Raw genomic sequence first — 499,097 nt, 5'->3', positions numbered from 1 at the left:
ACGTCGCGAGGCTGTGGCCTGAAATTTCGGTCAGGGTTGGGTCACATGTGCAGATTCTGTCGTTTAGCCCCGGGACCTGGATGGAACTCGGCCAACTCTGGTTCCTGCCGGTGGGCCTCCCAGAATGTGGGGCGCCTGGTCCCTCTTACCGCCCTTCTCCTCTGAGACCAAGGGCCAAGGCTTCTAGGCAACCTGAGAGGCCTCCGTGGGGAGCAGGGATGCCAGACCCACCCAGAGAAACAGGGGGTTCCCTGGAGCCCCTCCCCCGTGTAACTCATCAGGCCAGAGTGTTTGGGCTGCCTGTCTGTTGAAATAGGGGATCACAAGATCTGCCCTCACTGCTGGAGAGAGGGAGGAGGGGGGAGCTGGGATTTCCCAACCACACACCTGCCCTGCACAGTGAAAGGTTAGGTGCCCCGACGCACTGGCTACCTACCAGTGGCCCAGCCAGTTCTGGCCACTTTACATTGCTTGTCATTCTTCCCCCACATGCCCTCACTTCAAGATGGGAAAATGGAGACAGTACAGCCCAGGAGTGGCCCCCAATCCCCTTACAGCTGTGCCCTGCGTCTTCAGGAGCCTGCCGGAGTCTCACGCTTATTCCCAGGTCTGAGGATATGCAGGCAGGAAGAAATACCTCAAGTTGGTCCCCTGGAAGCATGTGTAAGGCTTCTTTCAGGCCACAGCCCACTTTCACTGGCGCCTGCTCTGCCCCAGGCCTGGGCTGGGCCCTGGAGACAGTGATGAGTCAGGCCTGCCCCCAGCGCCCCCTGCCCAGGGGCCACCCCACTGCCTGTGCCCTCAGCCTGGTCCAGGGCTGTGGGCTGGTCCGGAGGACCTCCGGCAGGGCAGGCTGGCTGCGGTTGCTGCTAAATGAGGCTGTGGCCTGGACACACCCCCAGGACCTCACCTCCTCTGCCCAGGCCTTCCATGCCCCCAGAAAGGCCTTCTTCATGGACAGCCACTGACTGTGCAGGGGCTCTCCATGGCCTTGGAAATGATGGCAGTGCTCTTTGACTGCCAGTCTTGCCCCTCTGAGGCCCGACTTGCCCCCACTCACCTCTCCACAGGCCCTACTCCCTTCGCTTTGAGGGCCCAGGCCATGGCTGCATGTAAAGCGGCCCCGTGCGATCAAGGATGCCCCCAGCTTCTTGTAAATTCCAAGCCTTTTGCCCTTTCTGTTCCAGCACCACCCACTCCAGGCAGGCCTGAGCTGGGTCAGGGCCTCCTTCAGTGCCACCAGCTTCTGCGCTCCCTGGCATCCTGGTTGCCTGCCCCTTGCATGCATGTGTGTCTCCAGCAGTGGGGTTGGAGAAGGTCTCCCAGGGAAGGGCAGTGGCAGTGTCACCACCCGGCCGGGCACACATGACCTGCAGAGAAGTGCTTTTTGATAGAACGTTATTTTGTCTCTTCCTCTAAAAGCTGAAGCCAAAGAAGAATGTTACAACCGCTAAAAGCCTTCTGTGAGTCAGAGGGTCGAGGCTTGTTTGCCTTCTCGATTGGTACAGAATGCCTATCGACCACACCACTTCTGAGGGGATACTCTGGTCCCTCTGCTAAAGCGGGAGGGGCCCCTGGAGATGACTGCACTGGACAGCGGGGTGCCAGGGCAGGAGGGGCCCAGTAGGTGAGAAGGTGACTTTCTAGTCACAAGGGCTTCTGGCTCAGAGGCCTCAGTGTGGAGTGAGGCCCAAGAATGACTCGGAAAGGCCAGAGTGGAGGCCAGAGCCTGGGGGATGGCCATGGGTGGGTGACTTGTGGGTGCAAATCCCTGAGTTAGTAGCGAGGAAAGGGGCATGTGCACGGGGTGGGGGGGAGGGAGGAGGGGACATCATTGTGCCTGGTGAGCCTGAAGGTGGGAGATTAGACCCAGTTCGGCCTGCAGGCGACTCCTCCAGGCCCATCTGGGCTGCTGTCTGGGCTGATCTAAATATTTAGGCCCCACGAGCTATTCGCACTCTGGGGAAAACCCAAGACTTCACAGATGCAGGGTTCTGACTGATACTATGTGCTTGACCGCGTGGCCGTGGCCGTGGCAGCCTGGCCCTGGCCCAACATGGGGTCTTGGAGATGTTTGACAGTAAAGGCAGAGGGGGAGGGGCAGCCTCCTTCACACACACCCTCATTTATCCCGACCCTCCTGGCGGGGACCTGGGGGAGGCGCTCAGAGCCATAGGCTGATGGCTGAGGTGCTCTGTCCAGCTAGGGTGCTGGTGCTCCAGAGTGGGGAGCAGAAGAGAAGAGGGGAGGTGAGCAGGGAGTGGAGGTGAGAGGGCCAGGGAGGATGAAAACCCAGCCTGTTGGTGGTTTCTTCTTTTTTTAAGAGCCACAAGCTGAGATCAAAGGTGATATTTTTACAGCAACTGAAATAGAAAACCACTGGGTGCACAGTGGGAGGTGAGCGGCCGGAACACAGGCCCCTTTATGCAGCCTGCGGCCACAGCCTAGGGCCGTGGGGCGTGGGGGACAGTGTGGCCTCCATCTTCCTAACTCAGCTCCGAGAAAGAAGGAGACAGGATGAGAGCTACGGCCCTCCCCTCAGTGTCGGGAGAGGAAAGGGCGGGCAGTGAAGGATGGTAGTGAGCACTCAGGCCCTGACCCTCATCGTTCTTGCTGGGGGGTTGGAGCTGCCGCAGGTCCCGTTTCATCCTGACGGAGGGCTGTGAGCGAGGCTTACCGTTCCCCCTGTGCTCCGGAGGAGAAAACCAAGCCTGCGGGAGGAAAAGCTCCCGAGGGAGTTGGGAGAAAATTCGGGACTCAAACCCCAGAGCTCCTGGTCCAACACCCTTCCTGCTCTCTGAAATCACTCACACACCGACACGCCCGATCATTTATGGAGCTGCTGCTATTACCGGCCACTGCTGGCCCTGGCAGAGCTAGAGCCGTGCTCAGGTCACTGGACCGGCAGCATCAGCCCCATCTGGGAACGTGCGAGAAATGCACATTCTCAGGCCCCAACCCAGACTTACCGAAGCAGAAACTCTGGCAGTGTTTCCCAGTGGTTAGTATTTTTTGGTGATGTTTATTTATTTTTGAGAAAGAGACAGAGCAAGCGGGGGACAGGCAGAGAGAGAGGGAGACACACAGAGAGAGGGAGACACAGAATCCAAAGCAGGCTCCAGGCTTTGACCTATTCAGCACAAAACCCCATGCAGGGCTTGAACTCATAACTATGAGATTATGAGCCGAGAAGAAGGCTGATGCTTAAATGACTGAACCACCCAGGCGCCCCCCAGAGTTTAGTATTTTAATGAGTTCTCTGGGTGATTCTGATGCAGGCTAAGTTTGAGAATCACTCTACTGCATTACCTCAGTTTCCACACTTGTAGTTCAGGGAAACATAACGCCCATCTCATAAGACTGAGCCCATTACCCGCTAACATGCATGCTTGGGATGCCAGCCATCCTTCTAAGCCCTTTAAAAATATTAACTAATTTAATTGCAGGACTCTCTGAGATAAGAACTAATAGTATCCTCATCTCACCGATGAGGAAATGGAGGCACAGAGAGGTAAAGCTACTTAGCCAGGGTCCCACAGCTGGTAAGTGGCAGAGCTCTTGGATCTAAGCTAACGGGTAACCAACAGGAAGTCTCCAGCAGAGGGTCTGGCTTCCAGAATGTGTTCCCAGCATGGCTGGGGCTGTTAAGCTGGCGATTGCTATTACCTCACCTGAAGCTGAGATGATGATCCGCATTATTTTATGTTTGGAAACGTAAAATCTGGGGTCTTGTCAAGATGGGAGAGAGAGTTGGCCGCAAAGGCAGCCTCAGTCTCTAAAACCCGAGGGCAGCCCACGGGCCCTCACCATTCAAGCAGTTTTAAGACCGCAATATACCATCTTGGTCTTCTGGAAACATCCCGGTTTGCTGTAGGGAGGAGCGTGGGCTAGAATCCTAGGTTGACCATTCAGGGCCTGTGTGACCTTGTACAAGTCACCTGACCCATCTGCACCTCCTTTTCTTTATCCGTAAAGTGGATGGTGACAGTCCTAGGCTTGCAGGTTTCCTGTGAGGGTGGGAGAAGGTGATGTGCGTGCCCCACCCAGAGCATGTGCGGAGCTGGCCATCAACATGCAGTTTGCCGCTCTCATTCCCCCTCCTGGGGGCTACCTCCGTGGGAAGACCAGCTGGGGACCCAGAAAAAGGTTGAAAGAAGCAGAAATAAGTCCCCAAGTGCTCAAAATGCACTTGTTCCCCAGCCTCCCTGCCCCTTTCCAGATCTTGAAATAGCCCCGCCAGCCAGGGGTTCGGGGAGAGACACTGGAACCTGCCGCATCCAGGGAGGGAGTTAAGTAACCTGTAAAGCGAAGAGTGTCCCCTGCGTGCCACCACCGCTGGCCAGGCCTCCACAGTCAGCATGAGCACCTGAGCTTCCGACTGCAGGGAGGTATTTGGGCCCAGACATCTGAAACTCCTTAGCAGCTTGCCCCCCGGGAAGCTGACCCTGCTTGGTGAGAATTCTCCCAGAGCCACAGAGAATGGAGCAAACGAAGACCAGGTGAGGTGTGGCTACAAAAGTGGGGAGCATAGTCTCCTAAGCAGCCTCTGGGAACCCCTGAAGAGCAGAGGAGGCTGAGGGAAAGCCCCAGGCCTGGGCCCCGCTCCCGCCCAGCCACCAGCTCCCTGGCTCTGTGAACTGGAGACATGGGGTGGCAGGGGGGCCCACTCCCTCTTTGAGCCTCAATTTCTCTTTTAGAGGAGGGGTAAGCAAGGCACACACCAAGGGCCTTCCCGGCTGACACTGTGGGGTCCCAGTCTGACCTAGAATTCCCGGCCTCTGAGGTTTAGGCCAGTGTGGACAGGAGGTGAGTGATGGGTGGTGGGTGGGGAGGTAACTCAGCGATGGAGAACCAGTGATCCCTCCCCTGGGCCCAGACATCAGAGGGGTGTTGGCAAGGAAAGACCCGGAAGTGATGCTGCATTTTAGAACAGTCAGCTGGGTGCCCTCTCAGTGCCCATGGGTGACAGAGATGGTGTGAGTCTCCTGGAGATGGACTCCAACTGGGCAGATGGCGGGGGTCAAGGCAGGGGTCAAGGCCATCCAGTTAGGCCACAGTTAGCTTTCACCTAGCAGTTTTGACTGGCTCCTTATTTTAGGCCAGGTACTCTTCTGTACTGTACGCATATTAAAATCTCTTAAAACCCTTTCACTGGTGGCTGGTCCTGGGTGATTGACCAGCCTGGAGCCTGGCCCTCACCTGGTCAGTCCTGACCTTGACCTTTTTCAAGGCACGCAGAGGTCAAACAGACTGGCCCTCACCATGTCACTCAAGATCAATGCCTCCTCCTCTCACTGTTATTATAACTGACAGGGAGAGTCTCCCTTTCCTTACAGGAGTGCTCTTGCCCCTGGGCCCTGTCGCCTGCTGGGCCTGGAATATGCCCAAAAGGGTGAGGAGGACTCGTACAGAGGGTGGTTCACACGGGCCTTGGTGAATCCTGATGAACCGTTTCCGCTCTGGCCAGAGAGGCAGGCCCTCAGTGGAGACCCGGATGGGCATGTCGCTCAGACGGTGACCCTGACTTTCTGGACAGCATGGCCAAAGTGGACTTCTCTGAACTTTGACTTTTCTCTAGACACCTCATTCCTGGGTGGCTGCGTCCTTTCTTTGGGTGGGTCAGTATCTCTGATGAGCAAGCAAGAGAGCTGTATCCTGGGTCAGAGGGCCTTTTTGATTCATTGACCTCTCATGGTCATGAATACAAGAAACCTTATTACTGGCGTTTCTAAGGCCCAGAGAGAGGCAGGGACCCACCCAAGTTCACACAACCCAGGGGCAACCCTGGATTCCCAGACTCTCTTCAATTAAATAGTTTATCACTTTCAAATATGAAAAATGAATTCTCTAAGTGCAGAAAAATTAGGAAATGCAGATAAGCAAAAGCAGAATAAGTATACCTTTAGTTTGTTTCTACGAGAAACTTCCATTGCCCGTTCCCATCCCTTCTCTCTCCCTGGGGCCTCAGCCACACTCCCCCAGCCCCAGCCATAATCAATACCTCACCTCCTTTTGCCAACAGCTGTTCCCTGAGGAATAAGCCTTGACAGCAGATCCTGGAAGACAGCCTCTGACTGGAGGTTGGGAAGGCCTGGCGTCTCTTCCGGAACAGCACAGCTTCCGCCCAAATGGAACTGTTTAAGCGCAGGATACGGTAGGGAACACTCCCGGCCAGAAGCCCAGAGCCTGCAGCCCGCCCTGCCTGGTCTGTGCAACAACTGTGTGACCTTGGGCCAGTCCATGCCCTCTTAGTTTCTCCCACTGTAAAATGAAGACTTGAACTTGACCGAGTGTCTCCCCCATGGCCTTTATCAGTAGGTCAGCTTGTTGTAGGCAAAGACTGTGCCCTCTCCTTATAAGTGGACCATAAGATTTAGAGTCAGAAGACAAGGGTCCAGCTCCCTGTCACTCCCTAGCTGTGTGACCGTGCCCAGGGCACCACACTGTGCTTGTCCAGAGTGCTTGTCGTTTTGTGTGTCCCACGGAGGCCGTAAATCCTGTGAGAGGTGGACCTGGGAGACCTGTGGGGAGCATGGGGCGAGGTGCTCTGCTGGGATGCTGCTCCAGGGTACCCCCTGCTTGCCCAGTGCCTGGCTCCACCCCGGCTCAGTGGGGACTGGCCCAGGCTTGCAGATGGAGCCTGCCCACGGGCACACGGAGCTCTGGCAAGAGGAGTGTGTGGACCCTGGGCCCGGCCCACCGTATGAAGTGTCAGTAACGTTGCCCAGAGGGCCTCGGGGCCCATGACATCATGGACAACAGTTTCCATGTTGGAGCTCCTGGAGCTAAGGCCATTTTAAAAAATAGCACTGCCTTTTTTCCTTTCTTTCTTTTTCCATTTTGGCTAAGACATGGAATGTGAAAGCAGCTAAATTACTGCAGAAAGGAGTAGAGGCTGCGTTCATAGACTGACTGTGCTCTGGGGTCCTAAAAACAATGCCAGACCTGGGAGGTCTGGCCCCTGCTTCCTCATGCCCACCTTGACCCCACTCCAGGATGCTCTGACAAGACTGGGGGTAGGGGGGTGGCCAGTAATGGTCTGCCTCTGGTTCCCAGATAACCTTTCTGGATATCAGCTTGTCATTTATTATGGGCCAGATGTTCATGCTCTCCCCGCTCCCCCCAAATTCATATGTTGGGTCCCTATTCCCCAGCGCCACCCCCTACAGTTTGATGGTATTTGAGGTAGGGCCTTTGACAGATAATTAGATGAAGTCATAAAGTTGGGGCCCCCACAGTGAGATTAGTGTCTTTTTATAAGAAGCAGAGAGATCAGAGCTCACCTGCTCGGTCTCTCTCTCCCTGCATGCACACAAATAGGTTGTGTGAGTACCCAGTGAGATGGTGGCCATATGCATGCTGGGAGGTGAGCCCTCGGCAAGAACCAACCAATCTGTCAGCACCCTGATCTTGGACTTGCCAGCATCCAGAACTGCGAGGCATAAATGTCCGCTGTTTAGGCCATCCAGTCTGTGGTATTTTGTTAGAGCAGCCTGAGCAGACGAAGGCACATCTATGAAACTATCGCTGACGAGACTACAATGCAATGATAGCTAACCATTTCTTTTGTCATGTGTTCATTCAGTCAATATTTATGAAACACCTACGTAACGGGCACTGTTTAGGAGCTGGGGTGCAGCAGTGAGCAAAGCAGACAGAAACTCCTTCCCTGCTCTCACGAAGCTGAATTCCAGTCCGCAGAGACAGACAGTAACCAGAGAAAGAAGTGAAGGATACAGTATGTCCGATGGATGGTGGCGAGCGCTGAGGAGAAAAAGCTCTCCCGGAGTGGGGATCAGACTGTCAGGAGGGAGGGGCAGGGTGCACTTTGTAATAGGGTGGTCTGGACAGGTGGCCCTGAGGAGGCAGCGAGAGGAGGCCGTGTGGTCACTTCCCCAGCTATGAAAAGACACTGACCCTTGTAGGAAGCAGCGTACAAGTTTGAAACGATCTCTAGGTGTGGTCACTCAAAGCCTGTGCCCCCAAAGCCCTCAGCTCCATCTGGGCCCAAGTAGGCTCTGAACCATTAAGGGCATAGCTTTAGGGGGTGTGGCCTCATTTTACCTGTTAGACTCCATGTAACAGGCCTTTGCTAAACAGCTTTTTCATGTCAGGCACCAGAGGACGCCTGGGGGTGCCGGAGAGAACCCAGACACGCTGCCGAACCAAGCAGACTGGGGGGCAGGCGGCGGGGGGGGGGGCCTCCAGTCCTGGCTCTGCTGCTTGCTGACCATGGGACCTTGGATAGGGCACCACCCTCTCTGGGCCTCGGTTGGGCATGGGGTTTTCTTTTTGGGGTGATGAAAATGTCCTTGAATTAGATAGGGGTCATGGTTGCACAACTTTGTGAGTATACCATAATCCACTGAATTGCACATTTAAATTTAAAAAAAAAATTTTTTTTTTGAGCATGTGCAGGGGGAGGGGCAGAGAGCAAGGCAGACAGGAATATCTGGAGCAGATTCTGTGCTGACAGCAGAGCACCCAAAGTGGGGCTCGAACCCACGAACCATGAGATCATGACCTGAGCTTAAGTCGGACATTTAGATGACTGAGCCACCCAGGTGCCCCTAATCCACTGAACTGCGCATTTAAAACACAGCAGCAACAATGGGGCACCTGGGTGGCTTAGTCAGTTGAGCATCCAACTCTTGGTTTTGGCTCAGGGTGAGATCCCAGGGTCGTGGGATTGAGCCCCTCATCGAGCCCTGTGTCGGGCTCCATGCTGAGCACAGAGGCTGCTTAAGCTTCTCTCCCTCCCTCTGCCACCCCCCCAACTCTCTAAATAAATAATTAAACACTTAGGAATAAATTAAAAAGAAAACAAAAAACAAAAGAAAGATGGTTAGACAAGACACTCTCTAAAAGAAGGAACAGCAATTTGGGGGGGTCGGTGGTTACGAATACCCCAGGGCCTGGACTCAGCACGTTATCTCACAGTATCTAGGGTTCCCCCTGGCTCGGACTTCTTGTGACCCACCACGATGGTATTCACGTTGTGATCGCTCATCAGTAAGTCCAACTTGAGCCCCTCCTTCGGGCCTAAAGCTAGTCTAGGGACTGGGGAAGAGGAGGGCCCGGGGCACCGTCTCTTCCCTGGATTAGCTCCTTCCTTCCCTTTCCTTGTATAGGGAAAAACCCCACATTACAGGATAGGACACAGCTAGGTGGCCGTGGGGGGGACCCTGGGAGCAGATTCGTCCTCTGATGCACCGGGGCCCTTGGCTGAGTGTCCAGGATGCAACAGTGGGCAAGTCGGACCCAGCCCTGTCCTTAGGAAGGGAGACAGACTTTTAAACCACCAAATACACGATGAAGAATTTCTTTCATGCCTTTGATTGTCATCGATGCTGTGGAGGAAAATACACGATGTATTGAAGGCACCGGTGTGGCTCGAGTTGAGCTCTGAGGGCGAGTAGAAACAATGAAGGGGTGTGGAGAGGTGCTGATGGCATAGGGAGGGCTGTTCTAGGCAACGCCAAGGCCCTACGTGTCTGCGGGGGAAGGCCAGTGTGCATGAAGGGGAGCGGGGGGTGGGGGTGGGGGGGCGGCCACAGGCACAGGCCAGGCCCAGCCATGTAGGACCCTCGAGGCTGGACCCCCTACATACCTGTGTGTATACGCTTGATGTCCCCACTCACTCCCCAGTGACCCGGTTCAGAGAATGAACTACGGGCCCCGTTCAGGGGTTTGTGTTCCAGTAAGGCCTGGTCACTGGTCCCTCCCTCGCGGCCTCCAGGCCTGCTGCTCTGCACGTCTGGGATCAAGGGCCTGCCAGCTTGAGCAGCGCGGCGGTTATTTGAGCTGGATGATGGGCGAAGGACCCTGCCTGACAGCCCCCTGGCCATCCGGCCACACTGCCCTCCTCCAGGGCAGACCCTGCACCCCCCCCCCGTCCCCTTGATGCCAGCCCGCCAGTTTCCCCCACTTCAACATCTTGAGGTGAGAGCTTTTCCACCAGGTCTCAGGCCAAGCATGGTTCTTGGCTGCAGGTTCGGCGCGCTGGTTTCCGGCCATCCCCGCCTTCCACTGCTCCCCCAGGACCCGCCTGCTCTTTCCAGTCTTGTTTTTCAGTTTTCTCTCTGTGTGACTCTCCCCGAGCCGGCCTCTTTGTCTCTTGCCTTCCTTCTTTTCTTCTCTCTTTTCTCTAGGGTAGCTAGGGCCTTAAGGGAAAAGCGTGCGCTTTGGGGTAGCCGGAGCGGGGTTCAAATCCTAGCTCTGTCACCTGCTGGCTGTGTGATCCTGGGCGAACGTATCCCTCCCTCCAAGGCAGTTTCGGCTTCTTTGGAATGGGGGTGATCCTCCTGTTTCTCTGGGTGGTTGAGAGCGGAGCCGAAGTTCACAAAGTGCCTCCCGGGGAATAGTAGGCACCTCACGCACGGTAGTTTCCTCTTCCCTTCCTCGTGCACCTTCTCCTCCCTGAGCTTCTGCATGTTGCGCTCACTTAAGCACAATGTGAGAAACAAAAGCCTCCCACCCACCGCTAGACCCCAACCACCTTGCTCTCTCACACGCAACCGCACCACACCCAGAATGAGTGGAGCCAGCAGCAGCAGGACACGTGTGGCCTGCTCACTGCTAGCCCCGTGGCTGAGAGGCTGGGCCTCTCTGCCATGGGGCTCCCGAGGGGGACATGGGAGGTGTCTTCTGAGCTGTGCTATGACGCAGGCACCAGAGTCTTTCGGTTTTTCACCAACCTAAGGACATGAGAGACAGACTTTCAACATCCCCCCACCCCCTACAGACTTCTCACTGACCCCCTCGCCATCACACCCACACTTCCTAGCTTCCAAACCATTGCTTGTGTCCCTAACCCTGCCTGGACCCCTCTTCTGCTTCCTCCCTCTCATTTTGAGCCTTACACCAACTCTGGGGCTTAGACATGATGGAAGAGGAAACTGAGGCTCAGGGGGATCTAGATTTTGGTATTTTTTTTAACAATGAGAATGTGTTCAGGGCACCTGGCTGGATCAGAGTTCAGGCCCCATGTTGGGCATGGAGCCAACTCAAAAAAATAAAAATAAAAAATGAATTAAAAGAGACAGTGTGTTCAGTACAACATATGGTCCTGTATCTTAAAAGACAGAGTACGGTAGTTTGCCTGGGGTTATACTGGATCTTGGCCATGGGAATCCACAGTTCTCATTTGTTCCCCTCCCTCTGCCACACTCTCTGTCACACAGTTGTGACATCACTGTACGAGGACCTTACTGTAACTTACTTCTTGGATGTCATTTAAAAAAAGGCAACTATGTAAATAAACCCATACATTTATGGTCAGTTAATTTATTTTTTTTTTTTTAATTTGAGAGAGAGAGCATGAGTTGGGGAGAGGGACAGAGAGAAAGAGAGAGACAATCGCAAGAAGGCTCCACCCTCAGCATGGAGCCTGATGTGGGGCTCGATCCCATGATCCTGGGATTATGACCCGAGCTGAAATCAAGAGTTGGATGCTCAACCAACTGAGCCACTCAGGCACCCCCATGGTTATCTAATTTTTGACAAGAGAGCCAAGACAATTCAATGGCAAAAGAATAATCTGTTTAATAAATGGTGGTGGGACAACTCGATCTCCATGAGCAAAACATGAGGTTGGACCCCTACCTCACACCATATACAAAGACTAACTCAAATTGGATCACAGACCTACGTAAGAACTAAAGCTAGAAAACTCTTAGAAAAATCACACTGGTGTGCATCTTTGTGGCCTTGGATAAGACAATGATTTCTTAGTTATGACACAAAAAACACAAGCAACCAAAGAGAAAAATAGAAACTGGGCTTCATAATACTTAAAAAAAAATTGTGCTTCAAAGGACCCTATCAAGAAAGTGAAAAGACAACCTATATAATGAGAGAAAATATTCACCAAAAAGTATCTGGTAAAGATGTAGCATCCCAGTATCCTGTGTATATTAAAGAACACCTATGACTCAACAATAATTTTTTAAAAAGATAATCCAAGTTGTTAGGTGAGCAAAAGATTGGAATCAACATTTCTCCAACAGAGATATACAAATAGTCAGCAAGTACAGGAAAAGGTGCTCAACATCATTAGTCACTGAAGAAATGCAAATCGCAGCCATGATGAGATACCACTTCATATCCACTAGGAAGTCCAAAATAAAAAAGACAGAAAATAAGAAGTGCTGGGGAGGATGTAAAGAAATTAGAACCTTCCTACACTGCTGGAAGAAATGCAAAATGGTGCAGCCACTGTGGGAAACAATTTGGCAGCGCACCAAAAGTCATATAGAGTTACCATATAATCCAGCAATTCTACTCCTAGGTATATATGCAGGAGACTTGAAAGCATATATTTCATACAAAGCTTGTACATGACCATTCATAGCAGCATTATTTATAATGGCCAAAAAAGTGGAACCAGCCCAAATGTCCATCAACTGATGAATGGATAAACAAAATAGGGTATTCCATGCAGTGAAATATTATCCAGTTATAAGAAGAAATGAAGAAGTACTGATATATGCTAAAACATGTATGAACTTGAAAATGAACTTGAAATGTCTAGAACAGGAAAATCTATAGCAACAAAAAGGAAATCAGCAGTTGCTAGGGTCTGGGGCGGTGAGTGGAATGGGGAGTGATAGGTCTGGGGTTTCTTTGTGGGCTGATGGAAATGTCCAGAAATCAGGAAGTGGTGATGGTTACACAAATTCGTGAATGTACTAAAAACCATTGAACTGTACGCTTTAGAAGGGTGAATGTAGATCTTAATTATGTCTTTTTTTTTTTTTTTTAAGTGGAGGGGATCTTGCAGAACATTGAACCCAATGTCCACCTCCCACCCCCACCCCTGGGAGAAAGGTAGGGAAGTGATAGCCCAGAGAAGGGGAGACTCACACAGTGAGTCTGAGATACAGTAGGGATAGAACCCAGAACCATACTGACCCCCGTCTCTCCTGCCCAGATAGTTCCTGGAGGACAAGAGCTTTTATGAATCTTTTACTACACTTTTAGTAAAGTGTGCATAGCACATCGCAGAAGTAATAGTCAGGACGGTTCCTTTTGCAAGAGTCTAGAGAAATATCCAATTCCGATGAACCTTTGAAACAGGGATCCACTGACCCACACACCCGGGAGGGACAAGGTTGTGCCTGTGGACTCAAATGACCTCCCTATCCCCCTGCCTGTTTCTTCTCTTCCTTCCTCACTCACCTTGTCTTCTTTGTAAGGCTGAAGCTCTGAGGAATCACACCTTTAGAGCTTGCATTCCAGAGGGGAGCTAACTGCTTTCTCCCAGGACCCATTTATGCAAGCCGAGGATGACAGCTCTGTTTGGTCCAACTGGGTCATATAATATGGCCAGGAAGATGGAATTCTCCAGAAGGCCAGTCCTTCTAGCAGGTTACTGGTCTCTGTGATTGCTCACTAGAAACTCAGAAAATGGGGGAATGGCAGGGGAGAGGTGCCTTTACCACCAGAAATCGGAGGGGGGCTGGTCACGCAAACCCCAGCCATCCTTCCCTTAGGGTCCAACGTGGGAGGACCTCAGAGCCAAGGAAGAAGGCAGGTTTTAGATGCAGAATGACCTGGGGTGGAGTCCCAGCTTTTCACTTTCCAGCTACGTGCAGGAGGGCAGGAGACACCCCCTGATCCCGGCCTCTGTTTTCTAGATGGCAGATGAGCACAGTGGCTCCCAGCCCTTAGAGGAGTAAAGGTGTGAGATGGAACGCAGAGTGATAGCCCAGAGCAGGCACACAGTAGGGGCAATGCTAAGGGGAGTTCTCATTGTTATTGATGCTTTGATTGATGTGTAGTCTTGGATCAGGGGCTGAGGATTCTGAGAAAAAAACCTTCAGACAATGGAGACTTCCCAAGGCCCAGATCTCTGACCCAGGGCTCAGAGAGTAGCAATGAAAGGGACCACTCCTCCCTGAGTAAGGATCTTGTAAGGTGTCCTACTCTGGGGCATGACTCAGAATCAGCCCAGTGCCACCCCAACCTGCCTGTGACCTTGGCTTAGTGACATGTTCTTTCTGAGCTCAGTGTCCCCTGAACCAGAGAGCACTGCTCTGGATGACCGCTAGGCTTCCTCCTCATCTAAGGCTACTGTGACTTAACAGGTGTCACCTCCTAAAGTGGCCCACACCCCTCATTCTATAAAGGGATCAAATAGCCCTCATTGCTGAGTTGAGCTCTGCTCTTTGCAAGGCCCTGTGCTGGGCGTGGGGACTCAGAGACTCTGACTGGGCCCTGCAGTTTGCTAGGTGAATACACATGGTCACCTAATGAGGGGAGCTCAGTCACTGATTCCCTGTGTGATCTTGGGTAAGTCACCACCCTGCTCTGGAGCTCCCTTTGGCCCCATTTGTAAGGGAAAGAGTTAACCATGGGGATGACAGCCCATGGCCAGGCCCCCAGCTCCATCTGGTCCCAAAGAGATGGTTGGGCAGCCCATCCCCCATACCTCAGCCTCCGGGACTAGTGACATCATCTCAAATACTGTTTCCCCGGCAACTGGGGTGCTGGCTGAGGCTCCCCAGAGGCCCAGGCCGTCTGGATTTCCTTACATATAACTGTACCTTGTCCACATTTTCACAATTAAATTGTCAGTTTGGGTTAAGTGTTGTCTGCTGACAGCTGTCGACCTCTCTCTGGCTCCCCTCACTCTTTACCCAGAGCAGGTAAGTAAGAACATCTTCCCCCAGTCCTCAGTGCTGTGGAAGGAGGCTGGGATGGGAGTGGGAGGCCGGAGGCCCAGGTTCTGGCCCAGCTCTGCCACACATTTGCTGTGTGGTCTTGGGCAAGTCACTTGTCCTCTCTGGGCCTAGGTTTCCCCATCTTAAAAATAGGGCTAATCATCTCTGCCCAGCCTCCCTCATTCCCAAGGCAGCTGCAAGTCTCAAAGGAGCCCATAATGGTGGCAGGGCTTAAAAACTGTAAAGCTCAGCTTGGATGCCAAGATGGTTCATAGAACGAGCCAGCAGACCTGAAAAGGGATTCCTCTGGGTCCCCACCACATAAATGGGTAAGGTTAGTTCCCCCTCTGGTCTACTCTGCATCCCTCTGGCTGCAGACCTAGCTCAGGTCTTCTCCTCCGGCCTCCCTCACAACCTGTTCCTAGGCTGAAAAGGCAGAAAACAATGCTCTTCCCAACAGGTCCTGGCCCTGCAGACACAGAGTACAGGTATCGGGCCAGAGGGTCAAGGGCCCTGCTTCCCATGACAGGTGTGCCCGCGCTGAGGGGCCAGGCTCCCCCTCCCCGTGATGGGCCTGGGCATCCCTGCTCCCACCCCAACTCTCCCCTCTCAGGCTCCCAGGAACTCTCTCTCACTTCCCCTCCTGATTCCACCCCCGCCCCTCCCCTCCCCCCCCCCACCCCCGCAAGATCTGCCCAGACTCGAATCCCACACCTGATCTCACCCCTCCTGCTTCGGACCTCCTCCGGGCCGCCCTTGGCAAAGCCACGCTGCTTAGCCCAGCGCTCAGGGCATGGGCCTGTCTTCCCCGGTCACTTTCCTTCCTGCTGCCCTAGACGCCAGCAGCACCGAGCCCCGACTCACCCTTCCCCGGAACCACACTTCTCCCTCTCGTCTTTGCTTCAGCTGCTCCCACTGCCGGGAATGCCCTCCCCCAGCGCGGCCACCTGACAATTCCTCCCCCACCTGCACATTATTTATATAGACATGAATGCTAAGTACAAATGAGCTCTCCATCTGGAACTGTTTATGTACCTGGCAGAAAAGGAACTAACCTTTATCAAGGACTGATTACATGCAGAGCATTTTACATATATCATCTCTTTAAGCCCCACTGTAACCCTAGGTGGTAAATTTCACCACTCCTATTTTCCAGATGAGATAACTGAGGCTTAGAGACAGGAAGTGTCTTAACCAAGGCCATACAGAGGTGGGATTGGGGTTACACCCCAAACTGTGCGATCCCAGAATGCACGCTCATTTCGGGCCCTGGTGGAAACACTTCCTTATGGTTACGGGGTGGCCAGCAGGCATTCTGTGTACATGGAAATCCTGTGAAGGGAGGTTGGGCTGCTTTGTAAATGCCAGGAGCCACTGTGGCATACCTAAGGATGTCACATAGAAAGGGGGGTGCAGGGAGAAGCAGGGCCACCAGAGGGGTCATCGGTCTGTGCTCTATGGAGGAGAACCTTCTCCCAGGAAGAGGTTGTCCTGGAGGGAGAGAGCTCCCTTCCCGGGGGGTCTGTAAGCAGAGGCTGGGTGAGGACATTCACTCACTCATCTGGCGACTTTGGAGCAATCACTGCTCGCTGACCTTGAGGGAGCACCAGGGATGCAGCGTGGGTGAGATGAGCCAATCGCTGATCACGTGATGCTCCCAAGGCAATGGAGACGTGTCTGCTCCAGCAGCCAGAACTTCAGAGATATGACAGGGTGGATGGCCCAAGTCTGCGGTTCTGAAACGACCTTGGACAAATGCATTAGGTTCAGCTTTTTCACTGGTGAAGCCTCGTTGCTTCAGGCGTCTCTTGCCAGGTAACCAACCACATCAAATTGTGGCGGCTGAAAGGAACAACTGACGGATTCCCCTGATTCTGTGGGCTGACTGGGCAGTTCGGCCGTTCTCAGTGGACCCAGTCCCACGGCCGCACTTGACCGGTGGGTCAGCCAGGCCTGGGTTCTGCTGGGATGGCCGGGCCAGCCGGGCCTCTCTCCGTTTGGCTTCAGGGCCGCCCTCCGCAGGGGCCCATATCATTTAGTAGTGCAGCCTGGGCTGGGCTGGGCCCCTGGGGTGGGTGCAGAGGCTGCAAAGGCCACCGGTGTCTGGGCTCCAGAGCACGCACAGCCTCACTTCTGTCACACGCCTCGGGCCAAGGGAACCATGAGGCCGGCGCAGACCAAGGGGTGGGGGGATAAACTTCACCTCTGGATGGAGTCACATTTCAAAGGGGTGTGTGTATCCTGGTGATGAGAGGGATTGGTGCCATTAAAAAGCTACCTCACTGCCCTTCCCAGAAAGACTTCAGGCCAGTGACAAATGACTACATGGCTTACAGGCTGGATGTCAGGAGCCCTGATTTCCCTGGGCTCCTGCACCACATACTGAATGATGTGAAACCTATTGCCTCCTCTCCCAGCCTCAGTTTCTCTCTGTGCAATGGGGGCATTGGCTGCGGTGGTCTCTGGCCTGGTGTGAGTGCAGGGTGAGACCCAGGTGCAGAAACACTGAACTGTACCGTATCAGAGAAGTGGAAGCTTAACCACAGAAGAAACTGCCCCAGCAGCTCCCTGCTTCCCATTGACCCCATTCTGGTGGCAGTCACTGCCCCCAGCCCCCAGCTCCCAGGGCAGCCTCCCCATGGCAGTAACAACCGTCAGTCAAAGGGAGGATGTGGGACTCAAGCAGGCCAATCCGCCAGCTTCCCTGAGATCAATACAGCAGCCCAGAGGGATGGAAGTTCTCATTTGCCCGGAATTCCAAACTTTGGCTATTGGCTGCTACAGACCAAGGGGAAGGAACTAGGCCCCCGCTTGGGCTCAAAGAGAGCCGCAGGAAGCACAGATGAATTTCAGACAGCACTCCCCAGGCTGCCGACACCCCAACACCCACCCCAAACCCTGGGGAACACAGCTCTCCCTTCAGGTCCCTGGCGACCCCAGTGTCTCCTCCAGCCACATGAGCCCCTCAGTTTTTCTTCTGTTTAAGCTAGTTGGGGTTGGGTTTCTCTCCTGGAGTTTAAAGAGGCCTGAGAAACACTAACATTGTCTCCTAAGCAGTCACCGCTACAACTAGTCAGTCGAGGGTTGAAAGCGGCTTTACACAAGTGACACCCTCAGTAGACATGACTGGTGGCATTTTGTTATGGGCACCCAGGAGAGAGACTTCTCGGCTGTCCCTGGCCTCTCTCCCCACAAGCCTGCTCCCTGAGGCTTGTAAAATAGCATCGCGTCCCCGGAGGTAACTGAGGAAGAGGAGAACAGTACTCCCCTCCCCGCCCCCCCCCCCCCCCCCCCCCGTCCCCTGCAATGGGCAGAGAGGCTCAGGCAGCAGGCAGCCATTGCCTTGGGTTCACAGCCAGGCTCTACCACTCACGGACTGCAAGATCTTGCAAACCTTACCAGATAGGCCTGGGGTCAGTGTCAGAGCAATGCTGGGCTAGCCCACAGGCACAGAAACTGCTTAACACATGGCGGGTGCTGGGTCAACCAATGTACTTCTTTCCTGCAATGTTATCTGCCAGTAAATTTGAAGAGAGTGGTTTGAAGGTGTTCCCGTTTTGCAGATGATGAAACCAAGGATCGCAGAGGCTGAGAGACTTGACCAGGGTCACACGGTTGGTAAGCAAAGGGAGGGAAAGCTGAGAGCCAGGCCCAGGTATTCTGATAGCATACCTGGTGCTATTTGATCACCCTCCCCCTTTGGAAGATGTGGCCTCAGGGGACATGCCAGCCCCCTGGGTCAGAGGACAGCTGGGCTAGTTTACTCTGCCCAGACCCCTGTTCACCTACCTTGCCAGGAAGACCTTTCTAAAATGCACCCCAGTGTTGGGGCACCTGGGTGGCTCAGTTGGCTAAGTGTCAGACTTCGCTTGGGTCACGATCTCGTGGTTCATGGCTTCTGTCCGTGTGGAGCCTGCTTGGGATCCTCTGCCTCCGTCTCTCTCTCCTCCTTCCTTGCTCTCAGGCACTCTCTCTCTTTCTCTCTCTCAAAAAAAAAATTAAAAAATAAGAATGAAATAAAATAAAATAATAAAATAAAATGCACCTTAGTGCTGGAAACAGGGCGCTTTGGTCTCACAACATCCACTGGCTCACGGTTCATCCTATGCCATTGGTAGGAGTCAAGGAGACCCTAGACCTGGGTTCTGGAGTTGAAAATGCACTTGAGGCGTTACCTAGTTCAACTCCCCTCACAGATGGGGTGACTGGGGCTCACAGAAAGGGCAAAACACTTATCTACCATCACACAGCAAACTACTGACAGGGCTAAGGCCTACACCCAGGTCACCTGTCCCCCCACCCCCATCCAGGCCTCCTGGAAATAGCTGATTCACCCTGAGGCCCTGGCCCCACCGGAGGGAAGCTGAGATGGATGGAGGGATCCATAGAGGCCAGCACGATGAACGGAACTGGAACTCCCCAGTCCTTTCAGCCTGGGTGACCCCCTCAGCAGGCTGTGTGCAGGGGTGGGGGGTGGAAAGGTGTGTGCCCCTGACCAATGGCAGTCAGGCACAGGCTGAGAAGCCTGTGGACAGGAAGCCCCCAGCACGTCTGGCTGATCAGATAACCAGAATCACCGGGGGTAATTGAGGAGAAGGAAAATATATTAACATCTACAGCAGCAGCAGCCGAAGGCATGCTCGCCCAGCCTAGATTTTTAGACCCTTCCCCCTCTCCCCCTGAAGGGGAGTTTGCAACCCAGCCTGCACAGCCCTGACACACGCAGCCCTTGAGAAGCCCCTGGACAGGAGGAAGAAGGAGAAAAAGGGAATGGGGGAGGTCGTTTTGCCCTAAAGATGAAAAATGTTTTTACTCACAAGTGTCTCTGAGAATCCCAGAATGTCTGAGGTGGTCAACTACTCAGCTGATACAAACGGGGAGCTTGGCGTCTGGGGAGGGGCAGTCCAGGCCCCCTTGACTCTGAATCCAGGATTCTGCCACCTCTTCATGCTCTCCCTCACCTCCCAGGGCAGGCTTCTCAGCCCTTAGCTAATGCCCGGGTTGTAATTCACAAGACAGAGCTGAGTATCAGGAAGGAGATGGGAGGGCTCAGGGCTGGGCTTCAGGAATTCTGGGATCTTCTTCTGGCTTCCCTCAACTCCTGTCAGAATGGAAAGTCACTATCCTCTCATCTGACATAATCAGCTATAGTGCACATGGGGCCAGAAAGATCTGGGTTCAGATAACAGCTCCAACATTTGCCAGCCCCACTCTTTTGAACCTCAGCCTCCATATCTATGAAATGGGCATCCTAATCCCATCTTGGAGAATATAGAAGATTTGATGGGGTTGCGTTACTCTTGTTTATGGATGAGGAAACTAACACTCGGGGAGTTTAAGCAATTTGCTCACACAGTGGGATACTGCTAAAAACAAAATTGGGCAAGATCGATATTGGAGCCCAAGTCTGTGCGACTCCAAAGAGCTTTCTGTTTCTACTCTAGCTGGGAGCCAGAAGGAGATTTCTGGCCGAAGTGCTGCTTATGCAAACGTTTCCAGGCAATTCATTCAGCCTCTCGCTAAGCCGAAAGTTAGACCCAGAGGTGGGTGAATCCCAACTGGACCAAGGCCACCTGGAATGGCTCCCACTGAGGTGGCCAGAGTGCCTTGCAGTGGAAGAGCTAAGGACACTCTTGACCCCAGCCCCTTAGATGGAGCAGCCTTGATCCTCCCCCCCACCCCCTTTCTAGACACCCCACCCAAAGCCCCACCCCTTTTTGCAGCTTTTATAACCCCTTGGCCTTCCCCCAGCTTTTACTGACCCTAATGCTCTAGGAGAGGAGGCTGGGTGTCCCAGCATGTGTATATGTGCACTTGGTGCTGAATGCGTGGAAGCTGTCTGTGCATTCTCCCTGAGTGCACGGAAGGGCATCTCTCTGCATGAACTAGACAGGGGCACCGGGTTTGGCCTCATCTTCAAGATGTATATGGCCATTTCACCTGTGTGTGCTACTGAATGTGTGTAGGCATATGGTGGGGGTGCAAGTATCTCCTGAGCGTGTTGTGACCATTTGTGGGGTGATAGGTCGTAGCCCTGGGTGCAAGGGGGACCGGCTGTTCATGTGCGGAGGGTATTTTGTATGGCCGAGAACCTGCAGTGGGCTCTGTGGGCCCGTGTGTGTGTGTGTGTGTGTGTGTGTGTGTGTGTGCGCACGTGCGTGCGGAGGGATGAGCAGACAGGCTGGGGCAACTGCGAAAAACGGGGAAAATGGTGTTTTAGGGACTCGAGACAAACGCCTCTTCACCAAGTCTATGTTTCCCTTCTACTAATGAACTGGATTATCTTTGAGATTATGTTTGGGAATGAGGCCCGTGGCGTGCAGGCAGACAGAAGCCATGGCAACCTCAGAACCTGACCCAGCAAGTTAGAAATGGTGGGGGGGCGGGGGAGGGCCGTGTACCATCAACTGGAAACACCAAGGTGTGCGAGCGAGAGGGATGGGCACTCACCTAACCAGCCTCAGGGGAGTTGCCTCAGAAGCACAACTCTAGCGGCAGCCCAGGTCTATGCTGGGCAGGAAGCACCTCTGTAATCCCTTTTAGTTTCTAAAACCCGGTTCTCGTCCGGTAGCCCCCTGGGGACAGGAGGCAAGGAGTCCAGAAAACTCCCCAACAGTCACCCCAGAGGCTGGAACGCCTGCCTTGTTTCTCGTCGTGCCTAACTTTCCCAGCGCGCTGCGCGCCGCAGAGCGCTCTCGCTTCCTTTCTCCGCAGAGAGCTCAGAATGGCTGATCCCTTTTCCAGAAGTGCAATCAGAGGACTCGAGAAATGACCCCTTCAAAGGACTTACTGAGTTGGGACGTACTGGGATGCCTAGAGTAATCGAGCTGCAAAAACCCCTAGTGATGTCCGCCAGGCTCCCGGCTGAGACCTCAGCGGGACATCCCCTTGAGCCCTGGGGTCCTCCTCGGTCAAATCAGAGTGGTTGAGGGTCGCTGCCGCGCTTGCTGCGAGGGTTAGAAACCTGCCCTACCTGGGCCCCACGCGCCGCAGGTCCTCCGTAGGCTCGCAGTAGGCACGCTTATTAAAACACCGGCTACAGTTAATAAGTCCCCCCTTTGTAACTCGACGGGGTGCGAAGTCCTCCGTGCCGCCGGCGCCGCGGGTCCGTGGCGTCCGCGGGGACCCCGCCCCCGCCCCCCGCGCGCGGCCGGAGCCACCCGGTGGGGTTTCGGCGCGCTGACGTGGGCGGATCAAAGCTACTGCCCGCGCCTTATAAAGCAGTTTGGGCGGACCGCGCCGGAGACCGTGCGGCTGGAGAAGCAGAGCTCCGGCGAGCGGGCGGGCGCGGGCCCCGAGATCCCAGCGCAAGCCCCCAGCAGCCCGAGTCCGCTCTACAGTCCTCGCGGGACCCGAGCCGGCCGCCGTTCGCGGGGATCCCGGGCGTCCTGCGGCGGCCGCTTCGGGAAGAGGGCGCCCTCGCCGCCTGCCCGGCCCGGGGAGCGCTGGGGGCCGCTGGGGGCCGCGCTCGCCGCACCCCGGCCGGCGCGGACAGCAGGGTACTCAGTGCGTGCCCGGCGACCGCCCCAGGAGGTGAGCAGTGGCCGCGGGCAGCGCGCGGGGGCTCAGCGGGGACCTGCTAGGGCCGGGGCGTTCGAGTCCGAGGGGGACGGCGCGACCCCGTAGGGCACCGACTCCCGGGTAAGCACATCAAGCCCTCCTCCACACCTCCCCTCGGCGGGTCTCCGAGGAATCCCCTCGAGGAGCGCAGGGGCCTGCGGGCGCTGGCTCTCCCGGCGCGCATGCCGGAGGTGGGTTGTGCCGATTGTGCGGGCCGCTGCCAGCCTCTCCGGCCCCGTTCCCCGGGTTAGACCCTCTCTCTCCCAGTCGGAGCGCGAATGAGGTCATGCCCGAGCCATCCCGGGGGGGGGGGGGGGGGGAGACTTGGACAGCGAGGCAGGGCACAGGGTGTGTGTGGCAGGGCGCGAGAGGGTGGCCAAAGGCAGGGAACTACGGCAGCTCGGACCAAACTGGGGAGTAGGGGCGGACGCCTAGCTTGGAGACCGACTCCCAGAAGCGGCACGGGAGAGGGGAGAACCCGGATTTGTTTACAGACCTGAGCTCCAGGCTGGGGGGTGGGGAGGAGGAGAGTCCTGTCCCGGGACCGGAGGCACATCTGGAGCCGCCTCGAACATCTGGCTGAGCTCACGCACGAGCCCCACAACTCTCGCCTCCTGGTGCTGAGGTGCCTACACGGCCTCAGGATCCTTAGACTCTCGGGGTCTGGCTCCGGAGGGGTGCCGGGAGGTGCCCGGCGTACTCCCACCCCACCCTTCCCACTTCCAAAATAACCCGTCTCGCGGGTAACCCGGCGCATCTTCCGCAGCCGAGCAGACAGATTTTGCAAGACTCGCGGCTGGGGTCAAACCTGGGTTGCGGGCCCGGCCTAGCTCCGCGTCGCAGGTAATCTTGAGGCGGTCGCTCGGCGCCACCGCCTCGCAAGGTCGGCTCTGCCGGCTGCGCAGCCCGAGGCTTCAGGCCCGGCCCGCGCGGACCCGACGCCCGGCTTGGACCCTCGACCCCGAGCGCCGAGCCCGCTCCGGCCCAGTGCGGGCTCATCGCGGTGAGGGAGGCCCGGCGTGGCCCGGCCGGCTTGGCTCAGAGCGGCGGCCGCCCTGGCAGCGGCGCTTGCAAGGACTTCCAGAGCTCAAGCCCTATAACCACCTGTTGGAGGCCGATTGCGGCTACGGAGCTCACGGTGTGGGAGACCACCTCTCTCGTGCTCTGCTAGCGGGGTAGCTTGGCCCTTAACGCCAGCGCGGGGGCCAAGGGACAGCCTGTCTCTCCCGAAGACACTGCGCTTTGACGCGGGCCCACTACGCTCCAGGCCCCAGGGGAGGCTCCGCTCTGGGCCTGGAACGAGGAGTCGAGCAGTTCCGGGCTGACCGCGACAAGTGGATGTCTTATAGAACAGCCAGCACCGAGAGGGCACTTACTCTACGCCTCATCCCATCTCCAGACGAGGACACCGGGGCCCAGGAAGAGGAGGGGACCTGCCCAAAGTCCCCCCGCGCGGGAGGCGGCAGCGGATCCCACCTCGAACCCCGGCGTAGCGCCCCCTGGCGGGCCGGGGGCTCCGCGAGGCGAGTGTGCCCTGACCCACGGGGTGCAGGCTGAGGGTGACCCAGTAGCCGGAGCCTCTGTCCCGGACGTTCTTACGCGGGACAGGAATAATCCGTCAGGACTCAGAGACCAGACCAGGCGCTGCCTCTCCCACCAAACGTACTGGGGCAATGGAGCGAGAAGGCCGGAACCACCCGGGCCTCTCAGAAAGGGTCTGGAGTAGCTGTAAGCCTGGGTCCCCGTTTGAGCTGCGACCTGGGCAGCCCCTCCTCTCTCTGGGCAAGTTGAGCTGGACATGCATCTCCCGCTGTGAGTCTGCACTCTCCTCCGTCCGCGTGCAGCCCCTTCCTCCTCCCCACTCTGGAATGCTGGGCGCCTGGTGGTGTGTGTGTGTGAGTGTGTGTGTGAGTGTGTGTGTGTGGAGAGTGCACACTTCGGGACGAAGTGGGGGAAAAAAGAGACAGTGACTGAAGTTTTCATCGTCTCCTCTCCCCCCATGTCCAGCCTGTATACTTCTCATTCTCAAGAGTGTGGTAAACTTTCACGGTCAGTAAGACAAAGGGCTTGGATGCAGGCTGGGTGGGAGGAGGGGGCTCAGTTACACTGAGAACCCCGCTGAGACCGCTAGCCTCGGACTCGGCACGTTTGTAGTGAGCGCCTCCGACTTAGGCGCCTAGCGGGAGACTGCGAAGGAGGAAAAAGACACGTAGTTCAGGGCTTTCTTCCTGCTTTCTTCTGGGTTCCGCCGCGAGGCTCCAGGGAACAGTGCGGTTTCAAATCTATTTCGTGTGCCTAAGGCACACACGTAGACGCACACACTCTACAGGTATTCGTCACAGTGTAAACTCAGGCAGAGGGGAGCTCAGAGGACCGCAGGCTCCTGGGAGGCTTGAAAGACTTCAGGAGATGCGCGGTCAAGTCCAGTCCCTTGTTTTCTGAAGGGGAACTGAGCCTGGGGATGGTGGAGGGCTCTCCCAAGCTCACACAGCCAGAGGAGAACGCCCCCTTCCTTCTCAAGCGCCCCTTGTAAGGCGGGTGCCTCTTTTTTCCAATTCCCCAAGCCCTTTAGAAAGGAATCTCTTTGTCTTTCCTCCTCCCCAGGGGAGAGGGGCTGGGGCTGCTTTTGTCTCCGAGAGAATGCCAGGTGTTGGTAAATTTGGAGAAGTTGGGAAGGGAGTTAATGAGGTGAGGATGAAGAGAAGGAAGACCGAGAGAGAGAGAGAGAGAGAGAGAGAGAGAGAGAGAGAGAGAGAGAGATGGAGATGGAGAAGAAAAGAAAAAAAAGCCCCGAGGAGCGGCCCTGATACCTGCGGGCGGGGTAGCGGTTGCTCCGCGGCGCCAGGACGCCTCCTCGTGGCCAGAGGCGGCATCACGCCGGCCCGGTGAGCTCCACTGCTTAGCGTCCGAGGTTTGTTCCAAGGTCTGTGTTGTTACTGGAAAACCTTTCCTAGAGCCTGATCTGAACACTGTCATCTGCTGTGTTGTCAAGCCTTAGGGATGCTTGGGTGAGTGCACTTGGCCTGGAGCCTTGAAAGTTGAGAGTGAGACCCCCTCCCCTCCCCCCCCCCCCCAAGGCCAGGTGATGGTATCAAGAATCACCACCTTGCCTTGGGCCTGGGCACCGCCCGACACTCCAAAGGGGCCGCTAGACGCTGACTTGGAGACTTGGGAACCACTGTACAAAGACCTTTGCCATTTCATTTCTCATCCTCCCCTTCACCGATACCCATGGTAAGCCCGCGTTTCCTGGTCTTCTGACCATTCGCCAACTCACGGGCCATCTGGCCAGACGTGGGAATAGCACGCGGGGCACGGACCTGCCGCTGACTCGGGGTGAACAACGCCGTCTCCACCTCCCCCGGGCCGCAGATTCCTCATCTGTGAGATGGGGGCAGTGGTGGTACCTGTCTTGCAGGGTTGCTGGGAGGCCCAAATGCAATCGTGTTAGGTGAACTTTCTTTATCAAGGCGAATTGTGTCTGAATCCCAGTTGTGTCCCTAGTTTACGGGGGAGGTAAACTGAGACCCAGCGGGAAAGGAGAATTGCCAAGCCCCTACGAACTAGTAATTAATATTTTGGAGATAACGCAGATTCTGGGCCTGGCGCCTCGGCCTCCGCGGTGACCCTTTTCCTCTTTTCCTTTCCGTCCCTCCCGGTCCGTGTGCCTCGGGGCTCCCTCTGCCTCGGTGTCTTTTCGCCTCGGTCTCTGACCACTTTCTCCCTCTCGCTGCCTCCGGTCCTGTCGCCCGCTTCCCTGCTGGTCTGCAGCCCGGGTCCCAGCGCTGGATGGACACGCCCTGGGCCGCGCTCGGGCGACACCTAATTTGAGCCAGACGCCGGCCGCGTCCCGGGCTGCGCAGGGCGGGAGGCGACGCCCGCAGCGCGCTCGGCCTCCCGGGGTCCGACCCCTCCTTTGTAATTTGAATAAAACCCCCCCCCCCCCCCCGCAGCCCCCGCCCTGCGCTCCGCCTTAACCCGCCGCCTTCGCTCTACCCGACTGCAGGCGGCGTGCTTGCAGGGCGATCGGCGGTGGCCGTACCCACGGCGGGACTTCGTGCGGCTCATCGAGGGTGCGACCCCCGAGCGCGCGTGCGGCGCGACCATGAGGGCGCGGCCGCGAGTCTGCGAGGCGCTGCTCTTCGCCCTGGCGCTCCAGACCGGCGTGTGCTACGGCATCAAATGGCTGTAAGTAGGGACACGGTGTCTATGCAATCGGGCTCTGGGACAGGCGGCTGGAGGTGGCGGCTAACGTTAAGGGGGACCCTGGGGATCCGGTGGGCGTGCCCAAGATCCAGGAGCTGAAGTTGGCTTGGCGGTCGTGGGCAAGTCACTCTTCTTAAGCCTCCCTTTCCTACTCTGTAAAATATCATTTTTGCCTTCCGGTGGGTTGTGAGGCAGGAGCGAGGCCGGGCGTGGAGAACGACAGAATTGCCTTGTCCTGTACAGCTGAGGGTTGTGTGAGCCTCCACGCGCAGATGGAAAAAGGCAGCATGGTCAAGGGCCCCAGTCAAGAGGGTCTGTGGCCTGCACGGGCGCCTGCTCCATATCATGTTTCCTCATCAGTCTCAGACCCTAGCTTAAGATTCTCAAACAGTACTAACCCCTCCACCTGGGTGACCTTGGGGTAAGTGTCACTCAACCTCTGGGAGCCTCAGTGCCCTCTGTCAAAGGAGGGTGAGAGTCCTCTACCTCACTCAGATCAGATGAGCAGCGGCTCACAAAAGAACTTCGTAAACTGTCAGAGGCTCTGCACATGTGAAGGGTATTCCTTTAGATAGAAATTATTAATGGCCGGTAGGTGGGAGAGGGAGGCTCTTTTGCATCCAGTAGAAGGGAGTGCCTGCTCTGTACAGGGCTGTGGGCGGTGCAGGGGTGGGAAGAGAGGAGTAAAACCCAGCCCCTTCCCGGAGGAGCTGCCCTCTGGGCTGGAAGAGATAAGCCCAGGCCGTAAATAACTCCAAGTGCCCTAGGAGTGACCAAGGTGGTGTTGTGGGGGCCCAGAGGAGGGGGGACCACTTGGGAGGTGGGCACATATTTGGGACCCCGGGGTGATTTTTCAGCAGTGGTGAGCCACGGTCGGGCTTGAGGAGTCTCTGGGAGTTTGGTGGGTGAGGGCAGGGGGGAGGAGGGCGCTTTGGGTGGAGGGACACCCTGAGTGGTGAGGACATCCAGGGCAGGACAGGTCTGGAGTTGGGGGGTGGGGAGGGAGCCATGCAGATAAGAGAGGCAGGGACAGATTATGGGGGCTGGGGAGGGGCTATGAGGAAGTTTCGTGGATTAGCTGCAAGACAGGGTGATAGTGGCTGGGCCGCCAGCAAACAGTCCTGAGGTCACTGGAGCTGCCCTTCCTGGGGCTGAGTTATCGATTAATTGGTGATTCAGGAGGGTAACCCCATCTTCTGGCATGTCTTGTTTGCAAGGAGAAGCATGGGCTTAGCAGCTCTTCCCTGCTGCTTCTGATTAGTTTTGTGAGACGTCAGCCACCTTCTACTGCCAGTACCTGGCACTGCGCCAGGTGGGAACCTCTGATCGGAGAGTCCAAGCCCTCCTCGCCTACCACACCATTTTACAGATAGGGCACCTGAGGTCCAGGGCATGGAAGGATTTGCCAGAGAGCACTAGAAGCAGAGGCAGAGAACTAGGCTTGCCCCGCGAGCGAGCATTTTGGGGACAGTGCTATCATTCCCGCGCCACAGTGAGAATGCTGAGGCCCCGACAAGTGTGTGACTTGCACAAGCCCCCAGGCTGGCAGGTGGCCGCGTGGGGCCTGGAATAGATGGCTGGCTAAGCCCAACATCCATGCTGTTCCCACTGCGTAGCCCAGGCTGCCACAAAAATGGATACAACTCGCTGTCTGCCTTCCAGAGACTCCTAGCCTCTTGGGGGAGAGGTACATGTACACATACAAAGTGGACTTTGGGCTGTGTCCTGGGAGAGGGCGTGTGGGAGCCCAGGGAAGGGGCCCTTAGTCCCATCTAAGGAAGGTGACTTTGGGCTGGTCTTCAAAGGACAGGTAGGATTTTGATGCCCAAGGACGGAGTGCAAAGCAGGCATCTAGGCAGGAGGAAGTAGCAGGGGCAGAAGCAGACAGGCAGGACGGTGCATGTGGGGAAACAGAGAAACCAAGAATCCTAGGAGCCTGTTCGTAAACCCCGGCCTCTGTTCTGAGAGCTTTAGCCACTTAATTTTGATAGTACTCCTGCGATACTCTTTTCACTAGCATTTTTTACAAATGGGGAATCTAAGGCACAGAGAGGTTCAGTAACCTAAGATCACACAGCTAGTTAACAGTGGCTGTGGGATCAGAATCCTGGGCAGATGGGCTCCATTCAGCCAACCCCCTTGATAGTGGTTAAACTTGCTGGAGCTAAAGATATAGGGAAGGCAAGAGTGGAGTTTAAGCAGTGTGTGTGTGTGTGTGTGTGTGTGTGTGTGTGGTCAAGCACTGTTCTAAGTGCTTTGTGTATATTGTTCACCCCCATTAAACAGAAAAAGAAAGGGAAGCACAAGGGTCTCTCACTCACAGGGTGTCACAGCAGCAGAGGCAGGATGTAGAGTTAGGCTGTCCGGTTCTGTGGCTTCTTGGTCTCAGGGAAGCCACAGAACGTCTGGGAATAGGGAAGTGTACAGTGGGGCGGGGAGGCTGCGGACTCAGCCAGGAGACTCAGCTGTCCTGGGGTTTGTCCCTGGGGGCCATGCTGCCCTGGGCTTTGGAAAGGGGGCTGAAGAGGAAAGGGGTATCTGACATAAGAACTGAAACCAGATGTGGCTTGGTGGCCCAGAATGTCTACCTGTCGGGGACCTGGGACTCAGCCTGAGCTTTGCAGGTTCACTAGCCTGGAGCCATGCCTCAGGCATATCAACTGCTTCAGCCTCTCTGAGTTTCAGTTTCCTCATCTCAAAAATGGGAGTGAAAGAGCCCAAGCCTGGGATCTGGGAGGCCTGGGTCCTAGCTTGGCTCTGCCTGATTGGCTGTGGACATGTCTGGGCAAGCCTTGCCCTTCTCCCCCTTAGTGACCCCACCTGCCCGACGAGATGGGGACACTGAGGCCCGGCAAGGCCCAGTGGTTCTGCTGAGTGGGGAGTGTCCCCAAGGTTGGGTGTAGCAACTGAGCTGGAGCTGAAACCCAGGTCTCTGCCTCCCCCCACCCCCCCAGCCACTCCCAGGAGGATCCTCGACTCCCAGATGACAGAGACCTCAGCCACCGCAGGGGGCACCCTCGGCACAGGCCTTGCTTCTGAACTCTGTTCCCTCCCGCCCTCTCTTCCACCCTCTCCCCCCATGGCCCCATCCCCAGATAAACCAAAATGTTTTCAATTAGGGGTCTGCTGCAGCGAGGCCAGACGGAGGAGAGGTCCAGCCGGGTGACTCCCCCACCTCCCACCATAATCCTTGATTACCTCCCCAAAGGGGACTTCGTTAGAAACGGTCATTACCACTAATTACCAGATGACCACATTGCCCTCCTCAGGAGTGGAATCCGCTGCCTCCTGCCTCCTGATCTCCCAGCCCGCAGGCCGCCGCTGGCCGCTCTGTGTGCAGCGCTCTCTCCAGCTGCTCCTGGCCCACCAAGATCTCCACACCGCTTCCTATCTGTCCTCCGCCCTCCGTGGCAGTCCGGGCCTCATCTGGGAGTGTCCTCACTGGGCTGTCCCTCATAGCACCTCCTCTCACCACCGGCTGGGGAGGCGGAGGCTTGGTGACTTCAGAACTGGACAGACTGATGCCCAGAGCGGCCCAGGTCCTCAGGCACCAGGAGCACAGAGCCCCCCTCCCTGGGAGCCGCGGCATCCGGCCTCAGGGGCTGCCAGTGCTGAGCTTCCCCAGGAAAGGCTGCGCCTACCTTCTCGGCTTCTCGGCTGGAGCAGGAGCCCAAGACTCAGAAGGCAGCCACACTGCTTGAGTCTCCACTGCATAACTCGTACTGTGCGGAGTATTTTCTTGCATGTAACAAATACAATCCTTCCCGTCGTGAAACCGCAGCCTGGCTCAGAGGGGAAGGAAGACAGTTGGGCAAGGTTGAAGGGCCGAGTGGGCTCAGGACAGGCTGAGGGTTGACAGCCCCCAGCCCGGTAGGGAGGGGAGCCGGGAAGGAGAGGCCTGTGGGAAGATGGCGTGGGGAGGAGACTGAGCGTCTGGGTGCCAGAGCACTTGTGTCCTCCTCTGCACAAGTGGGGAGGGGGGTGTATAATCTCCCAGGCTGCCCCCTTGGGGTGCTGGAAGGATGGTGAGGGGCAGGAAGCGAGAGGTTCTGCTGAGTGGGGAGTGTCGTGCCCACATGGGGTACTGTGTGCACAGTGTTTGCTGGGCACAGGCGGAGGGGCTGTACCAACCAAGATACCGGCTGCAGGGATGACATCTGCCTCTGTGTGGTCACACCTCACCCAGTGTGGGCTATAGGGATTCGGACCAGAGGTTCCCTGAGGTGTCCTGGCATAGACAGGCCTCAGTGGCTCAGAGGACCAGGGAGGGCCTGACGGCCCACTGTAGGTCAAGCAACCAGGCCTAAGGTCTGCATCCAGACACACCAGACATTTCTCTGCTCACAGTTTGGAGGACAGTGATGGACCAGGGGTAACAGTAAGGACAGACTGCCCAAGACACCCACAGTCGATCTCAGTCTGGCTTGTGCCACCCGGACCACAGACATCATCACGTCAGGCCATGCCCACTTGTCCTGGGTCGGCTTCCCAGGCCTCTGCTCCAGGAAGACTTCTGTCCTTTGGAGTTGTAGGATGGGCGGGGCATGGTGCAGTGAGAGGCAGGGGGAAACAGACTAACTTGTTGGGACTTAACGTAGCACCTGTAATCTGTCTCAGCCCCTCCAAGACCTCGAAGAGTTACCTTGCCCAAGGTTATATAGCGGGTAGAGGGCACTCTGGTCCAAGTTCACTGGGCAACAAGCAGAGGCCATCCCACTATGTATGGTCCAGATGCTTCACATGCATTATTGTACAGAAGTCTTGCCATCACCTCTTAACGTAGAAATTATCATTGTGGGGGCTCAGTCGGTCAGGCGACCAACTCCTGATTTTGGCTCAGATCATGATCTCACAGTTCGTGGGATCGAGTCTGCCTCAAGCTCTGCACTGACAATGCGGAGCCTGCTTGGGATTCTCTCTCCCCTTTTTCTGCCCCTCCCCGGCTTGCTCACTTTCTCTCTCTCAAAATAAATATATTTTTTTTTTAAAAAGAAATTATCATCTTGTCATAACGGATGAGGCCCACGAGGCCCAGAGAGGTTGGGTACCTTACCCATGTCACACAGCTGTGCTCTAAGCCTGGGCTCTTCCCTAGGCCAGCCCATGAGCTGGAACATTTGGGTCATTGCCTTGTAACTATTGAAAGGTCTGTGTGGGGGCGCCTGGGTGGCTTAGTCGGTTAAGCGTCCGACTTTCACTTAGGTCATGATCTCGCGGTTCGTGGGTTCAAGCCCTGCGTCGGGCTCTGTGCTGACTGCCAGCTCAGAGCCTGGAGCCTGTTTCAGAGTCTGCGTCTCCCTCTCTCTCTGACCCTCCCCTGCGCACACTGTCTCTCTCTCTCTCTCTCTCCTAGAAATAAATAAAAATATTAAAAAAAAAAAAAAAGAAAGGTCTGTGGGGCCATTACACTAGGGGCTCCTTGAGCAAAGGATCTGTGTCATGCTCATTATTAAATGAGTCCAGGAAGAGCTGGTGCTTAGTAAATTTTTCTTACACAAGTAGATCAAGTTCATTTATTCATTTAGGTACAAGAGTGAGGGGGAAGGCGTTTCTGGCATCAGGAAAAGCCTGGGCAAAGCATGGCTGCAGGGCAGTCCCTGTTAGAGAAGCCAGGAGTCTGGTATGGCCATATATCAAGGCACACCAGGGACAAAGAGAAGAGGCTGGAGGGCTGTGGGACCCGGTATAAGGCAGCCCTTGGCCTTGACTAAGTGGGTGCAGGTAGGAAGAGACTGGCAAGGCATTGATTGTAGGAACTTTCCCTACTAGGCACTGATGGGCTGTGTCGGCCCTGGGCAGAACACGAGAGGCTCACTGAGCTACTCGCCCAGGTAATGCCGAGAAGTTGCTGGGCTAGGAGAGGCCAAGTGACTTGCTCAAGGTCCCAAGGGGAAGGACACAGCCAGGAGTCTGCTGTGGCCTGTGCTGCTTTAGCAAGATACTACCTCCCTTAGGATTTCAGGCCAGGGGTTCCGGATCTTGGCCTCAACCAGGTCTCAGCCCTGACCCTGGGTCAAGACCGTGGGGCTTGCAGCAAGCAGGGGCCATGACACTGTGGCTGCAGATTGGCCCGTCCTTGTGCCCGGCTCCTCCCAAGCCTCCGCTGGGCTGCTGATGGCCAGCTGGCCCTGGGATAGGGGATAAGTCTATGCAGAACCCTTTGAGGCTCTTGGGGTCCCTCTACCCTGCGCTTCAATGAGGTGCTGCCTGATGCAGCCTGGGACAGATGTGGGTCCAGCATCTTGGTCCTAGAGCCTTGCAATCCCAGTGCCTAGAGCCAGGATCTGGGAGGCTCTTCAGTCCTATACCATCACCAGGTTCAGAGGCAGCCCCAGGCCAGCATTTCCCAAAGCATGGATGAGGTCAGTGCCTCTCAGACAAAGGGCTTTGTGCTTAGCAAGACTCCAGAGTTAAACAAAACCAAGCCTATTGTTTTGCTGTGGGACTTCTCAGGGCCTTTAAAATACAAACGTGCATTAATTACTCTCCAAAGGGGGACACAGCAGATCATGTTCCTCAAACGTGCTTAATTATGGATCCCTTTATTCAGTGTCTCACTGGAATACATTCTGGGAAATATAGTTTACAGGTACAGACACTGCAGCCCAGAAAGGGACAGTGATTATTCGAAGGGCACACAGCAAGTTAATGGCTACGTCCAATTTATGGCAACGTTGAGTGGCTCTTTTATCCTTTAATAAATCCCAAGCATGTGTGTGGGATTTTACAGCCTAATAAATAGCTTCATAATTCAATGAAGCAATGTCTGGTAAGCTCCTAACTCACACTGTGCTTCTAGTAAGCGCTCAATTAATAGTATGTATTATAATGATGGTGATCGTAATCATCTAGCACTGAGCGCCGTGTCTGGCCCATATAGGTGCTCGGGGTTGAATGAATGTTCCATAAAGAGTGATAATTCACAGCCATGTGAGAGCTAACAGTGGGGGTGCATGCTCTGTGGGCTATAAAACTGTTTATTGTTAGAATAATTGTAGTAAAGTGTAGGTAGAATGGAGGTTACAATCCCACATTATGAATGAGGGCCTGGCCCCGAGAGGGACAGCGACGTGCCCAAGGTCACAGGGAGCGGAAGGGGGAGCCATTGCTCTGCTGGGGCTGGGTTTTCCAAACTCCTTCCAGCAAAGGCCCCCCGAACCCATTGGGCAATGGCTGGGACCAGTAGGGCAGGCGTAGGCAACGGGGCCCCTCACGCTCTGTCTTTCCTTCCTTCCCTCGGTCGTGGCCCTTCGGCGGTGTGCAGGGCGCTGTCCAAGACCCCGGTGGCCCTGGCGCTGAACCAGACGCAGCACTGCAAGCAGCTGGAGGGGCTGGTGTCTGCGCAGGTGCAGCTGTGCCGCAGCAACCTGGAGCTCATGCACACCGTCGTGTACGCCGCCCGTGAGGTCATGAAGGCCTGCCGCCGGGCCTTCGCGGACATGCGCTGGAACTGCTCCTCCATCGAGCTTGCCCCCAACTACCTGCTTGACCTGGAGAGAGGTAGGGGGCCGGCGGGGGCTGCTGGGGCCCACGGAATGCGTGCAGGTGGGAACGGACGAATTCAGGCATAAATATATGTGTGTTTACATAGCTGGGTGAATTCACGGATGGATGGATGGATGTTGATGGCTGGGTGATGGGTGGGTGAGTGAATAGGTGGGTGATGGATGGATACACAGAAGAATACAGACATGGATGGGCAGGGGGATGAATTAATCACAGATACGGGTATACGGGCGTGAACTGATGAATGAATAAACCTATAGCGAGTGAATATACGAGTTGCAGGGGAGCCTGAAACGGTAGTGCAAATGCCTGTGTGCCGAATGCATAAAGGGAAGGATGAACGAGGCCAAGGAGGCTCTTGGGAGGGGAGTACGTGACAAGAAGACAGGAAAGCCACCACCGGGCAGACAGGTTTGCCACAAGGGGCTTCCAGACCGAGGTGACTGAAGATGCAGTGAGGTGCACACAGTGATACAGGAGCTCCACTTTCCCAAGCAGGCAGCTTGCAGGGCGGACTTGGAGGTCCTGCGTATAGTAAAGATCCTCTTGAAGGCCAAAGGTGCCCCCAGGCATCTAATCCCCATTCACCCCCCCCCCCCCCCCCCCCCCCCCCCCCCCCCCCCCGCCCCCNCCCCCCCCCCCCCCCCCCCCCCCCCCCCCGCCCTCGCACGTGACAAAGCTTCCTTCCTTCCCGAATGATGGGAACCCCAGAGCGAGCCTGTGAGGTAGGTATTATCATTCCCATTCTACAGTTAAGGAAACCGAGAGAAGGAGGGGTGACTTGCGTGCCCCTGAAGCTAGGACCCACCCCAGCAGAGGCACACTGGGCTCCGTGTTAGCTTTCCCAGGCTGCTGTGACAAGGTCCCCCAGATGGGACTTCAGACAATGACACTGTATCGTCCCAGAGTTCTGGAGGCTGGAGGCCTGAGACGAAGGTACCTGCAGGGCTGTGCTCCCAGCGACGGCCCCGGGGAGGATTCTTCCTTGCCCCTTCCTTGCTTTCGGTGACTGTCCCCAGCCTCGGTGTTCCTTGGCTTGTAGATACTTCCCTCCTCACCTCTGTGACTCTGTGTCCAGAACTCCCACCATCCTGTAAGGATACCAGTCACTGGGTTAGGGCCCGCCCTGACCCCGTGTGACCTCATCTGAGTTCCATCACACCTGCAAAGCCCATGTTTCTAAATCAGGTCATGTTCACAGGTACGAGGGGCCAGGACTTGACTATAACTTTTTTTTGGGGGGGGGGGGCACGTTTCAACCTGCAGCAGGCTCTTGGCACACTCATCTGTTCCTCAGGTTGTGAGTCCTTTGAGGAGTAGCCCCTAACCCTGAGGGTAGGGATGAAGGGGGAGGTCCGGAACGGTGAGTGTGTGGGGGCAAGGGTGGCTGTGTGTGGGTGTGTGGGCTTTGTCGGCCTCTGGGAATGGTGGTGAGTTTGTGATGAGTGCACAAGTCAGCTGGTGTGTGCGTGGGAGAACGGACCGGTGACAGATTAAAGTCCCTGGTGCTGTCCTCTACCTGGTTGCAGCCCCTGTCCCCGGCTGGCCCCACAGAGGCAGGCATGGGCCCAGGAGGAGGCCCTCGGGCCCGAGTGGGGTCCTGTCCCCCGTCCCCCACCCCCCTGACCAAGCACCTCCCCACAGGGACCCGGGAGTCAGCCTTCGTGTATGCGCTGTCGGCGGCCGCCATCAGCCATGCCATCGCCCGGGCCTGCACCTCCGGCGACCTGCCCGGCTGCTCCTGCGGCCCTGTCCCAGGTGAGCCACCCGGGCCCGGGAACCGCTGGGGAGGATGTGCGGACAACCTCAGCTACGGGCTCCTCATGGGGGCCAAGTTTTCCGATGCTCCTATGAAGGTGAAAAAAACAGGATCCCAAGCCAATAAACTGATGCGTCTACACAACAGTGAAGTGGGGAGACAGGTAACCACCCACCCCACCCACCCCAGATGGTTGTGCTTATGCCAGTTGGCCAGGAAAGGGCCACCCAGTGTGCCCTGATGGGGGAGGGGGGACGGGCCCTGATCCACCCGCATTGAGTGCTCCCAGCTCCCCCCCGCCCAGCTCTCTCTCCCCTCTCCAGCCACTGGGGCTTGCCTGGCTCCTCCTCTTCTAGGGGGTCCACCTGGGTTTGAGTTGAGAACATTGGCGGAGCAGAAGGGACACTGAGCTAGGAGTCAGGAGCTCTGCGTTCTCACCGTGGCTCTGGCGCAAGACTAGCTGTGTGACATTGGGCAAGTCACTTCCTGTCTGGGCTCAGTTGTTTCTATCTATAAAATGGGCTGGGTCGGTGCTCTTTAGTCCCCATCGGCTGTTTGCCTCAGGCTCCTCCTGTGGGCTGGGGATGGGAGGAGACGTGGGGAGGGCCATGGGGCCAGAAACTTATCCTAACGGGTAGTCTCCTTGGATCTAACAGGGACTTGTGCCCAGGTCCAAAACTCAGTTTCCCCTCACCATCTGTTACTGTCGGTGTTTCATTAATGCCTCACCTCATTCCACAGAAGGTTGAGGTAAATGCATGAGTGAATGAAGGGACCTTTTTATTTTTTGAAAATTAAAAAAAAGAAAACTTTATACCAACCCAAGTGCCAGGCATTGTGGTGGTGCTTGGTGCACTTTCTCTCCCGGAGTCCACACCACACCCCTCGGGAGGTGCACCTACCCCCTTGCACACAGGGAGCCTGAAGGGTGGAGAGTCGGGTGCCGATGGCATCTCATGGCCTTCTCCCTGCAGTCCCATCACGCCCATTACACAAAGGCAGCAAGTGAGGCAGAAAGAGCTTAGGTGGCTTGGCTAAGGACACAGGGTCGACGGAGCCCAGGTCTATGGGACTCCAAGTCCAGAGGTCTCTACATCCTCACCTTCCTCTCTCATTGGTCTCCCTTATATAAAGATTCTAGGGTGTCCAGGCCATGTTTGGACAGTTGAGGAAACTGAGACCAAGAGACATGACAGACTCGTAGCAGAGCCTGGCCAGGGACCCAGGGCTCCTGTCTCCCACCCCTGTGGGCCTGCCTCCATCCTCGGGAACCCAGCTTCACTCCTGCTCCCTGCCTGGCCAGAGCCTTGTGCACCCAGGAGACAACCATCTGCTCCCTCAGGGCAGTGGGGACGGGTTACTCAGCCTCACTGGGCCCATCCATGGCGCCCTGATGCAAAGGAGCTGGGCTCCCTGGGACCATGTGCAAAAGGATGCCATCCCCTCTCCCGGTCACAGGGCTCGTGTGTTTAGCATATTTACCACCGGCACACAGTGGGCACCAGGAGGCTCTGGGCCCCTTCCCGCCCATCTGAGCCGAGGCACTAAACATACTTGGCTTTTCCTTATGACTCAAAAGTGCCTCGATGCCCTTGGGAGGTTGAACGTGCCCTACAGTTTTCAACTCATCCTTGTGCTCTTCACAGGCTTTGCTGAGCCAAGTCCAGATTTTAGACCCAGTGGCACTGGACTAGCTGTGTGACCTTGGGCAAGTCACTTCCTGTTGCTCATTGCCCACCTCCTGGCACTGATGAAGGAGAAGGAGCCCTGGGACCTTGGCCAGCTCCCGCACTAACTCACTGAATGGTCTGGGACAAGTCTCTGCCTTCTCCGTGCCTCAGTTTCCCCATATGTTGAGTGCTGGGGTTGGCCCAGGGGACCCATAAGTCTTGCAGCTCTGCATAGGGCAGGCAGGAGGGCTGGCCTGGGCAGAGGGACCCGCTAGTTCCCCAAACCCTTTCACAGGCCTCCTCTCTTTGCATCCTTGCACCCACTCTGCAAGGCAGGGATGACGTGGGTGCTCTGCGTGTGTAAGATAGAGGTGCTAAACCGCATGCTTGCTGAACGTCACCAGGCAGTGGAGGGGAAAGGCCAGCCAGGCCAGGCAGGGTGCCCCTGTGCACTTACCTCCTGCCTCTTCTTACCGTCCCCTTCCCTCCCTGTCCCTCCCCCCGCCTTCCTTCCTCCTCTTTTCTCCCCCTTTTTTTCCAGCAAGCATTTAGGGAGCCCCAGTTTTGTACAAGAGAAAAGCATGGAGCAATGAAAAGGCATGGCTTTTGCAACGGCCCTCAGACCCGAGTTCACATCCCAGCTCCAGGATTTTCTAGCTGTGCAACCTTGAGCTTGGAACTTGGCCTCTCCGAGCCTTTCTTTGTTTCCTCTTTTTAAAGTGAGGAAACTAATAATACCTCCCATGAGGACCTGCTGTGGTGATGAAGCCATGTTATGTGTTAGAGCACTTGGCATCTGCCGCCCCTCAAATGCCACTCCCTTCCTGTCCCTCTCGGCTGCCCCCACGCTGGAGGGGGAGCTGAGAATCTAGGATGTTCCCCAGCTTTAGAGCCAAAAGCTCCCTCACTTGAGGGCCTAGAGCAGGCAATGACTCCCTGAGAGCACCCAGCATGTGGAGGGGTGGGGGCAGGGTCCCCGGACAGGCCAGGGAGGAGGCTCTGGCCGCCCAGCCCGACGCCCGCCCCTGCCCGCAGGCTCTGCGCGCCTCTCTGGAAATGAAGTGTAAGTGCCATGGGGTATCTGGCTCCTGCTCCATCCGCACCTGCTGGAAGGGGCTGCAGGAGCTGCGGGACGTGGCTGCCGACCTCAAGACCCGCTACCTGTCGGCCACCAAGGTGGTGCACCGGCCCATGGGCACCCGCAAGCACCTGGTGCCCAAGGACCTGGATATCAGGCCTGTGAAGGACTCGGAGCTCGTCTATCTGCAGAGCTCGCCCGACTTCTGCATGAAGAACGAGAAGGTGGGCTCCCACGGGACGCAAGACAGGTAAGGGCCCCCTGTCACCCTGGCTGGAAAGGGGCAGCTAGGCCGCACGTGCCCCACCCCAGAGCACGCGGCCTGGGCTCGGCCGGCATTTGGGGGAGTGTAGTCCCTGCCCGGCTGAGGGAGGTGGTCCCGGGAATGCCGAGCAGAGGTGCCAGGGTCCAGGGGGCCCCCAGCAGAGCTCCTGGGAGTGGCTGTTGTGTACCTTGGCCGGGCAGGGGCCCCTGGGGAGCGGAGGCTGGTGGGAGCCTGCTCCTTCTGCCTGGTGGGGGTGGGGGGATGGGGAGAGACCATGACCACACTGGGAGGCTGGCTGGGAAAGGAGCTGCCCCACCTAAGACGGGCCCTCGGTGTTTGTCAACTGAATACATGAAGGGTAAATAACACATAACCTGTTCACTGGAGGCACAAGGGGGCAGCAGCCAGCCCATGGCCACACAGCAAGTGTGCACGGAGCGGGGGCAGAACCGGGGCAACCGCTTTTCAGAAGGGCAGCAGGAGCGCGAGGTTGGCCTGCGTTGGGCGGACACAGTGCTCCCGTGTCCCCTGCTACGCACACACCCGCCTCCCAGGCCCCAGCTCTAGCCCCTGCCCCCATCCCCCAGTTTAGGAGCTGAGGCTGGGGTCCCTACAGCCGGTCCCATTGCTACTGCTGAAGCCGGCTTAGGACAGGAGAAAGAAAGGGGGCCGGGGCGAGGGCAGACCTAGTGTGTGCCAGGCGGGGCTGGTGAGGACTCAGGGCGGCAGCATTTCCCAGAGCCGTTCTGGCGGCAGTGGGTCCTGACACACTTTGAAAGGAGCAGTTCTGCAACCAAAGACGATGGGGAAATTCTCGCTGGTGGTTTGCAAGGCACGAGAACATTTTAAAGGCTCGGAGGAATCCCCCAGTAAAGAATCTGCCTAAGCCAACGTTTCCCAGAGGTGCTCAGCTGTGGAACTTTCTTATTAAGGAGCCCCTAATAGCATTCCACAAAATTGGTGTTCTGCGGGGTTAAAAGAATATTGAACCCGAGCGAGGGTGTCTGAGAACGTGTCTGGCACATAGTTGGTGCCCGGCCAGCATCTGCTTCCTCCGCAGCCCACGTTCCTGTCTCCAGGAGAAGGGGGGCTGGTTTGGGGGGCTCCGTCCTCACAGGCCAGGGCAGCAGGCTCCGTGGCGGGGCCTCAGCTCCCATCTGGAGGCCAGATTGAGGGGGTCGCGTGGAGTGAAGTTGGAGCCAGGTCAGGCCAGGGAGGCAGGAAGGAGCGAGAGTCTGGTCTGAGGCAGCCAGGGTGGGTGTGGTGAGGATGGGGTGGGGGTGGGGTGGGGGCAGAGGATTCTAGAGCCCAGAGAGGCTGGGGAAAGGCCAGAGCAAATAGAGGGTCTCCCTGGATCTGTGTGTGTGTGTGTGTGTGTGTCTGGGGGGGGACGGTCCCCACCCAGCCACCATGGCTTCTTAGCTGCGGGACCTTGAGAAGATCTCTCCACTCATCTGAGGCTCAGTCTCCTCCTCTGTACAGTGCACAGGGTTCCACACCCCTCAGAGGGCGGCCGGCAAGCTCCAGTCACGCTTACTGAGCGGGTCCCCTGTGCTAGGCGAGGTCAGTCCCATGGGAAGGGCTCATTAATGGCAGTCTCCCCTCCCCATCCCCCAGGCTGCCAGGTCTCTGCTTTCCCAGGGTCCCCACTCTGCCCCTCGGGCTTGCCCTGGAGCGACTGAGGAGGAGGCCCCATCCTGTAGCACCAGCTGCCTCCCCCCACGGGCCACCGGGTTTCCTGCCACTCTCAGCTTCCCGCCATTCCTCTGAGGATGGGCCTTTGCAGACAACCGTATGGGTCAGCGTTTTCTGCAGTAACAAAGAGCTCCGATATCTCTGTAGCTTACAACCACAGACGCCTTTCCCATCTATTTATTACATGAGGCTCTGGCAGGCACAGGGAGGGGCGAGGGACAAGTGGATGGACTGTGACAGAGAAAAGGCCAAGGGTGAGGGAAGCCCAGAGATGCCCTGACCCAGCCTGGACATCAAGGAAGGCTTCCTGGAGGAGGGGGAATGTGAGCTTTGCTAGGTTAGGGGATTCAGGAGTGCAAGGGGTTGGAGGAAATAAGCTTTGTTAACTGTAAGAAGCACGTGCATGGGTGGCACCTCTCTAGAGGCTGGCCCCCTAGCTAGGGGCAGTGCTCGGCGCTCCTCCTCAAGGCCAGTGTGGTGAACTGAGGCCTCATGGGCAGTGAGTATTCCAAACACTGGCCCTCTTGCCACATATTTCCCAGCAGCCCCTGCACTGATGAAGCCTGCTCTGGGCCCCTGGATCTTTCTCCAAGCCCCCCTCTCCCCAACTCCCTCTCTCAGGCACCGCTACGTACCTCAGCTGAATCTGGGGTTAGAGGCCAGGTTTCAAACATTGCATGTCGGGATCTAGAAATAAAAATGAAACCCTTCCTTCTTCCTACTACCCTTTGTCCAGAGGTGTTGTCCAGATGCCTCCAGGATAAGGCGGGGGGGGGGGGGATGGGGGGGCGGGGCGCTAATGGTGTTGAGTAACTAAACAAAGTCACCTTTGTTAAGTGGCTTGCCCTAAATCACACAGCCAGTAAGCAGCAGAGATGGGGTTTGAACCCTGGTCTGTCTGGCTCTGGGGCGTGTGTTCCTCCTGCTGTTCCTTTCTTCCTAGAGCCACTTGCAGCCCCCGTTTGCGGGTCACCGTCACCTCCTGACTCTCCCTTCAGGCGCTGCCTCCTTTCCACCTCATGGCCCCTTCCCAGCACAGGTCTCGGCCTCTCTTTCCAGCTGCTGCCCAGCCTCCTCCCTGGCCTCCCTACCTCCAGCCCCACCCCTTCCATCTGTTCTCACCTCTTTGGTGGGTTCAGGTCCTTTGCCTTTGCCCAGGCTGTTTGTTTTCTTTGCCCCCAACACCCTTTCCCTCCACCCCATCTTAGATTTCTGCTCGTCTTCTGTGATATGGCCTAGACCATCCCCTCCTCCTCCAGGAAGCCTTCCCAAACCACATGCTCACACCGTTTGATGCAGGACATGCTCGCTCCTCGTTCTGTGGCTTAGTTTCCCCATTGGGGAATATGAAGGTTGAATTTGGTCAGTTCTAGAACTCGCCCGTGTTGGACATCCTGGGATTCCTGGGTCCACATGGCTGTGGGGGCCCAGTTGGATATTGGGTTTTCCTAGGGGCCTTCACTGTCTTCTCCCACAGGAATGGGATTCAGAAAGAAACGCAGCCCCTGGAATCTGTGGGCTCTCTTGCCCTACGGGTGGGCGGAGCGAGTGAGAGATTTGGTTTCAGGACCCTACAGATGCCTGCGAGAACTCGAACGGGCTCGCTGAGCCTATCACCATCTGTAAAATGGGCACAATAATTCCACTGACCAAGGACCCCTGCATGCCTCCTAGAAGATAAAATCAGGGCGGAAGTGACTGGCACGCAGGGGCCAATGGTCGATAGGCCCTGCCTCTCTGTGAACAACGTGCCACATACTCACTTCGCCTGGCATCCGGTGCCGTTTTGTCTTTTCCAGAATTTATTAGGGGATTTTAAATGTAGAAATGACCTTGACATTTGTGGCAATATAATTAAAGATCAAATGTGAAGACAGGATTATTCGAGTGGTTGGAGGCTCCTTAAGTATTTAGAAGAAATAGAAAAAAGACACCCCCAAGAAAACGAACATGCCCATCATTTCTTGTTTTGATAAATGCCTATTAGAAATATAAGGAGAAGTGAGAAGTACCCTGAGGGAAGGGGATTACTTAAAATTCCCCAGAGGTCAAGCCACCTTCCAAGAGGGGCTGAGGGTGCAGCTGCGGGGTGGGGGGAGGCTGGGGGCCCCTGACTGGGAGCATATGCTCACCCACTGTCCCCTTCCCTCTCCCCCCCCCCCCCCCGCCCCCATGGCAGGCAGTGCAACAAGACATCCCACGGCAGTGACAGCTGCGACCTCATGTGCTGCGGACGCGGTTACAACCCCTACACAGACCGCGTGGTCGAGCGGTGCCACTGCAAATACCACTGGTGCTGCTACGTCACCTGCCGCAGGTGCGAGCGCACCGTGGAGCGCTACGTCTGCAAGTGAGCCCCGCCCACCCCGTGGGGACCCACGGAGGCCCAGCGAGGGGCCCGGAGACGCCCCGTGGAGTTTTGCTGGGGGATTCCAGATTCCAGGCGTGGGAGGTGGCTTGTGCTTTGCCTCCACTTGGAAACCGCCAGGAACAGAAGACCCGGCCACTCTGGAAGGAGGGCCAGGACATCAAAGGAAACCGACAAGATTAAAAATAACCTGGCAGCCAGAGCCTGGGAGTGCCCACTTGCTGCCTTCCAGGCTCGTGGAAGGAGCCAGGGGCATGGGTTTGGCAGGACTGGTGTGGACTTGACCTTTCTCAGCCAGAGACACCAGCCGCCTGGGAAGGGAGATCTGCCTGCTCTCCTCAGAATGTTCTGTAGGCCTAGTCCGTGCGGACCGCCCCCCCCCCCCCCCCCCCCCCCCCCCCCCCCCCCCGCAAGCCCACCCCGGGGTCTGAGCCTGCTAGGCGCACCACATGGAACCACTAGCTTGGGTTGTAAATGTTTTTTGTTTTGTTTTGTTTTGTTTTCTTCCTCTGGGATGTGGGAGCTACAGAAATATTTATAAAACATAGCTTTTTGTTTGGGGTGGCTCGCCTCAATTCCTCTTTATATATTTTATATATATATAAATAAATATATATAATGATCTCTATTTTAAATAAGCGTTTTGAACCATATGGCCCGGCCCTGGTTTGTAGCCTGCAGTTTGTAGCCTCCTCAAGTGAATTCAGAAGGTCCTGGGGCTGGCAGGGTGAACTCTCGGGTTTCCAGGCAAGGCGGCTTCCGATTGATGTCCCTAGCCCCCGGCTCTGGCCCTGATCTCCCCGAAAGATCTCTTGGTCAAGGGCGAGGACAGACGTCTTGAAACATAAACCCGGCTGGCAGAGTCTTTGTTCCTCTGGGACACATACGCAGGCGCGCGTGCATAGCCTGGCCGTGTCGTCAGACCTGCTAAGCTGGCTTCCAGAGAAAACCTACCCCGGGGAGCTGGGGACGCAGACCTCAGGGAGGTGGTGGCAGACCCAGGCTCCGGCCAGCCCTGGTGGGTGTGCTGTGTGACTGCAGGAGAGGCTTTCCCCCTCCCTGGGACTCAGTTTCCCCATTTGCAAACCGGGAGTGGTGGACCTCAAGACTGGTGGTTGGGAATCCCCCACCCCCACCTCTAGGCTCTGCCTGGGCCAGGCTGGCTGCAATGGACGTGGTGAGAAGCAGCCGGATTCCTGTTTTGTGGCAAAGACGGAGCTGTTGGGATTTATTCTCTCTATGGCTGTGGGATGTGGGGCAAGGAGGATCCGGAAGGATTCAAGCATTTGGCTGGGGGACCTGGAAGCCCTGAGGTGGGATGAAGAGAGAGGGCTCGGGCTCAGACTTGACCACGGGGAGACTGGGAGGTCCATTCAGTCCCAGCTGGAACTGGCAGGGAGAGGCATCATCACCAAGCGGCACGGTAGAAATGCAAAACGGATCAAGACCTGGGCCTGTGGCACCTCTGCTTTGGAGGTGAGGGAGAGGAAGGGGGAAGAGGCGGAGGGTCTGGGGAGTAGCGGCTGGGGAGATGGGGGTGGGGGGGTCTCGGTGTGGCCAGCTCTGCCTCCTCTGAGCTTTGGCTTCCTTTCCTGGCACAAGGGCAGTGCTGGTGAGCAAGTGGAAGCTGTCCTTGGTGCCGAGCCCCCAGAAGGCCCCCCACACAGAAGCCGTGAGCTATCACATGTGCTCTGGCCCCGGGGTGACCACGCAAGTCCAAAGATGGAAAAGAACATTACAACTTGAACTTCTGTGTGTGAGACAGGAGGCCTGAATGCCGGAGGGTGTGGGAGGAGGCTCAGAAGGCTCTCCCCTACCCCCAGCTGGAGGGGCCGGGGCATAGCAGGTCCCTGAGCCCAGGCAGGATTTGGTGAAGCAAAGCAGGCATGTGGGGTTGGGATGCCATGCCAGAGGCTGGACTGATCACAGGGGGGTGGAAAAGAGATGGCTGTGTGGCCACCCTCTGAGTCCCTGCCTGCGAGCTTGCAGCAGGGTGGCCAGAGTCACAGAATCACAGTCTGGAAAGGACCTCAAGAGGAGTCTACTGGTCTCTCAATATGTTTTACAGATGAGGAAGTTCTGAGATGGGCAGGGCCTTTCCCGTAGTCACAGGGCTGATAAGGCTGGCAGTAGAGTTGCAGGCCGTCCCGGGGCGAGGCTTTCGCTAGCATCTCTGCAGAAAACTCAGCCTCCGACAAACACGCCCTGGAGTGTGCCCTCTTCCAGGCCCAGGGCTGGCCCTGCTCCACTGCCTTCATTGGCTCCTCTCCACGGCCCACAAAACCCATCTCCAGGTCCCGGGCCTGGCATACAAAGGCCCACCCCCGGATCCCCCAGGTCCCAGCTCAGGCTCCCAGCCACATTTCCTGCAACTGCACAGGCATCCCCTCTGCTCCAGCCACAAGCGGACCACTCATCCCTGCACAGATGCAGAAGCCTGACTGCGGGGCTTGCTTCCGGGGGTCTGCTGCTCTTCACAGGCCTGGAAAGTTGGAATCCTGCTCGCTGTCATGGCCATCTCCACCAAGGCTTCCCTAGTGCCCTGGGTGGAAGGGATCTCTCCTCCCTCAGGTCCCCTGCAGCCCTCTGGACCTTTAGAGCAGCCATCATACTCATGCTCCCTGTGACCAGCCCCTGGCCAATCTTCCTCCAAGGCCCAGCTGGCTGGCCCTCTTCTCTGGGAAGCCTTCCCTGACCACCCTCAGCCTGGGGCTCCCCCGGGTTCCCACGGCCATTGGGATCCTCTGCAACATTGCATCAAGCCGAGTTGTTGTACAGGTCAGTGTTGTGTCTGTGTCTGCCTCCCCCACCCATCTGGGGCCTCCTCATGACCCGGGACCTGCTCAATGCACCTGTGAGGCCCTGGAATCTGGGGGTGGCACACCTGGGGCTGAGTTCATGCCTCAGAAATGTTGGATTTGGGGGTGTTCTTTGGACCATAACCAGGACAAGCAAATGAATAAACCAGATCAAGGACCCAGAGTGATTCTCTTTACTGTGCTTTTATTGGATGCTATTCCAAGCACACCGTCCCAAGTCAAGTTCACGGCAAGCCCCAGATGGGCACGGTTGTCTCCATCTGGCGGGCGAGGAGGCTGAGGCTCTGAAAGGGAGGCAGCTTGCTGCAGATCCCCTCGGAAGTCCTTGGCTGTGCAGGGCTGAGGGCTCAGGTGTGTCTGACACCAGGCCCTGCCCCTTCTCATGAGTCCTCACTCTAGCCAGTTCACTGCATGGAAGGCAGAAACCATTCCCGGCTCAGGACAGGAGACCCAGCTGGGCCCCTGACTCAGTGGGCTTTCTGCACCTGCCACTGGACCGCGCCCAGCCCTGCTGTGAAGCCCTGTACCTCTCTGGCTGGTCAGGGGCTGGGCAACCAGGAGTGAGTGCAGAGCTGGTCTCCGGGCTGCTCTCCTCCCACCCCAGCCAGGTCAGGGCTCTAAGCATGCCGCGAGGCTGAGCCTCAACTCCGGTGAGATGGGAGTGGGGAGTGGGGGAGGCTCTAATGTGAATCCCAGAACCTCAGAGCTCCAGTGCCTCAGGATCTCTTTGTGTTCAGAGATTTAGAACCATAAAATCTTGGTACCTTGGACCAAGATTGCAAACAATTGCATCGAAAGCACTGTAGAGGCCCCTGGACCCGTAGCCAACCCTGAACACTGGAAAGACCCGTGTGCTGACCCGTGGGTCCCAGAGGGCTGGTCACCAGCAGGATTGCTGTTGTTCCACCTCTCTCCTTCCTAAGAGGAGGGCAGTCCCAGACTAGGCTCCGTGAGGCCCAGAAAGCCCCGGGGAGATGGCAGCTCCACAGGGATGACGGGACCAGCTGCTCTGAGGAGGCTCTGCACCGAGTGTGGGAGGCTGGCTGGACACATGGGAGAGACAGGGCCTGCGGAGGGAGACAAGAAGGCGGCAGGGAGGAAACAGGAACTCCTGAAAAGAGGGAGAGATTAGGTTGGTGGGAAAGGAGAGAACGGACAGATAAGGGCCCCTGGGGAGGCCAGGTCAGGCCAGAGAAACAACCACGGGGGGCCTGGGCCCAGCCCTGAGCAGGCTGATGGTCTGTGGTTCCTCAGGCCATGGAGACCAGCTGCCAGGTTATAGAGACCAGGCCTCCAGCAGGATGCAGGCCCCAGCCTGGGACCCCAGACCAAGGGAGGCTGGGGGGTGGGGAGGGTAGGGGCAGTTTGGGGCTGGGGGGCCAGAACCCTTGCGTGTTTTCCACTCGCTTGCGGCGTGACTCCAGGTAGCCACTGACCCTCTCTGGTCTCTGCGATAGCTGTCACTATTCTGTTCTCATGATTCTGAGGGGTAGAGCCCAGTGACTCTGATGAGGAAACTGTGGCAGCTGGCCCAAGGGTATAGAGCATTAAGGGGCAGAGCGGGCATTCAGGCCCCAGCTTTCCCGGCTCCAAGTCTGTGACAGGCATCTGAGGACTGGAGGCAGCCTCCGGCTGAATGGGTAGTTGACCGTGAACCAGAGTGGCTGGAGAGGACGTCACACAGGAGGGAGAGGGAACAATTTAAGACTGAGCAGCCCTTGACATCTGTCACAGGAACTGGGAACTGCAGTCCAAGTGCAGGTGCCCAGGTGCCCCCATCCCTGGCCATCAGGCTGGAGCTCAGCCAACACTTTCCTGCACGGTCCTCCCCAGCCGAGGAGCTCACCATCGCCACCTGGGTGCCTGGACTCCCAAGCTTCACCTGTGGGGAGCGGGGTGAGGGGCTAAAGCACACATGTCTCCTTTCAGTGGGCTGGCTCCTAGTTAGGGTAGCCAAGGTGACCATAGTCAGAAGACAGGCAGAGCCCGTCTGGGGGCTTTGGCGACCTGGGGAGGGAAAACCCACTTCTCTTGAAGCGTCAGGGATAAGGAGGAGAAAATCGAAGAGGCGCCTGGGTGGCTCAGTCTGTTGAGCATCCAACTTCAGCTTGGGTCCTGATCTCTTAGTTCTTGAGTTCAAGTTCCTCATCGGGCTCACTGCTGTCAGCCTGTCAGCGCAGAGCCGGCTTTGGATCCTCTGACCTGTCTCTCTCCCCTGCTGTGCTCTTCCAAAAATAAATTCATATCTTCAAAAAGGAAAAGAAAAGAAAATCTGGAAGACTTCTTGGAGGAAGTGCCATTTGCACTTCTGGAAAGTGCCCTGGGGCTGGAAAGCAGAGTAGGATTTCAATAGATGGAGAAAGAGGCAAAGGGGCGCAGTCTGCACAAGCTAAGGCCTGGCAGCAGGGTCTGCGGGGAGGACGCCAGGAAAAGGGGTGTGGCAGGAGCTCAGGGACCTGTGGGCACCAGGCCGCCTTGGGCCCTGGGCTGGTACTTTAGAACCAGGGTGTCTAAGACCACCCTCACCAGGGTGCTAGCCACAGGCTGGTCCGGCCGTCGCCTGCCCGCCAGGCTCCCCGCCCACCCGCAGAGATGGCTGGCTTCAGGCAGAGCTATTTAACAGCCGCACATTTAACGGGTCCCTTTGCTCCCATAGACCAAATCAATATCCGCTCGGCTCCCCAGGCCTATGGCTGCTGAAGACATTCTCCTTATCGGCCCCTCGGTCCCCATCGCCTCACCTGCTGGGCTCCAACGGGGGGTGGGGGTGGGGTGCTGCAGGGCCGGAGGAGGTGCGGGGGGGCGGGGAGGTGCCAGATCACACAACCATCCCGGATGCCCCATCCCAGCTGGCAGAAGGGTGAGCCCTGGCCTCGGGGCTGGCAGGTGAAGACTGAGTTTCGAGAGCCTCAGGCCCCAGTGCTCCTGGACAGGGGCACAGCTGGAGTTAAAACCTCAGTGTTTATGTCTCCACCATCGTTGCATCCAGAAAAGTGTGGCGTTCTTGCGGGCTGTGCGGCAGGAGGCTGCCTGGGGGGTGCCAGGATGGCAGCTCGAGAAGTGCCATGCCCTCGAAGACCCCTTCTGACTCAAGATTCTGATTCAGCTTTTCTCAGATTCTGGACAGGCCCCGAAATGTTCCTTGGTCCTGGGGGCCCAGGTCTCCAGGATGCTATGAGCCTAGCATGTCTAGAATCTAAAGAATCCAAAACTATGCCTTCGGTTTCCTCCACCTGGCACGGGAGTGTCATGGTGGTTTTTCCAGGGTTTACATCGTCCTCCTCCTCCCCCAAGAGCTGGCCTCACTTCCAGTCACGTCGGACCCAAGGGAGCGCAGAGCTAGCAGGCAGGAAGCCTGCTTGCGGCAGACCCTGCTTCGATCGAACATTTCTCTGGACATTGCCTGATAAAAGGATAGGCAACCCCCATCAGATGGTGACCAAGGCCAGTTTCTGGGGACCAGCCGCTTGGTTGATGGCTTCCCCGCAGGTCTGTGACGAGGCTTATTGGCTATCCCCCAGCAGCTCTCCTGTCCCCCAGGGGTCAGGTTGGGGGCCATTCTCCTCCTGACAGTTGTCGCCCTTCCCATCTGCTGTCCCTGAGGGCTCCTCTCCCCACAGAGACCCCACTGTCACCAGTGATAGTTTCTAGATCCTCAGGAATGGGGCAAGGACGGCTGCGGTCGACACTCCCCGTCTGTGCCAAGACCCAGGCTGGGCCTCAAATCCATTTCTGAAGCAGAGGAAAACAGACACGCACCACGTCCAGCCCCCACACAGCCTACCTCCCACCCCGACGCACGTCCACACCCACACACCGGAGATGCCCCACACCCTCTCTGTGTGTGTCTGTCTCCAGCACACGTTTGAAACGCACAAGCTCTGCTTTTCAGGTAGGGGCACGGCCTGCTAGAGTCACACAGCCAGGGTTTTACCCCAGCCTCTGCTCCTACAAACTGAGTGACGCTGGGCAATCTCAGCTCCCGAGATGCCACTGCCTCGGCTGTGAAACGGTGTGAACGCAGGCTCGTCCTGACCTGAGGATAGAGCCTCGAGCACCTCACCGGGCTGGATCCTGCAGCCAGACCTTGGCCACTGGACCCTGTTATGCACGCCGCCTTCCCTTCCCCAAAGCCTCCCTGAGCTTAGGCTCAGTGCCTCTCTCTGTGCTGCACGCTGAGGGCACAGGAAAGCCAGCCCTGGGGCCTGGGGACACACGTGCTGGGGGCAGAGGGAGGACTCAGCCACAGGAGGGCTGGGAGCACTGCTGGGGTTAGGAGCACTCCTTCACGCTCTGCCAGGCCTGACTGGCTCCTGGCCCTGCCCCCACTGGCTGTGCGACCTGGGATACGCTGCTTAACCTTTCTGAGCCTCAGTTTGTTTGTCTGTAAAGTATCGTGAATAATAACATTCACCTCTGGATTATTGCGAGGTCCAAACTAGATCAAGCACGGGGCACCTCAGATGACAAGGGCTGTTGATTGGTAGCCACTGTTATCAACTCAGAATTCAGTCACTCGGTCAGTCAACAAACCTCCACAGAGCACTGTCCTGAGCCACGCTCTGTCAGGCACTGTGCAACCAGAGCTGAGAGCAGCATGGCTCCAGCCCTCCGCGTCTCCAGCATGGGGGAAGCAAAGTGAGCGGGGAGCCTGGGGCCAGGGGGGAGGGACGGAGCCAAGGCAGACCCGCAGCTGGACCTAGAAGGGCTAGGAGCAGTGCCCAGGTGGACTGGAGGGACAGTGTGGCTCAGGCCCAGAGACGGGGAGAGCAGGGTTTCTTCCTTCAGGAGACGGGCTTGCAGGCCCATGGGCGTCATGGGAAAAGCCGAGCTCTGGGGGGTCCCACAGGAGGCTGTGGGGAGGACCATGCAGGGGTGAAGCCAGCTCTGCCCTCACACACCGCCCCTTTGACAGCCGGGATGGTTTTGCCCCGCTCCTCGATGGGGCCCAGAAACCCCAGTCTCTGGAGCCCAAGGGCACCCCACACTCCCCTTCCAGGAATCCGAGGGCCTCTGGGGCGGCCTTTCCCCGCCAAATCCCTGGCCCCAGGCCCACACAGTGCCCCCAAGGGCACCTCAGGCTGTCCTGGGCTTCCGGGGGACGCCGTCTTGTTCCCGCTGTCTACTCAGAACCCACACAGGTCTGGCCCAAAGACGGAGCAGAAGGGCAAGGCCTGATGGGGTGACGGACCCCACCGGAGGAGCAGGCACCCTCCCCCACAAGGCCCAAGGCTGGGGTTCAGGTCCGGGCTCTTGGGGTATCACCTACCTGGCACAGAGAAATTTGTGCCTTTAGGAGGATGTGGCTCACCTGGTGACTGGTAGGCACCCACCCACCTCCAGGTTAGTGCCCTTTCACAGAGGAGGGACCTGAGAGACTGTTCCTTACACTCGGACCCCGGGGACTCTGACATTGGCAGGCCCCATGGTGACCCCCCAGCCTGCGCTAAGGACTTCCTGGCCCTTCCTCATGCTTCCTGAACACCTACAGTGAGCTGGGGCCGCTCAGAGCCGGTATCAGAGCTTGGCCCCAGGCCCTGGCCTCTGGGAGGTGCCTGGCTGCTTGAGGCCAGAAAGCTCTCCCCTAGAGAAAGGTCCCAAAGGGGGTGCCGTGGGAAGGCAGAGCATCTTAGAATCAGACTCTCCCCTGCTTTGGAATAAGGAAGCATGAGCCAGAAATGAGCCAGAACGAGCCACGGAATGAGCCACGGCCAGCACTTAGCACTCCCTGCACACCCGGCACTGCGGCGCTCACGTGTCCGGACAACTTAACCTTCCCCACGGCCCTGGGAGTCGTCACACTGTTATTTCCAGGCCAACAGCATACTGGAGGCGACTCTGGAGCCAGGCCGAGGCTCAGTCCCACATTTCATTCCTGGCTGGCTTGTCATTTTATGTGCCTCAGTTTCTTCATCTGTAAAATGGGGACGATCAGTCCCCACTTCAGGATGTTAAAGAGATGGAGGTGAGGTCAAGGGCTTAGTGGCAGCGTTGAGGCCTTGTGTATACTTGCCGCGAAGATCGTGTTGCTGGAACTTCACACCTCAGCTCTCTGACTCGATTCCACCCTCAAAGCTGGAGTCAAAAGGCTGCACCAACAGGCTCCCCACTCCTGGCCTCTCGCTCAGTCCCTGCCACCATGCTGGGCAGGTGCTTTTCCTTATTTCGGGGAGGGGGAGAATATGAGTGGCATTCGGAGGGGCTTTCACATAAACCTGACCTTCCCCTGCAAAATGCCAAGCTGATAAACAGAGTTCTTCCAAGGCCTTCCATTGCAGGTAAAGGACCTCCATCTGTGTGGTCACTGGGTCCATCCACCTCCCTGCTCAGAAGGGACTGTCCTGTTTTTCAAGTGCCCTGTTTTGCGGCCGACTCTGTGGCAGGCGCTGTGGGGGAGGGGCAGAGAGGTCAGTAAGAAGCCAGAAGGGGCTTTGGAAGTCAGCCTGCTCAGCACTCCAGCCCCAGGCCCACTGCACAGATGGGGAAACTGTGCCCCATGGTGTCAGAGGCAGATTCTCCGGTGATGCTCTGTCCTTTGAGGGGCTGGTCCACCCTGGGCCTTCTGTGATCAGCCTCCACCATCTGCCTGCCTTGTCCCCACCCCCCTGCTCCCGCCCCCCAGCATGGGCAGGGCCCTCCCCCCCTTCTCAGCCCCAGAAGCCAGATCGGCCACACCACAGGGGGCCCCGGGTCCCGCCAGGCCAGGGAAGGGGAAACCCAAATATTTAGTCTGTGTGGATGGGAGCAGGGCTCAGATCCCAGCTCGGCTTGGTGGCCCTTCCCCAGGCCCCACGCCAGGAGCCACATCACAGAGGGGCGAGAGCTCCTATCCATCCCCCACCTTGCATGCCCTCGGGCTCCCATTGCAAATATTTTTTTACACAAATTTATTACGGTGCCTGAAACGCCATTCACTAGTGCTCTGGGTTAAGACATCACATCTTCTTGCTAAGTTCCCCTTCCCTGAAATAGTAGTAGTAGTAGTAGTAGTAGTAGTAGTAGTAGTAGTAGTAATAGCAACTCACACACACACAGGGGTGTGCAGGTTACACAGAGCTCTCACATCTGTCAGCACCCCTGACAGCTCTGGAAGGCAGGTACTATTATCACCATTTTAGACAGGGAGGCCTGGGCTTCCAGGGGTGTGTGTGAGTTGACCAGGGTGACAGAGAGCTTTAGGGGGCTAGACTCAGGGCCCCCTCTGACTGCAGTCCTGATCCTGTCCCTGGGGCTTCCTGGAGGAGGGGGGCCCACTGCTGCAGAGCTAGGTCTCACATCAGCCCTGCCTACAAAGGAGGCCTACCCCCAGGTGGTGTGACCCAGGGTTTCCCCCTTTTTCTGCACAGCCAGTCACCCGCCCCTGGCCTCAAGCCTGGCTAGGTCTTGGGATCCTGTGGGTCCTCTGAGGCTTCAGACTTCCCTTTCCTGATCGCCCTCAGTCCCGAGCCCCTCTGGGTTCCTGTCTCTCCCTACTCCAAGTGTTGGAAATGCACATTTGCAGGCCTCTCCTCAGCTCTACAGAATCAGACACTCGGGGTGAGGCTGGGGGGGCTCTGATGCTAGAGATCAGGGAACCAGTGCTCTGGGCACCCCCTCTCTCAGCATTCTCCCACTTAACACGCCTGTGCCTCCCCAAGGCCTTCGGGATAAATCCCAGGGCTCAGCCTGGCATACAGGGCCCTCTGACATCACCTCTGACCGCACGGAGCCACTCTCCAGCCCTTCCTCTCCACACTCCCCTCCCCTCAACATGCCTCCTCTGGTCCCCACCACCTCCCGGAGCCTCACAGCATCATCGCACAGGCCATCTCCTGCCTCACCTCTTTCCACATCTCCCGGCTAATCCAGGCCATCTCTCCTGCCTGGCCCCAGGCAGCCTGTAAACTTCTTTGATCCCGCTGTACCCTCTGTCTCCAGGAAGTCCTGCCTGACTCCTCCAGGCAAGAGAGGGCCCCAAATGGTACCCAGAGGCCCTGAGCTCTGAGACAGACCTTGTCACCCTGTGTGGTCCAGCTCCTTTTGCTATCCACCTCCCGCAACTGGTCTGTTTCAGTATTCAGGCCCTGGGGGTGGGGGGTGGGGGGTGGGAGGAGTGGCTCGGTGAGCACTGAGATGAAAAGAGCCACAGGAGGATTGGCTGGAGCAGGGATCAGCAGCTGCATCTTCTAAACTGAGTCTGGCTGCCTAGGTCATCTCCGGGCACCAGGCCCTGGGCTGCCCCCACCACCCCTGGCCCACGGTGGGCCCTGAATAGGTCCCTGCATTGTGGTCTCTGCTTCCCCATGTCGGGGCGGTGGGTGGCGGAGTGGAGCAGAGGCAGCCCCTTGAATTCAGTGGCCCTTGGGTCAAAGGTGCAGTGCCCCTCATTCCAGGGCTCCAGTTCTACTCACTTGCTGCCCCTGAAGCCCCAGTAATGGTGACCCCAGCACCTGCCTGGGATCCTAAGTTGAGCCAAAATCAAGACCCAGATGCTTAACTGACTGAGCCACCCAGGTGCCCAAAAATTATCATTATTTTTCAATCCTGTCTGCCCTATCCCTCCTCCCCACCTGCCCTTACCTCTTCTCCAGCATCTGGCTCCCTTGCTTTCCCATGTTCATGTTCACGTTCATGTTCATGTTCATGTTCACGTTCACGTTCACGTTCATGTTCATGTTCATGTTCATGTTCATGTTCATGTTCACGTCCAGGTCTATCCTCAGGCATTTAGCTGTACCCCAGACTCCAGTGCCTTCCTCTACCACCTGGCAAATGCCAAGCTCTCACTCCAGGTCCAACTCGGTGCTCCTTCCCCAAGGATGGGAACCCACCTTCCCAACCCTTCCCCAGCCCACATCTTCCCTTGTCCAGAGTCCCCTTGCCCTCCCTCCCTCCCTCCCACCCACACACATCTGCTTTGTTTCAGGCGCTGTCCTAGGGATTCCACAGTAAACAAGAGACAAAAATCTCTGCCTGCCCTCTTGGAACTGACACTCTAGTTGGAGAGAATGACAATAAACAAAACTTGGATTTTTTTTTTTTTTTTTTTTTTTTTTNTCCTAGGGATTCCACAGTAAACAAGAGACAAAAATCTCTGCCTGCCCTCTTGGAACTGACACTCTAGTTGGAGAGAATGACAATAAACAAATTTTTTTTTTTTTTTTTTTTTTTTTTGGTCAGGTGGTGGCAAATATTAAGGAAAAAGTTAATAAAACAACAGCCTGAAGAGGACAGAGACGATGGGCCAGGAGGGGTAGTTGGGGGAGAGGAAGGACTGTTTTATATAGGTTGTCTAGAAGGCCTGACAACATAAGTCGGGGGGAGGGGTGGTGTTGCAGGCAGGGGTCTCCTGGGGGAGGGGCTGGAGGGCTGGAGGGACAGAAGGGGACATAAGTGTCCACAGACCAGGAGCAGACAGGGAACCAGGGCGACACCACAGGCTTAGCAGAGAAGGCGCAAGGTGACCCGCCCTGTGCCCATGCCAGCTCTGAGCTGGGTGCTTGATGTCCAACTTCTCCCTTGATCCTTCTGGCGATTCCGCCATTTGGGGTTGGTTTTCAGACCCATCGGAAAGGCCGAAAGGCCGTAGAGGCCTGGAGAGAGAAGGGACCTGCCAGAGGTCACATAGCCCTGAGGCCCTGTCCCCCCTCCCGAATCTGGGGACGAGTGGCAGCTAGTGAGGACTGGGGAGGAGCGTGCCCTGAGACTGCTTGTTTTTCCCAGTCTCTCCTCTCAGCATCTGCCCATTAATCACTCTGACACCCGCCGAGGTGGGCAGGACGGATCCCACATCACCTCCGTGGGTGAGCGCTTCCCAGGCCGCCGCGCTCCAGCTGAGCCTGTGGTTCTTGGCTCCAGATGCTGGCTGCCCAGCCCAGGGCTCCGAATGCCGAGCCCACTGCACCGGGGGAGCTGTATGTGCCCTGGGCCGGGAGTGGGGTTCAGGAGAAAGGGCGGACCCCACGCGGCTAGAGGATATGACTTCCAGATGAAGGGAAACACTGGAGTCCTGCTGCCCAAAGACCCAGTGAGACCCTGGCCCATCCACTGGAGAGTGTGGCCCGCCCTCACAGCGGGGGGCCTCGCCTCCCAAGGTCACTCCGCCTTGCCCAGTGGTGCTGAAAGCTCCCGGCTGTGCCAGAGGCGTCTGGGATTGCTTTGGAGCTGGCACAGGGGCAGAGGCGGGCAGAGAGAGAAAAGACCCTCTCAACCCCACCGCCCTCCCCCACACTCCCCACACTGGTGAGTCACCAGCATGGGAAATGTCAACTGCTTTTTATATGGAAGCGGGCTGGGGACTCTCCGGAGAAGACCCCATGGCTTCCCAGGGCCCGCCAGAGGAGAGATGGCCCTTGTCTGGACAAAGCTTGGGGGTTGGAAAGCACCTGTGCTGTGTGTGGTTCTGAGCTGTGTGAGGTCGTGCCGGGAACCAGGCACCCTCCCCAAAGGGTGGCTGGTCTCCAAGCAAGACTCACCTCAGCCTGGATTCAGGGCTGCGGCAGCGGGCCCGGCTGACCTTGCCCACCATCCCTGCCCTGCGCCACCCCCTTGTTTCCTGCACTTGCCTTGGACCCAGAAGCCATCACGCCTCTGTTCTGACCCACCCCTCTGCCAGGCAGGCAATTCCTTCCACTACTGACTGTCAGAGTCCACTCATCCTTCAGAGTCTACAACAATTTCTCTGCTCCCGTCGCTTGTCCTTAAGTACCCATCCGCAGCACCCTCATTTCCGGGTTGGCATCACTAAGCACGGGTCACCCCAGATGATGAGAAGCCATGTGGCGCTGCGGGGAGGCTGGGAAATCATGGGTTCTGGGGGCAGAGGGGCTTGCTGACATCTGGCTCTGCACCCGCTACACCACACGAGACTCAGCTTACAGAGGGACACTCGATGGCGTGTCTTTTTAACTTATTTTTAATGTTTATTTTTGAAAGAGAGATAGACAGAACACGAGGGGAGTAGGGGCAGAGAGAGAGGGAGACACAGCATCCGAAGCAGGCTCCAGGCTCTGAGCTGTCAGCACAGAGCCTGACGCGGGGCTCAAACCCACAGTCCATAGAATCATGCATGACCTGAGCCAAAGTCAGATGCTTAACCCAGCCACCCAGGCGCCCCTGGATGCTAGTCTTGTTTGGACACACAGGGCATTCTGTGAGCGGGAGCTCTCGGAGGGCACGACACTCGTGGGCACTAGCGGCTCCACGGCTGTATCTCCAGCGGCAGTCCCTGCTGAAGCTCCTGACGGCCACCAGCCACCGCCAGCCACAGGGCACAGATCCTACCCCCCACGCCCCAGAAGGGGCCCTCCTTGGATGCTGGGAGGGGAGAAACGCAGTAGCCCATGCGCCTCTTATCCTTTGCGATAGGGACAAATGGCAGCGGCAGCGAGGGATGGGACTGCTCGAGGGAACGGGAGGTGGGGACGCTGGAGGCCAGGGATGGGTGATAGGTTGCCCGTCAGGACTCAGGAAGATGAGGCCAAGGTGGGTCCCTAGGCCCGAGCTGGGCCCTCCCAGGCAGTGAGAGGCTGACCCTCAACATTTGTCTGCTCCTCGTGGCCTCTCCTGTCCCAACGGTGGGCCCCCAGCTCTTCTCTACAGCTTGAGTTCTTCCGGCCCCACCTCACGTAGCAAGGGGCAGAGCAGGGCACTGCTGGGTGACAGCAGGTCGGGCGAGAGGGCGGTGGGGGACCCGTGAGCGTGGGGGGTGGCGGGTGGCCAGCCTCACTGCAGGCCTCCCTGGGGTGCCCTAATAGACCCCCCAGAGGCGGCCTGTCAAGGCCTCTTGCCTAATTATCAAATCGTTCCCAGATCCCCTCCCGCAGCCTACCTCCTCCCCTCTGGAGTCTGCTAGGAGACGTCAGGCCCGGCCCAGAGATGGGGACACCGCTGTGCAGGGCGGCAGGGCTCCCGCCTGTGCCCTTCCCTCACCCCCCGCCACCCCACCAGCCAGCCACCCAGGCCCCGGTGGACTCCCGCCCCCAGGTCCCATGCGGGACAAGTGCTGGCTTAGGAGCCGGCCCCACTTAGGGGACCTCGGTGGGGGTCTCGGATTCCTGTGTTCGTCTGTGGAACGGGGGTTTTGACCTCGACCTCCCAGGGCCATAGAGAGCATGTTGGCTAACTCCTGGGGGAGCCGGCGCCCCCCTCTCTGAACCTCGAACCAGACCCTGGGAGGTGGCGTGTGGGCTGGGGGCCGGTACCGGCCACACCTCTGCCCCATGCCGACGGCAGCCTCGCTTCGCTATAAGCACATAGCCCTTGCTCCTGCGTCTCCGGAGAGGGACTCAGCGTCCTCACGAGTCAGCCCCTCTGAGGAGGAGAGCTGGCCAAGCCCTCTGCCGGGAGAGAAGGTGCCCTGGGCTCACCCACAACCCCGGAGCCCTGCCAAGGTCCTGCTCTGAAGTGCGCTGCCCAGGGCTCCGGGGGCCTGGTGCAGGTGGCGTGGGGACTCCCCAGGGTCCCACTGTGAAGCCCCAGCAGAGCCATTCCCATCCCTAGACCTGCCCCCACTCTTCAGTGCAACCTCACACACACCCACGTGCATATGCACACGCAGCTGTACGTGCGCGCAGATGCAAACTCGTACGCACGCGTACACAGGATGGGGGGGTGACGAGGAGCTGACATCTGCCCACCAGGTGCGCCCCAGCTGTTAATCAGTGCTTGGAAGGAGCCGCTGGTGCGGGGACCCCCGGGGAGACGAGGGCAGCCAAAGGTCACCTGGGGCTCCCACAGCTCCTCACGGTGGCCACGTGGCCTGTGGCAGGAGCCTGTCAGTCCCCCCCCCCCCCACCTGCCTCCTCCCATTTCCGGATGGAGGAACAGGGCTCAGAGAGGGGTGGGGACTTAGTGGGGGCCACACATCCACAGCAGGTGGGGCTGGACTTCTTGCTCAGCCTTTGTGGCCTGAGCTGGGCCTCTCCCCTCCCCATTCAGTACCAGATGTTTGCCCCATGCCTTCCTGGGGCTCCCTGCCCAGAGGAAGAGGACCCAGGGGGCTTTGGCCACTGTCTGGTCTCCAGACTCTTAAGAGGCTGCAGGAAGGCACAGGGCACCGAGCTTCATGGGAGGAAAGACATTCGTCCAATCAGAGCTGTCCCACACAGGCAAAGGCTGCGACAGATCGAAGGGAGAGAGCTCGCTTCCCCCGGGGGATGTTCCTTCAGGGGCTGCAGGCTCTGGGAGTCTGATGGGTAGACTCATCTACCCCCAGGAGTCCTTCCAGGCCAGGCATTTCTCTCTTCTAAGATTCTGAGTGTTAGTGATGATCTGAGTTGACAATTCCTTTGAAGTTTGGATTAAATACAATCCCCACCCCAGGCTCCTTCCAGCCCCCTGTCTCCAGGACTTGCTGAGCCTCTAGCATCCTCTTGGCCAAGCCCCCCAGTGTGTGAGCAGACAGTTCCGGACCACAATCCCTGCTCATCAATGACAGCTATTGGCTGCCTGGCCAGCCTTAGTGGCTCCATCTGCGAGACCGGGGCCATCCCAATTGCACCGGCTTCACACACTGTGGTTATGGTGGGGATGAAAGCCACTGTGAACTGGAGCAGGAGCCGTGAACCTGACTCTGGCTTGGAGGGCTCTGCAGGAGGAGACAGGAGGAGCGAAGACTGGAGGTGGTTGGGAAAGAGAAGGTGACAGAAGGGCTGGGTGTGAGCGAGGGAGCCATGGGGGCCAAGGCTGGGGAGCTCCGGTGCCAGGTAGACCCGGGGACCCGCATGAGTGGACACGTGTTTCCCAGTGGGACGCCAGGCGGGGGCATCTATCACCGTCCGAGGCCCGCTGGCCCCAGCTCCGGCCACTGGAGCTGGTGGTGGATCAAAGGGCCGTGAAGATGAGGCTGACAGCTGGGCCAGGCTCACGTCACCCTCACGTCACCTCATTCGCCCAAGCTGGTGGCCCGGCTTCAGGAAAGCGGGGCTGGGAAGCACTCGAGGATGAGCCCGCTGGAGGCAGATTCTAGTTCTGCCAAGAGTGTCTACTGGGCACCAGACTGGGCGGGGCTTTGCCCTCATCATTGAATTGGGTGCCCACATCATGATAACCTATTTCACAGATGAGGACACCTAGCCCTCAGGTCTCTTCTGTCTGAGTCTCCTCCTGCCCCCCCATCATCACCCACAAAGGAGAAGATGTATCTAGGGAAACATGGTGGAAGCATCCAGATTGAATGGGGAAAAAACTAGAGCCTGAAATGGAGGACCAGGCCCTGGAACATCCGGACCTGCTCCGTTCAGCTTGCAGAGCTTCAGAAGCACATTCCCACGTGGCCTGGCTTGGCCCTCTCACACCCACGGCAACCACCGTGGCCTTGGAGGGGCTTCTCCAGGCCTCTGTCTCCCCATCTGTAAAACGGGTGGCTTGGATTCACTGCTCTCCAAGAGGCCTTCCAGCCCTGAGGTGGAAGGGGGAGGGCTCCAGAAAGGAGGCCTCCTCAGCTCAGATTTAACGAGCCGTCTGTTCAGTTGGAACTGATCAAAACCAGACTTTAGCTCAGTCGTGTCTCTGATTTGCACGGACTGAAGCCGCCAAGAATTCATCCCTCACTGTTTCCAGTAAATAATTGGGCTCCCGTGGGGTTCCTGGGGCGGGCCGGACGTCTCACCTCCTCTCTTCACTGTGAACTCGAGCAGGGGAGGCCTGGTGGGAAGGGAGGCCACAGGCAGGCTTCCTCTTATGCTCCTACCCCACCAACCCGCGGTGGGTGGGAGTTGGTGTGGGTGCCCCCACCCCTCACAGGGTCAGGGTGGTCAGGGCTGCCAGCTGGAGCCCACAGGGCCCACTCGCCAGGGAGTCTGGCTTCCTTATTTCCTTCATTCACACGGTCAACAAACCTTCACAGAGCTGCCGAGAACTGTGAGAACTGTGAGAACTGTCTTGGAAGGCAGTGGCCCAGCCCCTCCTCAGAATGTCCCCACGGCCTCCAGGGGGCCCTGAGGGGTCACCATCTCTTCCTTTGTTGCTCCTCTGATTGACAAAAGAGATGAAGAAATGCCAAAACCAGGCCTCAAATCGTGACAACGTGTGGGTTGTGCAGTGAGCGGTCTTTCAGTTCTGCCGGTGCCTGCCGTGGCTGGGGGCGCGCCGTCTCTGGGTGGGGGCCCTCAAAAGCCCAGGGGGCCGTGTTCAGCGGAGGTGATGCCTGGACTGCACATGCATGCACACCTCAGTGTTAGGATGCAGTTAAAACACAGAGATGCTGATTGAGTGGGGTAGGGTGAGGTGGGGTGGGAAGGGGCGTGGTGGGGTGCAGTGGGGTAGGGTGGGGTGGGATATGGGCGGGGTGGGGTAGGGTGGGGTGCGTTGGGGTTCAGGAGTGTGCCCTAATTTAACAAGGGTTGAGGGAGATTCTCCCTTGCTGCTGCATTTGGGAACTCAGACCACAGACCTGACCTTGACAGAATATCCACTCTCTCTCTAGGATTGTAACCTTGGGGTTCGCTGGACCCCCAAGTCACTCTTCTTGCTCCAAAAAAGAAAAAAAGAAAAACCTACAAAAAATATAAAGATGTGGGTGATAACGGGCATCCATTTGCTGCCATTTCACAGTAAAGCGTGAGTGGCCATTGGGTTTTACTGCATAGGAGGGTTTGCACTGAAGCAGCCTTGACTGGTTCAAGGAGTCAGTGGGCCAACCTGTCCAAGGACAGGGTGGCCTGGAGGGCTGGCGCCCCATGGGCCCCCTCCTCCAGGAGGAGAAGGGACACTGGAAGTCTGAGGTCCCCACCTCATTGCGGGTCTCTCTGTAGTCACTTGCATTTGCTGAAGGTGAGGAGGGCAGGGAGGCCCTATCAGATGGGGCCACAGCTAAATCTCATTGTTCTCACTTACATTTAGTGACAGGTTTGAATTCACTAGAATTCAATGATTTGAATTTAAAATAATTTTAAAAGATGGCATGAGATTGTATGTTTACCAAAAGGGAAACATAAAGTTTTACATAAAGTTTTGGAAACAGTGTAAGAGTTGGTGGCTGCCGGCCTAACCCACCTTCCGAATCCCCGAATGGGCTCTGAGTCTGAGTTTGGGGTCCAGGTTCTGAGTTATCAGTTTCGATTCTAAGCTCCAGTCGGTTCAAGGTCTAACAGATCCTCGATGGCCCTCTGGGCCCCTACCAACATTCTGTGAAGCAATCTACCAACCAACTAAGCAGAAGAATGAGAGAGGGAGGGAAAGGTGTGGAGGGGAGAGCTGTCTCCATCCTCAGGACCTTGGCTCTGCCTCGTGGCTCCATTTCCCTAGGATCCCAGTTACCTCTTTTGCCTTTGGGTCTAAGAACCAGGTTGGGGGCGGGTGTTCCTGAGACTGGGCTATTCCTTCTCTTGATACCCTGAGAAAAGGTTTGGGAAAATCTGTGTTTCAAGCCCCCTCTTACTGCCTGGACCACTTTGGACTTCCCCTCCATCTGCCTCTGCCTCCCCCCATTAGGTGGATAAAGCTCTCAGGAGCTCAGTTTGCAACTGAAGAGGCCATAAAAGCATGGGGTGGGGGATCAGCAAACGTTGCCTCAGTTGGCCACGTGTTCCCTCAACAAGCCCTTTGTTGGGCTCTGGGGACAGAAGAGAAGTCCCACCAGGTACCGGCCCACATGGGATCATCCTCGGCTCTCTCTGACCCCAGACTGGGAGCACTTTCTAGGCGAGGGCTAGGTCAGACCCTCCGCCTAATCCCGGCATCCAGCCCAGGCAGGGAGGATTTAAAAAGGTTTTGGAAAATATGAGCAAGGCCCCCAGCCTTCCCCAAACCTACTACATCCAGCACAAGACGGACCCAGGGAGCGTGTGAGGCGTGAGAAGCAGGGAGTGTTCCCATGGGGGAGCCCAGCTGATGGTCATGGTGACACCCGGGCCAAGCCTGGTGTCACCCTGGTGACAGAGGCTGGTGACAGCTGTCCTGCTAGACCCCGGCACCCTTTTCCCAAGTGCCTTTTCTGGGGGAGCCCTTTATGCCTCGGGAAGCTACCCAGGCTGCTGGTACCTCTCGCTGCCCCCAAGGCCTCCGCCTGGCTCCCTGAGCCTCCTGGAGAAGAGAGGGGCCACCGGCCGGACAGTGGCCGACATTGCCAAGGACAGCTTACTTCCCAGGGGCCTGCCCACCCCACCCCCACCGCTCCCCTCCCACACCTGAAATAATGGGCGCGTGCTGGCATTTCCAGTCTATGACTTTTACTCCCTTGTTATCCCGCTGGCTTGACAGATTGATATTCCGGAAAGCCCCAGGGATGGGTGGAGAGACTGGCACTGCCCGGGCTCCCTCCGCCTCCCTGGCCAGGGGTCTCTGCTGCCGGGGAGGTGGCCCTGGTTCCGTCTCATCTACGTCCCAGACCTGGACGGATGGCAGACAGGTGCCTGGTGTCCCAGTCACCTCCCTGCCCTTCCCAAGCCTGGCCGGAGAAAGTCACCATCTTGTAAGTGACCAGCCTCTGAATATCTGTTGTAGATAGTCGTGGGCCACCCAGGGGAGGGAGGCTGGCCGCCAGCCTGGGTACAGCTGGCCTACGAATCTCCAGTGAGGGGCCCTGCTTGACTGCATCCGCAGGCCCTGCTGCCATGAGACCTGCCCTTTGTGATGCCCGATCATGGGGGTCCCTGACCCTAATGTGCCCAGACAGTGGCCACTGCAGCCATTCACTCCCTGGGGAGAGTCAGGAAGAAGGCATTGATGGGCACAGCAGGAAGGACCATGCCAACCAGGATGTGCCTTGACACTATGCTTCCAAAGCTGCCCCACAGACTCCAACCAGCATGGCCACTCCCTTGACAGGACAGGTCCTTGGGCCTCTCTCACCATCCCCCTCTGCAGGGGTGGGGCTCCTGTGGTTGACAGTGGGTTTCCCCAAATGCTCAAATCCCCTGCAGCCTCCTGGGTCACATCCACTTTTAAAGGCCATGATCCCATGCTGTGGCTATTAGATCGTCATCCAAGAAACATTTCCAGACACTTTGCTCAGCCCTTAGTGACCAAAGAGGAAGAGCTGGAGTCACAAGAACGGACTTTGCAGCCCTGGACCAGCCCTACCTCCTGTGGGACCTTGGGCAAGTCACTGTCCCTCTCTAGGCCTGAAAGAAAAAGTGATTCTTTTTAGGACGGTAGGCCTATTTGTGATCTCACTTTTCATTCCTATCATTTTCACATCCCATCCTGTGACCTTTTATTTTTCTTTAATGTTTATTTATTTATTCTTGAGAGAGAGAAAAAGGGAGTGAGCTGGAGAGGGGCAGAGAGAGAGGGAGACAGAATCCCAAGCAGGTTACGCGCTGTCAGCACAGAGCCTGACATGGGGCTCGAACTCACAAACTGTGAGATCATGACCTGAGCCAAAAGCAAAAGTCAGACTCTTAACCAACTGAGCCACCCAGGGGCCCCTCACCCTGTGGCCTTTTAGAGGCCACCTGTGGCGGGGTTCTTACTCTCTCCATTTCACAGACACAGGAAATGGAGGGGAAGGGAAGCTGACATGTCCCCGGCAGGGACCTTGCTACAGAGGCTCGTCACAGCCACCACACGAGGCCTATATCAGGAATGCTGTCCTGTGGAAGAGAACCACCGCCCCGAGGGCTCAGTGACCAGTCGTTGCAACAGTAATAGCCAATACTGGTTGCCCGCTTTCTCTGTGCCATTAGCCAGGCTACGTGCTTTGCATTATTAACTCATTTAATCCTCAGAAAACTCCAGTGAGTTTGGCGCGGCTGTTCCCCCTGTTCCACAGACAAGGAAACTAAGGCTCAGAGAGGGGAAGTGATCTGCCCATAGACCCACAGCTCATGAGCTGCTGTGCTAGGATGAGACTCAGGTCACGTGATACCCAGAGCCTAATCTGTTATAACCTGTCCCTGGCAGGACTCAAACCGAGAGACGCTCCCCCGCAGCTCCCCAGTCGTGTCTGTTCCTGCCGCCTCTCCAGGTCCGTGCGTGGGAGACTCCCAGGCTGCAGGGAGGGACAGGGACCAGCGGAGGAGGGGCCACTTCTCTCCCAGCTGAGCCCTTCCCAGTGGGAGGGTGCTGCCCGCCTGGGACCCGGGCTGAGCCCAGAGTGGTCAGTGGCCAAGCACTTGCCCTCCCGTTGTGCCCAGGGAGGGAGAGCCGGGGGCCCTTGCTATGTCAGGGCAAATGGAGGCAGCCATCCTGGGAGGGGGCTCTGTCAGCTCAGAAACAGGAAGGGTTTTCTGTGGGAGGAAGGAGAAGCTCACAGAGACCGAGAAATCCCCAAACCAGCCAGCATAGGGTAGCCACACCCAGACCCTAATCCCCCAATTAAGGGCTGCCACTTGGTCCTCGTATAGCCCCATTTCTACACTCGAAGGACAGAGGCAGCCCACCTGCTGCTCTGGTCCAGACCCTCCTTCCACCCTGGCTGGAGGTGACTCTGGTGTCTCCATAAAGCTGGGTGGCCTTAGATGAGTCACGTAACCTCTCTGGACCTCATTCTATCATACGGGGACACTCGCACAGACCTCACAAGGGGCTCTGAGGCTTGAGCGAGAGAAGGTATGCAAGGGGCTGGCTTCAGCATCTGGCACACAGCAGGGGCTCAGAGGTGCGGTCCGGTCACGTGCACCCACCCACACTCTGATGCCGACTGGGGTTTGGTCACCGGGCACTTGGCCTCAAGATGAGCAACTGGAGAAGGAAGTCAGGCGGAGTGGGGCTGCCCTGGAAGGTTTCATATCTGGCCGCTCCCCTTCCCTCAGGGGGAGAGGGAGAAATTGGCCCACAGAAGGTAAGTGACTGGCCCAGGGTCATGTAGGCGGCCAGTGCCAGTCTCTGCAACTTCCTGGGCCTCAGAATGATGGCCCTTCTCCTCGAGCTGCCTCGAGGAAGTCAGCTGGGAGGGACACCAGGGCGGGGACTTGCTGAGAAGAGCCAGAAGCACAGAGGCCTCTTCCTGTTTCTCCTCTGGGACCGTGGGTCGGAGGGGCCAGAGCCGGTGGTGAGCAACCAGCTCAGGCCACCGCGCCAAGTGCCCACCCGGCCACGGCGCTCCCTTGCCGCAGGCTGTGTGAGAGGGTGGGCCAGCTCCCCCCTCCCAGGCGCCACGGACGGTGGAGCCACGGAGTGGGCATCACCCCAGGCCTTCGTGAGCACGCTGCTTTCGTGGTCCCTGGAAGCTCGGGAACCCCAAAGTGCAGCACGGGTGCTCGTGACACACAGACTTGTGCACACCCACAGCTTCCACTGGGTAGGAAAGCCCGTAGGGCAGTGACCCACCTGAATGAGACAGAGAGAGATGGAGGGAGACAGACTCAAACTTGCGCTCTGGGCCAGCCACACTCCGCTCTTGGCCCTCCTTCCTAGTGTGTAAAGTGTGGAGATGTCAGCACAGAACCCGATGCAGGTCTCGACCTCAAGGAGTGTGAGATCTGACCCAGGCTAAAGTCAGATGCTCAACTGACTGAGCCACTCAGGCGCCTCGCTCCTACCTTGATGAGAGTTTAGGTGTGGGCAGATGAGGTCCTGTTGGCAGGGGGCACGGCCTCAATAATCTTAAAGGCCTTTTCATCAGATACAGGCTGGGGCCTTCCTACTGCCTCCCAGCTTCCCCCTCTTGGTCTCTGGCTGTCCATCTGTTCAGCGGGGAGATTGTGCTGATGGATCCAGAAGGCTGCTTCTTGCTCCTAAAAGTCACCTGTCTAAAATTAACAATGCAGGAAACAACAGACATTGGCGAGGATGTGGAGAAAGGAGAAGGACCCCTTTTGCACTGCTGGTGGGAATGCAAACTGGTGCAGCCACTCTGGAAAACAGCGTGGAGGTTCCTCAAAAAATTAAAAATAGAACTCCCCTATGACCCAGGCATTGCACTACTAGGTATTTATCCAGGGGATACAGGAGTGCTGTTTCAAAGGGGCACATGCACCCCAGTGTTTCTAGCAGCACTGTCGACAATAGCCAAAGTATGGAAAGAGCCCAAATCCGTCGACGGATGAATGGATAAAGAAGATGTGGTGTATATATACAATGGAGTACTACTCAGCCATCAAAAAGAGTGAAATCTTGCCATTTGCAACTGAGTGGATGGAACTAGAGTGTATTATGCTAGTATTATGCTAAGTGAAATTCATCAGTCAGAGCAAGACAAATATCACATGATTTAACTCAGATGTGGAATTTAAGAAACACAGCAGATAAACATCAGGGAAGAGAAGGAAAAATAAGATAAAAACAGAGAGGGAGGCAAACCATAAGAGACTCTTAAATATGGAGAACAAACTGAGGGTTGCCATAGGGAAGGTGGGTAGGAAGAGGGGAAAACGGGTGATGGACATCGAGGAGGGCACTTGTTGGGATGAGCAGTGGCTGTTGTATGTAAGGGATGAATCACTGGGTTCCACTCCTGAAACCAGTACTACTTGGTATGTTAACTGACTAGAATTTAAATAAGTGATTTTTCAAAAAGTCACCTGTTACCTCCTGAGCTGGGAAGGAGGGGTCCAGCAGGGTCCACAGAATATTAGGGTGTTGGCTGGGCCTCCAGAAGCGAGATTCCGGGGTCCCCTGAAAGCCTGCAATGTCCGGCAGAGCCATCTGGAGCAGTCTGGAGCAGGGCCAGGCCTGCCGTGCTGGAGATGAAGACCGGCTCCAGGGATGTGGCTGAGGGGGCAGGGGGTGGGGAGGGGGTCTGTCACCCTCCGGGCCGGCGGGATGATCCGAGTCTAAATAAATCACTAACACACGGGTAGAGAATTCCTTGAACAGGCGCCCTGGATTATGGACAACAGAAGGGGAGGGGATGGGGGAGACCTCAGGGGAACCATTCCTGTGATCCACCCCCCCCCCCCCACCTCATGTACCAGGGCCCTTCCCCCTCCTACATGGGGGATTGTGACTGTCTGAGGATTGGCTGCCTCTGGGGTGGGGTTGGCCTTGGTCAGGGGGCTCTCGATCCATGTCGTGAGAAACTCCAAAAGCCCCGAGCCCCTCCAAGGGGAGAGAGGTGTTGAAAGCCGCATCCTGCTCTGACGGCTGCGCCAAGGCCAGAGATAATATCATGTGCCGGAGAGCAGCAGGGCTGGGCCTCACCAGCCCCCGTCTCCCCCCACCCCCTGTGCTCTGCACCCCTGCCTGGGCCCTAGCTTGCGTTGTTGGGCAGGGGCGTGTTGCTTTCTGCCTGGGAGGTGGCCTGGCCCCTGGCCCCCTGGCCCCACTCCAAGCTTGAGAAATCCGAACTGGCGCAGGGCAGGGTCAGAGGTCAGCCGCGGGGCGGGAGGGATAGTCTGACGCAGAGGTTTGGGACTGGACTGATCATCCTAAGGTTTCCTCCAACCTCTGGACCTTGGTTTCCACATTGGGAAATGGGTGTGGGGGAATCCCAGGTCATCTCTAAGGGCATCTAAGTGTTTACAGGGCCTGTCCTGCAGGGGCACGGGGCTGGCTCTGGGCCGTGCTGTCCAGGCGTCAACTGCAGCTCCTGGGGCCCTGTTGGTGGCTGCCGAATGGATGAGGGACTGAGTGAGAAACAGCCAGGATCCAGAAATGCTACAACCCAAGCGCCATGGGAGAGCAGGCCCAGAGAAGAGTGTTTCTATTTCCCAGCTCAGTAACGACACTTCGACACTTCGTGAGTCTCACCTTTGTGGTTTATAAAGGGCCTTTGCATTCGGTCCCTTGGCCCTGGGGGGATGGGGGGGAAGGACAGGAGGGCCGCCTGCGGCAGGCGAGGAATCCAGGAAAGGCCCGGCTTGGCACCAGGCGGTCTTCCCCACGACTTCCATGTCCTCTGCCTCTGAGCTCCAGGGAGCCCAGAACCGCCACCAGGGCCGGAAATGTCACCCTACTCAGTAGATGAGACAGCCAGGTCCAGGGAGCGCCAACACAGAGGACTAAAGGCCCAGTCACAATTGGAATTCTGATGATCAGCTCCAGGCCTGGCCCGTCCAGGCCTGGCTTGAGCCTGCTGTATGCCTCTGCGGGTGACACAGACACAAGCATTGCCCTGAGCACGGGGCCTCTGCCCAGTCAGTGCCCTCGGGAACATGTGCCATGTGCCCGGCCCCAGGTCCCTCTCCGGCTTAACTCCCTTCCCTGCTCAGGCTCCATGCCCAGCTGCTGTCCCCAAGCCCTGGCCCCTGCCTGTCCCTGTGGCGTGCCCTGTGGTGCTGGAGCCCCGACCGCAGGCCAGGCAGCGGAGGGAGGCCCTTTCCACAAATCCGGAGCGATCTGCAACCCCAGGAGCCGGAGCTGCTCCAGACTGTGGCCCCCACTTCCCGGCAACACACATCTGCTCCGGAGCCTGAAAACGTCTCACTGAAGAATAGCTCTGCTAGTTCATTTCCTCTCATCAGCAGCCCAGATTACACCCTCAGATGTTCCCTGCCCGGGTCTGGGAGGGGCGGGGAGAGGCTGGGCTTTGACTTTGGGGTGGGTGGACTGTGGCCATTCTTCGGATAGCCCTTGCCCACCCACCACCCTTCTCTGAGCCTTGGTCTCTTCATCCGTAAAATGGGACGACGACCCAGGTCAGAGGATGCACAGTAGTGCAAGACTTGAAGGACAGACGTGAATGTGCTTTGCAAATTACAAGATGCGGTTCACAATACAAATGAAATATGAAGGAGGAATTTAGGTGATTGCCCAGGGTCACGTGGGGGTGGTCCCAGAAACCGACCACTTCAGTGGGGCAGGGCCTGACCCTGGGGGCCCCTGATTCTGGGGGACCGTGCAGGTCCACGGACAAGCACCTTCTCAGGGAGGGCTGCTGGCCGCCGGGCAGATGGCTCCTTCTCTGAGAGCAGCCCTAGGCCCTCTCCTGTGAGCTGCGTGGCGGCCCCACTCAACCTCTTAGAAAACAGGCCCGGGAGGGGAGAGACCTACCCAGAGTCATGTGGCCACTAGGAGGGGGCCAGGGGCAGACCAGGTCAGGCACCGGCTGTCACCAGCTGGGGCAGCTTCCTGGCTCACTGGGGACCCTGTGAGCACTCACCCCTATCCCCCCACCCCCTGGGGCCCAGGAGCCCAAGCCTGTCACCCTCAGGCCACAGCTCGGGCTAGATCCCATCCCATTGAGGCCCAGCAGGAGCCCAGTTAGGAGGAGCTGAGAGACTTCAGAGTGGTGCTGAACAGGGTTCAGAGGAGGTTGGTCATTGGAACCAGAGGCCCCGGCGAGGGGCTGCTCTGCGCCCATCGGGGAGGCTCAGTCAGGGGGACAGGTCTGGCCCACACAGAGCTCATCGTGGTTCCCCAGCCACCGCTGAGCGCTGTCCCCACACAAGATGGCCCCAAGCAGACGGATCAGGGGGACGCCAGGGCTGGAAATCGGGGATTTTACCAGGCTTTGGGATGGGGTCGGGTGACATTCACTCCTCAGAAGGGTTTGTGAAGCTAATGAATAAAGTCAACATGATGGCTTAACCCACGGAGGAGGTTCAGGGCTCCTTGGGATCAAGGGCAAATCAGTTCAGTGCCCTCTGCCAGGCGGGGAGGGCGGGATACTTGTTTCTCTGGCTCCTCACAGGAGCCCTGAGATGAAACCAGTATTTCCTGATTTGTAGATGAGGACGCTGACATCTGACATTCAGAGGGATGAAGTCACTTGCCAACAAAGGGCAGAGCAGGCGTCAGGACTCAGGCCTATCCATGCATTTCAGGTTGAGGGGCCTTTCCTCTCCCTCCCCCACCGCCCCCACCGTGGGCCAGAAAGGAATTTCACAGGAGAACGGGTTCTGCCCCAGCAGGGCCAAGCGGGTTACTTCCCCCTAAGCCTGTCATCCCTACTGTCCTCAGAGTTCACCTATTGGCTCCCTCTCTTCACGGTCCCCCCAAAGCCCACTTCCCACAGCTCCTCAGGGAAGAAGGGGAGCTGATAAAGCCCCCAGTGACCACTGAGGACTCGAATGTCCGAATGTCCAGGTTTTCCCCAAGGGCAATGGGGAGCCACAGAAGGGTGTTGAGCAAGGAGAGACAGGGCAGGATTAAGCTGAAGTGGGTTTCCTGAGATGCTGACGCCCAAGCCTCAGGTCCCTCACTCATCTGAGTTTCTTTTAAGTAAAAGGGTGGAGGCTAGCAATGTGTCCACATGACTGGCAGAAATATAGTGTTTTAACTCTAGTCAGTTAAGACCTCCGTCTCCCCTTTGACTTTCGCTACACTTCTGCGTGGTTTTCTGTGGAGCAGCTAGATGTTTTAGAGTTTGAGTTTCATTTGGGTTTGGGGGGCACATGTACATATGTGTGGCCACAGTCCCTCAGTCCCTTGCGTGTGTAGTTCCATTAGTCGTGGCCAGCCCCATGTGGGATGGCTGCTAGGCACACTCCCCCTGTGCCCCGCACAGGCCCACCCCGCATGTGACCTCTGGTGCAGGACCTCGCGTTGTACTGTGACATCAGGACATCAGCCCTCCCCCCACCCCCCCAACAGCCCCTGGTGCTGGCGGCGTGTGGACAGTGGTAGAGAAGCAATATTTGAAGTGGACAGAGCCAGGTGATAGTCCCTGGAAAATTCTTCTGCTCACCAGGTTGTGTAAGCTTGTAAGTGGAAGGGACACCTGGATGGCTCAGTCGGTTAAGCGTCCAACTCCTGATCTCGGCTTGGGTCCTGATCTCATGCTGACAGCCCGGAGCCTGCTTGGGATTCTCTTTCCCTCTCTCTCTGCTCCTCCCTCCCTGTGCTCTCTCTCTCTCTCAAAATAAATAAATAAACTTAAAAAAAAAAAGGAAAGATTGCAGGTGGAAGATCTCCTTTATGCAGACCCAAAATGAAAGTTTCCTGCTGTCCAGGCTATACGCAACAGAACAGCATTAACTATAAAAGCATCATTCGTGTTTTCTTTTTTCTGATGACAGTCATACAAAAAAATGTATTAGAACAAACCTGTGGCACTATTCCCAGCAGCGGCTATATCTGTGCAGAAGTGGCGGGTCCTGTGTATCCGGGCTGGTGGGGCCCCGGGGTTAGTCTGCTGCCTCCTCCCGTCCCGGCGGAGTGTGGCTGTCCCAGCCCGGCTGGCAGGCCAGCTTGTCTCTCAGCAGGGGCTCTCACATCGTACAAGCTCCAGGCTGTCCCGCTCCATCTGCCCCTGGTCTACCTGAAAGGCCTCGCTCGCAACCTGCATGGTGCGCTGTCTCTGGCTGTAAGCTGTGTGACCTGGATCAGGGCCTCCCCGGGTCTAGGTGGCCCCCCAGCCTTGCCTGTCCCCTTAGGACCTCTGTCTGTGCCATACACTTCCCCGTCGGAGACTCTCCCCTCCCTGGGCCTCCCGGGCCTGGGGTGCTCTGGGGTGCGTGGCAGCCGGGTGGCTGGGCCGGGCCGGGAGAACAGCGATTCCGAGAGGGCCGCTGGGTGGCCGGGCTGCGTGTGCCTGATAAAGCCCCGGGAGAGCAGCCTGCTTGGGAAATGAATCCAGCAAGCCCGCCTTTCCAGCGACCCGGGTCTCGGCGCCCTGGTACCTGTGTGGGTCAGGCCCTCTGCAGTCTTCTTCCTTAAGGGGGAGGGGGGCAGCCTCTGCTGGCTGCTCGGCCCCTCTCCCGGAAGCTCCTCGCACCCTGGCCAGTCACATCTGTGAGAATCTGCCTCCGCACAACCTGCCCCTCTCCCTCCCAGGTCTTGGACCACCCCTTGGATCAACCTCCCTTCCCCATCTGGAAAGCTCTTACTCCTCCTTCCCAGCCCCGTCAAACACTCCTTTCTCTCACTCCCTACTCCTGATCTCACCCAAAGTCCAGGACCTCCCACACTGGAGCTCTTGCGGAGGGCAGGGGCTTGGCGAGGGGGGTGGGTTACGGGGTGGGTGGGAGAGTGGGACCGGGTCACAGCCTTGCTGTGCCCCAAGGACCAAGCACTCCTGGCCAAGGGCAGAGTGTGAGGCCACAACCCCAGCCTTCACTACCCCCCACCCCGACTACCCCCATCAGCCCCCTGATGGGGCTGCAGCCCTTCCCCTCCCCCAGCCCAGCCTCAGACCTGCCCTCTTGGCAACATTTTCTGCTGCTGGCCACACCCCTTTTCAAAGAGCATCCTTTCCTCTGGTCTCCCGGCTTCCCTCTCTCCTTTCTGGCCATTTCTTCTTAGTCTCTCCTGAGGGTCCCTCTCCTCCTCTTTCTCCCACTTCTAAATGAGCTCCAGAGTTCAGTTCTGAGCCCGTGACTCCGGCTTGCGGTGTCTCTCTGACTGGCCAGTGACCTCTTTGCACCTGCCAGCGTCTACCCTAGTGAATCAGGACAGGCCTCTCAGGCAGATCACGTCTAGGTCTGAATCCACGTTTCTCCCGATAAAGCTGCTTTTCTCCCTGTCACGTTCCCCATCTTGCTTCCGTTCCAGCCAAAGCTACGTTTCTGCCCTGCCACCCTAAGCATCCACTGTGCTTTTTAAAAAATCTGCCTGAATGAGGAATAATCGCATGTAATAACCCGCACCCATGTCAAATGATTCTGCCTTTTCTCAATGTATTGAGCTTTTCATTGTCATTATGGAACGTACTACTTTATGCCTGGTGAGATCTTTTTCTAGTCTACTTTACCTGATGTTAATATAGCCATTCCAGCTGTCTCATGCTTGCCATTTATTTCATTCCATCCTTTCCCCCGCCCCCTGTCTGTTTGTGTCTTTATATTTAAAGTATGTCTTTTTTAGGAGGCAGAGAATTTGTTCTTGCTTTTTTGAAAAGTTTTTTTAAAATTTTATTTATTTTGAGAGAGGGAGAGGGAGGGAGGGGCAGAGAAAGAGAATCCCAAGCAGGCCCTACGCTGTCAGCATGGAGCCCAACATGGAGCTCGAGTCCATGAACCGTGAGATCATGACCTGAGCCAAAACCAAGGGTTGGACATTTAATTGACTGAACCACCCAGGTGCCCCTGTTCTTGTTTTTCTTTTTAAAAAAATTCAGTCTGACAGTCTCTGCCTTTTGATTGGAATATCTGTTCCGTTTGTATTTTCTGTAATGATTGAAACGGTTTTCTTTTAGTCTGCCACTTTGCTATTTGTCTTTTGTGGGTTTTGTTCCTTAGTTCCTTCTTTCTGGCTTTCTGTTGTGTTAAACAATTTTTTTAAATGTTTATTTATTTTTGAGAGAGCGAGAGAGAGAAAGAGAGCAGGGGTGGTGTAGCGGGGTGGGGGAGGGGGCAGAGGATCTGAAGCCAGCTGACAGCAGAGAGCTCAATGCAAAGCTTGAACTCTTGAATCATGAGATCGTGACCTGAGACGAAGTCAAGATGCTTAAATGACTGAGCCACCCAGGCACCTTACCAAATATTTTTTAGTATTCCATTCTGTGACCTTTTTAGTGGCTTTCTAGCTATATCTCTTTGCATAACTTTTAGTGATTGAGCTACAGATTGTAGTCTGTATCTTTATTACATTCATATGAATATATGTATACATATGCATATCTTTATCAGAGTCTACTTAGAGTTGATGAATGAATGAGTGAATTTAGGAATGTTGCAATAATATATTTCTATTTATTTTCCACTCTCCTTGATGCTATTGTTGTCAATTACATATCCATATTTTATAACCCCCCAGTTATATATGTAGTCTTTTCATTGACCCACATATTTATCAATTCCAGTTCTCTTCATTGCTTACTGTAGATTTGAGTTCCTTTTAGCCTGAAGAATTTCCTTTAGCATTTCTTGCCATGAAGAACTTCCTGGTCATAAATTATCTCCTTATTTATTTATCTTAAAATATCTTATTTTACTTTCAATTTTGGAGCATAGTTTGCCAAACATAGAATTATCTGTGACAATTTTTTCTTTCAGCATTTTAAATGTGTTGTTTCTGATGGGAAATTGACCATTAATTGTATCACTGTTCTTCTGTACAGAGTTCTGGCTGCTTTCAGAATTTTCTCCTTAACTTTGGCTTTCATCGGTTTGAATGTGCCTAACAGTGATTTTCTTTGTGTTTCCCTCCTTGGGATTTGTTGAGATTCTTAGCTTTTAAAGCTAGTTTTCTACCACATTTGGGGCCAGTATGTATTCAAATACATTTGCCTGCTATTTTTCTCTCTCATTTCTTTCTGGCATTCCAACTACACAGATTTTTAGACCTCATGATATCTCTCATGCCTCCAAAGCTCTATTCATTTTTCTTTCATCTTTTTTCTCTCTTCAGACTAAGTGACTTCTGTTAATCTATCTGCAGGGTCAGCGATTCTTTTTTACTGACATCTCCAATCTATTGTTGAGCTCAGCCAGTGAATTCTTCATTTCAGTGATTGTACTTTCCACCTTTGGAATTTCCATTTAGTTAAAAAATATATATATATGTATAATTTCCATTTCTCTGTTGAGATTCCCTGTCTCTTCACTTATTAAGACCACTTTTTCCTTTAAATCTTTGAACAGATTTTCTTTTTACCACATGTATAAAAGCTGCTTTGAAATCTTTGCTAAGTTCAACATCTGTGGCCTACTTAGAATCAGCTGCTGAGTTTTGTTGTTGTTGTGGTTGGTTTGTTTGTTTTTGCCTGAGTATGGGTTACATTTTTCCCGTTTCTCTCCAGTCTGAAAACTAAACACTGTAGCAATTCTGGGTTCTGTGGTGCTCTCCTGATAACTGTTGATTATTCTGGTGAGCAGTTAATTCCCCCAGACTCAAACTGCAAACTCTGCCTCCTCCACAGCTCACAGTAACAGACGCTGCCTCTCAGTTCTTACAACTTCCAGGTGCTGCCTTTTGTTTTGGTTTGTTTTCTTAAATCCTGACTCCTAGGGGTCTTCTCCCTGCCCCTCTGGACGCTGACCATCATCCAAGGATTTGGGCAATTTATATCCAGATTTGGGTGCTCACTTTTTTGTGGTTCCCTCATTTCTGTGGATTATCCCCTACATTTCCAGGACAGTCTTGGATTCTGTGCTCTGACACCTCAAGCCAGCAAGACTTCTGCCTTCTGCTACATGCATTGCACACAGGCCAGGGAATTTGTTGTTGTTGTTTGTTTGTTTGTTTGTTTTTTAAAGCGGCACACTCACATACTTTCCCAGTCTAGGGCAGCTCTGCCTTTCAAGGGCGGTTTCCTTTCTGGCCCCCGCATATTTTTTTCATAAGGCCCTCTAGCATTTGGCTAAAGATGTGGACAGAGTTCATGCTCAACTTTTGGGCCTTACGCCTTCTGCAATTCTCTCGCTTCCACAATTTCCCCCTTAAATTTCCAGCTGCCCCTAGGGCTCGGAAGTCTACTCTCTGCCAAGGAAGGAGGTGAGGCTGTGTTCTTCTGCCCTCTGTGGTCTTGGGGCTCGGCGAGCACCGTCATGATTCTTACACCTTCCAGTTGCAGTCTTTCAGGACGAAATGGTCCTCTGGCTTCTGTCTGTTTTGAGACACTTCCCAGGGCCCTTAAATAACTGTTTTGTTTTGTTTCTATATTTTGTCCAGGGGCGCCTGGGTGGCTCAGTCGGTTAAGCGTCCCATTTTGGCTCAGGTCATGATCTCACAGTTCGTGGGTTCGAGCCCTGCGTTGGGCTCTGTGCTGACAGCCAGCTCAGAGCCTGGAGCCTGTTTCAGATTCTGTATCTCCCTGTCTCTCTGACCCTCCCCTGCTCTCTCTCTCTCTCAGAAGTAAATAAAACACTAAAAAAATAAAAAAAAAATTTTGTCCAGATTTCATAATTGTTATCTTCAGGAAGGCTCGTGCGATTACTTCATATTGCCACCATTACGAGAAGTTTCTCCCACTGCATTCTTTTTAATCATATACTGGAGGCTGTCACTCCCCATCCTTAACACCCTTTGAAGGTCTCCCACTGCAGTAAGGTGAAGTACAAATCCCTAGGAAGACCCGCAACGTCATACAGAGAGGAATGAGTAGACCCATTTAAGGTTGGGACTTCCTGTATATTCCCCAAGGTGGAAAACTTATTTTTGTTTATAATATTGCCTAAACCAGTCTGTGCCAGCATGGGATCTTTTCCTTCCCTTTCCGTCTCCTTCCTGGGGCCTGGCATACACTGCAGCCAGAAATCAAAAGGAGCGTTTGGGAACATGGCCAAGGTGAAGCGGGAGACAGAAAGCCTTCTGGCACAGAAGGGGCTCCCTGCAGGCACTGCAAATGGTCAGGCCGTCTGCCGGACCCGCGGCCAGCGGAACCCCAAGTTCCTTTCCTTCTGCCCAGGTCCTTTGGGGGCTGAGGGGAAGAGAAAGTGGAAACCCAAAGGGGAGGGGAACCCAGGAATTAAAGGCACCCAGGACACAGTAGGGAGGGGAGAGGGCTTGGAAGAGAGGGCACTCAGGATCTAGAACAAAGGCCACAGCTAGGGGCGGGTGAAGGAAGCCTTTCCAATAGCTGACCCCCTCGGATTTCAGGGATGGGCAGGGGTGGCCCAACCCCAAAGTAAAGCCTGTTGTCATTTTCTCCTGGATCCTGTTTAGTTGTGTTTGGTTGGAGCCGGGGGTGGGGTGGGGGGTGGGAGGCAAACAACTGCAAGGAAAGATTATTCAGTATTATTCCAGTATTCCGTTTGTCCTCTCAGGAACGTCTGACGAACAAAACACTAAATACAAACTAATGTTTATAGCCCTCTGACAACCAACAACCAAAACAAGTTCACAAATTAAGACCACACAGAACTACGAAGCCAATTAAATTCACATTAGCAATATTAATCTAATGTGACGGACGACGTTTTGCCAAAACTGGGTCACCTCCGTCCTGGGACTCTGGCACGGCCTGACACACGTAGCAAGCTCTTGGGCCTCTAGTACCTCTCCACACCAATGACGCCTCACTTTTCCCACTATTCTCTGCCTCCGAACTTCTGGGATTCCTCTGGGCCACAGGCCCTGACGTCATTTGGACTTCACTCAGCAGGAATGCTTTGTCCCTGCTCAATGGCCGCGAGAGCAGTGTAGCATTAAGCTAGGTGTTTTTCATTCCTTTGACCCCTTCGCTTGCCCCACCATCTGTGGCCTCCAGGGCAGAGCGTGGGTACAGTCCAACACAATAAAGGGAACTGAAGTGCTGAATGGCTCAAAAGCCAGGCTTTCATTGCAGGGCCAGGCTTTGTTGAGCAAGAAAAGGATTAGTGAATTCTGACCAGACGAGTCTGCAGCTCAGAGCACTTGGAGTGTACAGTCATAAAAATAGAGTAAAAAATGAAAAGAAAGAAAGAAAAGGCACGGAGGAGAGAAGAACGTGGGCTGGTGATGTAGAAATGTTTTCCCACCGCTAAAAAGAGAGAGAGTTGAAGGGCTGCAGGGCGCACCGTTTGGAAGGGGCAAAGCCAGACCCCCAAATCAATGGCTCGTAGAGCCTGAGAGGAGGCTTTCCCCCTCCCGGCCCTGCCCCCGCCTGGGATAGGTTTGGGGCAGTCACAGATGAGGGACCCAACTGTCCGGGTCTGCCAGGAAGACCTAGGTGAGCCTTCACAGAAGCTCATGATAAGGGTCCCTGGCAGGCAACTAGCAGAGGGGAGGGGTCCAGGCAGGTGGGCTGAGGGTGGCCTCCCAGAGCAGGGAGGGAAAGTGGGCCAGGCGGCCTGAGTCCCCAGGGGAGGCGAGCGGGGCTGAGAGGGGCAGAATGACGCAGGGTATGAGGACCTAGGGACCAGATCCGTGGGGAGGACCCTCGTGGGGCAGGCCAGCAGCAAACACCCAACTGAGCCACACCACGGGCAGGTCAGAGAGACGCTGGCCAGGAGTCCCGTACCGGGGGCCAGAGTGGCCGAAGGGTGGAGCCAGGGAGGATGTGGGAATTTGAACACTTACCCCAAAGAGGTTAAGCTTTAACCACAAATGACTGAGTTGCCTTGGAGAGGCAAGATCAAGAGTTTTCGGCCACCAGGACATACTGAGCTTGGGAGAAGACATTTATGGGGTAAAGCCATGTATGTACATTTCTGCACGGGTGGGCTGTGGCAGTGCATTGGGACCTGCCATCTACAGTGGATTTCCTTGTGCCATTGGGATAGTCTACACAAAGGTCGGGCCAGCACTGAAGCTGAGTCCCAAGGGGGCTGGCCAGAGGGTCAGGAAGCACTTCTGTTTTTAAAAACTGATCGATGCTACAACACATAACTGGCCATCCTGATAGAGGAGAGGTTTTGTCTGTGGCCCACGGTTTGAGAGAGCCTGGCCCCTGGCCACCTCTCCAACACCCTGGCTCCTCACGCTAGCCCCACTCACCTTTGAGTCCGTCACATGTGCTCTGCTCCTTTCTGGTCCAAAGCATCGCATATGCTGTTCCCTGGTCCTGGGATGGACTCTCTCTACGACTTCGAATCTGCTTAAATTCCACTTCCCCAGTGAGGATTGCTGAGGTCCCAGGTTGAAGTGGCTCCTTTGTGTTATATTCCTCAACAGTTACCTGTGGGCTTTCTTTATAGTTGCGGCCCCACGATTTGTTCTGTTTGGTGCCCAGTCAATGCGGAAGGAGGAAATAAGGAAGGAAGGAAGGAAGGAAGGAAGGAAGGAAGGAAGGAAGGAAGGAAGGAAGGGAACTATGGCTTGGGGCTCTGATGTAATGCAGAGAAATGACTCAAAGATTCTGGTTTCATGTTCTAGCACTCTCACGTTTTAGCTCTGGGAATTTGGCTATGACCCTGACTTCTCTGGGCCTCAACTGCTTCATCTGTAAAATGGGCACTCAGCACACGGACACTGAGCAAATCTTCCTGGGCACTAGTTGTTACTTAAACAGAGTGCCTGTCCTCTGGGAGCTCACAGCCTCCTGGAGGTGACAGACAGGGGGACACACACTTAGAAAAAATGTCAGAAGGGCTGTGGCTAGAGGAGCAGAAAGGGGGGTGGTCTCCTGTGTGGGATGGAGCTGGGGCTGGAAACTGGGGCAGAGGGCAGGCAGGACTTGAATGAGGAAACGGGAATGGCTCAACCCTGGCTTATAGGTTGAATAGAAGTTTGCTGTGGGTTATGGGGAAAGAAATGTTAGGCTCTGGGGGATGTAGGAGCAGGGCATTCTGGGAATGGCAAGCATTCAACTGGATGGAGGGTAGGGTGCTGCCAGGAGGCACTGGGGTGAGTAATGGACCCCTAGTTACCTTTACCCATCGCCCATGGCCAATCCTGTATCATCTACACCCCGTTACATAGCCTACTGCAATCCCAGACATACCCATTTCTCTGTAAAATATTTCAATATGTATTGCTAAGACATAATGTACTTTAAACAAACAAACAAACAAACAAAAAAAACAATTACTGAGGCACCTGGGTGGCTCAGTTGGTTAGGTGTTCCACTCTTGGTTTTGGCTCAGGTCATGATCTCATAGTTTCGTGGGTTCAAGCCCCATGTTGGGCTCTGCACTGACAGTGTGGAGCCTGCTTGAGATTCTCTCTCTCTCCCTCTCTCTCTGCACCCCCCCACTCACACTGTCTCTGTCTCTCTGAAAATAAACTTAAAAAAACGATTATACTGTCTTTTCTATTACTAGTATCATACCCCCCAAAATAGCAAGTCCTTAATACAATCAAATGTTTAGTCAGTGTTTTTGATTGTCCCTTAATTGTTTTTTTCAGTCTCACATCAGGGGCTAGATGGGAAGACCAGAGCTCCCACCCGTGGCAGAAGGACACTCTGGTCCAGTCCTGCTCTCCCGGCCTTCCTCCTGGCCTGCTCTGACCCAGATAATGTCTGCACACTCAGGGCAGCCCCTCCCCCCATCCCCTTCCATCTGCTCTGAGACCTTGCTCTTTTCATTGCTCTGTCTTCTTCCTGAACTCATCTGCTGCCCGCTACTGCCTACTGGCTTCTTCCATCAGCACTTACATGAAATCTGCCCTTGACCTCACATTCCTCTCCAGCTCCCACCCTAATTTTCACCACTTCTTTACCAGTAAACTTGTGTCATCTACACTGTCCCCACGCTCACTGCACCCCTCCCTCACTGCTACTCCACACATGCAGGACGTGGACAGTAACGACTTGCAGAACGACTTGCGGAACAGATAAATGCAGGTCCCTGGCAGTTCCTTCTCTCTAGCTTCTTGCCCTGGCTGGTAGCCCTGCCCCCATTTTATCCTCTTGACGTATCTGTTGGACGCATCTCAGGTGAGCTCTTAAAGAAGCCTCCCCAATGCTCTAGCTTCCTCTATCTTGTATGTCTGTGTGTCACAATTTACATGGCTGACCTCATGGACTCGGGCAGTTACATCCTATTCCTGACAGCTGCACATATACATTTCTACTCTCTGGGATAATACATTGCAATACGATGCTCATGAGGTGCTGACTTTTCCCACTCCCTGGGCGGAAACGTCCTCCCGATTTGCTCCTCCTTCTTAGCAAGGGGTACTGACTGGGGAAGAGCTACCTGTGGCTGGCAGGATGTTCAGATGGGTGGACCGGGGAAGCAGGCTACATACGGGGCCTTGATAAGGCTTAGGTCACAGAAGAGGCCCTGGGGAGAGGCCATGGCCTGGTGTGGCCCCAGTGTGGAGGGCAGGTCACCCTCTCAGAGGCCTTCCGTGGGCTTCCTGCTCGGTGGTGATGTTGCATAACGCGTTGTCCACGTCTCCCCATGGCTGTCCTCGGCATCGAAGGCTATCGTGTAAGAGACTGGGTTGGGACAGGAAAACACCACCCGTTTGAGAGTCCCTGCATCACTGGGGAGAGGAAGCAGGTTCCCCAGTGCAGCTGCTCTGTAGGGCAGGGCAGCAGGGGCTCGGCCCCTGCCCTGTTTTCCCAGCTAGCGGGGGCTCATTACCACTCAGGATGTTTACTGAAAATCTGTGATAATCCCTCAAACGTGCGCCTTTTTTTTTACCGTTTGCAAAAACTCAGGTCCGCAGGCCCTGCCAGGCCCTGGTCGGTTCTGCCTCTAAAGGTCGTCAGTGACTTTTGACGCCGACTTTGGGCACGCTGGGCCCTCACAGAGCTCCCAAGGGGCTGCGAGACGGACGCAGGTGTGAGTTACAACATCCTTGGATTGATGCTCTGTTTCATTCTCCCACTCCCCCCAAGTTCATGAGCGCCCCCCGTGTGCCAGCAAAGGGCTTAGAAGGGGCTGGGGGCAGAGCAGTCAAGGTAACTGGCAGGTTTCGGGAAGGACAGGGTCTGGTCTCAAGGTCAGTAGGTTCTGGAGACCTCTGCTCACATGCACAAGAGTTCACATACCATCCGCCTGAAAGGTAGCCTGGGTGGCGTCACAGGAACAGGGTGGCCGAGTCCCTCACCCAAAGGGCGAGACATCTGTGGAAAACGTAGTGATGCTGGTTCCTTGAGGAGTACGTTGTTCCCTATAAGTGAATTAACACATTTTTTTGCAAGTAAATTTTTGAGAGGGCAAGTTGATCCCTTAAAATATCAAAACTTATTTCAACCATTTAGAAGAATACATTCCCTTAACACATTTCATGCATTTTCCATACAACTAAAATGAATCTATCCTTATCCCGATGACAGAGGGCTGTCTTTAGGAACAGTAAAAGTCATTCTAGCTGAGTTTTTTAAGCTGCCTGTTTATTAATTTTTGTTCTATATTTCACAAGCCCTTGCATCAAGGATTTTGAATAGATGGCCAGGTAGTGGCTGGTCTGCTACGTACAAGACCCGGACCGGAAGCAGGCTGTGTTAAATGGCTTAGCCCCAAGGTCTTCACAGCAGGCAGAGGGACAGGAAAGGGTCCATTCTCTGGACCGTGATATGAGGCAAGTTTTGAAGAATGAATACTAATTTGCTCTTAAGGTAAGAGGAATGAATCTCTGTCTGGACACAAGGGAAAACCCAAGCCAGGGGTCGGCTTCTCTTTTCAGAGGAGCACATGGGCTCAGAGAAGTCAAGTGCCTTGTTGGGGGTCACACAGCCAGTGAGCAGCAGGTTGGGTGGGATCAGGCTGAGGACTCCTCACTCATATCCCCAGACTGCTTCCTTCCTGCTCGTATCGGCTTCTTAAGAGTCAGGTTGTCCAAAATTCCTGTCCACTCCCACCTTCCATTCCTTCTAATTTGCCGCTCATAATGAGTGGGGACTGAGGGGAGCTCATTCAAATTGTGTTTTGTGCAAGCCCGAAGTGATCCAAGCCTGCCACTCCCCTGCTTGTAATTCGGGGCCCGGGCTTGGCTGGCGGCGGCTACGTCACCCACTGGCACTTTCTCATTTTTATCTAGATTCAAGACCGTTCTTTTTCTGGATTTGCGGACATTGCCAGCCTCTAAAATGTGTGGAATTATTTTATAGACATGTGTTTTTCATTCATTTAAAATCCACAAGGCTGAGCTGTCTACCTACAAAACTGTAATTAGATGCGCAAGGAGGAAAAAAAAAAAAAGGAAGAAAAGAAGCAGCTTGTATCTACTTCAAGCAAAACGAAGAGCTCTGGGCACTGGTTCAGCCTGCGGCGAGGCAGCCAGAAGCTTCGTAAGAGAATATTTATGGATGAGGTGGGCCTGGGTAAGCTCGTCTGCCAGGTGTTAAAAAACATGCAAATGAAGCTAATTAGGCTTACAGACCCTGCCTCAACACTGTGTCCCTGCCACCCACTAAAACACCTCCGAACACTTGACATCTGTTTAGAGCTCAGTTTTCCGAAAGGCCCGTTTCAGCCCTGACGCACCGTCGGGGTGTTCGGAGTAAACCTCGCCCTTCAGCTGTCCCACCGAGGCCCGATGTACGTGATGCCAGGAGTCCGTGACGAATGACCAACTGCTCCCAAGGAGCACAGTGCTTTGCAAAAATCTCTAAGTGCTTTATAAGCACGTGTGTCTTTTCTAACACTGCAGTCAAGCCGGTGTGGGGCGGGGGTGGGAGAAGGCGGATCATCCCCACTTGACAGGAGGGGCCGGATTCACAGAGATGAAGTAAGTGACTGTGCCCAAGTGCTAGAACAGGAAACGGTGATAGCGAGTCCTGGGCATCCTCTCTGTCACTATGCGGTGGCCTCCTGCAGGATGAGAAGGACCGCCCCTGATGGCACAGGCCCCACATGAATGCAATGGCAAGGCTAGAGTTCAGTCCAATTTCTTACAGATTCAGAAATGGGCGTCCTTAAAAGGTCAATGGCTTGCCCAGAACCCCAGGTTGCAAGTGGCCCGGCTGGGGCATTCAGAACAGACGCTGGCTGCACCTCATCCCACCCAGGACACGCGCAGTTCGTTATGTGATACTTACCTGGAAAACAGCTGGGGCCCAAGCATGCACCTCGTTTTCAGACGCAAACTTTTTTTTGGTTGCACAACAAAATAGGGAAGAAGATTCAACAGACTCAGGCGACTACCACTAGAGCCCAGCGCCGAATTGGCTGCCTAGCAGCTGCCCACCGCAAGTATCGAAATCTTGGTACCTGGAGGCCCTCCCCACCGGCCTGCAATTCACCCTCTCCTCTCACCTTTCTTCACATCCATTCAGGCCCCTCGCTGTTGCCTCTACCTGTAATGGCTCCTGTATCTTTCATCGGCATTACCTCCATGAACTGCTGCTGATCCCTGAGGCAGAATAGCTTTCTCTGCATTCTATAGCATGGCTCTACGGCTCTCCATCACAGGATCTGTCACACTGAATTATATTGTTTAGCCCAGTCCCTTGTGGACAGAGAGAGACCTAGCTCAATACATGTGAAAGGGCTGGCTGACGGTTTATGAACAAGGTTTTCATAGTTAACTCGGCTTCAATATGAAATTCAAAACAATGAAGAAGACAGGACTCAAACATAGCTGGGAAATAACATACACTTTTACTCTCAAAATAAATACTAATCAATTTTATTTTATAAATACAGATGCTGAGTTTTCTTCCAATTACCAACAGATCGGTTTCACATGCCATTTATTATTGGTGGTGGTTTAAAAAATTATTTAAATAACCGGTTAGGTCAGGATAAATGGGCACCATTAGAACTGCTAAAAAAATAGCGCTGGATACAATCTTCCAAAACTAATATTCTGCGGGGGGAACAAAAAATCTCTGGAATTTCCAGTGGGTAAGAGGAAGTGGAGAGAGAGAACACAATCAAATATTCGTTTGATTAACACTTGCTGGCCGTTCAAAGTGTCTCCACCACATGAAAACGAAAAGGGCTCTTAGCAGTTCAGACATGGATCGTAGTGGATTTTCACTGCACCTTACATCCTCAAGGCAAGTTTTATTTCCTTTAGTGATTTACAAGACTAATTAAAAAGATTAGTAGGAGAAAAGCAACTCATCCTGTATTTTGGCCTTGGCCACTCTAAGCAGAGGCAAAACTAATTCTGCAGCTTTGGAAAATGTCAAACAGAGTTCCTTCCGGAGACACGCGATACTGTTGGCTCTACCCAAGTCAAGGAAGAAACCATAGGCACGGAACAGACTCAATGGAAAGCTGAAACCCAAGCCGAGTGAACCCAACCCTAGGTGGCGTTTTGAGGCAAAAGATCGTTGAACACAGTGTGGACCAAGCCAGTGTATAGGTAACCAGTTCTGAGCTACCTAATGCCACATTCAGTAGCAGGGCCCTGTGCTAGGGAACCTGAGGTACACATTGTCCCTGCGGGTGCTCTGCGTGTGGTTCCTCTGCTTGGGGACGCCAGGGCCTAGGCCGGAGGGCCTGCAACTCAAGGCACCATCTTTAAGTTTGGCATGGAGTTTAAAGTCCACCCCCATATGTGAACTTTGAGCCACATGTGATGTACCTTCCACTGTTCAACGCTAGCATAATCCTTCCAAAACCTTTTCCTTTTGGGTGGGTAAGTGCTATTTCATTGGAGGACCCCACGCAGCCCAGTGAGATGTATAGCCAAGACCACAGACATTTCCCCCCTCATTGACTCTACCGTGAATGACAGGACACTGCAAAGATGCCATGACTCTAGCTTGCTTCTGCTTTAGGTTTTTGGAGTAGTTCCACCTCTTTATGTGAAACACGATGGATTTCTTCAGATCACGTTAAAGCTCTTAATTGCTTGCAGGTTGGGTCCATGCGTCAAGCATGGATTCTGTGAGTTCTCTTTACATACGGAAAACAACAACATGAACTATTCTGCTTGACAACATTGCTGTAAATGAGAGTTTGAGCCCAGGAGTGCTTGGACAATATATGAAAATGCTCAGTTATGTAGGACAATGCGGCTCCTGGAGAGAACCCTTGTGAAGGGGTCTGCCCTGCTGTGTAGGACGCATGCGCTCGCGTCGGCGACATTGGCTTAGATACAGCCACGGTTTCTGTTCAGGCTTGTCCTGTCATGATGGAAGGTGGAGACGTAGGTTCAAGACGGATTTCAGAACTGGAAAGAACAAATCAGGTCAAGTGAAGTAAACTCAGTTTTTATTCTTCTATACAATACATGGATATATGCATAAATTTTCCTTAAAGAGCTTGCAACCCTGAGGCAATGTCCTTGGGTATATAAAGTATATAGCAAAAGCAAATGAAATCTGAGCTCCAGGGATGAAACTGGACTTGAAGAACATAATTTAATATGAATGCAACTGCACATACACCGACAGTATTCTATGTCTCATCTAAGCCGCTTCATTCAACTATCTCAACAGCCTCGCAGTCCGCACCTTGGACGGCCTGACTTTCTACAGATATTTCATCATACACAGTGCCTTCCTTTCCAACGGAAATTTAATAAATTAACGTGGGATTTACATACAGGGATTCGTGTCTGGTGAGTGCACTGCCAGAAAGCATGCCTGGTTTTGCAGCATCTGCCCACATAAAAACTCTGGTCCCCAAAGGACGCCGAATGGCATCTGACTATTGCGACCTTGGGAGCCCTTGAGAGTCTCCTGGGGTCTGCCAGAGGTGAAGTTTTTCCTTTCGTTGGAGGGTTACGTCAAGGGCGTGCCTGATCTGAGGAGGTGGAAGGTCTCTGCAATCAAGAACCAGAGACTCTGCTGTTCTCGGTTTTCGGGGTGCACAACCCACCTGCTGTGAAGATGGGGCAGCAGAGAGGTCAATGGGGGTGCGGGGGCAGGGGCAGCCAGGGCCAGGGTATAAGGAGACCATTGTGCTTCTTAGTCATCAAACTAACGGATGGCCAAAGGTCTTTCAGTTAAACGGTGAAAACCTTTGTTTTGCATATTCGGTTTTCCAGAGTTTTATAAACTGGGCTGAGGGCAAATGCTTATGAGAAACTAAAGGTGAGTTTATTATATTATTTATATATTATCATCTTCCCTCTGAGGATAACACAGAAGTGTAAATTAAAAAGCAGACAGATATCCATAAGGTGACTTGAGCTGGAGAGTGAATTTTGCCTTAAAACAACTGTCGGGCCTGAAAAGTGAGCCTTGCAAGCAAAGCCGAACTCCGCCTGGCCCACCGACACACAACAATCCTGAGTCCCTCCACGATTTACAAAGTCGGTTTTTCCAAGGAGCGTCCTCCATTAATATTCATTTCGTGCCATAATTATTACAAGGGGGTGGCCAGTGCAGCCTTATCCTCATTTCAGGCAGCGACTGCGTCCCGGCGCTACAGGCTGCCTGCTCGCCTCACTTATCAGAACTCCTGCGTGGCCGGCGGAAGCTGGACACGTTTTCGCTCAGCGCACAGATCCTGCGGGAGAACTCTTCAAACTCCCCCAGAACTTGTTCGTCGCACTCCACGGCCACGGCGCTGTCCACCGGGACGCAGTGAAAGGCTTCCAGCTGACCGCCCGGGGTGAAACCCGTGGCCTCCGTCCCGATGATCTCTTCCGCCTGCTCCACAGCACAGCACAGCTCGGCCCCCGGGCCCGGGAGGAAGGGCCCCGGAAGCCGGACACCGGAGGGGCCGGCCTGCTCGCCAGGCAGGAGAGTGCCGTTGACAGTGGCGGGGAGCCCAGAGCGGGCTTCTTCCTGTTCTTGGCTAGTGTTCACGCTCACATGACCTCCGTTTAATCTGTCACCCACATCGGCTCCTTTTTTCTTGTTTCCTTTGGAGAAGTCCAAGGAGGTGTCCAGGGAGGAGGACAGAGACGTCACCTTCCTCTCGGATTCCCCTACGGAAGGGATGGTGGTAACGGGCTGGGCTAGCGCGGAGTTGTAACTGGGAGGAGGGGTTTTGTACTGGAGTCTCTCGTTCTCTGAGCTGGCCCGTTTCCGGTGTCCTTTGTCTGGGGAAGGGATCCCCCCTGAGAAGCCTACTTCTGCGCCTCCAAACATGGAGCTTTGTCTCTTTGGAACAGGGATTGCGCTGGAGGTGTGATGTCTGTCGCTAGAAGACAAACAAAAACGAGAAGTTATTTTCAGCTTTCGAACTCGGCCTAAGTCTTCTGGATCCGGAGACAGGAAACAACCTATTTAGGTTTGAGATGATTAAAATGGATAATAATCCAGTTTCGTATTAATTGTAGGGTCCAAGTGCAAGAAAAAGTATGAAGCATCCTGAATTCAAGTTTGGAAGCTTCCTTCAAAGACACCCTAAAATATATCCGGAGGACAGTGCTCAGGGTGCAAGAGGGGAGAGAAATCCCCTCTTTGGGGAAGAGGTGAAGTAACTGGAGAGGTGGGATCGAAAAGAAAGTATCTGAGGGATGTAATCAACCTTACGGGTCCAAAGGGCTATCAATATTCATATTCTTGTTTTAAATATTCAATGCTTAATTTACTTTCATGAAGCAGGAATCCTTATTTGGTGGAGAAGTTAAACGACTTGTCCCTGATCATCTCAGTGAGGGAGTGGCAGGCTAGACTACAACCCATGCCTCACGCCTTGATGATGACCAGCTTTTCTGATGCCCAAATACTAATCACCCTGCATTAGAGAACTGGCAGAGAGGGGACCAATGAGATATCTGTCTGTATCTATATCTTACATGGATTATTATCTATCTAATATGTGTATCTACCTACATTTTTTGCAATGAAAAATTAACTTGGGAAATGGCTTCTCCTTTATAAGGCCAGTCACACACACGGTTTACAATACTTGGTCTTCAGTGCCTTCTTTTGAACTTGAGTTTCTTCTCAGGAAGATACTTTTGGACCAGCAATAACAATCGCTGTTTAGCTCTACAAAGCATTTTAGTTCCTGAGGAAATTTCATATACACCATTTCACTTGGTTCTCACAAAAACCCTGTCAAGAAAGCAGGGTATACACTATTACTCTTAAGTCTGAAACAATAAATAACGAGTTCATGGAAATCGAGTATCCAGACCCTGGAAATGATGGTCGTGTTCAATGCTGGGCTAGTTAAGCCCACCCCCGCGGTACTGATCACAGTTCTAGGTACTATGCTTGGATGAAGTAGCTCAATTCACCGATAGGAAAAGACTGATCCAGAGGCAGAGAGAGGTACAAACATAAGACCCTTTTGACTTGTATTCTTCTGATGAGGACACACGCACAGAAGTGGCTTACAAAACATCAGCTATGAGGCTGGAAAAGAGGTGAGACCTGAAACTATACTCTCCCAACAGGCAGCTATTACATGTGCCAGGCCTTAGGGAGGGGACACAGATACAAGACAGAGCAGGCCCTGCCTCTGAGGAGCTTCCAATCTCGCAGGAGAAAGGCCCCCCTAATTATTGAATATATTTTCAAATTACAGTTGTGATAAGTGCCCCGAAGAAGAAGGAAGGGTTCCCCCTACCCGTGTCCGCAGCCACAAGCCCTTATGCCGGTTCCCTGCTCCCTTTTCTCTTAGAGGTTTTTCTGATGCTAGATTATGCCTGCGGTCTCTGACACCTAAGCAAGGGTTATTCTTTTTGCAAAAAGGCAACCACAAGGCTTCTAATCCATGGGCCTACCAGACTCCGTTGCTTGGCTCTAAGTGTTGGTGCCTGGAGGGATTTCATAATTAGGGGTGGTCCCTGGGGAGCATAGAAAACAGCACAAGCAAACCAGTAAATTACTGTTTTTGGTTCTCAAGAAAAACAAAACAGAGCAAACTCTACTGGCCTTAATCTAGGTTTTCAGTTAATATGTTGTCAAAACTTACAGTGATTGGGTAAGCCACACATTTTTGCCCATCTTGCCAGTTTTCCTCTACCACTTGCTGACAGTATCCCTCTCTAAGTGATTTTGCAGGGGGCCCAGGTAATCAAACCAAAACAAAGCATCAGCACCACCCACAGACCCATCTATTCTGAACAGATGGGCCAAGCTCTCAGCTGCCATCCCAGCCCAGGAGGGTGAGAAGCCCCAAGTGAACCAGCCTGGAATGCTGAAGGTGACGTCGCTGGCATACAGTCAGAGGCCAGGTGCCTAAGCACTTGCTGCTACAAAGGGTGAACGACACGATGCCCTCAGTGCCACTGCCACCCAGCCCCACCCTGCAGACTCTCTGCTCTGCTTCTCTGCTGGGTTGCAGGTGGGCTGATGAAAGCCAGGGCATGAGAGCAGACCTGGGAGCAAGCTGTGCTTATGACACAAGAGAATGGAATTTTGTAGCCCTCTTTGATTCTGAGACTCCTTGAAAGCTCTCCTCAACTTTGTACAAGAGAAAAGTAATAAAGTGTCACATCCCTCCCCTCAACTATTACGGGAAGGCAGCTACCATTTTCTTGTACATCAACAAAGTTGAACCCTCACATCTACCTTGTAGAAAAGGTAGGCAGGTGGGTGGGTGGGTTATGTGGCTTTGTTTAGGGCTGCAGAATGCGCATCTGAACCAAATTTGGTCTGACTCCAGCGCCCACACTGTCTGTTGCGTCACAGGTGGGAAACTCATATTCAAATTCAACTAACACTTGCTAAGTGCCAATGGAATGCCACATCTCAAACTAAATGTCATTACACAGGCCTTCTCATCTAACCGGCTCAGCTTGTATCTGAGCTCTGGGGTGCTACTCCTATTTTAATGGATGGATTCTTAAGGCTGTGTGAGGTAGAGACTTTGGCATTTTCTGACATCCTGATTTTTTAAAAAAATGTTTATTTATTTTGAAGGGGAGAGAGAGAGAGAGAGAGAGAGAGCGCAAGAGCAGTTGGGGAGGGGTGGAAAGAGAGAGAGAACCCAACCAGGCTCCACACTGTCAGTGCAGAGCCTGACTCAGGGCCTGATCTCATGAATCATGAGCCAAAATCAAGAAGATGATCAACTAATGGAGCCACCCAGGTGCCCCCTGGCATCCTGGTTTTGTAGTATTCTCCAGTTCCTTTACATTTTTATGAGAACGATACTATCAGGGAATGATAATATCAGATACAATTTGGAAAGTGCAAGTAATGGTAAAATGTTCCCCCTGAAGAATGGAAAAAAGGAGTTATTACAGATAGACAAGGAAGTCTACAGATCTAAAATTTACCCTTTAATCACCATATGTTGTCTTTTCCCTCATTTTTAGTCATGTGCAGTAAGACTTTCCAAGCATTTTTTAAGTCTTCCTTAATAATAATAATAATAACAATAATTATATATATTATATATATATTTCAAATTCGTGAGAGAGAGAGAGAGAGAGAGAGAGAGAGAGAGAGAATCCCAAGCAGGCTCCACGCTCAGCACAGAGCCTGACACCCTGTGGGGTCCATCCCACAACCCTGGGATCATGACCTGAGCTGAAATCAAGAGTCGGATGCTCAACCAACTGAGTCATCCAGGCGCCCCAAAGGCCTTCCTATAATCTTAGAGTAAGTTGAAGAAAAGGGGATTTTCTTAATAACACTAGGCCATCAATATAAACATGTGTTACTGAACTGTGACATGGGGAAGAGATGACAGGACCCTCAGGGACGTAAGTCTGGGGCTCAGGGCCCTCCCGTCTGCACCCATGCTTCCCTGGGTCCTCTCTCACTGCCAGGCTGGTGGCACATGTGCGCCGATGCCCTTGTCTTTTGTTAATGTCTGCCAGCTCACCGTGCCCTCGTACAGTGGATGGTCTGAGAATTGTGTGCAAAGTAAGAGTATGTCAGCTTGAGTGAGGGGTCAGCACATGTCCGAGGAATAACACGCTTGGCTTTATGAGTTTTGTAACATTAGTTCTGGCTGCTTAGAGTTAAGTTTTTTATTACTTCCAGGATCTTAGCAGTGCTCCAGATTTTTTAGATACCTGAGTTCTAAACAGCTGAAGTACTGAATGATGACATTAAAATATACACAAACACACATGCATTTTTAATTATTATAATAATTTATACTCCCTGGAAGATGCAAAAACTATAAACTATATAAAAAAATAAAAATCACTCACAAGCCTATTACCTAGCAAATAAGTTTGAGTATTTTGTTTTTAGGCTTTGATTTTACATATGTGTGTTTAATTAAAAAAGAGAAAAAGACCTAAAGTTATATTTGTGGTATATGTATACAATTTTGTATCCCACCATTGGAATGTATTAAAATCTTTGGTAAACAATTCTAAATGGCTCCTCCACTGAATGGGATATTATTCCCTTATTTTTGTAGAGTTAGGATATTTCTAAAATTTTTCTATTAAAAGACACACTGCTGTGAGCATCTCTGTATAAAAACACAATGCATAGATTTTTAATAAAATAATTTGGATTTTCGCATTTAATATAAGTTTCCACAAGGAACCATCATTGCATATTTTAGTACAAGCTAAATTCTTATGATTAAAAAAAAGGCATTTTACTTCTATTATCCCCTAAAAAATAGAAAGGTAGCAATTAAAGAGGCAAATGACAGATGAAAAAAGAATGCCTCGGAGGTTTCAAGATTCTTTTGGTCTGATTACAGTTTGGCTTCATGACGACTTCATCGAGACGGAAGAAGAGGTCAGAACGCATAGACTTACTAATTACATGACCGATTTTTAAAAGCTGTTGACAATTTACTTATCAAATGAAATTAGTACATTCTTTATACTGTGATGAATAACTTACTGGGAGTTTTTACTCTTAGAAACAACCAGAGTAACCCTGGATATTTTGGGGAAGGGTGGACACAGCAGGAAACGTGGTAGCTTTGCTCCATCCTCCACCCCAGCCAAGGCTCCCTATGTGTTCTATGGCGTTCGATCTGGAGGTCCAGAGCCCGAGGTTTGGTAGCTGGACCAAGTCCCCTACTTCACCGCACACATTCTCCCTGGCCGTTTGCCTTGAGTGGATGTCTTTTCCAGCTTGGCTTAGGTCCAAACTGGAAACCTGGAAACATGACATCTGGGGTTTAATGCTGCAATTAAAAGGAATTTATTAAAAAACAACAACCCACAGATATTGTAATGGCCAATTTACCAGGGAAACATGGGATAGGTTGTTGAATAACTGAACCACATCGGGACTGTTAGATTACTTCATAATCAACCTTTTGCTACGAGTACAAAAGGGTACCGTAGAGTCACAAACAACAGCCTGATGAGGGAGAAGTCAAGTGGTTTGGAGTTTAGAGGTCAAGGAATACAGTCTGGTTTAAATTTGGCTTCTCTGATCTCTCTAAATTAAGGTGATTAATTTCTTTCTCATTCCGTGAGTCCTTATTTATTGCAGTCGGTTATTTTTTATCTCTTCAGCTATATCTGGAGATGGTGGTAGTGATGAGGCAGGGCACTCAAAACCTAGATCCTCCTCCAAGCCCTACAGTCATGACTGTCTCTCTGGAGTTAGAACTTGAGTTTGAACTTACCACTTGCTTGTTATATGACTGTAAGCGGTCCCTTATCTTCTCTGTGCTTTAGTTTTCTCCTTCATAAAATAGATCACTAGGGGCGCCTGGGTGGCTTAGTCGGTTAAGCGTCCGACTTTCGCTTAGGTCATGATCTCGCGATTCGTGGGTTTGAGCCCCGTGTCAGGCTCTGTGCTGACTGCCAGCTCAGAGCCTGGAGCCTGTTTCAGTCTGTGACTCCCTCTCTCTCTGGCCCTCCCTCGCTCACGCTGTCTCTCTCTCTCTCTCCTAGAAATAAATAAAAAACACTTAAAAAAATAAATAAAATAGATCACTAGACTATGGTAAGGATTAAATAAAATAATGCACCTGAAACAGAAGAATACCTGAGTATATAATAATGTCAGTAGTGGCTGTCATTGTGGTCACTGTCATGGTTACCAGCTTCCATGGGCTTCGGATTCCAAAAGAACTGCCCTCATTTTACAGAAGGGGTCACTGAGGCTCAAAGGCATTAATGTCTCAGACCATTGGAACACAGGTAATTGGGAGTAGAGGCAAGACCAGAATCTAGGTCTCCTTCCTCCTACTGTTTCTTCCTACATAGAATTCTGTTTAGAACAGGGACAGATGGGACTCTTCCCATCTGCCCTGTCTCCTCCTCTGCACATCAGGGAGAAAAAGAACTAAGGCAAGTCTAAAAGAGTTTTGAAAGAAAAACACTAAATCAATCAAAAGTGAAACATCACTGCAGTTCTTTTTTTCTTTTTTCTTGAAGACAGAGGGTGGGAGAGGCTTTGAATAAAGTAGAAATGCTCCACTGCCTCTATTTACATGATCTGCCAAATGCTTAGGGACTAAAAGAACTTCCCAGAATCCTTTAAGGTGCATTCCAGTTGTCCCCAGACCTCTGATGTATCATTTTTCTGTATGAATTTCACTTCAGGGAGAAAGCATTTTTGTAAGAGGGAGAATTTCTGTGGTCCCAACCTAAATGAGGAGGACCTCGTTCAGCCTCTTAGAACCATTATACAAAGACTTTGTCATGAAGCCAACCCGGGAGACAGTAGAACCCAGTTCATTCCACTCCACTATTCTTGCCTCCACAATGTCCCCCTCCTCCTCCTCTTTCTGCTGGTTGTACTGCCTAAAGCAACAGCCTCCTTTAAACAGAAAAAGGAGTGGGAGGAAGAAAAAAAGGCAATTTGGACACTGGTCCAAAATGTGTTTCTACTTCCACATCTCCCATATATAATACTCTAGACCTCTACACAGAGCTCCGCCATTATGAAGTATGGCAGACTGGTGAAGCACTTTACTGCTCTGAACCAGTGTCTCCTCTTCTGTAAAATGGGAATATCCATCTAACCGTTTGTATAGTAAGGGTTAACATTCTTAGTACAATGAGTAGGTACTCCACAGACCATTAGTAATCATCCAACAACAGCAGGTAACATTTATGAAGTGTGATGAAGTAAATACTATGTTAATAGCTTTATACATGGTCTCATTTAGTCCTCATCTCTGTGAAGTATTACAAACATAATCCACCTTTTACAGATGAAGAAACTCAGGCATAGAGGTTAGGTACCTTGCCCAAGGTCAAAAAGCAACTAACTGTGATTTCACAAACACAATCTGACTAAATAATTAGTTTCCTTCTCTGTCCCAGTCCCTGGGACTTGCCACCAAAACACCTACATGTGATCGTACTTCTGTTTGAGGGAGGAGTGAGAGTCAGAAGATTAACTTTTAGGCCAAATGGCTTGGTATCTTTTCTTTCTCTTCTTTTCTTGCCTATGTTAAGTTTGTACAGCTTTTCTGACTTCCCTGGAATTGTTATTTTGTTATAAGAATGCTAATGGATTCTAAGCATCAATTATGAAAACACAAGTACATCCTGCCATGAAATGATATAAATATGGAGACTTAGGGGAAAATGAAATAGACGAAAAATGTAAAGATTTACCACATCGAGAGAGTTCTCGAAGGTGGGGTGGATTTTTAGCGATTTGAAATTACTTTTCCCCCTATGCTCTTTCAGATTCACTTGTTTTATCTGTCTACAAGCAGGTCTCACCCCGTAAGGTACTGGGAAAGCACACAAGTCACAGTCTCAAATATGTGTCTCTCCCTCCTACAAAATGTTTCCTCTGAGGAACATTACGAGATCACAGCTGGTCAAAATGCTAAATCTTGATTGTCTGGATCCTGGCCAAAGGCTACAGCTACAACTCGGTGGAATAAGAATACTTAAAAAGAAAAAAAAAAAAAAGACCCACTTTTAAACAACATTCGATCTTCTTTCTCTCCCTGCAGCAAGCTATGACCTCACGGCAGTGAGGCCTCTACATGGAGGTGTTTAAGTTGGTTTACAGCCATTAGAAATGTTTGAAGCTCTAGGTACTAGTCTGCGCCAATAGCATGTCAACTGTGCTAAAAAGCAATAATAGTTTCTCACCTTCTTAAAGATTACTGCTTAAATAATGCAGAGCAACGACAGGGCTGCACAGAGTGCCAAAAGCAGGTTGCCAAGGCGAAGCTGAGGTAGAATTACGTCTTTTGGCAGCTACAGAATTATGACATAAAGTTAGTTTTTTTTAAAAAACAACCTCCATAAATTAGACTACTATCCTTTTTCAAAATCCAGCAGAAGCTGGGATCCATCCTTCTCCTTGCTCTCTCTCAGATCAAGTAGAAGCAAAGAGCCTCGTTTTGGGAAAGCCAAATGTAACGGTTAGCTCTTACCCGCCAGGGGGTGGGGGGTGGCTGGGGGTTAACAGTTTTGAGCACTGAGTCCCCTGACCACAGGCAAGTAGTCTAAAGGCCTCTCACCATTACCAGATGAGTAAAAGTGGTTAATCTCTGCCCTGGATGTTAACAAAACAAGAAACAAAATAAAAACAGAAGCAATCTTGGGCCAAAAGCATAGGCTGAAACCCATGCCAATGGTCACCTTTCCTCTGGGCTCAGCTTGGAATGTTTCCTTCCAAAATCTGACTAAATAAAAACACAAAGTTTAAAAAGGTATAACTGAACAAGGAAGCCTTTAGATTTCATTTAAACTAAGGACTGATGGAAAGATGAATTATTTGCAAAAGAGAAAGTTCCACAGGCAAAGGGCAAAACCAGCGAGCTGAAGAAATCCACTTCCCCAGGCTATGCGATCCGACCAAGGGTCTGGCCATCAGGCCTCCGGGGGCCTGGACAACGGGGTCTAGTTCGGGAAAGGGAGGCCTCAGCACAGGCCAGCGGACAGAGGCTAAGAGGCAGGAAGCCATGTGGAGACCAGCTCAGTCCCAAGCCTGAGCTCCCTGGGATCAGGGAATAGAGGGCGATCCTTTAGGGAGACAAAGAAGGGTCCCAGGAGGAGTGAAGTCAACCACTTCACCCATCAGCTTTCACTTTAGAAATCATCACACAAATTAACGTATTAAAATTATAGTCAGACAACAAACATTATAAGGACCGTAGATATAGAGATGTCAGGGATGACACCAGGGCACCGGAGCGTCTGGGTAACACTTGAGACATGGGGGTTCATCAAGCATTTATGCTGAAAATTAGACCAAAAAAAGTAGGTGTACCTTTGCCAGGGACACCAGAGGAACAGCAGTGCCACAGAGCCCAGCCTCAGAGAGTACTCGACATGGAAACGAAAACTTTGGTCCGAGAATGCTTTCCAAATTTCAAAAGTAGATTTGCAAAGAGAGCCAAAGGCAGTTTTAGGCCTCCAGAAGCCAGTGACAGAATCTGTGAAATTAAAGTCTTTGAAGGATACGGCTAAAGCTGACCCACCACATTCTAATAAGCTCTGACATGAGCTGAACCATGGGGATTTAATTGTTTGTTGTTTTAAAAGAAGAATGAGCAGCTCTGCCACCATTTCCCGAGATGCTGGAAGCCTTCATCAGAAGTGCTTGAATTACACTTTGCTGTCATAGAATCATCACACAGTGAGAGACTGTGGGGCTCCAGGGACAGTATCTTGGAAGCCTTATCTTTCGTAGTCCTCTGTGCTACTAAAAGAGGTGCAGTATAAAAACTGTACGCATATTAGCAAAGTAAGTGATTTGCTCCCTAATGCAAATATATATTGAGTGTCTATTATGCACTAAACACTGGGGACACAATAAAGATGGAAAATAAGGCCACAGCTCCTGCTTTTGTGGAGGTCACACCATGATGGGAGACAGATACTGCCACCAAATGATGACAAAAACATAAAATGATAACTTCTGACACATGCTGTGCAGGAGAGGACACGGGCTAAGAGAGCTTGTAACAGAACCGACCCAGAAAAGGCCAAGAACTGAAGGGTTAGTAGAATTTTTCACCAGTGAAGAATGGGTCAGAGGCAAGAGCATCTTCCAGGCAAAAGGAAGAGCAGAGGCCAAGTCCCTACGTCGAGAGGGAGAATAATGAGGACACGAAAGGTCATCAAGTGAAGAACAGCATGGTAGAATATAAAGCTGGAGAGGAAAACCAAGTGTAGACCATGCAGAAACCCAAAGGCTGAGTCTAGAATTTTTCTCTTTAAGTCATGAACGTGTTTTAGGCTAGGTGGATGTGGGGGGTGGGGGGTGGTGGGGAAGGTGGAGAAGAGAAAGAGAGATCTATTAACTGATTGACTGATTTGTATTTTGGAGAGTGCACTCTGGCTGAAGTTCAAGAATAGATTGGAGGGGGCCCAGAGTCGATGCCGGGGGATCCCAGCCTGTGCAGCAGTACAGGTGAGAGATGATGAGAGCTTGGACCAGAATGGAAATACACCGACAGAGACAAGTATACACATCAGGGGAGATCAGCAGGGGCTGCTAGGATGAGATATGGGGATGGGAGGAAAAGGCAGGAACCAAGGATTATGCATGGTTTTCTGGAGATTCCATTTGCTGAAAACAGAGCACTGGAAGACCGTGAGGCTTATGGTGGTCAGGGTGGAAGGCAGGAAGGAAAAGCACAGGGACACCAAATGTGCTGTGAAAACATCCAGGAGGCAATATGAATAGAGGTCTCATATCCAAAAAGATCTGGGCTGAAGATTTATGCTTGTGCTTCATTTCAGAGTGGGTGATAATTAAAATGATGGCTGTGGACAAGATTGCCTTGGACTGGAGAATAAAATGAGAGAAAAGAGGGCTTAGGGCTGAACCTTGAGGAGCTCCAGTTTTTTAGACGAGGTAGAGGAAGAGGCGCCTTCAAATGAGAGAAGGAGCAGTCAGAAAGGAAAAAAAAGACCACTAGGAGAGAATTATAATGACAGCATTCTTTTTCTGGAATCACAAGATGCTGAATAATCCCTCATATAAAAGATTTTATTCTTAACATAGTTATAAGAGAGGCTATACTGAGCAATAACGTAAAGTTATTCTGCTTGGGGCCAAGTCTTAGCTCCTCCACTTGATGGCTGTGTCATTGTTAAGCTATTTTAACTTCTCTGTGTCTCAGTTTCCTCATCTGTAAGATGAGGGAGGACAGTGGGTCCTAATTCATGGGGCCATTGTGAGGGTTAAATGAGTTAACTAAGTCATATATTCAAAATGCTTTGGAAGAGTGCCTGATTTGCAGTATCAGTCATTTGACATTAGCTATAATGACATTACTTATATATCGCTATCCACTAACAGAAGAATTGTTGAAAAAGCATTGAAAGACCATATAAAATGGTCTTTAATAAACTCCAAACTTAAAACACAGGGGATTGCATCTAAATTGAGTTTAAATTCAAAGGTCATAATAAAGTAGTCAGTGGTCATTTTTAATGCTGCAAACCCTTGCCAACTTTTGATGGGCAAAGACCATAGCTCTACAGTCTTCTTGAAACTTAATACAGTGCGTTAGATCTAGAAGGATGTTTATCTTGCTGATACTTAGCACATGCTAATGAGTCCCTCCTAAAAAACACTGATTTCTTAGTACAGGATATACAGGTGGCTTTTCTGCTCAACCTTTCCTTCCATCCATTTAAATATACTCCTATTCCAAAACCCAATTTAACTCCTACCTCCTTCATTAAGCCATCTTTAACCATGTCAATTTAATTTTTTTAATGTTTATTTTTCAGAGAGAGAGAGAGAGAGCATGTGAGCAGGAGAGGGACAGAAAGAGAGGGAGTCACAGAATCTGAAGCAGGCTCCAGGCTCCGAGCTGTCAGCACAGAGCCCGATGTGGGGCTTGAACTCATGAACCGTGAGATCATGACCTGAGCTGAAGTCAGACGCTTAACCGACTGAGCCACCCAGGCGCCCCTAACCATGTCAGTTTAAAGCGAACTCTTTGAACAGCCTCAGTACTTGTAATTTTACCATCCAACTGATGTTTAATATGGTCACTTGTACTTCTAGACATATTTTAGTAGACATTATTGACATCCATATTCATAGCCTGGCAGTCTGCTAGGCTCTGGAAATAAAGAAGCGTATAAAATAAGGTTTCTATTGATAAGGAGTTCTCACTGTAATAGAGAAGACGGAGAGTTAACCAATTAACAGAAACCATGGTGCTTCGCGTACAATATACACTTCATACATTGTAATGGAGGAGGGAGCAAGTTATCATCTGGAAGGCTTATCACAGGAGGCCATATGTGACTGGTGCCTTGAAGGATAAGGGGGAGTTAGCCAGGCGTGTGTGTACAGAGGGGGGAAGAGTAAGAAATGAAGGGAAGGAGAGTTAAGGCAGAAGAAGATATATGTGTGCAGTGCAAATATGGAGCCGAGTCTTAAAAACACTGCAAGGGAGGGACCTAGTCTTCTATTTCTTGAAATCTACTCCTTCACTTTCCAGTCTAATGTAGTAAAGAATGGGTATTAAGTGAATGAATATATTTGTTTTATGAATAAATGGATTTAATTAGTTGTACTCAAAAGGAATACTTACGGTTTTTCTTTTGGCAAAGGGTTGAGAAACATTCCGTTAATGTTAAAAAAAAAGGTGTAAAAAGAACGCTATGGGATTACTTATAACATGAAAAACAAAACTATCTAAAGATACATTTATAGTAAATCTAAATGAGTAAAAATTATGCAGTCATTAAAGTGATCCTATAACGTTTTAAATGGCACTGACTTAAGGTGTGATATACAAAGAAGCAGTATAGACAGCTGTGCAGACTGTGCTGTCCACCACTGTGGCCACTAGCTAATGGTTACTGGGTACCTGCCATGTGGCTGGCTGGACTTGAGATGTGCTCTAAGTATAAAATATGCGCTGGATTCAGAAGGCTTACTATGAAGAAAGGAATGTAAAATATTTTATTAATAATTTAAAAATACGGGTTACATGTTGACGAATTATAATTGGTTTTTATTGGGATTAAATAAACCAAATTATTGGGTGGCTCAGTCAGTTAAGTGTCCGACTTCAGCTCAGCTCATGATCTCATGGTTCATGAGCCCCGCATCGGGCTCTGTGCTGACAACTCAGAGCCTGAAGCCTGCTTCGAATTCTCTGTCTCCCTCTCTCTCTGCCCCTCTCCTGCTCGTGTTCTTTCTCTCTCTCTCAAAAAAAATAAATAAACATTAAAAAATTTTAAATATATTATTAAACTTAATTTTCCTGTTTCTTTTTACCTTTTTAGAATATGGCTGCCAGAAAATTTAAATTTACATATGTAGCTCAGACTGTATTTATTTTTGAGAGAGAGAGAGAGAGAGAGAGAGAGCGAGAGAGCGCGCAGGAGGGGCAGAGAGAGAGAGGGAGACAGAGAATCCAAAGCAGGCTCCATGCTGTCAGAAGAAAGCCCAATGTGGAGCTCAAACACATAAACCATGAATCAGGACCTGAAATTAGATGCTCAACTGACTGAGCCACTCAGGCGCCCTTCTCAAACTGTATTTCTGAGACGGTGCTGGTACAGACGATAGGATCTCAAATGTATAAGAAACACACAGAGAACTGACAAACTTAACAATGGTTTTTGTCCCTAGATTGTTAAGCTATTGTTTCCCCCTTCTGTGTATTTTTATATCTTCCAAATTTGATTCATTGAGCATGTATTATTTTATATTCAGGAGGCATTAATAGAAATAAACAAGACACAAATGAAACACAAGATTCCAATGTGGTTCAAAGCCTTGTTTGCTGGAGGGTAAGAAAGGAAGCCCAGGGATGCCCAAATGACTCTGTCACTGCTGGTGGGTTAGCACACAAAGGATGTTGGCCAGCTGTTCTCCATCCTGACTGGAGACAGAAAAAAGCGGAAATGGGTGTTAACCGCAGGAGGGGGCCTGTAAGTTAAATATAGGGAAGAATTTCCTGAAGCGAGGGTGTTTAAACTCTGGAATGAGTTATGGAAGAAGCCTGGTCCCCCAAGGTCTTTTAAAATACTACAGATACCCATATGCCTTGTGTGCTCCCGTCTAGAGGCAGTGAGATGACTTGTCAAAGTTCCTTCTAAAATAGCTATCTTAGAGTAAATAACTCCTATAAAGCTTTCCTTTTCATTTATTTTTGACCAGGCTTCGCTTTTCACATTAAGGCCGCACTCTGAAAGGCAGGCCCGTCTGACGCAGCCGCCCTAAGTGGCACTCCTGAGACTTGGAAGACAATGTCATTTGATCTAAATCTAAAAACTAACATCACCAAACAACATGCTTTTGACGTCCTTGGGGGTCACCTGCCAGAAACTAGTTCTGAATTTAGCACAAGCATGATGGAAGGGAGGAAAGAGGACACATTTATTTTTAAAGAGTGTGGCTTTTAAAAAAATGTTAATGCTGGATACCGCCCCATTTTCAAAGGTGGACAGTTTGGCTTAACAGCAAAACTATTATGTTGTTACCCTTGGATTTTAAAGAAAGTTGACTGCTCTCTCTTTCTCAAAAAAATAAACATTAAGAAACAAAAATTTTAAAAAAGCCGGGGGGCGCCTGGTGGCTCAGTCAGTTAGGCAGCCAACTTTGGCTCAGGTCATGATCTCATGGTTTGTGGGTTTGAGCCCCGCATCGGGCTCTGTGCTGATGGCTCAGAGCCTGGAGCCTGCTCTGGATTCCGTGTCTCCCTCTCTCTGCCCCTCCCCTGCTCATACTCACTCGTTCTCCTTCTTTCTCTCTCTCAAAAAAATAAACATTAAAAAAATTTTTTTTAAAGAAAGCAGACTGGCTCATTTGCTCTTGATTTTCATTATCCTGAGTTTACTTTAAAAAGCACGTCCTTAAAACGCGCCAAAATTCGTTCATTCATTCGTTCATTATTTGTTTATTTAAAAAGCTGCTCAGCTAGATTCTTTCTATGTATGAAAACAAATGGAAGACTAGGTAAGAAATAAGTCAGCAGAAACACCATCTAGAGATTTATACCACTTAAGCGAGATGACCATGCATAAAGCCACTAATTTGTTCCCTCCTAAGTCACATCATTAGGTGCTAGAAGGAATCTGCAAACGTATTCCAGCAAGCTGCGGAAGGGCGAGGATACTGCTCTTCAGTGTTGTCTCTTCAATATGTCACTGAAATTTGACATGGTCTCTAGAAAAAAGGTACACTTGCGTCCTAAAACATCAACTAACTCAGTCCAAGATTGACCTCCATCGGTCAACAGACTGTCCACGGAAGCTGGGCGCCAGGCTCCTGGTGCCACATGCCCCCAAGAGTGCACAATGCATAGTATACTTTTGTGAGTCATATCCTTCAAAATGTTAATTTGTCTCACCTACTCTTTTAGATGATAAACTACACAACTGTCGTCTAAGCAAGGCAGGAACTATCTTGCACTTTGGAATCTTTTTGGTCTCTTGAATAGTGCTATATGCAGAGGAGACAGTTCATGAATTGTTAAAGGCATAAATCCTACTTAATAATACTTTGCATAGTTCTTTTTAGTTTATAAATCACTTAGACATGATCTCATTTGCTCCACACAATGACGTTTGGGAAATAAGGCTGGTGCTATTAACTCCTTTTAAAAAAGGAGTGCCTCGGGGCACCTGGGTGGCTCAGTCGGTTAAGCATCTGACTTTGGCTCAGGTCATGATCTCACAGTTTATGGGTTCGAGCCCCACGTCAGGCTCTGTGCTGACAGCTGGCCTGGAGCCTGCTTCAGATTCTATGTCTCCCTCTCTCTCTGACCCTCCCCTGTTCAAGCTGTCTCTCTCTCTCAGAAATAAATAAAAAACATTAAAAAAAAAAAGTGATACTCAAAAACAATGTATGGAAATTGAGTGACAGAGCTGAAGATGGAGACCACATTTTGATTTCCAACTCCAGTGCTCCTTCTGCTGTATCACACTGCCCACCATGGAGCTGCTAGTTGAAGCTTTATAGCTGAGAAAAATTAGACTTAGAATAAAAAATTCCACATATGAAGCAGGACAGATGGTTGTGAAATCCCGCTTTTATCATGTCTTATTCCAAAAAAAAGAACATGAAATTGGAGGAAGGCAAACATTGGGGACAAAGGTTATGTTTTAGGCCAACCTGCAGGCTTCCCTCAGTTTTCTTGTTTTTTCAGTAGTAGAACTGAAACATATAATCATGTTGTTTCTTTTGGTCTTAAAGTTCTCAAATTCTTCCCAAAGTTTTACGACTGTTAGTTTCCTACCTCTCTGAGTAAATGGGGTAGGATAAGCTACAAAGAACGTTTTCACCAGAACCCACTGCCTTGATATTGTGGCGTTTGCATGTGCGTGTCTGGACTTGACTTTGGTGGATCTCCCTGTGGAAGGTAACAGGATGTTAGAAATTAAACAATGCAGTGACAGGAGAGCTGGGAAAGGGCGGAGAAGGAGAATGGCCACTGACTTAAGAAGGGGCAGCGTGGTGTGGTGAAAAGAACAAGGGACTGGGAGTCAGATACCTGGGTTTCTGGCCCTACCTCCATCACGTAGGAGCATGTGACCTTGGCTGACCACTCCACATTTCTAAGGCCTGGTTTTCTCATCTGTGAAATAGTACTTACCAGCCTTGCCCTGCCTCCTCCCCAGGGTTGTTGCAAACTTAAATAAAAACATGGAACATTTTGCAAACAAGAGACTTATTATTCATAATTCTAACTCCACGTGAGAGGTACCTAAGAAGGCAGGTACCAGAAAAAGTAGATAGGCAAACAGATTTGTAGAGTATTTATCTCTAAGGCTTCAGAAGGATTTTACAAAGGACTTGGGGAAAGCAGATGATTATTCTGTAGCATTAACATACAAGATGGCATGAGCCACTATTAAAAAATGTGACCGGGAACCATTTTCTATACCTATTCATAGATTTTAAAGGAAACACGAAATACCTCTAACAAAGGATGGATTAACATTTTAAAACGTAGATAATAACCGTGACTCAATTATCCCCTACTTATTCATAATGACTGCTACCACTTAGTGACTACTGCTATGTGCCAGGCAGTGTGCTAGACATTTACATATTTAATCCTCACAGCAACTCTTATAGTTGCTGACTCCATCTTATAGATAAATATAAGCTGACAGCTTAAACTTGTTTGAAATTGCAAAGACAGTAAGTGGTGGAGTTGGTATTCAAACCCATAGTCTTTCCAGGCTCAGTACAACTGGGCAACTACCTCCTTAACCTACCCAGTCCTATTCCCCAATCTTCACATGCCCAAATCCTTATGCTCCAGGTCCACTCCAATGCTGTCTCATTAATGAAGGCTTGTTCCAGTGACTTCCCCGGAATGTTCCAAATAACTCGTATCTACCTTTCTTAGAATATATCATACTCTCTGTTTTCTATTATATATTGTCTGTTCCTATTTCACTGCCTCAGTTAGACTACGCCCCACCCCCACCCCCCCTGCATGTAAGTTCAAGGAGTATATTCCATGAACAGAATGAGATGATGGCTAGTTTGTTTACTTGCATAATCTTAGGCTTCCCTGATACCAGGCTGGGTCCTCAGGATGAGGAAGACACAGTCCCCAGCCTCCAGCTGCTCAGGAGTCTAACGGCTAAGACTTGGTGGGAGAAGTGATGTATGCTATGGAGGGGATACATATTTATCTCGGTATCTGCCACTATGCCTGTAGAGTGAGTGGATGAATGAGGTAGGATGTGAGCTGGATCTTAAAGTGAGAGGACGACATTTGGGTGGAGCGGAGGCAAGGGCAGTGGGAACTTGTTTGAGTAACGAACTGGGGTCGGAAATGAGCGTGGTCTATCTGGAGGTCAGGGGAGAAGGGGTTAGAGAACAGGGGAGAGACACAGTCTGTCCCAGGGCCTGAATGCCGGGGCCCCATCACACAGCCCGTTTGCAGCAACCACAGCCCATAATCTCCCCAACTCGGCTTGCAACTTATCGTCTTACTGGCAGGCGTCAAGCAGCAGCTTGCATCTACATTCTTCCCTGACCGTAATTCAGCACTAGCATCAGCTGTGTGTGTGCGCTTCAATTTGAACCTTGGACTTGGCAGTTAGGTAGCAAAAGTAAAACGGGATGTTTAAATGGCATGCTGGTGGCTTTTAGTCAGAATACTCAAGAGCACAACCTGTGACTTAAAATTGTACTTTTCAAAGTCGTGTTGCTTGGCAGTTACAATGGGGTTAGTGATTGGAGGATGAGAAAACAGGGACTTCTTTTGGGAAGTGCTAGCATAAAGCCCTCAGACTGCGCTCCATGTAACCTGCTCATGAGGAAAAGGGCTTAGTTTTAGGATGCATCAGGGAGCTGCTTTGGATATCAAATCAGAATCCTGTAACGTGAAAGTGAAAAATCACGTCATCCAAGAAATTTTAATCATACTGTCTTTTCTTTAAAAAACCAAACCAAACCAAACAAGCTATCCCAGAGCTTTGAAGCCTACCATGAGGAGGGAGTCCATGGCCACACTGACACTATGCCAGTCTGCAATCCTGGACACCAGAAGCACATAACAGCAAACCTGCTTCCGTAGGGACCGGTCTGTGAATGGTAATGACCGCACAGAGAACGGAAGTGTTTTCTTTTACAAAAGATGTAAGAGGCTCCCTTAGGAGCGTGAGTTTTTTTACCCTCTGCCCTAAGGAGCAAGGGTTTGGGAGGGAACTCCTCAGTCCACGGTCGCTCTCGGAAATTCTCAGATTTCCTCAGAGGCTAAAAGTGCTGGCTCCAGCTTTGTTTGCATTTGTAACTTCCAGCCTGGCTTCCTGTGGTGGTTCTTACTTGGAGCCATTCTGCAGCGCTCATTCGGTGGTACTTCGTGCCCACCTTGTAGCCCATTTTTCACGAAAGCACCATCAAGTGGTACCTGCTACTCATCCAGTGTTAATGCACTTGGCACAGTTGGCACAGAGGGGCACTGCACAAATGTGTGAGTTTAGGGCTTAATGGGTTTACTATATCACTGCCAGGAGACCTAGATTCTAGTTTTATTGCTCTAGATTCATGGGTCAACCATGCTTAGAAAGTCGTTTATTTTCCCTGTACCTTAGAAGTGAGAGTTGCTGGAAACGTCGGTGTTTTAGGAGGGGAAGGGCAGGCGGGTTGCAACGCGGAAGCATTTCTATGTAAGCATCTTGGGTAAACTGTCTAAAGAGATCTCAGAAGAAAGGAATCCAGTCTCTCCAGTTCCAGTAATTTGTTGCCATTTTGTTTTCCGTTTTAAGTATTTACATTTTTTCTAATTTTGTATTTACAGTTTTGTATTCTTTTTCTTGAAAAGGGTTCCCAAATCATACAGGCTCTCTGTTCCTAATGTGGACACATATGCTAGCCAAGGTGGTCTGTCCTTTGCCAATAAAGCTACTGTGTCTCTTCTAAGACCACTCCCTATGAGGGGGAGGTGAGAACGGTGGTGGGAGAGAAGGAAGAGGATCATCGGGTCAAGAAAGACCTTGTTTACGTAACAAGAGGAGGCCCAGACAGCAACCCTCCCTGAGAGGAGGGTGGAGCCAGAGGAGGCAGTGGGGAGGCAGGGCAGGGGGACTGTGGGAAAGAGCCTCCACTTTGTTCTAGCCACTGAGACCGGGAGTGATGAAGATGCAGCTGAAATGTAAAAAGACCACTCTGGCTACTGTGGGGAATGAAGAGAGACAGGACAAGAGTGAAATGAGGGGGAAAAACTGGACTAGTGCAGTGTCAGGCAGGAGAAGGTGGTGCCCTGGACTGGGGTGGTTGTCACAGACACGGGGGGATGGAGGGCAGAGGTAGGGTTCCACATATTCTTTGTAGGGAGAGACAACGGGGTCTGCTGCTGAATCAGACTGTATCTGGCGGGAGGGAGATCAAGCATCATGCGCCGGTGTGAGCGTCTGCGGACAGGAAGGGGGAGGTAGGCCGCTCGCAGGTATGTCCAGGCTGAGGCACCTGTGATACTCCACGGTGGGGGGGGAGGGGGTGTCAAGTTGATCTCTGGCGACCCACAGTTGTCAGGAGACAGTCACGATGAAAGTGTAACTCTGAGGGTCATAGGCATACAGATGATTCCCAAAGAGGGAATGGATGAGATCACATGAGACAACAGTAGAGAGAAAAAAAGAGAGGAAGACCTAAGATGGGGCCACGGATAATTTCTACCTTACATAAACTGTTCCAGAGAATACAAAAGAAGGGAAAGATCCTCAATTTATTTTATAAGGCTATTAAAACTGTGTCACTCACATCAGACAGGATTATTATGTGAGAAAGAAAAATTCTAGGCTAGCCTAATATCAGTTCACAGAGGTAGATATTCTAAAAATGAACAAAATGGGGTGCCTGGGTGGCTCAGTCGGTTAAGGGCTCAACTTCGGCTCAGGTCATGATCTCATGGTTTGTGGGTTTGAGCCCCGTGTCAGGCTCTGTGCTGACAGCCAGCTCAGAGCCTGGAGCTTGTTTTGGATTCTGCGTCTCCCTCTCTCTCTGACCCTGTCCTGCTCACACTGTCTCTCTCTCTCAAAAATAAATAAAAAACATTAAAAAAATAAAAAAAATTAAAAGTAAAATATAAAAATGAGCAAAATGGATGTAATAATATAGGAAAAAATAATATACCATGACCAGGTAGAGTGCATCTCAGCAGGCAAAGATGGCTTAACATTAGAAAATGTATTAACACTAACACATTAGTATAGTAAAGGAGAACAAATATAGTGTTATCTCAATAGATTCAGAATAAGCATTTTATAAAATTAAAAATACACACACTCAGTATACACACACAAACACAAAATACTATTTGGCCATAAAAAAGAATGAAATCTTGCCATTTGTGATGATGTAGGTGCAGCTAGAATAAGTGGAATATTAAGTGAATAAGTCAGGGAAAGATAAATACCATATGATTTCACTCATATGTGGAATTTATGAAACAAAACAAATGAACAAAGGAAAAACAAGAGAGACAAACCAAGAAACACTCTTTTTTTTTTCTAAGTTTATTTATTTTGAGAGAATGAGTATGTGAGCAAGGGAGGGCCAGAGAGAGAGGGAGAGACAGAATCCCAAGCAGCCTCTGATCTGTCAGCACAGAGCCCGATGTGGAGTTCAATCGAGCTCAGTCTCGTGAACCACAAGATCTGACCTGAGCTGAAATCAAGAGCGGGCACTTAACTGACTAAGCCCCCCAGGCACCCTTGAAACGCTCTCAACCATAAAAGAACAAACTGATGGTTGCCAGAGGGGAGGTGGGAGGAGGATGGGTGAAATGGGTGATGGGGTTAAGGAGGGCACTTGTTATGATGAGCACGGGGTGATGTATGGAATTGTTGAATCACTATGTTGTACACCTGAAACTAATACAACACTGTATTTTAACTACATTAGAATTAAAACAATAAAAAAATGAAAAAAAAAACCCAAACACATACATTCATGATTAAAAAAATAACTCTTAGTTGAGCTGGGAAAAGAGAACTTTCCTTTTGCTAATAAAGGCTATCTATCTAAAACTGTAATAAATATAATATGTAATAGTGAAAAGTTAGAAGCATTCTCTGTAAAGTTAGGAATAAGACAAGGCTATTCATTATCAGTGTTCCTCTTCCATAATAAAATGGAAGACAAGAAAAAGCAACATAAGTAAAAACTGAAAGGCAGAAACAATGTCGTCATTCACTAAAATGATGATTGTATACATAGAAAATCTAAGATAATCTAAGACAAACGACTGTAATTAATGTTAGCAAGGTTGCTATATACACTCGCAAAATATAAAAGTCAGTGGTATTCCTGATTATTAGCCATAAAAAAGTTAGATGCTATAATAAAAAATTTATAATAGCAAATAGAATGGTAAGCTACCTGAAACTAATAAAAGATATATAAGAACTTTATGAAGAAAATTTTAAACCTTCACTGAGGTACTTTTAAAAAACAGAAAAGGGGGAGCGGCTGGGTGGCTCAGTTAAGTGTCTGTCTTCGGCTCAGGCCATGATCTCACTGTTTGTGAGTTTGAGCCCTGCACTGGGCTCTGTGCCAACAGCTCAGAGCCTGGAGCCTGCTTCGGAGTTTGTGTCTCCTTCTCTCTCTGTTCTTCCCCTGCTCATACCCTGTCTCTGTCTCTCTCTCAAAAATAAAGATTAAAAAAAAAAAAACAGCAAGAGGGGCACCTGGATGGCTTAGCCAACTTTGGCTTGGGTCACGGTCTCGAGGTTTGTGGGTCTGAGCCCTGTGCTGTTAGCGTGGAGCTCACTTCAGATCCTCTGCCCCTCCCCTGCTCATGCTCTCTCTCTCAAAAATAATAAACATTTTTAAAAAAAGGAAAGAAAACATATAAAGAGATACCAAGTTCACAGTAAGGAAGACTTGGTACCATAGTATCAAATCATGCAAATACAGTCCTTAAGAAAAGGAAAAAGTTCTGAAGAACTGTAAGTAGAAGCCTCACCCTATCAGATATCAGGACAGTTGGGGGTATCTTCCTTTTCTCTTGCTATGAAGGAACATGATTTAGGTGTAGCACTCCTGGCCCCTCTCCATTCTCTCACTCTCTCTTTGAGGAGAAGGGCCTTTTCTGATGGGTGAATTTAGAGGGAAAAGTAAAACTTGGGCTCTCTTGGCTCAGCCCCACCTGGTTTCCTACAGGAGTCTCTGACTGCTCCCTGCAGAGTGGTCAAGGGCCTGACTCTGTGAGGAATGCCTGGGTTTTCCAGTTCACGATGCAACCGAGAGTGGAAGGTTTATTTTGAGTGATGTCTTTGCAAACCCTTTTTATTTTAGATCTGAATCCACATTTTCCAAAAGGCTTTATCAATAATGAAACTGACATTTGGACTTCTATTACTCTGTCTTTTGTATGTCACTCCTCACATGGCTCCACAATTCAGGGGAAGAAAGGATGCTTTTTACCGGGTATCCTCAAACCTCAATGTGACAACACTGAGTTAATGTCTGCTGGCTCATCATTATTTACATTAAGACTCAATTCCTATCCCTTATGTCTCAGGGCACACAGGTCCATATCAGTACCAAGCTTTTATAAAATATTTTGATATTCTAAGTAGAATTCTTTCAACAATTGTGCATTTGCTTAATAGGAGTCCTATCTAAGATCAGACATCCAGAACTTGCAAGCTGAGGATCACAGAGGACAAAAATAAAAAATGTCGGCGTAAAGGTCAAAGATGTCCTTTCTCATTACTCTGAGGGCCTATCCTTCTGGCACAGAAGAAAACGAAACCAATCTTGTACCTTTCTTCCTACAGATAGTTTTTCCGTCTAACCACAAATTTGTGAGAGGAGCAGGGCAGGGATTACAGATGAGGAAATTAAGTTGCAGAGAGGTTAAACTTCAAGTTCACCCAGCAGGCTGGAGAAAGAAGTGGGAAGAGAAGCCAGTGCTCTTTAGAAGAAACTATTCTGCGCCCAGCTCTGCAGCTCTTAAGGCTTGAGTTCCATTTACATGACTTTGTAAATTATTGCCCGTCATCCAAGAATTCAAACTTCAAGAATGACTAAATGACTGGAGCCAACCAGGTGTATCAACCTAATGTCTTCTTTGCAACAGAATTTCCCTGTCCCCCTTCTCTTTGTAAAGGACTTGTCTGTCCCCACAATACATTTCTACACAGCAACTTGCCGCCAGGGTACCAACAGGCACTGACATCAAATATAAGAAACGATTTAGCGTGGGCCTCCTGGTCCCAGACTGGGTCCTGCTAAGCTGACCTAGTTGTTGTCCGCTTTCTTCCCTTAACTCTCAGAGCCACTGATCCTGATGCTCATTCTGTAGTTATGTCTTTCGTGTGCTCTTCAAAGAAGTCCCAGGGTCTCCTGGTCTCCCTTCTGTGAATCACACTGGCTGTCCCCCATCTCTGCCTCAGCAGTGCACTCAAGAATTCCTCACCCAGGAATCACCCAGTGCACACAGCCAACCTCCTGGTGTTCAAACAATACGCCCTTCCAGAGGGTGCTTCACTCCACTTAGCCAGGCTGGGGTGTAGACCCACACACGCACAATGGCTGCCTTTCCTTTCCTTCAGGTATCTTAGTAAAGAAAGCAGGTGTGGAGGGATGAGGAAGCCAGGAAAGTTTCTCCCGATTATTACCCACGTTCCAATTTCTGAGTGTCAGAGATAAAGGTACTCACCACCTGACCATTAGTCCGTGCTCCATGAAGTTTTTCAGGTTAGGGAGGGTTTGCCTCAAGTCTGGGGTCCCTAGTCCATGTTGGTATCTTAGCTGCAAAGGTGGAAAAACAGAATTAAAAGAAATTCTGGCAGATACCAGGCAACGCTTCCTAAACATGATCCATTCTCTAAGTTTTTTTCTTCTCCTTTTGAACTCTAAAAGAGGAAATGTAATTGTATGATCCCAATATCGTTGACCATACTTTCTGGATGGTATTTAAAAGGTAGCCTCTTCAGTTCCTGCTCCCTTGCCTCCTAAAGTTGGAGAAGTCAAAGAATGGCCAACTGTGGAATCTGCACATTTCAAACAGCTCTGCAGGGTTTGCTAACATCAACTCCAGGGACATATATTATAAAACCAGTGTTTCGTTTCAATGCTGAAGTCTGGCAGTAGATACTATGGGCACATTCAGCCCTTCTTTCACTGACCCTTTCCCTTTGTATAACCAAGGGCAATGTTGTGTTCACCTCTAATTCCCAACAGTGTCTGACGGTGCTAGTGCTTGGCTAATGCTTATTAAACAAATAAATATCAAGCCATTTTTTTTTTAAAGATTTTTATTTATTTCTAGGAGAGAGAGAGAAAGACAGTGTGAGCAGGCGAGGGTCAGAGAGAGAGGGAGTCACAGACTGAAACAGGCTCCAGGCTCTGAGCTGGCAGTCAGCACAGAGCCCGACGCGGGGCTCGAACCCACGAACCGCGAGATCATGACCTAAGCGAAAGTCGGACGCTTAACTGACTAAGCCTCCCAGGCGCCCCAATAGCAAGCCATTTTTGATAGAAGCTGTGCTCTGGTTTTCTCTCATATTCTTAACTTTCCTTTTGTCCAGAACCAGGCCACAGAGCTGTAGAGCTGGTATGAGGAAAGTATGGCCTATGGATGGATCTGGACTTAGTTTTACTTATTTCTGCTGGAGTTGATTTTCTAAAATTAGGTCCTTCTATGTACCTTGGGAAACTTGCTAGATGGTTTTCATCTGTCTGTTCCTTGCGTTCTCTGACTCTGTCTCTGACTACCTCTTGCTTCCTTAACTGGTCATAACAGAGATCTGAGGTAAGTATATGCACATATTCATATGCATGCTCTCTCGCTCTCTGTCTCTCTGTCTCTCTCTCTCTCTCTCACACACACACACACACACACAACATTAAATACATAGTTAATGTACAACAGTAGAAATGTATTTTTCAAATGATAAGAAGAAAGTACTTTGTAAGCTGTATACTGGTATACTAACATGAAGAATTATCAGTCTTGAAGTTTTATTTTTTCAGCACCTAAATTTAAAGTGGCTAAGCCAAACTTCTAAATATTTTCCTCTCTTAAAAAATAAAACCACTAGTAGGGATCCTGGCTAGCTCAGTCGGTAGAGCATACAACTCTTGATCTTGGGGTTGTGAGTTCGAGCCCCACATTGGATGAGAGATTATTAAAGATAAAAAATGTCTTAAAAACAACAACAACAACAACAAAAATAAAACTGCTACCAACAACAACAAAATCAAAGTTTCCTTTTGTTTGGATCTACTACTTAACTGATTTTTTTTACTTAAGAGTGACACTTACCAGAGAATTTACTCTCATTCCCCTTAACTCCTTAAGGAAAACCCCAAGCCTAACCAGATCTCTCGAATGGTATGAATATACACATGAAGTAAGGAAGGAGAAACACAGAATATTAAAATGAAAGGTACTCTGAATATTACTTAAGCCACTGCTTTCTTTCTGCAGATGGGGAAACTGAAGCCCAGAAAGGGGAAATAAATTCTCTAGGACCATGTGTTTTAATAGCAGAGATATTATTAGCTTGAGCCTCATTCTGACAACCATGCTATTCCACCATCTACCCCAAAGTCTGAGAACAAAATTGGTTGAAATACTTGAGAAGACAAAGGGAAAATATTCTTTTTCTTTTCCAAAGCTAGCTTGGTGACCTAAATCACCTCCTGAGATTTGTTGACCTTGAATTATAAGATCTACTCCATATTAAATGACATCATTTCTTATATTAGTATAAAAGCATTTTTTTTGCCATACATTGATAAAAGTAAAATGGCTGATATCCCAATGTGACATTCCTGAATTCATTGTTTCAATAAAAAAGTGAAATTGTTTACACATGGCATGGAAATTTCACCTGTGATTCATACTGAAAAATATTAAATATAAAAAAAAAAAACCACCCGTAGAAATAACACTAAGCTATGTGTCCCTGAGCTAGTACATAGTCAATTGCCTGCCTCAGGCTTCACAATGGAAGGTGGGTGTTGAATTCTTTTCAGAGACCACAATGAACATTTTTCTTCAAGTCTGATTTCAACCAAAAAAGGAAAATGTGGCAATTCCAAGCCTCTACCCAGGTCTTAACTCTTCATTTGCTGTATAGCATTATCATTTTTTTTATCATAGAATCCTAGGATATTATAGCTTAAAGAGATCCTGGAGACCATTTTTCCAACTTCCTTCCTTTCATAAATGAAGAAACTAAGGCTCAGTAATCGCAGCTGATCAGGGACAAAGTCAAGGCTGGGTTACAATTTTTTTTTAATTTATTTTTTATATCCAAGTATAAGTAACATAACTGTTATGTTAATAACATCACACATTCACCCTGTATAATGATTCAACAATTCTATACATTACTCGGTGCTCATCACAAGAAGTGTACTTTTAATCCCCATCACCTATTCACCCATTCCTCCTCCCCCACCCACCCCCGCCCCCACCTCCCCTCTGGCAACCACCAGTTAATGTTCTCTGTATTTCAGTCTGCTTTGTTTATCTCTTTTGTCTTTTTCTGACTATTTCATTTAGGTCCATCCATGTTGTTGCACATGGCAAGATCTCATTCCTTTTTATGGCTGAGTAATATTCGTGTGTGTGTGTGTGTGTGTGTGTGTGAGAGAGAGAGAGAGAGAGAGACATCTTACATTCCATTGTGTGCACACACACACACATCACATCTTCTTTATCCATTCATCTAAGGATAGATGCTTGAGTTGCTTTCGTATCATGGTTATTATAAATAATGCTATAATAAACATAGGGGTGCATATATCTTTTTGAATTAGTATTTTTGTTTTCTTTGGGTAAACATCCAGTAGTGGAATTACTGGATAATATGGTATTTCTATTTTTAATTTTTTGAGGAATCTCCATACTGTTTTCCACAGTGGCTGCACCAGTTTGCATTCCCTCCAACAGTGCATGAGGGTTCCTTTTTCTCCACATCCTTGTCAACAGTTGTTGTTTTCTTGTATTTTTGATTTTACAAGACGAGAGTTTCTTTTCTTTTTTGGCTAGAATTTCCTTAAAAATTTTTTTTAAGGGTTTATTTATTTTTGAGAGAGAGAGAGCACATGAGCAGGGGAGGAGCAGAAAGAAGGAGACACAGAATCTGAAGCAGACTCCAGGCTCTGAGCTGTCAGAAGAGAGCTTAACACGGTGCTCAATCCCACGAACTGCGAGATCATGACCTCAGCCGAAATCAAATGCTTAACTGACTGAGCCACCCAGGAGACCCTTGGGTATGATTTCTTCATAACAGCTCCAAATTCTTTCTGCCATGCCACCCTTTAAATTTTCAACATATAAACCAAAAAAATTCACACATAATACATATATGTTAAATTTTAGAAATAAAGTACATGTCCTGTTTAATAAGTCTAAATTGCTATAAGGCTTATAATGAAAAAGCAAATTTGCTCTTCAGTAGCAACTTCTTCTTTACCTTCATATTTCTAAATAGTATGATTATATTAACTTTCCTATTCTTCCCAGTTTTAAATATCGTCTACTGCATTCCACTATGAAAAATGAAAATTTCACTTTTATATTACACTTCTCTTACACAAACATTTTATCCCCTCACCCATACATCACCTACTGACTTTCTGTTAAAGAATAGGAGGATTTAACTCTCTGCCCTCCCAAATATATTTCTCTTCATCCTCAAGATATTAAATACCACAGTTTTTTATTAGATCAATATTTAGTGCTTACTTTATTATATACTGCTAAGCTATGTAACAATATACTATTCCTTTTTTGAACTTTTTTGGTTTGCTTTTCCTGAAGTGATAATTGTCATTTTTCCTACTTGTTGAGTACCTATCTTAAAGACAGTGTTAATTGTTGAGTACTTATGTACTTATCACTAGATCCCCCCTAAACTAGGACAAAACCCTAAAATCCTTCTCACTCTGATTAAATACATCACATAATCCACCAGGGCCATTTCCCCCTTAGAAGCACCCCTTTCTCTCTTCCATTCTGAACTTGCTGCTCTTAGGGCCTTCTCCACTGCTCCCTTCGCAGAACCTTCCTTCCCCATCATCTCTTCCGTGTCAAAGCTGTTGTTTCTTAGATCTCATGACTTCCTTCTTGATTTACCGCCTCATCATGGCAGTGCATATCTTGTAACAGCTCTCTGGGAAAGTGAGCATAAGGAGGCATCTTTTTTGACACCTTTATTCTATTCTCACGCTTGAATAATAGTTTGCCTAGGTATAGAATTTAAGGCTGAAATAATTTCCCTTTGAAATTTCTAAAATATTGTTTCACTGCCACTTAACTTTGCATGTAGCAACTGAGAAACCTGATAACATTCTGATTCCTGATCCTTTTTATGTGAGCTGATTCTTCTTTCTGGAAGTTTTTGGAATTTTACTCTTTAACTCCAGTATTCTAAAAGTTCACGGTGCTAAGTCTCTGTTTTGGTGTTTTTTAATTCATTGTGCTGGGCATTTCATGAGGCCTTTCAATATGAAAACATTTACCCCCTAATTCTTCTTATTTATTATTATTATTATTATTTATTAACAGCAACAGTAGAATTTTGTCATCTCCTCTTTCTCTACTTTCTGTTACTTCTGGGTTTCTTCTTCTTCCTCCTTTCTTTTAGATTCAAAAAAACATTCAAGGCGTTATGAATGAGACTTTCATCAGATAGTCTATGCAGAGTTTGCTGACTGGGGAGCGGGGGAGGCAGGATTGGTTTCACTATAGAGTGAGGATTGAAACCTAGCCCTTTTTGTGGGGCACGTGTCAATCCCAGTAGCTCTCACTGTTGGGAACTATATTTCTCTAGAGGGAATCATCCAATCTTCTGCCTAGGAATATAATCTGGATCCCATTCTGAGAGGTAAAGTAGGAAAAAGTGGTTGGGGGAATTCAGTGTTGGTATGTTGGACTCCAGCGGGATCCCCTTGTTTTCGGTAAGGCATCTTATTTCTTGCCCCAGTATACTATGCAGTTCAGAGTTCAGAGCTTCTCTGGTTCAGTTTTTTTTCAGAAAGTAAATCTCTAATCTCCCACTAGGGTGTGCGCAGGGATAACTGCTTGGCTGTGCAGGGAGGTGAAGTGAACTGGCAATCCTATTTCTCTTTCTATAGACTTTCAAGCAGCCTCCTGTGTTTAGACCCATTCCTTACCCTACACTCTGTGAAGTACGTGATATCTCCAAATCCCAAGTCCTTCTGTGAGGGCTATGGCTTGAATTACATGGTTACTTGAAGGCTCTAGGTTTCCATTTTCTCCATTCTGCCAACTCAGTTTATCACTCATTTATTTGTTTGGATTTCTCTAAAATTTTGTTGACTATCACTCACTCTTGTCTCTTCTGTTCTTTTCATCCCCATGAGTTTGCAAGTTTAAACTATTTTATCTAATACTACTAATAAGTAGCATTTCATTAGGGAGCTACCATGAATGAGTATATTCAATTTGTTTATCATGCAGTCCCCTACATACATAACAGCTTTTCAATATGGCTAACAATCTTCCTTTTAGACAGTGCTCAATAGAACTCTACTTCCTGTCTATGCCTTTGTCTAGGCATCCTCCATCTGGCTATATTCTTTTTTTTTTTTTAAGTCTTTATTTATTTTGAGAGACAGAGAGAAACAGAGCACACATGTGCGAGAGAGAGAGAGAGAGAGAAAGAGAGAGTAGGGAAGGGGCAGAGAGAGGGAGAGGGAGAATCCCAAGCAGGCTCTGCACTGTCAGCACAGAGCCAACATGGGGCTCCATTTCAGGAACCCTGAGATCAAGATCTGAGCTGAATGCTTAACTGACTGAGCCATCCACGTGCCCCCATCTGGCCATATTCCATCTGTTCTCAAAGTGTGGACACAAGTTCCACTTCCTGTAGGTAGCTTTCTCTGACTACTCCAGGATAAGGGAGCATTTTACACCACTCCCCAAATGCCTTCCTACACCAAGTCTGCATGTGCTATCTTTGGAAAGCCTTAACTAACTGAGTAGGCACTTGATAAATATTTATTAATTAATAAGTTAAATCAATGCTGTGGGGAGAGAATGAGAAGCATCATGGTACATTGCAATGAGTTTCGATGCAAAAGATCTGGATGTGAATAACAGTGCCGTCAGTTACTAGTTGTTTGACTTGGGGTAAGTCATTCCCTTCTTTGAGGAGTTTCAGTTTTCTTGTAAAATGGGGAATGTTACTTGTCTTACAGAACTGTTGTGAAGATTTTTAAATAAGATAAAGTGTATACAGTATACCAAACAATATCTGGTACATAATAAGTACTCAATAAACTATACTTATTACCATTATAATACATATATACTCCATATATTATCATTATCAGAGCATCTACCACTAGGCTGGGCATTAAACTGGTGTCCAAAGATGGCTTATCACTTAACTAATTAGAATGAGTATCAGAAAAGGTGGGGTGGGGGGGTTCAACTCAAAGGGAAAAAAATCTTAAGTTCATTGTTCACTTTTTTAAATGCTAATTTTTACTAATTCACTAAGTTTCCAACTGCAAGCACTCCAAAGAGGCAGTAATGAACATAACACATGTCAATATCTTTAAAATAACTGCACAGTGAAATGGAAAGACTGATACATGATGTAGGTGGTCAAGAGATCTGGGTGACTGAGCCCTACTGTATGATCATGAGCAAGTTCCTCCCTGCTCTGGCTAGCCAAATAATTTTCAAACTTTTTTTCATGGTTCTGGGATCCTTTGTTCAAATGAAATATTATGTAGAAGCCCACAGTGTAAAGCAAATAAGGAACTTCTCTAACCAAGGAAAGTGGTGGAGTAGAATTAGAGCTCAGACAGGCATTCTCGGCTTGCAGATCAAACGCTCCTGAAATGTTCATCTCGATGAGCCTTTCAAAGTTCTGTGAGTCCACTTTAAATGCTCTAAAGTTACAGGTTTGCACCACGGTATAGAAGGATTTTGATATAAAAATACGGTTTGCGCAGCACACATTCACAGTGTGAGAGAGGAAAGAATATCAGCCCAGTAGGCCCCACTTCTGGTTTTGCTCACTTCTGATGGTGTCAGAAGTCAAACTTGGCTAAGAGGGTGTCAAACCTTTATGTGTCCACCGACGGGGTAGGGTTGATGGAAGAGCCTATGGAAGGTACCTTTCTGGACATCTCTGGGGAAGTGTATGAAAATGGAAGGGATAGGATGGGATTCAGTCTGGGGCGCCTGGGTGGCTTAGTCGGTTGAGCGTCCGACTTTCGTTTAGGTCATGATCTCGCGGTTCGTGGGTTCGAGCCCCGCGTCAGGCTCTGTGCTGACTGCCAGCTCAGAGCCTGGAGACTGCTTCAGCCTGTGACTCCTTCTCTCTCTGATCCTCCCCTGCTCACGCTCTCTCTCTCTCTCTCTCTCCTAGGAATAAATAAAAAACATTAAAAAAAAAAAAAAAAAAGGATGGGATTCAGTCTTCTATGCTAAACTATGTCAGGTAGAGCTGACCCACTATTAAAATGTACATACTTTAGGAAAGAAAGAAATCTAAATTTTTAAATAATTCTTTAACAAGTTAACTCTGGTGACGTATTAGCAGAAACAGGGAAAAAAGGAGTGAGGCCGAGGAGGAAAAGACAGAGGACAGGGAAAGGGGAGAAGGAACTATATTTACTAAGTTCCTACATATTCTACTCTTTCATTCATCAAGTATTTATTTAGTGTCCACCAGGGCAGGGCCTGTAAATCAGCTCCGTCTCTGGAATGACAGGCCTGGACTCATAGTCTGTTCTCACCACATAATGTATGAACTCTTGAACAAGTCACATGACCAATCTGCTCGTATAGAACACGAGCAACACTGTTTGCCTCATAGGATTGTTGTAAGAGTTCCGTTAAGATGGTTTTAGAGAATGGAAACTCCTGAGGCCTGAGTTTTAGAGGGTAGTCATTAAAACTGCTGAAGGCCCAGAGCGCTAAGCTCAAGAGTTTGGCCTTCATCTTCCCTGTCAGCAGTAAGAATCTACTGCAGGGTTTTAAGCAGGGGACTGAATGAGGAAAACAACTCCAGAGGCAGCTCTTAAGTATAGGTTCAAAGACTGAAGTATTCTTTTCTCTGAAAAAAAATCTTATTTCACAGTCCTCAAAACCTGCCCTCACCAAGTACTATCAATCCCACACTTCCCTAAAGAGCTTGTTCTGCTCTCACTTCTGATTGGCGAAGGGGGATGCCAAGAAACCCAGGCAAATAAAATATTGCTTTGGGTCTGTCTAACTGCTTCAAATTAGTCTCTGAAATAAACACCTTTTGTAACAACTTCCTACTTAACCACCACCCAAACGGTCTAAGCAGTTTGTAAGTGGAATTTTGGTTTCAATTAGCTTGAATTTCAGCTTTACTTAGATTGGTTTAGGACTCCATGGGAGCAATTAAGTTTTTGTGTAACTCTGTCGCAGGCTAGTAGGTGAAAACTACACATAAATGATAAATGGGAAGAAGGAAGAAGAATGTTCAGTGGTTTCCCTGAAAGAATGAACAAATGCTATTGTCTATTAGCAAAAGAAACTGCCTATACTAAAATAACCAGGAAGATCTGGCTTTACAGTTACTGGAACACATAAAGGAAAGAAAACTAGAGCACAAAATACATTTAGACCTCAGCAGACAATTATAACCATGTCAATTCCATTAAAGGACCTTTTCTTTATTTTCCTCTCCCACACCATCTTTCTGTATAAAAATACAGTATTTTTCCAAAGCCACATGCTGGTTTCATCCAAATCAGTTTCACCAAATTAGATCAACTATGATATTAGAGCCTTTGTAGCTGAAATTAACTAGTTCCTACAGCTTCATAAATGGTACTCCACTGACTAGGTAAGATCACTTGCAGCTCTGTAGATTGTATTTTAAAATAAAGTGTGATTGTACTTCTAAGAAATAAATGCTGAGCTCTTATACTCAGTGAGCATCTGCTTATTGAGCTAAGAGAGCTAATTTAATATCAAAGTGCTCAATTTTATTTTTATTTTTTAAACACACAATTTTTCCAGGCCACGAAAGACTCAAGGGGTTCAGGAATCATTTTGTCATTTAGGTTTTGGCAGGAGAAATTCAGTTTAGACAACAGACACATGCACATGCATGTGCGCGCATGCACACACACACACAGACACAGACACACATAGACACACACACCCTTCCAAACCATATTCATCCACACAAGGCCACTTACTGCGTGGCTTATTAGTTCCATATGGGACTTGAGCTAAGCTGCATGATATGTTTGATACAAACCGTCTGTTACCGTGAGGGAATGTGGATTAATACAATGCTTCAATAAAGGTTACTAAAAGATCAACACTTTCGTGATGGGATTACAATGAATTCGACTACAAAGAGAACTGGTCTACAGGAACTGAAAAAATAAGAAATTAAAAACGTACATACGCATCAAAGACTTAACTTTGGAGTTTTGGCTTATGTAGTCCAAAATCTCTATTGGACTAGTGACCAATATTTCAATTCATTTTGAAATGCTAAGGTTTCACTGACATGAAAAGAACTAGATTAAGAGCTTTAAAAAAAGGGCACCACCATGTCAAAAATAAAAATCTGCTTTCTTAGAAGAAACAACTCTTTCAAAGATATGGAAAAGCTACTTAAGGAATATTTAATATGAGCAATAATATTGTTTCTTACAGTGAGTCATTGCAATATATACCTCTAAGGAAAAGTATAAAAACCTGATTACGGGCCTCTGGTTGCAAGAACAGCCTAAGTACTTTTCCATCCCCATCTACAAACCATGCCAGTTCTTTTCCAAAATAGATATGTTATAATGTAAACACCGGACACAGCTGACCTCAGACTTCAGAAAAGCCTGAAAGTCAGGTCTAAAAGATTTTAAGTCTAAGAAATGGCAATGTTTCTTCTACTCCTCCTTCCAATTATACTACCAACTACTCTTAGAGTCATGGGATTCATAGGAGAGCTGAATGGCACCTTTGAGAGCATCAGCCCACCTGCCTCATTGACCCTGTATGGTTAAGTGCAAGGTTACCTGGCCTACGGTTGAACAGATGGAGTCCAGGGAGCAGAATCTGTTTGCTGAGTTCTAACAGGCTTTTTTCTTTATATCACATGTTGTATTTATGAAGCACAGGTTCTATTTGAGCCAAACTTATCAGTGTAAAATCTGTCATATCAAAACCACTTCAATTAAGACGGCCCTTTGCTTCAGAATCTTATGTTTGCCAGAAACTAACTAGAAGCCCTATTAAACTGATGCAACTGTGGGGTCAGCCTGATCGGTAAGTGTGGTCTTTGTCACTGCCAATTCTTATGGGTTGCTAAAGAGGGTTAATAAAGCACACTGTAAATGGACAAGCAAGGCAGAGCTGGAGATCTGTCAAAGGAAGGTAAATCATACCCTTGATAGCAACTGCAACCAGCTTTAATTAATGATCATCAAAGAAAGGTTATGTTCTCAGGAGGCTAAAGGCTATGTGAGTGGACACACTTGCACATGACCCACTGAAGCAGATATGCTGTTGGGTCCAGCTCCCTGCCCTCGTGTTTAATAGTCCTGTGCATCCTGATTTACTCCAAACTACCTTGTAGTTTGTACCTTTGACCCAGTCTGGATTCCTGATTCCCTTAGGAGATATACCTTGTACCTAAACAGTTCAAACTCAGGATTTCTGCTGCTAGTTCACTGACTTTGATGCTATCTTGGTGCAAAGAACTATATTAGGCCAAGAAGGTCACAGTGTAATAAGGCAGAGACTGTTTTCTAGAATGACTTATAAAAGAAATCACAGAGTGTTTGGCCTCTTGCTCGTTTGTCTTCCTTCATATGTGTTTTTGAGATTCAATCATGTTGTTACATGTAAGAGCAGCTCACTCCCTTTCATTGCTGAGTGGTATTCTGTTGTATGGATATTACCATAAATTGTTTATCTGTATGTCAGTTGATGAACATTTGGGTTGTTTCATGTCTGGGCTATTATTGGTCCTGTAAACATTTGGGCATAGGTTTTTGTTTGAACTTTGTATTTTTATTCCTCTTGGACCAACAGTTACTAGTAGAAAACCATAGATAAATGTCTAACTGTATTTTTAAGATGCCAAACTGTTATCCTAATTTCGCATTCCCATTGGCCATATATGAGTGTTTCAGTTGCTCTACATCATCATCATCAGGACTTGATACTGTCAGTTTTTAAAAAATTTTAGCCATTCTACTAAGTATGCTGTAGTACCTTATTATGCTTTTAATCTGCATTTCCCAAACCACTAATAACATGGGGCATCTTCTCATATGCTTTTCTTGCCATCTGTGTCTCTTCCTCTGGCCCTCTTGCACTTTCTGTAAGTACTTCTGATGAATACCTGATACATCTGACCATACCCTCTGATTAATCTTAATACCTTCTAATCGATAATCTGCTCATTAATACCATTTCTACTTGATCTAGAATAGATTCTGTGTACAACACCACCACAGTCCTATTTGTACTAAGGAGCCACAGGACGTTCTTATGTATGCAGAAGTAAAAACAATGAAAATGCTATTTATGAATGTGGGATTCCCTCACAGACATTTAGGTAAATCTAATTATCAGTTTCATTGGACTAAAAAATGCCCTTCAATCAGCTGTTAGAACTTTGATTACATAAGGAATACAGAAGCCCATTCTGGCATCTCCCCAGCCATGTACACTGAGCACAGTACCTGATATAATCACTGGTAGAAATTACTTAATTCAGTCCAACAAATAATTACTGAACAGTGTGTGTGTGTATGGGGAGGGGGGATAATGATAGAAATAGAGATATGTATATGCCATTGTTTGTAAACAGGGAAAGTTTGGAAACTGAATATATGCTGAGCCTTTAGCCAGGTTCCAGAGTGGGATAATGACTGTGTTACTATAATGAAAATAATGCTATATATTTACAGAGCAATTAACTATGTGCTAAGTATCTCACATTGCATTATTTCATACAGCCCTCACTACTACCCTCTTACAACCGAGGATACTAAGCGTTAATAAGTGGTAGCACTTGAACTGGTACCTCAGGTTTGTCTGACCCTAGCCCTCTGAATTCTTAACCACTTCAGCATGATGATGATAATGGTAATACCAACAGCATCTACAGTTCTTCTCAACCTGCAATCTGTGCCAGGCATGGGACTTGACTGTTAACTTATGGCCTTTCATTTAACCTTCATAATAACCCCATGTGCTAAGTAGGTAGTATAATTTCTACTGAACACATGACAAAGTTTAAAAGGTTAAAGGAGCTGCCCAATATGTCACAGGTAAGCAAGCAGAAAAGCCAGGATTTGAATTCAACTGATACTTTACATCCCAGCATACAGTCTAAATACTGCTTCCACATTACTTAGAAAAGATTTTCTCATTCCTGGTTTAATTCCAATACTTCGGAAGAGACTCTCAGAGAAAGTCTTCTCTTCAGAGAAACACATTCCTTCTTTTAATATCAGACATTTGACAATAGCTACATCTCTACTCAGCTGTTGTTCGCTATGCTATACATATATAGTCTTTGAAAATCTTTGCTTGTAAGTTAATCCCTACAGCTTCTTCATCATTCTTTATGTCTCTGAACTCCCTCCAGTTTCCCTTAAAGAATCTCATAACGAGGTGCCCTAAAAGGAACACAGCTTTCCAGAACGCTCCTTTCTCTCAATAATGATTTTTTGCCCTCAAAATATTAATTTTACTATAATATCTACTTCATGCCCATCATATTTTTTTCATGCAATTCTTCTGACCTCACTTGAATAGCGTTGGAGTCTAAAGCCCATGTGTCCACTGTTTAGTCTCTGGTTGATAATAAATAAATGTAGTTTCAAAAAAAGAAAAAGAAAAAGAAAAACAAAACAAAAACGGCAATGAACTGTCAAGTGCATGCTGCTCCTTCAACTGGGCAGATATTCTTAGTTTGGTCTGGAATACATTCATTCACCTTTGATCTCACAAGTCATTTACTGAAAAACAAGTCATTCATCATATAGGTACTGAATGTCTACTGCAGGCAAGGTGTGCAAAATATCACAAAATGCCTCAGCCATGGATGCTCCCTTTAAGGAGATTACCTTTTTACATGAACACAGAAGGAAAGATCAACCTTCGGTGAGAGTTTAAAGGGTTGGGTACTAGTCAGAATTTCAAGATGGCCCCCAAGACCTTCATTCCCTGGTGTTACTTCCCTGATTATTTTATGTCTATGGCAAAGGGAGATTATCTGGATAGGCCTCATCTAATCACATGAGGCCTTTAAAAGGGGAGAGTTTTCTCTGGCTGGCAATGGAAGAGCAAGTTCTGAAAGATCTCAACTGTGAGAAGGGCTTGATGGGCCATTATTGGTCTGAAGACGGAGGGGTCATGTGAAGGAATGTAGGAGGCCTCTAGGAGCAAAGACTGGCCCCTGGCTCAAAGCCAGCAAGTAAATGTAAACTTGAGACCTACAGCTGCAAGCAACTGGATTCTGCCAACAATTCAAATGAGTTTGGAAGTAGATTATTCCCAAGAGCCTCCAGATAAGAGCCTGGCCTGACCAACACCTTGATTTTGGCTTTCTGAGACCCCAAGCAGAGAAACCAGATGAGCCCACCCAGACTTCTGACCTACAGAACTGTGAGATAAAAATGCATGTGGTTTAAGCTGCTAAATTTGTGGTGATTTGTTATGAAGCCATAGGAAACTAAAAAAGGTGAAAAAGATTACTTCTACCTTTTACCTGAAGATAACTGAAATGAGTTCATGGGGATAATGCAGCCTGAGCAGTTAGTTCCTTGATGGACAGGCAACGTTTCTGTGTCTACTATGTGCTGGCACAATGGGGATAGCTCTATACAAGGGTACAGAGGTTTCTAGTTAGCAAATAATATTAATCATTAAACACATGCTGGGACATACTTCTCCAAGGGCTAATTTAAGTGCTCAGGGGAAGGAGTTAGAGACACTGAAGTATCATCTCCAACTTTATCTATTTTGGGGAGTCTGAGTTTTTCTTCTTCAGAGATACCAATTCTCTAAAGTATTCTGCAAGATTCTGTCAGTCTAAGAGCCAAATTTGGATGTTCAGATTTATAGAAGACAGACTGAATAACTAAAAACACACGAATGACTAGTTCAGAACAGGACAAAATCTTGGGATGTGAAAGCAAAGCACAGCAGTAAGTGACCTTGTTTATCAAGCTGAGAAAACACAACACTTTGTATATAATAATCTTTTTTTAAGTATAATATAAACTAATCTTTTTCAAGTATCCTAGTCACAAGTTAGCACAAATTAAGTAGAGAAAGAGTTACGAGTTATAAAAATGGTGGACAACACATGGCCAGATTTCATTGTTTCTCATTGCCATGGAGTATTCCATGGTATAGATAAACCACATCTTCTTGATCCATTCATCTGTTGATGGACACTTAGGCTCTTTCCATGTTTTAGCTATTGTGGAGAGTGCTGCTATGAACATTGGGGTACATGTGCTCCTATGCCTCAGCATTTCTGTATCCCTTGGGTAAATTCCTAGCAGTGCTATTGCTGGGTCATAGGGGAGTTCTATTGTTAGTTTCCTGAGGAACCTCCACACTGTTTTCCAGAGGGGCTGTACCAGTTTACATTCCCACCAACAGTGTAGGAGGGTGCCCGTGTCTTGAGGGTGTTATGCTGAGCGAAATAAGTCAGGCAGAGAAGGACAAATATCATATGTTTGCACGTATAGGAGGATTAGGAGGAACTTGACGGAGGAACAAGGGGGAGAAGAAGGGCGGAAATGGTGGGGGAAAGGGAGAGAGGCAAACCATGAGAGACTCTTGAATGCTGACAAAAACTGAGGACTGATGGATGTGGGGGGGTGGGGGGGATGGGCATGGAGGAGGGCACTTTGGGGATGAGCACTGAGTGTTATGTAGAAACTAATTTGACAATAAACTATTTGTAAAAAAAAAAAAAAAAATGGTGGACAAAAGGAAAAATGATTATCTTTTAGAGATGATACATGATTATACATCAAGAAAACCCAAGCAAGCCAACTGAAAACTCATCACAAACTATAAGATAATTCAGTAGAAAATTTAAAAACAAAAATCAGAAGTCTTCTTTTATAGAAATAACAATCATTTAAAATATTACATGGGGCCACTTTATTTATTTTTTTAATATTTTTATTTATTTCTAGGAGAGAGAGAGAGAGACAGCGTGAGCAGGGGAGGGTCAGAGAGAGAGAGGGAGACATAGACTCTGAAACAGGCTCCAGGCTCTGAGCTGGCAGTCAGCACAGAGCCCAACGCGGGGCTCGAACCCATGAACTGCGAGATCATGACCTAAGCGAAAGTCAGATGCTCAACCGACTAAGCCACCCAGGCGCCCTGTACATGGTGCCACTTTAAATGGCAACAAAGAAAAAATATCTAGAAATAAACATGACCAGAAAGGCAAGATCTATATGAAGAAAACTATTATGTTCTATTAAGAGGTGCAAAAGAAGATCCCAATAAATGTAAACTCACCCTGTTCTCCAACAGGAAAATTTTATTATAAAGATGACATTTCACTCTAATCTGTAAATTTATTATGATACAAGTAAAAAGACCAGTAGGATATTTTAGAACTAAAGTGACTGAAATGTTCAGTTTTGTTTTCGTAAATAAAAAAGCACTTCTATAGCATTTTCTCTTCGCTAGCCCCTACCTTAAGTACTTTATAAATACTAGCTCATTCAATCATTGTAAGCACCCTACCAAAGCAGCTACTGTTATAATCTTTATATTATAGATGAAGAAACTGAGGTACACAGAGATTAAAAATCACTTACTCCCAGATCCAACACAATATTTACAAGACTACTAAAGATAATGGTGGAGACCTATTCCATTTATTTATTTATTTATTTAAATGCCCAGCCTCTAACATTATGTCAGATGCCTGGTAATTAATAAAATGTTGTGTGTGTGGGGGGGATTAAGCAGCAAATTGCAGAGGGGAAATCCATATTTGCCTACTTGATTTATAAAGAAATCTCTGTGGGAAAAGCTTTCTTGAAGTGTTGGGATCTAAGCCATAATCTGACAGAGAGTGGGCTGAGCCCAGCTGGGCAGTAAATAGTAGGAAAGGAGGCAAGCCAGTGGAAACAGAAGAAAGGACCTAAGGAAACCTCAGGGGCAGGGAAGTGCATTAGATGAATGTACGTGGTTGCACGGTTGGGGGTGGTGGCCGAGGAAAAGACTTGCCAAGAAACTGCTTTACTTAATTTCTCATAATACAACAGGAATGCAAATTTCTTCCTTGACAAAGCACACCGGAAGTAGTTTATATAATGTGTTAATCATCTAAACAGGCATCAACAAATGAACAATTTTGGACAGTTTTCTTGGGGGTCCAAAAAAATCGGCATGGATTTTAGACTGTTAAAATTTCCATCAAGAGTTTTGCTAAATGAGAGCTCCATCTGCTATTTAAATATTAGTCTCTGGCACTATTAATCTTTGAATAGGTTATGACACAAAACCACCCCATCAAATCAATGAGCTGTTACAAGGACTATGCCAAGGCTATGAAACAAAATGATCTTCTATCTTCAAACTGCCACTTTTGTGTTAACTTTTTGGTGAACTTCCAAAATTTTACAATCAAAAATAATCTTAATAAAAAGCCAATTTAGAATATATGGACTGGCATAGGAGGTAGTTCAAAAGTGAGAGTCCTATGTTGGAATACCTGTGTGAACTCACTTATCTCCTCTGAACCTCAGGTTCCTCATCTACATAATGCCCATCACAACATCTGCTTCATAGGGTTACTGTATGGATGAAATAAAATAATGTATATAAAACTCCCAGCATAGTCTATGAGCGATAAGCATCTTATAATTAGTAGTTCTTGTCCTTTATCCTTAATAGTTATTCCTACCAACATTACTGGTTTTTTTTTACACTAAACCATTAATGCCATACATCATTTTTCAACTTCATTCATTACTAATTTTTCTAGCTTCCCTTAATGAAGGCTATATGCTATTTTTGGTCTCAGCTGAATCCGACACATTTTAACGTGACACGCTACAGTCTCAAAAGACAAGCCTCACCAGAAAGAACACATCTAAGGTAAAAAATATATCTATGGCATTTTGAAGATAAGAAATGCTAAAATCCTGTGGATGAGAGTAGATCAAAGTAAGGGGATTGGAAAATTGACAGTAAAACAAAAATGGGATGATAGTGGTAGGGTTATGAAGTAGAAGGCATAAAACCATAAGAGGTAAAAGGCAGGCTTACATTCTGAACCCAAGTTCATCAGTGTGTGTATATATATGTAGTTAGGTGTCTGTGTGTGTGTGTGTGTGTGTGTGTGTGTGTATGTGTGTGTGTTTTCCAAATTTTTTTTGAAATTTCAAATTTCAAACAGAATTTGAGCTAGAAATAAACTAGCTTTAGTAACAGCACCAAGTTTATTCCCTTTTGTTCCACCTTCAGTCTTATACAGGTAGAAAGAAGACAAGCAGCTGAAATCATATATTCATTCAGTCAGTAGATATTGAAAACCTATGTGCTAGGCCATGGGCTAAAGTCACAAACTAAAGAGGAAGCAGTTCCTCCTTTTAAAGTAATCATAATATAATGGAAAAGACATTTAGAAAATCAGAAATATAATTATATTAAAGAACAATCACATCAGAGAAAATGATAGGAACACGGCGGAGGGACAGATGTCTAATGGAGTCCAGGGGAGACAGGGATGTGTGGAGAGAAAGTGGTAACCTATCTGGCTACACAGTGCAAGTTGGGTTTTATTAGGCAAAAGGATGGGGAAACAGTATTCTAAACAGAGGGAATTGCATGTGGAAAAGTCCAGGAGCAAAAGCGAACATGGGGAACAGCAAGCAGCTTGGCACGGGGAAGACAAGGATGAGACTAGAGTAATGCACGTTACTGCAGGAGTAGCAGCCTAGAAAGGAAGACTGTTGGCAAGGTTGCGATTTGTGAATGCTCCAAAGAAGTAACCAGTGTGTCAGATGGCAATGACTTGCCATGACAGAATTGAATGTTTAAAAGGCTTCAAAGGATGATGGTTTCACATAACGAGGGGAAAGTCATGGTCTGGAGAAATTTTCCCATCCCTCCCCCCACTTCATCACCTGTGGAGTGTTAGAAAACAGGGATCCAATGGAAGGGACTGTACGCTTCAGGTAAGATAAAGAGAAGGAAAGAGAGCTTGTAAGGGGCTGGCAAGCCCTGTCTTGAGGTGCCTGGAGGCTCCTGTTTTGGGGAGGTCCGTGGAGCAGCATCATTTGAAGACTGTCTCACTATGTTCAACAGAACTGTGGAGAAGTCGCAGGTAAAGGCACCAGGAAGAGCCTGTCCTAGTGAAAGCTGCTGGAGGTCTATGAAGCAGCTGAAACTTGACTTCAGGAAGGGACCGCCTTAGGGTTTTTATAACAATTCTCAAGGCCCTCTTTTGTGGAAGAGGGTAGGGTGTTCCGGGCAGAGCCTGAAGGTGTGTCATCCAGATGATGACAGCAAGAGCCCTGGTTAATATGGAGTAGAGCGTAACCTCGGAAGGCACTTGCTTTTACTTTTTCACAAAACAGATCTGTTTCTTATAGCATCATTGACAATCATCTAGCCTCTCATGAATAGATACTTAATTCCTCCCCAAGCTTTTCATTCCAACATCAGACAGTTCTATCTGTTAAAAATCATGATTTTTCACATGAACTAAAATGACCCCTTTCTGATTGCTATCTATTTGTATTAGCCTCATCCATCAGCAAGGTCTAATTTTATCCTTATTCCATAGCCTTTCAAGTAAAAAGATAGATATTTTTTTTCCCTTGGACATATTCTTTACTTGTATTTTTGACTTGTCTAGAATAACTATGTATATAACAAATATGTTTCAGGTTTACCGATAACTCTCATTACAATTTTGGTCTCTATCTGATCAAGTTGTTAAAAAGCCACATTGAGGAAGCTTTCACAGAGAAGGCATCCTGGACACCCCCGTGGTTCTTAGGTTTGTCTGTCTCACTGAATGATGCAGTATGTGAGAACACCAACTTTTTTTCTCTTTGGGCTAAGGTGGCCTCTGTCAAAGCCTTTTGGCCGCAGCCACATTATGCTGTATCATTTCATATGCCTGGTAATTCAAACACCTAGAAATACTCGCCTCAGACTTTGATTCTTTGATATAGTTATGCCTTTGTTGTGCTTACTCCGCCAGCTCTGGCTTTTCTGTTAAAGTCTTACCCCCTCTTCAGGTTTAGTCCAAATGCTGCCCACTGAAAAACGTTCCCTGGTTTATCGGTGAGGAGGATAATGGGTACCATGCACTGATCAGCCTCCCTGTGCTAAGCTTTTTGCCAGGCTCTTCAATACCGTATCGTGTTTAAAGTTTACTAACCTTCAAAGTATTATCTTTGCTTCCCAGATGAAAATACAGGTTTGGAGGGTAAGTGACTCCTAAAGGTTATACAATGATGACAACAAATAAAGCTCTGGTCTCCCTAATTTAAAGCCCATGAATATGGAATAATGCTCCTCCCAAGACAGTTTATCTTCTTTCTAACACGGCTATTATAGATAAACATTACAAGAGAGTCTGAGCTTACTGTCTCCTCCTCTCCCTTCACAGTCTAAATGTATGAACTGTCTCAGAAGCTACTCCATTTCCTGTCAGTTAGTTTTCAGAAGGACGGTGAGTGTCTCTAAGGAAACCTATAGAAAGGCTGGAAATTAGAGGTGTCTCTGATCCCTAAATTCAGTGACTCTGTGGACTTTAATTCTCGACCAGGAAAAGACAAACAGGAAAGTCTGGTTGTGGCTTTGGGACATTTGCTAATTGTACTCTGATCTCACCCTTTCTACTGTCGGAAATGCAGTACAATTAAATTGGATTTGGTTAAAATGAAGAGAATGTCTTAAAAGTCACTGTTTTCTTACTGGTTTCTGTCTTAAAAAAGAAATAACCCTCTTTCTCCACTTAAAAACTTTGTTTGGGGACTTTTGGGTTAAAATGGCATAATGAACAGGTACATTTACTTCTGCAACCTCCTGAAACTCCAAAAACATGTCAGTAATAAGATTTTCTATCTTTATGCTTCCATTGTTTCTAATGAGAAGACAGTAATGTTTTAAATTGATGTTCCCTGTATGCACTTATATATAAATAAAAGAAAGGCAAACAATAAGGGAGGATATAATAACAAGAGAGTTTTGGAAACTGAAAAGAGGATAAACAAGCAGTAAATAACTTGGCAGACTTAAACAAGTTGAGTTGTAAGACAGCAGAGGGAAAATGAGAAGCAATCTCAACTAACTTCCATAACCGCCATAAGGCTCCAGGAACTGGTGACCCCATGTATTCTTGAAAAGGCAGCAAAACTGGGGTTAAAACAAAAACACTAGGGGACAATTTTGCAATGTATACAAATACTGGATCATTACATTGTGCATCTAAAAGCAATCTATTGTTGTATGACAATTATACCTCATTTTAAAAAAACAAACAAACAGGAAGACTGGCTGAAAATCTATAGACAACTATATTTCCAGATCCTCTTCCAACTCCACAGAGCCAGGCAATAACCACTCTTACACACAAGCAAATCAACCAGAATTTTACTCTTTGGAAAGGGAAACATTAGCACAATCGAGGATCAAGGCACGGCATTGAAAACAAGGTGATTATGTGAACATATACAGATTAAATGCTGAGATCTCCAGCTGTCTTCCCCACACTCTGTCTCCAGAATACAGGTAAAGAAATACTTTACAGGCTTGTGCTTTACAGCTGGAAAACTGCAAGATTATCACAAGCCCAAGAGGAAAGCCTTATGTAAAATGACGTTAGGTATTCCCCAATGAAAAAAGCCGAACCAAATTACCCTACAGTGAACCCTAGTAGAGTTAACAACCTCTATCCACACACTGAAAGCTTCCAATGTTTTCTAGTCCTCTGCTCTTAAAATTAAATATGCAATGGAGTATTGCCAAAGTCCCAAGAAAAGCCTCTAACACAAATGATGTATCAATAGCAAACCAAAACAAATATAAACAATTTTTAAACATTAATACGCTCAGGTAAGAGAAGATACTACACACATAAAAACAACAGGATGCTACTTGGAGGAAAGCAGTTGCTAGAAATTTAAAATATGAAAGCAGAAAATGAAAGATGAAAAACAGAAGGGGAAGATGCAGAGTTAAGGGAATCTCTCTGGGTAGAACAAAAAGAGAGAAAACTCAAGAGAAGAGATAAGAACACGAGAAGATAAGTGCAGGAAATTTAATCCTCAATAATAGGAGTCCCAAAAGAGGGACAAGAGAAAATAAAGATAAAATCATCAGTGAAATATTCAAGGAAAGTTTGCAGAATTTAATGACTTGAATTTTGAGACTGAAAGGATACACTGAAGATCTAGCCCAGTGATTAAAAATAAACCCCTGTATGGTTTGGACTAGAAGTAGAGAAAATGGCATTCAATAACTTATTAACTACCTATAACCACAGGCTTATGTTTTAGGAAAAATGGTCACTTACTGGCATAATTTTTTCTTAACCTCCTTCCACTTTTCAAAGCCCCGTATTATCTTCCTGGACACATACAAAGCCAAGCATGTATCAATGAAGACAGTAATTTCATCTGATACAACTGTGCATTGCCCCTTCTCTTTTCAAATGGCACGCTATTCCATTCAGTGTTGAATTCTCAGCCCTTAGTCCAAGTAGCAAGGTCACTGATTTATTCTATCTTCCATGCACAAACCCTTCCTGAGTCCATGTGATGTGCTAGACACTGTGTTAGGATAAAAGGATGAGAAAGCTTCAGCCTCCAGCCTTTAAAGAGTTTATTCATCTTAGTAACGGAGAGACACACACAATAAATAATAATAGAAATACAAGAATATTGACATCGGTGTTTTTAAAGAGAAATCCAGCAGGGAGATCCGAAGATGGAGGATAACTTTGTTCAGGAGGGTGAAGAAAGGCTTCATGGAAGAGAAGATAATGAGGAGGAGTTTAGCACATGGATGACGGTGGGAGCGGGAGGTGGGAGGGCACGGGAAGAGACATCACGCAAAAGGAGTATCTGTAAAAGCAAAAGCCCAAGGTGGGTCTCAACTCTGTAGTGGCTCAGCTTCCCTGACATAAAGGGTCAGTGGCAGGGGTGTGGGGACAGCAGAAGGTGAGGCTAAATATGGAGGGAGGAGGGTTGCGGGAAGCCCTCTAAAAGGTTTTAAGCAGGGGGCTGATACGAACAGATCTGCAAGGTTTTCCGCACACTCCCCATTATTTTTTCATGAATGCCAAGTATTTGAGCAGGGACTCCACCTTGGAGGCAATGAAGAATCTCTTAACAAATATCAGGCAATGGGAAGCCACAGGGGCATTACAATGCCCTGACCCATGGTATTACTAGCTGATGAACGTCTACAAATGCCAAGTAATATCAGGCTTCACAGGGTAGGACTGGACTGAACCAGGCCCCTGTAGAGACCATGATTAAGTTACCAAATCTCCTAAGTACTAAAAGGAGAACGGAAAAGAATTTATATCCTGTCCACTTCAGGGACCATTATAAGGATCAAATAAAATAATGCACATAAAAATCTTTTGATAAAGTATCTTGATCCTTCATTTGTAAACTGTATGATTTTAGGCAAGCTGTTTAATTTTTCTGAGCTGCAAAGTCCTCATTTGTAAAGTAGGGATGATTCCATCTATCTTATAGGGTACACGGGCCTTGCCTGACACACACTGTTTGTAATAGTATCTTAACCATTTATACTGGCTCAATGAATATCAATTGGTAAGTTATGTAGTTAATAATAATTCACTGAGGACAGGAAGTGTATAGGACGTTAGTCAGAATTCCTAAGAAAAATAAGCAAAACTGGAACAAAATTTTCAAATACTACCATCATGTTCATGATCAGGTCAATTCAAGAACACAGCAACAAGTACCTAAAAGCTTAAAGACTTCTTTCGAATCTCATACAGGAATTATCCAAGAATATGACTTTCTCATTGGCATTTCTGCGTACCCACACACATTCACAACCATGTGTGTATGTGCACGCGTGCAGAAACATTAAGACTCACTAAGGAAAAATAAATCTCTCACACTTGAAAATTAAGGAACTGCACAGGCAGCAAATCTTCTGGGTGAAGGTGATGCAGTGGGTTATATAAGCCAATAATTTATGTTAGGGCTTCACAAAATGCTAGACACTAGAAAAGGAACCAAAATAAGTCCAGTTACATCCATAAAAAGGTATGACTAGCTGTACTGCCCAGGCTGGGATGCTATTTCTTGCTATAAACAGAAATGGCTAGAACTTGGATGACTAACTAAACAGTGCAATAATAAAAACAAAGCATGTTATAATAGCTGCTGCTAGATCCACAACCTTGGGGATCAGTCAAATAATGCCTGTTGCCATAGACACACAATCTCGTGGGGTTTTGTTTTTTGGGGAAAAATAAGTTCAGATCATTTCTAAACTAGCAATTTGTCTGCCTAGGTTTTGTTAAGTCTGTTACATAGTTATGATAAAATATGATCTTTCATATTAAATCACTTATGACCTTGGTAACATATTTCTTTATACTAACTGACTCTTGGGACACTTTAATTTTATGAAACATGCACTTTAGTTTTTAAAAGTATGAAAGCAAACTATATATTCCTCATTTACTACATCATGTTAACAAGACATCAAACATCAGGGAATATAAAGGAGAAAAATACACCAAATCCCCATCTCGATAGTTTCAGCTTTGAAAGGATACCTGCAATTAAAAACAATATACAGGCAATACTTTAAATACTTCAACAGACAAGGAACAGGTCTGATTGGCTTCCTGGATTCACATCTCCCTAACCAATATTTCATGGAAGAAGGTTACCAGACAAAGTGAAAGGTGGTGGGAAAATCCACCACCCACTTCAGGGCAGAGGTCAGCAGTTTTACAGATGTGTGATGACAAGTATTTCTGGAATACAGGGTGAAAAGAACTAAAGATTATAGCTCATGGATTAAGCTAGGGCATCCACAGCTCAAAAATATGTCTTATGCAGCTCTTTAATAGGCTCAAATTTTAAATCACAAATATGCAACTAGGAAGAAAGTCACCTTTGTATTTAAATCAGATTACTTTCCTCTTAATTAGTTGCCTGTCTGCTTCCTGAAGCAATGGGCCTCTGAGTACTCTGGAGCGGGGAGGGGCAGTGGATTTTGGTGGGGCATCACAATCTGGGGGCTCAGCAAGGTTGCAACACAGCAGAGTGAGAACGCTGGGCATCAGCAGGCACATGGCATCTGGCCGGTAGCAGGAGTTCAGGGAAAAGGAATAACTTGAGTTGGGAAAAGGAAAAGGACTTGGAAATATGACAATGAGAAAGCTGTCTACTTTTTAAAAAAGTTTATTTATTTATTTTGAGAAAGAGTGAGGGACTGTGTGCATGCATGCAAGCAGGGCAGGGGCAGGGAGAGGGGGTGAGAGAGAATTCCAAGCAGGTTCTGCACTGATAGCGCTGCCATAGGGCTTGATGCCTAGCTTAAACTGGGTTTCTCTGTGAAAGAGAGGCAGAAATACACGAGAAAGCCCCATATATTTTGCATTTATATTTTACTAAACCCCAATGCTACTCAAAGTGCCAGTATGGAATAAATAAGGAGTTTGTGCTAGAATATGAATACATGCACTACCTCCTTCACTGGGAATGTCTTCAGATAAAAAATAACTGCATCTGAACTAAGCACTGTGTTCACTGACAGAGCTCACTTACATTTGGTACAAGTTCCATATCTGGCTGCACACTGGTGACATGCAGCTCTGTGGACTACAGACTGCCTGCTGGGCCATGGACCACACTTTGAGTAGCCCCAGTACAAACCACCTCAGTGCAATTTATACCCAAATGACATTTTTCTAAGAAAAATAAGTTAGAGAATAATCAACCCGCTAAGGGGGGGGGGGCATAAAAGGAACTAATACTTATTACTATGTTCCAAGGCCTTCACATATATTATTTTTATTTAACCTTTATGATTACTCTGTATTGGCATTATTGCCATTCATGACTGAGGTTCAGAGATGTGCTCAACTTACCTAAAGTCATGCAACCAGGATAGAGGCCATGGTATGTGCTTCTTAGATCTCCTGCGGTGAGCATAATTGGCTAATGGCTCCAACTACTGTACATCTGGCTCTTTACTGTATTCATGCCGCTCATTCCTGCAGGCTGTTCCAGACTATCATATTTGGGTGGGACATGGGACTCCTCCAGTGGTCACCTCTGGCTTCAGGACTTCCCATCAACCTGGATGAATCTTCCTTAGAACCGAATTGTGGTCTAAAGACTCCTCCTACCCAGTTCTTATTCCTTCCCTGTCTCCTCCTCCAAGTGCATCTACATTGAGTCTAAACCCTCTTCCCCCTTCTTCTGCTCCCTCTTCCAATAAATCTAATCCCCTCTGCTTCTTGTTGAATACAAACTAATGCAGTCATGTTAGTAAATGTGGATGCTGGTACTGAACCATGTGGTTATTTTGTAGGGAGAGAATGGTGGTATGGGATTAGCTATAGTGACAGTGAGTCAAACACACTGTTTTACTCAAAGGGAAGGAATTTCAATATAAGAAGCAAATTTAAAAGGCAACCACTGGAATACACTAAGAGGGAAGACTGAAGGTGGAGGTAATGATGCAGGTAGTGAGATTAATAGAAGTCTGTGGGCTAGGAGATTTGCAAAACTGACATTTATTGGGTATTATTTACTTCATGCTGCCGGTTTTGAAAAAGCAGTAACAGCAAAAACCCTGAGTATTACAAAAGGGTACCGTGTTGCCATGGTGCTGCCATATCCCCTGAGGCAATAATTTATGGATTCCTCAAATGGAAAATCACATTAGCAACTCTGCCAAATGTCTCAAATGGATAAGATAATGAATGAAATTGAAGAGATATTTATTTACAAAGATCTATTTCTGTCAGGCGGTGTGTGGAGAATTCATCAGAATAACTAAATTTTAAACACGTGGACTATTTTTTATATGGGCCAACTTCTTTTATACCCCCTCACCCACCAGCGCCTCATATAGTACATTTAATTAACAGTTTTGGGCTGGCATATCCAAAAGGTACACAAACTATACATATATTCTGAGTTTTAGACTAAAAGTAGAAAAGCAAGATAACTTATAAAGTACAGGGAAACCAGAATAATGTATTTTGTTTAGAAAAGGAGATTATATGGAAGTGAGGTATTAACTTTTAAAATAAATGATATTATGTATCTATTTTTACTGACTATGTTTCAGGGAGCCAAAGAGAATAAAAATGACAACATAATAATGAATGCCTTTGTTTCTCATATCTTCTGTATCTTACCAGAATAAAGATCTTATACCATCACTAAAAGCTCTGTATTCTCTTGAACTCTTAAATTCAGATATTAATAACTCCGGTATAGAAATAAATAAAAAAGCACTGATGGAAGATGGAAAGTGCATTAGTGTTCATGTTATCTCTCCCAGTATGAATTTAATGGGTATCTTAATAAGGAGATATAAACTAATGTCACTGATTAGGACATATATCCACTCACATCCTTTAGTAACCTCCAGTGGGGCTTGGTAGTGATGTCTGAGTGGAATTACTATAAAGCAAATGATGAATTAGTGTCGGGGCAAAGGCGCACATAAATGTGTCTCAGAGATGAAACAATTATATTCTATATCACAAGTTAAAGGTCAACTCAAAAGACAGTGCAGTCAGTCCTAAAGCAGGGCTAACCAATTTGGCTAAGCCCATTGCTTGGAACTTGCTTAAGCTTAAAGCTGTTTTGATAGCTGGGCCACAGGCTTCCTTGGCTATAATAACCTGAAAGTAACATTTACATGTTTTAAGTCTCTTTTAATCTCCTAAATACCATGAAGTGATGTTTATCAGATTTTAAGACGTAGACACATTCCACTCAGATGATTTCATTCTCAGGGGACCTCGTCATTATGAAGGCTTATTAAAAGAAGGTGAAGGTTCACAAGCTTTTAAGAAGAACCCTAAATGACACTGCAAACTAAATCTAAAAAACTTGCTTTTGGCTTGGCTATACAAAATAATTTCCTTTTTGTGGTTAGTTTAGTGGTCACAGTTCAGCAAACTTTAGATAAAGTGACCACCGCAATTAGTCTATCAAAAGCGTAGACATTGTTTTTCTCACCTTCTCTTCTAATTACATTCAATTTTAACACTCAGCCTGGGGGCTTGACTTGTAAGTGGTAAATGCCCATATACCCACAAACGCATTTACTAGTCGGTATCTCAAACACCTTCTACGCCTTTAGGCACATTTTAACGAAAAGAGATCTATCCTAAATTCAGTCTATTCATTTAGAGGGGTTTATTTTTACATTATGCCGCCTTAAAATGGTCACAAATACTGTTTCCAATTTATGTTTCCATAAGGTGAAGGAGAAATAAAAATATCAAAAATACCTCATAATACCTCATGCTTGTTTCAGTGATTTATTTAGAATTCCTCCTCAACCAAGAAGTGATTTAATTACCCTAAGTGCCAGTTTCCTCATTTGTAAATGAGGATAATAAAAACATGAAAGGGTTATTGTAAAGACTCGGATAAAGAATGAAGAGTGCTAAAAAAAAAAGAATGAAGAGTGCTTTGCATAGAGATAATCAATAAAAACAGACATTCTTAACTGAAGCTGAGACAAATGTACTTCCAAGTGGTCTAGTCCAAAATCTTTTCCCTGCTGGTATATGACCCTGAGATACCCAGTTCTTAGTAGTAGCAAGTATTTTTCAGAGACTACAAGAATTCACTGAAATTGTACTCCACAATACCTTTTTATCCTTGTTTATGCTATAATGTTTTAATGTGAAGATATAACACACATATAAGCAAAATGCTCGAAAAACGTATGTGCACTGGTTAAAGGAGCAAACCCCTGTGCAGCTAGCTTTCAAGTCAAGAAAAGAAAGCTGCTGGTGTCCCAGAAGCTCCCCATAAACCCCTCTCTCTCCCAGAGGGAGTCACTGTGCTTGCATTTTGTATAGTTTCCATCCACAGCAATACAGTTTAATCTTGCCGATTTTTGAACCATACGTACGTAGAATAAACATTATGGAGCTTCTCTTATTTTGCTTCTTTTACTCAACATTATGTTTGTGACATTCATCCTTATCACTGCATACAGCTAGGGCTCCATGGCTGTACAGTGTTCCATTACATAAATAGATCATGATTAATGATAAACATATTGCTGACAGATTTTAAACTGTTTCCAGTTTCTGGCTATTACGATTAGCGCTGCCATAAACATTCTCATATGCGTATGTATCTTCAACTTCACCAGATAATGCCAAATTGCTTTCTAAAATGATTTTTATCAGTTTATGCTCCCATCACCTCTACTTTGTGTGTGTGTTGTTTTTGTTTTTATCATGGATGTGCTCAAAACAAGATTGGGAAGAATCACAGAACATTACTGCTAGAAGGAAATGGAGAGATTATTTATTTCAACACCCTTATGTTAGAAGGATCTAGGGCTTAGAAAGATGAAGAGACTTCCTAATGTCAGAGTGGGTCAAAGCGGCACATTGAGTTAGAGAACCAAATAATTAGAGGCAACACTGAAGCTAAAATGAATATAGGGCTTTTTCTAAAGACATTAAGCTGGCTTGCAAGGCAGTCTGAAAACAATGAGATAAAACTATTATCTGTAAAGGTGAAGATGATGGGTACAGAAATGTTTTAGAGCAGCTTTAAAAAGGTGGCAACAATATTATACTGCACAATAGACCTCTCTGAGCCCCATCATATACATCATGGGACACTGAGGCCCAGAGAGAAATTTCTTATACAATAGCACAATCATCATGACAATACTGAACCAAGAATTTAACCCGTGTTCATTTGTGCTTATGTTCCTAACCATACTACATTGCCCTAAAACCTACTCAGCCAATGGTACACTGCTGTATTTTAAAAAGTATGAGAGGAGTGCCTGGGTGGCTCAGTCAATTAAGCATCAGACTCTTGGTTTCGGCTCAGGTTAGGATCTCACGGTTCGCGAAATCACGCCCCATGTTGGACTCTGTGCTGACAGCCTGCTTGGAATTCTCCCTCTCTCTGACCCTCCCCTACTCGTCGCACACTTTCTGTCTCTCTAAAAATAAATATATAAGCATTAAAAAATAAAGAGAAAATTTAAAAGTATGAAAAAAATAACATTGATTGTGTTAATTTTACAAAGAACTAATTAATGAATACCAAATGGAAAATGCATACTATTAAGAAAAAAAATGTACCTAGGTAACCTCTTTAAAGCTGGTCTCTTTATACCCATTGGTATATCATACAATTGATGGCAGAAGCCCAGGACTAATGGATGGATTAAGAAAGCTAGTTTCTAGTCCCAGGTTCACCATGAAGCATTTGTGCCATTTTGAGAATGTCAAGAAACCTTACTAGGCCTCGGTTTTCATCTGAATATATATATATAAATATATATGTATAAAATTATATATTTTATTGTATATATTTAGTATCATGTGTTTAAATATGTATATACATATCTTATTATAAAAGCAGTAATGTACTCAATAAAAAGAATCAGAAACAGATAAGTAGAAAAATTACCCCAAATCCCACAAAACAAACATACAACACAATTTTGACATACATCTGTGTGGTATTTTCCCCCCTACATAAAGGGTGAATGTTTATTTGGTGCCTTTGAAATTTTTATTTTCATAGCTGTAATCGTAGTATATACATTCAACTCCACATCCTCCTTTCATTACTAATAACAAATGTATGTCTATACTATTACCTAAGCTTCATAAAAATTTTAAAGACTGTGGATGCTCTTCAGTTTACTTAACCTACTCACTGGAGAGCTATTTTTAGTTATGATAAACATCTTTTAACTGTTTTCAGGAAGTTAGAATTATTTCCTTATGACAGAGTTCCCAAGAAGAATGACTAAATCAAAGGTGAAAATTCTTTTTAACAAATGTTTGTTTATTTTAAGAGAGAGAGAGTGTTGGGGGAGGGGCAGAGAGAGAGGAAGAGAGAGAATCCCAAGCAGGCTCCATGCTGTCACTGCAGAGCTCGAAGCAGGTCTCAATCCCACAACCCTTGGATCATGACCTGAGCCAAAATCAAGAGTCAGACGCCCAATCGACTGAGCTGCTTAGGTACCTCAAAGGTGAAAATTCTTATTAAATCTATTTCAGAGGTGAAATGATGAGGATTAGTATATAGACTTTTTATGTGAAAGCACTCTGAAAACTACAAGGCACTACATAAATGTATGGTGGTAGTACCATTATTATAAGTCTGTATTATATGGACTTATATTGACCCATTATTTACCTAGAATGGTACTCCATTAATCTCTGCTTATTTTCTACAAACAAAATTATCACCATATAGCATGCTGTTTACAAACTGTATCTCAGAGAATCAAAGAATCTTTTTGATCATGATGCGGTAAGTAAAAAAAAACAAAAACCTTGAAGATGATAATAAAAAAGAGCAACAAACAGAATGAAATATGAGTGGTAAAGTTAAGAAGCACAAATTCAACGAATATTACCACTGATATGGACTTCAGAGTACATAAAGCTCAACCCCTTTATTCTTTAGGTGAGAAGACTGAGTCTCAAAAGAAGACCTGCCTAAAGTACCAGCAAGTAAAAAGAGATGGACTGGAACACCAAAATTTCTAATTGTTAGTGCTATGCTTTTTCCATTAAACCATTTTATCCACCTTTTTGGAATCCACTGTATGATAACATTTCATTCCTTCCATTGTATCTATTCAAATTATTTAACTGTAAAATGCTAGTCTGCATTTATAATATACACACCTTTTAAACTGACAACTGATACAAATATCTACAAAGCTAGTGTTCTAAATATAGGACTATGATTTGGGTCTATCCAAAGATTAACTGGGTCTGTTAGAATAACTGCCCTTCCTCTTTTATTAAAATATAAATTAGCAATATATAATCATTAAAAGTTTCCAAATCTGGACTCTCAAATCAACTATGCTATCTTCCCCTAAAAACTAGAGATCCTGGGTTTTGAATCAGAAGACCAAGGTCCAAGTTCTGGCTCTACCACTTAATGGATTTGTGTGACCTTGAAGTAGTGCACTTAACTTGTTCAAAGCTTAGTTTCCTGATTAGCAAAAGAGGACAACAATAATTCTATGCCTCATAGAGTTATGGAAGATTATAAGAAAAGTGCTCTGTAGGGGCACCTGGGTGGCTCAGTTGGTTAAGTGTCTGACTCTGGCTCAGGTCATGATCTCACAGCTCATGAGTTTGAGCCCCACATTGGGCTCCCTACTTTCAGCATGGAGTCCATTTCAGGTCCTCTGTCTCCCTCTCTCCCTGCCCCTCTATCACTCACATGAGCATATACACATAGTCTCTCTCAAAAATAAAAGTATACATTAAAAAAACAAAAAGAAGTGCCCTGTATAATGCTAAGCTATAGACATTATTATGATTATCTGTGTAATTATTATACCAAACAACTGAGAAGAAATAAAAGCTTAATGCTCAAAGCTCAATCTACCATGCTTAATCTAGGACAGTCAAAGCCTGACTCAGTGTCTGTTTTCATAAACAAGAGATTAGCATTTTTTTGTTTGAATATATAGCACCACATCTTTTATGCAGTTCTAAAATTATCCCATGATGAGTTAAAAATATTGTATCAGTTTGCAAACAGCAAAACAGGGAAAATACTGCTAAATTTTGGGGAAATATTCTAGGATTGCAATACTCCCTCTGATTAAAAATGTAATGCCCCAGAAAGGGGTAACATGTTGTAGACAATAATTAGGAGGAGACAGTGAGAAGAGTTCATTGTCAAGGAAACCAGAGTAAGTCATGTTATCAAGAAGCATGAGGACAGACACTGACTGATGCCAGTGTATATATCTACTTTCAGCTTTGCTCATACTAGTATCTATAGGGGATCTTTACCTTCCCTTTTCTACTTCCCTTCCCTCTTCTTCTGTCAGAGCAAACTTTGATTCACCTTTAAATGTCCAGCTTGAGGGGCTCCTGCCTGGCTCAGTCAGCTGAGCATCCAACTCTTGATTTTGGCTCAGGTCATGATCTCATGGTTCATGGGTTCAAGCCCTGCGTTGGGTTCTGTGTGGACAGCAAGAAGCCTGCTTGGGAATTCTCTCTCCCTCTCTCTTTGCCCCTCCCCTGCTTGTGCTCTCTCTCAAAATAAATAAATAAACATTAAAAAAAAAAAAAAAAGGTCCAGGGACGCCTGGATGGCTCAATCAGTTAAGTGTCCAACTTCGGCTTAGGTCATGATCTCATTGCTCATGAGTTCGAGCTCCGCATCAGGCTCTGTGCTGACAGCTAGCTCAGAGCCTGAAGCCTCCTTCAGATTCTGTATCTCCCTCTCTCTGACCCTCCCCTGCTCACGCTGTCTCTCTCTCTCTCTTTCTCTCTCAGAAATAAATTAAAAAAAATTTTTTTTAAAAAGGTCCAGTTGGAATGTTTCCTTTAGGAATACTTCCCAAATAATTTTTCATATATTATTAGTACACGTTACACTATGGTGCTAGTTAGAAGCTGCACTAGAAACTGGCTAGAAGGTGAGCACCAGCTTTAGGAACCTTGTCTCCCCAGTGCCCAGCCCAGGGCCTGACATAAAGTCAGGATGAATCAGCCCTACTTGGAGCCACAGGAAACACCAAGAGAGTAAACATAAATACTCATACCAGTAATAGGTCTAAGATGAACGAAAAGAATATTTACAGCAAATAAAAAGTGCCAAGCAGAAAAAAAGAATGACGAAATAAGCCAGGCAGCAGGAGATAGTAGTACAGAGGCTCTTTCAAAATATGCCTTCATCTAGCCTTTGCCCTACTGCCAGAGAGTGCTTCTACACAGCAAGGGACCAGACAATGCTAGAGACCACCGGGAGAAGGAAGAAAGGAGGCAAAACCAGAGAAAAAAGACTGACATAAGTCTATGACTTAGCAAATTCTTGACTCTTAGCTGCAAGATCTGTGTATTATTTCCTTATATCTTATATCCTTTTGGCAGTTCCAAGTACTTATAATTTTTTAAAAATGTTTATTATTATTGAGACATAAAGAAACACAGCATGTGTGGGGGAGGGGCAGAGAGAGAGGGAGACACAGAATCAGAAACAGGCTCCAGGCTCTGAGCTGTCAGCACAGAGCCTGACTGCAGGGCTCGAACCCACGAACCATGAGACCATGACCTGAGCTGAAGTCGGACGCTCAACCGACTGAGCTACCTAGGCGCCCTGTACTTATAATTTTTAAAAAGGCATATTTATCAAAAGGTATTGGTTATTCACAAAAGAACTTGAAATAGCAAATAAATCTACGAAATACATAAACTTAACATTCACCAATAATCAAAAAGCTATAGGGTGCCTGGGTGGCTCAACTGGTTGAGCATTCAATTTTGGCTCAGGTCATGGTCTCGTGTTTCATGAGTTAGAGCCCGGCAGCCAGCTCGCTGTTGTCAGTGCAGAGCCCACTTTGGATCCTCTGTCCCCCGTCTCTCTGCCCCTCCCTCACTCATGCTCTCTCTCTCAAAAATTAGTAAACATTTATTTTTAAAAATCTATAAAGAAAAACATAGAGATATATTTTTTCTCTCATATGAAAGGTTAATAAATATACAATATACATAACATACAATGTACAATATTGACAAGATGGTAAAGAAACACATATATACATAACTTTAAAATATATATATTCTTTGAACCCACCAAATAATAGAACACAGGTATAAATAAGCAGAAGGACACTTCCTCACTACAATGCTGTGTACAATAGGGGAATCATGGAATCATGGAAAACAATCTAAATGCCCAAAAAGGAAACTGTTAATTATAGTATGTCCATACGACAGAAGCCAATGGAGACAAAAAAATTTTATACAACTGTATTCATCAACATGAATTTATCTTCACAATAGAGTTAAATGAAAAAAGTAGAACAAACAATAGAATGCATGCTATAAAACCATTTACATAAAATTTTATGCATTTAGCTTATGTATATGTGTATATTTGTATTTGTAGATGTTAGGAAAGATATTGACCAAGATAATACAATGGTTGCCTCTGAGTAGTAGAATCTCAAGTGGTTTTAATTTTTTTTCCTTAATGTTTTCTATATCTTAAAAACAAATTTACACTGAGATTGGATCATGTCCATGATAAAAGTAATTTCTATTTTGGAAAAAAAAAGGAAACGATTACTTAATTTGAAACTAAAACAAGTCGAATACTTTTCCTTCTATATACACAGTATTTATTCACTGAAGCAGCTAAAAAGGCAATTTTCCCTTCTTTTACTTATTTGTAAATGTATTTAGCTTGTAATCTACTTCCACATATTGTCACCTCATTTCCCATTTGTGGAATATGGGATTTCTTCATCACAAAGATTACACTGTACTTTGCATTTTATTATTTAGCAAACACATATTTAGCACTTACTCTGTTCTAGGCACTATTCTAAGTCTTCAAATATTATTTAATCCTCATAACAACTTTAAGAGATAGGAACTATACCTATAATTACAGGCATTATTATTATTCTCATTTTACAAGATACTGAAGCACAGAGAGATTAAGTAACTTATCCAAAATCACAGAGTTAAAGTGATACAACTGGCATTTGAGCCCTTGCAGTCTAGAGCCGCAGTACTTGCTCTGAAACACTTGCTATGCTGCATTTATTTTAGTTCATTTGTTCTAGGATTCTGGCCTTACACTTGATAATTTACATTCATTAGGATAATTTTATCATCCCTGGAAACAGAAGTCTGGACATGTTAAAGTGCCTGTTTCTAACAGGTACCAAAATTTACATAATAATTTTTTGAAGTTCATTTCCTTAAATAGCTTATACCTAAGTCACACTGGTGCTGGCTCCTTTGATGCCAACTAAAATCAGACTTCATAGGTATTATTTCTCATAGTTCATTTCATGAGGCTTAACCATAAAAAAAAATAGCCAGAATTTATAGTCTACCTTCTCTGAATTATGTACGGTGTATTTCATTGTAGTTAAGGTGCATTCTTTAAATATTTTCCTCCCAGCAAAGAATGTTACTCATTGTGGTGCTTTGGAAAAGGCTAATATCATTACTGAATAAGGAATCTCTCTCTTTTTCTCTCTTCTTTTTAAATTTAAATTTAAAGATAAGTTAGTTAACCTAGTACAATTTAGTGACTCATCCCCTACATATAACACCCAGTGCTCATCCCAGCAAGTGTCCTCCTTAATGCCCCTCACCCATTTAGTCCATCCCCCCACCCATCTTCCCAGCAGTTTATTTCTTTAATTAAAGAAAATAATTTGGCAGCTTAAAATATTAAAATATGCAAAATAAAATGCTAAAGTAAATCTTTTAAAACAACTAGGATAAAGGAAGAGAGAGAAGTTACCAAAGAGGCTAAACCAGCTGCAAAATTCGTACTTCCCTCTTAGGTAGCTGCAGATAAAAGGGAAAACTGTTATTTAATGTTTCTCTTTGTCTGATAAAAGGAAACAACAACAAAAAGGAACCCAGCAAGTAGGGTCCCCTGAACTTAAGTTGGGTGAGTAGGATCTGCATTTCTTCACTCATCCTTTAGAGGTTCAGTTCATCTAAATGTAAAATGCGGATAACAATACTAACACTTTCTTTCGCAAAGAAAAAAGGGGATGATATATGTGACAGATTTTTGTACTCTAAAATAAGCTATATAAATGTAAACCACAATGGTTTTATTTTTCATTTGGAGAGCTATTTTTGACATGGGATTTCTTGTTTCAGTTTAAAGTGGAAAGAATTTCCAATGAAGGTAAAAATATTTTGTGTTGTCAACTTATCACTTGCTATAAGAGTCCAATGATCACAGCGACTAAATCATTAAAAATGTCATGTAAACTGGTTAATAACTGACATGGTTATGAAAATAATAATGAACGAAAATAATAATGAACACTTAACCAATTACTTATAACTATAAAAAGGTAATGTTATCTCTTGAAATACAGAATGATACTTATGGAAAACAACTATATTGTTTTTCTTCCTCAATTAATGCCTTCATGTAAACATGGATAAGTCAAGATACACTTAAATGCACACATTTTTAAATAGAAAGAAATATCAATCTTAACTATAAGCTGTTCAGTCAATAACTATTCACCGAATACCCCAAACATGCCCAGGGAGCTCATACAGACCAGGTTGAGGTTCTGAGGTTCAAGTATAAAGACTGTTAACTATGATGCTAAGGCCAATGGTGGCCAAACCAAAACCATCTTTCCTATCTCTGCTATTAAGGTAAACTTCTGCTTCATCCAGGCTGGTCTTGATATATATTAAGCAGTGCTTCTTCTGCACCTTAGCTCCCCCTCCGCTCTCGCTAGCCAGATACCCCCATCCTCAAATTCCAGGTTCAGGTGCCATAGCTTTCTACTGAAGCAGTGCTTCTTCATATCAGCCTAACAGGAATGACAAATCAACATCAAGAACAAAAATAGCAGTTACCACTGACTGAGTACCCTTTCTGGGGACAAATTCTGAGCTATAAACTTGGCACTCATTGTTTCTAGTCCCCACAACAATCCTATGAGGATTATTCAATCTTTACAGAGATAAGGAAATGGAGGTACAGTGAGATTTTATTACATGCCCAAATTTATCCAGTCAGTGGGATGCATACACGGGTATGTGGGACTCTAAACTATCAAAGGGCTCTATCTTCCACAAGCCAGATCTGCACCTTGAACAGAACTTCTCCCTTGATAGTGTTCATTGCATGTCTTGTACTGTGGCTAACTACTTACATATCGTACATATTTTAAATCCCCTTCCCCTAAATATAGGCAGCTTGAGAATAAAGCCAGGCTTTCACAGGCTTTGCACAGTTCAAACGCTCAGATATTTGTGGGTTGACATACATATATATATATATACACACACACACATAAGAAAATGTGATTTTTCTACTTTTAAAGAGGAAAAAAATCACAGGATTATGAGTTAATTATTGTCATCTTTCAAAGTAAGGATCTGAATGAAAATCTGCTTTGTCCACAGCAGCATAAAGCTTAGGTTTGAGCCGATTTAGTGGAGAAACATTACAGGACCCCAGAAAAGTTTGAGACAAGATTTCTGCCATTATGAACTGCTTTAATATCTTACCTTAGTATATCTCATATCTGAGTATGTCACTCTATAGGGCAGAAACATATTAATATATATGTAACATAATAATATACGTAATGAGGGGCACCTGGGTGGCTCAGTTGGTTGAGCTTCCCAGTCTAGGTTCCAGCTGAGATCATGACCTCACAGTTTGTGGGTTTGAGCCCCACATCAGGCTCTGCACTGGTAGCATGGAGCCTGCTTGGGATTCTCAGTCTCTCTCTTTCTCTGCCTTTCTCCTGCTCATGTACACTCTCTCAAAAATAAATAAACATTAAAAAATATGTAACTATATATATATATGTAAAGCATATATTAGTGCTAATATTGTAAGTAAAACCATATTTTATTTTTTTAATTTTTTTAAATGTTTTATTTATTTCTAGGAGAGAGAGAGAGAGAGACAGCGTGAGCAGGGGAGGGTCAGAGAGAGAGGGAGTGACAGACTTAAACAGGCTCCAGGCTCTGAGCTGGCAGCCAGCACTGAGCCCGAGGCGGGGCCCGAACCCACGAACCGCGAGATCATAACCTAAGTGAAAGTCGGACGCTTAACCGACTAAGCCACCCAGGCACCCCCCATATTTTATTTTTTTAACGTTTTTTTAAAAATTTATTTCCGAGAGAGAGAGAGAGAGAGAGACAGTGTGAGCAGGGAAGGGTCAGAGAGAGAGGAAGATACAGAATCTGAACCAGGCTCCAGGCTCTGAGCAGGCAGTCAGCACAGAGCCTGACAAGGGGCTTGAACCCACGAACCGTGAGATCATGATCTGAGCTGAAGTCAGATGCTTAACTGACTGAGCCACCCAGGCACCCCAGTAAAACCATATTTTAAAGAAAACCCTAGAAGAATAAATGTCCAAAATTCAAAGAATGGTTAAATAAATTATAATATATGCACAGAAATGAAATATTATATATTAATACAGTGACTAAGAGTTTTAGGCTGGGAAAATGCTTGTGTTAAAAAGCAAAAAGATATAGAGCAGCATATATAACATTACCTCAACTATATAAGAAAAAGACAAAAAGTTTGGAAGATCCAGAAGGTACATATGAATGAGGAGATTGTAGACTATTTAAAAAATTCTGTTCTTCTATCTTCTATTGTACTTTAAAACATTTCTACAATGGGCATATATTATTATTGAATTTAGAAAATATTTTCTAAAGAAAAAAGACATAGGATGGTACCAGCATAAGAATAGACATATAGATTAATGGAACAGGATTTAGAGTTCAGAAATAAATCTTCACATGTATAGTTAATTAATTTTCAACAAGAATACCAAGATAATTCACTGAGTAGAGTGTAGTCTTTTCACCCAAATTTTCTGAGACAACTGGATAGCCACATCCAAAAGGATGAAATTGGACCACTTCCTTAAACTCTACAAAAAACTTAATTCAAAATGGACCACAGGCCTAAACATATGAACTGAAACTACACAGAAGCAAACTTTGTGCTAAGATTATTTTTGACACCAGAAGAACAAGCAAGAAAAGGAAAAAAAATGAGTAAAATTAGATTTTATCAAAACTAAAAACCTTTCACTTAAGCATAAAACTCTCTAGCTCCAACTATGTCATTGCAAATGGGAAGAGTTCATTCTATTCTATGGCTGAATAATATTCCATTATATATATACCACCTTTTCTTTATCCATGCATCAGCTGGTATACATTTTGACTCTTCCATAATTTAGGTCTTATAATTAATGCTGCTATAAATATCGGGGGGTGTGTATTTCTTTAAATTAGTATTTTTGTATTCTTTGGATAAGTACCTAGTAGTGCAACTGATGGACTGTAGGGTAGTTCTATTTTTAAATTTTTGAGGAACTTCCATACTGTTTTCCAAAGCGGCTGGACTAGTATTCATTCCCACCAACCATGCAAAAGAGTTCCTCTTTCTCCACATCACTGCCAACACTTGTTTTTTGTGTTGTTGATTTTAGCCATTCTGGTGGGGAGATGGGTTAAATAGGTGATGGGGATTACAGAGTGCTTGTTGTCATAAGTACTGAGTGATGTAGGAATTACTGAATTACAATACTGTATACCTGAAACTAATATTACACTGTATGTCAACTAACTGGAACTTAAATAAAAACTTAAAAAAATAAACAAACCCTGAAAACCTCTGCGCTTCAATGGACACTATTAAGAAAGTGAAAAAACCTATGGAATGGGTGAAAATGTTTGCATATCATACATGTGAGAAGGGACTTACGTCTAGGTTGTATAAAGTACTGTAGAACTCAACAACAAAGACAACCCAGTTTACAAATGGGCAAGGTGTCTGAACATTTCTTCAAAGAACATATTACAAACATACAATAAACATATGAAAAGATGCACAACATTACTAGCCATAGGGAGGTTCAACTCAAAACCACAATGAGATACCATGTTACATCCAGCAAGATGGCTATAATTAAAAACACAGAAAATAATAACTGCTGTCAAGGATGTAGAGAAATTGAAACTCTTATATATTGCTGGTGGGAAGGTCAATGGTGCAACTGCTTTAGAAAATAGCCTGGCAATTTTTCAAAATGTTAAACAGGTACCATATGCCTCAGTAATTCCACTCCTAGGTAAATACCCAAGACTAATGAAAATATATGTCCCCACAAAAACTTGTACGTGAATGTTCATAGCAGCATTATACATAATAACCCAAAGCTGTAAACAATCCAAGTGTCTACCAACTAATGAAATGATGAATAAAATATGGCAGATCCATGTGCATCTTCAAATAGCCAAAATGATTTGGCAATGAAAAGGAATGATACATGCTATCACATGGATGAACCTTGAACCTATGCTAGTATAAGATACCAATCACAAAGACCATACATTGTACGATTCTATTTATATGAAATGTCCAGAATACACAAATGTATAGAAATAGAAAGTAGAACGGTGGCTGGATGGAGGTCTTGGGGAATAAGGAGTGACTAATGGGTACAGAGTTTCTTTGGAGGCAATAAAAATATTCTAAAGTTGACATGGTGATAGTAGCATGACTCAATGAATATACTAAAAACCACTGGATGGCACATTTAAAAAATTTTTTTGAAGTTTATTTTTGAGAGAGAGTAGGGGAGAGGCAGATAGAGGGAGACAGGAAGTCAATCCCAAGCAGGCTCTGTGCTGCCAGCGCAGAGCCTGACGTAGAGCCTGAACCCACAAACTGAGATTATAACCTGAGCTGAAACCAAGAGTTGAATGTTCAACTGACTGAGCCACCCAGTTGCCTGTGGATTGCACATTTTAAATGGATGAATGGATGAATTGTATGATATATGAATTATATCTCAGTAAAGTTTTTTTTTTTTTTTTTAAGATATAGGTATAGGACTTGAAAAAATGGTTTCTACTACATTACTGGCAAATTTTGTAGGCAGCAGGGGAGGAAAATGGCAGTCTATTAAAACATCCTTGGAATTTGTATTCTTGATTCCAAGAATTAAGAAAATAAAAATGCATTTTCTCTCCATGTGTCATATGCACTGGACTGTATGTTGAAGAAATAGACATGAATTTAAGCTGCTGGGTGTAAGCTGGCACTGATCCCTTCTAAATAGCTGTGCACTGCGGGCCCTGTGAGTAGACAAGTTTCAGAGAAAGACCATGTCCTTGGCAGAACAGAGGTTTCCAACTGATTTTGGAAGGAGAAGCTACTTTTACTTTCTATGAAGTCTTAAAATAACTTAAGGGGAGAGAGAGGTAAAAGAGTAAAGGAAGAGAGGTCATGAAGTTCCCAGGTTCTAATTCTGGTTCTTCTACTGAACTCATAATCTCAGGGGTCCCATCTACAAAAGGCTGATAACTGCCTGTACCTTGTCCTCCTCACATGATTGTAAGAAGGTCCAAATTTTTAAATTTTTTAAAAAACAAAGAAAGGAAGGAAAAGAAACGTCGATATAAACAGATTGACCTCAGAAGATTTGGTCTTGATTTCTGTTTGCCGTTTAATAGCTTTGTCATGCTCAGGAAGTTAGCATAGCAGCAGCTCAATTTCTTATCTCTAAAGATAGACCTGGTCAACACACTTGATGGTGTATGAAATGGGATACAGAAGTAAAAGTATAATAAAAGCCATTACATTCAAAACAAATGTAAATCATCATTAGTATTTGTAAACTAGATCCTCAAAGTATTACTGTGAAGTCCCTGAGCTTTCACGAAAGGAGAGAAGACCCTTGGCTTAAGAAAAGCCAAAGGCAAGAAGGAAAGAACGTACTGATAGTGGCTGACCTTATGATTTGCAGAGAATAGTTATTACCGGAGTTGAAACTGGTAAGTCTCTCATATAATGTCCCACATCTGGGAAGCCAACAAGTATGTCTTTGTTTATCAGACTATGAGCAACTAAGGCTGTTTCAGGGAAATCTGGATGGCCACATTCTCTAGGATAGCAGTTTTCAAACTTTTTGGTCTCAAGATCTCTACACTTCTTAAAATTACTGAGGATGTCAAAGAACTTTTTTTCATATGGGTCATATACACCAATATATTCTATATTAGAAGTTACAATTGAGAAAACTTTTAAATATTTAATTCATTCAAAAAATAATTAGAGAAATCTATTACTTGTTAATATAATAATATTTTCAATGAAAAACAAGCATATTTTCCAAAAAAGAAATTTAGAGAGAAGAATGACACTATTTTACATTTTTTTAATTTTATTTTATTTTTTTATTTTATTTTTTTTTAAATTTTTTTAATGTTTTATTTATTTCTAGGAGAGAGAGAGACAACGTGAGCAGGGGAGGGTCAGAGAGAGAGGGAGTCACAGACTGAAACAGGCTCCAGGCTCTGAGCTGGCAGTCAGCACAGAGCCCGACGTGGGGCTCGAACCCACGAACCGCGAGATCATGACCTAAGCGAAAGTCGGACGCTTAACCGACTAAGCCACCCAGGCGCCCCTTACATTTTTTTAAAAAATATTTTTATTTATTTCTAGGGGAGAGAGAGAGAGACAGCGTGAGCAGGGGAGGGTCAGAGAGAGAGGGGGACACAGAATCTGAAGCAGGCTCCAGGCTCTGAGCTGGCAGTCAGCACAGAGCCCGACGCGGGGCTCGAACCCACGAACCGCGAGATCATGACCTAAGCGAAAGTCAGACGCTTAACTGACTAAGCCACCCAGGCGCCCCACTATTTTACATTTTTGCAAGTGTTTTTTTTTTTTTTGCAATGTCTACCTTAACAGAATACAGGTGGATTCTCATACATTCTTCTGCATTCATTTTGTTACTGTTATGTTGTTTCATAAGAAAATCCAGCCTTGTACAGATATATAGTTGGAAAAGAAAGGCGCACTTAAAAATTTTTTTAGATGTTTATTTATTTTTGAGAGTGAGAGAGACAGAATGTACGTGGGTGAGGGGCAGAGAGAGAGACACACACACAGAATCAGAAGCAGGCTCCAAGCTCTGAGCTGCCAAGCACAGAACCCAACATGGGGCTCAAACTCAGGAACTTCGAGATCATGACCCGAGCCAAAGTCGAACACTTAACCAACTTAGCCATCCAGGTGCCCCAAGAAAGAAGTATTTTAAAGGCCTTTTCAAATAATTATGGCTATTCTTCTCTGATACTACCCCTAACTCAACAAGTAGTTATTTTTTTTCTTTTTTTAAGTGATCTCTACACTCACTGTGGGGCTCAAGCTCACAACCCTGAGATCAAGAGTCACATGCTCTACCAACTAAGGCAGCCAGGTACCTCTCAACAAGTAGTCGTTTCTTAAAGGTTAGTATCAATGTAGAATCTGAAACCATATCAAAATACTTTTTACATCTGTTACATTAAAATCTTTTTTTTTTTTTCACTTTAAAGAGATCTTTACCTGTACATGATTTCACAGCATCATACACTGGTCACTTTGAAAATCTTAGCTAACTAGTTATATAGATTTCAAATGCTGACACATTCATTATACAATATTTAAAAATGACTTATTTTATAACTATAAGTTAAACTGAATTTTTTGAGGAACCTCCATATTATTTTCCATTATGGCTGCACCGATTTATATTCCTGCCAACAGTGCATAAGGGTTTCCTTTTCTCCATGTGCTTGCCAACATTTGCTAATTCTTGTCATTTTGATAATAGTGAGGTGATACCTCATTGTAGTTTTGATTTGCATTTCCCTGATGATGACTGATGTTTAGCACCACCCATCATATATTTTAAATCTGTTCAATTCTCTCTATCTCTATCCCCATTGTTCTACTCCAAGCTACCACCAACCCTCATCAGGTCTTTTGAAATAGCCCTCTAGGTACCTTACTTCTCTCTTTAATTAATTAATTCATTTTGAGAGAGAGAGAGAGAGAGAGAGAGAGAGAATGGGAATGAGCAGGGAAGGGGCAGAGAGAGAGGGAGAGAGAAGACCGAGCAGACTGCACCACCAGCATGGAGCCCAATATGGGGCTCGAACCCATGAGCCAGGAGTTCATGACCTGAGCCAAAGCCTAATGCGTAACCAACTGAGCCACCCAAGTGCCCCAGTGGTAACTTACTTCTATTCTTCATAATCCTTGAGAGCAGCTAGAGCAACCTTTGAAAAACTAAATCAAATCAAGCTACTTTCCAGCTTAAATTATTCAATGGCTTCCCTTTGTATTTAAGAGAAAATTCAAACTCTTTATAATCGTTAAGGCCTTATATGATATGCTCTCTGGCTACCCCTCCCATTTTTTACTATACTCCTATCACATTGGCTATTTTTATTTAAACGCAATAAGCTCTTTCCTATATCAGGGCTTCTGCACTAACTGCTCAACTGTTTCCTAGCTCTTGGCATGGGTGGTTCCTTGTTAACTCCATGTCAAGCTCAATATCATTTTCCCAATAAGGCTTATGTGACATTATCTAGAGCAGGTCCTTCTCCAGTTACCTCCCATTATATTGCCTAACTGATTTCAGTTACAGCACTCAACCACAATCTAAAATTATTTTGTTTACTGTCTGTCTCTTTCCATTAGCTTGTAGGTTTAATGATATAGGCTCCTTTCTTTTTTAAAAATAGGTTTATTGTGATATAACTCCCAACTACACAATTCACCCATTGGAAGGATTTAACTCAATGGTTTTTAATGTATTTTTTTAAAATATGGTAAAATATATTGCATAAAATGTGTCATTTTAACCACTTTTAGGTATATAATGTGGGGGCGTTATAACATTCACAATGTTCTATAACTACCAACACCATCTTCTTCCAAAATTTTTTCATCACCCCAAATAGAAACTGTAACCACTGAGTAATAACTCCCATTCTCCCCTTTCTCCAGCTCCTGGTCTCTATGCATTTGCCTATTCCAGATAATTCACATAAGCACAACCTTTGTGCTTTTTTATGAGGCAGGGATTTTGCATGTCTTATGCACTGCTCTCTCAGCTGAGACTCAGAATATACAAGTAGAAGTGTGACAAATACTTGTGGAATCAATTCATCAATCTTAAGCAAGTCACAATTTTTCCGGATTTCAGTTTCTTAACTGTGTGATGATGCTGTATCACCATTCATTCGTTCATTCATTCATTCATTCAACATCTTTTGAGGCTTTACCGTGTTTCAAGTGTTGTTCTTACTAATAGAAACATCAAAGTGTGCAAAATAGTTGCCTCTGCTCCATGAACATTCAGTCTCTTTTCTATCTGAGGATGTCACCTTCTTTGATTCTGTGTGCACTTTTAGGATAGAAATACAGTTGACCATTGAACAAGGCAGGGGTCAGGGATGCCGATTGCCCACACAGTTGAAAATTGCATCTAACTTTAGATTGCCCAAAACTTAACTATTAATAGCCTACTATTGACTGGAAGGCTTACCAATAACATAAACAGCTGATTAACACATATTCTATATATGTATTACATACTGTATGCTTACAATAATGTAAGCTAGAGAAAAAAATGTTATTAAGTCATAAGAAAGAGAAAATACATTTATAGTATTGTCTGTATTGAAAAAAAATCCAGATGTAAGTGGGCCCTCATGGTTCAAATCTACGTTGTTTAAAGGTCAACTGTACACAGAACAATGAAGTAAGGGAATCGCTGATACAGCAGTCAGAACATGTGATCTGAACTGGAGTGACAGATGTCAACAGCCATATGGTCTTCAAACTCATTTAACATTAGCTGCCCTTTTCACTTTGTAGGGGGATAATGAGGGTCACATGGAGATAGAGCTATATCTACAGATATAGCTCCCTTTCTCTCTCTCTCTATATATATATTATATAATATATATATATATGTTTCAAACTATAAAACTCTCCATTATGTAAGGCAAAAGCATTGTAATTTTTTAATTTACTACTGTTTATGCTCTGGAAACTGAAAGAAAACTACTGTGCTATACACAAATTCTAATACAACGTACTTATAAACTTACTGACAATTGTGGCAGAACCTGGTATTTTATTATATTTTATCTTATTTTATTTATTTATTATTTTGAGAGAGAGAGAGAGGGAGAGAGCGAGTGAGCACAAACAAGCAGGGCAAAGGGGCAGAGGGAGAGAGAGAGAATCATTAAGCAGGCTCCATGCTCAGCACGGAGTGCAACATAGGGCTTGATCCCATGACCCTGGGATCATGACCTGAGTTGATAACAAGAGTTGGACGTTCAACTGACTGAGCCACCCAGGTGCCCCAGAACCTGGTTTCTTAAATTAATGATAATTATACTGTGCTTTAATTTTGTCAGGCCTGTTCCTATAGCGTTATGTGCTGACCAACAAACGAAGCTATTTCCAGACAAAGGGGCTGACATGTGAAAAATATTACCAAATGGAAGTAAAAGCAAGATATTTTGCTTTATTCACTTTCAAAGCCCCGCCCAGAACACACACACACACACACCTGCAGACCGCAATGACAGGAAGAGGGCAAGCAGGCCATACCAACCCTCTCAGCAACTCAGACAACACTTGAGAATTTCTACTTGGAGGCCTGTCTTTCTGAGCTTGTGCTTTCAAAACGGGCTGGACTGATCCCAAATACTGAAGTAACAAATATTGCTAAATTCTGTCATTTCCTCTACCAAAAAAGTGATTTTACTACTGCTTCTGGTTGTGATGAAAGGTCCTATTGACTATTCAAGTCCTCCACCAGGTTATGGATGCAGTATTACATGACTTCACTCCTTTTTCTCTGGCACTTTAACACATGCCAATGCTTTCATCCACCTCCACTAACGTGGCTTATAAATTACTGAGGTGGGGCCATTTTAATAGTATGATTTGTTCACATCTCTAGAGATGGGGCATAAATGAGACTGGCCCAGAAGACAAACTCTCCTTTGACAACATATATTAGTATGTATGTACAGAGAAATAAATCTTCAAAAAGTTGGAAATATTTTACTGATATAATATTGGTTATAATTGGTTATAATATTGGTGATATAATATAATGGTTAGGGGCCAAACTAATTTAGGGCCCTTTGGTTTGTTACAAACTGAAATGTAATGAAGTTATGGTATTAAAGCCAAGGACAAAATGAAACATTCCCCAAGAAACATAAAGACGGGGGCGCCTGGGTGGCTTAGTCGGTTAAGCGTCCGACTTTCGCTTCGGTCATGATCTCGCGGTTCGTGGGTTCGAGCCCCGCGTCGGGCTCTGTGCTGACTGCCAGCTCAGAGCCTGGAGCCTGTTTCAGTCTGTGAATCCCTCTCTCTCTGACCCTCCCCTGCTCACGCTGTCTCTCTCTCTCCTAGAAATAAATAAAAACGTTAAAAAAAAAAAAAAAAGAAAACCATCTAAAAAAAAAAATAATAAGAAACAGATAAAGACGGAACAGATAGAGTCAAAGCAAGTTAGAGGTCACAAATTTGCTAAAAGTTTCTTTCCAAATTGTCAGAAGAGGCTTCCTGAATGCACTCTGAAACCTAAGAAAATCTGTTTATAAAAAGTGCACTGTCCTCTCCTTTTAGACCTGCCACAACAGTGAAGAAAAAACATTGGAGAGCAAGGCGCTTGCTCTCTCTGGATTTAAAGTAGTTAACTTCGCAATCTTAAATTTACACACAAGTGTAATCTCTCAAATTTTCAGAACGACTATTAAATTGCAGAGGATACAAAACAACCAGAAATAACCCATTTTTAAAACAGATGAATAAAACCAGTTCAGCATGCTTGTGGCCTCAGTTCACTTTAGAATAAAAATCAGAGGCTTCTTTGGAAGTGCTCCAAAGTGAGGACCGAACAGGTACTAGGGGTAAGAGACTGAGGTAGAGGTCCAACTTTCCCAAATTTTCCCCTGTACACAGTCAGCCTCCATCTTTGTCTTGTTTTCAAAGCAAGCTGGGCTATTCTTAGCACCTCTTTATACCATTCGCTGGCATTCTTATTGGGCCCAGAGAAGAATAACTAAATGGGTGTATTCTTGCATGTATATGTATATGTGCACATGTGTGTGTGTCTGCAGCTGAGATTTATGAGGAAATCCAGGCATTTTGGCTCTAGCCTTAATCAGGAGTATGTTTCACCTGGAATTCCCAACAGACGTTGGACCTTAGGGTATAGGTACTTACAGCAAGAAGCAGAAAATAGGGCAAAGAGAGAGAGAAACCTCTGAATTCAGATCAGAACTTAAGCTCTACCACCCTTCCTGGCATCCTGACCCCCAGACTCTAGTATCCATGTGCCCCTTTCCACCTTGGCTGACTTAACTTGGAGGTACTCTCTAACTTACTTAGACCTCTTCTCCCTTAATATACTTAGGCCACTTCTGACCAGTTCTGTCTGAGCACTGCCTTTTCCATGGTATAATGACTACAATTAGTAGCGTAAGGCTTCATGCCCAGTGTGGGGCTTGAACTCATGACCCCGAGATCAAGAGTCACATCCTTCACCAAATGAGCCATTCAGGTGCCCCTAAAGTCCCATTTCTTAGAGTACAATACATTACTGCCAAAAATGGAGGGCAGGGACACCTCAGGTGTGGAAAGAGTAGCACATGGAAAGATGGTCACAGGCCAGAGACTGTAAGCAAGGCTGCCTGCCCGGAGTAAAGAACATGGGCTGAAACAACGGTAATAATAAAGCAGTATGGCTGAAAAGGGCAACAGTATGAGCTTCTGAAGCAAATGATTAACTCAAGACTGCAAACTAGAAATTTGATCCAATATCAGAAAAGGGTAGGAATCTAAATAAAAATCATTTTTTTTTTTTTTTAAAAAACAACATTAAACTGATACTGGATGAGGAGAAAAAAGGCAAAGATGACACCAGATGGAGGAATGATTCTAAATCTATCAGGAATGAATAAGGGAACTGTTCAGTGAGTCTTTAGATTCATATGGATAAAAGGCAACCTTTTAAAACAAATGCATCACAAACCTTGTTGCTTCTCTTAAAAGACAAGGTCTGAGGATACAGCTGACAATGTCTTTAAATGACAGCCAAACTGTGCATACTGATCCCTGTGATATTCCAATTGGAAGGATGTCCAAATAAAAACAAAGCAATGAAGCTGATCTTCCTTTCTGGAAAATTTATGGAATGTCTACCTCTTGAAGTTTAGTCAAGTATGAAAGAAAATCTGCGTATTTCTTTTAGGAAAATGCAAACCAAAGCATCTGTTAGTCTTTCTACAGCATATGGAAAGACATTATTTAAATGAGGTACTAACTGGCCTGATGGTAGGAGAGCCACAAAAACTCCAGATGGGTTCGAAGGACCACATGGTTGGTCTTTTTTTTTTTTTTGGTTCCTGCATAGTAAGGTGAGGAGACCATTGAGGACTTGCCAAAGGCACTAAAACTCTTACTCCATAAACAACTCCCAATGCAAAATGAGTCCCTAAAAGTGGTCTAAGAGAAGAAAGTTATGTGCAAAGCTATAGAGGCAAAAAGATATAAACCCACACATTCAAGTACAGTGTACCAGCAAGTACCAACTCAGGAAAGGGATTCTGAGTTTAGTAGGAGGATTTCAATTTGCACCCATTGCTTCCCAGTAGTATTTATAAAAGCACAAAATAAAACTGTGGCCAAAAAAGAAGTTTGCATTATCACTGTAACTGCTTAAATACAACAGTGAACTCTAGCAGTTATTTATAAAGAAGGAAGGTTAGCAATCCAAGGAAGTAGGTTGTATATGGGAGGTAGAAAAGGAGAGAAGTTACTTACCTGTGCTATATTTTTGTTCAGAAGATAGACACCATAATCAAATTGTAACTTCTCCCCTCCTTTTGGATATAATGGAAACCTAAAAAAAATTAACAGGATCAGTTTTCCAAAGTTTGAGTAAAACGACCTCCAAGTTATTGACAAAGGTAGAAGTTCCTGGAATATAGTATAAATATCTGAAAATTTGGACTAAATCACTTAGAGGTGTTGCAATCTATTACCTTAATATCTTCATAATTAGTCAAATCAGATCAATGGTTGCTTTGTTTTAAAAAAAAAACTGAGTAGACCATGCAACAAGGGACTAATACATTAAAAAGTGACCCACTAACCCCAAGGAGCTGAGGCCACTATGTTTCATATTTGCATATCATAAATTTAACATGCCAATATTAAGATCCTAGAAGTTTTTTCCTCTAATACCTTGGATCTGACATCTCAACTTCTACAATATGGGAAAAGAAGATTAAGGGGGGAAGAGTTAGACTTGAAAGCAATATGTTAAGATTTCTGCTTCTTTCAAGGTGGCCAGTCAAATCAACAGTACTAATGGAAGTGAAAATTCATCAAAAAGTCATTCACACCCACATGGGTGGCTATCTGGTTGTTACTTTTCCAAGGCAATATACTCACACCACAGAGCTCTCCTAAGACTTTAACCTGACTTGCTGAAATCACAAAGGCATGAGATCTGTGGATCTTTATCAAGATGATGAGTTATTCTAGAGAATAAGTTTCCCTCACTATTTCCTTTTTCCTATCCCTGCAAATGAAGAAGAGAAGGTTATATTCTACTCGTATTCTCCCGATTCTCAAAACTAAGCATACATTTTTATCCTCTGAAATAAACACACAAACCCTGATCAATCGCAACTTAGACAGGGTTAAGAAGAAAACTTCACCTTCCTTAGTTTTGCAATATGTTATTTTCAAAAATAAAATAATCCTATTGAAATGAATGGGAGGTGACAATTAGTGGATATTCTTAATTTCAATTGTCCGAGGAAAGGTACATTCCATAAAGTTTGGTGGATATTGTTTTCTAAGAAAAATAAATAAACAGAATTTAAAAGCCTTTATATTAAATTCTTAAGAGTTGTTGATTACATACAGTTTCCAAAAGGTGAATTTGTTGTGCTATATAATATTACAGGCACTGGGGAATGAGTAAGGTCATGAAATGTCTTTATTCTCTAGCAAGGGAACACCAAATGCTCCACACATCCATTAAAGAGACAGTTTTGTATTTATTGAAGCAGTAAAAAATAAACTAGGCATGCGGTGTGGCCCTAAATTGAGATATATAAAAATGACAGCAAATTCAGGATAAACAAAGTACGGCACCAGGCTTTCACAGTGAATCTGGGAATCATCCAAATTTGTATGAGGTAGCTTGCAAAGGAACTATCTAACTGCAAAGATATAACAACACGGGTGCCCTAGAGTTCCAAAGCACTGTACTATGTAGTTGTTATTCTATAAAGATACCTGCACAGCTCTCCAAGCCTACATGTACCTCTACTTTCAATTTATTTAAAAAAATTTTTTTAATTTTTTTATGTTTATTTATTTTTGAGAGAGAGAGAGAGACAGAGTGTGAATGGGGGAGAGGGAGAGAGAGAGATGGAGACACAGAATCCAAAGCAGGCTCCAGGCTCTGAGTTATCAGTACAGAGCCTGATGCAGGACTCGAACTCACAAACTGTGAGATCATGATCTGAGCCAAAGACCGCTGCTCAACTGACTGAGCCACCCAGGCGCCACACTACTTTCAATTTATAAATACAGAAACCATTTCAAATGTTAGAAGAGTACACTGAAATAAGTATCATTGAAAACCAAGTCTCTAAATTCCTAAAAAATGGATCTCACAACATCGACTTTATTACTTCACTGGGACTTCTTTATAGAAAAAGTCACAAGGTGTGCACATAACATTAAAACAAATCTGAAGAGGGACTGAAGCCAAAGGTGTTCAAACAGTGCAACTTTAAGACAAATCAAACATGAGGACAGAGTTCACATCTTATATTGCTTTCAAATTCTTAAGAGGTCACTTCAAGTTGAACAGTATAGCAGCTTATAACTATTACACATTCATCTCACTTTGCAAAAGTACATAGATTTATAGATCTATTAAGCAATCTAGGAAAATGAAATCCATTTTAAAGGGTAAAACCTATTACCGTCAGGACGTAAGATACAAACCAAAGGCATCTGAATTCAGTATAGACAGAGAATCACATTAGCAACTGTAGGATGTCTGGATAAGAATGCGGTCATTCAAGTACAACTAGAAAAACGTGCCAAAAATAGGATTCATTAAAGAGGAGTATTACATTAAATAACTGGAGGAAGAGCCTTGTATTTCATATTATAAGACAGAAAAGGCAACTAAAAGGATTGATAATCAAATACATTTCAAATGAAATTAAACTACATTTCCCAAATTGTTTGACTCTACATGGTACATATCAATGAATTAAAAAGCATAAATAGATTGTATGTGAAGATGATCTGAGGCTCTTGAGTACATAGTGATTTCAGTATGGACAAAGAACCATGGCATGACTACCAAAAAGTTATTGTGATTTCAGGTTATATTAACAGAAACAGAGCAGATTATCAGGATACGTGCTACTGGCAAATACTTTGTGGTCTGAACTACTGGCTCAGACTATACTGAGGGATCTGTGTTCAGTCCTGGGAGTTAATGTTTTTTTAATACACTTAAAAAAAATTTTTTTTTTGTTAATGTTTATTTATTTTTGAGAGAGAGAGTGCAAGCAAGGGAGGGGCAGAGAGAGAGGGAGGCATAGAATCTGAAGCAGGCTCCAGGCTCTGAGCTGTCAGCACAGAGCCCGACGTGCGGCTCGAACTCCCGGGCCATGAGATGGTGACCTGAGCTGAAGTGGACACTTAACTGACTGAGCCACCCAGATGCCCCAATGATTTTTTGTTTTTAATATATATGCATATGGATAAATAATTGGAAACTTTCTTATACGTTATGTAATAATCTTATTTGACTATAAAAAGCATGCAGTGAAGTAGGGTGGTCCAGTGTTTTTGTTATTTAAAATAAACGGATTTGCCTTGATCATCTACTTAGTGGAAGAGGCATGACCTGAGTGTTAGGTCTTCAGCGATAAACTCAGTATACTTTCTATTCACCTCTGAGTGCTTTCGAGAAGGAGCACAACCAAGATAATTAGGAGAATGCGAGATGTGGTTCTGAGAGAAACGGTTAAAGGAACCAGAGGTGTTTAGTCTGGAGCACAGAAGTCTCAGAGAAAACAAATGAAGGACTTTCAGAGAGAAAAAGAGATGTTTTTCTTCTCATGGTTTCAGACAGGGAGAACTGAAGTCAATGGTAAAAGTTACAGGAAAACTGACTTCACTCCAGAGTTAGTCAAAATCCAATGATCGTGGGTAGAGGCAGCCACTTGGAAGCTGGCAACAAATAATGGACATATATTCAGAGGGCTTAACAGGCTGTGTGGTGGCCCCCAAAAGGTATGTCCATGTCCAAATCCTCTAAATGTGATTTGATTTGGAAAAAGGGCTGCAATTAAGTTAAAGATTTTAAGATGACATCATCCTCAATTATCTGGGTGGGCCTTATAGCCAATAAATGTCGGTACAAGGGACAAACAGAGGAAAAGACACAGCGAAGAAGGTCATGTGAAGATAGAGGCAGAAATTAGTTACATAGCCACAAGCCAAGGAATATGTGGAGCCACTAGAGGCTGGAAAAGGCAAGGAAAGATTCTCCCCTAGAGCCTTTGGAGGGACTGTAACCTTGCTGACACCTTTTAGAAATCTGGCCTCCAGAACTATGAGAGAGTAACTTTCTGCTGTTTTAAGCCACCAGGTCTGTGATAATTTGTTATAGCAGCCCTAGAAACTGACAAGGGAGGAGGGATCAAACACTGAGTGACTCATTAGACTAGATGAAATATACCTCCTTCATCTCCAGGATTCTCTAATATTGAATATGCAAAACTAAATATACTTAATATAATTTCATCCTTCCTTCAGAAGCCAAGAAAATATAATGCCAAAGAGTCATCATGACAGGCAACAGCTAAGGCTGCAAAGTAGGTCTACTGAAGTGCAAGTAAATGGAATGAAAAGAAAAAGATTCATACGTATGGTCTTTATGTGTGTGTGTATGCATGTATCCATGAAGAATCTCACAAAATTTAGGAAAAAAATTGTAAAAAAAAAGTGATTTCGAATCATTCTTACTTTAAAAAGATACAATTCTTATAAGCATTACCCTCTCTTCCCCAAGCTAGACACTCTTATAAAGGACTCCAAATTGGTGATAGTTTCTTGTGTTCACGGTCAAAGTCTGGTCATGGACACTTCAGCTCCTCTGTCAGAATAAACTGCAGGGAGCAAGAAAGGAAACATGGTGATCCGCTGCTGTAAAAATCCAGGCAAGGGAAGAACATGCTTTAAACCTCAACTGGGGATGAAGATATGGCTATAGTTAATTCAAAGTTTTTATTGTGTATATTAAAATCACTTCTGCTCAATGCATTTGTAGAATCTATGACAATATATACTCAATATGTTTTGAGGCCATGACTTTACTTCAAACTAACATGCTTTTTCCTGTCTAGATTCATTTTCTACCACCACTTTTATTGGTTACTCAGGCTTAGAATGACATTCAATTTTTACCCACCTTCTTTGCCTTTTATACCTGCAATGATTCACCAGGTCAACAAATCATTTTTCTATGGAACATTCTTATCTCTCCATACCACTGCCACTCTGGAAAATTCTTTGTTGCTGTGTGCATTGTAGGATGTTTTAAGAGCATTCCTGTCTACTCACTAGAAGCCACTATTATTCTTTATCCATTTAAGTACAACCTTTTTTTCCTTTAAGCTCATTTATTTATTTTGAGAGAGAGTGGGGTGGGGAGCGGCGCAGAGAGGAGAGAAAGAGAATCCCCAGCAGACTCCACACTGTCAGCGCAGAGAACGATGTGGGGCTTAAACTCACAAACGGTGGTGCTTGAACTCACAAACCATGAGATCATGACCTGAGCCCAAACCAAGAGTCAGACGCTTAACTAACTGAGTCACCCAGGCACCCCATAAGTACAATCTATCTTTTTATCATGTCGCTTCTCGGCTCTGCTTCCTAATCAGTCATTGTCTTTAATTTCCCCTCCTCTGCCCAGCTTTGGAGGCCTAAGTGATCTGACCTGTCTGTCTGATTTATGTGCAGCCTTCTTATGCTCATGTGGTTTCCTCAGTGTCATGAACACACCAGGCGCATCATTCTCTGCCTTTGCTCACTTCCTAGAAATGCTCATCTCCCTTCCCTGTCTACCTGGCAGAGTAAAAGAGGCTGTTTCAACTTTGTCACGACTAAAGAAAAGAAACTCACGTGTTTCTTCCGAGTTGTATGATATCACTAAAGCCTTATCTATATGTCACTGCAAGTTGGTGGTAATGCAGTGGAACTGAGAGGCAGGCCACAGGCACACAGGATGGGAAATGGCTGCAGCAGAGCAAGCGAAAAGGAAAAGGAAATAAAATCCTCAAGGTAACGGTCCAGATCAGGCAGGGTCTCATAAGTCACAATAAGGACTTTGGCTTTTACTCTGAATGAGGGGAAGCTCTGGAGGGTCCTGAAAAAAAGAGAGCCAGGGACACTTCAACTACTCTGTGGGAATACACTGCAGGGGAGCAGGAAAGGAAACATGGGGATCCGCTGCTGTAAAAATCCCGGCAAGAGAAGAATGTGCCTTAAACCAGGATAGTAGCTGTGCAAGTGGTGAGAAGTGGCTGAATTGTCCTATTTTGAAGACAGAACCAACATGATTTCTTGACAGGTCTTAATATGAGGTGTGAGAGGCAGAGGAGACAAGGATAATTTCAAAGTTGTTGGCCTAAACAATCAAAAGAATTATGTTGTCATCTTAACTTTGATAAACGTATAGGTGGCATTAAAACCGACAGTTAGGGGCTGGGGTGAAGAAGAGCTTATGAAGGCCCAGTGCTAGATTAGGTTGAAGAGGTCAGCAGGGACCAGACAGCACAGGGTCCTGTAAACCATAACACATCAGGGCGATAACCTTAAGGACAATGGGAGGACAAGTTAACATGTGTTATATCAAATTTTATTATATATAAAGCTAGAAGAGAAATTTGGGGTGAAAAGGAATTATAGAAATTGAGATGGATACTGAAGCCATAGTTATGAATGAGATGGCCTAAAGAAATCATGGAGAACATGGCTATTTCACAGCCTTGAGAATATCAACAAAGGGTGGGGAAAATGAAAAAGAATTAAAATGAAAAGGACTGGTGAGAAAGATTCAAGGAAAACCAAGGGTCTCACCCAAAAAGCTCAGAGAAAATGTTAAGAAGGAAGATATTATCAATAGCCAAATGCTGCTGACAGATTAGGCGAAATGGACACGAAAACGTGTCTAGTGGATGTAATTACAAGTGTTCGTCAGCAGGCAGTTTTGGTAACATGGTAAACACAAGTATACGGGGTGAAGGAAGGCTGGTAAGAGCTCAGAAGTGATGATGCGGGAAAATGGAGATGACGAGAAGTCTGGCACAGAGAGAGGAGAGCTCAGTAACAGGAGGTCAGGGTGAAGCATAGCATAACTTCCCGAGAAGGTGAGAGGGATAGGCTCTCTGTCCTACAGGTGAGGGAGCAGTAGAAAGATCTGCCTTAGGTGGCGGGTGGGATAACTCTCCCATTATAACAGGAAGGATGAAAGAAGATGAAAACACCTGCATGGATACAGTTTATCCATCTGACAAATTTTTAGGGAACTCCCACTGTGCCAGCTGTAGTGCTAGGTGGTACAGATACGAGGGTGCACAGACAATGGAGCCTAGAGTCCAGTGGCATACACGGACATTGCTCACCTAATCTACTAGCAAATATGTAACTTATAAATTCAGTGCTTCCAGAAAAGAGGCAGACAAAGACTAAGAGTACGGGAAGACTTCTGAGAGAAAGTGATGTGTTAGCTGAGATCTCAAAGATGGGTAAAAGCTAAAGGAAGGCATGATCCATTCCAATTAGAGGAAGTGGCGTATGTAAAGGCCCCAGTGGCTGGAGGCAGCCTGGGGGTTGAGGCCAGTATACTGCACTGAGAGGAGCTGTGCTGAGAGATGAAGCTGAAGCTGGATGGGAAGGGAAATTACTCAGGGCCCTCTATGCTCTAGATAAGCCTAGGTCAGTCTGACTTTTTTTCCTAAGAGAAATAACAAGCCACAGAAGGAAAGTATAGCCTGCTCAGATTTGTATTGGATACCTTCTTTCTTAAATGAAGACTTTCTCTTTGAACTTTCCTGATGGTCATCGACTTGCAATTTGAAAAAATTATGGCTGATTATAGTGGAAACTGGTTTAGAGAAGGTGAGACTAACTTGTCGTAGTAATCTAGGTGAGAGATCATGGTTGCTTGGACTAAGGCGGTAGTATTGGAAATGGTAAAAATGAGACTAATTTGGAAGGCTTTTAGGAAATAAAATCATAAAGATTTGGTTATGGGTTGAAGTGAAGAGTGATGGAGGGGCACCTGGGTGGCTTAGTCGGTTAAGCGTCCGACTTTCGCTTAGGTCATGATCTCGCGGTTCGTGGGTTCTAGCCCCACGTCGGGCTCTGTACTGAATGCCAGCTCAGAGCCTGGAGCCTATTTCGGAGTCTGTGTCTCCCTATCTCTCTGACCCTCCCCTGCTCACGCTGTCTCTCTCTCTCTCTCTCTCTCCTAGAAATAAATAAAAATATAAAAAAAAAAGATTTAAAAAAAAAGAGTGATGGAGAGGGAGGAATCATGTGTAACTCTTAATGCCTGTTTTGCCAAACCAGGTGGAAGGTTGATCAAATGGTAGAACAACTTGAATAAAGAAATGTAATAGAACTGCTGAGCACCACTGGAAGTCCAGAAGTGGTAATTAATCATGAGTTTATAACGTTGCTATCGTGTGACTTTCTCTAGCCATCTGCCTGGAGGCAGCAAGTACAGAGAAAATGGGCAGCAGGGCTGTAAAGATGATGAAGAGCAACAGGGAGCAAGACAAGGGTGCTACTAAAACAATGGGCCATAATATCTAAACTGGAAAAAAGGGGCCAGGGTCTGAAGGTCACCAAGAGGAACAATGAACAACTGGCTGAACGAACGAGCTGCAGGAGAGGAAGTAGTCATCGGAGAGCAAGATGCCTGAATCAGGTTTTGGACGTGAACTGAAATGATGACATGATTCAGAGTGAACCGTGAGAGTAGATGAAAACAATGAAATGCAAGAATTGACTGGAGACAAGGTCAAGAAAATGAGAGACGCGGCTGTTGGATGACTCATCCACTTGGGTGTTAACTCACCTATAAGAGGAATACTTTGAATTAAAGATAGTGTATCTCTTTCCTGTGTTCTCTGTTTCTCAGTTGCCAAAATATATGAGTAAGGGCACTGTAACTGAGAGATGGGTAGGGGAAAGAGTGGAGTAGTTAAAGAGCATATGTCTCAGAGGAGAAGGGCTCTTGAATGTTTACCAGCAGAGTAGAGAAGGAAGAATCTAGAAAAAGCAATGGGGAGCAAGAACACCCTGACCTCACCTCCTAAATCTGAATACCTAGCATATAAGAAAATGAATAATTACCAGTGAAATGGCTATAGAAAAACTGGAGTTCTCAGGGAAAATTCAGGTTCAACAAGAAGTAGGCTGAGCTCTAAGAGCCTGAAGATACAGAAGAGTTTGTTGATTAGATGTACTTCCAGAGGACCCAGGTGAAGGAATGGAGGTCTAGGAAGTAGATGGCATTTTCAGGATGATGGAGATGATATAAAAGCTTTTTAAATGTAAGTTCAAAGGTCTATTTATTTACTTTTTTCTAATTTAAAACATTTTTTATTGATAGTAAAAGGTTCTGAGGTGTTTTGGTGAGAAGCTGAGGTATTCTCATTTGATAGTTTCTATTTCCTCTGTAAAATCAGAAACGAAGCAATTTATCAAGAACGAAAGGGAAAATTGGGAATGGGGACAAAGGAGAGAGGGTTTGCTGTGGCCATGGGGCAGCGGAACAGGGCACCTAGGATGTAGTAGAGCAACTGAGATGGATGACTGTGAATACGAAGGGCTACCAATCTTCTCAATTGTTTGATTTTTTTCCCCAGCAGCGAAGTGGATTAGCGGTAAGAGTGATGAGATTAGGGGCAAGTAGGATACTGACAAGAGAGAAGGCTGTGAGGGAGACGCTACTAAGGTAGAAGAGTTAAAGGGAGTGGCCAGGATGGGGGCAGTTATAAAGGGGCATCATATCTGTAGTGACATTTTTTTATTTTTGGGGTGACAGAGAGAGAGCCAGTGGGGGAGAGGCAAAGAGAGAGGAGGACAGAGGATCCAAAGCGGGCTCCACGATGACAGCAATGAGCCCAATGTGGAGCTCAAACTCACGAACCGTGAGATCATGACTGAGCAGAAGTCAGACACTCAACTGAGCCACCCAGGTACCTCTGTAGTGACTTCTTAAATGATCATAAAATAGATCAAAAATTGGTCCACATTTTAGTATCACTATGAGCCAAAAGATCTAAACACTGTCAATGATAAAATATTCCTCCCATAAAAAGTCTTTTGTTGGTCTAATTTCTAAACAATTTCTGCAGTGACGGTTTAATTTCAATATGTCTGCAAGTTTCAAAGCCAGATATTTTCCTTATGTATACTCTAATAAACATTATTTCTATATGGAAGTTAGTTCAGAGAGCTCCCAGTCATACGGTCAGCCCAGCTAAATGCACTGAGCTACACGCTTCCACTTCTACATTTCGAATGGTCTGGAATGCTCTGGGCACAGTTTGTGTCTCCAAACTTCCACGTTCCATATTCCTGTGTTTAAACAGTAGATTCAAAATAAACAATGATGGCAATGTGTAATTTCTTTTCTGCATTGTCTTTTTCTCTGGTGTAGAGTTTTAGATAAGGTTATTCAGATACATAAACATTGCAACTGGCCTTAAACAAGATACAGTGACCTGCAAAACTTTAAAAGTGTCCCTTGCAGATGAACACACCAGAACTGGGTTCAATAAAATAGTAAATATATATATGTTTTCAATCAAAGAACATTTTCTGCTTTTCTTTTTTTTGCCATTATTATTTCACTTCATGATCATTACTAAACATAACTTTATAATTTGGAGAAAACAGTATTAAAAATGATCCACTCTGAGTGCCAAAAACACTAGGTACATGCCACTCAGAAGTGATTTTATTTTTTTTAAAGAAATCTTAATGCAGTTTTTTTTATTTGAGAGAGAGAGAGAAAGAGAAAGACAAACAGAGAAAGAGAGAGAGAGAGAGAGAGAGAGAGAATATTAATCTCCACACTCAGCATGGAGCCCGACATGGAGCTTAATCCCATGACCCTGGGATCATGACCTGAGCTAAAATCAAGAGTCAGATGCCCAGCTGACTGAGCCACCCAGGTATCCCAAGAAACGATTTTAAATTGACACCAGGACACACAAAGGATACTACCTGCTCTAGACCAAAGATATGGGTAGTGTGAGATAAGAAACAGTCTCCGGTTAAGAAGGTTCTAGGGTAAGTGATACTTTTAGGAGAGAGCACTTATTGTACTTGTATCGAGCGGTTGTATATTCAGTGGTTTATCTTAGTCACATATCCAATAATATGGTAAAGGGGTTGAAGACTTGGGTTTATTCCAGGCGTCGAAGAGTGGTTTCAGAAAGCTAAAGGAAAGATCTAAGAAGTAAGTAAGGGCAATGATAATAAATTAGAGGAGAAGCAGCAAACAGAAACTAGAATGTAGAAATAATTCATGGGTAGAGGATGATAAAAGTCTTTACAGAAAAGGAAGAGTGATTTTCCCTCCTCCTCCTTTAGGGGAAGAAAAAGGAGAGAGATTATATAATAGGAGATCACATATGCCAATCAAAGGAGATTGATTTGAGATTACATTTGATATGACAGGTAATAAGATGCAATCACAGGTTTTTAAAGGAGAAATCATGTAATGAAAAGATTTACATCAGATTATTTTCTTTGCCAATATTAAATATAGTTCTTTAGAGCTGTACTAAAAAGAGAATGGAATTTCAGAGAAACAGAATTCCAAATAATTTCAGTAAGAAGGTTAAAAATAATCCCCATTTTTTTTACTTGGTAAGCTGCAGGGTTGTGGAAACTGTTAAAGAACTCAGTATCAATTTCCTTGCAGAAACCTTCCAGTTTTTCCACACCCTTTTGGTAACTGTTGAAAAATAGTCTACAGGCAAATTTCAGTGAACAGAATAAAATTAAAGGATGGAAACCATGTCTTTTTTAATAGTTAATTTTATAAAATAAAAATTCTGCCAAGTAAATCAAAATCACATTCCACAACATTAACAGCCATCTTGTATTTGCCCAGGTTTAGCAGCACCTGTTTCCCACAAAATCTGTAAATGTTAAAAAAAAAAAAAAACCTACAAAATCCTACAATTAAACATGCAAGGTGCATAAACCCACTATACTTGGTAATGCCACAAGATTTTTCCATCTGGAACATGGATTTGGAAGAAAGACCATTCACCATTTTAAATTTCTAAAGACAACTTCCCAAAGTGTGCATATAATAAAGGTTTGTTTAATAAGTATATCAGTGCACCTAATGGCACATTCTCTGTAAACCACTTCTTATCAGTGCTGGGAACATAACAGGTACTCAATGTTTTGTATCAAAGTTATTTATTTAATTATAGTAGCTATTTCCAGGTGGGGGGGGAGGATGAGAAAAATAGAAGGGGAATATAAGGCTTTGAGGTCAGAGATGCATAGGCTCAGATTTCAGCTTTGCTACTTATAGTGTGAACTCAGACATACTGCTCTGAACCTGTTTCCAAATCTCTAAAATGGGTTTAATAATACCAATCTTTCAAGACTGCTGTGAGAATGGAGTCTAAGAGCTGACACAGTTACTCAGATACAGTAGGCATTCAATTATTATTTTATTACTATGCCTTATTTTCTGGCCTCATCTCTCCAACACCCATTTCTTTTCTTTTTTTTAAGCTTATTTATTTATTTTGAGAGAGGAGGGTGAGAGTGAGGGAGGGGCAGAGAGAGAGGGGGAGAGAGAACCCCAAGCAGGCTCTGTGTTGTCAGCAAACTGACATGAGGCTCAATCTCATGAACCAGGAGATCATGACCTGAGCCTAAAATCAAGAGCTGGATGATCAACTGACAAAGCCACCCAAGCGCCCATCCCACACCTATTTCTAAGTCTCACAATGGGAGATACCATATTTTATTCATTTTGCTGCCTCCTGAAATCACAAAATATTCTTATATACCTGGTACTTTCTATACTATATTTTAGTTGCTTACACAAAAGTCTTATTTTCTCTATTAGACTATAAATTCTTTGAGGACATAATGTTAAGCTCAGAGTCTTATCCACAGTAGGTATTCAACAAATATCTGCAAATAAATGAATAAAGAATAAATTTAAAAATTAATTAAATGTTGGGGTGCCTGGGTGGCACAGTTGGTTAAGCGTCCAATTTGATTTTAGCTCAGGTCATGATCTCACAGTTCATGAGATAGAGCCCACTTGGGATTCTCTCTCCCTCTCTCTGTGCCCCTCTTGGCTCTCTCCCACTCACTTTCTCAAAATAAATAAACATTTAAAAAATTCATTAAATATTGAAAAACAAGTATCTAAGTGCTATACAGCCCTGTAAATTAAAAAACAAACAAACAAACAAAGCTTTTAGGATTCAGAAATATTTTTAACACTCATTCTTTTTTAACCTTAATATACACAGACCACAAATTCCTATTTTTAGAAGGCACTTTGAACTCTGCTCAAAAGAAAAATTCTTTGGTGGGAAGGAAATGTAAAGTTACAGAATGGTGTTTACTGTGATTAACATGAGATAGTGCCCTTCAGCACTAGAGTAAAAGAGCCAGTGAGCCCAGCCAGCACAACAAGAATCATTACTGCTGCTGCTGGGGTTACTGAATATATACTATGCATGAGGTATCCCATTTAGCATATATCATCCATACAATACAATTGCCCTACAGGCACTACTGAGGTGTCCAGGGTCACACAGTCTTTCTTAACATTCAACTACAACCACCGATCCCACTCTATTCCACCTCACTCCCCCGCCCAGAGTTTGGATTAGTTATGTTTGCACAGAACCCTGTGTACTCACTAACATGGTACCTTTTATATTGTAATTGCTTGTTTATTCCTTTGAATCTTTCATAAGAATGAAAACTGTGAGGTTGAGTCTTAATACTGTACCCCAGTTCCTAGAGCACAGCATCTGGAATATATTTACTTGTGGAATGGACGGAGAATGGATGTACTGTAGAGCTACAATTCCAACCCATGCCTGTTTGATTCCTAATCCTATGCTCTCAATTCTACACCATTCTCCCCCTCTAGGAATAAACCCATTTTGTAAATCTGTATTGTTTTGTAAATTTCATTTATTTAAGACTTCTATAAAATTTGTGGGACTTCTTCATCTCACAAATCAGATGTTCATAAACCAAATTATTACCCAATTCATCAACTGATTGGAGAAGTTGGAACCTTGAAAACCAGCAAATCTAGCTTCTACATGACAATATTTTGGGTTTACAGCTAAGTTGAAAAGGCAGGGATTGTTAAAAACCAATAACTATAGACCTCATTAAAATCTAAAATGTAGCTTCTGAAGTCCCAGTAACAATATTACATATATTTATTACTTTAGGGATTTATATATAAGAGAAAAGTAGATAAAAATATGAATATAAACCCATAAGTTTTTTTAAAAGTATCCACTTAATTTCACTAAATTGACTTTTTTAAAGAATTGTGTATATAAATTTGTCAACCACTTGTTTTAAAGGTTAATTTTAGATCATTTATCATAAAGCCTAAAAACTTCTACCTGCTTTCTAGATGTCAAAGCTCAAAATTACAAACATAAGTTAACTAAAGTCAGTTTTCTAAAATGAATATGAGTTCTAGGAATTCCATGTATTTAGAATATATTTGAGAAAGACATTTCAATTCTGAAATTGCAAAAGGATTCACTTCAACTTGTCATTTCACACAATTTCAGAGCACAAAAAGGCAATTTAGTGGCCCCTCAAAGTCATTCTTTTTAAGAATGGATTTCACAGGAGGAAACTCCAAGGATCACTGGTGTGACAGCAACCACTGCTAACATCTAGGCTGTCATAATCAATCTGCTTTAATTATCAACAAGTTTTCCCCATTTCTGACCAGTCATTTAGAGCTGACCTCTGACAAGTACTTACAAGTCATCGAAATCTCATTTTATTTTACAGCCTCATATTTGTTATTGGGCTAATCTTTACCTGTTCTACATCACACAACAGCTTAAATATTTGAATGGCCCAGCAATAAATTTCCATGGTCCCCCTGGGTCAGTCAGATGTTAGCTGTTAAGTAAAGCTAAAAGGATCTATGCTTCATAAATTTCCTTCAGGGTCCACATTTGCTCTTTCAGGGTAGGCTTTCAAGCCCAAACATCTTTATAGCTATGTGCAGTGATTTATTAACTCCTCCTTGTTTTTATCCAAAAAGATCAATCACATATGTATCAATAAGCTGGTGTGCTGGTGACTGCTTTTTATTGTACGTATAACCACCTGCCTTTAATACAAACTTGAGTCTAAAGCTTTTGTAAGCGCTTGCCGGATTTTAACAACCTTCACCTGTTTCCAATTTGGTATAAAACGTATGGTTTAGCTCTGCTATTTAGTTCTAAGTCAGCCTTTCCTCTTATGGACCCAACAATATAAAACAAATCCAGAGCACACAAAGCTAAATTTGGAGGATGTTTCTTACACACACACACACACACACACACACACACACACACACACACGCCCAATTACTTCTGAAGAGCACTTTTGACAAACAACAGGAATAAATTATTTTACAGTTATGAAATTATTACATTTCTTTGCAAACAATTAGATATGTCCTACATTACTCTCAAGGGTTCTAAGAATTACATCCAAACTGCAAAAATGACTGTTTAATCTCAGGACCTCAAAAAAGGTAACAGCCATATCTAGCTGCCTGAGAGGTCAGGGAAGAAAGTTCCTACCTTTACATTCAGGAATCTACATCTGGCCAGGTGAAAGCAAGATTTCTCTCCCCCCCCCCCCCTTCCCTTATCCTTCTCTAAATTAGACCAAAAGTTTAAGAGGCAGGGTGCCAGCAGAGAGAGAATCACCACCTAACCCAGCATGGTAAAGTCAATGCTAAAATTAAGAGTGTCTGGGTGATAGGGCAGGGAGGAGAAAATCCTCAGGAAAAAATGACTAATAGAAATGTCTAGCAAAGGCAGAGAAGTCAACACAGCCTCCCACAGCTCTACCAGACTTCTTTCCTACACACATTTACTTTTCCAGTCTCAGTGGGACCTGACAACCCTGGCCACAGCTGGCATTTAATCTCCCATTCAAATTCCTCTCATCCTTTGAGGCCCAGTGCAAAACCTCTATCTACTCTACGCTTTCCCGAGTCCCAGATCAGGATTGGTGATGCTTCCGTAACATTTATCAGTATTTATCCATCGTCTGGGAGCTTTGTTTCATAATCACAGGTTTACATGCCTCTGTCTTATACAAAGATCTAGCAGGCACTGAATAAATGTTCACTGAACTGTATTAGTTTACAAATAAAAAGGTTTTGTATAAATGAAGCACACAAAAATTAATGTTTGTTTTTATCAAAGTCGTATTTGTACATGGTTTCAAAAGTCAAATTGCTCCACAAACCTGATAGTAAAAACATTAGTGTACATGCTTATTAGCTAATACCTTCACTCTACTTCAGTTCCTAGACCCAGAGCCAATTATTCTCAACACTTTAAGCCGCTTTTTCCCCTTGGTATTTACCCTACATATAGCTAATTAATAACTTATATTTCTGTCTTTTGAGTCTACAGTTGTCAGAATAATCTACTGACAATCTACTAGGGAAGATGAGGGTTTAGCTCTCTTACGTGTTGCTTCCCCATCTCGTCCCCAAACACCCACACTTCCCCTTCCTCCCATTCTCTCAACAGGATCAACACCATAATTTTTGGTTAAATCAATATGCAACATTATGGCATCATAACCACAGAATTACTATTTTCAGCTAAACCACATAATGTGTAATATTTTTATCTTCCTTCTTTTAAACTTGGCTTTTCCTGGAGTTAATAGCCATCTAGTTTGTTCAACTAATAAATTTACTGATGTATACCTCTCATCAATTCATTCCCGGATTCCCTGGAAGCAATGAAAATTCCCTCTCAATACAGTTAACTGTATCAGATACTCTATCTGTTTCAACTCTTTCTTGGAGTCCTTAGTCCTTCAGCTCACTAGGCAAATTGAAAAGCCCTTCACCATCATCCTGAGATCCCTTTGCTTCTCCACTGTGTTGGATCCCTTCTTTTCCTTGAATGATGTTTTCCTTTTACTTGATTTATTCCCTTGTATTAATAGCACACATCTTCCAGGAGCTCCCTAGCAAAGGTGCACAAGTAGATTTTCTAAAGGACTTTCATGTCTGTAAAGTCTTTTTTTCTAGTCTTACATCTGACAGTGTGGCAGACATATACATCTAAGTTATAGAAATAATCTTCCCACACTATCTTGAGGGCACTCTTCCATTGTTTTGTAGTTTTCAGTGTTGTCTTTGAGCAGTCAGACATTATAATTCCTCTTCCTTTGTATGTATTAATCCCCTTTTGCAAGCTTTCAGAATCTTCACTTTACCTCCAGCATTTCAACATATCACAGGGCTGGGCACCCAGTGGACTCTTTCAATGTGAAATCAAGTCTTTCAATTACTGGAATTTTTCTCACATTGTTTCTTGGATAATTCTCTACATCCTGTTCTCTCTGTTCTTTTTCTGTACACACCTCTCTAGCTTCCTTCCACTCAGAAGAAATATATTTCTCAGTCTCTTGTGGAGGCTGGAGAACGTGAAAGTTTTTATAGGAGGAAAGAGTGCTCATTTTCCTAATGGTTGAATGACTGACGCTCCAACAACCATCTTGTACAACGAAGGCCACACCCTAGGGATGGCAGAGTAGAGAGCTTAAAGGAGCCTGCACTTTCTGAAGCTTTTATGGAACTGCTATTCCAGCCCTGGATTACTGATCCCTGGATTTTTATGTGCGTTAATAAAATTTTATATGTTTAAAGTCATTGTTAATTTGAGGTTTCCATTACATACAGACAAACCCCAAACTGATACTATTTCCCCAGAATGAAGCTTGGAAAGTGACTTGACCAAGATTAGAGTGAGAGGGAGGAGAGCTAACTCAGGTCTTACACCAAGATGGATGCATCCTCACCTCATCCTACTTTGCTTTTGCTTTTAAAGCACTTCGCAGATGCTGTGTGTTTTTCGTTTTTTGTTTTGTTTTGTTTTGTTTTTTTACAGATTGAAGGTTTGTGGCAATGATGTGATGAACAAGTGTTCCTGGCCATTTTTCCAGCAGCATTTGCTCATTTTGTGTCTCTGTGTCATTTTTGGGTAATTCTTGCAATATTTCAAACTTTTTCAATTTTATTATATGTGTTACGGTGATGTGTGATCAGTGATTAGAACTCACCAAAAGCTCAGATGATGGTTAGCATTTTTAGCAACTGAGTTTTTAAATTAAGGTATATACATTATTTTTGTAGACACAATGCTATTACACAATTGATAGACTACAGTATAGTATAAACATAACTTTTATGTGCACCGGGAAACCAAAATATTCATGACTTGCTTTATTACGATATTTGCTTTATTGCAGTGGTCTGGAACCAAACTGACAGCTTCTCTAAGGTGTGCCTAAACTTTCAGCTGCAACGGGCTTTCTTCAAATTATTACAGAACCAGATACACATATATGTCATAACTTAAGAACTGAGTACAATGACTATCCAAAGAAAGAATAATGTAATTTAGGGGTCAGAGTGCTGTTTACTCTTTCACCAGAGGTAAGAATAATTTGTTTTATGAATTTTGCTTAACAAACGATGGGAACGAACATGTTTTTAAAATCATGCAAAATTGGGTACCTGCGTGGCTCATTCAGTTGAGCGTCCAACTCTTGATTTTGGCTCAGGTCATGATCTCACGGTTTGTGAGTTCGAGCCCCGCATCAGGCTCTGCACTGACAGTGTAGAACCTGCCTAGGATTCTCCCTCTCTCTGCCCTACCCTTCCATGTGCGTGCATGCGTGTGTGGGTATGTGCATGTGTGTCTATAATAAATAAATACATACTTTAAATAAATAAATAAATAAATAAATAAAACCATGCAAAATATGGTTATGTAGGTTTTTCACCAAATTTGGATACAGTGTTGAAGTGATTAATTTAAAATACAGACATATGGGAAGTTATCCTTTAGAACACTGAAGACACATACCAATATATTAAGATGCTCTTTACAAGCAAAAAACCAAAACAAAAACCATAGTGATTTCAAATATAAGTCCCAAACTGAATGTCACAGTTGCTTATACACAGTAAAAGCCCAGTAAATATTTATTAAATGAATACAAATTGGTTCTTGATTCATTTGCTAAGAAATATCTCCCAGCTATCCCTCAAATGACAAGGATCATTCCCACACTTTTGTTCCTGATGCGTATACAATTCATCTGTCACTTTTACTTCCTTTTAATTTTTAAAGAATTTTTAAAATTAGAGAATAATGAGCAAATAACTATATATCCATTCACTACCCAGGCTTGACAACTGAAACTCTTTTTTCATTTTTTTAGTTAAATAAAACATTACTGATTACATGAGCCTCCTTTGTTCCTCAACCCCAACTACTTCCCCATCTTTGACATCAGTTAGGATGCTTTCAACATTAAGTAACAGAAAACTCGTATCAACTGATTTAATAAGAAGAATGGAAACAGACTAGTAGTTCTAAAATTGGCTCAGAAACTTGAGAACTTTATACAGGACTCAGGTTTTCCCATCTTTGTACCTTGTCATCCTTAGAAAACTGGTTTAGGCCCATTCATGGTCATAAAATGGTTGCTACATATTCAGGTCTCATATATATATAATATAACATATGTATATGATATATAAACTTTTCATTAAAGTACAACATACAGATAAGTTCAAAACCACTGAATTTTCACAGAATTAATACTCCCATGAAACCAGTACTGAGATCAAGGAATAGAATATCACTAACATCCCTTAGTACACAAAACCATTCCCAGAAACACCCCTTAGAAGTGGCCAGAATTGTGACAGATTTTACAATCTAAACCAATCACTGATGAGGGGAATGGGATTACTATGGTTGGTAAAAAGCCGGTCACGGTCACGGTTAGTCTCTGGAGCCCACCTGCCATACAGTAGACCGTAAATGAAGAGAAAGAGTAACAAAATGGAGCTTTGCTGATAAACAGGAAGCCACGAAAGGCTGTGGGTAGACAAGCAATTGCATCTCCCACAGTGTCCCTCAGAAGTTGCTAGCTTTATAAACTTGGTGCACATCTGTGTGTATCACTTTTTGTACTTTTAAAATACAAATGTTTATATAAAAATGAACCATTCATATCATTCTGCAACTACTTTTATCCCCTCAACATTGTTTTTTGAGAGTGATTTTTATCCATATACATATTTAATGCATTCCTTTGAAGTCCTAATTAGTATTCCATCTTACGTATATCTGAAATTTGATTTCTCTACTACTTAAACTGTAGGCTGTTTAATTTTTTTCTATTTTTTCATTAGTCCAAGTAATGATAAATTTACTACCTTTATATGTCATCCTGTGAGCAAGTTTCTCTAGTATGTACATACAGTCTCTAAGTATGTCCCCATTTACCAGATTCTGCCAAAAGGTTGCTGCTGTTAATCCTAGAGAACAATGTGTAGCCTTAAAACTAAATTTCTTGACCTCTCTGTGACTCAGTTTTTACATCAATAACATGTGTAACAACATGTTATAACAACAGAGATAATAAGCACTACTCTTATACTGTTTTTGTGACAGTGAATGAAGATAGATGGATAGATAGATAGATGACAGTTTACAGCAGTGCCTGAAACAGCAAAAGCTACTATAATTTTCTGAATGATTACCATTGTTGTTATTAGTCCTTCCTAGAATAAAGTATAGCGCCTATTCATATCTGTTGTGGGTTTTTACTATGTTCACTTGGCTAAGCTGAAACTATTTTCCATAATACCACTGCCTGTACAAATCCAGGCTAGCGATGAACAAAAGTCAAACTGCATGAGGTTTGGAAGACAGAAGTGGAGCACAGCCATTACACTCTGAAGCGAACAGCGGTTAAACACAGTAAAAGACAGACATTAAGGCTGCCTGCAGATTCCATCTGGTCTTTGTGCTCCCGTCCTGCATCTAGCTTTTGTTCCCAACTGCAGGCCTTGCTGACAAATCGTGACTCCAGGCCCACTACCAGATGCAGTGGACTGTCTTCCATAGATGTCTCCACCTGCTCTCCTTTGGGGTCCCACTGAGCAGCTGGAGAGATCTTGCTTCCCACTTCCTAGCCTGACTTGTCCACCTGTGCTGAGCTTCAGACGGCTGGTCAATAACTTTTCTCTAATCCTCCAACTCCCCCTTTCGGACTCTCACGATTATGTAATATCTTATTCCCATAAATAAATCCCTTCTACCATACACTCATAGTGATTCTTCTTTCCTGACTGGAATCTGACTGATGTAACATCCTTTCACAATTTTTCAATTGTGCTGTTTCTTTTTAACGATTTAACCAAAATCTCCTTTATATAGTCTAGGTTGATTCCTTTCTTCCTTTAATTTGCTATTTTTTGTACTAAAGTTTTTGCTCACTAATTTATAAGAGAAAACTTTTTATTGAATGCTGGCAGCAAGAAGGAAGTTTGCCCATGATTTTCTAGACAAAAACCCCAAATCTCCCCACCAAATTTGGGTATCCTATTTATTTTTAGCCAAACCAATTTCTGATACACTTCTATATAATTGCTGCTCAATTTTCCTAGGGTTACAGTAATGTTTATGATCTCTTAAAATTAAAAAAAATTTAAATATTTACTCCAACTATAATTAACTAATTATATTAGTTTCAGGTGTACAATGATTCAACAATCCTATACACTACGCAGGGCTCATCATGATAAGTGCACTCTTTAATCCCCACCACCTATCCCCTACCCTACGATATCCTTCTTAATGTCAAATTAACTTCTACCAATCCCTGTTTGCCTACTATTTTCTCACTATTTCCATTTCCATTTCAAACTTGTGTTTTTACATCCATGTAGTATATTTCTGTTTCTTTGCTGCAAATCTACCGTCATTTGCAAAAACTTTTGGTTAGCCATTATGAGACCAAACTTTTCTTTCTAGTTATTGGCAGAGAGTATCTGATAATAGCGTCTGGGGGAAAACAGATTTATGATACACTGTTAAGAGATTATTTCAAATTCAAAAATAATTTTAAAGAAAAATACTACAAACAGTATTATAACAAATCAGAGCAGCATAAGATATACTTAAACCAAGCACGTATGTATGTACATCCATTTACTTGTATCTTTTATATGCTTTATTATCATTTTTACGATGTGTTGTTTTTTAAAATTTTTTAATTTTTTTTTTTTGTTTGTTCATTTCTGAGAGAGAGAGAAAGAGACAGCATGAGCAGGGAGAGTCAGAAAGAGAGGGAGACACAGAATCTGAAGCAGGCTCCAGGCTCTGAGCTAGCTGTCAGCACAGAGCCCAATGCGGGGCTCGAACCCACGAACTGTGAGATCATGACCTGAGCCGAAGTTGGATGCTTAACTGACTGAGCCACCCAGGCGCCCCTGTGTTGTTTTTTACTGATAAAGATCTTTCACACTTTTTATTAAATATACTACTAGGTACTTATACTGTGTTCATTTGCTATTTGGTTATTACTGGTATATAGAATCTACTTGATTTTCATGTTAATCTTATATCCAACAAATGTGCTAGGTTTTCAAATTCTCATAGTTTTCAGATTCTCTTATGTTTTCTACATAACATTCATATCTGAAGAAGAAAATTTTTTTCATTTATTTCAAATACTTGTACCTCGTCCCATTTCTCCACATAATTATATAGACTAAGGCCTCAGGTATGATATTTTATTGTAATATTAATAACTGGCATCCTTATGTGCTTTCCAACTTAAATGGGAAGTTTCACCATTAAGCCTAATGCTTGCTATAGATTTGATAGCCATTCTTTAACATTCCCTTCTGTTTCTAATTTACAGAGAGTTTTAATAACAACTAGTACTATTTGAGAACATTTGAGGCTTTACCAGGTACATTCATTTTACAAATATTGGCTCATTTAATCCATGCAGACATGTTTTGAAGTATTATCTCCATTTTACAGACAATAAAAAGCATAGGGAAATCAAAAAACTTGTCCAAGATCACATGATATAATAATTTTTGATTACTGCTTTTTTTTGATTACTGTTTTAAAAACTACAACAAATTTATTAGATTAAAACCACACCCACTTAATAGTTCACAGTTTCTGTAGAAATCCAGGTACAGTATGGATGGGTTCTCTGTTCAAGGTCCAACAAGTCTAAAATCAAGATGTTGGCCAGTCTGTGCTCTCATGTGAGCTCAGGTCATTTTCCAAGCTGATTCAGGTTGTTGGCAGAATTTAGTTCCTGTGGTTGTAGGCCTAACCAAGTTCCTTGCTAGCTGTCAGCCAGATGTCACTCTCAGCTCCTAGTGGCCACTCAAGTGTTAGCTACATGGCTCATATCATAAGCAGTTCACAGCATGGCAGTTTGCTCGTCTGCAGGCTAGCAAAGAGCGTCTGCTACTACTGCCTCTTGGCTCTTTCAAGGGCTCACTCGATTAGGTCAGGCCCACTCAGAATATCTCCCTTCATATTAACTCAAAATCAAATGATTAGTGACCTTAATTAAGGGAATGAAATTCCATTATGTTTACAAATCTTGCCCACATCCAAGGGGGAAGAAATTATACACAACATGTATACCAGGACAGCATGAATCTGGAGTACTGTTTCAATTTCTAACACATACAGTAAATAAGAATCTGACTTCAAACTCATGCTACTTAGTTCCATAGCTATGCTCCTAATCAAACCTATACTGCTTTTCTAATTAAGGACTGGATTTATTTAATGTTTTTCTGTATTTATTCAAATAACCATATGATATTTCTGTTAATCTTAATGAGTAACTCATGTGGAAGGCTTTTTTTAATGTTAAGCCACAGATTTCCTGAATTGCTAGATTTAGCTTGCACACATTTTATTTTGTATTTGCGTACTTATGTCCATAAATGAGTTTGTCTATCAGCTTTGTATTTCATACTGTCCTGATCAGGTTCTTTTTATCAAATTTAAATTTAGTTTATTAAACACCTTCAAGGCAAAAGCTTGCTTCATTGCTTACCCAATCTAAGTTCTTGCTTTCACTCAGTTTTTAGTCTAAGTATTTTTTTTTCTTCAATAAGCTCTACACCCAATCTGGGGCTTGAATTCATGGCCCCTAAGTCAAGAGTCTCATGCTCTACCCACATGCTCTACCAACTGAACCAGCCAAGCACCCCAGACCTAAGTATTCTTTATTTCCTTGTTAACTAATAAATACATTTAAGGTTTTTTTAAATCCCACATTTTCAGGGTTGGTCTGGATATCTATTTTCCCATAATCTGGAAACAAATCCAATTCAGTTTTCCCATTTCTTTTCAAATCAACTTTGTTATATTTCTAAAAAAAAAAAAAAAAAAAAAAAAATCCATTCTACCTAACTTTTAAGTTGCTCATAGTGCATTATTAAGAGTTTTCAATCTTTATTGTACTTGTGTCTGCCTTTTTTTTCATAACTTTTCTCTCTGTATTTTTTTTAACCATTAAAAAAAATGTTTCTTCCTGCCATTCCTTCTAATCTCTACCCCTAGAATTCCTATTAGATATATGTTGATACCTCCATCATCTTTTATGTCCTGTAACTTCTGTTTCATAAATTTCTGACTCCCTGTGCTGCATTCTAGATGATGTTTCCATTCCTATGTCACTATTCACAAATTTTTTCCTTAAGTGTGTCCACTCTACTATTTATTTTAGGGTATTTTTAAAAATAAATAGACTTTTCCTTTCTACTATGACCTTCCAAAAGGCCACATTTTATGAGCCACAATTGCCCATTTCTGTTTCATAAAGTCTCATTCTTGTTTTATGGATGCTATTTCCTCCTTTATTTTTAAGAATTCTGACTATATTTAAAAGTGGATGTGTTTTTTTTTAAAATTATTGTTTCTATTTGCATAGGTGTGCATTTTATTTTTTGGGTTCCCCCCCCCCCACCTGTGTCCTTGAATTTCCTCTCTGGATTTTCTATTCTCAAGATATTGTATAAAAGATTAGAGTTGAAAAGAGTCAACTGAAGAAGCCATTAACAATTTAGCCTTCAATATATATACTACTCCTAGATGGAGAGTAGACTGGGCAGTTCTTACGTGTATTTATGGTCAACCTGAATTTTAGTATCTTTTAGGAGTTCAAATGTTTGGAACACAATAGTGAAAAGAGGGTTATTTTACTCAAAAGACATCTGGTAAGCATAATGATTAGCTGAGTTCTAGGAATCCTTGTTTCTTAAATACGATCTGACACTGCTCTATGTGTACCTGTACATGTGTACACGCAGGCACACTTGTGTGTGAAACTCATGACAATAAATCTTGGTCTTACTTTTTTTTTTAGACAGAGAATATGCAAGTGGTGCAGGGGGAGAGAATTGTTTTTAATTAATTAAGAGAGAGAGAGAGAAAGCGTGCCTGTGCACATACAGGGGAGGGGCAGAGAAAGATGGAGAGAGAGGGGAGAGAGGCTGTCAGCACAGAGCCTGATGCAGAGCTCAATCTGAAAACCATGAGATCATGACATGAGCGGAAATCAAGTCAGACACTCAACCAACTGGGCCACCCAGGTGCCCCAGAAGGAGAAAATCTCAAGCAGGCTCTACACTCAGCTGTATGCTCAACTGACTAAGCCACTCAGGTGTACCTAAATCATGGGATTTCTAATTTAATATTTGTAACCTTTTGTTTCATTGCCTTGGTTTGAGCAGATAAACGCTATTTAATGTTCCTTTGAAATAATCTTGTCAAACAAACAGATCCTGATGTTAGTATATTTTTGCAGGGAATAAGCACTGGATCATTTAAGCATAATGTTATTTTCACTTGAAAAGCCACTAAAGTAAATGATATTCTGAGCAAAGTAACTTTTAAGTTGGTCCCAAAACTTTAAAATGTACTTTCTAGCTAATAATCAGTCATTTACTTTTTTTTAAAGGCTTATTTATTTATTTTGAGAGAGAGAGAGAGAGAGAGAACACAAGCCAGAGAGGAACAGAGAGAGGAGGGGAGAGAGAGAATCCCAAGCAGCCTCTGTGCTATCAGTGCAGAGCCTGATGCAGGGCTCAAACTCACAAACTGTGAGTTCATGACCTGAGCTGAAATCAAGAGTCAGATGCTTAACTGACTGAACCCCCATGGACCCCCAGTCCTTTACTCTTAACAATAAAATGACTGTTAAGATTGTTCCCAAATCACCGATCAACCAGCCACATCTTTATTTGCTCAGATTTAATGGTCTTTCTTGCTCTCCCAGGGGAATGCCTAATTAATTCTGCAATTTGTTCAAGACAAGGGCATACCAGGTAAAGAAAGAAATGTTACTGAATAAACAACATGAAATAAGGTAATTTTTGTTATTTCTTGAGTTAAATAAGAAGCTTGCTCTGTATCTGTTCTGTAAAACCATCTAGCATAGTCTATTCATAGAGCAGATAGCAGACACTCAGTATTTACAGTATTGATTTTAAACTAATCATTTATTTTAAAGTGGAAAAAATGATTGTTTTAATTGCTGATGCTGCTCATACGACTTTCCAAAGACCTAGAACAATGTCTGTTGCACAGTACAGACTTACTAAGCATCTGATGAATGAATAAAAAGGTGAACAGTTTCATTTGTGCATTTATGATTCTGATACCCTAAGTCTTGACTTTGAATTTGAACTTAATAATACAAAATTGAGTTAAGTATTTATTCCGAATTACATACTAAAAAGGTAAGTCGGCTCCCCCCAAACTGATACAAAATGGGAAGGGTAACTTCTTATAATTAAATATACCCAATCTATATCCTCTTAGGATGGAATACTACCAACATTTCCCCTAAAAATCTCCGAGGGAAAATAGCAGGCTATTTGCCAAACTGCTTTTCAACCAATTTATGAATCTCCCATTTTGTGATTTATGCAGAGACCATAATTAATACTGTCTCTCTCACACAGAATAATATTTAGCAAACCCAATACTAAGGGATGGATTCTAAAAAGTTTTTCCTCTAGCAAGTAATTTTTTAAAGCCGGAAAGGACAAAATGATGCTACTGCACACTCAAAAATAAATATTTGCTGTATGGAATATCTTACAACGTAAGTTGTCTCAATAAATTCATTCATCATCTACACATTTAAAAGAGTTTAAGTACAGGTGTCAATCAAACTCCAAGAGACCTGCCACTTCTCATTAGCTTACCAACCTTATACTTATACAAATTAAAATAATAAAATGCTCCAGTTGCTTATTGGTGTGTTTAATTAACTGAGTGCAGTAAATTTCTAGAACTTACTACAGTTAACACTTCTAGGATTTCATCACTAGACTCTCCACACCATGAACTTGGGAGCCATCATTTACGTTAATGAGAGTCCTAACAAGCAGCATGGGAAAAATTAATTCCTTTGTAAGTCGTTTAAAAAGGTTTCCAATAATACAAATGAGTAGGACTCAAGATTCTAGGCATTATTAACATCATTATTTGCTCTAAAGGAAATCAGGAGAACTACTGCTATAAACTTAAAACCAATCAAGAACTGGTATATGGAAATGATATGAATTATGAGAAAAAGTAACCACCCACATCAACCCTGTGTTCACAGTGAGAAAGACGGAAGCAGCTATAAATGAAGAAACACATATTCTAGGCTTACATGAAATAATTGTAAAAGTAAAGAATGTTTTATAGTAATGAAGGTTCTAAAAGGAACAGTATAAAACTATAGAGGCACTTTAAGAAAATTAAATGCTGGCTATATAATTGTAAATAATTTGGATACAGAATAGAGGTAACCTAGAGATAATCTGTTTAATAATCTATATAATACAGAAACAACAGACATTTGTAGACCGCATACATATAAAGGCAGCTCAAGAGTCCAGTATATATCCAGGAGTAAGGCTGTAGAGAAAGGGTTGTGCAGATTTAACTGTACTGTCAAATTGTCCTCTGAAAGAGATAAACTGAAATCCTCACAAAGGATGAGAGCTCTTTCTCCTCTAAATGCTCACCAAATTAGTTACTAAAACAGACATTCTCTTTTTGACAGGTTTGTCTCTCTTCTGGTAATAATTTGCATTTTCCTGAGGCTGAGTATTTTTTTCTAACATTATTAGACATTTTGAGCTTGCTCTTCTTAACATACTATGTTATACATAGTATGTAATATATACTATCTCCATATTTCTGTTGGATTGACTGCTCCTTTTCTTACTGATAACATACAGGTTTTACTTATATATTCTAGATACTGACCCCTGGTCAATTTACGTGCTAGAAAATATCTTCTAATGGGGAGCCTGGGTGGCTCAGTTGGTTTCCGAGTTTGAGCCCCACATCAAGTTCTGTGCTGACAGCTCAGAGCCTAGAGCCTGGAGCCTGCTTTCGATTCTGTGTCTCCCTCTCTCTCTGCCCCTCCTCCACTCATTCTCTCTCTCTCAAAAATAAAGAAAAACAATACAAAAATTTTAAAAAAAGGAAATATCTTCTGATATGTAGCTTGCCTTTTCATCATCATATGTTTTGTTTTAAATAAGTTTTTAAAAAATATTTATTTATTTTGAGAGAGAGAGAGAGAGAGAGAACAGGCAGGGGAGGGGCAGAGAGAGAGGGGAACAGAGGATTCAAAATGGGCTCTGTGCTGACACCGGAGAGCCTGATATGAGGCTCAAACTTGCAAACCTTGAGATCATGACCTAAGAAGTTGGACACTTAACCAACTGAGCAACCCAGGTACCCCCAAGCTTTTTTTTTTTAAGTTTATTTATTTTGGGAGAGACATATACAGCACAAGTTGGGGAGAGGCAGAGAGAGGGAGAGAAGCCTGACTCAGGGCTTGAACTCACGAAACCATGAGATCATAACCGGAGCTGCAAGCAGGTCAGAAGTTTCACCAACTGAGCCACCCAGGCACCTCTTAAACAAGTTTTTTTTTTAACGAAAAACAAATTTATGGATTTCTCATAATATGGTCTGTGTGTTTCTGTGATTTATTTAAGAGATCCTTTCCAAAGTGAAAGCTAAGGACTTTCATCTTTTGTTTCTATTGGAATGAAATTTAAGATTAAAAAGTTAAGGTTGATGGGAAAGAAAGCAATGCTGAGACTACTATGTGCATTCATTCAGTGGATAAATATTGACTGAATGACTATTATATGAAATGGTAATTTTATATAAATTCTCTTTTATTCCTCACATTTCTTTAAAGCCATTACCTTCATTTTCAGAAGAGTATGCTAAGGATGGTGAAGTGAAATAAACTGGTTCAAGGTGTGCTTAATGCTGAAGTTCTTTCAAGAGCCTGAAATGGGAAAGCTATGGTTTCTCCTTTTCTAAATTTAGAATACGCAATTTTTATTATTTAAATACCAATATGGTTTATTCCTGTTGGATACATATATAAAAGTGACTATATGTTTAAGTCAAATTAGTCATATATTTATTATAACCAACCTGTGCTCCAAAACACTTTATCAAGATATATTGCTATGCTCTGAATACATGAATAAATGTATACTGATATTAACCACTTACAGCGAATTGACATTGAGAGTAATTTGTATTTTTATGTAGACTAAAGATGTAAATACAAAGTTTTCCTTCTCTTATTTCTGCTAAAAGAAAACTGCTGGGCAACTTAAAGTGCAGTCACTTACAAGGCTAGGCGAGGAGCCGGAAGCTCTGGTCAGTGGAAATGAGCAATACCTCTTTTGTGCCAGTGTAAGTGTCCTATTGGATCCAGCCTTAGCTGGAACATCTCATAATCCTCTTCTAAACCCAGAAGCTCAGATGTTTAGGGTCCACCTTTTCATGCTTGCCTTTGCTGGCTGACCCCCACTCAACCCCATTCCACCCACTGTCCATTCTTGACGTGACTTCCGCAGTTGAATGATTTTACTTCATGGCAGCATCTTGAGCAGTAACCAATATGTACTAGTCCTCAATATGTGGTTTGGCCTTGCTGTAACGTAACCCTTTTATAATTAAGCTCTCGTGATTTAACTATATATGAATTAACTCATATTAATTTTACATTTCAAGGAACTAGAGAAGAAAAATACTATGAAAACCAACTGATTAGATCATTTAATCTAATTGAGAATTTATATTTGGTGATCTTATTAGTTATAAATTATCCTAAAGGAGAAGTATTAAACTATGGCAGCAAATAAAACTATCTGGTTAAAAGAATGACATAAATTTCTTTTACAATACTATTATCCAGGACATAAATGTTATCCTCAGAAAACTGTCCAAAGAACTATTATCATGAGATGTTTTGGGAAGTTAAAATAAGCTTACATCTACCTAAAAATAATTTTCTTATTCTTTCCACATATTTATTCCTTCCGAAAAACAGAAGCATCCACAAGTCACCAACTCCAAACTGTCTGGCTTGATATCCCTCATTGATATCCCTCATGACTTGCCTACCAAAAAAATCAAACATATAAAACTGAAAGAAAAGAACAGTACTACTTTGAGTGTAACACCAACAAAATAAAGTCTTATTTATTACAGTAAATGATTAATTTACATCAGAGCCCAAAGCATCTATGTTGTCATATGATACATATTGATAGACTCCAAAAAGTCCATCCATGGACTATCTGATAGTCATAGAGCTCACTGATGCACTGTTAAGAAATACTGATTTCTCACGTTCTAATAATGGAACAATCTTTACCCCATGACACCATGACATAGTCCTCTATTAAACTAAATATATTATCCACCCCCACCAACTCTGCCAAGCATTACACTGAATCTCTATTCTGATTTTGGTACATTGCAAACGAGAAAAGCACTAAGTTCAAGTTGGGGTCACATGTCAGAGTCATCTGGTTTTCTTTTTTATCCCGCTGTCCCATTACATTACTGTATTTTAATTTAGTTGGTTGCAGAAAGCTGAGATGACAATAATACTAGAGAAGACTTCCTCATCCAGATAATAACATCAGCACTATAAAAACACACTTCATTAAAAACAACGCACACAACAATCTGCTTCCAAGTGTCAGCAATGAAATAGCTGCACAATTACTTCAGATTCATTTCCCACATTTCCCTTCCCTTGGTGGAATGCCTAATCTTCACAAGGTGTTCATTTCCTGTCTCACCCAGCAACCACCTTCTGCATTTTTATTTTGTTGATCGCTCCTGCTTAAATTTCCGTGGGGATCCCTCATTTTAAAACATACTTGTTGCTCTCGCTCCTGAACACAACCCCATCAGCACTGCTGCCGGTGCCTTGGGTTACAGCAGGCACTGAAGTTAATAGCTTGCCATTGTCCTGGGGGACCATATGAAATTATGATTGTCCTGGCCAGAGAGCATCTAGAGTTAAAACTATGGGCCTATGGTGTGGAGTGTCAGATTACTTAATAGCGTTTGCAAAAACTGAACATCCCTTTTGCTCTCTTAATTCAAGAAATATTTATGGAGTGTCTACACAATACAAGGCTCTCTGCAAGGCAACGGAGTAAGTCTGATGCCAAGTAGGATGCACTTTCTACACTGAAAACATTTCAGGTAAGACCAGGACGACTCTAGCACACCACTTGTATCACTGGGCTATTGTTAAATGAAGAGAGTATATATAACTTCACTGCATTTCTGAGATACTACTGAGAGAGAACGGCCCATGGGATTAAGGAAGGCTATGAGAGTACACCAAACTGGGGAATCAAGAAAGAATATACGAGGAAAGTTTTAGATAATAAGAGAAAGGTTCTATGTACAATTCCAGGCATTCCAGATAAGCAGAACAGCAAAGGCAAAGACTATCGAGGTGAAAAAAAAGTAATATATATGGAAACCAACAGTTTGACTGAAGCACAGGTTATGAATTACGAGGGAGCTGGGATAAGACCCAACAAGTACGCAGCAGGCCAGGCTGGAAACCAACTTGTTTGAGCATGCTCTATTTTCCTTTTAAGAATAAGGGCTTCAGCACTCACTAAACTGATAGCTTCTAAGATACAGACACTTGTTTGACTTGTTAGTAGATATTAGGCACCAACCTCCCTACACAGAAGTAAGAGACAAGCCTCCAGACCTGCGAGTTTTCCCCTGCACTCTGGGGACCCTCATTAGTCCTTTGCACTCACACCACTGACGGAAAGACGATGTGCCTTGTGGTGTTACTATAAAAGAAAATATATACTGTGCTCCTGGATCTCATTTTTAATTTTCCTTAACCTTTTCTTAGGCCTGCCTTTCCTTCAGCATCTACATTTAGTAAAAAGATTACTGGCTGTGTGGAACTCCTGTTGCAAGGTTGAATGTATACAAAATAGGAGTCGCAAGATTTTATTGAGTATCTTCTACGTGCCAAGCACTGTGCTTCATTTAATCTTCATAATAATCCAGTGGCACAGGTATTACACAGAGCAAACCAAGACTCAGAGAGGACATTTCCACAGTTGCTCGGTTGTAAAAGGTGAAGCCCATGTAAGTCCAATTAGTACTTTGTATCATTGGAAGTTATGTCATTAGAAATAAAATCATTAGGGAGTGCCTGGGTGGCTCAGTCAGTTAAGTGTCCAACTTCGGCTTAGGTCATGATTTCACGGTTTGTGGGTTCAAGCCCCGCGTCGGGCTCTGTGCTCACAGCCAGCTCAGAACCTGGAGCCTGTCTTCAGATTCTGTGACTCCCTCTCTCTCTGACTCTCCTTTGCTCATGTTGTCTCTATCTCTCTTTCAAAAGATAAATAAAACATTAAAAAAAATTAAAAAAAGAAATAAAATCATTAAAACAAATGGTTAACCATTAGAAATAAAAACTGAAACAAAAAGCCACCAAATTTAAGTAAATTGAGGCAGAGAGAAGGAAAGAGGCATTTTGCATCGTACCTTTTAGAGAAAAGCAAATGTCAAGTGAACCAACTGACAAATGGACTTCAGTAATTAACTTTTTAAATGTTTATTTATTTTTGAGAGGGAGAGACAGAGACAGAATGCAAGTGAGGGGTGGGGCAGAGAGAGAGGGGGCTACAGGATTCAAAGCAGGCTCCAGGCTCTGAGCTGTCAGCACAGAGCCCGATGCGGGGCTCGAACTTGTGAACCGCAAGATCATGGCCTGAACCGAAGTCAGATGCTCACGAAAAACACCTGACACCCCAGTAATTTCATTTCCAATGAGAACTTGACATAGTGACTCTACTTAACAGACAGGAATTCACATCATGGCATTTTCACCAGAGAGATTTCCCTAAATCAGGAAACGGGTTATTTCAGTCTAAGGTACAGCCCCTTTTTGATAAACACACCTCTTTCATCCCCTAAACGTCTGTGTAGAAGTACTACACTTATGGTCAGCATATCATCTTCTGGGCTTGCTTTCCTCAGGGGGCCATATCAAAGTGAATGCCTAGTTAACTTGTTACATGACCTCTCTTCATCTCTCAACCTGCTGCTCCCTTTGTGAAATGAAGGGTTAAATCATCTGATCTAATAATACTCTTGTCTGGCTGGTTCTAAAATACAACAAATCTATAATTCCGCATGGACATAAACATTTTTTTCCATCTTCATTTTCTGTTCCACAGTGTTCCCTTAGGTAGTTCTACTGGAGTTGGACTACAGACATTTGGGCAAGTTTTCTCATGAACGGAGATTTTTCATCCTTGGTCACATTCCTGTAATCAAGTGGAAAATCTGGAGGAATAATTTCATTCATTTCAGTAATATTAGTCGCCCTGAAAATTATTTGTTTGATTATTATACTTTTAAGTGACACAGCAAGGGAAATTTTTTTAAAAATACCAAAGTATTTGGTCCACCTACTGCCTCCAGTCATCACTCTCACTGTTCAAATTTAAAGGTCTGAGGTTTAGGGCACTGAGTGCTCTAAATGCCGGCATCTCAGCAACAATCTATAATAAAATGAAAATGAAAGGCCATAAAGAATGTTCTAATTTATAAGATAAACAGTAGAAGAGTTGAAAATGAAAGCCACAGCACTGAAGCCTAAGCATGATGTGAAAATCTCCACTTCTGGAAGGAGGCCACCAGATTTAATTGGATGCTATGAAAGCAAACAGATGCTAATTTAGTGAGAACAGCAACCATTTCTGAACTCTCTGCATTAAAACAGCTTGATTAACAAACAAAAGCTGAGGACTTTTATAGGAAAGAGTCTATAAGTCTTAATACAAGACGTGTCAAGAGGTGGTTAACTGTGTCCGAAGCAGGTAAGGACAGAAATGAAGATGCAGAAGTACAGCAGTCAGAAAACAGTTATATTTTCAATATAAGCTTTACACCAATGAAACACAGGTGCAGGTCTATTTCTATAGAGAATTTATTTCTTTGCAAGCAAGGTTCAAGGTATCCTAATTGCTTCAAGGACACCATTAGAAAAATTCTCATTCATTTATTCAGGAAAAGTCAGTGTTGCTGAGTCGAAAAGTAGGCTGAATGGATACAGAGATAGGAAACCGCTCAACTCACTGCCACCCTGCAAATTCCTTTGTCTCTTCCTTCCTGGCAAAATGCAATCTAGTTATGATGAAGGGGGGGGGCCTCCATAAACATCTAGACATACCAAGGTGTCTGCAAGAAAAATAAAAGACTCTAGTCACAGGACTGGAACCTGTCTGGCCAATCCCTTAATATATAAGTACATGTGACTGCCTTATGCAGTCACTCACAGAAAAGGTGTTAGATCATTAAAACAGACCATCCCTTCTCTCATGAGCATGAGGTCCACCCACATGCAATGACTATGATCTGGGCCCCAATATTATCTGTTTTTGGACATATCACAATTTCTTTACACTCTAAAATTTCTGTCTCTAAAAGAAATCAGAATCAGCCAGGTAAAAAAGGCAATGCGTAGAGTTTTAGCCACGATCTAGGGATAAACATTAGAACAAAACAATCAAAGAAATGGGACTCGCTGCATTAACATGTCTCTAAGGTTCCAATAATTCCATTACAGAAAAATAGTTAATCATCTTTTAGAGATTCATAAAAGCCTTGTTACGGACAAGTCAGGATGTTTCAAAAGTGCCTGCCAATTATACCACTCCTTCTGAGAATAAAACAAAAACGTGAAGACATTTTTTGAGGGCTTGAAAAAGCCATATGCTCTGACAGCTATGTCCTAACCTAATTCAATGATTGTTTCAGGAATCCATTCAGAATATATCATCCAGCAGACAATTAAGTAGCAAAATAACAATGGCTAACACATTTCATTTAAAAAACCACTTTAAAACCTACTTTTCAGTCCTCAGTGAAAGGAGAAATAAAGGGTAAAAGAACATTGTGGGTGGATTCTGGTTACATTCCTTCGTGTTTTGTGGTCTGAGCCTCAAAATGAAAGCAGCAAAGATTTCAGAGTTTCCCTTTACAGTATACATGCAGGTGCACAATAATAGCTTAGGCAAGGCATCAGTCCAAACCTGTGTTTCAAACAGACCAGACAAAGGAAAGAACTAGTCTCCCCACACCCACCCAGCAAAATTGGCTAACTAGGACTCCGAACTCCACTATCTCACATGCCAACAGCCAGAGAAGACAGGTAATCAGGACAAAGAGGCTGAAGATTCCTAGGCTGATTACAAGTATAATATACCCAATGAGCCATTCAATTCCTATTTTCCATCTCCCGTGAAGACCTGATTCCACCTAATAACCTGGGAAAGTTTACATCAACACTGATATACTCGGGAAAAAAAACCCAGGCCAGTCTGTTCTTCAGTGATTCAGGCTAAGAATAACTGAGAGACTGATATAATTAACAAGCATAATCAATACATTTACTTTTATTTATATGTTTGTATATCTATGTTGTTCCAAAAAGGATAAGAAGTTTTACTAAAGAGCATAAAGTCACCTAAAATATTTGATAGTTTATAAAATCTGAGACAGCCAGATAAATGCTCTCAATCATAATACGGCATGCCATTAATTATAAGATGTACCTCATTTTTAGCAATATCAAAATGTCAAAAATATTTATATTAGAATCAATAAAATACAATATATGTTTCTGGAAAGGGGGAATATAGAGGTAAAATACAAAATTAATTCACAAAAATGCAATTCCTGTGGTTCTTGTGGCTTCCAAAGAAATGGGTAACACAAGGGGTGCCTGGGTGGCTCAGTCGGTTAAGCAACCGACTTCGGCTCAGATCATGATCTCATGGTTTGTGGATTCAAGCCCTGTGTCAGGCTCTGTGCTTACAGCTAGCTCAGAGCCTGGAGCCTGCTTCAGATTCTGTGTCTCCCTCTTTCTCTGACCTTCCCCTGCTCATGCTGTCTCTCTCTCTCAAAAATAAATAAGACATTTAAAAAAATTTTAAGATGGAACCTAGGGAAGGTTGGGAGGGGTGACTGTGCTCAAAACTACAAGGTGATCTTATGTGTTCATGCTTAATTAAAATCATTGGTCTCTTTATCGATTAGTAAAGTGTTTCACCATTAAACAAATGGAATGATGTCAACAAAAATGGGGGGTAGGTAGATTTAACGACTTGTCCCTCCAGAGAAATATTTTTTTTTTTTTAGCAAAAACTGTTAGAATCAACTTTACTAAAACTCTGGAAAAAGTCAAGAGTGTACAACACCAGGCTGAACAATGAATCAAGGAAAAGGAAAATCAAAATCAAAATCAAGAGGAAAGCTTCACGGAATTTCTACTTATACTGTTCCTACTCCCTTCCCAACTGAGCAGTGGTGAAAACAGCAGCCTGCTAGTGTGGGGCTTTGATCCCCAGTGCAAAGGGAGCCACGCAGATTTTATTCTAAAAAACTTTATGTTTGTCTGTCCTATCTTGTCTGGGGCTACTTGAAGTACAAATGCAAGGCACTTGCCTTGGTTTTGCCTAGTCAGAACTACTCACTCCGAGTGAAAGACAGAGGACATTGTTCAAGATGTCAGGCAAACAAATCCCACAGCCTCCTTGTGCAAAAGATCAAGGATGAGACATGTAACAGATTGTCTAAAGCCTGGGAGGTAAAGCTGGGGAGAGTTTCTGCAGGAAATTAGTGTTTTCAAAAGTGCCCATATATAATGGGGAAGACAGAAGATCCATACATGCCCAGAATAGGATGCATACTCAAAAAAGACCTGAGAAGAGCCCAGGCTTTTACCTCTAGCTGATCATTAGGCTCACTGCAAGCAAGAAACAAGGGCTAAGGCATTCATGTTAAAAAGAAAGGATATCAATTAATTATTTTAAGACTGAATTTAAATTTACACATGGGATACTATCTTGTTTCAATTTTTATATAATTTTTTTGTTAAATAAAGGTCATGAATTTAATTTATACTCTGAGTTACACATAATGAAAGCATACAGCTTTGCAATAAATAATGATAAACCATGCTATCTAGAAAGGCAATACTCGATAAAGTTCCTTTATTTCTTTATCTTCCCATTAAAAAAAATACCAGCACTGAAAAAAAAAAATGGGAAAAAAGAAAAGAAAGGACGTCAGACAAACTCAAAGCTGTACAAAGAAATAAAGATCACTAGTAAAGATAACTGCATAGGTAAATTTTAAAAAAGACAGTATTATGGGCACACAATGTATACAGATGTAATTTGTGACAATAACAACAGAAAGGTGGGAGGACAGAGGTATAGAGAAGCAGAGTTTTGTATGCTATTAAAGCTAATCTGGTATTAATTCAAACTAGACTATTATAAATAAAGGATATTAACCATGATCCCCAAAATAATGAATAAAAAAAATCTTAAAAATATACTGAAAAGGAAATGGTATGCCAAATAAAAAATGTATACTGAATCAAAATGGTATACCAAAAAAGGGGGAGAGAGTAATGGAAAAAATGAAGAACAAAAAAAAAAGCAGAAGAAATACAGAAAACAAACAGCAATACAAACAATTATATTAAATGTAAATAGATTATAAACTCTCCAATCAAAAGGCAGAGATTTGCAGAATGGATTAAAAAAAAATGATCCAACTATATGCTCCTTATAAGAGATTCCTTATAGATCCAAAGACACAAATATAGGTTCGAAATGAAAAGATGTTCCATGCCAATAGTAACCAAAACAAAGTTGGGGTGGCTATACCAATAGTATAGAAGAAACAATCTTTTGCTCAAAATTTTTACAAAAAGCAAAGAAGGTCATTATATATCAATGAAAGGGTTGATTCATTGAGAAGAAATAACAACTAAAAACAGAAGCACCAAACAACAGAGCTCCAAAATATATGAGGCAACTATTGACAGTAATCCTCGAATTCTTCCAAAACACAGAAGAGAAAGGAACTCTTCCTAATGCATTCTATGAGGCCTCTATTACCCTGATGCAAAAGCCAGACAAAGTCATCATAAGAAAACTATAGATCAATATCCCTTATGAATACAGATGCATAAATCTTCAATGAAATACTAGGAAATTGAATCTAACAGCTTATTAAAAGGACTTTTCTGCAGAAACAGAAAAGATAATCTCAAATTGATAGGGAATTGCAAGGGGCCCTGAATAGCCAGAGCAATATTGAAAAAGAAAAATAAAGTTGGAGGATTCACACTTGTCAATTTCAACTTATTATGGTATTGGCAAAAGAACAGACGAATAGACTAATGGACCAACTGAGAATCCAGAAATAATCTATGGCTAATTGACTTTCAAAAAGTGTGCCAAGGCCATTCAATGAGGAAAGAATAGTCTCTTCAACACATGGTGCAAAGACAACTGGATATCCACGTGTAAAAGAATGGAGTTGGACCCCTCCAACCATATACAAAAATTAACTCAAAATGGGTCAAAGACCTAAATATAAGAGATAAAATGATAAAACTTTACCAAAAAGGGGGGCAAATCTTCACAACCTTGGATATGGCAATAGATTTTTAGATACGAAACCAAAAGCACTAGAAACAGCAAAAAAAAAAAAAAAAAAGAGAGAGAGACAAATTAGGCCCAATCAAAATTTGAAACTTTTGTGCATCACACTTACATGGTCAATTAATTAATCTATGACAAAGGAGGCAAGAATATATAATGGAGAAAAGACAGTCTCTTCAATAAATGGTGTTGGAAAAACTGAAGAGCTACATGCAAAAGAATGAAACTAAACCACTTTTTTACACCATATACAAATATAAACTCAAAATGGATTAAAGACCTAAATGTGAGACCTGAAACCAAAAAACTAGATAAAAACACAAGTAGCAATTTCTTTGATATCAACCATAGGAACATTTTTCAAGATATGTCTCCTAAAGCAAGGGAAACAAAAGCAAAACTAAACGACTGGGACTACACCAAAATAAAAAGTAAACCATCAACAAAACCTAGAAGTAAACCATCAACAAAACAAAAAGGCAGAATGGGAGAAGACATTTGCAAGTAACATATCTGATAAGGGGTTACTATCTAAAAAATATAAAGAACTTCTACGATTCAACAGCGAAAACCAGGAATAATCCAATTAAAAATGGGCAGAAGATCTGAATAAACATGTTTCCAAAGAAGACACACAGATGGCTAACAGACACATGAAAAGATGCTCTACATCACTAATAATCACAGAAGTGCAAATTAAAACTACATAGAGATATCATGTTACATCTATCTGAATGGCTAAAATCAAAAACATAAGAAATAAGTGTTGGTGAGGTTATGGAGAATAAGGAACCCTCATGCACTGTTGGTGGGAATGCAAATTGGTAAAGCCACTATGGAAAACAGTATGGAGGTTACTCAAAACAAAAATAGAAATATCATATGATCTAGCAATCCTACCACTGGATGTTTACCCAAAGAAAACAAAAATATCAATTTGAGAGATATATGTACACCTGTGTTTACTGCAGCATTATTTATAATACCTAAGTTATGGAAGCAACCCAAGTGTCCATTGGTAGATGAAGGGATAAAGAAGATGTGGTATATATATGTACAACGGAATATTACTCAGCTGTAAAAAAGAATGAGATCTTGCCATTTGCAACATGAATGGGCCTATAGGGTACAGTGTTAAGTGAAATACATCAGTCAGAGAAAGACAAATACTGTATGATTTTACTCATACGTGGAATTTAAGAAACAAATTAACAAACAAAGAAAAAGAGACAAACAAAAAATAGACTCTTAAATACAGAGAACAAACTGGCAGTTGCTGTGAGAGGGGAGGTAAAGGAAGGGCTAAATACATAAAGGGGATTAAGAGCATATTCATGTTGAGCACTGAGAAATGTACGGAATTGTTGAATCATTATACTATACACCTGAAACTTACATAACACTGTTATGTCAGTTATACTTCAATAAAAATAATTAAAAATACAATAAAGGGCCTGGGTGGCTCTATTAGTTGAATGTCCGACTCCTGATTTCAGCTCAGGTCATGATCCCAGGGTCATGGGACCAAGCCCGGAACTGGGTTCTGTGCTGAGTGTGGAGCCTGCTTAAGATTCTCTCCCTCTGTCCCTTCCCCCACTTCTACTTTCTCTCCCTCTGTAAATATATATAAAAAAATTAAAGATTAAAAAATTGTTTTTTCAAAAAAAAGGCACTGATTTAAACTATACAGGTATTCCCTGCCCTCTACTTAGGATCGTTGATTTACCAGATATAATATTAAATTCTTCCAAATTTACCAGATATAATATTAAATTCTTCCATGTGGTGCCAATCTTTTCTGCCTCTCTTCTTGCAGTTTCCTGAATACAGTGGAGGCTATTTCATTTCTTCATGTCTGTGAACACAAAAGTCTCCCAATCTAGAACAGTCGTTCTCAACCCTGACTGCACATTAAAATCACTTTCAGGAGGTTAAAAAAAAATACTTCATGTCTGGGCCCTATTAACTAAATCAGAATTTCTGGGGAAGAAGCCAGAAATCTGGGGGTCAGGAGTTCATTCTTAAAGGCTCCCCAGACGACAATAATGCATAGCCAGTGCTGAGAATAACTTACCTAGAATCATCTATATCCACTTCCCTTTAGCCAAGTACAGTGTTTTCTAAACTCCAATCATTCATATATGAGTTTTGGAAAGTTGTGTTTTTCTAGAAATGTAGCCAATTGCATTTGAATTTCATGTTGATAAGCAAAAAGTTGTTTATAAGATCATCTTATCTTTTAATGTCCATATATCTACAGTGACATCTTTTTTTTCCCCTTATACTAGTTGTTTTGCTGTCTCCTCTTTCTGAATAAGTTCTGCTAAGGGCTTATGCATTTCCCAGTTGTTTCAAGGGCTAGAACTTCTGCCTGTATTTTTCTTCCTTGTTGTTCAACTGTCCATTTAATTTCTGCTCTTACCTTTATTCTTTTCTTCTTTCAACTTTTGTAGATCTCAATGAACACTTCCTTCTCTAGGGCTATCATGAGACTTAGGAGACTTAAATGACTGATTTGTAAATCTTTCTTTTTTTCTACTACACCCATTTAAGGAAATAAACTTCCCTCTAGGCACAGATTTAGCTGCACCTTACAAGCTTTCATATGCGATATTCTGTTATTGTTGAGTTAAAAAATAATTTCAAACTTCCTTTATAGGTTCTTTTTTGACCTATACATTTTACAGAAGTATGCAGTTATTTTTTTTTTAACATTTTTTAATGTTTATTTTTGAGATAGAAAGGGAGAGTGCACGTGTGAACAAGTACAAGCAGGGGAGGGCCAGAAAGAGAGGGAGACACAGAATCTGAAGAAGGCTCCAGAATCTGGGCTGTCAGCACAGAGCCTGATGCAGGCATTGAACTCATGAACTGCAAGATCATGACCTGAGCCAAAGTTGGACGCTCAACCAACTGAGCCACACAGATACCCATAAATACACTGTTTTTAACATCCATACATTTGGGGATTTTATTATTGATTTCTAGTAAATTCCACTGTGGTCAGTAAACATACTGTAAATTATTTAAATCTCTTGAAATTTGTTGAGGCCCAGCATAATCAATTTTGGTGAATGTTTCACATATATCTAAAAAAGAATATATCTTATAGCTGTTGGTACAATATTCTTCAGCTGTAACTAAAGTCTAGTTTATTGCACCAGCAAGTCTTTTAGATTCTGACTGTTTTATCTGCTTCCTTAATAATTAATAAAAAGAAATATAAAGTCCTCTGTTATAATTGTGGATTTCCTTGAAATTCTGTGAATTTCTGTCTATATGTTTGAAATCATGCTTTTAGGGATGTGTGTGTGTGTGTGTGTGTGTGTGTGTGTGTGTGTGTAACTGACAGTATTAAAATAAAATATCTCACTTATTTAAATTGCCTTAAACTTCATTTTGTCTGATACTAGTCATAGCTTAGCTGTCATATGGATAATATTTATATAATATGTCTTTATTTACTCTTCTATCTTCAATATTTCTATGTCCTTATAGTTGAGGTATGTCTTACAAGCAGGATAAGTGTAGCTTTTTTATTCAGCCTGACAATCTTTATTTTTAAGTAGCACATAAGTAACATTTATTGTAATTGTAGAATTTAAGTTCAGGTTCATAAGAACAAATTTACTATCTGTCTTCTGTTTGTTCCACTTGTTTAAGTTTCATTTTCCTTTCTTTTCTTGCCCTGTTTTGGATTAATCAAGTACTGTATTTAAAAAATTTTCTACCTGTATCCTCTATTAATTATTTGCCTGTACAAAACAATTCTTTTAGTGGTTATGAGATTATGACATGCATCCTTGATTTTTTAGCCCTCTAAATGTAGGATCTTTTTTTAATAAACTTTTTTTTTAAATGTTTACTTATTTTTGAAGGAGAGGCAGAGTATGAGCGGGAAAGGGGCAGAGAGAGAGGGAGACACAGAATCTAAAGCAGGCTCCAGGCTCCGAGCTGTCAGCAGAAAGCCTGACACAGGGCTCAAACTCACGATCCATGAGATCATGACCTGAGCTGAAGTCGGACGCTTAACCGACTGAGCCACCCAGATGCCCCTATAAAGTAGGATCTTTACCCTACTTTAAAATTTTAGAAAACTTTAACTCCATTTCCACTTCCCAACTTTTGTGTTAGTCATGCATAATTCCACATATATTTTATATGTATGTATTTCATATTTTATGACACTATTTGTTTTGTAGTCAAAATTAATTTAGATATACTCACACTTACCCTTTCTATTGTCTTTGTTCTTTCCCACATTTCCATGTTTCTGTGCTATGTTTATTTTTATTCTGACTTTAGTACCTATATTTCCCTTAGCACAGGCTGTTGGGATACATTTTCTCAACGTCTTTTATTTTGCCTTTATTTTTGAAGGATATATTCACCAACTATAGAATTCTAAGCTGGCATTATTGTTTTACAGTACTTAAAAAATTTTTAAACAATTTTTATTATTTATTTCTGAGAGAGAGAGAGAGAGAGAACACAAAGAACACGAGCAGGGGAGGGACAGAGAAAGAGAGAGAGGCACAGAATCTGAAGTAGGCTCCAGGCTCTGAACTGTCAGCACAGAGCCCAATGCAGGGCTTGAACCCTTGAGCAATGAGATCATGACCAGAGCCAAAGTCAGATGCCTAACCAACTGAGCCACTCATGCGACCTTCTTTTATAGCACTTTTAAAATGTCTTTGCATCACTTTTATGGTTCCTAAAGATTCTGAGAAATTTGCTTTCAGTCTTATTGTTGCTCTTTTGATGCTAATATGTCTTTTATTACTAGTTACTTTTAATATTTTCACTTTGTCTTTGGTTTTCAGCTGTTTTAACATAATTTCCCTAAGTATATTTGCTTTGTACTTATGAGTTGCAGTTAATGTTTCTAGAATTTATACTTGATATGTTTTGTCAAATTTGAAAACTTCTGTCATTACCTCTTAAACATTGCATTTATTACCATCTGTGCTTTCTTCTCCCACTCTGTGACCCCAATTATATGTATATGTATTGTATGTATATGTACTTTTTGTCCCTTTTTACTGGGTCCTACGTCAGTCAAGCACTTTTCTATATAATCCATCGTTTTTTCCCTTCGTGCTTTTGTAGGATATTTTCTATTGACCTACTTCCAGTTCACTAATCCACTTTTCAGACATGTACAACCTGCTGCTGAGTCTCTTATGCTCTTCTTGCTTGTCTGACAAATCTTTAATCATTTCACTTGTTGACTAGCAAGCAACAGGTACTACATAAGTATATGCAGAGTATATAATACTTGTTCTCACAAAAGCAAATTAAATGAGTCAATCTTGCAATTAAAATTAAAATTAGCAATTCTAAGAAGTGTAGGACTTAGTATAATCTAAATGAATAACCACATTCTATTTAAAAGAAATGAAGCACTGGGGCACCTGCGTGGCTCAGTTGGTTAAGTGTCCAACTTTGGCTCAGGTCATGATCTCACTGCTCATGAGTTCAAGCCCTGCATCAGGCTCTGTGCTGCTGACAGCTCAGAGCCTAGAGCCTGCTTCAGATTCTGTGTCTCCCTCTATTTCTGCCCCTCCCATGCTCATGCTTGGTCTCTGTCTGTCCGTCTCTCTCAAATATAAAAACAGTATTTTTTAAATGAAGCACTTTACAAAGGATATACAAAAAAATCACTATAATCTGGGTCACATTTTATATTTGTAATATATTCCATGTTTCAAACTGGCTTATATTAAAAGTATACAGAAAGATACTTACTCTCTTTCCTTTTCAGTCAGTTTGTCATTGATATTATCTTTGATTGTTGATCTAGATCCCTTATGAATTATAGGGTATCTTAGGGGCACTTGAAGGAAAAAGGAAATCATGGAGACCAAATGTGCAGTGTAACCAAGGGCAACAGCAATGCTTCCATCATCTTTTGCTGTAAATTCAAAAGCAGAGGAAAAGAAAATAACTATTTACCTTATAAATGTAGCTATAAGATCATAATAAATCAATTTCAAGAGATTTTAAGAAATAACTGGTAATTAAAACATTAATCACATCTAAATTATATGAATTTTATTAAAATCTAAACATATTAACAAGACTTGAAATTTTATTTATATTTAAAACTACTACTCAATAATTGTTGTGATGAAATTGACATTTCATGTTTATCCTAAGAGTTCTTAATACACTCAAATATCCATTACTTTTCCTGGCATTTTTAAAGACAGAAATAATACTTGGTCTGTTACATGATGTGAAAATTAGTTTCAGAGGTTCAATCCCATTGCACTATATGAGAATTACACATCGTATTCATTAACTTTATAAGCAACATAGTTGTGCTGTTGTACTATTGTACCAATCATTAAGTCTAACTAAGGTGAAGTGAAATGGCACAATGCATCCTTTTGGGGTATTTTCTCACTATCTACAAGACAGTGTTGCATAAATAAGACTGTGAAGTTTGAAACAGGATGGATAGGGAGGAAAAATATTTTAAACAGGAAAATAAAAGGCCAAAAACCACAGTTTATTATGCAATTTAGGTGGAAGTAACTGTTGGAGGAAAAATGTGTGTACCCTACAGTCAAACATAAGCAACTATTTTTAAAGAAGTCACAGACAAGGGCGCCTGGATGGCCCAGCCAGTTAAGTGCCGGATTCTTGTTTTCAGCTTAGGTCATGATCTCATGGTTTGTGAGTTTGAGCCTCGCATAGGGCTCTGCACTGAAAGTGCAGAGATTGCTTGGGATCCTCTCTCTCCACCTCTCTCTCTGCCCTTCCCTCCCCACATCGTGCACATGCATGCTCTCTCTCTCAAAAGAAAATAAATAAACTTAAAAAAAAGAAGTCACAGATAATTACATTTTTAAAATATTTATTTATTTTTGAGAGACAGAGAGACAGAGCATGAGACAGGGGGCGGGAGGACAGAGAGAGAAGGAGACACAGAATCCGAAGCAGGCTCCAGGCTCTCAGCAAGCTGTCAGGACAGAGCCCAATGCGGGGCTCAAACCCATGAACCGTGAGATCATGAGCTGAGCCAAAGTCAGATGTCCAAATGACTGAGCCACCCAGGTGCCCCAACAGTTTTAACTCACCATCTAGACTTCTGCTACTACCTACCAGGGATAATAATCATCAGGTATTCAGAAAACAGTAATAAAATGTTTTAAGTTTGCTCCAGGAGGAAGAAAAAAGTAACTGTTTGGCATATAGTCTTCCAAAATACTTTTAAAAGTTCACGCCAATACACACCCACCCACACATATTCTAAAAGATTTAACACATAACCTAGAATATCTCTGGCTAGAGAAGGGCTAAAATAATTGAGATGACCTTGGCCTGATTTCTAAGGGTATCTTTAACTTAAATTATTAGTAGTATTTTTCACATTCTTTTTATACTTAGTTATCTAAGTACTATCTTCCTGTTGCAGGAATGCCACTATAGTCATCTATTCTTCAGCTCATTCTCCACCACTGACTATCATAGCAGATTCTTGGTTTCTCTTTGACTATACTATAAACTTTCATTGTGTACTTTCTTCTGCAAGGAATTAACCACAGTACTTCATTTATTACAGTCGTTAATTCATCAACAATTACGAAACTGGGTACTTTTTTATATGCTATTTCGCTCGTTTCACAGATGAAGAATCTAAGGGTCAGAGAAGTTAAGGCACCTGTCTGAAGTCATACAGTAACACAATACAGGCTGGCCTGACACCAGTGTCTCGGTCTTTAAGCACTCCACCATATGGTCTCAGAAGGTCACTGTGGACCATATGACATTTAACTTGGGAACCTAGAATGTACCAAGCTTATGACACACACATATCACCTTAGTTTCCTACAACTTCTCTCGTAAGGGCATAGAACAGAGTTCTCGGTGACTTGTAAAGTGCTTGACTGAGAATGGACTACAATGTGATGTTCTCTCAAATCAAACTGATGAAAAAAAATGCACCAGCATTCATGTCAGCTGACTGCTCTGCCATGCCCTGACCAACCGGAATCCTAACTGTTCTCAGAGACCATGCCCTCTTGCCCCAGGCCCACACAAGTACTTTGAGTCCCGTAACCCTTCACTTCTGTTGAATTATGTACGCCACAGTACCTTAGAGACTAAACTCACATCACACTACATTGTAAATTCACCACATTACAATTTAATCATCATATAACCTTACAGCTAGGAGGAACCTCAGAAATCACTGAATCTGATGCTATCAATTTAGAGGTGAGAAAAAAATGGAATTCAGACTGTGTAAGTGACTTGATCAGAGTCTCTGTGACTCTGTAAATTCCATGAGTGATAAAATAAGAGAGAGAATTGTATATACCCCCCTGCCCTTAAAGTATCTATCCCTGGAGTCACAGCGAGGACACTGAATTCTACCAGAAGTCACAGAACCCTGTGCCCCCTGCTTTCTGTAAAGAGTAGGGCTTATCAAATTTAAAATATTCTTATCAGTAAAAGGACTCGGTCCTTAAGAACTTACTTCTGAAGTGAGAGATGAGGAAGTAGACAACTTACAGGAAGGGCGTATAATACTACACTAAGTTTGGACTTTGTTATATGTGCTTTACAGTAAGCTTTTCCTTTCTTATGAGGCCAGACAGAAAAGAATTTGCAAACTTCTAGAAAGCAGCAGCAGGCCTCTTAATCAGCCTTCCAAACAGGATAAATGCAAACTATGAATGCTTAAAAAAACCTATCCAGTGCTGAACACACCAGCATCTACATTTTTCCATATTACTGCAAGGTTAATGCTAAGGAGTTGCGTTTGCAAATTTTGAGACCACAGCCACATACCCATTAAAAGAACAAAGACTAGTCTTCTAACATCACCTGTCTTCAAGGATCAAAACAGTTCTGCTTAAATTTAAAGATAAAAAGCATCTCTATGAGAAGCCCACGCATGCAAATCAAAAAGAAACAGCAAAAGCCGAAAACTCGATAAAATTGGAAATCAGCTTTGATTCTGGTTATTCACACTCACCATTGTTTCCACCACAAGCCTCCCCGCTCCGCCTATTAAAAACCCTAGGTTGTTTCCATTCCAGGTCACAGTGCTCACTCACAACCTCACTGTTAAACGCCATGGTGTTGGATTTCCAATATTGAAGCTTTATATTAAAAAGCATTTTAAAAGGACCACGGGTGAGGCATTACAGGGCCCAGGGGTATTCCAATACCCTCAAAAGGAAAACCACCTCCTGGTAGGGAAGTCACTTTCATCACCCCAAGACCACTGAACCTCCAGTGGGAAAATGTGAGCTCATGTGGTTAATTATGGCTATTGCTGGCCACGAACCTCAGATGTCACTTTCTGTTGCCAATCACTTTAGCTAAAAAACCAAAAGGTTTAAGGTTTCCAGCATTCCAAGATCTAAAAGACTTTTTACCTGCCAAAGCCAAAACCTGGCTCTCTGGGGTGTGCTTTTCCAGTAAGCATTAATGACGTCCCTAACACCTAATGCAGAGCAGAGGTTTGTGTTCCTTATGCTGCTCTCGGGGTTAGAAAGGTTACAGATGATAGGCTTGCTGGGGAGAAGGAGTCGGGAGGGGGAATGGAAGGATTCAGAGAGAACAGGAATAAACTGTAGGAGTCAGGTGTGTGAAAAAGATCTTAATTTAAATGATGTTTTCAGGGGCTTAAAAACAAAACAAAAATCTGCAGTTGCCTCATAATCATTTCTGATTTGTTTGTCAAATGTAAGTCATTATTTAGAGCAGCAGTTTTGTGTAATTTTTGTGATAGTAAACACCATCAAACCACAATGGCCACGACAATAGTATAAATTGCTTCAGACGCCCCTTTAACTTATATGTTGGACAAACTATATTAATATTCAAATGCATCCAAGTACAATAAGTGATCTAAAAGCTCTTACCATCCTGCCTTCCCAATCACTGAGGCAGCTGATTTGTTAAGGAACCAAGCACTCACTGATCCAGACAGGACAAAATATTTAAGACTCTAATCACTGCCACAGCATCTATGGAATCATTCCATGTTCTCAATGAGACATGTTTGACATATGGTCTCTCCTTTCCAAGAAATCATGCCTGCATAAAGGAATACAGACACAGAAGGAAATCTGGGTCTCATTACCACAAAAGGCTCTCGTGTTATGGATTACTTAAAAACACACACAAACAATTTTTTTTTTTAAACGAGAAATGTCTCAGTCAATGGAACTCAAGTGAATACCCTTCAGCAGACAACTTTCTCCCGTGGTGTCCAGGCCGCTTTGGCATACTCTAAACAGTAACTTACCCATTTAGAAAAGCACAATAAAGGATGGGCCACAACGGTAGAGTTTCCCAAACAGTGTCGACCCAGGCAATGTAAAGTCTGTCCCAGCAAAGTATCACAAACATCACAGAAAAACCAGTTGGGAGTTCCTTATGAGAAAATAACCAAGAATGCAGCTGTCACAGGACACTAAAAAGTTGTCAGAAGTTTGGAAGAGGTTATTACTCAAAACAAGGACAAAAACAGCATCATGACAGGAATAATATGGACCTTAAAACGAGGCTGACCAGGAATGACTTTCGCTCTGCCACTGGCTAGTATGAGTCTTTGGAAAAATGAACTAATCTCTCTGAGCCTCAATTTTCTTGTCTTGGAAAAAAAAAAAAAAAAAAAACTGCGTGTAATTCTTTCCTTCACAGAAGGAATTCATTCTTACAGTTGTGAAAATTAAATAAACAAGAAGCACCATGCATGGCGTCCCATGTTGCCATATTTCTCTCCTTGCCCAATCTAAAATGTCCTCCTACCCTTCTCTTCCAAGGGGAACACTATTTCGTCTTTTAAGACACCTCGGGCACCATCTTCCCCATAAAGGCTTTCCTGATCCCCTCCTGATGGCACTATTTCCACCTCTTTGAATCTTGAATACCTGGTATAAACTTCAAAGTGCCTGACACAGAGTATAAAATCAATAAATATGTCTTGATGATTTTGATTTTAATGGCCCCACCTGCACTGAAAGCCCACTGAGGTAGGATCAATGTCCTACTCATCTTGGCATACTCTTAGCACCTGGCCCAGCAGGTGACACAACAGCAGACATTCAGTGAATTGAGTGTACGGAAGTGCCTTGCAGAATGCTAACATAAGATTTTAAAGTCCAACACTACCATATGTGCTTCTTAAAAGTTCTGACTGTGAGGTGTTACAGGGAGTGAACAGGGCCTTAGAGTAAAATTACACATTTGTTTCATTTTATCTCCCATTTCATTTTCAGCAAACTGCACTAAAAAGCTAAACTAATTACTTAAAGGCTAGGAAAAATATATTCAGCTTGTTGGACATGCTAAGAAGAGAGAGCTAACAAAAGCTGTGGAAAAACTAGGAAACAAAATACTTTATAGAAAACAAAAATAGAATCGAGAACTGATTACATCACCGGCTCTTGTCATCCGCCTTCTTAGAGCCCTTCAGGGTTTTCCCACTCTACCGAGAATAAAGCAAACTACTTCTGGTGGCCTCTAGGCCTTGGCTGACTTCTCCTACCTCCTCCGATGTAACTCTTCCTCCTGCTCACTACTCTCCAGTCACACAGGTCTGGTCTTTTCTGTCTTTCCTTCTTTCCCCCCCTACTTTCTTTCCTTCCCCTCCTCTCTCTCACAACCAATTACAATTACATTTATAGGAGTACCTTATATGAAAAGCTCTTTCAAATGGCATCTTATTCAGTCATCACAATAAATGAGAGTGTAGATATTACCTTTACAGGTAAAGAAATTAAGCTGAGAGATTATATGATGTGCCCCAAATACAGGTCTTTTTTCCCATACTCCCTACCCTGAATTTTTTTTTCAGATATATCAAGTTCATTCCTCCATCATGAACTATGTACTTGCTGCCCCCTCTTCGAGGAAAGCTCTTCCCCCCGACGTGGCAGAGTTGGATTCTTTCGGCCTTCAAATTTTCTGTTAAATGTTTTTCCTCAGAAAGGTCTTCTCTAACCGCTTTATCTAAAGTAGGTTCCCCTATTGTCTATAATAGCATATTCTTTTATTAAATACTTGTTATTTATTTTCTTATTTATTGGCTCTCTCCCTCAAAAGGTTGTACATTCCATGAAAGGACAGAACATACTTGTTTCTTCTATCATTATATCCTCAAAGCCCAGCACAGTGCCTGGCATATAGGTGTGCTTAATTAGTACTTTTCCCAAAGAGTGAATGTTCTGTATCCCCGGAACCTGGCACAAGGCTCAAGGTACTCAAGAGGTTTGTTGAATGAATGAACAAATGAGGAAAAAGTTGTGTTATGGCCTTCAGGACACCATAACTTTGCCTAAAATTAACACCAAAACACATCTGTATGACTTATGGAGATTAAAAGGAACATTTTGCAATGGAAACCAGACAAATCCGAGCTAGATCATTACCTAGCTTTGTGGTCTTGAGCAAGTCACTAGCTAAATAAATAGCTCATTTACATGCTATGAGATTATGCTACTTTCTTTATAGGTTTCTTCTGTTTTGTGAGGATTAAAGATAAGGCAAATGTCATGCTTTTACAGATCAAACTTCTCAACAATAATATAAAACACGTAAGGACATGAATCAATATGTTCATAGTATCGATTAGGAAATCAAGTCAAAACTAAGATGGTCTGCTCCAAATTACATGGTTTCTAGAAGGGAAACCAGGACTTTAACACAGGTTTTCCCATTCCTATTTTATCACTCATATCATGTCCCAACTACTTGCTGTACGGGTTGTTGCAAAGGACAAAATAGGTAATAAATCAGTCTTAAATGTTAAAAGATCACAAATAACAACACTTTATCAGGAAATGGAGGAAGGTCCCAAACAAAACTTGTAATTCTGTCTTCTTGAATAACTTCTTCCCATATACATAATATGCTACCTTTGGGAATAATCTATAAAGCTATTTAATAGGCCTCAAAGCACTGCATAGGCTAGGGGAAAAGAACCCACTTTGCTAACAATAAAAAAAAAAATCTACCGAATTTCAAATAAGAGAAGTTCTTTTTTCTTGGCTTACTGCTAAAGAGATTAGGAAAATTAAAATACTTTAAAATATAGCAATTACTATGAATCATAGTCTATAATGTTTCTAATGTAACTTTTTCTTAGTTCAAAGAGGACAGAAATGACAGTATAAAAGTCGAGCCTGTGGTAGTGGCAATGTCACAAAATTAAATTTTCAAAGACTTTTCACATTACGAGACATATGACTTTCTACATAACAATAGAACAGATAAATGTTGGTTGTTCTTCTGCTCCCAACCACATACAAAAATTTCATAAAAATCAAACCAAAAGGATAGAGAGGTTATTTGTTATTTTTAACTATTTGTTATTCTTTTTTTTTTTTAATTTTTTTTTAATGTTTTATTTATTTCTAGGAGAGAGAGAGACAGCGTGAGCAGGGGAGGATCAAGGAGAGAGGGAGTCACAGACTGAAACAGGCTCCAGGCTCTGAGCTGGCAGTCAGCACAGAGCCCGACGCGGGGCTCGAAGCCACGAACCGCGAGATCATGACCTAAGCGAAAGTCGGACGCTTAACCGACTAAGCCACCCAGGCGCCCCAACTATTTGTTATTCTTAAACTATTTTCTTTTCAAATTCAAATATACAACTTTGAATATATTTCAAAATTCAAATATACAACTTTGAATATACAACTTGAAATATATTTCTTTTCAATTTCAAATATACAACTCAATTTTTTCCCCCATGATTAGAACTAAATATTCTCTTAAGTCTCCCATTAGAGAATCCGTCTCTAGGTACTTCCATTTGGGAAGAGGTAGAAGGTCCAAAAACCCTCTGCTAGGCAACCAACACTTCAAGATATTTGTTTTCCTCTGAAACATACCCATACATTATATACACCAAATCTTTAGATGTAAAAAGAACTAAAATACCTTGGAAGTCCTCAGAATTGGGCAACTTGACACCACATACAAAGTAATCCTTATGCTCATTCTGTGAATACAACCAAAGAATGAAATTAATTCTTTTTCTGTTTAAAGCAAAGAAACCCTAAGTTAAATCTCAGAGAATTCAGCAGGTCAGTGTTAAAATACTGTCCTAGACACAAAGTATTATCATAATTGTTGAAGCTGGATGATGAGTACATAATGATTCATTATACTATCATCTATATTTTCTATAATATAAACATTTAAAACATCATGTCCAAGCAAAAAGCCACGTAAAATTTTTTTTTACAACAAAAATATCTCCTCACCAATCCATAGTTTTAAATGAAGATTTTCAAATGGAATTAACAAGATTCTGTAAGCAACCCAAAATTCTATTAGCTTTCCTCTCAGAAAATGAGTCTTTTAAATTTCTTTTCATTACAAAGAAAATAAAACCATCAAATTTAGCAATTTGGCTCTTTAAAAAAGAATTCTCATCTTTCTAATTTTATTGAAGTTTTCCTTTTTACATTTACTCTAAAGAACTGGATTAAAAAACATAACCTCCTAACAGTCACCCCAGGAATTTCCTAAGTAGTACTAACAAATGCAAATTAATTACCAGGTATATTTTTTTTTTTTTTTACAAATAGTTTATTGTCAAATTAGTTTCTACATAACACTCAGTGCTCTTATTACCAGGTATATTTTTAAAGCAATACAAATGCATCTGCATGTATGTGTCAGAAATGTGGGGCCCTGGGGGGGCACATTCCATTAAGCATCTGACTCATGATTTCGGCTCAGGTCACAATCTCATGGTTAGTAGGATTGAGCCCTGTGTCAATGGCTGTGTGCCGATAGCATAGAGCTACTTGGGATTCTCTCTCTCCTTTTCTCTCTGCTCTACCCTGCCTCATGCTCTCAATCTCTCTCTCTCAAAATAAATAAATAAACATAAGAAAGAAAGAAAGAAAGAAAGAAAGAAAGAAAGAAAGAAAGAAAGAAAGAAAGAAAGAAAGAAAGAAAGAATTCTCAGTTGATAATCTGGCTCAGTAAAAAAGATCCTGAGGAAACCAGAAATTATTTGGCATTCTTTCAGAAGATGCATGCATTCCAACACCAAATTGATATAAAAAATCAAATGGTGGAACTGAATGCCAACTCATCTAAATCTATTTTTAAACTAGATATTAGCTTCTGAATGATTCACGACAAAGTATATGATTAAGACTAGAACAATGAATTTTTTCATTAAGAGGAAATTTCAATCAAAAACCATCTTAATTTTTTTTTCCAGAAAATTTGAAACTTACCAAATCAATAGGGTAAATGTAGGAAAGCTCAGACAGTAATTGCCTGCAACGAATTGTCAACTGAGCATTAGTCTTCAGAAAGAGTTCTCTGATAAGGAAAGATAAAAAGCATATTCGTTAAAAAAATGTTTTCATGCTTTCTAATATTTATCTCCACAAAACTGATGCAGAGGAAGATTAAATGGCCTGAAGTAGGCCCAGAAACTCAGAAGTAGAGTCAAGAATAATAGCTAACATGAATCCTGACCTATCTGTAAATAGTATAAAATCAAGATAACTGTATACTAAGGCCTACTGTGTGTGTCAGGCACCATGCTAAGAGACGGAAAGGGTACAAATAATCATTGACCGTGCACCTACCACTATATGCCAAGAGCTTCACAAATAGCTTTATTTAACTATTAGAATAATTCTATTAGGTTCATATTATTATACCCATTTTACAAACAAGGATACAAAATTTAGAGAGGCTCAGTAAGACGACCAAGGTCTCATTTAATCCAGCGCCAATCTGATTTCACCATAAAGAAAATGTCTTTATGGTGTTCTCTTTAAAAAGTATTCTATTTTTCACTCATAGCTACCTCAAAAAATAAGTTTCTGACATACTAGGAAAATAATACAATAAAAGGAACAAACAATAAGCTGTGGCATGAGATGATACAGCTCTTCTCCTGAACTAAAGAAATAAGACCATGAGATAAAATACCTATAGAATAGATTACCTGCTCAATTGTGCTAACGAATTAAAAAATAAAAAGAGAAATTCAGCAAAACTGCAGGTCAAAGTAGAATGTAAAGGTAGTAGTATAACACAAAGAGCATTAAAGACTTAAAGGGATCTAGTCCTGCTTTCCTGGTGAGCTGGTCAATATAACTTCCCAGAGCCTTGCCTTCCTATCTGCAAATTGAGAGGATTAGACCAGATGATCTCCACGGTTCTTTCCAGGTCTAACATTCTTGAATGCTCAACTGCTAAGGTTTCTTGAAGAAAAATGTAGGATGAGATGACTTTCCAGAAAAAGTGAGTAAACATGAGCAAAAGAACAGAGGTGGCATCAAATTAAGCATGTGCTGGAAAAAAATAAAGAGAAAAACTATTAGCACCTGTGAAATGAATGTTGTGGAGCAACTGAAATGAACTACAGTTGTATACCGTCAATCTGTTGAAGGTTATTTGAAAGTTAAGCAAAACAATCACCATGATTTCTTAAAAGGAGAAAAAATATGGTAAAAATAGTATTTTAAGAGGAGAGGTCTCATAAACAACATGGAGGATGAACTGGAAAAACGGAGAGACTGATGCTAGAAAGACAAACTAGGAGCTGTGGAGGTAATCCAAATGGACAAACACCAAGCACCAGTAAGTCTAAAGAAATGACCAAAGAAAAACCTTAAGCTATACTACATGTGGAAGACAGGAAGAGGAGTAGATTCAAACATTAAGTCATGGTGCTGTGCCCTTAAAAACTAGAAGAATAGTGACATCTGGGTGGCTCAGTCAGTTAAGCATCTGACTCCTGATTGCAGCTCAGGTCATGCATGATCTCACGGTTCATGAGTTCAAGCCCCATGTGGAGGATCCGTTCTGAAAGCACAGAACCTGTTTGGGATTCTCTCCCTCTCTTTCTCTCTGCTCCTCCCCTGCTCATGTTCTCTCTCTCTCTCTCTCTCTAAAAAATAAACATGCACTAGATAAGTAAAATATGCACTAGAAAATCAACGTTCACGTTTTTTATTATGACTATATGATAGGAGCTCTGGTAACTACTTTTAGCATGTATATGATGCTCAGTAGGTGCCTCATAAATATTTGTTGAATAAATGAATGTGGCACTGATGTGTGTGGAGTATAAATTAACATCAGCAGCTTTTAAAGAATGCTGCTTTTCTAAAGCCTATCCTCAAAGTAAGCTCAACACTCTGAACCATTATTCTCAGTGTTGCATTTACCTTTTCGCAGTACACTCCTTCCTCAGTTCATTCAGGGATTCCTTCTGGAGTTGAAGCTTGAGGTGCTCAGTTGAAAATGCACTTCCTAGAGAGAGATGAAGGGAGACAATTCCAGATATAACACTGCAGACAGAACTGCTCAATCACAACCAAACAGGCAGAGCCAATCCCCCAACTACGAGACAGCAATAGAGTTTGGAGGCAAAGTAAACTGGGGAGAGAGGTCTTCTGGGGGGATTAACTAGAAAAAACTTCTCTACTTGTTCAATTTTGACACAAGTCCATTCTCTGGCAGGAGTCAAAGAGTAAGAGTCTCTGCCTCCAGATTTCTGGATTGCTGACCAAGAAACGCTGATGAGATTTCAAAATTCACACAACTTCATTTTAAAAGGAAAGTGGCGGGGCGCCTGGGTGGCTCAGTCGGTTGAGCATCTGACTTCGGCTCAGGTCATGATCTCACAGATCATGGGTTCAAGCCCCGCATTGGGCTCTGTGCTGACAGCTCAGAGCCTGGAGCCTGCTTTGGTTCTGTGTCTCCTTCTCTCTCTGCCCTTCCCTTGCTCTCTTTCTCTCTCTTTCTCCTTCAAAAATAAATAAACTTTTAAAAATTAAATAATAAATAAATAAATAAAAGGAAAGTGGCCATGGCCTCTGGTGTTAATGCTTATTCACTAAAGGTCTATCGGCTGTAATACCCAGACCTCTCTGGAGGGGGACGCTTAGACTGGGGGAGGCTATGCACGTGTGAGAGTTGGGGGTATATGGGAAATCTCTGCAACTTCAGCTAAGTTCTGCTATGACTCTAAAAACTGCTCTAATAAATGACGTTTATTATTTTTTAAAGTGGTTAATTTCTTCTCACCCACAAATGCTATACATTTCTGAAAGTATAAAAAGTAGAAAAGGAAAAATTACCTGCATTTTGACTACTATAGTATAGTTCATAAATATAAGTAGTTTTAGCTACAATCAGTGTGCAGGAAATGTATATTCTGATTTTTCCATATTATGTCATAAGCATTTTTACATGTTGACAGATAGTCTAAGTTATAATGTTTAATGGCTGTGTAAAATTCAACTCCGTGGATGTGAATTATATGAATATTCCACATTTTAACTGATACCCCAAACCCCAATCCCATTACAGAACATTTAATTTCCTTTAAGTGTTTGCTTTAGCATTACGCAGAGATTAGTATTTGTGTTTATATGCCTGATTGTGTTATTTATATCAAGTTCTGGAACCTCCATTTCCATTTATGTGTTCATAAAATCCTTTTACATCTTCCTACTCTAAGAAATGAGAGCATCTTCTGTTCTTGACAATCCGGACGCGATAGCACCAGAAATACTGAAGCAGAGAAAAACAACCTTAGATCCAGACATACTAATCTCTAGATCTTACAAAGGGGTTTAGTTTCATGAACTACGATCCAACAGGAAAAGGGGCCTTCAACAATTCTGCACCTCTCCTGCAGGAAGGAGCATGCAGTGTACATTATCGAACATAATACAGTTTAGACCTTAGGACAAAATTCACCAACCAAAGTTATTTTATCAACATAGTTCTAAGTATCCTTTTCTTCTCTCACACCTGTACTTAAATGATCAATAGGTTGGTAACTTTCCCCCCCAAAATAGAACATAATCAAGGAACACCACTCATCTCCTTTAGTCCCAGTACAATTCCTACCGAAACCTTAATTCTCAATGATTACAGATGATATTCAGATTGACAACCTCCACCCCCCACCCCAGGTATGTGTTGAACCAAATATTTGAAAATTTCCAGATTTATTTATTAGTGATTTCTAGTTTATTTCTTTTAGTCAGAGACCATACTTTACATTATTCTGATTCTTTTTTTATTTGTTTTATGATAGCAACTATGGCCTAATGGAATGTTCCATGTGCACATGAAAATAAAAGGTATATTCTGATGGTGTGCAGTAGGGTGGTCTGTTGCTAATCAGGGCAAGTTAGTTAATAGCGTTAAGGTCTTTATCCTTACTGATTGTCTCTCCACTTGTTCTATGAATTACTGAGAGATGAGTGTTGCAGTTTCCAGTTTTAATTACAGATTTGGCTATTTATTCTTCCAATTTTATCAGCTTTTACTATAAATACACACACACACACACAGACTCATACAGATATATGTATCTGTGTGTGTGTGTGTGTGTATATATATACTATATATATATTAACATGTATATATACATACACACACACAAATAGTGAAGCTCTATTATGTTCATACATAGTTAGAATTGTCACATCTTTTTGTTGACCTCTCTACTATAATGTAAAAATCTGTCTTTATCACAGGTAATATTCACTGTTCTGAAATCTCCTTTTCTAATATAATGTAGCCACTCTGGCCTTCTTTTCATTTGTATCTGCATGGTGTACTATTTCCATTCTTTTACCTTCAATCAATCTATCTACCCTTATATTAAAAGTGGGTTTCTTACAGATAGCATTTAGTTAGGTTTTTTAAATGTAAATTAATCTGAACAATCCCCATTTTTTAAGTGAGGTATTTTGATTGCTTATACTTAGTATAATCACTGACATTTAGATTAAAATATACCATTTGGCTATTATTTCCTCTATATTCTACCTATTCTTTGTTCTTTTATCCCTCTTTTTTTATGCTTTTGGACTGAGTATTTTTTATAATTCTTTCTTCACTATTGGCTTAGTCTTATCTCCATTTAAAATTTGTAGTGGTTGCCCCAGAATTTACGGTGTATAACTTCAATAAATAAGTCTACCTTCAAATATTATTATACTACTTCATGTAGAGTATAAAATCCTGAAAATATTATACTCCCAATTCTTCCTTTCCCCACTCTTCAAATTCTTCACACATTTTACTTTATGACTATTATAAACCCCAAAACACTGCTATTTTTGCATTAGAAAATAAACTATCTTTTATAGTAGCTAAAAATATGGAAAAATGTCTTCATATATAATATTTTCAACCATTTCTAGAGCTCTCATTTTTTGTGTGTAGAGCCAAGTTTCTGTCTGGTATCATTTTCCTTCCACAGAAGAAATTCTTTTAACATTTCCTAAAATGTAGGACTGGTGGTAATGAACTGTCTTAGTTTTGTGTCAAAGAATCTCTTTGCATGCCAGTTTAGGTAATTTGTATTGATCTATATTCAAATTCGCTCATTCTTTTCTCAGTTGTGTCAAATCTACTGGAGAGTCTGTCAATGGCATTCTTCATCTCTCTTACCATGTTCTTTATTTATAGCTTTCCATTAGACTGTTTCTTAGAGTTTCCATCTCTCAGCTGAAATTTACCATCTATTCATGCTTGTTATCCACCTTTCTACAAAAGCCTGAAGCCCATTAATTATAGTTATTTTAAATTTTCTCTCTGATATTCCCAACATCTGAGTCATTGCTGAGTTTTTTCTTCTTTTGAGTTAACTTCTTTTCTTGACAACATTTTGTTGGTGTTGGTGGGAAGAGAAGGGATAACAATGCGTTTTTGCTTTGTTTTTGCTTTTCTTTGTTTCAAAAATGTTGATTGAATGCTCAGCATCATGTGCAACAGAGAGCATGGGACAACAGAGAAAGAAAAGGACATGCCTCTTCTACTGTTAATTTGGGGGCTGAGTCAATACAATCAGGAACGAAGCTGGGCTTGGGTTTTGTTGCTTCCATTTTGTTGCTACCTTCAGCGTGCCACATTCTTCAAATTTCCTCTAACTTCTCCTTTTTATTTTTTATTTATTTATTGAGAAACAGAGAGACAGAGCATGAGCATGGGAGGGGCAGATAGAGGGGGAGACACAGTATCCAAAGCAGGCTTCAGGCTCTGAGTTGTCAGCACAGAGCCTGATGCAGGGCTCAAACCCACAGCGGTGAGATCATGACCTGAGCTGAAGTCGGATGCTCAACCGAGTGAGCCACCCAGGCGCCCCTAACTTCTCCTTTTTAGAGTGGGGATTTGCTAGCTGTTTTTTCTCAATGAACTTGTTCCACCCTCAGATTTAGGGGAACAAGTTCTGCCCTATGAACCTGCACCTTAGTTAAGAGTGACTCACTATGCTCTTGCCGCTCCTCAAGTGGTACATGAAGGTGGCTTGTTATTCATGCTTTCTGTCCTGGTTGGGGAGGGGAGGAGAATTTCTCTCTTACCTTGTTTGAGCTAAGCAGTCGCTGTGCCCCTAGGTATCAGGGTAGGGCTTTCTCTCAGTGACACTTGACCTCCTAGGGGAGGAAGTTTCCAATAGTCCAGGGCCAACACTGTTTCTGCCCCACCCCCTATCATAAAGCTGTTTTCTTTTTCTTCTTTCAGTCCTTGACTTCTGTCCTAGGGGCTGTAGGGCTTGCAGCTCTTCCTCCCAAGGCTTAAAGCTTTTTTTTCTTAAAGAAGAGTTATACTTTCTAACAACAGCATCCACCCCCCACCCCACCAAGGGAGGCTTTCTACATTTTCTACCCTGTCTTCAATCTTTCTTGTAACTATCCAGTGTAGGTCCAGACAGAATAAACTGCAAGGAGGTGTGAACTGCCTTACAGCTGCTATAGTCTTATAATAGAGCACACGTAGTGGCCAGCAATTTGTTAAACATTGTAGTTGAATTATCTTACCTTCTTAGACAGTGGCCCAACTTCCTCCCATGCTCTGCCACTGGTGATTCAGTCCTCACACCCTGTCTCTTTTTGGACATGCCCATCTTTTCTTACACTATCAGACTACTTGGCTGCCCTGTAACCTTAATTCTCCAGATGCAAGAAAAGTTATGATTTTATACATTATTCAGATTTTCTCTTGTTGTTAGGGTAGATGTGAAGTTCTTTCTGCCTTTCTACATCCTCGGCAGAGGGTGGAAGTCAAATCTGATGATACTAATTTGATTTTTTTTTAAGTTTTTCTCTATTCTATGTATTTTCTGCTCCTTTGGGGTCAGCTATTTCATTCAACTTGGACTTGTTTATTCTGTTTTCCTCAAATATCTGATGACCCTTGGTTTTCCCTTCAAATCCCTAAATAAGTGATTGGAATGATTAGTACAGGCAACTAGCATACATTTCCTTTGAAGCTATAAAGATTTATTTATATGAAGGGCATTATTATTGACTGCCAGCTCAGTGTAAGCGGGTAGGTCCTGTTGACAGTTAGGCTTTTCTTCAGAGCATATATGCTATGCTGGGAGAAGGTAGTACCTTTACATTTAAACCACAACAACTATCAAGTAAGGAGAACTTTTCTTTGAGATTGGTTTACTCTAGGGCATTTCACTTCTAAGTAGAGCTGTCTTTCATGTTTTCCCTGTAGATCAATTGTAAAAGTCCACAGTCAGGCTCTGTTCCACCTTTCTATGCCAAACCCTTGTACCATGGAACCTAACCAGGTCAAGAATCCATTATGCTTAGAAAGCAGCTGGAGCAAGCATTACAGGAAGTTAGTCCAAATTCACAGAGAAGAGAAAATAGGTCAGGAGGCCCAGCTATCCTAATTATTGCTCCATCGCTCCTATTTCTGTACTTGGAAACTCTAAGTTGAGGTCTCTGAGAGCTGTACCAGACACTCTCACATCAGCCTTTTCCATGTGTGTTCCAGGTTGCAGTTTTTCTCTACTCTAGCTTTTGCATCAAAACAATCCGATCTATACACTGTGTCTTCAAGAACTGTGTCAAAATCTTCGCTATTCCAATGGTACCCTCTCTTACCTTTACTACCACCACTGTATCTTTACTATCGTATCAGTGGGTCATTGAGAAGGAGGGAAAGTAAATGAATGTGTTTAGTTTACCATATTCAAAAATTGTATTCTGGAATGTTTGTCCCTGTTCATTTATACATTAATGGTCCACTCTGTTAAGAAGATGGCCCCTGTGTTCAGCAAGAACTCAGGTCAGACACTTTAATTTTAATAACCAAATGTCAATGCTGTCTCCTATAAATCTAAAATGTAAAGAATATGAATCTTGCTTCCATCAACAAAACAAAACACAGACTCCTTGGGCTTTCTCACCAGAGAGTTTGGTCTCAGACTGGATAATGGCCAGCTCCTATCAAAATTACAGTTAAAACCAATAAACTGTCATTCTTCTGGGTTTTCTATATCATGTCAGATGACCAAAAAGCAATATACTTGAACTATTTTAGTTTCCTTCCCTGCAGAAATGCCTTTTTTGAACTGTGATTTATGATACTGCCCTTCTCAAGGGTTAATAGATATTTCTTGCTGTAACTTTTGCAAAATTGCAATGACTATATTTCATTATGATATTTAATACATTGCACATTCTTCCCAGAATTTAGTGCCAAAAAATTGTTTTCCCCCTAAAGAATGAATCTACTTCCTTATAACATGTAATGGGAAGCACTTGATTCCTTTCATAATTCTACACAATTGGCTTGATGGTTAACCATGTCTGAGCTAATTTTTGTGCTTCAATACCATAGGCAGATCATATGGGAAGCAGTGTACTATATTGGAAAGTCCATGTCCTTAGGAATCAGAAAGATTTGGGCTAAAATCCTGCCTGTGCTACTTTCAGGACTCTAAACAAGTCTCAACTTGAGTCTCATCTCTTAGTCTCAACTCTGAGTTTCATCTTTCTCATTTGTAAAATGGGGATAATTTCACTTTTGTTCAACATTTGCATTCTCTCAACCTGCCCCTATGAAGCTCTAAGTGGATAGAGAAATGTATATAGTCAGTCTGATTGATTTTGCTTTTTTTAAAAGTTTTTTTAACATTACTCATTTTTGGGGGAGAGAGAGAGAGAGAGAAAGAGAGTGAGCGAGTGAGCAGGGGAGGGTCAGAGAGAGAGGGAGACACAGAATCCAAAGCAGGCTCCAGGCTCTGCGCTGTCAGCACAGAGCCCAATGCAGGGCTCGATCTCATGGACCACGAGATCATGACCTGAGCTGAAGTCAGATGCTTAACTGACCTAGCCACCCAGGTGCCCCGATTTTGCTCTAAAAATATAAGAGCACAGAGCACAAACAGGCACACCGTCCATCAATCCTACTCCAGTTCCCTCATTAGTTTGCTTCCCACTCTTGGAGCTGAGTACTCCACACATTCCCCTCAATTGTCAAACCTCTTTTTACTAGAATATAATTGCCCCACCTTGTACTACCCTGAAAAAACCGGATCCCTTCACAGTCCTACCCACTATCTAATATGTAAACTCACCTGCCCCTGTGCCATTTTCTTAGCCTTCTCCTCCTGTTCAGTGGATAAGGCAAATAGCTTCATTTATATAAACTCTGAATTCCTTCTCATTCCAACCCATGTCACACTAGTCTCTTCCTAACAAATTACATTCCAGCCACAGTGGCCTCTTCTCTGTTTCACAGTCTAAGCCCTTTCTGTGTCCAGGCCTTTTCATTTGCTGTTCCCTCTGTTTTTCCAGCAATTCTTATCTTCAAGACTGAGCTCCTCAGGCAAACATTTTCTAAGCAATCTCTGTAAAAAATGGTCTCCCACAGTTATCTTATATCACCACAGCTTGTTTCTAGTACTTCTCACAACCTGATATTTATTTTACTTGCTGGTTTCTCGTTGACTGTCTTACCCACTAGGTAAGTACCCAAAATTGAAAGTCTTAATTAATTCTTCCTTTTTCTCTCTTTACCCCAGTATCTACTTTTCCTCCAGGATTTGTCTTTGTTTAATTATCTGGCCAGTTGTCAAAACTAGAAATTGGAAACCATCCTAAATCTTTCTCTCCCTCTCTCCTGCAACTCACCAAACCATTAACAGTAGAGTCTATCATCGAAATATTTCTTGAATCTATGTTCTCTCCTCCCTTTACATTCCCAGTCTGTTTCAATTTTAATCATGGATTGCTTATATTACTGTAATAACTCCCTAACAGTACTCTATCCCCAGCTCTTCAAAGAGAACTTTCTAAAACACATACCTAATCCCCATTCTGTACTGCAGTCATCAATACAGTCTTGTCTACTTTCTGTCTTTGAGAAATTCGCTTATTTCAGTACATCTCTAGACCTTTCCACAAAAGCTTCCTCTATGATTAGGTTATTCTTTACCTCTCCTGCCTGTCCTATGGACCATTACTTAAATGCATCCTTAGTTGTAGCTTTACTGGAATTTCCTGCAATTCTCTAATCTATTTCCATGCTTCTGTATAAACTGTTGCCTCTATCTGGAAAAGTCTTTCCTTCTCCCCCAAGCCATCAGGCATTTTTCTAGACTCGGCCCAAGTGTCACCTTCTTTACCTGGTGTTGATTTTCAGATACTCATCGTCTGTGCTCCTATAACACCTTCTCGATATCTCTGTTATATATTTATCACATCAGTCATTATGTTTCTAACATCTTACACAGTGCTGGGTACGTTGTCAGTGTTCCATAAATGATACGTAAAGGACTTGATGAAGGTGCACGTGCACACACACAAGCTTGATGTTCTTCCCATTTCCTTTACACGTCTTCTGATCTCTTCTCATTTCTGTGTTGAACTATCTAACTGTAAACATATTTTTTTTTTTTGTAAATGCCACTTTCAGTGCTTTTTGGAAGTGGAGAAAAAAATGATAACAAGATAAAATTAAATTCTGTCAGGTGGCTTATTTCTGCATATCTATACCTTCCATTGCAAGACGGAGATTAAAATATGATAGTTTATCTTTCCTACCATCAAGACATTACAGGAATAAATCATTACAAATGAAAAAACAGAATCATTCTGAAAAGAAAATCTGAGGTTTACTCAGCACCCACATTTGTTCCCCGCTCCGCTAAGCTGTCTGTTCTCACATGCTGCATACAATGTCAACAGTTAAAAGTAAAGAAACTTTAGCATAAACCCCAAGGAAAAACTGTCCTAAGTTCAGAAATTTTTGAAAGGCAGATATTAATAATTTTTAAGGAAGTCTGTTTAGGAATTTCTGTCAGATGGCTATAAAAAAATCAGAACACATACACAGGCTAATAAATTTCAATTCCGCCATCATTTCAAATAAACATATCTTGAATTATAAAATTTGTACAGTAATTTTTCAATTTGTGATCTTATGATATAAGAGAAGAAAATTGTTACATAATGCTTAACAATGTCTTTATAATTTCAAATAGAATTCTATGACCTTTTTGGGGCACCCGGGTGGCTCAGTGGGTTAAGCATCCAAATTCAACTCAGGTCATGATCTCATGATTTGGGAGTTCCAGCACCACATTGGGTTCTGTGCTGACAGTATGGAGCCTGCTTGGGATTCTCTCTCTCCCTCTCTCTCTGCCCCTACCCCACTTGCTCTCTCTGTCTTTAATGAATAAACAAACAAACTTAAAAAAAAATCTATGACTTTTTAATAGAAACTAAGGCACCACTTTAAACATACTGTGTGATGATTCTTTTATGAGAAAAGAACACAATAATTTACTGACCAAACAGAAGCTAATGAAATAGAACTAGATACATAGTTCATCTTACTCAAATTTATTACAAAATGACAATAAGGAATGATCATAATTGATGGGAACTTCATACAAAATATTTCTTATTTTGGCAATAAAGGATCAAAATTTTCTATTTACTGAAATTACCAAGAGGATTTTTTCCCCTTAAATCTAAGCAATGAAATCTGACATAGTTGACTTCTATATACGATGTCGTTAAAAGAATGTTGTTACTCTTGCTTACCAAAATGAAGTGAGGACCTTTAAATGGAAGTTCCCACCACATGGTTTTCCAGTTAACAAACAATATCTACAGACACGGTGGGGTCCCAGAATCTTTCTCTCTCTTTCTCTCTCTCTTTTTTCTATTTTTCATTGCTGAGAAATCTATTGCTAGCATCAAACTTTGAAAACTAAGATTCATAAAATAGTGAACAGATTTCCACCCTTTTTGCCAATCATATCCTTCTGAGATAACTAGAATTTTAGAGCTGTAAGAAATCTGGACTGTATAATTCAAAATTTTTTGTTTGTGAGGACAAACTGAGAGAATGGCAGGTCTTTAATTCAAATCTCTTAATTAAAATGCGACCAAATCAAAAACATCTTTGGGAAAAATTCACTTCACCCATAGGATAATTAAACAGAATCTAGCAGAACAAAGTTCTTCATCTAATAGTCCACAGGCCAATGGAAAACTCGCAAGCCATCAGTCAATTTATGTGACCATCAGACACATATTAGAGAAAGCAACGATATTTTGTTGGAAAATGGAAACAAGTGGTATTGGAAAGTGGAAACAAGACAGGTGTTGGAGTCAGAGATTCCTAAATTTGTATTTGCACCTGTTACTTATTTGTGAGAAATGTCTCTGAGCCCCAATTTTTCACATTTGGAAAAAGGGGGTAAAATAATTACCTCTTAGGACTATTTTAAGAATTAAATGATATATCATAAGTGAAATATTTGGCATGTTACAGGATTTCAATAACAGTTACGTGTTGGGGGCACCTGAGTGGCTCAGTCGGTTAAGTGTTCCACTCTAGAGTTCAGCTCAGGTCATGATCTCACAGTTTGTGAGTTTGAGCCCATCAGGCTCCATGCGTGGAGCCTACTTGGGTCTCTCTCTCTTTCTCTTTCTCTCTCTCTCTCCTACTCTCTGTCTCTCTCTCCCTCTCTCCCACTCTCTGCCCTTCCCCAGTTCATTTTCTCTCTTTCTTTCTCAAAGTAAATAAACTTTAAAAAACAGGTTAACTTCTGTATAGGATTTATGTAGGATTCGAATGAATGTATTTTGCAAGGTTGTAGATAATATGGAATAGAGACAAAAGCACAAAATTTAAAGACAAAAGGTCTGGGTCCACATCCCAGCTTTGCTCCTAACTATCTGTTCATACCTGCCCAAGCCACTTATCATCTCAGTAGCTCATATGTAAAATGAAGATAACAGTATGTGCCATATTTAGTTCTCAGGGATACGTCAAAGATTGAATACGATTATCTTTATGCAAGCACTTTCTAAAGTACTGCATATACATTACTGTTATCATCAAGAAAACTAACTGCATTAAAAAGTAGCTTCTTCCTGGCACGTCTGAGTGGCTCAGTTGGTTAAGTGTCCGACTTCAGCTTAGGCTGTGATCTCATGGTTCACAAGTTCAGGCCCTGTGTCAGGCTCTGTGATGACAGCTCAAAGCCTGGAGCCTGCTTTGGATTCTGTGTGTCCCTCGCCCGCTTGCACCCTGTCTCTCTCTCTCAATTAAATAAACATTAAAAAAATTATTTTTTAAGTACCTTCTTCCTACAAAGCTTAGGGAACTCAGCTTTTATAAAGTTAATATGACCCCCCAGGCACCACTGAAGAGTTCCTAGATTTTATCAACATTTATAAAATGTGTTTCGGTTATGCTAAACACATTTCCTTAAGGCCAATGTTTCATACCATTTTCTAAATCAAATTTCAAGCAAACTAAATTATATAGTGTTGCTTCTCAAAGACTTGGGGGTTGAGTTAGGGCAACAGATCCTGTAAACCAACATATAATTAATTAATAGGAAGGTTGTTTGGTTTGAGACACTAATGAGGGGAAATCTGTTTTATATTAACAGCATAAGTTAAACTACTAGTATCTGCCAACAATGGAAATGCATATATTAATAAACATTAATACTGAAAAGATCAGCTCATGGCCCAGCTGGAAGCTGCTATAGGAAAGTTGAGAACCACTGCCTTTGAGGTGTGGGAAGGGGAAACTCATAGGTGTGGAGTAATGAGGCCCCTCAGGGCACGTGGCCACTCAGCAAGTCAGTAGCATGGATAGAGATGATCTCTCTGCTTCTTCCCAGTAAATCATTCTGATGCAATAAATTTTTATAAACAAAAATATAAAATATATAATAGGCACCTGGTTTTTCCCAAATGTTTACAGAAATTCATCCCTGTGGCACTATTATGAGCTGCTACCCTTACTGTATACATGTGTAAAAAGATACAGAAGTTAACTCATTCCTTTATGATAATTGAGAAGAACCAGTAGCAAAGATTAAATATCATAGATTACTGACTTTGTATCCTAACTGAGCCCTTGGGCTGAGAACCAAGTGCCTGAATAAGTACCACATTCCAAAGAGAAGTTATAATAAGGAAGATGCCACTAGCAATACTCATATTAACAAATCACTTCACAAATGGCTAGCAAACATGCTCAAGCAGAGCTGCAAGCACAGGTGACAAGTACATTTTTACCCTTCATGTTACCAATACCAGTGACACACGTACATGTAAATATTTTAATTTGGCTCAAGAATCATTAAACAGTACATTCAATGTAGGTATATGAGACTATATAGTTCAACACAAATGTTCTTTCAACAGACAAGAAAAAGTGTGTTGTTGGTTACCTGGCACCATCACTATGAAGAACAGAGGCCCCAGTAGAACAAGGTCTGCTGATCTATAAATCTGGTTATCTATATCTAGCCAACCCTTCTTTCCAACCACTCCACTGCTGACCACCACAGTCTATGAGATACCCAATGGCATAAAAGCAGCACACTTTCTCCTGCTTATATTTGAGACCAAAGTGTCAATGTTAGATCCTAAAAATTCTAAGATTTCAATGACTCTAAGAGTTCAGAAAAATATTTATCTAAAATATGTATAAAAGGGAGAAAAGCTCCTGAAGTACAAAGTCGATGTTAAGGATTAATAATTCTGACCCATCCTGGCAAATATATAGTTAACTTTGAGTATTTCCACCCTTTCTTTCCATAATAAAATGGAGATATAAGAATGTGCTAACTCTAGGGCACCCGGGTGGTTCAGTTGGTTAAGCATACGATGTCGGCTCAGGTGATGATCTCACAGTTCTTGAGTTTGAGCCTTGCATTGGACCCTGTGCTAACAGCTCAGAGCCTGGAGCCTGCTTTTGATTCTGTGTCTCCCTCCCTCCCTCCCTCTCTCTCTCTCTCTGCCCCTCCTGTTTGCACTCTGTCTCTCAAACATGAACAAACATTAAAAATAAATAAATAAATAAAAAGAATGTGCTAATTCTGACTTGACTGTCAGAATTAAAACACTAGAACAGATACCCACAAAATCCTATAATCTTCTTTAGTTGTAGAGTTAGCCACTAGTAACTCTGAGCACAGGCTCCACTATAACTTGCTATGTGGCTTTGGGCAAATCACTTAACCTCTCTGACACTCAGTTTCCTCATCTATAAACTGGATAAAGAATATATTTATTATTAGAAGGATAATAATAATACCCTTAATTCATAAGACTATATGTAAAAACCAAATAAGATAAAGAAAACATGACACACTGCCTTGCAGTAATGACTGTTCTATAAACATAAGCAATTATCATACTCAGTCTTTTAAATGGGATAGAAATCGCTGTTTATAAATTCACCTGTTTAAAAGCTGATACCAGACTTCCTGGGAGTTCATTCTATCATTATAAGAAGAAAAACACACTTGGGAACATAATGAAAGAACTAGACCTCCCTATCTTTTTACCATGTGCTAGAATATTTATTCCATCATAGGTTTTACACATCATACCTCTGGTAAACTGTAGTATTACACAGTGAACAAGAGTTTTGGAATCGATAGATTTTAATCCTAACGTTACCTGCCATTAGCTGTGTGAACTTAAGTATTAATGTCTCTGACACTGACCTAGGGCTTCCTCAGTGTAAAATGTCAATAATCATAGTACTTACCTCATAGAGTTATTGTGGTGATTAAATAACATCATATCTTTATATTGTATGGTAACTAAAACATTGTGGCTGTTAGAAAAAGGCAAACACCCTGAGCCCCTCCTGAAACCCTATAGTCTTTTCATTTTAAAAATTGATGATCTTAAAAAAATATATAGGCAGATACATGCTATAGGTAGCCGGCAATTTGAGAATAATGAAAATTCCAAAGCACCATAAGAAATGTGCTTTTTCACAGAAGAGGAGACCTCTTAAAGCAGGTTGTGTCTGTACACAACTGACTATTTATTTGGAGTCACTCAACAGAGACTCCAAGGAAATGGACTTTGCTCACAATATCTCATGGCTTTAAGTGGCATTATCAGGTCAGACTCCCAGGTCTAAAGGCTGATATGCAAGCTGTGTCGGGAGTGCAGACAGGGTTAGCAATCACTGCCAAATAATGTATGGTGGGTTTTTTCCTACAGTGTTTTGCATGAGAGTATTGGTTTTCCCAAATGTATGTTAAGCTAGAAGCTACAGAAGTCTTTATCCTTTAGCAATGATGCCCATGACACTAGACTGATAACCATGAATATGACTCATTCAACAAATATTTATTCAATGCTTACTGCACCCCAGGCACTGTACCATGCCCCAAGAGTATGAGAGTATTTAACACGGCACTTGGGCAATGTCTTTCCTTGGAGATCTTACACTCTAAAAGAGAGGGGGAAAAAGTAAGAATTACAATGTTATAATGGGAGAATACAGGATGCACCGGAAACACACAGTAGTACATCTAACCAAGGGGGTAGAGGTAAGAGAGAAGAGAAAGGGAGCCAGTAAAATTTTCTTAGAGAAAGTAACATTTTGGTGTTTTTTGTGGTTTTGGTTTTTTTTTTTGTGGGTTTTTTTTTTTTTTTTTTTTTTTGGAGAGAGAGAGCATGTGCGTGCAAGAGCTGGGAAGAGGGCAGAGTGAGAGAAAATGTCAAGCACATTCACAACATGGGGCTCCATCCAAGCACACTGGGATCACAACCTGAGCCAAAATCAAGAGTCGGATGCACAACTGATTGAGCTACCCAAGAACCCCATTAACATTTAAACAAAGGCTTAAATACAAGCAAGACAGACTAAAGTATGTTTAAGAAACTAAAAGAAGATCTTTATAGCTGAAGCATTCAGATTGACATGGGTCAGAGGAGGCCTTTATAGGTCATGCTGAGTCAGGATGGGATACAGGAATTTGCACATATAATAAAAGTCAATCACTTTAAAACAATCAATTATATTTCTATATATCAGCAAAATGTAGAAAATAAAATTTAAACATATTTACAATAGTATCATAAAACATCAAAAAACTAACTTCAACGAATCATGGGAAATGTCCACGTATTAACAATTAGTTTATTTCAATGTTTTGTAAAGGAGACTTAACAAAGGCATATATACCATTTTCTTGGGTTGGAAGACTCAATATTATAAAGATGTCTATTATCAACAATTGTATTGATAAATATATTAACTGTAGTCCCAATCAAAATAGTAGCCAAATTTTCTTTTCTGTGCAGAAATCCATAAGAAAATGAGAAAGAACAAGATTAAGCCTGTTATTGGTCATGTTAATGGCCTCAGACTCTATTTATAGGAAGTATCCAGAATAGGCACATCCATAAAGACAAAAAAAGATTTCCATCCTTGCCAAGATGAAGAAAGGGGACCCTGAAAAAGAACAACTAAGTGGAAGAACTTTAACAGATAGTAAGACCAATTATAACCTGAGAGACGTTAAAACAGTGAGATAATGGCAAAAGAACAGACAAACAGATCAATGAATAGAGAGTCCCGTAACAGGCATGCAAGTACATGGCCACCAGTTTATGGCAAAAGTGAACCTTCAGTGCAAGGGAGACAGCTTTTCAATACATGGTACCGGGTCAATTGACTATCTGTATGAAAAAAATAATATTTGACTCCTATCTAACATCATACACAAAAAATCAAATCCTGATGGATCACAAATATAAATGTAAAAAGTAAAGTAGTAAAGTGTTTAAAAATACAGAATAACACCTTTACGACATTGAAATAGGCAAATACTTGCTAAACTGGACACAAAAAGTCTTAAATATAAAGGGAAAGACTGATAAAATGGAACTTCTGGTCATGTAAGGTATCATGGAGGAATAGACTAGCAAGCCACAGAACAGGAGAATACATTTTTAATATTTCAAACAAAGAACCCATATCCACAATGTATAAGAATTCCTCTTTAAAAAAAAAAAAGCAGGGGGAGAGGGGAAGACTTCAACAGGTATTTCACAAAGGAGTGTATCCCAGACAGCAGAAACATGAAATCATATTCAACCTCATTAGTTTCAGGGAAATCAAAATTAAGACTATGAGGAGACACAACAACATACCCACGAGAAAAGCTAAGATGCAAAAGCCAGAAAGTACCAAGTGCTGACAAGGATATAGGACAAGAGATCTGATACACTGCTGAGTAGAGAGGAGGTAAACTGGACCCAAGTGCTTAGATTTGGACACAATCTACTAAAGCTGAAGATAAGCATTATCTTAGACTATTCAATTCTGCACCTAAGATTATATCCCACAGAAATGCATAACCAGATCTTCATTCAGAAGCATGTACTGGAAAGTTCACGGAAACATTATCTAATAGTTCCAAACTAAAAATTACCAAAAGCCAAAAGCCAGAATAAAGACATACTTCTATTCACACAATGGAATACTATTAGCAGTAAGATGAACTAAGACTACATTACATGCAGGGTAGGATGAAACCTACAAAGTGTCGACCAGAAGCCAACACATGAAATGTACATATTACAGGATTCTACTTGCATACAGTTCAAAACGAGGCAAAACTAATTCTGGTATAATAAGTCAAGGTAGTGGGGAGTCTGGCTAGAGGTGTCCTGAATGGAAGGGAACATGAGAAAGCTCCTGAGACTCTGGGATCCTTATTATGCTCTGCTTCTCAGGGGAGATGCTGCTTATAGAAGTGTGTTCATTTTGAAATATAATGTACGTGTGTGTGTTTGTACACTTTTCTGTATGCATCAACTTCAAAATACTTCCAAAAACTTTTTAAAATTATATCAGCATATTTGTACAAAGATGGCTATCTGAGCCTGTGGAGAAGGAAGGAAGGACAACTACTGAATGTGGGGTCTGGCTGTTTGTATTGTGTTTTTACTCACCTTTGTCCTGTAATGCAATTTGTTGCTTATGCAGTAATGCCACCTCCCGTCCCAAAGCTTTCTTCTGTCTTTCCAGTTCATTTCGAAGCACCAAAATTTTTAATTGCAAGCACTCACTTTGTTTTCTCTAAATAATTAAAAAGCACAGGTAAATTTATGAATATAAAACTCATAACTATGAATCATTATACATTTACAGTGTTTCAAAATGAATAATGGTTCAAAGCACTTTAATATTCACCTAACTTACAGATCTCTGAGTAACTTTATTATTATCAGCACCTGCCAGGCTAATGAAAAAATAAAGATATATAGAATAAACCTAAAGTCTGGGGACAGTTCCTTCTAAGAACCCAAAAAACACTACAAAATTTCTCAGGCCTCTTTCCTGAAATCACAATATAATTAAGACAAAAATTATTTTTTTAGAGATAGAGTTCTCAAAAACCTAAGCATAGAGATACCCCAGGACTCAGCAATTCTACTCCTATGTATATACCCTAGAGAACTGAAAACATGGCCATACAAAAACCTGAACTGAATTTTCATAGCAGCTCTATTTATAATAGCCAAACAGTGGAATCAATCCAAATGTCCATCATCTGAAGAACAGAAACATTAAAATGTGGTCTATCTGTACAATGGAATATTATCTGGCAATAAAAGAAATGAAGTACTGATGAATGCTACAACCTGGATCACCCTTGAAAACATGCTAACTGAAAGAAGCCAGTTTACAAAGGCCACTGACTCCATTTACGTGAAATGTCTATATTAGGCAAATCCATAGAAACAAAAAGTAGATTTCCATCCCTGCCAGGCTGAACCAAGGTGCTCTAATATCCCACAGATTTCAGAAAAAGCCAGGTAAGGACCTGGGGTTTTTATCCCTTTCAGGCAGTAACCAACCATTCCCCCTATAGTTTCAGTGGATACCACAGAGGGAGCCTGGGCTTAGAGCAATAATGAGACAATCCTCTCCCTCCCTTCTGGGTTATATCAGAGGAGGCTTATTCGAGAGTGAGAATTTTCCTTACTACACAGTGCTAATGAGGTCACCCTGTCCAGCATATCAGTGGAGGCTACGTGGGGAACAATATCAAGGCACTCCTATACCTCTCAGCTAGGTTGGTAATCGTGGAGGCCTAGTGGAGAGCTGGAACTCCCATTCCTGGCCAAAAGTAAGGATGCTCCCTTCCCCTACACACCTGTCACTTAGATGTCAATGGAAGCTGTTTGAGGAACATGGACTTTTATACCCATCTGACAGTAATAAGATAGCATCTCTCCCTTCTCTACCAGAGAAAGATGTATCAGAAAAAGCCAGATACAGCAGATTTATGTAAGATCCAGACACTCATAACACCACACCCAAAATGTACAAGTTTTAATAAAAAAAATCATTCATCGTACCAAGAACCAGAAAGATGCCAAAGTAAATGAAAAAGGATAATTAATAGATGCCAGTACTGAGGAGACAGACATGTTACAATTATCTGACAAATATATGAGTGGCTATCATAAAAATGCTTCAGTAACAATTAAGAACATCTTTGAAACAAATGAAAACATAGAACATCTTGGCAAAGAAACAAAGTCTCAGTCAAGAAACTCAAGATATAAAGAGGAATCAAATGGAAATTTTAGAGGTGAAAATATCAGTGTAGTAAAAAGCTTCATAAATGAGCTCAACAGCAAAATGTAGGAGATAAAGGAACTTTAAGCTGAAAAACAGAGCAATACAAACTACCCAATTTAAACGAGAGACAGAAAATAGACTGTAAAAAAAAAAGATGAACAGAGTCTCAAGGGATCTGTGGAGCTATATCAAAAGACCTAATATTTGTATCATTGAGTACAGGGAGGAAAGGAGAAAGAGGGTAATAGTGAAAAAATACTCAAAGAAATAATGATGAAATCTTCCCAAATTAGGCAGAAGAAATACATGTGTAGATTAAAGAAGCTAATGAACCCCAAAGAGAATAAATTAAATGAAGAAAATTACAAAATAAATAAACCCAAAAGCTGGGTTTTTGAAAACGCCAATAACTTTGATAAAACTCTAGCCAGGCTCTGAGCTGGCTGTCAGCACAGAGTCCGACATGGGGCTCGAACCCACAAACTGAGATCATGACCTGAGCCAAAGTCAGATGCCCAACCAACTGAGCCACCCAGGCGCCCCAAGACAGAAATTATTAATATGAGGAGGGAAAGATGAGCCATCACAACTGATCTCATGGACATTAAAAGAATAAAGAATACTATAAACTCTATGGCTACATATTTGGTAACTTAGATGAAATGGACCAATTCCTTGAAAGATAATCTTCTAAAATTCACAGTAGGAGAAATAGATAATCTGAAAAGTCTTATATATATGTGAAATAATTAAATCAATAACTACTAAGCTTTTAAAATGGAAAGTAACAGACCCAGATGGTTTCACTGTCAAATTTTACCAAATGTATAAATAAATAATACTAAATTCTTTAAACTCTATTCCAAAATATTGAAGAACTTCCTAACTCCTTCTAGGTCAGCATCACCCAACACCAATATTAAACAAAGATTATAGATTGATCTCTCATTAGCACAAATGCAAAATCATCAACAAAACAGTAGCAAACTAAATTCAACAATATATAAGAAGAATTATATATCATAGCCAAATGGAATTTATTCTAGATATGAAAGGCAGGATCAATATCAGTAATCAACGAAATTCACCACATAAACCAGGCTAAAAAAGAAAAGTCATATAATCATATCAAGAGATGCTAAAAAAACATATGACAAAATTCAACACCCATTTATGACAAAAACTCTCAGCAAAATAAGAATAAAAGAAAACTTCCTCAACTTGGTAAAGAAAACTGCCAGGAAATCTACAGCTAATACCATACAGATCTTCTTCGACTTAAGATGGGGTTATGTCCCAATAAATTCATCATAAGTTTAAAATATTGTAAGTTGATATACATTTAATACAACTAACCTACTGAACATTACAGCTTAGCCTCGCCTACCTTAAATGTGCTCAAAACACTACACCTGGGCAAAATCATCTAACACAAAGCCTATTTCATAATAAAGTGTTAAATATCTTATGTAATTTATTGAATAGTGTACCGAATGGCTACATGGGTACAGAATGGTTAGAAGTGTATCAGTTGTTTACCCTCATGATCACATCGCTAAACGACAGGTGTGGTTTGTTTATTGCTGCTACCAGGCATCATAGCATCTATCCTATTGAGCCTAGGAAAGTGTCAAAATTCAAAAGCTGAACTATAGTTTATACTGAATGAGTATCACTTTTATACCATCATAAAGTCAAAAAATCTGACATCGGGGATTATCTATACCTAATGGTTGGAAATCAGGTGCTTCCTCCCTGCACTGGAGAACAAGGCAAGATGATCCCTTTCACTACTGTTTGAAACATGTACTAAAAGTCCTAGCTATGCAATAAGAAAAGGAAATAAAGCTATACAGACTGGGAAAAAAGAAATAAGATCATCTTTGTTTATAGATAATTTGATTGTTTATGGGAAAAATCTCAAAGAATCACTCCCCTCTCCAAAAGGACCCCCACAAAACCCAAAGCCTCCTAGAACTAATAAGTGATGACAGCAAGGTTGCGCAATACAGGGTTAATCCACAACAGTCCATCTCTTTCTTATGTAACAGAAAGGAAAATTAGAATTTGAAATTTAGGGGCACCTGAGTGGCTCAGTAGGTTAAGTGTCTGATTTCAGCTCAGGTCATGAACTCATGGTTCACAAGTTTGAGCCCCACGTCAGGCTCTGTGCTGACAGCTAAGAGCCTGGAGCCTGCTTTGGATTCTGTGTCTCCCTCTCTCTCTCTGCACCCCACCCCAAAATAACATTAAAAAAATTTTTTTTCAATGTGCAAAAGATCTGAACTGTCAACTCACTGAAGAAGATACGAAGACGACAAATAAAGACTTTTCATCTTCATGTAAAGATGCTCAACATTGTATGTTACCAGGGAACTGATAACTGATTAAAATACCATTGTACATTTACTAGAATAGTAAATATCCAAAACCCTGACAATACTAAGGCTGGCAAGGATGTGGACCCACAGAAACTGCTGCTCATTGTTGGTGGAAATGCAAAATGGTATAGTCACTTTAAAAGATGGTCTGGTAGTTTCTTACAAAACTGAACACAGGTTACTGTAGAATCCAGCAATTGTGCTTCTGGATATTTACCCAGAGAAGCTGAAAACTTATGTCCCCACAAAAACCTACACATGAATGTCTATAGCACCTTTCTTCATAACTGCCCAAACTTGGAAGCAATCCAGATGTACTTCAATAGGTCAACAGTTAAACAAATATGATATATCCATACAATGGAGTATTATTCAGCAATAAAAAGAAATAAGCTATCAAGCCATGAAGAGCCATGGAGGAATCTTAAATGCATGAAAGCAGCCAATCTGAAAAAGCTACATACTGTATGAGTCCAACTACATGATCTTCTTGGAAGAGGCAAAACTCTGAGACAGTAAAAATGTCAGTGGTCCCAGGGGTTCCTGAGAGAGGGGGGGAAAGGATGACTAGGTAGAGCACAGGGGATTTTTAAGTAGTGAAATTACACTGCATGATACTCTAATGGTGGAGACATGACGTTGCACACTTGTCAAAACCTGGACAACTGTACCACACAGAGAGTAAACCTGCGGTAAACTACAGACTTAAGTTAATAATATTGTATTGTATTAATATTAATATTGTATTCATATTGATTCATCAATTGTAACAATTGTACATAAAATGTTAAGAACAAAAGAAACTGGGAGAAGAGGGAGAACTTTGTGTACAATTTTTCTGTAAACCTAAAACTACTTTAAAAAATAAAGCTTATTTTTTAAAAAAAGGGATAGAACTATACCTCAAAAGAGCCAATTTTACTGAATGTTCATTTAATAAAACAAATCCCAGACACATTCTACCAGAGATACAATTAAGTTTGCTAAGTGGATTTGTGAATTTATCTTTCCATTAAAATACTTCCTACTTAAACCTATGAAACCACACTCTAAACTTTACTCAGCCTTTCTTTTAATCCAAAATTAGAAGCCAGAATTTGCCTCCAGATAAAATCTGAAATCCTGCCCCCACAAAGAACGTATAAGTACTTGCATGTTTGCATTTACACACAATTTACTACACTATGAATGTATGTGCCTTTCTCTCCTGCTCTTTTTTTTTTCATTTAAAAAAAATTCTGTTTATTTATGAGAGATAGAGATAGCATGAGTGGGGGAGAGGCAGAGAGAGAGGGAGACACAGAACTAAGCAGGCCCTAGGCTCTGAGCTGTCAAGACAGAGCCTGATGTAGGGCTTGAACTCACAAACCATGAGATCATGACCTGAGCTGAAGTGGGACACTTAACGGACTGAACCACCCAGGTGCCCCTCTCTGCTCTTTATCAACAGTGTTAATGATATACTTTTCATGATTTCCCATGGCATAAATCTTAACCCAATAGTAATATTTGGCTGTACCTAGTAAATTCTTATTTCCTTCCTAAGACATATACTAATTAAAATTGAAATTAAAAAAAAAAAACCTATTCATTAAATAAACTCAATAGCTTTATCAAGCTGGTAAAAAAAAAAACTTTAAAAGATAAAATCAGCATCTCTATTTGATTCACAGATAATGAAAAACAAGGGCACTCAGTGAGATGAGTAATGGTATGGCCTTGTTGAAGCAATGGGCATGGAAAATGACTTGGCAGTTGCGTGTAAAGTACTTTATAGTTATCGTTTCTCACCCAAAATGCTTTCTTCCTCATCTCTGGAACATTGATTCTAAACAGATGGCATGATCATCTGTTAAAGACATTCAAGCCAAGAAAACAAGCAGAGCAGCTTATTTCCAATCATCATTATTATATTTGACTGGAAAACTCTATGAAATATGAAACATTCCTAAGGCAATTTTTCTTGGACAAAGCAAACATTTATGAAGGGCATACTATGTGCTCCTAAATGAATGAGAAACGGTGTCTGCTTTCTAAGAGCTTGGGACTAATGGAGATAAAAGCCATTCTGCCCTGTCAACCAAATGTAAAACCAAAGACCAAAGTCAGTGAGGTTGTTTATCATTAAAGAAAAAGGAACCAAGAAACAATTTGGGTTTCTTTAGTAATTCAATAGTATGATCATGACAGGCTAGGGTGATTTTACATCACTGAGAGAAAAAATATATAAATTCTTGGGAAACAGTGTTTCTTCACAAAGAGGTTAAGTATTCAGTTTTTGTAACCTTACTTTTTCCACAAAATATGTAAACCGAATTCTACCTGGGCAGAGGAACAAAGAAACAACAGAAAAAAAATAAAGCAACCTTTCACCGACCACGGATATGCCTCCTTAGAGAGTTAATCTGCTCTATTCCAGGATACACACTCAAATAAGGAATATTTTCTAGAATCAAAGAACCAAGGGTACAAGTTAAGCTAAATTCTAAACTAATACAGGAAGGCATGTTTACAGTGTGTTTGTGTTATGGTCCATGTGCAGAAACTGGCCCATTTACAGAACTGTATCAAGTCACTCAAAACCAGGATGGTTGGCTTTAATTTCTGACGAGTGGTATAAACAAACCTGACCAAGTGGGATCTGGTTCTGCTTCCTTTCTAATGCATCTAACACGAGTGCTCAAAGACCTTAATGCTCCATAAGTATCTTCTAACGGGTTTCTGTGTTCTATTTATCTATTTACTCCTAGTTAATGTCACATGTGCATCTCCAATGGATCATTATTCATTGGATATTAGTGTTTCTATACAACATGTATCTGATCTGAAAATCACAGACAGATTCCTCTGTTTGCAATCATACACAATCCTATTTACAAAGAGAATGATGGGCGCCATGTTAAAAAATTCATTTCAGAATGACAGACTAATTTGTAAGTGACATACTAAAGGAAACAATTTTCTTTAGATCACATTGGAGCTAAAAGGCCTGAGGCAAAATGTTCTCAAAGCATGGTCCAGGAAACCAGGAGAATTTCTGAGACCATTTTAGAGTCTGTGAGATCAAAAATATTTTCATAATACTACTAAGCTGTTATCTCTCTTTTGTCTCTCATTGTCATTTTCTCCTAACAGCAGATGGAGCTTTCCAGAGTCTCTAAGATTTGTGGTATCATAACAGCCTGATTGCAGAAATAAATGTGAGAATCCATCTGTCTTTTATTAACCTAGGCATCATCAACAGATACACACTAAGTGATCTGAGGTCTTGATAATCTTTAAGAGTATAAAGAAGTCTTGAGACTAAAGTCTTGAGAATGGTAGATTAGGGCACACTCATCTATATTAGTTTTCCCACGAAACCTGGAAATAATTAACAATCTGGAAAAAAGTTTTAAAACTATGGCAGTTATGCTATGAGAACAAATTTACTTATAAATGTCATTTCTAGGTTTCTGTTGCACTTACAGCTACTTAAACACCAAGAAAGGGAAAAAATTTCCTTAGAAAATATTTAATCCAGGGGTGCCTGGGTGGCTCAGTTGGTTAAGCATCGACTTCAGCTCAGGACATGATCTCATGGTTTGTGTGCTCATGGTTCTGTAGTCAGCACAGAGCCGGCTTCAGATCCTCTGTCCCCTTCCCTCTCTGCTCCTCCCCTTCTCATGCACGCACATGCATGCTCTCTCTCTTCCCCCAAAATAAACTTTAAATAATAAACATTAAAAATATACTCAAGCCGATCCATTAGTTTCAGAGACACAGTGGCAATATCAGGCCTAGAACCCAGATCCAGGTAGGAAGATAAAGCAAAAGATATGTAAACAAAACATATACAAGTTCTACCTCCGCTGTAAGAGAATGTGCACCTAACAAACTGGGCCTCTCATTAAATAACATCTACAAGCTCTAGATAAAATACAAAAAGCTGCTACATGAGAATTCTGGAGATTGAGCAGTGACCGGAAAATTCTGGAGAGATTCATGACCTAATGCAAGCAACCAACATGCAGAGTGACTCTACCCTTTTCTGTAGCTTTGTCCTGAGGGTGGCTGCAGTCAAACGCCAATGAAAGACAACTATCTCTCTGGCCAGAGGAACCAGGGGAAAGAGATCAGGCAATTAAGGCCATCAAAATGGAGGAAGCCAACAGAATGGGCACCCAGATTCTGTTTAAATTCAGTCTGAGTCTCGGAAGCCTAAACAATACATGCATGAGGCAAACAGAAAGCAGCTATGACTAAGGGTAAGAGTACTGAATTACATGAAATCTGAGCCAATGTCTACTACAGGTATGGTAGCTTGAACCCAACCAAGTAAACCACCTGCTAAAATAACATTGAGGGGCGCCTTGGTGGCTCAATCAGTTAAGCTTCCAATTTTGGCTCAGGTCATGATCTCGCGGTTCATGCGTTCAAGCCCCGTGTCGAGCTATAGTGCTAACAGCTCAGAGCCTGGAGCCTGCTTCAGATTCCGTGTTTCCCTCTCTCTCTGTCCCTCCCTCACTCATGCTCTGTCTCTCTCTGTCTCAAAAATAAATAAACGTTAAAAAAATTTTTTTAATAAAAACACGAATATTCTTCAGAGGAAAGTAACAAAATCCAGAGAATTCACAAAATTATATTCACATTGTCCAGGAAACTATGTAGTATTACCCCCACTTACGAAAAGCCAGAAAAATATGACTCACTCTCCAGGGAAAAGACAACCCACAAACGGCAACCCCAAGATGACCCAGATATTAGAATTCAAAGACCTTAAAGTCACTCTTATAAATATGCTGAGTGAGAAACAGTAAAATATCCTTATATTGAATGAAAAGATATGAAATCTCAGCCAAGTACCAGAAAAAACAAAATACTCTCATAATGAATAAAAAGATATAAAATCTCAGTAGAGTACTAGAAAATATTAAAAATATTTAAAGCAGAAACTACTTCTTCTGGCCAAGGTGGGACAGGAAAAATGAATAGTGCTCAACTAATTTTACCAGGCTACCATAATCCTAATACCAATCTGATTAAGTGATTTAAAACACTGTGTTCCAATGTCCCTAATAAATATAGCATAAAAGCTCTTAAATTATTTCCAGATCAAGTCTACTAGCAAGATACAATAAAAGAGTAATACTGTAACCAATTCAGAGTTATTCCACAAATGTAATGTTAAACATCTGAAATTAAAGTATAGAGAATTAAGGAGAAAAATCACATGGTCATTTCAACAGATGCAGACAAAGCATCAGAAATAATTCAATATCCATTCATGATAAAACTCTCAGAAACTAGGAGTAGGAGGGAACTTCCTAACACCAATAAAGGGCATTACTACCGTTATATTTAATTAAGAAAGGATGACTCATTTTCTCCTACGATTAGGAAGAAGGATTTCCCCTTGCATCACCTTTATTCATTATTGTATTGTATGTTCTAGCTACTGAAATAAGTCAGAAAAAAATAAATAATAAGAAGCACATAAGGCAGTCCAAGTTTGCAGGTATGACTATTTACACAGAAAATCTCAATAAATATACAAAATAACTACTAGAATTAAAAAATTAATATAACAAGACTACAAGATACTAGGTTAATAAAAGGAAGTATATTCTTTAATTCTAGCAACAAACAGATGAGAAAAATTCAAAAACAATCCCATTTACAAGAATGCACTCCCAAAACTCCCATAAAATACTTAGGAACAGCTCTAACAAAAGATTTCCAAAATCTCTACAGTGAAGGCTGCAAGAAGATATTGAAAGAATTAAATAAAAATCTAAATAAAAGAGATCTATGCTCTGTTTATGGAGCGGAGAACCTGCTAAGATGGCAATTCTCCACAAATTAATCTACAAATCTTTGTCAAAATTGCATCAGGACTCTTTTTTTTTTTTTGTAGAAATGGACAAATTGATCCTCAAATCACTTGGAAATACAAAGAACCTAGAAAACCCATAGGAATTTTTATAACAAGAACAAAATTGGAGGACTAACCATTTGGTTTTAGGACAAGAGATCTATAATAGGAGAATTTGATATTGGGAAAGGTAGACCTACAGATCAGTGGAGCAAAGCAGAAAATCCAGAAATAGATGAAGACATATTTGGTCAATTGACTTTAAAAACCATTTCAAAACAGTTAAATTAGTAAAGAAAAGACTCTTCAACAAATGACGGTAAATCAGCGGCATATTCACATAGAAAAAAATTACTTCACTTAACTCCTACAAAAAAACTAGCATGAAATGGACCATAGGTCTAAATGTCAAGCCGTTCAAAACTATAAAACTTCTAGAAAAAACACTAAAGAAATTTATGAGATTTTAGATTAGTCCAAGATCTTATAAAGAAAACAAAAAGCCCTACCGATAAAATAACATTAAAAAACACACTATTTCATTAAGCTTATAAATTTTTGCTTTTTAAAAAGCATCATTAAGAACATGAAAAGGCAAGCCACAGAATGTAAGAAAATATTCCCAACATACATATCAGAAAAAGGACTTGCATCCAGAAAAAAGAAAAATACAAACACACATGCAAATGTGTATGTTTACACATACTCTCTCACCCTCCCTCTTCCTCTTTCTCTGTCCCCCTCTTCTCTCTCAAGCCCTAAAATAAGAAGACAGAACTCCCATTAAAACCTAAGGGGAAAAAACATGAAACTATTTTACATGTATACTAGGAGTGAAAAATAAATAAATTACAGATAAGGTGAGCTAGGTTTCTCACTAACAGAAAAAAAGATACTACAAATAAACAAACTGAGGTAGAAGAATAAACTCTGCGGTGTTAGAGTTGAATGTATTAGTATGAAGTCATGTTTAGTTTAATACACATATAGATACTGTGTATACCAGCTCTGTCCACTGCAAGGGCCCAGAAGCAATTATAACCCAGTAGTCATAAGCATACCTAGTACCCAGATATTGATTTTAAATACCATTATCCAATGGAAGAAACAAGACGCCTTGGAAAAATGACTGATTCAGGGCTGAAACACAGGTAACACAAGATGAGCCTAGATCATATAGTGCCAGAAATTTAAAAAGTGCCTTAAAAAACAAACAAATAAAAAAGAGAGGCAGGTCAAAAGGACATACAACCTGAAAGAGCTCTCAATGTCACAAGGTGAGCAAGAACATAAATAACACAGTATCTGATTATAACCGAAAGTAAAAGATAAATATATACAAGTTCATACTCATGAATAAATAAATAAATGGGGTAGGACAAATCTTCCCCACAAAGAATTCTAAATAACATATGTAGGCAGTCTTCCCTCAGGAGGAGGAGTGTAAGTCCCCTCTACTGGAGTGTAGGCTGGACCTAGTATCTTGCTTTCAAAAAACTGAATATGGAAAAAAATACTCCAAAGGAGAGTATAGTGGATAAACCTAGGAACACCACCTTAACCAAGTAGTGACTAAGGTAAATATCAACAGGGATTAAGTAATGGTGATTTAAATGCAAGAAGGAATGAGAAACTGTCATTGATCAGAGAAGCCTAGGAAGACAATGTGGTATCCTGGGCTGGATACTGAAACAGTGAATTCAGGCTAATCATGGCAAAACAACAGACAAATCCCAATCACAGGATATTCTATAAAATACTTGTCTAGTTTCCCTCAAAACTGTCAAAGTCATTAAAGACAATGAAAGTCTGAGAAATTTTCACAAACAAGAAGAGTCTAAGGGAGCAGGACTACTAAATGTAATGTGGTTTTCTTCAGAGGATTCTGGAACAGAAAAGAACATTAGGTGAAGATTAAGGAAATTTGAAGAAAGCGTTGATTTTAGTTAATGATGATTTATCAGTATAGGTTCATTAATTATAATAAATGTATCATTAAGGTAAAATGTTAATAACAGGAGAAACTGGCTGTAGGGTATACACTTTGTACTATCTTTGTAATAATTCTCTACATCTACTACGGTTATAAAATAGTCTAGTTATTTTTTAAAAAGACATTAGTGGAAACACTGGTAAAACTTGAATAAAGCCCACAGTTAATGGTAACGTATCAATATTAGCTTCTTAGTTTGTTGTTGTACCATGTTAAATGTAACATGGTTATAGAAGAGGTTAATATTAGGGGAAACTGGATGAAAGTTATATGGAAACCCTCTGAACTATCTTTGCAAATTTTCTGCAAATATAAACAGTTTATTTTTATGGACAAAAATACTTAAACTTACACTTCCTAAAGAATACACAAGTGACCAATAAAGATATGAAAAATGTTTACCATAGAAACACTTTATAAACTAAGAAGACACTATACACCCTCAAGAACAGCTAAAATTAAAGAGACTAACCTCTTAAATGAAATGGACAAATCCTTGAAAAATGTAAGCTACTAAACTGAAGCTCACTCAAGAAGGAGATAACTTCAGGAACCTACAGATACTAAAGAACTGAACTCCTACTTCAAAACACACAAAGAAAATTCCAGGTCCAGATGGCTTCACTGGTAAATTCTACCATAGGTTTAAAAAATAATTCCAATTCAACACCTATTCTTCCAGAAAACAGAAGAAAAAGCACCTCCCAACTCACTGGTTGTAGCCAACATTACCCTGACAATAAGACACACAAAGAGATTCTAAGAAAACAAAACTACAGACCAGACCAATATCCTTAATGAATATAGATGCAAAAATCCTTCAAACATTTTAGCAAATTGAATCTGGCAATATACATAAAAAATAATTCCTCATCAACATGAGGGGCTTTTCCCAGGAATGCAAAGTTGGATTAACATTCAAAAATCAATGTATTTCACCACCATAATACAAAACAAACAAAAAAAATACAATTATCAATGGATATAGGGAAGGCATTTGACAAAATCTAAAACATATGGGCAAAAATTCAAGATGACAACGGCAGAAATTTCATAAGAAACAAATAAATGTCAGAAAGATACGTTGGCCATTAATGTAGTTTGAGAAGATGCTAAATCTTTTAAAAGCCATCAAGTATGAACTCAAGTTCTTATAAGAGAGAGTTACATTTGATCTTACAAAGTAACCTGATTTCTTTTTTTTCTTGTTTTTAAACATTTATTTATTTTTGAAAGACAGAGAGAGACACAGCACTAGTGGGGGAGAGGCAGTGAAAAAGAGGGAGACACAGAATCTGAAGCAGGCTCCAGGCTCTGAGTTGTCAACACAGAGCCTGATGTGGGGCTGGAACCCATAAACTGAGATCATGACCTGAGCCGAGGTCGAATGCTTAACTGAATGAGCCACCCAGGCGCCCCCAAAGTAATCTGATTTCTTTCAGCATTAAGGGGACATTATATTTAGGCTAAAATTAAAGTCGATTCTTAAAAATTGAAAATGCTTGGGTTAGAGTATGATGACCTTAGGCCAGTTTTGAAAGGGAATGAGGAAAAAAGGTAATAGTTAAGTTTCTCACTTGCTACAGGTAAACGTTAAAGTAGAAAATTAACAAGTACATGGCATTACGCCCTGAAAGAAGACAAGTAAACCAAACTTTGTCTCTACTTGTCAAATGATTATGGGAAAACTGCTTCCTTTCTTCAGGCCTCATTCTCTATCCTTTAGTATAAGGAGAGTAGGCTTGTTTAAAAAAAAAAAGAAAAGGAAAAAAGAATGTACGGGCCCAGAATGGTGTCACTTAGATCGAGTTCCCTAACCGGTGCTTATTATGTAATCTAAATGCATTTCAACCTACTCTAGAAATGGCCAGCTAGGAATTTTTCAGTCTGTGTCAAAGAGTCTGACCCTTAGGCTTCTGTATCCCCACAAAAAAGATGAGGCAATCTGTATGATAAGACCCTTTGCTTTTCCCCCAGGAGGCGGGCCTTGCCTGGAACAATCCTCTCTTTTGCTAATAACTTTCTCACTCCTGCCCTTCTATAAGAACCTTCCACCATTTAACTTGCTAGATGAGGTATGGCCCTACTGATTCATGAATCATTTGAAAAAGCCAAGTAGATATTCAAATTTACTTGGTTGAATTTTATTATTTAACATGATAGATTTATTCCTAAGTTCAATATTCACTGAGCACCTACTGTGTGTCAAACACTTTTCTAGACATGGTGAATACATCAGTGAAGAAAAACAGACAAAAATCCCTACCCTCATGGAGTTTAGAGAGATAAAGTACATATGTAACTTTAAAGTATACAGCATGTTAAAGGGTAATAAATACTAGGAGAAAACTAAAACATGGAAGGGGGTTGAGTGTGCCAAAGAAGGTTGGTTTTAGTAGGGTTATAGGGCAACTAGATGATTTCTAGGTTCACTTTCAGTTCAAAAATCAATGCTTTTCTTCTATGTTGACCAGGCAGCATAAAAACACACAGTGAACCTCTGAACTTGACCTCTTTAAGCTCATACATTCTATCACCTTGCTCTCTGTGTCACCACTTATATTTTAGAAAAATAGGATTAAACATACATTTTTCCATACTGAGACAAAACATATGCTGTCATTTAATGAAGTAAGTAATTTCCCAGTCTTGCCTCAGGGAGATAAAAATAAGAAAGAAAGAAAAAAGTCCTAGCAATTTCTCCTCAGACAAACGTTCTAAAAATGTGCCATTTCTGTACACTAGAGAAAGGATTAAAATTATGTTTTTTTCCCTCCTTTTCCAATATATCTGTGGTCTGGAATTTCTTCCTTTACTGAACCTAAGTTAAAACAAGAGGTGGTTTAACAGCTTCTCCAAAATGGAAGATTTTCCATAGGCAAGAAAAGTCATATGAATAAATATTACTACTATAGTTATTGCAGCTACCATATTTTGTAGTTATTGCAGCTACCATATTTTGTGTGCCTGCTATGTGCCAGGTACAGCACTAGTCATTTTATATATTAGGTTGAATTATATGAAACTGCCATTTATAGGTCAAAATCAGCAATTTTGTATAGCTTAAATATACTGTCATCCATTAACTTCAAATTCCATGACAGAGAAGTCTCTGTAAGTGGTTAACTGCATTGCTTTTCTATAGTTCATCTATTAAATTATTATCTTGAGCAAATCTTCAGCTTTTGTTTGGAGATAAAAAGGCTTTCTCCTAAGTTGATATGCTATAAATGACACCGGGAAGATACTGCCCATATGTGATAATGAGTTAGTAAAAAAAAACAAAAAACAAACCAAAACAAAACAAAAAAAAAACACCTCAAAGATTTTTAGCTAGGACTTAATTTGAGCACTCATATCACCGAAAGCTATCCATAGCCATGGGGTTTCATTTCGAGAAAAGCTCAATTTATTAGTTATGCCCACTAGTCTGATTAAAGACAGAATCTTTATTCCAAAATTAGTATTTTTTAAAATAATTAATTTAGAAAAGAGTCTAGAGCAACCCCCAAATTATACTAATATCTTAAATCTGTCCATTTGGGTTGGAATTTCTATTTCTTTGGAAATGCCTCATCAAAAGAATCTTTCCCAAAAGAGAACACTAGCCACAAACCAGCTTATTAAGTTTACTCCAAGTAATTTTAAGTTCATCTTTTAAAAGGAGATTGGTCCCTAAAGGTTTTTGTTTTCTCTTTTGGCAGCTATATCTCATTCACTATACAGTTTGTATCTAGAGTTCACATTAGTAAGACATTAATAAAATAGCTTTTAATTGTTTTCTAAGTAATTGTATGTAGTCTAAAGTTTCATCTAGCGGAAGAAGGCAGGTCCTTTTTTTGCATGTTACATTAGGAGATGGGAGAGTGTTTTCCCACATTTAAATGCCAATATAAGTCTCAGTGAAACATTAAAAGAAAAATAACTACCTAAATAGAGCTTTTTGGAAAAAATTAATATAAGAAGAATATGATGATCAAGGAATCTAAACAAGTAAATATATATAAAAACCTACCAACTCATTGCTTGTAGATGTGAGTCTTAGCTTTTCTTCAATTTCCTTTCCAATTTTCTGAACAGTTACCTGAGTCTGTTTAATTGCACACTGGGCTCTATGAAGCCTAGAAATAAAAGTTACAGAAAAATTCAAGTGAGTTAACTATAAATTCTCAACACAGAGACATATATGGAATAAACAAGAGACATAAATGGAACAAAATGAGGACAAATCTTCCAGGATAAACAGAACTAGTAATGAACTCAAACTGATCAATTCTCTCGTGTATCTATAATGAAATAACAGGGATTACAATGTGCCCTTAAAACACCCTTTTGGGACATCTGGGTGGCTCAGTTGGTTAAACATCCGACTATTAATTTCAGCTCAAGTCATGATCTCATGGTTTAGGAGATCAAGCCCCAAGTCTGTGCTGTCAGCATGGAGTCCACTTGGGATTCTCTCTCTACTTCTCTCTCTCCGTCTCTCTCTGTCCCTGAGACTTGCACACACGTGGAAGAATAATAAAATAAATAAATAAACTTAAAAAAAAAAAAAACCCTTTCTATACCTACCTACCTGCCCGCCTGCCCGCCTCTGATATACTTAGAGCTAAAATGGTGAAATCCCAGGAGTCTGGAAGACACCTTAGAAAATAATCTGGTTGAATAGCATCATGTTATAAATGTGAAAACTGAGACCCAAGGAAATTAAAAGGATTGCTAAAGTCACCAGGAGAATATCCATTGATGACAAGGCTGAATATTACTTATGGGTATCCACGAAGAAAAAAAGAATTAACAATAATCTGATTTAAAAGCAGTTAAAAAGACTGATTTAAAAGCAGTAGCCACTTTGAAGCAAGGACTTTGAAAAAAATTAGGAACTATTTTTCTTTTTTGCTTCCATTATGGGTTTGTGTTTTTCTTTGCCTCTTGGTCTTCAAATGTAGCTTATATATTTCCTATACATATATATATTAAAAATGGTCAAACTGTATTTTTAGATAACATGATTTTCGTATAGAGCATCATTAGAAATCTACAAAACAACTTCTAGAACTAATAAGGTCACAGGATACAAGGTCAACATATAAAATTTCAGTGATATTTCTATACATCGGTCAATAGTTTCACAATTACAATCACAATCTCAACAGGCTTTGGTTCTTTTGGAAGAAATTAAGAAGCTGATACTATAATTTATACAGAAAAACAAAGACTCTAGAAGAGATAAACCAAGATAAACTTTTTAAAAATAAAACTCTATAATCAAAACAATATGGTACTGGCATAAGGATCAAAAAACAGATCAATGGATCAGCGTAAAGATTATATAAGTAGAGCTACACATATATGGCCAATTGATTTTGGACAAAGGAATCCAGGTAAATTAATGGAGAAAAGTAAGTTTTTAAAACAAATGGTGCTGGAACACTGGATAAACACAGGGGTGGGGGGAAGTAACTTCATGCCCTACCTCACAACACATGCAAAAGATTAATTCTAGGAAAGCATAGTAAACATAAAAACTAAAATCATAAAACTTGTAGAAGAAACATAGAGAATCTCTTACAACTTTGGAAGAGGTAAAGATTTCATAGAGAAGGCATGAAAAGCACTAACCATAACATTAAAAAGAGATAAATTGGGCTCACAATAATAAAATATCTGTCCATCTAAAGATGCCATTAAGAAAATGATAAGCAGTCCCCAGAGTGAGAGAACTTGCACAAGATCAGTCTGACAAAGGGCTGTGTCCTTTAATGAATCGTAACAAAGAGACAACCCAATTAAAAATGGGCAAAAAAATAAACTACTTCACAAAAGGTGATATAAGAGTGGCCAAAAAGTATAGGAAAAGGTACTCAACATCTTAGTCATCAAAGAAATGCAAATTAAAATCATAATGAGATATATTTCACATCTGTTACAATAGCTAAAATGAAAATGAAAATTGGGGCACCTGGGTGGCTCAGTTGGGTAGGAGTCCAATTTCGGTTCAGGCCATGATCTCACAGTTTGTGGGTTCTAGTCCTGCATCAGGCTCTGTAATGACAGTTCAGACCCTGGAGCCTGCTTGGGATTCTGTGTCTCAATCTCTTTCTGCCCCTCTCCCGCTTTCACTGTGTGTATGTGTGTGTTTCTCTCTCAAAAAATAAATAAACACTAAAAAAATATTTTAAGTAACAATATCTAATACTAGTAAGGATGTGGAGCAACTGAAACTTGCATCCATTACTGGTAAAGTGTAAAAGAGTACCATCATTTGGAAAATAGTTTCTAATAAAGTTAAACGGCCATCTAATTGTGACCCAGTATTTCTACTCCTAAGCATTTACTCAAGAAATATAATAATGTATGTCTACACAATAATTTCTATAAGAATATTCACAGAAAACAACACAAATGTCCATCAAACAGAAGAATTAACTAACAAATTGAGGTAAAATCATGAAATTCTCCTCATCAATAAAAAGGAACACACCACTGATATAGATACAACAATATGAATGAATCTCAACAACATGATGTTGAGTGAAAAAAGACAGAAACAAAAAGTATACTATGTGACTCCATTTACACATAGTTCAAGAACAGGTAAAAGCAATCCATAGTGACAGAAATCCAGAGTCACTAGTTGTCTACAAAGGGTGGGATTGACTGGTAGAGAACAGGGGGAACAAAGGAACTTTCTGAAGTGATGGAAATATCCTATGTATCTTTACTGGGCTGAGGGTACACAGTTATATACAGAATTTAAACTTAGTATCTACACATTTTACTGTATGTAAATTTTACCTCAATTTTTAAAAATTACTCAATAATCCCAATTTGAAAGATATCCTATATACAAGGTTAATTTTATTAGGGATTTGATGGCCTCAATATCTCTGTCAACTTTATTATGAGGATGATGACCCTATGCACTAAAAATATTCATGATGTATCTGTATTTTCAGAAACTGCCTAATAGTTATTGAGGATTTCTTAGGTCATCTAAAGGAGCAACTCTTATTAGAGCTAGGCTGCTAATAAGATCAGTTATACAGCAACTTCCTCAAAGCTCCTCCAATAGAAGTTATATTCCATCCTAGCGCCTCTTGTTCTGGTACTATATGTGTACACACTCTCTTGATAGTAATACTCTCTTACAAAGTTTGCTCTAAAGAAATTTAAACACAGGAAAGACCCCTTGTAATACACTCCCAGCAAACATCTCTCGCCTTATTTCCTGATATTCCTTACCTTGTGTGCTCAGTTCCAACAATACTGAACTACTAGCAATTCTCTAAACGCATATGCAATTTCTTGTTTCTACAACTTTGAGTGAGCTGATCTAGTCCTGAGTCCATTAAAGAGGCGGCTCAAACATAACCTCTTCTTCAAAGACCTTCCTGGACTATTCCAGACAGGTAGAGGCACTCCTTTCTGTAGAAATCTGCAGTATCATGTAAAAATACCACTAACAAAGATTATAGAACTATATTTTATAGAAATTGTTTATTTTCTTATTAGCTCTTTCTGAGAAAAACAAAAAACTCTCATTTTCAAATACATTCCCAGTGCTTAGCACAGAATGTGGCACAAAGGAGGCACTCAAAATATATTTGCAAACTGAATGTCAACTAACTCCTGAATATAAAAGCTCAGTCCCGAGATGGGATTACTTTTTACTGATATCAGTGGGAGAGTGAGAGATTAATGTGATAGTTTTCTATATTTAAAATGTTTAAATATTATATTCAAAATAAAAGTCAAATGAAGACCACTCACTTAGGTAAGGAAATGTGCAATTTTTACTAAAAATGTTATTAGAATTCTAATAATAATAGGCATTATCAATTTAGAGCAGAAATCAACAAAATAGCCTGTTACTTTAAAAGGGGGAAAACGCTGCCTGAAACTCACTGGTACTATGCAAACAACCTTGTCAAATGGTAAAGACTTTAAAAATAAAAATGATTCATGACCATAATTAATGTATGACTTCAACTATTTGGCTCTCACTGCCCCAGACGCTTTCTGATCTTACCTTAGGGGCTTAAAACACACAGACAGAGTCACATTTCCTCCAATCTTCAGTGTTATCCAAATAGACTTTCAGAGCCCCTGCTACATCAAGACAGAGCTAATAACGTCCCCTTTTCAAATCCAAGAGAAGAATAAAAGTTTGATGTGTTTAGGCTTTTAAACATAATGTGGGGCATCCTGATTCCCCTGGGGGTGAGGAGATGAAGGACTGACAAGAAAAGAAACAACTGCTTTACTTCCAAGCCAGCTAGCCAGTTTCAGTGGAATGCTTCTTGATTTTGCAAACCATGAAATGATACTATGAAGACAGAAATATATATCATCTAGTTATCTGGTGACAGGTCAATATCAACACTAACACTGCCAAGCTGAAATAAATTCATTATCACAGGTATGAGGGGAGAGACCAAGTAACTATCTGATAGGTATTCTGGTTAGAGCAAATAGATGCATCCCTACTAATATGCTTTGAGAAAACAGTAAGATTGAAACTGGGCTTTACAATGATGTTTCAGGGTTAGACAGTACTGTGAATGTAAAAATCTACTGAATAAAAGGTATTATATCAAATAAATAATAAATACTGGGTCCATACCAATCAAATATTAACAATCATCTCAGTAAAGGAGAAGTTAGACCATTTTTGTTTACTTAGTGTTGATCATATCACATCTGAAATGCTGCATTCCATTTTAAGGTGAAGAATGACAAATCAGAACACCTAGAAAGGCAGTATAAGTTCCCTATGACTCGCAGGAAGAGATACAAAGGGCGAAGGAAATATAAGAAAAGATAGGAGGCTATTTTGAGAAAAAAAATTATTATTGATGGCTTTGTATTCCATATGAAAGAGTATCGATTTCTGGGGGTATTAGGAAACAAAGTTTTAAGCTGGAAAAGATTTAATTATATTTGCATTTTAAAAGAATTTTCTTCCTGTAATAAGGTAAATGGGATACAGAAACAAGACTGGAAACAGGAAGGCTAGTGTGTGGTTATTACAGCCTTCCTAGGAAAAGTTTAGGCATCTTTCTAAATTAAAATAGAAACAGGAGGGATGGTGTAGATGTGAAAAGTGAGAAAGAAGGAGTAATAAAGAATGATGCCTGAAAACAAATTACCAACATCAAGAATATAAGCAAAGACATCACTAGATCTTATAGACATTTAAAGGAGAATTAATGGGAAATTATGAGCAGTATGCCAATAAATACGAAAACTTAGATGACGCAAATTGTTTAAAAAAATCACAAGTTTCCAAAACAAATACATTAGAAAATCTGCATTGCCGTTGTCAGTTCAAGAAACTAAACTTGTAATCAAAACCACTCTCAGGTAGAAAACTTCTATGTTCAGATGGTTTCACTAGGTTTCTGTTTTATTTTTTGGTGGTTTTTTGGGGGTTTTTTGGGTTTTCTGGTTTTTTTTTTTTTTTGGTTTTTTATTTGGAGACAGAGAGAGAGAATCCCAAGCAAGCTCCCCACACTGTGCAAAGCCCAACGTGGGGCTTGAATTCATGAACTATGAGGTCATGACCTGAGCTGAAACCAACAGTCAGATACTTAACCAACTGAGCTACCTAGCATCCCCAATGTTATACTAGTTTTAACAAAATCTTTAAAATAAGAGGAAACACTTTTCAATTTATTTTATGAGGGCAGTACAACCCTCATACAAAAACATGCAAGAAGATGATAAGAAAATAAAATTACAGATAAATATCACTCATGAACATAAATGCATAAATCATTAACGAAATATTAGCAAATCCACTCTAGCAATGTATGAAAAGGGTAATATACATCTTGATCATATAGGTTTAACTGAAGAATACAAGGTTGGTTTGCCATTTGAAAATCAATAGTGACAAAAATAATGAAGAAAAATCATATGGCTATCTCAAAAGATGCCCCCCAAAAAGCCCTTGATAAAATTCAATACCTGTTAATGAATTAAAAAAAAAAAAAAAAAAAAAAAAAAAAACTTCAACAAACTAAGGAAAAAAGAGAGTTTCTTTTGGTGAAGAACTTATTTAAAAAATCTACAGCTAATGCAAAAATGGGACTTATACAAAAAAAAAAAATCTAAGCTAATGTTATACTTAAGAACAGGAACAAGAAGAGGTATCTGCTTTTCACCACTCTAATTCAACACTGTAATCAAGGTCCAAGCCACTGCAATAAAGCAATTAAAAAATCATAAATATAGGAAAGGAAGAAGCGAAAATGTCTATTCACAGATGCTATAATTGCACACATATAAGGAGCCAAAAAATCTGTAATTAAACTAATAATTTTAGTAAGATTGCAAGATTCCAGATTAATATAAAAAATTTAATGGTATTTTTATATCATATTGACAAATAACTAGGTAAGTCTAATGAAAGATGGAAAAGACCTGTGTAATGAAAACTATAAAACACTCCTGAGAGAAACGTAAAACACCTAACAAATGGAGACATGTAACAATCACATGGGTTGGAGACTGAGTATTGTTAGTCTCCCCTAAATTCATCTGTAGAGTCAATGTAATCCCAACCAAAGCCCTGCAGTTTTTTTTTCAACTGACAAGCTGATTCTACAATTGATACAGAAATACAAAAATCCTAGGATAATAAAGAAAGTGTTGAAAAAAAAAAACAAAGTTGGATCTTGCACTACCAGACTTTATGACCTCTCACAAAGCTGTAGTTTATAAAGCAGTGTATTACAGAAGTCTAAACAAATCAATTAATGAACCAGAATTCAGATTACAGAAATAGATCCATTATATAAAATCAATTTATTTTTTGATTAGGGAAAAAGTTTTGTCAACAAATGACACTGAAATAACTGGATAGGGGCATGGGAAAAAAATGAACCTTAATCTCTACCTCACATCATACACAGAAGTTAAATTGATACAGAGCAAAGACTAAATGTAAAACCAAGAACTATAAAGCTTCTAGAATAACATGTAGGAAAATATATTCATGACCTTGGTTTAGGCAAAAATTTCCTAAACAGGAAACAAAAGGCACTATCCATACAATAAAAACCTGATATATTTTAGCAAACTCTGAAACTTCTACTCATTAGAAGGCATTATTGAAAAAATGAAAAATCAAGACACAGAATAGGAAAAACATGTTATATAAATAATACATTAATATAGATATATATAGATATATATCTGACAAAGAACTTGTATCTATAATACACAAAGAATTCCTACAAATCAACAATAAAAATACAAACAAACCAATAAATATTACCAAAATACTTGAACAAACACTTCACACAGGACATAATAATGGCCAATAAACATGAAATGGTGTTTCACTAGTCATCATGGAATTAAAAAGTAAAATCAAAATCGGGGTGCCTGGGTGGCTCAGTTAGTTGGGTGTCCAACTCTAGATTTTGGCTCAGGTCATGTACCCAGGTCATGGGATTGAGCCCCACATCAGGCTCTGCACTGAGTGTGGGCCTGCTTGGGATATTTCCTCTCTCCCTCTCTCTCTCTCTCTGTGTCACTCCTCCCCTCCCCGACCTCTTCTGTTTGCACCCTCTCTAAATTAAAATAAAATTTAAATTAAAAAATGATATGCCAGTAGAAGCACCCTATAATGGCTAGAATTTACAAAACTGATGATACCAATGATGGCAAGGACCAGAAAAGCTGGGAGTTTGAAGCACTGCTAGTAGGACAGTAAAACTGTATAATTACTTTGAAAAACTAGCAATTTCTAATAAATTAAATATACACCTAGTATATGAGCACGTATCTAGTCTCAGATATACTGTAAGACTTTTGTTTTTTTTTAAATCTTTTAAATGTTTATTTATTTTTGAGAGAGAGACAGAGAGTGGACTGAGGGGCTGAGAGAGAGGGAGACAAAGAATCAGAAGCAGGCACCAGGCTCTGAGGTGTCAGCACAGAGACTGACATGGGGCTTGAACTCCAGGACCATGAGATCACGACCTGAGCTGAAGTTGGATGCTCAACAGACTGAGCAACCCAGGCGCCCCAACACTGTAAGACTTTTGTAAGGATATTTCCTAGCAGCTTTATTCAGAACAGCCAAAAAGTAGAAACAACTCAAATGTTCATCAACAAGATAATGCATAAGTAAATTGTGGTATGTGCACAGAAATACCACTCAGCAATAAAATAAACTGCTGATCTATACAACAACATGGATAAATTTCAAAAATTGTCTGTTAAATAAAAAAGTCAGAAACCAAAAGAGTACACCATATGATTCCATTTAAAAGAAGTTTAAGAACAGGAAAAGCTAATAATGAAGAGGCAATAAGAGAAGGGTTTAACTCAGCCAGGGGTGGGAGTGAATGTGTAAGAATGACTGGCAAAGTGGTATAAAGGAACTTTCTGGATAATAAAATATATTCTATAACATGATTGAATGATGACAACGTGGGTGTGTACATTTGTCAAAATTCATCAGACTGTATACTTAAATTCTCTGCATTTTATTGTATATAGATTACACTGCAAAGGAAAGTTAAAAAAAAATGATAGCTGGTATATAGCTTGGGGAATCAGGAAAATGGTGATGTTATTTATGGAGATGGGGAATGCAGAATGAGCAGTTTGAAAGAAAATTCTACTTTCTTTGAGGTGCCTGTGCAATATCCAAGAGGGGGTGTTGAATATTACTTGAATATAAGGATCTGGAGCTTAGGAGACAGATCTTGGCCAAAGACAAAAATGTGGCAATCATTAGCACACAGATGGTTATTAATGCTACGAGAGTGAATGAGATCATTCTGGAAGACTGTGAGAATGAAAGAGAACAGAGCCTAGAACGGAATCCTGAGGAACATCAATATTTAAGGGATTAGAAAAAAATAAAAATAAAAAGCTGCAAAAAATTCTTACCCAGAATATCCAGAGAAGTAGAAGGCTGGCTGGGAGAGCTGGTGTTACAGGAGTCAAAGGAAACAGAACATCTCAAGGAAGACTGATCACTGTCACAACATCAAGTAACCTAAGGCTTAGACACCATCTACAGATTTCGCCAACAAGGACTTGATTAAAGCCATTTCAAATCTGTTCACCTTTCTCCAAGTCCACTGCCACCATCAACCTTCATCTGGCCAATACCCTCCTGACTGGTTTCTCAGCTTCGACTCTTGTTCTTCTCAATTCCACTCTCTTCTTTGTACAGCAGGTAATCCCGTCGTCTGGTCAGTAGTAATAGCAGCTTATCTGCCCAGTCTCCAGAATGCCTGCCTTATACAGCTATATCCAGAGCCTGATCTCACATATATCATTATGCATGTTGCAACCTGTCAACAATCTTCTGAGTGAAAGAGGAGAAACAGGATACAGAGGCTGAAGACTTTGCTCCAACCAACAACAGGGTCCATACAGTACTCAATGGTTCTCTTCTCACAGACTAATGGAGATAAACCAGTTCTCGTTTACACTGCAATTACAGAGGCTTTGATACATATCTATGATTAAATTCCCTTAGAAATATTACAATCTACAAACTTGTAACTTAAAAGATTTAGTGCTGTCTAATGCAGCTATGCCTACCTAACCACTTTTCTTCATCTCTACAGACACAAAATGTTTTAGATATTCTAGGCTCTGTAACAGCTAATGTTTGATTGTCTATCTAATTCCTATCATTATGTAATACACCGAAAGATAGTTAACATATATGTGCTTTTAGCCATGTTTATAACACCTTCCAACGACAATAAACTGCTTTTCTGGTGACTGGTAAGGCTGTGACCTATAACTTTTTACACTCTCATTACAATTTCAATACGTTTTCTTTTTAGAATTCTAGTGAAAAATATCTAGACACCATGATAGTCATGAATCACCACAGTGCTCTGGAAGTGTTAACTGGAGGCAATATCACATTACACTAGGACTTGCCTTTCCACTTCCTCATCTCTCTATTCAGTATCTAAATCTGTTGTTTCTTCTCCAATGCTCTTATCTCCATTATTTCCTTTTCATTATTCCCACTATAGGTACCCTAGTTCAGCATTAAAAAAAAGGCCTCCCTCCCTCTTTCCAATCTGTGCCCTCCTCAATCCATTTGGAACACTGCCATGCGAATACTCTTCCAAAAACACACATTTTAGTATGTATTATAAAAAATCAAACCAATTAAATGGGGTCCAGGAGACCTTCCAACTCTTTAGTTTATCAACAACTAGGATGGGCATACCTGGGTGGCTCAGTTGGAACATGAATATTTAAGCATCCAGCTCTTGATTCTAGCTAAGGTCAAGATTTCACAGTTTGTGAGATCAAGCCCTGTGTCAGGCTCTGCACTGACAGCACAGAGCCTACTTGGGATTCTCTCTCTCTGCTCCCCGCTCAGACTGTCATGCACACGTACATGTGATATCTCTCTCCCCCCCAAAATAAATAAACATTAAAAAAATAACAAGATGACTACAGGCAAATTACAGCTCTGTTACAAAGAAAAACCAGGGCCATACATAAAACTAAGTGATCACAAATTCTAAAATTCTGATTGGATGTTATTCTATGATTGGATGTTATTCTTTGCTTGAAAACAATCCATACTATGGAATGTATAAATGTGGCTATTTACATACAGATTAAATCTCAATTGTTTTAGCCTAGAAATTCAAAGTCAAATAAAATCTAGCTCAGATGCAATAATATTAATATTTATTAGAACCCTGGGGCCAAAATGAGTGACTGGCACACAGTATATATTTCATAAATAATTGAATGAATAAATATTTACTTAGTGTTTACTCTGTGACAGGCACTGGGCTAAAACCTAAAATGTAATATCCCATTTAACCTTCATAACAATCCATAAACTTCATACATTCTCATTCTCATTCTACATGTGATAAGCTAGTAAGTGCCAGAATCAGAATTCAAAACCAAGTCTAACTCCACTGCCCATGGGTCTTCACTGCTGCCTATCTTCTACCCATAAACCTATCATTCTTAAGCTAATCTTGCCATCAGCTCCCCCACAAACCTCAGTATCAGTAATACTTTACATGTTAAATACATTTTTAGTTTACGAAGTCCTTTTTTCTCAAATACATTGGTTGAAACTGCCAAATACACAGGTCCCAGTTGAGTACTCCTACTGTACCAGGATGCTGTATGCTCTTTCTATCATTCTATTCACAACAGTCCTGATACCTGATCTCAATCTGCTGCTGCCTTCTACCCTATGATCTTTGTGGTGGGCAGAATTCTAAGATGTCCCTCAAGATGTCTGCCCCCTCATATACTCGCCTACTATAATCCCTTCCTTTTGCATGTTAACAGGCCTTGTGACTATGAAAGACGATCACTCCTGAGATTATGCTACTTTATAAGGTGAAGGTATTTGGAGGATATAATTAAAGTCCTAAATCCATGGATTTTGAGTTAATCAGAAAGGAGATAACCTGGCGCTGTAGACTGAATTGTGTTCCTGTAAAATTTATTATGTCGAAGCTCTAACCCCAAAAGTGACAGTATTTTGAGATTGGACTTTTAGGAGTAATGAAGGTTAACAGTGAGGTCATAAGGGTGAGATACAAATCTGATGGGATTAGTAGCTTTACAAGAAGAGAAAGAGATATCTATCTCTCTCCCTCCTTCTTCCCCAGAAGACCCAGAAATTCATCTGGAAGAGGAAAAACTTAAGTAAAAGCCCAGGAATAATTAATAGTTAATATCTGGTAAGGCTACACCCTTATCTGAGCTGTGGTCTCCTTCTTAACCCTAGAAGCATGGCTCTATCTAGAGTTCATATCATGTTGTAATAATCTATTTACTGCCTTTCCCTCCAGCACTGAATTCCATGTGTCTTGAAAACATAGAACATATTAGTGTTTGTTGCTCTTCATATGAGCTTCTTCACATTACCTGGCATAGACCTTCAATGTCTATTATTTCTCTTCTTTCCCTCAGGAATAAGGAGCCCCAAAGCACAGTAGGACACTTAAACCCTCAAAGCTCAGGAGACACTCAATAAATAATAGATAATTATTTTAAGATTTCTTCTGATTCTGTTTTGCCTAGATTGTATGAAATGTTGACTGATAAACTTACTCATGTTTTCTTTCCTGTGTATCAAGCATAGAAAAACTCCTGGAAAACTACCTTGAGAACATTTTTTAAAGTTTGTAAATCACATAAAACTAGAATACAAATTTCTGACTGTCAAAATCCTTCTTAAAGAATAGTTTTTATAAAGGAACAAAGGAATTTAAATATGTCTGCCTGGAACAAAGAAGGTCTACCACTTCTCACTGTAGATACTGAACATCTATCAACATAGCCCAAATTTTTCTGGCAATCACATTCCACTGATTATTAACATTGATTTGACTACTGACTAAAGGTTCTATACTTTTTTTTTTTTTTTTTTGCTCAGGCTGTGCCCATATGTCACGTCTTCCTCTTCTCATCCAGTTGGTTTTGGGACTCAAGTACTGTATAAAGCTATATCTCTATCCCAATTAAATGTCACCTTGAAATTTAAGATGGGCTGAATATATATTCTACTTTCCAGTCCCCAGAAATCTTATGTCCTGATTCTGTTACACAAAGCAATCACTATCTTTATAAGCTCCACATTACCATTGTATTGGCTTTCTAAGGTTCTTTTTTTTTTTAGCTTTGGATATGATTTCTATACCTCTGTTCAAATGTTTAAATTGTAATATCCTTAAGAGAAAACCGTTCACAATTTTATCCCCAGGATACTGTACAGTTTCCAACATACAGTGTTCAATGAGCTTTAGGCAAGTAAATAACTAAATGAATGGACATGTTGAATAAGACTAGATCAAAAACAGCCCTATGTCATGCCATTAGAAATTTCCCTCTAGAGTGATAATAAGTCATTAAGCAGTTACAAATCTTCCTATTTTTGATATCATCTAGCTTATACTTCTTCATCTTGGTCATAAGGATTTCATTACATAGCTGTCACACACCTTATACTACAACTCTAATTACCTTTTCATAATGGAGACATTAGTCTGAGACAACTTGTTCTTGTGAATGGTTCACTTAAGGTTCAGTTTAAAGGAAAGGCAGGGGTGCGCCGGGTGGCTCAGTCAGTTGGGCATCCGTCTTCGGCTCAGGTCATGATCTCATGGCTCGTGGGTTCAAGCCCTGCGTCGGGCTCTGTGCTGACAGCTAGCTCAGAGCCTGGAACCTGCTTCAGATTCTGTGTCTCCTTCTCTCTCTGACCCTTCCCTGCTCATGCTGCCTCTCTCTCTCAGAAATAAATAAAACATTTTAAATGTTTCAAAAAAATAAAGGAAAGATAAGTAGAACAACTGTATGCAAGAGAACAGCCAGTTAGGGCACTGGAATAGCTTTTCAAAATCCTTCAAGGAGCAGAGTGCATTGCATGTTGAGAACAGGAAGTGGGTGGTGTGCTAAGGCAAAGAGATCATGAGAGCAGTGTCATGAGAGGCAGTCTGGGAAGACTGATCAGAGCCAAATTACTGTGGACTTGAAATGCCTGAGAAATCTTTTGCATTTCCACAGCACCTACAGCAGTCTTAGACACATGGGAATCACTCAAATACTTGTTGATGGGCTTATTAAATATGATAGTTTCCCAAAAGACCAGAAATCTACCCTAAAGCCTGCTTTTACATTCCTCCGTCTAGACCATACACATAGTTGAGAAGAACACACAGTCTCACAGCAATGGCATCAAATAAGACAGAATGCTATTACTACTTATGAAATTAACACTCTCATGGAAAAGTAAATGGTAGCTTCGTGGGTGGGAAAATTCTACAGAGAAGAGTTAGGTGGTATGAAAGCATGTGATAATGAGTATGTCAGGTCTAACCAAGATGTGCCCTCAAAAACAAACAACACGGATGAAGCAACAGTTATAGAACAATAATCAACTCTTCAGATTTCCAATTTACATCTCGAATAATTCATTTCAGGCAAGAAGGACCACATTTGGCATAAGAGCAGGCTAAATCATTCCCAGATTTTTTCATAATACCATCCATGTGCTAAAATACAAGTTTAATTTAAAATATATTCATTGTACAATAAACATACTTGAGGAAACACATACAAAAGTACTTCAGAATTAGAAACAAGAAAGGACACAAACTACAATAAGGGCAAGATTTTTAAAAATTAAAAGGAATAATATATTCAACTTCAACCAATAAACTAAAAAAAACTAGCAAAAGTAAATGACTATCTAGAAAACTATAAATTACCAAGTTGCTTCAACAACAGGTTGAAACATGAATTGATCAATAACCACAAAGAAATTAGGAAGGTAATCAAAGGGAAGTGGAGGGATCATAGGCCCTGATAGTTTTATGGGTGAGAACTGCCACCTAAATATAAGTTGTATAACTTGTTTCAAATCATGGGAAAATACAGAGAGCCCCTCACTTCATCTTAGGCTACTCAGTAGCTCTTACCAGTCTTAATTTGGACAAGAACAGCACACAAAAAATAAAACTATATGCTTGCCTCTTTTATAAAGAATTAAATTAATTAATAAAAATTAATAATAGTAAATAGTAAATAAAACATTAGGAAATCTAACTTAGTGCTGTATTAAAAATATATCATAAACAAGCAAAATTTATTCCAGGATTATATAGAAGGTTTAACATCATTAAGTCTGTGTAGTCTCTGTATTAATAGAAGAAGGAAGAAAACTCAGACTTGTTACTGAGTAAAATCCTTAATTACTAGGCATAGAAACATTCTTACTTGATGAAAGGTACCTATCAGAAAGCTGTAATATACATGATATTCAATGGTAAACTGTCAGCAAATGAAGGATACCCTCTGACAGGTAAATCCTTAAATTTTCCTTGTATGGCCACAAAAATATCTCACCCAACATGGTTTTCTGCAATGTGGCCTTAATATTTCCCTGCCAAGAGAGAATATCTTTCTCTATTCCTTGAATCTAGGCAGGCCCTGTAATTGTTTTTGACAAATACAATATACAGAAGTGACCCTGTGCTAGTTCTAGGGATAGCCAATAATTGGCCTACAAACTTCTACTTCCTGTCTCTGAACACTCCTTCTGGAGGCAACCAGCCTCCAAGAAATCTGACTACCCTGAGAATGCTTTATGTAAGAAAGCCCAAGCTGGCCGTGTGGATAAGCTGCTTACTGGAAAAGACAGAGAGAGAGAGCTGGCCCCTCTCCACTGTTCCAGCCATCCCAACTAAGGCATCAGAAATATCCACATGTTCAATCCAGCTGAATCTTCAGATAACTCTACCCACTGTTGCCATTTGACTGCAACTACCTGAAAGGCCCCAAGTAAAAACCACCCAGGCTAAGCTCAAGTCGTCCCACAGAACTGAGGATCTGAGGATAATAAATTGTCTTAAACTACTAAGTTTGGGGATGATTTGATATGCTACAATAGAATGCTCACCGTGGAAGACTTAGCCAACCTAAGAAGTTAGAAGAGACAAGAGGCAACCACTTAGAAAATAAAAGACAGAACTGTTACCATTTGCAAATGATACAATTATCTACATAAGATGCCTAAGAGTCAGTTAAAAACTATCAGATTAAAAGACTTCGGCAATCATATGCTAGATCAGCATGCATTATCTAGAATGCCTCTAATTTCAAGAGTTTCTCCATTAACCTTATAGGATATACCAAACAGACTGTTTCAATTGGTGAAACCATGATACCAATGTAGTACAAAATATATTCTGGCTTTGTACTGTTTGGCTTTGCTTGGCTCACAGCCATTGATCTTGCATCTTTAACCCTGGTTAACCAGCTTATAAATTTTAGTCTTTGATCATGAGAAAGATGAGGCAAGAGGAATGTAACTGCATATATTCATTCTGAAAATACTGGTTAAATCTCATCACTGTCTTTAAATATAATCCACTGCCCCCATATAGTACATCCCACAAAATTAACGCTTCTCAATGTAAATTTTACTCTGTCCTGAAATTGTATAATTTCAAGATGATTCTTCTGCTCCAGCAGAATCTTCCCACTATGTTTGCCTCCTCCTCTATCCTTATTGTATGATCTTATACCTCTCTACAGACCCTCAAAACTCTTCTAATTCAAGGACTTTCTTTATTCCTTCCCTAAAGACTGCAGAAAAATCACACTGGCTTCTTTTTTTCTAAGTCTGTTTCAATGCTCACAAAAATAAGGGTACTAAGTATCTTATATATTATTTCATTCAGTTCCCATATGTACCACAAAGTTCAGCACTTGACTGCGTTTGTCTCGACACCAATTTTTCCAAGACTAAATCTTATTCAACTAGATACACAGTAAGCCTCTTGCCTTCTTCTCTTTTGTCTTCTCTCACTGTATCTAATAAAGAGCTGTATACTTTGCATGTGTTTAATATATACTTGATGGTTTTTAAAATCAATTTTGAAATTGTAATTTAAATAATATCCTTCAGATGCCACCTGGGTAGCTCAGTCGGTTAAGCATCTGACTTTGGCTCGGGTCATAGTCTTGTGGTTCGTGGGTTAGAGCCCCACATTGAGCTCTTGTGCTGACAGCTCAGAGCCTGGAGCCTGTTTCACATTCTGTGTATCCATCTCTCGCTGCCCCTCACCCCCCCTCCTCTCGCTCTCACTCTCTCTCTCAAAAATAAACTTTAAAAAATGTAAATAATATCCTTCAACTAACTGGCTTTCATAAGAACAGTATTTAAAAGGAAATTACTAACCTTGGTTAAATCCTTTTTTTTTTTTTAAACTGAAGGATAACTGACATAACATTTATTAGTTTTAGGTGTATAATATAATGATTGGATATTTGCATATATACTGCAAAATGGTCACCACGTTAAGTCCATTTGTTTTCATTCATCTGGTCTTTTATGACCAAGCCTATCCCCTTCATCTCCTTTTTAAAAATAACATGGGTAAAGAGAGGCCACATTTTCTAGGATTCTGATTGTTAAGGCTTGTGAGCATCAGAGAGCCCAATGCAGGGTTCATGACTTTCCACTTGGTTCTGAGGTTCTAGCAATGTGAAATTCTTGTGGGCTACGACTTTTAGTGTAAAACAGGTTGGTTGGTTGGTTGGTTTGTCTTTTGTTCTTGTTTAGAGAGCACGAGCAGGGGAGAGAAACAGAAGGAGAGAATCGTAAGCAGGTTCCACACTCAGTGTGGAGCCAGACCAGGGGCTCAATCCCACAACCCTGGGATCATGATCTGAGCTGAAACCAAAAGTCAGTGGCTCAACTGACTCAACTACCCAAGCACCCCTAAAATAGAAGTTTTTCAGATTACTCAATGGTAGAAAATGACATTTCCTTAATTTTAATCTTAACTGGACCACAAAAAACAATCAGGTTGAAGGGAAGAGATGACAGCTATGGTGACAGTAATGATTAACTTTAAAGGCGGCTTAATGAAGAGATGATTTTTTTTAGGTCTTGTCAGATATTCCCAGAAAAGTTCTAATTTCCAGGGAAATTAATAATAAAGACTTGGAGCATATACAACAACAAAAATCTGAACAGAAAGTTGGCATCAGCCATATTCTTGGGTATACACAGATAACAAAAGCAAAGTGAGAGAAGCATTTTTATGGAGTTTACTCCTGAAAGTAAATCAATGAAAGATGCTTCGTTCATTGAGAAAAAGTTCCTACAAAAAAATGTCAGCTGAATTCCAATATGTGTCCAATGACACAGCTGAAAACTTGCTGTGTAAACTCATTTTATTAAATGAATGGTAACAGTTCAGACTGACAGACAATCCAGAGACTACCTAATAATGCATCATCAAGGTATGCATCAGAATCATCTGCGCTGTTTTTTTATTAAAAATACCTAGTGACTCATCTTGAAGCCTCTCCATCAGAAGATACAATAATTAAAATGGTAATTATGTATGAGAATGAAAAAATATTATCACAAAGTCATATGATTTTTTAAGGCATATTTTTTTTTTTTTTTTTTTTTTTTACAATTAATGAATACTGTCTACTTGTGGAGACACAAAAGGCAATTTGATTAACATTTGGATTTTATAAATTTTTGTATAGGACAGTGTACTCGTTCAGAGAACAGGCTGTGGTGCCAGGAGCAGCTCAAATTGCAGCTCTGGTGTTTATTAGCCATGTGACTTTGTGGAGTTTCCCTAACCTTCTGTGCCTTATCTGGAAAATGATGAAAAAATTGTCCTCCTTCAAAGGTTTATTCTGAAGATTAAATACTTATAAAGCATCTATGATTTTATCACTTGAAAAGGACTCAAATATTAGCTATGATTCTAATTATTATTATCCTCTGAAAGCTTACATATTTATTCCAGTAAGCACGCCACTGTCCAAAGCACTCTAGGGAGTTGCCTACAAAACTTGTACAGTCTCTGAATATCTTCAGTAATGGCAAATCTTTATCTTTGATGGTGTACTTGATATTTTAGGACTCATCAAAATTAATCTGGGCCAAATTTTTATGAATCAGATGGGCAATCAGGCTGGATAATGACCTTTTAAGTGAAAAATAAAATATGATGATAGAGTAATTTTTTTTATGTTGGCAGTTCCAGAAATATCTATGTAATTGACTCACTGTCACAGTTAAGGTCACCTTTGTAGTGAAAGGACCATGGTAATATTAGCACTGAGAGTTATTTTAGAGGTCTTTTAATCAATGCTGTCATTTTAAATATGAAAATGAAACCTCAGTTAGCATAAGTGACTTGCCCAAAATCTCAAAGCTATGCCAGTCAGAGAGCTGAGACAAAAGCCCAAGATTCTTAACTTCCAGTTCACTTCTTCTTCCTCTACACCACACTGCCTTGTCCTTGTGGTCACATCTACAAGTGACATTTATACTCATGCAAACGGTCTTATTGCTGGTATTAAAAAATAAAAAAGGGGGCACCTGGGTGGCTCAGTCGGTTAAGCATCTGATTTCAGCTCTGGTCATGATCTCACAGTTCATGGGTTCGAGCCCCACATCGGGTTCTGTGCTGACAGCTCAGAGCCTGGAGCCTGCTTCAGATTCTGTGTCTCCCTCTCTCTCTGCCCCTTCCCCCCTCAAAAATATAAACATTAAAAAAAATTTTTTTAAGTAAAAAAGTTGCTCCCAGAGCCAGAAAGTTTTCATAGATTCCCCTATTGCCAACACATGTGATTAACTTTGCTCATTTTGGATTTTAGTATAATGTTTCAGGATTGGCTTAAGAAATTTCTCCATTTGGCCTACTATCTGAAGAACATGAGCAAATACAGAATTCCTTCTAGATTGGCAGTTCTGTTGGAGTTTTAACTGGACACAAATCAAAGTTACTGCAGTGTCTCCAAAGACATGTTCCTACCAGCATATAACTACTTACAACTCTTGAAGTCTGTTCCAAAAAAATAAACGAGCACAATTCTCCTTTCTCCTCCTTCTTCATCCCATTGGACCTCCAGCTTATTACCAGTCTCACACACTCACAAATGCCTCACAAGTCTTTTAGTCACTGATAAGCAAAAACCAATCTGAATAGAGTGAGACTTTATAGTCTTGTGGTCTTTAGACTATATATTCCTGAGGCCTCCAGAATTCTAGAGCATGCATCCATGTCTGCATACATGCATATGTATGCATAAAGGTATAGGTATGTTTTTATATCTGAATATGTGTAAGGGATTATATAAGGACACTTTGCTACACTAAAAAAAACATTCAACTGAAAGCCAAAGAACCTGGTTCGAACTCAGTTCTACCAATTTAAGAGCTAACATTTAGAGCATATTCCATAACCTCTTAAGTATCTCTAAGCTCCGAGTTCTCTATGGAAAGGGATGAGATCATATTAATCTTTTAAATTCCCATTCTGCTGTCTCTGGCTCATAGTAGGCTTTCCATAAATTTGTTTCAGTTCAAATCTGAATGGGAACAAAGGGAGACCAAGAAAACAACACATAGGTAGAAAGGTAAAGTCCACATCTTCCACAAAAGTGGAGTGTAAAGTCATTTTTTTACCCTGAAATTACTAGAATGTTCTACAGGATATAAAAATCCTCAGAAACAGCCTAATATACTCCACTTCTGGCCAAGCCAGAGTAATAGAGACAGTATTACCCTCCCAAATGAAACAACTAAGACAACAACAATAACAACTAAGAAAACATGTTGAAACAATGGTTTTCAAAACGCTGGCTATCAGGCAAGAAAAGACAGTAAGAGCTGAGAGTAAGGAAACACTTGAGGTGAGCCCTGTGACTGGAGAAAGTTTTGAGGCCGACACCCAGGGAGAGGGATCCCAGTAGAGGAAGGTGGACTCCCTGAGTTGAAAAGCTGGGAGACCAGAGAAACCAAAAGTGCTAGAGTTCTCAGCACACAGTACTAGAGAAGAGAAGGCAAACAGAAAACTCCAGAGATCTGGAGGGAGTCACACTCAAGTATTCAGTTGTGTACTGATCAGTAAATCAGTGGAGGAAAATACCCAAAGCCGGAGGGGGGGGGGGGAAAACCCAAAAGGACTAAAAGAAAAAAGAAGCAGAGATTACACACGGTGAGAAATAATGCCTATTCCTCACAGAGTATGACCCATAATCCATGAGCCATACATAAAGTATTAAGAACAGTTTTGTTTCAGGGGTAGATGAAATTAGCCACAGACCAAATTATGTTCTAGCCCAGCCTTACAAAGTTTAAAAGCAAGATGTCAAAGGATCAAAATTTTTCCAAGTAACATAAATATATCTCAGAATAAATCTCAAGAATACTCACTGAAATAAAAAAATACTCAGCAAGCAATAAGGCAAAATAAACAATGCCTGGAATCTAGTCAAATATTATGACACATGCAAAGAAGGGGGAAATAAAATACAAAATGAATGCAAAATCAATCAATCAGCATGAGTCTGGGAAGTGCTGATGTGGATGGATAAAAAAAAGAGAGAGAGGGAAAAGAGAGAGGAAAGAGAAGGGGTGATGAGAAGAGAAAGAAATCAATCAAAACTGACTCTGAATTGACAGAGATGAGATGATTAGTACAGGGCCATTAAGTTATTACAAATGTAATTTATATGCACAAAAGCTAGAGAAAAGATTGAACATGTTATATGTTTAGCGGTACCTGGATGGCTCAGTCAATTAAGCGTCTTACTCTTGATTTGGCTCAAGTCATGATCTCAAGGTTTATGAGTTTGAGCCCCACATCAGGCTCTGCACTGACAGTATTGAGCCTGCTTGGATTCTCTCTCTCCCTCTCTCTCTTCCTCTCTCTGTCTCTCCCCTGCTTGGGCATGCTCCCTCTCTCTCTCCCTCTCTCTCTCTCCCTCAAAATAAATATATTTTTAAAAAGAAATAAGTAAATAAATAAAAATCAAAGTAAATCAACTGTTCAAAGCAACAAGAATAATATATTGGAGGGTTGGTAACATTTAGAAGTAAAATACATGATGGGGCGCCTGGGTGGCTTAGTCAGTTAAGCGTCCGACTTTCGCTTAGGTCATGATCTCGCGGTTCGTGGGTTCGAGCCCCGCGTCGGGNAAACAACAACAAAAAAACACTGAATGAATTAATAGATATGCCTAGTAGTGTGATAAAGTCTTAATCTCTTCTATTAGTTAGAAAACCACTTCTTTAATACAGAAAATAAGTATAGAAAAATGTAAAGAATTAAAGACAGTACTTTAGGGGCGCCTGGGTGGCTTAGCCAGTTAATCGTCCGACTTTCGCTTAGGTCACGATCTCGCGGTTAGTGGGTTCGAGCCCCGCATCGGGCTCTGTACTGACTGCCTGCTCAGAGCCTGGAGCCTGCTTCAGATTCTGTGTCTCCCTCTCTCTCTGACCCTCCCCTGCTCGCGCTGTCTCTCTCTCTCCTAAAAATAAATAAAACATTAAAAAAAAATTAAAAAAAAAGAAGTAAAATACATAATAAAAATAGCAAAAAGGCCAGTAAGAGGAAAAATGTACATGGATGTAAGGTCCTTTTACTGTATGGGAAGTGGTATGCTATCACTCTAAAATGTACATTATAAACCCTAAAGCAACCATTAGAATAACAAAACAAAAAATTAAAGCTAATAAAGCCAACAAAGGAAATAAAATCTAAAATTAGGCAGATAAGAAGCAAAAGGAGATCAAAGAACAAATGTAAGAAACTGAGTACAGATAGCAAGATAGTAGATTTAAACTCCGCAATAGCAGTAATTACAGTAAATTAAAAATAGCCCAAACACCCCAATTAATAGGCAAAAAAAAAAAAAAAAAATACTGGATTTAGAAAAAGGGCAAGACCCAACTTCATGATATCTACAAGGAACTCCCTTTAAATATAAAAAATTTAAAATAGGCTAAATATAAAAAGCAAACAGGAAAAAGATACGCCATGCTGACACGGTTCAAAAGAAAGCTAGAATAGCTGTATTAGTATTATACAAAGTAGACTTCAGAACAAAGGTTATTACCAGGAACAAAAATAATGATAATGATCAATTATCTTCAATGATAATTCGTAATTCATCTTAAATGATAATCAGAATGATTTAAAAAAGGTACCAGCAATTTTTCTTTTCTTTTTTTTTTTTTTAATATTTTTATTTATTTCTAGGAGAGAGAGAGAGAGAGGGACAGCGTGAGCAGGGAAGGGTCAGAGAGAGAGGGAGACACAGACTCTGAAACAGGCTCCAGGCTCTGAGCTGGCAGTCAGCACAGAGCCCAACGCAGGACTCGAACCCACGAACCGTGAGATCATGACCTAAGCGAAAGTCGGACACTTAACCGACTAAGCCACCCAGGAGCCCCGGTACCAGCAATTTTTCAAGGGGACATAATTCTAAATGTTTATGCACCCAATAAGAGCTTGAAAATGCATGAAGCAAAATGTGAAAGACCTATAGGTTAACACAGACAAATCCACAATATTTAACACCCCCCTCAAAAAGTAATAGGAAAAAAAACCAGAAAAAATAGGAAAAAAACCCAAAATGTATGACATGCAATTAATGTACTAAATTTATAGTACTAAAACCATATATTTGTAAACAAGAAAAGCCTCAAATCAATGACCTCAGCTTTCACTGTAAAAAATTAGAAGTACAAATTAAACTCAAAGTCTGCAGGAGAAAGGAAATAATAAATATCAGAGCTGAGATCAATGAAACAAAAGACAAAAACAATAGAAAAATCAGTAATGCCAAAACCTGTTTCTTGGAGAAGATCCATAATACTGACAAGCCTCTGGCTAGACTAACCAGGAAAAAAAGAAGACTCAATTACCAATAACAAGAACAGAAGTAACAGCACTACAGATTCTACAGATGCTTAATTTTACCACTTACATAAAGTGGACAAATTCCTTGAAAGATACAAATTACCAAAGCTCCCTCGAGTAGAAATATAGATGACTGGAATAGTTCTATATGTAAAGAAACATAATTTTAGTTCAAAATACTCCTACAAGGAGAATTTCAGACTCAGATAGCTTCATTATTAATTCTAACAAACATGTAAAGAAGAAAGAATACCAGTTCAACACAATCTCTTCCAGAAAAATGAAAAGAGTAGTTCTCAATTCATTCTGGCTCCCCAATAGAGGGATCCCTAATAGAGGCCTCAACAACTGATAGACATTTGTATTGTTGCCAGGTTTTAGCTAACACAAATAAAGATCTTATGAACGTCTGTACATAAATCTTTATTTGGACATACACTTTCATTTCTCCTGGATAAATATCTAGGAGGAGAATGGCTAGGTCATATTGTAGGTATATGCATTGTGGAATATCCACACAAAGAAATACAACTTAGTAACAAAAAGAAATGAATTACTTACACACACCATGAACAAATCTCAAGATAATTATCTTGAAATATAGAAGGCAGACAAAAAAGAACACATACTATACAATTATATTTATATAAAATTCTCAAAAAATCAAACTAATCTATGGTGATTAAAAAGCATATGAACATATAGGAGGATTAGGAGGAAATTAACGGAGGACCATGGGGGAGAAGAAAGGGAAAAATAGTGGGGGAGAGGGAGGGAGGCAAACCATGAGAGACTCTTGAATGCCGAGAACAAACTGAGGGCAGATGGAGTGGGGGGGGTGGGGTAAGGGGGCGATGGAGGAGGGCACTTGTGGGGATGAGCACTGAGTGTTATATGGAAACCAACTTGACAATAAACTATTAAAAAAAAAAGCATATGAGCGTTTGCTTGGAGATGGAAAAAGAATGAGTAAGAAGGAGGCATTATCAAGGGGCATAAGGAAATTTTTGGAGCTGTTGAGTATGTTCATTGGTTTAATTATGGTGACAGTTTCATGGATGTTTGCATATCAAAACTTATCAAATTGTACACCTTAAGTTTGTGAAGTTTATTATGTCAATTCTATCTTAATGAAGACTTTTTAAAAATCCTTAAATCAGAACTCAAGACCCTTCATCTCCATTAATTCCTACACAGGTACACAGCTAGCCCAGATCATGATACTTTCCTCAAAACTACAGAGGAAAATTCACCAAGTATTTATCAGACACACTCAAACTTTAGCATCCATTCATTCTTTCAAACAATATTTATTCAGAACATAAAATGTTGAACAATGCTGAGCAAGATGCTATTCTGATTTTCTGGTTTCTCACTTAAAGACATGCACACACAGGAACACACAAGCACACACATGTAGACTATTCATATATCTCTAAAAAACTGATGCAGTATTTTGCTGTATATTTTAAATACACTTGATCACCAGGCTGGTAGGAACTTTAGTGTTACTATGTGTTATGAACACATGAGGTGGGAGTTTTACCATCTACCCATATATTCTGACATATACAGCTTACAGCAGCATGCCTTTAGCCACCATATAGTTGTATCATCCATGAATATCTGCTAGTATTTATGTACAGTTCCTTAAAACTCACATGAATGCTCTCTAGTGGAAGTATCAGCATCTGGAATAGTTAAGATGAAAAGACTGGCTAAAAGTAAAACAGGACTTACTATGGGCACCTGGGTGGCTCGGTCAGGTAAGCATCCAACTCTTGATTTTGGCTCAGGTCATGTTCTCGTGGTTCATGAGTTTGAGCCCCACACTGGGCTCTGTGCTGACAGTGCGTAGCCTGCTTGAGATTCTCTCTCTCTGCTCCTCCCCCACTCATGCTATCTCTGTCTCTCTGAAAATAAATAAACTTTAAAAAATTAAAATAATAAAACAGGACTTATTAGAGTTGCCATGTTAGCCATCATCCCCATCTAAGTAGGCTGCTTTGCCCACACACTCCTTGCCCTTATATAGAACTATACAATGAAAATAATCTGCTTTAAAGAGAAAAGACAAAATAAGCCTTCCGTTTTCCCTTCCATCCTTCTTCCCTTATTGAATAGTTCAGTCTAAGAGCCTGAGGTGGAGCCAAACAAAGTAGACTTCCATGTAATATGGGAGATGGTGGGGAAGGAGTTGCAGCCTGATCCAGAATGTAAGAGCCTGAACAAGGTCACAATGGAGTCTAAATGGGGGTAGGAGGAGGATGACCCATTGCAGGGTACAGAACCTCAGCAGAGTAAAGACAGTGCCCACATGGTGGCAGTGGGATGAAGAGTAATTACCTACATACAGGGGGAATTGATCTAATAAGTAAATATAATAAAAATAATGAAGAAGTAGGCTTCTCATTGCTAGAGAAGAAAGTTGCAAATACAAACAGAAAATTAAAATGAACCTGTGACACTGGATGGGAACTGAAAATACATTTGTGAACCCATGTTTTCAACATAGATAGGTAGGTAGACAGACAGGCAGGCAGGCAGGCAGGCAAACAGATGAATGATATACTGGGGCACCTGGGTGGCTCAGTCGGTTAAGCATCCAACTTCAGCTCAGGTCATGATCTCACGGTTCGTGGGTTCGAGCCCAGTGTCGGGCTCTGTGCTGACACCTAGCTCAGAGCCTGGAGCCTATTGCGGATTCTGTGTCTCCCTCTCTCTCTGACCTTCCCTTACTCACGCTGTCTCTCTCTCTCAGAAATAAATAAAAAACATTTAAAAAAAATTTTTTAAAAACCAGATGGATGATATAAAAATATAGATAAATATGGGGTGCCTGCTGGCTCAGTTGCAACAGCATGTGACTCTTGATCTTGAGCCCCACGTGGGGTGTAGAAATTACTTACATTTTTTTAAGCATCTAAAATAAATAAATATATATTATAGCTCTCTCACTGAGGGCATAGGAGCAGTGATGCACTGCAAAGAACATACATATACCCAGACTTTAGTTTCTAAAAACTGATCTTCACTAAAAGAAACCAAAGTTCCTTGGAGAAATAACTAATTCTTTTTTTTAATGTTTATTTTTGATAGAGACAGAGCACAGCAGGGGAAGGGCAGAGAGAGAGGGAGACACAGAATCTAAAGCAGGCTCCAGGCTCTGAGCTGTTAGCACAGAGCCTGACACAGGGCTCAAACCTACAAACTGAGATCATGAGCTGAGCCAAAGTCACACACTTAACTGACTGAGCCACAGAGGTGCCCCAAGAAATAACTAATTCTAATCTAGGTCCAAAGAACTATAAACCTGGAATATGCTGTACCAGGGAATAAAAATGTACTCAAAGAGTGAAGTAAATATGTCAAACGAAAACAGAAGCCAACTTCTGTTTCCATGGCCAAATGTGAAATAATCTGAGTATCAAAGCAAATTATTATAGTAACAGATAACAATATATTGGCTCAAAGAGGAATATGTTAGTCCACACTGATATAAATAAGTGAATGATGAAGAAGAGAGAACTTTTCCTTAGAGTAGGATGTTAACTAATGAATACAGAAGACGTGAGAGAATTAGACAATAGCCACTTGGCAGTCATCACATTAATAACTAATTCCACAGAATGCAAAATGGTGCAGCCACTATGGAAAACAGTGTGCCGGTTCCTCAAAAAGTTAAAAATAGAACTACCATATGACCCAGCAGTTGCACTACTAGGTATCTTTCCAAGGGATAGAGGTGTGCTATTTCGAAGGGGCACATGTACCCCAATGTTTCTAGCAGCACTGTCGACAATAGCCAAAGTATGGAAAGAGCCCAAATGTCCATAGATGGATGAATGGGTAAAGAAGATGTGGTATATATATACAATGAAGTATCACTCGGCAATCAAAAAGAATGAAATCTCGCCATTTTCAACTACGTGGGTGGAACTAGAGGGTATTATGCTAAGTGAAATTAGTCAGAGAAAGACAAATATCATATGATTTCACTCATATGAGGACTTTAAGATACAAAACAGATAATCATAAGGGAAGGGAAGCAAAACTGTACATCACTTGAAAGAATGCAAGAAAACAACATCACTTCTATAATACTCCTTCAAAAAATGGACAACCTGAATCTCTTCATGAGGCTCCATTAGACAAATCAAAACTGGGGAACATTACAAAATAAATGGCCTAGGGGCACCTGGGTGGCTCGTTGGGTGAGCATTTGACTTTGGCCCAGATTATGATCTCGCGGTTTGTGGGTTAGAGCCCCATGTCAGGCTTTGTGCTGACAGTGCGGAGCCTGTTTCGAACCCTCTGTCTCCCTCTCTCTCTGCCCCTTCCTGCTTGCTCTATCTCTCAAAACTAAATAAACATTAAAACAATTTTTTAATAATAAAAAAAACAAAATAAAAGGCCTAAAATCTTTTTACATGCCAAGGTCATGAAACTCAAGGAAAGACTAGGAACTGTTTCAGACTTACAGAATAGACACGACCACTAAATGCAATGTGTAGCCCTGGATGACATCCTTTGTTATAAAAGATGTTGAGTCAGGTGAAGAAACTTGAATGGGATTTGTGAGTTCATTGGTAGTCATGTTTTAATGTTAATTTCCTTATTTTGATGGCTGTACTATAGTTACAAAGAATGTTCTCAGGGCACCTGGGTGGGTCAGCTGGTTAAGTATCCGACTTCAGCCCAGGTCATGATCTCATAGTTTGTGGGTACCAGCCCCGTGTCTGGCTCTGTGCTAACAGCACAGAGCCTGGAGCCTGCTTCAGATTCTGTGTCTCCCTCTCTCTCTGCCCCTCCTCCACCTCAAAAATAAAGACACATTAAAAAAATTTTTTAAAGGGAGAAACAAACCCTCCACACCGTAACGCAAACTGACATTTACAGTTGTGTCATGCTATATCTCACCAAAAATTTCATTTTGAAAAGAAACTTTTGATGAATTCCCAGGAAAGGTTTAAAGATACTTAAATGGCAAAAAGAAAAAAAAAGTGCCCAACACCTTGCCCTTTCCATTTGCTTTCTATCAGAGGCCCTTTTCGCAGAGGCCCTTTTCGCCACCTCCTCTGAGTAGTCTAAACTCAGTATCAAATACGGGCTGCCTTGCAGATGCCAGCACATACTGTGCCTTTCAGAATATTTTTCAGAGCTGTGAATTTATTTATGTATAAACAATGTTTCAAGTCTATTCAAGTGGTTCCACAGAGTAATTCCACATGACAACTTTTTTCTACCATCAGAACCTACTAATATTAAAAAGAAAACCATAGTTTAAAAACAAACACTTAAAAGTCACAGTTTCCAAGGCTACAGGGAACAACTTAATGTTTGAAGCATCAAAACGGAATGCCTAGCACATTTTAAATAAGTATATTTTCTTCTCTGAGCAATGATAAAACTTCCTTTTTCTGCGTGCTCTATTAAAAAGGTTTTATAATAATAATTTATCATATAAGTAATCACCAAGTAAGACATTCATTTTTAGTCTTGAAAATATAACATTTGAAGTTGGCTATTTTGCCAGTTTTGCTATTCAGCTCCAAAGTCTCAACTGCTAGGATTAGCACTTTGATCCTTTGATCAAACACACACACACAGACACACACACACACACTCATAATGGAATTATGATGAGGTCTAAAAAGTATAAAAAGACTTTCATTAAGCATGTAAATTTTAACAAAACAATGTATTTTGTTAAAAACAGCATAGAGCAGAAGAGGCCTCAAGCATCTGGAGGGTGCCAAGAAAGTGTTGTACAACCTTGGACAAGTTATTAAACTTTCCTAAGCCTCAATTTCTCCCTTTGCCTATTGTGGCAGGTTATTGAAAGGATTAAATAATAAGGATTATAAAATATGTACAACACCTAACACCATATCTGCATGGAATGGGCACTCCAAGGAAAACAAAAACAAAGAAGCAGCTAGCACTAAAGAGCCAGAAGCCACCTATGTTAAAAGATAATAATGCAAAATTAATAAAACTAAGAATCTGGGCACAGAATGTGCGTTAAGTGCTGTAAGGTAAAAGAAATGGAGTGAGGTCCAAGAAAGCTTCCTAGAGCTGAAGAATGGGATCTACATCTGGAACAATGGATCTAACATGTCTGCAAACATTCCCTACCTGTGAACTTCTGCTCCTTACACTGCCTGGGAAACTCCTACTTATTCTTTATTAATTTAACATCAACCATGTGCTGGAAATAGACTAGGCACCAGAGGCTATAATAGTGAGCAAGATAAACCAGATTCTCTGGCTCCCATATAAGGTTAAATCTACTGGAAGAAACAGTAATTAAATAGGCAATTACACCACCATGTAAAGTTTTACACAGAAGATGGTAAGGTGCTTCCTTTCTCTCCTCCACCAACACACTCCCCAAAATGAAGATGCCACTTGAGTATGCTAAGGCCAAGATTTACATTTAGCATTAGGTAGGAGGCTCCCTTAGGCCTAAACTACCTGCTTTCACCCAGCCTTCTTCCAGAGAGCTGCCCTGATTACATTTCCTCTGGATATCTATCTGCTAGTAAAGCCACACTCTGATAATCACTTTTCTTTTGTGCAGAACTCCTGCTGGAACTGATACTGAAGAGGAGTGACTGACAGTGTAGCATAAGGCCCTACTAATAGCAGGTTCTCAATAAAGATTTGCTGCTAGTAACATTTTATTTCAAACTATTGTCCACATTCTTTTCTTAGATTACTGGATTACTAAACTCTGCACCTAACTGATCCCAAATCCTCAAAACATAGCATGCACGCTCCATGGTTTATATTCTAATTCTTGATTGTTAGTTTCTATACACATTCTCACAAAAATATAGTCTTGGGGTGCCTGGGTAGCTCAGTTGGTTAAGCGTCCGACTTCGGCTCAGGTCATGATCTCACAGTTCGTGGGTTCGAGCCCCGCGTCAGGCTCTGAGCCGACAACTAGCTCAGAGCCTGGAGCCTGTTTCAGATTCTGTAGCTCTCTCTCTCTCTGACCCTCCCCTGCTCATGCTCGCTCTCTCTCTCTCTCTCAGAAATAAATAAAAATTAAAAAAAAGAAACATTTAAAAAACAAAAATATAGTCTTAACTGTTGGATGATCAAGAATGTTAGAAAAATCTATAAACCCAATCTAATAACAATAAAAGCATCAGACATTTCAACAGAAGGACATTCTACAAAACACCTGACCAGCAATCCTTAACACAATCAAGGTCGTCAACAACAACAAAAGTCTGAGAAACTGTAATAGTGAAGAGGAACCTCAGGCAACATGATGACTAAATGTTACACATTATACATACAGAATGAGATCCTGGAAGAAGACATCTGAATAAAGTACAGGTTCTCGTTAATAATAATCTGTCAATATTGGTTCACTAATCATAACAAAGGTGCCACTGTGAGATCATAAAAAATACGTATATTGATCTTTGCCCCCCAGTTCCTGGCATAGAGCTTCTAACTAAGACCCTTGTAATTTCCTAAATCATAAAAACACTAGGAGCACTCTGGTTCCTAACACACAGTTCCTAAATTCCTTGGAATTTCCTGGATGTAGCAGCATCTTTGTTGAAATGAGATGAATCTCGGTGGGCTCCTGAATGGTGGCTTATCATCAGAAAGACCATATTAGAAGCTTGGAATTTTCAGCCCCATCTCCCATTCAACAGAGAGGGGGAAGAGGCTGGAAACGAAGTTAATAATTGATCATGCCTATGTGACAAAGCCTCTACAAAACCCCCCAGAAACATGGAGTTCAGAGAGCTCCCTGGTTGCTGAACACACAAAGGTGCCAGGAAAGCAATGCACCAGGAGAGCGCCTGCAAGCTTCGCACCCCTTCCACTTGCCTTGTTTTTACACATCCATCCCATCTGAATGTTCATCTGTATCTTTTATCATATTCTTTTAAAATAAGCTAGCAAACAGTAAGTAAGCTGTTTTCCTAAGTTAAGTGAACCACTATAAGCAAACTGATGGAACCTGAGGAGGGGGCTGTAGAAACTTCTCATTTCTAGATGGTTGGTCAGGAGCACAAATCACAATGTGGACTTGAGACTGGCATCTGAAGTGGGGTGGGGGGCAGTCTTGCAGGACTGAACCCTTCCCCTATGGGATCTGATACTATCTATTCGGAGACAGTGTCAGAATTGAGTTAACCTGCAGGGCGCCCAGATGGTGTTGCAGAATTGCTTGGTGTGCGAAACCCCACACACATCTGGTGTCAGAAATGTTGTAACTAAGGCAATGGTATGAGGGTGAAGGAGAAACAGAAGAAGGACTGAGTTTTTCCTACTCAACCTTACTAATGAAAGATATTAGGAATAAGGGAAAATGGGTACGGGGTAAATGAGAACTCTCTGCACTATCTTACAATGTTTCTGAAAAACACTTTGTAATAATAATATAACATTTAAAAAAGTAAAAACCAAATAAAGAATAGCTGATTTCTCATAACATCAGACTCAGGATGTTTATAACACCATGGTGAAAAGCCAGTACCTAAAGCACTAGTAAAAATTAGCCAACAAAACCTGAAAAAATAGTCCTTATTATTTAAACAAAGAATATGTATTTTTTTAAATTCTGCCAGATTATAATCGAGCCTAACAAAAACACAACCTGCAAGATCAACAAACCTGTTTTTGTCACTGACTCTTTTCCCAGGGGATTCAGTGGGCAAGATGCTCTTTCAAAATATCAACTTAATTCTCCTCCACACACTTATGAACTGAAGTCATAGTTCCAGTGTGAAGATCTTGAAAACTAAGCAAAGGGGTCTAGCTCACATTCTAAGACTGATAAAAAGTAGGACACCTGGAAAGATGTTTTGTGCCAAGTACACCACATAAGAATAGGGAGTGGAGCCCAGGTGGGTTCTTCCTCTTCAGAAACTTGACAATTACTTACACCATTTTTTGACACAAAAGATTTACCAATTTCATGATTAGTTGTCTCCTCACACACATACATATACCACACTTACCCAAACTCTAAGTTCCATGAAAGCAATAACTACCTTTCTACTTTTTCATATACAGAGTGCCTCATGTGTGAAATTCTATAGAATGATAAATTACCAGCAGATTAAAATGGAAATAACCATATGTTTTTAAATTGAAGTGAAATTCACATAATATACAACTAACCATTTAGAGTGTACAATCTGGTGGCACTTCGTGTATTAACAAGGTTGTGCAACTGCCACATAATCCAACTCTTATCTTAGAGATAAATGAATTCAAATATCACCCTCCCTTGTCCCTCCTCCAACAGCTAAAAAGTTATCAAGTCCCTTCCTCCTTTACTACATGTTGGTTTTCTCCTTATATCATTCTGTGATTAAATTAGTGTGCAGTGGTGAAGAAAGAAGGTAGACATCCACTCCGGTGAGAGGCGGCTCACCTTCTCCTCCAGAAGAGCCACTTTCACTGGAGCACACCTCTACCGCTAAAAAGTACCTTCTTATATTCAGTCTTTATCTGCCTTCCTTTGGCTCCCACAGGACTCACATCATGCCACCTCCAGTATTCATAAGCTATGACTGTCACCTCAATTATTTTAAGCCTTAGTTTCCTCATCTGTAAAAATGCGGATATTAACACCTACGGTTACAGGGCTGTTTTGAGAAATAAATAAGATCATGTATGGCTCACGTGGGGTTCAACTGTTTTCTCTTACACCCTGCATAATACTCAGCTTGGAGATGGAAGCAGACATCTTCCTTGCAATTCACAGCTGTCTTCCAGATCACTGCCCTCTCTGTGTTCTAAAAGCCCTCCATCCCTCTACTCTGCATACATTATAGCACTTTCCCTTCTCACTGCTGCTATGATATAGTTCTGATTCTAGCTTAGTAACTGAAGATTTTAGCACCTGACTCATCATCTCCTCTGCCACTGCTCGTCACTGTTCTTGGTGACTTCCACATTCATGCAGAAGACGAGCCGTGCAATACTCAAACGTCTCAGGTTCTTGACCTCCACCCTGTTCCACCATTTACTCTCTTACTTTAAGTCACAGTAACTTCAGTGCAGGTCATGATCTCGTGGTTCATGAGTTCGAGCCCCGCATCGGGCTCTGCGCTGACAGCTCAGAGCCTGGAGCCTGCTTCAGATTCTGTGTCTCTCTCTTTCTCTGCCCCTCCCCTGCTCATTCTCTCTCGCTTTCTCTCAAATAAACACTAAAATAAATTAGTAAGCAAGTAAATAAATAAATAAATAAATTGCAATAACTATAGCACCTTTAAAAACCCCAATTTCAAGCAGCCCAGCCTCTGACCGTCATCATCCATATTTCCAGATCACTCCTCACCACTGGAACTTCTACTGATCCCAGCACTTTTTCACTAACCATCTTTCCTCCATGCCCTTATTTCTCCCCTTGTCCAGCTTGTACATTATTATAAATCACTCCTCTTTACTTTCATAAATACCACCACAACTGACCTAGTTGCTCAGATTAATTATCTATAAGTTATCCTTAGGTCCAATTCCCCTCACATACCCAGACTGATTCCATTAGCAAGTCTGGTTAGCTCTATTTTCAAATTACGTCCAGAATGTGCCCCTTCTCTTAATTCACCTCATCTGCTATCAGAATAGTCTAAGTCACTCTTACCTGCAAATGACAAGTCTCTTAACTAATCTCTCCCCTGCCACTCTCCCTCCCCTCAGTTCTGTTCTCCATGCCAGGCCCATTTTCTTTAAATAAAAATCAGATCATATCACTCCCTTGATCAAAACCATCCAATATTTTCCCATCAAAATTGGGAAAAAATCTAAAACTTCACAATCTAGCTTCTGCTAACTTTGCTCACTATAGGCTAACCGCTTAGCTGTTCTTGCAACCAACCAAGCTCACTTCCACTCAGGGCTTTTATACTGCTAATTGTGTTCTCTACAATGTTCTTCCCACAGATAACCACACAGCTTGTTGCCTTCTCTTTTTCAAGGCTTTGTTCAAATATTTTCTTCTCAGTGAGGTCTTCCCTGATCACCCTATCTAAAATAACTCACCATGGGACTCCTGGATGGCTCAGTCAATTGAGTGTCCAACTCTTGATTTCAGCTCAGGTCATGATCCCCAGGGTCATGGGATTGAGCCCTGCATCAGGCTCCACACTGACTGTGAGTCTGCTCAAAATTCTCTCTCTTCTTCTGCCCCTCTCTCCCTTACTCTCTCTCTAAAACAAACAAACAAATAAATAATTCATTCTACCATCCTCGGTACTCTTGATCCCCTTTAGCACTATCATTATTTTACTCACAGAAAAAATACACCTACATATTTATTCTATAGAATGTGGGTGGCAGTATGGGAGAAAGGAAAGGAAATCTATCCATCTGGCTCTGTCACAATCCAACCTTATGCAAGTCAATTTCCCTTTCTGGATCTGTTTCCTCATTGCCAAAATAGGGATAACAAAGAATAGCATAAATCACATAAATTTGCTTTGAGGATTAAATGAGATAAAACATGTAGAGGATTTACCTGACAGTACATGTTAAATAAATGTGTCTATTTTACTATTATTACCCAATAATTTTTTGGCAAATTAATTCTAAGGCAGCAAATATATAGCCAAATCCTCTCTTCTCTAAGCTAAATATCTCCTATTCCTAACTAGCTTTCATATGACTGCTTTAAAACCCTTCTAGGGGCCATCTCCCCTTGATCTTCCTCATCAGAGTAAACAGGAACTCAATTTAAACAGAATATTCCAAATATGAGCTAATGAACATAAAGTCCATGAAGACTTGATATGGACACTGCATTTTAATTAATGCAATATTAGATCATCTTAGCTCCTTTTTGAAAGCTGCTGAGTCCATTTCTTGCTTACACCGAGTTTTTCATAAATTATAAATCTCCAGATGTTTAAATGTGCCCATAAACTATTTAAAGTCAGTTCTATTCCAAGGTTCACATCTGACTCTGTCACTAAAAACAAAAATCTGTGAGATCGAATAATCGGTGCTACTGTGGAAAACTCATTTTACCTCTAGGGCCTCAGTGTGCTTCTCGCAGAATCAGAATTTAAGGGACGGAAGCTTGAAGACAGAGAGGGATGCCAACTAAGGAAAAACCACTGTCCAATCACTCCACATGTACCATATAGAGGGAAAAGCAAAAAAGGGAACCACGTGTTCACAGAATTATAGAGACGGCTTTACATAACACCACCAACATGAGAAGACATGGAGATGAGTGTGCTAAGCATACTTCAGATGGCTCTAGGAAATGAAAGCCTCCACTGTGCAAGTGCCAGAAGACTCTGAGAAACGTCTGGCCACTTTATACTCAGGTGCACCACCGAAGAAATTTTATTGGAAGGGGTATGGGTACTGTTAGGCAGCTTCAAAGAGACAAAGAAATGTCACAGCAAATTCTTCCATAAGATGGAGAAATACATTAGAAAGGCTTTTGCCATTAGACATATGTGGACTCTGAAAACATACTAGCCCAATTTTTCCAAGCTACAGTTTGTTTCCCAGTAAAATAGAATTATAATAGTAGCATGCGATTGTGAATATTATAAAAATATGCATGCTAAATTTTCAGCTTTAAATGTCTTTCATGTTTTAGATACTCAAATATTATTTTCCTTCCCTACCACGTGTGTAGGCATACAAAAGGGTGAGAGCCTCACTTATTCCTACAATACCAACACAATATTTAGAAATTATTAATTTCTCAATGAATATAATGAGACTCCATTGCTTGCTGTATCTGTTCATCTATCCTACTAGAATATAAGTCCCCAAAGTAAGAATCTGGCTTCTCATGTTAAGAGAGTACTTCTAGTCATAAAGGATCAACTATAGGAAAGAGGCTATTATTTTTACGATGTCCACTCTTCTTAACAGATAAACATGTTGAGTCTCAGATTCTCTTCCAAGGTAAAATATCCCACTTTTAAAATAAAGGTTACTTCAAGGGCCAGGTGCTATCCTGATAAGCATAACGTATTAAATCTCCTAAAACCTCTGATAAGTTCTCTTAATAAAGCAACATGTAAAAAAATCAAGTTATGGGTGGGGTAGGTGTTTAATGGTAAGTGGTTATTTTGATTGGCAGAGACATCAGGGTGAAATCACAAAATCTTGGAAGGTTGTCTTGGAACACGCCTGGCACTAGTGTGAATGCAGAAGTTACAAGGCAGCGATGTGGGGTGTGACGGGAAAGCCATCATTTGCAGGGACTTCTTAAACAAAGCAGTCTCAGTAAAGTAGCCCTGTTAATTCAAGCCAGAACTGAAGGACAGGGGGAGGGTCAGAGAACATCTCTCTTCTCTCTCTTCGGCAGAAGACTACTCTTATACTTACCTGCCCTCAATGTATGCTCTTTGCCTCTTTCCACTGATTTTCTACACTTAACTATTCCAACAACATTTAAAAATTAACTATTGCTCCAAGCCAGGAATTCTAAACACTGTTTTGGAGAGGGCTCATTTAATTTACCCACTACGTTCCTACTACTCCTTTAGTATACTAGAGAAAACAGACTTAGGAGCTTGAATAGCCTCCAAAAAGTCCCAGTTAAAGACGATCAGATCTGTCAGTTAATTCATTTAATAAATTGGAGTTAATTTACCATATGATGCCTTTACATGACTTTCACTAGCAAATGCTTTGTCTAAAATTAAATACTCGGACACTTTATGTTAAAAACATAGTATAATTGGTAGAGAACATATCCAAGGTTGGTATTATCTTTGGAAAGGTGATTAAAGATCATTTTTAAAAATTCCTCCAAAGACCTACCTATTATTCAGTTATTATCCAACCAGGTTGTATTTTATCTAGTATTTACTATTTTAACCATTCATTCATTTAACAAATATTAAGTCAAGTTGGTGGTATATGTCAGGTTGGGAACAATATCATAAACTAGATCCTAATTCACTAGGCTTGTGTAGTTTAAGTTCTCCTCTCTTATGCTAATATTTTAAAGGCATAAAGTATCTCAAATAATTTGCGTTACCTTACACAGTAAAAGAATTCTTCAATATCCAAAAGCATCTTCTCGAAGAAGAATTTATAATATAACAATATTTCTAACTGAAATACTAGAGTGGTTTCTGGGATTAGAAAATGTCCTATAAATTATTAAAATGATCAAGAGAATTATAAAATTAAAATATCCATCCCATTTCAGCAATAAATTTAAAAATCTACGGGAAATATATGGTTTCTTAGCAAAACCTAATTGCCAAGAATAAACCACAAAGTAGGAAAAAATGGATAGAGCAAATAGCTTAACAGGTATTAGAGTTTATCATTATAAGACACCTAAACTAGATAATTTAACAGCTAAATTCTAATAAACCTTTAAAGAATTTACAATTTCCAAAACTACTTACTGTGTTCCAGCTGATGATAATGCTACTACTTAACATATGTAGTTTTTTTTTTAATATTTTATTTACTTTTGAGAGAGAGAGAGAGACAGCATGAGCAGGGGAGGGTCAGAGAGAGAGGGAGCTACAGAATCTGAAACACGCTCCAGGCTCTGAGCTAGTTGTCAGCACAGAGCCTGATGCGGGGCTCGAACCCACGAACCATGAGATCATGACCTGAGCCGAAGTCAGACACTTAACCGACTGAGCCACCCAGGCGCCCCTTAACATATGTAGTCATTTAGGCACTGTACTAAGTTCTTCATATTCATTTATTTAATCCTCCAAACAACCCCATAAGGGTGATGCTATTATTATCATTTAAGAGATTAGGGTCACAGAAAAAGATGAAAAGCTTGCCAATTCAATTTAAGATCTGAGGAAAAATGGTTACCTACCCTGTCCCACATCCCCCACTCTGCAAAAACCAACTACATATTACAAATACTACACACCAATCTCATTATAGTAATGAGCAAAAGAATAACCTATCACTAATTAATAATGCAATATCAGGAAATCTACATACTTTATTACAGCTATAAATTAAAGGAAGAAAAACATGTTAATAATAAATGCCTTTGGAAAGGCATTGCCAAAAATTCAGCATCTATTCCTAATAAAAACATAAAATAAACAGGAAAAATTATTTAAAATATTTTCCAAAATTAGCAAAATATCCTGAACAGCAAAATATTGGACATTTTCAATTAAACCAAGAACTAGACTAGCATGCTCACTATTTCCATTACTTTCTGGCATTATTTTACAAGTTTTAAGTTTTAGTAAATGCAATAAGAGTAGAAAATCACTGTAAACACTGGATAAGAACAAATAAACCTACATTTTATTGATGGTAATGAGTATAGGCCAAGAAAATCTAACAGAGCTTTCCTTAAAAAAACAATAATAACAAGAGAAATAATTTGATATAGACATAGAAGATTTTCTTAAAATTATAGCTTTTCCCTATGAAGCAATGGAAATGGAAAATATACTTTATACAATAAGGTAAAAACTATACCATACTTAAAAACAAACTTAGTGGAAAAGCACATGACCATATGAAGAAAAGTATAAAATCTTATTAAAGGAATACAATAAAATTTATAACAAATATATAAGACATAACATGTCTGGATGGGAATACTAATATCATAAAAATGACAGCTCTGTTAAAACATAAGAAGCCAATGAATACAAAAATTCCCATTCAAATTCTAATAAAGTTTTTTTAAGAATAGGACAAAATAACCTTAGAGTTCATATGGAAGAATAAAGTTCTGAGAACAGACAAAAATAGTTATGAAAACGAAGGATAGCAAGAAGGGGATCTGCCTTACTTGATAGCACAAACCTATTAAAAACCCACCCTGATTAAATCAATCTGAGATTGGCAAAGGAATAGACAAAAAGATCATAACCAAAAAGAGAATCCAGAAATGGGCCCAGTATGTATGAGCTTTTAATATATGACAAAAGTAATATTTAAATTCAGTGGGAAAAAATAGGTACTGACACAACTGGATATTCATCTGTGAAGAAAATTAATCTACCTGACAATCTATGGGATATCTACATAAAATATTTAAGAAAACTTCCAAGATGAATTAAAGATTTCATTTAAAAAGTAAAATAGGGGCGCCTGGGTGGCTTAGTCGGTTAAGCGTCCGAGTTTCGCTTAGGTCATGATCTCGCGGTTCGTGGGTTCGAGCCCCGCGTCGGGCTCTGTGCTGCCTGCCAGCTCAGGGCCTGGAGCCTGTTTCAGTCTGTGACTCCCTCTCTCTCTGACCCTCCCCTGCTCACGCTGTCTCTCGCTCTCTTTCTCTCCTAGAAATAAATAAAACATTTAAAAAAAAAAGAAAAAGTAGAATTATATACTACGACAAACATAAACTTTTGTATAAGGCATACCAAGTCAAGACATAATTGATAGATTTGGAAAAAACAGCAAGGACTCTTAAAACTTTATGAAAAAAATGCAAGCAACTCAATAAAAAGTATATATATATGACTAAGCAAATTCACAGAAGAATACACTTAAACAGCTAACAAACTCCAGAAAAGATGTTAACTGTCACTTGTAGCTCAGACGAAGCTTATACTGAACCTAATGAGATTTAACTAAAAAAAACCACCAAAAAATAATTTCTCACTGCCAGCAGGGATTCAGGATGAGGAATAATGCCACATATTATTTGCACTCTTTGAGAAAACAATCTGACATCTCTTAATATTAAAAACTAAACATGCCCTCTGACCAAAGTTCCACTCCTGGAAATTCAATCTACAGGAATAAATACATCATAACTATTAAGATATAGATATACAGATATACAGATAAATTTGCTGCAGTATTGTGCATTGTGGCAAAACAAACAAAAAACCAGAGCCACAGTAAATATTAACACCTATCAACAGTGCAATAGTTGAAAAATATGGTACATCTCTATCATGGACTATTATGAAACCATTAAAAGAGTGAATTGAAGAGATTTGTACATGGAATACTGAACAAGAAAAATAAGATACAGTCATGTATATAATATCCATTAAAATTTTGTACAACAGCAATTAAAACTCTTATCACACATAACTATGTATGTATATGCATATACAGTGATACCTATGACGTGTATATAAAGACCATGGGGGAAAAATACAGACACACATCAAATTGTTAACTTGGGTCACATGGACATGTGTTCCATGTTTGGGTAGCATCTTAGTTCAGGCTGCTATAATAAAATACTATGGACTGGATGGGTTATAAACAGAAATTTATTTCTCACAGTTCTAGAGGCTGGGAAGTCCAAGATCAAGGACCTGCTTGGTTGGTGTCTGGTGAAAGCCTGCTTATTTGTTCACAGACAGTCATCTTTTCACTATAACCTCAGATGGTGGAAGAAGCAGGTATCTCCCCAGGGGCTCTTTTATAAGGGCACTACCACATCTTGAGGGCAGACCCCCAAAGCCCCACCCCCGAATACCATCACCCTGGGAACTAGGTTTTAACATACAGATGGGGTACGTGGGGTAGGTGGAGATGACAAACACTCAGGCTACAGCTTGTGGTTTCCTAGCAGAGTAGTGGGGGAGAAGGGCTTAGGGAAGAAGACGATCCAAAATGTAAACAAAAGGGGGGAAAAAACGGCACCTAAAATTATCCTGTATTTTGTTAAAATTCTACTTTTGCAAATACACATATGTATTTGTACATGTATATGTATGTTTATGTATACATATATATATGTTTAAGTGTATTTATGTATATGTACACATATTTATGTGTGCATATGTGGGGAGAGAAAGGTGAATATGAAAATGTGCTATTACAGGGGTGCCTGGGTGGCTCAGTCGGTTAAGCTTCCGACTTCGGCTCAGGTCATGATCTCACGGTTCATGGGTTTGAGCCCCACATCGGGCTCTGTGCTGACTGCCAGTTCAGAGCCTGGAGCCTGTTTCAGATTCTGTGTCTCCCTCTCTCTCTGACCTTCCCCTGCTCATACTGTCTGTCTCTGTCTCTCTCTCTCTCTCTCTGAAATGAAACATTTGAAAAAAATTTTTTAAAAAGAAAATATGCTATTACAGATAAATACTGTTTTTGTTTAACCAAAGCTTATATTAAATACCAAAACTTTTCATTTTAAATTTTGATTGAATACCTTTCTAAAACTTATCATGTGCCCCTGTTTTTTTTTTTTTAATACTGCTGCCCAGGCTCTACCCTCAGAGATTCTGCTTGAATGTGTCTGGAGTGAGACCTAAGAATCGACTTTCTTTTTTTTTTATGTTTATTTATTTTTGAGAGAGACAGAGTGCAAGTGCAAGTGCAGGGGGAGTAGCAAAGAAAGAGGGAGACACGGAATCTGAAGCTGTGCTGACAGCTCAGAGCCTGACATGGGGCTCGAACTCATGGACTGTGAGATCATGACCTGAGCTGAAGTAGACGCTTAACCAACTGAGTCTCTCAAGTGCCCCAAGTGTCCCAGTTTTCTGACACAGGCTCTAATAATCACAACTTTCTATTTTATTGATGATTTGGTATCAACGTGGCATAATGGAAAAAAGCACATTTCCAGACCTCATTCAAACCTGCTTTGACACTTATTTGTACTGTGGTGCTAAGGAAGTCATTTCACCTTTCTGTGATTCACTTTCGTCATCTATTAGAAATAGCATTAGCTAAAACCAACACAATTTACTAAGTACTTCTCACCATTAACTCAGATATGAACTGCAATATGGAGATGTGCTTGGGTAAAGGTCTGACACACATAGAAGAGGTAATTTAATGCTGCTTTTTTACTTAGTCTTTCCCTCTATAGTTGGACTATTTCTCCCCACCCTTCTTTTAGCTGTGAGAGTGCTACTTATGAATCCAAACATAGTGACTTTAAAGGTAGGACAGTAGCTAATATGACTTACTACTCAATTATGTTCCAGAATCAAAGACTAAATCACAGACAGAGCAAATTATCAGCAAGCTTTCACTGCTCTTTGCTGTCAGTGTGTCTAGGTTAACAGGAATCCTCTTAATACCCCTTGTAATTTATGAAAAATGAGCACACAGACACTGAGTAAGGGCCTGGTCTCTGCTACAAATGGCAAAACACAGGAGGTTTAGAACACAAATTCTATGATATCTTTTGCTTACAGCTGTGTTCTTAGCTATATTCTTTATACTTGCAATTACCAAAGAGAGTTCATTAGGCAGGAAGACGGAAAGACTCTCCCTGCAGCCAAAGCTGGTTATCAAATCCAAAATTTAAAGATTATAGACAGGGTAATGCCCTTATACATCTCATCCCATCTGTTTTCTAAACATTACCCAAAGAATCATGTATTTGATGTAAGCATTTCCCTTTTAAAATTGAAATTTTATAGGAGAAAGTATTGTCTATCAAAGCAGGGAAAGGGAGGGGGAGTAACAATTTACCTCCAGACAGCCAGATAAATGTCTTCCAGAAAAATTCATATAAGGAGAATAAGATTAAAAGTCACAAAATCCTGAAATCTCACCAGATGTTTTGTGGAGGGCAGTGGCAGGAAGAAAAGAGGCAGCTGAAGGTTCATAGATCTGATTACATTTTCAACACTTTTTAGATAATGGCCTAGAAATTTTTTTACAGCTTTCATTTTGCCAGATGCAAACCAAAACCAGTAACTATTACAATGAAAACCCGTGAAACCTCAAATTAGTTCAATTTGATCAAAAGAGCATTTATTGTCTGCTTAAGAGATGCATCGTGATAGGGTTTATACAGAAACCAATAAAACAAGAGATTCCTGCCTAAAGGACCCTTCAGTTTGGGGGTGCTAACAGGAGAGAGAATCAGACAATGGAGAACTAACTGTAATACAGTAAGTACTCAATAAATGCTAGCTATTAGTTGCACAGGCAATGGTAGGAGGACTTGAAAGAGGGACACTAGTCCCTACATTCAAAACTCCTTTGAGGAGCACCTAGCTGGCTCAGTCAGTGGAGTGTGCAACTCTTGATCTCGAGGTTATGAGTTCAAGCCCTACATTGGGTAGAGATTACTTTAAAAAAGAAAGAAGAAAAAAAAAAAGGACAATGTCCGTTGAATACCACATTAAGAAGTGTGGACTTCTTGGGGCGCCTGGGTGCCTCAGTGAATTAAGTGTCCAACTCTTGATTTCAGCTCAGGTCATGATCGCATAGTTGTGAAATCAAGCCCAACATTGGGTTCCACTGGGCTCTGCACTGAGCATGGAGCCTGCTTGGGATTCTCTCTCTCTCTCTCTCTCTCTGCCCTTTCTCCCCCTCAAAATAAATAAAGAAACTTTAAAAAAGAAGAAGAACTGTGGACTATATCCTATATGTGATGGCTCCAAGATTTCTAGGCCCAATGAGTGGCAAAACTGACATATATATATTTTTTTTAAGGTTACTCTGGCAGCAATGTGGCAGATAAATCATACCAAAGCAATACAAAAGATTAGAAAGCAGTAAAATATACTGGTTAAGAATATGGGCTCAGAAACTAGATTTTTCTGGATCTGAATACAGGCTAACAAGAACTACTTATGTGACCTCGATAAGCTACTTAACTACTCTGTGCCTCAATTTCCTCATCTGTTAAACAGGCACAGAAAGAGATCTCAACAATGAGGGTGGCTATAAAATTAAGAGAGTTTATGAATGCTAAGCCCTGAGAAAAGTTCCTGGCACAAAGTTACTGTTCAATAAATAATAGCAACTAATTGCATGAAGGAAAAACTGGTAGTAGGGAGACTAGTTAGGAGGTCAAGAAACAGTCCCAGAAAATGGAAATGGGAACAAAGAGGAGTATGTTCACTTGGGTGCCTGACATGATGATATACAGGACATCAGACCAGGGAAAAGAAAAGGTAGAGAAGTATTACACCAATGAGTGTAGCTCTGGACACATTAGGGCTGAGATTCCTACAGAACATGAAATATAAATGTCCAAAAGAGGAAGGAACTGGAGGTACAGATTTGAGGGTGTGCTGGGTGCAGCTCTGGTCATGGAAGAGAGCACTCAGGGAGAAAGAATAATGTAGAAGAGCCACAGGATCCACAGGACCTGGGGCTCCAGGATCACAACAGCATCCACGGGAACTCCAACATACCTGCGGATTGTCAATAAGATAGTAAGAGAGGAGGAAATATAGCCATATGAAAGAATACCCTCCTTTAAGAAGTTTTCAGTGTTGCTAGGGAGAAAAAACATATACCCATTAAGCAATTTTATCATGATTGTTCAGGATTTATAAAAGTAACTCTAAAGTAGAGATGAGGTGGGAGACATCAGAATGGCAGGAAAAGAAAGAGACATTATGCCGATGATTGAAAAAGTTAACGCTAATAGAAAAAAGGAACAGTGTGGCATTGAGAAGAAAGCTAATTCCAAGATGGAGGAAGGAAAGGGGAAAATGAAAACCATTCTGTCCTGAATGTCTACTATATGTCAGTAACTGTCCTAGGATCTTTTAAATATCTTCCCTTATTTAATTCTCATAATATTCCTATGAGAAAAATATTGCCATTTTACACAAGTAGTTTGAGGCATACCAAAGGAGAGTAATTTGCCCCAAGTCTGGCACCCAGTTTTGGGCCTATGACAGTATTAGGAACAAGAAATGAAGGTGGCAGGCCCATGATTCTTCACCCACTTCTACTTCTTAAACTGGCAAAACAGGCATGACAAGAAGGGGGAGGGAGCAATAAAAACCATCCTAGGAAAATACCAAAATTATTCCCACTTATCTCACTACAGGAGAGCTACCTTTTTTGAAGAAGTATGAGAGGAAAGAAAATGAGTTTTTAAACTCAAAAGTAATCGTCCAGTCTCAGAGAACAGACAGGATTACAGCCATCTCCTGCTTCCAGCCTCATCCCGCTGATCCCACGCTGTCCCCACAGCTGGAAATCTAAATTACACACCAACCATGTCCCTCCTTCTCTTTCTAATCTTTGACTAACTCTGTATCACCAACAGGATTTTAAAGAATCAACAGAACCGAAAGGAGAAAGTTATCCAGTAAGCCTAGGAACTCCTGAACCTAGAAGGAATAATAGAAGGGGAAAAAAGTTAACTTCTAAAAATAAATGCTCACTTGTAATTTATAACCCAGCTTTTCTCAATTCAAAACCATAAAAATAAATGAAATTTCAAGTGCCAGCCAAAGAGCAACATTGACACCTTGTGGTGAACATCCTAATTTGACGTATTGAATGTAATGAGTAAAGTGGCTCCTCATTAAATGGAACACTTAATCCTCGCATTTCCAAGGGTTAGAGAAGTAAAAATTTAATTACCATCACACATACTGAATGTAAATTTGGAAAGAGCTGCTATTACTTTGGTAACATTGAAATTAGCCTACATGTTTAACTACTGGAGGAAAACACTGAATAAAACCTCAGGTCACGGTTTTCCCACGAAACAGTGTAACACATCCACCTGAATGGGTTCTAATGCTCTGGTCGTCAGTGCTGCAAAATCCTTGCTTTAGTCAAGATATCCTATTTTTCTGTGACATTCACACTTAAAACTTGGAAGAAATAAATGCATCCAAGTGGCACAACAACATAATGGAAGTTATTCACTAGAATATACTCTGAAAATACAGAATCAAGAGATCTGGGTTTAGTCCTGACACCAAATGCACTGAGAATTTTGTTAAGTTAAGTGATGTCCAAGAACTCAGACTGTGTTTTCATATAAAAGTACAGATCAAGAAGTAACAATTTCATACACCGCCCCCACCCCAAAAAAAGCATCAGGAAAAGAAAAACATATTATTTCTAAAAATTACTCCATCCTTGTACAATGTTGCCTGAGTTAAAAGAAGGGAAACTGAATGAAACTGATCAGCACAAAATTAAATTTCTCAGCTCTCAACAGAAATCATGCCTAGAAAGGAAACCCCCAGGACATATATCATTGCATGAATCAATGTTAAATAAATGAGCAACTATCAAATTCATCTGATGATTCTGAATTTATGGAAGGCTCTGTGATCTTCAAAAAATTTTCTCTGTCATTTTGCTATGTGCACCTTATAATAATTTTACAAGCACCAATCTAGAAAGGTAAGTGAGACTCTAAAAAGGATCTGCAAAACTTGCTTGCCAGAAAACCTTCACACCAACTTCTAGTCTAGCTCTTAATTGCTACGTGCTCGCAGATTAATCATTTAACACCTCTTGGCCTCAGCTTCTACACTGAAGACAAAGGCTGATCCCTGATGTCTGAACACAAAAAACTTCTAAGATAGTAAGATAATAAATGTGGAAATGCTTGTAAATTACACAAATTTGTAACGTTACTGCCTCCACCTTTTAGAAGAATCAGAGGGGTTAAATGAATTCGGATAAACCAGGGATAACTGAGGTCAGGGTCAAGTTAACCAAAGCATTCTCTATTAGACCCTGTTGCTTCCCAAGACCCTACAGTATTTCTTCAGTTCTTATTTTCCTGTCTCATTACAGAGCATTCAATGCTGCTTGAATCTCTATTCTCTTAGTTTCTATGATGCCACCTTGCTCAAATCCTCCTCTTTTCACTGACTTCATATTTATTTTTCTTTTAATTCTATGGATTTCTCTAATAAGATCACACCATCTCACACTTGGAAAGTATCTTTAAAATAGTAATATCCATACTCTCATTTCACTGAGGAAGGCAGGTCAAGAAATATCAGTGGCTTACCCACATTTCAAATGACTGCTGTACATTCTTCTTTTTAATACTTAAAATTCAATGTACTCCCAGAATGAATAGGCTCAAAAATGTGTTATATATTTTGACACCTCCTGCTTTCCATCCAGATACCAATCCTGTCCATTCTCTTACATATCCTAAGAAGTCAAAGTGAAAGTACTCCTCAGATAAGAATCAAAAGTCATCAAACACCTGTAGGTACTATAGCTGAAATCATTGACTCTTAAGAGCAATTTACATAGGCATGTGACCAAACTTTATCATCATGGATAATAAGATTCAAGATTTGCAAAGGAAAGGCCTATTTCATAATGTTTATAAAATAAACAATCATCCAATTGGACAAGAATCCAACCATCCTTCTGGACTCTTCCGCTAGTAGATATATTCAGGATGTCTAATGGTCTGAAATTTATGATGTGTTATGTAAACATTAGAAAATTACTGCCAAAATCAAATTTCAATGAAACATCTGTCTAAGTAGGGCGAATACAAGCTAAGTGTCACTGTTACCTTTATTTTGAGCCGCATTTATTTTGGTTGCCTGCCTCCTGTGAAAATGTCCTTGATGATCTACCACATTGAAAATTAAAAACAAATTTGGAAATTTTTCAAAATTAAGCCCAGACACTATGAAAATATAGAGTGAAGGCATTTAGTTAAGCCTCTGAGCGTGAGATTCATGCAAAGCTCCTTTGCCTTGACAAACATGATTCTTTTAAGAAGAAAAGCAGGTCAAAACTTTAAGCCATGTCTGGGGCTAGTGGAGGGCTTTTTTAGAAATGCTGTAGTTGTTAAGATTTTGATAAGTCTAAAGTCTGTACCTCTAGTTGCTGCTCTTTATAGTACAGAAAACCGGAAACAGCTCATGTCCCTGTTTTAAGATCACTGGCTTCCAATCATTCTCTCCCACTGTCCAGAGAAAGGAAACAGCTTTCCGAAGGCTTTGTGAAACAGATAAACTTAAATCACTGTAGCTACAAAATTTATGAAGCTCTCACAAAAAAATGCTAAAAATGCTAAGCCTGAATAACAACATCTAAAGCTCCCATACATTTCCTCAGACAGAAACGTCACAAACTCAAAATGAGGAAGATTCTTTAGAAAGTGCAGGAAGTCTAAGAAGTTTCTTACCGCAGCAAAGAAAAGACATCATAAGAATTGCGAACACAGTTCTGATCCACCTGAAGAAGAATATTCTTCTGAGCATTTGAATAACCCTGAAAGACATTAATCAACAAATTAAAGAAAGTAAAACAAAATATGTGTAAAACTTAATCTTAATGTTTGCCTTCTGAAAATTGTGATTTAGAAACACCTCAGTAAATTCAAATTGTTATTCCGAAAAGCACAACTTTCATATTTAAATGGTAAGTGAATTTAAAATAAGTATCTTCTAGTATTTTCCCGCAGAAGTCATGTTACACATTATAGATTGTGGTGAACTTCCCAGGGAAGCCCCAGAAGTCTTCTTAACATATCATGTGACTGAAGAAGAGTACTAACAATAACATTTCAAGTATGTGTGGCCATCATATATAATGTTTATATGGAGAAAAAAGTCATTCCAAGTTCTAATTAGGAATACCAGGAACAAATATTTCTACTTAGTGAAATAAAGGTGGTAGGAGCAAGATGATTTCTAGAGAGAATACAGCAACATTCCTTAAGAAGAGAACAGGTATCTGTCACTTAAGAAATGCAAAGTAAACAGCAGTCAAGAAAAAAGGACTCTGGACCCAGACCACCTGGATTACAATTTAAGCCCTTAAAACACCAACTCTGTAATCTTGAGCAAGGCACCTTAACTCTATTAGTTTAACTTTGGTTTATTTCTTCATTTAGAACACGGAGATAACACTGTCTACCTCACCACCTCCTGTGGAAATTAAAAGTTAATATTTATAAAGTGAAAAGTATGTAATAAATGCTATATAAATGTGTGCTACGATGCTAGTATAAGCATTTTTTTAAAGTTACATTGCCAGAGACAGTAGAAGGTTATTAGGAGAATATGAACAATTTTATGCTAACAAATCTGACAACTTAGATGAATCAGATACCCTTTAGAAAAAAATCAACATTCCAAAAATGAAATGAAACAACATCTGAATAACCCTGTATCTATTTTTTAAGTGAATAAACAATTGAAAAGCTTCCCACAAAAAAGAAATGGAGGTACAAAAGGTTTCATTGATGAATTCTACCAAACATTTAAGAAATAACATCAATTTGGGGCTCCTGGGTGGCTCAGTCGGTTAAGCGTCGGACTCTTGGTTTTGGCTCAGGTCATGATCTCAAGAGTTCAAGAGTTAATGAGTTTGAGTGATAGTGCAGAGCCTGCTTAGGATTCTCTCTCTTTCTCTCTCTCTCTCTCTCTCTCTCTCTGCCCCCCTCCACCCATCCATCTCTCCCTCAATCACACGTATGTGCTGTCTCTTTCTCTCTCTCAAAATAAATAAACAAAAAAACCCCATCAACTTAACAAAAAAATTAATAAAATTAATAAAATTAAAATAAAATACAGGAAAAGAGAACAATTTACAACTCACAAGACCAGCAATATTGATACTAAAACTTGAGACACACACACACACACACACACACAATTATAGACCAGTATCCCTCATGAACACTGACACAGAAATCCTTAGCATAATATTAGCAAATTAAACTGATAATATAAAGATAAAAAAATAACACATCATTAGTGACTGAATTTATTCTAAGAATGCAATACTGGGTTAGCATTTAAAAATCATTCAATTAGAAAAATACATCATAGGGGTGCCTGAGTGGCTCAGTTGGTTAAGTGCCTGACTTTGGCTCAGGTCATGATTTCGTCTTCATGAGTTCAAGCCCCGTGTCGGGCTCTGTGCTGACAGCTCAGAGCCTGGAGCCTGCTTCTGATTCTGAGTCTCCTTCTCTCTCTGCCTCTCTCCTGCTTGTGCTCTGTCTCTCTCTCTCAAAAAATGAAAAAAAGTTAAAAAAAAAAAGAAAAAATGCATGATACAATTGTAAATCTATCTTGATGGCACACAATTATAAAGATGTAATTTGTGACTTAAATAACATAAAGGTGGGAGTACAGTTATTTGGAAGAAAAGTTTTTGTGTAATATTAAAACTAAATTGGTATTAATTTGAACTACATGGTCATAAATTAAGATCTTGACTGCAGTCCCCAGGGCAACCACTGAGAAAATTACTGAAAGATACACTGTAATGTATGTATGAGAAATGAAAAAGAAATAAAAATGTTATATGAGAAAATATCTAACACAAGAGAAGGTAGTAATAGAGGAACAGAGAAACAAAAAAGATATAGGAAAACAAATAGAAAATCAGAAGTCCTTCTGTCTCTATAATCAATTAAGTATAAATGTATTAAATGCTCCAGTTAAAAAGCAGAGATTGGCAGATGGATTTTTTTTTAATGATCCACAATATGGCATCTATAAGAGTTGCACTTTTTTTTCAAGTTTATTTATTTTTATTTTGAGTGAGAAAGTGTGAGCAGAGAAGGGGCAGAGAGAGGGGAGGGAGAGAGAATCCTAAGCAGGCTCTGCACTGTCAGGGTGGAGCCTGATGTGGGGCTCGAACCCACAAACCATAAGAGCATGACTTGAGCCAAAACCAAGATCAGAAGCTCAACCGACTGAGCCACCCAGATGCCCCAACAAGAGCTGCACTTTAGAAACAAAAACATATATAAGCTGAAAATGGAAAAGACAGAAAGATACTATATGTAAGCAGCAACCAAGAGAGCTGGAGTGTCTATACTAATATCAGACAAATAGACTTTAAGACAGAAAATGTTACAAGAGACAAAGAAGGACATTATATAATGAAAAAAAAAGGGTCAAGAAAACATAAAGAGTTATAAATATATATGCACCTAACAATATGTAATAAAATATATGAAACAAAAACTGACAAGACTAATGTGGGAAATAGCTAGAGATGTCAACATCCCACTTTCAATAACAGCACAGCCATACAAAAGATAAACAAGGAAACAGAAGACATGAAAAAAACTATAAATCAGCTAGACCTACTAGACATATACAGATTGTTCCACCTAACACAAACATATACACATTCTTCTCAAGTGCACATGGAACATTCTCCAAGCTAGACCATATGTTCAGCCACAAAACAAGTCTCAATAAATTAAAAACTGAAATCAAACAAAGTATCTTATCTGACCACAATGGAATGAAACTAGAAATCAATAACAGAAGGAAATTTGGAAAAATCCATGAACTGTAAAGTAAGAAACATACTCTTAAACAACCAGCGGGCCAAAGAACAAATCACAAGGAAAATTATTAAATAATTTGAGATGAATAAAAATGAAAATACAACATATTAAAATATATGGGATACAACAAAAAGTGCTGAGGGAAATTTACAGTGGTGAACATCTACATTTTTTTTTGAAGTAATAAAGAGGGGTGCCTGGGTGGTTCAGTCGGTAACCAGTCGACATTGGCTCAGGTCATGATCTCATGGTTCGTGAGTTCAAGCCCCACATCAGGCTCTGTGCTGGCAGCTCAGAGCCTGGAGCCTACTTCTGATTCTGTCTCCCTCTCTCTCTGCCCCTCCTTGCTCATGCTCTGTCTGTCTCTTTCAAAAATAAATAAACATTAAAAATAAATTAATTTTTAAAAAGTAATAAAGAGCTCAAATCAAAAACCTAAACTTCCACCTTAAGGAACTAGAAAAAGAACAAACTAAGCCCAAAGCAAGGGAAGAAATTATAAATATTAGACCTGAGATCCAAATAGAGAATACAAAAACAGTATCGAAAATCAACAAAAGTTAGTTCTTTGAAAAGATCAACAAAATTGACAAACTTCAAGCTCAGACTGACCAAGAGAGCAAAAGAAGACTCAAAAGCACTAAAGTCAGGAATGAAAATGGGAACATTACGAAGCTCACAGAAATAAAAAGTATTACAGAAGTTGTGAGCAACTGTACGCCAATAAATCAGATAACCTACATGAAATGAAAATGCCTGGAAATACAAATACTCCCCAAAATAACTCAAGAAGAGATAGAAAATCTGCACAAACCTACAACAAGTTGTTCGCATAAGTTGTTGATTAGCTAAACTACTCCATGGAATTGCTGCCTCAGCGATACATTTTGTTTGGTCAAGAGACCTGCAAGGACTTTACACAGGGCAGCACATGTCCTGAAAAGCAGGCCACAGAGACGCAAGCAAAGGTAAGTTTGCTTACATGAATTAATGATAGGACTTGTGATCGATGGTCTCTCCTGGTTCCCAGTGCCTGTATGCCTTAAGTGCCCCTTAGATAAAAATCCTGATGAAGCTCACCAAAACACTGCTCTTTTTTTTTTTTTTTTTTTTCCTGGTGTGAATGGACAAATCCAACCCCAGCCCAGAACTCCAGAGCGCTCCACCCACAGATCCTCATAAAGGTACTTTACCCAGGTCCTGCCTCTCTCCACACTCTGCCTTGACCTCCTAATGTGGCTCCTGAAGGCATGCCCTATAATTCCTCTAGGACCTGTGAGTAAAAATCTTTTCTATTTCAAAATCTCTTGTGATCTGTTACCAAACCATGGCTTGCCAACCAGCACCTTGTGCCCCACCTAATAAATGTTAATTTAATGAAGTCATAACAGAATTAAAGAAGTTATGATCATTAATCATAGAACTCCCAGCACAGAAAACCACCAGAACCACTGGTGAATTCTACCAATCATTTAAAGAAAAAATAACACCAGGGCACCAGGGTGGCTCAGTTGTTGAGTGTCCAACTCTTGATTTCAGCTTGGGTCATGGTCTTGTAGTTTGTGGGATTGAGCCCCACATTGGGCTCTGTGCTAATAGCAAAGAGCCTACTTGTGATTCTTTCTCTGCCCTTCCCACTGCTCGTGTGTCCTCATGCTCTCCTGCTTTCTCAAAAATAAATAAAAATGAAAAAAATTTTAATTAAAAAAACATCAATCCTTCTCAAAGTCTTCCAAAAACTGAAAGAGGAGGGAATACTTTTTAACTCATTCTATGAGGCCAGTACTATCCTGATACCAAAGCCAGATAATAACATCACAAGAAAATTATAGATCAATATCCCTGATGAATGAATATAGATGCAAAGATTTTCAACAAAATACTAACAAAGCTAATCCAGCCACATATTTAAAAACTTAAACCATTTAGCCAACAATTCCACTTCCGGGTATATACCCAAGAGGACTGAAGGCAAAGACTCAAAAAGGTATTTGTACATCCATGGTCAGAGGAGCATTATTCACAATAGTGAAGGAGTGGAAGCAACTCAAGTGTCTATCAACAGATGAATGAATAAACAAAACATGTTACCTTCATACAATGGAATATTATTTAGCCTTAAAAAGGAAAGAAATTCTGACTCATGTTATAATACAGATGACCCTTGAGGTGATTTACGTTTCCACTAAAATAAGCCAATGACTGTATGATTCTATTTATATAGGTACCTATGGTAGTCAAATTCACAGAAACAGAAAGTAGATGGATGAGTGCCAGGGGCTTAGGGGAGGGAGAGATGGGGAGTTACTGCTTAAAATGGGTAGTTTTTCCATTTTACAGGATGAAAAGAGTTCTGGAGATGGATGGTGGTGATGGCTGCACAACAATGTGAACATACTTAATGCCACTAAACTATACATTTAAAATGGTTAATATGGTAAATTTAGTATTATGTACATCTCACCACAATTTAAAAATAGTTTTTTTTTTTCAAAAAGGATTATACACCAGGAACAAGTGAGATTTATCTAAGATGTGTAAGGGTGGTTCAATAAATGAAAATCAATGTGATACACCAAGTTGGAGGACTCAAACTTCCCAATTTCAAGACATAGTACAAAGCAACTGCCATCGCTACAAAAAGAGCACAGCACTGGTGTAAAGGTAGACATAGAGACCAATGGAGCAGAACTGGGAATCCATAAATAAACTCACATACCTGTGGTCAACTGATTTTACACAAAGGTATAAAGGTGCCAAGACTCATTGGAAAAAGAACAGTGTTTTCAATAAATGACGCTGAAGCAACTGGATAGCCACGTGCAAAAAGGATGACTTGGACCCATCCTTAACATCATATATAAAAATTAACTCAAAAGAGATCAAAGACCTAATTGTAAGAGATAAAACCATTAAACCATTAGAAGAAAACATGGGGTACATCTACATAACCTTAGATTTGACAATGGACTCTTGAGGTATGACACCAAAAGCATAAGCAACAAATGCAATAATAGATAAATTGAACTTCATCAAAATTAGAAAATTTGTGCATGAAAGGACACTATAAGCAAGTAAAAAAAAAAAAAAAAACCTCAGAAAATGGGAGAAAATATTTGCAAATCATACCTGATAAAGGTCTCACATCCAAGATATATAAAGAACTCTAACAACTCAACAACAAAAAGACAAGCAATCTGACTAAAAAACTGCCAAAGGACTTAGGGACATTTGTCCAAAAAAGATACACAAATAGCCAACAAGCACATGAAAAGATGTTCAGCATTATTAGTCATTCGAGAAAGGGGAATCAAAACTATGATGAGATACTACTTCATACCCACTAAAATAAGTGAAAACAAACCAACAAATAAACTAACAAGCAAAATGTTAAAAAAGTTCTTAAGTAGTCTCTATTCCCAAAGTGGGCACTGAAATAATAACCCCAAGATCAAGAGTCATATGTTCTACCAAATGAGTTGGCCAGGCAACCCAAAATTTTTTAATTAAAAACAAGGGGGCACCTGGGTGGCTATTGGGTGAAGTATCCGACTCTTGACTTTGGCTCAGATTCCAATCTGATGATTCATGAGCTCAAGTCTCATGTCTGGCTCCATGCTGATAGCTGACAGCACAGAGCCTGCCTGGGATTCATTCTCATTCTCTCTCTCTTTCTCCTTCCCTCTCTATCTTTACCCTGCTTGTGCACATGCATACACTCTTTCTCTCTCAAAATAAATAAATAAACTTAAAAAAAAAAAAGAAAGAAGTGTGGGCAAGATATGGAGGAATTAGAATGCTCCTATATTGCCATATTGCCACTGGCAACATAAAATGTTGGCCGCTGTAAAAAAAAGTTTGGCAATTCCTCAAAAAGTCAAACCTAGAATTACCCTATCACCTAGCCAATCCACTCCTAGGTACATACCTAAAAGAAATGAAAATGGGTCCTCAACAACTTGTATACAAATGTTCATAGCAACACTACTCACAATAACCAAAAGGTAGAAACAACCCAAGTATCTATCAATGGATAAACAGTTAAACAAATTAGCATATATATAAAAAAATAGGGTATTTCTTAGCCATAGAAACGAAGAAGTATGACACATGCTACACATCGACACCCCTCAACAAGAGGCTAAGGGAAAGCGGCCAGATACATTTTTTTCCTCATAAAAAATCACCCACACCCACTAACCTACAACTAAAAGCAATTCATTATAGGGGGAAAAGAGCATTCAAATGAAAGCGATGATCATGGGTTTTAATCCACGCTGCCTTTCATGGAAGTGAGGAAAACAATTTAATTCCTCTAGGCTTCAGTTTCCTTAACTATAAAGTGAGATGAAACTACTAGTCATAAAAACAATAATAAAAAAAATGACAGCAATACACATAAGAGTAACATTTATAAACATTCACAGTATGTCAGGCAGTATTGTTTTCCAAATTAATATTAATAATTTAAATGTGAATACATTAAGCATTAACACATTTTTCACACAACCCCATGAAACAGGAACTATTATTATCCCCACTTTAAAGGTGAGGAAACTGAGACACAAAGAGGATTAAGTAGAAGAGCCACACCGTCTGGCTCCACAGCCCATTTTCTTTCTTAATGACCATGCTACACTTGATCTCTAAGACCTTTCGAGTTCTAAAATTCTGGGTCATGTACATTTAAGGCAACTCAAGGACATTATTAAACCCTTCTGCTTCAGCCACCACTTAGCAATTAACATTCTTAAAATATGCTAAGAGCCTTGTTCTGAATGACATCTAACTTCACCAGATGTGCGATCCTGACAGACCTCTGATGAAGGATTATAATGGAAAGAAATGGCTCATTTGTATCTGGTTATCTGTGTAAGATACTGCCAAGAGCCAAAGAGCCCCGAGGAGATTTACATGTCACTCAAAATTTTTCCAAAGACAGGCCTAACAATGCTTTTTCAGGGAAGGGAACAGGCACCAGTCTGGGTGAGTGCCTACTAAAATGTTCGAGAAAACAGATGATCAACTTCACATACCCAGTGAGCACGAGTAATTCCAGGAAGATGATAGGGTGTGTTTCTAGATCCATGGTCAACAGACTTTGTCAATGGTCAGATAGATCGATATTTTCGGCTTTGCAAGTTACATGTCATCTCTATGGCATGTTCTTTGTTTTTTCCATCAAATTCTTCACAAATGTGAAATCCATTCTTAGCTCAGAAGCCATATAAACCCATGTGCTAGACTATAGTTTGCCTACTTCCGTAGTGGATCACTGGCTAAGTTAGCCTTTAAAGTACATTACTACATGTTCTGAGAGTTTTTAGTGGCTACAGCAGTCCCAAGACTATCCTTAACTCTATTAGAATTATACGTTATACTGAAATAATCCAGTTTCAGGTTTATGAAGCAAACAGTGTTATACACATACTTATTTATTTCAGTGTTTACTGAACACCTAATATAGGATGTCAGGCTATTGCTACCATCCTTATAAAAGTATACAACCCGGTACACTATGATGTATACAACCCAGTTCAGGTACGAAGTGAAGTAAAAACTGCAAAGGTGCCAGAGAAAAGGTTAAAAAAGAAATCGCTTCCAGAGCTCTGATGTGGTAAAGATTCCATCTAGTAGGAGCAGAGACATCAAAGGCTACAGGGGTGGCAGTAATTGAGATAGATTAAGAAGTATTAAAAAGCTGAAGGGCAGTGAAGTAAAGTCCCACACAGACTGAACACCTTTAGCCAAAGCATGACAGTGGGAAAACATAAGTCACATTCCGAGAAAATTAAGTAGTGGTCCAATTTGTTCAGCTTCAATGATGTGGAAATTACTGGAACCTGGAGAGGAAAATAGTGGGAAATAGGGCTAAATAAGTAGCTTGGGGGGGTGGAGGGGCAGAGCAGAGAAAGCCTTGAATGCCATGCTAAAAGGTGAAGACAGTCTCCAGGCAACAAGGATTCAGGAAAGGTTTCTGACAGTGCAGCATAATGATCAGAGGTGCGTTTAAGGAAGGTTAAATAGCTAAACGGTGCACTCGAGAAGGCAGAATGTCCAAACCCCTGTAGAGAGGCCATTCTAGACATTCACACTTACTAGAGGTAATGAGAGCTCAAACCATAAGAGAAAGAGAAGATAAAAGCACAGACAGAACTAAAAGTACTCTTCATACCACTGACTGGATTTAGGCAGATGGAGAGAAGGAAATCAGGTCAGAGGTTTACATACATCTAGCAGACAATGTGAAATCACTGTACAAAACCTTTTAAGCAAAGAATAAAAAAAATGAAAGTATACCTTAGGACGATTAATAAAGCAGTGGTGAATAAGGCAGAGTGGCTATAAAGAGACTAGAGTTGGGGCACCTGGGTGGCTCAGTCAGTTAAGTGTCCGACTTCAGCTCAGGTCATGATCTCATAGTTCATGAGTTCAAGCCCCAGGTTGGGCTCTGTGCTAACAGCTCAGAGCGTGAAGCCTGCTTTGGATTCTGTGTCTCCTTTCTCTCTGTCCCTCCCCTGCTCATGCTCTGTTTCTCAAAAACAAATAAACATTAAAAAAAGAGAGAGAGACTAGAGTCCATAGGCCACCAGGGAACTACTACAGTAACCCAGCCTTATGGGGGTGCCAGTCTGAGCTCAGGCCATGCATGGCAATGGAGAAAAGTAGCCATGTACAGGGGTTATTTCAAAGGACTCAAAAGAGTCTAGTGGCCAATGGAATAGAGTAGATTAAAAACATAGCAATACTTGAGGCCTGCATAAATGGGAAAATAGTTAACAAAGATGTGGAAAATTGGAAAGGAAAGCAAACCTGGAGAGAAAAATGAAGAGTTCCATTTTAAGTGTGATTATCTGCAAATATCAGGTATCTATGCAGAAATGGTCAGAAACTATTTAAATATAGAGAGCTAGCATTCTGAGTGACAACCAACTAGCGTACCCCATTAGAATGGATAACGATCTGCTACTACAGAAGCCTCACTCACTCATTCAACAAATATTTACTGGATTATTACTAAATGCCAGGGACAGTGCTAAGCACTAGGGATAAATTAGGAATGAAGACCGACAGACACCGTCCCTGCCTTTACGAACTTTACAGTTTAGTAAGAAAGAGAGATGAACAAATGGGCAATCAGAATAGAGCCAGGTAAGGGTCACTGATGAGGAAAATGAAATGCAAGGTGCTGTAGAGCATAAAGAAAGGTATCCAAACTGGACTTTGTGGTGTAACACAGAAAACCTTTCTGTAGAAATGAGACCTAAGCTATGGGTGGGGTGCTTAAAAATCAGGAACCAGATCACACATCAAGACAGTTAAGCTTACTTAATTACATTTTAATTACTCTAAAATGATTGAAATGAGAGAGGGACACAGACCAGCATTTTAGAAAGATAAATCTGGCTACAATCCAAGTGCAGGAAAGCAGTAGTTATTTAGCAGACACCATCAGCAGTGATTGAAAACAAGAGGGAGGGGTCCAGGATGCCTCTCCTGCTCTGACTCGAGACCGTGCATGGAGAGCGGTCTCATTTACCAAACTAAGGAACACAGACAAGTTTTTCAAGATAGGGAGAGGAACTGAGCTCGGTTTGGGACTTGCAGAGTGTATGTGTCTCTGACCCATCCAAGCAATTTGATACAAGGTTAGATACATCGATGCATTCTGGAGCTGTGGACTTGAGAGGGATAAGAATCCAAATACAACATGTTCATAAGAAGACAAAAGGCCCAAGCAGAAGCCTGAGGACAATAACTTAAAGGCCTCCACCAAAAGCTTTCCCCAGCAGAGCTGACGGCATTCTATATGTTATTCTTAAAACTGTATGTGAGCTTTGCAAATAGTCCTTTTACTACTCACTTAAGTAGAATAAGAAATTATGATTGGCAAGGGAAAGAAAACCAATGGCTCCTTCTCTACTTGAGCATATTTTCAGATGCAGTGGGTATCCATTTGCAAAATATATTATTTATTTGTACAACTTTTCTTAAAATAGCTACTTGACAAGTCAACAGACAGCTTGTGTTCCCCTGTGTTTATGTTCATTTGGACATTACGACACTTTTTAATTGTCAGCCAAGCTTAACTGACAAAAATTGTGCCAGTATCTCTATCAAGCACCTTCAAGCCTCAGGTACCTTCTCCCTCTGAGCTCTGACGAAGCCCAGAAGCTGAGCTTTTAAGAAGGAAAGGCAAGGCCTCTTCTGAGACACCAAACCACAACTGAATATATGTACTCCCCCAGATCTGGCTCTGAGACCACAGAGGCTGTTCTCTTCTCCCTCAAAATAGTGAGAAGCAGTGAGAAATAAGAAGAGTACTGATAAGCAAAGGTATACAGACCCTGAAACTAAAATCAATCCCTGCACATCAATAGGGTAAAGAGATTCTTGTTCATATTTTAGTGGCTTAAACTACCCTCAAAAAAGCATTACAATCATAGTCCACACTCCAAGTACGAAGTGGGCTAAATGCTATTAATGCACTTAGTCATGACAAGAGGACTGAAAGTGCCCTGCTAATGCAACCCAGGAGTATATTTTAGACTAGAGATAGGACCATGTGATCCTGGAAGACTTTGTTCACTCAGAAAAATATTTACTGGGCCGCCTGGGTGGCTCAGTCAATTAAGCGTCCAACTTCAGCTTAGGTCATGATCTCACGGTTTGTGGGTTCAAGCCCTGCGTCAGGCTCCGTGCTGACAGCTCAGAGCCTGGAGCCTGCTTCAGATTCTGTGTCTCCCTCTCTCTCGGCCCCTCCCCAACTCGCTCTCTGTCTCTGTCTCTCAAAAATAAAAAGACATAAAAAATTTTTAAAGTATATATATTTACTAAGCAAAGTCTACGCTAAGTCCCGAGACTAAAACAGGGAGTAAACGCAACTTCGGTTACAAGGAGCTGATGTCCAAGAGGAGAGAAGATGCACATGCAAATCCCCGTAACTGACGAGACAAGAGAAGGCAGCAGTGCCGTCACATTAAAGTGCATTAGCAGAGAGAGGAAGAGGGAAAACAGGATTCCCAGCTTTATAGAACAATTTAAACTGAAACTATCACGGGGAATAAAAGGTCAAGAATGCCCTCACTACGAATCCAAGAGAGAAGAATAAAAACAAGTTTTCAAAATTTTGAAACAAAACAAAATTTTAAACTCTCTGAATCCCCCTAGTGAGGACAAGTCTGGAGCTCTGTTTCTGTTCACTTTTTAAGAATCTAAAGCATCTATACAAGCCTGGCTTTGAATTTTCCAGCATTAAAATACTGAAAAGTTAAAAAATGGTGCTAAGAAGACAAGATCCTCCAAATTCGTAACAGGAAATATGGCATTTTCCCAGATTATTTTCTGGCTTCGGTGAAGAGAGAGAATGGGGACCATACTGCAGCAGCAGGATTTATAAATATGAATTACAGGATAAGATGATTTTCCAAACATCTGTCAAAAGTTAATTTGATCCACGAGAAAAGGGCAAAAAAGACTCAAGAGAAGCCAAATGTAGTGACTAATATGTGGAACTTTTGTAGACTTCAGTGGGTTGATGGCCTCATGGGCATTGCATGCCCACTCAACAATAATAAATACACAAAGTCTATACGATAATGCACTCATACCATTCAGAGCACTTTCCCATGCACCCTCTCATGTGACTGTCACAATGCACATACTGGATATCTCTGGTTAAATGTAAAGACCAATAGACTTAGTACTTTAAGCCACTATACACAGTGGGAAGAAATGTAGAGATGCCACGTGGCATAGTGGTTAAAAGAAAACCACTGTTCTGCCACTTCCTACTTATATAATCTTGGGTTCATAGTTTAATGTTTTCTTCTAGGGTCCTTTACCCATAAAATGAGAGTAATAACTACCTCATGGAGTAATTACACAAGATTAAAAACATGTAAGGTGGCTAGTATAGTGTCTGGCATGTAACAGGCACTCCTTAAATGAAAACTAGCAATGGTAGTTTTCAAAAGCTCTATAATCATCTGGTGTAACATTGTTACTAGGTTAGCACAGCAGCTCAAATAATTCAGGAACAAAGTTTTCCCGTGGATTTAAATTTATATGTTGTAATGGGGGGGGGGGGGGGGGGGGGGGGGGGGGGGGGGAGAGGCAAGGAAAGTTGACTAAAATATGTTTACAAAAAGCTATTTTATGATTTTCCAACTTTTGCTTGATGATGTACTAAAAGACCTGGACAAAATTATACCATATCCCTTTCCCAGTTGTTAAAACAGGCTATTTGGGACACTTAATCCCTACTTCTAGACGTTCTGCTTATGTATTGTGTGGGATGTGCTTTGGAAACAAGTTAGTGTCCATTAATTTGACTAGCAAGAGGAAATAGCCATCTTCTTACTTTCTCAGTTCTATGAAGTTAACTAAATAGGAGTCTCTTAACTGGGAAGAGAATTCAGGTTTTCTACTTTTCAGAAGTATCATGTCTTAAAAAGTATAAAATTAGGAATTTTCATTTGTATAGATCCTGAACCTTGCTATTGTCCCTAAATCTTCAGTCTAGGCTTGACTATGAACTTCAGATGATCAAGTCATGTGACTGTGTTTGTGAAATTAATCACCAAATTGCTATTTGCATCTCCTGAGAATTTCATTCCAAAGAGATTTGGTCCTTTTTACTGGATTCTACGCCTGCTCTATTTTCTCCCCATTACAGTGAGAAAGCACTGCCATCTACTGGACTCTGAAGATATTGTTGCTTTCAGTCTGAGAGAATTCTTACGATTAGTACTTTTTACACTTTGTCAACAACATGGTATTTAGAGTTATTTTGACAGTATGAGTTACATAAAAATAAAACTCCAGGAGTCAGGGCTCAGGGTAAAGTAGGGTAGGAGAGAAAAATAATACCATCCCCTCCATTGTTGGCTGATAGTCCTTAACACAGCAAGCATTCACCTACACTCATTAACAAATTTCTATTGCGCACCTACTATACTATATGCCAGGTACTGGGCAAGGGACACAGTGTTAACATGATAGGATTAGGGAGGTAATCCCCCTTATCCTATGACAGGGTTATCGCCTAGTGAGTAGTTTCCATGTATTACTGAATTCTATTCATGTGCCAGATTCATAATGTACATAACCACCTCTCATCCCCAAACAATTTATGAGGAGGAAGAAATTGTTATCTCCATTTGCAGAGGAGAAAATAAACTCAGGGATGATTCAATTTGCCCAAGATCTCTCTCCGAGATAAGTTGCTGTAGTGGCTGGAATTAAACTCACATCAATCTGACTCCAAAACCTGTATGCTTAACCACTAGCTATGTACACTCACCCAAGTAGCTGTCAGCAACCTCCCCAAAACAAGAGAAGCTGACAAAAGGAAATTCAGGCAAAGACAGTCTTACATGTCTATATTAAAGGCAAAACTCCTAAAGTGAGATCTGAAAGGTTTCTAGCTTATTGGATAAGAAGCTGGCCCAACAGCCTCTGACTCCCCATGTGCCCCTAATTGCCATTCTATCAGTTAAATCCCCCTAGAAAACATCTCTCCAAACCATCTAGCCTCATTCAACAACTTCCATCCACTCCAGCTTCAAGTTACAACAGTGTTCCTCTCTGGCTCCCCATAGTCTTCAAACATTAAAAAGAGTATGTCTTCCTAAGGTGCTCTTCAAATTATTTAAAAGTCTGCTCTAATTCACCTGTGTTATCTGCAAGACCTAAATAACTGACACCAAAAACAATTTCTCAAACTAAACCCCACGATTTTCAACTATGTCCAATAGTCTCCAAACACACTCCTGGTAGTGAGACTGAACTGACTAATCTGTAATAAAAGTGCATTGCACTTCATCAGAAGTCACCAAAGATAAGAGCAAGCAGCCCAGATCTTCTTTTAGGAAAATTAATAATCTAGATTTAGAAAAGACGAATTGGGGTGGTTACGAAACAAGTTTTCGCTTTAGAAAGCATTTCACCTTAAGCCACACTAAACAAACCTACAATGATACTTGAAACAAGATTCTATTTACACAGCGCTTTTCATACTATGTCAAGGCACAGCTGTGCTAAACAAAACTCACAGCATTAGGAAAACCCTCTTACCTTATGTTCGAATGGAGCACCATAGTAGCCATCGTTCAGCCCAAAAATTATCTCATTTTGGTTGCGGGCATGAATCTAAAAGAAGAAAAACACCCTATCAGTTCTTCTCATTCCTAATTAAGTTTTAACATGATTAGAGCATGACAGTTAAAACAGGACCTACTTCAATGCTGAAAAACAGGCTGATTAATCTAACAAGCCAGCAGCAAACAAATCACTTATCCTAAGACCAGAGATTCAATTGAGAACTTCCTGCTGTAGTCAAAGGGCTCACAAAATTATTACATGAGATAACAGGCACCACCATTCACACATATTTTCCATGAACACTTCTTGAGATTGCTATGGAAAGGCTCGTTCTGAAACACAAGGGATCCAGAGACATACCGTATATTCTCTGATCTCAAAGAAAACACAATCCAGTTAGTCCATAAAAGTGCTTTAAAAAACATAAAGTCCTGGCACGACTGGGTGGCTCAGTTGGTTGAGCATCTGACTTCAGCTCAAGATCTCGTGGTCTGTGAGTTCAAGCTCCACATCGGGCTCTATGATGACAGCTCAGAGCCTGGACCCTGCTTCGAGTTCTGTGTCTCCCTTTCTCTCTGCCCCTCCCCCCCTCGTGTTCTGTTTCTCTCTCAAAAGAATAAACATTAAAAAAATAACAAAGTCCTAGAAAAAAACATAAGATTAAAATTATTTTCTATTTTCAAAAAGACAGTTTAAAGATAATATCTAAGCTCCATCTTCACTCTGGACCCTAGTTTCCGCAACTAGAAATGAATGAATCAGATTATGCTGTATATCACACTTCTGTGCTTACCCCCATCTCCTCTGGCTAAATCCAACGTATTACCCAAATTTCACTCAAGATGATCAATCAATTTAACCTAACTAATGTTTGTAAAACAGTCCATTCAGTGACAACAGTATACACATCACATGTACAGGAAACATCCACCAAAAAGAGATCTTATATTCTGGGCCATAAAATAAACCACACGAAAGCTAAAAGGATTGAAATCACATAAACTATTTTCTCTAAATACGACAGAATTCAAGTAGGAATCAACAAAAGAAGGACATCTGTAAAATCTACAAATGTTTGAAAATTAAACACCATGCCTCTAAATAACCCTTGAATCAATAAGAAATAAAAGGAAAATTAGAAAATATTTTGAATTGAATGAAAATGAAAGTACAACACCAAAGCTTCTGAGTCAGGGTTACAGCAAGGCTTAGAGGAAAATTTATTAAGTGCTTACTTTAAAAAAGATAAGTCTCAAAACAGTAATGGAAAATCCTACCTTAAGAAACTAGTAAAGAAGAACAAAGTAAACTCAAAGCAAGCAAAAGAAAGAAATTATAAGTACAAAATGAGAAATCAATGAAACTGAAAATAACGATAATCAATGAAACCAAATACCAGTTCTCTGAAAAGCTAAGAAAATGGATAACTCTCTAGGCAGAGTGATTAGGAGCAGAAAGAGACAGAAATTACTGATAGCAAGAATGAAAGAGGAAAGCATCATTAGACAGCCTATATGCGTTACAAGAACATAGTAATATTATGGAAATTTTTATACTAATAAACTTGAAAACTTAGGTGAAAGTGACAAACTCGTAGGAAAACAAACTATCAAAGCTCACTCAAAAAGACATAGATAACCTAAAAAGCCCCATATCTAGTTAAGTAATAGAAGTTATACTTTTAAATTTGCCCACAGGGAAATGTTAACACCCAGATGGGTTCACCGAAGAATTCTGTCAACATCTGTGGAATAATTAATGCCAACTTTACACAAATTCCTCCAGAAAATAAAAACTAAACACTTCCCAATCTATTTTACAAGACCAGCATTACTCTCACACTAAACCAGACAAGGACAATGCAAGAAAAGTACAGACCAATATCCCTCATGCATATTATACTTAATAGTGAAGGACTGAATACCAACATCAGTAACAAAACAAGACCGTCCACTCTACGCGCTTCTATTCAACATTACACTGTACTGAAGTCTCAACCAACAAAATAAGACAAAAAAAAGAGAAAAAAGACATACCCATTAGGAAGAAATTGAACAGTGTGTTCACAGATAAGACCACCTATATGAGAATCTATAAGAGGAATCTACCAAAAAAACTACTAGACTAATAAATGAGTTTAGCAAGGTCAGAGAATACATGCTCAAAACAGAAATGTTTATGTATATATTAGCATAAATGTTTATGTTTATGTAATATATTGCAATTATCAACAATTGCAAATAGGAACTTTTTTTAAAGGAACAGCATTTAAATTAGCATTAAAAATGTGTAATCCACAGTTACAAATTTATCAAAATATGCACAAGATCTGTATACTGAAAACTACGAAATGCTGATGAGTGAAATAAAAAGATTTTCACAAATGGAGGGATACCATGTCCATAGATTGAAATACTCGATACTATTAAGATGTCAATTCTCCCCAAATTTTCTTACATTTTTGTAGAATTGACAAATTAATCCTAAAGTATATACGTAAAGGCAAAAGATCTAGAACAGCCAGAACAACTCTGAGAAAAGATCAAAGTTGGAGGATTCATATTACCTGAATTAATGATGTATAAAACTACACTATTCAAGGTCATGTAGTATTGGCATAAGACAGACATGTAGAAAAATAAAATACAATAGAGTCCAGAAACAGACCTACACAAATGATTTTAAATAATTCATTTCAACAAAGATAACAAAGTAATTCAGTGGAGAAATAAGAGCTCTTACAACAAAGTACAGGGAGCAAATGTTCATCCATCTGCAAAACAATGAACCTTACACTTTAAATAAAAGTTAATTAAAAATGATCATTGGCATAAACATAAAACTAATACTGTAAAGCTTCTAGAGAAAAAACTCCATAGAAGAAATCTTTGTGACCTTGAACTAGGTGAAGATATCTTAGATAAAACACAAAAAGCATGAAACATTAAAGTAAAAATACAGCAGACTTCATCAACACTTACCAGATTCTGTTCTTTGAATGGCACTTAAAGAAATGAAGACAAGCCACAGACTTGCAGAAAATATTTGGAAAATACATATCTTATAAAGAACTGACTCATATCCAGAATACATACAGAAATCTACTCAATATTGAGAATTCAAACAACCAAATAAGAGGGCAAAAATCTGAATGAATATTTTACCAAAAAAAGGGTGAGAGAAAGAGAGACTGATGACAAACATTTTTTTAACTGCTCAACATGATTTCATCACCAGAGAAATTAAAATTAAAATCACAAGATTCTATATACCCATAAAAAGCAGCAGAAAGAGAAGAAAGAGCAACTAAGAAATAAATTCCATTTATAATTGTACCCAAAATATAAGATACCTAGGAATATTCCTAACCAAAGCAGTGAAAAAACCTATGCTCTGCAAACTACAAAACACTGATGAAAGAAATTAAAGACAAAGCAAACAAATGGAAAGACATTCCAAATTCTACACTCATGGACTTGAAGAACAAACACTGTTAAAATGTCTTATTCCTTAAGGGCACCTGGGTACCTCAGTCGATTAAGCATCAGCTTCAGCTCAGGTCTGTGCTAACAGCTCAGAGTCAGATTCTGTATCTCCCTCCCTCTCTTCCCCTTCCTGGCTCACACTCTGTCTCTCCCTCTCTCTCAAAAATGAATAAACGTTAAAAAAATTTTTAATGTCTTACTACTCAAAGCAATCTACACATTTAATGTAATGTCAACCAAAATATCAGCCGCATTTTTCACAGAAATAGAATAAAAAATCCTAAAATGTATATGGAACCACAAAAGACCCTGAATAGTCAAAGCAGTCTTGAAAAAGAAAAACAAAGCTGGAGACATCATAATTCTAAAAAAGTTATATTACAAAGCTGCCATAATCAAAACAGTATGGTACTGGCATAAAAACCGACATATAGATCAATGTAACAGAACAGAAAATCCAGAAATAAACTCACAATGATATGGTCAATTAATCTTTGACAAAGCAGGAAAGAATATCCAATGGGAAAAAGACAATCTCTTCAACAAATCGGTGTTGGGAAAACTGGACAGACACACGCAAAAGAATGAAACTGGACCGCTTTCCTACACCATACACAAAAATAAATTCAAAATGGATTAAAGACCTAAATGTGAGACCTGAAACCATAAAAATCCCAGAGAAGAACACAGACAGTAATTTTTCTGACACTGGCTGTAGCAATATTTGTCCCCTGAGGCAAAGGAAATAAAAGCAAAATTAAACTATTGGGACTACATCAAAATAAAAAGCTTCTGCACAGCAAAGGAAACAATCAAAACTAAAAGGCAGCCTACTGAATGGGAGAAGATATTTGCAAATGACATATCCAATAAAGGGTTAATATCCAAAATATATAAAGAATTCATAAAACTCAACACCCAAAAAGCAAATAATCCGATTTTAAAAAGGGCAGAAGACATGAACAGACATTTCTACAAAGAAGACATACACTGAAAACAGACACATGAAAAGATGCTCAGCATCATTTACCATCAGGGAAATGCAAATCAAAACTACAATGAAATATCACCTCACAGCTCAGAATGGCTAAAATCAAGATACAAGAAACAACAAGGTGTTGTAGAATGTAGGGAAAAAGGAACACATACACACTGCTGGTGGGAATGCAAACTGGTGCAGCCACTGTGGAAAATAGTATGGAGGTTCCTCAAAAAGTTAAAAATAGAACTACACTATGATCTAGCAATTACACTATTAAGTATTTCCCCAAATAATACAAAAACATTAATTCAAAGGGATACATGCACCCCTATGTTTATAGCACCATTATTTACAGCAGCCAAGATATGGAAGCAGCCCAAGTGTCCATTGACTGATGAATGGATAAAGATGTGGTGTCTGTGTGTGTGTGTCTGCACACGTGCGCGCACACACATGATGGAATATTACTCAGCCATAAAAAATAATGAAAACTTGCCATTTGCAATGATTTGGATGGGACTAGAGACTATAATGCTAAGTGAAATAAGTCAGAGAAAGAAAAATGCCACATCATTTCATTCATGTGTGGAATTTAAGTAACAAAACGAATGAGGGGATAAAAGAAAGACAGAGGCAAACCAAGATACAAGACTCTTAACTATAGAGAGAAAACTGATGGTTACCAGAGGGGAGTTGGGTAGAGGAATAGCTGAAATAGGTGATGGGGATTAAGGAGTACACTTGTCATGATGAGTACCAGGTAATTAAAATAAATACTTTAAAAAAAAGAATCACAAGATTCTACTTCAAATCCATCAGAATGGCCAAAACCTGCCAGAATGGAAAACAGTTTGGCAGCTTTTTATAAATTTCAGCACACACTTACCACTAGACTCGGAAATCCCATTCCTAGGTATTTACTCAAGAGAAATGACAACATATGTCCACAAAAAGACCTATATTTAAATATTCACAGCAGCATTACTCATTGTGGTGGTGGCTACTAGGCTTTACACATTTGTCAAACCTACTGAACTATATACCTTAAAAGAGTGCATTATATTGTCTATACATTATACCTCAACAAACCTGAGTTGCAAAAACAATTCATTCAGAAGTCAGCCCGACCTGAATCTTCCTAGACCTATTTAAATACCCATTCCATATACTCCTCCAAATTGCATTACAAAGCCACGGTAATCAAAACAGTAAGGTACTGTGCAGTCTATGCAAGTATTCATCAATTATCAGTTTGCCAAGTCTAAGGATCTTGTGTTACCCATCTATGGATCCTTAATAGTAAGAACAATGCCTGGTAGAAAGCACATGATCAATGAACCTAAGTAATTCTGGCTATTATCCTGATACATCTTAGTCTTGCTTAGTCTGAAAATTTGTAATTCTATTTTTTTTAATGTTTATTTTTGAGAGAGAGATGGAGTATGAGTGGGGGAGGGGCAGAGAGAGGGGTAGACACGGAATCCAAAGCAGGCCCCAGGCTCTGAGCTGTCAGCACAGAGCCTGATGCAGGGCTCGAACCTATGAACCATGAGATCATGACCTGAGCCAAAGCCAGACGTTTAACCAACTGAGCCACCCACATGCCTCAATTTGTAATTCCATTTTATCTGATTTTCTAGTAGTGTATCTATTTCATAGGTGAGTTCTGACTTTCTACAATGATACAAAGCTTCTAATTGGTTTTAAAACATGTTCTCTCTTTCTCTTGTTCTCCCTAATACCAGCATAACCAGCTTTGTAATAAGACAACTGAAAGCTGACGCTCTGCAATTAGGGCAGGTTCGACATAAACACGGAGATCACTATCTAAGGAATATGTGAATTGAAAATCATGAAGGCCACCCTCTTTGCTTCTATAAGCTATCTTCCACAGCCATACAACTCTAATGTTAAGAAGCATCAACCTTCAAGAAATGAGGATACTTTCAGAAGAGAAACTAACAAGTGCTCAATACCAATGTCTATCCACAGAGAGTCAACTATGGTGTATGGGAAGATAGAAAGAGTCTGTGCCTCAGTGCAGGGCTCTGGTTGGCCAGATTAAAGGCGACAGTATATCATAATGAAAGAGGAAAAAAAAGCCCTAAGCTAAAAATCATTATAAGTTTTTATTAAGACCAGTCCTAAAATGGGAGGAATAATATAAGAACAAAAAAGATTAAGAATTCGTAGCAGTTAGAATTTCATTATGGAAAACGTCTATTATATGCATTGTTCTGGTCACTAAAAAAGAGGACACAAAATAAAGTATATAATAAGCAAAATGAGGGCAGAGGGGTTTTTTTTTAGCTGAAAAAAATATGTAGAATTAAACTGATTCTTTAGAAGAAATATACCAGAAAGTCTATATTGAATAAATATTAAGAAACATCAAGAATATTCATAGATATGACTAACATCTTAGAGCTACCTTTAACAGAAGTCCCTCAGGGATCACAAAATAGACACAGCACTCATTCCAAGGTAGGTGGGCTACCAATGACTACATGTATGTAGCAGTGTGGTACAGAACAAAGAATAAATTTGTAAGTCAGCCAGGCCTGGATTTAAATACCAGCTCCACTCAGCAGTATGATCTTGAACAGTTTCTTATATTCTCTATGGTTCAATGTGGAACCATGTGGAAAATAAGGGCAATAATACCAAACTTCACAAGGCTGATAGGTATCAGTGTCAGAAGGGATTATGGAGCCACTTCTGAGCTCAGCTAGAAGGGTGCTATGATCCAATAACTATGATCCCCACATCACTCATAGGGGATTGGTAGCAATATATAAACCAGGCAATTGTTATCCCCGAGCTCAATAAACAGCAGCTCTCCTTATTCCTGAAACAATTCAACTCTACAGATCATAAGAAAAGCACTTAATAGCACATTCCATATTTGCAACTTAGTTTTTAGATTCTTTTGGGGAATATCCAATGAAACAGAAGAACCAGAATGCTATAGGAAAGTATATTCTTTCCTACCCACCTCCCAGAAAAAAATTTTTCTTAATTTAGCAGCTTAGAGTGCTTCCTCATAAGTATCTTAAGCTAAAAATTATTTTTTAAACTTGATAATGACTCAAATTTCTATAATTAAGTAAATAATCATAAAAGTTCTGTTTATAATCAGAAATGTAGAATCATAAAATTCTACAGAAAGATTAGACATATTAATTTAGAGAAGACAACTACTCATAACTAGAATCTAAAAAAACCTGAACATTAAAAAAAAGGGGGGGGGGAACACCGGGTGGCTCAGTCAGATGAGTGTCTGTCTTTGGCTCAGGTCATGATCTCGTGGCTCATGGGTTCAGCCCCATGTCAGGCTCTGTGCTGACAGCTCAGAGCCTGGAACCTGCTTTGGATTCTGTGCCTCCCTCTCTTTCTGCCCCTCCCTCATTCATGTTCTCTCAAAAATAAATAAACATTAAAAATAAATGAGTAAATTTCTCTCTCTCAAAAATAAACATTAAAAATGAATAAATAAATAAACAAAAATTACCTGCTGACCCAAGTATTTCAGCCCATCCAAACAGACTTTCCATTCAATCAAAAGCTGGTAGATGTCCTCCTTTCCACCCCATATCTTCACCACGAAACAAGACACAGATGTATCAAGACGGTCTGGCATTATTCCAAAATCGAGACTCCGCCATGTTGGATTCTGTTGACAGAAAGGAAAGCATGCTTTATGAAGACTCTAACTTGTTAATAATTATTTCAATTATAAATCATTTTGGTTTTAAAAACCAAAAGACCTCATAAATACAGTAAATGACAAACTTAAATGAATCAGGAAGACATTCCAATTAACACGATGGGAGTGATAATGGTATAAGCATACCTCAGAGCTAACTGCCAGTTTGGTCCCAGACTACCACAATAAAGCAAGTTATCACACTAAAGCAAGTCAAATGAATCTTTTGGTTTCTCACTGTATAGAAAAGTTATGTTTGCACTATAACACAGTCTCTTAAGTGTTTAATAGCATTATGTCTAAAAAATGTATTTACTTAAAAAATACTTTATTGCTGGGGCACCTGGGTGGCTCAGTCAGTTAAGCGTCTGACTTCGGCTCAAGTCATGACCTCAATATTTGTGAGTTTAAGCCCCACATGAGGCTCTCTGCTGTCAGCACACTGCCCACTTCAGATCTTCTCTCCCCCCTCTCTGTTCCTCCCCTTTCTCAAAAATAAATAAACCTTAAAAAAATATTGCTTAAAAATGTAACCATCATCTGAGTGTTGAGCAAGTCATAAACTTTTTGCTGGTGGAGGGTCTTGCCTCAATGTTGATGTTGGTATATGCAATGATGTTTGATAGTATTTTACCTGCAGTAAAACCTCTTTCAAAATTACAATCAAACCTACCGCTGTTTTTTAACAACTAAATTTATGTAATATCCTAAATCCTTTCTTGTCATTTCAACCATCTTCACAGGATCTTAACCAGGAGTAGTTCTTTCTCAAGAAACCACTTTCTTTGTTCATCCATGAGAAGCCAGTCCTCATCTGTTCAAGTTTTATCATGAGATCACAGCAATTCAGTCTGGTCTTAAGGCTCTTCATGTAATTTTAATTCTCTCACTATTTCTACCATGTCTGTAGTTATTTCCTCCACTGAAGTCTTGAACCCCATAAAGTCATCCATGAGGGTTGGAATCAGCTTTTTCCAAAATCCTATCAATATTGATATTCTGACCTCTTCCCATGAATCACAATGTTCTTAATGGCATCTAGAATGGTGAATCTTTTCTGGAAGGTTTTCTATTGGCTTTGCCCAGATCTGCCAGTATCACTATCTATAGCAGCTACAACCTTATGAAATGTATTTCTTAAATAATAAGAGTTGAATATTGAAACGATTTCTTGGATCCATGGGCTATAGAATGGATGTTGTGTTAGCAGGCATGAAAACAACATTAATTTCATTGTATCTCCATCAGAGGTCTTAAGTGACCAGGTGCATTGTCAGTAAGGAGTAGTATTTTGAAAAGAATCTTTTTCTGAGCAGATCTCAACAGTGGGCTTAAAATATTCATGAAATCTTATAAACAGATATACTGCCATTCAGGCTTTCCTGCTTCATTTACAGAGCACAGGCAGGACAGATTTAGCACAATTTTTAAGGGCCCTAAAATTTTCAAAATGGTAAATGACATTGACATAATGCAGCCACCAGCTGCATTAGCTCGTAACAAGAGTCAGACTGTTCTTTTGAAGCTTTGAAACTAGGCATTGACTTTTTTAGCTGTGAAAGTCCTAGATGACACCTTTTTCCAATTAAGAAGGCTATTTGATCTACACTGAAAATCTGTTGTTTAATGTAGCCACCTTTATTAACTATCTTCACCAGATCTTCTGGGTAAATTGCTGCAGCTTCTACATTAACACTTGCTGCCTCACCTTGCACTTTTATGTTATAGAGACAGTTTCTTTCCTTAAACCTCATGAACCAACCTATGCTAGCTTCAAATTTTTCTTCTGTAGTTTCCTCACTCCTCCCAGCCTTCATGTAATTGAAGAAAGTTAGGCTCTTGCTCTGGATTAAACTTTGACTTAAGGAAATGTTGTGGTTGGTTTGATCTCCGATCCGGACCTCTCAAACCTTCTCCACATCAGCAATAAGACTGTTTTCACTTTTTTATCATCGTGTGTTCACTGGAGTAGAACTTTTAATTTCCTTCAAGAACCTTTCCTTTATATTCACAACTTAGTTAACTACTGGGTGCAAGAGGCCTAGCTTTGGTATATCTTGGCTTTCAACATACTCTCCTCACTAAGCTTAATCATTTCTAGCTTGTGATGTAAAGCAAGAGACATGTGACTCTTTATTTCACTTGAACATTTAATAGGCCATTGTAGGGTTATTAACTGGCCTAACCTCAATATTGTTGTGTCTCGGGGGAGAATAGGGAGGCCCAAGGAGAGGGAGAGAAGCAGGGAAATGGGCTGGTCAGTGGAGCAGTCAGAACACATACACCATTTATCAATTAAGTTCACCGTCTTATATGGCTGCAGTGCATGGTGCCCCAGAACAACTGTGATAGCAATGTCACAGATCACCATTACAATTATAATCATAATGAAAATTTTGAAATATTGTGAGAATCGCTAAAACATGACACAAGAGACAGAAAGTAAACAAATGTTTTTGGAAAAATGGTGCCAACAGACTTGCTCAAAGCCAGGTTGTCATAAACATTCAATTTGTAGAAGCACATTATCTGTGAAGCGCAGTAAACTGAGGTTTACCTGTAAACAGTACATGAGCACCTGATGGCCATTTGCTGAGTGAAGAAAACAGTACGAGAAGGAGGAACGTCAGTACAGAGGCTACCGCAGTGCTGCCTGCAGGTGATGGTCTGGGAGCTGGAGAATGGACGTGGGGCAGGAGAGGGAGATGGGATTTGGAGCTAGATGTGACACGAGTTGCTGATGGGCTGACAGGTAAGGGAGGAATCTAGAAGGTCCCTGGGCTTCTGCCTCACACTACTGGGCAGATGATGTGCCACTTTCTGTGCAGGGGGAGGCTGGCAGAGGCTAAGGGACACGGAATGGGGGCTGGGGTGGGAAAGAACCGGGAGTCCGCTCTTGAACATGCCAGGAGTGAGATGCCTTTGGGATATGTGAGCGCGGCCGTCAGGCTGGCAGTCTGGAGCCCAGAAGAGAGGTAAGGGTGGAAGCAGCAGCCGTGTCACGAGCCAGGTCACCCAGGGAGAGTGTGAATGCAGGGACGAGAGGGCCAGGACCCACGTGGGTCCATAATGGTCTTAAAACCAACAAAAACCAACCAACCCAACGAGGCCACGTTAGTGTGGTGAGCTGGAGAAATCTGTGTAAGCTCCCTGGGTTTGTTTCCTCCTCTGTAAAATGAGATGATAATTCTTCCTCAGAGGACCATCCCCCAAAGCACCAGACACACAGTAGGGGCTCAACAGATGACAAAGCCCAGGACGGCTCTGATATCCCCATCCTGACAAGGCCGGAAAAGAGACAGACTCAGCTCTTCTCCAGCCGAAGCCAGCAGAAATAGATCCCTTAGCCAGCTCGATGCGTTCGTCCCCCTCACGGAGAATAGCTCTGCCTGTTCTCCAGGCTTCTCCAGAGCACTGGCCGCCCTGCCCTGCCCTAGAAGCGAAGCCCATCCTGCATGCAGCTCCTCGGAATGACCACCAGTACTTCTGAATTTTGCTGTTTATTTATTGTCATTAGGAGGATATATTCTAAGTTCTCATTAATAAGGCCACATACGGTAGTTCATCTATTTATTCAATACTTAATGCACAACTATTAAGAACCAATACATAAACAATGCCCTCAAAATACCTCTCAATTATTAGATTCAAACCTTTCTTTAAATAATTACATTATTTCATGAAAAATTCAGTAAAAGGATTATGCAAAAGGTTACAAGACACAGAAGGGAGTAAATGAACTTTATTTGTTTCTTAAATAGTTTATTGTCAAGTTGGTTTCCATATAACACCCAGTGCTCATCCCCACAAGTGCCCTCCTCCATGCCCATCATCCCCCTTCCCCTCCCCCATTAACCCTCAGCATTCAAGAGTCTCTCATGATTTGCCTCCCTCCCTCTCCCCAACTATTATTCCCATTCTTCTCCCGCATCGTCCTCCGTGAACTTCCTCCTAATCCACCTATATATGCAAACATATGGCATTTGTCCTTCTCTGCCTGACTTATTCCGCTCAGCATAACACCCTCTAGTTCCATCCATGTTGCTACAAATGGCCAGATTTCATTCTTTCTCATTGCCATGTAGTATTCCATCGTATAGATAAACCACATCTTCTTGATCCATTCATCAGTCAATGGACACTTAAGTTCTTTCCATGTTTTGGCTATTGTGGAGAGTGCTGCTATGAACACTGGGGTACATGTGCTCCTATGCATCAGCACTCCTGTATCCCTTGGGTAAATTCCTAGCAGAGCTACTGCTGGGTCATAGGGGAGTTCTAATAATCTGAATCGCGGAAAGACAGCACCACAGAGGCTGTGGAACTTGGCTCTTAAAGGACAAACAGGATTTCCCCAGGTTAAGAAAAGGAATTACAGGCACAGGCAACACCATAAAACAAGAGTCAGCAGTATGATGTAGTTAGATGTGGTCAGGGAGCTAAGATAACTGGAATGCGTGCAGGAGTTAACAGTACACAAAGCTCAAGAAATAAGTGAAGTACTAAACTGAAAGATCTTTGGGGGCACTTGGCTGGCTCAGTTGGTAAAGCATGCAACTCTTGATCTCAGGGTCATGAGTTTGAGCCCTATGTTGGGCATAGAGATTACTTAAAAATAACAATTTTAAAAATCTTACTAAATAAATAAATAAATAAATAAATAAATAAATAAAACTAGGGGCACCTAGGTGGCTAACCAGTTGGTTAACTGGCCAACTTTCACTACGGTCATGATCTCACGTCTTGTGGGTTCCAGCCCCGCATCGGGCTCTTGTGCTGACAGCTCAGAGCCTGGGGCCTGCTTCAGATTGTGTCTCCCTCTCTCTCTGCCCCTCCCCTGATCACACTCTGTCTCTGCCTTGCCATGGAGTACTTTTACTTTGTACAAATATGGGGAGAAAGGTTTTAAGGTAAGAATGACAAGGTCAACTTTACGCTCTGAAAAAACTTTATTTTTCATTAAGAGAATCATTCAGATAGTTGAAACATTCTGAAAAGTCCAAATGTTAAGGAGCTTTAATGACATCAATAGAACTGAACTACAACACATTGATTAATTTCATTTATTTCCCCTATATTAAATGTCAGGGTTTTCATTGCTAAATGTAAATATAATCTATCTTATTAAATTAACAATTTTAGGGGTGCCTGGGTGGCTCAGTCAGTTAAGCATCCGACTTTGGCTCAGGTCATGATCTCATGGTTCATGAGTTCAAGCCCCATGTCAGGCCTTGTGCTGACAGCTAGCTCAGAGCCTGGAGCCTGCTTCGGATTCTGTGTCTCCCTCTCTCTCTCTGCCCCTCCCCTGCTCGCGCTGTCTCTCTCTCTCTCTTTCTCAAAAATAAATAAAACATTAAAAAATAAATAAATGAATAAACAATTTTAATATAATATAAATCAGTCAGTCAAACAGTCTTCATACAAGAGTAACTGTTCTTGGCTCTGTGACAGTTATTTTTCTGATCAAAGCAGGGAGGGGAGTAGGGTAGTGCTTGCTTTTGTTTTGGGGATATAATGATGCATGTGTTTTGTGGGTTTGGTTGTTGGAAGTTTCTGGAGATAAGACATGACTTCCAATTTCACAGCAATTTATGTCTGATATGTCTTTTTCACTTACAGTTTGATATTTTTATTGCCTGATTTCCATCCACTAAAGTAAAAGCTCTGACAGATAGGAACATTGTCTGATTTGTTCCAAGATCTTCAAAGCTTGAAAAACCTGTGGTATGCACTCAATAAGTATTGCTGCATTAGTGAATGGATATCTGATCAAGTGATATGGATGTCTGAGAATACTAAAAGACCATCAATAAATAGCACAATGATAACATAGTAAACACATTTATGCAATCAGTTTTATACTGAATCATTTAAAAAACCTGAATTCCAGCCATCCACAAATTTTAACCTAAGATCAACAGAATTACATTCTTGTATGAGCCCCCCAGGACCTACCTTACTGTTCTAGCAGCCCTGCTAAATAAGGGCAGAGCACAAACTGACCAGTCAGCAAGCTCTGCAGACACCAAAGCGGTCACTAGAAATGTAGACGGACCAGCACCAAGCAACCAAACAGAACCAGTGGCTGATTAAGCCATTTAACTTCAGCCTTTGGCCTGTCAAACAGAGCTGAGGAGCAGTATGGCAGAGAGGCAAGTGCTGAAATTAAGCTAGACTCCTAAACCACATAATCTCCACTGTATCTTAGAATACTCACTTATAAAAACCAGAACAACTATCACTTCACAGAGTTATGAAGCTTAAACAGAATAATAACAATTATAGTAATGGCTGCCATTTAAACACTTATTAGTGATAGATACTATATAAAGTCAGATAACATATGAAAAGGACACAGAAGAAACCTATCCTAGCATTAGACAGAAGTAAGAAGTAGCTAATCTGTTTAATACAACAGCCCTGTTCATCTCAATGATAAGTCCACTTGCAATAAATAAGACAACCTGTTAACCTCATCAGTTAAAAAGACAAAATATCAAATTTCATCAAGTCTGAGATACCACCAATCTTAAGAAGTATCATTATTTTATGTGCCATTAAAAAAAAGGTAGTAATGATTTTAAGATGCATCTAGATTTCAAAGGTATTAAACTGTGGAAAAAATGTGCACCTTAGAATCAATGAAACACAACAGCTAGGTGTCTTATCCAAGGTCCCCTAGTAAAAACAGCACCGGAATTTGAACCTAGGTCTCTAAAATTCCTTTCATGTTCTTTTTTGTGTATTTGGTTCTTGTTTTTTTTTCTCCCCACCAAATCACAGAAGACAGAATTTAGAACAAAAGGGACCTTAAGAGACTGTCAACAATTTTCCTTATTTTAGATCCCACAGCCAGAAGCAGAAAGTGGAAAGGAGAGGGGCACCTGGGTGGCTCAGTCGGTTAAGCGTCTGACCCTTGATTTCAACTCAGGTCATGATCTCACACTTTGTGGGATCAAGCCCCACACTGGGCTCTGCGCGGACAGCTTAGAGCCTGGAGCCGGCTTCGAGTCTCTGTCTCCCTCTCCTTCCCTGCCCCTCTCCCACTCGTGTTCTGTCTCTCAAAAATAAATCAATGTTAAAAAAGTTCAAAAGAAACACAACTTAAATCACAAAATTTCTCAAAAAATACATGCTAACTCTTGGGAACTGCATGCTGATTTTATAAGTAGTAGATATTTCTTGACCCCACCAGCTCTCTTTCCCTCTAATTCACCCCTACTCAGCCTTCACATCTCAACTGAGGAATTACTTTCTGTCAGACACCTTTCCTAGCCGTCCTCTCTCAAACTGAGGTAAATAACACTCCTTCACGTTTGCAAAGATTCCTGTTGTGCACGTGTCAGCTTTCTGAGTCTTCCCCCGGCCTTGTAGTTGGCCAGACAGAAGTTAGAAACCCCTGTAGATGATGCAGTTTACCACCGGAGAACATAATTTGGCGTAATCAAGAGGACGCAACTCTCTCCTCACCTACACATACCCACAGAGATGAAATGGTAATTCATCTGGTCACAATTCAACTGAAACATAAACTTGCTTTGACAGTCACTCAGTAACTCATAAAAAGTATTTATACTGTTCTGTCAGTTTTTTCCCCCAAAGATTTAAAAACAGTGCAGGCGGTCAAAACTCCAACCAAAGGTTATGGTTCTGATCACTATGTCACATGCTTTCCCTAAAAATACAGGCTCTAGAACTTTGTTTGTTGAATTAGAAGGCCTATCGCTGACCTCTACTAGACCTCCAGCAAACATTTAATCAGTTGAAGGAAGGAAGCTGAAGGAAATGTGATGTAAAGGGAGGCAGTACAATGCTGTAAAAGAATGGGGCCCTCCAATGTCAGTTTTACGAGGCACTACCAGCCTGGGGGCCGAGAGCAAGTCCCTCAGCCTATCTGAGCCTCAGTCTCCCTAACTATCAAACAGGTATGTCTCTTCCCTTGTGGCACTGCTCTCAGAAGAAACCATGTACATCATGTATCCAATACACTACTTGAATCACAAGTCGGCACTTAATAACTGATGCCTCTTATTTATTAAAGAAACACACAGGTACACACACACAAACTATCACCCCTCTTACTGCACCACGAAATTCTTAATTTCATAATAAAAGTTTAAAAACTCCCTTTTTGCAAAAGTATCTAATGATCAACTTTATAACTGTTGAAGATGGGTGTACATGTGGGCTCATTATATAATTCATCTGTACTTCTGTAAATGTACAAAATCAACATTAGGGAACCGGGGTACTCCCATTCTTGTTACTCCAATCAATCATTTTAGTTATTAATTAACCAATGACCCTTCAATCTAGCCTCCTCCTGAACCAAAAAGAAAAAAAAAATCCAAGAGTTAACAAATGGTTTGGAGGGTGTGACAGGCTAGCTGAAGCTAGAGACCTTTAAACTTAAAACACACTCTGACGAATGACTGCACTAAATGCACCTGAGAAGAAACCAGGCCTCTTGACTTGTAACTCGGAGACGCATTGCCACCACCTGGCTGGTTGAAGGTGGATTATTCAGTTACCCACTGCACTAGGCAGTTATTGGACTTCTCTGGATGAAGCACTATGCTAGGGACATGAGAAAATAGATAAATGAGATAGTCGAGTGTCTTTGCCTACCAAACACTCCTATTTTTGTGTGACCTGTAACTGTATCCTTGCCCAAATCTGTCTCCTGCTAGCCAGGCCTTGACTACCACCTCCTAATCTCCAGAGCATTTCTGCCATTGCCCTGGTCCTCAGGTCCTTTGCCCCTGTGGTCATACTTGCCTAGCAAGACCTCAAACCACCCCTGCTCACCCTACTCCACACAGCCATACTAGCTTCTTAGCCAGTTCTTGAAAACCTCAGGGACACCCCTGCCTTTGTACTTCCCTGTTTCTCGGCCCACAGAGGTACGTAGCCTGTTCCCTCACTTCTTTCTATTACCTGTTCAAATGATTTCATCTATGTGACTACCAGAGAAAAATCGCAACCAGGCCTGCCAGGTACTCTCTGATTCTGCTTTATTTTACTCCAATATCTTTATTACCATCTAACATAGGCCAATTTATCATTAGTTCTTTATATTTTGATAGAGAGAGACAGACAGAGAGAGAGGGAGAGAGAGATTGAGAGCACATGAGCAGGGAAGGGGCAGAGAGAGAGGGAGAGAGAGAATCTTAAGCAGGCTCCATGCCCAGCACGGAGCCCACTCAACACAGGGATCAATGTCACCAACCCTGAGATCATGACCTGAGCCAAAGTCAAGAGTCAGATGCTTAACCCAATGAGCCACGCAGGCATCCCCAATTTATCAATTCTAACATGCACTCGCCTTCACTTTGTAAGATGAATTTTAATTTTAGAAATATTAGATCAATACGGTTCTACAATTTTTGACCACCAGGTGGCAGTCATCAGGTGTCACTGTCTCTAAAAGCATAGCCTTAAAAATAGCTGTTTTTAATATCCACTCCTTTAAGTCAGGCCCACGTGCTGAGTTTTATTGTCATTTAAAATATCTCTCCTGGGGGCGCCTGGGTGGCTCAGTTGGTTAAGCCTCTGACTTCGGCTCAGGTCATGATCTCACAGTTCATGGGTTCGAGCCCCACGTTGGGCTCTGTGCTGACAGCTCAAAGCCTGGAGCCTGTTTCGGATTCTGTGTCTCCCTCTCTCTCTGACCCTCCCCTGCTCATGCTGTCTCTCTCTCTCTAGAAATAAATAAAAAACATTAAAAAAAATTAAAAATAAAATAAAATATCTCTCCTATTATAAACTGAAACAAACAAAAAACCCAGTATATAATATCTATCAAAATTTTTCATTCAAAAGATAGAAAAAGCAGCAAGTGATTGCAACAATGTAGAATAACCCAGAACTCTCATAGACTGTTGGCCAGACTGCAAATGAAACAATATTTCAGCTGGGAAAGCTGTTTGGCATTATATTCTGAAGGCGATCACATGCATATTCCCTGCAGGTCCACTCTCAGATATGTATTCAACAGAAATGTCCACACATGTTCAACCAACAGATAACATGGGAGAACATTCACAGCAGTATTTATACTAGCTCAAAACTAGAAACTAACCAAATGCCTATCAATAGAAAAATGGAGGGGCGCCTGGGTGGCTTAGTCGGTTAAGCGTCCGACTTTCGCTTAGGTCATGATCTTGCGGTTCGTGGGTTCGTGCCCCACGTCGGGCTCTGTGCTGACTGTCAGCTCAGAGCCTGGAGCCTGTTTCAGTCTGTGACTCCCTCTCTCTCTGACCCTCCCCTGCTCACGCTGTCTCTCTCTCTCTCTCCTAGAAATAAATTTAAAAAAAAAAAATTAAAAAAAAATAGAAAAATGGATAAATTCTGGTATATTCCCACAATGCAATATAACAAACAAAGTACAAATTTACCCACGGTATGAATGACTCTTACAATATAGAGTTGAGATTCTTATAAAGTGGAAGTCAGACACAAAACAGTGCATACTGTATGATTTCATTTCTATAAAGCTTAAAAGTAGGTAAAAGTAATTTATGTTAACTCAAGACAGCAGCAGTAACTGAAGAAGGCAGGAGGGGGCTTCTGGGGCACTAAAAATATTATATTTCTTGACCTGCATGCTGGTTACACAAGTACATTCAATTTCAGAAAAATCATCCAGTTGTATACTTAAGACATGTAAACTCTTCCTTATGTGCGTTGTTTCAATAAAAAGTATTGGGTTTTTTTTATTTTTTTAATGTTTTATTTATTTCTGAGAGAGAGAGAGAGAGAGAAAACGTGAGCAGGGGAGGGTCAGAGAGAGAGGGAGACACAGAATCCGATGCAGTCTCCAGGCTCTGAGCTAGCCGTCAGCACAGAGCCCGATGCGGGGCTCGAACCCAGGAACCGTGAGATCATGACCTGAGCCAAAGTTGGATGCTTAACTGACTGAGCCACCCAGGCGCCCCTAAAAAGTATTGTTTTTATGTAGACAAAAAGGCAAAGACACAGAGCAACAAAACATGAATTTGGTATTAGAGATGTATTTGTCGATGAAGAAGAAAACCTCATCCATCCTTTTCTAGAAGACTAAATGAAACTCCCAAAGATTGAGGAAGCATATTTATATTTTATTACTGAGATACCTACAAAAGATTCCCATCACAGGCCAAACAATCAACCTAAAGGAAGGAAAGACTGCTAAATAAATGTTGGAAAGGTAAAAGAAATTTCAAAGTAAAAGAAGCTAAGAAGATTGAATCAAAACTCCTACAGGACTATTACAAAGGCTCTGTGTGTCAGTTTAATTAGAAGTGTTTATTTCTCTTGGTGAACATTTAAAAAATGGTGAATCTTAACAACTGACATCTTGGATTAGGCTATTTTCTCTTTTCTTACTTGTCTGCCAAATACAAGCCAAACACAATACAATGACTGCGGAGGTTGTAAAAATGAAACATACAGGTCCCTGCCTTTATAAGATTTATCATATAGATGACAGAGGTTAAGACAGCCACAAAAACAGCTACTACAGCTTTAGAATGGTACCAATGGCGGGCACCTGCATGGCTCAGTGGGTTAAGCGTCCAACTTCGGCTCAGGTCATGACCTCACGGTTCATGGGTTTGAGCCCTGCCATGGGCTCTGTGCTGACAGCTCAGAGCCTGGAGCCTGTTTCAGATTCTGTCTCTCTGTCTCTCTCTTTCTTTCTCTGCCCCTCCTCTGCTCATATTCTCTCTCAAATATTAAAAAAAAAAACACTAAAAAAATTTTTTAAAAAGAATGGTACTAGTGGTATAAGTATAAAGTTTTGTTTTTTCAAAGCACACAAAAAGGGAAATCTCTTCCTGCTAATGTTACAAAGTATAAGAAAGCTTTTCAAAGCATCCGGACTGTGCTGTCCAATACACTATCCATGTGCCACTTGTGGCTATTTAAATGAAAATTAAATAAAATTTAAAATTTAGTTCCCCAATATTACTTAACCACATTTCAAGTGCTCAGCGGCCACATGTGGCCAGTGACAAATGTCCTGGGCAGTGCACAGAACACTGCCAGCATTGCAGTACTAATCTGCAGTATTCCGAAGTTAGAAAGAGGCACAGTGTTTAAAAACACTTTTTAAACTTGTGTCCATTTTTCCATATTTCCTTTGACATCACAATGGTAAAACTGCCCACTCTGGTCTGGGGACCAGACTAAAAATATAAACCTAAGGAAAACAGCTGAAGCCTTAAAGTCGTATGAGTAAAAAAGAACATTCAGAAACTCACCAGACTTCAACTTAGTTCACCAAAATGAAAATTTACCCAAAGCCTCAGCTAGAAATAAATGAAGCATTATCTTGCCTAATCTTTAACAGCTAATGAAAGACTGGGGGTTCAGGATACAACTTAGAAGTCAGTCAATAAACATACTACTAGAGGAGTCCATTCATTAAGAAACATTTGCTGAGTATGTGCCACACATAACCCATAACCAGGAGGAAAAAGAGCATTAAGTCACTAACTCTATTCAGGAAATATTACAACAGCCTAAAAATCACAAACTCCTGGAGCCCCTGGGTGGCTCAGATGGTTAAGTGTATGACTTCAGTTCAGGTCACGATCTTGCAAGTTCTGAGTTCAAGCCCCACGTCAGGCTCTGTGCCGACAGCTCAAGAGCCTGGAGCCTGCTTCAGATTCTATGTCTCCCTCTCTCTTTGCCCCATCCCCACTCGCACTCTGTCTCTCTTTGTCTCTCAAAAAACGAATAAACCGCTAAAAATTTTTTTTTAATGACAAACTCCTAAGCAGAAAAAAAAACAACAAATTCTGCTTATCTGTGGTTCTTCAGAAACAGAAAGAAGAGAGGTGACAATGGGCCATCTCCAGCATGTTCTCTGAGAGTAACTGATTCCTATAAGACCCAATTAATCTGAACCAGAGTCCTTTCCAAAAGAAAGAAGAAATGCACTGCAGTTTATCAAACCTATATTAAGCTATAAAAGAAAGAAAAAACAATCCTTGCCAGAAATATCATAATCTCAAAGAATACCCTTAAAAGGAAACATCAACAAATCAACATTTATCAAACAACTGCCAAGAAGTACACTGGGAGCTAGAGGCACAGACTTAAAGATGGTCCAGCAGTCTCTTGCCCTCCCAAAGCTTTCATCTACTCTGGGCGATGAATGTTCATGAACAATTACAATGTAAGCAAATGGTGTAGGTGGCATATGAAGTGGCCATGAAACAATTGTAGTACAAACTGTAAGTTAAAAGGACTTTAGGGGCGCCCAGGTGGCGTAGTTGGTTAAGTGTCCGACTTTCGCTCAGGTCATGATCTCGCGGTTCGTGGGTTCAAGGCCCGCGTCGGGCTCTGTGCTGACTGCCAGCTCGGAGCCTGGAGCCTGTTTCAGTCTGTGACTCCCTCTCTCTCTGACCCTCCCCTGCTCACGCTGTCTCTCTCTCTCTCTCCTAGAAATAAATAAAACATTTAAAAAAAAAGAAACAACAGCATTTTTAAAAAAATAAATAAATAAATAAAATAAAAGGACTTTAGAAGTCTTTTGTGCACATACTTGTCTGATTCCATTCTACAATATTTTTATAAAACATGTATTCAATCTAAGAACTCCAGGGATGAAGATATCCCAGCCTCACAGACAGTTCAGAAGCAGTGGAAGATAGGAGCCCAAAAAAGTTGAAGAGTTTACATTCAAAGAGATGATGTTTAAAAATATGAACTTGAAAGTCACGTGACAGCAACTAAATACAATACCAATTATGAAGAACAATACACTAAAGGAGCACAATTAGCACAGTGTTCACTATGACACATATCCAGAGAAAAAGCAATGGGATGTTGTAAAACCATTACCAACAAGAGTTTTGATGATCAAAGGGGATGGGGGGGAGAATAAATCAAGGTGAAATTGTATTCTATCTGCCCCTTAAACCACCCACTCTTCCCCAGCTCTCCCTGGTCTGTAGGACACTTTTATTTTCACCTGAGCCAAGAGAGGAAGAGAAACTGATATTGATTCATTAGCTACTATTTGTCAGTCACGGTGCTAATGATTTCATATGTCACTTAATATATGTAGAATAAGAGCTATACTGGGGATTGGAGCTCCTCAGAGGTGGGCTCAAGGAAACTGTCTGGCCTAGGAGCCAAATTTATTATGCTATTTTAGAGACATTTAGAAGGCAGCTTGATAAAGAGGAAAGAGTAGCAGAGACCTAAAGACAGAGGTCTGCACTTGGGATCTGGTCCTGCAGTTATGTGACTGCAAAACTTGTTGCACCTCTCTGGATGTCAGTTTCTTAAGACCTACCCCATCTACCATACAGATTGTTATAAGGATCGAAATGGAATGAATACATACCTGCTTATTCATCTAACAAGTATTTGCGAGGCATCTATATTATTCTAGACTCTAGGCAAGGTCCATGCTCTCCTGGTTATATTCTCTAGTAGGTGAGAGATAGATAATCAACACAAACAAATGAGTAAATAAGAATTTCCCAGAGTGATGAATGCTCTAAAGAAATAAAACAGGTGATGTAGAAAGACTGACTAGGAGAAAGGGAACCACTTTCAATGGAATAGTCATAGAAAGCCTAGCCAGAGTTCTATAACTGAGACCTCAGAGACGTCTTCGGCTAAACAAAGAGCTGGGGACATAAGAAGTAAGACAAGCTTAGCATATTTGAAGCACTGAACAAATGAGGTGTGTCCAGAACATAATGAATAAGGGAAAGTATTAAGAGAGAAGGTGGAAAAGTGGATGCAGGCCAAATCCAGTATGGTCTTGGACCATTAAAAGGATATTATAGTTACCATAAAGCTTTTTTTTTATCAACGTGGCCCAATAAACTGAGCCATTTATACAAATATCTCATGTATACATTGTCAAAAGTAGAATGTTTCCAACTTCCTAACTTAGCAACGTCATCACTAAAAAACAAGTGCAAGGATCCTATACAACGGCCCTCACATGAAATTTATAACAACTATATCTAAACACAGACATCATTTATTATGTTTGGTTAAGTCACATAGTAGGAAAAAAAAAACAAACAGAAACAAAAACAAAAAAACAAAAAAACCTCTATAGTGAATAGAACTGACAGAATTATACATTTGAATTTTTAAAAACTGAAGTTTTAACAGAAAATATCAGTTCATTCAGCAAACATTTATCAAGCACCTACTATGTGCCAGGTACTTCCTAAGCACAAAAGATACAGCAAAATAAATCAATGAAAATTTAAGCAATAACTAAGTCAAGATAGAGCTGTAGAAGTAACATAACACCAGAACTGAATTTGAATTTCTGTTTCCGCATTTTCTGAAACAGGAGTTGTAGGCTTACTTAGTCAAGTGTACCTGTCAGAAAGCAAACTTACCAAGGAATTCTTAATCACTTCACTTCTATAAAATTCTGGAAAAGAAGAAAACAACAATAAGTGATATGAAAGAAAATAAGCTCATTAACTCTTAATCCTGTAAATTTTTAACATATGTTCCAGGAAAACATTTATAATATTTTCAAGGGATCTAATTACTCTAGATTTTCTGCCAAAAAAAAAAAAGTATTCTTCTGCAAAAAAAATAAAAAAATAAAAATTAAAAGATTTTAAAGGAAAAAACAGTAATAAAGAAAAATCAAAGTTTGTTAAGATTTAATTTAGTAAATTTTACCCCAGATACAAATATGAGCTCTTAAAAATTTAGACTTTCTTCTTTTCTACTTTACTGCCATTCTGCAAAAACTGATTCCATCTGCTCTGTTTTTCTCAAACATCTCTAATACGACCATCCATCATAGTACTGTGGAATGGACTTGTCTCTTTAATTTCCTTGAGCCCATCTTTCATTTGACAACTTAGAGAATTAGACTAATAACCAAAGGTCCTCCTGTAAGCTTAGAAATGTCATGATTCTACAAACCTTCAAGTATACCGTACATGTTACAAACCCTGAAGGCACAATGAAAAGAGAGAAATGTGTCAGACGTTCACGCACACACTGCCTCTTCTGACTCTGCTGAAGCCACCATTGGGATGCTCTGCCTCTCAAGCGCTTGCGAAGACCCTGGTATCCTTGTGTGGCCAAGAGAGAAACTTCTCAGATGTGATGCACATACCACTGGTACCTGAGATGATCTTAGGTGATTCACAGACACACTTTTTTCTTATGTATTTGAATTTACGTTTCATATATTCATCAACCCCCAACTGTGAGCTCTGAAAGAACAGCAGCATTTGTTTTGTACAACCGCTGTCTCCTCAGCATGGAAACCATCCCTGGCACAGAGGAGACCCTCAATAAATATTTCTTGATCAAATGAACAATTTTACTTAGATAAAGTATGCAACCATATAGATGAAACTCACATACAGTGAAACGTGTCCGAGAAGTCCACTAATGACTGAAGCTTGCGACCAGCCAGGAATAATTGAACAGCAGGCCTATGCACACATAAAACTCTTAAGGGCAAGCTCTTCTGGTTAAAGCACTTCCTTCCTGATACACTATTTATATTTCTGTAAGTTTGCCTTTCTTACTAAAAAGATAAGGATGATTATTCTATTCTGTGGAGAGATACTCAACAACATATTAAGTGGGGAAAAAAGTTCTAAGCTAGAATTTACAATGGGATCCAAATTTTTATAATTATGTTAATAACATTTATCCTAGGTGACAGATTTAGGCTGCTAACTTTTCTATTTGGCAGTTTCTATGATTCTATTTTGAACAATTATTTAAAATAAGAAAACAAAATTCTGGGGTGCCTGGGTGGCTCAGTCAGTTAAATGTCAGACCTCAGCTCAGGTCATGATCTCACGGTTTGTGGGTTCGAGGCCCGCGTCAGGCTCTGTGCTGACAGCTCAGAGCCTAGAGCCTGTTTCAGATTCCGTCTCCCTCTCTCTCTGTCCCTCCTCCACTCATGCTCTGTTTCTCTCTGTCTCAATAATAAATTAACATTAAAAAAATAAAAATAAATAAAATCAATGGGAAGAAAGATATTCCTCTTTTCTTTAGAGAGAATTCCTCAATTTAATCTGCAAAGTGTCTAAATCAATCAGTTCTCAAAATACATATCTTTAGCTCTAAGAAGAGCTATTTCTTCCAAAACTCTGCTGAATAAATATATATATAAAAGAAACTAAACAATCTCCTTTCTCCATTAGACCTTCAAAATAGACTTGCTAATTTAAATGGAGAGAGGTCAACCAAAAAAAGCCATATAAAAAATCATGAAGTCCGGGATAACTTCTACACTGTCCACCATTCTGTTACACCTAAAATACTGTCAATAAAATTAGCAGCATGGGTATAAAACATAATAGTGAATGGAGGAGAATTCAGAACCAAAAAATAGTTCCAATCCCCAGTCTACCTATAAGCTTTACAAATCAATTAACCTTTTGGGCTACATAGTTTCTTCGCCTTTCAAAGGACAATGGGGGTGCTTGGGTGGCTCAGTCAGCTGGGCATCAACTTTGGCTCACGTCATGATCTCACAGTTCATAGGTCTGAGCCCCACATCGGGGTCTGTGCTGACAGCTCAAAGCCTGTTTCAGATTCTGTGTCTCCCCCTCTCTCTGCCCCTCCCCTGCTCATGCTCTGTCTCTCTCTGTCTCAAAAATAAATAAACATTAAAAAACAATTTTTCTCAGAGGAAAATGACATGTGGAAAATAACAAGGTTACTGTGAGGCTCAAATAAAATACTGAATCAAAAACACTTTATAAGTTGTAATTTTTACTAACACTGTTCTATTAATTTTTATTAACTCAATTTAAGCAAAACTATTTGACAAGTCAATTTTCAAGTCATCCAAGACCTCTTTCTACAAGAAAGGGACCATTAGATACAAATGCTTCTCTATCCATGCTAAGTTAAGACCTAAGAAAAACAAAGCAATTAGAGAATGTAGAGCACGGGTTCAACTTCATGTTTTGGCTGTTATGCAGCATTCCATTCATTCAACAAATGCTTTTTTTAGTACCTCAACCTCACTCATTAAGGAGGAATGCAGACTTAAACTATGCTATAAAATTATTTTTCACCTATCAGATCGGCAGAAATTCAAAAGTTTGATTGCGCAGTCTATTGGTGAGCCTGTGAGGGGAAAGGCACTCATATATACTAAGTGGGAACGTAAACAAAGACAATTTTGCAATATCTACTGAAACTATAAGTACACATTCTTGGTACTTCCGCTTCTTGGAAATTTACCCCATAGCTAAACTAGCACTCATACAAAATAATGTCCTTATGAAGTTATTCAAGGCAGTACTGTGTATAACAAGAACCACCTAAATGCCCACTAATAGTGTCCAGTTAAATAAATGATGGTACATCTATTCAATGCAAAACTATTCAGAAAAAAAAATACGGGAGCTCTCTATGAACCAATATGGGAAAACATCTAGGGCATTTTAGGTGAAAAATGAAAGGCACAGAAACATATATAGTTTGGTACTGTTTTTAGTTGTGTTTGCCTAAAGAATCTCAGAAAAGAGAAACGAGAAATGTTGAACAGAGGTTTTTAGGCTGGATAGAAAACTAGGAAGATGGGACAGGCAAAAGAGAGATTTTAAGCCTTTATATATATTTTGAACCATGACTGCACAGCTATTCAAACAATCAAATGAAAAAAATATACAAGGGCTTACTATGTGCCAAGCATTGCTCCAAGTGCAGTGAACAAAACTAACCTAAGATTTTCTAGATGATATAGAGTTAATCTTCTGATGTATTCAAAATAGCTGGCTGGCATTCCAGGAATGGACAGGAACTCACATTTCAGGGTAAAAAAAAAAAAAAAAAAAAGAACTATGTCTAAAGAACAAACTTGACTTTACAAAATTCCAAGTTTAAGAGGGAGTCACAATTAGAACCTAGCTCTTCATCCATTAATACAAGGCTTTGTTATCTGGGGATGTGATGATGTGAACTACCTAAAGAGTAGGCAATCTCCCAAGAGCACTAAAAGATGTCAAAAGTCAAAAAAATCTCACACGTAACTTCTCAGGATCTGCTGTGAATTCAGCCAAAATAAAAGAATAACTTAGAAATCAGTATTTGAAATATTCTTCCCCCAACCTCCCAAAAAACTTTCTTTTAAAACTAAGAAATGATGTCACTAAACAGGTGGTACAGTGGTTTTGTGAAAAGAGCCAACTGGCCCTCTACTGTGATCATCCTACATGGAGGGCCACATAATGATCATGAAATGAATATTTGGGCTTGTCATCAGGGCCCAATAAGGTAAGGGGGATTAACTAGGCTTTCTAAGGAAAGAGCTTCCTGGCCTCTTCTATGGTAACAAAGTTACCATAAAGTTTATAACTTTTAACAAAGTTATAAAGTCTAACTTGTGCGCCCAAAAGAGGACCACAGATAGACTTCATTCAACCATGACATTTTGGAGTAAGAGTAACACCCAGAATTGCCAACTCTCATTTTAGAGACATATTAGGCAAAGCTCACAAGAGGAACTAAATGTCCTGGCCAAGGGACTTGCCAACTAGTGACAGACTCAACACCACTACCAGAGACTTCCCTGTGGTCTATACCAGCTATTCCCTAACTATGGGAACGATCATTTCATTGAGGAAACTTTAAGAAACAGTCTGTGATAACTTCTAAACTCAAGGTGTAATCTGAACTAGAAGAAGATAATAAACAAAACAAAAAAAAAGTGATTTTTGTTTCCACAGCATCTTAGACAACTTTTTTACAAGATGGTCATCAACCAGACCCATGACTACTCTCTTTTTAGAAACTACTACGATGTTAACGTTACAAATTACCAAACACCTAGAATGTGCTAAGTACTATGTTAATTACCATCATCAAAGAGAACAACAGGGCAAGAATATGTAAGTTTTATGAAGATAACCAAGGACTGATTATATAGAAACATATCAAAAATTTAAAACACTCTGGCATTGTCATATACTGCTAATGATGAAACCACTGAGGTCTCCAAAAAATGCTTAAACCCCTAGGACAAATAATGACCAAAACTGTTCCATTTTTCTTCTGGACACATAGGAAGACAATATATCCAAGTCCTTCACCTAAAAAAGGATTTATGGCCAATCAAATGTGATGCCATTTCTGTCATAAAAATCTCCCTCAAATAATCCTCCTCTCTCACCATTCAGTGAGGTATTGATGACAGCAGCGTTCCAAAATAGAAAAAGCCTGGATACCCAAGTCACCACTTAGCGGACAGCTACCAAGTCCGTGCCTGATAAAGAACACCTGCACTGGACTTAGTTTAAGAAATGTATTATGTTACGCCACTGAGATTTGTGGTATTTGTTATAGTAGCCAGCATTAATCATTCAGATTAATACAACTGCTTCTTAAAAATGCAATGTTTATAATGAAAAATAAGAATGAAATAAAAGTATATGACAATGGCAGGATTTGGAGTCTTTTCTCCCTTAAAAATTATTTGAATGTTATTTACATGGTGGTGGTTTGTATTACATAATGCTATTTTCTCACCCTTAAAAAGTATTTTAATGCTATTTACGTTGTGCTACTCTATATAATTCCTGATCAATCTTTTAATGAGCATATATTGGTATTGATATTAAAAAAACAGGGGCGCCTGGGTGGCTTAGTCGGTTAAGCGTCCAACTTTCGCTTAGGTCATGATCTCGCGGTTCGTGGGTTCGAGCCCCGTGTCGGGCTCTGTGCTGAGTGCCAGCTCAGAGCCTGGAGCCTGTTTCAGTCTGTGACTCCCTCTCTCTCTGACCCTCCCCTGCTCACGCTGTCTCTCTCTCTCTCTCCTAGAAATAAATAAAACATTAAAAAAAAAAAAGGTATTAAATGACTGCTGTTTTAATAATGGTTTTTAAAAGTAATTAAAACCAAAAAGATAAGACGTTGTTTAAATTTTTCATCTTTGCCACAGGACAAAATTCAAATAAGCCGTTAGTACCTCTAATTAAAATAACACCACTTTTTGTTAATATAAATAGACCTTCAATCACATCTTACCAAGTGTTATCACCTTAGCTCAGTTGTTCCTCATGAAAATCTGTCTTGCCAATTTCACAAGGCATCATCTCCACTTTACAAATGGAAAACTGAGGTTCAAAAAGACGTGATCTTTGTCCAATGTCACATAGCTAGTAAATGGCTGACCTACTATCTATGTATTTGCAATCCTAATCCAATATTCCTGTCATACACCACACTTGTTTTCTTACACCATCCAACACAGGTCAATGGATTCTACCCAAGCACCTCTCATCCAACACGTATGCAAAAGATACTTGTGATTTTGAATCAAATATTTGGTCTTCTCTCAGAATTGTACTTAGGGAGCAGTCCACAGTAAAATGTGGGCAAATGAATTCAAGGAAACCATGCTATTCTTCTAAAAATGACACCAAATATACACAAGGAATTACAGAGATGAGAAGACATAAGCTGGTCCTAATTTTACCATAATATTTCAACAATTATGTTTTAAAGAAAATAAAGTCAGTACTGTATACTGGACTTGTATATTTTAATGATTCCTACTAGAATAAAAACATTAATAGCTAACATTCATAAATAAATGATAAATTTATCAATTTAAGAACTATCCAGAAGCCATGTTTCTCTTATATACTATATATATTAACTATGGCTCATTAAATATTTTCAGGCAGTATGACAATTTTGCTTTCCAGCAAGCAATAATTACAAAGCAAGAGTCACCAATACTCACCTGTATTACGAAAGAAAAAAGTGAGATGTAATGATCTGTGGGCAAGTCCACAGATTCTCTTACCTTTGTATATCTTTTCAGTACTACACAAGTGAAGTGTGAAGTAGGTGTCGAGGAGCTGATGGCCATTTCTATTAACAATATTCCGAGCAGCAATGTTCCGAAGGTGTCTAAGACGCCGCTAAAAATTAAAAACAACAAAAAAAGGGACACGTTCAGCTTTTTCCTCATAAAATTTTCTGAAAGTTACAATCCAAAAATGAAATACAACTAAGCTATCCCAGTCATTTATTTGCTGAACCAGCAACCTTAACTCAGTCTCTTATTTATGATTCAGTATCCCCTCTGTCAAATAGGAATTACACCTGCCCCATCTCCTTTACGATGTAGTTGTCAGCATGAAATGACACCAGATATAAAATATTTTCATAGAACATAAATGTTATGTTATATAAGTGCTATACACCTGTAAATGGCATTAGCATTTCCTGGAACATAAAGTAGCAATTTGCTTTCTTCCCTTCAGAAGCATACTGGTAGGCATGCAAGTCCATCTCATACCAACAAACAGTTCTTACATACAATTAACCCAGCTGCTTGTTCAGTCTAGATGCCAGGTCATCTGTACCACCAGGAAAAGATGCCTAGCTAAAACATAACTCACTGGTCATTCCAGCCAGCCAATAACCCAACAGGCTGTAAGCTTAAATTAAATCCTCACCTGACCAATAGCCAACCAATCTCTCTTTCCTGATCAGTCCTCCTTCCCAACAATTTCTCCAAGATGCACAAATCATTTGGAGCCTCATGTGTTGAAAAGAGGCCTCCATAATAAGCAAACGCTCTATAAGCAATGGTAGAAATCAACAAAACTGGAAGTTAACAGACAGCCAAACAATAGCATATCAAAAAGAGAAGATGTTGGTGATACTCAAGTCTGTGCCCATCAGATTCATTTCCAAAGGCTAGCTCCCTCTGTCAGATGATTATTTTCAGACTTAAAAACAGAAATCAAGTGCTTAGTTTTAAAATATGCTTCAAGTTCTCCCTTCAGGCTGAAAGACAGCCCAATCTACTAAGGTAAGTCCGTCTTCAATTACATGTGCAATCAGCCAGAAAAGTACAGTTCTTTTTTTCCATGCACATACCAACCTAATCCTTTTCCCCAATCTAACGATTAAGATTCTTTGATAGAGAAGGTTATTGTCTAATAAATTTGTTTAATCCTCTAAGTATGAAAAGTCCCAGATATATTTATGACAAGTTACTAGGGCTTACTCTGACTTATTTTTCCACAATTTGCCAATGGTGTCCATTTCATACTCTGAATTGTAGCAACTATCTCCTCCTATATATTTTTTATTAGCCCTCTCCCTCAAGATTTTAAGTTAACAGGAACCACTAATTACCTATATACAATAACCACATCTATTTTGTTGTAAGATTGCAATCTTGGTCCTCGGTTCAAAGACCTGAAAATATTACTCAAAGTCTTTAGAATAAAGTACAAACTTTCCATATTGCTTTCAAAACCCTGTACAATCTGACCTCTCCAAATCCTATCCTTATTTCTCACTAGATCTTCCACATACCCACCCCTCAGTCACACATGAATGCTTAAGGTTCCATGAAGAAGATCATGCATGTTCCTAGCTCCAGGTTTTTGTTAATGCTAGTCCCTTGATCTAAAATACCATTTTCTTAAAGGAGATCTTACTTCTACTTCAAAGTTTAGGAGAAAAGAGTCCTTCTTCCTGAGTCTCTACCTGAAATTAGTTGCTCCTTTATCTGAATAAATAAAAAGTTTGCTTCTTCTTCCCTATAGCACTTAATTATCATTCAACCTCGTCGTATAAGTAGTTGGTTAGTTATCTTCCCTATTAATCTAGGAGGAAAAGACTTGATGACAGAGACAATTACCATCACTATACTGTCAACACTTATTAAATGCTCACCGTGTGCCATGCACTGTGCTAAACACTTCATACATATGATCTTATTTATTTAACCCTCATAACAACCCCATGAGGTTAGGTTTTATTCATTATCATCATTCATCTCTTTATCCCAACATTCCTACAAAACCAAATATAAAACAGTAAATAATAAATGAGCAGGATAACTCAAAAAAGGAAAGAAAGCAGAGGAAAACAAAGAAATTAAACCTACATATGTAGATATGTATCATACACTATCTCCTATACATATGTGCGTGTGTGTATGTGTGTGTGTGTGTTTATAATTGATACAATTTGGTCTTTACACTCCCTACTGCTATAGGGGACAGAGAGAGCAATGATCTATCCTTCAACTCAAGAGAATAATTTTATGACAAAATAATAATAATGGAACAGACTGCCTTACAAAGCAACGTGCAAGGCCTGGACAGAGAATGAATCTACAGTGGATACACAGATACTGTTAAAGAGGTCTTCCCACTATCTAGGAAGTTGGCAAAACCAGCTTCAAGACACCTTCCGACTCCAAGTTCTAGATTCTAAGATCAGTAATGGAGTCTACAAACATTCACAACCAATGTAACAGTAGTGTTTCCAAGTTTCCCTCCGCTCACTGGGATAAAAGAGAACTGACCACATCACAGCATTTTATAAGGAGATTTACAACAACAACAACTCTTCCACAAATTAACCAATTATACTTAAAGCACTGACTTTGGGTTGTACAACTTTTGGCTTTTTCCCTTATTTTATTTATTTCAAAAGCAGTCGGGTGAGTATTCTCACTACACCATGATTAATTAAAATACAAGATGCTCCCAGCAGCTAGAACAGACAAAGGAAATGAACTCTTTATGGGTAAATTATTGATGTCATCTTGGTGAAAAGGCAGTAAATATACACGTGAACCCTCTTATGCCCTTTGACTTGGCTTCCTCTTTAATGACATTCATTCCAATTTTATTACAAAGCTGCTTTTAATTTTTTTAATGCTAAACTGTGATAAAATGGTGTTTAATTAATAATGATATGCCAATGTTATTTTTTCAGTTTTGACACATGAAAAACGGTAATGTAGAGATGTTAACGTTAAGGGAAATTGAATGAAGGCAATTCTCTGTAATTATTTTAGCAACTTTTCTGTAAATTTAAAATTATTCCAAAATAAAGGGTTTTTTTTAAGCTATTGCTTTTTTCAGAGTTAGGAGGTGAGTAAATAGGACAAAAAGACTGCCAATAAGACGACATTCACAAGCACTACGTAAGTAGAATTCACTTCCTTCCTTTGGTCTCCTCCCTTCTCTCTTCCTCTCCTCCCACCAAAACTTCATGCAATTAAAAAGAAACACTGGAAGGTTAGGCCAGAAACTCATAAAAATGATTACCTGTGGGAGTGAGAGCAAACTGAAGGGAATACAGATAAAAGCAAGACTTCTCTGATACTTGTTTACATAGTTTTGACTTCTGTACCATATAAGTGTCTTCCATACTCAAGAAATAAATAAGAAAAAGTTTAAACTCAACTAAACCTAGTCCAAAATAAAATAGCAATACCAAAAATTACCACTAGTTTTAGGATATATCATCTACCTTCACCCAAATTATTACCCTATGATCCAAGAAGTATGGAAGAAATCAGAGTGACCTAAAGGATCCTCTCTTGTTCTCACTTCCCCACAAGATCTATCTATACTTGAAAAACATGGAAATAGGTTTAGTTCCAAATATTTGTCTATCTTCCCCAACAAGAATATAAATTCTAAGAGGAAGAGACTTTATTTTATTTATAGTTGTATCTCCAGCATCTAGATGACTACCTAAGCAAATAACAGACACAGAGTGTTTTGGTTTTTTATTGAATTCCTAATTCTCCAGTGAATTGACCAGTCAAGAATGTCTTGGTTTGACATAGGCCCTGCAATAGTCCTGAGTGGCATGGAAACCTTAGATTCTGACACCCACCCACCAGTCAGTGAGAAAATACAGAACTAAGAACTGAAAGTGGGGTAAAGTCTTAGCAGTGATTCTGCTACAGCAAATCCCCAAGACTCACCTATTTTCAATTGCTCTAGAGTTTACAGCCTAGTGGTAGTTCTTGGCCTGGTGGCACCAATGAGCATAAATATACTCCTTCTGAACTTACCTAAATAGAATTAAATATCAGACTCTCTCTTCAAATGGCCCACCTACAGACAGTTAAAATCAAATCCGTCTTATGATCTAAATTATCTCAAATATCTCAAGAAAATATAAATATCCTGAGTAATTAAAATTTACACAGACTTTAGAATTCTTCTTTATAACATCCTATGCAGTTTTCTTTACCAGCAATTTCCTTACTTTCTCCAATGTTCTATGCCTTCTGGTTGTAAAATACTCTTTGTGTATCATTCTTTAGCAGTAGGTTGGCAACAGAGTTATGCTCTAACAATATCCACTTCTAAAACTAAAGCTGAACAGATTTTAATTTTGAAATTGGAATTAACATGGCTTAAAATCTTTGAAACGCAATCTATAAAACATCCGGTATAGACACTGAAAACATTCACTAATGTAGAAAATTAAAGTCTATTCAGCTTTAATTTGGAGGGTTGACAGATATAACTGGAGCACAACTCTACTATCTGAGATGCTGGTGGTGAGCAAAAGACCAGTAATGCCCCAAATCCCTTAACATTTTAACAAATCTTTCAGATATAAATTCTAAAACAAGACTTAAGTGGCATGCATTGTAGATTTGAAATGTTTGCTTTATAGTTAAAAAACTAAGAAGTACTCATTAGTCATGATTGAGACTAGTGCCTCTATAGAACCTATTAGGTTGTTTTTCTTGTTAATACTACTAATGTTGTTAGAAAACTGCTTCAAAGCCTATCAGTAGTCTAAAGAAAAGTTTTTTGTTTTGTTTTTGTATTTTTTGCTTGTTCTGTCATGCCCAGCACCTTCTCTGATTAAAACAAAACAAATTAAAAATGCAGATTTTCCTTTACAGAACCACTCTCCCCTACTACCGATCTATAACTTTCTTGCAGAATTAATTCTTCTCCAACTCCAAGGATATTCACATGATGACTCAGCTCATGCTGATCAGCACATTCCATCTCCCTGACCATAACATATGACTTAATTAGGACCACTGAAAGCCTCAGAAATTATATTAAATTTTTGAGGGTTTTTTTTTTTCCACTCTGGCCATGAATCTGGAGGAATATAGGGCTAGAGATGCTGGCACCTGTCTTTCCATCACAGTGAAACTGAAGAATGAAGCCAACAAGGAAGAGAACAAAATCAAGAGATGTGAGATTCAGGTCCTGCCAACAATTTAAGTCTCTGGATCAAACCATACCTAAAATGAGAACTACAATGATGACCACCAGCCAAGACGCTATAAAACTGTCAAAGATTACAACGAGGGATATTTATATTGTGACTATTTACTTAGAATTTATACCATAACAGGTTAATAGATGAAGAGCAACATTCTAATTTGGTGGTAGGGTACAAAGAAATGTTTCATTTTGTTAAACATCCCCATGTTTTATAGAAAACAATCATTTCTGGCAGGTCAATCCATTTTTGTTGATACGATTTTGAACCTCAATATGGGCAACAGCACAGCTTTAAAAATAGTTAAATCACACCCCAGAACTAATAGAAATCCAAAGCAATTTTCGGTAGTGAAATATGTCACTGGGGTTCTATATTCCTCCCACGTTTCACCGTTCCTTGCAGGCATCTAAAATGTTCTGACCTTTGAGGTATAATAATGACCAAAGAGAACTAATGTGTCTTTGATCTTGTTCCTCATCACTGCTGTAGAATGACTCAGGGAGGCTGACGGCCAACAGGAGGAGGACATGGCTCCCATCCACCCTTCCTTCCCGGTCTGAAATCCTTGCTTCAAAAACAAAAGCACTATAATTCTTAAATACAGTCACTCCACAAATCCCCACCATCACCAAACTAAATGACCATCCCACACACACCTTTTGACTTCTAAGACCATGGAGAGCTATCTTCAAAATCAATTTTTAGTTTAATTTGCTTAATCTACAAGAGCTTCTATAAAGCAATAATATAATCAATAATCTATAGTCCAATAGAAAAGGGGGCAAAGGATATAAAAAGGCAGACCACAGGAAAGGACATGGAAATGGTCAATAAACATATGAAAAGTGTGTAATCACACTCATAATTAAAGATATACACAACAAAACGATCATTCCACCTTATGGCAGACTAGTTTCCAGTTTCCAAACAATGGTTGTACCAATACGTCACAATCGGCCTGCTCTCTTACAATGCGATTGCCGCTCCTCCACTAGAAAATGTGGTCTATGTTCCCTCCCCCTTCTATGTGGGCAGGCCTGTGACCGTAGTAGAAATTAGACTACATGACTTCTGAGGCCACATCATAATATTATCTAGCTCTCTTAGAACGCTCTTTCTTAGAACCCAGCCACCCGAATGCAAGGATGCCAAGCAGCAATGTGAAAAGGACTTCGCAGTCATTCTCCACAGCCTCAAGCGAGATCCCAGCTATCGCCAGACTTGTAAGTGACCATGTCAGCCCCCAGCCTTTAAGCCACCAGAAATGACATCAAACAGAGTCGAGTTGTTCCCACCATGGCCAAACCAAACTGCTGACTTATAAGCAAAATAAATGATGTTGCTTTATGCCACTAAATTTTTCTTCTTACTTAGCAAGAGAAAATGAAGAGATCTATCTGATTAAACAATTTAGTCTTTGTCACAGTTGATAGGAGTAAGGAAAATTATGCTAGAGGAAATATAAACTGGTTCAACTTGGAGGGAGGGTTATTTAACAATAATTATTAAATTGTATATAATATTTGACCAAGCAATTCCCCAAGTCAAAAAATGCATGCAAATATGCTTATTCTGATATTGGCTATAAAAGCAAAAATTTAATAATCACTCTTAAATTGTGATACATTCATACACTGGAAAACTATGTATCCATTTTTTAAGAAGTGCTCATATGGAACACAAAAACATGAAATTGTAAATGTTCACACAAAGAAATATTACTATACACTCTGAATGATATAGATCAAGGGTGGCCAACTTATTCTATAAAGAGACAGAGAAAAACTTATTTTAACTTTTTCAGGACATGTAGATTCTCTTCATGTTTTCGTTTGTTTGTTTGTTTACAATCTTTTAACCATGATAACCTTTCTTAGTTTCCTCAGTTACAAAAGCCCATGACCGCTGGCCAGTTTGCTAACCCCTAATGTAGATAATCACAGATACTCTGAGATAATTTTTTTAAGTAGCATTTGGTTGAGAGATGTAGTGAAACTTGTTCTGGACAGCTGCCCCCTTTCCTACCCTCAACTCCTTTCTTTTTCAGGTCAGGCATGTATTCTTGGCCTAGGATTGGGCTAAATGACATGGAGGAATAAGGCCCGGGTTGTTTCCAGTAAACTCAGGTTACCACTATTCTGGTGTACTTTTTTGAGGGACAACAAAAGCAAACCTGAGAGAAGATTAGTTTTCCACATTCCCACAGAAGGTAAAAATGTTGAATTACTGAATCAAGAATTTAAGCTTGATAAATTAGATCAGTCTTGTAAAAAAAATACAAAAGCTCCCTCTGTTTTAATACTTTCAGTCACCTATTTTTTTCTAACCTTTTGATCCCACCTGAAAGACTCCATGTAAAAAGTTTTGAAAGAACCCAAAAATGCTTTATTTAAAACTAGTGCTTGGTTGGGTCACCTGGGCAGCTCAGTCAGTTAAGCGTCGGACTTCGGCTCAGGTCATGATCACACGGTTCATGGGTCCAAGTCCCACGTTGGGCTCTGTGCTGACAGCTAGCTCAGAGCTTGGAGCCTGCTTCCAATTCTGTATCTCCTTCTCTCTCTGACCCTCCCCTGCTCATGCGGTCTCTCTCTCTCTCTCAGAAATAAATAAAACATTTTAAAAAATTTAAAAAAAAAAACTAGTGCTTGGTGCTATTGGCTATATGCAAATAGCACAAACAGCCAATGTTAGAGATTTAAACAAACAACTCACCAATTCTAATCTCTCATAAAATACATTATAGCTTCTATCCCTGAGAGCTCTCTCTGACGCAAATCACACTTGCTTTGGAATTAAAGCCTTTATTTTGACTCTACTCTGCTCTCACTCAGTTCTAGAATTTAATTCAGTCATTTAGTAAGCTCTACTAAATTATAATACAGGCTTCTCCACTCGAAAAGACAAAATATACCTCTGAACTTTCTACATTTCTTATACATTTTGGCTCTGGGTTTTTTAACTCCACCCTATCCATCCCCAATCTCAGTGGAAGGTCTAAACTTGCCCTTTTTCCTCCATGTTTCCTCTGGGAAACAAGCCTTTGCAGTGACAGGTCTAGCACTGTTCTCTGCATGTATCTCTTATCCTTCCTCTCTGTTCCCTTCTTTCTTCTGTTTTCTCTTGCTGGTATTTCCTTCCTAGACCATGCCAAGAGATGTGGGGAGACAAACATGGCACTCCCTAATTTCAGAGTATGTAAACCCACTAAAGAACTGGAGTTTGTGCACACAAAAAGGCCAATTTGAGGTAAAACTATCCAGCAGTATACTGTCAATGAGCATATATTATGGAACGGTTATTCTAGAAATGTAAGACCAAAGAAGAAAGACACAGAATTGCACAGGATTACCTGGAAGATAAAAACTGAAAGACTGAAGACAGCTTTCAGTGGCCCAAGTGTTAAAAGTAATAGCGTGCCTATAATTTGCTTCAAAATAATTGGGGTGAGAGTGAGGAGGACTAGGTAGGCATATAGGTAAAATAAGATCCACCAGGATGTGACAGTTATTGAAGCTAGGTAACAGGTACCTGGGAGTTCATTATTCACCCCCTCATATATATATATGCTTTTCAATATACATTGATATATACAATACACTATACATATTTCATTATTCACTTAAATTTCCATAATAAAAAAGTTTTAAAGTAATGTTGATAGGAACAGAAAGAATAAGACCATACAGGAGCCTAATACATATATGGGCTTCACAGGGAGACTAATTAAATTAGATGATGGATATGGTTGAAGATGAAGACAAGATTGACAAAAGAAGGGAGTCCAAAGGCCCTTAGGGAAATACGGTGGTGCCTGGGTGGGCTCAGTCACTTGAGTATCCAACTTTGGCTCAGTCATGATCTCACGGTTAGTGAGTTCGAGCCCCACGTCCGGCTGTGTGCTGACAATGCAGAGCCTGCTTCGAATTCTCTGTCTCCCTCTCTCTCTGCCCCTCCCTTGCTCTTCCTCTCAGAAATAAAACTAAAAAAAATTTACTAAGGCCCTTAGGGAAATACGAACTATTCAATAAAAGTGTTAGGGGGAGGTGAGTAGGTGGCTCAGTAGGTTAAGTGTCCGACTTTGGCTCAGATCATGATCTCATGTTTCATGACTTTAAGGCCCACGTTGAGCTCTCTGCTATCAGCACAGAACCTACTTCAGGTCCTCTGTCCCCCTCTCTCTGTCCTTCCTCCACTCACATGTACACATTCTCTCTCTCTCCCTATCAAAAATAAAAATAAACATCAAAAAAAATCACTAAATTTTACTACATAAAACATGTATACATGTTTATACATGGCAGGGGTTCCTGGGTGGCTCAGTCGGTTAAGCATGACTTCGGCTCTGGTCATGATCTCACGGTTCATGGGTTCAAGCCCCACATCGGGCTCTGTGCTGATAGTTCAGAGCTTGGAGCCTGCTTCAAAATCGGTGTCTCCGTCTCTCTCTGCCCTTCCCCTGATCATGCTCTGTCTCTCTCAAAAAATAAATATTTTAAAAAATTATGTATGGCAAAAACTATCATATGTAGAGTCAAAGGAAAAAACAACCTACCCAAAATGTTTTAATTCACATAACAAGACAACTTCACTAAAACATAAAGAGTTCCTAAAAATCAATAAGAAAAAAAAGCCAAAAACCCAACAGAAAAAAATAGCAGAGAATATTAACAGACAATTCACAGAAAGGTAGAAATAGCACTTAAATGTTTCTGAAAAGATTCTCAACCTCACTCATAAGAGAAATGCAAATTAAAGCCACACTGAAATTGGTACAGACCAAAAAGTCTGAAAACATATTCAGGGGCAAGGCAGTGGCAAAACAAGCACTTGTTTGAAAAGAGTAAAACAAGCAAAACCTCTAAAGATGGCAATCTGGCAATATCTACAAAATTACAAACGCACATATTCTCTGACCCAGCAATTCCACTTCTTCCTTTGTGAAAAACTGTATACTTAGGGATATCCGTTATAATGTATGTAATACACTGTTGTTTGTATTAGCAAAAAAACTGGAAATACATTAAATGTCCATCAATAGGGAACTAGCTAAATTATGATATATCCTATAGTGGAATACTAAGTGGCCAGAAAAAATAAATTATGTGGCAGCTCTTTGAGCACTGATATGGAACAATCTGCAAGATATACTATTAATTTAAAAAAAAAAAACCCAAAAAATTTTATACTTTTGTTTAAACAGTTTAAACAGTGTGTTTAACATGTTATCCTCTGTGTTTCATAGAGAAAAAATACATAGTTATGTAAATATTAGAGATACATACAATATAATTGATAATACTATTTGCCCCGGGGAAGGGAAAATGGGTATTTGGGGCACGGAGTGGAATGCAGACTCTTCACTGCACCCTCTTATATACCTTTGAATTGTGATCCATGTGAATATATTATCTACCTTTTAAAATAAAACAAAATTTACATTTTTTCAAAAAAACAGAGGGATGCCTGGGTGGCTCAGTTGGTTAAGCGTCCAACTTCAACTCAGGCCATGATCTTGCAGTTCGTGGGTACGAGCCCCATGTCAGTCTCTGCACTGACAGCTCAGAGCCTAGAGCCTGCTTCAGATTCTGTGTCTCCCTGTCTCTCTGCCCCTCCCCTGCTCATGCTCTGTCTCTCTCTCAAAAATAAACATTAAAAAAACAAAAAACAAAACAGAGATGGCAACCAACTTTAAGCACAGATATCTGTGATAGCCATTACAGAAGCAGTGTGATACAGTGGTAAGAGTTCAAACTAGAGTCAATAATCCTGACCTCTAGGGTGGTTCTACCACTTACTAATGGGCGAATCACTCTCTCTCTCTGAGCTTGTTTCCCCTCCCATGAAATGGAGAGATTTCCTGCATGCCTACCTCTGTGGGTTATTTTAAGGATCAAATGAAATAATGGATATAAAAGCTCTCTGAAAAATCATAAAGTACTTTATTAAGTATTCACAGAAATCGGGATGTTGAGAAAGGGATGTGGTCATCAGTGTAAGATGATGAATTGACTTAGGCATTTCTAATCTGAAGTAAAGAGACAGATTTAGAATTCATTTATCTAAATAGAGGTGATAGGTGTCAAGTATATAACAGCTCTCCAAAGAGTAAACATTCCGTAAATAGAATCACAAAACTACAAAACTGGAAAACCTCCTGAAGGTCACCTAAGCCTTTGCTACTCAGGATCACGGGAGAACTTAATGGACATATACAACCTCGGGTCCCACTATCGACCTACCCAGTCAGAATCTACATTTTAACACGATCCCCTGGTAATTTTTATGTACATTTTAAGTTTAACAAGCACTAATATAACCGTCTTATTCATTTTTCAGATAATAAAACTGGGGCCGTAGGGGCAGTTGGGTGGCTCGGTCAGTTAATCGTTCAACTTTGGCTCAGGTCATGATCTCGCAGTTTGTGGGTTTGAGCCCCGCGTCGGGATCTGTGCTGACAGCTCATGAGTCTGGAGCCTGCTTTTGATTCTGTATCTCCCTCTCTCTACTCCTCCCCTGCTCATGCTCTGTCTCCTTCTGCCTCTCAAAAATAACTAAATGTTAAAAAAAATAAAATAAAATAAAATAAAACTGGGGCCATAAGTAAAGGGACTTAGCCATGTTCACACTGTTAATAAATACCAAAATCAAGATGTGGACCCAGGCCTGATCTCTTGGACTATGTATATTTATATGCATGTACAACATGTTCCCAGAATCCATGTTTCAAAAGCTTGGAGACTTCTTTGCCTTGCAGATATCCCGTGCCCCCAACCCCATTTCTGATCAGCCACCAGCCTGTCAATACTTTCTTTCTTCACAGTATCTCTGGCATATGCTCCTTCTTTTCCACATCCTTCATTCACTGCCCTGAAATACTGCTGTGTTTACCACGAAAAACCAGCTTCCTTCTCTTGTGCATGTATCAACTTCCTCTTCTGCAAACAAGAGCTCTCTTACACACAGTAAACTCTATATAATTCCTATAGAAGGTGCAAGCCATTAAAAAGCATTAAAAATTCTTCTAAATAAATGAAAAACATTAATATTAATATAAGTGATTCCAGGCAGACTCTATGTATGAAACCTAGCAAGACTAGCAAACTACAACTTGGTAATCCTAATCCAGAAACTTCCTGTTTCACTCTCACTATTTCTTTACCATCACCTCCTCCTCTTTACCCTAGAACTAACCCAGGTTGCCTTCACCTAATAAGACCCTTCCACCACAATGAGACTTTACTAAATATATCCAAAGGCTCTAAATTTACTTTCTATTACATCTTCCATCCCAGTATGTCCCAATAAACTTGCAACATTCACAAACATTCTCATATCTTCATAATTCTCTCCTATAAACTGTACCCTAACAAACCGAAGTATTTCAACATTTCTTGAGTACCCATCATGTGTCAGGAACTACACAATAAAACAGAAGTCTAAATACTTTTGAATACTTTTCCTCCATAAATTTAGGAAATTAAAAGCCCTGGTCTCTGTCCTATTTGCACTTCTACACCAAGAGGTTTTGACTTGTTTAGAGCAAACAATACAGGGGAGCCTGAGTGGCTCAGTCGGTTAAGCGTCCAACTTCAGCTCAGGTCATGATCTCATGGTTTGTGGGTTCGAGCCCCGCATCGGGCTCTGTGCTGACAGCTAACTCAGAGCCTGGAGCCTGTTTCGGATTCTGTGTCTCCCTCTCTCCGACCCTCCCCTGCTCATGCTGTCTCTCTCTCTCTCTCTCTCTCTCTCTCAAAAATAAATTTAAAACATTTTAAAAATTTAAAAAAAAAAAAAGCAAACAATACAGGCAGACTTTTACAGATGCTCAGGCACAAGAGGAAGAGACAGAAAGACAGAGTGAGCCACCCACAGCACGAAGGCTCACTCCTGTGCAGCACGACGGTCAAAAGTTCTAGGACTCTCGTGTACAAATCGGGCTCAATTAAATCAATCTGAAAAAACAAAAGGAATGTGCTTCAATTCAAAATCAAATTGTGAGCTATTTGTCCAACATTCCAAACACTGTCTTTGTGGTATAGCATAAACTTGGCAGACACGCTTGGGCCCCACTCTGCTGCCATCAGGGAATGTATTTAAGCTCTCAGAAGCTTCATATTCCTCATCTGTAAAATGGAGCTAATGACAGGTTGCATCTCACAGAATTGTAATGAGGAGTAAACGGAGTAACTGCAAAGTCCTTAGACCCAGTGCTGACACCATGATAGTTCAATGTTACTATTATTATCAATCACCCTACATCTTCCTCACTCTTTTGTGGTCAGTTTACCTGCAGAGCTTCAAAGTCTATCCACTGAACTGGAGCTATACAGGTTTGTGAAGGTACAGGCAGAGATGAAACTGGATGAAACTTGTTTTAAATCCAACAAAGCAGAGTGAGATACTGGGAAAAGCTCTGAATGTAGAACCAGAATAGTTGGGTACTAACTCTATCTCTTCGTGTCCTTGTCTGGGCCTTGGTTTTCTCCCCTGTCAAATGGGAGAGATGGCCCTAACTGCGGAGACTAAAAATACTAGGAGAATGGTTTTAAAGAGATTAGCTACTACAAACAAGGCAGCATGGGAAAAGATAAGGTAAGAGTGGGAAACTTGTTCATGAATAACTTTGAAAAGGAAACTTTGATAACGGTATATAACAAGAGGCCATGAATCTTGGCAGGAGGAAAATATGGCAGCAAATGGTAAGTTAGAATAAAATGAATACCTACAATTAAGCAGACAAAAGGCAAAATCACTCTTTATGACCCAGCTCCAGAATTTCTACTTTGATACATCCTTCCTTACCTCCCTGTCCCATCCACTGCCCCAAACGAAGATGGTCATTTCTCCCCTCTATGCTAGGACTACACTGTGAATATGCCACCATCACGCTTTATTGCCAATGCCCCCCCAAAAAAAGGGGTGATTTCTAAATACAAGTTTTATTCCCCTTTATGCCCATAGCACTTAGCACAGTCCTGGTAAAAAGTAGGTCCTCAATAAGTGTTTGATGGATGAACCAATGAGTAAATCACAGACAATATTAGCTATTTCACTATGCCATGTAAGGCAGTGCCCTTAAGTATATGGTAACATTCAAAGTTATATTTTATGCATAGCACTTAATAGCACATATTTTAAGGGCACCTGAGTGGCTCAGTCAGTTAAGTGTCCAACTCTTGATTTCGGCTCAGGTCATGATCTCATGGTTTATGAGTTCAAGCCTGCATCAGGCTCTGTGCTGACAGTGTGCAGCAGCTTGCTTGAGATTCTCTCTCTGCCCCTTCCCTGCTAACACAATCTCTCTCTCTCTCTCTCTCAAAATAAACAAACATTAAAAAAATTAAATTAACCAACCCTTCTGAACAGCCAAGCCCCAAACACATTCATATAATAAACATTTTTTTTTAAATAGCACATATTTTGTCACAATTCTTTGCCCTTCTGTAGCCTCAATGACTATAAGCTCCTTAAGGACCAAAACTGTGACTTTTTATCCCAAGTGGCTAGTGTGCAACCACACAGATATTCACTAAATGTCTCTTGAGAGAAGATGGGAATGACAGATGCACAAACACTGCTTCCTCACCTCTCGGGCCTCAGTCCCCCCTTATCTGGAAAGTTTGTCAGCAGTCTCCTCACCACTCTGTCCACTACCACTGCCTCTTCATGTGTCAACTACACTTGAATAAAAAACAACTCATGGATTAAAAAAAAAAAAAAAAAAGACTATCCTGTCATCTTGCTTATAGTACAATGCCAAAGTCCGACCGGCAAACATGGAGGGAGTGTGAGAGCTGGGAGTGTGAGAGCTGGGAAGCTGTTGTGTCACATCACAGCCAAGACTGGCTCAGACAAGAATCATGAAAGGATGATAATGGATGGAAAGTGCAGAGGGAGAGAAGCAGGGTACATGTATGTTCTCTGTCTCCTTACAAACGATCACTAGTCACGCTCACGCATGCGCATGTGCACATACGCACAGAATTATAAAGTTGAAAAATCCGATATCTTGACCAGGTGACAAAACTTAACATCACCAGTGAGGGACAAATGGACACCATGTGCCTCCAGAAGTGATCCTCTATGAGGGGAACATCACCACACAGAAAGTATTTCAAGTAAGAATGCATAATCCGAATCTAATCATGAGGAAACACCAGATAAACAAAAAATGAGGAATGTTCTATTTTTAAAAGGGAAGAAGTGGTCTGTATTATGACACTGACAGTTAAAAAATAAAAAGACAAAGAAAAGCTGTGAAAAGCTCTTAAAGAAGAGATAAGACAATTAAATGCACTACCTGACCTTAGACTTAGATCATGAACTGGAGGAGGAGAATTTCCATAAAGGACATTATGGGATCAACTGACAAAAGTAGAATATAAACCACAGATTAGATAAAAGTATTATGTCAATGTTAAGTTTACTGAAGTTGATAACTATACTGTGGATATGAAAGAGAATATACCTACTTAGGAAATACATACCCAAGTTTTTAAAAGTAAAAGGTCATGAAGTGCCTGGGTGGCTCAGTCAGTTAAGTGTCCAACTTCAGCTCAGGTCATGATAACAGGGTTCATGAGTTCAACCCCTGCATCAGGCTCTGTGCTGACAGCTCAGAGCCTAGAGCCTGCTTCAGATTCTATGTCTCCCTCTCTCTCTGCCCTTCTGTGCTCACTCTTAATCTCTCTCTCTCTCTCTCTCTCTCTCTCTCTTCCTCCCTCCCTCCCTCCCAAAAATAAACAGTTAAAAAAAATTTTTTTAAAGGTCATGATATATGTAATTTAACTTCAAATGATTCACATATACAAAAACATTTATCTCTATCTGTACATACACAGAGAGAACTTGCAAATGACACAGCAAATGGAATAATGTTACCAGTAGACAAATCTGGGTAAAGGGTATAAAGGTAAGATGTTCTTATACAAGTTTTATTTTTGCAATTTTTCAAAAAGCTTGAAATTCTTTCTAAATAAAAAGTGTTTTTATTTTTTTTAATGTTTCATTTATTTCTGAGAGAGAGAGAGAGACAGCATGAGCAGGGGAGGGTCAGAGAGAGGGAGGTACAGAATCTGAAAGAGGCTCCAGGCTCTGAGCTGTCAATCAGCACAGAGCCCAACGCAGGGCTCGAACCCACAAACCATGAGATCATGACCTGAGCCGAAGTCGGACACTTAACCGACCAAGCCACCCAGGTGCCCCACAAAAGGTGTTTTTAAAAAGTAAAAGAAAAACAAGTCCTAACTAATGCAATGAAACATAAAAGGTATAAAAGAATACAGCTTGGGAAGGAAGAAATAAAACCGTTTTTGTCACAGAGGACACGATCATCTATGTAGAAAATCTGAGAAAACGAACAAAAAAACTCCAGGAACTAATAAGCAATAATACCAAGGTTACAGGTTAACATCAAAAAGGTCACAGGTTAACATCCAAAAGGTTACAGGTTAACATCCAAAAGCCTATCTCCTCTAGAGGAGCAAGGAACAAGTGGAATTTTAATTTAAAAACACAATAACACTTACATTAGTAACCTCAAAAAAATGAAATAGTAGGGATGAATCTAACAAAATACGTACCAGATCTATATGAGGAAAACTACAAAACTCTGATAAAAGATATCAAGGAAGAACTAAATAAGTGGAGAAACACTGCATATTCATGGATAAGAAGATTCAATCCTGTCAAGATGTCAATTCTTCCCAACTTGATCTATAGATTCTATGCAATCTCAATCAAAATCCCAGCAAGTAATTTTTTAGCTATTAACAAACCGATTCTAAAGTTTACATGGAGAGAGCCAAAGACCCAGAACAGCAAACACAATATTGAAGCACCCGGGTGACTCAGTCAGTTAAGCATCCGGCTTTGGCTCAGGTCATGATCTCACGGTTTGTGGGTTTGAGCCCTGTATCAGGCTCTGCACTGACAGCTCAGAGCCTGGAGCCTGCTTTGGATTCTGCATCTCCTTCTCTCCCTACCCCTCCTCTGCTCATGCTCTCTCTCAAAAATAAATAAACATTAAAAATTTAAGAAGTAAAACAATTAAGTCTTTAAAAAAAAAGGGGGGGGCTCCCCTCTACCTACAGAAGAGCCTGGCATATAACACCCTTTATAATCTAATCCCAATCTATACCTCTCTCTGCAACACATTTGCTTCCACATCCTCCTCTAAACTACTTCAACTCCAGCCTCACTTAATTCTCTGCCATTCCTTTTTATACTTTATCTTTTTATTCAAGCTGATCACTCTGCTAGAATACTTTTCCTCATCTTTCCCACCTCAGCTTTTGTTCAATCCACCTCTTAGATTATGGTTTGTTGATATAGTTGCTTTAACCATTAGATGATGAGTCCCTCCCAGGCAAGGAGAGTGCCTAACAAGCAGTAATAGTAACAACAATAGAAACCAACAACTAACATTTCTGAGGCACTTTCTATGTACCAAGTACCTTTTAAGCAAATTTATGACTCATTTAATCCTTTCAGCAACTTTACAAAGGTAGGTGCTATTATGCCCATTTGATCTGAGCCTTCCTGAGGCATAGGGAGATCAACTAACTTCCAGACTGCCCAGCTAAGACATTGAAGGGCCAGGATTTGAACCCAAGCAGTCAGTCTAGTTCTAGAACCCATCTTCTTCACCACTGTGGTATACATAGCAGAAACTCAAAAACAAAAAAAACAAACAAAAAAAAAAAAAACCAACAACTGTTGAACAAAGGACAGCATAGAACAGAGTTGAACACAAAGTTTGTGGAATGAAAATTCCACAAAGGGACCAAAGTAAAGCAATTGGCAACTGAGAAAAAGGAGGCACACAGAGGTTTAAAATGTTCAGAGATACAAATAATCTAATCTCTCTCCAATCTTCTCTTGTAAAAGTTACGAACCAAAGCCAAAGTGCTTTTCCCAAAGTTACTGTAGTTACTCCCTGAACCAGTTTTACAAGTCTTCCTACTACACCATATTAAAGGAATGATTATTTGTTCTTAAGAAATTGTAAAACTGGAGGTGGGAGGGGGTGAATTGGGTGAAAGATGTCAAAAGGTCAAAAGGTACAGATTTCCAGTTATAAAATAAATAAGTCACGGGGATGTAATGTGACTATAGTTAATAATACTGTATTGAATATTTGAAAGTTGCTATGAGGGTAAATCTTAAAAGTCCTCATCACAAGGAAAAGAATTTGTTTGTAACTATTATGGGGACTGGGGCGCCTGGCTGACTTAGTCAGTAGAGCACGCGACTCTTGATCTTGGGGTCACGAGTTCGAGCCCCACATTGGACATGGAGTTAAGAAAGAAAGAAAAAGAGAGGGAGAGAGAAGAAAAAGGAAAGAAGGAAGGACTATGTATGGTGATAGATGTTAACTAGACTTATTGTGCAGATCATTTCACGAACTATACAAACATCAAATCATTTTGTTGTATACCTGAAACTAATATAATATGCCAATTATACCTCACCTTAAAATGATAATAATAATAATATCTAACACCAGACATCGTGAAATCACTAAAAATAAAAATGAAATGCAAATTAATAGAAAAAAGGAAAATAATGTAAAATCACCATCAAATATATTCTGGCATTCCAACAGTAAGAGAAGGTGAAGAAAGATGTACACCAGTCTAATGCAGTATTTGGTACACAGCAGAAATTTAATATCAATTAATTAATTTTTTTAATTTTAAGAGGCTTTATATTTACTTCTAAGTATCTATTTAATTTTTATTTTTTATATAACTGATCTAAAATACACTGCATATTTTGCTACCTCACTAGAGAGGGTATTACTAGGGGTGCCTGGGTGGCTCAGTTGGTTAAGTATCTGACTTTGGATCAGGTTATGATCTGACAGTTCATGAGTTTGTTGGGCTCTGTGCTGACAGCTCAGAGCCTGGAGCCTGCCTCAAATTCTCCCCCTCTCTCTGCCCATCCCCTGCTTGTGTTCTCTCTCTCAAAAATTAATAAAACATTTTTTAAATAATAAAAAATAGGATATTGCTATATGTAGCCTTTTCTTGAACATATAATATTCATGAGCAATAATTTTTAGTAATTTTCAGATAGTTTTAAAATAGCCAACTGCAAACAATATCAAAAATGCAACTAAGGTGCAATTAAGAAATTCTTCAATTCTAGTGTCCTCATCTAATATGCAGACTGATGCCTCTGATAGAAATATATGGATATAAAAAGTAAACTAGTCACTCCAGAGCACCTGAACAACCGTTTATATGAAACACCTTCCAAGTAGAATAAACTCCATTAAGTCAACTCATGAAAACAAGCCTGAAATACCTACTATAAATTACATCTATAATGGGACCAACTCTCTCCTATAATGGGTACAGTCCTATAAAATATCCTAGACCTGGAGTGGTGCCTAGGTGGCTCAGGCGGTTAAGCGTCCTACTCGATTGCAGCTCAGGTCATGACCACACTGACGGTGCAGAGACCGCTTGGGCTCCTCTCTCTCTCCCTCCCTTTCTCTGCCTCTCTCTCTCACTGTCTCTCTCAAAATAAAAACTAATAAATACAATAAAATATCCTAGACCTGTAATGAGCACCCGCAATCTACCTTCCTATCTTGCTTTGTGACCTATTTTCAAAATGAAAAATTAGAAAATCTTCTTCATATTGCTGCTTCCCATATAGAGATATTAACATTTTAGTGGATGAAAGTAGTACCCCCTAATGAGATTATTCTATTCATTAAGGTAGACAATCGAGGTCAAAAAAGTTTTTTGGGGGACGCCCGGGTGGCTCAGCCAGTTAAGCGTCTGACTTCGGCTCAGGTCATGATCTCACAGTTCGTGAGTTCGAGCCCCAGGTCAGGCTCTGTGCTGACAACTAAGAGCCTGGAGCCTGCTTCAGATTCTGTGTCTGCCTCTCTCTTTGCCCCTCCCCTACTCATGCTCTATCTCTGTCTCTCAAAAATAAAGGTTAAAAATTTTTTTTCTTTTAAGTTTTTTTAAAGAGTTGCCTGGGTGACTCAGTTAAAAGTCTGACTTCGGCTCAGGTCATGATTTGTGAGTTTGAGCCCCACACTGGAGCTCTCCGCGCAGAGCCCACTTCAGATCCTCTGTCCCCGTCTCTCTGCCCCTCCTCTGTGCTCTCTCTCTCTCTCACTCTTGCTCTTGCCCCTGCTCTCAGAAATTAAAAAAAAAAAGGTTTTCATGATTTTAAATAAAGTTATTTTCATGTTGCATTTTTTTAAGTTTAGTTTTCCTGTATTCTGATAAAAAAAAAATGACTGGAATTGTGACAGGAAATAATTCATATCCTCTGAAAGACATAAGTATGTTGGAGGAAACAAGACCTACAGTTTCTAATCACATGTCTAACATAATTCAAAGAGGATACTTTATAAAATATCTGTTGAATAAATGACGCAGTTTAGTTTCTTCTTTTAATAGAAGTTAACATGACATATGACTTACTTATAGTTCAGAGTAAAATCCTTAGGAAAAAAAAAAGTATAATCATGGTAAAAAACACCAAGTTTTTCCTGAAAAAAAAAAAATCCTAAAAGTCTGATTTCTACTTTTACTTATTTGTATCTTCCCTTTTTTCTTACCCTGGAGTCTACTGACGAAAGCTAAAAGTAACTCCCAGTTTCAGCTTCCTGGTTTTCCTCATTATTCTCAAAAAAAAAAAAAAAAAAATCAGAGTACTTCTTTCAAGACATTCTAAAAACCATGGTGGGGAAAAAATGTCAGATATTTCAATGGATCAACAAACAAACTGAGACGCTTAAGTGCTAGGTTCTAATGTTAAGCTCTAGCATTATCTGGCTTAGCCTTTAACCAACAAACGCACTTGACTAGAGTTTTCATAACATTTCTAGTAAATGAGGTCTACGGCAATCAGCGTCAAATATTACACAGAATGAAATGCCTGACATCAAAGAACCCACAATCACCAGATGTTCCTGTTTCAGAAATTTAAAGTGGTAAAGAATCAAGAATTCTTAAGTGGACTATTCAAAAAAGGATAGGCATTTAAAAAAAAAAAGATAGGCATGGTAAGTGCCCAAAGACAAAACAGGAAGACTGATCCCTTAAAATACAGAGGGATATTCCAAAGTTTCATTCTAATACATACCATAAAAGGAGAGTGGGGGTGGAGTCTGAGTATTCTATCTGTAAAGAGAAGTTTAAAATACAGCCTTCCTTCCATTTCTAGTCTAGCCTAAAATCCCCAGAGATGTGGAGATGATGTGTTGAAGCACAGAGATAAGTTTAAGAAACAAATTTTCAAACACCCAGCCAAGCACAATAGAACTACTCTCAATGCCCAGGTCAGGTATCTGTCACTAAAAGAAACAACAGGGCACTCAGTTCACATTTGTTAAGCTAATCGTTTTTACTGACTCCTTGAGGAAGGGAATAAAACAGATGGACCACGTGTACGGCCAGGGGAATAGTTTCACCTCTGAGAGCTTTAGATTTTGCATTTGTAAAATTCTATGATTCAAATTCAAGCTTCCATCTTAAAGTAAGATGGAAAACAAGATATAATAGTAAACCAAGAAGGTATACTATGAATTATATTTTCTACAAATCCTAACATCAAGTTTTCCATGCTGCATGTACTCTTCTACCCGTATAATCTAACTGCTAACTGATGCAAGGAATCAGAAAAATTTAACTCTGCCTGAGACATTACTGATGTGATCAGACCTATTACAAAGCATAAAACCGAAAACGTTTCAACTCCTCTCTTAACATAGATCTGTCTTTAATTTTTTCTAAAATACCCTTAGTTTGTTGCTGCATTCATTCAAGTGCATTAAAAATGACAAATGGGGCACCTGGGGGGCTCAGTCAGTTAAGCTTCCAACTTCAGCTCAGGTCATGATCTCACTGTTTGTCAGTTTGAGGCCCTCATCAGGATCTGTGCTGACAGCTCAGAGCTCCAGAGCCTGCTTAGGATTCTGTCTCCCTCTCTCTCTGCCCCTTCCCACTTGCTCTCTCTCTCTCTCAAAAAATAAATAATTTTTTTAAATGACAAATATTCCTTTTCCCCCGTAGTAGTAGTAATTCTAACAGGTAAAAACACAGAGATATCAAAAGTATACATTTTGAAACTATGAAAACCTAATTTGTTTTCTCATTTCACTATACACTTCAGGCCCAACTTATAAGTTTCAATTCTGCTCTTGCTCTATTTCTAGTCAGTTTCACTTTCTGAATTTTCTGCCACAAAGTTGAGAGTTGTGATTCTGTGGAGAATTTTTAAAGTAAACACTAAATAAGAACACAGCTCTTCCTTTCAAAGGGGAACTAAATATTTTCACAGGAAAAACAAAGAAACAAATAAAACATCTTAATTAAATTCCTAATGGTATTGTGTCCTATAAAAATGATTTTTAGACTGATTTTTTTCAAGTTTCTAAACCTTCCTCATACAGTTTTGTTTACAAGAGCCAAAGCAGTTCAAAACTGCCATCATTCTATTTTATAGATATTACACGTTTTAAATTTAAGTCACAAATAAGGGCCTCAATAAACATTTGTGTAAGGAACGAACGTACATAGCACAGTACTGTGCTGCATGAGGCATACGTTTGCAATAAGATACAACTTTCTCTCTCCCTTTCATGGCCTTACCAACAAAACAGGTTTCTTTGAAAGTACAATAAAAAGATAATTAAATTAAATTAGCAAAAGTAAGCTATCTAATAAACATATAAGGGAGAAATATATATCATCTACAACTAAATTACGCTTTATAGAGCTTTAAGGTGCTTCTACCATTTTTTTCTCATATGTGCTTCAATCCCATTTCCTTATTCTCTTTAGGCTATAAAGTTCTTTAAAAGAAAGATTCATATAAAAATAAAATTTAAAAATGAAAATATACAGGGATGCCTGGGTGGCTCAGTTGGTTAAGCATCCAACTTTGGCTTAGGTAATGATCTCACAGTTCATGGGTTTGAGCCCCACATCAGGCCCTGAGCTGCCAGAGCCTCCTTCAGATTCTGTGTCTCCCTCTCTCTCAGCCCCTCCCCCTACTCACGTTCTGTCTCTGTCTCTCAAAAATAAATAAAAACATTTTAAAACATTTTTAATAAAAATACACAGACAGCTCCTACTATGTAGTCAGTAGTGTTTGGCTCAGGTGCTGTGGGAAATATAAACTACGAAGCATCATGGTCCTGAACCTTGAGTTAACGTAATACTTTTGACGTTAGCCAGCACTCTGCAAAGAGTAGGTGCCTATGGCAACTGGGAATCAAAGACCTTGACTGCAGTGCCTGTGCTGACACTGTATAACTTTGAGAAAGTTACCCAGACCTTTGGTTCCTCATCTGTAAAAGAAGTGGTTACTGATACAAATCTCCCATGCAGAAGAATTCCAAATGATTTATGTAAATATTCTGCCCTTAAGAAGAGGGAATAGGAATCCCGGCTCCTCAAATGTGGGCTGTGCATAGTGACTTTCTTCCAAAGAGGACAGTATGGAGAGTGAGTGGAAAAGAGCAACCTTACAGCAGAGAAACCAGACAAACTACCTTAGTGGGTGATGATGAAGGTTAACATCAATAGTGATAAGTCATGTTAACAGTATAGACACCTGATATGGACAGATAAAAATGGCACTTTACCCCCTTGGCCTTCCTCCCAAAACCCATAACCCCCAGTCTAATCATGAGGGGGAAAAAAACAAAAACAAAAACAAAAAAACATGAGACTATTTCCAATACAAGGGCAGCCTACAAACTACCTTATCAGTACTCAAAGCTGTCTCAGTAATCAAAAAGAAGGAAAGCCAGAGGAACTGTCACAGCCCAGAGACTAAGGAGACAGGACAACTAAATATAATGTGGTATTCAGGATGATATCCTGGCACTGAAAAAGGTCATTAGGTAAATAACCAAAGATCCATTAACAGATGAATAGACAAACAAAATGCACAGGCTTTCTGCTGACTCAGTCAGTTGTAAGTTCAATCCCCAAGCTTGGATGTACAATTTACTTAATTAAAAAGAAAAAAAAAAAAAGCAGTATATACATATAATGGAGTATCATTTAGACTTATACAGGAATGAAATTCTGATACATGCTACAACATAGATGAACACTGAAAACATTATGTTGAAAATAAGCCATACATAAAAGATCAAATACTGTATTATTCCACTTATATGAAGTACCTAGAATGAACAAATTCATAGAAACAGTAGAACAAAGTTCACCAGGGGCTGGAGGAAGGGGAAAATGGGGAATTATTGTTTAATGGTAAAGGATCTGTTTGGGATGATGAAAATGTCTGGAAATAGATAGTGGTGATGACTGCACAAACAATCATAACTGCCTTTGAGTGATACACTTAAAAATTATTAAAATGGCAAATTTTATGTTATGTATATTTTACCCCAAGTTTTTAGGGAATGCTGAATAAACTGTGGACTTTCATTAATAATAACATATCAATACTGGCTCATTAATTGTAACAAATGTATCATACAATTGGAAGATATTAAGAATAGGGGAAAATAGGTGTAGAGTATATAGTTTCTGCACTATCTTTTCATCTCAATTTTTCTGTAAATCTAAAATGGTTCTGAAAAATAATATCTACTTTAAAAAATTCAGGGGACATAAATGTTAATGTTATAATGGTATAACATTATATAACTCTATATAGTGCACCTCTTCCAAACACAGAAGAAAAATGCATGCTCTTCAACTCAGTGGAAAATTTGAGCAAGCGATCAGAAAAAGTAATGCCAAGGACATAAATAAACCTGCAATTCACAAAAAAATTACAATGCTACATAAGCCTATGCAAAGATGAAATTCATAAGGTTGTATAAGGATAAATGAGATCATGCACTTAGCATAGTGTTTTGTATACATTAAATGAAGCTATTAAAATATAACTAATTCTTAAACAAATACAAATTTAAATAACAAAAATATATACATATGTAAGTTATATATTCATATATGTATAAGTTATATGATTATATTCTATATATATTATACACATATATAAAATCTGTATACATAAGATCATATTGGAAAATACTGAGAAAACTTCTGATGCCCAAAGTTGACAAAATACGATGGAGAGACAAATCCTATCATAATCTGGTGATAGCAGTGTAGTGGACCTGACCTTTCAGGGAAACCCTTTGCTAGTATCTTCTAAAATTAATAAAAATTTTAAAGAATAAAAATAAAGTTAACAAAAATGTACATATAATAAAAGTATTAATTTACATATTTTACATGAAATATAAATCTATATATTTATACCAATCTAAATACACACACACACACACACATATATCCTTTGAGTGAGTGATTTCACTGCTTAAAATTCATTCTAAAGAAATATTAGGATGTACTGTTGTACAAGTGTACAAAGATATCTATACATCTATTCACTGCAACAATGTTAGAGATAAAACTAGAAATCGTACAAAAGGTTACCAACAAGCAGTTAGTTAAACAAACATAACTGAACATTATTATGCAAAATGTGGTAGATGTGTATATACTGACATGGGTAATTGTCTAAAACAAATAATAAACTGTAAATTTTTTAAAAAATTTTAAAAGAAGGGAATAAACCAGTTTAGGGCTATTTAATCTGGGGTCTTCCATATACATATGTTTCAAGAAAACCAAAACTGCATGCTAAATTGTGTTTACATATGTAAGTGCATTTTCTAAGAGAAGTGTCTACAGCTTTTACCAAATTCTTAAGGGGATATGTGGCCCCCTGGAAGGGTCACTAAACAATCACTAAAAAAAGCGCACATTTCTGAGTATCTAAGGAATGTAGTTTAGGTTATACTCAAGTAAGAAAGACTTTGGGGAGGAAAGAAGTGCTCTCAATTAAACTTTTAAGGACATATTAAATGCCTCTACCACAAAACACACAAAATTTTATTTCAAAACTCTTAAGTCTAAGGGTGTGAAGGAAGTTATTCTTCAGATGAGCTTATATTCACTGATTACAAACCTCAACCAAAAATTAAAGATCAAAAACGGTCTTCAAAATGTGTGACTAGTTCATGCTTAAATTACAATTAAAGTAAAATAATTCAGAAGCAAAAGGAGGCAAAGATTAAGTAGTAGTCCCATTTGTCACAGTCAGGTTGACAATTATGGACTAGTTATTCATACAAACAAAGATCTGGGAGTTATGTAGCCTTACCTAAACTTTTTTTTTTTTTTTTTTTTAGGACAAGTGGATTAAAATAAGACAAGAATCATTGGGCTGAGCACTGGGTGTTATATGAAAATCAACTTGACAAATTATATTAAAATCTTTTTTAATTTTTAAAAAGAAATAAAAGGAATAGAACTCAAAAAAATAAGACAAAAATAAGTTAGGTCTTATCCATAGTTTTGTGGGCTTTCTTTGAGCAAAATAAGTAAGTCTTTTCCTGAAGGCAGATTGAGAAGGGGATTCCCATACCTTTAAAACTAGTAAAGTAAATTAACATTTCAAACATTACAGCTATGAGAATCAATGGGACTTAACGAAAACTGGAATAAATGAGTGTAAAACTGCAGGGATACTCTCTATCCTGAAATGAAAATATACTCAGAACTGTGGTTCTCAACCAGGAATCATTTTGCCCTCTGAAGGGACATCTGGCAGCCACTAAAGACATTTCTGACTCTCAGGACTGGAAGGTGCTCCTAGTGCTATGGACGTGGATCAACATCTCACAGACTCACCTACGGACTCAAAATTGCCAACAAGGCCAAGAAGTGGCCTGGGGGGACCACTGAATCTGTGCTTTGAGACAATCAGCTTTACAAAAGAAATCCTAAAACAGAGTTTGCTTATTTGTTTCAAAAGACTGACACCTTACCAAATATCATGGGATCTATTAAAATGACACAATTTTCAAAATGTTATTTAAAAGAAAGTTATCAATTCAATTCCCAGTCTATCTAACCTTTTTAAATTTTGCAAAAGCCGTACGGAACAAAAAAATGAAAGACAATGAATTAATGCTAAAAGAAAAAAGTTTTCTACACACACATATCCTATGATGCCCACAAATAATACTGAGCAAAAGAAACCAGACACAAAAGACCACATTCTGCATGATACTGTTCATACACGGGTCAAGAGCAGGCAAAAACTGATCTCTTGTTAGAAATCAGAATAGTAGTTCCTTTGGAGAGAAAGAAAAGGTAGAGATGGAAGACAGCATAAGGCGGACTTCTGGAATGCTAATAATTTTCTGTTTCTTAATCTGGGTGATCGTTATATAACTGTGTTCACTTTGTGACAATTCATCAAGCTGTATACTAATCAGAGCAGTTTATACAGTCAACACTTTTACAAAAATGTTTACTCGTACCCTAAAAACCTGAGCACTTTGACCCACACAAACCTAAATGAACAATTGCAACTGCAAAAGTAAAAGTTTTTTGGTTAAACAGGCTACCTTCCAAGAATTCAAGAAGGAAGGATGACACCCCCAGAAAGCTGTAAATACCATACTCAGAGCTCATACAGCATTCAGCTCAACACTTAAGCCACTATGTATCCCTCGGCACAAATCCAAAAATTTGACAAAGGCTTACAAATGCAGTTAAATTTATTCCATGGACAGTTTGGATTATTTCCCCCAATTTAAATGGTGAACTGTTATCGGACAACATGCTCTATGAATCAAATGATGCTTTCTCTTTTCTAATCCCACATTTCCCCAATTTAGTTTAACTCCCCCAAACCAAATCCCCCTTGGCTCTCAACTACTTAGGACTTCTCCAGGCTGCCTCCAACAGTGTCCACCATCGCATCTCTCAGAATCCATCCTCACCATCCACCTCCCCACACGCATGAAAATTCACATTAACGCTCATTCCTAAGGCTAGTCCTCTCCTACCAGACTTCCAATCTTCCCCAGGACCTCATAAATAGAATCCAAACCTCACCACCCTCAACCCCCTAATATTCTCCACCAACTCGCTTCCCAACAGCACCGCAAAACTAGGGCACATGCTAACCCCATCTTTTAAATCCTCTCCTACCACATGAAAAGTCCTGCATCTGCCCACAATTCAGCTCGGTGGCCACTGTAGCTAAGATCTCCAGGGCAGCTCTCGGCTTTAGTACCCCCTCTCCTTTTCCTGTATTCAAATCCATCCCATTTCCCCTCCACCCCCTGCCCCAAACTCTGCTCTCTTCTTTCAGAATCTTTCCTAAGTACCGGGGCAGGGGTAGCTGAATGAAGGGTGAAGGAACGTGCTCCGTCCTGGGTGAAAGCACTTGCTCCAGTCTCAAGCCCACGGCCATGTGCACGGGCTACATACAGGGTCCCACGCTGGACTGGGAAACCCAGTCTCAACACTTCCTGACTGCAAGGCCTTGGACGCGGAGTTTTACATCTCTGAGCCTCGGTTTGCTGAACTAGGAAATGGGAAATCATAAAAATAGCTATCTGAAAGAACTGCCAGGATGCAATGAACTACTGGCCATTGACCACTCTGCACAAATCCTACGTGGTAAAGTCTCAGGAACTGACAGTTTTTTCTTAGGTCCTCTTCATGGAAACAGGATACAAGAGAGGAGGTGAAAGGTACTGTTCTGGCAAGGGAGAGGTGGAGGGAAGAAGTACCACACAGACATATGGCTGATACAAAAAAAACCTGTCAGATCCCTAAGTACTGTGTTCTCTCTTCATTATCCCCTTACACCGTGGACCCGAGAAGCCCTCAAAGCCCCTGCTAAAGGATGGGGTAAGACACAAATACATACATCAAATCGTCCTGCCACGGGGAGTCATTTGAGGAAATGAAGGAGCAGAGTGCCTCCTAAATTGCTAAAGTGCGATCCTTGGGGTCTGAGAATTAGGAAGGAAACCCCAAAGCCGCAAAGGATTTCACTTGGGAAGCTGAGGGGAGTTACTTCATAACAAGGCGATGAAAAGTAAACGCTAGAAACCATAAAGATTCCTCAACTTCTCCCGGAGGGAAGAGTACCACCGGCTTCTCCGCAAGTGGGTTGCGAAAGGAAAGGCGCCTTCCCTGTCTCTCAGGTGACTCCCGGGCTTCCCCGGGTCCCTTCCCAGGAGGAATGAGGAGGAGGGTCCGCGCAAGGGAATCCCCAACACCCCAGCTGGGGAGAGGCGGACTCAGGCCGGGGTCCCCAGGGACTTCCACTGGGTCTCTTCCCGTCTTTTTGCAGCCGATCTCCAGTAACGGGACCCCTCCGGGGGACTCGGGGATCTCCCAGAGCATCGGACATCGCTGGCTCCCACCCCTCACAATCCTGAAGTCGTCGGTGCCCCGAGTTCTCCCCGGGCACTTCCCCGGGTCTCCCGGCTGGCACAGGGTCCGCCCGCCGCCCACGGGCTCTCCTCCCAGGCCTCCAGCCGCCCCACCCCCTACTGAGCGCCGCGAGCCCGCGGGCTTACCTGCTGAGAGGGCAGCTCCACATGCAGGGCCCGCGCGGCAGAACCGGGTGGCAACGCGGCGGCCGGGCCCGGGGGCGGCTGGGGCACCGGGCCCCCGACCGACGCTGAGGCGCTCATCCTGACCCAGGGGCCGCCGGGCGGCGGGGCCCGCGCTCTTCAGGCATCCGCCACCACAGCGTAGCCACGACCCGCCGAGCCCCTGCAGCCCAGAAACCCGCCACTCGAGAGGCAGGATTGCTCTATCCCACCTCCGGCCGCCGCGGCCGCTGGCTAAGGAAGAGCCATATTACCGCAGTGCAACCCCCACCACCCCGCCGATACCTGGCTTGCTCATTGGTTCCGCTGCCCCGGGGGCGGGACCAAACGGCGGAGGAGAGATGTGCTATTGGGTAGAAGGTCTGTCTATCGACGGCCGGAATGGGCTCGGGGCGGAGGGACCCGGGGATGGCCTAAATTGCGTCTGTCAAGCCGGGGTGAAACCTGGGGCGTTGCTTCTTTTTTCCCCAGTCTAATTGGTTCTTTCACTACCATGGGGCGGGGTCTCCTGGTAGTACCGCAAGGGCCATTGCTCTAGGTCGGTGTCAGTTGTCAGTAAAGGGAGAGAGGGGCGGGGTCTGATTCGGTAGAGCGCGCCTGGGTTCGTTGTCACGTGCAGGAGGCAGGAGAGTCACCTGATAAGTGAGAGTCAGTCCTCGGAGCCACTTCCGCCCGAACCTAGTTGCCATGGTAACCGGCCTCCCTTTGGACGGCGGGGACGTTTGGCGCCAGCTGGGTCGCGAAGGCTGGGCTACTGTTGCAAGTTCTTTGAACAGCCTTTTTAATGTGGGGCTCGCAGGAACATGCGAGTATTGAAAAAGAATATTTTCTCGTTCGGCAGGCCACCAGGCAAGATGCCCTGAGACCAGAAACTTGTTGAGCAGTCCCTGCTCTTCCGTGACCAACTCCGACCCACAAGTCCACTTCTCCCTTCGCATTCCACTAACTAGTACGCTGACTACAGGGTGTGCCAGACACCCAGGACGCTGTTTCACCTCCACCAATGTGTTACTTACCCTATCCCTAGAAAGCGTGTGCTACTTTTCTCCGCTCAGTGCTTACTTGCCCATCAAATCTCAACCGCGGGTGGAGTTCCTTCTTCCAAAAGTTTCCCCTATCTACTCTGGGACCCCGAGTTAGGAATATTGCCTCTACCACATTTCTAACTATTCTATCGCCTTCTCTTTTAATAAGTGCGTAACACACACTCACATTGAATTCCTCATACAAAAGGACCTTGTCATTCATCTGCGGATTTCCGGTGCTTGGTGGATAATCGGGATATGTTTGTTTAATTTTTTACGTTTATTTTTGAGAGAGAGAGAGCGCGTGAGCGAGGGAGGGGCACACACAATCCGGAGCAGCCTTCGCCTTGTCAGCACAGAGCCAAGGGGTGACTCGAACTCACCAATCCTGAGATCATGACCTGAGCAGCTACTCAGGTGCCCCAGTATATTTTTGTTTTTTAGTGAAAACCCAGTCTTCCATGAAGACCTTCTTGAGCATAATGATAGCATCTATAGCGATTGCTTCTATAATAAATAGCATTGAGTCATTCTGCAGGGTATCAATCTGCCTTTTCCCCCTAGACTATGAATTTCTCCACCACCTGGACTGACAGCTGAAAGAACACAGTGTTTTAGAATCAGACACAACAGGATTCAGGCACTTTTGCAATCTTGGCTCTGCCACTTTCCAGCTATGTGTTCCTGGGCAAGCCAGTTCCTCTCAGCTTTAGTTTTCCCATCTGTAAAATAATAAGGTTGCTGTAGGGATTAAGTAAATCAACATATGCAAAATGCCAGAGAAGCGCTCACATACAATAAGTGCACTAAAACTAGTTTAATAAAAGGTAAGCATGCTATCTTTCCAGGGTGTTCAGAAGCCTGAACACACTTTGTCTCTGCCCCCCAGAGCTGGTGAACATGGGTGTCACACTGTCTCCTGTTCTGAAACATCCAGTGGGTCCTCATGGGTGTGTGGTCAGGTGTTTGTGGAGAACGGATTAGTTAGGAAATCCCAAATCTCATCTGGTTCAACTCACGGCATGCCAAGATCTGTTAGAATTTCACACAAAACGCTTCCGTTTCCAAGCTGTGTTAGTTTCCTTAGGTTTCTGTGTCAAATTACCACAAACTAAGTAGCTTACAACAACATCAACAGAAATTTATTCTTTCACAGTTCCAGAGGCCAGTAGCCCCAAATGAAGGTGTCAGCTGGGCCTCACTCTCTTAGAAGGCTCTAAGGGAGAATCTGTCCTTGACCCTTTCATCTTCTGGTGGCTCCAGATATTCCTTGGCTTGGAGCTGCATAATTCCAACCTCTGCCTCCATCTTCTCATGGTCTTTTCTTCTTCTTGCATATTCTTTTCTTTTTCTTACAAGGACCCTTGTCTTTCGATTTAGGGCCCACGCAGATAATCCAGATCTCATTTTGAGATCCTTAATACAAAGACCTTTTTTCCAAATAAGACGATATTCACAGGTTCCAGCATGAGTATGGACTCATTTTCGTGGGAGAGGGAGAGACGCATCATTCAACCCATTGCACAAGGGTAAGAATATGGGCCTATAGAAGGTCTTCTGGGTGGCTCAGTTGGCTAAGTGTCCGGCTTTCGGCTCAGGTCATGATCTTGTGGTTCATGAGTTCAAGTCTCATGTCAGGCGCCGTGCTGACAGCTCAGACATGGAGCCTTCTTCTGCTCCTGTGTCTCTCTCTCTCCCTCTGCCCACCCCCCCAAAGTAAACATTAAAAAAAATTTTTTTAAGAAAATGGGCCTATAGAAATAGAACACAATCACTTCTTTCTCCTTCGAAGGTCAGCTTTGAATATTCGCTAACTTTATTACTTGATTCATTCAACAAATGTTCATTGAGGGCTTCTCTGTGTCAAGCCCTTTGCCAGGTGCTGGGAAATCAGACTGAGACTCAACCCCAGAGGAGCTGCCCTCTTTATAGGGAAGTCCAATAAGTAAACAAAGAGTGACAAGCCAGTTGCTCAGTCTGAATGAAGTTCAGGAGCTGTGGAAGCCAGAGAAGAGGGTCAGATTTCAGTCACAATAGAGATGACATTTAAACTGGGTATTGAAGAGGGCACCTGGGTAGCTTAGTCAGGTAAGTGTCCGACTCTTGATTTGGGCTTGGGTCATGATCTCGAGGTTTGTGGGATGGAGCCCCACATCAGGCTCTGTGCTGACAGCATGGAGCCTGCTTGGGGATCTCTCTCCCTCTCTCTGCCCCTCCTCCGCTTGTGCGTGCCCTCTCTCAAAAATAAATATATAAATGTCTTTAAAAATTGTTTAAAAAATAATAAAATAAACTGGGTATTGAAGAATGAATAGGAGTTCGCCAGGTAGAAAGGGAGAAAAGGATATTCCAGCAGAGAGAGCAGGATCCATTCTTTCTACAAGCTTTTAAGGAGATTCAACTCTGTACCAGGCCAATCTCTGGGCACTGGAAATACATACCTCAAGTAAACATCCCTTCTCAGACCTTTCCATTCACATGCCACTAACACCAGGAGAGCTGGAATGCTCACCGCAGGGACAGGACAAATACCTAAAATACCTGCATAATATTCAAGGTAATGAATGTTACATGTTAGATCCTTTTCCATAACATGGCTATATTTGTTTAAACATAAAAATATTTCTAGGGCACCTGGGTGGCCCACTCTGTTAAATGTCCAACTCTTAATCTCAGCTCAGGTCATGATCTCACTGTTCTGACTTCGAACCCTGCACCAGGCTCTGTCCTGACAGCATAGAGCCTGCGTGGGATTCTCTCTCTCCTTCTCTCTCTGCCCCTCCCCTGCTGGCTCTCTCTTTCAAAACAAGTAAATAAAAATATATATATTTCTAGTCACTTAGAATTAAATTACTATAATATTTATACAGTGTTATACGTCCTGTAGAGAAACATGTATTCAAGTTTAAGGAACGTGGATTCTAAGGTAGGCAAATACAACATACATGCAATGATAGAAGAAAGATCAAGGTCAAGTGGTAATAGAATGACTGACTCTACAGGAGCTGGTGGGCAAAGTCAAATGCAGGCTTGACAAAAGTCTTAAAAAATGATTGGGAGTTTGATAGATGAACAACAGGGGGTTAGATCTGTTTGGTTCAGGGATGATTGGTGGTTTAACAGCTAACTAGTACCATGTTGGATATTGAAGCCAAACATTGTTGGCAGGACCAAAAGCTAAAGTCACCCCAGTCCACTTTACCTCTTTTTCTTCCTCTTTCCTTATTCTCTAGATCTCATGGGCATGATGCATTGGGTAAATAAGGGCAAGAAAGGCCAGGTTGGCCTTTTGATGTCTCAAATTTAATTAAATTAGATCTATCCCTTTCCTATAACAGAGTCATCTTTCTCCCATTTACTAACTCACTTAGCCAAACATCATTCAGACTTGTAGCAGGTGCCCAGCCAGGGCACTGTACTTATAGAAAGAATGCAAAGAGAATCCCTGACTGCAAGGGGGTCATAGATAATTTCAATACAAAGTGTTAAATGCAGCCATTGAGATGAGGTATAAAGTATAATGGAAGCACAAAACAAGAAGTTGCTAACTGCTGTGTGCGGTGCCAGAAGGCTTTCTAAAGAAAGTACTCTGGGCAGAAGCATGAGCGTTGCCTGAGCAAAGACACTGAGGCAGAGGACATGACATTGGCCTCCTTTAAGGTGGCTGAAATAAAGGCTGCGTGGGGGAAACAGGCAAAGAGGCCAGAAAAGGAAGATGGGGCCGCGTAAGAAGAACCTGACTGCAGGCTGAAGAACTTGGCCTTAATCTTAGGCAACGGGAAATCATTTGGAAAGATCCTCAGGCAGCCCTCAGGCAGCTTTCAAGGGATAGGATTTGAAGAGCAAGACTGTTGCAAAAATCCAGGTGAGAATTGTAAAGCAAAGAGATCATTCCCCCAAAGAGCTTGTACCCAACAAAGACGGGTCCTTGGGCAGCATTTCTCCTCCTTTCTCAACTCTTCAAGGTCACTTTTTTGAAAAAGCCTTCACAGATGTGACCTAATGGCTACTATCTCTGGGCTCCCACTATGGCTGCCTGACCTCTCTTAAGTACCGGTACCCATGTGCCTAATCATGTGCCTAATGTGTTTGTCTCACCCACTGCACTATGAACTCTTGGTTTAATTTCATTCTAAATTCCCAGCATCCTGACACAGAGGACAGGCTCCATAAGCTTCAATGCGCAAATGACTGACTGAAGGAATAAAATCTGTGAGTGAATGGATGAACGCCCGAGTAAGTGAATGTTTATTAGATGACATGGAGGCTCTGTGCCTCTCCCACTGGACACAACCCCAGAGAGAGGAAATGAGCTTGCCCAGCACACACAAAGTTGGTAGCAAACCTGAGACAAAGACTGGGGCTTCTTGCCCCAGGACCAGGGCTCCTTCCTCAGTTCCAGTGGTTCACGCACTGTCATGGATGATAAATGTGCCAATGTGGGAACCTGAGTTTGTGAATTAACAGACCAGACAAGGGGACACACAGTGGACAGAAGCACATCCAACCCACGGGGCTGAGTTAGTCTGAGCTCCCAGAGAAAGCTTTCCTTAGGAACTGTCTTCTATAGCAAGGTCTGAAGGGTGAGTAGCAGGGAACTGGACAAAGGGGGGCTAGCGAGAGCAAGAGGAACAGCCTGAAGAAGGCGCAGGGAGCACTGAAGGAACTGAAAGAAGCTCATGCAGGCGTAGGCAGGAGAGGCAGCCGGCCTGGAGGAGGAGGAGGAGGAGAAGAACAGATTTTGGAAGAAATTGATATTTCAAAAATAAAATCAAAGACCTCCTTCAGTGTCATTTACAGTTTAGTGTTGCTTTCATTTGTAATTTCATATGGCGGCGGCAGCATTGTCTTGTCAGTGCTTAGAACATCTGAAGTTTTCATCCAGCCCTGATGGCACAGAATGAAGTTGGAGATCCTGGCAGGGTCCAGATCCTGCCAGCTGTGGTAGCCCCAGGGGAGTCTGACCTTGAGTCCACCGAAGAGTTTATTTAAGTGGAGGTGGGGGTATTTCTAATTTATGTTTTTAAAATGGCACTCTGGGGGCATCTGGCTGGCTCAGTCAGTACAGCATGCGACTCTTGATCTCAGAGGCATTAATTCTAGCCCCCTGTTGGACATAGAGGTTACTTATAAAACAACAACAAACAAAAAACAAGTCACTCCGGCAGTTGTATCCAGAACAGATGCAAGGGTGGGAGCAGTGGTGAATTTTGTAACAATTAATCGTGACATTCCTTTGTTGAGTTAGAGGACAATTAGAACACAGGAATATGGCTAAGTTCCTGGGGATATAGGAGCTCAAAGGATGCCTGATTGCCCTCGTTCCTTGCCAAAGACAGGCGTGGTTTTTCACAGGGTTCCTGAGAATGAGCATCCTGGCTGCAAAATGGGGTGTCTGAGAGCTACAAGCCTGGTGTCAGAAAAAAATGTGATCTGGGCGTGTAGCTAATAGGCTGCAGGATTTTAAGTAAATTCACTCCCCTCCCTAACAGGTTCCCCAGGGGGCTACAGAAAACTAACTTTAGCCTAGTACTTTACGTACATTACCATTGACAATCCCCACAGGACCCTGTGAAGGATTGCCCCAGTTTTACAGAAGCCTAAAAAGCAGCTCTGGAAATATGCTGCCCAATTTCATATGGTTCTTCATGGCAGATTGGCTTGTGAACCCAGGTCTCTTGCTTCCTGGGCTATGGCTCTGTCCCTCATGCCATACCACCCACATTAACTAGAATACACTATTTGGGACTGAATTTTCCCAGAACAAGAATCTTAATCCTATGGACAACAAAGTATAGCTGCAAAAAATCCGAAAGCTAAAGCTGTCTGCACAGCTTTTCTTCCTTCTTCTCTTCCTAAAACATGTAGTCTGAAAGCTTTAAGGTAGAGCTGAGAACAAGATCAGCATAGGCATGGGGTGAGCGGGCGGTGTGGCGGCCCAGAGCCGGGCGTCAGAACCAGACTGAGGTGAGGAAATCTCCACACAAAGCCAGAAGTGGGTGGAGGGGGAGATCCTGGCACAAGGCTAGGAGTCAACCAGAGTAGGTGAATAGAATTTGTGCTGGGAGGATAGCCTAAAAACAAGGTATCAGAGTCCAAGCAGGGCAAGGTGAAGACCAGCTCCATAATTAGTGGGGCCCAGTGCAAAATGAAAATGCAGAGTTTCACATTCAAAATTATTAAGAATTCCAAGAAGGTGGGGCGCGCAGGTGGCTCAGTCAGTTAAGCTTCTAACTTCAGCTCAGGTTATGATCTCATCCTTTGTAAGTTCACCTGCATGGACTTTCTGCTATCAGTGCAGAGCCTGCTTAGGATCCTCTGTCTCCCTCTCTCTCTGCTCCTCCCCTGCTTGCGTGTGGGCTCTGTCAAAAATAAACATTAAAAAAAAAAAAAAAAAGAATTCCAAGAAGGCAAATCAAGCATGGAGCCCTTCTAAGCACCAAGTGCATAGATCACATCTGGTGAAGCTGGCTTTGATGGGGAGAGTGTCAGTATTGAGTTCAGGGATGGAGGACAGAATGGTAGCAGTGGAAGATTAGTTATGTACAGAGGATTGGTCAAATAAATAAATATACTAAGGATAATGGGAGCCAGTGTTCTATTAGGAAAAGGAGTTACAAATATAGTAAGAGAAAGAACTTGGATGAACAGTGTGGTGATAGACCATAATTATTCAGATCTTGGTTTCTTTTCCTAAATTTATTTATTTATTTTGAGAGAGAGAAAGCATGAGTGGGGGAGGGGCAGAGATGGAGGAGAGAGCAAGAATTGCGAGCAGGCTCCCCACTGTCTGCAAAGAGCCCAATGCGGGGCTCAAACCCACAAACCCTGAGATCATGACCTGAGCTGAAGTTGGATGCTCAATCAACTGAGACACCCAGGCACCCCTAGATCTTGGTTTCTGAATACCATCCTCCACCGGGAGGAATCAAGTTTCTCTGAAGAAGTGGCTGAGTCCAGGATTGGTCCAGAAAAAGTACAAGACGACCCTAGGACATCTAGTTGTGCAAGGAAATAAGGAAGTACTCCTCCTCCCAAAAATGATGGAGACATGTCGAAAGGACACAGAAGCCAGTTTGGTGGGGGTCCCACTGGCCAAGTCTGGAGCAGCTTATACATCAAGATAAAAAATGATAGAATAGCATGTAACCCACTGAATAAAATAGGGATCCATGAGTATTGATATAAAAAGGAGAGGGGGGAGATATTTTCGAAGTGTGGAAAATGAGTAACTTTAAAATATAAAAAGTTCCCACCTTAATCAAGTGATAAAGTGAGCATCACCCACTAGGACACATTGAAATCATGACTGCCTGCTAGGATGAGAGGAGAGGAGTCCATCATTACCTCTGATATTTATACTAAAGATGGACTGACTTAGACATAAGTCAATTATAAGGAAAGACTAGATCTATCAACGCTAAATGGTGTTCTACAGAATACTGAATCATAATCTCCAAGACTGTCTAGGTCATGACAGTCAAGGAAGAACTGAGGAACTGTTTCAGAGAAAAGGAGCATGATACTGTGATTTATAATAAGAAATAGATATTCGGTCTTTATTCACTGTTCCTGGCACATAGCTCCTAAAACTCTTGTAATTTCCTATATGAGAGCCAGAGGGGTATCTTTTGTTATACTACTCAGTTTTGTCCTCAGTTCCTGAAAGCTTCAAGAGAGTGAAATGAATGTCTTTTGTTTCCATAACAAATCCCTTTCAACTATATCTGAGTTTATTTTAATGAAGTGACATTTGGAAAGCCCCAGATAACTTAAGGATGGGGGCCGGTTGCCAGGGGAACATACTCGGATTAGAAAATGGAAATCTTCACCATCCTCCCTTTGTGTAGAGTAGGATTTGGAAGCAGTCTTACTCCAGTGTTATCAATCCTGCATTTTATTGCTGCTAGTGAAAGAGTCTTACAGCCTTTTTTTTTTTTTTTAAGTAAGCTCTTCACCCAACATGGACCTTGAACTCATGACCCTGAGGATCAAGAGTCCCATGCTCTACCAACTGAGCCAGCCAGAAGCCCCAAATTTTATTTACACAGTGAAGTCATATTTATTTTCAGAATACATTTTTATACCCTATACATTAAATTAAAAATATATCTTTTGTGTTTAGAGGAAAAATATTTTATATCAGTTTTCATCAAAAGTAATTAGAAATCTCAAAAATTGTTTGATATTTTAGCACTGAGAAAAGGAACTTTCTAAATGAGTGTAGATGCAATTCAATGTTATGTAAAAAATGTAGGAGATAAAATCATGTGCGTGCGTGACACAAATGTTAGATGAAAATACACAAAGCAAAACTCCCTAAGCAGGAAGTGGTGAAAAATATCTTAAAAAAAGAGTCTACAAGGGAGGGAAACAGGGTTATGAAAAGAGAAGTCTGGAATATGTATGGGGCAGAGATTTGTTATAAAAATTATGGTTGAAGCCAAGGAGTGGGGGAAATTCCTATTTTCTCCTCATGATCCTATTAACCAACAAATGGGAATTTCTTCCACCTTTCGGAAGTATCAGGAAAAAGTGCCTTCCAAAATTGCAGCCCGCCTCACATAAAGAAAAGTGAAATACAGTTGACTATTGATGACGACCTCCCACACAATCGAAAATTTGAGTATGCCTTTGACTCCCCCCACACTTAACTACTAATAGCCTACTCCTGACCGGAAAGAAGCCTAACTGACAACATAAGCAATGATTAACACACATTTTGTGTATTGTGTATAGACTGTATATACTTTTGTTTTATATTCCGTATATTTATAATAAAGCAAGCTAGAGAAAAGAAAACGAACAGAGAAATACTTTTACAGAACTGTGTTGCATTTATCGAAGACAATCTGTGTGTCAGTGGACCTGAGCAGTTCACACCCATGTTGTTCAAGGGTATGTTATTGATGAGAGGACCTGACTCTGCCTTCCATGGGTACAACTCCTTCCGGAGGTGATATAAACATATTGAAGGTCACTGTTTGTATTAGGTTAAGCCATAAACTAGCTGACTTCAAATGGAAATTCATTCTGTCACAGTTCTGCAGGCCAGGAATCCAAAATCAACATGTCGGGAAGGCTATGCTCCCTCCAAGAGTTTAGGGGAAAATCCTTCCTCAGCTATTCCAGCTTCTGGCAGCTCCAGGTGTTCCTGGGCTTGCGCTGCATAAGTCCAGCCTCCTGCCCCCTTCACATGGCCTTCTCCCCTTTTCCCCATGTCTTCTTTCTCTTAGAAGGACACTTGTCATTGGATTTAGGACCCACCTACATAATCTAGGATTATCTCTTTGAGATCCTTGACTTAATCATATCTGCAGAGACCCCTTTCCAAATAAAGGCACATTCACAGACCACAGAGTTTAACTATGTAAATATCATGTTGTGGGCCACTATTCAACCCGTCACATCATCCCTTTGTGTGGCCTGTCCCTTTTTTCTCTCAGGCCAGCCTGCCAAAAGATGGAGAAATTAAATTGTTATTAATTTGAACTAGACTGTTTTAAATTAAGATGCTAATTTTAATCTCCAGGGTAACCACTAAGAAAATAACTTAAAAACATACAGTAAAAGAAACAACAGGAAAATTAAAACAGTGTATGAAAAAACACACATTTAACAGAAAAGGCGGCAGGAATGGAGGGAAAGAAGAACAAAAAAGACAAAAGAAAATAGCAAAATGGCACATGTAAATCCTACTTTACTAGTGATTATATTAAATATAAATAGACTTTGTGCTCCAATGAGAAGGCAGAAAGTAGAAGTATGGATAAAAGGAAAAAGGACCCAACACTATTATGCTTTCAAAAGATACACTTTAGGAGCACCTGGGTGGCTCAGTTGGTTAAGTGGCCAACTTCAGCTTGGGTCATGATCTCACGGTTCATGAGTTCAAGCTCCACATCAGGCTCTGTGCTGAAAGCTCAGAGCTTGGATCCTGCTTTGGATCCTGTGTCTTCCTCTCTCTCTGCCCCTCCCCTGCTCACACTGTCTCTGTCTCTCTCTCTCTGTCTCTTTCTCTCTCTCAAAAATACACAAAGATTGAAAAAAAAATTTAAGATACACTTTATATTCAAAGACACAAATAGGTTGAAAGGAAAAGGATGGAAGAAGATGTTTCATGTAAGTCATAACTAAAAGAGAGCTGGAGGGGCTATACTTTTATAGGCTATATAAAATAGACTGTAAGACAAAAATTGTGGGGTTCCTGGGTGGCTCAGTTGGTTAAGCATCCGACTTTGGCTCAGGTCATGATCTCACGGTTTGTGGGTTTGAGCCCCACTTTGGGCTCTGTGCTGACAGCTCAGAGCCTGGAGCCTGCTTCAGATTCTGTGTCTCCCTCTCTCTCAGCTCCTCTCCCAGTCACATTCTGTCTCTTTCTCTCTCTCTCTCTCAAAAATAAATAAGCATTATTTTAAAAAAGACAAAAATTGTTACTAGAGACAAAGGGAATTTTATAATGATGAAAGGATGACTCCATCGGGAAAATGTAACAATTATGAACATGCATACATCAGAGTTCCAAAATATATGAATCAAAACTTACAGAATTGAAGAGAAAAATAAACAATGTAACAATAGTTGGAGGTTTCAATACCCCATTTTCAATAAGGGATACAATGTCTAGGCAGACCACCAACAAAATCAACAAAGAACTAGATGACTTGAACAACACTCTAAACCAAGTTGACCTAACAGACATCTGGAAAATACTACCACAAAATACTGTTGGTATCCTGATCCCAACAGGAGCAGAATACACATTTTTCTCATATCCAAATGGAACATTGTCTAGGACAGGTCATCTTTTTGGTCATGAGAGGAGCCTCAATAAGTTGAAAGAGATTGAAATCATATAAGTTTGTTCTAGGAAATAAAATTTGAAATAAATGACAAAAGGAAATTTGGGCAAATATCAAATATGTACAAATTAAGAAATATCCTCTTAAATAACCAAAGAGTCAATGAAGAAATCAGAAAGAAATTAGGAAGAACTTGGAATGAGTTAAACAAGAACACAAGACACCAAAACTTATGGGATGCAGCTAAGGCAGTTTTAGGGAGAGTCTTATAGATGTAAACATATTAAAAAAGAAAACAGAGCTTTTACATTTCTACTTTAAAACCCTGGAAAAAGAAGAGTTCTTGCCTAGCACTGAGCGTTTATGAATTCATGATTTTACTATCTCTTGCTTCTAGCCCAGAGTAGGAGTGCTTAAACACCAAAATGTGAAAAGAAAGGGGAAGCTGTGTGGCATTTACTTCAGAACTGTCCTCAGTGCCCCCTAGTGGCCTTGTCTGTGAACCACAAGTAGAACCATGGAATTGACAACCTTCGAGCTGAGATTACAGCCTCAGCCCCGCAGTCCAAAAGCAGAGGGTCTTTTGGAAAAGGAGGATCCTGTTGCCTCTCTCAAGGTTAACAACTCCCAGTCAGAGGCAATGTTCACAGCATTTACCTAGAGTTCCCCCCACATTGCTCTGCATAGGCTGCTGCTAGATGTACCTTGTCCTCTGGGATTTGGGGCCTGCCTATTGTTACTGTTCATAAGCAGAGATGGAGGAGCTCTCTCATGCACAGTAGGTGCTAAGAATAATGACCCGTCTTTGTGGGGTGGCCTAGGTTGGAGTCAGGGCTTAGCCTGGAGCCAGAGGCTGAGAGTCATGGCTAATCTCAGACTGGGGCTGGAGAGGGGCTGAGACTGCCATCAGAAAGCAGGCCTTTCCTCCATCCTCAAGGAAATCCTCTGACCTGAGCTCTGTGGGCCTGAAGCCTGCCTGGTGCTACAGAATTCAGCCTCTGTTGCTCCTTGAACGAATCTCCTGTTGCCGCCTGGCCTCCTGCCCACCTGGGAGCTCTGGAGAAGTCAACTCTCCTGCCCTTCCAAGCCAACCCCCACTGCAACCTATCTACCACCCCTTCCTCCTTCAAGTCAGCAGTGCTGTCTGCCTTGTCTTTGCTTGCTGCTCTTCCCTTTATTTCCTTCCTGGCAAACTTCTAGTCACCCTTCAAATCCCAGGTCAACATTGAGGTCCCAGCTCAATGAGGCATGCCATGTTGTATGTACAGAGGAGCAGTCCTTGAAGTGGATGAATGAATGGCAAGGAAACTTAGGCAGTGGGAAAGTTGGAATGAGGTCATTTGCTCTCAGCTAAGAGGGGTTCCCAGCTGCTTAGTACTCATTGAACCAGATGGAATTAGGAGAGACAGAGGTGGCATCTTGTGAGACCTGGGTATGGCATGAAATCATTAAAGTAACAGCAGGCTAGCTCTCCCTCTTTGTGGTATAACTGAGGCTTGAGTGATCCATGGAAAACCCTTCCAGCTCCACCATGTCAGAACCTTATATGTGGACAGTAACCCTTTATCACACGTAGTAGAGAGCTGGGAGGGGGCTCTAAGGACCCTTGCCTCTAAGTATTCATTCAGTGTATAATCCTCTTGAGTGTGAGTTGGATCTAGTCACTTGCATCTAATGGGAAGAATATGGCAAAAGTGATAGGATACGACATTTGAGATTAAGTTATAAGAGAATGTGACTTCTACCTTGCACACTCTATTTCTGGTTCTTCCTGTTGACTCTCTCTGATGAAACCAGCTGCCATGTTGTGAGCTACTCAATGGAAAGGCCCATGAGGCAAGCAACTAACAGTGGCCTCTGGGCAATAGCCAGTGAGGAAATGAACCCTGCCAACAACCCCATGAATAATTTTGGAAATGGATCTTCCCCTAGTCAAGCCTTGGGATGACAGAGCCTGGCTGATTATCTTGATTGTGGCCTTGTGAGAAGCCCTGAGATAGAGGGTTCTGCTAAGCTATATCTCCGCTACTGACTCGCAGATTGTGTGGTAGACCCAGTGTTGTTTGTAGCCATTCTGTCTTGGGGTAGTTTGTTACGTAGGAAAAGACAATCAATACACCATACAGGGTCATGTAGGCCAATGGAACAAGAGGGAAGCCCAGATGGGACCATGGCCTCCCCAAGGGTCAGGGCCAAGATACAGATGCAGCCCCAGCAATAACTCACAGAGAACTCTTATTTTCATTTATTCATTTATTCATTTATTCATTTTGGAATATACAAAAGTCTGACATAGCACAATAATCTCATCAAGAGAAAACAGAACACACAGAGAAGGGGCTGGGTTCCTCCCATGATCCCTCCCCTCTCAGAAAGGCACAAATATGTGAGGCTTGGGTTCGGGGGCCTCCTGTCTTAGGACCAATCTGCTGCCCAGAAGGCCAGGCCCCTCTGTGAACAGGAAGAGGGACCCTTTCCTCACACCCACACTTGGGTTATAGGTTAAACAAACTGAGGCCACTGGGAAGTATGTGAATCAGGCCAAGTCCAGGTCTGTGTTGGGTACATGTTGTCAGCACCCTGTGGAAGACCAGTCACTCCAACTAGAACATGGTGGCTGAATAATCCTGGAGGCAGTGCATCTGGGACAGCGCTGTCCCTAGCACAGGCTCATCGCCACCCTCATTCTTACCCTGGAGGCCTCAGATTTAAAGGACTAACTGGACTGGAGCTGGAGCATTCCAGATGCTCATCACTGCACTCTTCAAGTTGGGGACAACTGTGCCCTCCAGCTCTTCCCCTTGGTAAGAGGGGCCAGTCCTGCAGTTAAATGTGGGGTAGGTAGTTTAGAATAGAGGCGTTTGTATTAGAAGTAGCTTCTGCCCTTCATCCTGCAAGTAAAAAGCAGATAATCTAACTGGCCTGAGTCACCAATGGCTGTCCTTCTTTCCCAGTTAACCAGGACTGAGTTTTGTCTGTAATTTTGGGAAAGGAAGAAGAAGGTTGCTTGAGAAACCATAAAGGCCCAAATGCGTCAGCCACCCCACCTAGAAGAGGACCAAATTGGAACTAAAAGAGTCTGAAATATTCACTTTTCCCTTCTTTAAAAAAGACCTAACATTTGTAATGGTTTAACAAAATTATTATAATTTCTTTTAAATAACCCACAGACACCCATGACGCTTCCAAATTTACAGAACAAAAAAGCATTCGAGAACTTGGTAGAAAATGATTTGTAGCTGATTCCTCCTAGGATCAGGCCCTTGAGGGCAGGCTCAGTTCACCTCCAGAACCTCCGTCTCTGGGAGGCCAAACTTGGTCTTGTGCTTGTCGAAGAGCTTCACCAGTGCCTCCGTGTACATGGCGTGGTACAGGTCTATGTCCTGCTGGGTTGGGTGCTCCAGCTTGGGGATGGTGATGGGCTCCCCCACTGCAGGGATGGAGCAGAGGCCTCTGGTTAGTCAATCCACTCAGGACCCCCTTCCTGAGAGTCTACCATGCTGGTGATGGCAGTGACCCTACACTACGTGCCAACCACGTGCCAGGAACTGTGTCAAACGTGTTCCACCTCAGGGTGTCCCCGTTACAGGGGAGAAGATGGGAAGCTCCAGAGCACAGCAAGGGACCTGCCCCAGGCCACAGAGTCACTAAGCAGCAGGCGGGATCAACACTGGCTGCTCCTAAGGCACTCAGTTGGAAGGTCCCATGTAAGAGTTATGGGACTGAGTAATGGCTTTGCTCTTGGCCTGCTCTGGGTAAGTCACTTTGCGTCTCTGAGCTTCAGTTCCCCCACCTGTCACATGAGGATCTTTCCTCATAGGACTTCACTTAGGATTGTTGAAGTCATGTGACATGCTTTGAAAAGTGTGCTGAGGGAGGAGGAGCCCAACGTTCACACATCCAGTCATTGCTTTATATTCTGCATCTCCATACTCAACTCATCCCAAGGTCCTGGCAAAGGCATTTTGGAAAATTCTCTCAAGTGCATGCCCTTCTCTCATCATCACTGCCATTCCCTCAGTCCCCAGTGGCTACCACAGGGGCATCTGGGATTGGTCTTGTGGCTTCCATTTTTGACCTTTCTAACCAATCTTCTATCTAGCAGCTCCAAGAATCTCTTTAAAAAGCAACTCTAAACCCCTCCTCCCCACCCTCAAGTCGCTTTCCATTCTTAAGGTGAAGAGCACACTCATTCACGCTGCCCATGGGAGACTGTTCCTCTCCGGCCACATGTGTGCATGGATATGTCCCTGCTGCCTCAGAGCGATCAGACCTGGCATAGGATCTGTGTGTAACAAGACTCCTGTGACCTAAGTTGCAGGCAGTTAGTCTTTGTACAAATACAAAGCAGAACACCTGACCCCAATAACTCAAAGTCTATGTGAGCTTTGGCCCTTAAAGTCCACGGCTTGTGGTCTACACACTTTTGTGTGATCTCTGGCTTGTGACACACACACACACACACACACACACACACACACACACACACACCGAGAACAACACAGCTGAGGGACAAGGGCAGCCAGTTTTTTGCTATTCTTCTCAGAGAACTATCCTCCAGTCATGTTGATGTTTTTCTTTCTGTTCCTCAAAAATCTATACCATCTTGCTGCAGGAACTTCACTTAGGCTAATGTTTCTGACAAAAAAAACTCTTCTTCCTCTCTTTTTCTAGATAATTCCTATTCAGCTAGAAGTGGAAGAGTCACCGCTTCTCAGGGGTCCACTGCAACCCCCCCAAGCACCCTATACATTCCTCTCACACTCCCTCCTGGTCTTTGCTTGACAGAATGGTCTTTTGGTCTTCCCTGACAGACTCTTGGGCCCTGAAAACACGGACTGTAAAGTCTTGTTTTCTCATCTGGCGCTGCTTGGTTCACCGTGATGGAACTATCCCCACCCCCACTGGCCATTCCCATCAGCACTCAAACATGTCTACAGCCATGTGGTTTAGAGCATGGACATAAGAGCCACATGGCCTGGATGCGAATCCTAACTCTACCACAAACCAGCAGGGGGGCACTTGGGAGTTCAGGGGCTGAGGGCAGGTGAGCTTACCAACGGTAGTGATGGGCTTGGAGTAGGGCACCAGCCCCCAGGTGTCAGAAGAAAAGAGGCCTCGGCCATGGAAGATGCACGGGGCAAAGCCAATATACTTCTGGAACTTCTTCTGGACCCACCGGCCCCAGGAGCCCTCTTCAAAGATCACCTGCTTGTATACTTCATTCTCCCCAAAGGAGTAGATGGGAACCAGGTCGGCTCTGGAAGGGAGAAGCCAGGGTCAAGTCACACCCTAACTGCAGCCCCTCGGTCTCCTAGCAGCATGACTTATTTGGCCTGAGGGCACAGTCTTGCACATGAACCTGGCCTGTGAGCCCACCTGCAGGGGCCCAGGAAACAGGCTGCATCTCTGCCCCACTCAGACACTCGGGCTACACTTGGGCAAACTTGGTCTGAGGCTCTGGCACCCAACCTCTCCTCTCCCACAGGATGGCAAATTCCCATCTATGCCTTCCTGGGGTCTGGGCCTTGCTTCCAGGAGCAAGGAGTTGCTTTGTTGGGGCCAAACAAAGCTTTGGAGGGCTGTGCACGCATGTGCATGCTGGTGTGCGTGTATATGTGTATGCGGGTGAGTGGATGTGTAGGAGGTGCTTACCCGTGGCAGAGGGCCAGTTTCACAGTAGCATGTTGGTGTGCATGCATATGTGTATGTGGGTGAGTGCGTGTGCAGGAGGCGCTTACCCGTGGCGTAGGGCCAGTTTCACAAAGCCCTTGCGATTGCGCAGGGTGACTGCATTCTTGCCAGGCATGGAGCTCAGGGACTCGGCCGCGCCCCCCACTACGATGATGATGGCATTGCCACTCCCATTCTTTGAAAGCAAGTAGTCTATGGTGTCTCTGTTCACAGGGCAGATGCCTGGCAGAGAGAAGGACATGGAGTCAAGGCTGCCCATAAATGTATATCCACACCCCCTTCATACAGCCAAACATGAACAGAAAGAATGCTGGCCTTGGGCTCCAGACCTAACCCAGCCACTAGAAGCTGTATGGCCCTGCACAAGCTATTCCTCCGAGCCTTGGCTTCCTTATATGTAAAATGGAGATGATACAAGGTTGTTTAGGGAACTCGTTCATTTGGCAAACATTCCCCGAGGTCCTAACACTGCCAGGCTGTTGCTGGGTGCTGGGGATCCCGGTGAATCAGGGTGGCAGGGGTCACAGGCAGGTGGATAAGGACAGAGCCATGCAGGGTGATTAGCTTGTGCAAAGGGCAGCACAGGGGCTGGGTTGCCCAAAAAGGGGGTCAGAGAGGGCATTGTAGGGAAGATGTTGTCAAACTAAATCCTGAAGGATGCATGAATAGCTCTGCTCAGCCCTGGCCCACCAGATGCCTAAGGCAGACTGCATCTCTTAGCACAGAGCCAGCCGCTGGGGCATGGTATATCTGCTTCCTGGCCTCTCTGTCACCTTGCTCAGTGGAAAGGCTCAGGCCTGGACAAGAGTGCAGCAGGAGCAGGTGGATTCTCACCTCCAGACATCAGGTACTCCCTCAGCACTGGCATCCGGAAGTTGCCGGCCAGCGTGGCCAGGTAGGGCCTTATGCCGGGGAACTTCTTGCTCACTTCTGTGGCCTCCGTGCTGAAGTTACAGAAGGCACCCAGGCCCATGATGCCATGGGGGTGGTATCCAAAGATGTAGTTCCTGGTGGTCAGCAGGTTGTGTGTCTTCACCAGCTGCAGGGAAAAGCTTGGGTCAGAGGAAACTGCCAGGAGAGGGGTACCAGGGCACGCCCAGAAGGTAGGGGAAGGACTGGGTGTGTCATGCCCCACGGACCCTGGGCCTGAAGGACTGGAGGGACTCTGCGCACCTGACCTCAGACTCTTGGCAACTGGCATTTAGACTGCGAATCCCCAGGAAGAGAGTGGGAAAATTTCTCTCTCATTCCCTTACTCCTCCAGCCAGACACAACAGGTCTTTCTGTCTGCACCCTGCCCTCCTCCTGGGCCCATTCTCCTCACCCAGCCCCTGCCACTCTCAGATAAAGAGGGGTGTCCAGGTTTTGTCGGGGTGAAGTCCATGTCCTTTGGTTAGGGCAGAGAAGGGACAGTGCAGCTGGCCCGAATGCAATCTTCCTTCCAGGCAGCAAGGCTCAGCTCAGGCTGTGGCTGTGCTGCAGGGAAGACGGGGGCAGCAACAGCCCCGTGCCCGCCGGTCACAGTGGGGGCGGGATCAGCTGTTAGCCAGGCAGCTGACCTGTGGTTCTATCAACAAGGCTGCCCCTGGGAGGCTCTGAAGAATGACTGGATTCCTTGGGAGCTGCCCCCTCCCCTGTGGCTGGTGGCCTCGTTGGTGGGGTGGGTGGTACAAAGTTTCCCTATACCCTGAGGCACCTACCAGCATTGTAAGGAAGTGATAGGGGTGGAGGTATTGAGAGGGATGGAAAGTAAGGGTATTTGGTTCAGAAAACATCACTTCTTTTCTGATTAGACAAATAATGAATAATCATAGAGTATTTAAAAAATACAGGAAAAGGAGCACCTGGGTGGCTCAGTCAGTTAAGTGTCCAACTCTTGCTTTCAGCTCACGTCATGATCTCATGGTTTGTGAATTCCAGCCCCACATTGGGCTAACAGTGTAGAACCTGCTTGAAATTCTCTCTCTCTCTCTCTCTCTCTCTCTGCCCCTCCTCTCCCTGCCCCTCTCAAAAATAAACATTTATTTAAAAACAAATAAACATTTAAAAAATGAGGAGAGGCATGTGGGTGGCTCAGTTGGTTAAACGTCCGACTTTGACTCAGGTCCTGATTTCATTGTTCATGGTTTCAAGCCCCGTGTCGGGCTCTGTGCTGACATCTCAGAGCCTGTAGCCTGCTTCAGATTCTGTGTCTCCCTCTCTCTTTGTCCCTCCCCCATTCACGCTCTGTCTCTCTCTCTCTCAAAAATAAAAATAAACAATAACAATTTTTTTCAATACAGGAAACTAAAAAGAAAATTCAAAGCACCTGTCCTATCTCCAATCCTGATAAACCACTTTGACGTGTTGAATTCTTTTGCTACTCAAATATATACATGCTCCTTTTTAAAAACCACAAAATTAAGGGCACATGGTTGGTATCATTTTTCTGACAAACATATCATAACTGTTTTTCCTATCACAATCCCTCAGTAATATGTCTCTCATGGCTGCATTATTCTGTCACACAGCTATGCTGTACAAAATAGAATTATAATCAAACTCTGAGTGATGGATCTTTAAAAACCTTTTAAAATTTCCTTCAGAAACAATGCTTCCGTAAGTATCTTATTTTTGTCCACATATCTGATTGTTTGACAAACTTCTAGGAATACAATTCCTGGGTCAAAGGGTATGAACATTTTGGTCTTGTGGGCTGCTCTGCCTCTAGAGGGGTGGCACTGATGACATTCCTAGTTGCTGTGTTGGAAAGTGCCCATGTCCCTGCACCGGTGACAGCTGGAGGCAAGCCATGGGCTACTGGCAAAATGCCAGGAGCCCAGATTCACCATGACTCCAGATTTGGGAGCCCCCGGCTGAGGAAAGGACCTTGTGCTCGATCTGGGGCAAGGGGGTGCTGGTGGCTGGCCCTGCGGAACTGACATCTGAGCCTTCAGGTGACAGAGGCCGGAGGGGGTTAGTGCCGATGGTGGCTGGCACCATTCCCAGCTCTGTAACTGCCAGTATGTGCAGGAGCAAGGCCGTGTGAATTCCACCCTCTGTTGCTCAGGACCTCCTTACTCTTTCTCCCACTTTGCCTCTGGCAAGCACATCAAAGTTGCTCAACCAACTCGTAGCTGCCCACTACACAAACGGAAAACAGCAGCAGTACAAGTCATGGCTATTGGGTAGGGGGCAGTGAGGGGTTTCAAAGGGGGCCTAGCTTTACATAAGCTCTGCAAGGAGCCTGTTCTGAGATTTTGCCTCCCGAGGAGCAGGTGTGCCCACCGCACCAGCTCGCAGTAATGTGGACCCTGGGGCGGCTTTCTTGTGACAGGAATGTGTCAAGGTAAGAACTTAGCAGCCAGCACCACACTGGTAGCCTGCTCCAGACCGAAGGCTGGGTCTGGGAAGGCTAGGTCTGGGATTCCAAAGCATAGAATGGGTGGGAAGAGCCTTGATCTAGGCCGTTTCTTTGATCACAAGGTAGAGACTGAGGCCTGGAGAAAGGAGGTCATGGCGGATCCTCCTCTACCTCTAGACCAGGCCACCTGGACTGAGTCCTGCCCCTCTTTGGGACTCAGTTTTCTCACTTCCAGGCTGAGCGGGTTGGGTCTTATAATGCAGCATTGTCCCAGCAACAATAGCCTTGAATTCCTTGCAGCCAGTGATGGAGTCAGGGAAAGGCAGGAGTGGGAGCCCTGACCCCCAAGATCCTGGGGAAACTGGCTCAGGTTGGAGTGTGCAAAGGGAGTGCCCTCCCAATACTGAGTGCAGTGGAGGAATGGAGGGTTATCTGGCCACCTCCTCCAGGCAGCATGCCAGGATGTCTCAGTCGCTGACTCACAACAGCAAACACACCACCCTGCACACATTCACTCTCACACACACTGCCTCTGCTTTTCAGACCCCACTGCCTTCTGCTGGGTTACCCCACGCAGCTAGAGTGGGCCAGTGCTGGGATGCTCAGTGAGCTGGCCAGACAGGTCTTTCCCCTGCAGGAAAACCCTTCAGGATTCTGCCAGAGTTAGCCACAATCCCCCAGCATTGCCCACATGCGCCACGGCCCAGATGCCTCTGTCTTGTGATCCTGGCTTGTAGACTATTGGCAGGGGGCCAGACGAAGATGAGAAAAGATCCAGACCAAGCCATTTGTTCTGTCAGGACCTTGAGGTTGGCCCCAGAGAAGATGGGTGCTTAGAAGACCAGTGTAGCAGAGCAGCCTGATACAGCAGAAAGGAAACTCAGAGACCAACTTAGTGTAAACCTTCACATGGGGAGACTGCATGCTGGAAGGGATGGTGCCTCACTGAGGGCCATGCTGGACTCTTCCTGCCCTCATCCTCCCCGCCCGAGGGAAGCCCGAGTGCCTAGCTCAGCTTATTTCCTACAGCTCTGCTGTATAGGGAGGCAGTATGCTGTGATGGGAAGAGGCCAGACTTGGATGCGAGACAGTACTTGGGATTTCAGCTCAAACTGCAACTAGCCTCATTCAGCTTTCCTACTCTCTGACCTTCAGGCCTTTCTTCTGTGAAAGGGTGATAAAATTAATACCCATGTCACTAGGTACTGTAAGGGTTAAAGGGGACTCCTTAAGGAAAGGTATTGGTTTCTAGAAGGCTCCCAATAAGTGGAGACCCTCCTTCTCTACTCTACCTCTTCAACATCCCCCACACCCCAGACTTCTTCTCAAAAGCAGGCACCTATGTGCTCATTGGTTTCCATGCCTCTTCAGTGCTACTCATCTTTAAGATGGAGTTCTAGAAGCACATCCTCCAGAAGCCTCCCCTGAGCACTTCGGCAACCAGGGCCTCACTCTTCTTTCACCGCACATCTCGTTTCCTGGGCCCTAATTCCCTGGGACCTACCTGCAACTGACTGAGAGAAGTGATATTCTGCAAGAGCTTCAGAAGGAAAAAAGCCCCTCACACATACTACTTGAAGTTGTGCCCATGGTTCAGGTCAGATGGACTTGAAACTACCTTAGTATTGCTCTTGATAAATCACTGCCATTTTAAGTGATGCCTTTAATCTTCACTGAGAGTGATGCCTTTAATCTTCACTGAGAGGCAGACAAGCAACGGCCATAATATCTATTATACGTGCTCCTTATATCACTAAGGATCTCAGTGTCTGAAACCTCCTTTCTTGAAATGCTAGAACAAGTCTTGTTTCCCCAAGAAACTAGCAAGCTTCTTCCTTTCCCAAAATAAAAACCAACAACTATCATGTTTCCATGTTTGCCTTGGCTGCCAGAAAGTTCACAGTTGACCATGAAGCTCAACCTCTGCAACTTTGTTGGACTATTACGGCTGAAATGCTTTTTCCTTCAAGTCTTGACTTTTCTTTTTACCTGGTATGATATTGTATGTATCCTAAATTGCCTCAAATACTGCATAAATTGGGGTAGAATATCAACATATGTTCACATATGTTGTGAAGAGGTCACATGGTTCAGCTGAGCACACATGGTAACTGTGGACAGGTGAGTTAAGGCTTAAGTTCCAATTTCTCAACCATTCCTGGCCTGACGCCCAAGGTAACACCCACAAGTCTTTACCTGGATGGGAAAGTAGTCTCGAAAGTAGCGCCACACAGCCCAGTTTCGGACCCACTGTGACCTCCTGCCACCTTCCAGGAAACAAAACACAGTGTTGAGAAGGAGTGGGAGTAGGGGCGGGTGACATCTGGGAGAGGCAGATAAGACCGAGCCAGTGCAAAACCCTGAGTTGGGGGCCAACCACCCTGTGGGGCATCTCCTCCCTCCTTCCCACCAGGCCCTTTGTTCCCTCACATTAGGCAAACCCTTGACTGAATGTGAGCTCCTCGAGGACTAGGGTGGTGTCCTCTGAGGGGCTGGCTCCCTGCTTTTCCCATAGTAGGTGCTAAGGAAAAAGGGGCAGCAGGCACGTGGAGGAAGTTCAGGGTGTGCAGGAGGGAGTGTCCCAAGGTGAGGGGGTGGGGCTAGGAGGCTGTGCTCTTACCTTTCTTGGGCGTGTTCCAGTCAAACACCAGCCAGGTGAAGTAGAGCACGGCGATGAGCCAACAGTCAGTGCAGAATGTGTACATGAGGATGGCGCTGCAGGCCACTCCTAGAGGGAAGCAGAGGGCCACAAATCAGGCCCTGCGGTCCCGGGGGGGCGGGGCCTCAATCTTCCCAAGGGAAAGGCTCACCAATGACTCGGCCTAGGCACAGCTGGGGTGGTGGGCAGAGGAGGCCTGTAGCCATAGCCTGGGGGCGGAGCAGGCTCAGGGGACAAGAGCCTCATCTCCTAGGTTCTAATGGGCGTCTCTGGGGTCCAGGGGCACGTGGGCTCCATATGGTCTGGGCTGTAGTTCAGGGAAGCTGTCCTTAGAGCTGATCTTTCTGGCCTTTTCTGGCACATTCTCCCTGCCGTGGTGCCCCCCCCACCGTTACTGTGGACACAGGGAGGGACGTGCTAAGTGCCTCTACCTCTCAGGACTTGGGTTGAGCCACTCTCTCATGTGTGTGGCCGGGGGACTTTATCCCATTTTGGAAATGAGAACACTAGGGCTTGAGGGGGAGGTAACATGCTCAAGGTCACTCAGCAGGACAGTGGCAGAGCCAGGAGTCAAACTCAATTTGGACCAGTAAATCTATAATCTGTACCAGCCTTTAGAAGTTCACCCCAAATTGGGGTGCCTGGGTGGCTCAGTGGGTTGAGCTTCAGACTTCAGCTCAGGTCATGATTTCACAGTTCGTGAGTTTGAGCCCTGTGTCGGGGCTCACTGCTGTCAGCCTGTCAGCGTAGAGCCTGCTTTGGATCCTCTGTCCTCCCTTCTCTCTGCCCCTTCCTTCTTATTCTCCCTCTCAAAAAGTAAATAAAAAACATTAAAAATAAAATTAAAAAAAAGAAGTTCACCCCAAATCAGAAGCCCCAGACTGCCACTAGAGGAACCTGACAGAGGTGGGTTTCTGCCCCAGGAGGAGGACAGGTTCTTCCAACATAACGGAGCAGTAGGCAGTCCCGGCCAAAGCCCAGCACCCCTAGGCCCCCTTACAAACACCCCAGCAGGCCCCCAGGAGCTCTCTGGGGCCAGCTTCCATGCAATCGTTCCTTTCTGGGTCTTTGGCCCTAACGCTGAATAACTTGGCACAGAAAGAAAGGGAAGTCTGTGCCAGAGCTGGTTTACCTCATGGCTGGCCCCTAGAGGGCCTCCTCAGGGCCTCTCTCCTTCCCATCTTTACATGGCCATCAAGGCCTAGCTCAGGCCAGATCTCTTTAAGAACGGTTCTCCAGGGGTGCCTGGGTGGCTTAGTTGGTTAAGCGTCCGACTTTTGCTTAGGTCATGATCTCGCGGTTCGTGGGTTTGAGCCCCGCGTCGGGCTCTGTGCTGACTGCCAGCTCAGATCCTGGAGCTTATTTCGGAGTCTGCGTCTCCCTCTTTCTCTGACCCTCCCCTGCTCACGCTGTCTCTCTCTCTCTCTCTCTCTCCTAGAAATAAATAAAAATATTAAAAAAAAAAAAAAAAAGAACGGTTCTCCATAGTCACACTGCCCTTCCACACGGACCTCTCACCTCTGAATTTTCCACACTAGGGAAGAAGGCACATCTTTGCTCCCTGGCACTCAGCCCAGGGCTGGGGGCAGCAGGTACTCATTCTTGTAGAAGCATGGCTTCCATCCAGCACCCTCTCCACTGCCCTGTGCTGGTCATGGGCACTCCAGGGCTGCCTGGCTCTGCACCCCCTGCCCTCTCTTCCTCTGGCTATATGCTGAGCCTCCTCTGGTTTCCCGAGGAAGTTGGGAGGGCCGGCCGGACTCTCTGTGAGACTAAGAGCAGAAAAATGGTGGTCTCTTGTCATCCACAATCCAGTCCTGTTCTACTCCTGAGCTAACCTCTCTCAAGGTAGCTAAATGCAGTACAACTATCTTGGGAGGGGCAATGAACATAGAGTGACCAGGCATGCAGCTTTTCAGGACCAGCTTAGGCATGTGACACCACAGATGGGGAAGAGGAGTCTCTAGGCAAGCATCTGCAGTCTACAGAACGTCGTTAAAGGCACGCTGTGAGCTATTTGAAGCAGCTTGGTGAGTGGCTATGTCTAATTTAAGGCAACTAACAAAGTTGCTCACACTGTTGAGCAGTTTGCCTTTGGTCCTCTTTCTTAGGCCTGGGAAATAGGCCATTCAAGTTCCCTAGACCCCAGTAGTATTAGCAGTACCTGTTGACAGTGACACCAATAGAGAACAAAGGTGCTTGCATATCCCATTTATAGCAGTGGCAGTATCTTAAAAAATCATTTATTTTCATCACTACTTAAGAATTATAGTAATGAGGGGCACCTGGGTGGCTCAGTTGGTTAAGCGTACGACTTCGGCTCAGGTCAGGATCTCATGGTCTGTGAGTTCGAGCCCCATGTCAGACTCTGTGCTGACAGCTCACGACCTGGAGCCTGCTTCAGATTCTGAGCTCTCTCTCTGCCCCTCCCCCACTTGTGTGTGTGTGCGCGTGTGTGCATGTGCATGCTCTCTCTCTCTCAAAAATAAACATTTAAAAAAGAATTATAGTAATGATTATGCCTGCTGCTAGATGTTTTTATTTAACGTAATAATAAAGAAGCCCATGTGTTACTGTACATCTACTTCGATTTCTTAAATGCATGTGTATTTACACTTCAGTATCACTGGTTTCCTCTGAAATCCAATATACTTCATATTACGCATTTAAACACACTGAGGAGGTTGTATAGCCTTCACCACAAGGCCAGAGGAGCTCACTGCACAAACATGGTAAAGAGCCACTCTGTTCAGAGGTAGGCAATGGGCCCACAGCAGTCTCTGTGACACCAGATGAGCTTCTGCCAGCAGGTCTGGGCAGGAGCGGGAAGGAGCAGCTGGGGCTCCTCAGGGCAGTAATTAGCAGCAGCTCAGCACGCCCGTCTTGCCAGCCAGGCTTAGGATCCCACCTACACCAGGGCGTTGGGAAGATGCTGGGCCGGTTTCTGGGCTATGTTAGACACGATCAATTGTTAACCTTCAACTTGAGGCCAGTCCCCATTGCATACTGCACGGGCCAGGGTTCTACCTGCTGCTCTGCTCCTCATCTGCCAAGCTCTGACCCACTAAGACAGGGATAGTGGTGGCTTCTTGGTACGAGTGGGGATGGTGGGAGCTGCTACAGCAGGCTGCACAGGACCCATGGAGTCCTGTCCTGGTGCCACTACTTCCTCCTCATTCTGAGTCAGGCTCTGCCCTTTCTGGGCTCTCTACTCTAGGATCCTAATAAGTGGCCAAATGTAGTCCAAGGAGGAGGTTTGAGCCCTAAAGGTGACAGTTTAATTTGCTTTATTCCCCAGACCAGTGTTTATCTTATAAAGTCCCTGTAAGAATCTGAGGACCATAATTGCCCTTCACTGAAGAAGAAGGTGCACATATTCTCACATATAATCCTTCATCTAATTTGGAGGGTTCGTGGTCCTCTCCCTAAAGCCTACTCTTGGACCTAAAAGTGAAAACTGGCTGTTTCAGACCAAATCCACTAATTCTGAGCTCTCCAGTAAGTGCTCCCTGGAGAGTGCCCTGGGCTTCCACCCAAATCCCAACGATGCCACTTAACAAGCTTAACAAGTCTCAGAGTCACTGAGCCTCTGTAAGCTTCCATTTCCTTACCTGTGAAGTAGAAAGTCAAGGAAAGTTGCATCAAGTGCCTGGTACACTGTGGGAGCTTGATAAACAGCGCCCTGTCCCATCCCTCTGCCCTCCAAAGGAAGGGAGGAGCAGCATGAAGTTACCCTCGAAATATGGTCTCAGAGGCCCCCATGCCTCCTGGAAGGACAGCTGCTCCCGGACAGGGTGCCTCCTGATGACCCCCATTAGCCTGGACACTCTGAGAGAGTGGTGTGCCCCGAAGGGCTCTCCGCAGGCACTGGAATGTGCTTTGTGATGCTCTGCCCTGACATGCTAGGAGGCCACTCATTATGCTGAGAACACAGGGACCTGGGGAAGAAGCGAGGCTGCTAGGAGAGCAGGGGCTGGCCCGCACAGGGGCCCTTTCCTCCTCCCAGACAACCCACCGCGGCCCGACCCTGGTGAACGAGCACTTAACCAAGCTGGACCTGCAGTAGCCAAAGCACTGCTGGGAGAGGGGCTGAGAGAGAGAAGGGGAGGAGCTGGGGACTGTGTCCGGCAGAGGCTGCTGATAGCTGGGAGCAGGGTCTGAGGACACATCCCAACAGCAACTCCCATATAACGGGGCTCACCATGACCAGGCCCTGTGCTGCATGCTCTCGTCCCTTATCTTTAAGTTCCACAAAGGTCCCGTGAAGTAAGCAGCACTTTTGTCACATTTGCAAAGAGGAAACACTTTCAGAGAGCTCTGGGTCACAGAGCTTGTCTGTGGTAGAGTCAGGACTCAAACTCGCACCACCTCACACTAAGGCAAAGCAGCATACCTGCTGGAAAATGGATGTGGGTAGGCAGAGTGGCATGTGGGAAAAGCACAGGCTTTGTAGGCCCTATAGACCTGGATTCAAATCTATGTGACTTGGGGTAAGTTATTTACCATATCTGAGAGGTGGGTTTCCTATCTGTGGAATGGGAACTCTCACTGAGTCCTCATGTATGCCCGGGGGTAGTGCACTTGATCGGGCACTCAAAGATAGTAAGTGGGAGGATGCTCTTACCCTTCACCCCTGCAGAGCAGAGCTCCTGCTCTGACCTTTGCTGGGGAGGCCCCTGCCTGCCCTCACCCTCTAAGCCCCAGCTTACCAAGCACAAGGAAGGACAGGACCCATTGTAGCACCGAGATGACCTGCAGCTGCTTTTCCACCTTGGACCTATTGAGCCAAGTGACGGAGAAGATGTCCTGGAGAGCAGAGAGGATGCTGGAGCCAGTGCCTGCAGCAGAGGGGACAAGTCAGCCTGTTGCCACCCTTCCTTCCAGCCTCAGAGTCCCCAACACCAACCCACCTCCACAGACACTGAGAGGAGCATAGGGCCACAGAATCAGACAGTCCTGGGTTTCAATCCTAGCCCTGCCACCCAGTAGCTTTGTAATTACGGGCTGTTCACATGCTTCCCTGTGCCCCAGCTACTACACATGCCCATTGAGAATGATGTTCCCTTCATAAGGTCATTTTGGAGACCAAATGAAGTACCAAAGAGGCTGGGAGGAAGTTCTCCATAATTGCCAGTTCTCTTCCCTCCCCCCTTCACCCCAATCAAACTCCTGTCCTTATCCTTTATCTGGATCTAGTACAAATATTTAATCTTTCCTATCTGCCTGTGAGGCCAAGGACAGAAGTTCAATATCCAATTTGCAATGTGTTTTTTTTTCTCCAAGTGTACTTTGAGTACCCCAACCCCTTCCCCTCTTATCCCCAGGACCCCTTTTCCAGCAGGCTGAGCCCTCTTGTTCCCACCCCAACACCACCACTACCACCCCCATTACCATATTCAGAAGGATTTACACTTTTGGCTTCATCTCAGTGCCCAGAGCTTGGGGCTCAGAGAGGAATCAAGTGCAAGCTTTTGCTTCCTCAAAGGACCCAGTGGCCAGTGAGCTTCAGGAAGCCTGGGATAGGAAGGGTGGTAATTACATTTGCTACCAAGCAGGTGCCAAGCCTGGCAGTTAGGCCAAGATGTGCCCCCTTAATTGGCTCTTTGGCTGTGCCCCCAGGAATCAGCTCTGGACTCGAGTGGCTGATGGGCAGGAGGACCAGAAATCCTGGTGATGGCAGGCGAGGCAGCACTGGGGGAGAGTGTGGGTGAGGTTACCCATCCATAGCCCACTGCCTGCAGGAGCTGGACCAAAGGAAGTGGGCCACTTCAAACCCCCACATCTGCTGAGCCCCAACTGCATGCCCTGCACTCTACACATCTTCACTGAGTGACTACTGTGCTCTGGGCAAACATTCCTTCACACCAGCCACCCTGAAAGGTCCAAGCACTGAGTCACCATCTTGTCCTTGAGGGTTTCATGACCTTTCACCCTTGGCCTACTGCTGGGAGAGGGGCTGAGGGATTTATACTCAAGCCTTTGCATTTCTTCAAAATCTGGACAGCAACAAGGTCACGGTGGATTAGAAAGGGACATAACCCTCAGCTGCTGAGAGTTAACAATTGCTTTGACTTTAAGGAGACACATAGATAACACCAGACCTCAAGGCAGACATAGCAGTCCTGTCTCCTCTACCCACTCTAATGGATCAGAGGAAGGTGTCATGGAACACCAGAAGAGCCAGATACCACTCACTATGTGACCCCAGGCAAGACGGCCAGGGCTCCCTGCTATATCGGCAGGGCATGGCACATATGGGTGCTGAGTAGCATTGAATACTCCTCAGGCATAACTGTGGTGGAGGTGGTAAATGAGGCTCGACCACTGAGGCATTCCAGAGGCTTTGGCATATGCTCCTTGGCCCTCTAAATAAAAACCCTACCACCACAGGCCCTTTCTACCTCCACACTTTCCCCAAACCCATGCTGGAGCCTGACGGCCCCTGGGGTCATCTAGTGGGGCCCCATTGGATTCTCAGGTGACTGAGAAGGAGTACTGACTTGCCCAGGGTTACCCAGGCAGTAGGAGGTGGAGTCAGGGCTGGAACCCAGGATCCCTGCTCCCTGCTCTCGGAACCTCCCTTTCCCCCACAGCAGGTGCCAAGCACAAAGAGCTCTTGTACGTGGGACACAGCATATCTGAGAAAGGCTATGCTCAGGGCCTGGTAAACCTGTTCAGAAGTGGGGAAAGGCCTGCTGTAAGTACTTGGTGGGGAGAGGTGTGGCCCAAGCATAGGCCTGAACCCCTGATCCCAGGGCTGGGCTCCCAACTCAGGGCTTGGCTGCCGGCTCTACCTCCTGAGCTGTGCTGTATCAAGTGAAGCAGGGGCCGTGGCAGCTAAGGGCAGGCTAAGGAGAAGGTGAGTCCCTGCTCTGGGTCCTGGTGTCCAGGCTGCAGAGAAGACAGAATACTCCAGCACCTTCCTGGTCCAAGTGAGGCCTGGACGCTGTTTAGAAACGCATAATCTAGGCTCCAACCTGGATCTACCAAATCGAAATCTGCATTTTAACAAGATCCTCAGTCCAAAGTCTTAGGTAGGGCAGTCTGGAGCAGGGGCGGAAGAAGGGGAAGGAGCTGGGACCTCCACCTTCTGCTGGGCAGGGAAGAAAAGGCAATGGTCATGTGACCAGTTCCTACTGCAAACAGGACCCTGAGGCCAGCAGCTTGAGGAACGCTTAAGGAAAGGGCTCACTGGGGTGCCTGGCTGGCTCTGTCAGTGGAGCATGTGACTATTGATCTCAGGGTTCTGGGTTTGAGCCCCATGTTGGGTATACAGTTTACTTAAAAATAAAATCTTAAGAAAAAAAAAAAAGAAAAGGGCTCTGGGTCAGGGCCAGCTGCCTGGTTCCACTGATCATAAGGAGCTCTCCTGCTTGGGAAGGGGCCACACAGTAATCTGACACTGGTGACATATCCCCCTTGAAACAACTGAAAAGAACAATTCTTCCTCATCTCTAATCCAAACCCATTTGCTAGGCTTATCTCACAATTAGATGCGGTCAGAGTACAGGAAAGTGTATGACCCTCCCCCTATTAACCAGACAGAAAGAAGGGGCCTAAGGAACTCCCACCAGCCCCAAGGCAAGCGGCCAGAGCCAGATTTTTCCACGCTGCCTGTTCTCACCCTGCCTTATCCCAACTACCACCCACAGCCGCTCTGCAGCAAAGAAGGAAACACCAGTGAGGAGTGACAGGTGTTTCTGGGGAAGTCAGAGTGAGGCACTGCCCGGGGAGGGAGGCCAGGGGGATGCTCCCTGCCCTCCCCAGGCCTGGCCTGCCCGGCTGCCTCTGGGCCCGACCATTCCAACCTGGCTGACCACATAGCCCTGCCCTGTTGCTGGCCTGTCCATGATACTCAACCCTAGCCCCAGTGGAAGTCAGCCCCCTATGAACCTAAGAGATGCCAAGCCATGTTACTCTGCCCAGAAAGCCCCTCTTTGCATTGCCCACCTGATGAGATGCTGACAATGAGGTAAGGCAGCTCATCCTTTGGAACCTAGAATGGCCAAAGCTTTGCAGAGAGATTGTCGTTCTTTCCCTGGGATTATAAAGTCTGAAGCCCATGTAAGCTTGGAACTGTCAGAAGCTATCATACCTGTCCCATGCCCCCCACTCCCCTGCCCATGGAGAAAGCCTGTCTGGAATGAAGTCAGGAGAGGCCCACAGAACAGAGAAATAAGAGCAAGAACAGGAGTCCCCCCTCTGGGTCCCACAGCCCCTCACCTTGTACTAATTGCAGATTACAAATCCATTCTCCCATGAGGGGGCCAGGACTGGGTCTGATCCATGTCTGGGTTCCCAGGGGCCTGCTAGCGCCTGGCCAACAGCAAACACTGAGACGGGCTTGCTGAGAGGAGATGCAGGTCTCCGTTCTGGCTGTTCCTCAAGCCCCCCGACTGCCTCTCTTAATGCCTGGGCGACAGGCATGCTGCCCACATGGCCCACAAAGTACTTCCTCACCAGGCCTGTGAGCTGGGCATCATCACTCCCACTGGGAAGGTGATAAAAAGTGACAGGGCCAAGGGTTGCTTGGCTCAAGGGTGGTACAGTTGGACTCAATTTGGCTTGGATTCTGTTTCTATGCCTCAGGTCCCCCCAGATTCCTTCTCTCTTCTCCCCACAACCAAGTGGGGGGAAAGCTGGGAGGGGTGGGGAGAATGAATGACCTGCTTTCCCTCACAGGGGCAAGCCTGGAGCAGGCATCTTATGGAGGGAGTGAAGTGGTAGCAGGCCTCGAGGTTTCCGTCTCAGGTCTGCCACCGACTCCTATGTTACCATGGCCAAGTCACTTCACGGCTCTGGGCGTTGGTTTCCCCACCTATAAAATGAGCATAGGGAGGATGAACTCTGCAATCTCTCTGATTGCTCGACCTCCTAGGATACCACGCAGAGGTCCGGTACAGTTGCCCAGCAGAGGGGAAGTGAGTTTCTGCTGGGTACCCTCAGTCAGCACCCAGCTGTCAGCACCTCCTCTGCCCAGGGCCTTGGCAGAAGCTGGTGTGGATGCCAGTGCTGCAATCAGATGCCACTGCCTTCACACTTAGCGTGGCTGTCCCGCAGTCCTGGGTGGGGCCAGCAGGGAGTGACAGCATCTAGCTCCCACGCCGCCTCTCCTGGCCTCCCCCAGCACACAGTCTCTGCCCTCTCTGCATCAGTCCTGCTGGCCAGCCTCCCTGCCTGTATCTGCTGGGTGCCGGGATCACACCTGATTCATCCATGTGCCCTGTGCAGGGCCTGGAGAAACGGTGCTCACAGAGGTTTACATGTGAATGAACAGACCATGAGCCGCAGACGCAGTTGAAGGCCTGGATGTCCAAGTTAGACTGAGTGGCTTGACAGGAAGGCCCCAGCACCCTCACTGAGCACCTTGGCCAAGGTAGAGGTGGGGTGAGCCTCCCATGCCCTCCCTGAGCATGAGCTCCCCACTGTGATGCGAATAGAACCCACTACCACGTCTTTTTTTTCATGGAGGGAGACAAGACAAGCCATAGACTAACGTCACTGGTCCTGTGAAGAAATGTTCCAATAGCTAATTCAAATAGCTGTTCCCAGGTGCCATCCATCTCACTGCTTATTTTACACAGCTCTTTTACTCCTAGATCAGGGGCAGGCAGAGGAGCAGAGCTGCCAGGAAGCCCAGCATGGTTCTCTGACACCCAGGAAGGAAGCCACCCCATCTATATGGGGCTATAATGTCCCACGGCACTCCCCAGGAAGGCAGACAAGGCAGGGATGGGCAGCCCCATTTCACAGAGATGGAAACTGAGGCAACGTGAAGCCAGAAGATGTTAAACCAGTCACCTGAGGTCAGGGTACAGGGGAGCTAGGACTCGAGGCTGGTATTTGGGCTCTGCGTCCCTCATCATTCCTGTGGTGCCAAGCTACTGAGGGCTGGTCCCCATGCCACAAGCCAGTGCACACTCAGACTTCAGGAACACGCCTCCGTCTGAGGGAAGGCCACCTGCTTGGCCCCAAGCTGGGCCCCAAGTCTACTGGGGACACCCTTCCATGGACTGGCTGTACAAGGGATGTGATCCCCACCCCTACATGCCCCTGCAAGTCCAGCTGTCACCACCAGGGCTAAGCCACAGCTGCCCTTAGAGGTGGGGCCAGACACCCCCTCCGTCCCAGAGTCCAGGCTGGGGCAGCAGTGGGAATGGGTGTGTGAACACCTCCTTGCCCAACATCTGATAGCAGAGTGACCGGGTGGCCACACCCAGGCTGATGAAACCAGGCTTTCCTGGGCTTCCCTTGTACATGCAGGGGCAGGATCTGAGCTTAATCCCCTTAATCTGAGAAAGGACCCTTGGCCAGCTCTGCCCCACACGCCTCTGTGACCGCAGGCAAGTCACCTAGCCTCCCTCAGCGTCAGTGTTCTCACCTATAAAATGAGGAGAATAATCCCCACCTCACAGGATTGTTGGGAAGAGCAAATGGGGAAAAAATGCATATAAGGTACACTTGGCATTTGTTGGATGATTCAGTGGTAGCTACTGTCATTGCTTCCACCATTGAGCGGAGTGAGAAGGGATATGGAAAATGATCAAACACAACATTTTCCAAGATGTGCATGGTCCTGAGGTTGTGTGTTATGAGAAGAGGGGGCAGAGTGAAGGTACTGGCCAAGGAGGCTCCAAGAGACGGCACGGCCTCATCAGGGCTTTGAAGACAAGATCTGGGAGGTGAAAGGAAGGAAAAGCGGGCACAGCGATTGGGGGCAACTGTGGGAATAAAGGTTCAGCGGCAATTATAAAGGGCAAGCTAACAAACCAGGAACAGGGGCTCACGTTTACCGAAAACAGAAACTGTAAATAGGGAAGCTGGAAAGGGCTTGAGTGGCCAAACGTGGCCTCCTGGGAGAAGATGGGTGGAGATGGAGATAAGGCCTGAAGCATGGGGCACATAAGAGGTGCCCGGCACTGTACTAGGCACTGGGGAAATAGCAGTGGACACAGCAGTGTCTCACCTGTTCAGGGGCTTGAATCCTGCTGAGGGAGAGATAAAGCACCTACAGGTAAATGTAATGCCAGGCATGGATGAGAGCTACAAAGAAAAATAATTGGGGGTGATGAGCTAGAAAGGGGACCAGAGGATCCTCTGACCTGTGGAGAGGAGGCCCTGAGCAAGGCTGGCCTCCACGAGGCAGGAGAACACATGGACAGCCTGGGTCATGCCTTGGGACGGCCCACACCACTTCCTCCACCCACCTTCACACTGGTATTTGGGGAGGGGGCATGCTAGCCTGGAAAAGGTGCAGAGGACAGAAGGCTGGGCATCAGGAGAAGCTGGCCTCTAACCTACAGGAAGTATGGCCTTGGTGAGTCACTTCCTGTGCAAGCCTCAGTTTCCTCATCTGTACAGTGAGGCTAATACCCACCTTGCCAAATTCCTGTGAGGATTAAATGAGGTAATGTATAGGCAAGAGCTTCATAAAATGTAAAGACCTGTGTGAACGCTAGGTAATTATCAAGTGAGCCTCAGTTTCCTCTCTTGTCTAATGGGTATAACAAGCCCTACCATGCCTAGAAACAGAGGCGTTAGCATCCACACACTTTGGGATTCCAACTCCAGCTCTGACTCTTGCCTGCTGTGAGACCCTGAAAGGCACCTCCCTGTCTGAGATTCAGTGTCCTTACTTGTGATACAGGATTGCTGTGGGGAATCTAAACAGTTTACAAAAAAGGGGCAGAGTGTCTGGTGTATCTGACAGACACTAGGAAGATGCCAAGGAGGTCAAGAGATGTGAACAGCCTTTCAGGGTTTCTTGATGGGGGGATATCATCCTGCTCATATCCTCAGCCCCAAGGATGTCACACCAGACCCACCTGGACCTAAGCTCTGCCCTCAGACACCAGCTGCCAAGTGGACAGTGAGGAAGTTGCCCCAAACTACTCCACAGAGCTGGTACAAGAATGCATAGAGGCAGAAAGATGGACATACTGACCCCCGGCAGACCCTTCTAGTCCCAGGGAGGGCCAAGAAGCTAGGCCAAGTGCCTAATAGGTGCCACTTCTTCAAGGCCAGAGGCAAGTGCCCTTCCAGGCCCCCATCAGCACTTTTCAGCAGGAATCACACATGTGGCAATGGGAAGGCCAGTCGGGGCTCGGGGGTGGGGGGACAAGCCTGTGGATTTGAGAGCCCCAGTCCATGTGGCACTCCTGCAAGTCTTGCACACAGCACACCTCACAGCATGCTCAGCCAGATACCCCTTCCTTTCAGGAGGCCTCCCCACACTCTTGGCCCCTGTAGTCCTGTAGTTCCCCAGCTAGAGTCCTGTCACCCTCGGGTCCAGTCTGGTCGTTCACCTCAGATTGGTCGACACCTGCCAGGCACTGACTGCAGACACCTCAGACATTCCTCAGCCTTCCTGGCCGACTCTTCCTTGGAAAAGCCTACCACACCCCTATTCTTAGCCTTTCTCGTTGTAGGAAAGAGTGTACATTTATCTGCAAGGACTTCATCTTGTTCATCTGGGTCCCTGTGCCCAGCATGGAGTCAGGCCCAGAGCCGGTGCTCAGCCAGGTATTTACCGCATGACTGGATACTGGAGGGGACTGAGAAGAATAAACAGGGCCCGGACAGGCACAGAGATAGGCCCTATCCACAGCTGACCAACCTGGACCACGCCAGACAATCAACCAGAGCTTTCTGGGAAATCAGGAGGGATGGGTCTCCTCCAGCTGGACAGGCTGGAGTTAAATGCAGGGGTGACAGTGGCGGGCTCTAGAGTGAAGGAGAGAAGGATAGAGCCCAAACACTACCATTCATTCAACAGGTGCTTTCTAAGTACGCTTTACACACCAGGCCAGGCGCTGCACTGGCTGGAGGCTGCCTGATCCTGCTTCTCCTCTGCTTCTTGGGCACCTGCTGGAGGCCGAGCTCTGCCCCTGAGCAGCACACCCCTGCTGTGGCTGGGGAGACAGGTCTGTGAACAATTAGGCACAGAGGGTAAGTCAGGGCCGGGGACTCTGGGTGGGGGGTGGAGGGGCAACCTGTGCTGGAGGATGTTCTCAGAGATGCCTTCCTGGAAGAAGTAATGGGTCAGATGACATGTAAGTGAGTAAGCATTAGCCAGGCTGACAGGAGGAAGTAAAGGGTCAGGACCCCAGGTGCTGGAGTCCTGCAAATGGCATTTGCAAAGGCCTAGAAGGAAGAGAACACAAATTTGAGGGTAAGTAGTTCAGCCGGGTTAGAGTAAAGCAACTGTGTGAGTGGGCGAGTCTAGTTGAGAAAGTAGAGAGGGAGCCATGAAGGACCAGGAATGCTGGGCCAAGGAGTCCTGGGCTCCATCCCCAACGCCAAGAACACTGCTGTCCACGCCTCCCATCCCCTTCGCCAACTGCAGATGGTGCCTCCGGGCCCCTTGGCAATGAGCTGGCCATTCACCCGGTCCCAGTGCACTGGTGAGTTCTTTCCTGGAAAGACTAACAGTGTCCCCTTTAAGGGTTAGGTATCCTTAAAGCAGAGCCCATTAGGACAATAGGCACAAAGGGGAGGCCAGCATACAGCTATGGTGCACATGTGGGCTGGGAAGCTCCTGGCTTGACCTCAGGAGTCCACATGAGCTCAGTGGATCTCTGCTTGTCAGTCCTCAGGACCCCCTGTGTAGGATCCTGGCAGGGGACTAGGTGTCCTCCATATCCAGATGGGCTGGATTCCTGGGCCTCCTTGTTCCCTCTCCCCATCCCCCAGCCCTAAACTAGGGGTTTGGATTAGATTAGCTGAAATCTGAGGTCCTGACAAGTTGAGCCTTCTGTGCTCTGCTAGAATCTGCTAATGAGTTTCTAGCCACAAAAGATCCCCTAAAGGGACTACAAGCCCCTCCTTGGGCCACTCTAGAAGCTTGGACTTCCAAGAATTTGGTTTTCATGAAGTAGGGTAGGGTCCTGGGAGGTGAGGTCAGGGAAGTGGGGCTCTTGGGATGTCATGTACCCAAGACTCTGGAGCCCTGGAGGTGATTGCTGAGGACCCTGATGGCTCACTTTCCCCATCCCCACATTCTGGCACAGTAAAAAAAATAGCTACTGAGGTGGGAGGGGTTGCCATGGCAACACCACCGCCTTGTGGGTATGTCACCCAGGAGCCTCAAAATAGGCCTATCATAATCCATGAGCAAGTGTAGGGAGCTAGGGTCTTCTGGGGCACTCACTCGGGCCCAGGCAGGACATGGGCCCACTTTCACAAAGACAAATAGAGAATAGGAATGAGGAGGAGGTTGAGCCCCAGGGTCCCCCAGCAGTCAGGGGGCAGGATTACAACCATATTTTTGCAGCAGAGCTGGAATAAATCCAAGGCAAATGGCTCATCTAGCTTTCCTCACTGTACAGATAAGGAGGCTGATGTCCCAAGGTCACGTGGGAAGCAGACACAGAGTTAGGCCCCTGGCCCTGCACTCAGGACTCTTAAATCAGCTCTAATAATAAAAGGAATTCATGTTTCCTGTGTCTGTTGATTTGCCCAAAGGGTCTGTGGGCAGCTTCCTTGGATCTGCACCACAACCTGGGTAGCTACTCTTATTATGCTTCTGCCCATTTTACAGATGAGGAGACTGAGTCAGGCAGGGGCAGTGGCTTCTTGAGGCTGCAGAGCAGTTCAGTGGCAGCACAGGGACAGACAGACCCCAGGCCCTTAACTCTGCCAGCAGCATTCCATACCCAGTAGACCCCAGAAGTGCTGGAGGTCAAGAAGCTCTGAGTACAACCTTCCCCAGGAGCTCTGAAATCTTCCCCCCACCAGTGGTTACAGACGAGCCACCCGGGGCCTGGACACATCATCCTCTGTCTCCCTTGTCTCTGCCTCTCGGCACACTAGGGTCTCAGCCCACGTTCACCACTCAGAGGCCCTGCAGTCAAACTGCCCATCCAACCCATATCTCATGCCTCCGTGTATGCTGTTCCCCGCGCCTGGATGTTCTGGCCTGCCTTGCTAATGCCTTTTCATCTTTCAATATCCAGACTGAATGTTACCTCTTCTAGAAAGCCTTTCCTGACCCGAAGATGGTTTAGCTGCCCCACTCTCACCGTCAGGCCTCCACACTTCCCCGTGCCTCCTTCCCTGTCACTGTGTGCGTCACTGTGCATGCACTGTCATCCTGTGTACATCCCCATCAAAAGCAGGGCCCAGGGCAGACTGACCCATGTGTAGTACAGAGCCTGACACACAGGAAGTGTTCCCTCAGTAAACAAAAGGTCCACACCCAAGTCCCCACCATGTCACAGCCCTTCTGGATGCATCAGAGCAGAGAGGCTGCTACTGTCCAGTGTTGGGAGCCTGCTGCATATGTCACACAGGATGAATGACAAGGATGAACTTGAGTTCGTTACGAGTTACTTTTACAAAGGAGTTTCCACTTATGTTCACTCAAAGCCTCACATTGTTGAGCATTTGAGATTTCTGATGTATTTTCTGTATGGGGGAGTGAGATCCCCAGAGGCTGAGTGAGCCTTCCAGCCATATCCCATAGGGGAGCTAGGGATGGCAACCTGGACCTCTGGCTTCTAAGGCTCTGGAAGTGACTGGAGGGACCACGGCGAGCCCAGCTCCCCCCACATGGCACTCCTCCCTGGAGCCAGCTCCTCAGGAGACTGAGGGTATCTGCACAGTGGGGAACAACCGTAGCCCCAGCACCCAGCAGGCACAGAGGCGGCTGTAGGAAGGACCAAAGAATCACACTGAAGCTAAAAGCAGGACTTCCTCTCGAGAGAAACAGGGCAGCTCTCAGGAGGGCTGAGGTTCCATTAATGATTCACTCATTCAACAAATATTTACTGAGCACCTACTACCTACACTATGCTAAATGCTAGGGACACAACACTGACAAAGACAAGATCCCTGTTCCCAAGGGGCTGACAATCTTATGGGGGAGGAAATTACTTAAATAGATAAGGACGCATGATAATTTAGGTAATGATAAGGGCTATAAACAATGAAACAATCTGTGGCAACTTGGGGGCAGTTCTACACATGGCGTGGTCAGCAAAGGTCTCTGAGAGGAGACTAAAGGATCTGAAGCAGCCATGCAAAGACCTGGACAGAAGGGCAGCACATGCAAAGGGCCTGAGGTAGGACAGAACTGGTGGGAATGCTGGAGGAACAGGAAGACCACTGGCAGTTCTGGGGCACAGCATGGTAGGAGATGATGTTGTAAGATGGCAGAAGCTGCTCACATGGGGCTTCATGAACTCATAAAAGAATTTGGAAGGTTTGATGTATGATGAGGGGCAACTGGCAATTCACCTGGTATCAGAGCTCTGGGGGCCTGTGATGTCTCTATCCACCAGGGCAGCTGGGGGTGCTTCCTCCAAAAGCTTGGGAAGGGCTGATCTACCACCCCATCATGGAGACTGGGAGCAACCCTTACTCCTTCAGGAATCTGCAATAGCCAGAGCCCTGCGCTCAGCCCTTTACCACCTCTCTCGTGGTTAAGGAAGCAAGTCATAGACTAGGAGATGGATCTAGGTTCCAGCCCTCCCTTTGATAACTCTGAGCCAGTCCCTTCTCTCCGGGGTCCTGAGTATCCCACAGGTAACTTGAGGGCCGGGCGAGATCCAGCACGAACAGATAGCTATGATTTTATGACTCAAGTATTTGCTGCTGAATTTGAGGTAAGAGTCTGGAGGTGGAGCAGGATTTCCACATTGGCTACTGAGCCATGCAACCTACCAATAAAATATTACTCTTGGCCCTCCTCTGCCAGCACAGAAGAGCCCTTGGTAGCACAGATAGCTCCAAAGGGGCCTCTGTGCACTTAGGGAAGTGGTATAGGGGAGAAAGACACCTACAAAGAACTGGGGAGGAGGGGAAGAGGAGAGTGCCATTCTCATCCTATGATTTAGGACTGGATTAGGTGACTGTCAACCCTCAGTTCCAGAGTTACCTAGCAATCTAGCCTCTTAGTTTCACTCCCAACCAAGCTCCTGCTTCTACACCCCCAGTAATTGAGAGCTCGATCCTTACCCACACCAAGCCTTTTACAGTCCTCAACAGCTATTAGGAAGGATTCCTCCATCATATCAGAACCTGCCCCCTGTAATCCAACCCCTGTTCCTGGCTTTGCTTTTTGGAGACACACAGAACAAACGAATCAGCTCAGAATTTTACGGGAGTTGCCACCATGTTGTGCTGGGTCCTGTGCTAAACCCTGAGGATACAGGCAGGCACCAGCGGGCTCTGACCTGAAAAGCCTCTGGTCCAGGGGCAAAGGCAGGGGTGCAAATGTGACTAACTCTGCGGCCTTCACCCCAGGCACAGGATAGTCCTTCAGAGATTAGAAATGACCAGCAGAGACTCTCACCTCCCCCAACAGACACCCACCTCCCCATGCTCCCACAGCTGGCTTGGCTCCCAGTCCCCAAGGTATCTATTTCAATCTCTCACCCAACACAGGACTTCCTTTCACAGAATCCATGGTCTCTCCTTGAATATTGCCACTGACAAGGTGTTTACCACCTCACAACGGTGGAAACTTATCCACAGAGGCAAAACAGGCCACTGGGGAGTGTCTTTAAAGACGAAGGATGTAAAAAGCCAGTCTAATGGAGATGCCCAGATAACATAGCATTTGCTTCGGCACCCTCCCCTACCCCACCCGCTCTTGCACCAAAGTAGGTCCAAAGAGCTACCATGTGACTGGTTTGCATTTCATACCAGCCCTTGCTACATCCCATGATGGAATTCCTTGCAGTCGGTTAAAAAAAAGGGGGGGAGGGGGACAAGTTTTAAAGATCTGAAAACAACATGGGGAAATGCTCCTGATATGATATTGAATGACTTGGTCAAAATCATTCACGAAAAGTCCTCCTGAGGTACAAATGCTAGGTCAAAAACATGACAGTCAACAGCTTCTAGAAGATACAGCTCATAGCCAGTGGACCGCAGAAGAGAGGGCAGGGGCTCTCTGGGAAGGAATACCACAGAAAACATCCTTATCCCATTCCCTGCACACAAAAGCATTTTTAAAAGCATGGACATGGGTAAGTCCCTTCCTTCCTCTGACATGGGCACAGTGAACAGAAAACCACTCTTCAGTGAGAGAAGAGGCTGGCATAGGCTATTGGGCTGGAAGCATGGAGCCCCCAAAATGGCAACATCAGCTCAGTACCTCACCAAGGGCAATGAGCAGCACTCCAAGGGCAATGCCAATGCCCAGCACAGAGTTAAACTGTAATACAGCTCCAGGGTGGGTTACTTTGCAGCCACTAGAAGATTCTAAGTGATTCTGATGAATAGATGAATTACTCAGAGAAAATCAGATTTAGAACTATATCTGCAGGATGCCTTCAACTTTATATACTGTGTATAAATAAAATCATAAAGAAATGTACTAAGATAGGAATAGGGAACTATTCTTGGATTGTTGATTGGCCAGCAATTGTTATTTTGTTCCTTTTTTTTCTCTATTTTTCAAAACCCCAATAACTAGTAAGTTTTATTTATTTATTTATTTATTTAATTTTTTTTTAATGTTTTATTTATTTCTAGGAGAGAGACAGGGAGAAAGCGTGAGCAGGGGAAAGTCAGAGAGAGAGAGGGAGTCACAGACTGAAACAGGCTCCAGGCTCTGAGCTGGCAGTCAGCACAGAGCCCGACGCGGGGCTCGAACCCACGAACCGCGAGATCATGACCTAAGCGAAAGTCGGACGCTCAACCGACTAAGCCACCCAGGCGCCCCACTAGTAAGTTTTATTTTTGTAATGAAGGTGAGTAGAGTATGCAACCCTCAGTTACTGAAGGAAAAAAATGCTAAGTAGGAGAGGGTCAGCAAGCAGATTAAAGCCTTAGGAGGAGGGAGGGAAACTTCAAGACACACACAGACGTAGGACAGCTGGGATGGCTTCCCAGGGTCGCTCTTGGCCAAGGCATTTGTTAAGGAAACCTCAGGAAGGTCATACCTTTCCCTGTCAATTCCTCCAGCTACAAGTGTATTTACCAAGGGCCTCAGTTGCACACTGGTGAAAGAGGAACATGGGCTACCATGGACGGTACCCAGGGTCCTCCACCGCACCTTCTCAGGGTGCCAGGCTTAGTTGCTGCTGAGTGGGCTCCCGAGGCTGGCTTGAGGATGGGAGTAGGGCAGAGCACGGTGTGGGCACACCTGTCCCAGCCAGGCATGTTCCCAGTCTGGTGGCTGTTTAAGAGGATTGCAAAATCCTGCCACTCTGCCCCATCCAGTCTCTCCTAGCATGCTCCACCTGGCCAGGAGGGAGGGGAGTGAACTCCCAGGGGCCACAGCCAGGGCTGCGGTTGGGAAGGAGTTGTTAAATATCAACCTGCTCTCACAGATGGGGAAAACAAGCCGGGGGAAGGAAAGTGATGTAACAGAGGTGGCAAAAATTGGTAAGTGCCGAATGAAGAATGAACTCAGACTTCACTACCGGACCGCCTGCATCGGACTAGGTCAGCGGGATCCTTCCTTCTTCCCTGACCTATAGGTTTGCTGCGGGGAGAGGGTGTACAAGCTTTTGGGAAAGAAAAAAAAGAAAAGAAAAGAAAAGAGAAAAGGAAAGGAAAAGAAAAGAAAAAAGAAAAGAAGAAAAGAAAAGAAAAAAGAAAAGAAAAGAAAAGAAAAAAGAAAACGGGTCGGGACCCCAACCTGCACCCTGGCCAGTCCTCCAGCAACGTACCCTCGTTATGAGAACACACTCTTGCCTGCCTTCCAGCCCTCGTCACAGCCTTTCCGAAAACCCTTGTGCAGCTTCCCCGCCTGGGATGGAAGCCGCCGGGGCCCTGCAGACCCCCCACTTCACCCCGGGCGGCGACCGCTCGTCTCCCAGACCCCTGGCCCACCGGCGGCCCCCCGAGGCGAGGCAGCCCCGCTCACCTCGCAGGACCCCTGAGTAGGCGGCTATGAGGGTCTTCATGCTGAAGCCGCTGCAGCAGCTCACGGCCCCGCGGGAAGGCGGCTCGCCCCACGCCCCTGGCCCATGCCCCGGCCTCCGGGGCCAGGGCTTCGCGCCGAGCTCGCAGGCCGGGGGACGGCGCCGACGCGGGGAGCTGGGGGCGCACCGCCCGTCGCGGCGGGAGCGGCAGCCGAAAGCGGGCCGACGACGACGGCCACTGCGCTCCGCGCTCGGAGCGCGGCGCTTTATCACCTCACAACGGGGGCGGCCCGACGCGAGCTGGGGCGGGGCCTGCGGTTCCACACCGCCCGCCCCTCGTCCTCGCGGAGCCAGAGCGCGGGGCAGCGCGGGAAGCGCGCGGGCTCCGGGGCTCTCGCGGGACGCACGCGCCCGCCGCGCTGCCTCTCCCCCTCCCCCTTGGCCGCCGTCTCGTGGGGACGCGCGGCTTCTGGGCCCGGACGCCGAGCACGTGCAGGCGGCAGAGCGCCTTAGCGCTTGGCCAAGATGCCAAGGTCCCGCCCCGGGTCGCCGGGTGCCGGGATTAGTTAGCTTAGACCCGGGCTCCGAAGCCACCCAAGCTGCCTCCTCTGCCGTTCCATCTGGTTATCAAGAAACCCCGCAGAGCGTCTGTACACTGCGGAGTGCTGGGGACCCAGTCCAGCTCGCCCAGTCCCTGCCTTTGGGATGCTCACGTTGGTGACAGGGCGGGGACGCCAGAGACAGCCCCACACAGGGGTTGGTGGCAGTGCAGTGACAGGAACCGAGGGGAGAGCCCCGCGACGCCTCAGCTGGGATTGGATGCACTTCCTGGAGAGGTTAATTCACACTAACTGGAGTCTGATTCTGGCCCTGCCTTCGGTGAACCTCAGTTTCCATATCTGTCAAGTGAGAATAATAATTATTTTTGTGAAATGCTTTGAGAAGTAAATGAGGCAAGGTACAAAGAAGCCTAGCGTAGTGCCAGACACATGTTCCAAAATCATTGTCATTGCCCGTTAATGGGCAGTTTTTTAGAGGGAGTCTGTGGGGGCAAGGCAGAAAGACAGACCTAACGTCTTAAACTGGGGAGGTTGAGAGGAGATGACATTGCCACTGGGCCACTGGACCCGAGGTTTCTGCCAGGCTGAGAGGAAGGAGAAGGGCATTCAGATAGAGGCCACAGTGCAGGTAAAGATCTGGAGCACCCTGGAGACCCTGAGCACCTTGGTGTGGCTGGAAGAGGGATGCAGGCCAGGGAGGAGTAGGAGATGAGGCTGGAGAGGTAGACAGGGACCAGAAGGGCCTTATAATTCTGCCAAGAAACTTGGACTTCATCCTGTGGGGGATGGACCAAAGGAGGAGTGTGAAGAGCAGGGCACCTTGATTAGACTGGAGGTAGGTTGGTGGTGTGCAGGTGGGGGATGGGAAATAGCGCAATAAAATGTGGCTCCAATTTCACACACAGGTGGAAACATCCAGCAAAAGGTACAGAGCAAGTTCAGGGGCTGAGAAGGCCAATCTCTTGCTTCTGAGCCAACTCACAGAGTGACAACTGCCTCCCGTTGGCCCCCAGCTACTCACCCATCCCTGCTACTTAAGCAGTTTGGTCCAGACTGGTTTTGGATAGAAAACCAGACCCAGAATTGGAGTAGTCCAGAGAAGTTTCTTGGCAGTGTTCTTTGTCCTGGGACCGTTGTCTTCTGATGAGGTGAGCATGGGGGACTCACACCAGGCACTGATTTCTCCTGGCCCTCTCCCCACATTTCTCAGCAACCCTACATTCCTGTCTGTAACGGTCTGCCCTGGTCCTCCTGCAGGTATGTGAGCAGGATGGCTCTGGGACCTGAGTCACTTTTCCTTTATCTTCTCCCTGTCCAAGCCCCTGGGGGCCTTGGCCAAACCAGGGATAAAGCTGCCAAGCAGGACTTGACCAGGGTGGGCTTCACCAAGGGTGGCACGTTCCACCCTGCCTTCACTCACCGGTGTTGTGTTGCCATTGGGAATTATGGGTGCAGCTTTGTAGTCCGTGGGGGTTAGAAACTTGCCCGTCAGAGACTCCTTCCAGTGATAGCAACCTTCGCCCTTCCACTGCACATGGCCAGCCTGCAAGGCAGAGGGGACACTCCCCGTGAGAGAGGCACAGGGTAAAAGGCAAATACATATACCAAGCACCCGGCTCCATGCCAGGCCCTGTTCTGTGTGCACTTACCCGGTTCTCACAGCTGCCCTGCAAGGGGTGCTTATCACTCCCCTTTGCAAACGAGGCACAGAGAGGCAAAGTGATTTGTCTAGGATTACAAAGCGAGGAAGTAGTAAAGCTGGGGTATATTCAAGCCTTCCTGAACCTCAGAGCCCATGTGCTTTCCCTAACTCATGAGGCTGGGGAGAGGGACCAGCGCCGACCCTGGAACTACCTGCCAAAAGCAAATTCCCATTTGATACCTCCTTTAAACTCTCCCCCCCCCCCCCCCCCCCCCCCCCCCCCCCCCCCCCCCCCCCCCCCCCCCCCCCCCCCCCCCCCCGCCCCAGCCCTGTGAGATTATTCCCATTATGCAGTCTGGATGCTCAGAGAATCGAAGAGCTTGCCAGATGTCAGTGTTGGGGCCAGGATTTGAACCAGTTCTCATACCCAAGGCCAGGGCCTGTCTGCGTTAAGCTCATTCCCAGTGCTCAGCTCACTTGGAGAGTCGGCCAGGGGAGCCTGGCATGTCCCTGTGGTTCAGAAACTCACCCACCTCTTTCTTCCTCAACTAGGAATTTGCCTGGCAGGGCGGCTTTGTGGCTGCACTCCTCCCGGGACTGCTTCCCTCCCCTTGCAAGCCCCCAAATGTCCTCCTCCTGAGTGACTTCACCACATGCTGCTTGGCCATCAAGAGCCAGATGGTGTGCAGTTTTGGGTGCCAGGCTCAGGAGTCTGGACTTTATTCTCAGAGCAGTTGGGGAGCCATAAAGGTTTTAGCAGGGATGGCATATGGCCAGTTTTGTGCTCTAGAAAGATAATTGTCCGAACAAGAACGCTTTCAGTTGTCACCTCCATGGCATCCTTCCTGGTTACCGATGGCCTGTGTTAACCAGGGTCCCTGCAGGAGACGGCCTATCTGTAACTGGATAACTTGAGGAAATTTTAATACAAAAACGTAAGGGTATACAGCTAAGCTCAAGTGATGGAGCAGTACCCCAAGGCTAGTAACACTATGGGACCTATGGCCTGAACGTCCAAAGAGAGGAAGCCAGGCAGAGTGAGAGCTGGGTAGAGAGGGCCTCCTGATAGAAGCCCTAGCCTTCATTGAAGGGCCACAGACAAACCCTGGTGACCTGACAGAGTCACTCTCTGTCCCTTCCTCTAGCTTCTGCTGGGCCTCCCCTTAGCCAGAGGGCAAGGGAGCCCAATGATGCAGTCCACACCGAGAATTCAGGAAATGTGCAGGCTAAAGGTGAAGAGTGGGTCTGGGAGGGTAAACGGAAGGTATGTGGCACATGGCCCTTTCTCAGCTCTGTGTCCCCATCAGACCTCTGGCTTCTCTCTTTCAGAGCAACTCTACCCTTGACATTTACACACCTGTCTTACGCAGGAGAAGCAACTTGAGGGCAAAGGTGGAATTAGAGGGTTCTTTGTTCCAGTGCCCAATGCTGGGCTGGTCCACAGGAGGGATTTGGGTAACATTGGATAGCAAGAAAGGAAGGAAGAAGGGAAGGAAGGGAAAGATGGGGGCAATGAGGATGACACAGCCTGCACTAGAGTGATAGCAGGGCCAAAGGTAGGAAGGGAAAGTTAGAGAAATGCTGTTACCTTAGAATCTCTAGGCTCTGGTGACATGGACATAGGGCAGAAGGCACAAAGGGATGATTGAAGATGACTTCAGTTTCAAACCTTCCACCTCTAAGGCCAGGCATGGGCTGAGGTGGGGGGCTGCCAGTAGCCTTTGGCCCTGTCTTGTGTGACAGATCTGGCCAGCTGGAGAGAAGCAGGGCCGAGACCCTTGGGAACAGGCCATCAGAACAGCCCCAGCCCCATTTTAGAATGCTCTGTTGCAATACGTACTGAAAGTTCTCCTTGCACCATTCTGTCCGCAAGGTTCTTACTCAATTTCTCCTAAGACTATTCCCCTGCAGGGAAAGGGGGCAAACCTTATGTTGCACAGAGAGCTCCCCAATGCATTCCATCTGCCTCCTCTTCCTGAAACCCTCCTAGCCTGGTGGGTCAGGGATGCAGCCCCTGACCTCCAGGAGCCGGCATTCTGACTAAAGAAGCAGACATGTTAAAAAAACAATTACTATGTGTGATGACGGATCTTAACTAGACTTAATGTGGTGGTCATTTTGCAATATACACATCTATTGAATCATCTTGTGCACCTGAAGCTAATGTTATATCTCCGTTATGTTTTTTAAAAAGACCGTTACTATTCGGCAGTTGTTTTCCCAGCTGTCTTTAGCAATGAAACTCTTTCTTCAAATCCAGCCTTGTTCAGAAGCCTGGGAGGTGACCTAGATGAAGAGGGCCACTCTGGTTTGGCAGGCGTGGCCCCAGGACCCCACATGGTCAGTCTCTCACTCGGGCAGCCCCTACACTGCCCAGTCTCCAGGGCTCTGGGGACTTAGTTGGACTCTCTTTCTCTGTCCAGTGTAGTAAGTGCTGGGACCCGGGATGGTGAGGCCCATGCTCCCCGTGCCAAGAGCGAAGTGTGGCCCCTACAGAGATGATCACATCCGTCTCACTGAGCAGGGCCTCAGGACAGGTCTGTCAATAGATCATTTTTATAGAAATTATAATAAGTATGCTTGGTCAAGTCACTTCTCCTGACCCATACACACCTAGACTCTGCCCCGAGCCCCAGCCTGAATAAGCCGTGACCTTGCCACCCATTAATGGTTTGAGCCCCAGTTTCCCTATACTCCATCCAAATGGGAATTGAAGTACTTCCTTCCTAGAATTGTAAGGACTAAAATAATGAATGGAAAATGCCCAGCACAGGGCCTGGCATACAGTATTTGACAGACATTGTTATCCATAGAAGTATTATGATTGACAGTAAGAATCTAGAGAACAGGTTCACCTGGAGATGTGGCAACCTGTCCAAAAGCCTATGAACAGACATAAATGGAGAAGGGGAGAGTAAGATGCCCAGAGAAACCAGTGAGATTAGAGGACATTAGAAGAGACAAACAGGCATCTCAACATGACCAAAGCTTTCAAAGGAAAACCACAATGAGGATGAGGATTCTAAAAGGAGCAGAGGCCCAGTCAAAGGAGACTAGAAATATTGTGTGAGGGTAGTGTTCGGCTGGAGAAGCACTGGGAGACTCGAGCAATTTTGATTTTTCCAAAAGGACAAATGGCAGGTGTCATGAACTATCGCAGGCAATAACCGGTGCTAAATTTTAACGAGCAGTTACTATCTGCCAGCTACTATTCTAGCTATTTTAACCTGTGTGGATTTGTTTGAGCCTCACAACTGCCCTATGGAGGAAATACTACTATAATTAGCTCCATTTTACAGGGAAGGAAATTTAGGCACAAAGGGGTTAAAAAAATTTGTCCAGGGTCACATAGCTAATGAGTGACAGAACCAGGATTTAAACTCAGGTAATTTGGTTCCAGAGCCTAGGCTCTATAATAGCTGAAAAGTCTGGCCAATTATCAGGTCAAGAGAATAAACTTCATATTTTAAGGGCTGTTTGGGGAATACCTGGGTGGCTCAGTAAGTTAAATGTCTGATTCTTGATTTCGGCTCAGGTCATGATCTCGCGGTTTGTGGGTTTGAGCCCCACATCAGGCTCTGCTGACAGCATGGAGCCTGCTTGGGATTCTCTTTCTCTCTCTCTCTGCCCCTACCCTATGTGCTCTCTCTCTCTCTCTCTCTCTCTCTCACACACACACACACACACACTGTGTCTCTCTGTCTCTGTCTCTCAAAATAAATTTTTTAAAAGATTTAAAAAATAAAGGCTGTTTGGTGGCCCTTAAGAGAAGGAAGCATTGGTTATCAGGAGAGGTGGGTGAGCCACCAAGTGGGAGTGGTATTAGTGTGCCAGTTACCTCTCCAATGGTACTAGATTTCCAAGCTGGCTAAGGCCCAGGCCCATGGAGTCAGCATAGTTGAGTATGTAGGATGGCCAGCAGGCAAGCATGGGCCCTGCTAGGGAGGAATAGCTGTCTCACATAGAAGATCAACCTAGAACAAGGTTCCCTGGTGAATGTAGGCTCCCCTCCCAGCCTGGCCTTGTGGGGATTTTTTAGTCAGCAAGGATTTTGACACAAAGCAAGCAGGAGACACAAAGAAGGGCAGGAAAACAAATATTTTAGATGAGCTAACCAAGATTAGAAGACCCTGAAAGCCTGCAGAAGAATGCTGAATCCCTCTTTCTAAGAAATATAAAGGCAGGCATTGGCTAGATGTATTTCGGCCTCTTTCTTTAGTATCCTTGGCTTGCCCCAGGTTTTGGGTATGATGGGTCATGAAAGTGAGTAGAGTTAAAATTGTTTATTAGGCTGACCCTCTGTGGATGAATGCATATCTAGAAACATACTTACAGATACGTCTACCCTCAGTAAGCAGGACAAAGTTCTCTCTCTCTCTCCACTGGACCATACCACCTTCTTTGCCAAGATACCTATACTAGCCTCTTCACTGGTCCCCACTCTCCATCTTTGTGCTCCACACTGACCCTCAGAATGACCTTTGGAACATGCAATCCATCCATTCTCACCTGTGGCTCCCATAGCTTTAGGATGAGATCCAAACTTCTTAACATGGCATTCAAGGCCTCATGTGATCTTGCCCCCACTACTCTCTCCAGCCTCCCTCCTTTCCTCTGTCTGATATAGATCCAGCTGTCTGGTCACATCAGGTCACTTACTATGTCCTTGAATGTACTTTCTCCCTCTGGGTCCTTGCTCACATTATGTTCTTGAATTGAAGTGCCCTTGAACTGAAGTGCCCTTCCCCCTTCTTGAACTGAAAAGCCTCTCCTTTTCCACACCCTGTCCATCCTTCCTATCTTTATATATCTTCCTCCAAGAAGGCTTCTTTACAACCAAATCTACTTTTTGTTTTTTTTGTTTGTTTAATTTTCACTTACACTTTAACAATGGGACCTGAGCTGGGAATTTGAAGGTTTATAGAGTAGAGTCTCTGCCTTCTGAAGGTCACAGCTTGGCAAAGTACATAGTTTGGAGAAGCCCACATTTTGGAGAAACAATTTGTATAATTTATCTGTCTAGGTTCCTCCCTCTCCCCGCTGAATGTAGTCAGAGACAAGCTGATTCAAAGATCCCAGCACCTAACATGAGACCTGGTATAGAGAAGACATCTGAAAGAAATGTATTGATTTCCTGAAGGGTAAGGACTGAATCTTATAAATTCCTTTGTCCACCCCTTGCTTCTGCAATCACGTGCATTCTTGGGACTTGGAAAATACAAGGCGGTTCTGTATTACATCTCATGTCACCCAGAATAACTGTTTTCATCATTCATTCATTCATTTATTCACTCATTCAATACATTTATTACATACATTCTATTTGCCAAGACCTGTGTATGATGGTGAGGAGATATCAGACCATGTCCTTATCCTACTGGAACTTTTGAAGTTCAAGGTCAAATTGAGAAGAGGCAATACAGTCCTCACTGGAATTTTCAAAAAGGGGTCTTATACGGAAGAGACCAGAGATTGATATGAATTTAGCCCTGACCTTGTACATAACACTGTATATGGATCCTTCACAACCTTAAAAACCCTGGAGATAGGAGTTCACAACAATCTTTAAATAAAAATGAAGAAACTGAGGTTCAGGGAGGTGATAATAAGTGAGAAAAAGGCTGAGACTGGTATCATAGTTGGTCTGATGACAAAGCCCATACTTGTTCTCATTCACCTGGGCCCAGATGGACAAGAGAAAGGGAGAAAAGGAGAGAGGAGAATGAAAGGAGCTGAGCCCAGGTTTTTAGCCACCCCTCAGTCTTATATAAGACAGTGCTATGGAGGTGGCTTAGGCAGGAAGGATTGTTTAAATCTGGGGATTTTCCAGCACTGCCATTGAGCAATCCGCAGAATTAAGTCATGGTTTCCCTTCTTGTGTACCTGGTATTGAGAAAGAGGCTCAGTCCTGAAAATAAATTCAAGGGAGTTTGAACTGGGGCAGCTCATTCAGTGTGGCCTCTGCCAGGCTAACCCCTTTGGGCCTGGAGGACTGTTCTCTACAGCAGTTTGGACACTCTGTGGTCTGTACTTCCCTTCTTGTCTGCACAAACTTTAGTATTATGCCAGGCACAGATGGGAAAAGAAATGGCTTGACTACACTGAGACCTCTTCATTAGGACATTTCAACTAAGATACCTGATATTTTGGCACACACTTGTTCATAATTATCTTTTTAATATCTATAGGATCTGTAGTGATGTCTCTTTTTCATTCCTGATATTGACAATTTTTTTTTCTTTTTCTCTTGACCAATCTGACTAGAGTTTTCTCAATCTTATTTATTTTTCCAATAACAATCTTTGGTTTCAATGATTTTCTCATTTCATTTTATTTATTTGTACTCTTATCTTTATTATTTCCTTCTTTCACCTTGCTTCAGATGTTTTTTCTGCTTTTCCTTTAGTTTAGATTATTGATTCCAAGCCTTTCTTATTTTCTAAAATTTTTAATGTTTATTTATTTTTGAGAGACAGAGTGTGTGTGTGGGGGGGGGAGGGACATAAGGAGAGGGAGACACAGAATCCAAAGCAGGCTCCAGGTTCTAAGCTGTCAGCTCAGAGGCTGATGCAGGGCTTGTGACCTGAGCCAAAGTCAGCTGCTTAACCGACTGAGCCACACAGACACCCCTCTTATTTTCTAACATAAGCATTTAATGCTGTAAATATCCTTTTACAAACTATTCTACCTGCATCCCAGAAATTTTGATATTTTGTGTTTTCATTTTCATTCAATTCAAAATATTTTAAAATTTCCTTTTTTCTTGACCTATTTTCTTCTTGACCTATTGTTTATTTAGAAGTGTGTTGTTTCTAAATATTTGGAGATCTTTCAGATATCTTTTTGTTATTGAGTTTGATTCCATTTTGATTAGGAAACATACTTCATGTGACTTCAATTCTTTTAAATTTTTTGAGGTTTGTTTCATGAGCAGAATATGGTAATACAGTCTGTCTTGGCAAATCTCTTTATTTTTTCCCCCAAATCTTAATGTACGCTTGAAACAAGTGTTTATTCTGCTGATGCTGTATATAGTGTTCTATAAATGTCACGTCAAGCTGTTTGATATTGTTATTTGGGTTTTCTATATCTTTGTGATTTTCTGTTTAATTGTTCTATCAATTACTGAACAGAGAGAGGAAATTTGAAGTCTTGAACTATAATTGTGGTTTTATCTATTTTCTCTTTCAATTCTATCAGGTTTGGCTTCATGTATTTTCAAGATTTGTTATTAGGCATTGTTTACTTAGGGCTATTATGTCTTCTTGACAAATTGGACTCTTTATCATTGTACAATATCCCCCGCTTTCTGATAATATTCCTTGTTCTGAGATCTACTTTCCCTGTTATAGCCGCCAACTTTCTTTTGATTAGTGTTTGATTAGTGTTTCAGTGGTGTAACTTATTCCATCCCTTTTTGACCTATGTGTTTTTATATTTAAAGTGAGGTCCTTAACATACAGATGGTCAACAGACACTTGAAAACATGTTCAACATCACCCATCATCAGGGAAATGCACATCAAAACCACAATAGGATATTACCTTATGCCTGTAAGAATGGCTAAAATAAAAAAGACAAGAAATAATAAGTGTTGGTGAGTGGAAAAAAAAAAAACAGTTGTATACTGTTGGAGGGAATGCAAACTGGTGCAGCCACTGTGGGAAACAGTGTGTAGCTTCCTCAAAAAATTAAAAATAGAAATACCATATGATCCAGTAATTGCACTACTGGGTATTTACCCAAAGAATATGAAAACACTAGTTTGAAAAGATATATGCATCCCTATGTTTATTGTGACATTATTAACAACAGCCAAGATAGGGAAGTAACCTAACTGTCCATCAATAAACAAATGGATAAGGAAGATGTAGAATACATATACAATGGACTATTACCTAGTCATAAAAAAGGATGAGATCTTGCTGTCATACCTACAAGGTATTATACGAAGTAAAATATGTCAGACTGAGAAAGCCAAATGCCATATGATTTCACTCATGTAGAATCTAATAAATGAATAAACAAAAAACAGATGCAGAATTATAAATTCAAAGAACAAACATGGTTGCCGGAGGGCGTGCGCAGAGGATGGACAAATGGATGAAGGGGAGTGGGAGATACAGGCTTCCAGTTTTGGAATAAATAAGTCAAGAGAATAAAAGGCACAGCATAAGGAATGTAGTCCGTGATACTATAATAGTGTTGTAGGGTGATGGATGGTAGCTACACATATGGGGAGCGCAGCATAATGTACAAACTTGTCCAATCACCATGTTGTACACCTGAAACTCATGTAACATTGTGTGTCAACTGCACTCAAAAACAAATAAATTGAGGTTCGTAAAATAATAAATAAAAGTGAGGCTCTTATAGACAGCATATAATTGAGCCTTAAAAAAAAAAATCCAGGGGCTCCTGGGTGGTTCAGCTGGTAGAATGTCTGACTCTTGATTTCGGCTCAGGTCATGATCCCAGGGTCATGAGGCGGGGCCCTGCAACAGCCTCTGTATTGAGCTTAGAGCCGGCTCTAGATTTCTTCCCTCTCCCTCTGTCCCTTTCCTGTTAGCTCTCGCTCGCTCTCTCTCTCTCTCTCTCTCTCTCAAAAAAAATAAATAAATAAATAGATCCTGTTTGGCAATCTCTGCCTTTTAATTGGGTATTTAACAAGATCATTCACCATTTATATAATTACTGACATGGCTGGATTTAAATGCACTGCCTTGCTGGTTTTCTGTTTTTGATATCCGATCCTATATCCTTTTTTCTCTTCTCATGCCTTATTTTGGATTGACTTAGTATTTTATTATAATTCCATTCAATTCTATTACTGTACCTCTTTACAAGTTTTTCGTGGTTGATTTGGGGTTCACAATATACATCTTGAACTTAATCAGCCTACCTTTGAGTAATTAGTGTGTCATTTCCTGTACAGGCAAACAAGCCTTACGAAAGTATACTTCCATTTCCTCGCTCCTATTCTGTGGGCTATTTTTGTTATATATTTTACTTCTACAGATGCTATAAACTCTGTATGTTATTATTTTTGCTTTGGGCAATCACTGATCTTTTAAAGTGATTAAACATAAGAAAGTTTTTTATATTTACCTTTTCTTCCTGTTGTTCTACGATTTCCTTCAGTCTTCATTTTTTCGTGTAAATCCAGGTTTCCATCTGCTATTGTGTGCATCCCACCTGAAGAACTTCCTTTAATATTGCTTGTTGTGCAGGTCTCTTGGCAATGTATTCTCTCAGTCTGTCCTTACTTTACCTTCACTTTTTTTAATTTTTATTTTTTATTTACTTATTTTTGAGACAGAGGGAGACAGAGGATGAGCTGGGGAGGGGCAGAGAGAGAGGGAGACACAGAATCTGAAGCAGGCTCCAGGCTCTGAACTGTCAGTACAGAACCCTACGCAGGGCTTGAACCCATGAACCGTGAGATCATGACCTGAGCTGAAGCCGTATGCTTAACTGACTGAGCCACCCAGGTGCCCCATTACCTTCACTTTTTATTTTTTTAATTTATTTTTATTTTTTATTTTAATGTTTTATTTATTTCTAGGAGAAAGAGAAAGAGACAGCGTGAGCAGGGGAGGGTCAGAGAGAGAGGGAATCACAGACTTTGAAATAGGCTCCAGGCTCTGAGCTGGCAGTCAGCACAGAGCCCGACGCGGGGCTCGAACCCATGAACCGCCAGATCATGACCTTAGCGAAAGTTGGATGCTTAACCGACTAAGCCACCCAGGTGCCCCTACCTTCACTGTTTAAAATTAGTTTATTTTGAGAGGGAGTGGGAGAGCACAAGCAGGGGAAAGGGGCAGAGAGAGAGAGAGAGAAGGAGAGAGAATCCCAAACAATCCACTCATGGCACAGATCCCAGATGTGGGGCTCTATGCAGGGCTCCATCTCATGAGCTGTGAGATCATGACCAGAGCTGAAATCAAGAGTTGGACACTTAACCGACTGAGCCACTCGGGCGTCCCTACCTTCACTTTTGAAAAGTATTTTCACTGGAATAGAAATCTGAGATAATAGCTCTTCCCTTCAGCACTTTAAAGATGTCACTCCATTGTCTTCTGCCTTGCACAAATTCTGACAAGAATCCACAGTGATAATTATTTTTGTCCTTTTTTAATATAATATTTCATTTTTTCTCATTACCTTTCTATTTTTGGTGTTTGGAAGTTGATCTGTGCATCTAGGTGTGTAAGTGCTTTATATTTGCCCTGTTTGATATTTTCTAAAACCCTGCTTCTGTGATTTGTTATCTTTCATTAAATTTGTAAAATCTGTAGCCATTATCTCTTTGAATATTTTCTCTTCCTTCCTCCCTCTTCTTTTTCCTTTTGTGACTCCAATTAAGTGCATATTTTGACCATCTAATACTGTCCCAGAGTTCTTAGATGCTGTGTTCTCTCTCCCCACCCACACTTTTTTCTCTGTAGGTTTCATTTTGGGTGATTTCCACTGCCCTAGATTCAAATTCACTGGGTCTTTCCGGTTGTTTCCAGTTTCCTGGGTATTCATCAAAGGGTTTCTTCATCTCTGATATATATATTTTTTTATTTCTAACATTTCATTTGATTTCTATTTTACAGTGTCCATCTCTGTGCTAAAATCTCCCATCCGTTTCTACAGGCTACCTATTATTTCCTCTTGATCCTCCACTTAATAATTATAGTTAAAGTCTCTATCTTGTAGTTTCAGCATCTAGTTCCTGTCATCTTTCTGTCTGGTTCTGCTCTGTTTTATTTCTTGATAATGGATTTTTTTCTTTTTTTAACAATAAGTTCTTTTTTTTTTTTTTGATGGAATGTCAACTATCACATGTAGAAAAAGAGAAGAAACTGTGGCAAATAGAATTTATGCCTGGAAGTGGGCACGCCTCTTTTCCTTTTAGACAGTTCATGGGAGATTGGAGTCAGTCTGGTCAGGAGCTGGGCTGGGTTTAGGTGTTGTTTTCATGGTTTTGAAGGCATGCTAAGTTTAAAAAAAAAAAAAGGGGGGTTTTTTTTTGAGATCCAGAGTCACACATTCCACCGACTGAGCCAGTGAGGTGCCCCTAAGGCATGCTAGGTTTCCAGTGTCTCCAGCAATTGACTGCTGTGAACTTGTGCTTAGAGGAATGACAGAGGGCACTTATCAGCCTGTCTCTCTCCCTTCCTTCCTTCCTTCCTTCCTTCCTTCCTTCCTTTCTTTCTTTCTTTTCTTTCTTTCTTTCTTTCTTTCTTTCTTTCTTTCTTTCTTTCTTTCTTTCTTTCTTTCTTTCTTTCAACAGTTTTATTAAAATATAATTCACATGCCATACAATTCGCCATTTAAAGCGGACAGTTCAGTGGGTTTTAGTATATTCACAAAATTGTACAACTATCACCACAGTTAATTACAGAGCATCTTTATCACCTCAAAAACAAAAACCCTGTGGTTGCCAGGGCAACTGGAGGGAAGGAAGAATAGGTATAGTTTCTGTTTGGGGGATGAAAAAGTTCTGGGAACTGGATACTGGTTTTGGTTATGCAACACTGTGAATATACTTAATACCACTGAATAGTACACTTTAAAGTGGTTACAATGGTAAATCTCATGTTCTGTGTATTTTACCACAATCAATTTTAAAAATTTTTAATGTTTATTTATGAGAGAGAGAGAATGAGCAGGGGAGGGGCATAAGGAGAGGGAGACACAGAATCTGAAGCACAGAGCCTGATCCTTGCTGTCAGCACAGACCCTGATATGGGGCTTGAACTCCCCTGGATACTGCCCCATTTTTGAAAGGTGGACAGTTTGGCTTAAAAGCCAAACTATAATGTTATTACCCTTGGGTGTTAAAGAAAGTAGACTTCTCTCTTTCTCAAAAAAAAAAAAAAAAAAAAACATTAAAAAAACTTTTTAAAGGGGGAAGTGCCTGGGTGGCTCAGTCAGTTGGCCGGTCAACTTTGGCTCAGGTCACGATCTCACAGTTTATGGGTTCAAGCCCCACAATTAATTTTTTTAAAAAACTCTCTACCCTTCAGCTCCCCCTCCCTACTCCTCCATCCCTCTCAACCCTAAGCAACCACTCCTGTATTTCCATTTCTCTATATTTACCTCTTCTGGACATTTCCTGTAAATAGAACCATGTCATATGTGATCTTTTGTATTTGGCTTCTTTCTCTCAGTATGTTTTTAAGGTTCTTCCTTGTTAAAGATAAAACATGAGTGTTTCTCGAAAATTCATATGTTGAAAACCTAATGCCCAACGTGACAATAGAAGGTGGATATGGGGGAAGGTGATTAAGTTATGAAGATGGAGCCCTCACTAGGATTAATGTCCTCATAAGAGACCAGAGAACTAGCTGGTCCGTTCTACCATGTGAGAATACAACAAGAAGCCATTGGTCTGCAACCAGAACCCAGTCAACACTGGCACCCACATCATGGACTCCTAGTCTCCAGAACTGTGAAAAACAAATTTGTTGTTTATAAGTTAGCCAGTCTGTGGTATTTTGTTATAGCAGCCTCAATGGATTAAGACAGTCTTTGTGTCTTTTGTGGTCAAATAATATTCTGTCGTATGAGTACTATGTTTTGTTTATCCGTTAGTTGACACAGGTGTATGGATCATTTCCACCCTTTGGCTATTATGAATAATGTTGCTATCGCTATCAACATTCATGTACAAATTTTGCATAAACAAGGCACCTGGGTGGCTCAGTCAGTTGAGCATTTGACTTCAGCTTAGGTCATGATCTTGTGGTTTATGGGTTTGAGCCCCGCATCGGGCTCTGTACTGACAGCTCAGAGCCTGGAGCCTGCTCTGGATTCTGTGTCTCCCTTTCCCCCTGCCCCTCCCTTGCTCATGCTCTTTGTCTCTCTCTGAAAAATAAATACACATTAAAAAATTTTTAAAGATTTTTTTGCATAAACATTCTTTCCTTTCTCTTGGTCTATACCTAGGAGTAGAACTGCTGAGGCAAATGGTAACTCTGTTGAACTTTTTGAAGAACCACTAGATGCTCTTCAGGGTGCCTGCATCATCTTACATCCCTACCAGCAGTGTTTGAGAGACCCAATTTCTCTACCTCCTCCCAACACTTGTTGTTTTATGACTTTTTGATTCTAGCCATTCTAGTGTGTGTGATGTGGTACCTCACTGTGTTTTGATTTGCATTTTCCTGATGACTAGGGATATTGAGCATCTTTTCTCAAGCTTACTGGCCACTTCTACATCTTCTCTGAAGAAATGTCTATTCACATCCTTTGCCCTTAGGCATTTAATTGAGTTGTCTTTTTATTGTTGAATAGTAGGAGTCCTTTATAAATATCACACATTATGGATACCACTCCCTTATCAGATATATGCTTTGCAGATATTTTCTCTCATTCTGTGGGTTGACTATTCAGTTTCTTTTTTTTTTTATTTTAAGTTTTATTTATTTTGAGAGAGAGAGAGAGAGAGAGAGTGTGTGTGTGTGTGTGTGTGTGTGTGTGTGTGTGCATTCGTGAGAGTGAAGGAGGAGCCGGGGAATGGGAGGAGAGAGAATCCCAAGTAGGTACCATGCTGTCAGTGCAGAGCCCAATGCATTGCTTGAACTCATGAACCGTGAGACCATGACCTGAGCTGAAACCAAGAGTTGGATGCTCTACCGACTAAGCCATCCAAGTGCCCCGACTATTCAATTTCTTTATAGTGACCTTTCAAGCACAAAATTTAAAATTTGGATGAAGGCTTTCTGAGTGCTCTTACCCCTCTCTCAGTTGCCCATAGTCCCTGTGCCCCAGGGGGCAGCTCTCTCCATGCTCTCACCCCCTGAGTGTACACTACTATTGGCTTGTTACCTTGTGCCAGGGTCATGACTGGTTCAGTGACTTCTCTATTATGGAGATTCAGCTGGGTCTTGAGCAGGCCCTGTATACCTTGGTCTTGGAGAAGCAGTTATCTCAGCATTCCTGAGACTTTTCCCCATGGCAACTATCTGTTGCCTTACATCTGCAGTTGGTCTTGTAGGGGAAAGGGTTTCCTGCCCCTCTCCCAGTGGTAGCCCACCTCTGCTTAGTATCTTTGCAGGATCCTAGACTAGAGACATTTCTGGTAATCTCCACGGGAGAGGGTTTTTCTATGTTTTGTGTAACAACAATGGATCTTGGCCTCTGTGTCCTAGGAACAGCAAGTTTTTTTCTACCCCTCCCCCAAGAAGCAGCTGAATTCTGCTTCTACTCTTCTCCCAGAGGCAATGTGTTTTTGCCTGAACCCCAGGAACAAAATGATTTCTGTCCCTTCCCTAGAGGCTTAGGCTGTTGATGTGTTTCACTGTCCAAAGCCACAGAAGGCATTTCTCTCTAGTGCTTCACCTAGTCTTTCTTGCAAGTGCTTGGTGGAGGCTGGTGGAGAAGAGATTGCAAGTCAGTCTGAACTCCCCTTGTCTTGGAGGCTCTCAGTTATTTCCAGCCAACATGCTGGGGCCACACTAGGCCTTTAAGATGTGTTACAGGTTTATCTGATTTCTTCCTACCCACTTGTATAGCAGCCACCTTTCCTCTGTGCCCTGCCAAAAGTGACGGCATTCACGTGGCCTGTCTTGGGAGGGAGGGGTGCCTGTCATATGAACTCCAAGCAGAAGAGCTTCAAGCATGAACTTGAGCAGGAACAGAATAGTACTTCATTAGGACTCATTCTTGCTGTCTACAGGGACTGTATATCAGGGCCTAGGGTCCCTCGGGTGTGGCCTTGAACACATCCCCTCTGTCTCCCCAAATGAACAATGCAATCCCATAGAAGAAGGGTAAGGGTGGGGGCTGAAGATCAGACTGCCGGGAGCCGAATCCCAATCCAACCCCATACAACAGAGTGACTCCAGGCAAGTTACTCAACCTCTCTCTGCCTCAGTTACCTCATCTGTCCAGTGTGGATAATAATAAAACCTACCTCTCTGGCACAAAACACTAGCTACTCTCATCATTAGTAGTGCCAGCAGTAGTAATAGTAGTAGCACCATACTAATGGTAGCATCACTATCACTATTACTCTTGATGGCCTCCAAGGTTCCTTCTACTATTAACGATTTGGGATAATATGAAGTATTTATCCATTTATTTTGGTAAGAGGACCTTCCAGGTAGGCCAGATAATAAAACGACTCCCCTGGGAAGGGGCAAGCGGGCCTCCACTTGCTGTTTGACCTTTGCTCAGTCCCTGGCCAGCTCTGGACCATAGGGCCCTCCTGTAGAGCGCAAGTTGAACTGAAGGGCTGGGACTGGTTGAATCTGTGTCACAGAGGAGGATGGTAGGGGGAGAGTCAAGAGCTAGTTTCAGAGCTGTCAGCCCACAGACAGTGTGATGTCTATTCCTCTGAATTACAAATCACAGAAGAGGGGTAATCAGAGCCCTCATGTTCACAGAGCACTTTAATTGTCAGCATTCACTCACATCCATGATTGAATTTAGCTGTGACAAGGGTGGCTTTGGGGTTGTACATCAGGGATTGTTGATCCCAATCTGAAAGAAGAGTGAGATCTAAAGAGGGGTTAAGCCAAGTTTGCCCAGTAAGGTCAAAGTAGAGCAGAGCAAGAACCCAGAATCCAGACTGCCTGAACTGATGCTTTTCCATGAGCTGCAGGCAGTGAGGTACTGCTCCCCTGCACTTTCCCAGCATGTTGTGCCTCCCTTTGTGGGAGGGCAGGTAGGATCCATCAAAGCAGAGGGGTGTGGGGAGGGGGCATACTGGGGGGCTGGTAGTCGGAGCTGCTCCTTTCCCTTGGTGCTAGACGTGAGCATCTCCAGGACGGATTGGGTGTCCTCCTTTGCCACTTCCTGGCCTGACAGGGTCAGGAAAGTTCTGTTGAATGAAGACGTGAAAAACTTCTCTTCCATTTTTGTTTGGGCTTATTGAATCCTAACCCTTCAGAGCCGATGATAAGCCTTGAGTCTCTCCCATGCTTCAGGCCTAACACAGTGCCAGGCACACAGGAAACCATCAGTAAATATTTATTAAATGGATCATACTGCCAAACCCAAGTTGTGCACAGATTCAAACAAACAAAGACAAAGGGGGAGGGAAGAATGGGAAATTATTGTTTAATGGATACAGAGCGTCTGTTTTAGAAGATGAAGAGTTCTGAGAATGGAGGTTGGTGATCTTTGCAACGATGTGAACGTATTTAATGCCCCTGAACCACACACTTTATAACAGGCAAGATCGCTCCCTCAGAGCCTCTAGTAGGAACCAATGAGGTGGGCAACTTGACTTTGGACCTCTGGTTTCCAGAACTGTGAGAGAATAAATGTCTGTTATGTTAAGTAAGAGGAAAAATAAAAGGTTAAGATGGTAAATTTTGTGTTATATTTTACCATCATTTAAAATTTTTGAAAAGAAAGTTGACATGAATACATTTTCTAGCCTGAAGAAACAAAAGATTAAGCCTGCATTGTTTCTATCCACTTCACCAAATGGAAAGGAAATGCAGTTTGGCTGTGCCCTTCAGCGGACACTGTCAGACACACACGCACACACACACACACACACACACACACACACCCATCCCTGCCTGGATTAGCCAACCTGTTGTGATGACCCACTGGGCACCCAGCCCTGGCCTGGAGCTCCTGGGGACACTGTGTCTTCTTTCTGAAGCCAGGGATGGCATTAGAAGCAGTGCAGGTGGGACAGAGAGGAGGGACGCCTTTTCCCTTTAAACTCTCCCTTCACCAGATGGTGTTCCCTTGTCCACTGGCTTTTACAAAGCACAGAGGTTGTGTCAATCAGGGAGGCTAGAAGGCCCAGCCACCTCTATAACCCTGGGGTTGATCACAAACAGCCCTCAGCTACCCAAAGCTCTCTGTGTGCCAGGGGCCTGCCAAGTGCTCCCCGTGTGTGAGCCCACTTAATCCTTACCACAAACCGTCAGCTCAGTCCAGCCATTGTCTCCAGTGACAAATGAGGAAACTGAGGCAAGACAGGGTAAGCATCTGGCTCATTCCGAGGCTTATGCACGTAAGCAGCGGGTTTCGGGCTTGAATCTTGTGCTCTGGTTGCCACGATTCACCGTGCTCCATAAATGGCCTTCCATAGATGGGGAAATTGAGTCCCTTAAAGTCAGTTGACTCCCTTAAGGTTACTCAGCCAGGCATTGGCAGAATCGCCATCGGGATCCAGGTCTTTCAATACTGAGAATGGTACCTTTCTACCAAATGAGGCCTCATCTGAGAAAGAGGAGGTCTAGATTTTTCCACCGGAGCCCCATCCACCTTCTAGTTGTGCACTCTCGAAGCCAGTGTGGGGAAGGGTATTGGCAGAGCAATTTCTGCCTGGCTGGCCTCCACCCTGGAAAATTTCTTTCTTCCTCCTTTCTGACTCTGGGTACTTTATTTTCCGAGAAGAGATGATGGTTTAAGGGGACATTCTCAGGAACGGAGGACCCAAGCAGGCCAAAGAAAACTTCCTGGCCCTGGGCTGTTGGCAGTGCTGTGGATAGGGCCTCGGCCTGCAGGGAAGGTGGGGAGTGTGGTGGCGAAGTGGGGCTGCAGAGACGAAGGGCAGGAATACAGCATGCCTGGGGGGGAAAGTCTGGAGACACACATTCCTCTTTGGGCCTCAGCACCCTCTGTTCAGTGGGGGTGGGGGAGATAGTCAGGCCAAGTGGTTACCAAACCCATCTCCTTGTGTTGGGTAGAAGCAGAGCCTGAGAAGAGGAGCCCCTACAAGACTGGTTTATTGAGCAAATGTCCACTGGAGGAACTGGAGAGGGAGCTGGGGCAGTAGGACAAGGAAGGGGAAGCAGCAATGCAGAGTGTGATTCCAGACGAGGGGCAGCCATGGCAGGATCCTGCCAAAATGCACCCATGTGTGCTGCGGTTTAGAGCAGGGCGGCTGGGCTTTTACCAGTTGGTCTTGGCCGAGGGTCATCTGGGGGTGGAGTGGGGCGGGGGGAGGTGTGAACTCCCAGATGTTTGCCATACTCTGCATGTGGGGAAAAGTAGTCCTCGGCAAGCCCAAGAGAGTTGCAGGGCAGGTGGTTAGAAGAAGCTGACAGAAAATGGAACGGGGCCCGCAGCAATGATCAAAGGAATTCTGATGGAGCGCTGACAGTGTCCCCTGCACCACCCTCAGGATTCATTCTAACATTTCAGATTCTGGGTCTTTCCCAACAGTACCAGATGGAGAGAAGAGGGGTGAGAGAAGAGATGGAGAGAAGATAGACTGAGAGCCTGCAGTCTGTTGCTTGAGTGAGAGCATTGGCGTGAGAATGGAGGGTATGGGGGAGCCTCAAACACCCAGCTGTCACAGGTCGGCGGGGCTTAAGGGGGCTTGACACTCCTCTATTCTCTCAACTCCTGCCTCTACCATGCACATGGTCCTGCACACTCAGACACATGGGGCACAGGAACACACTCGTGTGAGTGTGCGTGGAAGCAAATGCACCAGTGCACACAGACATGCACACACAGACTTACGCACAGGTGTACACACTTTTGCACAAGCCCATGTACATACAGAAACACATCCATAGACACTCACACTCACTTGCACGCACATATTCCTGAGCTTGCATCAAAAGCATGGCCAGCCAGGTCCTTTCTATTCCTGGTTTTAAGGGGAGGGCAAAGTAGGGGGATGGGCAAGGCCCTGAGCCACTGGGCTGCAACTGGCCACTTAAGACTGACCTTTGGCTACAACGGTCCAGATCACACCTGTCCCACAGCCCAGGTTCGTATCAGTCTGGGTTGCTTGTAGAGCACTGATAAAAGTGTCTAAAAGCTTAGCTGTTGCCTCCTCTGCCCCCTTCTTGTCCCCTAAGGTTCCACTCCCACTTTTGACCCAGGCCTTTGTCCATCAGTGGGCCAGGAGACTCTGCTGTATGGGTGGTGATCTGCAGTCCAGGGAAGGGAATTAATTGGGGCTCCTGACATGTAGCCTGCTTTCTCCCCCAAAAGACAGGAACCAGTGGGAGCGTTGCCATTGAAAAGCAAGGCCATCCACACAGAATTAGACTGACCCCAGCTCTGAAGGGCTCCCAGTCTGGTGGAGGTCACAGGCATTTAAAAAGTGTAATCAGGAGTGCCAGGGTGGCTCAGTCAGTTAAGTGTCCAACTTCAGCTCAGGTCATGATCTCATGGTTTGTGAGTTGGAGCCACGTGTTGGGCTCTGTGCTGGCAGCTCAAAGCCTGGAACCTCCTTCAGATTCTTTGTCTCCCCCTCTCTTTGCCCCTTCCATGCTCATGCTCTGTCTCTCAATAATAAAAATGTTTAAAAAAAATTTTTTTAAATAAAAAAGTGTGATTGGTGCTGGGCTTTAAGGAAATGGGAGACTGAGGAAGCCCAGTGGAGACACCTAAAAGCCTGGAGGGGTTGGAATCAGGGAAAGGTTTCAGAGGAGGTGATGTCTAAAATGACTCTTAAAAAATAAAAGTATGGGCGCCTGAGTGCCTCAGTTGGTTAAGCGTCTGACTGTGGCTTAGGTCATGATCTCATAGTTCGTGGGTTCGAGGCCCACATTGGGCTCTGTGCTGACAGCTCAGAGCCTGGAGCCTGCTTCACATTCTGTGTCTCCCTCTCTCTCTGCTCCTCCCCTGTTCATGTTCTGTTTCTGTTTCAAAAAGAAATAAACATTTTAAGAAATTAAAAAAATAAAAATAAAAGAAAAATTGAAAAAAAAATAAAATAAAATGACTCTTAAAAGACTGGAAGGAACCGGATTTGGGTGCAAGGGAGTAGGGTAAAAGGCATTTTAGGCAGAGGGAAGAGCTTGTGCAAAATGCTGGCACTAGGGGACGCGAAGTCCCCCAGGGAACTAGAAGACGTTTAGCAAGCCAGAGGAGACTACAGAGTAGCTCAGAGGGAAGGCAGGGGCCATGCTTCTGCTGAGAGCCAGCCCAAGGGGGCATCCAGAGGGCATGGAGATACCACTGGGAAATTTTAACCAGGGGAATGATTGTGTCAGACCTACACTGGGAAGCTCTTTTGGGCTCCAAAGTGCAAGGTAGAGCTGGAGATGGCTTAAGATAGATTTGAGATGGAGCATAGGGCAACACATTGAGTGGGGGCCGGCAGAAGCTTTGTATGCCAAGAGGCAAATCAAAGAAATTATATAGGAAACAAAGAGAAGAAACAAGAGAGGAGACAAATTTCCACAAAATTTCAATTGACAAAACTCAAAAAGTGGAGCACCACTTTTTGTAATACAGGTCTATTAATGAGAAGAATGGAGCTTTTGGGAGGAGGATGACATTCCACTTCACTGGGGCTCAGATTTAGTGTTCCCTACTGTCTGATTGATTGCAAATCATCTGTAAAAATCACTCTTGGCTCATGGGTCATTCAGACACAGGCTGTAGCTTGCTGACACCGGCTCTAGACTAATGGGGCCCCCGGTAGAAGCAAGTGAGACACAAAGAAGGCTCTTCTGTCCCCCCCCCCCAACAAATCACAGATCCTGAACCTCCACCATTAGTGCCATTCCTGTGAGAGGGGTCTCCGCTTCCAGAGGGCTCTAGTTAAAATGTACGCTGGTTACTAGGAGGGACCTGAGATCCTTCAACCAATAGGAAGTATGTACATCTGTAATCATAACATCTCAGGGCAAGAGGGACCTGAGGCCCCTCTCGAGCCCTCTCCCAGGGCAGGACTAACATCCACGTGTTTCATGGAGTCGAACTCTGTCCTAGATATGGAAAGTGATTTGTTCGAGGTCACAGTGCAAATTGCTGACAGTTGAGATTTGGACTCAAGCTTTAGGATTCTCAGCTGAGTTTCCTTTCCTGATACCACCATGTCCTCACTATGGGCCCCATTAACTTGGGGGCGGGGGTTGGTGCAGAGCACGTGGGGAAGGAATAATATAAGGATTCCTCTGCCCAGGACAGGATGCTCTTCAGGCACTTGCCTTCCACGGGTAGCAGTCGTGGCAGATCAGGCCTCCACATTTACATATATTTGCATACACCACTTCTGAATGAGGAACCTGAGGCTTGGAGAGAATAAATAACTTGCTTGGCATCTCTAATAGGCTAAATTATGGCCCCGTGGAAGATATCTGGGTCCTAGTCCCTAGAACCTGTGAATGTTACCTTATATGGGGGAAAAAAGGAGTCTTTGCACATGTGATTAAATTATGGGTCCTGACATGGAAAGATTATCCTAGATTATCTGGATGGGCTCTAAATACAATCACATGTATCCATGTAAGAGAGATAAGGGATTCTACTAGCTCCAGAAAGCAGAACAATAGGAAGAGAGGAAGATTTGAAGACGCCACTCTCCTTGCTTTGAAGATAGAGGCTGAACTTGTGAGCCAAGGAATTTATATAGTTCTAGAAGCTGGAAAAGGAAAGGAAACAGACTCTTCCCTAGAATCTCCAGACGGAGCACAGCCTCTGGACTCAGACACTAGTGCAACTGAGTTCAGATGTCTGGCCTCCAGAACTGCGAGAGAATAAATTTCTGTTGTCTCAAGTGACCAAATTTGTGGTAATTTGTTACAGCAGCCTCAGAAAACTAATAAGGCATCCCATATTAATTTGTCTTAATTTAAATAAACTTTTAAATTTTAGAAGAGTTTTAGATGTAAAGAATAGTTGCAGAGACAGCTTAGAGACTTCTTATATACCCCTCCACAAGCTTCCTCCATTGTTAGCATCTTACATTACATTGCACATTTGTCACAACCAAAGAGCTAAGATTGGTACATTACTATTAGTTACGTACGATCCCCAACTTTATTTGGATTTCACTAGCTTTTCCTAATGATCTTTATCTGTCCATCCAGAGTACAGTACGTGTAGCTGTCCTATGTTCTTAGTTTCCTCTGGTCTGTGACTGTTTCTCAGATTGCCCTTGTTTTGTTTGTTTGTTTGTTTGTTTGATGATTTTCACTTTTGAGGAGTCCTGGCCAGGTATCTTGCAGAAGTTCACTGAATTTGGATTTACCTGATGTTTTTCTCCTAGTCATATTGGGATAATGGGTTTGGGGGGGGATACCACAGAAGTGGGATGCCATTCTCATCCCATCATATCAAGGGTACATACTGCCAACATGACTTACAACTGATGTTGACCTTGGCTGATGTGATGTTTGCCAGGTTTTTCCATGGTCAAGTTACTCACCTTCTCTCCCTTGCCCCAACTACTTCCATACTCTACTCTTGGAAACAAGCCACTAAGCATACCCCAATTCAAGCGGTAAGGGTTATGCTCCACTTTGCAGGTTGAGTATCCACATATATGATTTGGGATTCTTCTGTAGGAGAGATTTTGCTCTCCCTCCCCATCTATTATTATTCAGTCATTCATTTATATCAGTTATGTACTCATGGCCATGTATTTTATACTTTGGATTATAATCCAAATACTGGTCATGCTGCTTGAATTGTTCCAGCCATGGCCATTGGGAGTTTGTCAGTGTGGTTCCTGTGTTCCTTTGAGATACTCCCATCATTTTGTCTTTTGAGCACTTCCTTACTTCCTGACACTACAAGATGCTTCAGGCTCCTCTTGTATTTTTCCTGCCCAAGAATGCTACCAGAGTGACATTTTTTCTAGGCATTTTCAGAAGACAGAGATGGGCAATACGAGTGTGTGTGCTAACCCATGCATACGTACATATTTACAAAGATTTCTGTATCTATCCATCTATATCTATAGTGAACTAAACATGAACTCATACTGATGTCTTCCTCAGTAATCTCTCACAAATGGATCATTCTAGCCTTCCTTCCTTGCTTATCTGTAATCTCTCTCTCCAACAGTGAAAAAACTGGCTCCCACCATCCACTTACCTATTTGTGTACTCTCAGTGTACAGTACAGCCATGTCCAAGTTGATAACCCATACCCACAGCGGAAGTCCAACTTTAACGATAGCATGGTACTTATTTACAATTTATTTTAACATCAGTCTTACAGTTTCTGGTCAAAACACTATTTTCCAAGATTACCCAGGACCGTTCTTTCCCCCACTACCTCCCTTCAGTGAGGTTTTCTCATACATTTATAATACAGGTTTTAGATCCTTTTGTCACAAGTACACATTCCATCTTGGAATCTCCATCTTCTTGGTTGGTTTTTACAATTTAATTTCTTTTTTAAAAAAATTTTTACTGTTTATTTTTGAGAGAGAGAGAGAGAGAGTGCGGGAGGGGCAGAGAGAGAGGGAGACACAGAATCTGAAGCAGGCTCCAGGCTCTGAGCTGTCAGCACAGAGCCCAACGCAGGGCTTGAACTCACAGACTGTGAGCTCATGACTTGGGCCGAAGCCAGACTGAGCCACATAGGTACCCCTTAAAATTTAATTTCTATACACTAACCTTCACTCTTTGTGAGTCTTGACAATATATAGTGTCATTTATACACCAGTACAATACCATACAGATCCATTCCACCACCCTAAAGAATCCCCTGTGCTTCTTTTATTTTTTTTAATGTTTATTTTATCATTTTTGAGAGAGTGAGACAGAGCATGAGTGGGGAAGAGGCAGAGAGCGAGAGGGAGACACAGAATCTGAAATAGGTTCCAGGCTCTGAACTGTCAGCATAGAGCCCCACACAAGGCTCAAACTCCGGAAAGGCAAGATCATGACTTGAGCTGAATTGGGCTGCTCAACTAACTGAGCCTCCCAGGCGTCCCTCCCCTGTGCTATTTTTAGTCAAAAGCTTGCTCTTTCTAAATCCTTGGCAACTGCTGATCTGCTTTCCGTTCCAATTTTTATCGTTTTCCGGAATGTCATATGAATGGAATCAAATAGCCTTTTTACTCTGGCTTCTTTCCCTTACCAAAATGCATCTGAGACTCATCCATGTTGGCATATGAATTAATAAATAGCTCATTTCTCTTTATTGCAGAGTAGTATTCCACTGTACTAGATGTACTGCAAGTTTGTTTATCCCTTCACCTTCTGAAGGACATCTTGGTTGCTTCCAATTTTGCTGATTATGAATAAAGCTATTGTAAACATTGAAGTACAGGTTTTTGTGTGAACTTGTTTTCTTGTTTTCTTTTTAATAATTTAATTTAAAAAAATTTTTTGAGAGAGGAAAGGAGCACGTACCAGCAGAAGAGGGGCAGAGGAAGAGGGAGAGGGAGAATCCTAAGCAGGCTCCATGCTCAGCGAGGAGCCCAATGAGGAGCTCAATCCCACGACCCTGGGATTATGACCAGAGTCAAAATCAAAGGTTGGACACTTAACCAGCTGAGCCACCCAGGGGCCCCATGTGAAGACTTGTTTTCAGTTCAGTTGGGTCAATACCCAGGAGCATGATTGTTGTGCTGTACTAAGCCTATATATCACTTCTAAAAATAATCACCAAACAAATTTTAGGATAGTTTGTTCTATCCTTGAGAAGAATGCTGGTGCAATTTTGATTGGGAGTGCATTGAATGTGTAGATTGCTTTGGGTAGTAATGACATGTTAACAATATTTATTCTTCTGGTCCATGAGCATGGAATGTTTCTCCATTTCTTTGTGTCTTCTTCAATTTTCTTCATAAGTTTTCTATAGTTTTCATCATATAGATCTTTTATATCTCTGGTTAGGTTTTTTTCTTAGGCATTTTATGTTTGTTTTTTTGTGCAGTTGTGAATGGGATCAGTTTCTTGATTTCTCTTTCTGTTTTTTTCATTATTGGTGTATAAAAAATGCAACCAATTTCTGTACGTTAATTTTGTACCCTACAACTTTGCTGACTTTATGGATCAGTTCTAGTGGGCTTCTGGTGGAGTCTGTCGGGTTTTCTATGTAGAGTATCATGTCGTCTGCGAAAAGTCAAAGTTTGACTTCTTCTTTGCCAATTCTGATGCCTTTTATTTCCTTTTGTGGTCTGATTGCTGATGCTAGGATTTCCAGCACTATGTTAAACAACAGTGGTGAGAGTGGACAACCCTGTTGTGTTCCTGATCTCAGGGGGAAAGCTCTCAGTTTTTCCCCATTGAGGATGATATTAGCTGTAGTCTTCTCGTAAATGGCTTTTATGATGTTTAAGTTCCTTCTATCCCAACTTTCTCGAGGGTCTTTATTAAGAAGGATGCTATATTTTATCAAATGCCTTTTCTTCATCTATTGACAGGATCATATGGTTTTTATCTTTTCTTTTGTTAATGTGATTTATCACATTGATTGATTTGGGAATATTGAACCAGCCCTATAATCCAGGGATGAATCCCACTTGATCATGGTGGATAATTCTTTTTATGTGCTGTTGAATTCAATTTGCAAGTATCTTGTTGAGGATTTTTGCATCTGTATTCATCAAGGATATTGGCCTGTAGTCCTCTTTTTTTTCTGGGTCTCTGTCTGGTTTGGGAATCAAAGTGATGCTGGCTTTGTAGACCCACAAAAGACCCCGAATAGCCAAAGTAATATTGAAGAAGAAAACCAAAATGGGACACATCACAATCCCAGACTTTAGCCTCTACTGCAAAGCTGTCATCATCAAGACAGTTTGGTGTTGGCAAAAAACAGACTCATAGACCAATGGAATAGAATAGAGAACTCAGAATTAGACCCACAAATGTATGGCCAACTAATCTTTGACAAAGCGGGAAAGAGTATCCCATGGAAAAAAGACAGCACCAGATGGTGCTGGGAGAACTGGACAGCAATACACAGAAGAATGAAACTAGATCACTTTCTCACACCATACACAAAAATAAACTCAAAATGGATAAAGGACCTGAATGTGAGACAGGAAACCATCAAAACCCTAGAGGAGAAAGCAGGAAACAACCTCCTTGACCTCCACCGCAGCAATTTTTTACTTGACACATCCCCAAAGGCAAAGGTATCAAGAGCAAAAATGAACTATTGGGACCTCATTAAGATAAAAAGCTTCTGCATGGCAAAGGAAACAATCCGTTAAACTAATAGGCAACCAACGGAATGAGAAAAGATAGTTGAAAATGACATATCAGATAAAGGTCTAGTATCCAAAATCTATAAGGAACTCACCAAACTCCACACCCGAAAAACAAATAATCCAGTGATGAAATGGGCAGAAGACATGAACAGACACTTCTCCAAAGAGGACATCCAGATGGCTAACAGACACATGAAACAGTGCTCAGCATCCCTCATCATCAGGGAAATGCAAATCAAAACCACACTGAGATACCACCTCACTCTGGTCCAAGTGGCTAAAATGAACAAATCAGGAGACTATAGATCTAGCGAGGATGTGGAGAAACAGACACCCTCCTACACTGTTGCTGGGAATGTAAAGTGGTACAGCCCCTCTGGAAAACAGTGTGGAGGTTCCTCAAAAAATTAGCAATAGAACTCTCCTATGACCCAGCAATAGCACTGTTAGGAATTTACCCAAGGGATATCGGAGTGCTGATGCACGTATAGGAGGATTAGGAGGAACTTGACGGAGGAACGAGGGGGAGAAGAAGGGCGGAAATGGTGGGGGAAAGGGAGAGAGGCAAACCATGAGAGACTCTTGAATGCTGACAAAAACTGAGGACTATGGGTGTGGGGGGGAGGGGGGGATGGGCATGGAGGAGGGCACTTTGGGGATGAGCACTGAGTGTTATGTAGAAACTAATTTGACAATAAACTATTTGTAAAAAAAAAAAAAAAAAAAAAAGGAGTGCTGATGCATAGGGGCACATGTACCCCAATGTTCATAGCAACACTTTATTTTAATGCTTTATTTATTTATGAGAGGAGACAGCATGAGCAGTGGAGGGTCAGAGAGATGGGGAGACACAAAATCTGAAGCAGGCTCCAGGCTCTGAGCTGGCTGTCAGCACAGAGCCCAACGTGGGGCTCGAACCCACGAACTGTGAGATCATGACCTGAGCCGAAGTCGGATGCTCAACCGACTGAGCCACCCAAGCGCCCCTCATAGCAGCACTTTCAACAATAGCCAAAACATGGAAAGAGCCTGTGTCCATCACTGACGAATGGATCAAGAAGATGTGGTTTATCTGTACAATGGAATACTACATAGCAATGAGAAAGAATGAAATCTGGCCATTTGTAGCAACATGGATGGAACTTGAGGGTGTTATGCTGAGTGAAATAAATCAGGCAGAGAAAGATAGATATCATATGTTTTCACTTATAAGTGGATCAGGAGAAACTTAACAGAGGACCATGGCGGGGAAGAAGGGGAAAAAATAGTTGGGGAGAGAGAGGGAGGCAAACCATGAGAGACTCTTGAATACTGAGAACAAACAGAGGGCTGATGGGGGTTTGGGGGAGGGGAAGGGGGGTGATGGGCATGGAGAAGGGCACTTGTTGGGATGAGCACTGGGTGTTATATGGAAACCAACTTGACAATAAACTATGAAAGTAAAAAAAAAAAAAATTGCCAAAATGTCTTCCAAAATGGTATGCCATTTTGAATAGAGTTACTAAATTTCCCAACTTGAATTCAATTTTTCTGATCCTTTCCTTTGTTTCCCAAGCTGGTAGTCAGGAGATTTCCCTCATCAGGCAAAGGGCACTGGCTTTGCCATCAGATCTGAGTATAAATCCTGACTCCAAAAACTTAAAAACCATTTGAATACTGTGTGACTTTGGGCAGGTTAGTGAATCTCTCTGAGCCTCACATTGAGATGTAACTCTGGATATGTGCATGATGTCACAGGTTATGTTCTCTAGGAGGTGGATTCTGAGAGGGCGCTTAGCCTCTGGGATGTCAGCCCTTGGTCTCTATACCCACAGAAAGGAGGGAAGGTGGCGGAATTGGGCAGAGGGAGAAGCTGGACAGAAATGGTCCATCAGAGCTGTCCTGATCTGGGCTGAAGTGGTCAAGCCTTTGTGTCCCGTCCAGATCAGCCATCTGATCGGTGCCCTCTTGGAGGCAGCTGTCTGCACCTGGCACAGTGTCCTTCCTTGAAGGTGCGTCTGGGTGGCACACTCCAGTATCCACCGCTATGTGCCTTCAGGCCAGTCCTTCCCTTCCCAGAGCCCCCTCGGCTTACCTGTGTATGAGTGGCCAAGACCTCAGCCCCAGCCAATCCTTGTATAGCGCTTTGCAGTTCACCAAGTGGTTTCGTGGACCTTATTTCACAACAATCCTACGATGCCAGTAATTAGTCTCCCCCAGTGGGCTCTAAGGCAGTGCTGCTCCAGCGTGGTCCAAGAACAGGGCTGTGTCCATTAGTTGATTGTTACTGGTTCCTGACAAAGTAAGTATAGAATTCGAGAGTAACTGCTCAGAGACTTTAGAGCAATGTGGCAGAGTAATTTCATGTCTGTTGAAAGTACATATAAAAACGTGGGCTTGTACTATGTTTATCTTTGTTTTCACATTCCATTTTTCTGGTAATTTATATTGTATTTTTACAAATGAATAGATCCAAAATGGATTAGAGAACCTCCCACCCCACCCCAACACACGCACACGAATATGATCATCTGCCACAGACATTTTGCGAGGCATTGATCTAGGCATGTCCAAATGCCAGCTTCTGACAACTTTTGCATTTTTTAAAGGGGAAGGCCCCCTTTGATCGTTAATCATTGCATTTTATTAATGGGCCCAGGGTTTACTGCTGGATTTTGTTCTTTTCAGTGTCCCTTTAAAAGGGGCTACCAGAGGGGCTACTAGAAAAAGCCTGCTTGCCTATTTCCACTCATTCCCTCACTGAAGACGTATCACTGAACACTTCAGCTGGTTAAAGGTTTTCTGGCAAATGAGGGTGAAGAGTTAGAGTCTAAGAAAAGCCCAAACCTCATTCATGACCCACAAGCTCTACCAGGTCTTTCGAAATCCATTTCCTGGCATTTCCAAAGGGGAGGGGTAAGGAATAAGTAGAATTTATTGAGTCCTCATTTGTGGGTGAAGCTTTTACAGGTGATGAAACCACGCCTCGGGGAGGTGTGTGACGTGGCCAGCAGGTGGGAGTGGTGCCATAAGCCTTGCTGGTTCTCGGGCCCGGCCACCTCCATTGTGCCATTCTGCCCAGTTTGAGAAAACTAGGCAGAGTGGGAGCAACACGAAATAGCTGTCTGGTCAAGCAGCCTTCATACTGAGACCAGGATTCCAGAAAGTCCTTTAACCTCTCTGACACACGAACCCCATTTAGTATAAGAGTGGGTGTCACTGCGATATCATTGAGATGGTGCTTGTAGAGCATCCCGCCGGAGCCCTGCATGTACTAGTTTCTCAGTAAGTGGCTCAACCTGCTGGCTCTGCCCTTCTGTGTGGTCGTTAAGACAGATGCCCAGTTCAGCCCAAGACATCCACTGCCCTTCTGGTGCCGCCCATGACCCACTCCAGCGCAAGGACCTTCCAGGTCTCCTCCCTACCTTGGGGATAAATTGCTGACTCCTTGACTGGACATTTGGGTTTCCCCAGAGAGGAGGCAAGGCAAAGTTTGGGAACCTGGCTGCCTTGCTCACCACTCCCTTAGTCAAAGTGTGCTGAACAAAAGCCTAAAGCCCCAGCCTCCTCTTCCCTACGCCTCACTCTTGTCCCCTGAGCCATGACAGCAGCCATCACCCGCGTGTGCCCTGCACTGCCCATCCTCCCTGCCTTTGCTCACTCAGCATCTTCCGTCCTCCACGCCTCAGCCTCCTCCTGAACCCTTGCAAAGCACGGCCAGGCCCCTGGTGAGGCCAGCACTTGGCCCATGCCACGTGGCTGCTGGCATTGCTGAGCTGGCTGACCCCCATCTGACCTGTCACCATAAAGCAGTGTCAGACAGGCTGGGCCCCAATGGGCCCTTTGCTCCCTGTGGGTAATGGCATCTGAGAACTTTTTCCCAGGCCAAAGGGCAGCCTGATTTCTAGAGGAGACTCCAGCTCACCCCACACTTGAGGGCCTCTGACCCTGATTACTGCACCTTCCAAATCCTGCTGTCCTCTGGCTGTCTGAATCTATCTGTGTGTGTACACGCGGTCGGGGAACTGTCTTCCCGCACGATGTGGAGGCCCCTGAGGCAGGCTCTGAGGGGCCCTGAGGGGGATGTCAGTCAGGAGGGACTAAGTGATAGCTGAACTCCTACAGGTGGTGTTCTGGCACGCGGTACTAGTTGGGAGGCTAACTACTACAGCAGTCATGGGAAAAGGCCGTGTTTTACTCACAGTGTAGTGAGGATGCTCCTATCTGGGCAGATTTCTGGGGCAGCCCTCCTCCGAGAGCAGGCTCCACCTTTTCTTGTGCTGATATTGTCTTCCACACAGGGTGCCCAAGGTCACTGTGAAAAGGGGGGAAATTCTCTGCCCTCTGGCCCCCCAAGTCTCTCGCCCCTCCCTTTCTCCTATCCTGACACCTTCAAATCTCATGGTCACCTCTTACTCCAGCCTGGCCAGGCTAGGAGGTCAGGGCCAGCATTCTGTCCTCTGATCTCTGTTCAAACTGTCCCCACCCATCTGAGAACCCTCTCAAGGGCCAGCCAGGCAGCTACTTTGTGCGCCCACACACAGTGTGGTGTCACCCTCAGAGGCTGAGGGGGAGTAATGGCATTAACCTGAGACACTGAAGACCATTTCAGGGAATTGGTTTTATTCAGAGAGTGGAGGCAGGTGCTATATGTGGGTAGGCTGGAGGGGGATCACTGGAGGCAGGAGTGTCGTGCACAGGGCTGTGACCAGCCAGCAGCCATCCAGGTGCTCAGAGCCACAGCAGGGGAAGGAGGAAATCTGGGGCACCCAGTGGAAAGCCTACATCTACCAAGGGCATTAGGTAAGTCTTCCTCTAACAGAGGAAACCACATCTCTGAGGGCTCATTTACCATCACTGAGGTAGCCAGCCTCCAAGCTTGGCCTCCAGTGACCTCACCCCCTGGGATCCCCACTCTTGTCCAGAGTGTCTCACATGCCACCAACACAATGAGGCAGAATTTATGGTGTGTGACGCAGGAGGTAGGCCATAAAAGGCAGTGTGGCTCTTCTCTCTCCCAGCTTGCTCTGGGAGAAGCTATACCACGGGCAGGCAGCCCTCTGGAGAGGCCCACACAGACAGGTCCAGAGCCTCCTGCCAACAGCCACGTGGCTGAGCCTGGGATGGATCCTCCAGCGCTACTCAGGCCTCCTGGGATGCAGCCCCAGCCAACAGCATGGCTGCACCTCCTTATTCACCTGAGCCAGAACCCCTCAGGGAAGCCACTCCCAGATTCCTGACCTCAGAAGCTGTGGGACAGTAAGTGTCTGTGGTTTAAAGCAACTAAGTATTTATTTTATTTATTTTTTTTTTTTTTAAGTAGGCCCCACACCTAATGTAGGGCTTAAACTCATGACCTTGGGATTAAGAGTCTCCTGCTCTACTGACTGAGCCAGCCAAGTGCCCCTGGAACATTTTTATATAGCATCAGAAAGCTGATTTAATCATCCCCAAGTGCAAAGCCAAGGTCCAGGTTGTACTTGCCCCAGGCCAAGTGTGCTGGACTGAGAGGAAGTACCATGTGCATAAAATTCATTTATGCAACCAACTCACAGTCAGTGGCATGCTGAGGTGCCCTAGGTCCTGTGCTGCATGCTGGGGTGGGGCTGAAGGCAACAAGGATATGATCTTGACCTTCAGAGGCTTCCCAGTCTACCAAGAGACAGTGAAGTCCACTCACCCACTAATGACCATGGCCCTTTCACTCCTGCGCCTAGCCCCAGAGAGGGGTAACTAACTCTGGCTCAGGGCAGTGAGGTGGGAGGCAGGGTATGAGAATGGGTGGGGTGTCCTGAAGGCTGACAAAGGAAGGTGCACTTTGGGGATGAGTGATGTCAACCAGGTCAAGGAGGAAGCTTGTTCCAAGGAAAGAGAACAGCATGCCCCAGAGCATAGCGGGTGCGAGCACAGTGTGCCCTAGGCAAGTCGTGAGGGGCACCGGGATGATGGGGTGCAGGGGAGGAGATTCATCAGGTGAGGCTGGCGAGGTCTAGGGGCAGATGAGAAAGATTCTAGATGCCGAGGACTATAGGCATTAGCCTGCAACATTGGAGGCCACTTTAGGGAGTTGGGTTTCAGATGGTGGAGGCAGGTGCTATATGTGGGTAGGCTGGGAGGGGGATCGCTGGAGGCAGGAGTATCATGCATAGGACTGTGACCACCCAGCAGTCACCCAGGTGCTGTGAGAGGAAAGGAAAGTCTTGGGCACCCAGTGGAACCCCTACCTTGACCCAGGGCATTAGGGAAGACTTCCTTGAGTAGAAGAAACCAGTGTTGGAAGATGACTAGGAATTTCCCAGACAAAGGGGGAGGTAGGTGGGGGAGAAGATATTCCCAGCAGAGGGAACAGCCTGGGCAAAGCCTACAGGAAAGAGTGCAAACCTGGTGCAAGTAACTGCAAATGGTTCTGTGTGATGGGAGCCCATGGCTAATGGAGGAGGGGAAATGAAGGATGGAGAAAACTGGGCCAGATGGTGGAAGAGTGGTGAATGGCAGGCTAAGAAGCTTGGGCCACAAGGTGGATATCTGTCTTCCATCAAGCCCTCCAGATCCACTCTCCACCTGTCTCCACCAGGCTCTTTCCTGGAGACCTACCTGTGTGGACTGCGGCCACAGGCCATTGTGCCCTCCAGCTTGCAGTTGGGTTTGGGCAATAGGGAACCTTAGCAGAAGAGGGAGGGAGAGAGGAAAGTGGGAATGCCCGCTCCTGGCTCTTGCCCTGCAGGGTCACCCACACAGTCTGTGGTCTCCAACCAGCGATGGCCCCTGCATGCAACACACTGCACTCTACCGGTTTGGGTCACTGCCCCCCCGTGTGGTTTCCCATGCACCTCAGAAGATCATTCCTTCATTAAACCCTCCTTAAATTATCCTGCCTTCAACATGCCATCTGGTCCCTGTTGGGATACAAGGTGATACAAACTCTAGGAACAATGGAGAGCCACAGAAGGGAATTGAGTAGGGGTTGACACAACCAGATTTGTGTTTCAGACAGCTCTTCATGGATGGTCATTGAGGATAGATTGGGGCAAGCGGCAGAGGCTGAACTGGGGCCCTGGGGACAGAATATAGCCCTATCACCGTCACACAGCGAATTCCAGACTTGTGGGAACTGTTCAGTAGATTGTTTGCAAAGGTGGCCGCAGAATCCCCTCATGAACCTCCAGCCTTTTGTATTGTGACATTGATGCTCCTCCCAGGTGGAGGCGGAGTCTACTCCTCACCCCTGAAACTAGGGGGTGGGGGTAGGGCGCCTCATGAATTGCTCTGATCAACAGAATATGATGAAGTGACTGTGCAAGTTGCTCAGCCCAGGACTTAGGAGGTCTTGCAGCCTTGCTTTCATTCTTACAAAATCTAGCCACGACTGAATGCTGAAGACCCATCAGTATGGGGAGGGTCCCCATGCCCACCTGAGGAAAGATACCCAGCCAGTCCCCCTACACCCCAGTGGGCCCAGCCCCTGCTGAATGCAGCTTCATGGAGCCCAGGACAACCCACAGAATTGTGGGAAATAATAATGCCTTGCTTCTTTGGCTATTCCGTTTTGGCATGGCCCACTATACAGCAACAGAGAGCTACAATGGGCGAGTACTTCTCTCGTTTGCAAAATCTTGCCCTTCCCTTCATGGCCCTGCCCACCTATCACTCCCTCCCCTTCTTTCTGGCTGAAAACCATCACTCCCTCCTCTGAACTCCACTGTTCTTTGTTCCCGCCTCTCTTTGTGACCCTTCTAACATGCTGCCTCCTAGGATAACAGGCACCTTCCTGAGTACATTGATCACCTGGGTCCTAATTTACACGTTCTCCACATCATTCCAGACATGACGTGGAGTGGCTTATACACTCAAAATATGAGTGTGCTTACTTACTATGCTTACAGCTTCATTTCTCAGATGGCAAAATTGAGGTTTGGAAATGACACGACTTGCCCAGGGTCACCAAAATGGATGAGCTAGGATTTAAACCCAAATTTATACCTTTCACATGTCCCCCACTTGTAGTTACTGGTATGATTTGCTCCAGGAGGGAAAGGACCCTGCTTTCCTGCTGGAGGATGAGAGAGGAGTCACAAGTAAGGTCCCTGCCCTGGGCATCCTGTTTTTCACTATTGATGTGTGTCCCAAACCCAGGAATCCAGAATTCTTCCCATAGGTGCATCTGTCCCCATCTCACCCACAGGGCAGACACACACAGACATGCACCCCTTGCGTCTGGTCTTTATTCTCTGTGTTGGTCTGCCCTGTGTCTTAACGTAGCCTCTCACCTTCCTGCCCAACAGAACAGGCCCAGGGAGGGTAAGCTTGGGGCCATCAGATCAGGAAGAAGCGTCAACGTGGCATTATCTGGCCCAATCTGATCCTCCTTCTGGGAAGATGAGATAGGGCTAAAGGCCACAGGGCCAGGTGGGGGAAGGGAGGCTTTGGCCAGCCTCTTTGTTGGGAGATGGATAGGAACAGAAGAAGGCTACAACAGAATTTGTTGAGCTGACATTTATGGAGACCTCCCACCTTTCTGTGCTAAGGTCAGGGGCTGAAATCACCATGGACAAGTAAGAGGTGCTTCATGGAGCTCTGTGCCTATGTACTGTCAGAGCTTAGACTCTAGGTTCATCTCAGTTAGCCAGGGAGACTGAGGCTCAGAGGGAGGGTGAAGAGGTCTGCCCACTGTCATATAACAGAGCATGGCTATATGAGCACAGTGACAGAGCATTTTTCTCCTTAACCACCTTTCGGGCCCCTGTGACTGCCAGTCTACAGTTCAGAGGATCCAGAAACTCACAGGTGCCTGGCATGAGTGCAGAAGTTCAAGGCCATCTCCTCCTCTCTGGCTCAGGGAGGGAGGAGAGGGGACATGAGAGTGCAGGGTGAGGGACCCTGTAGGAGACGGGGCTGGAGCTTGGGGCTTCTTTTGGCTGTTACTCAAGGCAGAGGAAGAAAACCTGGTGACAGCTACTGTTCTCTTTCTCTGCCTATTGAGTGACATTATAACAGGGGATAGAGACCTCAGAAATCACTCTCTTCCAGCTCTCTGCCCCCTTCAGAGAGGAGGAGGAGGCCAAGGAGAGGGAGGCTTGAAGGGACTTTGCAGCAGGAGTGCAAATCAGCAATGCCCAAATTGGCAGCTGAGACTCGGGGCCTGGCATGGTTGGATTTGCAAAAGTTTGGGAAGGCTATGAAGATATGCTCAACAGACTCCTCCAGGAAGCCTTTCCAGATCGCAGTGCCTCCAGCTGGCTCCCTAATGCCAGCCCTGTCCTCTGGGGAGCCATTCAGCAGAACTCCAAGTGCTGGTCCACAGGGACATTGTACTTGAGCTTGTGGGCTTCGAAGAGGTCACACAGCTCCTTGATGTAGCGCTGATGAAGCTTGTCCACCTCCTCCTGTGAGGGATGCAGCGTCTTTTGCACCTCAATGGGTTTTCCTACTGCAAGACACAAATGTGGGTGCTAGACCAGAGCAGGAGCCACGGGGTTGCAGGGGCCCTTGGGGCAAGTGCCCACCCCCAAGGGCATCTCTGCAGGAAAGGGCTCTTATTTCCATCCCTTTCTGCCCTGTTTTGGATGATGGATTCTAAGATGTTATGGTAACTCCAAGATTCTGACTTAATAACTACACCAGCTGGCATTGCAATGTGCCATGCAATGTGTCAGGCACTTTCCATGCATTATCTCTAATCCTCATAACAACTCTATGGGGATAGAAACTCTTCCTATTCCCAGTTGACAGGTGAGGAAATGAGGCTCAGAGCAGTTAAGTAACTTGTTCAAGGTCACACAGGCAGGAAGAAACAGTTCCAATTTTTAAATCCTGAGGATATGCTCTTAATTTCCAGGCTACACTGTTCGGGGAGCCCAAGATGTCACAATTAGAAGTGCTTATAGTTTGGGGCACCTGGGTGGCTCAGTGGGTTGAGCGTCCAACTTCCGCTCAGGTCATGATCTCACAGCTCGTGGGTTTGAGCCCCACATCAGGCTCTGTGCTGACAGCTCAGAGCCTGGAGCCTGCTTCAGATTCTGTCTCCATCTCTCTCTGGCCCTCCCCTGCTCATGCTCACTGTCTCTCTCTCTCAAATATAAATAAACATTAAAAAGAAAAGAGAAAAATAAAAAGGAGTGCCTATAGCTCTACGGTGAGGTGGGACTACAGCCCAGGAAGCGCTTCTTTCCCTCCTGCTCTCCACCTGGCCCATAATGCCCCCTTTGTTCTAGGGAGGAGTCAGGAAGCCCTAACTAACCTCCTTCCTCTGGCTCTGCCTGGCTGGGAAGGTAGCTCCTTTGCCTTTTCCTGGAGGCAGCAGCGGTATTTTTTTTAACCTTAAAAAAAATTTTTTTTTAATTTGATTGATTTATTGATTGTTACTCTACCTACAATTCTAACAGACTTGGAATGCCCTTTCTTAGTATCCACCTTCTCCAATAAGTCCTATTAGATCCTCTAAGTTAAAATTAAAAACTCTTCTTCTCTAGCATAATAAAGAGTCAAATTGGTCCTGATTCAGTCCTCTACTTTGTTACTCAAAGGTAGTATGATCTTTTGGAAGTTACTTAACTTCTCCGAGCCTCAGTTTGCCACGAGTGAAATAGGGATAATAGTCCCTACCTGGAAGGCCCTTAGGCTAAATTGAGCTGCTGCAAGTAAGGAAGCCAGTGCAGTGCCTGGCACTCAGCAGGTACTCTGTAATCAGTGACTACTGTTCTTTGTGCCTCTGTTACAGTTCCCATCCCAAAGTGCCCTGTATTAGGTCTATCTGCTTATGTGTATGTTTCCGAGTCTAGAATGTGAGCTCCATTCTAGATGGGCAAGGATGTGTGACCCATCTCCATGTCCCCCTTGCAGGCCCCTTTTCCCTGGAGCCGATCCCCCATCCCCTCGCCGCAGGCTGGGTCTCAGCTCACCCACGGTGGTGATGGGCTGGCGGTAGGGTATAAGACCAAAGCTGTACTGGAAGACGCCACGGCCATGAAAGAGCGGGAGGGAGATGCCCATGATCTTCTGCAGCCGGTTCTGGATCCAGCGCAACCAGGAGCCGGGAGAATTCGCAACCTGGTCAAATAGTTCATTCTCCCCGAAGGAGAAGATCGGCACGAGAGCAGCCCTGGAGGGAGACAGGAAGAGAATACGCATGGAAGGCCCCAAAGAAGGCCTCAGCTAGCTTCCTGCAGGGACCCAGTGAACAAGAATTGGAACAGAGGACAGAGCCCCGGGCCAGGAGTAGGAAGCCTGAGTTGTCTACCAGACCTGCTGTAGCTTCATTCTCTGAACTTGGGCAGGACCTGGCCCCTCTCAGGGCCACAACCTCCCAGTTGTAACAGGACAGACAGACCAGAATGCTTCAGAGAGTCCTCCCAGACATAAAATGTCTGTGAACTTTGTAGAAAACATCTCTCCAGCCCCAGCTAGCTTGTATTCTTCAGAGATGCTTCAAAGTAGAACAGCTCTGTGATATGCCCCAAACTCCATTTTCCCGGAGACCATGGATGTCAGCTCTAGTGCCAGCTTTGGGCAAATATAGCCCTTCCCATCTAGTCCCTTTGATCGCTGTGCTTCCCTTCTGAAATCTTTTCTGGGTATTTAGGCATGCCATAGCATGTTTCTCGTCAAAGTAGAATCTTTATTGTAAAGAGACTAAGACTCTCCTCCCTGCCCCAATACAATCTGCATTAGTTTGGTGTTTTCCTGCCAAAATCTGATCCTTGCCAATCTCCAGCTGAACTGAGAGCCCTCTTCCCAGATACCCATGCATCAGGGCGAGTCTGACGAAGCCCTTGCGGTTCCGCAGCAACAGCGTGTAGGCTCCAGGCCTGGCATTCAGTGCCTCCTGGGCACCACCTACGATGATGGCCAGTAGATTGCCACCTTCCTTCCTGCTGAGAATGTGAGCAGCACTCTCCTTGTCTGAACTGACCAGCCCTGGGAAGAGAAGAAGGTGGTCAGGTATGGGGGAAGGGAGCAGGGATTGTCGAGTGGATGTGACCCAAGAAAGGGATCACCAAAAGTGGCCACAGAGGCCTGGGTACCCACCCCACCCACTCCAGCTTGCATTTCCCTGAAGACTGGAACTGAGTCCTCTCCCTTTTCCTAAAACCCTCACCAAGCTCATTGCCCCACATGATGCTATGGGAAGTACTTCCTTGGGTCTAGCCACCTCCCATTGCACATGCTCTTATCAGAAGTACAGAACTGCTGGGGCACCTGGGTGGCTCAATCAGTTAAGCATCCGACTTGGGCTCAGGTCATGATCTCATGGCTCATGGGTTTGAGCCCCGTGTTGGGTTCTGTGCTGATTCTGTGTCTCCTTTCTATCTGACTCCCTCCCCCACTCATTCTCTCTCTCTCAAAAATAAACATAAAAGAAAACCCACAGAACCGATGGCAGCCCTTACCACAATGCCTCTTCCCATGCCTCCAGCCTCATCCTCTCAGGCTCCCCAGGGGTGTGAAGACTCACCCCCTGACATGATGTAATCCCTGAAGAAAGGAGCCCGGAACCACAGGGGCAGCATCATCAGATGGGGGCGTATGCCAGGGAAGAGCGAAGGGAAGCCCGTGCTCTCTGTGCACAGGTTGACAAAGGCTCCGGCAGCCAGGACCCCATGGGGGTGGAAGCCAGCAAGGTAGTTCCGGGAGGGGTCCAGCTCAGCAGTCTTGACCAGCTGCAAGGACAGCAACCTGGTGAGCTGGACCTGTGTGCCAACCCTGACCACGCCACTCGTCAGTGTCGCTCCCCCTCTCTGAGCCTCAGGCTCTTGTGAGGATCGAGATATGATGTGTGAATGCACCCGTGATACCGTCTCAGTTCACTGCTGGCTTCAGACAAATTACTTCCCTCTCAGGCTCTTCATCTGCAGAATGGGGACATTTAGCCCTGTCCTGCCTTCCTCCCAGGACTACTGAGAAGCTTGAGTCTGTTGGTGCTCTGGAATTACCAAGATTATGACAGGACCAGATATAATTCGAAGGCATCAAAGTGACACACAGGGGCACCACCCTGCTGGAAAAGCTCTGTTTTCACAAAACTCAATATAAGAAAAATTGTCACTTAAGTGAGCATTTGCAAGATATAGCATGAGTGGTTGAAAGAGCGTGCAGTCCAGGAGGCTGGTTCAAGTCCTGTTTACCCTTCTGGAGAAAGCAAGTGGCTCCCTGCGGCTCCCTGTCCCCCTCCCCAACCCTCCTCCACCCCCTCATCTCCATTTGCCCCTTCATCTTTCTTTCCCCAGCCCTGCGCTCTCCCTGCAGCGAGCAACTTGCCAGAGTCTGGTCAGGCCTGCAGCATGGAGGGAGGAGCAGGGACCGTTGACTCATTGTACATTGACTGGGACAGGAGAGCTGTTGTCCTTAGCAGCTCCTAGATGAAGTGCAATGAGGGTGGAGGGGCAGGAACTGAGCTAACAAATACTGCTGTCAGCCCACCCATTGCTGGACAGCTGCTCCATGGTCCAGTCTGCGAAGATTACTGCAGTGGGCAGTGATTTTGAGTGTGTGCGTGCGTGTGTGTGTGTGTGTGTGTGTGGTTGGGGGCAATCCCTTTCCCACCCTGCCAGGACCCGCAGGCCCACCCTTTACGCTGTCCTGCACCCTGGGAACACAGCCACCAAAGTTTGAAGGCCCCTGAGGCCCCTGGCCCACACTCTAAGCCCCTGGCTAGAGACTCTCTGGTAAGACTGGCCAGTCCCTGCCATCTACACTGCTGGGTGTGGGGCAGCCCTTTCCACTCCGGGTCAGCTTTGCCAGGGTGGAAGTTCTTCCTGTCGTCAAGCTAAGACTTGTGACAGGTGACTCCCTGAGGTTTCATGTTGCTGCCTTTGTGGTCGGTGAGGCCTGGCTGCCTGCTTTCAGAGTCCCTGAGGGAACCAGGGGGGCGCAGCGATGGGGATCTGAGCCTGTCCGCCCCATCGAGGCTGAACAGCCACAGATTCTCCTGGACTTGATTTCTGCAATCCACCCTCCTGCCCAGTATGGCCCCCAGTTACCCATGACCATTTGCAGAGAGGCTGCAGGGACCACAGTTGCGGGAAGGACCATTGCCTCCCATACAAGGACAAACCACTTCTACTTACGCAGTGGTAGACTTACTGGATGTGAAAATAAAGATGGAGGAGAGAAACCTCTGGCTATTCTCAGTGAGAAAGCTGCTTGCACAGGAACCCATCTGGCGGTGTTTCCCTACACACATACCTGGCCACCGGCACAGAAGCACTAGCCCATTACTTCCTTCTCAGCCAGTGGGAAGGCAATTTTGTGCGACCTCCATAAAGGCGATTTGGCAAGAGCTATTACAACCAAAAGGCGTAATTGACCTTTTACCCCAGCAACTTCACAGCCGAGGAATTGCTTGTGCCTGTGCAAAATGACATGCGGACAAGATGATGAACCGCAGCATCTTTTTTTTTTTTGGACCAGCAACAGCCTGGCATCCCCTCCAACATCCATCAACGGGGCCCATTCAGACAAACTGTGAAATGCTTACACAACAGAGTCCTGTGCACGCCAAACGCTGGTCATCACAGTTGCCTCTGGGGAGCGAAGGGAGGAGATGAAAACTGAGTGGGGGGGGGGACCCTTTACCACATACCCTTTGGTCCCTTTTGATTTCTGAACAAGGATGTATTACTTATTTTAGATGAACAATGAATGTATAAATGAACAAAATAAGTGAATAAATGAAAGAATGATTATCCTTAATAAAGAAGCCTTTGTGTCTAGAGACACATCCTGATGAATGTGAGCGCCTGTGCCACTACTTGCACGTGCATTTACATTTGCGTGTCCTGGTGTGTGCACTGATTGGGGCCGTCACTGTCTCGCTGAGGCCTGGTCTGCACCTCCCTAGACATAGTCTCTACTGCTGTTTCTCTGTGCTAACCTCTTCTATCTGTCCCCTGGGCCCAAGTGATATCACTATCTCACTGTGAGAGTCTTAAATTTTTTAATTACATTAATTAATTATGTAATGTACATCCAAGTTAGTTAGCATATAGTGGCAGCAATGATTTCAGGAGTAGATTCCTTAATGCCCCTCACCCATTTAGCCCACCCTCCATCCCACAACCACTCCGCAACCCTCAGTTTGTTCTCTGTATTTAAGAATCTCTTGGGGCGCCTGGTGGCTTAGTCGGTTAAGCGTCCGACTTTCGCTTAGGTCATGATCTCTCGGTTTGTGGGTTCGAGCCCCGCGTCGGGCTCTGTGCTGACTGCCAGCTCAGAGCCTGGAGCCTGTTTCAGTCTGTGACTCCCTCTCTCTCTGGACCTCCCCTGCTCACGCTGTCTCTCTCTCTCTCTCTCTCTCCTAGAAATAAATAAAAAACATTAAAAAAAAAAAGAATCTCTTATGTTTTGTCCCCTCCCTGTTTTTATATTATTTTTGCTTCCCTTCCTTTATGTTCATCTGTTTTGTATCTTAAATTCCTCATATGAGTGAAGTCATATGATAGTTGTCTTTCCCTGACTGACGAATTTCACTTAGGATAATACCCTCCATTTCCATCTGCATAGTTGCAAACGGCAAGATTTCACTTTTTGATTGCCGAGTAATACTCCATCACATCTTCTTTATCCATTCATCCATCGACGAACATTTGGGCTCTTTCCATACTTTGGCTATTGTCGATAGCACTGCTATAAACACTGGGGTGCATGTGCCCCTTCGAAACAGCACCCCTGTATCCCCTGGATAAATACCTAATGGTGCAATTGCTGGGTCGTACGGTCTGTGAGGGTCTTGAGATTAGAGACCACCTGTCTGATGCCTCACCTGACCCAAGCACAGGCCTGGAATAGAGGAGACGCTCTGGAAAGACTAGAAAGAAGGAAGAAAGGACTCACAAATAGAGGAAGCTGATGCAGCCTCAGAAGGAAGCCCCCTGTTCCCTATCCTGTCCCAACCTGTCACCTGGGTTCCAAGAGCAGGGTAGAGGAGTCTGAGCTGCAAGTCAGGAGACCCACACACCATAATTCACACACCATAAAATTCACCTTTTTTAAAGTGTGCAATTGAGCGGTTTTAGTATACTTCAGAGGTGAACGACCATCACCCCTCTCTAATTCCAGAGCATTTTCAACACCCCAGAGAGAAATCTTCTTTCACTTTTGCAGATTGTCTCCAAGGTTCATCCACATTGAAGCATATGTCAGTACTTCATTCCTTTTTCTGATTGAATGCTATTCCATTGTATGGACAGACCATATTTTTGTTCATTTATCTCTTGACAGACATTGAAATTATTTCCACCCTTTGGCCATTAGAAATAATGTAGCCATGAACACTTGTACATTAGTCTTTGTGTGACCATGTTTTCAATTCTCCCAGGGGTGTCACTACTTTGAACCCCAAGAGCCTTGCCTAGAAGACCCCCGCCCTGTAGGAGGAGTGAGGCATCCCGGGGAGATGGCATCTGGACCATGGGTGGGAGGGAGCACCGTGAGCGCTGTGTCTCTGCCCTGTCACCCCAGTCCCAACTCTCAACAAACGCCCTTATGCCTTCTCACACTCTTGGGGTGACCCAAATGCCTCACGAACCCACTGTCCTGATGGCCCCTTTGTGGTTCACAGAGCACCCACACCATTAGCCTGTGTGAGGACCCCCATTTGACCATTGAGCAAACTGAGATGCAAAGGGGTAAGCGACCTTCCCAAAGCCACAGAGATGACCTGAGCTCAGTTCTGCTGTCTCCTGCCCAGAGCATCAGAGCACCAGGCCAGGAAGCCTTTGTTCCAGACCCCCAGACACGCCATGAGACTCAGGACTATCTCTGGGGTCTTTTCCTTTTTAGTCAGACTTGGAAGACTCTGGGTGCTCAGCTTCCGGAGAAGGTGGTTCCCGCACCGATAACCCGCCTCTCCCTGCTCCAGGGCCTGGTCCTGGAGATCCTGTTCATGACCTATTTATGTACCTTAATTATTGGGCAGTTTAAAAATGCAGGGCAAGCAAGGTCTGGTTCAGTAGTCTGGCTCTGGCCTCGGGCATCTCATTTGTGGCGGATTTCCCAGAGGATTCTGCTATATATCAGAGCTTGAGAATCACCGCTTTAAACCCAAGGAATCCCCTTCTAGCTTTAGTCTGTTGGCAGTATACAGGCATCCATAGATGTGGGGGGGGGGGCGGGGGGAGACTGGGGTCCTTGCCTGTCTCCTCCCATCACGGCCAGCCCCTCAGCCGGTGAGTTCTCCGCCCTGTCTCACCCCCTGGTACTTACAGAGCAGACAGAACAGACACTCACTGACATCTGCAGCTACAGTTCCTCAATTCTAAGAAACAACTTTTTTTCACATCTTAACATTATGCTATCGAGGTACATTTGACAGTTATAATTAGAAGAACTTTTTTCCTAGTAGTACATAAAATACTGGTATGTTTTACCATCGAGGATATCTTAGAATTGAAGACACACGGGATGGAAGGCGTGCCCCAGGCCGTGCGCATCCCCAGACCTGCTGTGTGTCAGGCATCTTGGTACACCTACTTGCTTGTTCCCTCCGCAAGGGAAGTACTGGGGGCAACAGCTCCATTTTACACATGAGGAAACTGAGACATCAAGTCTATTCATTTGTTCCGGGTCACACAGCTAGTAAAGTGGCAGAGGCAAGACTTTAACACAGGCAGCCTGGCTCTGCGTGTGTAACTTGCGGGCTCTGCCGCCTTGCAGGAGTCAAGTGAAAGGCCGCGCGGGTTAAGGGGCTCAAGTCGTGCACTTCAGGTAAGGGTACCAGCCCAAGTGACACAGCTCATGCCTGGAGAACTTGGATAGCAAAAGGGGCAGGTGAAGCGTGAGCATGGGTCCAGAGTCTAATTTTTGCAAAAATTAGATTTGATTTTAGGTGTTATGGGAGTCACCTCTGTGTTTTAACAGTTTCGGAGTATTCTGGCCGCTTTGTGCAGGATGGACTGTAGGGGGCGTCGGCGGACGCGAAGCCCCGGTAAAGAAATGTTGGTTAGGATGTAGGTAGTGAGTTGGAGAGGAGAGAAGGGTGAGACCCGGAGGAGTTTGGGAAGCAAACCCCAAGCTTCAGAAAAGCAGTTCTCAACTGGGGCCAGTTCCCCTACCCCACCAGAGGACATGTGGTAACGTCTGCAGACATTTTTGGTTGTCACAACTGACAGAGGGGAGTGCTGCTGCTATCTAGCGGGTAGAGGCCAAGGATGACGGCAGGCCCCTCCCCCAAATACCCACACGCCTACAACATTCAGCGTCAAATATCCACGTGCGCAGGGGCAGAAAGCATCTTGAGAGCTGCTGGCTGGGGGGGAGGGGGAGGGTGGAATAGCAAGGACACGAAATGACCGGGAAGGGAACCCCTTATCATTCCCTGCAGGGCAGCCCTAGAGCTGAGGGGACAGCTGTGCTCAAGGCAGAGGTGAGACTCCTGGGAGGGTCCTGAGGACAGGCGCAAGTCTCTGTGTAGGAAGACCTTCTCCCGTAATGAAAGGAGCCATCACAGGAGGAAGTGTCACCACGTCCAAGTGTAAGCTGGCGATCTGTTCTGGGCTGGTGGCTGGCTACTCCCTCCCTCTGGCTCAGGTCAGGAGACCCCAGTATGTTGGAAAGGGGCCAGGCCAGGGGCGGGGGAGGCACGAAGTCCCTAGTGATACCTGCCGGCTGTGGAGGAACTGAGGAATGTCCCGGGTGTGGGTGGGGAGGTGTTCTGCCCTGTCCCCAGCCTGCAGCCTTTCCTGACACCAGGTCACAGCCCGTCCACAGCATTCTACCCTCCTCAGGCCTGGGCCTGTGCAGACAAGTGTTTGCCCTGGGATGATGAAATCTTCAGGGGCTGGGGTGGGGGGGGGTGGGGAACCCAGCCTTGGGGCTGGTCTTCAGCAGGAGGTGGGATTAGTGCTTCCTCCTGTGCGAAGAAACTCTTCATCATTGACTCTTTGGCGTGAGTTTAGAAAGCTGCAAGGCCCAGAAAAATTTTCTAATTTTGCTTGAAATTCCATCGCTATACGCTAGTTCATAAAATCACACTGAGAACTGACAGAAGTTCAGAAACCCACATTTGACGCAGCAGGGCAGAGGCCCGGGAATGTGAGAGAGCTACAGCAGAGCTGAGACCTCCCTCCCCTCCGCCCACCCCAAGATCTCTGCAGGGCCTGGGCTGTAAAGGTATGTGGAAGAGGGTCTCCCGGGAGGATGTGGAGGAGGGAATCTGCAGGCTGCAGCCTCACCCCTGCAGGCTCCCAGCCTAGGACAGGGGAAGTCAAAGTCCATCTCCCCCTCTGCTGCCTACTTGGCGGTACTGCTCATGCTCTGCAGGAGTGATGCAACAGGTCTGGCAGTGGGCGGCGATCCTGAAACCCTACAGCGGAGTTGTGGCAAATCAGGGCAGTGTCCCACCAGTGTTAATAGTGCCGAGGTTGAGAGACCTTCCTGGAGGGCAGCCTGGCTGGGGGAGGATCAGGAAGGGCAGTGAATGGGATTGGCATAGACCCTCTTGTCTTTGCTGACAAGATCCTGGGAGGGCACTCTGTAGAGGAAGCAAATATGTAGAGAAGACCTCCCCCAATCTGGACCCTCAGGGCAGCCTCAGCACTGCCCATTCACTCTGCCCTTCAACATCTGTCACTCCTCATGAGGGTAGAATTCTCTGCCAGTCAACTTCCTGCCCTCTGCCCTGCCCTGTCCCACTCTTGCCCTTTGCCCAGGAGGCCCTGCTCACTGTGGCACTAGGGGCTTCTGTACTCCAGCCGTTGCCCAGTCCAGGCCCCAGGACTGTCAGAAGGGAGCAAGGCAGGAGCCCTGAGTCCCATGCTGAGTGCCCACGAGTCAGTGAGTTGTTTAACCTCTGTGAGCCTGTGTCCTCCACTCCCTCCTCCTTTACCAGCTGGGGGCAGGAGGAGGCGGGGCTCCAGGATGGGGTGGGAGAAGCCAGGCAGGTGTGAAGGTCAGAAGAGTAGAGCTCTGGGCTGTCCGAGGTCTCCACAGCATGCCCAAGCTTCCCTGGAGTCCCCACTGACTTAGTAGAATAGCACTAGCTCCTGGTTTACTGAGAACCTACAAGGCGCTTTCCTGCCTTCTCAGCAAGTCCACCCAACTCAGTGATGTGTGTGGCATTATCTCTTTACATATGAGGAAACTGAGGCTAAGAGAGGCTATGAAACTCACCCAAGGTCACAGTTGGTATGTGGCAGCCCTGGTATTAGGACCTAGTCTGTCCAGCTCCAGAGGCCACACTCTATGCCTTTCTTCTCCTCTGTTTCCAGGGGACGGCCGGCTGACCCTGCCTGGCACCTCTCTGTGTCCCCACTGCCTTCCTACCCTATCCCATCTGGCGAATAAGCCATCCCTGCCCAGCTGCTTACATCTGAGGGTTTGGTCCTTCTGGGGTTCAGTAAAGGAGCCAAGGGGTCTGTTAAATCCCAGGATCTGTTTCACTCAGGACTGACATTTGCATCCAGGGTCGCGTATCCACAATGGGATGAGTTGCCCTAAGTCACAGTGAGAGATTCAAAAGTACTCAGAGCAGGAGGGCCCAGTGTGCTTCGTGGATACATGGGGAAACAGGTTCAGAATCGGGCCTTGCTCAAGGGCACACAGTAATCCAGAGTTGGAGGAGGATAGAACCTGAGAACCAGTTCAGGGCCCAGTTTCCCTGACCCTTTGCCTATAGTTGATGCACACACTTTAAAACCAAGAAAAGAGCTTTCTGAGTAGCACTGGTTACACCTTTGTCCCTCTCAGGCTGTCATTCTCCCCATCTGATGAAATGTGGGGCTAGATGGTCTCTTAGGACCTTGAGTTTACTACATTGACCCCCATACCTGGCTGCCACGGGGTTTACACCTATAAGATGCATATGTGTGCCACGCTATATGCGCCACAGAGCTCCTTCCAACCCTGTATGTTCATCATTCTTCACATTGGCCCCACATCCCCACAGATGGGAAACCATGGCCAGAGAGAAACTGGCCTCTTCCCCAGGCCGCATAGTAGTGTGGCCACAGAGGTCCTACCTCCCAGCCCAGTATTCTACTTCCTGCACACAGGGCCACGCTCCTGCCATGGACATGGCCACGCTCCATCCAGCCCCAGGACTCACCGAGACAGGGAAGTAGTCCCTCATGTACTTCCACAAGAAGCAGCGCCTTATGGATTGGATGGCCCTGCCCCCCTGCCGTGGCTTGTCTCGGTCCAGGTACCACCAGGTCGCATACAGGACACTGAGCAACCAGAATCTTGTGAACAGGAGCCCCACGAAGATGATAATGGAGATCTGGGCTGGGGAGGGAAGCAGGAGCCATCAATGGTCAGAGGTCTGAGAGGAAGGAGGTGATATTGTCCACCCTGAGGCTGCCCATATGCCCAGCACTAGCAGCTCTATCCTGTCCAGCCCATAACCCCAGGAGGAAGAGATTAGCCTCCCACTCCCTCCCACTCCCTCAAGGAGGGAATGCAGCACCTGCCAATGTCACACTGGGAGCACAGATTTGAACCGTACGTAGGCTGAAGTTCAAAACTCATTTTTCCCACCGCACGGCTCCCTGACCCTGGTCTTCTCTCAACCCCTCCATCTCCCCAGTAAAATAGTCAGCATACATCAGGTGCTCAGTAAATGCTTGCTGTACAACTGATTGGATTATTTCTTTCTAGTCTCCACCTCCTGGGACCTTAGAGAAAACAGAGACATTCTTTCTCTGTCCAGCCCTCTGCCCCATTTTTCCACAGATAGAGCTGGCCAAATCCTCCTCTTATTAAAACCCTTGCATGGCTTTCCCATGAGGCACTGCCCAGCCAGCTCAGCCTGGCATTCAATCTTCCCATGAGCTGGCTGTACTGCCTCCTGCTCCAGCCTCGCCTTAACCACATGCAACTCCAATACCCTGGCCACACTAGCTGCTGGGTTCCTACAGCTCACTGAGCTCCTTCAATCCCTTAGCTTTTGCTCATGCTGATTCCTCCACCTGCAGGGCCTTTCCTGGTGAAGGGGGGAGGGAGAAAGAAGCCAAGCCCTGGCTGGACCAGGCCCAGTGAGGAATTCCCCGTCTGACCTATAGTTCCGAATCCCTTGCCATAGGCTAGAATCCCGCTTCATCTCAGGGTCCGCTGGTCTGTGGGCCGCCCCTAATCTGATGCTGATGGAAAGAATATTCCCAGAGAATATGGCTCCTTCCCCATCCCATTTCCTCCACTCAACACCATGCACTCATCCTCTTAAAGAAGACCAGCTTCCAGTTGCATATTCTATTTGAAAGTAGGGTCGATTGGGCCTGTCATTCCTGGCAGGTTTCCTGGAGGAGGGGACTTTTGACCCAGTCCGAACAGTGGTAAAATTCCTAAGCCCAGACGATGTAGATTTGGGGCTCACAGATGTTCACTTTAACCAGAGCACCTCTGACAGGTCGGTGCTGGTGGTGCAGCCGTGAACGATGGACACAAAGTCCTGCCCTCAGAAAGCTACCTTTCCAGTGCGGCACTGGGCACTTCGTTTTTTAAATTGTTAGCGAGGTAAAATATGAGTAACATAAAATGTATTGCCTTAACCGTGTTTAAGCTCACAGTTCAGTGGCAATAAGTTTGTTCACATCGTTGTGTAGCCATCACTACCACCCATCCAGAACTCTTCATCTTCCCAAACGGAACCTTTGTACCCTTTAAACACTGACCCCCCGCGCCCCTCCCCCATTCCCTGCCGGCTTCCGTTTTACTTTCTGTCTCTACAAATCGGACTCTTCTAGGAACCTCATATGAGAAGAATCATGAAGTATTTGTCTTTTTGTGACTGGCTTATTTCACTTAGTAGAATGTCCTGACAGTCATTCATGTCATCCATGTTGTAGCATGTGTCAGAATGGCCCTCCTTCTTTGGCTGAATCAGACTCTCTTGCATGTATATGTCACATTTTGTTCATTCATTCATCTGTCAATGGACCAATGGACACTTGGGTTCCGTCCATCTTTGCACTTTATTCTAAAATACTATTAGATTAGTTACTAATAATGAAAAATGGGGAGTCTTCACATACAAACCCTGACATCTGTTATGTCTTAAAAAACTAGAAGAAATGGTAGTCCTGAGTCGCTGTTCTCAAGGGCAGCCCCTCCCTCCCGTGTCCCCCCATTCCCAGACCTGTGGGCCAGTTTCTTCCTCGAAAGTGCTTTATCCTCACATAGGCTGTGCGGTTCCTGGACGGGGTGGGGAAGGACCATTAAGTGCTTGTGGGTTGGTCACCTGTTTGTGTTAATTTTTTTTAAGTTTATGTATTTTGAGAGAGGCAGAGAGAGCATGAACTAGGGAGAGGCAGAGAGAGAGAGAGAGAGAGAGAATCCCAAGCAGGCTCCGCACTGTCAGCACACAGCCGCATGTGGGGCTCTAACTCACCAAGCCATGAGAGATCATGACCTGAGCCAAAATCAAGAGTCAGACGCTTAACTGACTGAGCCACCCAAGTGCCCCTTAAATATTTTTTAATAAAAACTTTGAAAGAGAAAGTTGTAGAAGAGTAGGAATAAAATGCCACCATTTGTATGAAAAAGACATTGGCACTTATATATGGCTGCACACGCACAGAGGAGAAAAGGAGCCCGCGGCTCGGGGGGGGGGGGGATGGGGAGGAAGGAGATAGGGTGCGGGGGATAAGGACAGCGGGGCCTTGAGTTAAGTTTGCTTTATTTTTCCCCACATCAAAAGTTTAAGAACCCCAGCTAGGCCTTCCTCCCCTTGGGCAAAATCAGAAGTCTCTGTGGGTGGCTCCCACTTTAAGAAAACCAGCTCGAGAGGGGCGCCTGGGTGATCGGTTAAGCATCCCACTTGGGCTCAGGTCATGATCTCATGGTTTGTGAGCCTGAGCCCCGCGTGGGACTCTGTGCTGACAGCAGGGAGTCTGCTTGGGATTCTTTCCCTCTCTCTCTCTCTGCCCCCCCCCAACATGTGTGTCTGTGTGTGTGTGTGTCTCTCTCTCAAAACGTGAATAAACATTAAGAAAAAATTAAAAAAGAAAAAGAAAAAAAGCTCGAGAGAATAAAAACAAATGGCTAATAGTGGCTACTGGAGGGTAGGATTTGGGGAGTCTATTGCTTTTAGGACACACATTATGTTCGAATGTTTTACGATAGCACATATTAGTTTTGTGGTCAGAAAAAGAGGTTAGGATAAAGCACACAGGGCATTAGAATTGAACCAGAAAGACCTCCCCCACACTCACCATCCCCCACACCCTCAGCTCACCCTTCAACCCCTCTCAGCAGACAAAACTCCAGGCTACAGGTCAGTTAGGAAGGGAGACACTTACTTTCACTTAATCCTCACAACTCTGAGAGGAAACATTTTAAACCCCACTTGACGAAGATCCAGAGAGGGTACACGAACTGGTTAAGGCCACACAGCAAGCTGGGAGGATGGGACCTAGGATTCAGTTCTACCATTTTGGCTAATCATGCTCCCATTTATTCACTCAACAAATATTTATGGACTCCCACTCTTGCAGGAGCAGGAGATGAAGCTGAAGACACGGACAAACCGCCTAAATGACGCTTACCTTCTTGTGTGAGTTATAGACGGCGGAGGAAGGGAGCAGTAAGCAAGTTACAAGTATTCAGCTGTTGGCCCTGAGTCCTTAGTGCCAAGTCCTAGTTGACTTCTGCAGCCACTTCTCTGGCCTCTGCATGAACCAGCTGGTCAGTAACTGTGCACAGTCTTTACTCTTCCACCAGAAGCCCTTAGTCTCGGGCCAGACTTTCAATCCTGCCCTATAGACCCCATCTCCTCAATAGCTCTCCAGTGCGGCCATTTCTCTCCACCCACTGCCCACCTCCCTAGACCAGGGTGGGCAATGTTTTGTTTTTTTTTTTAAAGGGACAGGTTATAAATATTTTAGACTTTGAGGCTCAGGAGGCAACTTGGAGGATATTACATTTAAACGGTTTAAATCTAACCATTTAAAATGCACCCACTTAAACATGTAAACATCCTTCATAACTCATGAACTTTACAGATACAAAAACAGTCAGTGGGCCGGATTTGGCCCGCGGGCCATAACGTGGTGATCCCCGATGTAGACAGCATTGCTCCCTGCCAATGAGTCAATTCTCCCATAATCCAAGCTGTAGATTCGTCCACTGTGCTGCCACAAGGACCTTTGGCACACAGATTAGACCTTGTCACTCCCCTGCCTAAAGCACTTCTGAAGCTCCCCTTTGCCCCTAGGATAAAGGATACAGAAAAACCTCCTTCTCTGAGCACCGGTGAGTCCAGATCCCCTTGTCAGCTGTCCTCCCTCTAGATCTCCAGGCCCAGGGCTACTTGGCCTCTCTGTGGTGTTCCTGACATTCCCAGGCTCCTAAGCCCCAGGCCTGCAGGGCTGGGGGATGGAAGCAAGATGGGGTGCAGCCGCAAGGACAGACATGCTCCCGCTCACAAAGCTCACACAAGGCGTGCTGTGCATGATGAATCTCATTCCATAGGATCCCTGGGCCACAGCCTGCCTCTGGGCCCCTAGTGACCTTTGACCAGGAGCCAGCAAACTTGCAGCTTGCCCTGGGCTGGGCCTCCTGCCCCAAGCTCTACCTGCCCTTTAGCCTCTTAGCCTCACCTGCTCCCACACCCTCTGCGGTCTCCCCTTTCTCTGCTCCTCCTTCCCTTTCTTCCTTTGGCCCTGGAAGGACGCAGGCCCTACAACCTTGGGCAGTTAGGCCCTCAGTTCCTCTGCTCCTCTGTGTAATGGGGATAACCAGAGATAGTTCATGTTTAACAACGCTTGGCACAGATCAATCCTAAGGGATGTAGGATGCTGGAGGGCATGCTTTGCTGGGGGTGATTCCTTCAGCTGCAGAATTGTGAGAGGGTCTGCAGGAGCATCTGCTGTGTTCATGGGGGTGGAGGGGGGTGTGTGTGAAATGGCTGTTGACCGGCCTGTACAGAGCACACCCATACTGTAGCACCAGGATACTGGCATCGGTATGCAGGCTGAACACGAGCTGCAGGGGAAGCCGTGCCTATGCAGTCTCATGCTGGCAGAGGAGGTAAAGAATCCCATAGGCCCCCAGTTACTCTCTTTCCATGCTCAGCCCTGGGCCTTCCTCAAAAATGCCCTCTTCAGCAGAGGGGAGTTTGAGCAAGTGTGGGCTGTGGGGCCGTGATCAATGTGCTCACTGAGGCGGGGGAGGGCGGGTAGGGGAACCTAAGCATATTTCCTGTGGGGCCCCAGCCCATGGGGTTGGGCCAGGAGTGTGCTGGGCAGAGCAAGCACATTCTTCACTTCATCCCACAGCAGCCCTGCAAGGTCGGCTTTGCTATGCCCATTCTACAGCTGATGCAATAGAGGCCTGCAGAGGTCAGGCGTGGGGCCAGTGGGGCCACGCAGCTGCTCAGTTGACCAGCCAGGGCCTGACCCAGGCTTGTCCAGGACCCCGCTTACTCCCCAGGGTTCTCTCCTTGTTCCCTTCTCTTTCCCCACCTGCCAGTCTCAGTGTCCTCCTCTCTGAAAGGAAAGAAGGAAATCCATTCCCTCTGAGAAGCCTGGGGAGCCTGGAGATGTCCCACAATCACCGAGGTCCCTCCCCATGCCACCAGGCAGCCTGAGGTAGGGTCTCTGTGCTGGTACTCAAGTAGGTGGAACCCCCACCCCAGGAAAGCTCCGTGACCGGCCGGAAGCCACAGGTGATAACTTCTACCCCGCCCTATCCCCACACCTTCCCAGGCCCTCCAAAGGCCTCCAGGCGGGGGACTCTGGCCAGGGGCTCTGAGCACAGCAAAGCCCCTTTTAGAACGAATGTCTCCCCACCGTCAATGCACGGTGTGTGCCCGAAGTGGTAGGTGCCTGTGGTCTCCCATCCCCCAGCCCATCTCTCCTTACCCAGGGCCAGGAAAGAGAAGACCCACTGTAGGACCATGAAGGTCTGCAGCCGGCGCTCCCACGGCACGAACAGGGGTGCAAATTCCACCATGCTAGCTCCTCTGCCGGTTCCAGAGGCTCCTTTGAGCACTTCTGTGGTCCAAGATGAGACACCAACTGGTTTTTGTTGCCACTGGAGGTTGCATAAGCATTTGTAAAGGGGAGGGAAAGGGAGGGGAGGGGCCCACCTGGCCCCACCCAGCCTCAAGGCCTCTGGCCCTACCATGGCGGGACCTGCTTCCTGGGAGAAACCTTTGAATCCACCTGCTCTGGGTCTAGCTAAAGGGAGGAAAAACAAAAGGAAGTGTGTCAGCCTGATCCAGAAGGAAGTCTGATCCAGGAGAGTTACCTCCTCAGGTAGGGCCTTATCTGCTGATGATTTTCTATGCTTGCTTCAATCTTGCCCTTCACTTGGAAGATGATGCCCCAAGCAGAATAATGCAATCCTGTCCTCATGTATCCAGGGACCTGACTCCAATAATTATCTCCTGCCACTCTCCTGTCATGTCCTCTGCTCGCCCGCTACAAATGTGCAGTGATAGCACCCACCTATAAATCCCATGGCCCCACCATCTCCTCCACCTTCTGCCCCCTTCCTCAGCTTGCCTGCGTAGCAGAACTCTTGGAAGAGCTGTCTGCATGCCACACCTTCGCCTCCCTCTCTGTCCTCCTAATACTTCAGACGCCCTTCCCTGGAACTACCCTTGACAGAAGTTCGCTAATGGCCTCCATGTTGCTAAGTCTAGGGTCAGCTCTCAGATCTCATCTTACCCCATCAGCAGGCTGACACATGTTGATCACCCCCTCCTCCTTGAAATCACCTGGCCTACGGATGGCACACTATCCTGGTTTCCTTCCTACCTCTCTGGCTGCCCCTTGGTCTCCTTTGTGTCTCTCCTCCTTTACCCGATGACATGTTTGAGCACCTTCCTTCCCCCTCAGTCCTTGGACCTTCTCTCTTGTCTACACTCTCACCCTCAGAGATCTCATCCACACTCATGGCCTTATATTCTACCTAGACAATGAAGGCTTTCAGATCTCCAACTCCAGCTCTGCTCTTCCCTGGTGCTCTAGACTGGAATATCTAGGTGACATCTTCACTTGAGAGCCTGCCAGACACCTCCATCACAGAACGTGTAAAACTGAACTTGAATTCTCCTTACCTGCCTCTGCCAACCTTTCCTCTACTCTTTGCCATCTCAGTGAAGAGTAACTCCATGAACTTGGTGCCTCAGGAAAAACCACAGAGCAAAACCAGACTCGTTCTGTCCCTCTCCATCCACATCTGTTGGTCAGTTCTCCTAAATCTCTCCTGTTACATACACATTTTGAAACGAAGTGTATCAAACATACAGTAAAATGCACAAATCCTAAGTGTGCAGAGTAACGCGCCTTCACAAAGTGGACACACTCATGGAACTACCATTCTGAGCTACAAATGGAACATGATCAGCACCCTGGCCAGCCACCCTTTTTCTCCCTGTAGGCCACCACCATCCTTATCTCTGTTTTTGAACTTCATGAAAAGTGAATCTTACAGATATACTCTTTGGGGACTGGCTTCTTTGGCCCGAGATTATATTTTTGAGAGTCATCTAAATTGCATTTGTAGTATGTTTGTTCTCACAGCCATATAGGATTTACTGTGTGCATATGCCACAATTTATCGATTTTACAGCCAAGAGGCATTTAGGTTTTCACTTATTTTCTGGATATTATGAGTTGTACTGCTCTGGACAGTCTCCACCCCCCAGCCCAGTTTTATTGAGAAATACTTGCCATGCATCACTGTATAAGTTTAAGGTACACAGCCTGATGATTTGATTGACATATGTTGTGAAATGATTAGCACAATGAAATTGTCAACCATCATTCATACAGATACAACAAAAAGAAAAAAAAAGTTTTCCTTGTGATGAAGACTCTTAGGATCTATTCTTTTAACAACTATTCTAGGTACCATACAGCAGTGTGGGTATTTTTGTACCTGTCTTTTGGTGCACATTGGTGCATATTTATGTTGAATGTGTGCATGGGAACAGAATGCTGGGTCTCCTGGTATAAAGCGAACTAGTTTTCCAAAGCAGCTGTACACACTTCCACTCCCACAGCCCCACATGCTTGCCTCATGTCCTGCTCAACATCTTAACCACTTCTTTGAGTGCATAGAGGGACCTCACAGGGGTTATAGGATTCTCCTAATGCCAAATGAGGTCGAGCACATTCTAATATGTTTATTGGCCATTCGGATTTTGCTTTCTGCACAGTTCTTGTTGTAGTCTTTTGTTGATTTAAATATGTCTTGCATTGGAAATCAGAGGACTCTAGATGCTGGTGAGGATGTGGAGAAACGGGCACCCTCCTACACTGTTGGTGGGAATGTAAACTGGTGCAGCCCCTCTGGAAAATGGTGTGGAGGTTCCTCAAAAAATTAACAATAGAACTCCCCTATGACCCAGCAATAGCACTGCTAGGAATTCACCCAAGGGATATAGGAGTGCTGATGCATAGGAACACATGTACCCCAATGTTCATAGCAGCACTCTCCACAATAGCCAAAACATGGAAAGAGCCTAAGTGTCCATCAACGGATGAATGGATCAAGAAGATGTGGTTTATCTACAGAACGGAATACTACATGGCAATGAGAATGAAATCTGGCCATGTGTAGCAACATGGATGGAACTTAAGGCTGCTATGCTGAGCGAAATAAGTCAGGCAGAGAAGGACAAATACCATGTGTTTGCACGTATAAGAGGATTAGGAGGAACTTAACAGAGGACCATGGGGGAGAAGAAGAGGAAAAATAGTTGGGGAGAGGGAGGGAGGCAAACCATGAGAGACTCTTGAATGCTGAGAACAAACTGAGGACTCATGGGTGTGGGGGGAAGGTGGGTGATGGGCATGGAGGAGGGCACTTGTGGGGATGAGCACTGGGTGTTATATGGAAACCAACTTGACAATAAATTATTTGTAAAAAATACATAAATAAATACATAAAAAATAAATATGTCTTGCATTGGAAACCTGCCTTCCACCCCCACAGCCAGCCTCTTTGATTGACTTGATGCCAACTTTTTTTTTAGTTTATTTTATTTAGTTTATTTATTTTGAGAAAGAGAGAGAGAGTGAAAGAGAGAGAGAGAGAGAGAATCCCAACCAGGCTCCATGTTGTCAGTGCAGAGCCCAATACAGGGCTCATCCCAGGAACAATGAGATCATGACCTGAGTCGAAATCAAGAGTTGGGTGCTTAACCAGCTGAGCCACCCAGGCTCCCTGACACCAGCTTTCTTATTGGTCCCTCTGTCACTATGTGCGTTGGCCCTCCCACAGTCTCAGCTTAGCCAGAGGGACAGCTGGGCCAAAGAGTGTGTGAATGCTCAAGCTTGGGAGTAGTGCCAAACCATTTTCCAATATGGTAGCATCAATTTACACTCTGATTGGAAATATGTGAGAGATCTCATAGAGGCAGACGCTCTCTGAGCCTTGGTATGGTCAGACTTCTTATTTTTATTTTTTAGGTTTTTTTTGCTAGGATGTGAAGTGATATCTTGTTGTGGTCTTGATTTATATTTCTCGATTGCTAATGGTAAACATGTCTTTATTTGCAGAACTTTCCTCTTCTGTGAAAAGCTCATTCTTTTTTTTAAAAGAATTTTTAAATTCTTTTTTTTAAAACAATTGAAAGCTCATTCTTCTTCTAAAAGAATTTTTTTGGGGGCACCTGGATGGGTTAGTCGGTTAAGCATCCGGCTTTCGCTTAGGTCATGATCTCACGGTTCGTGGGTTCGAGCCCCATGTCGGGCTCTGTGCTGACAGCTAGCTCAGAGCCTGGAGCCTGTTTCAGAGTCTGTATCTCCCTCTCTCTCTGACCCTCCCCTGCTCACGCTGTCTCTCTCTCTCTCCTAGAAATAAAAAAAAAAATTTAAAAAAATAAATAAAAGAATTTTTTTAAATGTACTTATTTTTGAGAGAATGAGGTGAGGGAGCATGCACATGACCAGGTGAGGGGCAGAGAGAGAGGGAGAGAGAATCCCAAGCAGGCTCTGTGTTGACAGCACAGAGCCCAATGCAGGGCTCAATCTCACAACCATGAGATCATGACCTGAACTGAACTCAAGAGTTGTTTGCCTCACTGAGTCACTCAGGCACCCCAAAAATCTCATTCTTAATTTTTGCCCATTTCTCTACAGTGTTGTTTGGGGATTTTGTCTGAATTTGAATTAGGCACTTATGGTACTAGTCCTTTATTGGTTGCATATATTATGAATCTCTTCTCCCAATATCTAACTTGTCTTTTAAGGTGTTATTTGATGAACAAACCTTTTATTTTTTAGTATATAAAATGAATTTTATTTTATTTTTTAAAATAGTTTATTGTCAAGTTGGTTTCCATATAACACCCAGTGCTCATCCCCACAAGTGCCCTCCTCCATGCCCATCTCCCCCTACCCCTATCCCCCCCCTACCCATATCGGCCCTCAGTTTGTTCTCGGCATTCAAGAGTCTCTCATGGTTTGCCATACTTTTCAGTCTTTTATTCAATAGACATTGCTTGGTGTGATTTGGGAAACCTCTTCCTCTCTGTATCTTCCATTAAGAATTTCAAGTTTAGGGGCACCTGGGTGGCTCAGTCGGTTAAGCATCTGACTTTGGCTCAGGTCATGATCTCACGGTTTGTGGGTTCGAGTCCCGCGTCGGGCTCTGTGAAGACAGTCTGGAGCCTGTTTTCAGATTCTGTGTCTCCCTCTCTCTCTGACCCTCTCCTGCTCACACTCTCTCTCTCTCAAAAATAAATAACACATTTTTTAAAAAGAATGTCAAATTTTGTTTTTCATGTGTAAGTTCCTGGATTCTTATAGAGTATGAGTCAGGTTCCACTTTTGATTTTTAGATGATCATCTTTTGCAGTTCCATTTGTTGAACACTCCCCGCCTTCTTTAATGGTAATATACCATCTCTGTTGTACCACAGCATTCTGGGTCTGACTCGGAGCTTTTATTCTCTTCCACTGATCAATTTATCTATCTCAGACAGTGCATACGATCTTAACTGTTAGTTTTCATCTCTGGGAGCACAAGCTTCCTCCTTGCTTTTCTATCTTAGAAGTGTCCAGGCTAGGGGCTCCTGGGTGCCAGTCAGTTAAGCATCTGACTCTTGATTTTTGCTCAGGTCATGATCTTGGGTTTGTGAGTGTGAGCCCCACATTGGGCTCTCTGGTCAGCACGGAGCCCACTTTAGATCTTCTGTCCCCCTCTCTGTCTGCCCCTCCCCCACTTGTGCTCTCTCTCAAAATTAAATAAACATTAAAAAAAAGAAGTATCCAGGCTGTAATTACCCCTTTACTCATCCATGTACATTTTCAAATTATCCTAACAACTCTCAAAAGATTTCTCTTAAAATGTTGCAGTTCATAAAATGTTGAATCCACAGTTCATTTTGAACAAACACGTATATGAATAAAAAACGAAAGAAAGAAAAACTGGATTAAGTTCTCAGGTCATAATATCTACCAAAGTAGCAATAGAGACATCCAAAAGAAAACACAAGGGAGAAAATAAAGGTAAAAGCAGAAATTAATGAAAAGAGATTAGAAAAAGAATAGATCTAATTAATAAATTAAAATTTTTGTTTTCTAAAGAAATTAATAAAATAAACTACCAGTTGATATAATCAAGAGGAAAGGGGACAAGGCACACAAACACAAAATGAGAAAGGATGGTGGAGAAATAATTGAACACAAGAAATTTTAAAATTCAAAGGGAACTTCAATGCAAATAAATTTCCATTCTCGGATGGAACTGATAGTTTCCTAGGGAAATATAATTTACCAAACTGACCTAAATAAAGATAGAAGGATTGAACAGATTAATTTCCATAAAAGAAACAGACCAAATTATCAAAGAATTTCCTCATGAAACACTCCACATTCTGATGGTTTTACCAAATCTTTAGGGACCAGATAGTCCCAATACTCCATAGATTGTTTTAAACCTTTTAGAATAAAAAACCTTCCAAATTCTTTCTTGTGTAGCAAGTATAACATGGCTTTTTTAGAAAGCAATTTTTTAGAAAGCAATATGCAAAAAAAGGGAACTACAGACTTATTGAGTTGCTTATGAATATTAATGCAAAGTATTTAAAGAAAATATTGAAATATTAGAAAGTATTGGAAAACTCTATCACATTACCATTAAGTGGTGGGATTAGGGAAATCATTAATATATCAGATTAATAGATTTAAGAAGAAAATTATGTGATTATCTCCCTAGATGGTAAAAAAGCCCTTAATAAAATTCACCATAGAATGAATTGGTAAGTGTCTGTTCAGTATCATAAAATATATACTTTGTTCCCAAAGCTAGAATTTTACTTAATGGAGAAATGCTAGGGACATTTCCAGTAAGGTCAGCAATAAACCAAAGAGTCCCTATACTTGTCAACATTGTACTGGAGGCACTAGACAAAGCAGTTAGAGAAGAGAAATCAATAAGAGACACAAGAATGAGGGAGAAATGGAGTAAGTCTATCCCTTGCAAATGATATAATTGTGGACCTGGAAAGCCCTGGAAGTATTTTGTATTTGTCTTCATTTTTACCATTTCTGGAGTTCTTCATTTCTTTGTGTAAAGCCAAGCTTTTGTTATCATATTCATTTTGCCTGGAGAACTTACTTTAATGTTTCTTATAGCACAAGTCTGCTGGGAATTAATTACTTGGCTTTTGTCTACAAAATCTGTCTTTTTTAAAATTTTGAAAGCTGTTTTCACTGGTTACAGAATTTTGGGCTGACTCTTTTTTTTCTTTTTAAGCTCTTTAAAGATGTAATTCTTTTTTTTTTTTTTAAACGTTTCATTTATTTCTGAGAGAGAGATAGCATGAGAAGGGGAGGGTCAGAGAGAGAGGGAGACACAGAACCTGAAACAGGCTCCAGGCTCTGAGCTGGCTGTCAGCACAGAGCCCAATGCAGGGCTCGAACCCACGAACCGTGAGATCATGATCTGAGCCAAAGTCGGCCGCCCAACCAACTGAGCCCCCCAGGCACCCCTACAGATGTAATTCTTATCTTTGTTCCTCTGTATGTAATGTATCTTTCCCATGGCTCCCTTCAAGATTTTCACTTTACCTTTGGTTTTTAGCAGTTTTAATATAAAGTGTCTATATTTAAAAAAAATTATCCTGTTGAGATTCTCTGTGTTCTTGGATTTATGCTTCCCTATCTTTCATTATTTTTGGAAAATGGTCAGCCTATCTGTTTAAATATTTGTTCTGATCTGTTATTTCTTTTCCTGGGATTTCAATTACATGGATGTTAGACTGATGATATTGTATAGCCCTTGAAGGCTCTGTTCTGTTTTTTTTTGTTTGTTTGTTTGTTTTTAATCCTTTATTTCTTTGTGCTTCAGTTTGGGTAATTTTCTATTGACCTATCTTCAAGTTCACTGATGCTTTCTTTTGATGTATTGAGGCTCCTCATGCACTCAGAAAAGCTCTTCATGTCTGTTGTCTCATTCTTGTATTTCCACTTGACTCTTTCTTATTGTTTCCATCTCTGTAAATTTTAACACTAGGTTCTCAATACAGCAACCCACCTATCTTTGAGACACACACTCCCTTGGTTCCCTATGTTCCTCATCAGCAAAGGAGCTTCCTTCCATTGCCTCCCTTCTGGGTCTCCATGGGTTGGCTGCATCCCTCCACTAAGGGGCTTAGCTCCTGACAGGTGGCCCACTCCTTATAACCACTCCCCCAGGATCCAGTGGTAGCTCCCTCCCCTTGCTCTTTTGAGCCTATGAGTAGCAAGATCTCCTTGGTTTGGCCCACAGTAGATACTCATATGTTTACTGAATAAATAAATGAATGAAAGTATCTGAAACATAAAGTGTTGGGGGAACAAAGGAGACAAGCATGGAATTAGGAGTTAAATTAGGGCCCCTTGGTAAAAGGCCTTAAATACCTCAGAGCTCCCAGCAGCAGGCTGAGTTGTCTAACTATAAATAACCAAATGGACCCGAGACCAAAGCTAAATGCTACAGGTGGGTGCTGTGCAGAGGACTCCATCAGCCGCTGGTGCTGAGTTCCCACCTGTGTGGACAAGGCCCTGTCTGCTCTACCACCTGGTGGCCTCTTGCTGCTGGCTTCATGGTGGGCACAGAAGAAAGACGTGGAGTGGTCCCTGCCCTGCGCCTCATTCCCTAGGTGACTTTGAGGAAGCACAGACCCTCTCTGGGTATCACTTTCTACATCTGTAAAGTGGAACTGGGGTTAGAGGTACAAGAGAAAGAACTGACATTAAGGGCCTACTATGAGTTGTCCTAATATTAATACTTACTAAAGAGTTTAGCGTTTTTGAGTGCCAACTGTGAAGTAGTTGTATTATTTCATTTAATTCTCAAGGCAACACTACAAGGTAGGTACTATTGGTATTGCTAATTTACACATATGAAAACTGACAGTTCACATAATCCTCACAAGCCTCCAATGTAGTTGTTAGTGCCGTCGCAGCTCTGAGAGGTGCAGGGACCTATGTGCGATCTCATAGTCCTTAGGAGGCAGAATGGAAGTTCAGTTTGGGTCTTTCTTACTCCAGAGCCCCTGCATTACATTCTCCATTCTCCAGCCATGATTATAACTTGTTTCCTTCCTTGAACAGTTCATGAAATTCTCAAGCTCAGGAATTGTGTCGTATGGAAGACAGGGTCTAGCACAGAGAAGATGACAGGGAAATTTTGATGAAAGATACAGAAGAGGGAAAGGGAGAGAGAGGAAGAGAGGGGGTGGTGGGAAGAGGAAGAGAGAGCCCACAAGCACCAGTCTTGAGAAGGCGCTCTGTCTGGTGGTCATTCCGAGGAGCTGCATGCAAGATGGGCTTCGCTTCTAGGGCAGGGCAGGGCGGCCAGTGCTCTGGAGAAGCCTGGAGAACAGGCAGAGCTATTCTCCGTGAGGGGGACGAACGCATCGAGCTGGCTAAGGGATCTATTTCTGCTGGCTTCGGCTGGAGAAGAGCTGAGTCTGTCTCTTTTCCGGCCTTGTCAGGATGGGGATATCAGAGCCGTCCTGGGCTTTGTCATCTGTTGAGCCCCTACTGTGTGTCTGGTGCTTTGGGGGATGGTCCTCTGAGGAAGAATTATCATCTCATTTTACAGAGGAGGAAACAAACCCAGGGAGCTTACACAGATTTCTCCAGCTCACCACACTAACGTGGCCTCGTTGGGTTGGTTGGTTTTTGTTGGTTTTAAGACCATTATGGACCCTCGTGGGTCCTGGCCCTCTCGTCCCTGCATTCACACTCTCCCTGGGTGACCTGGCTCGTGACACGGCTGCTGCTTCCACCCTTACCTCTCTTCTGGGCTCCAGACTGCCAGCCTGACGGCCGCGCTCACATATCCCAAAGGCATCTCACTCCTGGCATGTTCAAGAGCGGACTCCCGGTTCTTTCCCACCCCTGCCCCCATTCCGTGTCCCTTAGCCTCTGCCAGCCTCCCCCTGCACAGAAAGTGGCACATCATCTGCCCAGTAGTGTGAGGCAGAAGCCCAGGGACCTTCTAGATTCCTCCCTTACCTGTCAGCTCATCAGCAACTCGTGTCACATCTAGCTCCAAATCCCATCTCCCTCTCCTGCCCCACGTCCATTCTCCAGCTCCCAGACCATCACCTGCAGGCAGCACTGCGGTAGCCTCTGTACTGACGTTCCTCCTTCTCGTACTGTTTTCTTCACTCAGCAAATGGCCATCAGGCGCTCATGTACTGGAGCAAGACTTACCCTCTGGTCTCTTGCAGTCAAATCTTCATACAATGTTGTTGTTGTGTTTATTATGCAAACTCCATGAATAACACCCACATAATCCCTTCAGAACTCTTCACCATGACCCGCAAGTACCTGTGTGATCTGGTGTCTCTGGTAGCTTCTCCTGCCAAACTTCTCCTCTTCTCCATCCGTGTGCCTATGATTTAGCCACACTCTCCTTTCATTCTTTCACTTCCTTAAATATGCCACCACCTCCCAGCAGGGGGCTTCTACTCATGCTGTCCCTTCTGCCTGGAATGTTCTCTCCCCAGCCTTTGTATTGCTGTCTCCTCTTGGTTTAAACAACACCTTCTCTGACACCCCAGGAAGTAGTTTGGTCTATGCAGCACTGCCCAAACTGTGTTCTGAGATACTGTTGCTATGTCGGAAAAGGTTCGTAATGCGTCGAATTTGGAGAGTCAGAGTACACAACATGATAAAGGCTCTGAGAAGTCCTGATGTGAGTTTTGCTCTGAGAAGAGCCCGTTTAGCTGTGTTCAACCCCACAGACCCCACCCTTGTTTGCCTCATTGTTGGAATACAATTTAATTAGAAGCTAAGCAATCTCTGAGCTCAGGGGCAGTGGGCAGCTTCCACACCAGACTTGCAGTGGAGTCAGCCAGGAGTAGGAACTAAAAGCCTGGGCCTTGGATCAGACAGGTTCCCAGGGTCTAAGTGTGGCTCTCCGTGCCCTGGTGATGACGTATATGCTGGGCACCTACTGGCTAAATAATTACCCCCAAAGATGACCACATCGTCAGCACCAGAAACTGTGAATGTAGCAAAAGGGACTGTTCAGGTGCGATTACTGAGGAGTTTGTGATTGTCCTGGATTATTCTGTATTATATAGGTGGGCCCGACAGGACCACCGAGGTCCTTGAATGAGGGAGGCAGGGGTGAGATTCTCAGGAGAAGGAGAGGTGATGATTGGGGCACAGGCTAGAGCGAACCTGGAACACAGAGGAGGGTCCACGAGTCCTGGGATGCGGACAGCCACAAGGAGCTGAAAAAGCAAGACAGCAGATCCCCCTGGGGCCTCAGAAGGCGTGAATCTTGTTGGTCAGTGCCCTGATGTTAGCCCGGGGAGACTGATTTCAGACTTCTGACTCCTAGAGCTGTGAGAGAATACACTTGTGTCGTTTTTAAGCCACCAAATTCATGGTAATTTGCTATAGTAGTGTTAGAAAACTCACACAGCCCCTTGTAGGGGCTCAGTAAGTCTTGGGTCTGAACTCTTTCTTTTCCCTCACTCCCCGGAACAGCCACAGCAAAACCCCTCAGCTAATAATCTGGGCTCCATGAGCTAGCCCACTCCTCTCTCTGCTAGTATGATCATCTTCCATATGTATCCCCCTCCCAGGCTTCCAGACTCAGTTGGGAGGCCACTTCCGCCAGTGGCCTGGTATGTCCCCTCACCACACACACATACACACCCACCAGGCCGAAGCAGAGACCCACAGTGCTCACGATGGGGACCCTCCCACCACACAGCATGACTTCCCTCCTTCATGCCTTGTTCTCCTCCAGACTGAACATCAGCAGAGGCTTTGTGGATGGAATGAATGGGTGGTGTGTTAAGGGAAAGCCCAAGGTGAAAGGTCCTGCTCTGTCTGACTTGGGTGGGTGCCCTCATTTATGCCTTCCCTTGGGGACCCCTTTGTGAAGCCAGCGTGTCACTTTGTGCCCTGGATGGCTTCCTCTGGACATACCGGATGCCCCTTCAAGCCTAGTAAGTTTGCATGATGTGAACTGACATCCGTATATACCAATCACTTGCCCCTCACGCATTCCCTGGCTACCGCCCGCACCACCGCCCACCCCGCAGGGACTCTGGAGTTACCAGGACTCTTCCTTCTCCTCCTTTCCACATCCAGTTATTTAGAAAGTCTTGTCGTTTCTACGTTGGGCACATCTCTCAAATCCATCTTCTTTCTTTGGTCTCCACCCCGCCTGGTGCAGCCCAGACCCCCATCGCCTCTTTGCTGGACCTTGCTGGTCTTTCTGCATCCAGGAGAGCCCCAGTCAGCCCCTTCTACACACACACACACACACACACACACACACACACACACACACACACACACACCACCAGAGGGCGCTGTTAGAACCTACATCTGAGCATGTTGCTTGGAAAGAGCAGATGACAGATGTGTGTTTGGGACTGCTATATGCTGCCAGTCAGCTGTCCTTCTCCCGTATTACCTAAGAAACCATAGCTGCTGATGGTAGATGCCACCCTCCATGCCCCCAACTACGTCCCTGCCTACTGGATTGTGATACCCAGTCCCACCAACAGACCACCTGCATGCAGCTCCCTCCTCTGTGGCCACGCCAGTGACCCAAAGGGACCCGGCACTGCAATGCCAGCAGAGTCCTTCTAAGGTGTTCAGAGACCCATCCTCATCATGACAAGCATAATAAATTTCTCTTGCCTTCAATACCATTTACTGCTGTAAATGTTTTGAAAAGGATTTTTATAATTTCGAGTTGTGTGAAGAGTACATCACTCATGTTTTGTAGCTTGAACTCAACTATATTTATTATAACTAAATAAGAATTGGGTTAGGTTGCCCATGACTAGTTGGCATTAACACTGCACTTGCAGACATTTTAATGCAACATTTGTTAATTGGGCCGTTGCTGTTTTTCTGCTCACGTTTTGAGGCCAATGTCGTTTTCTTCCCAGGATTTAAGTGTTTGATATTTGTGTAAGTTCTTGAAAAGCTCATGGGCCCCAAGCCCCGAAGCCATGAGACCATTAGAATGTCCTCGGTTCTCTGCAAAGAGGCCTGAACCTCCAAAGAGCTTGGGGCTGAGCTCACAGCAGAGCAGGGTGGCTGAAGCCCGGTGGCTTCCGGCACCTCACATACACAGGCCTCGAGGCCGCCCCTGTTGTGCCAAAGAATGACAACAGCGAGAGGCTTTGAGTGAGGAGCAGATCAGGAAATTCTGAGCAATCCCCCTGCCCCCATGGCCACCTCCACTTTGCACCCTCCTGCCCATATTGTCCCCACTCTGTAAGTTCTGGCCCAGACCTAGCTCTCCTGAAGTTTGGCTCCTTGAAGGACTTAAGGCCCTGGGCTGATTAAGTGGTGAGAGATCAGAGCTGTTGGCTCTCCCACACCGCAGTCTCCTCTTCAATGCCGCATTTCCCCAGCATTCCAGCCTCACAGGCTGTATCGTGAAGAGCGGAGGCTTTGGGGTCAGAAAGGCATGGGTTCATATGTGGGCTCCATCTTGAATTAGTTCCATGATTGGGGGCAAAGTCACTTGTTTCTTCATCTGCAAAATGAGTTGCGAGTTATTGTGAGGATCAAACATGAGGCCACTAGCACAATGCTTGGCAGTCTATAGGCACTGGATAAAGAGGAGTTTCCTTCTCTCCAGCCATTTCTGAACCCATGATCTCACCAGTCATGGAGTCTGACCACCCATGTCCTGGCTTCCTTCCCTTTTTAGGTGGCCCTTGACACCAGGGCATCAGAGGACAATCCTATAGGAGAAAGGGGATGAGAGGTCTATTTACCACAAAGCTGATAGATGTTGGGCACAGTCCTGGGGGCTTTAAGCAGGTGCCATTATCACCTTTTAAGGCCTGCTTGACAGAAATATTTATCTTTTACTGACAGGTTCTGCTTTCCCTTACCCACCTTCAGTATCCCCAGTGCTCTGCCACTCTGCGGAGGGGTGGAAGGCAGAATGTGGATCCTCTCAGCCAATTGCCAAGCCACAGTCCCCCATATTCATCAAGAGAATATTGATTCTAACTAAACACTACTTCCCTTGATCATTGCACTTGACCTGAGTATTTAAGCCCAGCAGGAAAGCATGTCTTTTAAAATAGAAAAAAAAAATGTAATTACTTAATTTCAGCAGTCATCATGAAAGGTTTTGAGTCAGCAAATCCAGCAAATGGATTGTGGCTAACGCATTTGCCTGCAGAAAGCGGATGGCTGGTATCCAGCCTCCATCAAAACTGCAGTTATCCTGCAAGGAACGGCAGCGCAAACTTGACCTGCTTCCACCCTCCCCCCAACTTCGTGTGGCTTTTTCAGTCCCAGGGGCAATGCCTCAAGAAATCTAAGTCAAATTCTGCTCAACAAACAAGAAGTGAGTTTTCTACACTGTCCTTCGGTTACCATCACCACCACCATTGCTATCACCTCCACCCCCACCCCCACTACCATCCCTACCACCCCCACCCACCCCCACCCCTACTACCATCCCTACCACCCCCACCCCTACTACCAATCCTACCACCCGCACCCACCCCCCCCCCTACTACCATCCCTACCACCCCCACCCACCCCCACCCCTACTACCATCCCTACCACCCCCACCCACCCCCACCCCCACTACCATCCCTACCTCCACCATAACCACCACCCCTACCAGCACCAGCATCACCATTCAACCACTATCTACGGGCGCCTACTAGGTATGTGGCAGGACCTACCCTACATGGCTTTGGGGTTAGTATCTACTTTCCAGGGAGAAACTGAAGCTCAGAGAGGGTAAATCATTTCTCCAAAATTACCCACCTGGTAAGAAGGAGGGCTGGGATTCAAAGTGTGGTCACTCAGATTCTAAAGCCTGAGTTTTTTCTACTATGATATAATTTCTCTCCTCTTTCTCCTTTTACCACCCTGACACACCTCTTCCTTTTCATGTCAGCTGTTGTTAGCTCCTTCTCTCCAATCCTCCCTAATTTTTGGCATGCTCTCAAGATTAAATTGTTCATTTTCACTCATGTGTTTTCAGCAATGCTCTGTATAATACACTTATGGCTACCTCATAGCTGTGCTTACTCAGTCTGTTATTAATTTATGTCCACTACTCTCCCATTCCCCTCCAGACTTACACTCCTTGAGGACAGAGGCTGTCCAATGGCCAATGTATCTCTGGAACCCAGGGCTTAGCTCACGGTTTACTCAGAAGTCCATGGTCTAAATACATGAGTGAGTAAATGGATTCATGGATGGATGAGTGAAAGACATGTACATTGGTGGATGAGTGATGGAGTACATTAACAGATGGTTAAGGAAAATTCTCAAGTCTACATTTGTAACCCTCTCCAGTTCACTCCCTTCTCATATCTCCAGCTTTTTTTTTTTTTTTCCTTCTCATATCTCCAAATGCCTATTGAAACTTTCCACCTGGCTCTTTTGCTGTCATCTAAAATGAAACCGGTACAAAACTAATCTCCTCCCTAGTTGATTCCTTATCTATTTTCTTTTTTTTTTTTTAATGTTTTATTTATTTCTAGGAGAGAGAGAGAGACAGCACAAGCAGGAGAGGGTCAGAGAGAGAGGGAGTCACAGACTGAAACAGGCTCCAGGCTCTGAGCTGGCAGTCAGCACAGAGCCCGACATGGGGCTCGAACCCACGAACCGCGAGATCATGACCTAAGCGAAAGTCGGACGCTTAACCGACTAAGCCACCCAGGTGCCCCTCCTTATCTATTTTCTGATAATAGTACTGCTATTCTTCACAGTGTTCCCTTCACTGGTCCTCTGATTGATTCAGTCAGTCACAATATTTTTTACGCGCACACGTGCATGTGTGTGTGTGTGTGTGTGTGTGTCTGTCTGTCTGTGTGTCTGTGTGTTTGGCTGTCTGCTAGGTGCCAAACACAATTCTAGGGAATGGAAACAGTATAAATAAGATAGGCAAGGTTCTGGGAGGACTCAAAGGAGCTCACAGTCAACGGTGGGGTGGAAGATAGCATAGGAGACATTAGGCAAGTAAAAAAGTTAACAAGATAATTACAGATCACAATGAGTGATATGGTAGGGAAACAGAATGGTGAAGGGGAACTAAGGGACCTCACACTACATAGGATAGGAGGGAGGGCTTGTTTGAGGCAAGGCCTGATGGATAAGGATAAGCCATTCTCATATAACAGTTGAATGAACATTCCAGGCAGAGGAACCAGCAAGTGCAGAGCTTCCTGGGCTGGAAAGAGCCTGGTGTGTTTCAGGAACAGAAAGGGACCGGATGTGGCTGGAGTGAAGTGAACAGCAGAAGATGGTCTGAGAGAAGTGTTAGTAGACCTGAACCAGGTCATGCAGGGCCTTGAAGGCTGGTAAAGAGTCAGATTTTATTCTAAGAGCAATGGGAAGCCATTGAAATATCTCAAGCAGGGGAATGACATGACTCCCTGCCCCCGGCAGCAGGCAAAGAGCTCCCCTGCTCCAGTGCAGGTGATTCACAGGCAAGTCATCCGGAGTCATTAGGAAAGGGTTAACTCCAATGCCATTTAAACCGTTACAGTGCACAGAAAAGTAAAGCATCCAAATGCTTTTTGTAAAGCCATCACAGCATTGGTGGCCACCCTGACCAGAAGGCACAGCAAAAAGGAAACAGACCAAGCTTATTTGTAAGTATTAAAACAAAAAAAATCTTTAAAATTTTAGTGAATAGAATTCTGAAGCACTTTAAAAGAGCAACACACTACAACCAAATTGACCTTATACCAAAACAGCAAGAATGGTTTAATATTAATAAGCTATATTATAGGGGCGCCTGGGTGACTCATTCGGTTGAGCATCCGACTTCGCCTCAGGTCGTGATCTCTCAGTTCATGAGTTCAAGCCCCACATTGGACTCACTGCTGTCAGCATGGAACCCCCTTTGGATCCTCTGTCCCTTCCTCTCTCTGTGCCTCTCTCTCTCTCTCTTTCTCAAAAAAACTATATTATAATTACATATGTTGAAAGATCAAAGTGGAAAAGACATGATCATCTCTGAAGAGACTAAAAAGACATTTGATAAATTCACCACATATTATTGATGTTTAAAAAATGGCTTAGTAAAATTGGAGCAAGTGGATAGTTTCTAAATATTTTGTGCCAAAAATCAACATCATACTTAATGGGAAATATTGGAAACCTTCCCACTGAAGTCAGGAACAATAATTCTAGAGGTGTATTAGGAATAATTGGATAAGAGGAAGAAATGAAAGGTATAAATAAGAAAGACAAAATTGTCATTTTTGTGAACAATAAATTCAAGATCATCTATAAATGATTATAACTAATTAGAAAGTTATTATGGTTGGTAAATAGAGATCAATACATGCAAAAATTCAAGAACCCTATTGTGTATAATTATAATAAAAGATGTAATTTAAAAATATGTCAGTTCAAAGAAGTACATGAAAAGATGGTCAACATCCCTATACATTAGGGTAATGCTAAATTAAAATCATGATGAGATCTTCCTACATGCATATCAGAATGGCTAAAATAAAAAAGAAATGATAATACCAAATACTGTCAAGGAAGTGCCAGGTTGGATCTTTTATCCACTGCTGGTAGGAATGCAGAACAGTGGAGCCCATTCTGGAAAATAGATAGCAGTTTCTTAAAAAGTTAAATATACACTTACCATACAATCTGTAAATGACTCCTGAGCACTTATCCCAGAGAAGTGAAAATGTGTTCACAGAACCAGTAGTGCATGTTCACACCAGCTTTATTTGTGAAGTCCCCAAATTGGAAACAACCCAGATGTCCTTCCATGGGTGAATAGTGAAACAAAATGTGGCTTATTTATACAATGGAAATACTCAGCAATAAGAAAGAACAAACTGTCGACATATATAACAATTTGGGTGGATCTTAAGGGAATTATGCTGAAAGGAAAAGGTTCCACACTCTATGATTCCATCTATATGACCTTCAGAAATATCAAAAGCTTAGAGATGGAGACCAGATTAGTGGTTGCCAAGGAAACCAGCGAAATCAGGCAAGGGTGTGAGGATGAAGGTAACGGGAGAGCGAGATCCTTGGGGTGCCTGGGTGGCTCAGTCAGTTAAGCATCTGACTTTGGCTAAGGTCATGATCTCACGGCTCCTGATTTTGAGCCCCGTGTGGGACTCTATGCTAACAGCCTGCTTCAGATTCTGTGTCTCCCTCTCTTTCTGCCCCTCCCCTACTCGCACTCTGTCTCTCTCTCTCAAAAAATAAACCAACATTTAAAGAGAGAGCGAGAGATCCTTTGTACTGATAGTACAGTCCTGTATCTTGATTGCAATGGTGTTTATACAAATCAAATATATGGTAAAACATCACAGGACTATCCATGAAGACATAATGTAAATGGAGTGTGTGCAAAAACTATAAAATCTAAATAAGGTCTGCAGTCTAGTTAACTGTATGGTATTAATGTACAATCCCTTGTTTTGATAATGTACTGTAATTATTTGAGATGTGACCATTGGAAGAAGCTAGGTGATGGCCACAGGGGCCTCTTGGTAGTATTTTTGCAACTTCTTGTAAGTTTATAATTATTTAGAAATAAAAAGGAAAAGCAAGTGCCATTTCCAGTTACGACAAAAACCATTACCCAAGAACATAAAAGAAAAGTGTCCAACTCTTTGTTTCAGCTCAGGTCATGATCTCGCAGTTTTGTGGCCCCACATCAATCTCTACACTGGCAGCACGGAGCCTCCTTGTGATTCTCTCTCCCCCTGTCTCTCTGAAATAAATAAACAAACTTAAAAAAATAAAGGAGCTGCAGAGCCATCACCAAGGGGAGAAAATAATGGAACAACTTGAGCATCAAAATAAAAAGTGATAGTAATGGATTAAAACCATTGAAAAAATGTAACAATCCATGAACCCATACTGATGTAAACAATGATGCCAGCTAATAAATGTAGAAGGAATAATAGAGTTAGAAAATCACTTTTTGGCAAACATTGTAGTAATAATGGTCTTAGGCAACAGCCATCAATAGCTGTTAAAACTAGTAGATGAAAATTTGATGAGTAACAGGAGATCTACAGAGTCTCAAAGTATCTTGCTTTATTACAAAATTTATGTATTATACTAAATGAAGAAAATGGGAATATTTATCCTGAGAAGAGAGGATCAGGGGATATAATGGTGGTTTTTAAATATGACTTTAAAATGCTGTCATGTATGGTCCCAAGGCAAGATGGAAATTGTAAGAATTCCTATTTTGGCTCAATATATAAGGAAGAATTTTTTTAGCCTGAAACATAAGTTTGAAAAAAACCAAAAAGGGTTCTGAACATATTCAATTTTTTCCAGAGTCTAGGGATTTTAACATTCATTTTTTTCTAGGATTCTAAGGCTGTATCATTCTATTATTCTGAGATTCTAGGACTCCACATAGATGGTTTATGATTCTAAAATTCTCAATCTTTTCTTCTGATTCCAAGATTCAAAGACTCCATGATTTGGGGTATAATCGCTGTTTCTGCAGTCATACCATCATAGGAAAAGCACTGAGGTACTTGTTTCTAAATCTCACCCGGCTTCATAGCGGAAAATCAAAATGCATTGGACCTTCCTACCCATTCTTTATGACTGGGATCAACTGTCCCCCTGTTTGTGTTCCTGAAGATAAAGAAGGCTTCCAGCACTTCGCCCTAAATATACTATTTCTAATAGGTTTTGATATATATCCTTTGACATGCTAGAAAGTTCTACCTTGCTAAGAATTTTTAAAATTAATTAATGGGTGTCAACTTCTCTCATGTTTTCCAAAACACATCTATCTGCAATGGTTGTACGATGTTTTTTTTATTTAAAAAATTTTTTAAGTTTATTTATTTTGAGAGAGAGAGAGAGAGCAAGCGGGGCAGGGGCAGAAAGAGAGGGGAAAGAGAGAATCCCAAGCAAGCTCTGTGCTGTCAGCACAGAGCCCAATGTTGGGCTCAAACTCACAAACCGTGAAATCATGACCTGAGCTGAAATCAAGAGTTGGACGCTTAACCAACAAAGCCACTCAGGCACCCCTGTTGTCTGATGTTTCTATTGAACCTGTTAGCATGTAGTATTATGTCTACAGATTTTCTGTTATTAAACCAGTGTTCATTCTTGGATAAACATTACTTAATATTGATAAATCATGATTTTTATGTACAATTCTGAACTGTTTGCTAACAATTTATTTAAGATTTTTATATCTATGATTGGCCTATGATTTTTCTTCTTCCTATTACTCTTGTCTAGTTTCTCATGGTACATATTTTATACTGGCTTTCTAAACTGGAATGGGGGGCACCTGGGTGGCTCAGTCGGTTAAGCATCCGACTTCAGCTCAGGTCATGATCTCATGGTTCATGGGTTCGAGTGCTGCATCAGGCTCTGTGCTGACAGCTAACTCAGGGCCTGGAGCCTGTTTCAGACTCTATCTCCCTCTCTCTCTGACCCTCCCCTGCTCATGCTGTCTCTCTCTCTCTCTCTCAGAAATAAATAAAACATTTTTAAAAATTTTTAACTGGAATGGGAAGTTCCTCCTTTTTTTCCTGTTTAATGGAATAATTTGCATAACATACAGATCGTCTGCTCTATGAAAGTTTTGTGAGACTTACCTGTAAAGTCAAATAGATCACATATTTTATTTTATCTTGTTTGGTTTTCCTTTATAGGTAGATTTTTAACAACTAATTCAATTTATCCAACTATTCAAGTTTTCTATTCCTTCTTAAATCAATTTTAGTAAGATATATTTTTTCCTAAGAATTACTTATTTCCCCTTGGTGCGTTAGTTGTCTCTTGTCACATAAGAAATCACTCCCAAACTTCAATGCAATCCCAGTCAAAATCCCAGCAAGTTATTTTGTGGATATCAATAAACCAACTCTAAGGTTTATATGGAGAGGCAAAAGACTCAGAATAGCCAACACAATATTGAAAGAAAAGAGCAAAGTTGGAGGACCTATGCTACCTGACTTCAAGACTTACTATAAAGCTACAGTAATCAGGACAGTGTAGTACTGGTGGAAGAAGAGGCAGATAGATCAAAGGGACAGAACAGAGTACTCAAGAATAGACCTACATGAATACAGTCAACTGATCTCTGACAAAGGAGCAAAGGCAATACAGTGAAGAAAAAGTCTTTTCAACAAATGGTGCTGGAACAAATAGACATCCAAATGATTAAAAAAATCTAGACACTAGCCTTTCACAAAACTTAACGATCGTAAACCTAATATGTACAATGCAAAACACTAAAACTCCTAGAAGATAATATAGGAGTAAATCTATATGACCCTGGGTATGGCAGTGACTTTTAATTTTTTTAATTTTTATTTATTTTTGAGAGAGAGAGAGAAAGCATGAGCAGGGGAGGGGCAGAAGGAGAGAGAGAGAGAGAGAGAGAGAGAATCTCAAGTAGGCTCCATGCCCAGCAGCCCAGCAAGGAGCCAGGCATGGCGCCAATATGGAGCCAAACATGAGGACTCTATGTGGGGGCTCCCTGTGGGGCTCGACCTCACAACCACAAGATCATGACTGAGCTGAAATCAGGAGTCTGACACTTAACCAAATGAGCTATGCAGCCCCCACTCCACCCTGCCAACAGTGGCTTTTTAGTTGCAACACCAAAGGCACAATCCATTAAAGGAAAAAATCTATACATTGGATTTCATTAAAATTAAACATTTCTGCTCTGCAAAAGATACTGTCAAGAGAATGAGAAGACAAGCCACAGACTGTGAGAAAATATTTGCAAAAGGCATATCTGCTAAAGGACTATTACCCCAAATATAGTAAGAATTCTTAAAACTCACAGTAAGAAAATGAACAATCTGATTAAAACATAAATAGAAGACTGGAGCAGACACCTCACCAAAGAAAATGCACAAATGGTAAGTCAGGACAAGAAAAGATGCTCCACATCATATGTCATTAGGTAAATGCAATTCAAACAACAGTGAAATACTACCACATACCCATTAGAATGCCAAAATCCAGAACACTGGCATCACCAAACGCTGGTGAGGATGTAAAGGAACTCTCACGCATTGTAGGTGGGAAAGCAAATGGTACAGCCACTTTGGAAGTCAGTGTAGTGATTTCTTACAAAACTAAATATAGTCTTATCATATGATGCAGTAATCATGCTCCTTCATATTTACTCAAAGGAGTTGAAAAATCTATGTCAGTCCACAGTACACAGATATTTTTAGCAGTTTTATTTATATTTTCCAGAACTCAGAAGCCAGGACATCCCTCAGTATGTGAATGGATAAATTAACTGTGTTGTATCCAATGAAATATTATTTTAGTGCTAAAAAGAAAGGAGCTATCAAGCCATATAAAGACATGGAGGAAACTTAAGTGTACATTACTGGGGCACCTGCGTGGCTAGTCGGTTGGCCATCTGACTTTGGCTCAGGTCATGATCTCACGGTCTGTGAGTTCGAGCCCCGCGTCAGGCTCTGTGCTGACATCTTAGAGCCCAGAGCCTGCTTTGGATTCTGTGTCTCCCTCTCTCTCTGCATCTCTCCCGCCAGTGCTCTCTCTGTCTTTCAAAATTAAATAAGCATTAAAAAAAGTGTACATTACTAAGTGAAAGAAGATAATCTGACAAGGCTATCTACTGTACGATTCCAATGTATGATATTCTGGAACAGGTAAAACCATGGACACAGTACCAAAGACAAAACCAAGATCAGTGGTTGGCCAGGGGTTAGAGGGAAGAGGGACGAATCTGCAGAGCAGAGAGGGGTTTTTTTTTAGGCAATAAAATTATTTTGTATAGTATTATGATGGTGGATACATGTTATTGCACATTTGTCAAAACCTGGGTTTCACAGAAGGCAAAACACCAAGAGTAGACCCTAAAGTAGACTGTGGACTTTGGGTGATGTAGTATCAATGTGGGTTCATCAGTCATAATAAATGTACCATTCTGGTATAGGATGTTGATAGTGAGACAAGTTGTGTGAATGTGGGAGGAGGGGGAAATGAGAACTCTCTGCAGTTTCTGTTCCATTTTGCTGTGAACCTAATAAAACTTCTCTAAAAAAATAAATTTTATTTGAAATAAATACATATAACCTATTTAAAATAAATCACCCCCAAACTTAGCACTTTCAATAACAAGAACTATTTATTTCACATAGTTTCCGTGGTCAGATTCCTGGATTCCTAGTCAGGAATGACTAGCTGGGTGCTTTTGGTTTAAGGTCACATGAAGTGACAGTCAAGATGTCAGCCAATGTTGCAATCATTTGAACCTTTGCATAGGTCTAGAAGATCCACTCCTGATTTGGGTCACTCATATGGCTGATAGCAGGAGGCCTCAGTTCTTCACCACGTGGAGCTCTCCATGGAGTTGCTTGGGTATCATCACAGTATGGTGGCTGGCTTCCCCACAGTGAGTGATCCGAGAGAGAGCAAAGTGAAAACCACAATGTCCCAAAGTGAAAACTACAAAATGACTCAGTTCAGAAGTCACATGCCATTATTTTCACAATATCCTACTGGTTACACAGGTCAGCTCTAGTCAGCATGGGAGAGGACTTCACAAAGCTGTGGCCACCAGGATGTCAAGACAATTGTAAGCAATTCTGAAAGTTAGCTACTGCATAGGTGTTTCAAATTTATCAGCAGAGAGCAATTCCTGCCAACCATTCTTTAAATATCTGCTCTATGTACAACCGTCTCTCTTTACAATCCTAAAACTTGTTGGTGTGTGACTTCTTTTTTGTTTGTTTGGTTTTGTTTCTGGGTAAGCCTATCAGAGATTTGTCTATGTTACAGAAGAAGCTTTTGGATTTGTTGACAGTCTCTAATGTATGGTTGTTATATATTTAATTACCTTGCTCTTTTCTTTATATTTTTCCCCTTCTCCTTTCTTTGGTTTGTTCTGTACTATCTCTGACTTCTTAAGTTTAATCACTAGAGTATTTTTAATCATATTTGTTTCTAAAGTATGTATTTAGGTTATAAATTTCTCTGTGACCGCTGCAGCCCATAAACTTTGATATGCAGTATTTTCATTTTCTTCCAGCTCTGATTATTTTCTAGTATCCATTATAATTTCTTCTGAAATATATTTTTTAATGTGTATTTATTTTTGAGCAAGAGAGAGACAGAGTGCGAGCGGGTGGGGGGGGGGGACGGGGCAGAGAGAGAGGGAGACACAGAATCCAAAACAGGCTCCAGGCTCTGAGCTGTCAGCACAGAGCCCGATGTGGGGCTTGAACTCACAGACTGTGAGATCATGACCTGAGTTGAAGTTGGACGCTTAACCAACTGAGCCACCCAGGCATCCCAAAAGATTTTATTTTTAAGTAATCTATACACCCAGTATGGGGCTTGAACTCACAACCTGGAGATCAAGAGTCTCCTGCTCCACTGACTGAGCCACCCAGGCGCCCCTGTGATGACCATTTTTACCTTCAGTAATACTTTTTGTTTTAAGACCAATTTTGCCTGATTGTAATATAATCATACAGCTTCCTTTTGGTTAGTGTTTTTCTTTTTCTTTTTTTTAATGTTTTATTTTTTATTTATTTCTAGGAGAGAGAGAGAGACAGCGTGAGCAGGGGAGGGTCAGAGAGAGAGGGAGTCACAGACTGAAACAGGCTCCAGGCTCCGAGCTGGCAGTCAGCACAGAGCCCGACGCGGGGCTCGAACCCACGAACCGCGAGATCATGACCTAAGCGAAAGTCGGACGCTTAACCGACTAAGCCACCCAGGCGCCCCGGTTACTGTTTTTCTACTATATCTTTTCCCATCATGTTTCCCCCATATTCATGTCCATATGTGTCCATTGATGTCTCTTGAAAACAATGACTGATTGCCTTTTGCTTTGTTTTGTTTTTTCTCCAATCTGACGTTCTCTTTTAACCATAAAATTTTGATTATTTACATTTACCCCAATCACTAATATATTTTAAAATGTTTCTACCACTTTAAATTGTAATTGCTATTTGCCATGTTTTCTTTGCTTATTTTTATCCTTTTACTGCCCTTGATGAAGCTTTCTATATTCTTTTTTCTTTCTCTTACTCTTATTTTTTAAATTTATCTTTAAAGTTTATTTATTTTGAGAGAGATAGAGTGTGCTAGTGGGAAAGGGGTAGAGAGAGAAAGAGAGAATCCCAAGCAGGCTCTGCACTGTCAGCGTGCAGCCTGATGTGGGGCCCAAACTCACAAACTATGAGACCATGATCTGAGTGGAAGTTGAATGCTTAACCAACTGAGTCATGAAGGCGCCCTCTTTCACTTTAAAAATAATGTTTATTTATTTATTTTGAGAGGAAGAAAGAGAGAGAGAGAGCAGGGGAGGGGCAGAGAAAAGAGGGAAAGAGAGGATCCCAAGCAGGCTCCACGCTGACAGCACGGGGCTCAGTCTCACCAACCAGGAGATCATGACCTGAGTGGAAATCAAGAGTTGGATGCTTAACCAACTGAGCCACCAAGGTGCCACCCACTCCTTTTCTTCCTTTTAATGTGCATTTTTAAGTTGATAAACATTCTAGGCTAATAATTTAATCAGTATCTCTACTTTCCTCACAAACATAAAAGGATTTTTGAAACCTGATGACTCCCTCCTATCAGACGTATTACTTGCTAGTATTTTAGTTCCATGCTGTTTTCTTATCCCTCAAGTTAATTTAAGCATGGCCAGATCCTCAAATGATTAACATACTAAAAATAGAGACCTTCAAAACAGTGGTTCAAACAAGAGAGAAGTGTTATTTCTTTCTCACATAATATTCCAGAAGCAATGAAGTGGTCTAAGACTGTTAGGCAGCTCCATCCTGTGGGGTCACTCAAGATAGTTTTCTTCCATCTTGTTCTTCTACCCTCCCCTACCTAGGGTTAAATTCTGGTACCAGAATGCTCTTAACCACCATATCATAGTCATCTTAACTTCCCAGATGATAATTCACCTCTACCATGTCCACATTCTACCCTGTGGGAAGGAAGAAAGATGAAGTTGAACACAAGCAACTTCTTTTAAGGAAGTGACTTGGAAGTACATATGCTTGCAAAAGAGGCTGAGGAAGGTAGTCTCTTGCTGGGTGGCCAAGAGCCCAACTAAAACTTGGAGGCTTCTGTTATGGGAAGAAAGTGAGAATGGGCTTTGGGAAACAAGTTGCAGCCTTCATGGGCTTCAGCAGAATCCTCTTCTTTCTCTGTGTTTGCTTCAATCTTAGACAAGCAGCTTCCCCCATCCTCCAGTGATGGCAAAGATGATCACTAACAACATTATCTTAATGGTCTCTCATTTCAGCAATTCCAGTAAAAATAAGGGAGTGGCTCCTTACAAATAGTCCCAACTGAAGTCTAGGATTTCCTCTAATTGCTCCAGTGTGGCTCACATGTCCATCATAAACTAGTCACTTTGGCCATAGGGATGCAGTGCCCTAGTAAATAGGTATGGGTCACATAGTCATCTATAGAAGGTGGATCAAGTAGGGTTAATCCTATGCAAACCATAGGAACTCAAAGTTGGAAAGAAGTGGTCCCCAACAGACAAATACTGAGGTGCTGCCATCATCAGAATGGAGGCTGAGCAAGCAACATAAACAGATGACCATTAGACTTATCTATCCTATCAGGCTATTGGATGGTTCAAGAAAGTTGTGCCATTGAATGTGTTTTAAAAATCCAAATAAACAAAGATGGAAGGTGATGCTGATGATGAAGTTGCATGGGATACCCTTCCTTACAATTCTGATAGGAGAGCTTCTACTCAGCTCTCCTTGGTCATACATTCGGCACCTTATGAACAAACCTCTGTTATGCGGACCATACCACTTACTAATTATTGATTTTGTCTGTCTCCCAGTCCTCCCATAACACACCCCTCTGATTGAGGGCCCCCTCGGAGCTAGAACTTGTTTGCATTCCACAATGCCCAAGGCACAGGGTGGGCATCAGGAGACTAGACTTGTTAAATGAAAGCAGGGTGGGGGCGCCTGGGTGGCTTAGTCGGTTAAGCGTCCGACTTTCGCGGATGGTCATGATCTCGCAGTTCGTGGGTTCGAGCCCCGCGTCGGGCTCTGTGCTGACTGCCAGCTCACAGCCTGGAGCCTGTTTCAGTCTGAGACTCCCTCTCTCTCTGACCCTCCCCTGCTCACGCTGTCTCTCTCTCTCTCCTAGAAATAAATAAAACATAAAAAAAAATTAAAAAAAAAAAAAAGAAAGCAGGGTGAAGTCTCAGTGACTCTCAGTAGCCCCTCCAGTTTCTAATCCCTTTGAAACTCATTATTGGGAAGAGGCCCACCAAATCCCAGGGAGTTCTGCAGAATTGGGGGTCAGACCAGATTATGTTGTTTATAGAAATGTATTTCCTAATGACTGGAAAACAGTGCCAGGCATCATATTATTTGTGGAGCTCAAATCAAATCATAGAAAGACAAAGACCCAAGTAGGAGGAAGTTCAACAGATAATTGATTAATCAGACTTATCGTCTCATCCTGTTTAAGGTTAAAACACACACACACACACACACGCACACACACACACCAGCTCCATTCCCAATCTAAACATGAAAGTGACTTCCTTCCCCAGAAACACCAATGCCCCTGTTTACCTGATGCTGAAAACTCTACCTATCTTAGAGAGAAGCAAAGCTGAAGACCAGTGACCGTTGCTAGTGATAGGTAGTAGAACACAGTATAGGAGATATAAATGGGGGGACATGAAAAAGAGGCCAAAGCATACTTAGAAAAACAAAAGGTCTTCCTGGAGGTGTTCAAGTGGCTGACCTACTTGGGAAGCTCCACCTAGGGTTTCCTGGATGGGTCCTTTGAATACTAATAGATACCATTCACTGAGCCATTGCCATACTCCAGATGTTGTGGTAAGCATTTTTAATGCAATATCTCATTTTAGGGGTGTCCAAGTTGCTCAGTCAGTTAAGTGTCCAACTCTTGATTTCGGCTCCAGTCATGATCTCACCATCATGGGATCGTGCCCCACATCTTGGGATTCTCTATCCTCTCTCTCTCTGCCCCTCTCCCAGCTCACACTCTGTCTCAAAATAAATAAATAAACATTAAATACACACACACACACACACACAATTTTAATTCTCAGAACAACATTGCAAGTTCAGAATTGGTATCCCTGTTCACAGGTAAAAGACCAGAAAGGTGCAGTGATATTCCATGGCCGTACAGCTAAGAAATGAAAAAGCCAGAATTTGAATCACTGGATTTGATTTGACTCAAAGCTTCCACTCTGAGACCTTAACGATCCTCAGCAAACCACTTTGAGGTAGCCATTATTTCCTCCATTCTATAAATGAAATCTACTGAGGCCCAGGGATGATCCAACTTGCCCAAGTGACAAGATAGTAAGTGTCAGAGCCCAATCAAGCCTGTCTGACTCCAAAATCTACCGCGCCTCTTAAGTAGAGGAAGAGCAAAAGCCAGGGGGTCAGGAACATGCCAGTATGTCCCTGTGCATCAGGCCCTACCCTGTCCCCTTGTTTCCTTTCTACCTTCAACCTCTACACACAGGCCCCTTCCAAGAATTTTCTTTTCCCTGTCTCTCCCCAGTGTGACCCCTGGGCTGAAGAGGGACTGGGTAGCTCTTGGGCAGCTCTAAGACACCCTTCCCCTAAAGGTCCTCTAAAAAAGGGACAGCCAGGATGCCCCCAGCCTGGGGAATCACATCCCCACGTATCTGAGCAGGACTGGCAAGTGCTTGGATCAGGAGCCAGCCAAACTGAGCTCAAATCCCGCCCAGTAACACCAGCTTTCTCTTTAAAAAGCATCTATTCTGGGAACAGACATTTCACTCGGGATATCCTTCGTATTTTAAAAACTGAATCCCCCTCCTCCATGATTGGCCCGATTTTACAAAAGAGGAGCCTCGGGCTCCCAGGGGGGCGGGGGGGAGGAGAGCGGCATAAGGACAGCCAAGTCAGTCACCAGCCTGAGACTTGAACCCACCTAGGCCCCAGATTCGGCTGTTGCCTAGGAGCTGAGGAGGGAGGAGCTGCCGGAGCGGAGGGGGGAGGGGACGAGCCAGGGCGAGCTCCCAGCAGCGCGCGCTGACGAAAGCAGGTGATTTTTTTCTGCAGCTCGCTTTCTCTCAGCATCTTTCCTGGATTTTTTTCCCCCTGCCGAGCCGTAGATAAGGGTGGGGCCGCTTGCCTGCAGCAGAGACGGCGGCGGCACAGCGGCTGCAGCATCATTGGGAGCAGCTGCTGCAGCAATGCTCGGTCTCCGCTGGAGGTGATCGCCTCCGAGCCCTGCTAGGTGGCCGGCTGCGACGGGACGCCTCGGAGTAGGAGAATACAGCCTCGTCCGTGGACCCGAAAGCCACACTGCT

General features: G+C 43.5%; 4 protein-coding genes and 1 long non-coding RNA gene across 7 annotated transcripts; 2 read left to right on the top strand and 3 right to left on the bottom strand.

The window, feature by feature from the left end:
- The first annotated feature begins 21,927 nt into the window (after nucleotides 1-21,927).
- WNT11 (Wnt family member 11) lies at nucleotides 21,928-43,398 on the top strand. 3 transcript variants are annotated; one of them, XM_039228687.1, is made up of 6 exons: nucleotides 21,928-22,196; nucleotides 26,230-26,411; nucleotides 33,694-33,929; nucleotides 35,580-35,857; nucleotides 38,400-38,692; nucleotides 42,582-43,398. In XM_039228687.1, exons 2-6 carry the CDS (start codon nucleotides 26,329-26,331, stop codon nucleotides 42,754-42,756), a joined length of 1,065 nt encoding a protein of 354 aa, XP_039084618.1. In that variant the 5' UTR covers nucleotides 21,928-22,196; nucleotides 26,230-26,328; the 3' UTR covers nucleotides 42,757-43,398. The 3 variants fall into 3 exon arrangements, with proteins under 3 accessions (XP_039084618.1, XP_039084619.1, XP_039084620.1); XM_039228688.1 differs by lacking the exon at nucleotides 21,928-22,196 and adding an exon at nucleotides 23,684-24,035; XM_039228689.1 differs by lacking the exon at nucleotides 21,928-22,196 and adding an exon at nucleotides 25,189-25,231.
- A 42,283-nt stretch (nucleotides 43,399-85,681) lies between these two features.
- UVRAG (UV radiation resistance associated) lies at nucleotides 85,682-372,332 on the bottom strand. The gene is made up of 15 exons (XM_039228691.1): nucleotides 372,034-372,332; nucleotides 342,397-342,514; nucleotides 335,990-336,024; nucleotides 320,433-320,594; nucleotides 312,428-312,502; nucleotides 297,221-297,306; nucleotides 249,252-249,357; nucleotides 233,370-233,496; nucleotides 216,522-216,606; nucleotides 214,569-214,656; nucleotides 213,253-213,313; nucleotides 205,093-205,258; nucleotides 161,055-161,133; nucleotides 111,307-111,398; nucleotides 85,682-87,579 (listed from the first exon to the last, which is right to left on the bottom strand). Exons 1-15 carry the CDS (start codon nucleotides 372,148-372,150, stop codon nucleotides 86,877-86,879), a joined length of 2,100 nt encoding a protein of 699 aa, XP_039084622.1. The 5' UTR covers nucleotides 372,151-372,332; the 3' UTR covers nucleotides 85,682-86,876.
- On the top strand, nucleotides 274,293-297,304 carry LOC120229590. The gene is made up of 3 exons (XR_005527784.1): nucleotides 274,293-274,304; nucleotides 274,646-274,648; nucleotides 297,210-297,304. It is a non-coding gene; the product is annotated as an uncharacterized LOC120229590 (long non-coding RNA).
- Nucleotides 372,333-386,152: 13,820 nt separating the features above from the next.
- On the bottom strand, nucleotides 386,153-415,645 carry DGAT2 (diacylglycerol O-acyltransferase 2). Its single transcript, XM_039228692.1, has 8 exons — nucleotides 415,412-415,645; nucleotides 400,302-400,430; nucleotides 395,554-395,661; nucleotides 395,130-395,200; nucleotides 390,425-390,629; nucleotides 389,638-389,812; nucleotides 388,954-389,156; nucleotides 386,153-387,326 (listed from the first exon to the last, which is right to left on the bottom strand). Exons 1-8 carry the CDS (start codon nucleotides 415,449-415,451, stop codon nucleotides 387,172-387,174), a joined length of 1,086 nt encoding a protein of 361 aa, XP_039084623.1. The 5' UTR covers nucleotides 415,452-415,645; the 3' UTR covers nucleotides 386,153-387,171.
- A 35,957-nt stretch (nucleotides 415,646-451,602) lies between these two features.
- Nucleotides 451,603-470,364, bottom strand: MOGAT2 (monoacylglycerol O-acyltransferase 2). Its single transcript, XM_039228693.1, has 6 exons — nucleotides 470,205-470,364; nucleotides 464,453-464,631; nucleotides 455,867-456,071; nucleotides 455,154-455,328; nucleotides 454,314-454,513; nucleotides 451,603-452,842 (listed from the first exon to the last, which is right to left on the bottom strand). The coding sequence occupies exons 1-6, from the start codon at nucleotides 470,293-470,295 to the stop codon at nucleotides 452,688-452,690; spliced, it is 1,005 nt and encodes a 334-aa protein (XP_039084624.1). The 5' UTR covers nucleotides 470,296-470,364; the 3' UTR covers nucleotides 451,603-452,687.
- Between the last annotated feature and the right edge of the window lie 28,733 nt (nucleotides 470,365-499,097).

The sequence above is a fragment of the Hyaena hyaena genome, unplaced genomic scaffold, assembly GCF_003009895.1.
Source record: "Hyaena hyaena isolate Hyena2069 unplaced genomic scaffold, ASM300989v1 scaffold_34, whole genome shotgun sequence".
NCBI lineage: Eukaryota > Metazoa > Chordata > Mammalia > Carnivora > Hyaenidae > Hyaena > Hyaena hyaena.
Note: the sequence above shows the minus strand (reverse complement) of the source record. Positions and strands in the feature narration are given on the sequence as shown.

What these genes read in the sequence shown, in the direction of transcription:
- WNT11 (XM_039228687.1), top strand. Translation starts at nt 26,329, where the DNA reads ATGAGGGCGCGGCCGCGAGTCTGCGAGGCGCTGCTCTTCGCCCTGGCG. An exon ending in TGCTACGGCATCAAATGGCT is followed by an intron (nt 26,412 to 33,693) that starts GTAAGTAGGGAC and finishes GGCGGTGTGCAG; the next exon opens with GGCGCTGTCCAAGACCCCGG. An exon ending in ACAGTGAAGTGGGGAGACAG is followed by an intron (nt 35,858 to 38,399) that starts GTAACCACCCAC and finishes CCCTGCCCGCAG; the next exon opens with GCTCTGCGCGCCTCTCTGGA.
- UVRAG (XM_039228691.1), bottom strand. Translation starts at nt 372,150, where the DNA reads ATGAGCGCCTCAGCGTCGGTCGGGGGCCCGGTGCCCCAGCCGCCCCCG. An exon ending in AATTGCATTACAGGACAAAG is followed by an intron (nt 216,607 to 233,369) that starts GTGAGTAAAAAC and finishes ATCTCTCTCTAG; the next exon opens with GAAGTGCATTTTCAACTGAG. An exon ending in TGAACAAAAATATAGCACAG is followed by an intron (nt 111,399 to 161,054) that starts GTAAGTAACTTC and finishes CCACCTTTGCAG; the next exon opens with CTAAGATACCAACATGGACT.
- DGAT2 (XM_039228692.1), bottom strand. Translation starts at nt 415,451, where the DNA reads ATGAAGACCCTCATAGCCGCCTACTCAGGGGTCCTGCGAG. An exon ending in CTACTCAGGGGTCCTGCGAG is followed by an intron (nt 400,431 to 415,411) that starts GTGAGCGGGGCT and finishes CCTCTGCTGCAG; the next exon opens with GCACTGGCTCCAGCATCCTC. An exon ending in GGAGTACCTGATGTCTGGAG is followed by an intron (nt 389,813 to 390,424) that starts GTGAGAATCCAC and finishes TCTCTCTGCCAG; the next exon opens with GCATCTGCCCTGTGAACAGA.
- MOGAT2 (XM_039228693.1), bottom strand. Translation starts at nt 470,295, where the DNA reads ATGGTGGAATTTGCACCCCTGTTCGTGCCGTGGGAGCGCCGGCTGCAG. An exon ending in GGGACTACTTCCCTGTCTCG is followed by an intron (nt 456,072 to 464,452) that starts GTGAGTCCTGGG and finishes CTGTCCTTGCAG; the next exon opens with CTGGTCAAGACTGCTGAGCT. An exon ending in GGATTACATCATGTCAGGGG is followed by an intron (nt 455,329 to 455,866) that starts GTGAGTCTTCAC and finishes TTCTCTTCCCAG; the next exon opens with GGCTGGTCAGTTCAGACAAG.